Source organism: Patagioenas fasciata, chromosome 2, assembly GCF_037038585.1.
Source record: "Patagioenas fasciata isolate bPatFas1 chromosome 2, bPatFas1.hap1, whole genome shotgun sequence".
In the NCBI taxonomy this organism is placed as follows: domain Eukaryota; kingdom Metazoa; phylum Chordata; class Aves; order Columbiformes; family Columbidae; genus Patagioenas; species Patagioenas fasciata.
The window spans coordinates 84,359,370-84,936,085 of record NC_092521.1 but is presented as its reverse complement, the minus strand read 5'-3'; positions in this window follow the sequence as shown (position 1 = coordinate 84,936,085).

Genomic DNA, 576,716 nt, shown 5'->3' with positions numbered 1-576,716 from the left:
CCTATTGATTGTGAAACATGTTGTTTGTGGAGTATGTAAAGATTATCCTCATCCCGTGGTATTTAGAATTTCACATATATCACTTTATCAAATCATATAAAAACATATGTTCCGTTTTTCTGCTTTATTCATGTTGTGCTTCATAGCAGGTTCAAGTTATTTTCCCTTTGAACTGTGCAAAATTTCGTCATTGAGCTCGAGGAAGCCTGACTAACCATTTGCATTGAAAAATCTTACATAATTGAAGGAAGTGAACATAACTGAAGCCACAAAAATTACTTTTAAAATGTATAAAATTAAAAAGTTAATGAGGTGTTTGTTATAAATGTTTAAGAATGCTATCAATAAAATTAATTCCTACCCAAAAAATATCAACGGTTGTTCTACAGTCCTTTTAGGTGTTGTTTTTTTGTTTGTTTGGTTAGTTGGTTGGTTTTTTTTAACAACAAAAAATATGAAGCTCATCATCCATCTATTTGGTGCATAATTCTAATTACCATCAAAATACTTAGCACTCATTCTTTCATATTTCTTTGCAGCAGACAATTTTCCAGCTAGAAATGTGAAATCTTAGATGATGTCATACTACAAGTGTCTTCAAATGTATACGGTCAAACTTGGCACATTTTCCTGTTTGTAATTTTCAGGACTCAGAACTTCGTATCCCTGCAGCAGTCATTAGGAATGGAAGGCTCATTTCATTGATTGCACTGAAAGAAGGCTGTTCAGGTTCAGATGGAGCAGAAAGGTTAGTGGAATATCAGTTAAATGCTTCAGTGGTCTGTGACAGATGTCCAGTCATGCTCTTATCACAGCTGATGAATTTAATGTTTTAAAAGTGTTAAAACTGAGAACATTCTCCTCCTTTCCAAGGCTGTAGAAGCAATTGAATATACACAAAGTGGTAATTTAGATAATAGCAATCTCCTTTCTTTTAAATGGAAATTACTATCATGTAGAATCAGTCAGTGAAGAATTCTCATATTGTCCCATGAAAGTGTTTATGATCAAGATATTTTTCTTTGGGTTTAATGGATGGAACTCTGCCAAAAAACATTGCTGTATATAATCTGGGCTGTGGTAGCAAAGCCAGACACTATTAAGTGGGTATCATAAAATGAGAAATTAACATATGAAAATAAGGCACCAGCTATGAAACCATGGACAGGATTACCTGGTTATTTTTATTTCAAATATTTGCACAATACTTTAAAATTATCTTCTGCCGATATTTCAGCACTATTATTTTCACTAGATTTCAGGAAACAGCTCTTCGTTTGCTGGTATTGGTTTTACTCATTTTTACCTCTATGCAACTCTTTTGCTTTACAACATCTGGTTCCAATGTGAAAAAATTTTAGAATGCTTCTTTAGGTTTTGTCAGAAATTACAACATGAAAATGAACATGTAGGTGGTCTACAGTAGCTAGACTAAAAAATATGAAACTGATATTTGGCGGGAAAAAAAAATAAATCTGTAGCATTCATAGAATCACAGAATCACAGAATGTTAGTGATTGGAAGGGACCTCAAAAGATCATCTAGTCCAATCCCCCTGCTGGAGCAGGAACGCCTAGGTGAGGTCGCACAGGAACATTTCCAGGCAGGTTTTGAATGTCTCCAGAGTAGGAGACTCCACAACCTCCCTGGGCAGCCTGTTCCAGTGTTCTGTCACCCTCACTGAGAAGAAGTTTCTTCTCAAATTTAAGTGGAACCTCTAGTGTGCCAGTTTGAACCCATTACCCCTTGTCCTATCATTGGCTGTCACTGAGAAGAGCCTGGCTCCATCCTCATGACACTCACCCTTTATATATCTGTAAACACTATTGAGGTCACCCCTCAGTCTCCTCTTCTCCAAGCTAAAGAGACCCAGCTCCCTCAGCCTTTCCTCATAAGGGAGATGTTCCACTCCCTTAATCATCTTTGTTGCCCTATGCTGGACTCTCTCCAGCAGTTCCGTGATCTTCTGGAACTGAGGGGCCCAGAACTAGACACAATATTCCAGATGTGGTCTCACACGGGCAGAGTAGAGGGGAAGGAGAACCTCCCTTGACATACTAACCACCCCCCTTCTAATACACCCAAGGATGCCACTGGCCTTCCTGGCCATAAGGGTACAGTGCTGGCTCATGGTCATCTTGCTGTCCACCAGGACCCCCAGTCCCTTTCCCCTACACTGCTCTCTAATAGGTCATTCCCTAACTTATACTGGAACCTGGGGTTGTTCCTGCCCAGATGTAAGACTCTACACTTTCCCTTGTTACATTTCATTAAATTTTTCCCTGTCCAACTCTCCAGCCTGTCCAGGTCTCGCTGGATGGCAGCACAGCCTTCTGGCGTGTCAGCCACTCCTCCCAGCTTGGTGTCATCAGCAAACTTGCTGATAGTACACTCTATGCCCTCATCCAAATAATTGATGAATATATTGAATAATAGAGGCCTCAGTACTGACGAAACACTCCACTAGATACAGGCCTCCAACTAGACTCTGCCCCATTGACCACGACTCTCTGGCTTCTTCACTTCAGCCAGTTTGCAGTCTGTCTCACTACCCATTCATCCAGACTGCATTCCCTCGATTTAGCTGTAAGGATGCTGTGGGAGACTGTGTCAAATGCCTTACTCAAGTCAAGGTAGATCACGTCTGCTGCTCTGCCATCATCCATCCATCTTGTTATGTCCTCATAAAAGTCAATGAGGTTGGTCACGCGACTTCCCTTTGGTGAAGCGATGTTGAATGCCCCTAATAACCCTCTTATCCCTAATATGCCTTGAGATGACACCAAGGATAAGTCATTCCATCACTTTCCCAGGGACGGAGGTGAGGCAGACTGGTCTATAGTTACCTGGGTCCTCCTTCTTGCCCTTTTTGAAGACTGGAGTAACATTTGCTTTCCTCCAGTCTTCAGGCACCTCTCCTGTTTCCCAAGACTTGGCAAAGATGACGAAGAGCAATGACCTCAGCCAGCTCCCTCAGCACCCACAGGTGCATCCCATCTGGACCCATGGATTTGTGGATGTCCAGATTGCCTAATTGCTCCCTAACCCAGTCCTCATCAACTGAGGCAAACTCCTCCATTGTCCTGCCTTCCTCTGGGGCCTCAGTGGTGTGGGGCTTTTCAGGACAGCTTCCGGCAGAGTAGACAGAGACAAAGAAGGCATTCAGTAATTCTGCCTTCTCTGTATCTTCTGTCACCAGAGCACCCACCTCGTTCATCAGTGGGCCTACATTGCCTCTGGTGTTAGTTTTATCTGCCACATATTTGAAAAAGTTCTTCCTGTTGTCCTTGACCCCTCTCACCATGTGTAATTCTAAGGAGGCCTTAGCTTTCCTAGTTGCATCCTTACACCCTCTGACAACAGCCTTATATTCTCCCCAAGTGCCCAGCTCCTCCTTCCATGATCTATAAACTCTTCTCTTCAACTTGAGCTTATCCAGCAGCTCTGTGTTTAAACACATAGGTCTCCTGGCTCCCTTCCGTGACTTCCTACGTGTTGGGATGTTCTGATCTTGTGCCTGGTAGAAACAGTCCCTGAACACTAACCAACTATCTTGGGCCCCTTTACCTTCAAGCAGCCTTTCCCATGGGATTTCCATTAGGAATTGCCTGAAAAGGCCAAAGTTTGCCTTGCTGAAATCCAGGGTTGCAATTCTGCTTGCTATCCTGCTCCTACTACGTGAGATCCTGAACTCCACCATCTCATGGTTTCTGCAATCAAGGCAGCCCTCAACCTTTATCGCTTCAACCAGACCCTCCTTGTTAGTGAGGATGAGGTCCAGCAATGCACCTCTTCTAGTCAGCTCCTCCACCCTTTGCATCAGAAAGTTATCATCAAGGCACTGGAGGAACCTCCTAGACTGTGGCTGGCTGGCTGAGTAGTCCTTTCAGCAAACATCAAGGAAGTAAAAATCCCCCACCACAATCAGGGCCTGTGATTGTGAGGCTGCTCCCAGCTGTCTGTAGAAGGCCTCATCAACTTCCTCACCCTGATCTGGTGGCCTATGATAGATGCCCACGATAGTATCACGCTCGTCAGCCTGCCCCTTAACTTTCACCCACAGACTCTGAACTCGCTCCTCATCCATGCCTGGACAATACTCAATACATTGTAGTTGCTCTCTCACATAAAGAGCAACTCCACCACCACACCTGGCTGGCCTGTCTTTCCTGAGAAGGACATAGCCATCCATGACCACATTCCAGTCATGTGTGCTGTCCCACCATGTCTCCATAATTGCCACCAGATCACAATCTCCTGCCCTAACACAGGTTTCTAACTCCTCTTGCTTATTCCGCATGCTGCACGCATTGGTGTACAGGCATTTCAGAGAGCAAGCTGAGCGCTCCGATTTCACCTCAGGGGTATCGGGGGCCTCCCAGTCCTCATCAGCTCTAGAGTGATGCCCTACTGATGCAAGCCCAGCTACCACCCTATCCCACTTCAAATCTAGTTTAAAGCTCTCCAAATGAGCCCTGCTAATTCCTGTCCCAGCATCCTTTTGCCCCAGTGAGATAAACCTTTCCCACGTATCACTGTTTGGACTGGTGTCTTGTAAAACCAGCCATTATCAAAGTACCCAAAGCCCTGCCTGTAGCACCAGTCCTGTAGCAAATTGTTTAGGAACTGAATTTTTCTATTCCCTCCCACATCATCGCTCAAAACTGGAAGGGGAGAAGAGAAAATCACTTGAGCCCCAGACTCTTTTACCCTCCGTCCCAAGGCCTTGAAGTCTTTTTTTGTTCCCGTCAGACTGCGCGATGCAGCTTCCTCTCCATCTGTCTGGAAGATAAGCAGTGGGTAGTAGTCTGTCGGGTGCACCAGGTTGGGGAGCATCCTGCTGATGTCCCTGATCCGGGCTCCAGGTAGACTGCACACTTCCCTATGAGGAGGGTCAACTCTGCAGATTGGGCCCTCCATCCCTCTCAGAAGGGAATTGCCTACTACAATTAGCCTTCTTTCTTTCTTATCTGAGGCGGTCTTGAGGCATGGGGTCAACTGCCTCTTTCTATGTGACCTTGTAGGTGGGCCTTGCACCACATCTTCACCTACCTTCTCTTCAAGATCCAGGGCCTCAAACCTATTACAGAGGGGCACCTGGGGAAGCAAAGCAGGTAGGGAGGGGGATTGCCCACAGTCCTGAACTGCAACTAGCTTCCAACCCTTGTCATCTTTTCTGTCCCCTACCTCTGCCCAACAGTGACAGGGCAGGGGCTGTCTCAGGTCTTCTCCCTCTGCCCAACAGGGCAAGGGCTTCGTCACCTTTTGGGGACTAGCCCCCTGGAGCCTCTCTGAGTGGCACACCAGGGAGTTACTCAACCAGTCAATTTCCTTTTCACACTCCCTGATGGTCCTCAGCATCTCAATCTCCTCCTTAAGCTTCGCAACCATGTAGAGCAGATCTTGCACCTGCTCACACCTCACACAGGTGGGATGTTGACCATCGTCATCCAGCAGCAGCAGGTTCTGGCACTCCCAGCAGCCAGAAACCTGAATAGCCACGATTCGGGGCAGACAGTCTGTCTGAGTTGCTACTGTCTTCTTCAGACAAGTTCTCTTCCTGGTCGAGACCATGGTCAGCAACAGTATGAAACACTGGCAACAGGTGAGAGTCTAACTAGTAAAAGGTGACAACCTCTACACCCTAGTGCACGAGTTACCACACCTGCTGCTGCAGCACAGTGTGGGTGCTACTCACCCGTGTCACAAGCTGATTGACCCTTCCAGCACCTGGTGGCCAGCGACGCATCGCTGCCCTCCTGGAGGCTTTTTCAAGACAAGGGGCGGGGGAATGATCACCCTAACCGCGGTAATGCCCACTCCACATCAGCTGCTCTCGCAAGGGCTGCCAGGAGCTGCCGGGTCTCTTGAGAACGAAAGTTCCCGATTGAGAGAAAAAACAACCCTAAAAAAGGCTTCTCTGTACCTCAAAGATTTCTCTTAATCGGGACCCACCGAGCTGCCTCCGATCAGCTGATCTCCTTACTTTCTGGAAGGGAATATAGCCAATCATATGCCCCATGCATAAAAAACAAAACCAAACTAAACAAAACAAAAAACCCAACCAACCAACCAAAAAAACAACAACAGGAATTCCCAAATGCATTTTCTTTTGTTTTAAATAATATTAAAATGATATTATAGTTGCTAGCTGCTGACTGCCTGGAGACATTGCATGTTCTACTGCCTTCAGTCAGGTTAGGGCCTATAAACTGAAAATTGGGCAAGAAATTGGCTTTCTGTTTTGTTAGCATTTAAGATATGGAAGTGATTATTTAAAAATTGTTTCAAGTTGTAGGCAAACAAAATGCATCAAACATTTACATTGTTTGTCTTTTAAAGTTGAAATAGTTTGATTTAATATGAAATAGTTTGGTTGCTGCATTTTCATTAAAAGAAGTATCACTACAGTGACTCACTGACTAAACAAATGAAAGGTTAATCCTAGTATATTGAATTGAGCCATCTTGGTTTTGAGGATAATTTTTATTTGACTGAGATATCAAAATTAACAAATCATGGGATGTAAACAAATTTATACAATCTGTAATGGTTTGAAAACACTATACGTGGTGTATTTGCCTGCATTTATTAAATATTTTCACATAAGTCTAGTTCTGGCTGTAATTTTGATCCCCAAGGGACTGAATTTTTAAAATCCCTTAAATATCCAAGTGGAATATCTGTTATTGTCATGGAGGGACCCCAAAGTTAGTTTCAGGAGGACAACAAGGTCCAAACTGGGCTTTTATTCCATCCGGGAAAGTCTGGGAAAGTCTAGGAAAACAACCAAATGGAAACAGGATTTATAAAATCAGCTAATATTTCGGCAACATAAAATACAGTTTCGGATATCAACTTGAGGAAATTATTGAGGTACAGCAAAAAATAATAATGGAGATCCATAGCGTGCATACACGTGGCTCACCATAAACAATGCCAGAGCCGTCCCTGACTCCAGGAAAATACACGGGCTTATATTTAAGCATGGCATACACTCACTGGTCTAGTGAGGAAAACACCTGCCCAAGCGGTGAGAATTTATTTAATACACTCACTTATCTGGTGAGGAAATATCTAAGTTATCACTCACCCACACACAGAGATGAGGCAGTCCCATTTTTCTTTTGGGAGGTTATCTTAGACAGCATACCAGTCCTGGGAGGACTCTTGGCAGCAGCATTTGGCCCATTCTCTGAGAGGACCACACAAAGAGCATCCTTGGCAGGAAGTCCTGTTTATAGTCTTGTCAGATCTGTCTGTGGGCAGTCTAGAAGCTTCGCGGCTTCTCTGCACCCCCCTACTGTGGCTATGTGCACCTCTGCACCCTGCTACTGTGGCCGGTGAGCCCCCTCCTCTCTCCTAATGACTCTGGCCTGGGTCTCACAATAAGAGCCATTAGCTGCCCCATTGCAGGAGAGGGGGGAGGTGTTTGGGAAGAAGTGGGGGTGTGCACACATGCAGCTGCCACATCAGTTCTCAGCGGAGTGGGGGGTGGGTGGCGGGAGAGTGTACTGCCACAGTTATAAAGTGCATTTGCATTTAGTGCTGAGTACAGAGTTTAAGTACAATGTAAATCACAAAAAAATCACAAAAGTATTTCACTTTTCCCATTGCACCTCAGAAAGGAAACCAAAAGAATGTTGGAGTCTTTGTGAAGTGTTTTGTGCCTGTTTAGACGCCATCAGTAAGCAAGTGATTACAGGAGAATTCTATCAGCTTCAAGGTCATCTCAAAGTAATATTTACAATTATGAAAGATAGAAAAATGTATAGAGTTTCTATATGATTAATCTAGTCTACTTAAAGACCATATATCTTTAATATCCTACAAACAAAGTCCAGGTTTCTAGCTATGCAAATATTTGAGCACACCTCTGAAATTAATGTGACCAAATATGAAAGGAGGGTTGGAGCTAATGTTTAATTTCTATAAGCTCAATTACTGTCAATGAACTATGACGAAATTATAGAAATTGACTTGTTTAGAGATATGCACATTTAAGTTCTCACCTAACCAAAAATTAAAATTGTAATTAAAGATTTTTCTATTCAAAATATTGTTTTCTGATTTAGCCTCTCACTGCTTTCAATGTTAACCAGCCTTGGTTAAGTACTAGGAGGTTGGAATAAAACTTAACACCAGCCTTCATTTGTGAACCCCTGCATATTAGAACATAATGCAAACAAAACTCTGTTGGCTGATTGAAGAAAGTAGAAGTATCTTCTTGGATGTAATGCTTTCTTATATGTAATATTTGTCACGGGTGGAATGTTAAAAATTCTTTCATTTCTAATAATATTGGCAACACTGTATTTATTTAACCTAAGAAAACTTTAATTTTGAAGGAACATTTTAAATGTTGCCATAGAAGAAAATATGTTATGAGAATGTTCTTGACTGAATTTTATATAACATTGAGTTCTGTGAGCTATCATGAAGCCTTTGGACTGGATTCTGGCATTACGTTATTGATGGTAAAACAATAAAAACCCAAAAGTTTCATTTGACTAGCCAATTGACATTTTACAGATGTTCAAACACATATTTGTTACAACTGCTGTTAGTCTTTCATGATATTAATAAAGTTAGAGACTGAGACCAAACTAGAACAAAATAAAACTTAATCTTGCATTTCATTAATAGATATAAAGCATAATTTTAAAGAGCAACATGGGAAGTGTTCTGTGATAATGTAGCATCATAAAATGTAAGATCTGGAAAGTTAATGTGAACATGGAACAAACAGGAAAAAAAATCAAATGCAAATCAACTCAAAACAAAATCCTCAGTGATGCAAGAAAATATGCCTTTGCCTTTGATGATGTGGCTCTTGTAGGGAGCTGATATCATCAACCAGCCACAACTCCATAATGCTCTGAAAGGTACTTTGAGTGAGATGGATGGCATTTTATAGGAAAAATCTTTACTAAAGAATGCAAATTTTGTTTAATCAAAGCACATCCAAAGCAGCTTAATTTAATGTAAAATAAATGTTCCTGAATGAGAGGGATGACTTCAGAGAAACCTGATTTGTTGGACACTTGCCTGAGAGGAGAGGAATCTGGATTCCTCTTCCTGATTCAAGGATATTTAGGAAAGTAGTGATTAGATGTCAAAGCACTCAAGTTCTTTCCTTTCAATGAAAGTAAGTTCCAGGAAATTATTAATTTGATCCAAAAGTTTTACTTAAGTCAGCTGTTATTGTAATTGTGATCTTAACAACAAACCGTATTTCTTTGCAAACTTCTTCAGGTTTGTGGTTTTGGGGTTTTTTGTTTGTGGTTTTTTTTTTTTCCTTGTTGTTTGTTTTGTTTTGTTATACACTTCTTATGACTGAAGAATGAAGTTGACCTTGCAATTTTCAGTAATATCTCTAAATAAACTTTAATTTTGCATTTAAAATTGCTTTTAAAACTGTGGATATCCTAGCTGAAGGAGTATTTCTATATTAAAAAATGAGTTTAGAAAACTAGCAGAAAATACTTGGGACACATATTCAAATGAAAAACAAATACGTAAAGACTGAGACAGAGATGGAAAGATAGTACTTAACATCATGAAGTCAATCTGTCATAGTGGTGGTAGATTGGTCACAACGTTTTTTTCACTAAGAAAATCTCTGAACACAAAAAAAGTACATGAATTTATAATTAGTCAAATTCATGCACTTTTTCAGGGAGCAGAATTTGAACAGTCAAAATATTTAGTAAGAATTTTAATGTAGAGGGAAGGTAAAATACATAATTTGAACTGATTTTCTCTTCACAAATAATGTCTGATATGTAATAATAGGATGTTTTGAAAATGAAAATAACCTAATTCTTTCAAATTAAATAAAAACTTCCCTAACTTTTTCTTATTCTTAAAGAACAGACATAATAATTTGGGTTGACCTAATATATATCACAGAAGTAATGTAGGCTTATAAATTCACTATCATTTTATTCTTAAATTTCTGCTTACAGTTCCACAATACCACCAAGCACTGATTCATAAAGGTGTAAAAATTTTGAATTCTGTAGCCCTGTTTTCCTGAAATATGCAGACAACTTTTGCATACTCAAACACAAGTGAAAACATGCATTTGTTCTTCTTTGTGTCAGCAAATCAACTCGGGTTACAAAAAGGTTTATTAGCATTCTGTTCTTCTGTTTTTCTTTAATAGGTTTCTCCACAAGCATTCTGGAAGGCAGAGGTGTGATCAAAATGATCTTTACTGAGATCAATTAATATAAATTTGATAGGTAATTTATGTCTGTATTCATTTGAGGTTTTGTTTGTTTTTAATATATGTATTATAATCCTAGAGCTGAAAAGAATATTTAAATTATTTTTCTATTCAATAACATCAACTTGTTAAAGGTATAATACTGCCTTTTTTTTTAACTGGATCTTGGGAATGGATAGTCAATACTGTCTTCCTCATGTGTAAAGACAAATTGCACGTGCCATCCCCTGTCCTGTTTCCACATTTCTAGGATTACAGAAGTAATAATAATATTAATAATAGTAATAGTAGTAGTAGTAGTAGTAATAATAATAATAATAGTAACTGTGAAGGGTGAATTTCCCTTTTGCATAGAAAATACACAGTTTTCCCAACACTTACAACCTCATCAGTAATATTTTCAAAGATATTTACTTTGCCAAATGAAGCAGACTGGCATGCAAAGGGATTTCTGAAAGTTTCTGTATTGGTTAGGTACATTTAATATCTTACCTGATATCTAACTTGCATCAGTAGTTACCTAAATATCTTTGAAAGACTGTCCCAATTCCTTTACAGACCTGTATTCTCAGTCTGGAATTTAAATTAAAGCTTACACATTTCTCTCGTGGTGGCTGTTCCCACCACAGTTATTTTCATTTCATATTAATTGGTAACAAAACAGTTAGCATCTTTCTGAATTTCAAACTTCAGACATCAGCACAGTCTATGTTTAAATTGAACTGACTTTAATGAAGTTCCTGCTCTCTTAAAGGTTTTCTGCATATATGTGAGTGACACTTATTTTATCAGGGAATAGATTGCTCTCCACTGCAGATCCTGCAGCTATTTCAACAAGTATTTTCCCGGCTAAAGTTTTTGACACATGAAACACGAATGTCATGGAAAGATGATTAGGGCTCTGGGTGATTGGCAGGGATTGCAACATCATCTTAGGAAAAAAAAAAAAAAAGTAGAAAATAATTACCTATCTTTCTAGGGAATATTTGTGCCTTTGAGTTGTATTTACCACTAAATCAGCTTCTGCAATGCTTGTTCGAATGACTCAATGTATCATTTGGACAGAGCTCCCAGTAGCATGCTAAATATACCCAGCTCTTCAATAAGTCATTCTTCTGAAATTTTCTTTTTGTCCAGCCAGTGCTGTAACACATTGTCAGCAGTGAGAACAGCATGTGTTACTAGAAGGTTAGCTGCTCTTCAACTTCAGCCTCTATACTATGGATGATATCAGCAAAGTGTGTTAAGGTCAAATGCCTTTCTTAAAACTATATTTGAAAATGTTTGTGATGATACAGGTCTTCCAGGCATAACTATACATATGTGCACTTATATCTAGGCAGCGTGTCAGCAAGACAGGAACTGAAATGGCAAGATAAGTGCTACAGCATAAAATCGCTGTTAAAAGAAGAACAGAAAGTATTTTCACTGTGTTTAGTATAAATCAGGTGTGACATTCATATTTGTGCTTTGAATGAGTTTGACTAAATCTCTTAGCATTTAAGTGTGTGACTTTTTTTTTTTTTTAATTTCTGAAGATATGGGGGATACTATTCTTACTCATTCTTTCTGGTTTTACTGGAAGCAGATTAATTTGCAAATAGGACCACTATGGCATATTGCTGTAGCTGGCACTGCAGAAAGCTAGTCTCATAAATGTCTGGGACAATATGCAAAGGCAGAAATATCCAAGTCAGTCGTCATCATCAATATGTGAATCTCTTCACTTATAGAAATGGTTGGGCACTCATGGTTGGTGATGGTATCTTTTTGTTACATATAATGTCTCTCTTATCCAGGAAATACTGCCCACCCTCTGCTACACCTCTGTTTTCTTTTGTTAAATTTCATGTCCATATCTGTCAAGAAGGTAAATTAAGTTGTTTTGATTTTTTTTTTTTTTAAGAAAACCTTAGGATTTTATTCATCCTTCCTGATCCAACATTAACTAAAATCAAAGTAAAAGATCCTCATATTTTAAGAAGAAACAAATCAAGCCCATACTATTTAAAAGTCATGTTTCATTCATATGTAAAAAAAGGAAAAGACAACAGTAACATACAAAATAGTATGTACTATCACTTAAGAGTTTTTGCTACTGTGAAAATTCTGAATTTATTACAATTCCTTCAACGATAATTTTAGTGTGCGTTGTATGTCCTACAAAAAAACAGAAGAAAATATTGAACTGTGTGTTTCAAGCCACTAGATCATTAGCAAGTACCCCAGAACAGCTTGCTTCTGTCAGAGACTGTGACAGGCAGGTTCTCATTTGTGAAATACTATATACAAGTATACCACAAAGGAATTAAATGCCGTAACATCTGTAGGAAAGTGTAGGAAAGTTACCGGAAAGTGTCTTTCTAAGCACAAGTAAGAAAATAAAAAACACGTTGCGCCCTTCTTCATGTGGAATAACTGTGTAGCTCAGCTGAACAATTAACATGCTTATGTGTGCAATGGTTGACAATACAATCCAGTTATTCTGTTAGAGACAAATTCAGCCCTCTCAGAGCACCTGAATGCAGCTGACTCTGTATAAACTTTTAGCGGTTTATAGGCAAAATGTGCACAAACAAGTATTTGCTGCTTCCAGTACACTGTTGATACCAGTGATGCTAGAGGAAAAACTCATCATTTGGAAGGATAAATGCTGGTGTATCTGTTTTGTTCTTTATAATCAGGAAAGAGTTTCGTCTGCTCATGTCAAAGGCTTTCAGAAGTCCAGATAGATGACATTTGTAGACCTTTTGTCCACTGATGTAGTTACTCCATCACAGAAGGCCACTAGGCTGGTCAGGCAGGACTTGCCCTTGCTGTTGCCATGCTGGCTGTCCTGAAGCACCTCCCTGTCCTCCATGTGTTTTAGCATAGCTTCTAGGAGGATCTCTTCCATGATCTTCCCAGGCACAGAGATGAGGCTGACAGGTCAGTAGTTCCTGGGATCCTCCTTTCTACCCTTTTTTAAAAATAAGTGTAATGTTTCTCTTTTGCCAGTCACCAGGGACTTCCCCTAACTGACCAAATATCATGGAGAGTGGCTTGGCAACTACACTGGCCACCTCCTTCAGGACTTTGGGATGCATCTCGTCAGGCCCCATGGATTTACATATGTTCAGGTTCCTCAAGTGGTCATGAACCTGATCTTCCCTTGCAGTGTGGGGGGGACTTTGCTCCCCCAGTTCCTGTCTTGTAGCTCATCCACTCAAGATGCGTGGGAAGAGAGTTTGCCAGTGCAGACTGAGGCAAAGAAGTTGTTGAGTACCTCAGCCTTCTCCTCGTCCCTTGTGACCAGTTTGCCAGTCTTGCTCATCAGGGGCTTTCTTTGACCTCTCCTTTCTGGTTGACATACCTGTGGAAGCTCTTCTTGTTATTCTTTGCATCCCTTGTCAAGTTCAGCTCCAGCTTTGGCTTGGCCTTCCTGACCCCATGTCTCCACAACCACGCAGTGTCCCTATACTCCTCACAAGATACCTGTCCCTCCTTCCACTGCCCGTACATTTCCTTCTTGCCCTTTAGTCTGACCAGCAGGTTTCAACTCAGACATGCCTTCCTTACCTGATATCTTACACCTGGGGATCGAGAGCTTTTGTGCTCTATGGAAAGCACCCTTAAAGATCTGACAGCTCTGTCCTGCTCCCATGTCCCTGAGAGCAGTTTCCTAGGAGGTTCTGTTGATTAACTCCTTGAGGAGCTTCTATTTGCTTTCCTAAAATTCAGCACCCTGACTTTACTCTTTACCTGTCCACAGGGTTTCCTTTGTTGCCTCTGTCTCTGATTCTTACCCATAAGCTTTCAACCTGCTTGTGGCTATTCTTCAGAGACAGTTCTTCACACTATCCATCTGGAAGTTGGCTAACATGGTGCCCATCTACAAGAAGGGCCGGAAGGAGGATCTCTGGAACTACACACTTGTCAGTCTGACCTCAGTGCTGGGGAAGGTCATGGAGCAGATCATCCTGTGTGACATCACATGGCACATACAAGAAAGCCATGTGATCAGACCCAGTCAACAAGGTTTTATGAAAGGCAGGTCCTGTTTGACCAACCTGATATCCTCCTATGATAAGGTGATTGTGGAGGGGTTGTTGTTAGATGGAGATTTGTTACTGAACCAGCCAGGAATTTCAATGCTGAGAACAGGACCTGCCGTGGGAGAGACGCATCTCTGAAATAACAAGGCCCCAACGTGGTGTAAATCAATGGACCTATCAGCAGTGAGACTTCAGCACGTGGACAGCTCATGAACATAGATGATATCCAATTAGCAAATGCATGCTTGGAGTGTGGATGCGTGATCAGAGAATAGTTGCATATATAAGGAGGCTTGTTTCTGTAATAAATGGCTTTGCATGATTCACATTGAATCGGAATGCTGAGTCCTTTATCATTCCAACAGGTGATTCAACTAGTAAAAGACAGAAAGGCTGTGGACTTCAGTAAAACCTTTCACAGCATATCCCACAGCATTCTGCTGGAGAAGCTGGCAGCTCATGGCCTGGATGGGTGTATTCTTCAATGGATAATGAACTGGCTGGATGGCCAGGCCCAAAGACTTGTGGTGAACGGAGCCAAATCCAGTTGGCAGTAGGTCACGAGTGGTGTTCTCTGAGACTCAGTACTGGGGCCAGTTCTAATTAATATCTTTATCAATGAACTGGATGAGGGGATTGAGTGCACTCTTAGTAAATTTACAGATGACACCAAGTCAGGTGGGAGTGTTGATCTGCTGGAGGACAGAAAAGCCATACAGAGGGATCTGGACTGGCTGGATTGTTGGGCTGAGGCCAATTGTATGAGGTTCAACAAGGCCAAGTGCCAGGTCCTGCACTTGGGTCACAACAACCCTGGGCAGTGCTACAGGCTCAGAGAAGAGTGGCTGGAAAGCTACCTGGCAGAAAAGGATCTGGGGGTGTTGATTGATAGCTGGCTGAATATGAGTCAGCAGTGTGCCCAGGTGACCAGGATTGCCAATAGCATCCTGGCTTGTATCAGTAATAGTGCGGCCAGTAGGAGTAGGGAAGTGATTGTGCCACTCTACGTGGCACTGCTGTGGCCCCACCACGAATACTGTGTTCGGTTCTGGGCCCTTCATCATAAGAATGACATTGAAGTATTAGAAAGAGTGCAGAGGAGGGTGATGAAGCTGGTGAGGGGCCTGGAGCACCTGTCTTATGAGGAGTGGTTGAGGGAATTGAGACTGTTTAGCTTTGAGAAAAGGAGGCTGAGGGGAGACGTTATAGCTGTCTACAATTTCCTGAAGGGAGGTTGTAGTATGGAGGGTGTTGATCTCTTCTCCCAAGTAGCAAGTGATAGGACAAGAGGAAATGGCCTCAAGTTGCACCAGGGAAAGTTTAGATCGATATTAGGAAAATAATTCTTCACAGAAAGGGTTGTCAGGCATTGGAAAAGGCTGCCCAGGGAAGTGGTGGAGTCACTATCCCTGGAGGTGTTTAAAACGTGTTTAGACAAGATTCTTAGGGACGTGGTTTAGTGCTAGAGTTAGGTTATGGTTGGACTCAGTGATCCTGAGGGTCTCTTCCAACCAAAATGATTCTAAGATTCTATGATTCTATCTCTTGTTGTAGAGGGTGAAACCTCTACCCTTCCTTCCTTTCCTGTCCCTTCTGAACAGCCTGTAGCCATTGATTATTGTGCTCCAGTCATGGGATCCACCCCACCAAGTTTCATTAATGGCCACTAGATCGTAGGCTAACTGCTCTGTAGCTTCCAACTCTTCCTGTTTGTTGCCCATGCTGTGCTCATTGGTGTAGAGGCTCTTCACCTGGGCTGTTGGCCCTGTCACCTTCTTAGAGGAACACCCGTGAATTCCTTTGAAATATTTCACTGATGTTTTCCTGTTTCCCTTATTACGTCAGGAACGCCTGGCTCATCTCCATCAGACTTTACTTGTACCTCAGTGAGGTTAACACATCACAGGGTCACCAGCTGAGGGTCCTCATTAGCCCCTCACCCCTCTATCCTTGGTATCTTATCCTACAACTTGTCATGGGCAAGCCTGATATCATCCCCCTCCCCCATCATGTCTAGTTTAAAGCTCTGTTGATGAGACCTGCTAGCTGATGTGCAAAGACCCTCTTCCCCCGCTTTGAGAAAGGTGAACTCTATCTGATGCCAGCAAACAGGCTGCCAATGAGGGGATTGAGTGAGGCTGCCAAGAGGCCATCCTATTATCAAAAAACCCAAAATTGTGGCGGTGACACTAACCGTGGAGCCATGTGTTAATAGACTGTGCCTGTTTGTTTCTTCTAATGTCACTGCCTGCAAGTGGAAGAAGTTAAGAGAAAATCACCTGCGCTTCTGATTCCCTTACCAAGTGTCCCAAGGCCCAGAAGTCTCATTAGTTCGCTGTTGGACTACGAGTCACAGCTTCATCACCACCCACATGGAAGATCTGTAATGGATAGTAGCCCAATGGCCATACCAGGCTAGGAGGTGTCCTGATGATGTCCTTAACCTGGACCCCAGGAAGACAGCAGACTTCCCTAAGAGGAGGGCCTGTCTGGCATATTGGACCCTCTGTTCGCCTCAGAAGGGAGTAATCTAGAACCATAATGTGTCTTCTCTTCCTTGTGGAGGAGGTCATAATATGGGGGCAGGGGGACAGGCCTTTCTCATCCTGTCAACATGTCTGGTGTAGATGTACCTTAATTTTCCTCATCCATTGACTGGCATTCCATGTCCAGAGCCTCATACATGTCATACAGTAGGACAGTTTAGGATTTTATTTGGAAGTCTCCTTTTCAGGTTGTAATTTGTCCCTGCCTACTCTGCATTGTAAAAGCTAACATTATCAGAGCCTAAGGTTGCATGATTTCAGGCAGCAGCTCTTTTATACTGAAGTCTGAAAGCAAAGATTCCTTTAGATCTTATATTGCCACATATGTGACCAAGGATAAGGTATTTTTTTAGCAGGGATTTGCATTAATATAAATTAAATCTTTAGGATTTCACTTCAAAGGGAAATGCCAACGAAAGTGTATCCTTTCTTAGTTGCATTGGTAGCAGGATATTAACATCACTAATGTGAAAGTTTATATAGCTAGAGGCTGGAGTCTCTGCCTCTCAGTAGAGAAAAAGTAATTCCTAGACCACATCAGAAGACTGCAGCACTTAAAATACAAAGAAATGAGAAGTATCTTTTTTTCAAGAGCAGTAAGCATGGAGAGCACACTCATTTTCAAATTAGAATATCTATTTTTAAAAAGGTTAATTTTTAATGTATGAATTCTAGACAGACATTGACGTAGAAATAAATATATTAGTCATTATGCACTAGCTTTTGCAAGCTTTCCTAGTGCTAAGTATTATTTTGTGCTAGAAATACAGTCATTGATTTGAGCAAAACAACTCTACAGTGTAAGTTGCTGCCTGAGGGACAGAAAAATCTGTGTGAAGTATAATTTATCAAATACAATTATACAGTAAAATGGATTATTTCATTGACACTAATCCATAGGAACATCCAATTTGTAAATAGTGAAGAGATTCTTGAATGCAGAAATTCCTTTTTAGTTGAAAGGAGGAAAAATCGAATGTCGGGTTATTTTGGAACAAAGCACAGGAGATGTGTGTATTTGTTTTCTTCATGTCCCAAACAATTAAGAGATTTTAATTATTTTTATTGTAAGTAATATAAGCAAATCTAAATATCATTCACTTATTCAATGGAAAGTTCAGTAACATAAATTCTTAGCCAGGCATTGCTCAAGCATTCATTAGTATCCCCAAATCTTGAAAAGTACTATTAAAAAACCTGATGTTTAAAGAATATCATCTGGAGATCTTGTATGAGAGCTGAAGCATTTCAGCTTTCCTCTTACCTTGATGAGGAATGTTAGCAGCTTAACCTCAAATACAATCTCAGATTATTAGCTATTAATTTGTCAAATTTTAGTACTCAAAGAATATGCCATGTGCATTTGTATGCTTGTGAGTGGGGTTAATACTGTCAGCACAATAGAAGGATATTTTATTTTTTTGTTTGTTTTCTTGAAGTTAAGAAAAAAAAAATGTGGTCTAGGAATCAAAAAATTAACTTTTTCTAAAGTAGTATAAAGTTGTTGCTCACTCTCTCTAGGTTCCTCACATACCTAGTTTCATCATCAGCCTTCATCAAGCAGGCATAGTAAATATATCAATTTCTCTTGAACTCCCATAAATCTTATAAAAAGATTTCCTAAATCCAGAAACCATTAATAGTTGATCAGTCTCCCTAGTAAAGAAAAAGTAGCTTTTTTACAACAGACCTTTTGACAACATGAGTCATAAGAGAATATTGAAGTTACTTTTCATGATAAATGCAGACTCTTCTGTATAATTCCTGCAGTTTAATGAAAAGTATGTTTGGGGGCATTTTTTGTGATTTTTTAAATGAATAAATAATCATTACAAAGAAGGCAAGTATTCATATGCCTATGTAGTAGGATGTGATAGAGCTGCTGGTGTGCTTTTCAAGTACTAGCTGGATTCTGTGCCTGGGTAGATTTGATTGTGCTTAGGGATTGCATGGAGAATGTGTATTACTAAATGAGATGGAAACTGCAAGTTGACAGGCTAACCCACTGACCTGTAGAAAGAACCATTTTCCAAAAGACTTTGTAAGTGAGGCTTTCTAGCCTGTAAGTGGTTTTAAAGACTCACTCCTACAGTTATAGTTAAATGAACCAGAAGATGCTGTTACCTGATTGCATCACTTTCTTTTACAAGATCTAATGGTGTGGCCCCCCCAAAAAAAGAGAATAATAGAGAATACCCCCCAAAAAATAATAGAGAAGAATAGAGAAGCCTAAAGAGGATTTTTAAAATTCAGTTGCATATGTCCAAAATGAGAAGTTAAAGACCTTGCCCAACAACCATTGAGAAAGATCTAGATTTTTTTTTCCTTTTTATCATCAAAGATTCCCAGGCTTCTACAATCTTTTAGATTCCTGTTGACTTCCAGAATTATTCTTGTACTGAGTAACCCAAGTATTACCTCATGCCTAAAGAATGTCACTGTTCCTACAAACACATACAGAAAGATGGCAATGATACATTTGTAACTTCACATGCCCTTTTCTATTTAGTGATTTAACAATTCACTCAGCTATTAGGAAAATCTGACACAGTTTCTTTCCTCCCCTGAGAAGATTTGGTCTAGTAATTTTAGAATATGTACAATATGTGAAATGGAATGAGGAGTATGACTGACACTGAAGACTCACATCTTTTAGGAAAGTTTCCTAACCAGCATGACAGAGATTCAGAGCCCCTTTGGGCACTATATTTTATTTATTTATTTATATTTTTGTCCATTTATTATTTTTAATTTGGCACAACTTCAGCAGGAGAGATCCTAACTTCTAAGTAGATCACTATCATTTTTTTACTTATAAAATTAATGAAGTTTCTCTAATTTATAAGTTACACCTGTTTTATTGTGAATAAAATCTCATTCTGTTTTCATCTGAGAGAATGTATCTGGGGGATTTGAGTCTTTTGCTTTTGCATGTATGTCATTCAGAGCTGACTCTAGGTGTCATAACTAGGTGAAGCAGCTGTAGGTATTAATATAGCTATGACAGCATGACTCCTTCTCAATAGACCTCTCTTCTTAGTGTGGTTCAGCTGTAAGCCCCAATCAATGAAGACTGAAACTTAGGCCTTCCATGTACCTCTCTTTTAATGGGATCAAGTTGAAGGAATAAACTCAGAGACACTGGAGAGTTTGAATGTGCTGGTTCCTCAAGTAAAATACAATAAATGCCATGTATCCAATTGTGATTGCAGAATGAGTTTATTGATCTGGAGGCCTGCATTCCACTTAATTCCAAATTTATAAGGCAATGCTTTTTGGAGTTATACACAGAGAGGATTTGATGCTACACATTTGAACTACTGTACTGTTGTTACTGATGAAGAAATTGCAATTGGGAAAAATCTGAGCTGCAATTTTCTTAATTACACATGCAGGAATTATCAGCATATTACAGACTAAATCACAAAGTCTAAAGTAGAGATCATTAAAAAGGTATTTTGCTACCCCATTAATGAAAAATGTGATTTATCAAAGCTGAACTTTTTAATTACACTTAGAGTTTCTTCATTCTTTTGATGCTCTAAATTCATGTTGTTTGACATGGACTTTTCTATCTCATTTTTTTCAAAAATTCTGTTCAGCAGACCTTTTCATTTTCTTTGTGATTCAGAAGGAAATACAATTGAAATATTAGGAAATCATTCAAAATTTGCCATTCCATTCAACGTAGCTTTCAATGTGTTATATCACTTAAAGTAATGCACAAAAGAACTAGCATATATTGACGAAATCTCATTGGACAGCATTATCAGCCATAACATTTTACGTCTGTCTTTTGACATCATTCCTGGTGTCTACAAATGTATCACTTTTGTCTTAATTATGTATCAGACAGTCTGGATGTCAATTTTCATATTATAGGTGAATTACAAATATCTTTGACAATTCAGTGTATGTGAATGGATACATGATAATGTTTCTGTTCCTCAGCTACATGACATAATTTTTAACTAATGAGTAATATTAGAATGCTAATATGAATTCATGACACTTTAAAAATTACTGATATTCTTATGAATACTAGCAGCTGTTGAAATATTCCTAATTACAAATATCACTTATCAAGAGTAGCATATTGAAGTCAAGTGGTTTGTATGCAAGCATATTTGCGAAGTTGTAATGCTCTATTTTTTTCTTTTCACTCTTGAGCTAGGTTTACTTTTTCTTAATGTGTATAATACTGGACTTGAGATACTTTCAATTGAAATTAATACACTGTAATCTAACAAAATAGAACTTCATTCAAGAGAATCAGGAGATATATTGTCTGTCACAGCAGGTATGTCATGTGTTATGTGGGAGATACTGGATCAAATAAATTACTTCCTACATCAAATATATCATCTGGTAAAACAGACTATATTAATATTGAATCAAATGTGTTTAAGAATTCTTCAGCCTACAGGTAGTTAGAAAGATATTCTTTCCTAAGTCTTTATTTAAATTCAATTCACTAAACATGCAAGGTGTGCACCATCTGGTAAAAGGCAAAAATAGTACTTTGACAGCTTTCTTTGCCTTTTTTTTTTTTTTTTTTTTCTGTATTAGGCTGCTTTATCAGCTGTGTTATTGGAACAGCAGAGTAGCAGTATACTCATTTTTCTTACTCTTTAATTGTGGATGAAGAGGTTTTGTTAATGAGGAGCATTATGAGACATATTTATGACTAAGATATGGATCATTGTCATGCCTGTTTATTATAAATCTTAGTGAAAGGCAGCTTCCTATTACATATGCATGAAAGTCTGCTTTTTAACTGTCATTGACAATTTTCTTACTTTATGTTGCATAATATCTGCTTAGAATTTATGCTGTTACACCAACTTAATGTCCAAATTTTAGCAGTCGCAGTCTTTTTGTTCACTTCTTCATTTAAAAAATCTTACTTTTGTATAGTGTGTTTGTTTTTTTTTTTTAACCTTCGGACAAGCTGTCATCTTCCTGGGACATGGATCTTCAAGAAACTCACATATTATCTACAAGGAAGCCATTTAGCTATTATATAGCTGTTTAGCAATAGATCTTACTGGCAATTCTGACCCAAGTATGACACAGTCCGAAGTCCTGTGTCTAGTTATATTAATGGAGCATTTGCACCTGGTTCATCCTCTGCTATATAAAATGAGTTTTTAATTGTGCCCAGAACAAGGAAGTGTGCCATTAAGACCTGAGCATATGGTAGTCCTGAGAATACTGGACAGAAATGGAGAGAAAGATCCACTTGGCTGGTTTCCCCACTTTTTTTTCATCCATTAGCAGCCGGCTTTCTTCCCATTCCAACTTATATATGGATGTTAGTTTAGTCAGTGGAGTTCCATTGAGGCTTTGTTCTATTAAGATTACGATCTCACAGAAGTCAGGTTCTATGATTCTATCCCTTATGATTTCAGGATTCAACTTTGTACAGACTAACTTCTTGATAATATACCTGAGTGAGGAGCAAAAACAGAATGTGCAAATGAAATTTAAAATGTAGATTTTAAAAATAATCCAATGCAGTTTATATTACTTTGCTACAGAGAGAACAATGCAATAGAGTGCTGAAAGAAGAGTGGGGATTTTTTTCTTGAAGAGCTACTTGTAAAATTAGTAGTTTCTTTTAATATCTGATTGTTTTTTACTTGACATCAAGTGCATTACAGTGAGTTATGTAAAAATCTTCATCCTTAAAATCTGCCTAGGGAAATGGTAGGCAGTTTCTATCATTAAGGGATGATGAGATACCTGCCATGTTATACAGGGTACCTAATGTGATTCAATTTGAGAATCGAGAAGAGGAATTTCCTAGCAAGATATGGGCCCTAATTTTTCCGATTGCAATTTTAAAATGTCCCAGAGTTTAAACCAAAACAGTTTAGCCTCCGTTATTTACGTATTTGTGCTTTACCACCACATCCTCAGATCCTAACTGTCATGGTTCTGGCAGAAAACCATTTGGCTAAAGGGAGTTGACACATATGTAGCAAAACAGAAACAGTATTCAAATATGTAACATTTTAGTTGTTTATCACATGTATAGATTTTGTCTTGCTAAAAAGTTATGTACATTATCTTAAGATAAATTTTAAATAAACTTAGTGACTCTTTTTTTTCAGTGAATATCCTTCGATGGGAAGGAAAACTTTTTAATTCAGGCTGCAGAGAATTCTGTGAAACTTCTTCCTACAGTCATAGGAAATCGTGAAGACATGGTGGGTTAACTTACTCATGGCTTTTCTCAGTGGGCTAAATCTTTTCCTTCTCTTACATGAATCAGAGGCAAAGGAGAACCTCTGTATTGATACTAAAGTCAGCGAGACCCCTCTGGCGCAAGAAGAGCCCAGAAAAGCCTCACTGTTGAACTGCCAGATGGAAGTGGAAGTAACATCAGGCTCACTCACACATGATTTTTCTGCAGTATGTTAGGGATGATCATTCAGTGGGAGCTGTACAGCCATGTGAAGTTAGGAGAAAGGGAGAGAGTCCCTTTAAAAGGGCAGTTCAGCACAGTGTATGGGAGCAAATATCATAGTAGTTGCTGCTGTTGGCTAAGAAGTACCAGGTGCCAGAAGTAGGGCCTCCAACAGCACTGCCAGCTTCTATATGTATAGGACTGCTGCTGTCCAGTTCATGGAGGGATTTGGCTCCTGGATGACATCTTCAGGTTATTTAACATCAACATACAATAATACAGGTAACTGAACAGTTTTCAAGGTCAGTTCTGCACTAACCAAGATGCCCTTCTCATCTCTCTTCAACATCTGGCATTGCTTTGTCTTTCAAATGGTAGCTTTCAGCTCTGTTACCCTTTTCAACATAATATACCTACCCTTGTACAGCATTAGCAAGTAGTTACAACACAACATGCTGATCTATAAAGCAGCAATGCTGGTTTATCCCTTTCTAGGCTGTTTCTCACAAAGCATCCAAGCTACTACAAAACATTTCATGTCAGACAACAGAACTAACTAGCCTACCATTCAACAAGTAGTACTTATATAGCAAATGTAAAGCAGTGTCTGACAGATATTATGACAAGTCAACCTGAAAAAAACAGGATCAATGCTCTGCATGTATGAATGGCAAGTTAAATAAAGAATTACATATTTTACAATAACTTTGAAGAGTTTCTTCTCTTGTGGACAATTTTCTTTACTTGTTTGGTTTTTTTTTTTTTGTTTTGTTTTGTTTTGTTTTTTTAAAGTTGGTTAGTTCATTTTAGATTAAATTATTTTTACAAGTTTTGGGAGGCCCTGTGAAAAACAAAAGATGTATCATTTTATTATGTCCTCTGCAAAATGTGGCAACATACTTCTACATGAGAAACTGTTCAGCTGAATTATTCTTACAGAGATATGTTGCTAATAGTATGTCAGGATATTTATTCTGTGTATTAAATAAAATAAAGTGGCAGCAAGTTGATTTTTCATTCCTCTCCTCAGCCACTAACACAAAAACAAAGCACTATCTCTTGAATTTATTTTCATTTAGAGAAGGGGTGTGGAGAGAAAGGTTTGATCTCTGAAGACCGATGAATTCAAAGATAATATTGTCTTACTGAAGTGGCAGAATACCATGAAGAGCAACCACTAATCTGAGAATAGGATTAAACAAAAACTTCATGTAAATCAAATTATAAGTATGGTTGGTAAAAACATGTCATCTGTGTTAGCTCACTATTAAGCAGATATTGGCAGGAAACAAACTGTAATCTTTAAAAAACGTGAGACAGGATATTTGTAGTAGGTCAGAGTTTCACTAATTTCAAATGTAATCAATGCCAGGCATAATTAACATATTTCTCATATTCTTGAAAGGTCACATGCCTAAAATTAATTTTCAGTGTTTTCATATTTTAAAATAATGGTGAATATGGCTAATGACTAACATTCATGGCATGATAAGAAAATAAAATCTTATGCTTTTCCATAGAAAATGGGAAATTAATATAATCAAAGAACATCTACTTCTGAACTTCCCTATACTAGATCACTGGCAAAAGCAGTAAGTACTTCTTGTCCAAAAATCGCAACATTTCTTTTCATTTTTTTTTCCTCCAATGCAGTTTTGTAAGCAGTGGCATACAGCAATATCCATACAGAGTGATTAATGAAATCCTGAAAATTATTAGATTTGTTGAGTCCAAAATAATTAGTCATCATTTTCTTTGTTGTACAGACATCATGGTGATGGTCACATGGTAAAGCCTAGACTAAAATAAATGCAAGAAATAGACACTCAGTGGTAAGCAGATGTTTAGCCTCACACACTTGACAGTTTGCCATAAAGTTTGTGATGCAATTCTACTTTTTAGGGACTGATGCATACTCTCTTTTTTCACATTTCCTGTAAAAAAAGTGTTTCAACAGACTTCATAATATTTCCAAATTCTTGACTGATAACTAAGAAAATCAGCTAAATAAGAATAAAACATGCAAAGGTACTTCTGAATTTTAACCTAGAGTCCAACCTATAGAAAACAATTTTGTTGCTGGATGAAAGAAGCTCTACCGGGAATTTATCATCTGCCCTCTAAATTAAGCAGAAGAGAAATACGACACTTAACCTTCAATATTCCAGATGGATATATTCCCTGCAATCCCTGCAATGTTAAAAGTAGAAGTAGGAAATAACATTGTCACAACCATGGTTTATGCATTTGATTCTAATTAAGAGACACCAAAATATTATTTGTAAGTCAAGTTTTTCAAGTGAACCAAAACAATCATTCTTATCTTTATTCTGTGGGGGTTTTGTTTCCTTGCTTGCTTGTTTTATAAATTTAACTATTTGAATTGCAACACCGGCTCTCAGGTGGCTAAATGTTTGTGAGGCAAATACCATCCTAACTAACATATACAGGGTGTTTCAAAAAGATGAACCCAATTTCAAAGCAGTATATTTCACAATGGTAACATGTTATAATTACATAAAAATTTACAAATGGCTTAATGAGTTATCAAGTTTGAAATAATTTGAAACTTTATGCCCTTCCCCTTCAAGCGGAAAGAGTTTCATTCATGAGCAGTTAATGGCTGCAGAGATATATTGATTTCAAATTGGCTCCATCTTTTTGAAACACGCTGTATTTGCCAAAGGTAAATTTGAGAATAACTTCCTTCGTTTTTTAAAAGTCTACTTCAGAAACTCCCAGTTCTGAAAAGCTGCTCATATGAAGAAAAAATTTCAATTTTAAGATTTTGACATTTGACACAAAACAAAAACAATATATGTCAAAGATACACATGGTTCAGATATTCAGTAGTTATAGTGTAGCTACTTCATTTTCAGTGGCATAATAGATATCTATAACTGCTGGGCAATTTATCTAACATTTTTCCAACAAATATTCACAGTTATGGATAATAGGTGGTATAATTGCTCTATGTTATTAATATAAAACATGCTGAAAACTTTCTGTAACTTTGACATCATGAACAGTCTTTTAATAATGACTTAAAATAAAAATTTTGAAACCTGTCAGACCATGCTAGACACTCCAGTGTACTGGATTTATTATGTGTGTTTAATTTGTTTCACTGATATCAGTTTTTACAAATGTTGTTCTGAAGGATTTAGCATGACACAATGGCTTGATGTGTTATCTTCATATTATTTTCAAAGAACTAAATGAAACATCTTTGATGGTAAAATACACTCTAGGATTGTGGCACTTGGTATTTTTATTTTAATCAGTCCTGGCAGACACATCTTGCTATACTAGATCAAACAAATTGTACTTTTGATTTAGTTTGACTCTAGTGAAGCTGAATAAACTACATATTTTTCTCTCACTGTATGGCTGATAATGAGCAAATGGATAACCAGATGGCATAATTTTTCTAAAATTTCCAAGACACGTACTGTAGCATATAAAAAGACACATTCATGAAGTGTCCTGTCTTCTGGCACATATCTCAATTCATTCAAGTAAAAATTGATACAGAAGCTACTGTTTTTCCACATAACTGTTGACTCTTAAAATGTATAAATGGCAAATCTCAGAATGAGAAACGACATGTTTTAACTAGAAACACAATTAGTTGTGTCACATTTCTTTCTCTGTTCTTCCTGATTATTTCATAGCAGAAGGTTCTTGAGAAGCCATAACAAAAATTAAACACTTAAAGATGCATACATTTACAAATGGCCTTTGTTAACTTCAGTCAAAACAAAATAATTCTAAAGCAAACACTATTTCAGGAGCAAATTAAGGTTTCCACAGTAAGCCAGTACAAGGCAGTCGAATAATTTAAATCCTTCAGAAGATAAGGCAGTAGTAATCAGCCTTCAGCAAAGCCTTGTGTATACAGGTGAATCTCTAGTTTTGGTTATATATGTCTTACATACTTTTTTTGTAATATAAAAAGTTGTTTGTTTTTTTTTTTTTCTTCTTGGTGTTGGCAAAGTTAGTGGGGTTTTTTTGTTTGTGGTGGTGTTGGTGTTGTTGTTTGTTTCTATTTTTGGGTGTTTTTTGTGTGGATACTCATGGTCTTTAGTTGTCGTTGCTGTCGCTACAAAAGATTAATTTATTGGGAACTTTGTAATTTACATGGGAGATCAGATCTCCTGAACAGGATGATCTGTCACTGTCCAGATGATGTCGGGAGTCTCCTTTGCAAGAGTCTTTGGAAAAATATCTCCAGCTGGATCTGGTGAGGTACCCTGAACTGCCATTCTAATATTTTTTTATAATTCAGATGACCCATGTTCTTGCATGACCACTTCAGCATGTATATGATTTGTTTGCTATTATCCATATACAAGAGACTCGCTACCATCTGAGTCTTTCTGCACCTGTAGGTACAGTTTCTTTGAACTCCTTACAAGTACTTTACATATATGCAATTAGGTAAACTCCACACGTAGAGGTGCCTAGGAGGATCTCTGGGATGGGCAGATTTCCTACTCAGGCTCGTAGTTGAAGCATACTTGAAACACACAGTTTATGCCTAACAGTTTGTTTAGACAGAGCACGAGCTGCCTGGAGGAATCTCTGGGACTGTGTGAAATTTCCACCTCTAGAGCTCCTCTAAAAGTTTTCTCAAATGCTTTTCTACAGCATTCAGGGTGATGGCTGCTGGAAGTTCAGTCAGTCACCCAAGGTATTAATGACTAAGTATGCTGCACGTGTACAAAGGCACAATATACGTTGTCTCATATGATGACCAATCACACCACCAAAGGGTACCCAGAAGTCCAGGACAGGTCTAAAGACTGTGAGGATATGAGTGTGCGTGTGTATGTCTACTGTGCAATTTAAATGAGAGATGAGTAACCGAGAATATTTTATAAACACCTTCCAGACATTTGCAATTTCTGCTCAGTTTATACAGACCTTATCAAATACAGGAAGAGAGGTGAAGTGACAACACTGCTTTTCCTTGAATTCTTCGTTCTTGAACTTTGATCTTGAGCTGAGGATGATCTTGAGCTGATGAAGTCTTCCATACCTAGCCACCACATCAGAGATCCTGTTGTCTGATAGTGGTACAAATATCAAGACCTGTAGTTAGATAACAGATATCTTTTTCTCTGCTTCAGCATCAGCTGAGCAGCAGGCTTACACCAGAAAAAAAAGGAACAACAGGGAGAAAATGAACTTTCTTATAAGCCAGAGGATTCAATAAGCAGCTGAAAATCCTAATTCACTGTGACCCACACTGCAAGATTCTATCTTCAGGAGAAGCAGTGAGGTAAGCACACTGAACCTGTGATGTAGCCTCCGGCAATAAAAACTTGTGTGTGTGCTGAATAGTGAAACTAGAGTACCTCATTACGAGTATGTTTCAATGGGGTGCAGGCAGATGCCTGCTTTTCTGTCTACAATCAAAGGCAGCTCGACACAAGTCCGTGCCACTGTGTATGAGCTAACATTTCCTGCTCCTTATGTGGGGGCTGTGCCTGCAAACACAACTATGTTTCTACGCTGGAGCTTGACTGATCGAGTCAGGAACCTGGAGGACATTGTGTCAATCTGCACTTAACCCTGTACACAGACATTGAGTACACTTATCAGGCGGTATTTAGTTTCTCAATAACACACTTAGGAGTAGGAAACTAAGCACCTATGATGGTCACTTAAGATCTGGTCAATAACAACAGAGGAATTACAGGAGATATGCACCTCATCTCAAAATAGTCATCTACATTTGGTTAGCTGCCTTGTTTTCTTGACTCCATCAACTACATGACTTAAACATCCATCTCAAAACAGACACCTACTTTCAGGTAGATAGAACTGGAATTGTTCCTTCATTTTCTAATGATTTTCTTGGACATTTTTGAAGATAAAACCATCAGTTTCACTATTCAACAATCATTAGTCATCTCTTACAATCCCTAACCATAAGAGAGAGTTTTTTCAAGCTACATCTACAAAAACATTCTCAATTGATTTAGATGGTTTTCTTCTCAAAACCCCCAAGGAGAAATTTGGATATTTGACTAAATACAGAAGAGGACAGTTCTGTATCACTTTCCTTATAAGTAATTTTTGTTTCAAGTAGAGAAAAATTCTCTTATAAAAATATTTTACCTTCTATTTCAATTGCTTCTGCAAGGTAGTGCCTTTTCTTTTTCCCAGAAGAGGCTGGGAAAAGAAAATGTTAAGAATTCCTCATGGTCATTTTTCATTTAAGCTACAAGCTTTCCATTAAAGAAAAAATCTTTTTCTGTATAGAAAGGTCGCCACAATCCAGGAACTATGAGCTATAAAGTTTCAGGGGTATGTAAAGGCTAAAAATATATTTTAAGCTTTACTTGAACTGGTGATAATTATTCTTCAGAGCTTGAATTACTGCTGCACAGGTCTGATACTGAGTGTCTGTTAAAAATACTTCATGATACAGCATTCTGCAAAATAGCAGAGGGGTTTGGTCACATCTATAGAAACATGAAATCCAGCAGGCTGGCCATGGTTTCTTGGAAGTAATGCTCCAAACAGGACCACGAGTCTCTGTGTGAGAAAACTTTCTCAGTATAAAAACTCTGGTTGGGGAAAGATTTAAGTTAATTTAAGTTAAACCAGACTAAGTCTCTACTTACCTTTATAATGTACACTTTTACATTTTTTGGTAGATTTTCTCTGACCTGTAACATTGTTAATAAGCAACAAAGGGGCAGTTTCCTGCATGAAAGGTGGCTGATCCAGCATGAATTTCCAAATCTATTTAGAATCACAGAGTCATTTAGATTGGAAAAGACCTTTAAGATCATCAAGTCCAGTTGTTAACCTAGCATTGCAAAGTCAACCACTAAACCATGTCCCTAAGATTCTCATCTACATGTTGTGATGGCCTTGAAGCCTTCGCATTCTTTGCAAAACAAAGGCCTCATTAATGGTGTATGTTTATGCCTTAAACAGCTAGTTCTTTGCAGCTTCTCACAGGACCAGATAAATGCTGTGGAAACAGAACTTCTGTCTGTTTCTCAAGGTTTTTGCAAGATGAAGGCATATATTTTTGAGATAAAAGCATTATCAGTGTTTCTTCCTTGAAGCCTACCAAGGCCTCAGTCCTCATGCCTGATTAATTAGGCTGGAACCAAGTCAGGGTCATTCAGCAATCACTGAGAAATAATAAATCACCAGGCATCCCTGGATGACAAAACGACTTACATCTAGGCACTTTTGAGACCACGGACATATTTTCCTAGATCACCGATCTATTTCTGAAACAATCTCCTTAATTAGCATGAAGAACGAGCAGAGGGAGGAGATGAGCCACCTTATCCTATGTCGCATGCAAATGGAGCAAATTATAGAAATTCCTCAATCAGGACACCAGGTGTGTGTGTGGCATTAGTGAAGTTTCATTGCACCTACCACCAAGACTGCTACAGATATCATCCCTGGATCAACGGAGTGGTGAAATCTTACCTATTTTAATCTATCTCTCTTTCCTCCCTCTCTTTTTCTCCTTCTAACTTTATTCTGGGCACATAAGGGTAATATAATTTTGAGTTTTGTTGTTGAAGTCTTGTTAAGTTTTATTATATAGTTATGAACTTTTATCAAGCCACTATTTGCTGTAATTCCACTGAGTTTTAAGTAAATTCGTGATTTGATTGAACACCTAAAGTAATTGTTATTCCTGGTTACCACACAGGGTATTCAGAAGTTAACTTGGCCCTCACTCCACTGAGTGGGAAGGGACATGTGCCTTTTAAACATCAGGTATGGTGACTCAACCAGTTCCCTAGGCAGCCTGTTCCAATGCCTAACAATCCTTTTTGTGAAGAAATTTTTCCTGCTATCAGATAAAAATCTCCCCTTCCACAACTTGAGGCTATTTACTGTCATCCTATCACTTGCTACTTGGGAGAAGAGACAAAAAGCCTCCACGCTGCAACCTCCTTTCAGGTACCTCTAGAGAGCTACAAGGTCTCCTCTCAGCTTCCTCTTTGCCAGATTAAACCACCTCAGTTTCCTCAGATGCTCCTGAAAAGACTTGTTCCCCAGACTCCTCACCAGCTTCACTGCTGTTCTCTGAACTCTCTTCAGGACCTCAACATCTTTCTTGTAGTGAGGTGCCCAAAACTGAACTCAGCATTTGCAGTACAGTGTCACCAGTGCCAAGTACATGGGGACAATCAGTTCCCTAATCCTGCTGGCCACACTATTTCTGATACAAACCAGGATGCTGTTGGCCTTCTTGGCCACCTGGGCACACTGCTGGCTCATATTCAGCTGACTTCTGGTGAACACCCCCAGATTCTTTTCCACCCAGCAGCTTTCCAGTCAGTCTTGCCCGAGCCTGTAGCATTGCCTGGGGTTGTGACCCAAGTGCAGGTCCCAGCACTTGGTCTTCTTAAACCTCATACAATTGGCCTCAGATCATTGATCCAGCCTGCCCAGGTCCTTCTGTAGAGTCTCTCTACTTCTGAGCAAATAAACACTCCCACCCAACTTGGTATCATCTGTAAACTTACTGCAGGTACACTTGATCCACTTGTCCAGATCACCGATAAAGATATTGACAAGAACTGGCCTCAATATTGAGCCCCGAGGAACACCACTTATTGGTACTATGTACTTGGAAAACAGAGGATACAACAAGAATCCCAGTTTTTTACCTATGCACAGAGAAACCTATTTTTAGTTCTGTCAAATTTCAGCATTATGCACAATTTACATATCTGTGTTTCTCTCATACTGCTTAACTTCAGGGTTGGCAAGTAATGCTTTTCTAGTTCAGTTACAATTTCTCTCTCATTCCAGACATAGTAGATTGACCTACTGAGAAATTTAATCTAATGCATAGAGAAGGAGCAGTGTGTAGCATCTAGTAGAGAATATAATCTCCAGAGAGAACTTGCACTCATACTGTGTCATGATTCATGTTTCTTATCATGTGCAGTGACTGGTGGAAACCTCTATATCATGCAGTCTGACCTGTGAATCCCTCTTCTCACATGATCCAATGTGTAGCATTTCTTGCACTTAATCAGAATGTAAACCAACTGACTGACTCATTACACTGTTTTCTTCAACTTATTTTGAATTCATTTTTCTGCACTGTCCTCAAATATAAAAGGTACAAATATTTTCTGAACCCATGATAACATTTTGTCATTTCACTGGGTTGATCTCTCAGATGTTGAAAAGTTTGTTCTACCAGGAAGTAAAACTACAATGTAACCTTTGAATGTGACTGCTCCTGGTATTAGCAGAACCCAAATTCCTTATCTAGAAAACACAGAAACATTTGAACAGACTAGCAATAATAGTATTGTGAATATTTTTTTTTTATATATGATGTTCACACTCTTTGCTTGGTAGCCTACTTTCTGGCTCAATTAAAGTGAGGCTATGGAAAGCAGTTTTCCTCATAAACCAGGTACCTATGGGATGCAATCTAATATTTCTTAATTTTCTTCTTGAAGAACTGTGTAAACTTAAATTCTCCAACTTCTTTTGGTAGCACACTCTTTTACCTCTCTGAATCCATTTTGGCTCCTCTTTGAACATTTTCATTTTTAAGATGGTTTTTAATTCTGAATATGAAATTCATCGAGACTTGTCTTTCAGTGAATACAGATGTAATGATAATATGTTACTTCTAGTTCACTGCCATCATATGTCTTCAAATATTTATGTCAGCATGGATATCCATGATAGCATCCTCAGTGACCCATTTGTTATAGCAAAGCTCCCACTGTGGATATCCACGAGTTTGATTCTCATGTGGGAAGACTCCGCATACATCTCTAGGGTGTTTTTGGCCTGTGTGGCCAAAGATATATCCCACAAAGAGAACATGTCTTTGTTAGCCTGTCAAGAAAAAACAAACCTTGTGACCCAAGGAGTCTAGTGACCTTGCCTTGGTTTTACCCCCTCCTTGCTTCAGTTTTATCCCTGCGTTGCTTCTCTTACACTAGGAAGTTGATCACTCTTGAAACACAACAAAGAAAGCAAATAGCCATGCTCTCTTAAAGTCCATGTACACCCAAAGTGTCACCTTTGGTATAGCTCAGATAGATATAGTAGTAAATGTAATGTATATTTTCTTGCTTCACTGTTCTTTCTGCTCAGCAGAGTTCTCTTGGCTCAGGTGGATTTCCCCAGGAGCCCAGGGCCCTTGGTCTCCAAGCAGGGATGCTTTGCTGGGAGGTCTCCTTCTTATATCTCTGCAAACAGCTTCCTCCTATTCTTCTGCACCAGTGCCCCCTGAGCATTTAGCAAAAAGCCTTTTGCTTACTGTAAAACTTCTGTTGAGTTTTTTCCTCTGATTCATCACTTGGAGGAGTGAAACCAGTCACCAGGTGCGCTATTGCCTACCTCCTAAAAGCACCTGGTACTAAAATCTGGCTTAAGATATTCCTGACATCCTGGGTCATTCATTTTCACTTTGATAACTTTTTATTTTATTTTATTTTATTTTATTTTATTTTATTTTATTTTATTTTATTTTATTTTATTTTATTTTATTTTAATCACCCCTGTTGCAGTTCACTCCTTATTGATAATTGAACTAGTTGTTGCACAGTAAAGTTGCACAATGAAACCACACTTTTTTATTTACAGCAATGCAATAGGGTGGGGGATTTAAAAATTGATTTCAACTTGTTAGAGAAAATCAGGTAGAACTACACACTTATTTGATGCCTTGGCTAGAAAAGGCTAGGTAGTTATCACTGATTTTTATTTCCTAGTGTGCCAACACAGATATGCCAATATAACACACACACTAGTATCCATTGCTTGCCTGTTCCACACTACAGAGAGATCTTTTTGGAACAAAAGGAAACAATTAATTAAGCCACATTAAACAGATAAGTAAGTCACAAGATTTAACAAAAATAATGTAGAAAACTCCCACTGTCCAGTTGATGTTTCCTGACTGCTTGAACCTATCTGGCCAAGGAACATTATAATTTTTGTCTACTGAATATATTCTGTAGCATAAACACTAAAATAATTTTGAATGTGAAAATAACTTTGAACAAGGAAAGGATTCAAAGGATTCATGCCAGGTTTTTTTTTTTTTTTTTGCGTGATGAGGAGTTAACATTTCATTTCTAATAATGATTTTGATATCAGTATGGCATGGCTGGATTTTTTTTTTCCTGTTTCTGAGGGCAATATTCCAGGTATGTCCTCCATCTGTCATTCAATATATGTAAATAATTTCAGGTTGAAGATAAGAATAACTCAACTGGAATCACAGTAGTTTGCAATAGTGGGGCTAGCAAGGTTTTGCATGATCATATATTCAGTTTTTATTTTTAATTGATTGTTAATTGAAAACATTGTATATTATTTGCACAGCTGTGTTATTATCCTTTACTTTCAAATTTTATGATATTTCATTGTGAAGACCTGATATATTTTCACAAAATAAGGCTTTTAGATAAATATTGTAGTAGTGAGAAATCATTTGCATTTGATTTGGTTTGTATTCAGAATATAAAAGTGTTATAGGTGTTCTTTATTTGGATAAATCATGTTAGATTGTCTCAGTTCTGCTTGTTCCTATCCAACAATAGTTTTACCTACCCTATCTGCTCATAATGATCCCTTTGGCTACATACCGCCATGTAGGACATGATCATATCTGAAGTGTGAAGATTTTATCCTGGACAAGAAAGTGTTCTGCCTTCTCAATGTAATAAAATAGTGCAGAGATTAAATCAAACATTTAAATAATCACAAACAATTTTCACTCAATAGAGCTCTGTTTTATGCCTGTTTAAATATTATAGCATCAGTAGTGTTACCAGGTGTAGGGCATAAGTTTTTGACACAAGTTCAGCTATTATATAAAAATACACATCTACTGTACTACTTACTTTTCTTGGTACACCAGTTATTTTTCAGTATATTTCTTCTGAGGAATGTATTTCTTAAAAAACCTTCATAATTCCAAGGTTCTTGGCAGATCTGAACTAGTCCAGCATATATGAAAATACCATTAGTATATGTTGGCCGAGATTTTTAAAACTGCTACTTAAATAAAGAAACCCAATCTGGGTTTTTTCCATACAGTAGTAATAATATTGTCAGAGATATTTTTTTAAATAATTATCAAGTATGTTAAACCTAAGCAATACTTACACCACAGCTTGAAATGAAATGCACAGATTTATTAAGTGTTTACATATTTATACTCATGACATTTAATTTGGATATTAAATACTAATCTGACTTTGACCTTCTTGATTTCTAGGAGATAAATATGTGAGTCAGTAATCTCATTTCTTTGGGCTGCTCTTCATTTCAATGTAAATTTCATGTTACGACAGTCACATTTGGGTAGACGCTGAAAAAACAACTATGACAATCAACTTGTAGCTACTGGTAGCAAAAATATTAGATCCTTATACAACAAGCTGCTGAATAGTTTACATAGTTGAGGATGTTATTCAATTGCAAATGCTATATGCAGGAGTATGTTAACTTCTGACTGAAAGGGCAAGGGCATATCTTCCACCATAAGAAAGTTGTGCATTTGTGACAAAGTTTTTCACATCATCCCTAGAAAATCTTATTCTAGTGCATCAGAGTCCCATACTGGGATCAGTGGAAAGTAACACCTACATCCTTACTGCAGAATAAACAAAGCAAAACAAAAAAAAAGTTTTGAAATCACTTATAGACCAGACTAACACTGTTTCTTATTCCATGAAGAGTGTTACTTGGTTTTGTGACACTATGGCGTAAATTTAAGGCAGATAATTGTTCTGCCCTATACTCATTCCTTCTCTTTCCTTCTCTCATATAACCTAATGGGTAGGGGTGTTAAGTTTCTGACTAAATTCCATGGAACAGAGCTTTTGCTTTTTAATGGTGTTTCACAAAGCTATATGTAAACCTTCAGTGTAACTTTGCAGATCATTACACTAACCAAATGGTGCTCTTTTTATAAAATCCCAGTGCTGGTAGCTGAGGCCAGGTCTACCTTTTCTGGTTATTATTCAGGTATGTGAAAAGGGAGACTCCTGCAATAAAATCTATTACAAATACTGTTAGGAGCAGAGGAACTTGTGGTAGTCACTGCTGGACAAGGTGAAGTGCTACACCATAAAATGTTATGTGCGGAATCTCTAGTACAAAGTAGTGTAGGTCTGACAGAAGAGACTGTGGTTGCAAAGCTTACACTGGCTCAGCATCTGCTGATATCTGTTTGTTTTTTTTAATGTTGTCTACACTACTCCTAGAATTAGCATAGTAAATTATATTACCAAGGTATTTTAAGAACATCGTTTTCTGAGGTATCTAGATATTTGTAGCAGTATAAACTTTCCCAGTCAGTTTACTATACAGCCTCACAGATGTGTAACAGCCTGTCACAGAGGGACCCCAAAATTAGTTTTAGGCAGACAACCAGGTCCAATACAGACTTTTATTCTGTCTGGAAGAGTCCAGCAAAACAACCAATTAGAAACGGGGGTTATACAATTAGTTAACACTCCAGTAGCATAACATACAGGTTCGGATATCATCTGAGGAAATTATTAGGGTACCACAAATAAGAATAATGGAGATCCACAGCGTGCATACCCGCACTCACAAGAAAACAATGCCAGAGCCGTCCCTGACTCCAGGAAAATACACTCGCTTATCTGGCGAGGAAAATACTTGCTTATCTAGCAAAGAATTATGTAAGACACTCGCTTATCTAGCGAGGAAATACACTTGCCTGTCTCTGGCAAGGACCTACACTCACTTATGCAGCGAGGAAAATATCTAGTAAGTTATCAGTCACCCACATGCGGAGGTGAGGCAGTTCCAGTCCCAGGAGGTTACCTTAGACGGTGTCCCAGTCTAAGGGGAGGGCTCATTGGCTGCAGCAGACCTGCGGCTCCAAGAGGACTACAAAAAGGCAATCCTCAGTGGGAACCCCATTTTTATAGTCTTTTCAGATCTGGCTATGGGCATTCCAGAAGCTTCTTGGCTTCTCTGCACCCTCCCCCCCGGCTCTGGCAATGGGCTCCCAGAAACTTCCCGACTCCTCAGCGCCTCTCCCCCTATCCTGACTAACGACTAACAAAAGGAGCTATTAACTGCCTCACTGAAGGAGTGGGGAGATGTGTTGGGTGAGAGGGGAACGTGCATGCACCTCCCACATCAAAGGAAAGAGGTGGGGGTGCAACTGCCACACAGACAAAACAGAGAGAGAATTGAGAGAGTCAAGGCTGGATGAGAGTTAGAGCTGCTTCACACAGAATCACAGAACATTAGGGATTGGAAGGGACCTCAAAAGGTCATCTAGTCCAATTCCCCCGCTGGAGTAGGAACACCTAGATGAGGCTACACAGGAATGGATCCAGGCAGGTTTTGAATGTCTCCAGAGGAGACTCCACAACGCCCCTGGGCAGCCTGTTCCAGTGTTCTGTTACCCTCACTGAGAAGAAGTTTCTTCTCAAATTTAAGTTTAATCTTTTGTGCTCCAGTTTGGACCCATTACCCCTTGTCTTACCATTGGTTGTCACCGAGAAGAGCCTGGCTCCATCCTCATGACACTCACCCTTCATATATTTGTAAACATTAATGAGGTTACCCCTCAGTCTCCTCTTCTCCAAGCTAAAGAGACCCAGCTCCCTCAGCCTTACTGCTTACGTCCATTCAAGGAGTAGCATCACCAGTTGTCCAGCTACAGCCTTATTGCGGTACCCATATGTCATGAGTACCTTCCACGCTTAACTTCTCCAGCAAAACCAAGCTACGAAGGCAAAAACATGGTTGTGAAAATAGAATGATAAATTCTTGCTTGTAAAAATAAAATAATTGCCCATCTTGCAGTTTCCTGGTGGCATCTGTGGCATTTCTCCATTTTTAATACTGAAGTCTGTTTTTAATCAGTCCCTGCAGAATTGGTGTATTCATAAACATATTTTATAGGTTTCTTTTACATGTAACAACCCTTAAATGCTGCTCAAATTGAAGTACAAACACAAAATACAAAATCTGCACAGAACCTACCCAGCTAGCTACATTCAAAATCACATCTGTGAATACAGAAATAATAATTGTCATCTTTAGAATAGAGGTTTTATGTTCTTTTCCTGCTCTCCAAACATGCTGAATTAGGCTGCTGAGAGCTCATCTGCTATGCTGTGCCTTGTCACATGACGGATCATAAACAAGGTAATGCTACTGAAAATGCCATCAATGTGATAAAATACACCAAAACAAGTATTTCAAATTATATATTTGCAGATAAGTGTAGGTCCCTTCCCACAAAGGTCGAATACGTACTGGTTCACTGACTTGTGGGAAGATGATAGTTTGGAGTTCGCTCAGATATTTTCTGTTTTCTTTAGATAGGTTGATTTTAAATCACACCTCACACATCCATGGTTTTAGGAGTCTACAGAGATGTTATTAAGTCTTTCTATTCTGTATAGTAATCTGTGGGGTTTTGTTACCTCTTATTCAGAGTTTCCTGATTGATGGGGTGGAAAAGTCCTGACAACTGATGAATAGGCTTCCTCAGCAGCATATATATGCAATAGGTAGAAATCACACTGGAATTTCTGCTGTCCCTGTTACAGCAGTGATTATTGCCACAAGAATAAAATCTTTACCATGCATACCACTCGAACTTTATCATAATGTACAGAAAGGAGTAATCCCTTGCAAATACCTCTGACAAGTAATTAGCTGTCTTTTAAGAAATTACCATATCTGAGGTTTCATTATAATGAAAATGATATTGACTATTCTTGAATTATACCAGTAAAACTCTGCTTTTCTGGGACAAACATGGGGCTGTGTATCTCCTTCATCTGAAGGGCAGTTGGGCTGATTTTCAATAAAGCAGTAAAAATGTGCTGGTTTGCAGGCTGCTATAGAATGTTCTGTTTAAAAATACACCTTTGATGTTAAAACTTAAAAATACCTTAAAATACTTAGAATATACTTGATTATAGTTGTTTTGATGAAATATTTATTGCAAGTGACTAAATCAGAAAATTGTGGAAAGGTATTAATTACACAATAAAAAGGCTATTTTATGTTATTAGTTCATGGGTTCTTTTATGTCTTTCCATATACTTAAAATGCTACAAATTGGATGATTGTCAGACATCAATAAAATACTATATAGTTGACACAATGATTAAAACAACTTTGCCTGTTTGCATCAGTTATTACCTTTCCATCCTACAACCACAGATATACCTCGTTATATCATAATACCTGCACATAAACAACGCCTTAGAAAAAATTGCTATGTCACTCCAGCTTGCAGTTGTTTCACTTTGGACATTGATTTGCAGTTTTAGTGAGCTGGATAAGAAAGGTTACCTTACTTCACTGAAGCCTTTTGTCTTCACCCATATAACTAAACTTATTGTTCCTCCTTCTTCTTCTGATTGTATCTAGCTTTTTTACAAAATACTTTCTACAGTCCTAGCAAATAAAACTTTGTCTACGCACATTCACTCAGAATGCTGCTACAAAGATTTTTTTCTTGAGCTGTTACTTTGGGCATGTTAAAATTTCCTCTGGAACCATCCACTGATTTCTCTTCCAGAGACAATAAAACTTCAGCTTTATTTTTCCTAGCTTAGTGTCATCTTTCCGCCTGTCTCTCAGCCTCCTTTTATTCATAGAGGGGGATCCTTTTTCTAATATTCCTGCCTTTTCAGTCAAGCAAATTCCTGCCTTTTACCATGCATGCCACCCTCCACTTTTGAATAGGACTCACTATCCATATATTTTTTCAATTATTCTCCTTCAAATTCTTTTCCAAAACTCTTTTATCATCATACAAACAAAAGAATGTGTAACGTTTCAGGCTGTCCTGTGAGCTGCAATCCACATGTCTTATAGTGAACAATTATTCTCTGTTGTATCTTTATATTTTCCCATTTATCTATATTCACATTGTCTTCTCTTAGATTAGTCTTTCAGCTTTGAATTTTTTATATGCACCGACTAGCACAATATCCACAACTGGAGTTAGTAGACATTATATCAATATGATGTAATAATGATAAATAATGATTTGTTGCTCATTTATATGGGCACCAATGTCAAGGAAGATCTTGACTGGATCAAAGACTTAGGGAGGGATGTGCCACAATGAAAGACATTGAGGTCCAGGCTTTGTTCTCCTTGATCCTGGAGGGAAAGGCTCAAATAAGAAGGGATGCATCCTGCACATCAAAATCTGTTTGGTATTACAGGCTGTGCTCTGGATCTGTGACTAAAGCAGTGTTAATAACATGCTAACGTTTCAGCTGCTGCTGAACAGCATTTGTGCAGTACCAAGAGGTTTTCTTTTTCCCACACTGCCAACCAGTGAGTAGGCTGGGGATGCATAACAATTTGGGAGGGGACACAGCTGGGGCAAGTGACCTGAAGTGACCAAAGAGAAAATTCCACACCATATGTTATCATGCTCAGGGAACAGAAGAGGAAGGTGGGCCACTGATGGTTATGATGTTGGTCTTCCCAACTAGGAAGTAACTGGACATCTGCCTGCCAATGAGACATAGTAAATCAATTCCTTGTTTTGCTTTGCATGCATCTGCAGCTTTGCCTCACTTGTTAATCTGCTTTTATCTCAACCCACAAGTCTTTTTTGCTTCTGTCTTTCTGATACTCTTTGGTCAAATATTAGAAGATGAGCATAAAATTTTTATTGTTCTTATTTTAAATATAAAGGAAATATTAAAATGATTGTTATTGTAGACTGAAACTATCTCAGGTTCTTGCAGAATGTGAATGAAAACTTAATATAATGTTAAAAATAAATTAGTCTGCTATAGCAAATTCATAACAAATATTTAAACGCATCTGGAATGAGCCTTGAGTCCATTTGTATTTCATAGAATCACAGAATACCATGTAGGAAAGGACCTTAAAGATCATCTGTTCTAAGCTTCCCTGTCAAAAACACAGTCTAGACAAGGTAGCCCAGCACCCTGTCCATCTGCACCTTAAAATTGTTCAGTATTGGGGAATCCACCACTTATCTGGGGAGATTATTCCAATGGTTGATTGATTTTATAATGAAAAACTTCCATCTTGTGTCCAAGCAGAATCTCCCCAGGAGTAACTTGTATCCATTACCTCTGATCTTTTCCATGTGACTCCTGGTAAAAAGGGAATCTCCACCACCTTTGAAACTACCCTTTAAATACTGGAATATGGTGATGAGATCTAAGCCTTCTTTTCTCAAGGCTGAACAAGCCGAGATCTCTCAGCCTTTCCTCATATGTCAGGCTTCCAACCCTTTGATCATCTTTATGGCTCTTCTCTGGACCCTCTCCAGCCTGTCCATATCTTTTTTAGATGTGTATAGCAGGGACCAAACCTGAATGCACTATTCCAGGTGTGGCCTGACAAGTGTTCAGTAGAGCAGGATAACGACTCTGCTGGTGTTGCCCTTGCTAATGCAGCCCAGTATCTTGGTGGCTTTTTTTTTGCCGCAGCAGCACAATGTTCACCCATATTGAGCTTGTTGCCCATCAGGATCTCCAGGTCCCTTTTCACAGAGATGCTCCCCAGATGGGTATATCCCATCCTGTGGTGCACTCCTGGACTACGCAACTGTTGCCTTTGTGGTAAATGAGAATAGATGAAAGGAAACACCTTGAAATGCTGTGTTCTCTTTTTACTCCATTATCTGCACAGAATAGTTATTCCTTAAGCCATCTGTGACAGTGGCAACTTGAGCAGGCTGGACTTCTAGTGTTAGTAAGACCAAGGACATGAGCAGTGAAGTAAAATCAGCATGCTATGCTTAAAAACAGAAATTAAAACTTCAGCACTACTGAATAACTGGAAGTTGGATAAATGAAACAGGGAGACATACAGTTTCAGTTTCAAGAGGAGAAGACAGGGAAGCTGTGGTGGTATTTGTAGAACTATCCTTTGAAACGAAGGATAGAAATATAATCTATCAGGATACCTGTGGAGAGTTTCTGGCTGTGTGCTGTGAACAAGCCAGGGCTTGATGCGGCCGTGCTACACGGAAGGATTTCCCTGAGACACCAAAGAGAAAAGGAAAGTAAACAGAAGCTGCTCTGCCCTCGACCCAGGCTGCAGGAGGGGCGTTGCCGCTGCGCAGGAGCAGCCTGTGAACAGTGCCCTGCAGCCAATCACCATAGTGGGGGGGGATGAGTGACTGTAAGTGTAACCAATTGTAGCCTGCACTTGCCGCATGGCCTTTTGGTATAGAGTATATAAGGCTTGGAAAAACGTGGTCTCGGGGACATTGATATTCAGTGTTGTTTAAGAGTTCATTAAAGAGTACGGCTGGTAAATTCACATTGAATTAGACTCCTTACTCTTGCCCGGCCCACCCGTTCGATCAAAGAGCTTATGCTGGCGTCTGGATTCGTCGAATTTATTACTACTACAGACACCAAAGCTCATGTGATACATAAATGCCTTATTTAGGAGCTTCAGAGTATTCAGCCTACATTATGTGAGGCTTAAAGCAGAAGGTTATGGTTTGATTAAGATGCAGGGAAAAAATAAAATAAAAATAAAATAAAGTAAAAATTACAAATGAATAAAAATAATGAAAAGAAAAGGAAAGAAAAGGAAAGAAAAGGAAAGAGAAAAGAAAAGAAAAGAAAAGAAAAGAAAAGAAAAGAAAAGAAAAGAAAAGAAAAGAAAAGAAAAGAAAAGAAAAGAAAAGAAAAGAAAAGAAAAGAAAAGAAAAGAAAAGAAAAGAGAAAAGAAAAGAGGAAAGGAAAGGAAAGGAAAGGAAAGGAAAGGAAAGGAAAGGAAAGGAAAGGAAAGGAAAGGAAAGGAAAGGAAAGGAAAGGAAAGGAAAGGAAAGGAAAGGAAAGGAAAGGAAAGGAAAGGAAAGGAAAGGAAAAGAAAGAAAAGAAAAGAAAAGAAAAGAAAAGAAAAGAAAAGAAAAGAAAAGAAAAGAAAAGAAAAGAAAAGAAAAGAAAAGAAAAGAAAAGAAAAGAAAAGAAAAGAAAAGAAGAGAAGAGAAGACTTTGTTTTGTTATGTTTTTACTGAAAAAGCACTGGTTCATGACTGTTGGCTGTTTCTTGATGGAAACATAATGTTTTTCATGTGGGCTCTCAGTTTACTGGCTAAACATCATAAATATCAATTTACCTTGTGACAAAGAACAAGTATGAGAGAGAGAAAGGCTGGCAAGTGCAAAATCAGAAACACCTGAAGGAGTGACAGTCTTGACAAAACTAACACACTTTTCTTTATCTTTTAGAGTTATAGTGTGGATTTAAGTGTCATACTCATAAGTGTATGGCATGAACAAGCCAAAGGTACTTTTGGCACCATTTAATGTTTAAACAATAAAAAGGGTCTGCAATTGTCTTTGAAAATGTCATTAACTCTACAGAATGATGAAGCCTTAAAAGAATACATGGCTCTAAGTATCCACTAAATGGTGTCAATCATAAGTATTTGAAGACTCGTATACTCTTTCTTGAAGTGTCTTTCCCATGCTAATAGAAATGTTCAGCTATATATTTTTTTTTTCCATATGTGAGAAAAGTGTCACAAGACACACTTAAGATTACTGTAATTTAGATAATACCATCTACTTAAATGATCAGTGTTAACAGCTGAAACAAAAATAATCTACCAACATCTTGAAGCTCTCTGTAAAATAACATATAAATTAATGTGATTAATAACAAATGTATATAGCTTCTTGCAAAATGTGAAGTGAAAGAAAAGCACTTTCATCTCCCATTCTAGCACTGATCCCTCAAGCCAGCTAGATAAATACGTACCTTCCAATTTAACCTGAAGACAAATATGTTTTGACCAAAGTGCAAGTCTGTTCTTTAAGCTAAACAGCAAATGAAAAAACTATCATAAGACTAAGTTACCTTGTATTTCCTGAATTATTTCTTGCAATCCTTCATTCCTCAAATGTAAGACTAGAGACATTAACGCTACTAGAAATTGCGCCATTACTGGTAATTATTTCCCCACTATATATTGGTGACAAAAAAAGTACAAGAAATAATGGTGTCTGGATATGTTTAGTTGCCATAACTAATTATTTGTGATAACTTTAATAAAAATGAGTGGTGGTAATGTATCAGACATGGAAAGTTATAAAACAGCTTTACAAGTAAATCACATAGAAGAGTTAAAAAAAAAAAAGTGGGTTTTAACTCAAATTCTTTATTTTAAAAAGCTATATTTTCATACAGTAAGATAACACTTTATGGTATGCCTATAAATACCCTATCCTACAGATTAAAGCTTATCTTGATAACATCACGTGTGTATAGCTATTGTGAAATCAGCTTGACTGGGATACTAACTTATCTGTAAAAGATGGCTGAATTCTCCAAATCAGAACTGCTAAAACTTGGAGGAATTTGTATTTCAAGGAAGGGAAGGAAACATATGACTCAGTTGGTGAATGAGTCAGCTAGGGAAGACGCCACACTGGACCTATTGTTTGCAAATAGAGAAGGACTTGTGGGTGAGGTGATGGATGAAGGCCATCTTGGACATAGCGAAATGAAATTATAGAGTTTTCGATTCTCTGAGAAGTCAGGAGTGGGACTTCCAGAGGGCAAACTTTGGCCTGTTTAGGAGCCTGGTTAACAGAGTCCCTTGGGAGGCAGTCCTGAAGGGCAAAGGAGTCCAGGAAGGCTGGACATTCTTCAAGAAGGAAATCTTAGAGACACAGAAGCAGGCTGTTGCCATATGCCGAAAGATGAGATGGTAATGAGGTGTAATGGTTAGGAACCTGCTACACCATGTAGACACACACAAGTCCATGAGGTCAGATGGGGTTCACTCAAGGATTCTGAGGGAGCTGGCAGAGGTGATCACCAAGCCACTTTCAATTGCTTATCAGAAGTTCTGGCTAACCAAAGAGGTCCCAGCTGACTGGAAGTTAGCAAATATGGAGACCCTTACAATAAATGATAGAAGGAAGATTCAAGGAACTAGAGACCTGTCAATCTGACCTTGGTGCAGGAAGGGTTATGGAGCAGCTCATTCTGAATGCCATCAGATGATGTGTACAGGATAAAAAGGTGATCAGTCCAAGTCAGAATGGGTTTATAAAAGGCAGGTCTGCCTGACTAACCTGACCTCCTCCTACAAAAATGTGACACATTTAGTGGATGAGGAAAAGGCTGTGGATATTGGTTACATGGACTTTAATAAAGCCTTTGACACTGTTGCCCACAGCATTCTCCTGGAGAAACTGGCTGCTCATAGCTTGTCATACTCTTCACTGGGTTAAAAACTGGTTGGATGGCTGGGTCCAAAGAGTTGCGGTGAATGGAGTGAAATCCAGCTGGTGCCTGGTTACAAGCTGTGTTCCTCAGGGCTTAGTACTGGGAGCAGTTCTCTTTCATATCTTTGTCAAGATATTTAATATCTTTATCTTCCTGCTAGGAAGAGTGTGATTAGCAGGTTGAGGGAGTTTATCCTCCCCTTCTGCTCTGCCCTGATGAGGCCTCATCTGGAGTCCTGTGTCCAGTTGTGGGCTCCCCAGTTTAACAAAGACAAGAAATTACTAGGGAGAGTCCAGCAGAGAGCTACAAAGATGATTACAGGTCTGGAGTCTTTCTTATGAAGAAGGCTGAGACAGCTGGATCTGTTCAGCCTGAAGAAGAGAAGGCTGAAAGGGGATTTTATTTACGGTTATAAATATCTCAAAGGTGGATGACAAGAGGATGGAACCAGACTCTTTTCAGTGGTGCCCAACAAGAGGATGAGGGGCAACAGGCACAGAACAAAGCATAAAAGGTTCCACCAGAATACAAGGATAAACTTCTTTACTTTGAATGTGAAAGAGCACTGGAATGGGCTGCCCAGAGATGATGTGGAGTTTCCTTCTCTAGAGACATTCAAAACCCTCATGGATGCATTTCTGTGCGATCTGCTCTACGTGAACCTGTTTTAGCAGGTGGGTTGGACTAGATGGTCTCTAGACGTCTCTTCCAACCCCAGCCATTCTGTGATTCTTCGACTCTGAGATCAACAATGTAGATGACAGGATCAAGTGCACTCTCAGTAGGTTTGCAGAGGATACCAAGTTGGATGGGAGTGTTGATCCACGTGAGCGCAGAAGGGCTCTAAAGATGGACAGACTGGATCGATGGGTTGAGGTAATTCATATGAGGTTCAAGAAGGCCAAGTGCTGGGACCTGCACTTGGGTCACAGCAACCCCATGCAATGCTACAGGCTTAGGGAAGAGTGGCTGGAAAGCTGCCTGGCAGAAAAGGACCTGGGTGTGCGGATTGATAGCCAGATGAACATGAGCCAGCAGTATGCCCAGGTGGCCAAACAGGCCAACAGCATCCTGGCTTATATCAGAAATAGTGTGGCCAGGAGGACTAGGGAAGTAATTGTCCCCCTGTACTTGGCACTGGTGAGACTGCACTGTGAATGCTGAGTTCAGTTTTGGGCGCTTGACTACAAGAAAAAACATTGAGGTCTCGGAGAGAGTTCAGAGAATGGCAGTGAAGCTGGTGAGGGGTCTGTAGAACATGTCTTATCAGAAGCATCTGAGGGAACTGGGATGGTTTATTTTGGAGAAAAGGAGGCTGAGGGGAGACTTCATCGCTCCTGAAAGGAAGTTGTAGCATGGAGGGTGTCGATCTCTTCTCCCAAGTAGCAAGTGACAGGATGACGGGAAATGGCCTCAAGTTGTGTGAGGGGAAGTTTAGATTGGATAATACGAAAAAATTATTCATGGAAAGGGTTGTCATGCATTGGAACAGGCTACCCAGGGAAGCAGCTGAGTCACCATCCCTGGAGGTTTTTTTAAGAGGTGTAGATGTGACACTTAGGGACACGATTTAGTGGTGGACTTGGCAACATTAGGTTAACAGTTGGACTCGATGATCTTACAAGTCTTTTCTGACCTAAATGATTCTATTCTATTCTATTCTATTCTATTCTATTCTATTCTATTCTATTCTATTCTATTCTATTCTATTCTATTCTATTCTATTCTATTCTAATCTTTTAGGGAATAGTGAGAATTTTTTATATCATTATGACTTAAATCATCATGGAACAAATATTCAGTAGTTGTAGTGGTTAAATGGAAAGAAAATGACTGAGGCAGCTACTGGACTTCCGGAATGACCTTGGCTATGCAATTAGAATAAATCTTAAAGGAAATAATTATTATAGGAATTGAATCAATTGAAAAAGCCTTGACGTGTGTGTGATACGCTTTTACAGAATAGTATTAGATTGACCTTACAGCTTTCTTAGAGAAAATTGACTCTTTCAGTCATCTGTTGGAGCTTCCATAAAGTATTCAACATGAAAATTTTAACAAGAAGAGGGCAGGATAATTTTTTTTAAGTAGATGGACAAAAAAGGAAGATTGCAACAAGTTTTACTGAATACAGGCATCAACTCACAGTGAAATTTTTAATGGAGCAATCTTGAAGAGGTAAGTAATAGAAAAGAGATTAAATTCAACTGTAAAAACACAACGTCATGTACTTAACAACTAAGGAAAAATATTTCTATTAAAAGATAGCTATTCTCAGTTAATGTAAAGAGCAGGAACTGGATATATTAATTGACCATAGGATGGTTATATGAAAATGCCATGAAAAAGACATGATTCAAGAAAATCTACATCTAGTTGTTCCTTTAGAACAAGAAGAAATAGTTCTGCTTTAGAAGTTGCTAAGCTGATTTATTCTGTAATGTGTGTGATGTTTGTCATGTGCATGTTTCTACAGGTTACACTTGAAAAATCAGTGTGGGACACACTGATCTGCAAATGCTTTTCCTAGTACACCCCAAACAGAATAGACAAGATACCCTGCAGGCTTTCAAGTAGGCTTTACTCTAGCACAATCTGAAAACAATGGTTCTGACTGTTCTTAATTAAAATAGTTCATTTTCTTACTTCATGCTTTTCATTTCACCTTATTTATCAACATACAAGGTTGGACAAGAGATCAAACAAGTAAAAACCAGCTGTGAATTAAATAAGGATGAGAAATAAAGGACAATTTCTAACAAAAAGAGCTGTGATAGTTTTGAGCAAAATAGCAATAGCAGGATCAAGAGGCCTAAATACTTAAAAAATGGTGCTTGATAAATTTATGAAAGGGATTATATGACATGGTTCTCTGTGATGGCAGGTGCTGTATCCAGGCAGTTCATCGCAGGAAGAAAGGAAACAGGATTAGGAAGAAATTATTGCAATAATCTTATCTGCACTTCTCAGATATGTGTCCTATGGTTAGGAGTTGTGGAACACAGTCTGCTCAGTCTAGCAGCAAGAAGAAATCAGCTCTAGTCAGTTTCATTCCCTTTGTTAATATCCATAGCTCTGCTGATTTGATTTGATGATTTGTTTGGATTTTGTCTGCCTTTAAGTACAAAGTTGACAAAGCAGTTATTTGGAGAGTATTTTAAAACTATCAATAGATAAGTAAATACAGAGAAATGAGGGGTCAATATAACTGAAGCAGAAACAGTAAGGTGCTGATGATGTTTGCCTGCAGGTTGAAAAAAGGATGAAGTCTGAGAGACATTAACATTAAAACAGTAACTCTTCAGAGGTCTCATTTACCCTTAGGTTCCAAACTGAATTTTCTGTGACTTGAAGGATGGAAAATCTCTGTCGTCTCATACTGTCAAAATTTTATGTTTGAGTACTGCTACTGTTGATGTATCCCCTTTGCTCTAGTGTTTAAAAGATGCTTCTGGGCTGCAATATCAATCAGTGGTATTCTTTAGAAATGTCAATAGCTGGCATATTAGCACTTCAAATCTATATCCCGTATAAATGGGGAGCACTTGACATTCATTCTGTACCACATAGTGATACTTAGATGGTGATACTATAGAAGAGAGTGAAGAGAGAATGAATATAAACTTTGAATTTTAGAAAGTGCAGAAGGACTTCTGGAATTGATAGTTTCCAAAACTAATGGAAAAATAGTCTGTTCTGGACCCACTGAAACCTAGAGGAGCTTTGCTACATAATTCAAAGGGATAAAGGTTTTGTAATTAATGTTTATAGCATTTATAGTTAAGAAAGTACTTGTTCTAGTGTATGTACTTCAGGAATATGAATTTTCCTGCAGCCTTTGTCTTTAAAGTAGGAATGAGTAATAAAAAAAAAAAAAATTAGGATATGTCCACAGCACAGTCAAATGTTTAATCTATAGGGAAATATCTAAACAACATTTATGCTAGCTAGATTATATATTGATTAATTTGCCAGGTCATTACCCTGACAGCAGTGGAAGCGTTTTGGTCAGGTTTGGTAGATCTAGTTCATCAAGCAGCATCTCAAGTAAGATATGCTTCCAAATAGTGCTGTATTGGTGTCAGGAACTATGCCCTCTATGCTTACCTCATGAAGGCTCAGCTACCTGGAAGGAGGGAGACATTGCTAGATGAATTCATCCTCCTGTCCCAAACTCCAGTCTCTCTGGCCCTGTGCAGCATGGCTGCATGCACTTGATGTCATTGTAGCTTAGCTACACAGTTTTTAGTCAGTTTCTTCAAAGGCTTTGTGGTCCATCCTGAGCTGAGATACAGAGATATTTTCATTGGTATCCAAGCTATCTAAAGGCAATTTTCACAATATCGGCATGAACTAGAGGTCAGAGTGAAGCAAGCTAAAAAAAACCAACCTAACAATTATCAGATAATCTGAGCACAGTAGTCTTACATGAACATTTAAGACCAGTGGTCTTAAAACATTCTCACTGCTTAAATTAACCTTTCGTGTCAACTTTTATCTTACTCTTATTTCTTTGGCAGCTTTTATAATCTGTCTTGACTTGCCTATCTCACATATTTTCACTTACTTCACATCCTTAGCAAGATATTTGTATGAACTGCATTTTAATGAACCATGCTGGAAAATCCATTTGTCATCAGTTCTGCCATTTTTGCTCACATTATAATCAGTTAACATAATTAAAAACACTACCTCAGGAATGAAGTGCTGTTTAATGTAATGGTTACTCTGATGGTCTGTAAGGGATCAAGCTGAAACTAACATGGTGGTTCCACAACATGGCCATCACTAGAGTTCAGGGAACCTTGCCTCTCCATCTTATTCAAAGAAATAGACTTGGCTGTAGGACAAGCTGAAATTGGTGGATTCCTTAATGGTTTCATCAGTGCACTGACGAAAATAAAAAGCTTACTGCTGACTCATTGTTAAAGGATTTTGGCAAACGCATCACTATTAAAACATCACAATCAATTTGGTACACCACCCTCACAGCTCCTGTTCTCTTTAATCCACAAGAATAAAGCATCAATGTTCAGTGCCCCAAATGTATTTTTAAGGTTCTCTAAACTCTGTTATAGAATCACAGAATTGTTTTGGTTGGAAGAGACCCTCATTGAGTCCAACCATAACCTAAGTCTGGCACTAAACCATGTCCGTAAGGGTCTCGGCTATACATCTTCAAAACACCTCCAGGAATGGTGACTCTACCATTTCACCGGGCAGCCTGTTTCAGTGCTTTACAACCCTTTCAACTGAGAATTTTTTCCTAATATCCAATTTAAACTTCCCCTGGTGCAACTTGAGGCCATTTCCTCTCATCCTATCACTTGCTACTTGGGAGAAGAGATCAATAGCTGCCATGCTACAATCTCCTTTCAGGTAGTTGTAAAAAGTGAGAAGGTCGTCCCTCAGCCTCCTTTTCTCCAGGCTGAATAGCCCGAGTTCCCTCACATACAGCTCATACAAAATATGAAATACAGATTGACAGAAGGACACAAGGAGCAGCAAATATAGGGAGAGGCTTATATAGTCTAAGGAAAAAAAAAAAGTTAATGGAAAGGAACTCAGTAGGTCATGAAAGTAGAAAAGTAGATCAAGAATAATTCTCTAAGAAATGCTGCAAAGAATATAGTGGACTCATAAGGGTAGAATTTCATGTCAGTGAGATTAAATTTTGAGGATTAATGTGACTGTTAGTGGAAGCATGTGCCAGTTTTCTCACAACATGCATATGAGCTACTGTTGATCATTTCAAAGCACAAGTTCAGCTAAATGTTGCTAGTACTTTGAAGAAGAGACGGTTGTTAGTTCAGAAACTGAGCATCCTTCTAATAAGGTATGCCTGATAATCAAACATTAAAACATTATATTTTGAACTATTAATTTAGAGTTAATGACTCAGACAAAGGAAATATGCACGTTTAAAAGGGCATAATTTACTAAATTAACATCAAGTACAAATAATGCATTTGTAAATTTGTTTTAATGGTGTGATTTATTCTTCTGAGTTTCACTAATATAGGTGTACTAGTGGACCTGGGCATAGATTGTAGGTCCTCAGAACTGCCTGGTATAGCGTGCTGTTTCAAACCACCTGCAATCTTCGCTTTGACTGAGTGCTGAAGCCAGCATCTCAAGTTATCAGAAGAGGCTGCCAGGCTGCTTCTTTACCATAGTTCTTGCTGCAAGTGTTGTTTCTCCCATTTTCAGCACACTTCAAGGGGAAGGGGTGACCAGGTCTTTTTGAATTTCCTCTGTAGTGCAGCATTTTTCACACATTTCAGGTAAATGAATCAGTCCCAGGAGTGGTATCTGACTTGATTACTTGTTGAACTAATTAGTGACTCAGTAGAAATACAGCCAGCCAGCATGTCTAAATCAGATTAGCATAACTTCTGTCATAGGTAGTGGTGGTGTGTCTTGGTCTATAGCTAAGTAGGGAAAGAAAGAGTTAATGATGTGACAAGGTTTCTGTGTCTGGTTCAGTCCTGAAAGACAGAAGGGTCTTAATGAGAATGTATGGCCATCACAAGTGCAAATGTATGATACCTGTATTCTGGGCTGAGACAAGCAGATCATGGTTCCTGATATCAAACACATTCTGATGTTCATTTTTCAGAAGCTCTGCCAATTAAAGACTGTCAAGGACATCACCTGTTTGAAATACCCAGAAATGTCTATGAATCTTGCCCGAGGTATATTTTTCTGCTTTTAGAACTGAACAAAAGCATTTCCAGTGTGGAGAATTCTTTCAGTATTTCTCTGAATTTTACCTAAATAATTTTCCTAGGTCAAGAAAATACAAACAACTCATCTCCAAGTAAAATAGCCTTCTATTGCTTTTAACAGGCTCCATTGCAACATACGTCCTTTGATTTTTCTAAAGTAATGCCTGTTTTCATTTTGCCAGTACTGAAAAATCAGGCCTCCTGTTTCGTTTAGAAAGAGTAGGACGTAGTGAGTCCAGGTGCCCAGGTCCCGGCAGCAGCAGCAGCTACGAGGCTGCCTGGTTGGCCCCTGTGAGGAGCGGCCGGCGCTGCCCCGTGCCGAACACAGCTGGTTCCAGCGGCCCCAGCGGCCCCAGCACAGGGCACAGCTGAGCCCCTCGGCCACGGGCGGGCGCCTCGGGGGAGGCCTGGGGAAGAAAGGGCAAAATGCTGCCCGGCAGCCAGGGCTGAGGGAAACCGTGTGAGAAACAGCCCTGCCAGCCCCGAGGGGAGAGCAGGAGGAGGGGAGGAGCTGCTCCTGGAGTCTCTGAAGAGATTCCCCTGCGGCCGCGGGAGAGACCCGCCTGGGGCAGGTGTTTCCCGGCAGCCCCTGGGAAGGGCCCAGGCTGGGGCAGGGAAAAGTGTGAGGAGGGAGGAGCGGCAGAGAGGAACTGGTGTGGACTGACTGCAGTCCCCATTCCCTGTTCCCCTGCACTCACTCATGCAACGGGAAGAGGTACAGGAATCAGGGATGGAGGAGTGAAGTTGAACCAGAAAAAAACAAGGGGGCATGGAGAGGAATGTATTTTAGTTTTGCCTTCTTTTTTTTTCCCTCACCATCCAAGTCTATTTTACTTGGTAATAGATTAATAGAGCAAAATATTTTTTCCCACATTGAGTCTGTTACACCTCTGACAGTAAACAGCAAGCGTCCTTGTCTTTATTATAAGCCATGATCTTTTTCCATCTTATTTTGTCCCTTTGTCTTCTTGAGGAGGGGGAGTGAGAGAGGCTCAGTGGGCATCTGGGAGTTATTTTATCAGGTCTTGTTGCATTATGCAAGGTACAGGTTGATGGAAAACTTTTTATCTGTGTTCATAAACTAGATACATTTGTTGGTACGTTTTTCTACAACAGTCCTTTTTCCTCTTTCCCTTCTCTCAGATTAGTATCATATAATCTGAGGTATAACAGACACAATTGAAAGCTTCCAAATGTGTTTGATGTTATATCATGCAGTAAGGTACAGTTTCTCCATGAAAAAGAGGTAGCTATAGGAGGTACTGCACTTGATTTTGTGTACTGAGTGTCAGACTGGAACATGGTCTTCTTCAGTTAGATGTAGAGTCTGTATGAATGGATAATTCCTATAGAGTCTGTTGCTTAAAGCTATTGCAATCTGCTAGCTGTGACCGTGCTGAGAGATAACTGGGCTTGCCTTGTACAAAAAGACATGAATTCAAGGGCCTTGAATATTTTACCTCTACAAGGATGCCAGGCATTTTTCAAACCTTACTTTAAAGAAATCAGAATTGAGTTTGTGAATTGGTGTCATTTTAGCTGATCTAAAGGTGAATTTGTAATCTAAGACAAATCAAACTTAACTGACCTTAAATTTTGTACTGTCTTTCTTGAGAGGTCAGCTCTGCAATCCAGCAACTGATTTACTACAGAGCTGAAAGGAGCTTTATTGTGTAGGTACTTAAGCACTCTGTAAGAATGGGGTAATAAACCTTGCTTCTGGAATTAATTGAAGGTGGGCATCTGGATATGCACACATCTCCAAAGAAGGTTTCTGATTTTATCTGTTAGGAATTACCCAGCTCATCTCAGAGCAAAACAACAATTTCCTCCTGGCTAATGAATAAATACCCTATAAAATGACTAATGGTCTATTTAATTGTTCTATCAAAAAGAGCATGGTTGTGACTAATTTGCAAAATAAACTAACTTTGGAAACCTGATACAATACTTACTATACTTAAAGTAATGAAGTGTCATGATGATATCTATACTTGATTTTAACTACTCTCTGTCATTCATGTCAAAGTTTTATTTTCAAGAAATCAAATGCTTTTGGAAGAATGTTCAGAACATGAATGAGCTTTACTCCTTCAATACAGACCACTAGTTTTGCCCTGAATCATTAAGTTATTTGTTCAAGTCTTAATTACTCTCATTTCCCAATGTGTCAGCAGTGAGAGAAATGTCATTGCAGAATGACATTTAATTCCAACATTAGAAAGCCTAAGGTAAATAATAATTCTTGGTGTTTCAATTGTGCATAAAATCACAGAGTTCAAATATTTTAGTTTCCTTTGCTTGTAAATCTATCTGTTAAAATCAGCCTCAGCTAATGAAGAAACATATAGCATAGCTGTTAGTTCAAATCCAACCTGTTGATTTGAGACTGTTTAATGACAACAGTAAGTACATGGCTGGTAGTATATATGAGAGTACAGAATCAGGCTCCAGGGCAAAAGAAACTGAAACTTATTGCTTCCTGCTTTCTGTCTGGCAAGTTACAAGTGTGTGAACTAAGAAGCAGTTTTCAGGGACTACATTGCTGAAATTAACACTAATTGATGCGTTTACTAGCAGCCTTATTAGTAAGACTAAGTTCTTTTAGTTCCTAATTTAGCAAAACTTCAGAAGATATGCTTAAGTTCAATCTAAGACAATTTGTAATTTAGTAAGATATTATAATTGGCTACCCACTGCTTGTCTTTATGCCTGTTAAATTTATGAACAGTGCTTGCAGTAAAGGGAAAACATATGATACTGAAATCCACACTCTTTGTGCTCTGTGAGCAGAAGTTCCCATGCAGGTTTTTGCAAACTTGCGTTAAAGGCAGCCAAGTGGTATGCCACGACTGATATTGCTAATGGATTTTTCTCAAATCTCTTTAGCAGCAGAGTACAAACCACAGTTTGTTTTCACTTGGAGGTGTGTCTGTTACGCTTTTAATCGACTGCCCCAAAGGTAGAAATACAACTCTACCATTTGCCATGGACTGATCCAGATTACATCGGAATAGGGTGAAACTCTGGAACACCTGCAATATTGATGATGTCATTGAATGGGGCAACACAGCAGAAGTTTTTGAGAAAGGGAAGAAAATAATCAAAATCCTTCTGAAAGCCAGTTTTGCCATAAAATGAAGCAAGGTTAAGGGACCTGTACAGGAGATCTGACCTCAGACCATCAAGAAGGGATACAACACAGAGATGAGCTCATGACCAAGGACTGGACTTGACCATGGACACTATTGCACAGATTATCTATGGATATGAAACATGCCCTGTGATCAAACAAGCCAAGTGGCTAAATCCTCTCTGGTATGGAAGGTGATGACTGAAATATAAGTATGGGGTGGCCTTGCAGACTGATTACATCACACTCCCACAAACCCACCAAGGCAAATGCCATGTGCTTACAATAGTGGAAGCAACAACCAGATGGCTGGAAATGTATCCCGTGCCCCATGCCACCACCTGGAACACCATCCTGGGCATTGAAAACCAAGTCTTTTGGTGACATAGTACCACAGAAAGAATTAAATCAGACAACAGGACTAATTCCTGAAACAAGGTCATAAACACCTGAGCCAAAGAGCATTGCATTGAGTGGGTATATCACATCCCTGGTCATGTACCAGCTTCCGGGGAAATCAAATGATACAATGGACTGTTAAAGACTACATTGAGAGCAATGTATGGTGCAACATTCAATCATTGGCATACACATTTAGGAAAAGCCACCTGGTTAATCAACACCAGAGGATCTGCCAATTGAGCTGTCCTTACCCAATCAAAACTTTTATGTACTGTAGAAGGGAATAAAGTCCTTGTAAGGCACATAAAAAACATACTAGGGAAGACAGTCTGGGTTATTCCTGCCTCAGGCAGGGGCAAACCCATCTGTGGGGTTGCTTTTGCTCAAGGACCTAGGTGCACTTGTTGAGTGATACAGCAGGATGGGAAATCCTGTGTATACCTCAGGGAGATTTGATTTTGGGTGAAAATAACCAATGAAATAAATTGTATGACGTAAATTGCTACATAACCCTGCCACTGTATGTCATCACTACTATAGTTGCTATATGCCATATCAATGGTATCATAGTAAGAATCACTGAGATTTATGAAGAATTAACTTTGATGAAACTGAACAAAGGGCAGAGGTGATGGAACCAGAGCTGGCATCAGCATGCAATAGTCCAGTGCTACATACCATCTCTAATGCTCTGGAGGACCATTATGACAGATGGACTTCAAAGTCATGGACAAGTGAAGTCAATGGACATTTTAGAGGGATGGCCCATAGTTTAAAAGAATGATATCTGTGTGTATATATCGAAAAATAGGAAAAGTGATGTCAATAAATTGGAATGTATTGGAAATTATAGGTCCCGGACATGACATAGATGGTATAGAATGAGGGGTGAATAATCTTCTGGTTTTTTTCTAGTTATTTTTCTTCCTAGTAGTTGGTGTAGTGCTGTGTTTTGGATTTAGTATGGAAATAATGTTGATAACACACTGATGTTTTAGTTACTGTTAAGAAGTGCTGATAGTACTTCAAGGACTTTTCAGCTTCCTGTGCTCTGCCAGTGCACAAGAAGCTGGGCGGGAGCACAGCCAGGACAGCTGACCCAAACTAGTCAAAGGGTATTCCATAGGATATGACATGCTCAGTATACACCCTGGGGGGAGTTGGCTGGCAGAGCTGTGATTGCTGTTTGGGGACGGGATGGGCATCAGTAGTGGGTGGTAAGCAATTGCATTGTACATCACTTATTTTCTATATTCTTTTATCGTTATTATTGTTATTTTCCTTTATTGTCCTATTCAAGTGTCTTTATCTCAGCCCATGAGTTTTACTTTTTTTCCCATTTTCCTCCCAGTCCCGCTGGGGGGGCAGTTGAGTGACTAGCTGTGTGGTGCTTAGTTGCTGGCTTGAGTTAAACCATGACAGGGAACCTGAATTCAAATGAAACACTGGAAGGGGAAAGAACCAAAAGAATCCAGTATCCAGAAATATGCTCAGTAATCCTAAGTTATTAGAATGTTCAAAAACATACAATGTCTTCTACAAAAAAATACCTCTTCATTTCCCAGACTTGCACATAGTTCTTATTAAAAAAAAAAAAAAGAAAGAAAATAAAATAATATAAATCCTATATAAATAATAAATAGATATGTTTATGCTTAAGGTACATTTTTAGCTATTGGAAACCATCAAGTGAAAACATAATTTTTAATTAAACATTATAGTGAGCCATTTTTTGTACACATATTTAAATTTTTTGAGCTATTGTGACTAGCTATTATTTTCTCTAATAATCAGCATGTAGAAGAAAATACAGAAATTACTTCTAATCAAATTGTTGTAGTCTCTTTTATCAGATATGAGATTCTGAATACACATCGCAACACATTCTCCAGGTATCAAAGTACTGAAGCAATTTGGATGATATCCTATTACCCCTAAGGAGTGTGGTTAAAGTTCACAGCTATGGCAGCTGACAGGGTCATATCTGTTGTGCGCAATAGTAGCAGATTGATAGCCCTGTTGACATTAATCTGTCACTTTTCATAGATGTGAAGCTGTCTAAAAATCTTTTCGAAAAACAGCAAATAAAAATAAGTTTTGTTTGAAAGAAAATCAAAATATTTGAAGGTTCCTGTTGCTATGCAGTGCCATCAATGTCGCTGTTAGCTGCAGAATATTAATCACCCACCCTCACAAAGTGCCATATGCTGTATTGATTCAGAATATTTACTTGTACTTTGTGGTGTCTGAAGAAAAGACTAAATTCTGAAAGAGAACAAATCATTACTTTTATGGAAGGGCTCCAGTAATCCAGTTCAGTTTAGGTAGTGGTATATCATTTCTTGCTTACTGGTTTGGATTCTTTAAGTTTCTGACATTGGTTCCAGAAATTTGATTTCTATTTATCTCTGTCTCTTCTATGATCTCTAGAAGCCTTTTTTCAAATGGGTGGTATACCTTTTCAATCTCTTTCCCTCCCACCTCTACCTACCTGCAGCCATTGTCCCCATCAGATTTACAGATTAAACCTTTAAACTTTCATGTGATGTTTTTCCAGTAGTGACAGCTTTGTGTAGATTCTCACAGAATATTAGCATCTGGTCATATCAGTCAGAGATCCAACGAAACCGTTCCACAACAGTTTCTTTCTTGACACTGCTAGCAACATGTATGCTTTGTTGGTGGGGATCATAAGTCCCATTCGGTCAACATGATTGCTGATGTCCCTTCAAACCACAGGAAGATGGTCACTCTTCAGAGAGCTTATATCAAGCAGATGGCGGTAGGGGAGATCCCAAGCCCCATAAACAGAGTTGTGGGGGAGACAGGAAAGAGTTTAGAGAGACTTTGCTCAGTGAAGCAGGGCAGATTTCTATATTAATGGTCATAGGAAAGGCTTTGCAGAAAGGACATCTCATATCTGTCCTGTTTCCCTTTGCCAAATGTATTTCCTCAAGATTTCCAAGTGCGTTACAGTTGCACAGAAAGCTTGACTAACATATTCATCATCATTGATCAAACTGACTTTGAGGGTGTCCTTCGAGTGCTTCTGACAGTGATTTGAAACAACTGCCATTTCCTGGTCATCTTGTGTTTTTATGGCTCCTAGTGAACATCAATAATATGAATTTCATTTTAATTCTTCTGTAAGGGATCTTATTTATAGAGCAATTTCTCGTGCAGTGTCTTGTCTCTATGAAATGATTGCCAACTCAGGCAGCCATTAAAGTTTACTGCTTAGGCCTTCCTTCAAGGTACAATATGGATATTACTTTCTAAAAGTAATTTAGACTACCAAACACTAAGAACATGTTAGCTCCTTGCAAGCTGCTGATTCCATACTGGAATACTGTCTGATTTTATGAACTGATCCAACTTAATTCAACAGTTCAACAACTTTTCCATTCTCCTCCCTCTTCAAAAATGTGGCTGACAAATAACTCTCATAATTAAAATAGTGTCAACTCCTATTTAACATTAATGGTTTTGTGATTTAAACTATGATGTTATGTTTTGCCAATATGTTACTCTTTATGTGTGCTTGAGCAATGAATGGCTATTTATTAACTGCTTCCATGTCCAAAGTAAGTTCTTATTAAAGAAAGAAGAAAACCATCAAAGAAACTCAATTTTTGAAACTTCAGGAGCAATCCAATTAAATAATAATGTAGGAAGTACATTACAATACTTTTTGTTTCAATAAAGAAAACAATGAAAACACAGTTTCATACATATTTTAGTATTTAATGATAGGAGAAGGTTTCTTTCACACGTACAAGTAAGCAGTATGTTCCTGCACAAATTTATAGGCCCTATAGTTCTGCCCTATTAATAGATTTTTTTGTATTTGCCAAACTTTTTCTGGAATCATAATTTGGATTTTTTTTTTTTTTTTTTATGCAGGCAAGTAAATTAAATTGAATATGAAAGAAAAAAAAAATCATTATTGTTTTCCTTTTTTTTTTTTTTTCCAGTATAATTAATTCAATCAACTAAGTAGAGAAGTAAAGGAATTTAGTCACAGTATATTCAGAATATTCAGAACCTGGTATCAACAAGATTAATTTAGGAAGTTTCTAATACCTTTCATAGCAAATCTTTTTCTTTGGATTAGGACAGTTCCTTTTTCATTGTTTTTTGCTGTTATTCTGAGTAAAATACAATATTATAGATTTATTTTTCCTTTTTTTTTTTTTTAAATTTTTTTTTTCAGTTGTCAAAAGCTTGTTTTACAGTGATGAGCCTCTAGGTCACCTTTCTGCCACTCCACCATTTTGTGACTTTCTCTCCTCCTGCTACCTGAAAAATGAAATTTAGGTAGTTCCTACTGTGCATATAAACAAGTGTTTTACATTAATTTTCATATAATTTCTGTGTTTATAAACATTATATAGAAGTGTAGAAATGAATCCTTTAAGATTGATTTTATGTAATTTGCAGAATAAATAGGCTAACACGGACACTGATTATTGCAAGTACTCCAGGTCCTGCAGGGCAGAGCCAAAACAATATAGTGATCTTTTCTTCAGAATATGAAAACATTACCAGAGTATGGTTCCAGTTCTCATTTTGACTCAAAAAGGACCAGATTTTGTGACTTTCATCTTGGAAAGAACATGACTCTGCAGTGAAGCTGTTGAAACTGCCCATAGTGCAAAATATTGCTTAATATGAACTCCCGAACTGGAAAAAGACACTAGTATTATGTCGAGGGTTAAGATTGCGGGGTGACAATCAAACCCTGGCAGATGTATTGTTAACCTCCTCTCCCCCCCACTTCCCCCTTTTGGCGTCTCCCTCTCCCCCTTTCCCACGCAGGACAGGCGATCGGGAGGGAAAGAAGGACAGAGAGAAGAGAGTTGGAAAAGTTAAAGATGTTTTACTAATGCTACTAATAAGAATAGAGAAAATAACACAAAATATACAAAACCAATCTTGTAAGTCTCAGCAACTGCAGAGCCAGCACCCAAGGTCCTGGATTAGACTCTGTAGCCAACCGGAGCTGGATTCAGTCTCTCACTAGGCCTCAGTTCGCAGGGACAACCAGCAAGGTCCTCTCCTAATGTTGGCCATAAGCAGAAGGGAAGGAAAAAGGGCAGCAAAAGGGACGAGATGCTCGTGATGTCCCACTTTTATATGAAGTATTCACGTGAATGGAATGTTATACACCGTTGGTCAGTCTCTCGGACATCAGTTTCTCGTTGCCCCTCTCGCGAGATGTCCATCCGTGCTTATCAATAAGTTTGCATTCCATTGCTAGGTTTAACCAAAACATGTGTTGGGTTCTCCAGGAAAATGCAGCTAACATGAAGGCTTTAGCTGACAGGCAAATTCACTAAAAAAGAAACTTGTTTGTAACAAAACCAGGACATATTACCATACAGATTATAATTTTAAAAACAAGTCATAGAGATGTGTATACAAGAAGAAGATTATGTGATTTGAGCATTTAATTTAGCAAGGTTTCAAACTCAGGTAATGAATGGACCCATATAAATTCTTTGTGTCGGGGATGTAATTTGGTTTCTGGTTAGTACACCTTCGGATTTCCTTGCGCGTGCATTATAATGCTAGATCTGAAACCAGCAGTATAGCATCTTTCCTCTCCCTGCCATTAAGACAATCTGAGATGCAGTTTTCCAGCAAGGAATTTAGTGGCCATTTGCTGTGTCTTTTGGCAAGTTAAAGTTTTCACCAAAGGAAGACCTATAGTCTCCAATAGATCATTGTGTTCAGTCAGTTTATCTAGAAACATGTATTTGCCTGAAAACTTACTTAAAATACTCCTCCAGAAATTACTTGTTTAATTAGTGAATAGAATAATAACAGATTCTAGATTTTGAAGTTGTGATTTGTTTCATTTCAAGAACATCACTTTATAATGAATTTGTGAGGAGATTGCATCACCAAAATATCCTAATTTTAGTGTATTCTCTACTTTGCCTATAACCTGCTTTAAATATCTTCTTATCATTCTGGAGATTTTGCTTATGAAAATATTAGAGGTTGTATTTGGTTTCTATGGCAAGGTTTTGGTAGCAGGGGTATTGCAGGGGAGGCTTCTGTGGGAAGCTACTAGAATAACCAGTCAATAGACAGCAAAGCATCAGTTTTAATCTGTTTATCATAGCAATTGAACAAATATTGAGCAAATATTGAGTGGTGTTTCAGGTATGTCCTGTGCCTCTAGTCTTTGAATGCCATCCTCATTCTCCACTTTGTTTTCATCTTTACCTGGCTCTTATTAAATCAGGTATCTGGGAACATATTGGCCAACTGTGTTGCAATTGACACCCTAAGGGCATAAGTTGTGTTTATCTCCACTGCAATAAGTGCCTAAAGCCAGACATCACCATAAACCCTCCCAAATGTGAGTGTGATGTTGCTGTTTTCAACTATTTGTACCCTGCCTTGTCAATTCCCCCCTACTCTCTGAAAAAGCCTACAACAATATGATATAAAGGCTTTTTGTGGCATGAATTATTGCACTGAGAAGTTTGATTTTTTTTTTTCCAAAATATAGTAAAATGTACTTCATTTTCTCACCAAGTGAATGTTTTATTTATGCATGCAAAATCCTATATCTGTGAAACTATATAATATATTGGACTTTCATTCATTTTTGCATTACTTAATCCTACTTTGTAGCCCCAAATAATATGCAGATGTTTCACTTACTGCCTGAAATATAAATAATGAACACCACTGACTGTATTTTAACTCAAAAGGAGAAAAGGTGTAATTTTTGATGAAACAGTCCTGTAACATATATTTAATAAAAGTCTTCCTTTACTGATGTTTTAGAATACTTAAAATAAACAAACTCTGTTTTCCTGTTTACTATATGCTTTAATATGAGGACTAGAATATGTTTCAGAGTACATGAGAACTGGTCTTGTTTTTAACAAAACCAGGACAGTTTTTCAGTTCCAGCATTCAGTGAAAAACTATGAAGGCACAATGTTCACAAGTTCATCCAGGGTGAATCTTCACTTGGTCTTGCCCCTCTACACTCCTGTAAAACAGTTTAAAATTTCTCTGAAAATTTTAAATGTGATTTTAAGAAATATGACTTGAATTACAAATATTCTTTCAAAATAGTCCCTTCATTGAGCTTTGTTGCTAAGATGGAGTTGGGAAAAGACCAAAACAGAGAGGGAGGAAGTAAACATACCTTTAGCTTGTGCATTAATTTGCAGGGTTGATATACTAGGTTTAGATGCATCTTCTCACAGGTATAACAAACAATAACAAACATGATTACATCTGCAGATATTGAAATTCCACGTGAAGGTTTTTCAGAAACCTCCAAGGTAGCAATATTCTTTACAATTCCACTCAAAGAACAGAAAGATAATAAAAGTGAGAACTCTTGACACTCTGAAGAAAAATCTGATTGCTGGCTGCAACACTTTGAGTTCAAGCTTTTTCCTTTCAGGGTATTTATCTAATAAATTTGGGTCATTTCAAGTTGCTTCTCTGACAAACTTCTAGCAAGAAGCACAGATTTGGATAAAAGAACTAACATAAAAAGTCATATCACAAAGGTAATGTGGCACTGGTATAGAGGGAAACATTTGTTGAAGTTCTTCCCCAGATGTCGAGTCATAAATGCCAGATCTGTCAGATAAATTACTAGCGAAATCCAGCAAACAAATGCTTAGATAGAATAATCTGACCAAAAGAGTGCTGGCAGAAACTTTATGTGAAAGTTTTAGTAGGTGAACTGAAAATTCTGATAAGGAAGGTCAGAAGATCTCTCTGTCAGAATGTCAGCATTTGAATAATCCTTTATTAGTACCATAATTAGAAAATTCATAGCATGACTAGCTTTCAATATTTTATCTCATGCTACTCTCTAGTTTCCCTTCATCTTTTCTTTTGAAAGTACGGAATTTACAGAACTAAATAAGCATAAGTTATACACTTAGATCATAAAAACAACCAAAAAATTATAAAATGTTATAAAATCAGATATTTTCAAATGATAAAAATTGAAATCACACTTTTTGAATGACCTCTACAGTTCACTGTTATACTACAAATGGAAACGTGAAGGGGTTCATATATTATAACTCTTTTTTTTTTTTTTTTCCTGAAGCAACACAGCGAACATTTTTCTCTTCACTTTGATTGCGTTCAGTGTTAATTAAAATGTTTTGCATAGTTTTTCTTAGTAGCGACACTTAGAAAATTGGACAAAAGGCACAGTGTCTGATAGTGAATAATGTCTTCGTGGCTGTCAAGGTGAGACAAAAGCAATATCAACTATAAATCATCATAATTAAATAAATTAATGTGGAAAGCTAACATTGTGCTGAAACAAGTTCTGCTTCCTAAATAGAGAGCTTGTTCTCAGACTGAGGTGGGTTTGGTGTCCATTTTACTGTTGGTAGAAAAATAGAACACAAATTGAAATCTGATCCTAGAATCATTCTTTTTTTAGGGTCGAAATATTGAAATCACTTAAAAGGGTACACTTCTCTGACATTACTTGCAATGGTGCTATTGAAATTTTGTGTAAAATAATAAAATTCTTAATGTGAAGTTCATCTCCTTCCAGAAGCAGAACCAGTGTACTAGTGCTGTAACAGCAGCTGAACCAGAACAAAAATAGCAAACAACCACTACATGGCTGTTATATGAGCAGGTTTTTTTACTGTCTTCTCATTCTGGAAATAGAGATAACTTTAAAGTCAGTTATGAACTTGATGGCATGTTAGGTTGTTGGGGTTTCTTGACTGGACTGGAGTAGGACAGATATATGTTCTACCCAAAACTAAATTTGACTTATTTTTCCTTTCAAAATTGAAGTTATTAAAATTCTCATAAAAGGAAATAATTAGAATCCAAATCCAATGCATGTGTGGGTGTGTGTCATATATATATACACACATTGTAAAGTGACAAATGTAAATCTTTTTTTGCCATTTGTGTATCAAGCATGCATGCCTGGTGTTTGAGAATAAAGAAAACTGTAGATAATAAATTGGAAATTGTTCAGGTATCTCCAACTCCAAATCAGAAGATGGAGTCCAACACCAATCTTTGCCTTGACTTGTTCCATAACAAAATCAAAACTGTAGGTATAATAAGATACATTTGTACTGATTAACTTTAGCAGGGTTTTTGTGCATAGTAAGTAACAGAAAAAAATCAGTCTTAAGGACTTGTATACATTCACATCAAAATATGTTTCATTTGTGGCTGTGTATTTTTACAGCATGTGTTTCTGTTCCAGATTAAAAAGGTGAAATATTTATTAGAGTGTACAAGATTATAACGAATTGATTCTACTCCACTTTGCAACAGAACTTCCAAATGCTGTGATTCTTTGTGAGGGACAATTAATCATGCTGTATCGCTTTTTCTCCCAGGAGCCAGGGTTTCTTGTAATCTCTGGAAAGCCAGACAACTGAAAAACTGCAAGGCAAGGAAGGGAAGGACACAACTGAGGCTTCAGGCTTTCAGGACAATTGGCCTCTTGAGTAGCTCACAGCAGAACCAGCAGCACAGGACCTGCCACAGGCCCATTGACAGACACGCACTGGTGTCCCATGCAACTCATTCTGTCAGGGTCCGTTTTCCAGTAGAGGGCTTATAAGAAATATGTGACCCCACAGAATGCATTCATTCTCACAAAGTGGAAAATTCAGGAAAATAACTCTTTCGTATAATGTATTCTTTTCTTCTTAGTTTCTGGTCTCTCCCGTGTCTCAGCAATCATACGCATATTCTCACACTTGCAGATAATTTCTGCTAAATCCAGCAACTGAAGTTAAACTTTGAGATAACAGTGTGACTTTGGGGGCGACTATAAATATAAATTCTCTCTTTGCTTGTATCCCATAAAAATCTCCTGAAATAACTCAGAGATTTCTTTTTTTTTTTTCCCACAATGCACTACAGGCCAGGATTTGGCCTAGCATAGTTTAAATATGCTTGAAATCTCGAGGAAAATGAAGTCATTAAGGATTTCCTAGTATTTTAATAATATGAATGTTTCTTTGAGTCCTTAATGTTGTAATAGGTTTATATTAGTAATAATCAAAGCTAGAAAAAATGATAATTCCTGTAGTTACAATTGTAACACAAAATCCAGTCTTGCACTGAAAGCTGTCTGCTCTGCTTTCCTGGATTCTAGGTAAAATAGCCTATTAAAGCTTGCACAAAGTGAAAGCAAAACTCTTCTTTCAAGAGATAGGAGGAAGGTTGAGAAGAAGTTAGTTTTCTCATGGCAAGCATGAAGAAAAGAGTGGGAATGGCCTGTGCTTCTGGATGCTACCTGTCCTGTAGATGGGAGGATTCTGCTCTTGCCTCCCTGTGCCAAAGTTCTTGGATCAAAATTTGAGATGTGAATGTCTTTGACCTCTGGAGAGAAGATCATTGAACAACCCATATGAGAAAAATGAACTAACCTGACATTCTGCAGCACTACTATCCTCAAATTACTGTTCCACATTTGCGACTGATGTCATTGCCATAATGATGCTACAGAGTTGTAAATAAGAAGCAAAGTCCATGTAGCTATTAATAAGAGACAAGTTCACGAAGTTATTTCCTGCATAATCCTACTATCCCAAAATGTTGTATATTTTTAATGCAGAATTTTCATAAAACAAGTTATGTTGTTAAGATGTTTTACTGAGCCCCAGTGACAAATTATTTCTGCTTGATATGATTGTACCTGAGTTCTTGCTTTGCAAAGACTATTGTATGTAAAGGCCAATAGGCAGAACATTGATCTCAGAAGTATGTCAAAGGCAGATGTTTAAATTAATGTACAATTCATTTTAACACATGTCTAATTTCTTGCAAATAATGAAAAATTCCTTCTCTATCTAGACATTTATACAGACTATTAGAGCTAGTTCTAAACCATTAACCCCTCCAAGTTGCAGTTATTCATAATGTATAATGCAGCTTCCTCTACTTTTCCCTTTCATAGTGGGTTTATAAACGTTCATTTCACTTTTAAAAAATCCAGTAAAATAAAACAGAAGTCATTAATACACACAAAACCTCAGCTCATGCATTTACATATGTAGGGAAACTTGTCTCTTAGTGTTACTACCTCTTATAATGATGTTTTTCAGAGTTCTTTGAATGTAAACTGAACAAAATAAGGAAATTCCCAGTTGCCATCTGTAAATCAGTCAATGCCCTTTTGCAGAGCATAAGCTAACCTGCAGGCAGCTCAGGTATTTTCCTATGTACACAACTTACTTTATTAGAGAGAGACTCAAAGTTAGATTTTACTTGAAAGGCTGCTTTACTTTGTGTTATTCCCACCAGCTGTGAAGCATTATCAGTACACAGTTGAAATGTGAGATGACATACTGCATATTTTGTGCATGTGTTTACATGTAGTTGGTATTTGTCATATGACAAGCCATGTTAATCTAACTTTTTTTAAATTGTAGAAGAACCTTAGCCTTTTTTTCTTAAGAAAAGTGATCACCTAATTCAGTCTTATATCCTCTCTCCTCACACAAAAGTAGCTAATATGTTCTGCTGTTGCAAACCAATTTATTGATTCCACAACCTTTCAATAAACGTCTCCTGCACCTCCCCTCATGAGAGAGGCATGCTCTAATTTTGAGGAAGTCATAAGGGCAAAGGCGTTGTAGTTAGCATGATTGCAGCCTGAAGCACAACAATAAGGATAAAGAACATTATAACACTCGAGCCAGGAAAAGCCTGCTACTGATTTGCTTCAGATCTTTGTGATAAAGATCATTAGAAATGATCCTCAAGCTCAAATCCTCACTGTTTTTCTTGTTTATTTCTGTATGAAGTTAGAAACAACAAGAAGAAAAACAAACAAACAAAAAAACCCCACCACTTATTTAGGAATCCTGCAGTGATCCTGGGGAACATCATACCCATAAGTCTTGCCATTCACATCAGTGAAGTACAAGAAGTACAGCTCCAGCTGTATGTCATGACTTTTCCAAGCTTTTAGCATGTACAGGGAGACTGAGATGGCTGCATTGTATACAGGATGCCATTATAAATCAATGCAAATATCACTACAGGTTAATAGAATAGCATATCGTGACTGTAATATATGCAAGACTTTTTTTTTTTCTCTTTTACCTAGATAATTAACAATATGAAATGTTCACAGAACTGGAGTGTTTTAAGAAACTGGCTAGTGAAACTCTAGAATTTGTGTTCTTATTTTCAATATTTTACACCCTATAATTTTTATAACATGTTTCTCTAAAGGAGGAGGATGAGAAGCTGTTGTGTTGTGTGCTGCATGCAGCAAGGTTTTAATAATTCATCTCTTTCACCAAAATGGAGATGCTTAAGAAAGTAAACCAAAAAAGATTCATTTTGTTCAAAGGACAAAAAAAAATGAGAATGATGTAATTATTACATCATACCTCTAAACAATGAGAAACCTTGGCTTGGTATGAGCTCTGACCTGGAGTTTTCTTTACAACTTCAAACACCTTGGATCTGTATCCCCACCCTGCTCCCTCGCAGCCCACCCCCCTCTCCTTCTTTTTTCCTTCATTGAAAGGCAAATTATAGTTATAGCCTACTTTTTAATGAATTTGGATTTCAAGTTCTTTAGGGCAGTGGCTGAAACACAAATCTTCTTAGGAATTCCTTGTTTTCTTTCTCAATTACACTACTGATAAACAACACCTAGTTTTTTCTCTCATTCTGTAAGTTCTCATATGCTCTTTCCAGATCTGCTGAAGCTAGTTCCTATTTTCATTATTCCCCTCTGCCCCTCTTTTATCTTCACTGGTTGAAACTTCAGAATGAAGGCTTATAGCCTCTTGAAATCTCTTCTTAGTAAACAGACTTTTCTAAGTACGTGACAGGTCTCACTAGTCAGGGCGCGTCCTGCTACAACAGCCAGCAGCAGGACAGCCAGAGGCACCAACGCAGCCCCAGTCATGGGCATCAAGCACTTCCCTGGGATGGGCCAAGGCCAGGCTGGGACACTGGACTGTGGGTGAGTGTCAGACATTGTCTGGGGTTCAGAGCATGTCACACAGAGACAACCCAATGGCTCCCTGAAAGGAAAAGAAAAGCTTCACCCTTCATTGGGATGAGGAGCGGTTAATCAAGTAGAGGAAAGAACAATTAGCTTTGTTAATTTTAAGCCAGAGGTGGCTGTTGGATCACTCTTTTTGATTTTCACCAAACTGTGAGTTAGGCTAAGCTATAAAGAACATGAAATAGCACGCTTGGGATGCAGTTCCTTGCTATGGGTTGAGGGGAATTAGAACTGTGTTCTCCCACTACTCAGCCTCAGCAGCAGCCTTGATGAACTGCAGCTTTAACTTACTCTTTTAGCAAGAAAGTAATTTCTGAGTGGGGAGCAAACTACTTGCTTTCTCTAGCTGTGCCCTGTTTTGTTGCTCATTTAACCATGGAACAAGGTCTTGGCCTACTATGGAAGGATGTGGTATTGTTTTCATTACTCAACAAACATCATATTTTGAATTACAGAAATGTTATAATGCAACCTGAATTAAGTGTGACTCCTAAGGAAAGTGGAGAGCAACACAGCATTCCCTATACGAGAGTACATTCGTACACCTTAAAGGACAGAGTATCATAATAAGGACTCTTGCTCTTCTGTGCATTGAAAGGGTAAAAGAGCGTGGCCTCTTATTATGTCTATAATGCAAGGAAAGGCTTTTACCTCTCTGTATGATCCTAACTCTCCACCTGGCTTTGCATACTTAAGCCAAGCTATATTTGAATGCTTTAGGAAATATATAGATGTGGTTTTGTGTTTAAGGGGTTTTTTTAGAAATGAGAGAGAGTTAATGAAATCTCTTTATGTTGTACTAAATTACTCACTGAAGTAGAACTGTATATCTCAAATCTTATTTTTATTTATTTTCTCTGTGATAGTATATATGGCATCTTGGAAATTTATCTTAAGAATGGTTAAACTGAAAGACAAAGGTTAGGTAGACAACAGATATGTTTTACTGTAGTGTAGTAAAAATACTCATGAGAACCATGTGAAACTTTGGATTTAAGCTTGAGTACAGGGATATACAAAACTGATGGCATAGTAGAATGTGTTATTCAAGCAAACCTTTTTAACAAGAAAAATTGCCAAAGTCACCAAGTCCAAAAATTACCTGAGCGAATCTGAAACCCATCAGCTGAATCAATCCATACTGGGAATTGTATCTCAAGGTAAATAACATGTACAGCTTAAATAAGCTATAATTGGCTAATTAAATAATTTGAAAAACATTTCAAAGGCTAAGGCTACATTATTTAATTTTATCTACCAAATCAAATTCTCCCTGCAGTATCAAATAATGTCAGATTGTAATTAAATTCCTCCCCTGAACTAATAGAAATCCTTAAAATTTATGATAAAAACAGTTGGTTAATTAGAACTAGCAAATATCATTCAAAAAATTTAATAAACTAAAAATGTCCCTGGTTAATATTAATGATGGCATCTTTCTTTTGATACTTTAACTAAAATGTCCTGCTCTAAATAAATAAATAAATAAATAAATAAGATTCCATTATGAGCTTTCTTGAGTAGCATATTACAGTAATTGGCTCCGCTCAGATGATTGTTACATTACAATCCTAGCTGTGAATGCATGCAGAGAGATAGATGAATCGGTATCATTCAAATACTCAATGGACAGTCAAAGAAACAGACCTTGACATTTTGTATGTGGAGAAGGATGTGAGACTCCTGGTGACTGAGGAAAAATAACAAAAATAAAAGTTCACTGGAAGTAGATTTGGGTCACTGATAAATTCATTGTTTTGCAATAAGGAAGTGTTTCTGTCACTTTCTGCCTTCCTCTTTTTTAAATTAGACTCTTTTTTATTCTCTGTGTGGAGGAAAGGGTCCTCATTAAAAAAAGATCTCACAAACATAAACCCATAAAACTACATTGAATCTCTACCTGGAGTCTTCAAAAGCAGATGGTGCACAGGCTGTTTAATATTATACACAAGCCAATGCAAGGCATGCAACTTAGAGACATATAATCTTTTTAGGTAAGTACAGTTAGGGGTTAATCGAGTACCCACTGAAATAAAGGAAAACTTTCCTAATTTCAGTGAGTAGGAGTGAGATTATTACAAATTTCCATAGTGAATTGTATATGATCTAGTTTTTTTTTTTCCCAGCTAAATCAATTATTCTGGACACAAAAGAGCCAAGTTCAGTCTCACCTTTTGCTGCTCACCTGTTCCAAAGAGTGGGTTAAGCTGGTATGTAGCCAAATCTGGCTCAAGCTATCTCTGTACTAAAAGCAAAATTGAATTGTCACTACCACTAATGTGAAAGATGCAGATTGATTTGTCCTCATACCAGAAAGATGAAGAAAGAAAGGTGGGTAAGGCTCGCCATGGAGAATTTTGAAGAAACAGATCTGTCTTAATCCATCTGCTTCGTCTGGCCAATCCCAAATTATCCTCCTTCCTCTAACAAAAAGTTTTTTCTATATTTTTTTCTCCATGCTTCCTGGTTTCTGTCTATGCAGTAAATGTAGGCCTGGGCCTATAGACCTCCAATATATACAAACCACACAGCAGGACCATAGCTGTCTTGTTGCTTGTAAACCCTCCTCCAGGCAATCCACCTAAAACTTGTGCCTGTGTGCTTGAGTAAATATTTAATCCAAACTACATGTCAGTTGATACCATATCTTGGTTGGTTACCTTGGGAGCGAGAAAGGGATTTTACTCCTGTCTTTGATGGAGACTGAAAAGTTTTCATGAACTCACAGATACAGATCATATTTTTGGTCTGTGTATAATCTAGAATTAATGAGCATATGTATATTTTTTATTGTATCTTAATTTGACTGAAACTTTTCCCTCAGTTCCAATTCTGTTTTCTTTCTGCATACTTCAATGTGAGATGATAACGTAAAATTTGCTCTAAGCAGGAAGTGTGTCATGTTTTTCAGTTTCTCTGTTTATTCTGTCCAGGTATACAGATTTCCATTCAGAAGATGTTACTTTAAATATCTGTAGCCCTACATTTACAATCTAAGAATGTCAGAAGGAGGTATCAGGTCACTGAAAATATTTCTAGGAATGAATCAATTCAAAGAAAACTTCTTTTTCACAGAGTGACGAAAAAATTGTTTAGGATATTTTAAGGGGGTTTGTTTCAGTTTGGTTTTTTTATTTTGAAGGGGAAATATAAAAGAATTTTTAAAAAATAAATTATAGTTACACCCCAATACTGGAAAGTTTTGATGGACCTAGCTTAGAATGATCTTGGAAGCCAATATAGTTTTAAAATGTTAATTTATTTTTCAACTGGCTATAGCTTTTTTCATTTTATATGCCACCACATTACAGTGTTAGTTGTGAATCCAACTTTGTTCTTAACCATTGTCCTGGTTTTGTTAAAAACAAGTTTCTCTTGTGAATTTGCCTGTCAGCTAAAGCCTTCTTATTAGTTGCATTTTCCTGAAAAGCTAGATACATGTTTTGGTAGACATACCAATGGAATGTGACGTCACAGATAAGGATGGATGTACATCCTGGGAGAGGGGCAACGAGAAACAGGTGACCAAAAACTGACCAACTAAGTGTTACATCCCATTCACGTGATACTTCACATAAAAGTGGGAGATCACAAGGATCTCATCCCTTTTCCTTATGGCTGACATTAGGAGAGGACCTTGCGAGTTGTCCCTGTGAACTGATGCCTAGTGACAGGCTGAATCCAGTTCCGGTTGGCTGCAGAGTCCAATCCAGGACTTCGGGTGCTGGTCCTACATCTGCTGGAGCAGTTGCCAGGACTTTCAAGATTGGTTTTGTATATTTTGTATTATTTTCTCTCTTCTTATTAGTAGCATTAGTAAAACATTTTTAATTTTTCCAACTCTCTTCTCTCTGTCCTTCTTTCCCTCCCAATCGCCTGTCCTCAGTGGGAAGGGGGGAGAGGGAGAGGCTAACGTGGGAGAAGCAGGGGGGCGAGGGGGTTAACAATACATCTGCCATGGTTTTATTGTCACCCCACAATCAAAACTTTGACAACCATGTGTTTAAAAATGTCATCTTCTACTGTACTGTTTCTGAAACAATCTGATAGGACTGGTGAATGCAGCAACAATTTCTATCATCTACTGAATAAAACATAACCTCAGGTTGGAAGTGAACTGTTTTGTTTGTGTAGTGATGAGAAATAAAATACATTTACTTGAAAAAAATGCACATAACTCCACATGCACAGAAGAAATATATCTGTTATGAGCAAGAAGTAATTTTCCATAGAAAACTTAGCCTGTACAAGTTAATAAATAATTGTAGGTGATTATATAAAGCAATATTCTACGAACAGTAAAATTCCAAGGCAAAGTATCACTGAGGAACTCCATGATAACTATTTTTTTCAGAGCTAGCAAGACAAAATTTTTGTACAATGATGTAAGCATGGCTGTTTCATAGCAATGTCTGGACTTAGTATTTTATCACTTTAAATGTGATTTTCTTAAAAGGTTATGGATTTTTTCACATATAATAAAATTATTTGTTTACCCGCATCAGTTTGAAGTAACTTCAGCAAAATAATCTTACACTGGAAGCCAAATTCTGAAATATGCATTTATACTTTTTCAGAGTTTGTTTATTACAGTTTATGTGAGTTGAGCAGGAATGCAGGTTGGGCAAAAACTTAATAAATGCTTTTGGTGTTTTTTCCATTGTAAAAAAAAAAGTAAATAAAAATTATAGAACATTCTTTTTCCATTTTTAACAGACTGAAAGCAGATCGGAAAAAAAAAATGTTGAACATAAACATCACAAAAATCTATTAGGAATAAACATAAAAAATCCACAGTAGTGAGGAGGTCTTCAGTTTCCAAGGTCAGAGGCATCCAGTGAAGATCATACATCTATGTCAGTTGGGTGGACCTGGTGTTCCATCACAGGAGTTTTTAATTCAGTTGCCCCTACAAGTCATCCCTGGTAGTTTTGCAAAGCATTACAATTCAAAACTACTGATTTGCCTTGCTCTCTGACATAGTTTGGCTTTTCAATTTAGCACAAATCCTCTAAAAATGTTTATGTGAAAATTATGAGTTCGACAAATGTTTTTTCTCAGCTCTTAATTAGTCTTCTGTTTCTCTCAACAAAAAAAGCTGCTGGAATGTGAATATGATATAAATAACTAAACTCATCTGTATGACAATACTGATTTTTTTGAGGCCAGAAAGCACCATCTTAACTAATTTCATTGTATAACAGGCTGTAGTATGAATCCCTCAACCTAGTTAACAGGCACAAATTTGAATGTCATGGGTAATATTAATACTTAACATGACACTGTTAATATTCACCTATTCATTGAAGTATGAAAGAAGGTAGTATCCTATACAGGCATTGTCAGGAGCAACGGTGGTTTTGAGAGAGGATGGCTGTAGAAGCATGAACACATGAGGCATAAATGCAGTAGGATAGGTCTTTACAGAGATAGAATGACTATCTGACAGATGTAACTCCCCTCCGGTGGTTGGGCTAAGCCTTTAAAAGTTTGAGACACTTGTCTAGGCTCTAAAATACATCACCAGTAAAGTTCATCAGGGCCATGACTGAATTTTGCTATCAAACAGCACTGATATTTGTTGTTAGGTCTAAGGGCATTTTACAGTTCCACACTTTAACATTTACCCAGTGAGCCTCCAGCTGAACATCTATATTACTAAACTTTACTGTGTGTCCAGAAGAAACAAAGAATCACATGCTCATTTCTCTGGGTAGGTGAAATCCCACTGAAGCATATTTTATCTTTAAGACAACACTCCTTTCTGTGTTGGAGAATTTTGAAGACATGTCAGTTAAGAAACTTGCCAAAACATTACTACTTTGAAAGGCTCTCTGAGCCAGACAAGTAACTCTGTATGTGTACATGTGTATTTAAAAAAAAAAAAAAAAAAAAAACACCTTCAAAGGTAAACAACATTGTGTTTGATCCACATTACCACAAATGTTTGTCTAGTGAAAAAGTTCTGCTTATAAACCTGTTTCTTGTGTTTTGAATCATGACAAAAAGTATTTGTTGACAATATTTTACTGTAGCTATGAAGTTGTTAGTTTTGCCCTGGAAAATTACAGTGGTTACTTCTGTGGTATTTAAAGTGGTAGAACATGGCACGTAGAGTCATTTCATTACTACAGCTTTTATTTATGGAGAGCTGGGAAATATTTTCTTTTTTTTCAGGAGATACAGTATAGAGGACTGCTTAAAAAGATAATGTTTCAGTGCATGTTGGATGTCTCCAGGAAATTATTATGGACAAAATCCATGGCTGTACTTTCCACTACTTATTGCTTCTCGCTGCTTATTTCATTGCTCAGTATGTATTTAACAGATTTATTTGGTTGGTACACTTTACACGTAGTGATTCATGACGTGTCACTGGCATGGAGACAATACTCTGGAGACTAAAGATAGAATCATACAATCACAGGATGGCTGGGGTTGGAAGGGACCTCTGGAGACCATCTAGTCCAACTCACATGCTAAAGCAGGTTCATGTAGAGCAGATCGCACAGGAATGTGTCCATGAGGGTTTTGAATATCTCTAGAGAAGGAGACTCCACAACCTCTCTGGGCAGCCTGTTCCAGTGCTCTGGCACCCTCAAAGGAAAGAAGTTTCTCCTCATGTTTAGATGGAACCTCCTATACTTCCGTCCATGCCCATTGTCCCTCATCCTATCACTGGGCACCACTGAAAAGAGTCTGGTCTTGTCCTCCTGACACCTACCCTTGAGATATTTAAATCATTGGTAAGATCGCCTCTCAGCCTTCTGTTCTTCAGGCTGAACAGACCCAGCTCTCTCAGTCTTTCCTCACAAGAAAGATTCTCCATATCCCTAATCTTCTTTGTCGCTGGACTCTTCAGTAATTCCTTGTCCTTAAACTGGGGAGTCCAGAACTAGATGCAGTACTCCAGATGTGGCCTCACCAGGGTAGAGTAGATGGGGAGGATAACCTTTCTTAATGCACCCTAGGATACTGTTGGCCTTCTCAGCCACAAGGGCACATTGCTGACTCATGGTGCACCTGTTGTCAACCAGAAATCCCAGGTCCCTCTCTGCAGTACTGTTTTCCAGCAGGTCAACTACTAACCTCTACTGGTGCCTGCAGTTATAGCTAATTATTATAATTAATAATAATTTTCTTAATAAAAAGTACATTTTCAAGAAAAGTTAATTTTAATTTGCTGCAATAATAAGGAGTATGTCATAAACCATAAAGTAGCTGCATTTAATTAGGATGCAATTAGGTTTTTATCATTAAAGATGCTAATGGAAAAATATCATTTGTGACCTATTAAAGAAACAAACAAAAAACTATCTAAGCCATACTTTACAGTCAAGATTCACTTAATTTGAAGAGGCTTTTACAATTCTTCCTTGGGGAAGTAGGCAGGACACACATGAAAACATTTTATTGTTGTTAATAACCACATTCACATTTTTGGCATGAAACAACAGAAGTCTGAACAAAAGAAAAGAAGGATTTTGCTCTACTCACTGAGCTCAAGGCAGATGAAGAAACTGATGGTTTTGGACAATAGAGGCCACACAGATCTCTTACTATACTAATATCTAGAGGTAGCTAGATATTTTACAATGTTACTAATTATTGCAAGCAGTAAATAGTGAAGACCCAATCTGAGCAGTGGTGCTTTAATCACGCTGGGTGGCTTATGATAATGTCAGTACTGTCTTTCTGTGGACTTAAAAGGCAGGTTTGAATGGAAAAGGAGATATGTTTACTGTAAAATCCGAGGTCTTCGGAAAGTGGGCTATATGGCAAAAGAGAAAGAAGAAATGGAACTTTCTCCCGGGTTAATTTGGGTGGAATCAGTATGAAATATGTTGGCAGTTCTTGAGCAAAAATCGTCACAGAGTAATTACAATTTCATTTAGCTGGGAAATAGTTGTGTGGATTCTGTTGACAAATTGTGAGTGGCATTTCATCAAAAGCAGAGAGGATGATTTTTAAAAGGCAGAAGGTCAAGGGTAGAAGCCATCACTCCTTTCATTGCAACTGAGGAAGTACTCAAGCCTGCAGGAAAAAGTCTGATTTGAACACATCAGTGTTTTAGGATTTTTTCCTTTACATGAGTCACACTCCAGAAAACAGAGGAATTGCTTTCTCTGCATACCTTTAGAGACACGGGTTCAGAATGAATTCATAAACCCCCAGGCTGACAGGTATCTTTTAATGGCATTGAAGGGAAAACTAGATGCAATTTAAAAGCTTTTACTTGATATCTTAATAACAGATAAACTACATCTATTTGTGCAAATCTTCTTTTGCTTCAATATGTCTTCTCCTAAACCTACAGAAAAACAAATATTTCTGGATAACTGGTAATTATTACTGTCTTTCTATTCTATAGTGTAAGTTAGTTTACAAGGAAACATTATGTTTTTTGTTCTTCCGCTGATCCTTCCAAATGTTGCACCACACTTGCTTAACTCAATGTTTTCTCTGCATCCATAGTCTGGATTGCTGTTTAGAAACTCATCTGAGGAGATAAGAACAGTGAAAAATGTTATAAAAAGGTGGAATGCTTCCTTTGACATGAGTGTTTCAAGGCTTTAATAAACCTAAAAAAAAAAACAACTAGTATTTTGCTTAGGCAGAGAATGTAATTTATTTATTTATTTATTTATTTATTTATTTATCTGCTTTATACAAATCCTTCAACAGTTTTGGTCAAAGTATATAGCTGGTAATGATAGTGTGTTCTGTTCAAAGGGAAGATTCTCCTCCTAATTCTATTCAAACATGTGACATTTTCCTTGACTGACTGTTAGTAGGAGAAAACTCTTATAGACTTTTACACAATTCAATTTCTTTACAAAATGTTTTGATTTTGGTTCTGTTGTGTTTGCTTGGGTTTTTTTCTTTTGTTTTGGTTGGTTGGTTGGGTTTGATTTTGCTGTTTTGGTTTGGGTTGATTTTTTTTACAATTAGTTGAAATCTAATCTGCTTGCAATTATGATTGTTCCAGTAGTGATGGTCCTGTTGTTGAGAGACTGTGCCAACACTCTAGAGACCCTGGTTCTGCAACCGACATCCTGCGTAACTTTGGAAAAATAATTTTGGTCTATGTTTTCAAAAGTATCTACATTGTTTTCCCAAAGTTGGTGGAAATTCACACTGCTCAAGGACCTAGATGCTTTTGTACATAATTACTGTCTTAATGTTGTACATAATATTTTCTTTATTCTGAGAATAAGATGATATTAAAACACTAAAAATACTAAAGGATAGAAAGCTTATTTCAGAAATTTCAGAATGTTTAAGTTGGTTGAAATATGCTACAGAAACCTTGATGTATGCAATTAACTTTAATAACATTTGGACCCTTTACTAAGTAACTAGAAGTGGGAGAACTCTTTCCATTATTTTCTATCTTTGGAAAAGTGCTTCTTTTACTGTAGCATCCCATTCATTTTTTGAAGTTTTCAGGTAGTTTACACAGTTGGTAGTAATGTGAATTGCAACATATGGTAGTATAATTCTAATGGCAGCGAACTTTACAAGGTAGGAACAGATAAAAGTAACTATTTGATTTAGATCATAGGAAATGAACTCAAATACAAACATGGGGTATTCTATATGAAAAGGATTAAAGGGAGGTGAAAAGCTTTCTGACTTGCTTGCCCAAGGGAGTTGCAAGTTTACTAGATTTTGCTTTTTACCCTACCTCCTTGCACCTATTCTCAGTGGATGAACACTGCCACTGAACTAAGCATATGTCTCCTGTGACAATAGGAGATGTCCACTTCTGACCTCTTTCCCAGTGGGATTTTACTTGGAAGCCAAGTTGGTTGGTAGAAGAGCTACTCTTTCTTGCCCCCACAGAAGAGCAAATTAACAATAGTGCCTTGCCCCTTCAAACCACCATCCTTTGCCCTGCAGAAATTCAGGTATTGTAGAAAACAGCCACCTGGCTGAGATCATGAAACATGCATGGTCATAATACAAATATATACAAATATGACATGTATCTTCTTGATTCTTATAGCATTGTTTAGTTCTGTTCTTTAAAAAAAAGTGGAAAAATGAATGAAATTTAGAGTTCCTTATATTGGAAAAAGAAGTAATAATGTATGCAGCATGTCAATGCCTGAAAAGGAGCAAGTATTGAAAATTTCTGGGTTAAAGGAAGATTTTGATTCTTGGACTAGCACAGACCAATGTTGCGGGTGACAATAAAGAGTAATATAGTGTTAGAGGTAGCACAGGTCCATATACATTAGTTACTAGTGGCTCCTGTGATTGAAGGAGAAAAATTGCCACAAAAGGGATGGTAGTAATGCCAGCATGAGACAGCACAAATCCGTCTATGCTTCTGTAATTGTTTTCATCGGTGATGTAGTTCAGGAGCATTTGTAGTCAGAATTTGCCTGTTCGTTATACACAGACAGGTGTGTTTACTTTGTCATTCATCAAGGTAGCTCTGATTTTATGTTTTTACTTTCTGAATGAGTTGAAGTATTCTAAATATTTTAAACCCTTTTTCTCTCAGGGTGCTGCTACACAGTTTTTGAGCATATAGTATTGTCATTAACAAAAAAATAGGGAAATAAAGAAATAAAGGAAATAATCTTTTACTTCTTCATAGTGCCTAGTGCAGTAGGGCCTTGATCCTTTACTAACCAGAGTAAAAATAACCAATATCCAAAACCACTATAGATTTTTAAAATATTTTAGGTTACAGTCCAGTGTAGGTGATCTACATTTCTAAGAACCCGATGAAAGTAAAATGAAAAGTTTGAAGTTTATGTATGATTTTTAAAACTGAAACAGCTGTAACTAAGACCCTACTCCTAGACTGTGTCCCAATCATGTGACCATCTTGTGTGTCTGAAGAGCAGAGCTGCCAGGTCAACATCACAGAGAGTCTTTAGCCTCTTATTGTCAGTAGCAGGACATAAGGAAAGACAGGGTCACAGCTGAGCTCTGCCTCTAAGCCAGACAGCCCACTGAATGTATTCTGAATACATTCACAGGCTACCAGGTTGACTGTGTGAAGTTTTATATTCAATAGAGGCATGGTCTCTTAAAAAATGATAACTTCTCTAGCTCTAATTGCAAGACAGCCCTCCCCGCTTCTTTGCGCTACACTGAAATTCTGCAGCCTTGATAGGCTGAACATGCAGGTCTGTTACTTTATGTTCTTGTGATATAGCAACTAAAATTACTATTTATCAAAGTTCAAAAATTTAAGGCTAAAACTAAAAATAATCACAGATAGAGAATTTTAATTTTATTGGATGTAGTCCGTTGATTTTGCAACCTAAATCTTCTTGTTTTCCAAAGCAAAACATTGTGATTAGGATATCTGTTGAACAGCTGTGACCTAATGGGTACAAGAACATTAATTTACATACAAACACATTAATTGGCCTGTGACAGCTGGCAATGAAGATGCTCTCCAAAACACACCTGTTTTCTCCCAATTTCCCCAAAAGTATATCTTTAGTATTTTTATATGCTTATGTTAAATATTGTGTTCTGTTTTAACCCAAATCCAGACATAATATAGAATCTGTTAGAAAAAGGTGTGAAAATTACACTAGATGGTCCCATTTGTTTTCTGTATAACTTATGTAAAAAGTATTTGTTGAGCAGGTGTCTAGATGACTCTCCAAGAAAGCAATTGTTGTATGAATATTTTTTATATTTGTAGCTGTGTCATGTATATAAACTTTGTGCCTGTTAATTATGTTTATATATTATAAATACTGAGTTCCCAGTCTAATGTTAGTAGAGCATTTAAGCTCTGCTATAATTAACACCATTATCAAAAATTTGTAGCTTTAATTTAATGAAACCCTTTGGAATGAGAAACAAAGCTGGTTTTCTTTTATTTGAAAGCAGAAGCTTATATTCCTCTTTATCTTAAACTCTTAATAAGAATAAATAAATAAATATTTAGGACTTTTAATTAAGAAATCCTTCTTGTGGTTGTGTTGCTTTACAATCCTTTGATTGAGGGACCTGCTTAGGTATGGGTATGGGAATTGTGAGGTTACAGTGCCATGGTGTTGTTACAGGCTTCATGTGCTGCACCTTCTGCTCGAGAGAATGTCAAGATAAGATAACCTTTGCATAACAGTAAAATTGCAAACACATCAGAAACCAGAGTGGAATGAATGAAGGACTGAAGGAGACCTCAATATCCCAGAGGGCAACAGATTGTCTTAGTATAAGGGAAAATGAGATTCTACTGTCAAAGTCATCAGGAAAGTAATATCAAATATATTTTATTTGCTTGGCGAATGTTCATCAGGTGATTAAATTGTCTGAGTGAAGTGAGTTTACAGAAATGTGCAGGTAACCTTCAGTTTTAGGCAGTTTTTCTTTAGTTCCCACAGAAAACACAATATTCTAGAACCTCTGTTTGTTTTCTACCCTGCTCTGGACATCTTAATGTTTAATGCTTTCTTGTCGCTGCCAGGCAGACAATTTTTTTTTTTTTTTTTTTTTTTTTTTTTTTTTGTCTCGGCTACAACACCAGCTGAAGCCTGAGAGAAAAGCTTTGTGAAAACACGTGAAGCAGCTGTCACAGATATAACACAATGTTTTGGATTTTACGCTAAAACTGATGGAAAGGATATACCTGCTCAGAAGGAAATTCAAAGCCTCTTGTTTTTCTTTTCCTCCTTTATTAAGTGTATTATTTGAGACAGTTCAAAACAATACCAAGCTTCAGTGTCTTCAGCTTTCTCAGTTCTTCTAGAAGTTTTCTGATGTTATATGTTTATCTTAATTTCCCCAGTATTGTGATGGGGAAAATCTTAACATTTTTTACTTTGTTTTTTTGTTTAATTCTTAATAAAAGCTTTTAGACCTCATGGCTACACAGCAAAGCTTGGTCTCTGTGTGCACTGACTGATGAGAATGAGAAACCATCAGGGAAAATAAAAAAGGGCAAAAGAAAATCCCAAACTATATTACTGTGTTAGAATCACAGGTCTTGTAAGATGATAAAATGATTTTTGAAGCAACTGCCACTAGTGATGTTTGAATATCAGAGTCTGACTTCTTGCAATTTCGGTTCAGAATTTAAGACACATCATCATTTTTTAATGCTGCTGTCCTGGTTTTGTTAAAAAACAAGTTTCTCTTTTAGTGAATTTTGCCTGTCAGCTAAAGCCTTCATATTAGCTGCATTTTCCTGGAGAACCAGACACGTGTTTTGGTAAACCTAGCAATGGAATGCAAACTTATTGATAAGCATGGATGGACATCTCGCGAGAGGGGCAACGAGAAACCGGTGACCAAGAGACTGACCAACTGGGTATAACATTCCATTCACGTGAATACTTCATATAAAAGTGGGAGATCATGAGCATCTCTTCCTTTTCCCTTCTGCTTATGGCTGACATTAGGAGAGGAACTTGTTGGTTGTCCCTGCGAACTGAGGCCTAGTGAGAGACTGAATCCAGCTCCGGTTGGCTACAGAGTCTAATCCAGGACTTTGGGTGCTGGCTCTGCAGTTGCTGAGACTTTCAAGATTGGTTTTGTATATTTTGTATTATTTTCTCTATTCTTATTAGTAGCATTAGTAAAACATTGTTAATTTTTCCAACTCTCTTCTCTCTGTCCTTCCTTCCCTCCCGATCGCCTGTCCTGAGTGGGAAGGGGGGAGAGGGAGGGGCAAAAGGGGGAAGTGGCGGGGAGAGGAGGTTAACAATACATCTGCCAGGGTTTTATTGTCAACCCCGCAATCTAACCCTCGACAGCTGCTGAAATGGAAGTGGTCAGGTTTATGCATACTGTGCCTAATCATGTGGGTTCATAAGTATTCTGCTCAACACATTATTTCTGATTGGGCCCAGAAATTGCATTTACATGTTGATTTCAGGAGGTAGTAATGTTGTTCTTAATGTATCTATTATTTCTGTTGATGGTTGTATCAGTTTATTTTTCAAGCAAGGATATATTCCCCACAATGTTGTTTTATTTACAAATTTTATGATATACCTGTTTTATTGATCTCCTCTTTCATGTGATCTTTTCATTGCCTTTGTTATTTTACAGTGAAAATACTGCAATATAATGAAATATTAATAATAAATAATAAAACTGATTAAAACAAAAAATGAATTACTAGAGCTTTGTGATTCTGAATGCAACAAGTTGGTTAACAGATTTTATCAATATGTGTAAAATGTTGCTTCTTCTGAGAATCTGGATACCAAAGTCTTCCTCTCCTTATCTCCCAAGATACTTGCCTTCCGCAAAGCAGAATAATAAATGTGTCCTTATTTCTTGCTTTTGTATCTGTAGCGGGTGAAAGTGCCCAGGTGCTGGCAGCAGCAGCAGCCATGGGGGTCTAGTAATAGTAGTAGTAGCCGTAGTAATAGTAATAGTAGTAATAGTAGTGGTAGTAGTCCAAGCTTTGCCCAAGTACCTTATTTTACTTATGATTTATGACATTTTTCTTTTTTTTTTCTTTTTCTTTTTCTTTTTCTTTTTCTTTTTCTTTTTCTTTTTCTTTTTCTTTTTCTTTTTCTTTTTCTTTTTCTTTTTCTTTTTTTCTTTCCCTTTCCCTTTCCTTTTTCCTTCCTTTCCCTTCCCTTCCCTTTCCTTTCCTTCAGTGGTAAGGAGGACATATATAATATAGATGGTTATGGCTAGAAATTTATACTGATAGCATATCATGAATGGTAGATGTAATATTGACAGAGAAGTACCATTGATAAAATGTCAATTTTTGTATTTTAGTATTATGGATATGAACACTCAAATTACAGTACATTATGCTCTTAATCTTTTAGCAAATATCCTCTATCTACTTTTTAAAATTAAAAAAAAAATGTTGTGGCTGATCAAATTATTTAGTTTCTCTGTAGACAAACATTGTTACTGTTTTATGGCTAGATTTTATAGAAGATGCCATATACTATTTGAAATATAGTCTCAAGATGCATTCACCAGAAAACACCATTGTCAAGTTTCTGTCTCATTAAAAATTGTTTCAATTTAGTGATATCTACTGAGTGTATTGGCTTTGGAGAAGCATCCAAAGGGGACCTCAGGGATTGTTTTCTCTACTATTAATCATTGTGGAACAGCTTCAAAATCTAGATTTGCACAGTATCCATCTTCATTAGCCTTTTATGTTAACATCTTTCCAAAAATTTCTGTGGAGCTACCCCTGGTCTGCCCCAATACACTTGGAGAAAAATGGATCAAATATTTCATGTATGTTTTTGTTTACTTAAAGAGGTATCCGATAAGTCTAGGATAATCATGCTTATTTCTTTTTTCTGACTGTAAGGTGATCTTATTCTGTGGTATAAAACCACAAATGAACAAAAATCCTTTACTTGTAAACACTATAAAAACAGCAAGTGCACTAAAAGGTCAGGAAAGAGGCCAGTTGCTTTTAAAATGTGTTTGTAGGAACAAGCCAACATTAATAAAATGTATATACAGTTCAGCTTAAGAAGGGATGTCAAAGATCCTACTGAAATGATGTGTTTGTATTAAAGTGGCAGATAGATGTTGTCCTAACAACACAAAACACATGGCTTCATTGAAGCTTAAAATTTCCCTGAAAACTAATGTACAGCATCTGATGAATAAAATAAAATCTGACTCAGAGAGATGTTTATGCCACTTGTTCTCATTATTTTTCAGTCCTAAATAATTCCAGTAAATTTTCTGGGAAGTAATAATGACACAAGTTTTCCACAAGGCAGTGTGATACGGTTAAGATGCCCGTTTGTTGTCTTAGTGCTTCTTCTATCACAGTTGTAGTCATCAGCAGATCAGACATATTAACTATAGCCATGTCAATTTAAATGACAGTAGAGGAAATTTAAGATCTCCACAGAGTACTTCTTGTTTTGCAGATTTTTTATGAGTGTTCAGCACCTACTGGTTTATCTGGTAGAAGTAAGCCAGTGGCTCTTTGTAAGAAAAAAATGACATGAAGGTAGATAATGTTGCCATAACTTGTGCAGGTCTTGCCTCTCCCAGTCTTCAGTGATGTCACACTCAGTATCCATTTTGCATGTTTTCAAAAGATGTATCCTCCTGTTACATTGATTTGCCTACACAAAAAGTCACCAAAGTCTGGAATTTGAGCTGGTAATTAAACTCCTCCTCAGGTTTAACTAATTCCATGTTGACAACAAGCATGCTCCAATAATGTTCTCTTCTTAATTTTAGAAAATCGTACAGTATAACCTTATGTCAGCTAAAATGGGGTTAGCTACTGCACTCCTGTTGGATGAACAACCTACTGAAGTGTTGTTGATCTGTTGTCACTTCAGTGCTCTGTGGCTCAGGCTACTCACATATAAAATAGGAAAAATGACAGTGATACTATGAAACATATGTAAGAACAGGTTACTATTGTTGTTTTCCATAAGGCACCACATCACATAGTATTAAATGTGACCATATTCGTTTAACACTGTCCTCCGTCCTCCTCGCTGTTGCTTTTTTTTTTTTTTTCACTCGCTATATCCCATCCAACATACACTTTGGAAAACCAGGATCACCAGCATGCCATAAGATTTAATGATTTAATGGCAAATAAACGATGACCAATATTACTTTACTGCTTCCATTGCTCAGTATCTGCCATCATACTCTTCATAAAACAACAGAGCAAGTATTTTTAATTTATGATATATTGAATATATACAACAGTTTTATTTATTCCTTACATACACTGAATACAAGCTGTGTGCCATCAATAAGTTTTTTTTGTGAATTCCCTCTTTATTTGCACTACCCAGTATGCTTAGTAGAGTTTTAACCAACCAGCAGATGGAAGGATAACAGACAGACTCATTCAATGCTTCTGCATATAAAGAGTTTGCTGATTCACAGAATTTAATCTCAGTCAGGTACAAGAACAACTGAAACGTTTTTATTGCAGAAGTTATCGGTCTTGCAACATCTTATCTGGAAGTAGTACTATTTTTTTTTTCTGTAAGGATTTGTTCGTTTTAAAAATAGAATTGCTGACATCTTATGATTTTCACACAACAGTATAAGGAGAAAAAAAGAAACTCAAATTTCTCCACCCATCTTAAACCATGGTAATACAATTATTGAAAGACACTGGGAGAAAATTAAAAAATAAACAAAGAAACAGACAAAACACACTTCCCCAACTTTTTTCTCTATGTGTGTACTCTCATGCTTTTAAGAATCAAATCAAGAATCTACTGATGGAGTTTAGGGAGTCTGCCATTTACTCAGATAATTTTCTTGATGGGACTTATTGCCCACTATCCCGTCCCAACAGATGGGTTGAGGGATGAGTTCACTCTGAACGCGACACACGCCCTGACTCAACAGATGAGATCAGGTGTGAGTTAACTCTGGGTAATTCTGCATGGCAATGTGAAGTGAATGACAGACAATCACTCCAGGGGTCCAATTATGAATTTACCAAAAGCACATGGTGGTATACAAATTACAGCAATTAGTAACTGTAATTCAAAACTTAACAAGACTTTAGCAGCAGAACTTACAATGATATTACTTTATATGTTTAAGAGAAAGGAAGAGAAAGAGAGAGTAGAGAACAACTAAGATATCAGAAAGAGAAAGGGAGAGAGAGAGAGACAGAGAGGGAGAGTAAGATATCACCACTCCACAGGTACATCGGTCCCGTGACGACCTCTTGGGGGGGATGCATTGAAGATTTACACGCTGTCAACCTGTGTCATATGTGAGGTTGTTTTATAACCCAATTCATTTACATGTGAGATAGGAGAAGGCAGTTTGTCTCCATCCTCTGCTTGCTCTCCATGCTAATTAGGAAGACTCTTCTGGAAATGGGTCTGGGGTCTTCAAACTAGGGGAAAGTTCATGGTATTGACCAGAAGTGAGTTGTCTTGCCCGTCACGGGTAGCTGTTGGTTCATGGTTTCTTCTGGTAGTTGGCTGTCTGACAGATGGTTAATCTCTATCATACCAATTATGCCATGAGGCCTTTCACAGCAACACTGTTAATTGCCCTCATCTTCCAAGGTGTCTGCCTCCATGGCCATAAAACTTTGGGAAAGATAAGATGAGGTGTCATATATCTCTTCCTCTCAAAGTGACAAAAACCAAATGCTTGAGGCATAACAAGGTCTTTGTTCTGCTAAGCATGAGGGCAGTGCTTCAAGGTTGTCACACCCACATCCCTCATCAGCTAGAAATAGATAAATATGATCTTTCTATTAGACCAGACTTCAATCCATCAAGAATACAATTTAATTTCTGACAATAATTACTGCTGGATAATCCTGAAAGCTTCTTCTCTCTTGGTCAATATTCCTTTTCATAAATCAACAGAACATTAATTAATAACCTAGGATAATTTTTAAAGTGAAACTTGGGGTTAGAGCTAAGCCTAACCTAACTCTTGAATGTGTAAGATTGGGTTACATTTGGAAACAGGTAAGTGACTTTTGTTTCCAGAATGGCAACTATAAACCAGTAAGAAAACCTTCATTGTAATTGAAACCCAAATGTGTATGTAGTCTATTTTAGCATGAATTTTAGCATAAAAGCCAAGTAAATTAAAAAGCTGGCTGTCCAAATTATGTTTGGTCATCCCTGTTCTCTGAAACACAAACAGAAAATGTTTTACGTTGGTAGAACAGATTGGAAAAGTACTGTGTCCCCTAGTAGGTTGGCTGGTCTAAGGGCATGAAGAGACATTAGCCCCATCAGTAGCAGCCTGGTATGAGCATGTTGCATCCTCACAGCCATGAGCCGTCATGCTGGGATTTGCAAGTGTAAGAGACAGGAAAGGTCCCGAGTCCTGCGGTGTCCTGGAAATGGTAGGTGCTCATAGCCCAGTAATGAAAAAGAGCAGACAGGACCATTTAGCTCTTAAAAATGTTTTATTTATAGGGAAACTGGAAAGCATATGTTAACTGCCTCTCAACTTGGCTTTAAAGAGCACATCAGAGCTTACTGTCTGTGATGTCTACTGAGCAGCCAGCAGCAATGGTGGCTTTTAATGAAACTGTAAAGCAATTTCAGTTATAAGCATCTGAAATAAGTGACATTTCCACATAAAAGTGTTCCCTAAGACAACATACAGGAATGAATAATGGTGATAATAAATCTGCTCTAGAGGAGGAGAGGTAGAGGCAGAAACAGTTATTTCTGGTAAAGTAAGCAGCACTTAATTTCCGTTCTGATACAAGCCATCTTCTATTCATGTATGACCAACTCTCTATTCTAAGTGAGACATTATTGAAAATTATTAATTCAGGGAAGTATTTTTTAAACAGAAGAAGAGGCCTAGATATGAAACAGAAATGTCTGTGAAGCATTTGGAAGTTACTAGTATCAAAACAATTTATTTTCTACTTAGAATAATATTGTATCAACTTATCATAAATAGAAGCTTATGCCAAACTCCATATTGTTTTAATGTTTATTCAATCACAGTCTATGTAGAAACTGAGAAAAGTGGAAAATTAAAGCACATAAGATTTTCTTTTTTTCTCTTTTCCTTTTCAGAACACCAAAAAAATTTTTCTTAACTTCTAGCTCTCCCACCAAACTATCTTGACTAGCATGCTCTCCACTATATGAAAATATTGAGTTCCATAAAAAGGGAACAGGCAGTTCTTTTCCAAGATACATTAACTTAGGAAGAGGTTAGAACTAACTCCAAGTGAAAATAAAAGATAATATTTCACGAAGAGAAAGGTATTTAATTTATGGTTTGTAATACTTTTATTTATTAGGAAGAAGATAACAAATATTTTGAAACTTACATGAGGACTAGACAACATCCATCAAAAATATGTAAAAGCACTTAACCTGGTTTTGGGGACACAGAGAAGCTAGGTGACTTTGTTTAATTTCTCCCACCCTATTTCTCCATTATTTTAGGAATGTGGAATCAAGCTTCAAGGGCTCTCGGGAGCATTGTGGCACTTTCTCCATTATTTGCCCTTCTAAGTTTTGTGTAACTATGTAGGTGATACCAATGTGTCTTAGTCCTTGTCTTTATAAAGACAGAGAACAGACAAGAAAAGTTATAGCTGGTGATAAAAATGCTGCAATAATCTAATTATCCAAAACACTGAAGCTTGCAGGGAAATAACTGTAGCATTTTAAACAACTCTGATAGAATACTGCATGTTCTCTAAATAAAGTGATATAAAGCACAACCAATATCTTTCCCTAGAGTATATTTTCCAGTGCTTTGCCCAATCTTGTTGTAATGACTAATGTTAATGAGAATACCAAAGGGAAATCATAAACTTGACAGAAAAGATTCATTATACAGAATAGAGAAAGCAAGACAAGAGCTTACAGAAAACAACATTTTTGGCTTATCACTATTAAACAAGCAATTTGAAAACTTTGTGTGAATTTTCACCACAACAGGAGGTCAAAGTACTTCCAAATTTCTGTTCCTGAGAATAATGTTTAGAGGTAAATAGTTTGGGCTTCCTATGTCAATATTTTTGGGGAAAGTAGACATGAAACCTCTCTTTGCATACATATGAAGATTCAGAACCTGCCCTCTACAAGTTTTTTTTTTTTTTATTATTTTGTTGTTTGTTTTTTTTAAACAACAAAAAAACAAAACAGAACAAAACAAACAAACAAAAAAACCACCCAAGGTGTAGAACCTGTCAAAAGATCAAGAGATGCACAGAAATGTGAGGAAGTTCAAATGATCTGAATTAGATAAAACTTTTATTAAAGGAAGGGTTTTAAATTGTACCCATAATATAGCAATAAAAGAAATAAAAATGGAATCATCTGAGATAATTGCATCTTGTAAGTCTAATTCTGTGTGTATTTTTGTTTGACTGAAAAGAAGAGACCACATTTCTAGGAGGAACTAAATAATTTCATGCTAATAAGTCAAAATTCGGAGTCATTATGTTCATAATTGAAGCCAATAGTTTAATGGCCATATGTTGGCTTACACATCAAAGCTAGCTGTTGCATGGTGTAGGGGAGGTGCTGAGATACAGCAGAAAGTTGGAACAAAAATTGATGCTGAGTAGTCAACATTTCCCTAGGTAGAAAACCAAATGGCAGGGTTATGTAGATGTAGTTATAATAAATGAGCCCTTCTCACATACAGTTTCTTTGGCCAGGGAGTTCAATTCGTGACCCTTCTACTTTTACAGTTATGCAAGTGGAGATCTACAAAAAGAAATTAGTAAACTGGGATGAAAATATAATGTAATGCCTGCATACAGAATTCTGACACCCTTCTCCAGTTTCTCAAATCCCCATTCACTTACTCAGTTGTCCTATAGATGAGTGAAAATGATTAATACCTCTTGGTTTTATTACATCAAATAACCTCCAACATCAGCATTTCTGTTCATACACATGTCCTGGGTTGCCTCAATCTTGACAGTATTATATAGTTTCCTACCTATTTTATTTCTAGACAACAACAAGGCCTGGAAACATTGTATTCTTTCATTATCTTCCTTGAAGCATTTTGTTTGGTACTTTCAAAACATACAGAGCCACCTGATATACATGTTTGTGTACTTGTCCCAAGTACCTGTGCAGGACAAAGTTTCAGACTCCTGGTCAGTTCTTTCTTCCTTTCATTTAGTTGTAGGCTTTTCTGGTAGCAGTAATTTTACAGGAAGCGGAGGAGCATGGCTATATTTCAGTCAATATTCCTGCCAGAAATACATCCACACTTTTCAGCTTTTACAGTGCCTACCTTTTAGGTGTCCAAATAAATGCTATAGTTCTGGCCCTTGTTGAGATATGTTATGATCTTTTTTCTTATGTTTTGCTTCCTCAATGGCCCTGTAACCATCCACCTGAGACAAGTCAGGTAATGGTAATGCATTTTGTGACCTTTCTTACTGTTTCCATGGTATACTTAAAAATCAATATATTTTTCTATTATTCTAATAAAAATCACAATAATTTGAATAGAATAAGATATTTTTATGGAGAAATGACAACAATTCTGAAACAATCATTTGACCTTTTTTGCTTGTACAGACACCTATGGCTGTAAATTTATTAAAAAAAAAAAAAACAAAAAAAACCAAAAAAAAAACAAAAAACCAACAACAGCAACAACAAAAACAAAAAAAAAAAGAAAAAAAAAAACACAACCAAAAAAATTGGACTGATGCATCTCCTTCAGGACTGCCCTTAGCATTTTTCCAGTATATGAAATTGTGTAGTGCAGGCTCCACTTGTCCATACATTCAGCTTGGGCTCTCTCCACCCTGTCTGTCTAAAATGTTTCTGTTTTGAAGCAGACATTTCACACAGGCATGGCTTTATTTCAGGGAAATAACCTTTGTCACAGCTTTACTGTTTCCCTCTTCCCTTCCTGTGCCCACCACTTTGTCTCTTGATGTGTCTAGTAGGGAAACAACAAAACTTTTCTACCTTCAATTATGAAATTAGATTTTAAAAAGTGCCATCTGCACATGGTCCAGTTTTGAATCTAAGCACTCAAGATCTCATTTTTATCTAAATGAGTTCTTCTGTAAAGTTTATATTCCTGCTGTGTTTCTTATTGCTCAAGTGCACGAGTGCTAAATTACAGAAAATACTGACACAACTGTTTACCATGGGTACTTGGTCTTGTAATCGATATAGAGGTTACTGTTATATTTAATGATACATCTTTTAACTTTTGTTAATAACAGGTGAAACCAAATGACAGTGCTGTCTAAGAGTTGTTTGACAGCATAACTGAAACATTTTTTTCACTTTTTAACAGGGTGTTTCAGCACAGGGTTATCAGAAGTCTAAATTACATTTTCTCTGATGGACTAAAACTTAACCTGTTTTCTTAAAACCTTTCTTCACCACCTGCTTTGATGGATGAGTGAGAGAATTTATAACTTTCCAGGCAAAGAATAATGCTTTACTCAAGTCTTTAGAGACTAATTTATATGAATCTAATTGTTTTGTTATAACCTTGTCCTTGTGCTCTGCTGTTTGAATGCTTCAAAATGTAATCTCATTGTCTGGAAATCCAAAATCAATATAAAAGGAAGTGAAGCAGCTAAGATGTGAAAGGAAGAATTTTTTCAAGTTAGAAATTAGCATGTCATTTTTCCATTTGCCATATTAGAACTAAATGATTTTTATGTAAAATATATTCACCATCTCTTTAGTCCATTAGTATTCATTTAATAATAAATAGTAGTCATATGCATCACAGTAGTTCAGTAGGACTTTTTAATCTCTCCTACCTGAGGGGTTTTAAATAATGTAGCATTTGGAGTGATGCACAGTTTATACGTGCAAATGTCTATGAGTAATTTGTATTTTATAAATAAACTTATCTTCACAAAGATACAGAAGACTCTAGTCTGCTGTCTTCTTGACCAGAATACTTCCTATATTAGATGATTCAGTACAAGAAATCTCATGGTGAACTGTTAGCATGCAATTTGATCCTAAAGAACATGATGTGACAGTTGTCATTTTTACCCGTAAAGATTTACATTTACATATGGCATAATTTCCTCTCTTGATTAAGTGGATGCAACTGCAGAAGAGGTTGCAGGAAGGTGATGTGATGTGCATGATATGGTACATAGGCAGCTGGAAATGTCGTATTGATGAGTTCTTACTCATTGTACCTTTCTTAGACTCTGTGGGCCTCATCCCACACAGGATGCCTGTTCCTGAACTGCTTCAGATATGGGCATCCACACATACCTTTTCTCACAAAATATGACTCTTCCTTCTGCACTATGCATCTGTTTAATAGCTGAGCTTTTAATGGCGTTTGAAATGCATAAGGGAGCTGCATGACATAATTAATCCATCTGATGAATGAATTCCTGCACTATCCGCCTATAGCAAGAGGTGGATTCACTGCAACATGTCTGTATCTCTACTGTCTACCAGATCAGAGAAGGGGGTGCTAAAGTACAACATGTTCTTTATCCTACAGTCTATTCGCCAACATCGCTGGCTGTAGGATGGTTGTAGCTGAGATGAGACATTTTTACTGTTTTCTGAGCAGTGTCATATTCAGCCAGCACTGGTGCTGAATGATTACAGTGTTTTGCTTCCTGGTTCCTGTGGCTGAATTGCCTGCTCAGTTGTTGGGTGGATAACACTATTGACATTTTGACTGATGCTTCTGAGTGTCCCTTGACAAAGATCACAGTCAGGTGCTGAAATCCTTAGGGTATCTAGTTTTGTGGCTCTTCGCACCTGAGTGCCCACTTGCAGGATGGGAGATAACAGCTCTACCCTACCTCATGAGATGTTGTATAGTTCCAGCTCCACAGTAATGGTGACATATTCAGCCCATGCAAAGTTAGTAGTGTAGAACTTTAAGTAATTTAAACCCTTCCTTATGGAAAATCTAGATACATAAAATGGATATAAGATCTAATACTTTTAAGCACTGTAGTATCTTTGATATCTATGAGTGGTGATAAAGTTATTTGTCTTTTTTATTTTTAATAATTCTAAGAAATTAAATTATCTGTGGTTTTCCTCTCCACACCACTGTATATCCTTTTATTTTCATACTAAGAGAGAAGATGAGTAGTATAACTCAGATTCACTTGTCTGTATCCCTGATTACTTTTTATAATTGTATCATGTCTTGCTTGCAGCAATGAAAATTCTAAATCTAAATCTAATATTTACTTACATTGAAATTTCTCAATGCATCTAGTTATTAATGTCACTATACCAGATAAACTTTTTATTTCAGCCTTCCGACATAGTGGCTTACTACTTTATTACGGATGAGGAAAGAACAATTTTCTGCTATGAAATGCTCCTCTATATTGTCCAAAGCAATTGTCATCAAAGACAATGAGGGTTGTAGAATGATAGAGGGCAGTTGCTTTCCTTCTGTTGATTTACAGCTGTATCAGCCCTAACTTGTAATCAGCAGAACACTGCAACTGACAAATTTAAGTATGTGCTTCTTCAAACTTCCTGATAGACCAATTAAAGCACAATCTTTCAGTCCCAGTTGCTAGAAGTACTATTTTCTAGTTTTTTAGGAAAGCCAAATTTGCATTACATTTAAGACTAACACCTAGAAGTGGTGAGGGGAACTGAATATGATTACTTTTCTGCATACTTTAAGGTATCTTTCCAGTGTCTGTGAGGCTGTAAAGTGGTCTAGTGTAAACTCAGATGGTGAAATCTTGATTTCAGTCAGTGACAAGATACACATTGATTTTAACGGAAATAAATTTCACTCAACTTTTAGGGCTGGAAAGGGCCATAATAATCATCTAGTCAGAACCACAACGTGAGAACTACAAGACAGAATTCCTTCAGGTGTTTCCTACATGAAGTTTATAATTTCTGCTTGAGCTATTACATATCTTTCTGGAACACACAATTTTCATTTTAAGCTTTCAGTGATGAAGAACCAATTATTTCCCTAGGTAAATAGTCCAAATAGTTGATTAGAGTCACTGGTAAAAATAGGCACCTGATCTAATATCAATCATCTAGCTTCTGCCTTCAAATATTGGATCTCATTATGCTTCATTTGTTGAATTAAAGGGCTATTTGCAATCAGAAATCTTCTCATTGTAAGTAATTGTAGGCTGTAATCAAGTCGCCTCTTACAATTTCCCTCTATATACTAGAAACTCTGAAAATCACCTTTTTCAAACTTCTGGTTATTCAAGTAGTGATTTTTTATGAAGTTTTCTGTTTGTCTGTAGTATTTTCAAGGTGTGGACATCAAAAAATATGTACCATTCTAGAAGATGATCTTTAACACCAGGATATAGAAAAAAAAAAAAAAAGAGAGTAAGCATTGCTATTTTTTGTAAATACAGTAGTCTCTGAATGTATCTATTTCATGTTAACCTGGCTGCCAGGAGTTCAACCAAAGGTGACTCTTCAGAGATAAGATGCAAACAATAGCAAAGACATGATGTATGGAGTAAGAATTTGCAAACTACTCAAGATAAGAGTATCTATGCCCATAGCATGGAAAGTAGTTATATACAGCTTGGCATATTTTACATTTGGCTAATTGTTTCCAAAGCTCAGACTCTAAAATCAAAGGTGACTTCAATGTTAAAAATGTTGGCTGGGAAAGATGACGTTGTCAGCACACTGTGAGTAAAACACAGACAGAGCAGGAGACCCACGATCTGCAACCATTAGTCTCACTCGCTACACGAAGAGAGGGAAACTTAGTCATAGATGAGTTAAATAAAGATATGAAAACATGCAGCTGGGAGTGCTGCATATACACTATGCAATGTGCTGTGTAACCTCTGAGAATTCAAAGCTAGTATCCTATATGAAGTTTCTGCATCACTTAAATCAGTCACTTTCAGACATGTTGGTGGTACAAGGGTGCATATGTGCCAGACACAGTGGGTTCTGCTGGTTTGGTACAGTTTGTCAACAAGGGAACTCTAATATACCATTTCTTGGAATAGCTGCAGGGGTAGGAAAGGAGCTTCATCACGCACATGCAGAAAAGCACTCCCAGGATCCATAAAATGTGTCCTATATATTCCTCCTCTGTGGTCTTTGTGAAAAGCCTCATCCTCATTTTCATTGAGTATTTCCTTCTATTATACGTCTCTGTGTTTTCACAGCCCTCTTTGCTACCTTAGCATAATATTGTACCAGGAGTTCCTCTTGGGTCAATTACATATCATTTTCCCAAAGCCCTATTCAGACTTCCTGCTTTCCAAAATACAGGACAACCTAGCTCGTGAGTGTAATTTTCATTCCTATTTTTAAAACATGCTTTATACATATCAGCACGTATAAGATCAATTGAAACTCTGTTGCCAAATAAGGAATATTCTCTACAAGCTTTGCAGTACTGCTTTGTTCTTAGCATTATTTACTACAGATCTATAAAATATGATGACATTGATGTTCTACATCATTTATCCAGATATCAACAGGTATTGGGACAAAATTTTTCCTCTTTTAAGAAAGGTTCTCTATTTGTCTCTTCAACCTTGTAACTATTCATTCTTGTTACCATTTTGGTTTAGTGTTTTTGTGGTTTTTTTTTTTTTTCAATAGATAACCAAACATGTGAAGAGGGCTTCAACCATCTTGCTAGTTTCTTATTCGCTGGAAGGACTATAGCTGTAATGTCACTTAAAATATAAGAAGGCCTTATCACTCTCACAACTGCATTACACTGTTCACTCATTCTGTAATCAGCCACATCGTTAATTTTCATTTTGGTGGTTTTCATATGTAAGGACCAACTCTGTCAATCTTAATCACCCTTTTAAAGAAATAAAGCTCATATACCTTTCATTGCAATTTATCTTCAGAATTATGGTCAGTGGATTCTACTGAAACCTTCTGTGAGGGCCTGCTGTGAGAGAAAACATACAGATATGAGTGTGGTTTACCCTGCAAAATGGAGGAAATTTTTAAAAAAGAAAAAAAAGAAACCAACTTATGTAACAGCAACTATTTACGGAGCAGATAGGCCATCTGTGTGTGAGGTTCTTCAGACTAGAATTAAACTTATATATTGAAAATATCTGCCAGCTTTCTGGATAGGTAATAGTAGAATTGAATATTTGAGCTGAAATGCAATTATAGGTGTTCTCACTCACAGGCTCCCTTGCCTCCCTGAAGTTCTTTGTAATGATATACAAAAGATCAAGTCTCATGTTGCATCCTGCTCCTGACATAGTTAACTATCTCCAAAACGTTAAGCTTGAGTCAAACTAGTAAGGTCTTTTGCAGTTATTGTTCAAACAGGATCTACCTTATTATTAATGCTTTATCTTGGCTGTATGATCTTGATCTCCACTTGCATCAATCCTTTTATATTTTTCAGAACATCAGTGACTAATGTTTCTTCTAGTACTGTGCAGGCATATTAAGCCTAAGTTTGTGTGCGTGTGTTTTGCTGATGCTGACATAGGAAAGACTTGGACAGAATGTTGGAAAACTGGCATTGCTGTAAGATCACATCTAGTGTTAAGAGTTACAGTGTTTTTTCTAAAATGGTTTACTTGAACAGTAAGAGTGAAAAATCTGGCTATAGAAAATGAAATATTATCAAACATCTACTTATTATAATGCATTTCTGAAGTATTATTAGGTGTACATTGAGTTTAATTAACACACATTATAGTTTATGCAACAAAATAACACATTTAGTAAGGACAATAAGACAATATATGGACTTCATAGATTTAAATGTATGTTTTATGAACATTTCAGGTAAAATTATTTCAGAAGGAGAAAAACTGTTAGGTTTTTCTCTGGATCATTGACTTTTTGATTTTAAAAAACAACATCCCATAACAGAGGCTGAATACTTAAATTACAAGCTCCATTCCTAAGTGAAAGAAATGCAAGCCTGTATATACTGTTGGGAGTTTCGTGTGTCCATTTTTTGGTTTTGATTTCTATGTGAGATAGTAATAGTTTTATTTGGATTGAGAAGAGATTTTGTGAGGCTCTCACTGCTCAATAATGGGTCAACACTGAATTCACCCCAGATTGCTCAGGGCTTTACTCAGTTGGATCTTCGAAACCTCCAGGGATGGAGACTGCACAGTCTCTCTGGGCAGCCTGTTCCACTGCTGGATTGTGTACATAGTGAATTTTTTGTCCCTTTTGCCCATCAGAACCCGTATACATTTCTGAACACATATTTCATCTTAATGGATTTTTCTGTGAGCATGACAGCTGTGTACTCTACTGGGTACTTGAAACACTCCACGTGCTTCTCTGTAGCTGCATACGGCAGAGTGCATTTAATTTCAAGAAAACTAAACATTTCAGCAATAGTAGAATGTTGTGTGGTTTGGTGTGCTGGTTTTGTTGTTGTTGTTGTTGTTGTTGTTGGTTGGTTGGTTGGTTTGGTTAGGTTTGTTTTCTAAAATGCTTATTCCATGGGAAAATGTACACTAGAATACTTTCTCTGGAAAAGAAGGGACATCAGTGTGTCAAAAGTCTGATTTTTGCCAGTACTAATTCTCTGTTTGAATTTTCTCTTCTGGTTTCGCATCCTTGATATAAAATGAGAGTTTTGCCATAACTAACTGGTTTCCAAATCTTTCAAGTCTAAACATGGCTTCCTAAGAGACAGTAAAAATATGCCGTACTTTAAAAGGCAGAGTAACTTTCTTTCAATGAGTGCTTACTTTAAGCAGAAGTAGAAGAAATATTTGAATAGGTGTAATGTTCCAAAACTTATTGCTAGAAAACAACATGGAATAAAATAAGGCACAAAAGTGTCAGGAAAGAAAGATCTTATCTTTTGATCATGTCTGCTGAATTATCAAGTGTCATTTAAGGTAATGGTGATAACAGCATCATCTCATACAGCTGCACCATTCCTTTAACATCATACTGTGTTTCTACCCCAACTAATACAGGTCTTTATGTGTCAAAAGAAAAGAAAAAAAATAAGCAGTATATCTAACCAGCTCAACATGAAGATGCAGAAAGACTCACTAAAGCCTTGGGATTATTCCCATACAACGCAGTATCCATAAAGCGTTGGTAAAACAAAGACTGACTCTTATGTAGACCACTACCAATCATTTTGAGAGAAAATATAAAATAGCTTCATTCCACATAATTAATATACTATAAGCAATCCAGGAATGAGTAAGGAGGTGCTTTGAATTGAAAGTCAATCTTGTAGTCAGACACACATCCACTAACATGGATTGTTGCCAATATATTCACTTTTGTATTTGTCCTGTCATATTTAATTCTACTCAAATTCCCTCAAGTCCTTTAGCTGAATTACAAATTTTGTCTTTATTTGGAAACTAATATGTTCACAAAGGCATTGTGTACTTTCTTGTGTGCAGTACATCCTGTTACTGACTACAGAGATAGAGTAGGAGTAAAATACTTTGGACGTTTCTTCTGCCAGTCAAATAATTACATGTGTTAGTTGCAATACGGTTGCCATTGGAAAACAATTAAATTCACTGAATATACTTCAGATCATCATAAATGAATACAAGTCAAATTCCTTCTGTGAAGAAGAGAGAGAGTGCAGGTATATATTCTACATATGCTAGGCAGAATATTCAAATATTTCCAGTCTATATTCAGTACAGATGTATTTCTACAAACTCCTAAATAATTCATTGCATGTGATTCATTACAATACCTCTTATACTCCCTAATACTTTGGAATCCAGAGAAGGGTTGCAAAAAATGGACTTTTTTCTCAAATTTTATTTTGTAAAATTTACACTGGAAACTAGAGGTCATTTCAACTCTTTATTTTATTTCAAATACTTTTTTCCTACCTGAAGTTAGTTAAAAATAATAGTCAGCTGATGTACATGAGCAGTTCTGTCGTGGTTATGAGATACCTACTTAGTTACAAGGCACTGTGTGTTTTCTCAAAAGAACTCTGAGATGGGAAAAATATGCTCAGCCTCAAGTATCTTTACATAATAGGAATCTAGGTCATAAGCAGTAAGTAACCACCATGACTGAGAGATTTGTGCAGAGACACTGTAAAGATGCAGTGAAATGGAGCCACATTCATTCTCTGAATATTGTGCATGCACATCACTGACATCGTTGGGGCATTCTCATTAAAAAAAACCCAGGTGATTGATTTGTACTGATTTGTACTTCATTGATCTTTGTTATTCATTCATGACTAGCTATGTTTTCTGAAGTTTTTAATGATGTTTCATAAAAATCCTAGGTGAGAATTCCTTTTTTTCATCAAGCATTCCTATCTAAACATATTAACTTAAGAAAGAGTAATGAAATAAAAAATATTTTTCTTTAGATAATATTCTTATTTGGTCAACATTTTTATCAAGCTCTACATATTTCCTTGATAAACTTCTTCAGCCTCACCCCACTTGTCATTACAAAGACAAAGAGAAAAATTTTTCTTAGCGTAATAACTGAAGTTTTGTCTTATTTTCAGTGTAACACTGACAAGACTTCATTTGGGAGCATGAATAATGAATACCTGTGTTTTGAAACTAAGTATGCTCAATACATTTTGAAACACGCAGATACAACACAAATAACAAAAATGCTTCTCCCTTTGGTAGCTGAGATCTTCTTTAAATCCTCAACAGCTAATTATTTTTTCTAAACAAAGAGTCATTATTCCAGTCCATTCTGCCTTTAAATCATGCTTCTGTGACTTCATATTGCATAAGGCACAATATGTCAGTTTCCACTGCTCTCAGCCCTCTGAAACACTTTTGACTCATTATTCTTTCTCTTGCCAGATGAAAATAATCTGCCATTTAATCACTTGTAAGCAATCACTCTCTAACCTGATATGCTTGGCAAATTTTCTTCTTAGAGCTGTCAGGTTTATGCACAACAGAAATTTGGCGTGTTCTAATGCTAGATCATGTAGGAGGTCACTAGCCAGCACACTGTGAAACTGCTGTTGATATACATTTTCCCTGAAATTATTTCAGACTCAATATCAAGTCTTTCTGAATGTATATAAGATAATTACAGTAAATGATTAGAAAGAAGATGGATCACAGAGGAAAATGCTCTGTTCAGCCCTAGTCTCTCTAACAGCTACTGTTATCAGTCATTATAAAACTTTCCTATCTCCTAGTGCTACCAGATACATTTTTAAATTGCACATGCTGCAACGGAGATAAAGTAACTGCTCTGATATCTGTTGTTTTGACACTTTGATTATTTACTGGCAGTTGTATCTAAATTCAGCAACTTTTCCCTCATTTTTTATAATAATACTAGCAGTATTATAGAAGTGTTCAAAGAGTTAAACCAGGATCAGCTTCCTCTTGTAGCACACATTGTGCATATGCACGTTCCCCACAAAGGGAGTAACACAGAAGGTTTTATGAATCCAGTTTCCTTTTGACATTCTCTTCCTGTCTTATTTGGTGATCTTTGGAAAAGTACTTGCACTTTTATAGACCAGTATTTCTCAAAATGGTAATAATAAAAATCCCCTCCAACCGAGAAGTGTAATGATGTATGTGTGGTTTAACTGTACACTTAATGGCAAAATAGCATAGGGGTTGCTATGGGTTAGCCCCAGTAGGAAACTAAGCCCCACACAATCCCTCGCTTACTCTCCCTGCAGAGGGAGGAGGGAGAGAAATGGAAGTGCAAAAACAAAGAATCTAATGGGTCAAGATAAAGACAGTTAACAAGTAAAAGAAAAAAAGACAAAAGAAAGAAAACAGAGTGATCTGAAAGCAATCACTCACAAGCATGTGATGGATGCCCAGCCAGTCACTGGGCAATGGCAACACCTGATGTACTCTCCACCCTGGTCTTATTGATGAGCATGGACTACCTGGTTGTTCAATATGGGTCAGTTGTTCTGGTTGTATTGTCTCTCAGCCTCTTGTCTGCCCCTCATCTGCTGCTGTGTAAGCACTGCCCAGCAATAGTAAAATATCAGCATGTTACCAACACTATTTTCATCACAAACCTAAACCTTAGTACACTACAGGCTGCTGTGAAGAAGATTAACTCCCAGTCAAAACCAGTACAGAGCCTAAGCAAGCATAGTATCAAACACTATCTTAATGTGTCCACACTGTTTGTTTTTATTTTTGTTTTTGTTTTTAATACCTGTTGCTTTACAGGTCAAACAGCTGAATTCTTCATTTCGTCCTCACTGCAAGAAGGCTTCTTTTCTTACATAGTGAAGGCATGTGGTTTTATTAATTGAGATCTTAGAGCTGTGCTGTCTGAATATTTATACACCATAATGTGTTATAACAATGTTAGAGTAAATATATTAGGTATCCTTCGGCATCAGAGTATGCAACAAAAACAGTCATAGAAAATTAATTATTGTGAGGTGACTGCAATATTACATCTCTACTACAATATAACTGTATGTGGTTGCACTACCGTACGTGAGCACATGTTAAAGATGTCAGGATTTATAACAGATCTTAATTTTGAAAGTACTCTGATATAAGATGGTATAGTCTTAGAGAGACAACTGTTTTGATTCAGATTTAGAGACTTCTTTTGGAACTACATAATTTTAAAGACCACTTAGATGAAAACCAAGTTTTCCCCTTTTTTCTTTTTTTTTTTACTTATGTATGTTTTAAACTGTCACAGAATACTGCCATTCAGGTAGGTATGAGTACAGATTTCCAAAGGAGGACTGCTGTATATTGCTGTAGCCTGGATGCTCGCTATTCTCTCCTGACAGTCAGTAGAGGGAAATAAAATCTATTGACTCTACATTTTTAACACTTTGTTTTGCAAGGAGTTGTTCCCAGAGAATTACTATAGCTGCTACCCTAGTTCTGGGCGTTACAGATGTAACAGCACAGCCCCATCATTAGTGTCTTTGCAGAGACGTATACATGAAAACAGTACATTGCACAGGTCTGGAAGCTTTTCTAGGCATCCAAATCTCCTCTGTTCTACATGGGAAATGGAAAAAATAACAAAACAGCCAACCTAATCGTTACATATCCGATCAGTATTTTAGAGAATACATTACATGATGTTTTCAGAAAGCTAGAACAATCTCCTCTTAAGTAGAGCTAAACCCTTATTCACATAAAAAGCTTATCTGATTTCAGACGGCTTGGTGTAAGTTTGTAGTGAGCAAAGGATAGTCTGTTTTAGTTTTTTTCTTCTTCCCTGGAACTGTACACAGACTCCTACTGCTACCATTTCAGTTGAATAATGCTTTTGACTAATTCTGCAATGTCAGTCATATAAGAAAATAATCACTGAGTGAGTATAAAAGCTAATAATTTCTTGGAAGGTTTCTCTTGAATTAGGCACATTTTCACCATGTGAAAAAATAAATTAAATTCCTACTTAAATATTTTCTAATAATTTGCATAATATATATTAATTTTCAAAATCAAATGTCTAAATTTAGGTTCACTGTATTTTCTAATGGTTTCCCTCAGAAATGCAAACGAACAGTCAGAAAAACAGAAAATAACAAGTTGCACCCATAAAAGAGATTCTTCTCCCGCATAAAATGAATGTTATTATCCAGAAATTAAAGTGTGGAGCTCCTACCAGCATACAAATGTTGATTTAGATGCTAGATTTTTAATCAAAACAAAATTATATTGCATTTAGTAATTAAGATATTGTTACAAGCGTTTGTTTCTTCCTAATTAGATAACTGGAACTGTTTACAGTTATGCAAAGTTGTTTGGAGGGTAAACGGCCGCTAGTGTCGGAACGTCTGTGTTGTCTTTTCAAATCCTACTTTGCTGAAAAGATCACATTTTCCTCCTCTTTTTCTATCACATACATGCAAGCACATTATTAACCATGGCATTGCCATATTTGAAAGGATATATATAGGCTTCAATTTCCCTTAAAATGGGTTCATTTATTAACTTCTAATCGTCCCCTTAGTAATTTTCAGACATAACGTATAGTGCCAGTCTCTCAGTACTTTTAGCACTCAAAGATTCTCCCACTCTGAGGCTGTTGTTAACATGTTCGCTCCCTAGTTGCTCAGAGTACTGTAGGCTTTGTTTAAATTATTATTTCTATAATTTGTGTTGCTTACACTTGTTGTACCTCATATTGCAAAGGAATTTTCACTACCTAGTCTTGAACCTGCAGGGTGAGTGTCCTGGTTTTGTTAAAAACAAGTTTCTCTTTTAGTGAATTTGCCTGTCAGCTAAAGCCTTCATGTTAGCTGCATTTTCCTGGAGAACCCAACACATGTTTTGGTTAAATCTAGCAATGGAATACAAACTTATTGATGAGCACGGATGGACATCTCGCGAGAGGGGCAACGAGAAACTGATGACCGAGAGACTGACCAACGGTGTATAACATTCCATTCACGTGAATACTTCATATAAAAGTGGGACATCACGAGCATCTCGTCCCTTTTCCCTTTTTTCCTCATGGCTGGCATTAGGAGAGGACCTTGCTGGTCATCCCTGCGAACTGAGGCCTAGTGAGAGACTGAATCCAGCTCCGGTTGGCTACAGAGTCTAATCCAGGACTTTGGGTGCTGGCTCTGCAGTTGCTGAGACTTTCAAGATTGGTTTTGTATATTTTGTATTATTTTCTCTATTCTTACTAGTAGCATTAGTAAAACATCTTTAATTTTTCCAACTCTCTTCTCTCTCTTCTTCTTTCCCTCCCGATTGCCTGTCCTGAGTGGGAAGAGGGGAGAGGGAGGGGCAAAAGGGGGAAGTGGGGGGGGAGAGGAGTTTAACAATACATCTGCCAGGGTTTGATTGTCACCCCGCAATCTTAACCCTCGACAGTGAGAAAACAAGTAGAAGACACATTTTTTATACCTATTTAGTTTTGTACACTTTACGTGCAAAGGTATGCCTGAGTTGAATTTTAGCAAAGCTAGATTTTGTTTAGAAAAATGCAGAAACAGGAGTCCAAATCTTGAAAGTTATGCTAAATACAGCTGCCATTTAATATTGAAGTCTTTTTTTGGATCTGGTCAAGTAAGCTGACGGAGATAATTCTTTCTGAAAATTGCCTATGTGGACAAAAGATTTTTTTGTATCTGCATATTAATATGTAAATATTTATCTGGTTTCAGTTTGCATAATATTTGAGTACCCATATCTTCATTACTTTTACTGTTTTGAGCCTGCAATATAGAAAAGTATTATTATATTTAAGAAATGCATATAGTTCAGGATTTATCTTGCCCATATTGTGTTACGTAAAAGTGTTTAATTTAAAACAGATCTATGGGATGTGTTCAAAGGTAATGCAGATAGTCTAACATTTCTGGAGTGACTTATCTCATCTATGATGTACAAGAGAATTTTAAATCAGGTAGGCTATTTAATTCATCTTAAAATACTTCACTTCTTACTGAGGGAATTTTGTTGACTAGCTACAGCAATACAAGTAAATCTACATATCCAAATTTAGAGGATATTAATGCTTTCCTGAGAAACTGATAACCAAACATCCTTGTGTTATCCAGACTGTTTTGATCACAATTCCAAAACATAGCACTGCATGTGCTGCTATGAAGAAAATTAATTATATCACAGCAGAAAACAGAAAGACAAGTAAAAGTAATAGACACTTTTTTGCAACCTGTTCCCACTTTCTTACTTGATGACAAAAAAGGCAACTGTAAGACAACACAACCACTTCAGACATCAGTGGTAATTTTGTTTCCTTTGTTTCAAGGAAAAAAAAAAAGACTGAATTATTTTGTGTTGCTGATTCATCTGCATTTTTCCATCAGTTCTTCCTCTGTCCCACAGACCTTGAACACCCAAGTTGTCCTGTCTTTTAATTTCACTTCTGTTGAATTTAGAATACAGCAGGTCAAACTTTACCATCCTGTTTGCTATTTACCTGAGTGTTTATCTTCAATAGAATTTAAACACGTTTAAGAATAATCTAGAATAAAATGTGTCAGTGTAAATAGAACTGCAAATACAATACTTTATCACTAATACTGAATTAAATAGCTGCCATTCAGAAACTTGCCCATAATTGGTTAAGTACATCTGTTGGCCGAGTAACATCTTATGCTAGAAAATAACATATAAAGGATGCTGTGTGGCATCAAATGAAGTGAGCTGCACTAAATTACACTGCTGCAATTGTAATGCCTAAAAGCAGTTAGAGGCCATGACTCCTGGTGAAAACCCCAAATTGTATTTGTACTTTACTTAGAAAAAGATTCAGTAGAATGAGTGACAGAAAGAAGAATATCAGGTTAAAGAGAAAAATATGTAAGCCCATAGTTATCGTTTTGGGTATAAACCTTACAACTGTTTTGTTATCAATTTTCTAAGTAATAAAACTAGAAAAAGCAGCATATGAAAACAGAAACTGTAGCACAGACTGATGTAACAGTGAGATGTCATAATGCTTTTCATTTATGCCCTTCTGAATGATCTCTTTTAGTTCAAGAGAGCTTGTTTTCCACAAGCTCTTGGGTTTTTTTAAACTCCAAAGGATATCATAGCTTAAAAATTATCAGGTCACAAACACAAAATATCTGCCATTTCAGTGCTGATGAGCAGCACATTCATATCATAAATTATCTATATAAAAATTCTTCATACTTTTATTTTCATGTTATTTCACAACAAACTCTTACTGATCTTTAATGTTTCTTATTTTTGCTTCAGACTTTCCCATATTTTATTTGTCTTTTTCAGTGCTGATGTCAGTTCCTTCCCTGCTCCAATTTTCTTTGCACCTATTTGAATAATTATCTTCAATATCTGCACATGTGGAAATGCTCAAATATATGCACAAATCTATGGAAAGTCTTAACATTCTGAAATTAACACTTCAACAGCAAAAAATTTTGATTTGTGCATGCTAATGATGTTATTAGCTCTGTTTTTTCCAATATTTTCTGTTCTGTAGGGGTAGAGTTGCAGTCAACTACCCCTTCCTTACATTCGGAGTTGACACGTCTTGTCAGATTTTGTCCTTTGTGTGTTTGCTTCAGAATGTAAAACACTGAGTATTCTGGTGTGTCGAATCTGTTCACCAGTAAAGTAGCTGATTCTGAATCAGAAAGACCATTTTCTTTAGACTGTGGAAAATGAGAAGATGAAAGATTTTCAGTAAAAAACACTGCCCAAGAAAGTGTTATTTATTGGTTTGTATTATTATTATGTTGGTTTGCCTGGTGCTTATGCTGAACAGCTGCTGTAGCATTTCCTTAACATGAATGGCGCTGTCAGAGCCTGTTTCATAAAAGATATAATAACAGTTGTAGAGTTTAAGATCTCTTTATGTCATGGTAGTAGTTAAAATCATTAAATCTTCTCATCGTCCTATATAGTTTTGTCAGTTGTTCCAGACAGAAGTCCACTCTTGCCCATTGAACATTTATATATACACAACACAGACAGAGCTGGAGCAGCTTGCATTTAGCAATAACTTTTATACTTGTGTTGGCAAGAACAACCACAGTTTTATTACAAATGTTTACTGTTTTTCTCTATTCCTACAATTTATTATATTCTGCATACCAGGGAGATTTATAATATGCATAAAAAATCATGCTATGGCAAAAAAAAAATTAAAAAAAGATCTTGAACTGTTTATGCATAGACAAGATGATCAGCGATATAATAGTACTGACCTCATATTTTTTATATAAAATTCCTGCTATTAACAACCTTCTTTATCAGCTGCAACTTCCTGACAGATTCTAACATTTGATATTCTCTTTTTCTAATCAAGGCTCCCAAGAAACTTAAACTATAGCTAAGAATATAGACAAACAAAAAAACAGTCACAGAGTTTTTGTTTAACATTATTCATGGGTTATATTGTTAATTATAAGCTCTTCTGGGAACGAGAAAAATGTGACTTTGCTCTTGTTTGTATCTTTTGACAATAGCATCATATGAACAGAAATAATTATAAACAAGACAAACAATGAAAACAGAAGTAGGTTTTTCTAATGTTAAACATTTTATCAGAACTTTAACACAGATTGTTCTACTTACTCAGTATATATATATTACTTATTTCCTTATGAAATTCCAGTGAAACAATGCCAATTTCATTTAAACATTTTTTTCTGGTATAAAATGGGGGAAAAAAAAAAAGTTATTAAAATAGTATAATTTATGACTTTAGAGACATCTGTTTCCATATGCTACAGTTTCTATTTAATGTACACTAGGTATCTGGAAATGTATAAATTTTAAAGACAAAATGGACCATATAAACCTCTGCATAAGATAGAACAAATCTTCTGAAATTCTTAGCTTCTGAGTTATAAAAACACGTTTGATCTTGATCCAGTAACTTCAAATCATGAAAAATCTAATCATTTTTGTAGGCAACTTACCAGTTAATTATTTGTATTGTTAAAAATATGTACTTTTATTTTTCTAGTCTGTCTTCAGCCTCCAACTATTGTGCCTCATTACATTTTTTTCCAACATCCAAATTAAAGAGTCACCTGCTTTCAGAAACCTGTTCCCTGAGTTGGTACTTCAAAGCTAAGATAAAAACATCCTTTATTCTTCTCATGGGTAAACTAAACAAATAGAATTCTCCAAGCTTTTCACTAGAAGACAAAATTTATCTTTCTCAAGTTACTCTGTTGCCATTTTTTCTAAATTCCAGTTATTCAAGCCCCTTTTTATATGGTTAATGTCAAACATGAAATAATTTAATCAATGCTGGTTTTGTTACAGATTTTTCCACTGAAAATCACCCGTCTTTCTTATTTAACACTACTCTACTTGGGCATCTATATATTGCATTCACCTCAAGTGTAATACCATGAGACGGCAATTATTTTTTGAAGTTTTTCATTGATACTGTGTGATGTTGTGTTAGACGTTTACCTATAAGAATTAGATTTTTTTCATAGGTGTACTTTTGGCAGTATTAAAGATTTAGTATTATTCTACAAATCATTACTTACACTGTAGATAAAAATAACACAAGGCCAAGAATAGGTTCCTGTGGAACTCTATTAACATTATCTTTGTTTCTCATTAAAATTACCATTGAGATCTAACATTAAGCTGTTTTTAAAATGATTAATAAGATTTCCACTGATAAAGTATGATGCTAATTTCATTCAGGCTGTTATACAGGATTAAGTTAAATGCCCCTTAGAAGCCTATTATACCAAAAAGTTACCTTTATAAATCAACCCTACAAAAAAAATTAAAGCCAATATAAGTTTTATTTTTCAAATATTTCCAGAAACCATGGTGAATGGCATATTATTATCCTCTAAATCTTTACTAGTTGCACCTCCTATAAGTCTGTCTGTGAATCGTCCTAAGAAATAGATAGAGGTACACGACTCTTGACTACCTGTCTTTTTAAATACTAGCAAATGAAGACCAGCACATATTCATCTAGCAGACCTAAAGGAACTCGAATTTGTGGCAGGCAAGTTATTGATTCTGATGTCCAACCTCTTGAAGACAGCAAATATACCACCAATTTTCAAAAGCATTCCAGGACAGACCCTAGCAGACTCCACCTGCAAAACAGACCAGTGATGTTCACCTTTGTTTCTTCTAGGAAGACAGGTAAGAATTAGTGTAAAGAATAGAACTAATGTCTTCTTTAGAGTCAGAACTCATAAATCTATGGGAGTTCTTCGAAGGAAGAAATGAACCTGTGCACGGAGGTTAATATGACATCCTTTGATTTCCAAAGGCAATCAGCACTATCCCTCAGCAAAGGCTTTTAAAGAAATTAGCTGCCATGAGATAAGAGAGCAAGTATCCACATGGATAAATAACTTATTAAAAGATAAGAGACAAAACACTGAAATAAATGATCACAGTTTTTTTCCTTGCTTGCTTTTTTTTTTTTTTTAGGTGACAACTGCAAGAACATGCCCTGGACACTGTTTGCTCAATATCAAGAAAATACTCAGATGACAAAGCTTGTTGTTACTAACACTTACTACAGACTAGTAAAGGTGATGGCCAGTTGCACAGTCTGGGTGATAGAACCACAGATGAAGTTTAGTATGTGCAAACATAAACCATGCATATCAAAATATGCAATCTTAATTTCCATATACTTGGATGGGCTACACTGCCTGTTAGTACTCAGGACTGATATTTTGGGTTTACAATAGATTGTTCCGCTAAAATGTCAGTTCATTGCTCATGAACAGTAGGAAAACAACAGTGAGTTTTCAGAATTAAGAAAGGAAAGCAGTTCGTTCTTGTTCTCTGAAAGGTGGTGTGAGAACAGGTTAAAGTAGTAGATTTGAGTCCAGCATATACAAGTCTCTTTTTATTTTAGTAGGCAGACATGATCTTCAGATGTGATAAGCATGTTTCTGCATCATAAATGAATCACATATAAATTTTTGCTTTTGATCTTTCAGTGGCATAATAGCAAGTAGAAGGACAGCATACAGATATGCATAAAAAATAAAATCGTCTCTAGCCAGTGCACAATATGAAGGTACACCTTTAGTGAGAATAAATAATTACTAAACAAACAGGTAATCTAATGAAAAAAATATCTCTTGTGATTTGGTAGTTGTGGGAAGAACTGAACAAGAAGTGTAGTGGGGAAAAATGCACAGAGATAAAATTATGAAACATGCAAAATGAAACACTTACTTTTTATCTGGTATATCTGTGCTACCCCCTAGAATAGAGGAATAGGAAATTACTTGCAAATATCGAACTACTTAATGCTTCAGGGAATATACAGAAGAGCAATATTCCTTGTATAGAAGACAGATGACACATTCTAAGAATAAAATAACCTGCATATTGTTTTTCTAGAATATTTTCAACTGTATTTATTAACATCAGATAATGTCTAATGAAATCAAGAGTGCTGAATGAATAAAATAGTATCAGTTTTCTAAATTCATCTCTGGCATGGACATGCTCCACAAGTCTACAAAAAAATTGTTTTCCTATGTATTTTTTCAGTTGTCAAAAATGATGGGGATAAACCAAAATGATGACATACCATTGGGTGTGTTTCATTTTAGTTAAGACCTGTCAATATTTGAAAGATGAAAAACACTATTTAAATGCTATCTTGCAATTTTTTTTTTTTTAATCTCATTAGATTCTACTGGGATTCCTACACTTCCTGTGAAAGCCCTGAGAAAATCTTTGCATATCTTAATTGCATAACCACAAACAAAAAAAACCCAAAACAACAACAAACAAACACACCCCCCCCAAACCAATAACAAAAACAAACAAACAAAAACTTCCAAATTATTATTTATTTCTTATAGAGGTCACTTTATTTTTTAGAACCTGTTCACCTGTCTTTTTTTTAATAAACCCATATGAATAGCTATGATCTGCTTTTGAGTGGGAGCCAGCCTGTGGATGAACAGTTTGGGGACCTTTTTCACACTGTTTTAAATATTTTGACAATCATTTTAGAAACAAACAAGCAAACAAAAAAACTTCTTTGCTTATTCAGTTTTGGTTTCTTCAATATGCTACACATTCAGAAAAGGACCAAACTGAAAACCTGATCTGGAAGTGTGAGAAACACAACTCTGAGCTCTTTGTCATATGACTGTGTGACACCAAGGCTATTGTGAGGCATCTATCAAACTGATTAGGACAAACACCCTTTCTTAAATTACTACTGTTCTAATGTTCATGTTCTTTCTCTCGTTTTCATCATTAATACATACCCTTGGTATGAAATTAAATTAGCCAACCTGTGGTAACCTAATGCTGTCCTTAGTTCTTAGACAGTAGAAGCTACATAAATAATTACTAATTAAAAAAATGAGTATTAGTAAAAGCACAGGAAGTCATAAAGAGAAAGTTCAAGAAAAAACAAATTTGGGGTTTGTATTTTTTAAAAGGAAAATTATACTCTGCTTACTGTTTTATTTCCAAGCTTCCATCTTTATTTAAAGTCTATTCACTCATGTAAAACCCTGTGATGATGGAAACCCTCCCATTTGCCATTAGTAAAGACAGCTACGTTTCCGCTTTCGCTTTAGTCTCAATGAAAACTATTCTATTTATTTGCAAAGACTGTTATACTCTTCTGTTTTAATGCGTAAGATACAGAAGATTTGAATCATTATTTTGTGTTTTAATGTACAAAGTTAATTTAGTAGCTATCTGTTAAGTCCAGTACCATCGATTTACACACTACAAGATGGCAAAGCATTTTTTTTTTACTAGTGGCATTTCCCATTAACATTCACCTACAGGACTGTTGTGATTTTTTTATGTGTCCTCCTGGGAGAAAAGCTTTGTCCCAGCTGGTAAGTTCAGTCCTACACTAGCATGTGCTCAATATTGGATTTTATCTTTTATTTTCCTTTTCAGGGGTGGATGAACAAGACATTTACTTAGAGACAGAATGAGTCACCTTGATTATTGCAGCAAATGTTTTTTTGCTGTGAATTGAAAGTCAGAAACTGCCTTGATTTACATTCATCCCACATTTCTCAGAGTTCCTACTTACACCTCACTGTGTGTTTAGGTAGAGGGAATTATCTCATGCCAACTCTAGTCAGGTCAGGTAATTTTACTAACATATACATTTCTTCCTTAGAATAATGAATCAGTGTTAAAGTCCCTAACCAGAAAATCTTCCTAGCTGTACAGCTGTTGTGTTGTTTCTGCATTCATTCCATATGCTGTGTGTTTTCAGCTGTGTTCTTGCTCCTTGTGGGTGAGACACCACAGAGATATCACTGTTGTGTTCTCTTACAAGAGAAAGCTGGGAGTGCGCTCACGATCCACCACATCTCTTGGCTGTGGGTCTTCTCTGCAGGCTGCCAGGATTCAGCTTGATTCAGGCCACCTACAAATCACATCTGCTCTGCTAGCAGATGATCTATCATGGTCCTAGTGGGAAGTATATGGATGTGTTCTAGTTGCCCCTCTTTGCAAGGCCAGATAGGGCAGCCCAGATCTGACAGCAGAGACCAGAGCTGGACATACTCCAAAGTGCAGACTGCACAAAAAGGCATTCTCAAAGAGTAGAGAAGGTTAATTAAGTGGACGGGCAGGAAATATAAATGCAAGCTGGTCTTTTAGGCCGTTCCTGTGCACTCTGTAGGCACACCCAATAAGACTGTGGGAATACAACTATGGCTGAAATGAAGATTGCTTTGCTCACAGAGAGTCTTAGACACTATTGGGATAGAAGGTTGTAGTGCACAGGGGAAGCTGTTTTTCTTGTGACACACTAGTGGTCAGTAGTTGAGAAAACTGTAGAATTTCTCGGTGCTGTCAAGCTTCAGAAGTGGTCTCTGTTACTCACCTTCAGGCACATTAAACAAAATAATGGAATTTTTCCTAAGAATAATTATTCAAGGATATGGAAGGTAAAACCTACTCTGCAACCTAGGAGCCACGATTCACAACCTAATAAGTAATGGCTGCATTTAATGAGCCATCTCTAAGTAGTTCAGTTATGTATAAACATAAGGGTTTTGTCTATGGTTATAGTTTTGTTTTCACCTTTGCATACAGTGGAGGTCAGGAAATATTTGACCATTGGGTGCTCTTTGCAAGACAAGTAGTGGAATTTAAGGCGTTAAATATAGAAAAGGCCTTTTACCATTTTGTTACTGGATTAATGCTCTAAATACAGCTCAAAGTCTGGACCAGCTTGCACTATTATAGAACCCAGTAAGAAATCTTTGCAACCTATAATCAGTCCATAGCTTTAGTTTTGACTCACAGCATACCTGAAGCAGAACACCCTTTTGTTGCAAGAAATGCTACTTATATTTATATGAGATGCAGACAATTAATATGAGAAATCTGTACTTATATCTACAGGATATCAGTATGAACATTTGGTTTTCAGAAACTGAAGAAACAAAAGCCAAACAATAAAGGACCATGCCTCATATTACAAGGGAAATTTACATGTGACTGTTCTCTGCTATACTAAAGAGGATCTCGAGGATCTCACCATTGATGTTATTGTGAGAGGTTTTGAGGTAGCAGCATATTGCTCAAGAGATCAAGAGTCAGAAAAATACAAGTGGGTACTTCATATCCTTCCTTAGTTGCTTTTCGTGTTTCTTTCAGAGTTAAATAACTTCTCTACTTTTCTTTCAGTAAAAGCTTGGAAGTGAAAGATGATTTTCCCAAAACTGAAAATTACTCTTCTTACTCTTTGGTTAAAAATAAAAGAAATCCCATTTGGGAAATTATTTCATGGTACTTCACAGGAATTTTGGGCTGGTGTTTAGTATTCCCTTTCTATTGCAACTTTATTTGTGTTTTCCATTGTGCTTTCAGTTTTGGATTGTTAGAACAACTTTTTACATACCTTTTCTCTGTATTGTGATAAACTACGGGAGATAAATTTTGAACAAAAATCTCATTAAAGAAAACATCCCAAAAGGATTACTGTATTTTTTTCCTTTTTTTTAAAACTTAATGTATTAAATGTAAAATAATAATAATAATACTTTCCATTAAAAATCTAGTTTTCTTCCAAAGATAGATGAAATTTGAGGGACAAATTAATAAATAGTTATATTATACTTGTTGAATACTGATAGAGGAAAAGAAAACTGTAAATATAATTTCAGTGTAAGGTAATCCCTACTTCTACTGAAGCTATACTTGTGAAAGTTTTTTCTTTTTAAGAAAGTATTCTTAGAAACATGCCGAGACCCCAGAGTTTTGTATTACTGTTTAAATTTCAAATGTAGTTTGTGCTGTTAGAGCAGAGCAATACTGTTTTTACTTTCAACCTCGTACTGAATTTCGAACAGGAAACATACTCATATTGCCCTACCACACTTGAAAAAAAATTGCTTCCTTTTAGCAGGAAGTAGTACTTGTCTTATCCACCATTAATTCCGTGACAGCAAGGATGGTGATGTAGCTTTACCCAAGAAAACTAGGAAAGTAGGTAGGGAAAAAAGTTTTGCTGTTTTTCGTTTTCGTTTTTCCAATAATGTATTGGTTTAGGTCTCTGTAAAAGCTTAACTGTAATGGGCAAAATGGAAAAATTATTATTACAATAATGAGGTCCCTCTCCCTTCCTTATTGGAGGAAATGAATCCTGTGTGATGCTGAGGTGCAGCAATTATGAACTGTGATTGACAGAGCAGAAGAGTGAAACACATCGTATTATATAGATATGCTAAACTACCCAAATCAGTGAAGAGCAGCTGCTTAGCTACTTTGCAGATTGAGATTTACCAGTAGATGTAAGCGGGGGGAGAGGAGGAACACGACTGAAAATTCTATCATTCTGTTAAGAAATCGTTTGCAATTATGCTATGTAAGGGAAAATATATGCATATAATATCGAAACTTGCATTAGCTATACCATTACTCAACATAATAATCTATGAGAAGTCTCATTGTGAATGCAAGCACGGAGAGAAGGGAGGTGGGCTGAGTTATGCTTTTAGGGTTTGGCAAACTGAAGATATGGTCAAATGATAGGTATTTTCTTGGCTTATTCACCTCTGAGCTGCTTTGCAGCTTTACACAACAGTGGGTTGTCTGCCTGACACCATGGCTTCCTTTAGTTCCTAAGTCTTAGATGTGAATGAACTTCATGGAGAACAAATCACATTGTAAGAAGCTTTTGGAAAGCAGATCTTTTTTCTTGTGCTGTCTGATAAAGAACAATGTTCTCTTTACCTCCACTCCATCAATAGGAATTTCAAGTCCACTTCAACAATTTAAAAATAATTTCAAAGATGGATCACGAAAAAGACATTTTTACCTTACTTTTTCTCTATTTTTTTTTTTTTAAATAAAGATGAATATTTTATATTTTCAGAGCATCATCTATCACACTCAAAGCTTCTTACTATGTTTAGATAATAAACTCTTCTTTGGATTATATACAAAATGGCTTACCTTAATTGTATACATCCTTCAGTTATTTGATTTATTACTTTCTTCCAGTTTCAAGGACCTCTTGAAAATAGTTTAACCTCATCAGCATACTTAGCAACAGTATGAGTAACATCTTGTCCAGTAATGCAGGCTGAATATTTGACACATGTAGGTAAGAAGCACAGTTGGTAACTTCAGAGGAAAGAACATTATTCAAAAACATTCTTAGCAACCTTCTGCAGAAGCAATTCAATATCAGCCTTGATCTTGATGGCTTTGAAATGCCAGCTGTAGCATGTGAGGGTCAGAACTGAAGGCCTGTGTAAAAAGACCGAGGTGCAAAGGAGGAAACATCAAGCTTCTGATCTGAATGGGAACTTTTAATGGGAGAATTAATAAATTGAACTCCAAATTATTTAATTATTTGTTGACAACTTGTTGACAACCCCTCCAAACATTTTCTATCATCTTTTGCAGGAACTATTCTGAGCTATACAGTTGCATTTATATAAGCCTAAATATAAGCACATATACGCATTTTTAATGAAATCCAATAATTCTTACTCCACTTCATTCACATAATGAATTAGTTCCATGCTGAATCTATGGGACCCTGGAGAATCATTGAATTGTCACAGTTTAACTTGTATCTTTGACATCAAAAAATTAACTCCCTAGAGCTTTCAGAAATCAAAGCTCTCTTAAATAACTAGAAATAATTTTAGGGGCCATTGCACTTGTGATACTGAATGGTCTATAAAACAAGAAGTCTTCTCTTCTTTTTTTTTTTTTTTTTTTTTCCACAGCTATTAAGAGTTGTGGGTTTTTTTGTTGTTTGGTTGGTTGGTTTTTATAGTTTTTTCATCACAGACAAAAAAGACTGCAAGGAGAGCTGCATTTTTTAATATGTATTCTTTTATACTTCTTTTTTTCCCCCTGTTTTTAGCTGATCTTTATTCTGTTGTTTCTCTCATGTAATAAATCTAAGGAATTTTATTGCCAAGCTGAGGTTTTTAATAAGAAAAAATTCAAGAGGATATGCTAATACAAATTTCTGAAGCTTTTAATCCACTGCTAAAAGACATTGTGTCCTCTGCTGTTTCACAGGCATTAGACAAATGCTGGCACAGTTGTACAGCTAATGAAAAACATCAACTAAAGAGTTGTAGACCACTGAATTTTATACGATTTAAAAGGCAATTAAAACCCATAATTAAAATGCATGATGAGGGTCAGTCATATTGTGTTCTTCCTCTCTCAGGTAATTACTTACCGGTCAGCCGTGGCAAATTTTGCCAACATCATCTTCACTCTCATTTATGACACGTACTTCCCAATTAAACCAATTTTATGGTCTGAAATAAACAGGTTCTTCGCTGTAATTATTTTGCGGAAAACTCCTATAGAAAAACTTAGTGAAGTGCATTTAGATACTGTTGATTTTGAACCAGAGCTGATGATTTCTCACCAGTTCCCCCGCCCCCAAAAATAAAATTAAAACAAGAAACAGACAACAGAAACAAATAACAAAAACCATACTCTTTATTTTTTTCTTTTTTTTTTTTTCTTTTTTTTTTCTAACTGCCTGGTGTGTAAACTTATTTTTATGATCTGACAGTTCAAATAGGATTTATTCTTTCTGTCAAATGTATCACTATAATTACCTGATCACCACACAATCAATAAAGAATTGTTGTTTCACAATACTTGTGTAAAAGGCAAGTGCATGGCAAGGACACATCTGTCTTACTCTGATACTGTTTTTGCAAGGCTGAAGTGAAGTACAGATTAAAATAGTATGCCGAAAATTGCAGATGAAAATAATGAATGATTGAAGTTTATGAGGTCCAGACCACTGCCCTTTATTGACTTATCTTTTACCTATTCTTTGTACAGTCCACTGGCAAAAAGTCCACAAAGGCATGCTCACAAACAGCTGTGCAGTCTTCCACTATCAGTTCTTATTGTTATGTTTACACAAGTGATTTAACTTGGTGATATACACTGAGACAAGCAGTCTCTGATGTCATAGAGTCAGGCGAAATACTCAAAATACAGCAATTCATCTGCTATTGTAATATCTTTTGATAAAGAGGAAGAAAAAGAAAAAAAAAACCACCCAATTGTTTTCCCCGTGAATCCATTGCAAACTTCACACTATACAAACTACCATCTGTTTTGTCCAGGATATCAGACTCTATTGACATTTAGAGCATGTTGAAAGACATATCTACTCAGATTTATTCTGCAAATAGCAAAGGTGGTAGAATTGCCTCTCCAGTTGTTCAATCAGGTTTTTTTAGAAAAGATGTATCTGTGGTTCCTCCCCACGTAGTTATGTTTTTTCTATATGAGTAAAGTGTCTCAGTATTATGAATTTGTTGTATACTGATTCAAACAGATGATCCACACAGTGAGACTGAGTCTCAGACCAGGCTATTTTTCTTCTGCTTTTTTTTTTTATCAGTATTTTTATTTAAACTAGTATTCTTCTTCATTGTGTGATACAGAGCTCAGTGCAACCTGTTGGGAAAGGTCAGTTGTCTACTGCTGGAAGCTCTCCTCCCAGCCTCTAGCCAAACAGTTGAAGCAGCAGCTGCTGCCACATTAGTGGAATTTGGTTCATGCACAGATAATAAATTTACAGCAGCCTATATCAAATAAGACGTAATCTGAAGAATAACACTAAAAATTGACCCTAACAAAGCCTGTTGTATCTCCACCTGATCACAAAAGATTCAGCTTATAGTATCTGATACTTTTATTATAATTTAAATTGCCACATCAAGAAAGAGAAACCATCTCTTGTACAAATGACTGTTCGAAGTGATCATGCAACCAAAAGGGAGATGAAGTTTTGAAAAAAATTCAGCAGTGGGGCAGGTTGACAGTCTCCTCTGTCTGATGGGTCACAGAATGAAGATTGCATGCTTTACTTAAACCTAATCACTGAAGAAGAAAAATTTGAAATTGACTAAACTTAGCAATTTTGTTTAATATTCTTTTGTATTTGTAAAAGAGACAAGGTTTTCTTAGCATTCCAAGAAAAGAGTAACTGAAAACCAAACAAAACAAAGCAAAACAAAAAACCCACCACCTTTGAAGGAAGCTTCATGCTCATAGGATGGAACCCTTTAAACCTGCCTAATGTTGCTTAGAAGGGCAACATTACAAGGTGCAGCAAGGCCTGGAAATTTGGTAGGTGTTTCTTGCCATATGAGCATATTAAAGGAGGTGCCTTACTGGATCTGCTATTCATAAATAAGGAAGACCTGGTTGGGCTTTTGGAAGTCGAGAGTGGGTTTAACTTCAGTGACTACAAGATGGTGAAGTTTAAGATATTAAAGGAAAAGAGAAAGGCATGTATTAGAACAAAGATCCTGAACTTCAAGAGAAGACTTCACAGTGTTCAGGGAATGGGTAGGTAGTGTCCCCTGACTGCCTGCCCTGGTGACAGAAGATCCCAGGAGAGCAGGCTGATTTTAAAGGATAGCCCACTTTTCAGTTCCCATGATCCTCCCCAGCATAAGACACACTGACAGTTTTTAAACTGAGATTGGACATGGCTCTTAGTGCCATGATCTAGTAAATGGGATGAAGTTGGACCAAGGGTTGGACTTCATGATCTCTTAGGTCTTTTCCAACCTAGCCAGTTCTGTGATTCTGTGATTCTGTGATTCTGTGACAAACTGGAGAGAGTGCAGCAAATGAGTACTAAAATGGTTTACTCTCTAAAGCATATGACATACAAGGAGAGACCGAAGGAACTGGGTTTTTAAGACTAGTGAAGAAAATGCTAATAGTAGAATAGATATTAATTAGTTTCTTTAGCTATTTAAAGGCGGGGGGGAGCATTACTATAAAGAAAATTGGGATTGACTATTCTCAGACATGCTTAGCAAAAGAACAAATAATAGTCACAAGTTGCAACAGGGATAAATCCGTCTGGACATAAAGAAAAAGAAAATTTCAGTGAGGATGGTTAAGCACTAGAACAAATTTCCCAGAAAGATTGATATCTCCATCCTCAAAGATATTCAAAACTTAACAAGGTCCTAAGCTGCCTGATAAAGACTTCCAAGATTAGACCTACTTTGAGCTGAGGGGTTGGACTAGGGGTTGAGCTCCAGAGATCACTTCAAACCTGATTTTTCCTGTGATACACCGTTTTTTCTATTATTTTCCTAATATAATTTCACACTATACAGAAATGGAGAAAACATCAAGGTTAGGTTTACAGAACACATGTTATAATGTGCCTTGAAATTTCCTGGGAAGTACTGGATCCCTTCTAATTAAATAAAACATGCTAGAAAAGCAGAACGATGCACATAACTTACAGCTGAAAAATGCACAATTAAAGTTTGTGTAGAATCCTGATTTGAGACTGTATATAAGCAGTTACTAAATCAAATACTATTTTGCTTGTGTTAATAGAGAAAACGTTTATGAGAGGTCATTTGTGACTGAGCACTTTTGATCAAAGGTGTGGTGCTGGAACTGCAAAAGTTGTTTCATACATCTCACCTGTTTTCTCTCTGTGTTGCTGAGTACTTGCTCTTGAATCAGGGAACTATGTACCCTGATTTCTATCCTATCTGTTATGGAACCTGCTTGTACAATGTCGGCCTGAAAAAAAGTATTGCCACTGCTGCTGTCACAGCCTAATCTTGGCATCTGTTTACTGTATAAACATTTTCTTGGTTTTACACATGCATGCACACACACACATGCACACATATGTAAACGTACACAGTCATAAGCATGCATACAGAAGCATTTATATGGGTAAAAATATACAACAAGTAGCTATTTTGTGTACAATGAACTATCTCTGACTACAGAATAAAATACAGTGTGAAGGAGTAAAAGCACAGGATGACTGCAGAGACCTTGAAAGCATAGATACAGGATACTAATGGAAAGCCCAGAATTACAAATAATTTGCCAGTGGTAAATAACAGGCTATAAAAGTATTCATCCTTATGAGCTGGGAAAAACAGCCTTGGGGATACCAAAAAGTACAAAACCAAGTATCCAATATAAGTAACACACATGGTAGAGAACAAATAAGGATCTGCAGTGCAACTACATACCAATGAAGAAAGAGCTAGGTGTACAGCTTGCTAGTAAATGTATATAAATGATCTCAAGAGAAACCTAGACTGAGGAAGAAAAATCAACATTGCACTTCCCCAGTGAAGGGCTTCATGAAACAGAAACCAATCCAGCTTTTGATTTTCCAGTTGTCAGCATCTGGGAAGGTCACAAATTATACACAGCAGTTATCAGGACAATATATGCATATATTTCAGATCTCATCCAGTATTAAAAAAAAAATAAAGAAAAAAAAAGAAAAAAAAAAGCCATAATAACCAGAAAATAATGTGAAACCACTCAGAAATTAGGCAGAAATGATCTTAGCAGCCTTTCAAGTTGTTGTTCATTTAGGCCTTATATTCTTGTCTCACTAAAGACTAGTAGACACATCATGTGAATAACGGAGAATTTTCTCATCATGTTAAGAATAAAGTTCTCACTTTCTCTACTTAAGGATTTAAATTGGAAACAAACAGATGACAAAATTATCATTTGAACTAATATACTCCATGATGTATCTCTTTAGCATCTAAATGGACATAAAGGGTATGTATTCAGAATTTCTTACACAGTGAATGAAACTCAAAAGCTCTGTTAACTTCTGAGGGACATACATGAAAGCAAATAATTTGGAAGAATTTAGAAATATATCCCTATCACTACTGTTTTCAGAAATTTATTGAAACAAATAATATTAATGTTACTCAAGTATATGTGTTTTTTTCTTTCCCTTATCCTATCCTCTCTCTGAAAAAAGAAAAAAACCAAACCAAACCAACAACAGCAACAAACAACAACAAAAAATATAAACTTTTCCTTAATGAGTCCATCAATGGATTTTTAACATTTCAGAACTCCGGTTGTCTTCTGAGACAATAATAATGACAATGGTAAACAATGCGTATGATTTGACTAATGTATATGAAGGAGTGGGATCTTTGATTAAAAGAAAGGAAATGTTAACAGCAGAAATAGTGCACATATTCTAAAACATCATATAAGCTTGGGGAAGAAGAACAAGAAGAAGCATAAAAGCAAAAAAACCCTCTTCAGCACTGTGATATTACTTAACAGATCAAAATGATAAACATCAGGGCAAGGCTGAGGGTGGGAAGAGAGAGAGAAGCAGAGAGAATTTCTGGAGCAAGCTGGAGCAATTTTTTGTTCTGAAAACAGGACTCTCAAAGCCTCAAGAGTTTGTTGTTTGGGTGGTTTGTTTTGTTTTCCCACCAGTTCTAATATTGCTTCATTTAGATATGTCTGACCTCTTTTTTAGAAAAGAGTCAGAACCTTAGCTGCTACCAAAGCTGCTGAACTCAATATGAATGGCAAATTAATTCAGTTGAAAAGGAGAAATAATTTGCAATTATATTTACATGTATCCTGAAGTATAAAAATCTAGCCAGTTTGAAAACATGAAATATGCCAGACCACTGCATAACAAGTGGACAATAAACTAAAACCTACAGAGTTCTTATCTGTATTTTGGGGTGTTTGCATATTTAAACATATATGGGTCTACATTCACTAGAACTCTCTAATCTTCAGAGAAATCTGAAATCTGAATCTTATTTCCCTCACACATGCTAGCACTGAGCCAACCTCCACAACATACCTGCACAAAGTATATACCACCAGCAGAAATATACTGTATGTGCTTGTGCATATTTCACACCAACTAGAAAGTTTTAAAAGTGAAACTGATCACAGCACATACATAATTTTAAGTGTGTCAAAGTCTAGTTGTTTGTCATACACTTAAAGACAGGCAGATGCTTAATCATTTTTACAAAAACTGAATGTGATAGCCTGGAGCTGAAAAAACAGAGGAACTCTTCACCTGTCATAAAGCATAAGGTAATTCCAGGGCAGCTACAAAGGACTAAAATTATTTTTGTTTCTTTGAATTAATGTTATTTCTTCAGGAGTGACCAAGGCTTGCACAATTTCTGTTTCTGCAGGTCTGCAATAGCAAATATGGAAATAGACCTCAGCAGTTTCGTGTTCTGGTTTCTAGTCATTCCTCAAATTCATTATATACAAACAAGAACAGAAATATATCTGGTTGTACCCACCTCCAGTCATTCTAAACTGCATGCCAGAGATTTGTGTGATGTAATATATTTTTCTATTTTATGTTTGTTCTGCTTTGTCTCTTTCCTACCAGGATGTTTAGGTTAGTAAATGTGTTCCTTTTAAATTGGGTTCTGTTAGTAAGCCAGAACTTTTAGGAATACTGTCTTGTGCATGTCACCTTTTAACACTTACATAATTTCCCACTGAGCTGGCTTTTTCATTCCTCTTTTCACCTTAGCAAATGCAAATGAAGTAATTACCTAGTTAAATTTTAATAGGCATTATTCATTTGAGAAATCTTTACTTTGGAGTGCTAAGGAAGCATTTTTGCCCCCACCTTTGGCACTTTACAATAAACTCATTCTGATCTAAATTGATTGCTCTGGAATTATCTTGGAGTCATTAAAATAATGCTGTATTGACATTCACTAATGTCTTTAATTAGCAATTTCAATTCCAATATTTTGAACTAAACCTGCACAGGTATAGCTTATTTTAGCTGTGCATAATTTTTATATGACTTTGAGTCAAATCTTATTTTGAATATTACATAACTGGTCTCAGAACTTTTTTTGATGCAATAAAAATGATGGCAAAAAAGTGATGAGAGGATGAGCAACCCATAGTTGTTGAGATCTGGAAATAAGCTCTGTGAAGAGCAGAAAATCGCTAGTCTTCCAAGAGTGACCTACCTACAAAAGTGTTGTGAATTACAACTCCAAACTATTCATTAATTTCTTAGTGTTACACCATAGATTTCAGGTTGATTTTTCAGCCAGTTTATATCTATATGCATAGCAGCTGAAGGCAAGAAGCCTCTTTTAATCCGCATCAATAAGAAAATTCGATGATTTATGCGGAGATCTTTACATGAAGGTCTGCTTTGTAGTACAGTTAACACTAAATTGGGTGTGTGTGATTTCAGGTTATTGGATTGATCTAGGAAGTATTTTTATGATTTGAATATTCTTTTGTTAACATAGCAGATAGGAACAATTCTAAAATATTTTTGATGGCTTTCTTGAAGTCTTCAATTTGCAGAGAGATTTAGCTCTATCAAAGTCAGATTTTCCCCTCCTTATCTACTTTGGTAGCACTTCAATTATTTCATCTTTATGTGAGAATGTAAAGTATGCCAAGAAAAACATCACATTATTCTGTGATTTCTTCACAGCACACCCACATTTCATGGGTTCCTCTTCTATCTCAGACACTAGATATGTTCTAATTTCCCTCTGGACCTCAAAAGCCACCTGGACATGGTCCTGGGCAACTGGCTTTAGGTGGCTCTGCTTGAGCACAGGGGCTGGACCAGATGATCTCCAGATGTGATTTCCAACCTCAACCATTCTGTGATTTGTAAACTTACTAGTGAGTGAGGAAAGATTTGAAGGTGACCTTGTTGCTAGTAGATGTAATTAACATAGTTTAATCGCTTCCATAATTACTAATGGTCTATTTTATATATAAAGTACCAAAAAGTGGCTTGTAAGTAGGTTTGCTTGAGTAGTTAGAGATCCAGTACCTTTAATTATTTGAATAAGCAGTATTTTTAAAAATTAATATTTTATTGTGGCCTACAAATTTTACTCTAGCTGTGAAATTTCAAAACATAGGAAATGTTCACTATTTCAATGTTCTCACAAGGGAAAACGTGGACTACAAGAGAGGGAAATACCTTTTAGTTCATACTTTTTTTCCACATTTCTGCCTTTATTAATGTCATTTGCTAGCATTGCATAATGCAGTGAAAAATAAATGAAATGATAGAGGTAGCTCTATTTCATCAGGTATATTTTTCATAGAACAAAATTTGAATTTTTTTTTTTCTGTTGTGTTCAGAAGTGTGTGTACATCTCAGTCAAGTTGGAGGCCTGTAGCTAGTGGTGTTCCCAGGGGGTCTCAACCAGATCCAGTCCAGTTTAACTTATTAATCAATGACCTAGATTAAGAGACTAAGTGTATCCTTAACAAGTTTGCTGATCGTACAAAACTGGGGGGAGTGGTTGACACACCAGAAGGCTGTGCTGCTATTCAGTGAGACCTGAACAGGCTGGAGGACTGGGCAGAGAAGAACCTAATGAATTTTAACAAGAGCGAGTGTAAGGTCCTGCACCTGGTTAGGAATAACCCCAGGCACCGGTACAGGTGGAAGCCCTGATTGACAACAGATTGACCCGGAGCCAAGCAATGTGCCAAAAAAGCCAATGGTATCCTGGGGTGCATTAAGAAGGGTGTGACTGGAAGGTAGAGGGAGGTTATCCTCCCTTTCTACTCTGCCCTGTTGAGGCCACATCTGGAGCATTCTGTCCAGTTTCATAGGAGGTTCCATCTGAATGTGAGGAGAAACTTGTTTACTTTGAGGATGCCAGGGCACTGGAGCAAGCTACCCAGAAAGGTTGTGGAGTGTCCTTCTCTGGAGACACCCAAAACCTGCCTGAACAAATTCCTGTGCAATCTACTCTAGGTGAATCTGCTGTAGCATGTGGGTTGGACTAGATCTCCAGAAGTCCCTTCCAACTCCAACCATTCTGTAATTATGTGATTCTCAGAAGCAAAAGTTTAAAGTATACGGATGAGATGCATATTTGGCTCAAATTTCATTTGTGAATCTTTATGGATGCTAAAAATCTGACCAATGACAACCAAAAGTGTTTAGAATTTTAACTTTCATAATTGAGTGCATCAAAATTTTGATTTTATGGATGGAAGCATGTTAAAAAGGTTTATCCATCCTTTGCCCTTACTGGCCATATAAATCAAAATGTTGAAATTTGTTATTATCTTATCTGAACTATGAGTTAAGAAAAAAAATAGATTTTATTTCAATTACTGGTTTATACTTCAAAATACAGCTTAAAATTTAATACATTTTTAATATGAAGAGTTCAAAACAACACTTTTTTACTTTATTGATCTATTTAAGCTTAAAAAAAAAAATAGTTCGGACAGAGGATTCACCTGACTTCTTATTTCAATGGATTAATGGATTAATGTTTTCTGACAGGAGACATTATTTCAGATAAATATAAAAGCCCCAGTCTACATTCAGGCTTTACAGTGTTAGAAAATGTCCTCACTTTCTTTATAAGAAAACTAGAAGGGGACTGTTCTTTTAAAGATTGTTGATAGTAGTCTTTATTATTAATCTTAACAAAATAGCAGAGAATACCAATTCTGGATAAATAATTCAGTTGATTGTTACCACAGATTTATGCCATGACCATCAAACACAAAAAGTGTTTTGTTCAAGAATGTAACTGAATTCATAAAATAGGAAATTACCAGGACCATCCTTTTTTTTTTGAAAAGAATAATAGTTCTGAGAACCTGAATCCATTGGGGATTTAACTGTATTTAACTACTGTCCATTTCTAATTTTTGTCATGGACACCCTTTTGTTCTACGTAGTGAGGAATATTTACATGCTTCAAAAGTAGGTAGTGAGGAATATTTACATACTTCAAAATTATTACTACTACTGGAAATGAAATAGGTGCTATCTAGGGGCAACAGACTTTCACCCAAGTCCAGTCTCCCTAACATTTTTATTACATTTTCCGATATATCTATAGGGTTTTTTCCATAGAAGTCAAAAGATAGAGTCAAGTTTAATCCTAACAAGGACATTTCAAATAGTCTCTTTAACATCCCAGCAGTCTGTTCCACTCTCTCTTGCCTGCTCACTTATTCTTGCTAGTTTCTAAGGGAACGGTTACTTATTCAGCACGAGATTCTCGCTGTTGATTGTTAGCAATGACAATTGATCGATACCAATACCTGTGATGACTTTGATATTTTTACAGCTATATTTTTAATGTGAAGGCAAGATCAATTTATTGAATATAAATAACTAACAAGCTATCAAATAGAAATTGGGTTTTGGAAACTAACACCACATGAAAATTGTATTTTATGATTAATCTGTATTCAATTGAGTCATCTTAAAAGTCTAAAATCTAAATACATGAATATGTATTAATGGATTCTATTTTCAAAGGTAGATTTAACTGATAGTCAGGTTCTGATGTCTAAATCCTGTTGTACATTTTTCATTTCTTGCATATCTGATGACAACTCTAAAATCTACCTCAGAGATTACAGCTGGAACTGCCTGCTCTCTGAGCTCAAAAAAACTGGCATTACTCAGTGAATTCCACTGGAATGGAACTGCAGAAATTAGAAGCACTGCAGCATCAGTCACCAAGTCTAATTAAAAACAAACATACAAACCCCACACCAAAACAAACACTAACACCCCACCCAGAGCTCAATATTCTAACTGTGTTAAGCAAGGGATTGGTTAACTGCACAAAAATGAAGTTTATTTCCCTGTTGCACTAGAGAGAGATTCTTCCCTCCCTGTAGCAGCTTCAGCGTCACATACTCATGTCCCTCTCCAGAGAGCAATGTCTCTTGCTTACAAAATATAGCTCTGGGAGACAACAATTCACTGACATGTTAGAATCAGTCTGCAAAATAACAGTTTCTAAAAGTGATTCTTGCAAAAATGGCACCTAATTGTAATCAGTCACTATCTAGTGTCAGTGAGTCACCAAGTTTATTGAAGCAGTGCGTATAAAAATATCTGGTCTGAATGATGATGTCTGAAGTTCGTTATTGATCTCTGAACTCCCATTTCTCCATCTCCTATCAACTGGTTTTCCCTTTAAACTCATTTCTTGATTTGAAAAATGGTAATTAAATTATAGAAACTATTCTTAATACAGAAATTAAAATATACTATTTCCTGATACTTCCATGATTAAATTAATAAAATATATTGGTTCAAGCATTCTGCTGGTTTCCAATACCACAGAATAAGCACTTATCCTCCTGATGGTGTATCTGTATTTTTCTTCTTTCATGAGACAGGATTACCAGAAATAGTATCTCAAAAATCTGTCATAAATAATCTCTACGCTCCTGGCCAATCTGTGTTTTCAATTCCTCAGTGTTCTGTGGTCCTCAGTACTCAGGGATGGTCATAAGGTAAATGACCAGGTGCTGTTGTGGCATTAAAACAGAAAAAAAAAAAAAAAAGTAAAAAAAAAAAGTTGTTTGAAAAAGAAAAAAAAAGTCAAACAAGGATATTCTCAGTAAGTGTGTGAACACAAGTCAGTTTCCGGTAAGTCAGTTTTCGGGTGTTTTTACTTAGGTTAAGGTAACAATGATGCTGAAGATAAAAAATTTTAAGATTGCATTTTATAGTTACCTTTTTACCTTGAGTTATTGGCTTTCACTTCCATGCTGATCTCAGGTGGTTTTATCGCAAAAATGAACTATGATTTTCACAGACAGGTAGATTCTATGAGAGCCATTACAGAGTTTTGTTGTCGATACACTGTTCGTATAGACAATATGGATATAGTATGTTACATTAAAAGGTGATTTCTCTTTCCTCCTCCTGCATTTTTTTTACCAAAAAGGGAGCAAAATATTTTATCCATCCTTCCCCTCTTGAATGATTTGCTGGCACTTCAGGATGAATTCCACATACAGCTTGTCGAAGAATCATTTTGGTTGGCTGTGGTTCATTCATATAAATTGAACACTTCAAAGATTTTTCTTACTTTGACCTGCATCTCAAAATCCCTACAGGAAACTGAATCATACAAAAAAGCAGAGTGATCAGAGTAAATAATTTGTGACCATACAAGGAACAGAAAGACTCAGAACTAATGTTTTATTGTTGCTATTTGCATCTATACCTGCTAGCTTACGTGGGCCCATTACTCTAGAGAAAGCACCTTTCTGCCAGTTTTCATGTAAGAAGTAGGCCTTAAAATCCCTCAGATGAAAATTTAAGATTAAACGTATACTTTATATGTGCCACTTTCACCAGAATCCATGGATTAGAAATATATGTCCTATGAAGCATTCTTGTACCTACATGGATATTTATGCATAGGTTTGCAACAACTGTGAAGGAAGGAGCTGTCTGATGCAATGTGATGCAGCTTTATAGAAACCTATGGGTCTACTTAATGTAACAGACATATTTGAGAAGCAAATATAGCTGCATATCCTATGTATTTTTATAGTCTTACTGCATGAGAAATAGAGTACCAAATGTTTTTGAAGTTTTTTATATAGAACTACGGATGCTTGAAATATGTGTTTTTAAAAAGTCCCTTTGAAACTACCAGTATGACTAAAAATTTTGTAAGAACCAGTTCCATCAGTACACTTCTGTAAAATTACTGGGACAACATCTGTACAATACCACTCAAAATTATAATAGTAAAAAGTAAAATATTTCAATTACCTTGAAATAGAATGTATTCAATATATTTTGTGTAACACAAGGACTCTTTCATTGGGCTTTCATTCCAATTCAACATGAAAATAAAGTTTAAGACCTCACTGGTTTTCATGGGAATAAATTTCATTTCTTCAGTGTGTACTTCAAGTATTATGCATCCCTTGCTTACTTGTACCTGGCTAAAATCTTATTTTTTCTGAACATTAACATAGCAATTTGTAAAAATTATGTTTCTCAAATCATTAATTTAAATATAAATGCATTTTAAGTCACCATTGTGTTTTGTCCATCAGCAGCACATACTGGTGCTGGATCAGTCATGAAGTAGAATTTATGGAGTTAAGTGGAAAATTTTCCTTGATTACATCCTTTAAATTACAATACTTCTGGTCTATGTTTCAGGCCTTAGTCAAACTCTAGATTTAATTTTTTAAGCAGGAGTATTTTCAAAACAGTGAATGACAGGCTTGTACAGAGAAAAGTACTGTTCTACAGTAAGTTTCACCTGAACATTTTCATAGCAGCTTATTCATTTTCATACAATGAAAAGCAGTTCCAGTATCATAGGACTTGGCTTGAAGCATTCAGTCATCTTGATTTAGCTGCTTCTCTAAAATTATTGAAATTTCACTGCTACTTATTTTTTCAAGTGACATTCTTCCATTAGCACAGAATTGGTAGTATAGAATTTGGGATTCAGTCATCTTCAGTGAAAAATTTGTGATTTTTATTGACACAGCTTTAATGAAACAGCTTTTAAAAATACCATGTTCAGTCACCTGTCAACATTTTTTTTGAGTCTTTTACTTACTAATAAAAATCTGTGTAACTCTCTAGGAGTATGTTTTATAAAGTGAAAAGCTTCTATTCCAAGTTCTTGCTTCGAAATAAATTTTGTTTATTTGAAAATATTAAGAAAAGTCCTGAAAATCTCCAAAATACTCATAAGCAATATTTGAAGTAATCCATTTTAATTTTTAGGAAGAGTAATTTAATGGTTTTTGACCGAACTTACAGGTGGACCACCAGTTTGCTTGTCTATCTCTTTAATCACCACAGTATGTAAAAATTTACATACAAATAATTTGCAAATATGCAGGGTACTAGTGAAACATACAGACCTGGATTTTCTCCTGCTAGGATAGAGCAGTTCTACCAGAGGCTAGGGCAAGCGGCAGGAGGAAATATTTTGCCTTGTTTGTTGCTGTTCTTGTTCTATTTGTTTTTACTTCTTACCTGATTTAAGGGAAGAAAGAACATGGGTAATATAAATACAAGTGCGTGAGTTCTTTGAAAGTCATTCCTGTAGTGCTGGAAAAGTCTATTGGAATCACACAGGTCTTTGGTGTTTTCTGAAATGGTCAGGCTTGATTTGTTTAACAAACCCTAGAAAGGCACTGCATAGCTATAACTCTTCCTGCCCACTGGGATTTATTTTCCCAATTGTCAAGTTCTTCTTCCTGAGTTTTATAATCTTTATTGTCCTAAAGGACTACAGCTGTCTTGTTGGTTCAAAGACTTCTGTGTTATCTGTAACGTAGCTAGAGCTTGAACCATTAATTAAAATCTCTTTAGGGCACTGCAAAAAATACATGGATAGAAAAAAGTCACAATGACATTAGCTTTGAGGCTGAAAACTTGGACAAACCAAATAATTCCAATTATTTAATCAGAAAATTAAACCTTCCCCCTTGCATGTATGAAAACGAGTGTCTTCCACTGTGGGTAAATCCTGTTCACAACTCTGGTGGTGTTCTCAAAATCAGTGGAATGATTGTGTGTACACGCATAAAAACTGATAACTCTTGGCAGTTTATTCAGCTTTGTTCAGATGAACAAGAATCCATCTAAAATAAACTGCATGGTTTTAGACATTATTTTAAAATTTTAATGTTTGAATCTATACAGATTTCTTTCCCACAAGAAGGAACCAAAATCCTGTTTTTCTTTTTTAAGATTGGAGTGTATGATTTTATTTTTTTTTTTAACTACTTAAAAATAACCATGTAAATATCATTTGGGTGCTTGTCTGAAGTTCATGTAATTCTGCCAGGGATGAATTTGTCAATATTCTGAATTTTGTAGGCTGATCCAACTGGAAACCTGTATGTCAGTTTCTGTCAAGAACTGATCACAGTTGTCACAGTACAACTAGTTGCAAATGTAAAGAATGTAAAAAAATATATGTATGATCTTAAATTGTTAAAAGAAGAAAGCACTAAAAAAACCAGTTCTAGAACTGCAAATAACAAAGTAGTAAGTGCTTTACACTTTCTCTCTTCCTTTCTTTCTCCTGCTGCCCTTCCTCTTTCCTTCATGTGATGCCAGGTAATTAGGGAAGATATTGAGTTTTCTGACAAAGGAACACATTTTTGTTCTGTATTTACATAATGTCATGTAGAAAGCCTAGTGCATGATAAGGACTACCAAATACCAGTGAAATACAACAAAGCAAGTAATTCCTGAGCAGAAGTAATGGAACCTGATTCTTTAAATAGTGATGTCCTGAGGCTAGATTCACTGTTCTGTATGATATAGTGAACTTCTATTCAAATTTTCCTGTGGCTTGGGTCTTTACGATAGTTTTCTCCTATGTTGGTCTGCCATGTTTAAAAATACTTGAGCTCATCCTTCTCCCTTTCAGTGAAGGCTTTAATAAAGACTCTTCCTATTCAGCTTCCTATTTTTGTGATGCTTACCAAATCTTCACATCACTGAGACTTCTATTAGACATGATCAATATTAGTCATTTTGGTTGGAAGAAACCCTTAAGATCATCAAGTCCAACCATAACCTAAATCTAGCAGTAAACTGTGTCCCTAAGAACCTCATCTATATGTCTTTTAAACACCTTCAGGGATGTTGACTCCACCACTTCCCTGGGCAGTCTGTTCCAATGCTTTACAACCCTTTCCATGAGGAAATGTTTCCTTATATCCCATCTGAACCTCCCCTGGTGTGACCTGAAGTGTTTGTTTTTCTCCTTGTTACAAGGAAAATTAAACATTTTTAAGTAAGAAAGGACAGTATTCATCTAGATTCCATTTGACTGGATAGTGGCCAAGCCTGGGACCTGAAGGGTAAACAAGGGGCAACCAATTTTGAAACAAAGCAAGCCTGTCGTTTTGGTAACAGGATTTCCTATCATGAGCTTCTGCGAATCCTGTCCTGTCAAAAAGCAGATCCTGAAACCCATGGAGTTAGAGGGAATACAGTGTGATAGACATATTGGTTTCTCCCCTTGCCTGCCCTTTGATCAGCCCTGCCAGTTTCATTTGATCTTGGTACCAGTTGCACCCTTCAGGGACTATATAGCCCTTCCTCTATGGTCTATAACTATTATCATAGTTTTTCAGTTTGCCTACCGCAGCAATACAGTGCTGATCACTGAATTTTTTTGTGCCTCATATTTTCTCCTTGTTTCACAGGTGCTGAACTCAGGCATTAGAAGACTTAAACCTAACTAATTTATTTCACAGGGAATTAGCTGTATGAACGCTTTGAGATACTGGGTTTATGTTTCTAATTTAAGCCAGTTCCTAACAATCTATCCTTTCTATCCTTAAGAAGAGTTTAAGCAATAAGGAAGATCATGGTGTCAATTTACTCTACCAGTTCACTGTGTTTAGAAAATAGATTGCCAAAACAAATCAAACACCTGCTTCTGCCTCCCTTGTTTATCTCCTCTGTGCCCCTCTGCTATTATCCATTTTAATCTCTACAGTCATTCAGGCTGTGATTCTTCCTTCCTGTCCTGGTATTGTTAAAAACAAGCTTCTCTTTTAGTGAATTTGCCTGTCAGCTAAAGCCTTCATATTAGCTGCATTTTCCTGGAGAACCAGATACATGTTTTGGTAAACACAGCAATGGAATGCAAACTTATTGATAAGCATGGATGGACATCTCACAAGAGGGGCAATGAGAAACCGGTGACCAAGAAACTGACCAACGGTGTATAACATTTCATTCACGTGAATACTTCATATAAAAGTGGGAGATCACGAGGATCTCGTCCCTTTTTCCATTTTTTCCTTATGGCCGACATTAGGAGAGGACATCACTAGTCGTCCCTGTGAACTGAGACCTAGTGACAGACTGAATCCAGCTCCGGTTGACTGCAGAGTCCAGTCCAGGACTTTGGGTTCTGGTTCTGCAGTTGCTGAGGCTTTCAGGATTGGTTTTGCATATATTTTGTATTATTTTCTTTATTCTTATTAGTAGCATTAGTAAAACATTGTTAATTTTCCCAACTCTCTTCTCTCTGTCCTTCTTTTCCTCCCGATCGCCTGTCCTTAGTGGGAAAGAGGGGCAGAGGGAGGGCCAAAAGGGGAGAGGTGGGGGGAGGAGGTTAATAATACATCTGCCAGGATTTTATTTTCACCCCACAGTCTAAACCCTCGACAGATAATTGGCGCTCAATGTGGGGCACGAGAAAAGGGGTAAATTTGGAGATTTTTGGCTTTTCTACTGCTGTGACTTACCTTTCAATTTTCTTGGCACGGTGCCAACTCATAGAGTTGTGATACTTGCGCGTCTGTTTGTTTCGGACATTATTTAGTGGTATTAAGGCAAAGTAAATTACACTGATTTAAAGATGTTATGGCATAAGTTGTATCAGTTATGTTCTACATTGTGCTCACTGTTTCCATATCTGTGTTGGGGTTTCTTTTTGAATCGAAGTATTCACTATATAACAACAAGAAACTGGATAGCGGTCATGGTGATACTGTGTGGTTTGGCACTGCTTTATTTCATTATACTGCAGCCCCTAATGAATTTCTACTCATTTCTGCTTTACCTTGAAAAGCGTCCGGGAGAGATTAAAGAGTAATATGGTTCTGTGTTTGCTAATTGGTCGAGTGAATCTTTAGAAAGGCTGACTAACGATACTTTTGTTTTTTCGCTAGGACAGTTTGGAAATGTTTTAGAGAGCTTTGAATATCCTTGGAGCTTTGATAGAACTGGGATGGTGTTATCTGGTTCGCTGAATGTGTGTCAGTTTGTGCTACTGTTAAGAGAAATGAGGTTCAATAGGAGGTCTGCATCACTTTTTAGTCCTGAGATTTGCGGTGCGTCTTCCAAAGCTTTAGCAAAAAGCACTCCAAGCCGGTCGAGAAAGAGCAAAACAGCGAAAGCTGCTGCTGCAGCCACTGCACCCCCAACCACGGCTTCGCAGGCTGAGGCTACAGCTCCTACACAGAGTTCCTCTGCCAAGGTTGCTGCAGATAACATTACCTCTCCAGCCTCAAAGGCTAACAAGGCAGCCCTCCCTTCTTCACACACTGGTCACTGTTGCTGCTGTAACCACAGCAATCACCATGACAGTCATCCAGACTCTGGAAAAAATGATCAGATAATGGTGAACCCATATCAGCATCAGTTGCCGGTTGTAAGAAAGTCACTAGAAAGACTACCTGTGCAGCAGGTGACGGCACAGGGCCAACATCAACCCAAGGGGCATCATCAGCGCAGGGAAGAGATGAAGTGACCACCACTCGGTCCTTTTCTCCAGGTGAGCTGAGAGATCTACGAAAAGACTTTAGTCGTCGTGAAGGCGAGAATATTTTAACCTGGCTGCTCCAATGCTGGGACAATGGGGCAGAAACAATTAAATTAGAAGGCACTGAAGCCAGGCATCTGGGATCTCTGTCAAAAGATTTCAAAATTGATATGGCAATTTCAAGAGAGTCTAATGCCACTATCCTCTGGACCTGATTCCTGGCAGCTATGAAAGTCAGATTTCCCTACAAGGAAGATTGTATATCCAAGTTAGGGAAATGGAATACTATGGAGAGAGGTATCCAGTTCCTGAGAGAATTAGCTGTGCGAGAGATCATCTATTTTGGACCAAACAGCCAAGAAGGGACAGACCCAGATAGAATCAATTGTACATGACCTCTGTGGTGCAGATTTGTACAAAGCGCACCACCTGCATATGCTAAGTCATTGGCAGGATTGGTCTGGTCAGCTGGAGGTGTACAAAATAGTACTGAAGTGATTGAACAGCTCCGGGACTTTGAGGACAGCCTTGCTGGTTCTCTACAGGCTTGTGTCTCTGCTGTGGAGAAACTGTGAAAAATCTGATGACCAGTTTGAAAAGCTGTTGCAAGAAATCAAAGAACTCAGAGAAGACATGTACCATTCATGACCTGCACAAACCTATGTTTCAGCTATTAGGAGAAGGCGTTTGTAATCTCGAGAGAGAAGACAGAGGCAGCCCACAAAAAGAGGTTCATTGTGGTTCTTCCTACATGAGCAGGGAGAAAACATGAATAAGTGGCATGGAAGGCCTACCTCAGTACTTCAAGAATGAGTACGTGAGATAAAAGGAAAAACCCCTAGGAAGGTGGCTGCTCCAGTTTACAAAAGGAGCAGAAGAGATTCTGATGCTCTTGAAGGAACCTCTAATTCACACCCAGAGACTGTTCTGCAAAATAGAAATTAGAGGTGCCCTGCCTCCAACCAGGTGGAGGAATGGGATAACAGAGTTTATTGGACTGTACAAATACGATGGCCTGGTACAACACAACCCCAGGAGTACAAAGCTTTAGTGGACACTGGTGCTCAGTGCACAATAATTCCTTCTAATTATAAAGGAACGCAATCCATCGATATTGTTGGAGTGACTGGAGGATCCCAGGAGCTGACTGTTGTAGAGGCTGAAATGAGCCTAACTGGAAAAAACTGGCAAAAGCATCCCATTGTGACTGGTCCAGATGCTCCGTGCATCCTTGGCATAGACTACCTCAGGAGAGGGTATTTTAAGGACCCAAAAGGGTATAGGTGGGCCTTTGGTATAGCAGCTGTGGACACTGAGAAAATTGAACAGCTGTCTGATTTGCCTGGTCTTTCAGATGACCCTTCTGTTGTAGGACTGCTGATGATTGACGATCAGCAGGTGCCAATTGCTACCATGACGGTGCATCGTCAACAATATCGCACCAGTCGAGACTCTTTGATTCCTATCCAGAAGTTGATCCATCAATTGGAAAGCCAGGGTGTGATCAGTAAGACTCGCTCACCTTTTAACAGCCCAATTTGGCCAGTGTGTAAGTCCAGCGACGAGTGGAGACTAGCTGTAGACTATCGTGGCCTGAATGAAGTTACACCACCATTGAGTGCTGCTGTGCCTGACATGCTAGAACTGCAATTTGAACTGGAGTCAGAGGCAGTTAAGTGGTATGCTACAACTGATATTGCTAATGCATTTTTCTCTATTCCTGTAGCAGCAGAGTGCAGGCTGCAGTTTGCTTTCACCTGGAGGGGCATCCAGTACATGTGGAATCACTTGCCCCAGGGGTAGAAACATAGTCCTACCATCTGCCATGGGCTGATCCAGACCACGCTGGAGCAAGGTAAAGCTCCAGAACACTTGCAATATATTAATGACATCATCGTATGGGGCGACACAGCGCAAGAAATCTTCGAGAAAGGTGAGAGAATAATTCATATTCTTTTGGATGCTGGTTTTGCCATAAAACGAAGCAAGGTCAAGGGACCTGCACGAGAGATCCAGTTTTTAGGAATAAAATGGCAAGATGACCGTCGTCAGATCCCAATGAATGTGATCAACAAAATTGCAGCAATATCTCCACCTACTAATAAAAAGGAGACACAGACTTTCTTGGGTGTTGTAGGTTTTTGGAGAATCCATATTCCTGACTACAGCCAGATTGTGAACCCTCTCTGTTGAGTGACTCGTAAAAAGAACCAATTTGAGTGGGGCCCTGAACAATGACAAGCCTTCGAACAAATTAAGCGTGAGATAACACCTGCGGTGGCCCTTGGACCAGTTCGGACTAGACTAGATGTTAAAAATGTGCTCTACACCGCAACCGGAGATAATGGACTTACCTGGAGCCTCTGTCAGAAAGTACCAGGAGAAATCCGAGGTCGACCCTTAGATTTTTGGAGTCGAGGATACAAAGGATCTGATGCCAACTATACTCCAACTGAAAAGGAGATACTAGCAGCATATGAAGGAGTTCGAGCTGCTTCAGAAGTGATCGGTACTGAAGCACAACTCCTCCTGGCACCTCGACTACTGGTGCTGAGCTGGATGTTCAAAGGAACGGTTCCCTCTCCACATCATGCAACCGAAGTTACATGGAGTAAATGGATTGCATTGATCATGCAAAGAGCTCAAACTGGAAATCCCAGTCACCCAGGGATCTTAGAAGTGATTACAGACTGGCCAGAAAGCAAAGACTTTGGGATGTCTTCAGATGAGGAGGAAGTAACACGTGCTGAAGAAGCATCACCGTATAATACTCTTTCAGAGACTGATAAGCAGTATGCACTGTTCACAGATGGATCCTGTCGTCTTGTAGGAAAGCATCGAAGGTGGAAAGCTGCTGTGTGGAGTCCCACACGACAAGTTACAGAAGCCACTGAAGGACAAGGTGAATCTAGTCAATTTGCAGAAGTGAAAGCCATCCAGCTGGCTTTGGACATTGCTGAACGAGAGAAGTGGCCAATACTTTATCTCTATACTGACTCATGGATGCCTTGTGGGGGTGGCTACAGAAGTGGAAGAAAAGTAACTGGCAGTGCAGAGGTAAACCCATTTGGGCTGCCACACTGTGGCAAGACATTGCTGCTTGGCTGGAGAGCCTGCCTGTGAAAGTTCGTCATGTAGATGCTCATGTGCCTGAAAGTCGAGCCACTCAGGAACATCTGAATAACCAACAAGTGGATCAAGCTGCTAAGATTAAAGTAGCTGAGGTGGACTTGGACTGGCAACATAAAGGTGAACTTTTCCTAGCTCGGTGGGCCCATGATTTTTCAGGGTATCAAGGTAAAGATGCAACATATAAATAGGTTCACGGTCGAGGGGTGGATTTAACTATGGACACTATTTCACAGGTTATTCATGAATGTGAAACTTGCACCGAAATCAAACAAGCGAAATGATTAAAGCCTGTACGGTATGGGGGGGGTGATGGTTAAAGTAAAAGTATGGAGAAGCTTGGCAGATTGATTATATTACACTTTCACAAACATGTCAAGGTAAGCCTTATGTACTTACAATGGTGGAAGCAACCACTGGATGGTTGGAAACATATGCCGTACCTCATGCTACAGCCCGAAATACTATCTTGGGCCTTGAGAAGCAAGTCCTTTGGCGGCACGGTACGCCAGAAAGAATTGAATCAGACAATGGTACTCATTTCAAAAACAGTACTCAACACCTCCTTTTGTACAATATGTCACCTATAGTCTGTAATTGTTTATCCTACAATTACACACACCACAAGCTTTTACACACAGTGAAATGGCTGTTCTGAGTATAAAAGTAACTGTAAAAAGGAGTGTAAATGCTTGTGAAGTATGACAGTAGAGACAGTGAAAGACACATGGATTTTATGTCTCTAAGTGCTTATGAAAGGATAGAAGGACAGTGTCTGATTCCTTTCTGGAAATTAATTGGAAGAATGGTTAAGAAGCTATCATCTTTAGTATGTGATTTGGTCAACTCAGAATAACGTTCAAAACTAACTCATTAGCTGATGCCTTTTTTTGAAATGGCATGAACGAGAATGAAGGAAGAACTTGGCCCATAGCATCTAATGATTCAAAATTTTCATTAGGATTCTTCATTTGTGTGAAAATTTTGATACAAAAACTTGTTTTATATTTTACTGACCATGAAAGTTCTGTAAATACTTAGCAAACTTTGATTCTAATGAAAGCCAGTCATGCCAAGTTTCAAGTCAAAGTAATTGTGCATGACCTCTGAGAGAAACAGAAGAAGTACTGGAGTGGGCAGGAGTGAGAGCCAGCCAGCTGCCACGGGAATCCTTTCCTCAGGGCAGTAGCTGAGGTGGCTGTGCCAGGCCACTGTCCCACTGGAGACCCATCTGCTGTATGTTTTCCTCAAGTGACCTGACCCCCTCCCTCAGCTGTGTTGCCTTTGCCTCCTTTCTGTAAACTTCTTCCCTGAGATGGTGGGGCCTAGTGAGCCCCTGCTGCTGCCCCCTGGTTGGAGGCTCTGCAGCCATTACAGTGGGCATCCGGTGGCCATTGGTGCCTTGGGCCCTTATAGCTGTCTTGTTCAACAGTGGCACAGAGGGGACACAGTGCCTCTTTGCCAGAGTGATCTTTGCTGCTGCAGAGCAGGACAAGAATGCCCCACATGCCCAGGTGTAGAATTATTCACATTCCAGCAAGCAAGAGGCCACCTGAGTCTTATCCAGTCATGCTTGCAGAGAAATTGCATTTCATCACTTCTCCTGAATAAAACAAGATTCCATTTCCAAACTCATAGATATCTCAGGCAATCCACTAAGAGTGGATCTCTCTCATTAAATCCACTGTCACATCCTCTGTCAAGTATTTATCCCCACAAAATTACAAGGTTGCCAATTTTATTGTTATTTTTTTACATTCAGCATCTGTGTTGCTTTTTTTGACTGACATATGTTTTCTGATGTTTATGATATTTTGGGGATTTCTTCTGCATAATTCTGCAAGTAAACAAAAAAAATACTTTCCTACCACTCTCTGCCTCTCCCCCTGCAATAACTGTAGCTTAATATTCCCATGTATCTTTTGAGTCTAGATGCTGGATATAAAAATAAAAATTACATTACTGTGGGACTTTTGAAAATATTGCAAGAGTAGGCAATGTACAACACAGGGAGGACAACATCTTAAAGATAACATCTCCCAGAAATTGTTTTGCTGATAGAAAAGCTCTCATAGGGAACTCAGAATTTTTCCCTACTTAAGCAACATACCTTGAGGACTATCATTTTCTAATAATTATTCATTCTTAGGTATTCATAAGCCATCTGTTGAATAGTCATTGAGACCTTTTTCTGGATACAAATACTAGTAAATATGTTGACATTCATCTCGTTTCCTGAATTGTTTTTTTGATTTGAATTAAGTTGTGAGTGCATATTGAACTGCAAAGAACCATATGTATCTGTCCAAGCTAGTCTCTTCTTTTTTTTTTTTTTTTTCTTTCCCTTAAGAGGACATATTTTTCCTACTTTTATCCTTGAAAAAACATCAAGGTGTTTTCTGGATGATAACTAACTCATCCTACCTGAACTAATGCAGTTTTGTTTATGCCATGTGGGTTTAATTCTGGTAGCATTTGTTCTGTATCAGTTAGTTTCCTTCTTCCACCTAATGCACGTAAAGCCCTTTCTCTCTATTGTTAGATTCTTTCAGTGTAAAGCTTTTCACCAAAGTGTATTTGGCAAATTGTTCTGTGTTACTAACATCGATTTAAAAACCTCAATGAAACATTTAATTTTTAAGAGTTCAAGATTTGTTCCATTTTATAATTTGTCACTGAGTAAATTTAATTAGGAGAATTTATTATTATACAAGTCTTGGAACACACAACATTTAATAACACATTTTATATCATATCTGAGGATATACTTTCATGATCATTCTCTGTTTTGCTTTGATTGTTTTTCATAGAACATAATTTCAACCATACGACGTCACTTTTAGGGGCATATTCTTCACCAGCATCAAAAAAAACCCACTTAAAATAACGAAGAAAGAAATACAATAGAGTTTGAAGCTTTTCTATCAATATTTCAGAGGCTGCTGCATGCTATTCATTTGTCTCATTAGTCTCTGTCTTGGATTTTTGAAGAATAATAGTGCAAATATCTTATTCCATGTCCTAGTATAATTGAAAATTCAGACCAGAATTTAGAACCAAAGGATATATGTAGTGTAGTATTCTAGAGGGGACAGAATGTCTCAGGTGCAGCTACAGAATGGGTCACCACCGTCAGTAATGCAAAAGTTTTACTGTCAGGAAAGTAACTTTGATTATGAACTTGGGACTTTTCAATATTTTGAGATCATTCTAAATCCACTCCTTAAAATGATACATAAGTAAGCTTTTGAAATAAATTTGCACTTGGTTTATGTAATGGTTTATGTGGATATATTAAAATCTAATATGAACTATGCTTTAGTAGTGTTTGCGTTCTGGAGTTAAGTTCAACTTCTTTCTTAGAAAGGAGCTTGAATAATTAGGTTTGTGAGTGCATCACTGATGATGCCAATTAAAGAAAATTATTTCCCATGCTATCTTTCTCACATATTTATAGTCAGTATTTTTGCTCTGGGGAGATTAATCACAAATACAGACTAAAAGTATTACCACCCTTGCTTTTTGGTCCCACACAAATTCTCCAAACTGATTTTAAATTATGGATCCAAAGTCTTTCCATCATTCATTCTTCCGGTTTCTTTAAAAAGAACAAAGGTCCATTTCAGATTAAGCCAAGACCAAATCTGAACCATCTAACTAGACTGTAGATATTCTGTTATTATGGAAGAGTTATACAAATCATTAATGTTTTTGCAGATTTCAGTCTGAAAAAACAAGGATTTGCACCAGTGAGGAAATTACATGTGTCTATCATTGCAGGAAAGGTAAATGTGTTTTGAACTGTTATACCGCAGGTACTAATATAATTCAAGAAAGACATTATTAACACTAGCTTATATGCATGTCAATGAAGGGTAAAGAAAAGTGTGAATTTTAATGATTCACTAATTCAGTCTATGATTTAATGATTGAAGCAGTTACACAAAAGTTAAAAATGGGGGAACAGTTCTTAGGAGGACTTTCAATAGGGCTTTACATCTTCAGAAAAACTGTTCTCACTGAAGTAAATAATTCAGTCTTTCAGTGTCTGATTTGGTTTCCAAACAATATATAGATCCAGAGTAGGGTTGAAGAAAAAAACCTAGATTATGTGCTGGATTCTCTATCTGACGTGAATTTGAAGGAATAAACAGAAAACAAGTAGGGTTTGAGTTTTTTGTTTCTTTCTTTGTTTTTAACGGAGCTGCAGGGTACCTGGTTTATTGTTTAAATAGGAAGAAAGTGCGTGCACTATTTGTTTTGTTGAGAACCTCAGTAGGAGAAAAAACACTTGTTTCCTCTGAGTTTCCTGTTAAGATTACACTACACAGAGAACATACATTACTATTTCAATCTCCCATAGGTGAGGAAAGAGATTCCCCCAGGAATCTAAGCCTCCTGTATTTTCTGTTGTGACCAAGCTGTCTGAGTAACGTTGTAAATACAATTTGTGCCTCAGACTGTTTTCTTGTTCAGTGTAAGTTATTCTCAGGAGGGGACATATTCGTATTTGTATGTTGTGAGAACTTACTTACAACAAAGATTTGGAGCTTATAATTCTAATAAAAAATGCAGTTTCATATATTATAATAATTGCCCTTACAAGAAGATGTAAAATTCTACAATTTTGAATTGATATCCTTCTACATTAATTTGAAGGTAGTGTAAATTTGACAATAGTGATTGTCCAGATGTACAGCAAGAGAGAAATACTTCTGTATTGCTCTTACATACTCTTTGAGCAGTGAACTATCTTCCTGTCTTCTTATGGTTTATATTTCTATAAACTTTGACTAAACTAGAAGGTCATTTTATAGTTACACATAAATTGTCTGCAAATTAAAGCTCTGTAGTTTAATGAACAAATTTATGGCAATTGTTTGAATGTTTTGCAGTTACAGCAAACATATGCTCTCTTTTTCCTGCCTCACTGAATTTTATAAAATCTTGACCAGTTTGGAGTCAATACAGGTTCTGATTCCAGCACTTGACTTGCACAGGGAAATGAGATGTTGTAAAAATCTACATATTTTAACAATCTTTTATTCAATTTTGTTCTACTCACTCTGGTGGTTTGTAATATCAACCATGAACAACCGCACAAGTATAATTCGCTTTCATAAACTTGCATTTACTTCTCTTGCATTGCTTTTAGAAGTTTCCTTCCTGTTGTTCATAAAAATTCTCATTGGAGTATACCACTATGTCAGCCCTCATTTAACTGAGGTGAGAAGCCAAAATTACCTTCTCTGTATTCAAGAACAGAAAAGGGAGAGACAACCTTTGCCTGGACAGTCCTTGTTCTCACTTTTATCAAGCTACTACCTGAATTATATAAATGATAAGGATTTTCTTTGAATCACTGGATAGTCCAGTAATAAATTAATGCTGTTTTATCATTTTTCTAATAATTATAAAATTTTTTTCTTGCTTGTTTTCATTGCAGTCAGTAAAAAAAACAACAGGATCAGTCAGATGGCATTCCCTATCTGTTAGTTATGCTGATTTCCTAAGAGATCTTAAAAGAGATTATGAAGGACATCATCATAACCTTTTCATAGTTTTATAGAGAAAGAAGCCCAAAATGGCAAAATTACTGCATAGGTTCCCCATATATTTAATATTTACTGGTAGGTCTCTTCAGACTCAGTTAAGTGTTTCGTCTATTTCTAAAAAGAAATCAGGAAGTTGTGGGTGTGATATATCAGACTGGAGCTTAGAAAGGTTGAAGCCCTTATGTGGTTTTTATTGCTATGTTGCTTAAAAGCAGGTTTTCTACATCAGATTTTAAAATCATGATTATTTTAGCTCTATAAAAAACAGCAATAAAGACAGTTTCTAGGCAGAAATAAAGACATCCTTGGAAAAAGTTGTTAAAATTAGTATTTTATTACATATGCGAATAAATATATAATTATAATAACGTTTAACTTCAGGGAGCATCAGTCCTTTTCTGTTATGCCAGATTATAATCTGCAGGAGATATTTCTTTTAATAGCTAATAAATGTTCTTGTATTTTCTTTTGGTAATCACTGAATTTGAAATAAAAGATGTGTTATCACTACCACAAAAAATATATCAACCTGTATGTAGTTTAAGAGATGGTGGTATTTCAAAGAGATGAGAGTCTCAAGTACGCTTAAGTCATGGTCCACTTCTGGTGTTAGGCAGTACTGTAGAAAGAAAGCTTATGTGAAAACAGACCCTCTTCTGATGCAGTTTCTTCTTGTTTTGGAAGAAGAAAACTGAGCTTTGAATATAAATAATGTGTGAAGCCCTTCTTAACTGGACAGCAAATTCAGGTGCTTCTCATTCCAAGCACAAGCCCACAAAATGTTGCGTGGTTCTGGAGGTGCTAAGAAAAAAAAGAAAGTTTTGCATAATGATTACATAGGGAACATATATATATATCTTTTTTTTTCCTAATCTCCATCTTTAATTTAAACAATTCCTTGTAAATATTTTATACAAAGGCTCCCAAAGCTTTGAGTGTTCTATTAAATATTCTAAAGATTATTTTCCTGACAGGTTAACTGTATTTTCTATCACGCTTTAAGAAGTCTGCTGATGATTTTCTGTTGGATAGCTTTTCATTTAAGTAGTGTATGAAATCAGAGCTGAACTCAACTGATTTACAACAGAGTACTAGAAGACCTGTGAAGGTCTGATTAGCACCCATGGAGCTCCAGTGAGTTTTATTTTCTCCAAATTTGCTTTAGCAGGGGTACAAACAAGAAAAAAAAAGCAAAAAAAACCAAAAAAAACAAACCACAAGTGTTTGAGGTTCCCCTCGTCGTTCCCCTCATCAAGGCAAGGAACACAAGACAAATTTTATAAGGAAGCATACCAAGTCAACTTCAGAGAGAGTATTTGTGTGTACATATGTCCTGGTTTCAGCTGGAAGAGAGTAAATTTTATTTCTAGTAGTTGTGTTTTGAATTTAGTATGAGAAGAATCACAGAATCACAGAATGTTATGGATTGGAGGGGACCTCGAAAGATCGTCTAGTCCAATCCCCCTACTGGAGCAGGAACACCTAGATGAGGTTACATAGGAAGGCGTCCAGGCAGGTCTTGAATGCCTTCAGAGTAGGAGACTCCACAACCTCCCTGGGCAGCCTGTTCCAGTGCTCTGGCACCCTCACTGAGAAGAAGTTTCTTCTCAAATTTAAGTTGAACCTTTTGTGTTCCAGTTTGTACCCGTTGGCCCTTGTCCTATCATTGGTTGTCACCGAGAAGAGCCTGGCTCCATCCTTGTGACACTTACCCTTTATATATCTGTAAACATTAATGAGGTCACCCCTCAGTCTCCTCTTCTCCAAACTAAAGAGACCCAACTCCCTCAGCCTTTCCTCATAAGGGAGATGTTCCACTCCCTTCATCATCTTTGTTGCCCTACGCTGGACTCTCTCCAGCAGTTCCCTGTCCTTCTTGAACTGAGGGGCCCAGAACTGGACAGAATATTCCAGATGTGGTCTCACTAGGGCAGAGTAGAGGGGAAGGAGAACCTCTCTCAACCTACCAACCACTCTCCTTCTAATACACCCCAGGATGTCGTTGGCCTTCCTGGTCACAAGGGCACAGTGCTGGCTCATGATCACCCTGCTGTCCACCCAGATCCCCCGGTCCCTTTCCCCTACACTGCTCTCTAACAGGTCATTCCCCAATTTATACTGGAACCCGGGGTTGTTCCTACCCAGATGTTAGACTCTACACTTTCCCTTGTCATATTTCATTAAATTTTTCACTGCCCAATTCTTCAGCCCGTCCAGGTCTCGCTGGACAGCCTTCTGGCGTATTAGTCACTCCTCCTAGCTTCATGTCATCAGCAAACTTGCTGATAGTACACTATTCCCTCATCCAAATGACTGATGAATATATTGAATACAGGCCCCAGTACTGACCCTTAAGGCACTCCACTAGATACAGACCTCCAACTAGACTCCACCCCATTGTCCACAACTATCTGGCTTCTTCCCTTCAGCCAGTTCGCAGCCCACCTCACTACCCGATCATCTAGACCGCACTCTCTCAATGTAGCTGTGAGGATGCTGTGGAAGACTGTGTCAAATGCCTTATTCAAGTCAAAGTAGACCACGTCCACTGCTCTGCCATCATCCATCCATCTTGTTATGTCCTCATAAAAGTCAATGAGGTTGGTTAAGCACGACTTCCCTTTGGTGAAGCCATGTTGACTGCCCCATGTTGATAACACACTGATGTTTTGGTTGTTGCAGGATAGTCAAGGATTTTTTGACTTCCCATGCTCTACCAGGTACACAAGAAGCTGAGAGGGAGTCAAACCAGGACAGCTGACCCAAACTGGTCAGAGGGGCATTCATTGCCGTGTGACATCATACTCAGCATAAAAATTAGAGTTGGTTGCAGGGCAAATACCAGTGCTCCAGAAAGAATGTGCTATCAGTGTTGTGAGCAGTGAACAACCACATTGTGCATCACTTATTTTGTACATTCTATTATTAATATAATTATATCTTCCTTTACTGTCCTCTTAAACTGTTCTTACTTCAACCTATGATTTCTTTTTTCTTTCCAATTTTCTTCCCCATCCCACCTGGGGGGGATGGGGACTGAGTGAGCAGCTGGCTGGTCCTAGTTGCTGGCAGAGGTTAAAACAAAACTACTTCATGTGTATTCTGCACATACTTATGGATACAACGCAGTTTTCTTTGCTGATTCTGTGTGTCTCTGTATTTCTTTCACTAACTTCTATTCTCTGTTCTTCTCTTTGTACAAAGAGCTAAAACTTTATCTGGAGTTAGAGGTGATTGTTAAGATCACTGAAAGTTTCTAAAAAGCTGACTTGGGCAGTGGTCTAATTAGCAGTCAGCAGGCTTGGTCACTTGACTGTTGACAGTCTTTCTGTGCCTTTTCAAAAGGACATACAAGGTAGTGGATAAGTTCTTCCTTTGATGCAGGCGGCAGAGAGAGAAGCCTAAAATACATCCTACAGAAACAGAATATGTTCCTGCAGGCCTATACAGATAAGCTTATGCATATATAGAGTAAGGACACAATAGACTGGGACCTGATTCACACTGCCATTGGATGCCTGGACTTGAACAGTGATTTTATGGATCAATTGAGCACAATCTACATACAACTTGTTTGAAAAATGCCTTCTAGTAAAGTTATCTTCTCTAGAAACTCCTTGATGTTTTTCAGCTATTACTAAACACTTCCTGTGGCAGTACACTCTTCCTGACCCCCCCTGCCCCCCACTGCTGAGAACTGATCTGGCAGCTGCATGTGTGCACAGTCCCCCCCTTCCTTCAATGGGGCAGCTAATGGCTGTTATTATGAGACCCAGGCCAGAGTCATTAAGTGAGAGAAAGGGGAACAGGTAGCCACAGTAGGGGGGTGCAGAGGTGCATGTAGCCACAGTAGGGGGGTGCAGAGAAGCCGCAAAGCTTCTAGAATGCGACCCACCAGATCTGACCAGGCTATAAGATGGTACTTCCCACCAACGACCACATGTGGTCTTCTCGGAGCTGCGGATCTGTATGCCAGAAGCCTCCCCTTAAGGCAAGATTGTCACCTAAGGTAACTTCCCGGGATTGGAACAGCCTCACTGTCTCATTTGGGTGAGTGATAACTTACTAGATATATCTTTGTATTTTCCTAGCTGAACCAGTGAGTGTATTCCGTGCTTAAATACAAGCACGTGTATTTTCCTTGCTTATGTAGCAAATGTACTTTCCTTGCCAGACTCAGGGAACCATGTATCCTTAACATAATACCTCACTAGACAAGTGAATGCATTTTCCTGGAGTCAGGGATAGCTCTGGCGTTGTTTATTGTGAGTTCGTGTATACACACTGTGTACCTCCATTATTCTTATTTTGCTGTACCCCAAATAATCTCCTCAAGTTGATATCCGAACCTGTATTTTATGTTGCTGGAGTGCTAACTGATTGTATAAACCCCGTTTCTAATTGGTTGTTTGGCCAGACTTTCCCAGACAGAATAAAATCCTGTTTTGGACCTGGTTGTCTGCCTAAAAGCAATTTCGAGGTCCCTCCATGACACTTCCCTTGCCTGCAGAGAACTGCTACCAATTTTCCTTTCTGTAGTTACATGGAAAAATTAAAAAGCTTGTAATTGTTAACTCAATCACATGTGATTTGGGATCCATCCTGTTTGCTTGTTTGGATATCTCAGTTTAACATACATAGGAAGCATGAACAATAGTATTTCCGGGGCTTCACCACCGCCAGAAATAGTTAAAATTCAAAGAGAGAGAAAGGAAATTTAGATCTTATTGGGACATTTAGCAACTGTTTGTGCAGCAAATGTTATCTATGAAATTATATATTTGTATTGCCTCCAGATATATTGATTTTGAACATGCAAATGGATGTGGTTGCTTTGTAAAACCTTGAGAATAGTTTGACATACTTTGTTGTTTTACTGCCAAAACTTTGTATGAATGTAATTTCAGAAAACTTCTGTATATTCATCTACAGCGTTTCCAGCATCTTTGTAGTCCTCCATGGGGTTTCCAATAACACATCTGCAAAAAGACTGGATTAAAATTCATTGTCTTCAATTCTGGTTTACACTTTTATTGACCTGCTACTCCATCACAAAAGGCATTCTCAATGCTGAGGATATTTGCTGAGTTCAATCACATTTGCTCAGCTATCAAATAATGTTGAATATATTTAGTGCTTGCCAAATCTTTGACCTAAGATTTTAAGAAAAAAACTGTTTTACTACTGCATAGGGTCCTATTTCTTATTCAACCTAATTTCACATACCTGCCAACAGATGGATTACAAAATTATCTTTGTATTTTTTTTCATCCTTTATCTTCACAAAGGACTTTTTTTTTTTTTTTTAAATTTCTGTCAATTAATCCACAAGAAGATTTTTTTTGATGACTGTGCCATTCCATTGCAAATATTAGTGTGAGTGATCATACCCCCATGTGTTTGTAAGCCTTCTATTATTACTACACTTAAAAGCAACAACTTGAAAAATGTTGTGGAAGAAACAAATAGAATCCAACAGATAGCAACTGAAATCAACTTTCTGATTTATGCTCTGTAATGTTTAAAATCTCTTTCTAAAAAAAAGAAAATCCATCCAGATCTGCTAAATGATCAGACTTATTTCTTTAGTTTGATTTGTTCAGGAGTGAATCTTGTGAATGTCCTGCATTATGAAAAAGCTGCTTTCTTCTAATTTCTTAAAATATAATTTGTGTGCAGAGAGTGCACCACAGTTTCCAAGTCAAGCAACTTCAAATCTAAGTAGATCCCACGCTTTTTGTTTTGTTTTTGGTGTGTTGTATTTCGGTTTTGTTTGTTTGTTCTTGTTGGTTGGTTTGCTTGTTTGTTTTCAAAACTTTGGGTTTTTTTTTTATTTTTCAGATGTAGCTTAAATAATTCTCACTTTGGTAAAAAAGATTAAAAAGTGACAGCTCTTCAGAATCTCTCTTCTACTGCATTCAGTACACCAGCTTTTTCTACTTAGTCGGTTACTAGCTATAATACTTATGCAGGTGCAACCCTGCAACCCCCATTCCAACCACACCAGAAAATTCTACATGGTGTCTACATGATGTCTACGGTCATGTACATGCCCCTGTCAATATACAGGATCATATCCAACAGTAGGTCTGCAGTTGGAAACACTCCCCTTGGGTCAGGGTGACACCTAAGGGAACTTCTTGAAGTTGAGAGCCCTCATCTTAGAGGTGAGTGATTGTGCATTTTGAGTCATCATTTAAAGTTTGGGGAAATTGTAGTAATTGGATTTCCCTTGGCATCTCGAACCTGTGGTTTACTAAATGTTTGTCAGAGCACAAACTAATTTTGATTAAGAACACATTTGATTATTGATTTATTACTGGTTAAATGATTTTGGTTGGAATAGGAAAAATAAATTTCCCTCTGAGTTTGTCATCTGCCTGGGTTGATTTTTTGTGTGCCTCGGCAACTCTACTTAGGAATCAACCTGTAAGAACAGTAATTTTTAGCTTCCAGTGAAAGCATTTTTAGCTTCTTTGTGTTTCTCCACATTCCATTCTCCTGTTTATGTGGAAGCTTCGGCTCAGAACAGTCTAATTTTGCAAGAGAAAAGAACTGACACATTTAAATATCTCTGCAGTGACAAAATTGTGTAGTGAGGAAGATGGATAAATGCCTAATAAAAAAGCAACAATCTCCATTGGGTTAGTAAATGTAAAGGTTCAACTAGGTTTAATATTCACATATTTCAAAATTAATCTTAGAAAAATAAAATAGAAACAAATATTTTGTGGAAGATGACATGATGATCCATGGCTTGGGCCAATGTGAAGAATAAAAATAAGTCATGTTCACCTTGCTTGTTGGCCCAGATCTGAGTCTTGATTCTTGGCTCAGCAAGCATCTTGAACCACTACTTTTCCTATACTCACAGAACAGCAGGCCCACATTTGATGTTAGTCACAAAGGCAACTCCCAGTACTGCCTGCCTATATACTGATGCCTGTCACTCCTCAGCTGAGATTGTAACAAATCACCACAAACATATGTCCCTGTTGGCAAGCAATGCTTCCCATCCAGAAGGCACTGTTTGCTGGTGCCCTTCACCTGTCTCCCAAAACAGCCTGGCAAGGTGTGTGCTTCTTGTATGAGCTACCCTGCCAATGTGCAGATGGTACTTTTGGGTACAGTGTGTGGTACTGTCTTATAATCAAGCCCTCATGCCAGCTACCACTACACATTTGAGGCTTGCCACTAGTCTCTGCCTGAGGTCAGACAGTGTTCTGGTGTAGTGTTCATTGCCCGTGCAACCAGATTATTTTCAATCACTGGTTGGACTATGAGAATGGAATAAGTTAATTCTTTCCGTTAGCCCCTGACATGGTTTCAAGGGATGCTTTTGAATGTACTTAGTAGCTGAGTGTTGTGTTTGGTTCTGTGAGTTCTTCCCATCTATGGTTTTGATATAAAAATCAGCCCAAGATAGCCTACTTAATTTTATGCTTCGACCACATTTACAGGAAGTACTCACAGAGTCTCTTGGTACTTGAGAAGTAGCAACCAAACACTTCAGGTGAACTGTTAGATGCAAGAGTTTCTTTATCGCTAACCCTCCATGGTGGCTGTAGAAGTCAGATCAGGTTTCCCTGAGTCATCTTTGATACATTTCTCTTAAAAGTTTTTCATATCTGGTGAAAGGGGCTCAGGTGAATGCCAGGAGATTTTTCTCTTTGAATAGCCTTACATTTAAAATCAATCTCAGTTGAAACACAAGTTTGGCAACACTAACGCAACTGAACTGTCTTATAAATGTTTATTTCAAAATGTGCTTCTAGAATGTCCTTTTCATTTTAGCATGATAAGACCATTGTGCATAGCTTTTTCTCCTAGTAATCTGTGCAATCCAGTATACAACTTGTAATAACATTCAGTTTGTCAATCCCAATAAATTTAAAACAGAGTAGCTTCCTATACTTTTAGCACATTTAAAGTGATGGTTCTTGCAGATACTGCTTTAATTATAACATAACAAGAAAGCAGCTATCCCATTTTTTGTCATAATTAAACAGTGAGTGCCAATCTGACAAGAGTGCTTAGCATTCTTGAAAGTTTGTAAAGACTCGTACTTCAAACATTCCCTAAGGAAAGGCAGGACTTTGTATCAGCACATGTAGGCGGGACATGCAGAAGTCACTTCTGATAATCTGTAGCAATGACAGTTGTTGTGTGCTGCAGATGTAAATAAGAAACCGGTTTTCAATACAGCAACAGTTCTTGAGGTTGGAAAAGTAAATCAGGCTGAAAAGTGAATTTTTTTGTAAGGGTCACATATGCCTTTAAATTGAAATTAAATTCCTCTCCTTGGGAGCAACTTGCATTTTAAAGAAGAGAAATTTCATCTCTCCAAGCTGAAATTCTTACTCTAAGTAAAGGTCAAAAAGAGGTATTTTTATAGTTTCTAAGTCTTCTTTCCTGTGTTGTGAAAACCAATAAATTTATCACCCTCCCAAAAAAAAGAGATAAACCCTTTCCACAAGTAATTTCAATTAACTAACATTTTCTATGAAAAATAACTTGGTGAGAATTCCTTCTCTGACATGAATGTTAACTGACAAGCCAGCTGTCTGATTTCACATTTTTCTTTCCCTCATAATGTTAGATTTCTGTTTTAAACATATGACTGAGTTTTTGAAGTCCTGTCCCTTTTTATTTAAGGATATGAAACTTGAATGTTATTGATATGACATGCTTCCTTGATGTTTCACTAGTGTGTAAGAATATTTCCATCTCAAACTAATTTTCACATACCACTCGGATATAGTGAGGTGTTTTGTTTGTTTGTTTGTTTGTGGTTTCTTGTTTTGTTTTTGTTGTTGTTTTGGGGTTTTTTTTTTGGTTAGTTGGTTGGTTTTTTGGGGATTTTTTGCTTGGTTTTGTGGTTTTCTGTTTGGTTTGTTTTTTGTTGGTTTTTGGTGGGGTTTTTTTGTTTGTTTGTTTTTGTTTTAATAGTTCATTTTCAAAGAATCATAGCATTTTAATTTCAATTCAAAGAACAAAACTCTTCTGATCACTGTGACAAGTGTGTCTATCTGGCTGAACAACTAAAAGGAAATTTTTTTTTTTTAATCTATTGGACTTTAAATCTTAGCATTTTGGGAGCTGAAGTCCTAATTTTCAAATACGCAATTACTGAATAAATGATGCAAGAGTCTCATAGAGTGGTAATAAGAATAAAATATTGTGGGAAGCCAATTTTACTTAAAATCACTGAAACTGAAGTGGCTTTAGAAGATTAGACCATATCCAAACTAAAAAGGGCTATACCTGTGTCACTAGTGGCTGAGGTTTGTCAACTTGTTCTTAAAACATCCAATGATTGTTTGCAAGAATGTCTTTGACACAGTGTCAAAAACCTTATTGAAGTCAAGACATGTCGTCTTTCATGTTTACAAAGCCCCTTGTATTATGGTATAGTAAAAATGAAGTAGATTGGTCCAGTTTGATACATTTTGATATCCTTATCAACTTTACCTAGTCTCCTTACTATTTAACAGCATTTACAGAAATAGATCATGTTTCTGTTTTTCTAGGAATGGAAATTTGGTCCTCTGGACTATAAATCCACTGAATCTTTCTTCCTGTATTTGCAACTCCCTTATCCATTTGTCCTGGTTTCAGCTGGGATAGAGTTAATGTTCTTTGTAGTATCTGATACAGTGCTGTGTTTTGGATTTAGAATGAGAATGATGTTGATAACACTTTGATGATTTACCTGTTGCGAAGTAGCCAAGGACTTTTCAGCTTCTCATGTCATGCCAGGGACACAAGAAGTTGGTTGAGGGCACAGTCAGAACAGCTGAACCAAACTGATCAAAGGGATATTCTATACTGTATGACATCATGCTCAATCTATGAAGCTGGGGGAAGGAAAAGAAAGGAGGGAACACTCAGAGTGATGGTGTTTGTCTTCCCAGGTAATCACTGCATTGAGATGGAGCCCAGCTTTCCAGGATATGGCTCAACACATGCCTGCCCATGGGGAGTAGTGAATTAATGCCTTGTTTTGCTTTGCTTGTGTGCGTGACTTCCGCTTTACTTATTAAACTGGTTTTATCTCAATCTGCACGTTCTCTCACTTTTACCCTTTAAATTTGCACCTCCATCCCACCAGGTGGAAGTGAATGAGTGGCTGTGTGGTGCTTAGTTGCCAACTGGGATTAAACTACACCGTTTTAAAATACAGGTGTTACGTTTTCCTTCACTAGTATTTTGGAAATTACTCATCCTCCATACAGTCTCAGAAATCAGCAGCAACAGTAAACTGTTTCTTGTTTTGTGCTCATCTGCTCTGATTTTGCCCTTACATGTTCATGGTATATTTTTTCTGCATGACATTAGTACCTTCAACTGCATTTCCACTTCCTGTATGCCTGTTTATGCTTTAGCTCGAAGAAAAGTTCACATACATAAACTGACTGAATCAGACTTCAAAGACTGTCACTTTGTGAATTGCATGTTGGGGAAGCTGATCCCAACACAATCCAGCCAATTGTTGGACATCCTGTGTGTTTGTGAATTTCTTCTCTTGTTATATCCAGTTTACAGTTGTTTGATGATTCTGTTAGTTACTTTTAAAAAGCCTTATCTAGTAATACCATCTTCATCCTGGTGTAGCAATAAGCAGTGAATCTCACTGTGAAAACTGTTTTATTTTTTCCCCTTTACTCATTAAAACTTGAAGTTTTTAGACGTCAGTCACACATTGCAAAACGTACTTAAAAATACATCTTGGAATGTGTTGTCTTTTCATTTTCAAAACTGATCTTTTAGGTTTTCCTGAAATATACTTTATGAATGAAAATAGAAGTTAAATAAAGGAGTTAAATAAACAAAAAAAATCCCCCCAAACCCACAAATATTTTATTTTAAATCAAAAAAGTTATTTTGACTTGACTCAATTGCAATAGTTTTTGGCAGAGGGACATACAGAAGACATACTTAAAAGGCAAAGGCCTGAAAAAAAACGAAATAAATTTTCCTTTCACCCTGTTCTTTATAAATGTTGAATGTTCTGTATTTGATCATAAAACCCTATGGTCCTTATCATTCCTGTCTGAAGTGGTGTTTAGTATGTACAAATACATGCACAATCAAGAAGGTAAGACAGAATGGTTGATTTTTTTTTTTTTTTCCCCATCTGGTTTAAATAAGGTAAATTATCAGGATGATCTTCTATAACGCTAGTAGAATTTCAAATGTAGTGACAAATTGAGGATTTGCCCTATTTCATCCTCTCATTTAATCTTGATATAACACAAAAACATAAGTTTGCTATTCAGTCATATCTGAAAAAACTGATGGCTTACAATCCTTGAACAAAATATAAAGGCACATTGTTGAACTACCAAAGGTAAGTGAAGTCTTGTGTGTTCAGTCTGATCACCCTCAATCTAAACAAGGACAGAGGAAAATAAATCAATGAGCATTGCAGTAGAAACTACTTACTTTGTGGTTACAGTTAGTGATCTGACATCCTGACTAAGAAGTACACATCCTCAGGACAGGATAAATATGGTCATATCATCAGACAAAGTATGAAATCAAAAGGACTCTGGATACTTTGATACATGCTAATTAAAGAAAAAATACGGAGTATAATCTTGTCATCAAGTGCTTCAATTCTGTCAGATCTCACAAGTGAAGAGTAATTGGGCTGTGATAGCACTGGGTGATCTGCATGAAAGGAAAAATAAGGTCGGAAGGAGTGGTTTTGCTAGTGACAGTCTTCCTTTAAGTCTGAGGTTAATACTTCACTACTCTTTCACTGAGAAAGGTAAAAATACTCTTATTTTAAAACCTTACCAAGATATAAAAAAATAGCCTGTTGTCTCCTTCCCAGATAAATAAATCTACTTTCCAAGAGTGTATGTCTTTTGAAGAAAATAAAAAGCTTCCTATAAGGCAAAAAACCATACACTTCCTTGGGAACTTTGGAGTTTATAGGTATGCTCTGCACTGCTCTGAAGTCTGTGAGAGAGCTTTCTGGGTTATCCTGACAGTGGTAGACATTTCATCCCCTTGGACCTGCAGTAACAGTTCTCTTTCTGTTCACACAAGTTTTGCGGTGGCATACAATGCAAAGAATTGGGGGATTGGTTAAAATGTCTCAGTACTTCTTTTGAGATTCCTCTGCCGATGTGAGGTAATGATGCACATATATATATATATATATCACTTCTATAGCCATATGTATGTATGTGATATATGTATATAATATGTAATAGTCTGCTCCATGTATAGATGTTTATTAAAAAAGGTATGGATGAGGATAAAAATGAAAGCAACACTTGCACTGCTTACAGTGAGCTCAATAACTTTTTCTCTTCTTAGTTACTTTGGAGTTTTTCCTGACCAGCCTACTGAGGGCCTTCAACTTCATTCATTCCACTTTTTAAATAATACCCTGTGGAGACGGTGGGTAATTTTTTAATCTCATTTCTTGCTCGGAGTCCTCCAGGTTTTCTTTCAAATTCAGTCTTTCTCAGACAAAGCCTCTTCATGAACATGTCTTTGGAAATACAGTTGTCATCACTTCTACTTGACTGGCTTATTAACAACTCCCTGATTAAGTGAGAGATAAGGACCCACACTCCTTGGTGAATCACAGCCTGTATCTCACAAAAAACCTGTAGATGCATCACATCATAAACCAAAAACCATTCTTGATAACTAAACAAGATTGATTAATTCAGTCCACTACTATGAGACAAGATACAAACACAGTGAGTTGATCGGATACAGTTTTAAATGCTTTGGACAACTCAGAGATGATTGTGACAAATACACACACACACACATACATATATATATACATATAAAATAGTTGGGTTTTTTTCTTTTGTCAGGTGATAAGAAATGAAGGCTTTTCAGGATTATATTTGTCTTGGAGAAAATTCAGTGATATCTAACTGGCTATTTTCCTAGTGTAATATATTTTCTTTGCCCATATGGGCAAAGACAATGAAAGTAATGTAGAAACAGAATCCCGTTTGATTCATTGTAGCTAATATGAAGTTCCAATGAACTGAAGTTTTCTCACAAAAAGAATTGGCTAAGGCAGACAACAAATCCTCTTCTTGTTTACAGCAGCACTTCCAAAGAGAAAACTAATTTCAGAACTGATGCAATACTTGAGAAACCACACTGTTGTTTTCCACAAACAAACGAACAAAAATCTAACACAATGTTGCTTATAGAGGTAAGAGACCCTTAGCTGATTTCTTTGGGATGCAGCACAAGACTAAATAGCTGATCTACTGACCACCATAATATTCTTTCCATGAAGATGGGTAAGTGTATATGTGTTCCATTAAATTTGAAAACTTATCTGCTATTTATATACAGTATCTCCTAATAAGGCAATTACAGGAAGTATTCCTTATTTCTCATACTCTGTCTACAGATAGTCATTGTTACACATCATTTTTTGCTTTTCTTATATAATAAATGATGACACATTTCATTGTTAGGTTCAAGTACAAAAAGTACCACGTTGATGCTTTATTTAAGTTTTTCTTTAATGCGTGTTTTTAACATAATACAGTAGGCTTCTATAGAGCACTGGATTTTTACTGATTGTCACTCAGTCTTTCAAACTATAAAAGATTCAGCATTATATTCTTATGGATCGCAGTGTTCTGGAAGAAGCTCATCTGTAATATGTGTGGAGTAGATGTGGACAAATCTGAAGACACTTGGTATTTGCTGAGCTGCATTTAACAACAACAACAACAACAAATCTTCCCTGATTCACTTTAGTTTTATGAAAACACTTCATTCAACTTTAAAAGGATTATGTTTGTCTCCATTCCTGACATGAGCATGGTAACTAGTAAAGCAAATCCTGTAACTAAAATTCAATTGATGATTTTTATGATAACCATGATAGAATAAAACTAAATTTCTGTTTTCTGTTCTAACTTCTCAGTTATAAAAGTAGTAAAAAGCAATAAAAGATTAATTTTGTTGTCATTAAAATGAGCAGATATAATCCCAGAAGTAGTTCACTGAATAAAAAGGTATAAGTTTTAAACAGTAGGCTTTATAATTATCACATTTCTCATTATTACTATCTTTAAAGATAAGCACAGATTAAAAGACTCTGAAGGCATGAGAAAGCACTGAACACTGTAATATTTTTGTGCAGTTTTATGCAATCTAATCTCTACCCTTTGTCTCTGGAAATAAAAAGTGTGATAACTTTAAAATCATGCCATTGTAATCTAAATTTTAACTAAATGGTGGTTTCGGTTCACAAGACATTCATTATTTTATCCTGAAAACAGATTATTTTCATGCTAATTAGGTTCTCAATACATGTACTATGGAAAACAAAAATGAGTTTTAAAGTCTTTTCAATTTAATTAAAGTAAACCTTCATTCCTCTCTTGAGACAATATGCCACAATCGGAAGACAAGAAATGTGATGGCACCAAAAAGTCAAATCAAAGAAAGACCCCTCAAAAGACAATAAAAATGTAAATAACTAAGTAATGAATAGTCTGATGTAGTTTCTACATCCTTTAAAGATGGGCCTGAGAGAAACTGAGCCATGATTCAAGTACATTATATTCAAACTATGACCTCACAAACTCTATTCTGATACGATTTTATACAGACTTGGGTGTCTAAGCTACATTCTTTTTTTCAGCTTAACAGTGTTTCAAAAACATGCTCAGAATAGCTACGACCTCAACAATGCTAAGAAGCTTGACATCCACACCAGTTTTGCACATCATTGGGATCCAAAAATAGTATTTTTTTAATTTTGTCCTCTGTTTTGGGGCTCAGTCTATGGTAGGTGATAATAAATCCCTTCTAACACAGACTATAAGGATTGATTTCTTCATAAAAACATTTTATATCTGTCTGAACTTTTGAGTATGACCAGAGAAGGATTTGATTCTGGACTTTTATGTAATAGCTTAGTTGTTAGAGAACTGTTCCGGGAAATAAGAGCAGCATTTAAAAGTCCACTTCTTCATGTGTATTGAAACTGCATCTGTTAAATCCCAGTACAGGGTCATAAGCATCATGGCCTAGTGGAGAACAGAATCATGGAATCATAGAATGGTTAGGGTTGGAAGGGAGAAAGAAAGAAGGAAGGAAGGAAAAAAGGAAGGAAAGAAGGAAGGAAAGAAAGAAGGAAGGAAAGAAGGAAAGAAGGAAAGAAGGAAGGAAAGAAGGAAAGAAGGAAAGAAAGCAAGAAAGCAAGAAAGAAGGAAGGAAAGCAAAAAAGCAGGAAGGAAGGAAGGAAGGAAGGAAGGAAGGAAGGAAGGAAGGAAGGAAGGAAGGAAGGAAGGAAGGAAGGAAGGAGGAAAGAGACAAAGAGCATTTTCCAGAAAGTGAATTGAAAATCAGTTGGCCAGAGGCACTCAGGCTTGATTAGTTTCACCTGAAACATTAGTGCACTCTATATTTTATAGAAATACTGTGGCCAGACAGAGCTTCCTTGTATTAATGTCTTCTTTTTTCTTTTTTTTTTTTTTTGACAAGGCGTATCACCTCTGAGATGGAAATAAATGATTCTTAGTCACACTATGCTTTTGATTTCGTTGATCTGACTGAAACTAAGTTTAGAAAATGGCTGAGAGAAGTGTTCACTCTACAGTTGATATGAATCCCTGGAGTATGAGTCTATAGAGGTGACTGAGCACTCTTCATCTTCTACAGTAATGTGCTAAAATACACTTTAAGTGAGAGGGCAGCTAGTCTAAAATATGTTTTTTGAATCAGTACAGTCTGTGCAGATTTAGATTTGGTGAACTGGGTATTAGCATGAGTTAGAAAACCAACAATAATGGCAAACAGATTAATGAATTATGTAATTTTAGACATATCCTGCTTTTTCTCTGCCCCAAGAATATGAAAGAATAAATAATTATTACTTTTTATTGCATACCACAGAGGAGTCCAGTGTAGCAACAGAAATCAACAGTTCAGAAGGTGGAATGATATCATATTGACATTAACAGTATAAGTCTACACAAAGAATTGAACAAAATCTTAGTGTTGTGAAATCGAAAACAATGAAAGATAATGTTTAGATGAGCAATGTGCGACTGATATTACAAAGTCATATAAGATTTAAAAACATGGCCTATGCAACTTTAAAACACATTATTAAGAAAGACCGTATTAAGAGCAGCATACTCTTGGAAAGCATACATGTATCTGTTTGTAGCTTTTTGTTTCTGATAAATTCCTTTATGCTGTGAACTTGCAAATATATCAAAGAAATTATGTACTAGAAAAAAATACTGTGTATCTTTTCCCATCTCCCAAATTCTTTTAATACCGTATCACCTTGTGTTCTGGCTTTTCTTACCTCATCTCAGTATTATCCTTCCTAGAATTAGAAATGGTAATTAAATGAATTAGAATTAATTGTTAAAAGTAACAACAGCGGTATAATTTAACACAAAATCAAAATGAAAAACAAAACAGATAAGCTTTTGACAGTTTAACTAATTCATTATATACCTATACTGTGTAACATTGTTTATTACTTCATTGTGTTGTTATATTACAGAACATTTGAGATGTTTGAATGCAAAATGGTAGCAGCTCTTGTTGCATTTATTAATAAAAAAAAACTCCACACCCCAAACTTTTAAATTAATAATCTTCCAGTTATTACAATAATCCACATGTTGTTATGATATGTAGTCTTAAACAAAACCAACCATGGAGCTTAAGATTCTACACTACTGCTTTCAGGATACACTTATATAAACTGTTTTGGTTTACTTGTTATAAAATATACTGTCTATTTGTTATAAAATATACTGTCTATTTGTTATAAATACTATGTTGGTCTAGTTGTTATAAAACAAGTAAATATATAACAAATAGATACAAAACAAAAATTCCTGACATTAACAAGTGGGAAGGGACAAGCTAATAACAAATTTTTCATCTTTATTAGTATCATACTGTTTACAGATTCGGTAATACTCAGGATGATCCAAAGACTGTATGTTTAATTAATGACTGTACAGTGAATAATTCTAGCATTGTAATGTCATAAACCACTGCAGTGAGACTGGAAATAGGTGAAAGAGGAGGGGTGAGGGATAGAGAAGGTGGGTCCATGTACATTCACATTTTTGCTTGCACGTGTACTTGCACAGAAAATGTGAATCCTTACACCTGTGCTTGTCAAAGCTATATTTTTGTAAAATAAAAGGCCAGGGACACAAGTTTTAAAAAGGGAAGGAGATTACATGTAGCAATAAAGGAGACTTAGAATGGTCCTTCAGGCAAGCAGCTCTAGCTTTTGGTGTTAGGTTGTCAGCTTTTCCATTATTTGGAATAAAACTCAAGTTGAGGAAGCAAGTTGTTGTAAATTGTCTTCAACATTTCCTACAGGGAAGTTCAGCCTCCAAGAGATTTCTTAAAGATATCATCTAAAAGGCAGCATTTTGGATCTGGGCACTGCACAATTCCCCATGAAACACCTCAGAACTCTGTAAGTGACAGTGTGAAAGGGCTGACAGCAGGTGTACCCTTTGTCTGCATTTTTTTTTTCTGTGAATTTATTTTGCCACTTTGTTTTCAGTTTACTAAACAACTGTTTAACATTTGTTTTGCCAGAATAAATTCATTGCTTTCATCTTTAGGCTTGTTTAGCATTCAAAGTATTGGAAATAAAATCTGCAAACTGGATATGCTTCTGTTTCTGCAGAAGTAATCAATACTAAAAAACACTTTGGATGCCTGCAATCAAGGATAAATTTGGAATTTCAGAGGCAAGTCTGACATGAGGATTAAAAGTTCTGTTTGACATCTGGCAGAATCAACATTCTCTTTGCATACATTCTTTCCTTAAAGGTGTAAAGGTTGAATCTACACGTTACCCATAATCAGGAAAAGGAAATACATCCAAATTTCCCAGTTATTATTAAGTGATGTGTGAATATGTATCATTCAGAAATTAATTCAGCTTATTTGACATTTTTTGTCTTGACAAGATATTTATCATCTTCATCTAGCTCTGTTACTGTTGGTTGGGTTTGGGTTTTATGGCTTTGGTTTGGTTTGGTTTGTTTATTTTCTAAATGTACTCACCTGCAACTTGATTTCACATCTCTGTGTCTGTATGTATTCTATGCCAGTGATGCAGAAGGTAGAATTGCATTAAAAGCACAGGTGGGTGAACAAGGTATTCCTGTTTGGCCCTCTGTCCCAAAATGTTACTATGCAAACCATAAAATTCTGTCTTTCTATCAAGTATATAAGAAAATTTAAGAAGAAGAAGAAAACAAACAAACAAACAAACAAACCACAACAAAAGCCCACAACCAAAAAATAAGCAACCCAAACAAACAAACGAAAAACAATCAAAACCAAATAAAAAATACACACACACACATAAAAAAATGACAAGCAAACCAACCCACTCTGCTAGTCTATTTTCACATCTGTAAGAAATAAGTTTCCGCTCTAGAAAATGCTTTCACTTGGCATAAATGAAATTCAATCAACAGTTCACGGTGAACACTGCTAGATAAAGATGGTTGATGGATAAATCATACTTGTCGTAAGCAACTGTCCTATGTTCAGTCTTACACATTTGGGCCAATAGATTGCTTAATCATAGATGAAGTAATTTTTGAAAACAAGACAAGGTTTTTGCACGGCTTCTCAGGACCTCGGAAATGTTAAACTCTGGACAAACAGAACAGAACAAAAGCACAAAAAAGGCACCTTTTAAATGTTACCCAACATCCTTTTTTAGTTTTAATCACGTTTTGCATCTTCATATTTCTAAACCTGCACTTTCTTGACTTCCCTCAATCCAATAATTTCCTCCCTGCATTTCAAGAAGTATCTTTGTAAGGTACGTATTATATTTCTTCTACTTCCATTTTATAGTTTTTACCAGGTATTTATCAGCTCTTTTTATGTTACAGTCTCTTTCAGAAGGTTTCCTTTATTAAAAAAGAGTACAAAAAGTTTGTCTTCTTTTTATCTTCTTTTCTTTAATTAGATGAGAAAGACTCATCTAGGAGATGACTTATTCAACTAATGAAAATTATTGAAGGACTTTCGCTTTTTTGTTTTCCTGAATCTACCCATGCTTTAAGTTCACCATTTTTACTCAAAGTGACTATCTCCAAACTACACATGCTTTTCAGCTGCTCTGGTGTGAAGCCTGTCACACTTCTGTAAACTACCTCTGCTGGCAGATTAGCCTAAAACATAAACTCTGTTCCAGGGTACAGCTATAGACTGATTTTCAGTTAAGTGTTCTCTGATGAAAAATTCTTTGGAGAATTGAGATGATCCTTTCAAGCAAAGTTGTGAAAAAGTGTTTTGGACCAATATTTTCTCAATTTTCACGGCACGATTTGCTGAACTGATCTATTAAGGGATGAGAGTAGATAGAAAGATTCACTCCTTTTTAAGTCAATTGATGCTGGGAGACTAAAAATGGAATTAACATTCAGATTTTTTTTTTTTTTTCATTTTAAACAGTCTAGGAATATTAGAACAATAGTCTGTCCTGTAAGTCTAAAACTTGCAATCACTGAGACACGACAAGGCAGTCCTAATGATTTCTTTTTTTTTTTTTAAATTTTAGTAAAGACTTTTTTTACATTTTACTTTGGAGCTCTACTTCTGTAATGGCAGGCAGTGATGGTGATAAAGTCTGCAGAATACCTATGTATCCAAGTAAGAAGAAATGTGGGAACAGGATCTTCAGCTTATTCCTAAATAAAATCTTCTCTTTTATATTTCTTTTCATAGTGTTTCATACCACTAGATGCAATGGAAGGCATGTAAGTCCCCCCAAAGGGCTGTTGTTAATCTATTTGCAAAGTTTTCTTCAAGTTGTAATTTTAATGTTTGTGGTGGATTGACCCTGGCCAGCTGCCAGACTTTCACCCAGCTGCTCTCTCACTCCCCCTCCTCAACAGGACAGGGAGAGAAAATAATATAGAAAATCTCATGGGTTGAGATAACAACTGGGACATCACTTACCAATTACCATCATGGATAAAACAGACTCGGTTTGATGAATGCTAATTTAATTTATTGTCAACTAAAAATAAAGTTGGATGGTGAGAACAAACATGAACTAAAACATCTTCTCAGATATCCTCTGTCCCTTTTCCCAAGCTCAACTTCCCTTCTTCATCCCAAACTCCTCTGCTTCTTCCCCCAAAGTGAATAGGAGCAGGAGGATGGGGAATGGCGGCTGTGATCAGTCCAGAACAGCTCCTCTCTTTGCCTCCTTCCTCCTCACGCTTTTCTCTGCTCCAGCCTGGGCCCTTCCCAGGGGCTGCAGAGAAACACCTGCCCCAGCGAGGTCTCTTCCCGGGCCACTAGGGAATCTCTGCAGGAGCTGGCGGGGCTGTTTCTCACACGGTTTCCCTCAGCCCTGGCTGCTGGGCAGCATTTTTCCCTTTCTTCCCCAGGCTTCCCCTGAGGCACTCGCTCATGGCTGAGGGGCTCAGCAGCCCCAGCTACTCTTCATGGGGTCCAACCCGGCAGGCCCTGCTGCCAGCCCCTCGAGACATACACCAAATACAGTGTTGTGGCTACAATTCAAATACATGTTAAGAAAGTAATAATGGTCAGTATCTAAAAAATTAAATTCCATGAGAAAACAAAAGGGGAAAAAAACCCCAAACTTTGTAATGTTTTCGTTGTGTTTTCTGTATCATACAAAGACTTGGGGAAAGAGGAAACAAGCCTTCATGTAATGCTTCCTGAGACTGCAATGCCATTTTCATGACTACAAATATGCTATGGATTATCTTGGTATCGGATTTTGCTTGAGATCTTTAAGAACAATGCTACAATCAAAGTGGTAGTTTTTATATAAAATATTTTACCCTTTCTGTGTTTGTCACTCTCTCCAGTAACTATAAACAGAACTGTTGATTCAGGCAGTTTAGATGTTGAAGCCATGAGATGATAACAAGTATATAATATTAATTATTCCAGCCGTCTTTTGATTTGTGAACCCTGACACAAATTGCCAACTCCTGCTGTCCTGAAGCTTCAATCTATATCTGATCTTTGCAAATCCAAAGAATCACAGGATGGTTGAGATCGGAAGGCTTCTCTGGAGATGGTTTTGTGCAACTCTCCTGCCCAAAGCAAAGTGAACTAGATCAAGTTTCTCTATTTGTTTTTTTCAGTATCTCCAAGGAAAGGGACAGCTAGCCTCTCTGGTCAACATTTTCCAGTGTTTGATACTGGAGAAATTTATGCATATTGATGAGATCCTAAGACATTTATGAACATATATGCTTAAAATATTTATACATATTTATAAGATCCCCCTCAAATCTTCTCCAGGCTAGAAAGTTCCAACCTTTTCAGCCACTCCTCAGATGACAAATGCTTCAAATCCTTCTTGATCTTCATGGACCTTCCCTGGACGTGCTCAAGTATGACCATGTATTTCTTGCACTAAGGAACACAGAACTGGACACACCACTGGTCTCACCAGTGCTGAATAGACAGCAAGGATCACCTCCTTCCCCTCCTTGTGACACTGCTCTTCCTAATGAAGCTCAGAATACTGTTGGCCTTTAATGCAGGGACATATTTCTAAAACATTATCAATATATAATTATAAATTATATATTATAAAAATATAATACACAACATATAATATATAATGTGTAATATATGCTACAATATAGATCTGTATGATATATGAAATTTAAAATGTAATAGAAAGTATTATCTAATACATACAATTTATTCTATAATATATGATATATATATATTTATGCATATATTTTTAAAAAACCTCCAGTATAAATTACAATGTGAAGACAGTTGAACAGGATATAGAAAGTTGCAAACAAAATCACTATGACTTGGGCCTATCAGCCACATAGTGCATTCTACCAGTTACAGGATTACTTTCTATTTCTATTCTGAAGTGCTTTCACCTATACCGCCACTGAGTAACTTGAAATTGTATGAGTTTATCTTACCAGTGTGATACATAGATCACAGTAGAGTACCCACACCAGGATGGACTTCTTCAGGGGCCCAATCCAAAATCCAGTGCATTCAGCACAAGTTTTTTTTATTTGACTCTTTTGAGATACTGTTGTGTTAAGAGGATTAATTTAGCAGAAGTTAAGCTCCCTCGCATTTCATCATGTCTTCAGTGCGTGCACTTTGACCCTGGGGATGGCTGAGCGAAACCCCTGATGATGCTCAATTACATCAAGTAACTTCAAATTGACACTATAAGTTCAATCATGCTCAACAGCTGGCCCAGTGTAATGTTGAATTCACACAATTGGATCCACTGATAATGCGGGACAGTCATGACCATTGAACTTACATGCTTGCACAGATTCAAAAATATTATAAGTCTGAGTGCATTTAAAGAGAAATTCTCACTACTAGATCCATAAATAATGAGTTTTATTAAAACAACAGGTACAGGTTCTTTTAGGTTTCTATTAATAAAACACTGTCTGCAAAAACACACTGGAGTTGCAAAATACACTTTAGTTGTAAAAATCACATTAGTTGCAAGAAATAAGTATCAGTACCAAATACATATAAATTCCAAGATTACCATACAGCTCTATTAATGTGGTTACAAATACAAGCTTGAAGTCTATGTGTCCCAGGGAAAACTTGGCATAACCAAGTGCGCAAATCTTACTCAGAAGCGTCCCTTTAGGCAGAAAAGATAGGTACAGCCTGTTGATTGCTCCCAGAAGTCTTATTATGCTGTTCCCTTGACTTCTCGGTGATGGTGTCTTCCCCACCCTTCTTCTCTTGTTAAGGCATTTTGTACTATTTTCTACGTTTCGGTGGAGCTTGAGTGACTCTAGTCACATATATCTTTGTTATTGATTGGTGTAAAAACTCTTTCTTCAATTTTTAAGGTAAGAAATCCACTGAGTGTGCTTGGAAGTGTGCTGGAGATGGGTACCCTTTGTGATGGAGGTGTGTTTTGATATTATAATGAGATTACAAAGAGCAAATTTCATCCATCGAACACATTTCTGGCTCAGTTACTAGCATTTTGGACAGAACTAAATATTTATTCTTTTTAATTAACAGTAGCTATACCTTACATTTTAAAATTGGCAGAAGCTATACCACCTGCTTCCTGTATCTGCCTTGTTACAAAAGGCCTGGGCATGGTATCTTCACACCACTCCACTCCCCCACACATCTTAATTGTTAGTCCACTGAGCTTCCCCATGCACTACAATCCAGGAATGCAGGCCAAGTGGAGTGAGAATTCAACCATATAGAGCAGATTTCTTCCCCATCGCACAGCTGCCTTATATGCTGAAGGTATGGATATAACTTTAGTCTCAAGAAGTGTAACCTTGATAATTAGTTTCAATAATTTAACCTCAGTAATTATTCCACAGATACTTGGACTGTAGCGTGTGATATCATGTTTGTGGTGAGAGAGGAGAAATTAGCTTTTGCCTTTGAACCTTTTATCTTTTTTTTTTTTCTTTTTTTCGCTGTAGGTGGCATCACAAAGCATTTTCATTTGGGGAAGGGATTGACCTCAGCAGTTTTATAATAACAGTGAACACAATTTTCCAAAGAACACCAATACCTTCACAGTGAAAGAAAATTTCATTTCCCACAACTAGTTAGAGCCATATGAAACTCAGTACTTTCTATTCAGACATTAGTGCCAAATCCGGCCCAGCAGCCATTTAGGTATTTTTAGGAAAATATCCCTAATGTGATCAGATTTTATGAAGAGATACATTGATCAATTTTGTATTAGGGAATAATGTTATGGAACAGGGCTATACCATGAAGTTACAGGAAGAATCAAAAAATCTTGAGCAGTAGCTGCTGTACAGGAAGGCCCAAGCTGTTGATGACAGCTGAGATGCTGCTGTTGACTTCTTTCTGCAGTGACTTAAGCAAAGTTAAACTATATAAATGTGCTGTTTGATTGATGTTCAGTTAAGCTAGTACAGTTAAACCTTCTTTAAAAAATCAGCTAAAATAGTCATTATAAATCAGCTAAAGTGTTGGTCATAATTCTGTTAACCTATGAAAATCTACAGAAAATCAACACAACCTATGACGATACAAAAGAGGGTACATCTTATTTTTCAGCTTCATTCCATAAGGCTAAAGAATTAATATCTTAAATATAATGAAAAAAAATATATTTGATAAAACGTATTGTTATTTCCTGATGATTCTTCTAATATTTCTGATATTTTCTGGTTTTTCTTCTATTTCAAAGAGTATAACATGTAAATGCTTTAATATCAGTTTTCTTGGAAGATCTCTTACTTTTCTCCAAAATCTCCACTTCTGCCAAATGCATATCACCACTAGCTTTTCAAAAGCCAGCTTTAGTGTCACTTGATTGTGCATTTTATTTAATGTTTGCATTAACAGCAACAACCTTGAACTAAGTGTATGATTTTATGTTTTTTGCATACCAAATCAACCTGTTTTCTTCCCCTGTCTTGGCAGGAGTAGAAACATCAGAGGTTGTGTCTGCCAAGGATTTAATAAGATTTGAATTGAATTTTTAAGTGGTTCTAGTGATTTGATGTTTTGATGCTTAGAGGGGTGTCTATTACAAAGCAAATGTTTACTGATTATTACTTTGAAGCTTCATTAAATTAACCAGTTCACTGCCATGATCTGGAGGAATTTGTTCAGGTGTTAATTTCATTTTGTCTCTTGTCTTTTTTATTCACATAGTCAAGCTCTGTTTTAGAAAACTTCATTTTCTGAATGAATAACAACAACAACAAAAAAAGAGATATAAACCAACATATATAAAAAGACTAAGAATTTTTGTCCACATAAGCATAGTTCAGCATTTCAATGGTATTCAAAGTAAAATGTATGAAAATGAAAAATATGTTAGAGCTAAATGTGAACACAAATAATTCATTAAAATGATGAATTTGTGAAAATATTTAGTTGCCCTCCAAAAAGAAAAATGTTCTATTTTGAGAGTTCTCAAAAATAAACTGTAGGGAAATTAATCTAAGGCTTAAATTGAAGTATTATTTTAAAAAAAGAGAGGGATCTCTTTCCTAAAGCCAGATTCAGTGAGGTACTTAATCCCTTGCATGATTTTCAGCTCATGACTAGCTCTGCTGTAGTTTAATGATTTCTGAATCCTATGACTGAAGTTTAAGCACAGGATTATGTATATTTTTGGTGAATAAAACCCCATCTTTCTGGTTTTTTTCTTTTAAAATGATACTCAAGAGTTTAATACTCAAGTAAGACTTTAATCTTACTCTTTTCATACCAAATTAGGACTTTTAAAATAATTATTTTCCTAGAATTACAACCCTTTTAAAAGTAAAGACCTTGAAATATATTTTATTTCTCATGAACTACCAAGCCCATCAGTCTTCCTGACAGTGCGATATATAATTGTGTTTTCTAGCATAAAGTTCACATGTAAATAGAGTGTGCAAACACTCAAATAATTTGTGAGACTGGTAGAGAACTACACCAAATAAATTTTCCTACTAAACCATTCTAAATAAGTAACTGCAAGAAATATGACAGTTTGAAAATCCTTTTCAACAAAATATTCCATGAAAGGAAGAAAAGTATATAATCTTTTGATTTATTTTCTGTTTATATATACATACATATATTCTTTTTTGCAAATAATATGGGGTTAATGAAAGAATGTAAGGAACATTTAACGAAGAACTGTTGTTTTTACATAACTGAGGACCTGGCGCCTGATCCTAGCAGGGGGGAATGACCGAGAGACATCGGACTATGAATTCTTAATGTAATACACAGTCTCTTCCCAGAATATGTACTGACACCTGTATATATACCGATACCTTTATTGATAAGTTAATTTAGGGGGAAGTGTAGCCAAAGTACCAGGAATCCATATCTTAAATAGACTGACAAGTGGAAGGGTATTGTGTGCGTCAGGATAGTCTGCAAACCCTGAAGTACCCAACCAATGGGGAACAGGGGAGGGAAATTGCGGCCGGGATTTTGGGGAGATATAAACAAGGGCTTTTTGCCCTATTAGGAGTGCCTACCTTTAGGTAAAACACCCGGTCTTGCAAAATCGTTATTAAAATATACTTTGCCAAGAGATCCTGCCTGGGTCTACTATATTTGGCAAAATAATTGTTTCCTACAATAATATTATTTTTAGACAGGTATATAGTGAAATTCCTTCTGAAATTTCTTTTTATTTAAGAGTACAACTTAGAAATAAAATGTATTTTTTTTTTTACAAGAAATGCAGATTATTCATGCTCTAATTATTATAATGAAAATTTTTCCATTACTACCAGTACCTGTCTTGCATTTTTGTTTTTCATTTTCAGTCGCTTTATCCTGCAACAGAGATTTCTTATCTGATGTTGCGCTTATACAAGCTAATAAACTTACTCAGTTGTAGCCTCTAGATTGATTTTCTCACTTACTGATTTGTATAAAAGTATAAGACTATACAGACATATGCAACACAAAGTTTCTGAGGCTTGGCTGTTTGTATTTTCCAGGCAAGGCTACTAATGCTGCAAAGCAAAAAGAACAAAGATAAGAAACTTCCTTTAAAATTGGCATACCTCCCCCGAAAGTCACAGTGGTTTTATTTTTAAAATGTGGGTAAAGAAAAAAGTAGGGCAAATCAAGGCTCCTGTTGTCATCATAGTTTATAAATTTTATATCAACCAACCAAAAGATAGAAATTATCTTGAAAGTAGTCTTGTGTTTCTCACTTCCGTAAGAGAAGCTAAATTTAAAATATGACTTTGAACCTTCTTATGCTGAAAACAGCCTAGACCTTTTACTTCCAGTTTCCTGAGTAGGTTCAAAACTTCTGAACTGTTACAGAAGATGTAGGTGGTGCCATAAACTTTGACATAATAGTTTTTTCAGCAACGATATTTTGGAACAGATAAAAATCTAGCTCAAGCTACCTTCCATTCCTTGAAATCCTAACTTGAAAAAAAAATTGTGCCTCTGTAATCCTCAGGCCCCTGGACTCTAAGAGAATTTTGTGTTAGCTACCTGGCTACTTGCTACTCAGTGTGAACATGATTTTGAGACTGTTCTCAAAAGGTCTTGATTCTCTACACACACTGTACAGTAAACAAAGACACATAGCTTTAGGTTTTACTTCGCTGTTTATGGACTGGGCAGATAGAAAGGTGTGTGCAAGTGCCTAAGCCTTATATTGTCTCTAATTGCTGAAGGTCTTTTGAGGATGTTATTTTGTACAAAAAAAGAATTTGTTTTTGTCTCTCAGTATTTTAGAAGGAAATTTTCTCCAAAATTGAGATCTCTTTCAGTCCTGCATGAAAATGCTTTTCTTTCAATCTGATAAAAGTCTTGTGCCGCTTGGTCAAAAAAGCTCTTGTTTCAAACTTCATGCTAATACCATAGGTGATTAGTTGTCAAATCTTGCTGAGGCTAAAGTTTAGAACAGTAGTGTGGCAGTTGCATATCTCCCTGGGATCCGGAGACTTCAATAGGGCAGATGATGGCTCCTTAGCACCTTTTGTGCTCCATTGTGCCTGTCCCAACCTACAGATCTACGGTGGCACCAAGGTCCTGACAGTAACATCCTTCCCCACCCCAGGGCAGGGTGACTTCACTTCCACCCAGCTAGGGGGGCAGGAGGGTTTGGACCCTCAGTCGATTGACAGGATCCTCAAGAAAGGAGGTGCCTAGAAAAGCTGAGAAGCTTCTGGATTATGTTGTAATGCCCACAGTCAGATCTGACGAGGCTATAAAATGGGGTCCCCACCCAAGACCACCTTTGAGTGGTCTTCTCAGAGCAGCAGGTCTGTGAACTGGAGCCCTGCCCTTAGACTGGGATGCTGTCTGAGGAGACTTCCTGGGATTGAGAGCACCTCACCTCCTCCTGTGGTGAGTTGTGATTTACTGGACATATTCTTGAACGAGACCTTGTCTAACCCAGGCAAGTGTGAACCCTCACCTAATCCAGGCAAGTGATGATTTCTTGTGTGTACCCTGGACTGAGAGGCCTCTGGTTTTGTTTCTTGTGAGTATGCATGCACAGCGTGGCTCCTCATTATTCTTATGTTGTTGCATCCCAATAATTTCCTCAACTAGTATCTGAACCTGTGTTTTATGTTGTCAGAATGCTATATAGTTGTATAAACCCTGTTTCTAGTCAGTTTATTGGCTACATTTTTCCAGCTAGAATAAAGTCTATTTTGGAACTTCTTGTCTGCCTAAAACTGACTTTTGAGTTGCCTCTGTGGCAAGTAGTAGTCACTAGTACTTTTTGTTTCAACCTTCAAAAATCTGTTTCTTCCCCCTTGAAAAAAGTATACAACACATAAATCCTTTAATGACATCTTCTGAAAGCAAACCCAGGCAGCACATGGCTGGAGTATGCCCTGTAAGCATCTTCATTGTGCCCAGCAAGACACCTGCAGGAACACCAACAAGAGATGCCATTAAGCACTCTACAGAATTCATTTAGTATTCAGACCCCCTTTAAAGAAGTTGACAATGCTGAATGCAAAGCCCAGGATAACATTTTTGGGTTTTGTCCCAAAATGAGGAATTTTTTATGACAAAATCATTATGATGTCTCCTGCTTGGAATAATGAAATGCTGATGACTTTGAGTCTAAAGACCAAAGTGTTTTCTGCTCTTTTTCCTAATTTACTGTTCTGTTGTTAATTTACAGACTGTCAGTGACAATCTAAGAGGTGTTTATTAGTTCTTTTGCCTGTACAGCTATGCTTTAAGTCTTACACTTATGTTTGAAAATATTTTTTTAAATTACATTTATAAGAAATGGGAGTAGGATCATGAAACAAAAGTACCAGTTATTAACCATTTCTTTATTTATTTAGCATACTTTTTGTTGTTGTTGTTGAAAACTTGTTGAATTCATTATACCAGCAAAAAAAAAATCTTCAAGTAAAGTACATCCACACAGATGTGAAGTTTAGTATGGGCTAGCAAATAAAATGGCTCTTAGTGAGTTCTCTTTTATGTCCATAATGCTAAAAAGCACCTCAGCTTACTAGTTGAATGATAACCAATTTTCATCTACGCAACGCTGTTGTCACAGTAGGGGAACTGCTGGGAAACTGATTTAGTCTTAAGGATGTTTCCATTTTGAGACATATGCTGTTCTGAAAATGGAAACATCCTTACAAAATAAATCAACTTTAATGTTGATTTGCTAATTAACTGCCTGCTAATAATTTATGTGACCACATGCTTTCTGATAGGCACTCTCTCATCCACTACTCAATGAATGTTACTACAGGTGGTCCTAAAGGAAGAAAAATGTTTTGAAAATAATAGTTTAAGGAGATAGTGTAGAGACTTGTGATTAAAAGCGAGGGTCTAGAAGTGTAAGCTATTCTGTGCTAGAATTTTCCAAAATAGTTGCAATGATTCACCTGGTGATTGCAACATATGGATTCTTTTGCAGAGTAATGACCTAAAGACAGAAATTTTTATCTTTGATAATTCCAGGATGCAGATTTTGAAAAATATACTAATCCAAACAGAAACATGCTGCTTAACCTCCCTGTCCAACCAAAAAAATGAAACAGATACATAATTAAATGCAAAACATAGTAGATGACAGTTATTTTAAAGCACTGTATCAGAGGAAACAAGATGGGAATTGACAGTCAATGGATGTATATTTTTCTAGGTGTAGGAAATAACGTGTTAAGCAAGAGCATTAATTAATTTATAAGCAAAACACAATAGGTTTGGTAACTTGTTTGAAGTATGTAGTTTAAATTGATTTCTGAACATTTGTGCAAGCAGAATTTCAGTAGATGTTGAATGTTAAGCTACTTAGTATAGAAATAGCCTTTTATTATATGTACATTCAGTGTTTAGTGAAATGTGGTCATCCACAAAAGTTTCTCAGTCACAGTCAGTAGGTTTTCTCAATGATTCTTTGGGCTTGAGAGTCCACACAGACACACGCACACACACATACACACATCAAAAAAAAAAAAAAAAAAAAAAAAGAGAGAGAGAGAGAGAAAAAGAGGTACTAGAACTGAAAGCAAAAAATGCAAGTTATATTGAAATGCAAAACACGTAAAAAACACTGTTACTACAATTTCAAGGAATTTTTATTATTTTCACCCATAAGGGCACTTTATATGTTTCTCTACTTTTAACAGGTAAATATGGTTTGATTCTCAAATAGACATGAAAAAGAACCTGTGATAGGTATCTAATTCCCTTTAAATTCACTAAGGATTGATGGCTTCATTTTCACATATTGTAGGTAACTGGTAATCCACGTCTTGAGGCCTGTACAATAAAAACTAAAATAACCTCCCTTTCCTCATGCGTCAGCCTAGCTGTGCTTGCTGGGCATAATAGGAATAAAGTACCATTCTCTCAAAACTCTTCCCCTGTAATTTTCATGCACAGTTCCTGTAACAGATATTCCTAGGCATTAATGTAAGCATTACCTTTTCTTCTTCAACTGTAGCAGAGACAGATGAGACAAATAAAGGCAGACAAAAAAAAGCTGAATTCTGATTTTGTTGGTGTGGCCTCTTCAATTTATGCTTGTGTTTTTGTTGGTATAACAGGCTCCTGAGCCTCTATTGGAATCTCCTTGTATTAATAAGTGTTTTTTAAAAAACAAAAAATGTCAAGAAGAGATAGATAATTTTTTGCAGAGAATCATTCTCTGAACTAATTTCCAAAAACCACTGCACACAACACCTTGTGGTAGCTGTTGTCTGGTCTTCATGCAGGGAATAATGAAGATTGTTCACATACATGAAACAGATTGTTAGGTGGGCTTCTGAGAAGGAGTACAAGTTTAAATTAAAGTGTTTCAAACAAAATGGGAGGTGGAATGATAAATTGTTCCCAAGTCTATTTGAGATTTACTTTCATTTTCCTATTAAACAGTCATCCACTCTATTAAATATTCTGCAATTTCAGTTCTTTTCTCCAGTTTTTTTGTTGTGGGCTTTGTTTGGGGTGTTTAGTTTTGGGGTTGGTTGGTTGGTTGCTGTTTTTTGTTGTTGTTGTGTTTGACTGCTTGCTTTTTGTCGAGGGTTTAAATTGTGGTGTGACAATAAAACCCTGGCAGATGTATTGTTAACCTCCTCTCCCCCCTTCCCCCCTTTTGGCCCTCCCTCTCTCCCCCTTTCCCACTAAGGACAGGTGATCGGGAGGAAAAGAAGGACAGAGAGAAGAGAGTTGGAAAAATTAAAAATGTTTTACAAATGCTACTAATAAGAATAGAGAAAATAATACAAAATATACAAAACCAATCTTGAAAGTCTCAGCAACTGCAGAGCCAGCAGCCAAAGTCCTGGACTGGACTCTGCAGCCAACTGGAGCTGGATTCAGTCTCTCACTAGGCCTCAGTTCGCAGAGACGACTAGCAAGGTCCTCTCCTAATGTCGGCCATAAACAGAAGAGAAAAAAGGACGAGATCCTTGTGATCTCCCACTTTTATATGAAGTATTCACGTGAACGGAATGTTATACACAGTTGGTGAGTTTCTTGGTCACCTGCTTCTCATTGCCCCTCTAGCAAGATGTCCATCCATGCTTATCAATAAGTTTGTATTCCATTGTTATGTTTACCAAAACATGTATCTGGTTCTCCAGGAAAATGCAGCAAATATGAAGGCTTTAGCTGACAGGCAAATTCACTAAAAGAGAAACTTGTTTTTTAACAAAACCAGGACACTTTTGTGTGAGTTTTTATGTGCGTTTGGTTTTTATCTTCTTTGACTCCAACTCTTTGCAATATATCTCCCAGCAAATCTTGGGTTTTTGACTATCACTGTTCTTTTCTAACTATTTTTACTGTTTGTAATGGATATCTCTGTCTCCTTTTCCTCCAGCTTTCTGCATTCTTTATCAGTTTTCTAGTATTTTTCTTTTTAAATACTTTCATCATTTTTTGGTTGCTCTTATTCACTCTCACTTTTAAATATTGATACATTGCTTCTTTTTTAGGATGTTTTCACTGATGTTTTGTTCTTGAAATATTACTCTTCAAGGTAATGTTGAAATATACAGGGTGTTTCAAAAAGATGGACCCAAGTAGAAATCATTATACCTCTGCAACCATGAACCACGCATGAATGAAACTCTTACCACTGGAAAGGGCAGGACATAGACTTTCAAATTATCAGTGCTAGATGCCTCTCAGCACAAAAACAGCATCTCACCTCAGTTATTTGCAAGATGGAGACCCTGCAAAACAAGGTGGTTTGGGTCCATCTTTTTGAAACATGCTGTACTTGTTGCATCTACGTGGTTGGGACAAACTTTATCCTTTTAACTACTTAATGTATCTCAGAATTCAGAAAAGGTAAGCAGAAAAGACAGAGATTATGGAAAGGGCAGGAAATTTATTGCTGTAAAATTTATTTGCTGTAAAGATTAATCATCTTCCTGTAATGAATGCTATATGAATACACATGCAGAGACTCATTTTTAATTGTGTATTGAATTTTCTTATTTCCCCTCCCCTTCTCTTTTCTTGATGAAAACAATAACATTTTTTGAAACATTTTTTAACTGACAATAATGACTTTCTACAATTTTTTAAAAAAGATTGTTGCTTAGAACTTATTTTGACATGTCATATTATTTAAAATAACTTTTAAATCTCTACTATGTCTGCATGGCTGTTGTATACTGTGACGATTTTTTCATCTGTGCATCTTGAAGATTGAATCTTTTTGGACATGACAAGATCTAAGGAACAATTTGTTTTTCATTATGGAGGTTCTACCAAAGGAAAACCTACCTAAAATATGTGGGTTTTGTATTCTGCTAATGATAGATATTTAAACCTAACAAAGCTCTGATTTACTAGTTTACAATCCTTTTTTTTTTTTTTTTTTTTTTTTAGTTTAATCTAGGAAACATTTAACTTTTTACTTTCTGGGTATTGCTGAGGTTGTAGAATCCAATTTTGAGCTCCATGACTCCCTTCTACGCAAACATTAGAACGAATATCATCAGGTACAGTCAAACAATAAAGTCTTCCTCAGAAGCTGAGATCCATAGCATCACATAGCATTGTTGTATACAGCACACCATGCTTTACATCAAATGCTTAGATATTTACAGGGACAATAATGATTATTTATGTTACTTTCACCAGTACTAAAAATGAAGGTCAAAGGTCTATATTTTGATCATTTGGCTTAAGTTTGTAAAGTGCAAGATGTCTAATAATTAACGTAGTTTTGACTCAGGTGCAAATTACTTCTGGTGTTTAATTGGGAATTAATTATCCAACTTAGCCATTTCTGAAAATCTCAGAAGGTGTTTTTATTGATATTTTGACATCTAAATATCTTTGCAAAGGCAGTGCTCAGACACATGCTTAGAAGTTTGTGCTCAAATTTATTTACATCTTTAGTAATTAATGTGTATTTAAATGCATTTCTAAATATTGATTTTAGCATCTATTAAACTGCTTTGTTGAATGGGGGTAGACTTGAAGCATTTTAGCTAAATTGAGTGGACTTATTCATTTAGCTTCTGCACTTAAAAAGGTGTAAAATTGCAGCTGCTACGTATATGGTAGGTCCAGAGGAATTTCATTTTTTTTGCTATTGATGTCAGCAAGTAAACAAACAAACCAAGACCCTAACCAGCCAAACAAAATACCCCAAACAAACAAACAAACAGCCCCCACCAACCACTGTGATTTTATATGTAGAGTTTTTTTACCCTGATTTCACTGTGAACAGGCCTAGGACCAAAGTAACCAAACTCCCAGTAAGAGTGTTAGAGAAGCATTGGCCTGTATTGCATTGGAAGTAAAATATTCCCATCTCAGTGAAACTTCCATTTCTCAGTCTCTCAGATGTAGGAGTTATCTCATACGAAAGTGCTATACCTACATTGATATAAGTTTGAATCTAAGTATCTGCTTTCTATCTTTTTTTTTTTTTTTTTTTCCAGTTCAGCAATTGGGTTGTTTTGGCATAGCTTGTGCTAGGCATTTTTTTGTATACTTATTGAACAACCTTCTCTAAGTTACTAGCTGGTTGTAAGCATTTTACAGTAACTGTTGTTATGAAAGATGTCTTTATTATTCTTCATTAACATTGTCAGTAGCAGAAACACTAAAGTTTGCAATATTGTATGTCACTTGCATCCCAGAATCATAATTATGGAATAATGTCAAAAGCTTGCCACTTAGGTGATCAGGTAATAAAAGTACTTTGCAGTACAAAAGCTTCTGTTCTGTATTTAAAAGAAAAATAATTCAGAAGCTTTGCATTCTTACTGGCTCTTCTGAATAGATGTCAGTCACACTGTCATTTAAGGCAATGATTTTTTTTTTCTTGAAAATGTAGTATCTGTCTCTTTGGTCAGTGATAATAAATAACAGATAATAAACACATTGTTTGGTATCTTTTCAGTTCTTGCTATGCATGCAACTGATGTTAACAATCAAATAACAGAAAACCAAAACAAAATAACAAAAAGAGCTCAGACCTCCCAAACAAAGCATAATGGTATTAATAATGTTGCTCTTCATGTGGCATTTATTTCTAAAGATTTTCAAATAACTGTGTGAAATTTGTCACTAATATTGGCATAAGGATGGGAACAACCACACCTGGTCTGCTGGAATCTATACTAGCTAACAGCATCTCTATGTTAATTTTCCCTTTATGTTGCACAGCAGCAGCAGCTTGGGTGGTATTTGTGGAAATATGTGGGAAACATTTCAAATATTTTTTCAATGTTAAAATGCGGTTTCTTGCCACTAAGAAAGGTTTTAGCATTACTAACTGCCAGCTACTCTGTCATGAGGTCAGAACTGGTAAGTTCATCTTTAAGATATGGTGAAACTTTTTAAAAGTGCAGTATAAATCAGGCCTACTCACATAACAGATGAATTACAAAATCAGTCCATGTGTGTTACAGAAGCCCATGACAGCACTTCATAAGATCTGTGCGAAATACTGTGTGCTTCTGTACATCCCAAACACATTCCACAGCTGGTCTGTCCATTTCTGTAGGGTTTCTATAACTTGCAAATATTCATGCTGCTTCCTTCCTAAAGCTCTGAGCTAGGGAAATCAAGTAGAAACAACTAGCTTAAAAGGTCTGTCTGAGCCGAAGATACAGAAAACTTTTCCAAGTGACCAGGCTCAGACATGTTTCCTGTCCGTATCTCAACCTTATGCCAGGGTAAGGCAGAGGAAAACACCAAGTTTCCTCTGTTTCTTCTCTCTGTGTTTGCCATCACTTCTTTGAAAAGTAAATCCACATGTCAGCATGTGGTTTCATTTCCATGCAACTTGTGCAGCGTTGGGAATGGGAGAACAAGCTCATTCTCCAATTTTCAGTAAGTAGAAAGACGAAAAAATGATCACTGTGTGGAATTCTGATACCAAAGCATCATCCTCTGTTATACAAGAGTAACTTTAGTTCCCATTAGCCATACTTCTGTGTGGATTATCTGAAGAAAACAACAGATACTTAGCTCAGGTTTTTAATATCGACGTTAAATTAAAATCCTTTGTTTCCATTTCCTTTACTTTTGAGACAAGAGTGATTGCAAGTGAAGGATTTACATTTTGTTATGGTTCACTCACTGAATTGTGATTATTGACAATGTTGTTTATTTTACCCATAAAATGTGTTATATTTGATATTAGGCTCTCAGTGACCTTTCTATTTACTGTGGAGTATTAGATTAATTACAAGACAGCTGCAGAAAATTCTAAAATAGTTTGGAAGAAAGACTTTTGTTTTAATGAAGGACTAGGCAATGTGGTTAACTTGGACTTTAGTATTGTGAGTGACTGTGTTTTCTAAGATTTTTACTATGTGGCTGTGGTAAACGGAACAGGAAATAGGAGTGAGGATGAAATACCAACACTAAAATGTTCTACTGAACCCTACTCCAGCTCCATTCAGCTGTAGATAAGTGCCTTTATTTTACCTTCTAGAAGTAAGTCTTGAGTTTCTATGAATTTTCATGAAAATATGCTGTTCACAGAAAACCAGAGAAGCCACAAACTCTGAGGTTTCAGATGTGGGCTTAAACTGTTCTGCCCTGCAAGGAATGATCCTGCATCCTCTCTCCCTGATCTCCACCCTTCGTCCTTTCTCTAGGAACAATGATTGTGACTGCTTAGTCATAGACCCAACCTATCTGCAAATAGTAGTAGGAGGAATATTTTTTTAGGGGAAGGTAGTAAATTTTCAGCAGCAGCATGGATTTAGGTCAGATCAAGTTGTTATACCAAAAATCTTTTTATGGACAGAAGTGAACATGCTGAATACATAGAGCTTGTCTATTTTTTACAACCTAATAAAAATACAGCAAATTTATTACCATCAGTCCAGTTACAATAACTGTAACAATTGTATAAGTTCAAGGGCCTAATACCAATCATACCAAAAATCTTCCCAATACCTGTCCCTTTTCTCTGGTGTTATGCTAATTCCTCTTGGGTCCAGAGGTCTATCGTAAATGTCTTCCTCATCAGGAAGGTGGAGCTGATAGAGAAAGTCATCATCCTTACAGGCTCTTTAGCAAGAGTTGTTCATTGCTGGTGTTGCCAGTCTGGTGATATTTTTATACTTTTTGTAACGAAGTCTGTTTTCTGTTCATTAGTTCTCAGCTACAGTTTGAGAGCTACACTGTAGCCTTCTCCAGCCCCCATTCACTGAACATGCTACAGTTTGTTACACAGTGACTCACTAAGTTTCTTAGATCTTAACCATGAAAGTTATCCACAGAGTGAAGCTGCAAAAAGTTAGGCAGTAGCGCCTTGACCCTTAGATTAGATTGTTGGTATTGCAGCTGACACCAGGTCATGGAAGGACAAGGGCAGGTAATTCCCCATAACCTATGCTGTCAGGTTGGTATAAACCCTGTGGACTTTCAGCAGTAACAGCAAAAATTATGTTTATTTTGGATACAAAGTTGATACTACAGTCACACCCTAAATCTAAGATAATATCGAAGATACCCTTAGGGTAAAGCAAAATTTATTCTGAAATGCACACATTTGCACAGCATACCAAACAATAATTAATTAGGGGAAATAGAGCAGTTCATCCTGTCATAGCTGATCAATAATATTGCTTTACATGTTTTTGATCAAAAATGCATATAACAAGAATTAATCATTGGTAAACAAACAAAAACACATGAGAAAAATTACAATCTGTAGTAGACAACACATTAAATAGAACAAATAAACAGTTTAAGAAAAATGTGTTTTGAAGACACAGGAGAAGTTACTAGAAGTGGGATAAAATTTTATGTTCTTTATTTGTAGTTGCTGGCAAAGTTAAATAATTTTATTTTAATCAATAAAAGTCATTGCTATCTTTGACTCTAGAGAAGCTTACATTCATCTCTGCAGCTACTCTCACAGAAATTAACAGCTTCTGCTCAAAGAAATCTTTTCAGGACTTATGACTTATTTTCCCCCAAGGAGTCAGTACCTTTTTATTCACAAAAGATTAATTTTATGTGTATACATCTAGCACTTCTATGCCAGAAAATCAAGGGAGCACTTTTTGTCTCACACGCTGGTTACATTTGAGATCATCAGCATCATTGAGCTTCATTGTGAGTCTGGTGCTATAATAGACAGAATTGCATGTTAGTGCACTCTATCATTCCATCAAGCAATAGAGGAGAAGAAAATGGTCTGAGTTAGGTGAGCATTGGGAGAATCAAATAAAAGTGTCAGAGACTGAAATTATGAAGTCTTATACTTGCTACTGTCTTTGTTTATTAGAATGCATAGCCATCTGATTTATTGTTTGTATGCATGATTCAGGAACTAGTCCCACTTTCTGTAGATGTTTGCATTGTCTACCAATGTGTTTAATTGTTTACTTGACAGCTTTTTAAGAGCATTGATCTTCAGGCTGATAGCTGAAGTTATTGATTCATTGGTCATTACCCATTTATCTAGCTAGAGCAACACTTGCACTATGCATTCTGGCAAATGACCAGATGAGATAACCAAAACTCTTATACTCTACAAGAAATTTTGATTTCTGAAAATCCTCTCTTTTGGATATAGCAAAATTTTCAGTTTCTAGTAAGTGGGGTTGAATGAGGATTGAGTTTGTGATAGGGAGGTCAGGAGAAAAGCTGAGCATAAACATTTCATTTGCAGCAACTTCTAAAAGGCTTTCTGTCATGACTGTTTTAAACTTCTTCATATTAATAAAAGCTGTTCATTTAGATTCTATCTCTTCTGAATATGATCTCTACAGACAAAGATTTATGGCATATAATATATTTTAAAGTTATCCCACAGAAAGCAATCCATCTTTCTAGAACGTATTTATGTAAAAATTAGATAATTTGTCATACTTTCAATGCAGAATCAACTTTGACCCATTTTACAAAACCAATCTATTTATATGGACCAAAAAAAACCCAACATCAGAGGATTTTCTGAAGTCCAGTTCTAATAAAAAAGATCAGCAAAATAGAGAAAGAATTGAAACAGTAATGAAGGAACAACTACATATTTATCGACAAAGTAGCTATTGATGAAAATGCAATCTTTACTTAACCAGGACCTTTAAAATCTACTAGACTTTTCAAAACAGTGTGTGGATGTTTATGAGATATAAGCTTATCATCAGCTTTTCACCTGCATTTCTCTGTCTCAGAAATGTAACTAATTCTGGTATGTTTTAAGTGCTCCCTTTAAGTAAAGAAGAAGAAGGGGAATTCTGACAAAGCAAAGTGCAGCTCTGCCAAAATCTCTGCCTAGTTAAAGCACCATGATTTTTTAGTTCCTAATAAACTAAACAGAGTCAGGAAGCACCATAGCCTGTCATGGGATCTCCTGGGTGTTTAACAACCGGAGGCTGGAGAGGTAGTCCTTTTCACATAAATTGCATTTGTAACCTTCATTCCAGCAGAATCTGAGTTCCAGAAACTCATTTGATTGGCAATTTGATCTCTTCAACCATCATATTCAATATTTGAGCACATAAGATTAACGACTTGTGTTTTAATCCCTGTAGTTTGTGGTCCTATTTGTCTCTAGATGCTAAATTTATCCCTGCATTCCTTGGAAATCAGCCACCCTTCCACAAATTAGGAAGCTATCCCAAATGCCAGGCAACAGGAGGCACCAAACACCTGCAGACCAAGAACAGTTCCGTGATGCTGCACTGGGTAAACCCAGCCAAGGGCATTCAAACATTCTGGAGGACCCTCTTCAAACCAGGCAGAGGATTTGTGTGTGCCCAAAAAGTTCTTGTTGCAATACAACTGCTGTGGTTCTATCCACTTGGCAGTAGTGAGGGAAGCTAGGAGCAGGAAGGTATAGAGGTGTTTCCAGATGTAAAATATTCCTTCCATAATGTGGAGGTCTTCTTCAAAAATCTCCCATTCCTTTGTCAAAATAATTCTGGTGTCTTTAGCAAAAGGCTTTAATTCTGTCCTGTGAAAGCCCTTAAGGAAGGATGCAGACACTTCAGACAAGGTGACAGACGTCATATTGCAGATTCTTCCTCCTTATTGATTATTTCTTTGGAAGTGGTCTCAGGTTTTATTTCTCCATTTTTCTGTCCTGCCTCAATGTTTTCCTGTTTTTTCCATCAGTCTGTGTTCCATCCTTTCCTCCTGATCTCAAAAAGGACAAATCAGAAGAAGGGGCTGGAAGGAGTCACCTATTAATTACTATTTAAGGTTCTCTGTCACACTGGGTTGCCAACATGCTTTCCCTTAACTGTCAGAAGCTGCAGCATAAGAATGCAAAGCAAGGAGCTAAGAGGTTGGAAAGCTGCTAGAACTTTAGCTGTCTATACATCAGTGGAAGACGACCAAATCTCTTCTGATTACGTAAATAAGCTTGTAATCACTTTGATGTGGAACTCAATAATATGGTTTAAGTCCAAGAGGGGACAATTAACAGGTACATACAAATAAGTTTTATTCAATCTCTATTACCATGATACTGTTCTCAACCTCTACATAATGCAAGTTAATGAGATACAGTATAAGGTAAAACAGTATGACTGTGCAAAATAATTCAAAGCCTTCCTTCACTCTGTTGTTATTCTCAGAATTTTTTTCTAGATGGTATGACTATAAAAGCATCATGTTTGCTCCATAAAATAAATAAACCCCTGGAAGTACTTGCCTGGCAGTATACCAGCAATAAAACTGAATTCCAATCATGATTTCTTAGGCTGACAGGGTCAGTGATTGCATGTTATCTTCATTCCCAAGATTTTCCTGGCTCAGAAGAGACTTTAAATTAAGGGCTTTAACTGAAAACATGTGCTACTCATTAGCTCTGCTACTGGCACACCTGTGCTGTTCTCCTGTTTTCAACAGGCCTTTGCTCAGACCAGCCTCCTGGAAATCATTATATTTGTTGTTGCTGCAGTAACTAGCAGATTTCTCTACTGTTGTTGGTATTTCTTTCCGTCAGTGTAAGGAGGCTAGAGATGACTGACTTGATAAGCAGTAAAAAAGGTTTGTTAACCTAAAAGGTGGAGAAAATTAGTTGTTTGTGATTAGGTTAATGTTCAGAAACAGCTGTTCTTTTAAAATGGGCATCTCCTATGAAAGCTTTCTGGAAAATTTAACTAGGGTTTGTTCATTTTTTCTGAAGTTCCTTGGATTAAATAAGGCTAATTTATTTTATAGTTCTGAGTATGTCTGCAGTTTTTAGCTGGGTTTTTTGGCTTGAAATAGTTGCTAACAATTTAGGCTTGCCTATGTTCTGATTGCTTATACTTTGGAAGAAAGTTGGAATGTTTATCTCTTTTGTCTTCAGTGTTCCAAGTTAATTATGAAACCTAAATATCTGGGCTGCGTAGTCAATGAGAATATAGATCTAGATGTTGACTTGTCCTATCCTGAAGAAGTTGTTTGACAGCCCTTTATAATGTGGAGTCTAGAAAATTAAGTGAGATAATGTATTCACAGACAGTGAGGTCTGATGAACCCAGTGCAAGATGTCTACATACTAACTCCATCTGAAGAACTAAAATCAGCTGTAAAGAAAAAGAAGAAGAGAAGTTGGTGAAAGAATCTAGCAGGTGACACATCTAACTTTGATCTGTTAACTGAGGTAGCTTGATGTAACTCACAGCTTCTTAAACATGCTTTCTTTTAGGAGAATAGGGGAAGGAAGGAAAGAAAGTATATCTTGATATAAAACTATATTTGGCAATTCATTTTGGGGAATACAAGGAATGTTTCAGTACATTAATAAATGGATGTTTTGTGTGCTAGTGCTGCCTACCATTCAGCAGCAGTGTTTAGCTTCTTCTGAGTTATTGTTATGCTATCTTTAGCTTCCCTCTTTTATAATCCCTTTTTATTTCAGGGATTGTGAGAGAAGGGTGAACACTTCAAATTAATAAAGTCACTTTCTTTTTGTTCCTTAAGGGACATCTTGAATTTTTAAAATTGAGTTTCCTGAAATATTCAGGAAAAACCTTAATATCAGCAAGCTCTCTTGCCATCAGGTTGGAACTCCCAGGGCTTGCAGGATCTGTAGAAGTCAATGGCTGGTACAGTTCAGGATGAGAATCATAAACTAGTGCTTCCAATGAGAGACTATACCATGAGTTTAGATGTTTTATTAATCACTTTAGAGCCTACAGAGAAAACAACCAGAAGACTCACACATGACCTGGTGCAATTAATTTGTCATACACTAAGTCTATCGGAATAATAAAGCTAGTCTTAATGTGAAAGTAGTTGCAAGGGCTGGAGATAAGACTGTTCAAAGTAACTGTATATAGAGAGAAGACACGGTGTTCTCTGAAGATATGAGTACTTACCTGAAATCAGTTACTTTGAAAAATCTGATTTTAGATGTCTGAAGTCCTACATACCTTTTTCGTTTTCCTCAGTCCCACATTTTTTCATCTCATGAGTGTTTGTAGCCATTATTATTTTTGTGAAGTACTTGGATGCAAGAATCATGAGAGCTGTAGACAAATCTATTAAGAGAATTAATAATTCTGTCTTCACAGCAGAGCCTGAACAGCAGGTAGTAAATAAAGCTTGAGATCACTAAATAAGCAATGAGTAGGAAGCAAAATATTGACTAGTCAACCAGGAAGCAATTGCTACCCTTTCTGAGTTTCTGATTTAAGCAGGGATCTTGTGGAAAATAAGTAGTTTATAATTAAAAATGGGCTTATAGTATATATACAGGAAGGAACTAAATAAGGACTAAAAGCTGTCTAGTGGTCTGGAAGTTCTGAATGCTTCTTCTTGTGATCCTATGTCTTGCATGAAAATTGTGGGGGATTAGATATAATAACTGACTTCTGCACTTTGGTATTTCAGTAATGTGCTGCAGTTGGAAAAGAAAATTAAAAAACAAATAAAAAAGTTAAATCCTCTGGAGTGTGGGGGGAAAGGCAGGTATTGAATGTGTCTTGAAGTACAGATCTGTTCACATCAAGCAAATAATTTTGCAAAGAATATTCTGATTGCTGCAGTTCCATATTGCCCCATTGAATACTCTTTCATCTGAGAGCAGTCAGGAAAGCAGTTTGACAGAATGGAACAATGCTGTGACAAGATCAGGTGCATTTGTTCAAACTCATGAAAGGTGACTGATTGATAGGTAACATGGGTAATCTAGTGCTAGGAGTTCACTCACATCTATCTGCAGCAACAAAAACACAGCTGTTCAGCTCTCACTAGTGTTGTGGTTCCTTGGCAAGGCTCGTTGTATAGTGCTGTAACAGCATTTGAAATATTTGAGATAGATTTGTATACATGTGCACTTCAGTGTGGGCTCCTTTTTTCTTGTCAAATGCTTCCACAGATATGCATTCTGAGTAATTTACTTTGTTGTTATAATTGAAATGCATGGATCCTGAACTCTAACCACAGACATCTGCTCTACCTCTCCAGGTGTGTGCAAATCAGAGCTTCAAGTTCTACAGGTACTATTACTCTCCTTATTCTAGTTATAACTCAGAGATGTATTTTGAATACCTCTTCATTCTTCTATACTGTTCCTGTATATCTGAGGATATATGTAATTCCATCCCTTGTCCCTCCTCTTTCTACTCCCTCCCATCCCTCCCCAAAGAGACTCAGCTCCCTTGGCCTTTCCTCTTAAGGGAGATGCTCCACTCCCTTAACCATCTTTGTGGCTCAAGAGACATAAGTTGGCTGAGTGCTGTTTAAGGGATCTGATGTCATGAGTGACAACAGCAAGGATATCTGTGATGCATAAGCTCCAGCTGTCTTGAGGTCAAGTGGTCATGGAACAGTGAAGTACAGATCATTTATGAAAAGTGGGACCAAAAAAATACTGTTCTTGAGCCTTCTTCTGTGTCTATAGTCTACCAAATTCTACAAGCATTGCCACTAGGAATGAACAGGGAAAAATAATGTGGAGAAGAGCTATGATCCAGATAGGCAAGTGATGAGAGGGTTAGGAAATAAAGATCTTGTTACCAAAATTGCTCTAATTGTGAACCGTCATTCATTATTCTGCTTGTATGGAAGACTGATGTCTATGCATACTGCTAGAGGCTTGCAAGATCCAATCTCTGTCCTGCTTCCTGGTATTCAGAAGTGTTCCTAGCCTTGGTTGCCAGTAAGGAGTTTTCAGTTATGATTTAAGATTAAATGTGTAATCCTTCTGCTGTAACTACAGACCTGAAAATGTTACCAAGACTATAAAATGAAATAATAAAGATATAGAAAAAAAGAGATACAGGTTTTTTATTTCAATTCATTGTTTAATAGAGTATTTGTCTGATTTATCAGGTAGGCTTGACTTTTTCAAGTAGCTTAAGTGTTAACATCCAATTTTTAGGCAAGCGATTGAATTGAATTTGGCAATCTCTAATTTGTCACTAAATCTCTTACTTCTGCTTCCTGAAGTACCTGTTCTGTTCTCATTTCCCTTTCAAAGATGCATCTGATGATCACTTTGACCCTTATTCTGCTCCCTCCTGCTGTCTGAGATGACAGAACTTTTCTTGTTAATCTTTGTGTATGCCTCCCACAAAGGTGAGGGCATATGATGCCTGAGAAACCTTGCTAGGTTTCTGACTATTCCGCTGTTCCAACTGATTACACTCTAGATTTACCAAACTATCTTGGTATTAGTACTGTAGTAAAGACTTTGAAAGCCATTATATGCAGACAAGTTTTTTTCAAAACAGCTTAATTTCAAGGCTCAGCATGAGACATCTTAAAAGACCACATTTTTAAGCCAGACTTCTTGTGTGTCCAGTGAAAATCCATGTATTTTAAGCTAAAGACCTTAGAATTACCAGCTGTTTTTTAGATTGCTTACATGAAATGGTCTACAAAAATGTAGACCATTTACAAAGACCAGATGTAGACCATCTTACAAAGGTAAGATCTACAAATGATGAGGTCATAGTTGCAGGAATTGGATGTGTACAAAGCATAAAGTGACAAGACAATGATTTTCAGTATAATAAACTATATGGAACAGAATGAATGTGGTTTTTTTTGTTGTTTTTTGGTTTGGTTTTTTTTTTGGGTTTTTTTTTTTTTTTTTTAAGAAACAGAGATCAAGAGGCAGAAAAATACGTACCAAGTTGAATGAGGAAAAGATTGACATGGGAGCCTTGTGAGTGTATTCATTCTACATGTTTATACTGCGGTTGAGAGAAATGGGACTTTGAGTATGTGTCAGTTAATAAATTAATTACTGTGAGAGTAATCCAGTTAATTTTTGTCCACAATTTCCAATCCAAATAGAACAAATCTAAAAGATTAAGAGTTTTGTAACAAGGCATAATTACTAGAAACAAAGAGTATACAAAAGAACAGTAAAGTTGCTAAGCCAAACAGAAAAAGGCCAGAAAAATCTAAAAAGTAATGTTACATTATGCAAAAAATAATTCTCTACTGTTATGTGTATACATTATGATACATCCTATGATAATATCAGAGCTAGTGGTGTTTAGTTCTTTTTATTTTTCCATTGAATAGATTTTTATTTTGTGCACAGATGTGCAGAGATGCTAAAGACTATCAGCTACACATTTGAACAGACTTTTTTTCTAAATGAGAAAAATAAATAGTTGTACCATTTTCATTCTTAAACATGACTGACTGATTTTTGGTTTAAGCTTCCTAAAATACCTTTTCTGAGAACACATTGTCAACATGGAAAATTTCAACAGAACAAAGGCAACATTAGCACAGTTAAAAAACAAACCAAAAATGGGATATAAATATTGCCTAATGAACCTCCTGAAGAGGACAGATAATATGCTAGCTATATTAATTAGAAACAGAGAAATGTAGATATTGGCACCACAATGAAACTAACTGTAGAAGCCAAAGATAATGCAATAAATAGTTTTTAAGTGGATTAGTCCAGCTAGAAATAACAAGCAGATAGTTCCAGTGAAGATTTCAAATGATGCTACCTATTCAGTGTCATCAACTCCCTACTATGGACAAAGTACAACAGCATTGTAGTGGTGGATATACACAGAATTACTGGCTTCTTCTGCAGATGTTCTCATCTAAGAAGCTGCATTCCTTTATATTAATTTGTTTCAATTTTCTAAACTTAAATTCAAATCTCTAACAGCTTTAGGTCAGGTATTCTTTCTGGACATCCAAACAAGAGATTAGTCAAACACCTTATTTTATGTGACAACTACCAAGAAGCTGAAATACAGGTCTGAAATAGGGAGCTCCCAGAACATAATTTTGTCAAAGAAATAACCTATTGCTATAGGTTGACCAATAGAGACAATGATCTCTTGATTCCATACTGCCCACAATATTAAATATAGTTTTAGAGGCAAGGAAGAAAAGAAGCTTAATCTGAATCTAGATGTAGACTTAAATTTTAAATTCTGTGTAATCCATCATTGTTTGTACATGAAAGAAAGAGAAGAGTGTGGAAAAGATAGTGTCAGCGGTTGCTTCCTGATAGCAAAGGGGGATATTTGGCACATGTTGTCTCAGTTTCTCCTAGCCAAAACCTTTGCCTTTCCTGGAGTAGGGGAGATATCCTCATAGCGTTTGAAAAGCTCCTCCTTCACCAAGAGTGTGAATATCATAGAATCATAGAACAGTTTGTTTTGGAGAGGACCTTAAAGATCATCTATTTCCAAATCCCCTGCCATGGGGATTTGTGTCAATGTAACTATAAGCTTTTGAGCAGTTTTGATAGGATGGGATTTTTGAGTTATCCTCTACTAGTTTTGAACATTCTTAATTCAAAAATATATATATATATAATTTTTTGTTTTTTAAGTTTGTTTTTTTTGTTGTTGTTTTTTTTTTTTTTTTTTTTTTTTTTTGTCCTTTTATGCACCCACTCAGATTTTTTCCTTCTACTAAGAAAACTTCCGGGGATGTCTTGGTAGGATTTTTATCTGTTTTCTTTTTTTTTTTTTTCTTCCCAAATTCCTGTTAAAGTAAAATTATAAACTAATCTGTGTGGTAAGATAGTAATTCTGAGGATGTGTTTGTTGTCGAGGTTTTAGTGCGTTTTTTGTTTGCTTTGGGTTTTTGTGTGTGTGTAGGGTTGCTTGTTTTGTTTTTCCGCTTGTTCTTTCTTTCTGCGCTCAATAAGACCTCAACTTTGAACACCAGTCTCATATTCTGAAAAGGATACTTGTTATACCAGATTTCAAACTAAAACCACAGGCGAGTTCAGCTATACAGGAGTCATTGAAGAAGCTGATTGAATTATGAAGAGCACTCATATTTCTTTGTTTGAAAGTTTTGCAGGATTCTTCAGTTATTTTAAGAGATGCAACAACCTGCTACTGGGTGGAAGACTTAGTTTTAAAGGATGAATCTTAAAATAATCAGAACTCATGTTTATGAAAGTAACTTTGATATCAGGATATTACTCATGCTTCAGCAACAGAAGAGGTTAGACGTGAGTAACCTTTTGGATATGCCATATAGCTTGGATTGGAGTTGTAATCTTACTGGTGTTTTTTTTTCAGTTCCTGAGTGTCCTGGTGGATGGGATTGGGCAGACAGTGGCTACCACTTCAGTGGAGATTGATTTGGCTCACAGAAATACCCTCTCCTGCTGTTTTATTTTCCCATTGGATAGCTATTATTAAAGTTAACTAGGCAAGAATAGAAAACCAATAGGAAAACACGGCTAGAAGCAAATTTTTCTTTGTCAGCTTGAATTCCTCTGGTTAGAGATTCAAGCAGCAATTTTATGTCCCATACCTGCTGCTATTTTTCCTTTTTCTACTCATGGATTGCTGGAAAGAGGCAGTGGCAAATAAATGGACATCCTGCATGTGTCCTAGAGTTTGCTGTTGCATTTAGCAGGAAACTGTATAAAAAGGGGTAGAGAATATGCTGCTTGGTTGCTTTTTTTGATTGTTGTTTTAGATTTTTTTTTTTTGTTAAATGTTTAACTTGCTAAAGTTTTAATTGATCCCATTAGATATTTCAGTTTTAAATAGGAAAATAATATGTTTATGCAACTCAAGAGAAGAAGGAATATTGGAGGAGGGGTGATATTCTTTAATTATTACAAAACATTCAGGGATGAGTCAACTGATATCTGATAATGAAATTTTAATTGTGGTAGTACTTAAGATTAGGATAAAATAATAAGCGCTAAGACGGAATGTGTTGAGGCTTTTTATATAATTATGTCTTTGCAAGAATTTATTTAAGATATAGTATTTTGCTGACACAAACATGCTGTGTTGTGTTGGATTTGTTTGCAGACATCATCAAAATGGGAACAATACTGTCTTTTTTTAATTTGCTGGTTTTTATCAATAAATTATGGCTCAGAGATTTGGTATGTGTTATGCCTTAATGAGGATGTAGTGTCTGCTGTCCAGAAAAGGAACATGCAGCCTTGACTAGGAAGATTTTTGGCTTCCAGCTGTGTTAGTGACTCACACACACAATCATTGTCTTAAAAAACACCACCACCAAACCAACCAACCAAACAAAACCACACACAAAACAAAATGAAAACCACACAACAACCACCACAACCAAACAAACAAAACCCAAAACCACTTAACCAAACAACCTTACTCTAGCCAGTAGATAGTTATTCTACTCATTCTGTTACCCCACATTGTGTGCTTTAGTCCTTTCCCCTCTTCCCAGTTCAGGCAGGACTCTTGATTTTAGGATGAGGTTTGGATCAGTTATCTCCTTAAAGGGAATCTAACAGGAACCTATGTATCACTGGCAAATCCCATACTTACTAGTGACTTCCTCTTCCTGTCTAGAGGGAACTGCATTCCCAGTGTCATTTCTAAGCTCATTCCTTCTTGCAGAGGTGTTGCGGAATAAGTTTAATCAAGCTGACTTTAAAATAATATTCTATTCTTTTAACTGTATTCTTTTGTTTGAATAACCTGTTTTAGCATGAGTAACCAAAGTTAGCATGAGTGGCCAGGCTCACTGAAATTCCAGGCAGCATATTATGAACTTACCTTAACCTGGTTGCTTGGTGACAGGAGGGGATCTTGAAGACCAATACCAGGAGATAGAGAGGGAACACTGTCAGCAGAGACTGCAAACCTTCATGATAAGAAGAGTAAAAAAGCTGCCCTGAGCACAGACAAAGAGAATCCAATAGAAAACAAAGAAGTCACCAGACCCAGAGTTACTATTGGACCAAAAGATGCGTGGACAGCATGTGAAGGAGGCATGAAGAGCAGATACATAGATTGTGAGGGTTTAAAAGCCCAAGCCCCTTTTGTCTCAGGGTGTCTCCCCTTGAGAAGTACTCAGTCCAGACTGTTTCTTTGCTGCAGTTTTCCATTTATTTTATCTTCTGTTTATTAACACAGATATCTGAGACTATTCTATGGGAAACTTAGGGTCAGAAACATTTCTTTAACACAGGCTTTCAGTTTTCAGATAAAATGCTCAAGAATCAGATAAGTTATTGTTTTGTTTTCTTTCAAAAATCTTGTTTCAACTCTCATCTATCTTTTAGAGACATATGATGGATATACATAATTTGCAAAATGTTCTGGTATTATTTTTATTTAATTCTGAAAGAGGGTATAATGTTATAGGTAATATTTATAAGAATATTTTAATTTTTTTAAAAAATGTGTTTCTTTACATTAGAAAACATATTTCTCCATCCTCCTTAGAAAGAAAAAAGAAAACATAGATAAACTGTGCTGATTATACATTAAGTGGAAGAGTTCATATAGGGACAAGATGAGTATGTTGGCTGATATCAGAGATGTTTTTCAATCTTTCTGCCAATAGCATAGGAATTTTCCATAACCATGCTGATGTTTTTCCGCTTCTGCTTAAAAAACTTAAATAAAGTAAAAGATGGCATTTGCGGTTACTGTTTGATGTCTTTAACACACATATCATAGCAACTGTTATTCTGATTCTGTAGCTTTTCCTTCCAGCAGAAAAATTGTGGGAGACATTAGCTTGGAACAGAAAGGCGTAGTAGAAAAATAGGCAAAGGGAGAGGCATAATTGGAATTGTAGTAAACTACAACAGCCTTCTGTGGTAAATAGGAAATTGCAAAAGAAGATAAAAAGGTTGGTGTACAGTAGTTTCTGGATCCTGGCAAATGAGAAAATCAAATGGATGACTTAGTTGGTATTTGTCTGGAGCAGGCTGTGCTCAGAAAACCAAACTATAATGAGTGGGGCAAGGACTAGGACTGTGATAGCGTGGAAGAAGACAGGGAACTTTCACTTTACTGTCTTTGCTGCCTTGGTTTTGTTAATAGTTTGCAAACAGAAACAAATGTTGAGGAGGGGTAGCAAACAGAGGGATGGTAATGACAAAAGGGTCAGCTGCATGGAAAAAAGATCGGATGGTTTGCATGTATTTCTTACTTCTTGCAAAAGATTCTTGGTTTAATATCTGCTATAGTTTTCAATTCTTAGTGCTACAAAGCTGTCTTTCTCAGGCTTTTGAATGCAGGTGCTGTGTAGCTTATTCCTGATATTCTGCATTTACATTTCCTGAAGTTATACAAAGTCCTGATTTACCTTCTAGGTATCTTAGGAGTAGGATCTGTTTGTTAAAGCAAAAGTTAGCATTCGTTGTCTTTGTTAAGTAAGATACAATGGTAACTATTCAGAGTTTTAAAAGTAAAATAAAAGGGAGTATATAACCTGTTTTGTTTATTTTAATTTTCGGTAGAAGTTGTAGAACACTCAGGCTGTTCAAAAATTACATCCTTCTATATTTGTCCCAGCAATGGCTTCTCATGTCAGGTAAAGATCATGAAACTGAACCACAAAAGAGGAAACAGCTGTAAGTATCTGTATCCTGCTTGGATATTTAAAATTACTGGTTTTATATTGATCACTTGTTGTTATTGATTCCCCTACAATCAGTCTTCTCATTCTCTTTTAAGCAGTGATAAAACTACAAGGATTGTTAATTTGCTTGTTTGTTTTGGGATTGTTTTGGTTTGTTTCATTTGGTTTGGGGGATTTTTTGTTTGTTTGTTTTGGTTGAGATTTTAAGTGGGTTGATAGAAGTAGTATCAGATCTGTTGACTTGCTAGAGATCTTTTTTACTACTGAAATCTGGCTTTTAATGGAGAAAAACTTCAACAAAGTTAACTCAGATAACTTTATTAAGACTTTTGTGTGCTTTATATTTTTTTTTTCTTTTTAAAGTCTCCAAAACAATAAAATAGAATGGAGAAGAGAAGAACAGAGTGGAAAGTAGATTTGTTTTAAACCCATGAATTGGATTTGAAATCTTAAATATTAATTAACTCCTCATTCTGTCCTCACTGTACTTCTGTTTTAGTCAACTATTTTGCAAGCTTTCTGTGGAGGATCAGAACACAGCATTTACCACCTTTGCTCCACATTTTATTAACTTTCTTCTAGACTACTGAAGTATCCTACTTAAAGATACCTTTTGGAAATAATAGGACAACTTAATCTGTGGAGTTCTGGAGGCTAAAAAGAATTAGACTTTTTTTTGAAAGAAAACTGCAGGGACCAACTTGTACTAATTATTGAATTTTCTGTAGGCCATGTCTGTATGGTTAAATCACTTGCTGGCTGTATTATTAGGCCACCAGGCTTAGGCTGTGTTAAATTTCATTATTTGGAAAAACCTTAAATCTTGAGAAAAATCTGTCCTCCCTAATGTACTTGAGATGTCTTTCTTATTCAGCATGATTTGCCATGTAAAACATTGGACTTGGAATCAGAAATTGCACCCAGGAATCAGTAAGAAACATCTGAGCAATAGCTTCTTGAATAGTCTCTCTACTATAATTTATGGCTAGTCCTTTTCCATAAAAATCAAGGCTTTCAATGAATTATAAGTAAATAGTTGCTGGAGTAGACAAGTGTTAATCCAGTCAGATGCAACTGATGGATGACTGAACAAGCTGTTTCTTATTGCTACTGTATTGTCAGTTGTAGTCACCAGCTGAGATGCTGTTCATGGCTGCTTGATAATTTGCACACTATAGCAGCAGGTAGGGATGCTTACAAGTGAAAGCTCTGGATCAGACCCAGGACAAAGATGTCAGAGGCACATTCTGTGTGATCTGATTACTGACATAACTACACCTGCTTCAGTAACTTACTGTGTACATGTATATACCTAAGTTGGTATGAGCTAATAACTAGGACTCTAGAGTTGACTTATTTGTTTTTCTGTAGTATGTCTAAATACATTAAAAAAAAAAGGTGAGTATCATGAGATACAGGATGCAATGGCTATCTCAGTCAGCAGTTTCCTTATAAATATTCAATGCAGGGTGTATACTGTTGCGCAAGTCCTAATGGGAAATTTGTTCTGTCTGGATACCTAACAAAGGTTGAAGTCCATAAAGTTGATCTCCCAAAATGTATAGAAGAGAACAAAATCTATGGTTTTCAGCATCAAAACCCTGACATGGTCCAGGGAGAAACATAGTTACTGATGACGTTATTTAATAGTCTTCTTTTTATGCTCTTGAATATCTCTTACTTATTGGTGGTTATCTTAAGGAAATTATCATAATCACCTCATCAAAAGAGAAACTAAAAAAGTATCAGTCCACAAAGATTAAAAAAAAAACAAAAAACAAAAAACAAAAACAATTAAATGTATGGGGATATAGCGGAAGATTTGGCGAGGAGGTTAGTTAAATGTAAATACGCTCAAGTGGCTTGCACCGGTCTGTAGAAAAAGCACACACATCACACTCATTGTCTTACCGACTTTGTGTGCTTGATGAGTAGAAGCTCTGTGTTAGATAACACAGGCCTGGGAGAAACTCTGGGCACCTTATCACTATGTCTGAGATTCCTGCTTTGTTGTGAGAAAGAGCGGGAGGCTGCGCCTGCCTGAAGCCTTGAAATACAGGCGAGCTCAGCAGGTCCAGCGATCTTCCAGCAGGGCTGAACTGACCAGCGCCTGCGTCCCCGATTCTGTCACCTCTGCCTGGGAGCTCAGGTGTGGCTTCGGAGATCCCCCAGTAGAGAGGTAACTAAAATAAAACTTGCTCTTTGCAAATGCATTCGTGGCCTCTGGCTCTTCTTGCGATGTGCCTGCGTATGTGCACACATTAAAAAAATATCTTAAGATGCAGGCAGGAGACTCCCAGCAGAGCAGGGCTTATCCAGTTTATTACAATCTGCAACATGTATAATGGTTGATCCAAGGGTCAAATTGTGTATTTGTCAACACAATGCAAGGTTACCCTCATAACAAGTGAACAGTCTTGTACTCTTTTGTTTGGATTTTGCTGAATTTAAACAAATTAGGGAAACAGAGAGGCTCTCTCAGGTGACTGGCAGGAAAGCTGCAAGATAGCCTCACTTCTGTTACCACAGTCCCTGTGCTACAGAAAACAACCAAGTCTCCAAGTTGGAGAACAGTCTGCTAAGAAGGAGATCCATGCTCCAGTTCAGATCAGTATACTCTTGTACTGAAGATACAGCAGGGGGGTGTTAACAAGTACAAAGAAGTAGGTGTTAGTAATGGGAAATCTGTGATATATAGATACACTCAGTACGACTGTGATGGCAACTTGTGTGCTAGGCACAAAAGTAATGGACATGAGAAGACGTCTATTCAGAAATGTGGGGGAACAGACAGTAATTATTGCCCGTGTTGGTACCAGCAACATAGGCATGATGAAGATGACAGAAGGGTGCCTAGGAGTCTAACTTGGTTGCTTAGTGAAGCTCAGTGTCCAGGAACACTGTAGGATCTATAGAATCATCCGTATTTTTATTCCAAGTACCAGAGATTTGAAGTCTCAATGTGTGGATGCGATAAATGGTAGCACATGATATGAAAGTGAGATTTAGTTATGCTAGGAACTAAGGAAACTTTCTGAACAAGAAGAAGCCACACAGGAAGGATGGAGTACATTGTAATCATGATGGAGTCAAGCCGATGATACTAAATTAGACAGGTTACAGAGGAACACTGAAGTACAAAAATTGGGGGAAAGCTTAGAGGCACAAAAGATGACCTGGTTTAAACTGATGTGAAGAATGTCTAATGCAGTCCTGAAAAGTCTGAGAGAAATAAACACCACACACACAAAAAAGGAAGTAAATTAGTTCACCTATCATGTCAATTGATTTGTATGTGCAATATTAAGTGATGGATTGAGTGTAAAAGCTTTGAAGTATTTTTATACCAATTTAAATTCTGAAAAGTAAGACAGGAGAGTTAAAACCTATGACATTAAGTGACACCTGCAAGCAGGCATTTCAGAAGGAGGAAATTCAATGGGACATGGTGTTACCAGGTTACCAACTTCACAGGAATCAAAGTAGTTTACACTGACGGGAGGGTGAAAAACTCTATGTGCATAAAATGATGTGAAGTATAATGGAAAAAGTTGTAAAGGAGAAGAGAAGTGCCACAGAATACTTGTGTGTAGAATTCCCAGGTGGTAATAAGATAATATTGATTCAACTGCTCTCACCATAGTTAGGAAAGATAATGAACACAACATGAAACAAAACCAGTCAAATTGTCATTTTAAGACAGTTAGCAATAGTGGGAAACTTCAGCTACTGTGTACAGGACAATTCCATTTTCAGATGCAATAATTGGCTGCTTCTGACACAAACTACTCAGAACAACAAGAAAAAATGCTGTTCTGCTTCAGACTGTGCTGCCCCGCAACTGGTTTGAGTTACTTAATGGTAGCTACCATAGTACAATTAGGTTTACCATTGTAGTAGAAGGCAACAGGTAAAACAAATCCTGTGCCTGCATATTCAATTTAAAGAGTTTGAACTATGTGAAAATGAGAAAAAAGTTGTTGAAACCAAACAACACACACTAAAAGGAGAAGTGCAAGAAAGTGCAAGCAGTCTGGAGGCTGTTAACCCCTTATTAGAAGGCCAAGTTGCAGTTCAAACAGAAAACAAAACTGAAAGTTCAACATTAAGAAAAAAAAAAAAAAAATGATGGGAATGAAATCTGCAAGTGAGAAGAACAGGAAAGCCCACAAAATATGGCAGGTGCCATGCTTGATCTTGTATGAAGAAGTTCTTTAAATACTTCAAAACCAGGGAACTGGGTAAGTAGTTGGTGGTATGCTAGATGACAAAACTGATAGTGGTACAGCAAAGAAAGGTGAATTCTTTACAGTGGCCTTTGCTGCTATAGGTATTGGAGAGATTCCCAGTGACCCATCCTTTAGCAGGCAGGGTAGATAAACTAGCTCAGTTTTAAGTAAATATATGGGTTACACTAGATGTGATAGACAAGTTGCATCAAGTAAGTATGGGATGATATTCACTAGAAGACTCTGAAGAAATTCAGATATGAAATTGTTGATCTTGGGCAGCAGCCCAACATTAAAAATAGTCACTATACTGGAAGAGTAGAATGTTGCCACTGCAATCCTATCTTCAAAAGGGCTCTAGAGGACGTCCTGTCAGCTACAGAGCAATGTAGTTGGTAAGATGGCAGAATCTGTAGTAACAAATATAAGCGCCTGGGAGTCAGTGTGGTTTCTGTAGTGGGAGGACCTGTCTCATAATTGAGCTGTGTAACGCTTTTGTAAATATGGTAGAATTCGAATAAAGGAATCCAATGGATATAAAGAAGAAAGTCAATTACCATGACATACTAAACCACTATGAATATGACTCAGCGAATAAACCTCAGTGATGGAGGAATGCTGAATGGACATGGACAATGGTGATGGGCCCATAAAACCCAGGGAATGATGCAAGGAATTTGACTTCTAACTTCACACAAAATGGTCTGGAGGATGGCTTTTGTTTTAAGTGAACAACAGTTGAGTGGATTAACTGGAGGTGTACATGTCTGCCTGATTTAGACAGACCAGAATGGGGAGAATGTACATGTCTGTCTGATTTAGCCAGACCAGAATGTTCCTCAAACCAACATAGAACATAAAAACTAGCAAAAGTATTTTGATCAGAAGAACGCTATTTAGCTGGCTTCAATTCATGTGTTCCGTGACTTGGGATGCTCAGCATTGTGACAGTAGGCATATTTTGGAGACAAGATCAGTAATGGGAATCACATTGGTATTGGAATTGAATGGTATATTGCAATTGCTGTATTCTGCTAAGTGTAACTTATGCACATGCTATGTTTTCAGTATATTTTGTATCACTTTTCTAAATCAGAAACCTTGCGTAACATCATATGTCTTCAGGTAAGTGAATCTGACGTTAAACATCGTACCCTCCACATGCAGAGTATCTAAAAGAATCTGGTCAGTGTACATTGAACTCTGACACATGGCTGGTTAAAGGAGGATAAGAGTAGGGCTTAGCAATCACTTTTCAGCATAAGGGAGGGAGGACAAGACAACAGTAGAGTCCTGCAGGGTTGGTGATGGAACTTGTTTTTATTTAGCTTCAGTAGTGACCTACAAAAGAGAATGAGCAGTGAAACTTCCAAGCTTGCAGACGATAGACAGTAACTTCTGAAGTAAGCCAAAAAGTATGTTAATGGTAAGAAAGTCTAAAAGAACCTTATAAAACAGAGGGGAAAAAAGTAGCAGATGAGCTTTCTCATAGATAATTACTGTAGGAAATTTAACCCAGAGGAGAACAATCTAAACCATGTCTAAATTATGTCTAACTCAAAACTTGGAATTTATAACAAAGTGTGGAGATTGTGAAACGTTTGGTTCAGTGTACCTTATGCTTCTTCTACAACAGTTCTCAATATTGGGGTGGTTTGAGGGAATGGAAAACAGAAAGTGGCCAGGCCTGCATGAGTTTCTTAAAGAGTATGTCCATTTTGGAGATAGAAGCTGGGATAGATGCTTGCTAGGATATGTTGTTCTTTACTATGTTTTTGACTATATTCAGATAATGTGCAGTGTTTGGCAGTAATTGAAGACTGATGGCAGTCTCCTAATGTAGTAGCAGAAGTCCAAAGCTTGCAGAACTTTTCCTTCATATCTTGGATGATGAGGTGGTGGAACACAGTTGTTATGTCTGAACTAGAAGCTGTGAAGGTAGTATGACATTTTCAGGTTTAGAAACACCAGCATGAAATGTGGACAATTGACGATTGTTTTATCACAGTGTAAAATGAGTTCCCATTTGTTATTTGAACCATAATGATTAGCCAAATGTTCTTAGTTGATTCTGAATGTACTAATTTAAATCTAAATAATAGGCCATTTGTACACTTCCTGGGGCAAAGACCATGCATGTTTTCCAGTTATTGCAGTTGGCTTAATGAGTGGCTACTTGGTTGTGTAGTAAGCCCTCAGTTCCAAGCTGCTTTTCTGGATTAATAATCTTTGTAATGTTTCATTAATATTTATTGTTAACTAACACTTATGGAACAGAGAAGGAATTGTGCAGTCCGGCATGGTTTTTTTCGTTGTTAAAGCTTCATTAATTCAGCATCATGTTTTTTCAACTATTTTTCATGATATACTCTACTTACGAAGAAGAATACTACGGAGAATTAATCTCCTAGTTGATAAACAGCCTGGTAAAACTTTTGTCAAAACATCCTACAAAGCCGTTCATATCTTCTTCATCATGACAAATCTGCAAGAGTTTATCTGTCAATTAGTCTGCTAAGCTGTTGCAGACAATCACTTTTTTTCTTGAACTTGTGTCATATGAATGTTGCTGTATTTGTCATGGTATAAGGGATATATTGTAGCAAAATTTGAAGTGAAAGATTTTATCTTCTATTGGACCAGCTAATATAACCAGAAAAAAAGCAAGTTTTCTTGTTTACAAGTTCTTCCTGGGAAATCATGTTAATATTGACAGCATTTTCCCAAAAAGTTTTTCTGTGTCCTTGCAGTACAGACTTTCTGGAACCTCACAATTAGTTGACTCTTGCTTTAACACATATCTCAAGACTGTTAGATAAAGTGTCTTTTAGCTGAATGTTGCTCATTATACACTAAAATGAACATGTAACAATATGTATATGTGTAACCAATTGTCTCTTAAGGATGTGAATGTAGCGATAAGATTTTGTGTATAATGGCTGTTACTTTTCTTGCTGGCATGCTGGCTTTATTCCAGCATCCAGGCTTGTGCAACTCTGTAGTAAACACTATCTTGTCTCTGTGTGTTACAATTTTTTTGCACACAAGGTGGCAAAATCCTGTTTTTGGGACAACATACCTGTGTGAAATACTCAATAGAGGAATGGAGAAAACAAGTAAAAAAACACTTCCTTCACCCCTCTCCAAATCAAAATATTTCCCCAAAAGTATTCTCTCCTCATATGAATGTTAGTTTTATTTAAAAAACTTTACAGAATTTAAATCAGAGCATTTACTGTTCTTGTTGAAGGGTGAATCAGTAAAGTTCCCTAGAAAGAATATTGAGAAGATGTCCTAAATTACACTACAGTATTTATCTTCAAATCTGTGGTGCAGACAAATGCCCCAGTAAATTTCAGTGATAATAAAAAAAAACATGACAGTTAAACCTTCTCAGAAAATAACTGGTACTGTTTTTTTTAATGAGAAATCTGTTATTGTGTCAGGAATGGGCAAAGGTCTTATCTATCTTTAGACCTTATTTTAAATTATTTTTTTAAAATGGCTTTCAAAAATCAATCTTTTGGTATTTCACCCTTAAAGTACTGGAGAAAATACACCTTTCTGAGAAAAGGCAAAATTAGTGTAAGTTTTGTTTGCAAGTTGAAATCCAGTTAAAATTCTTACTGGGTTTATATACTGCATTTCTGTTGCACAAAAGGTCAGACGTTGCTTTGGCTGACATTCTTCATATAGTAAAATTTCATGGCCAGTAGTAGCCAGATGATGCTTTTTGTGAGGTGAATTTAGGGCATTTTGAGTAGATGTAAATGTGAGACTCAACAGATAGAACAAACACACACGCACAAAAAACCTTTCCAGCGAACGAAAAAAAGCTCCAGAGTATTCTAGAGCTCTGTCTTTTTGGATTCAATAGTATGCCTAATCACAGCCAAGATCAAACGTTTTACCTGGTAGCCTGTATTAAAGGACCTATGATAATCAGGCATAAATAAATTATTTTATTTCTGACCTCTGTCAGATTTAAACTTCGACTCACAGAGCTCATTGCTTTCCTGAGAATGCTGATTTTGAGATTTTCTGCAATTGTGGTAACTATTTCAGCAGACTTTATTTTAAATCACTGCCTTGTTATTCAAGGTATCCCTGGTACCTGTGCAAAACATTTTATATTACCAGATTAATGTTATGAGATTTTTTGAGACCTGGAACAGCAGATAAAGGTGTGGATCTGAAAACATGTGTATATTTAGTAAAATTTGTCCAAATAATAATAATAAAAAAGTGGAGGGATGACTAATGTGTTTATATTGTGTGTGTTAACCATATTAATGCAGCAAGACTACCTAAACCTAATTTTTAAGGAAACCTACTTGTGAAGAGTGAAATTTTGTTACCAGTTACCATATTCATTTTGAAGCCCAAGGTATTTATCACGGACAAGGGAATGGCAAACAATAAGGGTTATGGAATTCTTGCTAGTTTCTACTATTTTCTGAACATTATTTAGGATGGTGGTTTGACAAGGTAATCTGCCTTCAGACTATATCAAGGTTATACCTATTTTAAAGTAAAGCTGACCTGAAACTAAGCAACCCCTCATCTCTCTGTCCTTTAGAAACCTTCTAGTGCTATATATCTATTTTTGAGATACAATGTTGAAAATAGGCAATTGAAATAATGTTGTTACTCTTGGATTTCAAGGCAAAAATCCTTGTCCTGGTGAAGTATGTTACAGTCTTCAAAGGTTTTTAGTCCAATGAACAAAAAATTTACCGAAATTCATTTGTAAACTTTCCTTGCAATTGATCTAATGGTACATTCAGCACAAGAAGACAGAGCATTGGACTACCAGGATACAATTGGTTATAGAGTAAAATCTTTCTCAGCTGCAGTCAACAAACTACATGTATGCTCTCACATAGTAGAAAAATATGAACATCAAGGAAAGTAATGCTATTTCAATTCAAACAGGACAGAACTGAACAGATCAAACAAAATTATCTAGGCAGAGGACTATGAAAATGTGGTGGTTTATCTGTTTTGTTTTTATTTTATTTGTGTGTTGTGTTGGGGATTTGTTTGTTTGTTTTTCCAGAAGGTAAAACTGCACTGGAATCAAATTTTATGAGGCCTGGTGGCAAGTAAGGAAGATTGGTTATATCTAAAGCTGTGTAGTACACCTACTGTTTAACTGAAATACATGTTTTATAGATTTTCTTTTAAATTTATAGATTTTTTTCTTAAAATTGTTTTGTTGTGTATATCTCTATTACCTGTACTTTTTTTTTTTTTTTCCTTCCCCTTAATAATGGTAGAGGAACTTTTGAATTGTACTTTTGGTTGGCCACATAGGTGAAGTTTCTTACTTAGCCAAGGTTATTATCTGCCTGAGGAGACAATAACTCATGTCTGTTGTCACCCAAAAGACCTGAAGTTAACATGCCTGATGTGTCCTCTTAAATCAGCAGGGAGCACAACTCAAAGTGGTGAGGGAGTGCTGCATCTAGCAACCCTTTCTGTGTAACTTTCCCGCAATATCTAGTGAAAAACAAATACTCAGATAGTAGAGGTCTAGTGCTTCGTAGAGGTTTTGAGTTTATGGTGCCTGCCTTTCTGGGAAAGAGGTCAGCCTAAATGTTACAAGTCATGTAGCTGGCTTTTCACTGTGTACATTTCTGGCAAAGACATAAACAATAAATAAAATGGAGGGGGTCAGTGGACATTTGGAAATGTCTTATGAGAATGTTTAAATATAAGTATATTCAAACTTAGAGGTGTCTGTTGTTGTTGGCTGGTTGTGTTTTTTGTTTGTTTTTTGTGTGTGTTTGTTTGTTTTGTGCGTATCTTCTTTTAAGCAATTTGTTTATCAGTGTTTCTTTCTGATATTAAACTTTAAGAAGTTATACCCTGAAACTCCATCTTGGTTTTGGTACTCACATAAGTCTTTTGTTTGGAACATAAAGTAGAGCTCAGTGATGCAGGCAAATAATTTAAATTTGTAACAACAAATTCCTGCATGTATATTAAGCCACAAAGGGAGGCCATCGTGTGATTAGGATCCAGGGAGATTTTTGTTCTTGCAAGTTGAATCAGTGACAAATCAGATGTACTCTTACAGTGTACCTAAATGAGTAATGATATATTTCAGCATTCTGAGTTTCTGAGTTTCTTTTGAAAACTTAAGTAACTGTAAGTGTTGTTTGGTAATGTGTAAGGGTGTGTTTCCCACATAAAAATTTTTCCCATAAATTACCAAGTGTTGAATAAATATATTATTTCCTTACATGGAATATCATACTGAGGTCTTATATTCCCCTTTTTTTAGCATCTGATGAAATTATACTGTGTCATTGTGCAAATGATTGCTGTTGGAAGATGCTAACGAACCAGGTGATGTTATCCCAATTACACTCAGATGCTGTGTGTGAGAGAGAAGGAGAGATGAAAAAGTTACCAGAAAATATATTTCCCAGGAGAAAATACAATAACATTGTTTTGTATAACACTTGTTTTTTTTGTTTTTTTGGTTTTTTTTTTCTTTGGTGTTTAGACACTACTGAACTACTTTCCTGCAAAACAGAGGCAGAAGGAAGAAATTAATAGCTGGAATACAAATATTTATTAAACCAGAAACTATGGAGAACTTAGTAGTGCTTCAAGTAAATGTCTAGCCCAATGGTACCCCTCCTGAGGGTCAAACCTTTGAGATGAAGTAGCCATCAGAATGAAGTGAGTTATCCCAAAGGATATGTAAGACAGAGATTACCAGCAGGAAAGGGTTTAAATCTGTTTGTGCCTCCAGGATACTTTTTTGTAAATTTGATCAATTTGTGTTTCTAAAAGCTTGTTGAAAACCCTAATTGGCAACAGGAAACCAGAAGGACTTGAACTTCAATCCATTGTTTTGTTTAATGTGGAATGCGGTGAATCTTGCCCAAAGCATTAAAGGCAGCAACAGGAAGGCTACTTGTTCTGTGTAACAAAGTGAAATCTGTGTTGGCTTTAATCTCAGCTTTTCCATCAAGTCTTTAACTTAAAGAACTAATTTGAACATGGTAGAATTCATTCATTTTCCCTAACTATGGACTAGGAGGAAGTTGGGCAAAATTGGTAATAACCGTGTCTCTAAATGTAGAGCTGCTATTTGTATGAAGACTGAGCAGAAGTGTTGTTAAAATTGCATCCTGGGTGACTTACATTTGTTCACTGGAGAGAGCAAAATACAGTGAGTGGATAACACAAGTTAACACACGTTTTAAGGTAACAGTACTACCCAGATGTAAAAGCTAACCGTAACTAATCAGCAGACATCAGAGGATTTTATATACCACTTTTCACAAATGTTTGGTTAAGAAATCAGATGGTGGAGGAAGAGAACAAAGTACAAGTTATTGGTATAGAGCATTTAAAATTTTATTACTGGTTTACTGAAATAACCAGCTATTGAATCTCTTTGGAATTATTTTTCTTTGATTAACAGACACTTAAAATTAATTCTGGAGATTTTTGAAGTATGTTTGTGTAGGAGGACCAAACATACTAGTACCCAAAGGAAGAATCTGTGACCATGGAAAACTGTAGAAGTCAGTTCAGTCTTTTTAGAAATTCAGAAAGAAAATGACTGGTTGAGAGAGATTATTCATACACTTTCTAAAAAGATACGATTTTTTTCAATAAGTTATTCTTAAACAAGAAAGGGTGAAGTTTTTAATCGCTAGCTAAAGATACTGGACCATATACTAGACTGACTTCAAATCAGTGGGTTTCAGCATTGCAGCATCATATTCTTCATATTCTAGTATCTCTAGTGAAGATCTATATGTGGGCAGTAGTAATAAGATTCTTTAAAATCCTTTCCTAAGTGCTGTTTCCGTAAACTTTTTTTTTTTTTTCCCCTCATTTAATGCAATTGATGACATTAGAGGTAACAGAAAGACGGGATTAGTTCAGGTTTTCATAGAATTTTCATCTGGAGGTATTTCTCTGCTCAAACAATTGTCACAGCTTGAATTTATTCATTTATTTCACAGAATCACAGAATGGTTAGGGTTAGAAGGGACCTCTGAAGATCATCTAGTTCAATCCATCTGCTAAAAAAAAAAAAAAAAGCAGGTTCACCTAGAGCAGATCACACAGGAATGTGTCCAGGCAGATCTTGAATGTCTCCAGAGAAGGAGACTCCACAACCTCCCTGGGCAGCCTGTTTCAGGGCTCTGTTACCCTCAAAGTAAAGAAGTTTTTGCTTATATTCAGATGGAACCTCCTATGTATCAGTTTGTGCCTGTTGCCCTTCATCCTATCATTGGACACCACTGAAAGGAGTCTGGTCTCATCATCTTGACATCCGCTCCTGAGATATTCATAAACATTGGTAAGATCTCCTCTCAGTCTTCTCTTTTCCAGGCTGAGCAGACCCAGCTCTCTCAGTCTCCTCTCATAAGAAAGATGCTCTAGGCCCCTAATCATCTTTGTTTATTTTTCTCTCCAGTTTCTTGCTTGTTTTTAGATATACTGGTAAGTCATGGTATCATGTCCATGTTGGAAAGAGTATGTTTATTTTACCAAAGCCCTGTGTCTCCTCTAACTTATTTACCAGTGGACCTCTGATCCATCAACATATGCCTGCGACTTGCTATTAGCGTTTTTGTCTGTCCAAACAAAAGTGTTACTGTAATTGCACAGAATCAGCTTTTCCCCCTCTAGAATGTTATTTCTATTGTTAGTCTAGATAGCATTTAATGCTAAACGCATATATTGGTAATCAGAATGGTCTGGGAATTAACTGAAAACTGATAAATGACAAATTTGCTCAATTTGGGAACAGTTCAAAACAAACCAAACAGTCAGAAATGCTGTAGCTGACATATCAAGAAGTGTCAGAGGGAAAAAAAAAATCAGTACTCAATAGAAAGTCTTGATTTTTCAAAAGCTAGGAATAATGCTGTGTTTTTTAACACAACGCTTTCCACCGCAGCCACCCCAACCCATGTATTTAGCTGCAACTATATACCCTTTCAAAGATGCTGACAATAATACATAATATTCCTTGAACCAAAAGTATTCTCTGTGCATTTGTCCTGAGGAAGCTATCAAACAATCTTTGAATTAGAGGAAGCATTTATTTGCCAAAGTTTGTAAGTATTTTGTCTTGTGTATCTGATCAGTCCTTACTCAGGGAAATATAAAAGACGTTATTCATAAATACATATATTTTTTTCTTTTGTATTTTGACAGTCTCACTATGTGCTAGAGATGGTAGTCAGGCTTCCCTCTTCTCCCTCCCATCCTCCCAAAAAAAGATAATTTAGGATACCTTAAAGTAAGGCTTATGTTTGTGGAATTAAATATCATAATATTTTGCTAGCAACATCATTAAGGTATTTTCTGTCACTTTGTGAGGTACAACTTTTTTGTTCCCCTGCCATGCTTTTATCACATTGAAGTTAGATTAGCTTAAACCAACTGTATCACATTTTTGACAACAGTTTAAGAAGTAGTTCAGTGCTCTGTTCATTTCCATTGGTTAAATTGAAGATGTTACTTTTTGTCCTTTAAAAATTAAGCGACTTTCTAATCATAGTTCAAGATGTCACATTGTTTTCATAGCATATGTGGTCATCTAACTACTTGAGCTATTTATTCATCAACACCACACTTCAGTCCAGACAATAGTGATACTTCATGCTGATTTTTATTTCCAAATGAAAAAATGGAGATCAGTAAGGACTTTATTATATTCTTGGTTTACTTTTGTTCCTACTTTTTTTGGTTTTCCAGGTTTTAAAGGGGAAATATCCCTGAGTATAGTAGCAGCCAAAAATACTGTAGAAGAGAGCAGTTTATCAAAGGATTACAGAAGAGATTCTCTGTGAAATAGTGTGAACTACAAGGTTGCCTGAGAATAACCTTTTGGAGTGCCTATTCAATAGCAGGGGAATTGAGAAGGTACAGGGAGCCATGAGAACTGATTAAATCTTTTAAAGGGGATAGACTTTAAAACTCTACTGCTTTCCAGTCTCTAGTTTTTTCTGCAGATATGTTGAATAATGGAAGCTGCTCTTTAAATTTGTTCTCTCTTATGTCTCTCAGCTGTGTAGCTGTTGACATTTATCTGTTTTAGAAAGTATTATATAAGGCTTTCAAAACAAGAAAACAAATTTTGATCAGCAAAACTCAATATTTACCAGTTCTATACAGCCTTATGCTACAGAAATAAAAGTAGAGAAACTGTTTTGTATAATCCAAATGCTGAACAATAAGGAATGTTTTTGGTAAACTTTCAGCTAAGCTTTTGGAAATTTCTTCAGTACAGAAACAATCAAAGTTAGCGGTTTGTATGTGGGTAGAATTTTTAACACTGGCATTTCTCAGTGTGGGAAGGAGTCAGTTCCATGTTTGGGTACTTCCAAATTTGAAACGCTTCTGAAAATAAAACACGCAATTTTACTACACTGGATTTTAAACATGTATGTGTATGCCATAGCTTTCTTGTACTTTGGCAGCTCCAATTATGATGTTTTGGGGATGCTTGGGGAACCCATATGTAACTTAGGAATTCAGAATGATTCAGTGCTACATGAACACTGTGACTCCTGGAATTCATCGGCTCAACCATTTGACAGGCTTTATACTGTGTTATGTCCTGTTTACAGGACAAAATTAAAGACAACATTAATTTGGAATTTACTTGATTTTGTTATAATATAGGCTTAACAAACTGAATGAATAGAATAATGATCATCTTCTTAGATTTCCTGTATGGAATGTCATTTATAAAGCTGAAAATTTTCAGAAGAAAATAATTTCAAAGAGGTTTGTCAGTGCTGTCAAAAAGTATGAAATGTGCCACCTAATGTAGTAAAACTTTGATGTCCAAACCTGAACCAACTTTTAAAAAAGTAATTTTGCAAGAAGAGGAAAGAAATGTTGAAAGCTCATTTTCAAAGGAGAACCTTAAACACAGAAAGGACTAAGTGTACAAATGGTATTTAAAGTAGGTTTTTTGTAATGTAAGAAATGAGGTTGCATTGAATGACATGTTTTTGCAAGGAACACCAAGCTTTCTTCCTAGACGTAAACATATTTGTTGATATCTCTTGATATAAGCCTTTTGCTATTCTTCATGCACCTTTTGAATTTGAAGAATTAAATAGAAAGCACAAGAATTTTAGGAGGGAGACAGGGAAAATCAAATAGAAGATTGAAATGAGTGATGAAATTTAAGAAAGGGATCAGTTCTGTTAAAGCAGATAACAGAGAGAAGCCTGTAGTGCCTGGATGCATTCACATTGCACAGAGTGAGGAGGAGGAATGATCCTGTGAACACTGAGATCTGAGAAGGAAGGAAGGAACCTTCTTTATTCCTAGTCCAGTGTAGGACAGAGTGTGAGTGAGCAACTGGATTGGTGTTGGGCAAACAGCCAAGGCCAACACACCACACAAGGAATCAAATGAATGGTCAACCCTGGAGCCCGAATCCTACATGCAGCCCTCACTCTGTGAAGGAGGTACAGGGTAGATAACCTCAACTGGACAAAACATGGTATAGTGCTTGGATTCACATATGCAACAGGAGCAATGACAATGAACTTGAAAGGTAGTCTGGTTGTTTTATATACAAAAATATTTCAGTGGCATTTTACAACACTCTTGCAACACCACACTCAGTTTAATGCTATTTCCTTGCTCAGTAGTAAGCAAACATAAATAGACTAGGGAGAAAATGTACATCCTTATGGTAACTGATGAAGCATAGTTAGGTCCAGTGCAAATTGTCCAAGTACTCACAATATCTGCTACAGTATAACATACAATCTAAGTATAAAATCCAGATGCACCAGGAGGCTTATATAAAATTATTTCATGCATAATTTCCTATTTCCTGCTGTTTTATTTTCCCATTTTCCTGAGACTAGCTGTTAGGTTTCTTATGAATTATTGGTTTAATATCTACTGTGTACTTAATAGGAAAAAAAAAAAAAGTCTGTTACTTTCACAATTTTATCTTTGCTATAGTTGTAATAGGATTTTATGATTTTTTTTTTTTTTATCATGATATTACAGTATTTGCTGTTGTTTCTTTTTTTTTTGTTTTCTCAGTTTTAGTTTTTAAATAAGTGGTTTGATCAGCATCAGAACACTATTCTTATTCCAGTAAAATTTCATTTTCAAATTCTTGCTAAAATCTGATAAGGAAAATTTAGCTTTCTCTATGGTTCGGTGGAAGGAATTATTTTTCTGATTTTAGACAGGAGGCTGTAATATGGCATTACTTGAGAAATAAAGGCAGCATAGGTGATTTAACTAAATGTAGCTAATTTGATATATGCTGTAAACTATTGTCAATAAAAATAGTCAGAATTGTTTAGTCAGTGATTCCCATTATTTAAAAAGGTTTTCCTCCCAAAGTGTTGAAATCTACATGCATCTCTGAAAGAGTAAAGATAGTAATTCCTTATTAATTTGTATGACTAATGTTAAGGCATTCAGAAAAGTTTCAAATGTGATTAAGGAACTATTAGCATGATGAAAGTCTCTGAAGTGTAGAGCTGAAGGTTACTCTTACTGTAATGGTTGCTCTTCTTCCCTTGAAAAACAGTTTTCACAGTTTGCTGTTTGTACATTTAGAAACAGTGATACTACTTCCTGATTTTTGAAAAACTTCTAGGGTAGAAGCAGAGTGTCTCCAAAATGAAGAACCAGAGACACGAAGTGAGACAAAGTATTGAATCTTTAAAAATTGTTTTTTCAGACTTGAGTGGTTAAATGGAAGTGGCTTTTTCCAAGTTGCACTTTTTTTCACTCTACTGATGTCCTACATTCACTACTGTCCTATTGGTACATTTCTCGCTTTTTAGGGTGAGCAATTAATGGAATTATAAATAGTATATTTTAAAAAAATCTCTGTTTCGGCAACCTTTCTTAAACTTTGTTTTTATATTGCATGAAGATAATTTTTATTGAAAATAGACTATGGCATCTTTGAAAGACCATTGAAGGTGTTTGACTTTTCCTCCTAGAATCTTAGAATGTCCTGAGTTGCAAGGCTCCCACAAGGATCTTGGAGTCTAACATCCTGTTCCTGCGTATGACAACTCCACGGTTCACACCATGTGTCTGAGGGAGTTGTCCAGTCTCTTCTTGAATATTGTCAGGCTTGGGCTGTGACTGCCTCCCTGGGGAGCTTGTTCAAGTGCTCCACCACCCTCTGGGTAAAGAACCTTTTCCTAATGTCCAACCTAACCCTCCTCTGGCATTCCCTTGGGTTCTGCCATTGGTTGCTAAAGAGAAGAGTTTGACTCCTGCCCCGACTTCTCCAGTTTTGAGGAATGAGGTCTCCTCTCAGTCTCGTCTTCTCCAGGCTGAACAAATCAAGTGACTTTAGCTGCTCCTCATATGGCTTCCTCTCCAAACCCTTCACCAACTTCGTAGTCCTCTTCTGGATACTCTTCAGTGGCTCCTAGAACTGCACACAGTACTCCAGGTGACGCCGCACCAGTGCACAGCAGAGTGGGATAATCACCTCCCTCACCTGGCTGGCAATGCTGTGCTTGGTGTACCCCAGGACACAATTGGCCTTCTTGGCTTCCAGCACACACTGTTGGCTCATATTCAACTTGCCATAGACCAAAACCCCAAAATCCCTCTCTGCAGAGCTGCTTTCCAACATGTATGTACAGCCAGGGTTGCTGTGTCCCAGGTGCAAAATCCAGCACTTGCACTTGTTGAACTTCATGTGGTTGTTTATCTCCCAGTTCTCCGATTTGTTTAGATCCCTCTGCAGGACCTCTCTACCCTCAAGAGTGTCAACAGCTCCTCCCAATTTTGTGTCATCAGCAAACTTACTAAGCAATCCCTCAAGTCCTGAGTCTAAGTCATTTATGAAGACATTGAAGAGCACTGGCCCTAAGATGGAGCCCTGTGGAACCCTGCTAGTGACGGGTTGTCGGCCCAACATAACCCCATTTACTAGAACCCTCTGAGCCTGGCCCATCAGCCAATTGCTCACCCACTGTATTGTGTGTTTATTCAGCTGTATGCTGGGCATCTTGTCCAGGAGGATACTGTGAGAGACAGTATCAAAGGCTTTACTGGAATCTGAAAAGATCATATCGACAGTCTTCCCTTGGTCAACTAGGTGGACAACCTTGTCATAGAATGAAATTAAGTTTGTTAAAGAAGATTTTCCCCTAATGAACCCATGCTGGTTGGGACCAATGACTGTGTTGTCATTCAGATGTTTTTCAATAACTCCCATCTTCTTCATGATTTTGCCAGGAACAGAAGTGAGGCTGACAGGCCTGTAGCTGCCAGGGTCATCTCTGCTGTCCTTTTCTCATGAGAACAGCTGTTTTCCAGGTGGTCCCTCTGCCCATCTGTGGATATGCCTGGCACCAGGTCTGTCCCTCTTCTCTGCTTGATCCGTGCTCTGCAGCAGAACTTACCGTAACTGCCACTATGCTCCTCACTCACTCATTGCTGATGAACCTACTTCTGTTACTTCAGCTCTTCCTGTTATGCCACCTCATTCCTCTTGTTCTTTCGAGTTGACCTTCATCATACTGTTCCCAGATGACTCTTTCCTCTCTATTCAATGCCTCATGCACTCTGCCTGTAACATTTCTACCTTTATCACCATAAGTTCTACCACAATATCAAAGTCCCATTGACAAAGCTGTGCTTCCTTGGTTTTGTATCTTTCCTTGATGCTCAATGGCAGATTATGGGTTTGCTTTAAATCCCCGAGATAGCTGCAATGAATGGAGCTGTGCTCTTTATCAGCTCCTCTGCTCTTGTTGCTTTTCTTTTATCTTAATATTTGATCTCTTCTGAGAACCCTCTTACTTGTTTGACATGCACTGTAGCATGCAACTTTGGCACTGATGCAAGTGAATGGTGAAATATTTGTACTCACTGAAGCTCAGAACAAGGGAAAGCTGATTATATTGAAGTGTTTTAACTGTGTGGAAATGTAAGTATGTTCAGCTTGCTTGGCATAAGAAAATTGCATTGTTGACAACACAGAAACTAAATGTGAAAGGTTATACTGACCTTGTTTATAAATTAAATTACAAATGGGACATTTCTGTTAATGTAGAGTTGTAAGGTACAATTACTTTTTGTTAGTAATGAACAGTACGTTTAAAACAGATTAATTCCAATTAAAGTTGTAATAAGTAATGGAATTTTCTGATGCAATTCCAGCAAAGTGATTTGAGACCAACAGCAAGCATATCTAGTTATAGTAACGAATATGGTTAAGTGATGCTTTACAATCAATCTGTGCAATTGATAAAATAAGTCAAGTCTTGTTAAAAAAAAGTTCTCTCCTTAGTTGCATGTCTAGATATCATGTATTCCTCCTTTTGCCATGCAGTATTCAAGTGTACAGTTGTTTTGATTTGGACAAGAAATGCCTGTTAGCTCTGCCTCTGGATTCTGATTAAGTAAACCTGCAATCTTTTGTTTGTATAATTGTTTATATGACCTGTAAAATAAAAGAAAAAAAAAATAAAACAAGGAATGATATAATCACCTGACTAAATTCAATCCACCCTGGTAATATGTAAAAGAAAGAGAAAACAAAAAAAGTTGACTATGGTTTAGTTGGTGTACTAATGAGGAAAACCTAAACTGAGCTAATTATGGGAACATATACTCCATTCTCTGGCCCTTACATTAGTGAAGATGAAACTTCCATATGTGCTGCTGTGTGTTTCCCTATACTGATGTTTATCTTCTACAGGGAGAGCAAGGACTTCTCAGATATGCTGCTGTCTCATTACACTTAAAGAGAATTTCCCAGGACACAGAAAAGCACTATTTATTCTTTTCTCGGTGAATCTAAGAGCATAAATCTTATTTGCAGGAAATAGCTCATTTTTGATGACAGCAAATATACTATTGTCTCCTTTCTTTTATTGGGGATGTGGTTGTTTGTGGGTTTTGTTTGTTTTTATAAGAAACAATCTGAGCAGTATTCTATCGTAAGTTTTCACCAGATTAGTAAATGGTCATGTTATGCCCTGATTAAATCTAAAGGTTGATATGGGAGGGGATGTTTCCATGACTTATAGTCCCTTCTGTACTAAGGTAATAAGTTTCTGAATTGAACCATCTAGCAAGAAGATAACGTTAATTCCTCTGTTATGGTGTGGGCTTTTTGTTTGTTAGTTTTGTGTGTGTTTGTTTGTTTTTAATTATCCCTTATGGATTGTGTGCAAGGAATCATTGCTGAATTATAGCAAAACTCATTCAGATAAATTAAAAACCAAACCAAAACAAACAACAAAACCAAAAAAGCCCAATGAAACAACAAGAAAAACAAACCAAACAAAATCAAACAAAACCCCAACAAACAACAAACCACCTGTTCATAAAAGTAAATATAGATTTACTGGATAATAAAATTAAGATGTTTGTTCATCAAAATTGGTTTAATTCATTTTGTGTGTGTTTTCCGTATAACCTTCCTGAATACAAGTATGATTAATCCTGAAAAAATGACAAATAATTAATTTCTCTCTGTCATTACTGAACACATTTGCTTCTAAATCTTCTAAATTATAAAATGTAGCCACAGTTTTCACATTTGTAGAAAACCAAATGGCCAAATTTCTTTAAAATGAAAGTCACCCAGAAACTCTCCTGTCTGTGGAAGTAGTTGGCAGCAGGGACTTGGGGAAAATATATAAGACAAAAAAAGAAATAAATGTATACACACTGATATTTCAACTTTCAGCACTCTGCCTTTGGGAATTTTTGAGGTCAGAAATTGTATATTCCTTTGCATTATAGTCTGTGATAAATCTATTATTCCAGTAATTTCTTTTTTAAAAGCAACCAACTAACCAATTAAAGTATGTTCAATTCCAAAGCATGTGTGAATTATTAAAATACCTGATAACCTCATTTTGCATATCCTAGTTTGTCTTCATGTAAAGAACAATCGGGAAAAAGTGATTCTTTCATGTTTTCTGTTCATTGTTTCGGTCCTCTAAGAAATTTATTGATCAAGCCATTAGCATCAAAGAAAATAATCAGATATCAAAATTTAAATGTCTTTTGTGATGATGGGTTCTTTTTGCTTTTTTCAAATTCTGTTCCAGCTACTGTTCCCAATGAGCTCCACATTTCTCATTTTGCTTTGAGACTTACGTCCCATTTTGTAAAGGAAGATCATACACAATAATGGCAAGGAATTAAAATAATGTCACATTTTTTCTTTGTTTTTACTGGAGGCTAGAAATGTACTTATTAGTTAATTTGTTTATTTAATCAAAGTGATCTTAAACCCCTTAAATTATTTGAGTATTCTTTTCTTTTCTATTGTTATTCAATTACTATCAAGTATTGGACGTGTATCTAATTAACCTATGGTGTGTGTGGTTTTTTTTTTTTTTTTTTTATTCAGAGTTTGTATTTTGCCATAACTGAATGGGAACCTGAGCATTATATGTTGCCTAGTAGTACTGCATATTTATTTTCTTTGTTACAATAAGGATTGATTTACATCCTGATCTGGTCAGAGACAGGAGGGTTATGTACTACATTATAATTTTCAGTCATGTATTTTTGTGTCTGGCTATGGTACTAAGAAAAGACTTCAAGGAAGATTTAAACTTTGTTCAGTTCAGTCCCTCTCCTTCCACAGTCATACAAGTATTCTTTCTGTTTCCACACCATTTTGTCTTAGAATCATAGAATACTTTGGGTTGGAAGGGATTTTCAAAGGTCATTTAGTCCAACCCTGCTGCCATGAGCAGGGACATCTTCAACTTGATCAGGTTGCTCAGAGCCCCATCCAGGATGGCCTTAAATGTCTCCAGGGATTGGGCATCTACCACCTCTGTGGGCGATTTGTGCTAGTATTTCAGCAGCCTCACTGTAAAAAATTTCTTCCTCATGTCTAACCTGAATCTCCCCTCTTCTATTTTAAAACCATTACCACTTGTCCTATCACAATCAGTAGTAGAACTATTCATGTGACTAAAAATGTACAGGTGGACGTGTCTGCTGTACTAGGCAACTGTCTAGAAACCAACTTTAATCTGAAATAGCTTAAGGAAAAAAAAAAATAATCTTAATTTTCTCCAACAATTATTAGGGTTTTCCTGGTTCTTGTAAAAGCTAATCTTACAGCAGAATAAAGTTGATGTATGTAATGTGAATATTCTGAAAATCAGAAGAATGGATGCTGGATTTGATTTCTGGATTTGAATTGGTAACAAGATTCAGAGGTTCCTAAAAGACTTAAAGAATGGCTTTTCAGTTCTGTAGTATCTTCTGTAACAGAATCATCAATTCTTTTTCAATGTCTTGAATGTCAGGCAATCATAGATCTAAACTTTGCAAAGAAGTGAAGACTTGATGTCGTCTTCTTTTTGTATACCTTATACAAACAGGAACATACCTCAGAAGGGTAAAAAAAAAAAAAAATCAAACCCAAAACTCTAATTGAGATACCAGGATGACAACCGTGATAGTGCCAAAAGTATTGTTATGGTTACTCTTCATCTCTTATGGACTATTCATGATGTTTCTGAGATATAAGCACTGACTTTTTTTTTTTTTCCAGACTACCATGTAAAAATTGTGAACCATGAAGTGCTTACAGAGATCATAAACCCTCTCAAGAATTTGATGGAGTTTATAAAGTTCATAAACTCCCTAAATCACCCTGTACTCTAATTCATATAGATGTTTCTTGTATAATTTGTAATATTTATTGTCATAAACAGACTCTTGCACTGTTTAAAATTTCAGCCTCCTTAGAGAGATCTTACTGTTTACATAGCTTCTAGTAACAGGAAGTTGTGCATGTAGACTTTGTAAGATGTCTATGTTTAGTTTAACCAACACATAAAAGATGGGTGATAGGAGCTTCTCAGGATCTTTAATCCATACAGGGGTACCTTGATATTTACTGACAAACTAATTAGGTATTTTCAAAATATCTGTTATTTCCTTTCTATATGTATATGTTTATGTGAAAGCAAATGAGTGTCTGAACTGAGTTTGAGATGCCTTCATTTTATTTAGATCTAGAACTCAGATATTCAAAATTTTGCCATCCACTGAAAACCTGTGAGCATTCTTATGTCCGTCCTCATCTTCATAATTAAATTTGTCTTTCTCTGCAGCTCTAGAAGCATCTTATGCTGTCACACAGCTTGGCTCCAATTTAATGCACAAACCCTAGATTATGGGGAAATATATTTTCTTAGTCTCCAGCCTCCTATGAGTTTATCTAGCAGGAAAGAACCTAATTTTATGCTGTGTAGAAAGACAGGTTGTATGGTTCTACCTGAAAGACAGCAAGTTCAACCCTCATACATGATGCAAGTGTCTATAAGTACTACAAAACCTGGGGACCAAGCCTGGGAGAGGGATGTCACTCGAGATTTCTCTTTCCTGAGTATTTCCTATAGCTAAATCAGGTTAAACCTGGCCAGCTACCAGAGCTGGTGCTCTTTTGAGTGATGTCTTCAAAACCCCAATTCTTACCTGGGAGTACTACTTTGGTCCCAGATGCCTTAACATCAAATTATCCAGATTGCCATGACAGCAAGTTCATATTACAGCTTTAGTCCTCTTTCTTTGCAGAACTAAGTTTCTAATTGCACAGCTCACCAGTCGGGAATTGTGTAGTTTAAAGTTAACCAAGGTTTTGGGACAGAATGAAATCAGTGGGGAATATAGTGACATATATAGTCAGAAATGTAATATATTTCTACCGATCTGCTGGCAAAGGGAGTTTTTAAACTCATAGACTGTTCTGCACCAGAGGGTGAGGTGTGGTATGAGAGATGGGCCAACAACAAATAGCTTAATAAAATAGATTTTTTAAGAAGTTAAAAATAAACATCGATGGATTTCTCAGAGAAGGTTCTAGAGATCCTGTCCAAGGAGAGAAGTTCCTCCTTTCTGATCCTTTGACTATCATACATAATTTTCGTACTAGAAAACAACTTGATTCAGAAAGGATGTTCTAATGAGGACTTCTTGCTGCACTTTTAGATAGAGGTGAGGTCATGCAGGTGGTGTAATTGCCAGTACCAAGTGGGAACTACCTGTAGGCCCCTCTATTATGATGAGCTGGCTGAATTTGTCTTACAGCCAAGGAATTTGTGTAGCACACCCCAGTCTGAAGCCATGCTGGACAGGCAGCACAGCACAGCACAGGTCTGTGTTGATGTGGGTTAAATGTCATGTGAATTCTGAAGTCCTTGATGTGCAACAGCCTCCCAGACAGAACCACTGTGTTACACCCCTTGATCCATATAGACTTTCCTGTTCTGAATATATTACAAGTTACAGATTACATTAGAAAGCTGTTCAGTTAAGAGGAAGTCTCCTGACAGGTTGGGATATTCTCTCTGTCACAACACCCACCAGTGCAGCATAGGCTGGCACAGGGTTCTCCAGCAGGTTCCCCTATGGCAGCTGCTCATGTGAATGTATGGGATGCTCAAACCCTAAGTATAAGGCCCAGCAGAGCAGACATGGCCTGCTCAAGGTCATTAATTCTGCAATACAATGTCTGTGTTCAGGCAGGAGATTATGATCTGGTGGCAATTACGGAGACATGGTGGGACAACACACGACTGGAATGTGGTCATGGATGGCTATGTCCTTTTCAGGAAAGACAGGTTAACCAGTTGTGGTGATGGAGTTGCTTTTTACGTAAGAGAGCAACTACAGTGTATTGAGTATTGTCCAGGCACGGATGAGGGGTGAGTTGAGAATCTATGGGTAAGAATTAAGGGGCAAGCAGGCAGGGGAGATACTGTTGTGGATGTCTATTATAGGCCACCAGATCAGGGTGAGGATGTTGATGAGGCCTTCTACAGACAGCTGAGAGCAGCCTCACAGTCACAGGCCCTGGTTGTTGTGGAGGATTTTAACTTCCCTGATGTTTGCTGAAAGGACTACTCAGCCAGCCAGCCACAGTCTAGGAGATTCCTCCAGTGCCTTCATGATAACTTTCTGATACAGAGGGTGGAGGAGCCAAGTAGGAGAGGTGCACTGCTGGACCTCATCCTCACTAACAAGGAGGATCTGATTGAAGCGATAAAGGTTGAGGGCTGCCTTGGTCGCAGCAACCATGAAATGGTGGAGTTCAGGATCTCATGTGGCAGGAACAGGATAACAAGCAGAATTGCAACCCTGGACTTCAACAGGGCAAACTTTGGCTTTTTCAAGCAATTGCTAGGGGAAATCCCATGGGCAAGGCTGCTTAAAGGTAAAGGGGCCCAAGATAGTCAGGGACTGTTTCTACTAGGCACAAGATCAGAGCATCCTGACACATAGGAAGTCAAGGAAGGGAGCCAGGAAACCTGCGTGGTTAAACAGGGAGCTTCTGGGTAAGCTTAAGTGGAAGAGAAGAGTTTATAGATAATGGAAGGAGAGGCTGTCCACTTGGGAAGAATATAAGGCTGTTGTCAGAGGATGTAGGGAGGCAACTAGAAAAACTAAGGCCTCCTTAGAATTAAACCTGGTGAGAGGGGTCAAGAACAACAAAAAGAGCTTTTTCAAATACATGGCAGATTAAACTAACACCAGAGGCAATGTAGGCCCACTGATGAACGAGGTGGGTGCCCTGGTGACAGAGGATACAGAGAAGGCAGAGTTACTGAAAGCCTTCTTTTTCTCTGTCTGCTCTTTCAGAAGCTATCCTGAGGAACTTGATACCACAGAGGCCCCAGAGGAACTCAGGACAATGGAGGAGTTTGCCTCGGTTGATGAGAATGGGGTTAGGGAGCAATTAGGCAATCTGAGCACCCATAAGTCCATGGGTCAGGATGGGCTGCACGTGCAGGTACTGAGGGAGCTGGCTGAGGTCGTTGCTGGACTGGTCTCCATCATCTTTGCCAAGTCTTGGGAAACAGGAGAGGTGCCTGAGGACTGGAGGAAAGCAAATGTCACTCCCATCTTCAAAAAGGGCAAGAAAGAGGACCCAGATAACTATAGACTGGTCAGTCTCACCTTCATCCTTGGGTAACTGATGGAACAACTTATCCTTGATACCATCTCAAAGCATATCAAGGACAGGAGAGTCATTAGGGGCAGTCAACATGGCTTCACCAAGGAGAAGTCATGTTTGACCAACCTCATTGACTTTTATGAGGACATAACGAAGTGGATAAATGATGGCAGGACGGTGGATGTGGTCTACCTTGCCTTCAGTAAGGCATTTGACATAGTCTCCCACAGCATCCTTGCAGCTAAACTGAGGGAGTGAGGTCTGGACAATCAGGTAGTGAGGTGGACTGCGAACTGGCTGAAGGGAAGAGACCAGAGAGTTGTGGTCAATGGGGTGAAGCCTAGTCGGAGATGATTAAGATGATTCCAGACAGATGGAGAGGAAGTTGCTTCCTGTAGTCTGAGGGGAATGAAGAATGACTTCAAGGTCTTGGGAAGGATGGTGAAAGATTCAGGGGCTCAAGTGATCTTCTCTTCACTCCTTCCCTCTTCAAGTGACGATGTGGGGTGGAATGGGAAAATTCAGTCTCTAAATGGTTGGCTCCAGGACTGGTGCTACAGGCAGGGCTTTGGTTTTTTTGATAATGGCTGGTTTTATAAGACTCCAGTCCGGACAGTGTTATGCAGGAAAGGCTTATCTCGCAGAGGCAAAAGGATGCTGGGGCAGGAATTAGCTGGGCTCATTTGGAGAGCTTTAAACTAGGCTCGAAGGGGGATGGGGTTGTAGTTGGGCTTGCCCCAGTGGGCAGCATTCTAAAACAGATGAGGACTGGGTGGCCTCCTGTGCCCCTAGGGAGAAATTGGTGTGCTCTGCTCGCTTCCTGAAATGCCTGTACACCAATGCGTGCAGCATGGGGAATAAGCAGGAGGAGTTAGAATCCTATGTTCGGTCGGGAGATTATGATCTGGTGGCAATTACAGAAACGTGGTGGGACAGTTCACATGACTGGAATGTGGTCATGGATGGCTACGCCCTTTTCAGGAAAGACAGGCCAGCCAGGCGTGGTGGTGGAGTTGCTCTCTATGTGAGAGAGCAACTGCAATGTACTAAATTCTGCCCAGGAGTGGATGAGGAACGAGTTGAGAGTGTATGGGTCAGGATCAAGGGACAGGCTGGCAGGGGTGATACTGTTGTAGGTGTCTATTACAGGCCACCAGATCAGGCTGAGGAAGTTGATGAGGCCTTCTATGCGCAGCTGAGAGTGGCCTCACAGTCACAGGCCCTGGTTGTTGTGGGTGATTTTAACTTCCCTGATGTTTGCTGGAAGGACCATTCAGCCAGCCAGCCACAGTCCAGGAGGTTCCTCCAGTGCATTGATGATAACTTCCTCATGCAGATGGTGGAGGAGCTGACCAGGAGAGGTACACTGCTGGATCTCATCCTCACTAACAAAGAGGGTCTGGTTGAAGCAGTAAAGGTTGAGGGCTGCCTGGGTTGCAGTGACCACGAGATGGTGGAGTTCAGCATCTCGTGTGGCAGGAACAGAATAGCAAGTAGAATTGCAACCCTGGACTTTGGCAGGGCTAATTTCGGCCTTTTCAAGCAATTGGTGGGGGAAATCTCATGGGCAAGACTGCTTGAAGGAAAAGGGGCCCAAGAGAGCTGGATTGCATTCAGAGATTGCTTCTTCCATGCTCAGGATCAGAGCATCCCCACACGTAGGAAGTCGAGGAAGGGAGCCAGAAGGCCTGCGTGGTTGAATAGGGATCTGTTGGGTATGCTCAAGCAGAAGAGGCGAGTTTACAAGTCATGCAAGGGACTGGCCACTTGGGAGGAATATAAGGCTGCTGTTAGAGGATGCAGGAAGGCAGCTAGGGTAGCCAAGGCCTCCTTAGAATTACAGCTGGCGAGAGGCATCAAGGACAGCAAAAAGAATTTTTTCAAATACATAGCAGATAAAACTAATACCAGAGGCAATGTAGGCCCACTGATGAATGAGGTGGGTGCCCTGGTGGCAGAAGACACAGAGAAGGCAGAATTGCTGAATGCCTTCTTTGTCTCTGTCTACTCCGCTGGAGGCTGTCCTGGGGAACCCTGTACCCCTGAGACCCCGGATGAAGCCAGGTTAATGGAGGAGTTTGCTTTAGTCGATGAGGACTGAGTTAGGGAACAATTAAGTAGTCTGGACGTCCATAAATCCATGGGTCCAGATGGGATGCACCCGCGGGTGCTGAGGGAGCTGGCTGAGGTCATTGCTAGACCGCTCTCCATCATTTTTGCCAAGTCTTGGAAAACGGGAGAGGTGCCCGAGGATTGGAGGAAAGCAAATGTCACTCCAGTCTTTAAAAAGGGCAAGAAGGAGGACCCGGGTAATTATAGACCGGTCAGCCTCACCTCTGTCCCTGGGAAAGTAATGGAACAGCTTATCCTTGGTGTCATCTCAAGGCACATCAGGGATAAGAGGGTCATTAGGGGCAGTCAGCATGGCTTTACCAAGGGTAAGTCATGCTTGACCAACCTCATAGCCTTTTATGAGAATGTAACAAGGTGGATGGATGATGGCAGAGCGGTGGATGTGGTCTACCTTGACTTCAGTAAAGCCTTTGACACAGTCCCTCACAGCATCCTCACAGCTAAATTGAGGAGGTGTGGTCTAGACAATAGAGTAGTGAGGTGGGTTGCAAACTGGCTTAAAGAGAGAAGCCAGAGAGTGGCGGTCAATGGTGCGGAGTCCAGTTGGAGGCCAGTATCTAGTGGAGTGCCTCAGGGGTCAGTATCGGGGCCAATATTATTCAATATATTCATTAATGATTTAGACGAGGGAATTGAGTGTACTATCGGCAAGTTTGCTGATGACACTAAGCTGGGAGGAGTGGCTGACACGCCAGAAGGCTGTGCTGCCATCCAGCGGGAACTGGACAGGCTGGAGAGTTGGGCGGGGGATAACCTGATGGAATTTAACAAGGGAAAGTGTAGAGTCCTGCATCTGGGCAGGAACAATCCCATGTTCCAGTATAGGTTGGGGCATGACCTATTGGAGAGCAGTGTAGGGGAAAGGGACCTGGGGGTCCTGGTGGACAACAGGATGACCATGAGCCAGCACTGTGCCCTTGTGGCCAGGAAGGCTAATGGCATCCTTGGGTGTATTACAAGGGGGGTGGTCAGTAGATCGAGAGAGGTCCTCCTTCCCCTCTACTCCGCCCTGGTGAGACCCCATCTGGAATATTGCGTCCAGTTCTGGGCCCCTCAGTTCAAGAAGGACAGGGAACTGCTGGAGAGGGTCCAGTGTAGGGCAACAAAGATGATTAAGGGAGTGGAGCATCTCCCTTATGAAGAAAGGCTGAGGGAGCTGGGGCTCTTTAGTTTGGAGAAGAGGAGACTGAGGGCTGACCTTATTAATGTTTATAAATATATAAAGGGTGAGTGCCACGAGGATGGAGTCAGGCTCTTCTCAGTGGCAAACAATGATAGGACAAGGGGCAATGGGATCAAGCTGGAACACAAGAGGTTCCACTTAAATTTGAGAAAGAACTTCTCAGTGAGGGTAACAGAGCACTGGAACAGGCTACCCAGGGAGGTTGTGGAGTCTCCTTACTGGAGACATTCAAAGCCTGCCTGGACACATTCCTGTGCGACCTCACCTAGGCGTTCCTGTTCCAGCAGGGGGATTGGACTAGATGATCTTTTGAGGTCCCTTCCAATCCCAAACATACTGTGATACTGTGATACTGTGATACTGTGATTAAGGAAGTGGAACATCTCCCTTATGAGGAAAGGCTGAGGGAGTTGGGTCTCTTTAGCTTGGAGAAGAGGAAACTGAGGGGTGACCTTCTTAATGTTTATAAATATGTAAAGGGTGAGTGTCATGAGGATGGAACCAGGCTCTTCTCGGTGACAACCAACGGTAGGACAAGGGATGATGGGTTCACATTGGAACAGAAGAGGTTCCTCTTAAATTGGAGAAGAAACTTCTTCTTAGTAAGGGTATCAGAACAGTGGAACAGGTTACCCAGGGGGGGTGTGGAATCTCCTACTCTGGAGACAGTCAAAACCCATCTGGACACATTCCTGTGTAGCCTCATCTAAGTCTTTCTGCTCCAGCAGGGGAATTGGATTAGATCATCTTCTGAGGTCACTTCCAATCCCTAACATTCTGTGATTCTGTGATTCTTTTGCAAGGGTTCCAACACCAAGAGCAAGGAAAATAAAAAAAAGTAATAAGTTAACCTCAAAAATCTTGTTTTCCATTTTTATTAAGATAATTGTTAATCTATGAAGGACCTGCAAATTTACGGATAGGTAGACAAAAAGATAAAAATACAGACAATATCTTAAAATATATATAGATCCATATTATTTAAGGCAGTTAATTTACTATTATAAAAGAGTGAAAACTCAATCCCTGTCATCTTCCACTATTCAATAATTTAATTTCCTTTAATATTTCTCTTTTAATCCTTTCCAGTTTATTTTTATTTTCTTTCCCAAATCCATGAAACTATCTAATTGGGAGTTACCTGAAACCTTTATTCTTATTGATCTTTTTAGTTTTTTTTTTTTTTACATTGCTAGTATGACCCATCAGAAGAGAAATTAAAAGTGTCAAATTTCAAGGGCAATTTTATGATGCTTAATAGTCTTTTTGGTGGTTAACCACAGCACCCTTTCACTAACAAACAAGCAATCATCATTTTCTTTTTTCCTTTTCTTTTTTTTTTTTTTCCTTCAGTCATTTAGATGGTAAAGTAAATAAACAGCTTTTTAATGCTAGATTGTGTGAGCTTCCTGAGACCTAGTGTGCTGAAAAGAACAGATTAATGCTCTGACCACTGTATTTATATGTAGCTCACAAATTATAAACTTGAACTTGATTTGTTGTAAAGAAGTGCAGATTGATGTAAAATAATCCATACAGATAAGGGACAAGAACTAAAAATAAAAATACATTCATAAAAACGCTTTGTATACCCTGTGAAAAGGCAAGAGAATTTACATTACCGCATACATTCCAGCTTTTTAAAAAAGATAACTCCATCTTCAGCCCATCAGACAAAATTATTGAAAAGGCAAGAACTATTTATCTGGGAAATGTATTTGACAAAAAAATCCTGGACTTGTAATTACAACTGGCAGACTGAAGTCTACTATTGGTGGCAACAGTCTTACTAAGGGAAAAAAAGATACATAATTTTTGTAATGTTCTATTGTGCATCAGACTGTTTTAATCTTAGACATGGTATGCTTCACTGGAGATAGAAGGGAACTGCATAGAAATTGCTGTTATAATTTGCTAAAATAATCATATTCATAATTTGTTTTACGGGGAATAAAAAGACCCTGGGGAAATAAAAAAAAAAGGAACAAGAAAGTAGGATTATTGATTTGCATTATGAAAACCTCTCCAAGCAGACCCTGGAATTCTTTCAAGGGTTGTGTTTTCCTTTTGCAAAGTGCAGGTTACACATGTCGCTTGAAATTCCCTGGGTTATGGAAATCTAACCCCTCAAAAAGGAAAAATGTTACTGTGAAAGGTTTTTCTGTCTTCTGTGTATCATTTATCTTCTTTGCTTCTGCATGTTTCTAAGCCTAAACTGAGCAGGATCCTGACCTCCACCACATACTGTCCTCTAGATGCTGCAAGTCTCTTTCTATCCTGTTCTGAATGTGTCCTGTCCTCAAAATCACTAAATCTGATTTGGAACTTTTTAACCAACATCATACTTTTGTGACACCCTGTAAGAGTTTAGTTTGTGTGTTTGTGGCAGCATAAACAGGAAATTAAACTCATAAAGGAATGAAATCCTTTGCTAAAGACTGTATAACATATAAAGGAAGCCCTGAAGAGGACCTAATATATCCATTTTTGATCCAGCCCAATGCTTCTGCACCTACAAATGCAGAGGTGGTGTGAACGTTCTGTATGTGTCTGGTCTTGTATGTGGCTTGGGCACTTCTGCCTCAGATCTGTCATTATTCTATACTAGCATCTTTGTTGAAATATTTCCACTTCCTCTTCCTAGTATGCTCTCTGTTTCCATGTTTTTACTTAAAGATTCACTTTGGCAATAATCTTCAGTTCAGAGGTCTGTGTAGTTATAATCTCTGATTTGACTAGCGTGAACCAAATTTCTTTATTTCTCCTGGAAAGAAAAAGAGACTAAAAGTTATTCTGCTTTTAGGATCTTGTAATGACTGATTACTAATTTTATATGACTTGATTTTAATCATGGTAGTAGATAGTAACATGGATTTTATTTTTTTTAATTAATCTGAAAATTTGAAACGTGGTACTTCACTAAAGTAGATGCTTTGAACTTGAAGTTTCTTGCTTTTTCATTGTCTGTGTTGCAAGTCTTCTCTTAGACTGCTTGATGTCCTTACAGGTTACCTGTAGCTGTTTTCATTTTCTCCACTCTTTTGACTTCTTTTTTCCAGAAGTATCATATGCCTGGTCAAGCTGTGCACATTTGCTGAGTTCACAAGTCACATCGCCATTTGCAGTAATATTCCAGAAGACTGTTTGTTGTCTCTTGAGGGTTTTTTGAAAATACAAGAAAATCCACTTCCATGCAGTTGAGGACCTTTATTCATAATTCAGTTGCTGTCTTTATGCACCAATTTGGCACTCAACTAAACTGGAAGGATTTTTTTTTTTTTTTTTAGTCTTGATTCTTGTTGAGGGGGGACATAATTGTCAGTCTTTTCGTGAAAAATATCTTTCTCTACTCCTTTTCTCAATCTTCATCTCTCCCCCGTTCTAATCTTTCAAATTATATTTTTCCCAAAGGGAAAACGTGTTGCATCTGAGTTCAGTAAATTCCTTTCCTCCCATTCCTGTCTCAGTTTCAGTCTGTGTACATCATAAAGTGCATTAGTCCTGTTGTTTTTATTAACTCATGTTTCAGTAGCTCTTGAATGTCATTTGAAGTCAGCTCTGATCATATCTATGACTTGTGGTTGGTTTGTCACTTTTTTTTTTTTCTTTTCAGTCTCTCCTCAACTGTTTTGGCCTGGCTTCCTATTCATCAGAAAACTATTTGGGACTTTCAAGCTCATGACGAAAAGTGAGCTGTGTAGGCAAACATCATTAATCTTGTGACTTTTAAAGCTTAATTCATCACAACTTGAAATTCTGGCAAACATTCTTCTGCATACTATAACAAATAATTATTAGTTATAGATCTTGAAATTCAGTGATGTAACAGCCTAATGATTTCAGAATGTGGACAGTTGTGATCTTTTCTCGGTTGTGTTTAAATTTTCTTTACTCAAAGGAATGCTGGAGTGGAAACACCCCTCATTCTGCCCTCAAATACAGTGGGAACAATCTAGAAAGGAAGTGGTCGTCTCAACTGGGAAAGTGTAGCTTAAACTGATAATGGGAAAGTGAGTGCTGCTCTGGTCTAGAGGGATGCACACAAATTGCTTTCGTGTAGCATGAAAAATGGTGAGTAAGGTATTCAGAAGTTCACATTCTGGGATGCATTCAAGAGTGTGACCAGCAGGTCGAGGGAGGTTATCTTCCACCCTTACTGTGCCCTGGTGAGGCTGCATCTGGAGTACTGTGTCCAGTTCTGAGCTCCCCAGTTTAAGAAGGACAAGGAATTACTGGAGGGAGTGCAGTGGAGGGCTACAAAGATGATTAGAGATCTGGAGGAGAGACTGAGAGAGCTGGATCTTCATCAGCCTGGAGAAGAGAAGGCTGAGAGGAGATCTTACCAATGTTTATAAATATCTCAAGGGTGGATAACAAGAGGATGGGACCAGACTCCTTTCAGTAGTGCCCAATGACAGGATGGGGGGCAATAGGCAGAGACTGAAGCATAGGAGGTTCCATCTGAATATGAGGAGAAACTACTTTGAGGGTGCCAGAGCACTGGAACAGACTGCTCAGAGAGGCTGAGGAATCTTTTTCTCTGGAGACATTCAAGACCTTCCTGGACGCATTCCTGTGCGATATGTTCTAGGTGAACCTGCTTTAGCAGGTGGGTTGGACTAGATGATCTCCAGAGGTCCCTTCCAACCCTAACCATTCTGTGATTACCTAAGGGTCAATGTTTCAGGAGGAAATGCTCAACAGTTTGACACCTAATGTGTCCAGGAAATGTCAGGGTTCACTCTTGTCACACCCGGGTATGTCCTTGGAGAGAGTCTAAGAACTTCCTATTAAGAAAGCATGTATAAATGTATACTTCGATTTTGTGTTATTCTGAAATGTATTATTAAAGAACATAGGGAAATTTAGTTCTTAAATTCTTGAAAATATTCAAACATACTGGAAATCATGAGTCATATATCTTTATTAGGCATTTCTTATTACCAGAGTAGATGTCAGAGTCTTCAGGGAAAATTAAGAATGAAAGATGAGTCTAATTTTCTTCAATGCTTTTATAGCTTCCAGTTATAAAGTATCTGTCTTCTAAGGCTCTTGTGGCAGATAACTAAAATAGTTGTGGTTTTAATAGGTTTGAGGGTGTATCCATTGTAAAGATATGTTTGAGGTATTATTTGAAACATAATTATGGTTAAACTAGACAGATTTTGTTGCTACTTGTACCAAATGCTACTAACTCAAAGAATTATGGGTTATACAGCCTTTTTCAGTTCCTTCTTTCCTTTTGTCTGTGTAGTCGGACAGCTTTTTCTGATTTTGTTTGTTTTAGTTTAGTTTTGTATTTTGTCTGTTTTTTTCTTCATCTTCTGTGCACTGTCTGCTCTTAGTGCTACATTTAAAGTAAGTAAGCCTAGTTTTCTACATCACAACGAGTAGGTTGTTTCTGGTTAAACTGAACAGCGTTTGCACAAAACTCTATTTTTGTGAGTGTTATGAATTTCATGAATGTCAACTTCTTTATGATTAAATTCTACCTTTTCAATTCAACCCATTTTATAGATCAGTTTAAAAAATATTCAGACCCATAGTTTAAGCAAACATTAAAAGGTACAAATAACTTTTGATTTTATGAGAGTCATAACATGATAGATAGGCTCGCTTGGAAATCTTTTGTGTGATCCAGGAAAGTATTAGATACCTCCACTTAATTCCTCATTAAAATTTTAATAGATGTCATTACTACTTGGTAAGTTAGGTATAAGATAACATCTAAGATTGGTAGCTAAGCCTGTTTTCTGTGAGTCATTCTAATCTTATTGCATAAATAATTGCTAAATTAGAAATTTGCCTTGTTCAGTGCCATTAAAAATAATCTAAGCTCAGCAAAAAACAAACAAAAATTGTCCATCATCAGCCAGTTGTGCTTTAACAGTTTCTGATGTGAGATTTATGCTGATGGGCACAAGTATCTTCTGGGCAGGTTGTGAGACTGACTGGTAAAAATGTTTTGTCCCCTCAACTCCTATGAGGATGCAAATGATCAATGTAAATTTTTGAAGGAGGTGTACATCAGGTACACAGGGGTGCAGAGGTAGATTTCTAAACCAACACAGACTTCTTGAAACAGTTTATTCTGCTCTTTATTTGAATATAGTAAGATGCTCTGCCATTTACGAAAGGTTTTTTGGTTCTTTTTAAGATGAAAGCTCTTTCCATTCTTTCTTTTTCACTTTTTAACAGCTTTCCAGAGCAGCACTGGCCAACTCACTTGCACAGCTTGCTTTAGGCACTAGTATTAAATAAATAATGAACATGAATGGTTGGTTATTATCTAGGAACAAAAGACCTATGTTTCTATTATCTTTGAGTCAGTTCCTGAAATACCTTCACATACTTTAACATTTCAAGTGATTGATGCTTCTCAGGTGCAAACATTCTTACAGGGTCAAATTCATTGTTCCCAGGAAAGTAATTTGGGATGTTTTATGGGTATGTATATATACTTCTATATGTGTATATGCAAATGTTCGAGTACATAAGCATGTCTTTAGTTGTGTACATTCTTATTTTAAAAATATTTATGTATCACATAAGAAGTGCTGAAAATTGTCACAGTTTTAAAAAGTAGCTGGACATGTTTTATGCTAGCACAGCTCTGTAGAATTATAGATGCTTGAGAGGGTTACAGGTAAGAGGTGGAAAGAGCATAATTTTTCAGAGGTCATCTGTTCGATTACAATGTGTCTACATCTGAATAAGAAATTTGCAGATGAGCATAGTTTTCTATTATTAGAAACTCAGTAAGGAGAATCAAAGTGATTTAGATATTGTGCTGATCTGTCATGACTCGGGTAAGGGAGGATTTAATGAGATAACTCATTGCTTTGCCCCTGTTCTGTAGCTCACTATTCAGGAAAGCTGTGAGAATTTCAGGAATCAAAAAATATACAGAAAGGTTGAAGGCTCTTGTTGGAGAAGGAGATAGCAGTCAATGATTTGGTTTTCTGTTTTGTTCTGTGTACCCTCTATGTCATGAGGAGCAGCTGATGCCTGACAGTACATCACCAGATAAAAGCAATGTTAGAAGTTATTTGAAGAGGATGATGTTTGTTTCCTGCCCTGCTGTAACTGGCCAGTTCAAGTTCCTAGCTTGAATCTCATCTTCTCTTCATAGACTAGAATTCAAGATATCAAGCAAAAAGTGCTTGATATCTTGAATTCTTTTGTTCTTAAATGCCTTTGTGCATTTGATTTTCATAGAAAAAATTAAAAAAAAAAAAGCAATCTTATCTTTTAACACTAAAACTTCAGGGTTTTCACAGAATCACAGGATCACAGAATGTTAGGAATTAGAAGGGATCTCAAAAGATGATCTAGTCCAATCCCCCTGCCAGAGCAGGAACACCTAGATGAGGCGACACAGGAAGGTGTCCAGGCGGGTCTTGAATATCTCCAGAGAAGGAGGCTCCACAACCCCCCTGGGTAGCCTGCTCCAGGGCTCTGTTACCCTCAAAGTAAAGAAGTTTTTCCTTATATTCAGATGGAACCTCCTATGTATCAGTTTGTGCCTGTTGCCATTCATCTTATCATTGGACACCACTGAAAAGAGTCTGGTCTCATCATCTTGACATCTGCCCCTGAGATATTTATAAACATTTGTGAGATCTCCTCTCAACCATCTTTTCCAATTTAAGAGAAACCTCTTGTGTTCCAATGTGAAGCCATTACCCCCTGTCCTGTCATTGGTTGTCACCGAGAAGAGCCTGGCTCCATCCTCATGACACTCACCCCTTATATATTTGTAAACATTAAGAAGGTCACCCCTCAGTCTCCTCTTCTCCAAGCTAAAGAGACCCAGCTCCCTCAGCCTTTCCTCATAAGGGAGATACTCCACTCCCTTAATAATCTTCGTGGCTCTGCACTGGACTTTCTCCAGCAGTTAACTGTCTTCCTTGAACTGAGGGGCCCAGAACTGGACACGGTATTCCAGGTGTGGTCTCACCAAGGCAGAGGGGAAGGAGATTATGGAGATTACTTCAGATTATGACTTCATGGTCTAGGCTAAGAAGAGTATTCAGTATATCAAGAAGTTTTAGCTCTGAACTCTGCAGTAAAAATAATTATTACCAAAAGAAAGTTAAATAAGTCATATTTCCTATCGTTTACCTGTTTAGGTCTTTAACTGGAAATTACTCAAATACCTACTGCTATGATGAAGAAAAAAAAAAAAAAAGCCAGACTGAAGACAACTATTTCACATCATTTTTACTTATGTAGCTATTTCTGTTGATTCCTATGCATTCATAATTTACCTGATGCATTCCAGCTGGGGCATATATTCTCAGTGTTAACAAGTGTGTGTAAGAAGCACTGATGTCTTTAGATTCTGCCCTAATAACTATGTTTTCCATTAAGAAATTGCCTTTTCTTTGAACAATTCCCAGTGGCCCACAGCAGCAGAAGAATATATTTTACTCATATTGCTCCTCCACAAGACTGCTTTGACGTCGATATGCCACAACTGTGTTGACTTAGAATTAGGAATCCCGATAATGGCTTTCACTGTTTAATATTTCATTTGAAAAAAACAAATCCTGTTCATAACAGAGTTTGTCTCTGCTATACTTTATTTCAGTTTACAGCAGTGAAAAGAAATGTTGTTTTAAAAATATCAATGCACTTAATTGGATTCTTAAATAGATACATATTTTCTGTATCTGTGAGTTTTGTAGCCTAGATTTGTTGTTGTTGTTGTTTCTGTCATGCTCTTAACACTTTAAAACCAGAAAGTAAATAAACTTTACTTACCTGCATCAAACCCCAATAAATTTAGTATTATTATCTTGTTGTTAGGAGTCACATTGGCAGTATACTATAATTTTTCAGGTCAAAAGGTACTTTTTTTTTTTTTTTTTAAATAGTCCTTGCTTTTGTGGTTGGATTAAATTTTACAAAAACTTTTCCTGAAAGAAGGATAATTGCCAATTAACGGTTTCATTTTGCTCTCTTTTCTAATTCTGTAGCCTTTATGAAGGTAGTTTTATTGTAGAATATTATTCTGTAACTATATTTTTTGCTTGTTCCCCCCGAGTATCTTGTAACGGTTACCACTAGAGATTCTAGGTTGAACAGAACCATGGCTGGTCTGTTTGGCAATTCTAAAAAGAGTTTCATTATCAAGTTCTAATTTGAAAGTCAATTGTTTGACAGGTTTGTGATCGTAGAAGTGCAAGACGTGAGGAAATTATCTTACTTATCTTCAGATTAATTCTTTAACAAAAAAATTATTGAAGTAGGTAATAAGGTGTGTTAATAATAAAAGCATGGATACAACCTTGACCCTGGAGTAATTCCTGATATCTAAACACTTTTCTGTACTTCTAAGTAAAGTGGGATTAATGTTTTTTGGGGTTGGTAGGGTTTGGATTTTTTTTTTTTTTTTTTTTAATGATGGACGCTTTGCTCTTAGGGAGAAAGTGGTTCAGTTCAAGATGTTTAATCCTAAACTCCAACAACATTAAACAGTTACATACATGTTAGAACATTGTTTCCATTCAGATTAAATCAGCTTTAACGAGAGTTTTATTATTTTCTTCACGTACAATTAAACTGACGATTTAATGCAACAGATGAGTGTCTATGGAAGAGTTGTGGGTTGTGACTCGGTATTTTTTAATAATAATGTGAGTATAACTGTTGTGTTTTGGGTGGTTTTGTTGTTGTTGTTGTTGTTTTTTAATAGAGAAAGACAACTTGTCCCGCATGATCTTGGGATTCCTGTAACTTTAGAGCAAAATTAAACAGTTTTTTTCTTGTATCAGAGGATTAGAATCCAGCACTCTAGACATAGTCATGCCAAAGTGCTGCACTATGGTAGGTTTCTTGAATGGTTTTGTTTTCATTGTTGACATACTGATTTCAGTTTAATTTGTCCTTATACTGGCTTAGTTTCCCGAAAAAAAAAAAAAAAAAAAATCCTCGCCAGAAAGGATTGATTTTTTTTCTGTGGAAGTCAATTTGGATTTTAATGCTGAACATTTATTTTCCCAAAATACTGAATATGAATGTCACATTTTCTTTTATTCTGTACCATGAGCCTTTTTATTGTCTTCTTAACACACAGCTTTTTATTTCTTTTTCACACTGCTAGATGTGGCACAACACTGTGAGAGACAGATATCAAAGGAAATCATTCACTTAGATCTTTCTTTTGTGCTTGGACAAGCATATTGCCAAGACATTAAAGTGCAAGTCCCTTATTTTTCTTTTGTATGTGAAAACTTTTGAGAGGGGGACACAGAAATTATCACTAAAAGAGTTGTAATGCTGAAAACACAAAAGAACGCATAGAAGATCATAATGGTTGCATTTTCTGACTTTATTTCCCAAACATGGATGATACCTCCTATATTCTATGTTGTTTAAATTGTCTAACCTAAGTCAGAATTGTTCTGTGCTCTAAACTGAGGTTTGACTTTCAAAGTAATGAACTTATTTCAGTTGAACAACCATGATAGATGCAAGACTGAAGCAAAACTCTACAACTGGGCAAAATTCTACAGCTTAGTGCTTGAAACTGTATAATTTAAATAATAATATAATTGAATAATATAGTAATAATTTAGTTCATTGACAGTAGCAGAGAATTTGACCACAGATGCTATGAAACTATATTGACTCTTTAGGGAAATGGATGCTCTCTTGGACTAAAGATTATATATTCTAAAATATAGTTGCTGTTCCATATATAAATATTCTTAAAGAGAAACAGGGTATCTAAATATCTACTGTGTTTATTTAACTCATCTGAGCATTTAGTTTCTATTATCAAAAGCAATTTAAAATAACTTATTTAGTACCAGTAATATGCTTTTCTTTTTGGAGGGGTGCAGGGTTGAAATGAAGTTGGAGGGGTAGAAAAAATCCACAATAAACCGAAAAGCATTTATTCTTTTCTCCAGAAAGTGTTTATCATTTGAGTAGCTACATGTACATCCGTTTGTGCAGGAATTGTCGAGAGTGAGAGTATTTGCCTTAAAGACTAAGACTTTCCCCTCGTTCTCAGAGGCTTTCACCTATAAAGACCTTACACAGAGAAATAGAGGAGGGAATAGTCACCTTACCTTCTCAATTTCTTCCAGCAGTTCAGCTGGGGTGGAATTATCTCCCCATGTTCAGGTTAGTGGCTATATCTTTTTTTCTTTCCACTTTACTGCAGACTGTTCCTTTACTACAATTTAAGATTCTGTGCTCCTCACTTACGCAAAAGTTTCAGGTTTTCAAAACAGTTCCTTAAAATACATATTAGTAACTCACAGAAGTGACTCTATGGCATAGCTTGAAGCTGGTTAGTAAAGTCACAAATCTGCAAGAATGGCATTGCTACCATACCAGTAAAAAAAAAAAGTCCATTCTCTGACTGTCAGATGATGTCATCCCCACTAAATTCCATTGCTATAGCTTTCTGACTTGGAGCCAAAATGAGTGGGCAGCCACACTGCCCAAACTGGCAAAGTTCCCCTGTTTGCTCATAGATCAATGTGGGAAGGGCAGAGCTCCATGGCGGCAGTTCGACGGTGAGTGCAAACCCTTGTCATGGAGGAAGAGCAGACCTGCTGGGGACCTCCAAGTCCAGCCAGGAGAGGTTTGTCTTGCCCTGCTGTGGATCATGCTCTTCAGCACTGGTGTTCATAACCTTCACCTCCTCTGCTGTTAAAGGAAAGGAAAAGCATGCTCCCTTTCTAGCACTGACAACACATATCCTGTGATGCCTGCATGGCTTATATTACTTTAGTTGTCAGATATATCCTGCAGTGGCATCTCAATTACACGTTGTGGTTGCCAGATCCTCCCGGTCTGTCATGTGTTCTGTTAGTTTGCTGTTCTTGTGATGTAAGCTGCTCTTTCTCTGCACTGGCTGTCAGATTTTTCTTACCTATTCAATTTCTATTTGTCCTCTGACGAAGTTGTAGATGACTATGGGGTCTTTGTGAAAGCCTTGGTCCATTTGCTTTCTCCATTCCTAGAAAGTATATGTAGCACGCAGGCTTTCCATAGATTTTGATTAAAGATTTTTCTAGCGCTATACAGTTTCCTTGCTTCAGGGAGAAAAAATATAAGTACCTTAAAAAAACAAAAAGAAAAACAAAAACAATACAGTGCTTTTTTTGTGTTGTTTCCTTTCTTTCTTTCTCTTTCTTTCTTTCTTTCTTTCTTTCTTTCTTTCCCTCCTTCCCTCCTTCCCTCCTTCCCTCCTTCCCTCCTTCCCTCCTTCCCTCCTTCCTTCCTTCCTTCCCTCTTTCCCTCTTTCCCTCCTTCCTCCCTTCTTCCTTTCTTCTTCCCTTCTTTCTTCCTTTCTTTCTTCCTTTCTCTCTCTCTTTCTCTCTCTTTCTCTCTCTTTCTCTCTCTTTCTCTTTTTCTCTCTCTCTTTTCTCTCTTTCTTTCTCTCTTTCTCTTTCTCTCTCTTTTTCTCTCTCTTTCTCCTCTCCTCTCTTTCTCCTCTCCTCTCTTTCTCCTCTCCTCTCCTCTCCTCTCCTCTCCTCTCCTCTCCTCTCCTCTCCTCTCCTCTCCTCTCCTCTCCTCTCCTCTCCTCTCCTCTCCTCTCCTCTCCTCTCCTCTCCTCTCCTCTCCTCTCCTCTCCTCTCCTCTCCTCTCCTCTCCTCTCCTCTCCTCTCCTCTCCTCTCCTCTCCTCTCCTCTCCTCTCCTCTCCTCTCCTCTCCTCTCCTCTCCTCTCCTCTCCTCTCCTCTCCTCTCCTCTCCTCTCCTCTCCTCTCCTCCTCTCCCCTCCCCTCCCCTCCCCTCCCCTCCCCTCCCCTCCCCTCCCCTCCCCTCCCCTCCCCTCCCCTCCCCTCCCCTCCCCTCCCCTCCCCTCCCCTCCCCTCCCCTCTCCCCTCCCCTCCCCTCCCCTCCCCTCCCCCCTCCCCCCTCTCCCCTCCCCTCCCCTCCCCTCCCCCCTCCCCCCTCTCCCCTCTCCCCTCTCCCCTCTCCCCTCCCATCTTCTTGACATGCTTTCCAAACACGATAAAACTCCACAGACAATTTATCATGGTTTGAATCTTCCACATGACGCTGTTAAGTGATAGCTGCTCCTGTCTATCACATGTCAACAGTGTTTCCTCACAGAACTTCCTGGGAACAGGGTAGCCAAATTGCTACCTCTTGTAGGGTTTGTCCACAAGCCCTGCACTTACTTAAAGAGCAGCTCTGCACAATCTTATTTTAGGTATCCCTAAGTGGGTATTGCCTACCATCAGACTCTGTGGGAATGAGCAGATGGAAAGCACTTGGAAGTGGGCTTGTTCAGTCCAGAGATGTGGGATGAATGTGGGGCTTTACCTGCTGTGCCCCTTAACACTCCCTTTCTGTCCAGTCCTCTTTATGTGTAGGGCGAGGATGGAGATGCAGACAGTGCACCTGTGTGCACATACGCAGGCACATCGCAAGAAGAGCCAGAGGCCACGGATGCATTTGCAAAGAGCAAGTTTTATTTTAGTTACCTCTCTACTGGGGGATCTCCGAAGCCACACCTGAGCTCCCAGGTAGAGGTGACACAAGCGGGGACGCAGGGGCTGGTCAGTTCAGCCCTGCTGGAAGATCGCTGGGCCTGCTGAGCTCGCCTGTATTTCAAGGCTTCAGGCAGACGCAGCCTCCTGCTCTTTCTCACAACAAAGCAGGAATCTCAGACATAGTGATAAGGTGCCCAGAGTTTCTCCCAGGCCTGTGTTATCTAACGCAGAGGTTCTACTCATCAAGCACACAAGATCAGTAAGACAATGAGTGTGATGTGTGTGTTTTTTCTACAGACAGGTGCAAGTCACTTGAGCGTATTTACATTTAACTAACCTCCTTGCCAAATCTTCCGCTATATCCCCATACAGCACCTCAAAACCTGGTGCTTACAGTTTCTTATTCAGAAAGCATCAGAAGATCATTATGGAGAAAAAAAAAAAATCACTACGGGTAACATAATTTATATATATTGTTTTTTTCCTTTCTTTTTCTGCAAGGGAGTGAGAGAGAAAAAGAGGTTGTAATATGACAAGGAGACCAATATTTACAGCAATTTGTCATTTGCGTTCAGAGTAGATGAAGTACTTATGATTTTTTTCAACTATATATGTATTGTTCCATGTCAATGTGTTCAAGTACTTATTGTGCTATCTGAACACTAACTTGTGTGAGTGCAAAAAAAAATTAAAATCAGTTCTTTCAACAAGGTGTTTTAGTGCTTTCCCTGTCAGGTTGTTTTTTCCCATCATAATTAAATTTTGTTTTTATTCATAGTGTAGGTAATTATCCCCTGTATGTAGAAAAATGAAAAAAAAAAATCTATAAGAAGAAAGATTAAGTGCAAGCTGAAAACTCCTCGAGAAGCTAGAAATACATTTTTTCCCCAACATCTATTTGGGTTTAAAAAAAAAATGTTGGCATTTTTCTTCACATTGAGACAACAATTTTTCAGCAAATGAATTGGTATTAAAAAATCAGAATCAAAAGCAGAATAATTAGAACAGCAATGGATGAATATCAGCTGTGAAAAAAAAAAAGAAAACAAAACAATCACAGTAAAGTCACTGAGAATAAACGCAATTTAGATACGTCTTTGGCAGCCTGCGGACACCAAGTATAGATGAATATAAGAAACCTAATTTTAATTCTAAACCTGGCCAAATACTAATGCTTAGTTTAAAATATGAATGCATGAAAACTGGGGATTAAATTATAATCTATACAAGGACAGGGAATACTGGAAAAAGTGTGATCTTTATATGCTTTTTATTTTGCTCAGTAGCCATTTTCACAGATATACAATGCAAACATAGACTACTGCTTAGGTTTTGAAAATGCGTACTAAATAGTGTGGATTTTACTGCCACTAAATATTTTCAATCAAATGGCAAAATACTGGGTTTTCACTCCCTTTCCTCTTCCAGTCCCTAATTCAGCAATTAAATACTGCACCAAATGGCTCAAATGACAAGCTTTGTAATCTCATCCTGCTCCCTGCCTGAACACACAGCAAACTGAAGATTTGGCTGCCAGCCTTTGCTTTGTGTAGTCCATGGATTTGGCAGCTAAGTTTTGGAGATCAGGGCTGAGAAACTGTCACAAGCATGGAGTGAAATCTGCTCCAAAGCCCTCACTGCTGTTTTATTGAAACTATTTTTGCTGTTTTCCTCACACAAATTCAAGATGGACTCTGTTTCAAAATAACAAGGAAGTTTTAAATGTGGTTATTACAGTTGTGTTTCGAAGCCATGGGACTGAAGAGTTTGGAAAGATTATCTCTGTATTAAATGAGATCTCTGACACTCCCAGTAGTAAAACCATAATGGGTTCATTAATGCTGAAAAGCAACAAATCTTTTCCCAAACAATTTGTCGATATGCTTTTGCTCTAAGTTTGATCCTTCAGTAATGGGTGATATATCTGGTTTAACTTAATTTAGTTGTTAGGTTTATATTAGGAAAAGTAAGTAGGCATCTGTTTCAGTATGGCCTTGAAAATCAAATGTTAAAGAAAGTACAAGTTGCTCAACTGCTGGTGTTCTCACAGGTTAAACTTTAACAATTTTTTAAATGTAAATTTTTCATATAAACTGCAATCCTTTAATACATCTATTATCTAACTTATTTAAATTCTGACATTTTAACTACTTGTAAACTAAAAATATTTTTTAAAGTTCTGCTTCATATCATCATTTTGAAATTTTTTCCTGGTCAAATGTTAGATACTCTTTCATGGCTTGTGTTCCATTTATATGTTTTTAGTGGTATACTTTCCTAAATAGAACACCTTCAGAGATATATTTCCAGAACAGAAGATGTATAATGGTTCTTTTTAGATTCAGCATTTATGTGTGTTTTAGACTAACTTTTAAAAATGTTTGTAGTTGTGTTTTTTATCCTTTGCACCACCCTAGTTTTTGCATAGAAAATGTATATATTTACAGTGATTCTCAAGTAGGTAAATAGCATTAAATTGTGCACTAATTTGATTATTTGTTCCCTCAAAGTTATTGGTTGTGGTAACTGTAGTTAAAATAATGTTATATTTATAATAACATTTAATAGCATGTACATAAAATGTGTAAAATATGATAATATGTTACAATACAAACCAGTTTGATTTAATATATGAAAACAGAGAATCTGGATTTGCATTTAATTCTCAAATTTTTAATCTAGGTTAGTCAATCACTGACCTGTATGTTTTACTGAGCTGAGAATAGGTGTGATTAGCTTTTACACTTATATAACTAATTCATTATTCTCCTAAATACAAATCCAAGTTTATACTTACCTGACTCTTTAGCAGAAATAAGATACAATTTGAGTCTTTGAAGCAGTAGTGACATCTTTGTTTGGGCAAGATACAATTATAATGGATATTTTATGGATATTTTTTATTTCATATTCTTACTAGATACTTTTGGAAAAAATCTGATGCTTGGCTCTAAACAGTATTATAAGAAAAGTTCTGTTGTTAAATAACTAAATGGGGTCCGAGACACTGTCCTTTGTAAAAACAAAGCCAAACCACAAGCTGCATATAAACATAGTTGAAAACAAATTTGTTAATCTCTGAATCTCAGATTATGTCAGCTGTAAAACAGAATGATACTTCCCTATCTCATTGCTGTGTTATGTAGATAAGTGTGCAATGTACACATTGTACAGGTGTCTTAGTTCTATATTAATCTTTTGTCTTTATGTATGAGTGTTGGTCTGGCTGTGTCATAATTTAAGTAATTCTCTATTCTATTTGTTGCCTTTTGATATTTGCTTTTAATTACTCATTCTTTATGGGTTGGAGGGGGTTCAACCTCATAATACTAAAGATAAGTATTCTTTGTCTAGATATTCATAGTTTTTCCAAGTCTTGTTATTCTACTTTTTCCCCAAAGAAGAGTGCTCCATGAAAACTGTTGGTTTATTATGTGGTTACTGCAGAAACGGCATCTTTCACTCAGTACAACATTTCTTCCCAATTTTATGTAAACATGCACCCTAGAACTAAACATAAGTCAATTTTTTTGTCTTCTGAAGTGCTTAAACAGTTTATTAATGAAAGCTGTCAGCAGTGTATTTTCCAGTCAGTTTGAGCTGAAACCAAGAATACAGGATGAGTCTTCTTTGGTTCCAGCACCTGTCAGAGAAGGTTCTCTTGGATTTCTGCTTTATAGTGAACTTTTTTTCTCACTGAGGGATCCATGCTCCCACTTGCTTATTCAGCTTAATTTAGAGACCTTGGTGACTGCAGAAGTGGACAGTTTCTCTTTATGGCCTTGTCTTTCCTGGTAATAAGTCGTCTTGCATTTTGAGGAGGCAGCACTCTAACAGAATTTCAGATTTTACACATAGCCTCTTTGGGGAATTATCAAAGCATTTTGTGAAGATGGACAAATATCACTAATTCAGTTGAAGGAGATGCCTGCAGTTACAGACTGACCAAGATATTTGCTCTAGCAATTGTTCATTCCTGTTTTCATCTCTTGGTTCAATATGGTGTTCACTTGGGTTAATCTGTGAAGTCTGCAACAGAAACATGCCTTAGCTAACCTGGTGTCTCTTGAAACATCTCCAGTTGAATTGATCAAATACTAATCAGCAGCTCTTCTTGCCACTGAACATCTCTTTTGTACTCTATTTTCACTCCTCTTCTCTAGAGATGTATGAGATTTGCATAAGCTGTTTAAGGCTAACACTTCTCCACAGATTCTTTTTAACAGAATGGATAAAAGCCTTTTGTACTTCAAACCAAAGAGTGTAAAATATTCTGTGAGCTAGTGTGTTATACACAGATTTTTATATTTTCTAAGTATGCTAGAAGGATATTTGGTTTCTCCTCTAAATAGCAAACAACTTCCAAGCTGCCCAAGCAGTTGATTTACTCTTGCCAAATGTTCTGAGCATAAAGTTTTATTAACTAAAAAATATCAAAACAACTTAAAATATTAAGAAAAATAGAAGAAGGGGAGCCTCTGTTTTGAGAGAGTCATGATCCTATTTATTTACCCAGCTAAAACGAACAGGAAAAAATGGCATACTGTTGAGGTTTTGATGGCGGGGTGAGAAGAAAACTGTGGCAGATGTATTGTTAACCCCTCTCTTCCCCCCCGCTTCCCCCTTCAGCCCCTCTCTCTCCCCCTTCCCACTAAGGACACACAATCGGGAGGGAAAGAAGGACAGAGAGAAGAGAGTTGGAAAAATTAAAAATGTTTTACTAATGCTACTAATAAGAATAGAGAAAATAATACAAAATATACAAAACCAATCTTGGAAGTCCCAATAACTGCAGAGCTGGCACCCTAAGTCCTGAATTGGACTCTGCAGCCAACGGGAGCTGGATTCAGTCTGTCACTAAGCCTCAGTTCACAGGGATGACTAGCAAGGTCCTCTCCTAACGTCAGCCATAAGCAAAAGGGATGAGATTCTTGTGATCACCCACTTTTATATGGAGTATTCACGTGAATGGGATGTTATACTCTGTTGGTCAGTTTCTTGGTCACCTGTTTCTTGTTGCCCCGCTCGTGAGATGTTCATCCATGCTTATCAATAACTTCTCATTCCATTGCTACGTTTACCAAAACATGTATTTGGTTTTCCAGGAAAATGCAACTAATATGAAAGCTTTAGCTGACAGGTAAATTAACTAAAAGAGGAACTTGTTTTTAACAAAACCAGGACACATATCCTCTGGGAGACAACTACTGTTCAGCAGGATGCAGGAAAAGAAGGCAAAACAGCAGGAGCTCTGGTGACGTTTACATTAAATGGAGAAAGGGTATGATCAAATAAGTTGCATGCGTCAGAATGTGGAACGAATAAAGGAGTAAGGTGTACATTTGTGCCAACCTTGCAGACCTAACTCTGTCCCTTCCAATTCTAAAGTACAATACGAGTTTGTTAAACTTTTCTTTGTGTAAGAAGCCATGTCGTTACATTTGTGTTTTGTATTCCCACTCTCAATTCCAAAACCTAACACCAGTTAATCTTTTTCCCTCATGGCATTTTTTTCAAAGAATCAGAAAGAACAGCATCACTTTCATGAAGTCAATAATTTAATATGATCAGTGAGAAGCAAAAAAGGATTGACTTGTGAAGACCAGGAAAGAATCATAGTTGCAGGGAAAGGCAATCCTGGCTGTTGCCAGCACTGAGACATGTGCTTGGCTAGACTGAAACTGGACTGGATGCCACTTTCAGAGGCATCAACACATGGTAACATTATTTTGCTTGAGTTTAAGAGATGGCAAGATCAATTCTTCTAAGGTACTGAAGAGGTGAATTTATGACTCCTGTGAACAAATAGTGGGGTAAATGATGAAGTGATTTTCTTGACTGGCTCTTACAATACAATTGTGCAGAATGGCACTGTCTTCTCAATGTTGAGAGAAGACTTGATTTCCAAATTATAGGGACTGCTTTGTTATCTTCTTTTTTTTTTTTCCCCAAACCCTTTTCTCAACCCTCATGTGGTATTTTTCCACCACTTGGAAAAGAGAGACTCTAAAGTGATTAGCTTCTCATTTGATTGAACATCTAGATTGAGAGAGGACATTTTGCTTTACATTTTGCAGAAATCAGTTTGATAAATAAATATAGTAGGAACCGTAACAAGTCACTATGGTTGTGAGGATGAGAAGGTATTTTCAAAGCTTCTTAAAACACATAATGAACAATTACACTATAAAAAAAACCACTAAAATACAAGTCTTTCTTACTGCTAATAATTAGAAATTGACTACTATTTGAAGTTGGAGAGAAAAAGGTCCTGTATCCTTTACTGTAATATTCAATTTACCGTGTCCACTGTGGATCCCGTTATCTACATGTTCCTTTGTTTCTGAGTTCTGCTGAGTGTCTGAACTCTCATAATAGCACTTTCAAAACTATTTGCATTAATAAATTTTAAATTTATTTCTATTCAGTCTTTATTGAGTTTGGTTTTCTGAATGAAGATGGTTCAGTTAACCTGGCTCTGTTTTCTCTGATGTTAGTTAAATGCCTTTAAGTTTTTCAGATGGCTGTGCACAGAGTCAGGATACAATGCCCCTTCCAATCTGTTTAATTTCTAACTTATACTTTACCTGCCCCTGGAGGTATTTTTAAATCCATCTACAGTACTCCAAACTTCTGCAGTATTTCACTTGGAGTTGGAATATGTTGAATGGAACACAGTAATGTCTGGGATAATATAATTAATATTCCTCTGGTAAAGTATTTTCCATTATTTTCTGTCCACCTCTTTACCCACCTTACCATTTTGATATTTCTATTATAGCTATTTCAGCACTATTAATGTTTTCAGCATGCTCACTTGCAGTGACATGTCAAGACTTTTGCCTGAGTAAACATTGTTAATTTAAAACTCAACAATGTATATGACTCATGCAAATTTTTGTAGTGTGACTTGACTTGCACAATTTTAATATGACATTGTGCTGACAAATTGCATAATATTGTTTGGTTCCTCTGGACCTCACTAATGTAAAAGATTGCTGTCATTATTAAATTTTGCAACGTAACTGTATATCCTACTGTCCAGAGTGTGAACATTCAACTGTGAGTTAAAAGCCATGAGATTTTTCTGTGATTACAATTGACAGATTATTCCATTTATTTCCATTTATCTTAGAATACTTTAATACATAGATAGTGTTTCAGGAATGTTAACTAACTGCCTTTCTATCACCATATTCTTCCTTTATGTGCCTGGGGAGGCTAGTGTTATCTCTGTCTTGCATGTAAGGAAACTTAGACTGACAAGCCAGAATAAATGAGACATCTCACAGTGGGATTTTGCATAAAAAGAGAGTAGCAATTCTTTGCCTTTAATTAATGGAAGCTTTTCTTGCCACTTTTAAACTTGTTTTTGGGAAATAGGTTCTAAGCAGGCATCTGGCAATCTGAAAGACACTGCTTGAGTAAGCACGGAGTGACCTTCATGATAGCCCTCATCATATCTTGGAGTACTGTTGGAGTTGCACAACTTACATTTTTACAATAACCAGCTCTGAAGTACCTACAAATAGGCCCATGGAGCTTCCTGTCCTGTGTAGGCTTTATAGTGAAAACATAAATAAACACATAAAAAAACTGTACTGCTCATAGCTCTTCATATTATTTTTGTATTTTCACTTTTGCTCATCTAGAAACTGTGTGCAGTGAAAGTGCAGGTTTTTCTGTCTATAGGGTTAGTTTTATGAAGTTGCTGCAGAAGATCTTACACTCCCAAATATCAGGTTCTGCTATAATTTAATGCACTTACTTATACTCTGGACAGGAAGATATGTAGCAGTGTGGCAAAATTTACTAATGACTTAGTCACAGCAACTTAACATATGCCAGAAAAAAATACGTAAACTGCATTTGAATTTATTTTTGCCATCTACTGTAAACCAATTTCTATTTTGAGAAAACAGAGAGTCTTTTGTTAAAAGGCTAGCAACTAGCAACTTCTCTTCCTGTTCATAGTTCACTTGATTATTCCAAAACTATCTGGTTTTCAGATGTAATGTTTCTCAGGTACAGCCTATAAGATCTACTTCTGGTTCCTCACAGTCATGAGTTTGGTGGACTGTTACTGTTTAGCGTCAGTCCCTCCATTCCTTTCAGGTCAAGTAAAACAGTGTTACAACATGTTCTGTGGTTATTAAGGACTGTTACATATAGAATAAGTAATATGGTTATTATTGTTAACTGTACCAGGCCAATAGAAATAAGAAGTTAGCAGGAGAATTATACTCTTCTGTTTCTTCAGGTTATAGATGTCAACAATGACTAAATAAAAAGAAACATATTTGAATCAATATTAAAATTTTAGGTATTTTTAGCTAATGATGTTGTGGTTTTTTTTTTTTTTATGCATCCATTTCCTAACAGCAACAATATTTGATAGGAAGTTTTCAGGGAACACAGTAAGAAGATTGTTTTACTCCACTGGTGATAATTTTGTGAATCTTTTTGGTTTTATTCAGTATCCCTTTCTTTTGGTATTATAATGCTACCTGAACTGAAGTACCTTATTGTTATTCACCACACTTCTTATCAGTGACAAATTGGGAAAAATTCTAGGAAAGGTGATTGGATTTTAATGCTATGAAATTAATGTGAGTGGGAAGAAAACCTGTTTTGGTATTTATTGTTGTTTCTTAATTAATTCCCTAATCTGACTGTATTGAAACATATACTTCCATTTTTATTACAATAGATTAATTTATTTGAAACAGTTTCCCTTTCCAAGGAGAATATTAAATATCTTAGACCCCTCTTCCACAATTTATAAAGTTGTATAGACTGAGAGAAACTTGTAACAGAGAGTAACAAAAGGTTGATCTGAAATATAACACATAACTCTGTTACACAGCTTGTAGAGGTAAGACTTTAACAGTCATCTGAAGTTTAAGGCTTTCTATTTTTTTGATAAAAAATGCACCATCCAACAATGACAATAACAGCACTTGCATAGTAATTATTTGATCAGTGGGTGGTTGAAGAGAGTTTTTACGTTTTACCTGCATTCTAACTTTTAATTTGATTGCACTTCTGACATTAGCTTCCCAAATAAAATAGATACTTTTCACCTTCTGCCAACTGTGGAATTATATTAACTGAAGATAGAATGAGAAATAGGTAGGCTTCTTTGCTTCATTGCTAGGGTAAATCTTTGTGAAAAATCTACAGCAAGGTGATGAATGACAATGTATTCATAGTGTCATAAGCCTGTTATGCCAAGAAACTGTGTCTGAAAGTGTATCTAAAGTGGCTGTTAGAAGAATATTTTGTTGCTGATTTATTATCTGAAATTCACACCTCATCCCAGTATGAGTTCTGTTTAAAAACCCATGGTATAGCATTTACAATTCTGTGAACCAAAAATCTCAAAAGGTCAGAAACTTTGTGAAATGTTTTTGCTGTTAGTCTGGTCGTATGTGAAGCCTGTCATGGAATAAAATGACAATGCTGTAGAAAACTGTTGCATGTACTTCATTTGAACTGCTTTCTAAAAATCATTATGTACATTTACTTTCTATGTGCAATTTAATGATATATTTATCTTAAGAACCTATAAAAATTTTGCTTCTTGCCCTGGAATAAATTCTATTCTTTGACTGAAAACACAAATATTTCCATTTTCTGGTCCTGTAAGAATTTGGAAATTAAATTCAGTGAGTCACTAGAAGGGAATGCTGACTTTGCAAATACCAATATCTTTCTGTGGGGATATAAGTGGTCACATTTCAATTCCAAATGACACATCTTAAATCTCAAAACCTTATTTAGAAGTTAAGTAAATAAAAGGTCTCAAATTTGCTACAAAAATTAAAATAAGCTGCTTTAAAGCTTTGTTACATACATTTTTTAAAATTAAAATAGTATCACTGGAGCTTCTAAATTTGCACTGCGTTAACCAAGATCAGAATACAGCCTTTGATTTTTTAGAAATCTGGGATGAAAAAAAAGTCTTAAAGGGGTCTCAAATAAGATTTCTTCCTGAAATGAATATTTTTTGGATAAAATATATGAATATTTGAAAGTTTGTATGTAACACAAACCACAGAATTGCTTCCTTGCATCATACTGAGACAGGTGATTTGGGTAGTTATGAAAGTGATGTGGTACAGTGACCAAATAGTTGTTCTTATGTCATCTGAAGATTTTAAATTGACATCATTATTGTCCTGTGTCTAGTGCATTGTCACCTTGAATGAATGGCTGAATAGAATTTTATAATGCTCCTCATTTTCAGCAGAACAATATATTCCAAATAACTTGTCTTCAGCCTTCCAGCCTGTAAATTGACAAAAATAAGATTAAAAAAGAAAGGGAGTTGAGGAGACACTGTCATCTTCCGTTTTAATTAAATTTATATATTTCAACCTTTTTTTTTTCTTTCTTGGGGGGCAATCTAGTGTTATGGGACTACTAAACCTTAAAGGTTTGTGGTTGTTCTATTTAGCCATTACTTATTCAGTGGAACAGTGTGTCTGTATGAACTTTGTTCTCTATGATGCCCAAAGGCAATGTTTCCATAATGAAGGCTGTGTAAAGTGACCCAGAGTCTAAAGAAGTTGATTTTTTGGTGTGAATTTGTTGCTATACCTTTACATTACTTTTATTCCCTATACAAAATGTTATAAATTGTGTTTGAAAGAGGATGAAAATGAATATAAAATGCCATGTTAGCTAGATGAAGTGAGCATTCAGTGGCATTTCAGACTAGCACTAGGATTATGTATTGTTTTGTTTTGGTAATTCACTCAGATAACTATGAGATTCTTTGGTTTTCTCGTCTCAGAAGCATCTCATAGCTCAACATGGCACTTTCTTACATCCATCTAGGAATTAAGTGGACTTCCGAGAATTCCTGCCATCCATTTTAGCTTATTTTCACACTTTATCTTAAAAGATTTATTTTCTACTTCCATTTAGTAACCTGAAAAATGTCATGTCTAGGCAGACAGGATTTAGGGAATGAACTGACTTCTGTCTCTGTAATTGCTGTTTTGCTTGACACAGGGATCAAAAGCTTCTATTAGAGAAAATGCAGGGTTCTCAAACAGACCAGCTGTGATTACAGTACCCAAAAGAGGTGTCTCTAGCACAAATACATCCTATAAAAGATCTGTCTTTGAAATGTAATGTCTTTGCTCTAAAGGTGAATACTAATAAAGAGATGATGTTTTCATGAACTCAGTTTACCAAAGGAAAACTTGCTTATTGTTAGAAATATTAAAATGACTTTATGGCTTAAAATGTTTGTATAAAAACACAATTTTAATTAAAACTTAGAAGTACTGTTGCAGCTAGCATTGGGGAGGGTGGGATGCATGGGAAAAAATAAAAAAAAAAATGCATGAATTGAATGTACTTTTTTACGATTTTTTTTCAATGAAATTTTAACAATTGAAGTACATGCTCTATATTTCAAGAGAGGGAATGAGAAAGAAAGAAACATGTGGTACAAGTTCTCGAAGTAATAGTACGGTAGAATTACTTTATTCTCATTTTAGGAAGTGTACAAGTAGGTTGAGAGATGAACTCACATCCTTCTGTATGTTGCTCTGCCAGTGTGTTGTGCCTGAATGGTGCTCATCCTTGGGCTACACTGCAGTGTCAGAGGGCAAGGCAAGGCTATGTCACTTTTCACTCCTCCAGAATTTACTGCAAACAGTGTCTTCTGCCCTGAAGTATGTGTCTTCTTAAAGTTTGGTTCAATGTCTTCTTCAGGCAGTTACTGTATCAGCTGAGAAGATTATGAACTTCAGCCCACCTGGCAGAGCTTGTCACTCTTTTGCTGCCAAAATTTACAGCTCTCTCTAATTTGATTAAGTCAAAGCTTCATTTTGCTTAATAAAACAAAAAAAAAAAAGAAAAAAAGAAAAAAGATTTGGAAGGTAGAACTGGGGAGGTGAAGATAATATGGATAGATTAAGTGGCATGTAGCTGCTAAGAGTGGGCTGAGAGAAGAAATACTCTTCTGTCAGAGCTTTAGCCAAAAGAAGATACACAAACAAGTCTCAGTTCAGTATCTAGTTTTCACCACAACCTTCTAATCCAGAGTCCATTCTCTTATTCCAACATTTGAAACTTCGTTTCTGCCTGTGTACTTTTTTCTTGTGATACGAATTGTTAGCATGTAAACAAGCAGATAAGATTGTGGCTGCTCATACATTTGCATATCAGGTAATACTTGAACAGAAAATCCTAAATAATATGTAAAGGCTAGGAGCATGTAAGACTAGGAGACACTCCTGATGTAATCATGCAGCTTTGGGCATTTTGCAACCTATATTTTTCATAAGGATGATACCATCTTCGATGTAATTACTTAAAAATGAAAGGTTTGAACTGTACAATACTATCTTTGGCAGTATATTATAACTCAGTAGCAATATAATTTTCTTCTCAAAAAATGTATATTTTAGTCAAATTATAGTACCAGTTTGTCTTACTTAATTTGTCTTAAAATACTATGCTGGAAGAGGTGCAATGTGAAAGTGACAAAAATGAGTCCAAATTTGTTTAACCTGTAGAGAATCAATGATATGAAGGCAATAAGATGGACTAATTGCTTTAGGTTGATAATTTACATAGTTTAAGCAGGGTAGCCTCTAGATTTTAAATCAGTAGAATTAGCACAATGTCTGCTTTTTAAATGTGGAAGGTTCTGTAAATTCACAAAACATGTTAATTGTGCGAGGACAGTATAAATTACCTTATTTTTGGCAGGCTTTCAAAAATTAAAAATTGCTGCCTATAAGAACTAGGTACTTAATTACGTTAAGCATGTACTAATATGCCTTTTATATAGATTTTTTTTTTTAGTTTTTTTAAATTATTTTCTTTCTGAGAAAGAAGGAAATAAAGATGGATGTAATTACTGCATTTAAAAAAAAAAAAAAAAGAAAAGAAAAAGCAGAGCTCATATGATTTTACAACACAGATGCTTCCAAAAATGTTACCTGGTATTTGATGAACTAATGTGTTCCTTTGGACTACAACTTACACAACTAACCTACTTAGATAATATTATCTCCCCACAATGACCTGCAAGGCTAAGTGTGGGCTCTAAGAGTAGTTTTAAGGCCTTATATCAAAGTTGGATTTCTATAGTGCAACTTTTCTTGCACTCGTTACCTCTTCAATGATCTACGAAATAAAACAATTGAACTTGATAGTAGTTTAGTTGATCAGGTTTTAAAAGAGCTCTAATTCATATATTTTTCAGTTTGAAAATGTCTTTTTAGAACTAACTTGTTTATCATAGCTGTATTAATTTTTCTGAGTCTGTCATCTGGCATATGGTTGCGAATTTGGCACTTCTGAAAAGTCATTCTGTGAAGTTTTATTACTGTCACTGTGTTCTCAACCACCGGAGGGTGGTGGGGTTTTTTGGGGGATTTTTTTGGTTGGTTGGTTTGTTTTTGGTTTTTTTCTGTTTTTTTGTTTGTTTGTTTGTTTTGTTTTGGGGTGTTGTTGTTGTTGTTTAATCAGTGAAGCATGAAAATTACTTTAATCGGAGTATCTTGTTACTTAAATACCTGCAGCTCCAGAGCTGGCTGTAGAGTCATTATGAAAGTGATCCACCAAAAAAGGACAAATAACCAGGTGAAAAGTAGTTAAATCCAATTATTCTGGCGATTTGCCATAAAATCATTGATTTCTTCTTTGATATTTCACTGAGATTTAATAACTTTTATAGCAAATGAGGCATGAAATCTTTTCAAAACCTCAGTAGCCTGAAATGTGGTGAAATTCAATTTTTATTTTATATAAAAGGTTAAGTACTGCCATGTGTTTCCAAAGTCCCGAATTATCTCTTTACTGTCTGGTACTTGTTCAAGGGACCTTGTTTTAATGCTGTTTCCAAAATGACCTTTCCTTCCATCCATCTTTTTAGCAGTGCTCCGACTTATTGAAAAAGTAACTTTTTAGAGAGATGCAGAGAAGCCTAGAAAAATAGAAACGGCTGGACTTTGTCAAATGCAAATGAGAGATCTTATTAAACCTTTTATGTATGTTTGTGTATGCATGACTGTATATTATGAACGTGTTCTATACATATATAACAATTTTATGATAAAACATTTACTCCAAAATTAATGGGTGCTTCTCCCAATTTTACTTGTAATTACTGTATTATAAAATTAACACTGTGGAAGCGAAGTATGTAGTGACAAAAATTTTGAAGGTCATTAGTCCGGGAGTTCTTGTTGATTTATCAAAAGTCTTTTATTCTTTGTTTTCTCCTGCTCCACTAACTTGCCCATAGAAAACAGGAGAAACCTCATTGAAAGGCACACAAAGGTTTTAGGAAGAAAATCCATTTGAAAAGTTCTATGTGTGTCACTTATGGTTCATGATAATAACTGCTTATGTGTTTAAGAGTTTAAAATACTTTTTGTTTTGCAGTAGACATTTGACATCTGCTCAGTTCAATTTTATATGAAAAACTTAAAACTTCTGCTGGCCTTCGTTGTTCAGAAGTGACATTGTAGTCAGAGATCAAATTGTTTGTCTCTGATTGAAATTGTGAGTGCTGACGGATATTGTTTGTGTGTTATTGGATCCATGGGACATCGGGGCTTCAAAAAGTTCTAGGTACCTAGTGTATTTATCCCATCCACACATTCACCTATCTATACGATATTTATGAATTATGTATGTAACTTTTCAAAGCAATACTTTAGACCTAGATGGGAATTTTGATGTAGATGTACCTAAACAAGGCAGTTAAGTTTCTAAAAAAAGTTTCTGAGGTGGTTTTGACTTCAAGGGTGGGTATTTCTCTCAGGGAAGGGAAAGAGTTCACTATAAGAAACTGAGTTTTCATAAGACATTTTACAGTTTGTTTTACTGTTATTGGTTTCTCTTACTTGCTTAGGCTCCTTAATAGCAGTAGGTCATTCAGGCAGCATATTTTTTATTATTGTTGTTATTATTATTGTTTTTATTTTGTTCTTTCTCTTGAATACAGTGCTTTAAGCATGAGCATTTGTTTTCTTAGCTTTTTCCTTAAAGATAAATTGATCTGCGGATGGTCTGCAAGGACTGAACATCTGTTGTGTACCATGCCCATCTATTTATTCTTTACATATTTGAACCATAGTATTGCATAATAGCCAGCGATTTAATTACACAACCAAAAAAGTAGTATGTACAAGAGACATGACTGCGTGGTTGCTATGGGAAGACAAAATCATTTCAAATTTAAGCTGCTCATCTAAATGGGAGAGGAAGTGGATTAAGGTCATTGTGTAATTACAATTTTTATTCCAGGCATTGCAGCATGGAAAACAAATATGTCCAGTTTTCTTTGCCAAAGGGTAGACTAGAACTGCAAATTGCTTGTAGCCGAGTGGTTCTTTCTTGCCTGAGATATGGAATACAGCTTTCACCTTTTGAAAGGATGTGGAACCCTTAGCCTAGGTGAGGACCTGATTTCTTAACTGGTGCCTGTACAGGGTTGAGCTTTCTTATTGGAACTGCTTGACTGAATTTGAATAATTTACTGACTCAGAGGGAGAAAGTGAGAGAAATGATATCTATTGCTCACTGAGTAATTGCATCCCTCTTTCAGGTAAAACATGAACTCACATCTTCCATCAGCAGCAGATACTTGAGTTTTCTGGTTTTCAGCAATATAAAATAGTTCCTGGAGGAGAATGTGAGTGGTTCAGATATTGCCATGGAACAGGACCTTAAATGCACAGTAAGGAACCTTAGTCAACCCTAATATGTTTTTTATATCAGGTGACGTATAAGTATTAGTGCATTTGTTAAAAAGGTGACACATGGCAGCGACAATGGCACATGATGCAGGCAGTGACATGTGGAGAGTGGATTGTACATTTTATTGTCTTTCCAGGCTGAATGAATCTACGAAACAGAAAAGAGAGATGTATTATCTTTCTGTTGTTGTGACATGCACCTGCTGAGTTGTGTAACAGGAAGGAGAGTCTCCCACAGACAAATTTGCTTAAGACCTTTTTGGTTTTGCACTTTGTGATTAGCTGAATGTTAGCCAGTAGCAACACAAAGCAATCTCCTTGTTTTGTCTCCTACATTGATTTATGTGTTGACTTTTTTTTTTTTTTTTTTTTTTTAATATACTAGAGCATGTATTCACAACTAGATTGTAATCAAGATAGAGACATTGAGTCTAGCACTGCTTCTCCCTTCTTCTTTCACTGTATTGTGAAGTGCATTTGTAGCCTGAAATTTTTGCAACATCTAGGAACACTCTTTCAGTGTAATGATGTGAAGGATGTAGTCCTGATTCTCCATAGAATTACAATGACAATGTTTGATGTATAATTGCTTTTTATCTGGAAGTTCTGTTTTTATTTGATGGAGGAGATGGATGACAGGAGGTTAGCAGTGGCAGTCTTCCTTTTCTCTGTTCTGGATTCACCATTGGAAAGCATTAAATTTATGTTTAGTGTAGTGGCTGAAAGTTCTTATGTTATTCTAGGTATGCTTTTAACACAGGAATAGACACAATTGTCATTTAATTCCTTTCTTTCTGGTGGTGATTTTGGTGGAATTTGTATGTATGTTTTGTTTTGTTTTGTTTTTTGTAAGGGTCACAAAATTAGGTCAAATGACAAAAGAGATAAATGAGTCTTAACTATTATACTTACGCAATTATTTATGTTTTTGGACAGAAACATTTTCATTTCCTGTAAGAGCATTAAATGCATGATGGCTCCTCAGACCCTAGGTTTCTCCATAACCTTTGAAATTCAGAAATCATTACCTTTTAATGTTTTTGTTTGTCTTCAAAGTGAGACATCTGGGCATCTGTGCCTTATTATTTTAAAACCTCCAATAATTATAGTCTTTTGCTCTTGTTAGACCAGTTCTTTTCATGTTTAGTCCTGGGAATTCATAGCAACTTCAGAGGTCAATTTGCTTTGTCTGTTAAATTTCCCATCTTTCCTAACTATGGGCTGAGATTAGATTTTCAGTGACATCTAACTCAGCAGTATAAGTTCTGCTGAACTACTCCAGGATTTTCTTCCCTAAATTTATCTTATATATTTGAGAAGAGCATCTTAGGTATTGAGAAGGAGTTTGGGATTATTGCTTTATTGTTTGGGGAAAGTGTAAAGTAAAATAGGAAGGTTTTCATATTTTTGTATAAAAAAACCCCTAATATATAACACTGCTTCAGCTTATAGACAGAAACTTTTTAATCACTGCTCTTGGAAACAGGGGCCTCTTGAAATACACACCCCAGAGACAGACTTGGTACCTGTTCATGCTTTCTGTCTATAGTAACTTGTTATTTTGGTGAAAAGATTTAATAATAAATAACAATTTTAGTTATGATAAACAAAATAAAGCTGAAACATGAGTCGGTGACCCTGCAGACTTTGTGGTCTTCCAACCTTTTGCTTGTCTTCAGACTTTCAGAAGTAAGCAAAGTATCCTTTCTTACAGATTCATATAGAAGAATAAAGATTAAAATGAAGAATTAATATCAAGTTACACTTACCTTTTAAAAATTCTCTGCTGAAATGACTCTACCTGTGAGAAATAATACCCGTCTCAGACGTAACTTATTATAAGTTGTATATTGAAAGAGTTTTAAACTTTGTAAAAATGTGTGGTCAGCATTTGAGAAACAGCTATGTCTGGAAAGTACCTCAACAACATAGCACAAAATGTAAAGAACACCCACAGCTATGAGAAGAATGACATATTGCAAGAACATATTTATAAAAAACTTTAGTCTAAAAAGACCAGAAAAGAGCTACATAAGCAAGAACTACTTCATAATCCTGTATTTAGAGAGTTTTAATCTGAAAGTTGGCACGGTCATACTGCAGGATAATGAAAATTGATAGGATTACAGCATAAAAGATGGAGATGTAGAGCGGCAGGGAAAGGATGAATCCTTTAGAAGCTGAAGAGACTGACAAGAAATCCATAAGCTAATGAATAAGTATATGTGTAAGAGTCACAAGCCCAGATTCTGTGACTGATTCATGTGACGTTACACAGACTGTTTAATACATTTGGTCTTCACTCATTCATGTTCATAATGGAAATAAATGTTTGTCTGTCTTTCTAAAGCACTTCCAGCCTTACAATGACAGTATTAGCATTTGTGTGCTGTTGCTAAAGCTGGAATATTTTATCAGCAATATTGCTATCAATAATGTGTTTAATGTACAAAACAGGAATAATTTTCCATTTTCATTTGGCACAGGAAATGAAATGGTATATTATAGTATGTATTTATGGTTGATATACCAAGTAGTGTCTTTTTTTCTCTTTTATGCTGATCATTTCTCAAAGAGTTGTACATGAAATACCAAATGGAAGGAATAATAGCAGACATATAATTGTCCAGTCAGAGTTGTGCTTGCAGTGGTACTTTCGTTAGGCCTTGTGGAGTTCTAAACAAGAAATTTTTGTGATTTCAAATTTGGTACTTAACATCTAGAAGTTATTATGGTTTTTGTTTCAACAGTATGTAAAACAAGATCTAATTTTTGTTGGGAATAAATTATTCTGGAGGTTTAATCCTGAAAAAATAAAACCTTGACCACTACTAACTTCTGGTGAAAGTGGTGGTGGTGGTGAAAGTTTAGACAGAAAAAGGCATCATCTGCCCTCAGCCCTGTTCAGAATTGCCTGTCATCACACGGCTCAATTTATGCTGCACTAAAAACACAAAAATAAAGTCTCCTAATGGACTTCCTTACAGAAAAATGTGTCAATTAAATTCCCCCTCCCCCCTTTTTAATTCTTTGTTTCCTTTTATTGGCTTTCTTCCTTTTATTGTCGAAACATGACCATGTGACTGTACAAAAAGAACATCTGGATTTCACTGTGGGCAAAGGTAAAGCTCTTCATCATACAGTAATTTTTAGATGTTATGGTGACTTCCAAATCCAAATTAAAAAAAAAAAAATAATAATACAAAAAAGGAAAAAAGGAAAAAAATGAAGAAAAGAGGGAAAAGGAAAAGATAGAAACACTTAGAAAAGATCAAACTTTTTTTTAGCTTTTCTACAAAAAAAAAAAAACAATATCTACATTTTTCATTCTTCATCTCTAAAAAGAAACCATATATAAGATGGTATGTCACAAGAATTATAGATTCCAACCTCCCCACCCCAGAAGAAAATAGAGATACAAGACAGTGTATTGAAGTTATGGTTATAAATGTCTATGACTGAGTTATGCAAATTAAAATCTAAACATCCATACTTAACTCGATGTATATTGCTTAACTGAGGATGGATAGGATTAGGATTCTGGTTTAGGACCAATTTGAGATCCAAAATTTGTTCCCTCCTTCTCCTAGTTACCAAGAAGAAGCTGCATGCATATAGTTTTGCCTGTGAAACAGTTTTAACACATTTAGATCCTCGAAACACTAGGACCTTCAATGTTGATTTCCCTTTTTTTCCCAAGCTCCCCAGTCATCTAGAACTTTTCTATCAACAGTGTCTGGTAACACTTGAATTTCAATGTTACTGACTGTGGCTTTGCTCACAACAAAACCTTGTCCAGTGCCATAGTTATTTCAACCTGCATCAACCTGGAAAATGTTATGAAGAGGAAAGGAGACAGACTTTGCAAAACCAGATTGCTCCATATCAAAAACTATTTTTCTGTAGTTCATAAGCAGAAAACCATAAGCATCACCCATACAGTGTTTTTTTTCAGTGGGATCCTTCCAGAAGTTACCTTTAATGCTGTCACAGATTTTTTTAATATTCCAAAGAACACAAGACACAGCTGGGGAGGGAGTCACAGCACTGAACTGATACTGAAGTGGTTGGTCAAACTAGAGTATGTCTTGGCCTGTTGGGTCCTATGTTCTGATGCATAGAGCCAGCCCAAGTAGCATTGTGTTGATATATAGTGTGGAGTTTGCAAGGACCCAGCACATAAGAAGCAGCAGCCATGTATCATCAGAGTTCAATTCCTTGGTTAGGAGACTGTCTGCTTGACCATGGCTTCTGGTGACTGATACAGTAATGAAAGTAATACACTATAGTCTTAGCCACCTTCAGCAGTCCCAAAATGTCACAAGCATGGAGGCTTATTAACAATATCTTATATTTCTTAGCATTTAAATTCCAAGGTTTAGAAAAAAATAGTACAGTTCAATTCGGAGGTAGTAGTTAGCATATTTTCTAATGCATTCTTATGTTTTGACCGATTTCCTAAGGGGGTTAAAGGAACTGAACATAATTCTCTATGCTCAGCTAGTTTGCAGATGCATATGGACCTCTAGATGCTTGCTGATCCAAACTTGCTGAGATCATTCCAAGTTCTGTTGTTGTACCAGCAGCTTGCTGGAAGCGCGCTTACAACATTTTCAGTGTTGTTGGTGAGACATGTGACACATACTAGGCTTTCCATCTGCAAAGCTCTCTTTTTATGTTAAACATCTTTATCAGCTTGGTCATCTTCTGTCCAGTATCTTAAACTGCTGTTCCTCTTCCTAACCAGCACTTCACTGTGACTACCTGGGACAGCTATTACACCTTTTCTGGCAGCGATTCCTCTTGCTACGATGGCATCGAACTGCACGGTAACCTCTGATGACCTTTGTAATGACAAGCTGATTAGTGTATGGCTTCTGGCTAGGAGTGGGTGATCAGCCTGATGGAAGACAGATTTCCTTAGAAAGGGGTAGACAGCTGATTTCTAGAGGTTTAAGAGAGCACAACATCCAAGAGCAGAAATGTGCATGCAGTATGTTGAATAATAAATGTCTGTGTTTTGTAGGAATATTGGTGGAGAACAAATCAGATGAATTACTCCATGCTGAGCAACCCCCAGAACAGAACTGTAAAATAATTATGTGTACACAGTAATGATAACTGTGTAGTCCAGTAAATATTAAATCTTTTCTCTAGACATCAAAAGCTATTGCTCATTTACCTTTCAATGGACTTTTATTATAATAATTAAAATAATTGCTCCTCATCCACTGTTAGGAAAACCAGGTAAAGACTGATTGGTTTGTTTTGGTTTTTTTTGTTTTTTTTTTTTTTTTTAAATGTGGGGATTGAGACATTAATCTAATGAGTTTCAAAATGCTAGGGAAACACTTAAAAGTATAATTTAATTTTACTGGCTTCTATGTACATGATACCGAGCCAATGAAAAACAAATATAAGTTGTTTTTCAGAGGGAATTAAAAAATAACATCTCACAATGTCAATCACCATATTTTTAAGGACAGCAAACAAATTTCATGTTTTGCTTCACTGAACTACAATTTATTTTCAACAGTGTTTCTCTTTAAATGTGCTTTTCATTATTTATTTATTATTTAGTTAAGTAATAGATGACATTCTGATTAAAAACAATTAGTATAACTATCATTAAATGACATATATGTTTAATAGTTCTTTTTAATCTAATAAATAGATCTGGATATAGAAGCACGTAGGAAATCATCATTCAGCCAGAACATCCTGGCAGGTTAATCAGAAATCCGTTTTCAAGATATTTTTTTTTTGTTAATAATTTGTAAGTACGGATAAAATAATGGCCAGTAAATTTGCAGATGACAGAAATTGGTAGGATCCTAAATCTGAAGAGAAATCTTCCTTAAAAAACTAACCAACTTTTATCTTCACAAATCTCAGGTTATTTTTCAGAGTTTACAGAAAAACATTGAAAATTCATATACTGTTGCAGGTGTTATGCCTAGGAAAAGAACTACAGGATGAAGGACAGGAAAATTATAGCTTTAAAAGGGATGTGGTGTCCTTGAGTGCATTATACTAGATAAAATGTTAGAAAATGAATATATGTGATCCTTGATGTGAACACAAAGTAAAGGTGACAAGGATATTACAGCTTCAGTGACATTATTATTACCATTTCAGTGACAGCTGAATATGAGCCAGCAGTGTGCCCAGGCAGCCAAGAAGGCCATCAGCATCCTGGCTTGTATCAGAAATAGTGTGGCCAGCAGGACTAGGGAAGTGATGGTGGGCCTGTACTTGGCACTGCTGAGGCCACACCTCAAATCCTGTGTTCAGTTTTGGGTCCCTCACAATGAGAAAGACCTTGAGGCGTTGGTGCGAGTTCAGAGGAGAGCAATGAAGGGTCACGAACACAAGTCTGATGAGGAGCAGTTGAGGGAACTGGGGCTGATTAACCTGGAGACAAGGAGGCTAAGGGGAGACCTTCTCACTCTCCATAACTATCTGAAAGAAAAGTGGTAGCATGGAGAGTGTCAGTCTCTTCTCCCAAGTAGCAAGTGATAGGACGAGAGGACATGGTATCTAGTTGCACCAGAGGACGTTTAGATTGGATATTAGGAAAAACTTCTTCATGGAGATGGTTGTCAGGCATTGGAACAGGCTACCCAGGCAAGTGTTAGAGTCACCATCACTGGAGGTATTTAAAAGGCGTGTAGATGTAGTACTTAGGGACATAGTTTAGTGGTGGACTTGGTAGTGTTAGGTTAACAGTTGGAATAGATGACCTTAAAGGTCTTTTCCAACCTACTAATAAATTATTTTATGATTCTATAGTTACTATGAAAGTTTTTGCAATAAGAAGTTCAGTCTCGGGGAAGAGTAGCTGGAAAACTACCTGGCAGAAAGGGATCTGGGGATGCTGATTGACAGCCAGCTGAATATGAACCAACAGTGTGCCCAGGTGGCCAAAAAGGCCAACGGCATCCTGGCTTGCATCAGCAATAGTGTGACCAGCAGGACTAGGGAAGTGATTGTGCTACTGTACTCACCACTGGTGAGGCCTCACCTTGAATACTGTGTTCAGTTTTGGGCCCCTCATCATAAGAAGGACATTGAAGCACTAGAGTGCAGAGAATGGCGATGGAGCCGGTGAGGGGTCTGAAGCACAAGTCTTATGAGGAGCGGCTCAGGGAACTGGGGCTGTTTAGCTTGGACAAAAGGAGGCTGAGGGGAGACCTTATTATTGTCTGCAACTACCTCAAAGGAGGTTGTAGTATGGAGGATGTCAGTCTCTACTCCAAAGTAGCAAGTGATGGCACAAGAGGAAAAGGCCTCAGGTTGTGCCAGGGGAGGTTCAGAGTGGATAATAGGAAAAAATTATTGATGGAAAGGGTTTTCAGGCAGTAGAACAGGCTGCCCAGGGAAGTGCTGGAGTCACCATACCTGGAGGTGTTTAAAAGGTGTTTAGACAAATTTCTTAGGGCCATGGTTTAGTACTAGAGTTAAGTTAGGTTATGGTTGAACTCAATGACCCCATGGTCTCTTGCAACTGAAATGATTCTATGATTCTATGAATTAGAAATAAACATTATTCAGTAGTCAGAAGCCTTCAAATGTGTTTGGTTTTTGTTTTTTTTTTTTTTCCTTACAGCTCATTTCAGACATCTAATAAAGGTCTCTAAGTATTTGGTACAGGTAAAAATTAAGAAAAACAAATCCAACAACCAAGTTAGGATCTAGTATGTATTTATAGCTCTGTAAATCAGCTCCACGTACTTTATAGTAAGAGAAGCCCCAGTTTACATTTTTTTTTTCCTAAAAAAAATGCTTTGTTTGACTCTATAGCATAGAAGGCGATTGAGTACCTTAGCTTTCTATGGCATATGGCCTCAGCAAGTCTTTTTGCAAGACTGACAATGATCCAAATTCAGAATACTTAAGACTTGGAAAAAAATCTGAAAGTAATTGTGTAGACAAAGGTTGCACATTATTATGAACTTGGATTGCTATGTCTTAGGGTGTCTGGTCATGAAGTTTTCTTAAATGGATGTGACATCTTAGTAGGTGAGCATTGCTGCCTGTTTTTTGGTAACTTGAGGGGAGAGCATAAAATAATATTTCCTTTGAGGCAGTGCAAAATTAAGTATTATCCAAACCCAAAACTGTACATCTTGAAAAAATGTATTATTATGTAACAGTAAAAGACAATTCGTGTGTGTTGTTCTACCCCACTAAAACTCAGCTATTGATATGAAAATATTGCTTTCTGTTATGAAACATGGTTCTCAGAACTACACATCCTATGCCAAATTGATATCTGTCTGTGATTTCTATGAACATATGAGTTCTGTATATCCTGACTTTCTGTTCATCTCAGAAAAGATTAAGCAAGTTCTTCACTTTGTTTCTCAATGAGAATTTTAAAACAATATGTATGTTATATATTTAAGGTTTCACTTACCATTCTTCACCTACTTTCTCCCTCAAGTCCTTCTTGTAACTATGAGAAGGAGTAGAGGTAAAACTGTTATTTGCGTAGTAGGATTAAAATGCACAGAGTTAGGTGGTTCCTTTAATTCCAAAAATTTTGGCTGTTTATTTCTTGCATCAGTTTATAAGGTCCTATCATTGGGACGATACACTTAATAAATACAGCAACAAAATACTGTCTTGTTTCAGCAACTCCACTGTTGACCCGTGTTTTCATGGATAATATTGCAAAACAATATGAAAGTTTCCCTGTTTACAAGTATACTGTACCAGTTTTTAAATATTCAGCATGACAAACAGCTTTTCTGCAGCAAAGTTGCTCCATGTAGGTGATTAGCTTTGTCAATGCTGTAATCAGTGAAGGATTTCTAATAGTCTCATAGTATTTATTTGTGTCACAGTTTCTCAGTGATCTCAGTTATTCTAAATAGCTGGTAATAATTTACATTTTCACCTCTGAATGTTCATAATACACTGCACCAGATCATATAGTAATAGTCTCTTAGGTTTTTTAAATTTATTTGAGTTGGGCATCGATAAGAGAGAATACATACTTTTAACTTTGTCTAGCTTTCCTATGCAGTCCTGGTGACAAAACAAGTAGTATACAAATTTACATTCTCTTTTAAAAAGTGTATCCCCCCTCAATCACTGGGTGAATGCTTGTCTCCCATCACTAGCTAGTCAATTGTATCAGTGCTAAGAGAAAGATTCAATCACTCTTCAATTGGATTTAACCTCTATACATGCAATCTTCATCATTTTATTGGGTTTTTTATGGTGAATGTCTTCCATGTGAGAGACATGATTTAGAGTAGTTTTAGTCTTACCTGCTTTACTTGTTTGAAGCAAATTGGAAGTGCTCTCTCAGACAGTTAGCGAAGATTGGAAACCAATAATGTAAGAACAATCATTTTTAAGTGTTTGAAATATATAATGAGTGATACAGTGTTAAGCCCTAAATTTGCTGCTACACTCTAGGAACTCATGTGTGATAAAAATAGGTGTGACTATAAAGGGCAGAATGCAATTTACTCAGTGCTTTTTATACATGCTTTGTTTCGAAATCTGAGACTGAAATTTGAGACTGACAAATTAACATAACTAATTTAGTTGAAAAAATCCAACACTTAATGACTGAAGTGACTGGATTAATTAAAAGAGAGAAATTTGCATAAAAAACTTTTTTTTTTCCTCTTTAAATGCTTCTAAACTTAGATATTCTGAATTGTTTTCTTAAAAATGGGGGAGTTCCATAGAATTGTACAAGAACTAGACAAAAGCTGAGGAATTTTAGTCAGACCAAAGGTTTCTGCAGAACATTGCAGATAGAAAGATATAGAAAACTTTTTTTTGGATAATGATTTTTTTCTGTATACATGAAAATAATGGAGTCGTTTTGCAGGAAAAAAAAAAAAATGAAAGCCAAATAAAAAAAGTGAAATGCTAGATTATGAACAAGTTTGTTTTCCCCATTTGTTCTGAAGACTAAAAGTAACAGAAAAAGAATTGTTATTTGAAGTAAAAAATCTAAAATTTTGTTTAACTGTGATATATATTTCCTTTGCCCATTATATATGACAGAAAAGGTAGTGTCAGGGCTTTGTGTGTGTATTTCAGTGGGATACAGGCAGTAAGCCAATAAAGCAAATTTTATATATGTGCTAAAATAATTTTGAAATAATGAAAAGAGGTCTGCTGTCTTCAACCAATCAGTAGTGGAAGGGGAATTATTTGCATTGATATTGGAAAGTTAGCCTCATTAACATGGCTATCTTTGGGCAGCAATGTATGAATTGACCACAGGTGGCCAATGTATATGTTTACCCATACTAATATACTACTTGTAGATGATATTGATACTATATGCATTTTAATTTTGTGAACAAAAACGTAGATGTTAAGAAGGAAACATGCTGTGAATTATATATTATGGGATGCACACTGACAATTTCTATGAATTTGACAGAAGTATTACATGTGAAACTTACACCTTTTTAAAGTTACATAATTTATTCAGCAGAGCAAAAAGGTGCATGGAGTTTTTAACATTATAATTCTGTATTTTAACTGTGCAAACTGTAGTCTCTGCCATAAAGCAATAGAAAACAATCTTGAACAAGTACAATATATTCATTTTTACTAAATTTTACTGGTAGTACTAAAAAAAAAAAAATAAATAGTACTTGATCAAGTTAGAAAGCTTTCTAGCCTGTTACCTTTCTCTTTTTGTTTTTAATCCACAATTTCAGCAGTGATTTCACTCATACATGCTGCCTTTGTGCGTATCCAGATCTACATCTGAATACTCAATTAATTGATACATTAACAGGCAGAGATAAACAGAGAGTTTGGTATCTGCTTCTTTTTGAAAACAGAAAAAAATACGTAATAGAAAGTAAAAATCAATAATATTTTAAATAACAAAAAAACATGCCATGCCACGCCATGCCATGCCATAGCTTTCCTGTACTTCCAGGTGTTAGGATTTTTTTATTACTTTTGGGTAGCTTGAACTTAACATTTGGCTATTGATGTCTATCCCTGAGTAACTAAGTAGGTACTTTTTTAAAAGTTGGTAAATTGCAAGTAAATTGCTTTGAGAGCACTGCAAATAGAAGCTTATGGATGTTGTAAACTGTGTCTAATTTAACGATGTTAGCAGAAAAAGAAGTAATGTACAGTCTATGTAGTATTTATAGAAGGTGTTCTAATGTAAAGTTAATTAATTAACAAACTAACCAAGGCTTACTTGGCTTGGCCAAAAGATAAATATATCGAACTGCATTGCATAAACATGCTTCTAAACAGTTTGCATATCGTTAAAAAGTTTTGGAATGATCATGCCCATAAACCTTTTCAGATTCTAATCCTTACATGATGTCAAAGATTACACTTGAATATTTTTTATTACTAGGAAACTGTAATGACCAATTAGAGTGATGCTACACTGTAGATGGCTGGAAACTTAGTGCAACAGACAAAAGATTTATGAGAATGTAAAAAAGAAAAAACAAACAACAAAAAACAACAAGAAAAGGGCAATATTTAGAAAATACTAAGCAAAATCTGGTGAAAAAAGGGATAAATTTGTTATCATAAATTTCCATGGTTTGTTGTTGTTTTTTTTTTTTTTTTTTTTTTTTTCCCCCACCACTGTGAGAAGAGAATTAAGCTGTTGTGGGTGAGATCAGCAAGAATATAGGACTTGCCCTAGAGAAAAACCTCTCCAAGATGTATTTAATTTTAAGATAAGGGAAATGGGTTGTTATTATTTTTATTCACAAGGACTCAAACATTGCAAACCCCAGATGACATCTATGGCATCAGATAACAAACAAGAATGTCTGTGCTTCTTCACCAGCTCGGATGAGTGACAGTGAGGTATTTCTTGCTCATCTTGGATAAAGAATGAATGACATGGCCGGAGAGAAGGAGAGGTATGCGGGAAAACTAGCATGTTTCAGGCAGAAACTCCTGAAAAAATAGAAACTTGAGGACTTGTTCGGCATCCTAAAGAAAGCTTTTCAGCTCCAGTCTTGCAAATCCATTTCCTATGATTTCCACATTAATGGGAATTAACAATGTTGTTTTGGCTTGGCCAGATATGTATTCAACATTAATAAAAATGTCATGTACTTTTCATCTATGAAATATTTGGTTAATTTTAGACAGAATATTTTGCTAGATAAAAACTTTAAAGGTTTTCCCCTCACTCTCCGTTTCAGAATATCCCCTTCATAAAACTTTCTTCCATCTGTTCTGAACAGTTGGTTCTAAGTAGACAACAATTAGACTGGTTTTTTTTTAGTTTGTTTTCATTTTGGTGATGCAGTGTTTTTAATTTTATTCTCAACTGAACAAGCATAAACTAAAATAGTGTTTAGGTAAAATTATTATTATTACAGGTAGTTACTTCCATCACTGCATTCCAAGGTTTAAAGGCATCATTTAGCAAATGTCAGTAGTAAATCTGACCATTTCCAAGTTTGTGTAGTTTGAGATTACTTCTTTTCATTTTCTTTGACAATAATTTAATTCCCCAATGCACAAGGATACTAAAATAATAATTCTAGACAACGAATAGCAGATTATTCTTTTGTTACGTGCTGCTCCAGGTTTTGTTTTGTTTTGCTTTGTTTTTCATTTCAGTACAGGAGAAAATTCTTCTACATCACACATCATGGGTGTCATTCGTTCAGATGTTCTGCACTATTTCCAAACAGTGGTCTTATAGCTGTCTAGCAACTCTGTCTCAAGTGCCTTTCAACTATGTTGTTGATTTGTTATACTAATTGTTTTTGATCACTCCAGATACCTGAAAACTCTAACCTGAAAGTTTTCAAAAATTAACATTTTTTTTTTCTGTTATCCCCCACTGTTTACCTTTGTCATCCCTTTGCAAAACTTCATAACCTTTCTCTAACAGGCTCTGTATCTTAACAACTACCTCAAAAAAAGTTGCCTAAAGGGCAAATAGAAGCCCAATTAGTTCCCAAATATATTGCTTGCTTGACAAGTTTTCTTAAAATAGAATAGATTGGGGTCTTTGGCTCTATACTGAAGCAGTCCTATTCTCTGATTTTATGTCTGCCTACAGGATTAATTATAGAGAAGTCAAGCCTCATATAGGGCAAACCTCTGGAATTACAAGATTTTCCTCCCACTCTTTCTATGCTTGAAACAAACAGATATTACACACTACGTAGGAAACCTCTAGTGTGTAGCTTGTTAACAGAAATGAGACCGAGCATGTGGGTCCAAATGCAGAAGTAGTGCATAAAATAGTATGAACTAGGCTCATATTTGTTTGTATTCCCCTAACAAATCTGTGTACTACATAACTATACATCTAAGCTGACAATATTTATAGCACAGCACTAAATTTTTCATAGCTTGGTGACTAGTGACTTTGCTATTGCATATTTACTTGCAGTTTTATATGCAGTTTTTGAGTGCAGTGTAGGGACAGAGGAGGGAATGAACTATTTTATTTCCTTGCTGTAAGATCACCTAGACTGGAAAACACATCTCTAGTCAGAGCTCTCCTTGGTAGACAGGCTCGACTTGGCTAGCTCCTACTACCTTGGCTCTTCTCTGCAGCTTTCTCCAAAGTATCAGTTGCTTTGCTTTCCACTTTTTCCACTGTAGGAATTAAAAATCAGTTTAAATGCATCAGAAACATCTATTGCATCTTTTAAAAATAAATTAATGTACAGAAATATGTATAAAAGTAATCACTTGCACTTCCACTAAGTTATCAAGTGGAGTTTTTTCCTTCCATACTCAGGCATTCGAAAAATAAATTCCTAAATGAGTAGCCATTTGTTTCCTATCAGACATCTTAGTATCGTACAGTGTAACTTCAGACCTTTGGCATATCCTAGAAACAGTTTCAAGTCAGTTCCTACCAGTCCAAAGAAGAGACAGGTTATTCCTCTTAAGGTAATCTCTAAAGCATGCAGGATTTCACTGGAGCAGCTACTTAAAATTTTCCTTGCTCATGCAAGGCTAGTACAGCATTCAGAATTTACATTCCTTGGGATTCAATAATGAAGCTTCGTCAAGCTGAAATGGGGGGTTTGAATTTCCTGGGAAATAAATTAGTAATTCAGACAGTTTGGTTTGTGCTGAAGATAGAAAGGTCTACTGGGCTCCAGAACACTGAAGCAAGAGAGTGAAAATCTAGTCTTCTGAAGTTTGGGTGGGTAGGGACAGGAAAAACAAAACCAAAACAAAACCAAAACCAAACAGACAGAAAAAAAGAACAAAAAAATGAACAAACAAAAACACACCAAAAAAAAACCCAAAACAACAACAACAACCACCAAGAAAGAGAGAAAGGCAATACAGCTCTCATACAGGTTTCACAAATTTTAAATAAATGTCATAATAACTTAAAAATCCAGTGCAGCTGTGAGCTGAATCAGACATAAAGCATTGTAGGAACCCACAAAAAAAAATCTCATCCTCATTCCCTACTTTTTTGTTATAAAAAAACTTGACAGATTTCTTGAGATAATTTAAGTCCAACTCAACAATTAAATACTGGATGTGCCTTGCTTTTGGTAAATACAATGTTTGTAATTACTATGTCTCTTGTAATGCTGGTGTTCCATGTGCTGAGAAAAGAGCAAAACACGGAAACTCCCTTGTCTTTGCAGCATGCATATTACCACGTTAATGTAAGATATTTTACATTGTTTTCTTTTTTGAGAATATAGCTTATACTGTCTCCTGTCCTTGAAAGCAATACCTTTGGATGAATACTGGAAGTTAGGGTCCTGATCCAGTTTAAAGTTCTATTCTAGTAAGTACCAACATGCATGTAGCACTTCTTGCTGAATTCTGATTCAAATATTACATGGGGGTCATAAAAATGTTATCTTTATAATTTAGATATTTTTTCCTCTAAATTTTTCTCTATGGATATATAAATAAGTAAAACAATCTGGTTTGAACATGAGCAATATTCTGAAGCATGATCTTCTGATTTCATTTGTAAAATAAAATGGTTATGCATGTTAAAATATAATCTACAAGTCACTTCAAGTCACTTCAGAAGCAAACTTTTTTTTTTTTTTTTCCCCAAAAGACCAAAACAGATTTACTGAGAAACAACAACAACAAAAATCCATCCATACAAAACTTTGGTTGCTAAGTAGAGATTTTACAAGATATGGGGCCTAGGTGTAACTTCAGAACAGCTTTTTTCAGATATCCCATAGCTTTTTCATTGTAACTTTTGTGCATGGGCTTGCTCATGAACCTGTTTTTGCAATGCTATAAAGATGTATTTTTTGCTCAGTGGATAAAGTACTGTAGAAAATTGTATAAATAACAAAGCTTGGATATTCAGCCACTCAGATCTCAAAATAACTCTGATTTATCTTGCAGCATGGAAAAGACTTTTGTCATGTTGCACACTGTGAAAAGTAATCTTCACAATGGCTGGATTTTCAGTTCAAATATCACCTTGAGAACCTGATGATTATCCAAACTGTCTAACATCTCTTGATGTGGAATTTAAATCTCACAAGAATGGAGAGGTTAATGAAATTTCTGGGGCTTGCTTTCTCAGAGGTCAGAGATATCACAGTAACATTTTACCATTATGTTTGATATTTCTATTCCACTTGGATCTGAAATTATAGTGGAAAATACAAAAGAAATCCTAGGTAAAAAGAAACAGCAAAAAATGACCCTGATTTTTTTCAAACATCAAAGAAACTCTGATCAAGTTCAGGTAATTCTCATTTTATTGGAGCTAGTTTAATTATTTTTTCTCAAACAGAGCATTATAAATTCCTATACTCTTTAATCACTTATGACAGATGTTTTAGGAGCTGTAAAAAAAAATTAGATCAAGAACCTTGAAAAATGTTTACAAAGAAGTTGTCTTGTAAGTCATCTTTTGTAATATAAAATCTGCAGGTAATGAGATGCCTTGAAAAAAAAGAATTAGAAGTGTGTTACATGAAGTTTTCCATAACTTGCAGATATTTACACCTCTACCTCCCCCCCCCCAAAAAAAAAGAGCAAACAAACATAGAGAGTGATTAAGCATCCTGAAAAACTGAATTTGCTACCTATGAAAAGCAGTTTAATAAAATTTAGGTAAGGTAAATATTTTGATATTTCAAAATTTTCCTTTTTCTAAATATGAGCAAAAACTTGAATGCATCTGTATTTCGTGCTATGTGGAAAAATAAAGATAATACTAGAGTAACAAAAACATATTTTTTTCTTATCTTAATATTTTGAAAAAATTTCTTTTAAAACAGTTTGCTATGAATCTATAGCAAATTCGGTCTAAAAAAGTAATCTTTTTAATCTCCAAAAATATAACTGATTTGTTTCCAAGTTTTAAGAATCTTCCTTGTTTCCAAAAAATTGTTAGAGAAACTGATACATCAATATATTTTTATATTGATACAGTATAAGTTTTGGATGAAAAACAGTTCTGTCTTTTCCATCATACTTTTTCTGATATGACTCAATATGCCTCTTCTGATACGTTAGACATATTCCAATACAGAGAAAATTCAGTCTTGTGAATAACTTTTGAATTAGATTTGAGCTTTCAGATGAAGTTTGGTAGAAGTTGTAAAGAACCCTTTTGAAAGATAATATTGTCAACTTTAAAGGACATCCTTATTTTCATGGCATTTCCTGCTGTATTCTATACTAAGTGTTTTCATTCAGTGAATAAAAAGCAAACTGATGCATCCTACATATTGTAAAGAAGCAGAACTTAGAGTAGTTGGTAAAGCAGTCAGAAGCAGAAATGAATCAATATTATCTCTGGAAATTATTTGGTTTCTTTTGCAACCTTCCAGGTGCTATCCTTGGCTATAGTTAGTTAACTGCTTAATCACGTATTTAACCGGGAAGCATTGGCATGAGGAAAGGTGCATAACTGCATGCTTAAGAACTTGGTGAATGGAAGTCTGTTTTATATTCAAAATATGCAGAGTCAAATGTCATCAGTACATCAAGAACATATTCTTAGAACAATATACGAATGTTTAGTCTACTAATGTCACTCTATGTGGAAATGTAGAAGTAGTTATATTTATACAGTCCTTAAGTTAGATTTGACCCTATGAAGGCAACCAAGAGGCTGATGTGGCCCCCTGTGAAAATGACTTTGACACCTCTGCCCTAGCCCCCATTTTAAATGGAAATTTTCATTGTCAAGTTAAAAACTGCAGTTGGACATCTCTAGTTGGTGTTTGTTAATATATTTTTGAAGGCAAAGTCAATATATGCTGTGCTAAATAGAAAAGAAAAAAACAGAGGATGAGAAAGGGACAGGAGGAAATCTAAGGGACAATGACATACAGAAAGGGTTTTGTTTTCTTCCTTGAAACATTCAGTTTTCCTTCAGAAAAGCATGATTTATTAGAAGTGGGCAGCATTTCAAAGACTATAGGATAACACTGTATCTTTTAAAATTTTATAGAAAAGGATGTCTGATAGTGAGTTTTTTATTATCTTCTACTATGACTGACAGGTGCATTAGATCTAGTCCTGAAGATGGAGAGAAGCTAAAAATAAGGTATTTGCATTTTTCATTGTAATTACACTGTAAATAGCTGCACAGAGAACAAGACGAAATTAGATAGATGTATTTGCACACCAACTATTCACAAATGTATCATGTGTCTAACAAGGTAAACTTTCACCCAAGTACCTAAAAAAGAACAACATGAAAGTATAATGTATTTTTTATTATTGATATATAATATATGTTAAGCAGCTGAATCTACTCCTGAAACTATGATTTGTATTGTTTTAAATGTAAGCCATTATGTACTTTGAAATTGCACACATTATGAAATGTTGTACAATTACTCACTATCCACTAGGAGAAAAAAACTTTTAGTCTGTTCTCTAATCTTTAGATTAAAGATGAAAATGTTGAAATTGAGCACAATGAGAAAATACCTAAAAAAGTTGTTCAATCTTAAAAATAAAACTGGTATCTTAAGAATTTTCTGTCAGTAAAGAGCATTTTATCAGTTCCTTCTTATGCTATTTTATACTCTTTTATTTCTAATTAATTGTTTATAAATTATCTGCTTTCCCTTTAAGAGATAAATGTGCATTATCATGTTCTTGCTAAAATGTATCTGGTAGCTAGTTTTCTTTTGCATAAATTACATCTCAAATAACTTTTATGATATAACAGACATCTCATGCTAATATTTACACACAGAGAACAAATCCTTTTCAAGAACAGAAATAGTCATAATAATTTATTTAATATCTTACTTCTAGATGGATTGCCTTAGTGAAATATATAAAACGCTTGTAGCAGCACATATGAAGGATAAAAATGTTTCATCAGTTTAAAATACTTTATGATATCAAAGAAAAATGGTGGTCCACTTATGTTTCTTTAATAGATAAAACCATAACAGTAGTATATAGCTGGTAAAAAAAAAAATCGAGATTGAAGGTAAGTTTAATGTATTTCCACATAAAATATTCTTGAAAGTGTTTGTATTGTTACATGGCATTATATTTAAGAAAATAGTTGTGCATAACTGAGGTTATTGTTAACACTTCCAGGATTCTATGGATATTTAATGTACCCATATTTTTCTGTAATTGTTACATTGTAGTTATTTATACACTTTCAGCTTGGCCATACTTCTTACAACAGCTGTAGGTCCAGGTCATGAACAGTGTTAGGTTGCTTGTATCTGGTGGGTGAAAGGAGAGGAGACATTATCTCTGTAATTCTCTGATTGCTAGCACAAGGCCAGAACAAAGCCAAGGAACTAGGGCTACTAATAAGAATCTGTCTGGTCTGTAAATAAATGTGTCTGAAGATGTAGTTGACAGCACTCCTTTAACTGTTATTCACTCTTTCAGCTTGCCTTTATTTCCCATTTTCCACTCAAATTTTTGAATATAGAAAAATTAATATAATTTGGTTCACTTTTACATTAGTGAATTTGAATCTGTAGCTTGGGGGCAGAAGTATAACACAGATGGTCCAGAAAGCCAGTCTGAGCTGTACCATTTGCTTTAGGCTGACCTGGTGAAATGACACAACCTAGTAACTTTTTAGTGTTATATGGCATGGCATCACCTACAGTATGTATACTGCACAAGGATTTCCATATGCAGAGTGCCAGCTGCATATGCAATTCCTTTATCAGAGAGTCTTCCTTAACTTACAGCAGAAAACCTTACATTGCTGGGGTCCTTTCTTCAAGGTTAGCCATCCAGGGGTTGATGCTTCATCCCACAGATTCAACATGCATTTATAAATGAAGAGATTTTATTTCAATTGTGTTTTAGCCTCTATATAATGACATGCATATAAACTTTTTTTTTTTCACAGTACATAATGTTAAACAAATATATAAACAATTAAAGAATGGGGGGGATTTGTATTATTGTCAGTGTCGAAAGTAATAAAAAATATAATAATGCATCTTATATATAAAACCATGCAGATGTGTGGCAGAATGCAAACCCCCCTTTCTCCCCCTCCCTCCTTCATCATGGAAGGAGCAGGCACATCCCCCTCCCTCTCTACATGAGGCTAACAGCTTCTTTTGTTTGGCCCCAGAGCACCCTGGCCAGGGCCATTAGGAGAAGGGATTGCCAAGGGCCAGTGACCTGCTGGGCACCTGTGACCAGTGTGGGTGATGTTTGGAGGCTTCAGTGACACCCCACACACGGTGTGGGGGGTGCAGAGAAGCTTCTAGGTCTGATCAACCAGTATAAAAACGGGACTCTCTCGTCGAGACTGGGCCCATTGTCGCCGATCTCTCGGAGCGCGAGCTGAAGATGCTGCCACCGAGAGCCCCCCCTCCCCGGGATGCAGACTCCGCTTGCCTTGCAGCCACGTGTGTGAGTAAAACTTCTCGCAAGATTGCGAATATATTTATCCTTTCTGTGCACATATGCACGTGTAACTTCCCGTGTTTAATACAAGCACGTATAAAATTATTTCCTCACACAATCGCGAGTGTAACTTTATTCCATGCACATTTGCACGCGTACTTTAAATTATTTCTTCGCACAATCATGAGTGTAACTTTATTTCCTCGCACAATCGCGAGTGTATTTTCCTCCCGTGCTTCCATATAAGCACGTGTAGTATTTTCCGTGCACATTCGCACGTGTAAGTAAATTAACCCTCGCAGGATTGAGAGTGTATTATAAATTTACACTCACACAATCGCGAGGGTACACTTTCTGTACTCACTACGAGTACCTATATCTCTTTAAGAATAATCCCGCCCCGTGTTCAGGCAAGTGCGTACTCCTCTGGGACTCAGGGGCGGTTCCGGCATTGTTTTGGGTGAAGCCACGTGCATGGACACTGTGGACCTCCTATTGTACTAGTTGCTGCCCCTTAATAATTTTCCTCAACTGATACCTGAACCTATATTTAAGTCACTTTTGGAGTGCTAAAACCCTGTTTCTCACTGGTTTAATAAAAGTTGTTTTGGACCCTGTTGTCCCTTAAACTAACCTCGGGGTGCCTCCGTGACAAGATGTTAGTAAACAAATTGTGGGATGGGAAAGAGAAGGAGTTATTTGAATCCATTACTCCTCATTTCAAGCATCTAATGTCACACTTCCTAGCCCAATAGAGTGGATGGATTTTTCCCCTAGTATATGTGATTAAGCATTACATGATTTCAAGCATATATTCCCAAAATTTATTTATGCGCTATATTTTCTTTGGTGATAAACCTGGCTTAAAAAAACCCTTTTTTTTAAAAAATAATAACTCCGACTCTGACTCAGAACTACTCTTTCCTGACACATCTACTGTTCGCTGTGCCTCTGTTTTTTCCACATGTAGCAATTTGTGGGAGTGTGCTGCAAACCAGATAATTGAAATGAACCAAGGCAAAAGTAAATCTACAACATGTTTTTGGTAGTAAGTTTGTGTGTATGTGAGTTCAACAGAATTATTTTAGTGACTGTTTGAAGAGTGCCTTACAAACTGTTGTGCTGGGAAAACTGCATGGTTGGCATTCTGAAGTGCAGAGAGAAGTGGGAGTGAAGGAGCCCTGGCAAAGACACCTTAACACAGTTCCATTGAAGAAAATAGATACCTCTCCCAGTGATTATGGGCATGGAACAAGGACTTACTGGTGTCTGTCCTTTGTATTTTATTTGCAATTCTACTCATGCTAAAAATGTTTTTGAAAATTATCTCCTAGAATTTACCCTTAGTTTCCAGCTATATTAGTTGTCTGTTTATGCATTGGACTGTTCAGCATTTTCAGGTTTTTGATGCTGTTTGAAAAAATGTATTTCTAGGCTTTGTCTAATTTGGGTGTGTCATTAAAAGAATAGATATGATCTTGTAAATCCCCCAATAAATGTGAATTACATGGGGAAAAATTATTTACATTTTTCATCAGCTTGAAACCTGTTTTGATTTCTCTCCAAAATGCCAACGGTTAAGGTACTGAATTCATGTTGGTGCTCATTTTTGTTGTTGTTTTGGTTTTCCAATCTTAAGTATCACCAAGATGATTTGATGGGTAGTGATTCATTCCTTAGTCATTTTAATTAGCACACTGTTCCTGAACTTAGCAAGGATTGACAACTAGTTCTTCCTGCCTCATACTGTCTGGGACCTTGCTATGGTGATGCTTCGTCCTACCTGATGCTGACTTGTGGGCTATAGCATCTGACTGCTACCATTCTGATATTGTGTGACACTCTCCTTTCAATCCATGCTGCTGAGTCTGCCTCTGCCATCCTGACCCTCCTCAGCTCCTGCATTTCTTGCCACCTATGCTTGTCACCCCATGTACCAGAGGCATGAAGAGGAATACAACACCAGCATACCAAGTCAACACAATAGCACATACAGCACACACCTGTGGTATTACTGCTGTGTTCTGATCTGGTCTAAATCATTAGAAGTCAGCCCCTAATATTATTAGATAATATTTACTCTCAATTTAAATTTGGATAGTACATATATGCATATTAATATATGTATCAACAGCATGTATATGCACATTGATGTTAATATTAGGAAAAGATACAGTAGGGAGGTATGGGAAACAGTATAGAAGGTCTGGAGAAAAGAGTGTTGTTTTGAGTATCTGAGCAGGGTTTTCCTTATTGATACTGCTAAACTTCTGAACTGCAGTTTTTTAGCTGTACTGTAGTTTTACTTAATTCCAGAGAGCATTATAATGTTATAGGAATGATCTGAGTCCTTGACTCAGTCTTTGGAGTCATTAGCCTTTAGTAATCCTAAGTACATACAGATTTTGTGTTACTGTTACTGGCAATTCATCAATTCTTTACATTAAGCATCTTGTAGGACATCTCTTTTGGAGATCGTAGGTTTTTTAGTTTTGTTTTCAAAACGATGTACAGATCATTCCAAGTTTTCCATAATTTGCTATACGGGCAATAAAGTGACCACATATACCTTAAATATATCTAATCTTTCCAGTTTATTAAAATATAACCCTAATTGTAGTAGTTTGACCCTTTGAGTCTATTGTTCTTTAAGCCAAGGGTTGATTTGGTCCCAAATTCAGCCACCTTTCATATCTGATGCAACTAATGTATTTTCTCTAAAGATTTTCTGTCTTTGCTATATTCAGTGTACCTCACCAACAGCTATAAAATATCATGCTATGCAAACAAGGCAATCTAGTTATGTTGAAAAAACAGTTTCATATTCCTTTTAAAACCTGGCAAGACCCACAAAGATATAAAATTATTTCAGATTGTAATAAACGCATTCCACAGTATAATTTTGGGTATAGCAAAACATTTAATTTGTACAACACAAAAATTAGAGCTTATATTGGCCTTTTATATATTACAGTCAAGGTTTTCCCCTCCCCAAAAGCTACACACAAGCATGCTATCTTTTTTTCTTTTCTTTCCCACTCAGTTTGGACCCTTCATCACAAAATACCAGCTTCAGCCTACCACACAGTCATTTCTCTGCTGTGACAGCACAGAGGAAAGAACGAGGGAGTAGACAGCTAGGGAAATCCCTAACACCAGTCAGCTGGCTCAATGGAGCTCTGCTTGACGGTTGCACCGAAGAAGGTGAATTGTTTGCACAGAAAGGATGGACAGAGAAGGTCAGAGAAGCTGCAGAAAACGTATTAGACTTTGTCGTCTCAAAGCAGGATGTGAAGCTGCTATACAGATCTTTCAGGACATAAATCTGTAAGGTACCACTGCAACAACTTTCAGAGGCAGACTAAGCCATAAATTTTACAGGACTCCTTATCTATCAAACACCATGGGAGAAAAAAGGGACAGACAGAGCTTGTGTGTGCTATAGAAGCAGCGTGTGAGATCTGGTGTGTACTCTCAGAATGCTGATTTTTCAGCTGCATGAGAAAATACAGTACTACTAGATATTTTTCTTTGTAAAGCAAAGCTCTACTCCATAGGACTGATAATAATGTGCAATGCAGGTAAAATAATTTCACAAGATGAAAAGTTGGAAGATTTGAGAGGGCAGTAATATTATCAATTCAGCACTCTAGATATTTTTGTACCTTTTTTTGTTAAAAGTGTTGTATCCAGAAAATGCTGCATCAAGAAAAAAATGGGCAACCTAACAGGTGTTTTGGTTTGTTTGTTTTCATTTCCGTCTAGAGGAAATGAGATTAAAAAAAAAAAAAAAAGTACTTTTTTTTCAATAGAACAGATGTAACTGTTAACTATCTGGGAAGAAAAAAAAAATATTCAAGGCCAAATGAAACTGTATATTGTTGCAATTAGTATTGGATAAAAGCTGCTTTGTACATCAATCAAAACTCTTTGAGATTTTTTTTTTTCTTGTCTTCCTCACTTGGAGAAAGTCTTAGAAATATTTTATCAGAAAAAGAGCTCTGCCAAAAATAACTATTCCTGTTTCAAAACATTTATCTGTGTGTGGTACAGGAAGCTGTAAATACTTTTTAGCTTCATGCAGACTAGATCCTGACTACTCTAGGTAAAGAGCAGGAAAGGTAACACACATTTTTTAATTATTGAACTTTTTTGTGGAAAGTCTCCACTGTGAACTTGAAAAAAAATTATTAATAGGTGTTTTGTTAAAAATTAAATTATCTTGAAAAAGTTTTTGCTAAGAACTATTAGTAATTCACAAAAGAGAGTTTTGATTATAATATCTTAGCCATCTTAACCATCTTTCACTGCAACATATTAACTATTTTTAGGGTTTCTTGCTGGAAACTAAATATTTCTGTTTAATGCCTTTTTTTTTCTTTTCTTTCTTCCCCCCCCGCCGGGATTGTACATTTATTTTTTTTTCCTAGTAGTTATTTGATCACATTTTTGTCTTCATACTGCACAGTAATATACAACATTTTGAAACTGATGGAGTTTCTTAATATGCATTTATTATTGTGATCTAAGAAGCTTCATCAGCAACACTACAATTTATATCAAATGATGATTTTTAAACTTGCAGATTCAATGTCTGATTTGCTATTTTGTTTTGATCTTTTGGCAGACCCATCTATTGTTTGTTCTTCAGCAATTTTATTTCATGATAAGATCTAAAAAGAGCAAAATAATTCTTTTCTTATCTAAATAGTTCACAGAAAATACATTAATTGTAAGTGAAATTAAATTAGTGAAGATGAGGAAAAACTTCAAAATTCCCTGAAACAGATTAGCATCCGTATCCCAAATATTATAGCATTATCATCTCTTCAAAAATCTTATAAATATACCAAGAATATTATAAATATGCAAATATAAAATATTTATTCTGGTTTAATGATATCTATCAATATTATTATATAAATTTAGAGCATGTAAAAGAAGTGAGGACAGATACAATGGGATAAAGATCTAGAGAGATCTGTCCAGTTTCAATGAACATTCATATTTAATGAGTAGTTTCTTGCTGTAAACAACACTGTACAAAAATTTGGGTTACTGATTCTCTACATGTAAGTAAATCAGAAAATAATCTTTTATTTTGGGTCAGATAAGAAAGGCTCTCAGTGTCCTGTTCTGCTAGAAGCAAAGAGGGTTACAGTCTTCTTTGAAGCAACATTTCAAACAGCCAGGACACAACTGGCAGGGTACCTAGTACTGCTGGGCACAGTCTGAATATACCTCATGTCCACCACACTGAGAATGTAAATGGAACTGCTTATACTTTCCTATGTTTGTATGGGCAAATACACTCATGTACATACACTTACTTGTTTCTCTGGTAACAGTGTCAGCTACCACCTCTAAGCTTCTTTACAGTTAAAAATGCTAAATAAACATTCTCAATAACTCAGACACTCACAGCTGATAGTAGGGCATTTATTTATGTATTAAGCTAAGTAAAATATTTGACAATATGAACTACCTTGAAGTAAACTCATTGCTGATATTTAAGTACCTTGTTTATTTCGTTCTTCATTGTTTTTGAAACATTTTTTATTTCTTCCGTATGGTTTCAGTAACTGTAATAATAATGACTTTGAGTTGTGTCTTCCTAGTTATTGCGGGATACTGTACATGCAAGCTATTAATGGGCATTGGTGCAGCTGTTGTCAGGGCATTTCAGATGTCACGTTACCATGATATGGATTAACTCAGTAATCGGCATTCAACAATGTACAATAAGTGCCGTAACAATGCTGGCAAATTAGCTTTGGGGGAAAAAAAAAATAACAAATTAATGTGATTATTAATCAGCAATTTCTAAGCACACTTCCTGTGTTGTAATTATTGAAGCTCTTGTATATGTGGCTTTTTCCATAAGGCAGTTTGTCATACTTCACAAGAAGTTCTAAGCAAATGCCATATCTGGCACCAAATACTAGAAGAATAAAAAATGATGCTTCTCTCTTGCTAAAAAAATGTATTTCTTGACTCTCAGAACATATTCGCATTGAACTTTTGTTTTCTTTGTGTGCAGCATCTTATCGCTCAAAGACTGGCAGATGCTATTTACAGTGCCTGTTAGTTTTGTATTTAAGGGCCTAGCCATTAAAGAGACATGTACCTGTAAGCTGGCTTTCTAAGGAAATAGGCTGTTTTCCAACGAATGTCAGAAAATTTCAGAGATAAGACCAGAAAAGACCTGGGGCTGACATACAGCAGAAAATAGGATAAAAGGTATTATAAATTGAGAAGAAGTCCACTGAATTTCAGCAGGTCCTAGTCTAAGTTTAGTGACTGCTACGTAAGTAGAAACGCTACTTGTACCTAAGCAATGCTGTGGTATTTCACACTCATTGTCTTGCAGCAAATTCTGTTTCAGGTTTAACACAAGCACTTCATACTTGGGAAACAAAACTGGCATTTTCTGCAACCACTTACAGACATGTAACTATCAGTCTGAGGCAATGCGTGAGGACTGAGCACCTTCCTCAGGCATCAGTCTCCATCTCTTCCCTCAAGCTGCTGCAAATCACCTACTCTGTTTCATTCAGGCTGAAACATTTCACTTTTCCTGTATTTGTTTTGGGTGTAAGTGGGTTTGCATTCACCTGCTTTTTGGAACCAGCAATTATGAATACATAGCTAACAATACTTGTAGAAGTATGACATTTACATCAACCCACAGAGGTCTGCTAGTTATCATAATGCTTAACTTTCAAGGTTCTTATTTCCATTTTTTTTTTTTCCATATTCTATACTGCTCTCATACCTACCTTTGTTTTATTTCTCTCCAAGCATTTGGTACTTTCCACATCCTCATGATCCCCCTCTCATGTTCATATTTCTTTATATCCCTGGCATCTTGGAACATCTGTTCTTGTTTTTCCTCATATAACTTCAGCATGTGTATTTCTTCTGCTACTGTTCTAGAAATAAATGTTTCGATCACAACTCCACACAGAGTATGTGCAATTGGAACAGAAGCATTTCTTTAAAAGCAGACCTGTTCATTTCCACTATTTTTAAAATTAGTTTTCCATTATAAATATGCAATTTAGTTTTTGATATGGGAATGTTTAATATGTCTACAGTAGAATGTAAGGTTTTTCAGCTTTGTTCCAGCTTTGGTTTTTTGGTTATTAATTAAACAATAAATAACTCTATCAGCATATAATTCTTATTCTAAAGGAATGTCACAAATATTTGCTATCCCATTGCTTTGGGCACTTTTGCTTCTGGCAAAAATGTCTTATTCTGATTTGTCATAGTTTATTTTTTATTTTTTTTTTCTTCCAAGTTGTTGTTGGTTGGTTAGTTGTATGTTTGTTTTTCAATCTGCATGATCTGAGAATAACAGTTCAGTTACAGCTCCCATGCTACTAAAGTGATTTCACTGGGGGTGTGCAGCATTCCCATTTCTCCCCACTGTTTGATCAGTTTTTATGTGTTGTTAACCTTTCCTTAATCTTTGCTTTTATTTGAAATTTGAGTGCTACAACAGAAGCAGATATAGCTTTTTCTCAAATGATTACCTCAAAGTGATAGGATTATAGCCTCAAAGGATCTTATAACGGGATTAGAGGGCATGTACCTGATCAGTTACCGTACAGCATCTGTTTTGTACTTGCTATATTTTATGTGTGCCTTAGCCCCAGTTCTAGCTCTAAGTGAGTAGTGCAGGGTGCACTCCTGTGGGAGGTGAGAGGTATGAATTTCAGCTCACTTTGCATGAGGAGGCATTGACATTAGTTTCCTTAGAAACCGATGTAATCTCTAGTCTATTTTAACATTCCTGTCTCCTCCTTCTGCTTTGACAGATAGGTTTTAAGTGAAAAGAGTGAATCAATTTTCCATAATCACAGAAGTCTAGGTGCAGATGGGATTCCAGGCTGTGAATCCCACTTTCACACTGGCACATAATTTGGGCTGCACTTAGGCAGAGGGAAGCAACATTGCAGATCACCTCTATCCATGACATTTTTTGTTGGTTGAACTATGCATTTTCCTGTTTAGGAACCTGATTTCTGTGAATCCTACCCCCAGATACTCATATCTCTCTTCCTTTGTCATTGTACTGAAGCAGGAGGGAAAAAAAAAATAAAATATTTGGCCCATCATTAATACATGTAGTCCCATTTGAGTATCTGAGATTTTCAACTTGGCTTGTTAGAAGTGGAGACAGGACTCAATGTGTGTATATACTATAAGTATGCCTGACCAAATTAGGAGGTATAGTACATTGAAAATCTCAGTTAGTGCCCAATCACCTTTAGCTGTCCATGTGTTAGGAGATCAGCCTTCATTTAAAAAAGATTTTAGGCTTCTAGTTACCTTTTTTTTTTTTTTTTTTTGTTAACAAAGAGCACAGAAATTTCAAAAACATTTGGACACTTCTAAAATGAAATTAAAATTAGTAGCCTTAGAAAACATATTTTTCTTTTTGCTTCTGAATTATTTTTTCCAACTTCTAAAGAAAAGTCTTTTTAGGAACTGATGGGGTACTTCCTAAAAATATGTGTTTTGACAACCGCCTCCAAGTAACAGCAGTATTTGTTGATAATTTCTAGGTAATTTCTATTTGCTCTCTGGTTTCATTGAGCTCTTCCAGATTGCCTCTTACACTGTTCTCTTCTTACACTGATATGTTGTGATAGCAAGTAAGTGAAGACTAATTTCATTCTCTTGGCTTCTGAAGTTCATCCAAGTTGGCTTTCATAGAGGGCTCTTTGTATAGCTATACATCGCTACTAAATGACAGTTTTCCTAAAATGTTGGCGTCTCTCTCTGAAAGTCATATAGCAAACTTGTCTCTTGTGTGCATAGAATACTTGTCAAACTCAAGCATAATATCCTGATTTTAATCCCCCATACACAGGAATATTTTAAACTTGATTCCTTCTTTATCCTGTGACCCAGTTCATGATCAGCAGGGAAATACTTAGTAATCTTGCTTTCAGAGGTGAAAGAGAAAAATCCAGCCACTCTTAATGCAATCTCAAAATCTGGGAGATAACTCACAGTGAATTTTTTTTCCCTTGTATTGTGTTTTTTTTTTTTTTTTTTTTTTCTCATTTGCAGTCCCAGGTAAAATTTTCTTAAGCACCTCAAGTAATTTAGGCATCTAAATCCCACTTTTTAACTTGAAATAAGTAGTTAACCTCTGTCTCTTCATTCTCTAAGAATACAAAGGAATTCACAATTCTTTCGGTTTATCTACTTCCTTCACTAGCCTTTGGATTGTGATTTTTATCACGTGTTTATAAGTATTTGGCTTAATGGGGAACAAACTTTAATTGGGGCTCCAGGCACTATAGTATTACAGGTAATAAACAATAATTATTGTAACAGATGTTGTCAGCTTTTAATGCCATTCCCAAGGAAATTCAAAGTCCTTTATTTAAGACTGCATCAGGAGTTTTTAGTTATTTGTCTATAATAAGCATTTGAGTCATTTTTGAAAGAAGATATTACCCCACACATTTTTTATTTTCTGAATGCTCCAATCTGATTACATTGTCTTGTAAGTCACTTTATATTTTTCACAGGTTTCTACATATTAGTCTCCTTTCAGACCATACCACCCTGGTTGCCTTTATCCTAGAATGTTCTCAGAACATTTCAGAACCCCCCTACATCTGAAAGATACAGTAATAGCAAATCCTTTGAAAACATCCATCAATTAACTGTATTTATCTATAAAATAGTTGCAGTCATTTCATCAACTTCCTAAGACGTATTTTTCAAATCCTGCTGAAATCATCTAGCTTTCTCTTTGAGCTTTGTTAAAACAGTTCTTTAAAGTCACATCAGTTAATTTAATTTCTCATAATGCCCCACCTTTGTATACAAACTCTGTCCTGAAATTAAAGCTATGGCATTCTGGGTTGATTTGTGAATGTGTTGTGTTATTTCTCAGTTTAAATTTAACTTCTCATCACATATCTGCTTCTGCTTCATGCATTTTCCTGATCCCTGATTTCATATCAAAATGTTATGAATTTTCCTTTGTCTTTTGACTCTCAGTAGCTACTTACCAGCAGATGAGTAGGAGAGCAAATCAAAATCAAAAATCATTTATTATAGATTGTACTCTTTTTCTGCCCTAAGTTTTCCCGCAGATGTACAGGTGCAACTCTTAGATGCTGTAACTAGAATCACAAAACAGTTAATAAAGAGGAAATCTGGCTGTTATGGTGAATGTGAGATTCAACCCCTGTCTCTGAAGGTAGTTGTGCATGAGAGAATAAGCAACTGATTAGGAGCAGATGTGTTCTCAATGAAGGTCATATTTAGTTTTCTCCCTGCTTTCCCTGCTTTGGTTGTTGTTTTGGGAAGAATGAGGCAATATTTAGTTTTCCTCACCAGTGGTTCACTTGTGTGTGGGACAGTACCTATACAGATTTCAACAAGCTCAGAAAGTGGGTCGTGTCAAAAATAATGTAAGGAAGACTGTCAGGGCAGTTAACAGTGGATAACTGTAGAAATAATATGAATGGATGTCCTTGTTAGCCTAAGCTTTCAGGTTTTTTGTTGAGGCATGCAGTATGTATGATGTAACTCTTGGATCACTGCACTGTAAATTTCATAAACATTTATTTAATAAGGTATTGAGGAAAATATGTTGGGAGCTACTGAACCAGTAACAAGAAAAGAGAATGAGCTAGAAGCATTGGACAAGAAATAAACTTGCCGAAACAGAACATTCTGAAAGGAAAAAACAACTTTTTAGATATACTAGATATATTTTTGGGGTTACAATGTTGTTTTCAATGCTTGTTCTACCAGTTGGTGATATTCATTTCTCTTTAAACAGAAGGCTATAACTCTTTGTGTTATCTCATGGAGTTTTGGAAGATAGCCTGTTGTATTTAGGTAGAATGTCGCACGTTTAATGATTAGACCTAATACAACTTTTAACCATAAGAATTCATCATGGAACCAGTGTTCCAGCAAAACTGAAATTAGGTTTCAAAAATATTACTACCTTTATAGCATGTTAGAGATAATATTTTGGTTATTTTGTCTTTTTGCTTTGAGAAATACAATGATTTATTGCTTTCGGATTTCTCAGTCTTTAGTGACATTATATTGTATTCTCTCACTAATGTATGTCACTGTCTCAATTCATAGAAGAAAAGCACTATAGCTTGGCAAGGAAATAAAAATTTAAAAAGTTAAGCCTGAAAGTGTGTACTAGGGCAGATTTTTCTTAGCTTGAAATGAGCATGATAAAAGCAGTATGGAATAGTATTAGTAAAAAAAAAAAAATAAAAATAATAACAATAATAAAAAAAGATTTACAGATTTTGACCCTATGATACACAAAGAACACTTTTTTTTTTTTTCCTTGTACTAGGCTGTCATTCTAATGAAAGGTTTTATTCATAAAAAATTTATGTAGAAATGAAGAATTACACTTTGTTTCAATCCCCTCATCTTTATTATTGAGGTTCTCTAATAACATTTAGTGAAATTAGTCCTTCTCTAATACTAGATTAAGAACGAACTGAATCCTGGATAGCTCTTCATTTCTGAAACCTTCAGTTTCATAAAACAAACTACTTAAAAAACTTCTGAGTTTTTATCTTTCACATGTGCTTAGCTTCTCTGTTTTCTGTCACATACCTTTTGTTTCTTAACAAAACCCCCAAGAACACCTACTAATTATTTTTTCTTCCCTGCTTACCTTTGTCCAAATTGAATGACAATTTATTACTAACTTACCCCTCATTTTCTAGCACTTCTCGCTGTAGCCTTCACTTTAGGATCTTCTAGATTTCTGCAGATCCACAAACAGTAGTGGACCATGCATAATTTGTCCCAGAGAACAAGCACTTTCTCTTTTGAGAAGCTCAAACCAGAACTCTTAACCTGAACTGTTCACATATTTAAAAAATCAGCCTTCCCTCCACCCTTGTGCATTCTGTTGCTGGTTTGTGGGTTTTTTTTTTGTAGTTGTTGTTTGGGTTTGGTTTTTTGGTTGCTGGGTTTTGTTTTGTTTTTGTTTTGTTTGTTCGTTTGTTTGTTTTTGTTGTTGTTGTTGTTTTTTAATGTCCTCGGACCAGATTACTACTAATGGTCAAAATCAGGTGTTCAAAACTAGATTTTTTTCTCTGAATTTTGGAGTCTGAGAATTTCCTTGTATTACACCATTTGATCAGTAAATCTTTACCTTCTAGGCATACTGTTAAGTTCTGTTCATGGTAGTGAGAATAGTGGATGTGTAAGTTATTCATAAAGATCATAAGTATACAAGTATACTAGTTTGAAAGTGCTTCCTGTTCACTTGAAAAAATCAGTAAATCGAAGAGGTGGAATTAGTAAAAATCTTCTAGTCCAGTTTTATTTTCCTTTTCACATATTGCATGCAATATGCAGCTAACGTATTGCAATTTAACATATTTATTCACATGACCTAGAAAGGCAGTTGAAACTATGTGTGGCAGAGCACATTTAACACACAAGGCAAAACTCTCCTCACAGAAGAGAACTGCTATGTGTTTTGTTTTGGCCACAGTTATTTCATTTCTATTTGTGGTTTATTCTTGCTTTGAATCTGAAATGTACTATAATTCACTCAGGTCATGGTGTTCCTGAAGTAGAAAAGGTGATGAATCCATTCCTGCTCTCAATGAATTAGATCTGTTTACTTCAAGCTGTACTTCTGTTTACTGGCTATAGCAACCATTCAAGCTACAAATTCCTCAAGGCAGTAGATTGCACCATACAATGTATGTGGCACAGGAAACTTGGCTCCAGGTTGAGCTTTTGGACTTGTTTGTTTGTTTGGTTTACAGTGACGGATAAAAATATGAAGATCTGGTATATCACGGTCATTGGCTGGGTTAAACTCTTCGGCTCATCCAAGTTCAGGGAAAGTTTTCATGTGCACAGTATGAAATATAACTATGAAATTATTATGAATCATTGAGGTTTCCATAAATCTCTAGGTGTTTTGTACTGTGTCTGATCCTTGGCTTACTAGAGATGAGTCTTTCAGGCGTAACTGTTCTTCATCTTTAAAGAATTTCATTTGGGACTAGGTGGAAGAAAGTTCCTCATAAATAACATACTGAGAGACTGGGTAATATAAAACAGTTGCTAGATCTCCTGAAGATCACATGGATGACAGCACATAGCTATTTGCTTTGTAATTGGTACCATTTACCAAAGCATTATCATCCTTATTCACTACATTAATAGAAAATTCCTGCACCCATTTCTCAAGCTGAGACAGGACATGGACTTGGATTTTTGAGTGAATTGGGTGATTTTGGAGCAGAAAAAGACTTCAGGAGAACCTCTCTGTATATTTCAGTTGCCGTCTACCTAGCTATATCATGCACACAAAGCATACTGTCTTGATAGTGGCTCCCAGACAGAATTATTGTGGGTTCTCCACTGTTGCTGTTTGCTTCCTTTCCTGGGCTTCTTTTTCTCCATTGAGAGAAAGAAAAGTTAGAGCTATCTGGTTTGTTTTCCGTCTCCTTCCAGCCTTCTTTCCCTTCTTCCGTCAACCGTTAATGTTGAATATTAGTTCTTCAAGAAGGATAAAATAAAAAAGACTTGGTTTCAACTTTAAGCAGTAAGCAAGATGGATGGTCTGAAGACTGGTGCTGAGAGGGAGTATCTCTATGAGGTAACTTACATGAGAAAAGATCAGTGCCATCTCCCTCTGGAAACGTATAATGCAGCCACCTCTGAACTGGAGGTCTAGGATTTGTTGTTTGTGCTAGGGACGATATTTGAATAGATAAATTTGTCTAATATTACCTCTGTTTGACAAAGTTAAATTTCTCTAATGATTTAGAAACCATTTATTGGTATTTTTTTTCTTGATGCAGCCAAAAAAATAGTTTGTACCAATTTGAATTTTTGAAAGAAAAGACAAAATCTTCATTGCAGTTACATTACTGATGGTTAATAACACTAGACACACAGTGTCCTTGTCATTCTTTGTTCCTTGGTAGCCTTTATTAGTTTAGAAAGTATTGGGTGGCTGGATGATTATAGGTAGAAATACTGTTCAAACTATGAAACTGGAGTGAGGAAAACAAAACCAGCAGTCTCCATATGAAATGTATGTTACTACTAGCAAAACCCCCAGACTACAGGCAGCTTGAGGGATGTTTCTGTTCAGATTATAGATTTATGACCTATTCTTTCCGATATTCATGAATATAAAGAGTATTTGCCTTAGGCATGTTATGGTGGCAAAACCTTGAAACTGCCAATAATTGCTTATCATTCTGAACAACATGATTGTATATTTTCAAACATTTTATCAATTGATTTAAGGATGTGTATGTACATTAAAAAAGGTAAGTATGATCTTTTCAAGCAGTAAAACTGCTCTTTCATTGTTTTATAACAAGCCACATTGCTTTCATTTTACATGCATATACATTTTAAAAGTCTTATCGTTAGTGAGCTCCACGCAGTATGGGCTTAAAAGTTTAATCAAACTAGAAACCACGGTCCACTGTTATTCTGTAGACATGCTGGGTTTAGAGCTGTTATGAGAAGAAATGTTCCCTTTGCAGCCACAGAAAGTCAAATTAATTATCACGCAGTGATTCCTTCTGAAGAACAGAATTGCTTGGGCAGACTTTAAATATGGATGCGTAACTGCAGTATTTGCATTGGATGATTCTTGGTTTGTTTTGGTTTGGTTTTTTTAGTTGCCCTTGTCTGGTTTTCTTTGCTAAGACTCCACAGAGAGTACCTAATTAAGAAAAAAAAAAAAAAAAAAAAGTATCATTCAAAGACGGATATTTGTGTAAACAAAAAAATAATTCTTCAGGCTTTGGTATGACTCAAACTTCTATTTATGTTTTTTTGTTTGGTTGGTTTGGTTTTTTGTTTGTTTGTTTGTTTCTTATGAATGGCAAATGTTCACAGAGAAGTCTGGAAATGTTTAACATTAAAAACCAATGTTTATGAAAAGTTTTTAAACTGTTTGGTCTACATTATTGATGGTTCAGTTCTTCCTCAGTAAAAAAGGAACATGGGATAAGAAGTAGATATCAAGTGTGGTTCAGTTAGCTTCTAAATATTGGGGGAAGCATATTATTGTGCAAGTTAGAAAAGGAAAAGGAAGGAAGGAGTGTCCTACAATGTAACTATGTACCTAGTGTAAGAATATTATAAATATTTGTAGCTATTTTTTTTTTTTACTTTTTTTTTTTATTTTTTTAACCTGAAATTAAACATTTAGGAATGAAAGGGGATGGCAATAGTTGTGTCTGTCACTTTCTGTGAGGGAAAGGATTATTTCTTACATTCTAGGAAGGTGAGGGTGAGGAAAAAGAATGAGTCTTTAGTGCTGGGTGATGTAGGCAGGGAAAGGCTCATTTTTCTCTCTGGGTAACTTTTCAATAGATGTAACTTTAACATCTCTGGAAGCAGTGAATTGTTGTACGGGTTCCCGCTTAGCCTGGCTGACCTCCTCCAACCACTTACATGCACACACACATGTGCACATGTGTGCACAGATACATGATGCCAGGAGCCTGGAAACCCCTGTCTGTGTCCTCCAGGTTTTTAAATAGTTTATGGCATCTCTGAATATTTCTGGAAAAAAAAAGTGCAGCGAATATAAATCACATTTTCAGTAATTAAAATACAGTATTTTAAATAACTTGAAAGAATTATATAAAATGGGATATTTTCCTCAATTCCTATGCATGCTGGTAGATGTGAAAATGTCCCATTCTTAACTCCTTGGGTCTTCAAAATGTTTATTAAAGCTAAGTAGTAAATCTTAGTTATCTCATTGCCATCTTGATAAACTCTCAGTGTCAAAGGGTCTAATAATCACGTAGATTGTAACAGCTGCTACACTCAGTGTTCTTTCCAACTTCAGATGATTTATTTTTGAAGTTTTATTTCTAAAGTCTTCCAGTTAATTACTGTGTGCTTTAATTGGGCTTCAGCATGCTCAGCTTTTGATCACAGTGCAAGCAGCAAACCATGCTTGGATAAATCTTGAGGGTGTCTGCAGCTTGATGGATTGTGTACATGACTGTCACTCCTTGGTCACACAGGATGCAGGTTCAGTTATTAGGACAGTGCAAACTGTAAGAAAATCAAAAAACCTAACAGTGCTACTAGTAGATATATGCTGTGTCATTGCTTAAGCATGAAATGGGGAGGAATAATAACCCTGTTGCCCTGATATAATTTAGTCATTAGTCCCCCAGGCAAAAGCTGAAGCTGAGAAACAATGTTGTGGAAGTTAATTTGCATTCTCAGCATGTTTTACCAGGTAATTATATGCAGTTCATACGTCTTCTAAAAATTAGATGGATCTCTTTCATACACCAATTTTCAAATTCAGAATGAAAATGGGAAAACATTTGCATCCCATAGCTTCTCACATGAACAGGTTAGATTAGTTGCTTGATCTTTTATGCTGGTATTGCAGGATTATTCTGAGCAATGTTTGCCTCAATCATCTTTGTGTAGTCACTCTTATGGTCATACTTGTGCCACTTGCACTACACTAACAAGTTATAACTACCATTAAAATGAACTTCAGGAGCTGATTTTTTTTATATAATTTCTAAAAAAAATGTACAGCATTCAACGTACTTATAAATATCAGAATTATCAAATGTAATAACCTATTATTGAAGAGTTTGTCCATAGCATAAGGGCTTCTAAACCCATACATGAATCTAACCCTGATGGTTTCTATACCATAACTGAGGTTATTCTAACCATATAAATGCCTCAGTTTTTCTTATTTTTAATTTCTTTGTCCAGTCACTTGATCTAAGTGATACATAAGGCAAGGATTACTACTGGTTATTTGTGATGTCAAAAATATTTATTTCATTAATTTTAAATGTGGTTCTTTGATTTTGTAGCTCCTTGTGTTGGAATTACAAGAAAGAGGAACAGTTGGTCATTATTCAGTTTTTTATATCTTCTATTATGGTATGCTCTCTTTTCTGTCATCTTCTATTTGTGTTTCTTCTGCAACCTCTTCAGTCCTTCACTCTGCTGTGGCAGCCCCATGTGTTTAAATATTTGTTGTTACCATTACCTGAAGTTTCTGTTTCTGTCACTTTTTTGACGTGGCTTTTTCTGGTTTGGTAAAACTATTTCAGTAAAATGCACATGCATGTGTATCAAGACATATACATACACAAAATACAAGTATATATGGTTATGTATAGAAACAGAATATGTATGATTTATATAGGTATGCACATATCTTAAAAATATACATATATATATATGTGCATATACACATACATGTACATGCACATATACAAAATATACATTTATATAATATATATTACAAATGCACAAAATATATATGATGTTATGCGTTATACTGTTATAGACAATGGGGCTTTTATCTTTTTTTTTTCCCTTAATTTATTTTCCTTGAAACGAACTCCTTGGTAACAAATATAGAAGCACCTCAAGAAATGACAAATTATTCATACAATAGAAAATATTTATAGGATTCTCCCAGAATACACAGTTTCATGATATGCAATTTACGTTATAGACTATCCAGAAGCTTATTCAGCATTTTCAGGAAGTAAAGATACTGTTGAAGTGAATTACATATAATTAGATATGATATTTAGAAAGGATACAAAATATGAAATTCCAAGTGAACTATTTTATTCACGTAGCCAAAATTGGACTAGCTATAGTAGCAGCCCCTATTCAACTTCTTTCAAGCTTGTCCACAGCTTTGGGCTTCTTCATTACTATCTTTGTGTAACCAGCAGAAATAAATTCATTTGGATAATAAATTTAAGATAGGAATAAAGGATGACTCTTATTTCCATTCCAGTTTTTATGTATGAAAATACCTACAAATACTCACACTGTATTGAGTTAATGTTCCTTTAGATTATTTTGTACTAAAAGCATGTTTTTTATACAATAGAAAGCCTCCTTGCTTTCCATTATGGAGTCTGCAAAAATCAAAGTGATCTGGTTCCTTGAGAGACAGCTCTTGTTTGTGTTTGTTGTAGATGTTTATCTATTATTTTGTGTAAGGCTAATGCTATCTACCCTGAATTCAGTAATGCCATCCACCTTATTGTTCAGGACCTGAAGGTTGTAAAGTTACTAGATATGTCTGAAAAAAAAAATCCTAACTTGGAAATTAGATATCAGTTTTATAATATCCTGGTCAGAAGAATATGATCCATCCCTGCTTATATGTAAACCTTTGATTTTAAAACTAAACCCAATACTGAGCAGCTTATCTTAGCTACACTTTTATCTTTAATGGAGGGATAAGACATACTTTTCCATACATGGATTCCTGGTTTGTTTACAAGCTAGATAAATTTATTTTAGAGCAACATAGGGGAAAAATACCTATTGATGTAACAAACAGTGGCTGTCACATGGTGTACCTTTATCTTCAAAAGTGATTCATTTTGAAAAGCAATTTTGTTTTGTAAATTATAGATATGATTGAGCCAGACTCCATCCTCAGCATACAGTGTGCCAAGTAGCAAGATGAATAAAAAGGAGCATTGTGAATGTGAAATGGGAAGAACCAATAAACTTAGACCTGTTCCATTTATTAAGAGATGAAAACAGCTGGAACTCAGTCCATAAAATGTTTTTTTTAACAGCTTTCGAGAACCGATTTGTGGTTAACTAGTGTAATATTCAGAGAAAGTCCAATGATTCATCTTTCTACAAACACATTTTGCATGGACCATATGAGACAGTAGTTCATTTATTGTTTCTTGCCTCTTAGCTGACATTATAAATAAAAGAAAGTTAGTTAGTACATATTTTAGTGGTGGTTCTTGCCACTTTGATGAATGTTATTATAAACGAAAAATTACTAATAGCTTGAAAATTAACCTCATGCTCCCCATATAGAACTGAATAAATAAAAGTTACTTGAAAATATGCTGCTAGGAATTAATCTAGGGTGCCAGGGTGGCAAACACTTCCTGTATGAAAAAGACCCCACTAGCTAGGTTATTTTAATTTATTATAGTTCCACTTCAATGGCAACCTTACCTCTCTCTTTGAAGTAAATGTCAGAAATGCCCTTCTTACACCCATGCTGTGGTGTATACACACAATAATTTCTTTCAGCTCATGCTTCTGTATTGTTCTACTCTTTTCATACTCCTACACCTCCTTTGAAAATGGGATGCTATTGTTACACAATACATCATTGGGAAAAATGCCCATGTGTCAAGCCTGAGAGTTATAGAGATTGACAAAAGAAATAGTCTAGGATCATACTGACAGAATCAAAAGTGTTGCAGATTCCATGAGGAAGCGAGGTTAGATTATGCTAGAGCACAGTCATTTACCCAGTACCAGTTAGGCTGCCTGCCTTCTGAGACCATCTCACTTGCATCAGGTCTTGTCTTCACTGCCTCAAACAGAGGCGACATACGTTTTCTCCAGCTGTATTGTTGTGCTCACAATTTAAACCACCGTAAATTACTGTTTAGAATTTTTTGTCCGATCTTTTCCTCTCTCTCTCCTTTCTTTTCTTTTCTCTCTTCTTTTTTTTTTTTTTTTTTTTTTTCTTGAAAGAGACGATTGCTGAAAGAATTCATGGTGATTGATACAGAGTGTTTCTGAATGCTGGAAACATACCTAGTAATTACACTGTTCAGACATGAAGACTGTATTACCTCAAATTGCCTGGAATGATGTCAATTTATCAAACTTCCTGCAAGAAGTTCATCTCTGCTGTAAAGCAATCACTTCTCTCTCTGTTAGCTTGTTTTATTTAATACAGAGGGTCCAGAGGGGATTTATCCACTTTTTCAACCTCATCCTCCTTTGGATTCTGTCAGACCAATGGGAAAAAATGAAAGTGTGTTTTGTGTGACTGCCTTGTTTATTTCATCGTCTTTTGGTGCAGTGGAGGGAGAGGATGTATAATTTGATTTGAAAGCCCAAGACAGTTAAGCAACAGGGCTTTGACAGAGTAGCAGTAATCATGTCTGCTTACTGAGGTAAAACACAGTCTGTTTGTATTCCATACAGAAGATTTCAATTGTGCTCGTTTAAGACTAACAGATTAAAAAGCATAACAATTCATTTCCTATTAAGCACTGTTTTGGTGAGTCTTTAATGTAGGTGTCAAAGTCTACTTCCTGAATGTTTTTTCTGTCTGTTTACTGCTGCCAGAGAGAAGAGAATGTTTGTAATATTTCTCTGCCCATTAACAATCAAACAATGTCCTACGAAATCATTTTTACCCTTTGAACTATCAACAATAGGGTAATTTACTTAAAGGTAGGTGTGCAAACAGCATTGTTAGCCTTTTTTCCACAGTATCATTCCAGTACTGACCTAAAAATAAATGTACATTTAATAGGAGACTTGGGTTATTCAGAAGGCAGTTACTTGGTGGCAATCTAGATTTTTATCACTGAAAGACTGAAATGAAGCTCGATTTCTTAATAACTCAAATTCATATTTTTTAATGTGTTTGCTTGCAGACTTCTGATAAGGACATGTTTCTATATGATTTGCTCGCCATCATTAAGTTTTGTCTATTATGAAATAAGTGATTTCCAAGTGTAGATTGTCTCATTAAAATGTGAGCTGGGACCTGAGCTTTTAATCTTATTTCTGTTTGTTCTATAGTGCTAAATAATGACTAAATAGCTTATAAAATGCCATGGTCACACAGGTGGCCCGATATAGTTAAGCAACAGTAAGTACTAACTAATAAAATAGTTCTGAAATTTCTCATATGTTCACGAGTTTCTTGTTAGTCAAAAGAATACAGAGACCCAAATCACCAGCTATATTCCCTTAATCCATCCTATCCTTCAACAAATAATAAGCACAAACACGGCTGCTTCAGTGCCTCCAGAACTCCTGTTTTCCTCTGAGTGGAACCAAACTGTCATTAAGATTTGGAGCTTATCTAGGCTCTGCTGCTTCCGGTGTTTCAGTTCAAGGAGGAACATCCAGCTAGGAGACTAGCTTTTTGGGACTTTATTGACTTTACTTAGAACAAAAAGAATGCTGCTTTGGCTTTGTATTTTGCAAAGACACCCAGGCACTTTGATCCTTGAGGTAGCACATCACTGTCATTTAACAATTAGGCAACCCCAATGATGTACCAGTGGGTAAGTCTGGCAAACCCTGGATGTGTAGACAAGAGTACAGTGAGTGCACTCATCAAAGATCCTGTTAACAAAGAAAGAAATAGGTGTTAAATAAAATCCAAGCCAGGTTTAGCATCTTTCGATAACACTTCATCTTGGAATTTTTGTGCAACATTGATGTTATTTCTGTATCCTACATTCCCCACATTTTTTATAGTATCAGGCTTACATTCTTGATATGAGTGATTTTAAATTCATAATAATTTTTCAGGGAGTAACTCAGGGAATAACTCGAGGAATTCCTGAATTATTTTCAAAATGCAGCTCCATAATTCCAGGTTTGATTTAAGTTTACCGGTTAAGACGTACGTTCACAAAGGTCTTCCTCAGAAAACACTGTCATTGATGTAGACTATAATCTTTGAACTGCTTGCGACAATGAACCATCTCTTTATAGTATTTACATCGTTAATTACAGCTATCTCATGTCCATGTCCCTTAGGAATCACTCTAATAATACTAGTGCACAATGTTACCTTCCATCCTCACCAACCAGTTTAAAGACTATTTCATTATTTATGTTCGGAATTTTTTTGCATGTTTTCGGTATTTCTTTTTAATGACCTAATGGACCACTTCAGACATTCCCAGTACAAACTGTCTTGTATCGCCCCATGACAGAAAGAAAACCTGCTGTTACTGTGCCTGCTGTCACTATTAGATTACATAGCATAAAAATCACTGTCCACTGAGGAAGATCACATTGTCAGCACTGTCTGCCAAAGTGACATTGAAGAATTTGGGTCCTATCTCCCACTGTGCTGTACTCCAGGAAGGCATTCAAGGAAAATAAAATGACCATAGCTTGTTGTCAGGCTTGAGAATATGTTCTGTAAAATATGCCATGAATAATTCTCTTCTTCACCATTTCTTTACAACTCTAAGTCTCCTCAGGAAATATGTATATAATTTGACACTATTTGGCTATTGTGAAATAAGAATTTAGCCCTATTGTCAAATTATGTGCATGAATATCTGTTAATGTATCCTTTTTTAAGGAAGTATAGGAAAACTCTGAGTCTCTAATCATAGAAAAAAAATAAATTAACAAAGACCAAGGCATTGCCTATACATGACATCTCCCTACCCACTGCTATTTGCAACTGAAATTGTTTCCTAACTTTGTACAGTTATAACAGTGTAGATCTGTATTTGGACATGATAAAGATGTTAATTTTGGAAAAAAACCCACAAACTACACATGCATTTAATTTTATGAATACAGCAAGAACTCAGTCACTGATACTGCATTAAGTAAAAATGTAGTGAGAAATATATTCTAAATTACTGGTAAATATACATACCTCTAAGGAAGGTACAATTCTTAGTTTTTATAGTTGTTGCTGTTGTTCACAACATTTTTACAGTGTAGATCAGCTTTTAATGTAGTTGGATTGGATGTCATAGATTATTTCAGGCTGAAGCTTTTTTCAGTGGGATGGATGTGTTAAAATTCCTGAGAGAGTATTCTTAAGGGGCAAGTGTCATTGCAAAGTAGATTTGATACAGCCTTTGGAAACATGACACTGTTATCTTGTGGAACTATTTTTCTTCCCTCCACATTATGTCACTTTCCCATTTCTAAATTTCAGTAGAGTTCAGCTCAAAGAGCACAACTGGCTCTCCACGTAGATTTCTAACAGGCAAAAAACTCTGATGGGCTATTCGGGTCCTTAGTAGCAGGAACTGGTTTGCATGGAAGCAGTTTTGGTTTTGATGAAAGATTAGTTATGGCTGTTTTCTTGCTTTATTCAGCACAGTATAATTCATACTTCCTTTTATACAAACACAGAAGTGTTTATACAGCACTCTAGAATTAAGATTAGTGAGACAGAATATAAATTCCTTGTTAAGGGAGTGATAGGGCAGGAAATGAGGAAAATGGTAATGTGATCCCTCTTGCATTGAAGATAGGTGGCAGAAGCAGCAAGACTGTTTCTACCCTGAAGGCAGGATTTAAAATCATCTCTTCATGGTAGATGCCTAAAGAGGCAGCTTGTGGCATTCAACACTATTTGTAAAATCAATTTAACAGCAGTGGTATATAGTGGTAAAGGAGAGGGTGGAGAGTTTTAGGTTAGTAGGGCAATGGGGTAAGTACTTGAGAAAAATGGAAAAAGAGGCATTGGCAGAGGCTGTGAAGAAGAGCTGAGAACTGGGGGACTTACGGGGAATTTAGAAGTGTGAGAAGTATTTTTGTGTTTGTCTATTCTCTCTCCATCCCTGCCCTAATGTAGCTTTCAACCCCTTCCTTGATCTGATTTTGAAGAGTTAATTCAAAGTTTTACTTCAGGGTTGCCATCTTTTCCTTTCTGTTTCTGACTACCGCCTACTCAGGTACCTGAAGCTCCCATGTTGCTTGGGAAGGAAGGAAGGAAGGAAGGAAGGAAGGAAGGAAGGAAGGAAGGAAGGAAGGAAGGAAGGAAGGAAGGAAGGAAGGAAGGAAGGAAGGAAGGAAGGAAGGAAGGAAGGAAGGAAGGAGGGAGGGAGGGAGGGAGGGAGGGAGGGAGGGAGGGAAGGAAGGAAGGAAGGAAGGAAGGAAGGAAGGAAGGAAGGAAGGAAGGAAGGAAGGAAGGAAGGAAGGAAGGAAGGAAGGAAGGAAGGAAGGAAAATAAGGTAGACGACAATGAAGACAGGAAAAAGGAAGGGGTTGCATGCATGAGATGCTATAAATGTGCAGGATAGTGACTGCTGCTCCTGGGAAAAGGTTCCTTCTCTCTTTCACCACAGTCCCAACAGCTGTCCTTCCTGTCTCTCCTACAATGGCAGCTGTACCCAGTTGTTATCTCCACCACCATGCAAGCGGTCTTCATGTATTTAAATCTCAGTTGAGAATTGTTATAGCATGGTCTGGTGCAGTAACTGTACCTGTTTGAAACAACTGGACCAATATGATATTATTCAGAGCTTCAAAACTCTTATCAAATGGGTAAATAAAGAAAAAAAAAAAAAAAACAGAGGGAAATCTCCCTATTGTGGCCTTCCCACCAAACATTTGCAGAATATATGCAAAAAGAAGTGAGGCGTGAGAGGCAGGAAGATTTTCCTTTGCTTTCCTTTTTTCTTTTTTTTACTATAAAACTCAATATTGAAGAATTTGGAAAAGTCCTTGCAGTGTGTAAACTTTTGTGAGGAGAGAAAGAATTATTTTTAACAATAAGGTTCTACAGCTACAACAACCTGGTATTATCGTTTGTTTAGTACATGACATACAGCAAGACCCACTAATAGGTAAATAGCTCCTGGGGAAGGAGAGAGAAGCAAGAAGGAGCAAGGGGAAATCAATGAACAGGCATCTTTGTGGTGACATTCTCATTATATGAGCTGGAAACTGGAAGCTTGAAACAGTCTTTTCACCTTGAATCATCAATAACTTTCAAATGTCATCCTCAATAAAAGATGTGGACCTGATGAATAGTGAGAGCACGGATTTTAAGTCTACTCATGACTGAATTACTTGTTGGCACTCGTATACAAAAAAAATTCAAGTGTTCTCTGCACCCCCACTTCATATTTTTTAACCACTAAGTATTCTAGCATGAAGCTTTTAAATATTTCATATGCAGAGTGCCTTTTTCATCAAGAATACACTTTTATTTCCTGACTTGAGAAAATGGATCAGGATCATCACTTGAAAAAAAATTTAGTTTAAATGTAGATTTTGAAAGCCCGACAGGACTGAATAAAAAATCCCTGCAGAACAAACACTACAAAAATCAATAGTGTTTTTTTCCAGGGAGGTATATTTATCTGGTCACGTCTCCTTGCATTTCACTGTAGTATATTTTTGTGCTTTTAAGCCTTTTTTTTTAAAAAAACAAAACAAAACAAAACAAAACAAAACCAACATTGCCTTATACCTGGTTAATCTAAAAAGAACTGTTGCACCCTCTGGGTCTTAAATAAATAAGTGATCATCATAATTAAACAGACACTTCTTGAGGAACTTTTTAATTTTCTATTTTCAATATTGCAGGAAATAATTTCAAAGTATCTTTAAATCTGTTCTTTAACATATTATTGGCTCATACATATATATATATATATATACACAAATAAAAACGCTTGTGCAAAACCTCAGTTTTCTGCATTCTCTCGATTCTCCTATTTCATTGTGGTTTTGAGTGAAAGAGAACTAATCAAAATGAAGAATTAATTTTTGCTGAGGGGCTTCACAGGGTGTTGTTTTCTACCCATGCCTTCTGCACTGATCTCTGCACCCAACCAGATGTAACCTCATCCTGCTTCTTGTGACAGTTCATTCAGATCTTTCAGTTGAGATACTCTTGTGATCACTTGTTCACTTGTTTCAGATGGAAAGAGCTATAGTTTAAGCATTATAAGCTATCTCAAATAATTTTCACTGAAATGGGTTAATAAACATGTTTTCAAGTTCTGAGGAGGTAGCACCTAGCAACAGGACTGTGAAGAACAAGGGGCTGTATAGCAGTAGCTACTCAAGTTGATAGCCAAAAGAAAAGATGTCAGAAAGTTCTTAAAAAGTTTACACTTGTGCACTGTAGACATTTTTGAACAGTGCTATTTCCAAAATTTTAAACATCATGTCCAAGGTATGTATAAATGGCAGTAATTAAAAAATAAAATTAAAATAGAGCTATGTAAATCTTATATGAGAAAAAAAAAAAAAAGAAAAGGTTGTTTTGTTCTAAAATCCATAGGCAGACAAATAGACCAGAAATACCTCTCTCCGCACATGTTTCATGAGAGCCTCATTACATGCAAGTAAAGACTTCTCAGCAATGACCTCTTAGTCTTCACACCACTGTACAGTCTTCACAGGGAAGTCAAAGAAGGAATGGTTTTGTGACAGAGAATGTGCTGCATCAGGTGTTCTTTTGGTCATCTGTAATTGTTGAAAAACAATTCTTGAGTAAGTGAAGAACAAAATACAGAAGATATAATTTCCATCATTACAGTTTGCTGTCCAAATGATAAACTTGCAGTGCCAGAGGTAAAATATAGTAGAGTTCCTAAACTTCTACTAAGATCCTGCTGCACAACTGACATTGCTCTATTGGGTTTTATAAATGATGTACTTCTGTCAGCTCAGATGCAGACTGACAGTTTTTGACTATTACAAAGTTTCACCAAAACACTTTAAAATGCTGCAAGTGTGTTCCGTCTCAAACAGGAGCATATTTTAAAATAAAGGACTGAATTCAACTGTCCCCCTTTTTTTTAGTTCTCATCAAGTAAATGCAAAAACTGTTGAATTGTTTTTAATTATTACAAATTTGGGTTGAAACTCATATTGTCAATATTAAATGTTAGAAGAGATGGTAGGTTTTATGATTTTTGTCATTAATTGTAATTCTACTTGTATTTCATCCTCTAGGCTTAGCCAAATACTTTTGTACAAGCAATCTAGCAAGCAAAATAAAAGCTTTGACTCTGTTCAAGCATCCTGATTGTGAATGCTATTTCGATCAAATTAGATTGCCAGAGCATGACAGCAACGTCATAATGTTATTAGCTTATTACATTTTGTAGTCCTTCCAAAACATATTTCAGGGTTTTTTGTTGTTGTTGTTTGTTTGTTTGTTTTGTTTTGTTTTGTGTGTGTGTTTGTTTTTTTAAAATATATGCTTCCTAGCAGGATTTTTTTTTTTTTTTTTTTTTTTTTTTTCCAGTAAAATTCATGCATACTGTGGTCAGTGTGCCTCTGAGGCTTGACAAAAATGATCAAATGCCTATAGCTCATACACGAAAACGAAAGTGAAGGGATCCAGAGCTATCATATTGAAGTGGAGCAAGTCAGAACATGCAGGGCTTTGCTCTGTGATATAAGAGCAAATTTCACAGCATCGTGCATCCTTAATTCAATTGCAATCAACCCACAGCCACAGATCAAGACAGATTGTGGCCCATGACAGGGAAATTAATCTTTCGACCATTTAATCCTAAACTATATACCTCTTAATACATACTATGAAGTACATCTAAGTAAAACGGTGACAGATTGAACAGTGCATGTGTCTTCCAGGAATGAGAGACAAAAATGTGTCACAAACAAGGCAGGTTAAAGGTAGCAAGTTAGATTAAACAGTTCTTGTCTCCTCTGCTATGCTAATGTTACCCCTTATTGGGTAGGCAACAGCCTGGATCACTGAACCAAAAAACCCTGAGTTATTCTTGATGAAGATCAGTTTGGTAGTCATGTTTGTTGTGTAGATGTCCAGAAGCTGTGGTGGCGGAGCTAAGGCAAAGGGACAGAGTCAAAGAATGGTACTGATTTGTTACATCATATCTCCAGAATTACATATTACTAGAACAACAACTTTTTCTTTCTTTATGGAATGCTTAGGTAAATTTACTCACTGTGTAAAAAAATAATGACATTCAGCTACAAATTTTACTCTAGGATAATATTTGACATGCAAACCACGGCAGATTAAACAATGGAGTCAGTCACAATTAAATATAAGGCTTATAAACTGCGTTTGACTGAAACACTGGGAAGAAAATACTTCAAGAAAAGTTGGGCACCATGGGAAGAGGGAGTATTCACAGAGAAGATCTGACTGAATTTGAAGAGACTGTGAAAGAATAAGGGACCAAATGGAAACTCTAACTAATCTCCAGTATGTAACAGCTTATTTTTCCACTTTGCTGTCTCTGGTGGCAAGTATGATCTTGTGCTAATGCTGAACTGTGAGGCTGTGTTAGCAAGAAAAATAATGTTTCCTGACTTGCTCGGATGAACTTGGGTCATGAAGTTCAGATTCCAACTTGAACACACAAAGCAAATGAATGTTCTGTTCTAATGAATAGTCATGACATATGAGTCAAAATCAATTGCACAGACCTTTTTTTCTTGTTAAACTTTTCATATTTTTAAAGAAACTTAACCCTGAATATGGTAGTTATTTACATGTCACTCTTTTGAAAAATAATTCTCACTAGCCAAGATAATATTTCTGGTTATGAAAGCACCTGCATATATTTCAATGACTTCAGAGTAATGCAAGTATGTAAGAAAACACTTAAGCTCATACTTGAATAGTTTTTTTCTCAAGTGAGAAATTTAATTAATAAGTGTTAGATATGTTCACGAATAAAATTAGACATTTCTAAATTTTTAATGAAGAAGGTAATTGTTCTTTGATATAGCAAAATGATCCCTTACTGAAACACATCCCTTGAGTACTTTGAAGATTTATTTTTTCAGCCTTTGACAATGCCAGAGCATTCTAAACATTGAATATGATTTATACATCATTTTCCCTTTCATTAATAGAAACCCTTTCTGTTGATCTGAAAAAAAAAAAAAAGGAGAAAAGAAAAAAGAAAAAAGAAAAAAGAAAGAAGAAAAAAGAAAAAAAAAAAGAAAAAAGAAAAAAGAAAAAAAAGAGAGAGATCCAATGCATGAATTATCTTCCTATCAAATTATTCATTCATAAATAAATGGAATAAAATTGTCATTTCTATTTTCGTAGGACAACGAAATGTAGGAAAAATGCATACTTTCAACTTTTGCAAATAAAGATATCTGAGTAAAAGCTCCTTTATGTTTTTCTCAGATCTATGAAGATGACCTACAAGGTAAACAGTAACTCTTATTTCCTTTATTTTATATGCAGACACACAATCTTAATTTCAAACATTAAAACTGACAGATGTATTTCAATATTGCTGATATGTTATTTTGAATCACTATTTTTATCTACATCAAGTTACATTATCTAATGTGAAATTCTCTGAATAGTTGCTGACTTGTAATTCCTTCTTCTTCAGCAAAGAAAGCAAAAAGAATCCCCTTAAGTTCCAGGTGATTTTAAAATTATCAGGCTAGTGATCCATTTTGATTGAAATGTTTGCTTTTGCAGATTAAGATTTACATATTTCAACACTAGTACTAGAAAGAGAAAGATAAAAAACTATAATTCAGCATATGTATTTCTGTGTTTCTTCAGAGTTTGTACAACTAAAACCTATACTTTTAGCTGTGTATTCTTCTCTAGAAAGTACTGGCGCACTAACTAGAAAGTGAGAAAAAAAAACCAAACACATGCAAAAATCCACTGAGTTTTGAGAACAGTGTTAATATTTAGTAGTAACAGACACAGGAAAGATTTTTTTGAAAACTTTATTTCTTTTGAAAGAATATGTCAATCATTTTAAAATGGACATTTGTATGCAGGCATGTGGTTTGTGTATATGTATTATTTTGATATTACTATCAATCCTATTGCTAATAAAGAAGTATAGATCTCAAAAAGGCTAAACAAATAACCTTGAATTGTACAGAAATTTACTTAGATGTAATGAAAGATTAGAATTTTCTAAAAATATCAAGATAGACTAATATATTTGAAATTACAAATAATGACTGAGCAGTGAATCTGTCGCCTTCTCTTTGCATACTGTAAGAGTGCAGATGAACACAAAATACATCTACATGTTCAGAGAGGACATTCACTGGGAGCTGAGAACAAGATTAAATTATTGTCCATGGAATAGTACACTTAAAAGCATTATATGGACATTATGCTTTAGAGGGTTACGTACTACCAGAAATACCACACTGGATTAGAGAGACTGCTCTTTTGTTCCGGTCTAGAAATCCCTATGGTCTGGGTAATGATTACTTCAGCCATGGTGCTTAGCATCACTATTAGAAAAAGTCTAATAATGAATTATTTGTTCTTCCTTCTCTACTCTGCCCCTCTGCCATCTAAACTGTGGAAAAGTATTTTGACCTTAGAAACACCTCCCATGAGAAATTAGAAGAGGTTTCCATTGAAAAACAGTCTAACATACATAGCTCTCAGAATCAACAAACAAATAAGAGAAAAAAAAAATATATCAAGAAAATCAGGCATCCAAATTACAGTCTCCCAAAATCTGGATCTTACTGCAGTCCCAGAAGCATCAAAATCATTGTTCTCTAACCAGCTGCAGCTCCTCAGTGTCCTTTAGCTTATTCTAGGGATGCAGGCACTAAAGGCTGACATCAGGAAAACAGAAAAATCAGACCTTTAAATGTCAGTCTTTCGTTTTTTGAATACTTTACTCTTCTGGCCTCAGTTACTACACATTTTTTGTTAGCTTTTGTAAGTCTCTGCACCTCAATAAACCTGTAAAGCAGATTGTGGTTGTCAGGATACTCATACATATGTCTGGGATACAGGTTTCTGGTCATTTTTAACACATACAAAGTTGATGAGAAACTAAGTCAGTCCCAACCAAAATGTAAAATGACTACTTCTTTATAATTAAAAAATAGATTTATTAAAGAGAATTCTAGAGGAAACAAAAAAAACAAAACAAAACTACTTTTTTTTTTTTTTTTTTTAGGGGAAAAAAAAAAGAATAACTCCATTGTGACAGGCTTTTAAAGAAAGAAAATACTGAAAGTTTCTCTGACAGCTCCAGCAATAATTTGAACTCTGTCAGCGTAGCGCTGATGAATCCTTATGTTCTCACCAAAAGTGTCTTTTCCTACGTGCTGTCATGGGAATTGACTTTGTTAAAATGCAGGCGTTTTGATGGCACTTTTCTCCTCTTACCATCACATTAGGTTTATCCCTATGTAAAAGCAAACTCAATGGTCCTGGAGAAACACTAACACAGCAAAGATGTTAATGGCTGCTAATCTGCTCTTTGTGTATATGGAAGTCTAACCTGCAGCTTCAAGCTCAGATATATGCATTGAAAAAGCAGTGAATGTTTCTGAAACAAATGTTTTGTGAGTTAATTTCCTTTGAAATGGTTTGTTTCCCCTTACTCTCTTTGGTAATGTTTATGATTCATGATTTTGAAGGTTAAGGAAACACAGACTTGCTTGCACGCCATAAATTAAAGCCATCTGTATACAATTTGTGACTATTCTTTCACACAGTGGAAAAAAAGGAAGCTGCCATTGTTGCTATCCTTTGCAAGCTAGGGTTGATGTGTAACAGCAGGTGTCTTTGAAAGAAATGTTGTTAGCACTTGTAAAGGCAGACTGCCCAAAGCTGCATTTTTTTGTTTGTGTTTTTTTGTTTTGTTTTGGTTTGGTTTGGTTTTTTGTTTAGGAAAATGCCATTGTTTCTTTTGTTGCAGGTCTGTCAGGGGAAGTCTTTGCAGAAGAGCTCAGGCAGATTAAATGGCACAAAAGGTTTAAGAAATATGGCTACAATCAAAGGTTCATGGATGTTACAGGTCATTGGTCATATTTAAATATACTCACATACTGTCCCTACGATTGTCTAAACTTAGCAGTCCTGAAATTGTAACATAAGCTTCAGGTTTAATACTGGGTTGGTTTTGTTTTGTTTTGCTTTCTAATTATCAGTATTTCTTACATGTTTCGATGCATAAAAGTATAAAACACAGTATTTTTTATATACGAAGTCTTATGTAATAATTAACAGTAATGCTGAAGCAGTTGGAAAAGAAGAAGAATGTAGACTGAAAGAGTCGACTCTAGGAATCTATAACGTCAAATATTTCAGAGCCCATTTTTACTTAAGTTGAAATTTCGGAAATGAAGTAGCGTGCATCTCTAGTTGCAATCTCTATGATTGTGTAACATTGATAGATCTCACATTTTTTAAGCAAATTTAACTACTGTGTCATTTCTTATTAAGCTGAATTATATCCTCATTTACACTGGAAACTTGAGTCAGTCATAAATTTCAAGAGTATCAAGTGCAACGTTTTGTGGAGATTTGAGTTCTATTTCTGTGCTGAAGCTGAAGTCACTAAGCAAGATTCAAGGTAATTACTACTTTTACTTGCTAAATCTGAAAATAGCAGTATTTAGCCTTCTGAGTTGTATCAATTAGAAGGAAGCCTGCACACCAGATTTGAAAACACTAATAGTGAAATAACGTCCGTGTTGATATTTTGTACCAGTGTCACAGCACTTTGTTCCAATAAAATCCTTTCATTTCTTTACAACTTTATGACATTAAACTATACTCAAATGCAAAACATCAAATTGATGCAAGTACAATTTAATATTTCAGTCTTAAAAAAATTAAATGTTTTAATATTTTAATACCTATATAAAATATGTTAGATTTTTCTAATTGCTTTTTTTTTTTTTTTTTTAGAATTAACACATTTGGACAAGATACAATCTTCCAGCAACACTGTGCTGTCAAAGTAGCAGAATCATTTGCCTGTTTATAGTTTTGAGCTTGTTATGCAATTTATTAGGTTGCTTTCAGTCCTAGGTTTTTCAAGTGAAGAGCCTCGGTTCTTTTCCTTTTGTCTGTGCCTTCTGCCTACCATTCCTTTTGGATCTCTCTACATATCAAGTAGTATTGAAATTGTGCACCGGGTACGAATGACTCTTTTGATAAACAAAATGTCCAAAGTCAAATCATGTCAGAGGACTGTCTCATTATGTTGAAAGGAGAATGCAGCATCTAATCCCCCCCCTTTTTTTTTTTTTTTTTTTTCCTGGATTCTTCTAGAAGGGATTTGGAGTCAGTTTTAGGCATTGTGGTTTGTAGAAAACTTTATTCTTTTATTTCTGCTGGGCAGCCTCTAAAATAAAACAAAACAAAAAAGCAACCTCATCTTTTCCATAATTAGCTAGAAAGTCAAAGGTTCTGGGAATATTTACTGGAAATGAAATTGTCAGAAGTTTTTGACATGTATATTTCAATAACACTTCAGTGACTTGGGAGATCACTTGAGGAAGAATAACATTTTGTTTAGAAAAAAAAAGAAAAAGCATTCATCCAAATTAATCACCCCTGTACTGCCTCCATTTGCATATTGAAAGGAGGGATAATTAAAATGAATTATCAATTTACATTTTATTTGTTTGACTAGCTCCAACCTGCAACCGTAAGTGCCAAGAAGGCCTGGGGTGTATTAGACAGGATGTGGTTAGTAGGTTGAGTGAGGTTCTCCTCCCCCTCTACTCTGGCCTGGTGAGACTGCATCTGGAGTACTGTGTTCAGTTCTGGGCTCCTCAGTTCAAGAAGACAGGGAACTGCTGGAGAGAGTCCAGCGCAGAGCCAAGATGATGTTTAAGGGAGTGGAGCATCTCCCTTATGAGGAAAGGCTGAGGGAGCTGGATCTCTTTAGTTTGGAGAAGAGGAGACTGAGGGGTAACCTCATTCATATTTATAAATATGTAAAGTGTGAGTGTCACGAGGATGGAGCCAGGCTCTTCTCAGTGACAACCGGTGATAGGACTAGGGGTAATGGGTACAAATTGGAACACAGGAGGTTCCACTTAAATATGAGAAGAAACTTCTTCTCAGTGAGAGTAACAGAACACTGGAACAGGCTGCCCAGAGAGGTTGTGGAGTCTCCTTCTCTGGAGACATTCAAGACCTGCCTGGATGCCTTCCTGTGTAAGCTCATCTAGGTGTTTCTGCTCTGGCAGGGGGATTGGACTAGATGATCTTCTGAGGTCCCTTCCAATCCCTAACATTCTGTGATTCTGTGCTTTGTGCTTCCATTCAATATTTTGTCAGCAGATGTTCAGAAGAAAGTGCAGTTATGTAGAATAGTATCATACAAGAAAGTGACATAATGTGATTGCAAGTTGCCTATCATTGCACAACAGCAGGCTTTGGAAGACCATGCCTTTGCTTCTGATATGTTATACCTCTCTAAATAAGCTGGTAAAAGTATGAGAAGTAGGCTGCCTGGTATATCCTGGGGCACAAAACAAAAGTATGCAGGGACGTGTTCAGATATCCATCTTTCTCTGCTAGAGGTAGTAGGGCATTTAAGACTATTTTCAGCACAAATCTTTTGTTAGTCTGAGTAAAATATTTTCTAAAGCTAACTTTTCTCCTGAAAAACACATTACTACCCGGAATGCTGCGTTTCCTTGTGTAACAGCTGCTCACATGTTGTAGCACTTCACAGAACCAGAATTGGGCAACAGATTAGCATAGTTTTCAGACAAATTCTTGGAATAGATGCATCCTATATCTGAGTGAAAAAAAAGAACAGTGAGTGGAGAGAATCAGCCTTTGGGACAGCAAAAGAATAGGGCAATCTGTGATGTTATGTAACACAGCACAGACCACCCTAAGCCCACATATTTACTGTGGTTTTCATTTGCATTGTTGTGTGTTATATACCAGATAATGCATTATAATCAAACATTTCTGTATGTGATTGTATAAAACTCCTGAAGCCAACGAAAGCATTTTGGTGAAAGAGAGGTTGGAACTGATTCTGACCTGCTATTTTAAAGATTTGGAAGTTGACGACCTCCTGGAATTCAACCTGAAGTGGTTAGCACACTGGGAGCACTCCTGCTGCACGCATCACTGCACAGCAGCTTGACATGACTGTGATCAAGGCAAACAAACCTTGAGGGGTGGATTAAACAGTATCATTCACATAGCCTGGGGTGAGTGAAAGCATGGCGAAGCATTACAAGAGATAGTTCGGGATGATTTCAGGTGGCAGCAGCAGAGATCTCAATCAGATGACTCAAATGAAGGGCTGAAATGCCTGTTCTATTTCTGAGCTCAGTCTCAACTCTGATTGCGTGCCTTCTCTTTAGGCACTCAGCAGGCTGGGCTGCAGCCACCATCACACAGGGGCTTTGAGTGCTGAATATCTGAATAAAGTCCTGGCCTGCAGTTAGTATAGGGCCCTGTGCTGTAGAGACAGAAACCTCCTTTTGCCGCAGTAATCTCACAAACTGGGTGTGGGGGACTACCATGAGCTTGTGGATTCCCTGACAGAGGGCATGGGAACAGAAATTAGCCTCGAAGATATGAAGGCCCACCCGTGAGAAAGATGGGAGTAAAGGAGTATCCGGAGATGTTAAGGATGTACCCATGAGAGAGAAGAGAGTAGAAGAGTAACATTGATGATAGCAAAATTAGCCAATGAGATGTTACTGCTGTAACTTGCAATCAATAGTGAAGAGACACATGAGTTGGTAAAACTGTATAAAAATGCACTTGTGGCAATAAATGGCATCTACTACTTTCATCCTGGAAGAACTTGGGCCATGTCGTTTGTCTGTCTCAACCACGACAACTGGGTCTAGTCTTGACCCTGAGGATCATCATTGTGTGGCTATTGAGAATGTTTCCGTTTAAAAAAACCTTTGTGAGGACTTGTGTAGCCAATTAATGAAATCAAAGCCTTTTTGTGAACAGAGCTAAACTGTGACACACTTGAGTTAAAAGATTTTTCCATGTAAAAGAAAGCTTTGCTTACCACTGCCACTACTCGAAAACTGGAGACAACATCTGTTATATTGTTTCTCTTTCCAGATCTGACTTGTAAAATATTTTTTTCATAGTATGTGATGTAATGGAAAAACTACATATTGGGACATTCTCATGCTTTCTAGCCCATGATAAAGGCAAGGCACCAACAAAGTATATACCAGATCATGAAGAGATAAAATGAAGAAAAAGGGTGAAGACAGAGTACTCTGAACTGCATTGCATACTGTAAGTATGCTCTCTCAGAACGATTTTTTGTCACCTTGAAGGCCATTGTAAGTAATTGTAGCATAGCATAGAAAAGTGTACAAATACAGTTAATTTATAAAATAAGTATTTTTAAATATGGAAAATGTTATAGAGATAGACACAGAAAAATAAAGAAAAGGCCACTTGTCTATTATTTGTTTTCTCAAAAATTAAGAAGCTGTTCACCCTCCATACTATTCAAAAGACATTTAGTGATTTTTAGTTTATCTACAACACTAGTGATTTACTTTTTATGTAAGCATCAAAAATTCAGATGTTCTGTCATTGAAGAGGCCATTGATTTAGACATAAACACTTACATTGAATACAATGAAAGTTTTTACTCAGGTTAATACATGCTCATTCTCCAAATGGCATGTTAACTCATTAGTATATTGCTTATCTCTTGGAACCTGATGAGATATCCTGAGACCAAATAGTATTTTTTGCTTTCTAAAGCAATGCTTAAGCTTTTGTCCAGCTCTTTTTCTGATACTGAGCCTCATACTTCTATTAAAATGCAGCCTAATAATCCTTTATTCAACCATGTCAATGGGATCCATACACACAGCTTTTAACTACAGGTTAGCTGAAACCAAAGGAACTGGCTGTTGATCAGATGTTTGGACAGATGAGAAATTTGGAAAAACTGGTTTGTAAAACAACCATTGAGAGATACTGCTATAAAGCCATTGCTCGCAGCGGTTGTCATTTTTCTGAAAATAATATATTTTTCTAAATTATCAGATACAGTGGTTTTCTTAATCGTACAGAAGGAAAGTAAAACAAAAAAAACTATTCTCAAATGAAAATTCTGCTGTATGTCATTTAGGAAAACGAACCGCAATTACAGGCCATGCAAAATTACCATATTTTATTATGGAACATAACAGCCACATTTCTTCTTAGTCAAATCAATATTTTTGTTCAAGTTTAAATTGATTACTTAGAAAATGAATGAAAAACATTTTTTTTAATTGAATTTCAAGGCAGCTGACTGCTTAACAGGAAACGTGAGTAGCAGACTAGTAATGCTCGAGAGGTTCTCCAGAATCTTGAAAGCATCCAAAAGTAGGATAATTATAAATTTTTACAAGTTTTATTTAATTATGCATGACATTTAATAGAAATCTTCCAAAGTGGATAGCTGAAGCTTATCTGAGCTCAAGTGAAGCCAACCATTAAGAGTATGCTTCAGAAAGAAACCTTCCTTGTTTTGCACATTCTGATATTACTGTACTAATTTTGACAATCAAACTGCAACTAAAATAAGCTGTGAAATAGAAGCTATTTTTTAATTAGTTACTTGGAAGTTTGATCTTGTTATATTTTTTAATCTTCATTTTGTCTTGCTAAAATCTTAGTCTTTGATACAGGTACTCTGTGTTTTGGTGCCGTTCTCTTAATGCTTTCCTTTCAAAGCATTTCATGCCTTAAAACATGTTGGTCTGATTGCATCATTCAAAAAAAAAATTAAGCTATTTTTCTCAATTGTCATTAGTTTGGTGGCTGAATGATGATGGACCAGCATGAGAGTCTACATAAATAGGTTTTACACTCAGTACGATTAGGTAAAAGAGTCAGAATGCTATTGCTTCATGCACAATTTTTGAGTCAAAATCCCACTTTTTAATTTTAAAATAGAGCTGTCTCTCTCATAAAAAGAAGTAATCTAACCCGAGAAAGAGCTTATCACTTAATGACACAAAGACATTACATAAATATAAACAAGATTCCGGAAACACAAACAGTTGAGAACTTTTTCCTGTTACTGCTGTTTAATTGGTTTGAAGCAGAGGTTATGTATGAGAAAATATTAGCCTGCATGGATTATATTTCTGAAGATTCTGCATAGCCTTCTGTTCTGCTACAATAGAACAAGCTAAACTATTCAAAGCATGTCCTCCCCCCTTTCATCTAATATTCCCATAGCAAGTTTTAAACCTAATTAGACAGTGTAAATTGTTTCTTACAGCCCTCAATCCTTCCTGAATTTGAAAAAAAAAAAAAAAAAGAAAAAAAAAGAAGAAATTTAAACAATTTAATAGGAAGCCTATTACTTTTGTCTCTTTAATATCAACAGTAAAGTTAATGTCAGCAGTTGGAAAATGTATTAATAGTAGAAAAGTTTTGAAGGTTCACAGAATGGTTTATTGAAGAAAATAATAGTAGATTTTATGAAATAATGGCTAGATATGAAATATGGAAGATACTATTGCTAAATGCTTTGACGTGAGTCATTAATGGAAGGGATTCTTCATAATGCAGTATTGGCGCTAGTGAAGAGTATGATTGTGCAATTAATGTAGTTCTTATTCAGGCTGCTGCAAATTCTTCAAATTTAACAGCTGCTGTTAGTCAACGCTAAGTAATTTGACTTAAATTCTTCCTCAAATACACAGAATCAAGTTCCAGTTTTTCTACTTGAGCCATGCATATGTTGTGCTAAATGTCAGCCTTCTAGCTCAACAGCCCAGACACCATCCAGCTCTCCAGCTGTGGCAAATGTTTTATTTGGTGGGTGCTCTTCCAGAAGTCAAACATTTTAAGTTATTGTAATGTTCTATTTACACACTGTAAATTCTTTCCATGGACAGGCTGTTATACCTTTGAAACATATGCAACGAGGAAACCTGAAACAAGTTTGATATTTTTCAGTCATGTTTACCTATTTGTGTGAGTGTTTCAGTAGACTTAAGGCTGGAAGAAGTCACTAAGTAAAGAAAACAATGGTGACATTTTAATGCCAGCTGCTATGCAGTGTGATATAGCTAACTCCAACTGGAAAATGCAGCTCTTACTGTATTTCACTGAGTCACCTGGACAACTGAAAGTTTTATAAATGTCAAAATTTAAAATTCAAAATTACAAGCCAGTCTGGTGTCTGTACACTAAGACTGTGTGGTGGGCTGGGAGGGGGGACAATACATGTGGAAAGAGGGGTTTGAAGACAGAAAGCTCTGATTCTAAGGAAGACCGCTTTCGCATTTAAAACGTGCTTCCCTCCCTCTTCCAGTGACATTGAAATGCATTCTCTTTTCTACCCTAAATATATTAATTTCATTCTTTTGAATGAATGAATGAACTGATTTAATATATCGTATCACAGCACCAGGTTTTCTAGGTCAATTGGTTCAGGATCTTTTATGGTCCTCTTGCAATAGAAGCTCTCTTCTCTGGTGATCATCAGTGTAGCTCTTCTCTGCTCCCATTCCAGGTTGTGCTTACACAGCATTGTCCAAACAGTGACAGTTGCTAAGAGCAACTACAATCAGACCACGTCCACAAAGGGAAAAGAAGAGGAGGACACTGGGAATCACTAATTCAACCTCAGAGCTGGTACCAGTGCCTGACTTCACAGCAGCGCTAAGTCAGCTTGCTAGCAGTAAGCTCAGGTTTAACATTCAGTGGCAATATACCTGACATTCAATACATCTTCCTCAAATATGATGGACCTGTATTATATGCAGCATTCCAGTTGATGTATTAGGAGTACCTGCTCCAATGACATTAATACTTCCATATTTCTTTGTGAAATACCTTGCCTGAAAAATCCTAGGATTGCTTTTGACATTTTCATGGCTGCTTCACAGAGATGGTTCATAGTAATCTTATAATTGACTAATACACCTAGATCTTGCTCTTCCTCTGACATTTTCAACTAATGACTTCCCATATGAAGGAGTAAATTCTTGTTATTAATCCTCAAATGCATGACCTTGCACTTTGCTGTAAAATCTCATGCTGTTTCCTTGTTCCAGTCCTCAGGGTCTTTTTCAAAAAAAAAGAAAAAAGAAAAAGAGCAAGGTTCTGATCTTTTCCTGTTTGACAGTACCTCTACTTTACACAATCAACAGAATTAGCAGGCTGAATTTAGTGCCAGGATCTTGAATGAGAATGTTTAAGTCAGAACCTGAGACCAGTGCTTCAGACCTTTGTAACTGCCTTTGAGTCTGATATGCCACTTTTTAATGTAAGCTATTGTTGTAATTTAGTTTGTTCCCTTCCTAAGTTAAATAGATTTTCTTAGTCTAGCAAAACTTTAGCAAAGAAATGTCCTTGATTTTTTTTCAAGGAAAAAATCAGATAAATATCACAGCCTACATGTGCTGAAACTATGTTTGCTTTTTGTTCCAGTTGTCATTTACTGATTCTTCCAACATTTGTTCTGTAGTTCTGGATACTCAATAAAGAAGTTTTTAACATTCAAGGTAATTTCTCTACCCTTTCTATAACATTTTATTCTCAGAATGTAAGATATCATCCACAATGTGTTCTGTTCTCTAAAAATCCTTGCTAGTCAGTTTTGTACAGTTGGGTGTTGAAAATCAGAGGCATGCAAACTGTCCCGCTTGCATCAAAGGCTACTTTTGTGCAGAAGTCAGACTGGCCCAGTGCTCATAGCTCATTTTAAGGTAAAGACACAACAACTTTGCTCAGGCGTTCGTGGCACTTTATGAACAGATGGAGGTGGGCTAAGCAAACTGCTTTGCTCCTGACCCCAAAGGAGGTAACTGAATAGCTCCCTCTGCTTAGGATGTTTAGGAACCTCCAGGTCACAAAGCACTTTTTTCACTTGTCACATGAAGACCTATTCAAATTCAATAAAATTTTCAGCTCTTTTAAGAGACTTGTATGTTCTTGATAACTGTATTCATCATGCATACAGTTCCTGTGTATACTCAAAGGATAAGTCTTTATGACAACAAGATCATTAACCACTCACATCTTTATCTTACAGTCAAAGGAAAGAGAAACTCTGGTCTTAGTCTTTACCACACAGAGGTCAATTTAATTGGTCCCCATACTATATTGCATTATTCAAGGTGAAGTGGAACTTGTTTGCACTGCAGTTCATCTGGAATCATGAATTTGTGTGAAGTGAACCTGAAAAGCTATGTGAAATGTCCAGGTTGTGCACTCCAGTTAGCAAGCTCTGGATCACTGAAATAACATCACTTGAAGGTATGCATCACAGTAAGTTATACTATACTGAGAACTTACTATGTGGCTTATTAGAAAGATTTGTGTGTTATATATGCTCTGTTTGAAAGAAAAAAATAAATCCTCTGTAATCTTTCATAAGCTATGTCTTGTCATAAACAATGACAGTAGCTTACAATAATATTTTGAAGAGACATTATATGTAAAATGCAATTAGACAGAAACAGCTATTAAAAATGTGCAGTCTGATGAAGATATGGTATCACCCAGCAGAAAAAAATCCAAGAAAACTAAAAATTATACCTCTTCAGAAATCAGGTAGCTATATAGGATGCTTCTTTAGAGTTTATACATAGGTCCTGGCTGAGGCAGAATTTCTGAACAGAAAGACTTAAGTTTTCTCTAATTATGATTTGGTATGTAAGTCTTATAAACATATAAAACACTCCTGTGGTTTAATATGACTGTTTAGGTAGGTAGTATATTCTTTCTCCAGTCATTGCAGTGATATTTCTTAAACATGAGATCTTTACATAAGAAATGAAATGTAACAGTGCATATTTCTTTTCTATTTTATTTTAGGATGTTAAGAAAGAATAAATTAACTATATTCATGGGGTGCAAAAAAGGCACTTGCTTTACATACAAGTATAGTCTAAACAGGCTTTCTACTGAATACCTTTGAAATATTTTATCTTCTTTATTTATTACTGTTGTCTAGTAAGTTTTTGTTAAGCATCTCAGAAATGTAAATACATGATCCACCCCACCCCCTGCCTGCCCCAAGGCATCTACCTTTTTTTTTTTTTCAGGCAGCTATTAGAATTATGGAGAATGACTAAGAAAATTAATTAAAAATTGAATATACACCAAGGGCTGTAATTTACAGCCCATCACATTCAAAATATTTTCCTTAGTTCATAACATATTCCACATGTGTTAAAATTAAAGAAAATTAGTCTCTGCTCTATATGTTATTTTTCACTTTTTCATTAAAATGTTTCCTAAATGCTTTCATTAAGTGTAACATTTATTTAGATATTAAACAAAATTATGTTGAAAATGTAAATTATCTATTTGACACCAAAAGGGGAAAAAGGCAGCAACAATTTTAATTAAAAATTCAATCCTAACAGGGTTTGCCCTCGTCAACTTAGAAATATTGCATAGACACTTTATAAAATTACAAAGTGTCTGATTAAAGGCTCTTCACTGTGTTATGTGCTAAGTTATCCTTCTCCACACTGGATTCTGTTTCTACGAAAATCTGTGGCAAATTCTGACTCTAGAAAGTAACAGATCGAATTTATGGCTTCGCAATAGTTCCCTCAATGGGATATAATGATGTGCCTGGGCTTGTTTTAGATCTGGCTAGATGGATCTACTAGGAAAAAAGAGCAATGTGACATACACAAATATGCCTGTCGTTCTCTGTGCTAATCTCTTGCTGTCCCTACCAGATGTATATGTAGGACACACCTGCTCTTTTCCCCTCTCCAGAGCAAATAGACAGAGACAGAAAGTGGAGCAGCTAAATTGCTTGTGTTATTTTCCATTTATGCTGTAATGTGTTTGTTTTGCCTGTCTTGTTCTAGATGAAGGATAATACTAATACTTTCTTACTGGAAGAAGCTGTCATCAGCATACTAATTTGGAGTTAGCAGAGGAAGAGTGACCAAAGTGAAGAAGTCATTGGTACGTTTGGAAGCATTTTGAGATTTAAAGGTCAGAATACAATTAATAGCTGAAGCAGGAAGGGATCTCTATTCTTGTTTATGTTTGGCTCAGTGTGAATCTTCAGTGGCTAAGGCTCAGAAAAGCTGGTTCTCTCCCTGTTTCTACCATTGGCCTGTGAGTGTGGTCTTGTGTAACTACTTTCACCTCTGAGTGTTTTTTTTTTTTTTTCTCTTCTTTTTTCTTGGCCTTTATCTGTCTTTCCATTTGAACTGTAAGGTTTAGAAGAAGGAATGTCTCATGGTAGTTACACTGCACAACAAAACCCTCTTATTAGCTAGGACCTATATATGGGTATGTAATATCAATAATTAATAATAAACAAAGCTGGTTCATGAACTATGCCTGATTCCTGATTCATTAGAACTAAAATTTATCCTATCTTTAACTGGATCCTGAGATCCCTTTAGACAGGCCATACAAACCTACTTACTGCCTTACCAGCTGTTTGACTAGTTCATATTAACATTTGATTTAATCTTTCTAGAACTAAATGACCTTGTGCACATCAGCAAAGGAAATAGTTTGACATCAGCAAAAACTAGGGCAGGATGAACTGTACACTACCTGGTAAAATATTGTCCGAGGAATTCTCAATTCCTGTAGCAGTTCCTAATGCAGTATAAATCGAATAAAATTGTCACAGGACATGTAAGTCACTCTAATTTTTGTACTTTGAAGAGATGAACCATTCCTTCTATATTCAGACAGCCGAAAGACATGGTTCTAATGCCTTTTTTTTTTTTTTTGTGTCAAAACTTCTTAGTGGTAAAACCAATGGCTAGGAAACAGTGGAACTAAAAGAAAATGTGGATGTCTGAATGCGACCACTTGCCTGATCCTCTAGGTCTTGACTTTGGGAAAACTAATTTAAGTTTTTGCCAATTAAAATAGTTTGGATAGTGAGAAACCTCTCCCCTCTCCCTTTTCCCAGGTTCCCAACTCACAGGGCTGTTTCTCACACGGTTTCCCTCACCCCTGCCTGCTGGGCAGCGTTTTTCCCTTTCTTCCCCAAGCTTTCTGTGAGGTAACTGCCCATGGCTGAGGGGCTCAGCTGTGCCCTGTGCTGGGGCCGCTGGAGCCCCTCAGCCAGTTGTGGAACCAGTTGTGTCCGGCACGGGGCAGAACTGGCTGCTCCTCACAGGGGCCAACCTGGTAACCCCCAGGGCTGCTGGTGTTGCTGCTTCTGGCACCTGGGCACCTGTACCTGGTACAAAGTCAGATTCAGACAAAAGAAGAAAAGCATCTTGGCTGGGAGTGTGTTTTGGTTAAGCACCTCAGATTCTGGATAATTATGTTTAATAACAAAACACACTGTGCTGGAGACCTATGTTGTGGTGTCCTTTTTCCTTTCTTTTGCTGGGTGTTGTTATTAAAACACAAATACTTTTTCTTCCTTTTTCCCTTTTCCCTCTTCTTTTCCCTTTCCCTTTTCCTTTTGACTGTTTCTCATTCGATCTTATTCTGGAAAGTTTTAACATTGGGAAGGTCTTTCTATCTCAACCAAAGGGTAACACAAAAAACTCTGAGTTTGTTTTGCTTTGTTTTTCTCTTCTTGAGTTCCGTCTGAAGGGACAAAGTTAAAGTCTGTGTGTTTGTGTGAGCTGAGCTTATGCAACTGGGAATACACCATCGGGGAGCTGCGTGCCTGCCTTGTTGGTACTGCAGTAGTGCAGCTGGAGACCCACTTACTACTGTGAACAAATGTGTGTGTTTTGTTTCAATTATTAAACTTGTCCCATCAGAAGCAACACAGAGGTGTTGTTTTCCTCAGAAGTGTAGCATATAAACAAAGCATAAAATACACACAGAAACCAAAAATAAAACAAACAACCAAACAAAACCAACCAAACAAAAACCAACCAAACAAAACCCTAAATGTAGGGCCTGATTCCCCACTGTGCCACATTTTTGGGCAATAATTGACATTTATTCACTGTGGATTTGATTTCCAGGAGCTCAAAGAAACTAAGTCTCTAAGTAAATATCTGCAGTTCTCCTTTGCCTGAGATTTTTGAAAAGAGAGCCTAAGGAGAGCAAAACAGCAAGCCCAAATACTGTACTTTTGCTTTATAGTACTTTTCTCTAGTTGCAGGTGCAATGCATAATACAAGTCAGAGATCATTAAGGCTTGTGTTAATTTAGCACTTTAGCACTTAATTTGTGTTAGACTGGGGAAATGGTTACTCACCTCTCCTTTTCTCTACAACTTTGTTAAGTTGCATTGCAAAGAAGGCTTCTAAGTTTACTAAAAATTTTGAGTTTTCTAAAATTCAGACCAGAAGAAAAAGCAGGAAAATTGGTTTAGATAAAATAGAAAAAATATCATCCAGCAGTTAATAAAAATATGGTAGCTTTATACTCTAGTATCACAACCAGTACCTTAGTAATTATATTATTTGAAGACTAATTGAAAGAAACAAAAAAAACCCCAAGACTTTAAGAAAATATGCTTATTCATGTAATATTTCTTTGCAGAAATGGGAACTCTTGGAAGAAAACAAACAAACAAAAATTCTGACTTTCTTTCCTCATGGAACCACCATTGAAATCCTGAGCATTTAGAGAACTTTCTGCTGCTGTTTATTAGAACTGGTGAGACACAGAGAAATGTTCAAGACAAAAACCAGAAATAACAAAAAGTAACTGTCAGTGCAGTACAGTCATTTAGCTGTTGTTGTTCAGTCTTTTCATAGCTCCCATTTCAGCATTTCAAAATGCATTTTCATTATGAACTGGAATGAGAAGGCAGGATTTGAAAAAAAAGTGTTAAGAAAAAAGTTTTTAAAAATTTGCTTAAGGTTTTAAGAATTTGTGTCATGCTTAAACCCTCTTATTTATTTATAGACCATTGTATATTAATGCATTAAACTTTCATTAGAATAAAAGTTAAAACATAAGTAATCTAACCTGAAGGATTAACAGAACAGATTTGGCAGTAATCAAGTAAAAAAAAGAAAACATACTTATTTTGGATTCTTTCCCACAAAATATTTCATCAAGATGCTGATCCAAGAAACACTTCCATGTGATAGAACTGCATGTTCAACTGTATCTTCAAGGATATTTCAAGTTGTATAAGAACACAAGCAGCATTTGAGGATGAAAATGGCTTGGCCTGTGGGAAACACCTTGTCTCATGTTACTGAAGAAACAGTGGAAAATTAATGTATGTCTTAGCAGTAACTCAGTCAGCAATATGTGCTGTAAATGGAGTAGAAGGGGGAAGGGAGCATATGCCATGTATCATATTGATTGCACTTTTGTGTTATGACTCACTTCAACCTCTGCACTGAAACCAACATATAAGAAATCTACCAATACTGAAGTAGACATTTTTTTAAACTAAGCTGTAATCTGAATCTACTATTATAATTGTGACAGTTCATCTCCATTAGGAAAACCCTTTCATTTTAACTTCGAGATGGAGTTAAACTGAGTTAACTTCACCAGTGTTCAAGAAGAGAACTAGAGAAAACTGAAAAGAAATGTTAATGTCACAGGGGCATCTAGAAATGGTTAAGGCTTATTCTGCTGTCAATAATTAACTAATTATCTTGCATATTTAGGAGTATCCAACCAGTAAGTTATTCAGGAACACTCCATGGATTCAGTAAATCAGACTTTTTAAGGTCTTTTTCTTAGTGTCCCGTGGGCTCAAAAATATTGTAGTCATTATAGTCATAAATGGTTGTTATAAGCCACCAAAAAGTGAGAAAGAAAGGTATATCTACACAGTCCTTTGCATGCTGGTGTACATAGTTTAGTGCTTTGCGATGAAGATGACTGGGAGCCAACTCAAAATACAAAGTCATAAGCCATCAGTAGAAAGATGCAGCCTGGTTAGCCAAACTGTTCCTCCCCAGACACCTTGTGCTTATGGAGTCTATAGACAACTGGCTCACTCTGTCTTTTCTGGGAGCAGGACATAGGGGATGATTAGGGAAGGGGGAGATAAATAAGAGCACTCCAACCCTTTGTTGCTCTTTAGTGTTGTTCTTAAGACTGTGTCTCTTAGGTGTCTAAGAAGAGGGAAAATCACTCACTGCTTCTCCTCTGCTTCCCGTGTGCTTTGAACAGCTGGAAGGAAGTTGTTCCTCCCTGCTTGCTCCAGCAGAGGGAAGACAGCCACATCCTGCTCTTAGACAGACTGTGGCTCCAAATCTAGCCCATATTGAACTGTTTTGGAGATTTTAACAGTCAGATGTAGACTTCGAAAAAAATACTACCTGCAGAAGCCAATATTTATAAGGTGTAACAAGTTTAAACTACTTATCTTTAAGAAACAATACTAGTTTCTATTGTTTGAGGAAAGGCGTAAGATTTGTAGCTGCCCTAGTTTGCATATGAAGTAAATTATCTCATGTGATGTTAAGCAGATGTGAACTGAGGAATGCAATGTTTATTTTTTTCCTAGGTGAGTACAGCATTCAGCAGCAGGGGTAGCTTCCGCTCCTGTGATTGCTCTTCATTGTCACACAGTCTGCACAGGGGTATTATGTTGTGCTGCTATTTACAGCTATAAAGTCAAGTCCCTCCATGGACACAAAGTTATCTGTGTATTGCTCATGCCAGCAGAGAAAAGAGCACACATAAAGGCAGTTGAAACCCACGTTTGATTCCCCTTCCCCAGGCAGTGTTTTTTTCGTGCTGGGAGGGGTAGAATAAGATTAACACCATTACTGACACTTTACATGATCTTCAACTGTTCGAGGTGCCACAATGAAAGAAACCAACTCTTCTGTCAAAAAAGTGAATGCCTAGAATGGTATTTAAAGTTTTCCTTAGTTCTCCGAATGGTAATGAAATTGCAGACATTTTAAAGTTGCTGAATGTAATTTAAAATAATAAATTAGTATAATCAAGCACCATATTTCTATGCCATTAGATTCTCTGCCTATGCCTTTATCATTAGTAACAACATTTCACTCCTACAGAGAATGCAGGTGAAATGTTTGGAAGGCTGTGTCACTTTTATGTTATTTTTTAGTTTATTTTGAAGCTGAACATAGGAATATATGTGTTTCTGGGTAATAAACATGTTGAATTTCTTTGCTTTTGGCTATACCAATTCTATATGCAGATGACTTTCACATCATACTTCTTGTTAGTCTAATGGGCAAATGATTTTTTTTTTTTTAATTTGACGAAAGTTTGTGCTCATTTGTGTCTCAATATTTATTTCTTCTTCAGGTTTTTCTGTGTAAAGAAATATAGGTTGTTTCAAAAAGATGGATCCAACATGTTACAATTACACAAAAATTAACAAATGGTTTAACAAGTAATCAAATTTTAATAACCTTTTTATAAATGCTTTATGTGCCCTCCACCTGCTATACAGACTGAAAATGTTCATCTGCATTCTTCAAGCTTATATTGATGCTGCAGTTCTTCTAACTGATATTTTAGCAATTTAAAGATTTCTACGAGGGGTGTTAAATATAATTTAAAAACATTTTTTGATATATCTTTTTGCCATGGTCCCATGAACATCTCTCCTCCTGTTTCTGGATCCTCATTCATTTTGTTCAATTTATATTTTTTTTTGTCCTCACTCCACAGTTTCTTTCAGTTGCTTCCCATATCTCACTCAGTTATTCTCATTAATTCTGAACTTTCTTTCCATTATATTGAATTCTAAAAATACCGTTCTGTAGTTTCACTGCCTTGGGTAAAAATATTACATGATTTGAAATTGTCACATATAAAAGGAAAAGGATGTTAAACTGCTGTGCTAGATAGAAACTTAGTCCCATAGTAAAATAATTTTAGACAGTAGAAGATGTGTTCGTACGTATGTAAGGATTTTCCTAATATCTTCTTGTAGAGGTTTGGGAGATGAGGTAGGAACATTTGTGTTCGTGTGTATGCATACATAAGTGATATATCAGTATGGTCACAATGTATTTTCATACTTGAACAAATGAGGTTACATTTCAGCATAAAGATATAGCAAAGAAAATTTTCATCTGATGAAAACGATTTCCTTTGTGTAGATTTTTGTTTGTTTTACAAACAACAACAAACCACCACCATGAACAACAACGAAAATAAACCAACAACCCCAAAACCAAAAACTGTGAGGCACAGTAAGCAATGATCCCCAGGATTTTTCCATTCCTGGGTCCATTGTATGCTAACCTGATTAACCACTGTACCCTAATGAAGGCACAAGTGTCCTGCAACCTGAGAGAAGAGCTTGCCGGCACCTATTCTTGAACAGCACAGTGCCCTCCTCTCTGTCATGAAAAACTGCATGGTCTCAGTAAATAATGGGTGTGGGTATATTTGCTGTGTGGAATGCAATCTTGCCTTTGATACCAACTACCAAATAAAATATGCTGGCTGTCTGCATCAGGTAAGGAATGTATACAGCTGTGTGAATGAAACTGCTGTGATAGAGAGGAATCAGTGTAAGAACAAGAAGCTGTCCCTGTGCCTTTGCCTGGGATAGGAATTATCCTGCAGTAGAGTGAACTAGTTTCTTTCAGATTCAGGAAGATTTATTACAGTTTAAGTAACGTTATTAAACAAGCAAATGTATTTTATTGTTTATGCAAATTTTTCATTCCCTTAGCATACTCCATTGATGCACCGAAGGCCTTGGAGCACATTTTTCCATCATAATGTCAAAGTGTGACTGACTCCTTCTTAAAGAATAGAGCTAAATTACGTGTATTATAAAAGCACTGGGCATTGAACTCTTATATTTATCCTTGTGCTTACTAGAGATGGCAGGGATGTGCAGAACATCTCTATCCTACCTATAATTCAAACCTGATCTGTAAGAATTGCCTTTTCTTTCTGAGTGAGAGATAATTCTGTCTGTAGAACTGAGCTTGACAGAAAAATTTTGGCTGATTATGTGTGAAGTTTGAAGATACAAAATTCTATTCACAAGGGAGCATGGATAAAACCCACAAAATTCAATTGCTTTAAGGATCTTTAAGACCTCAAAAATTGGACTGGATTCTTTTCTATTGAAAGCCTAAAATTTCATCTAACAAGGTATCTCAGCTCACTTATGTATTACAAATAATTTACTATGGTAAAAGTAAATACATTCATTGTCATGAAAGACTAAGTTTTTCTGTTTATTTCTGAAGTTATAACCACTTCTTCCAGCAGGATTTAGATTGTTTAGGGGATTGATTTTTGTATCAGACCCCTATATTCTTCATTCTTTGCGGGAAGATGTTAGCAATCAATAAAAATTTTAGTTTGCAGTTTACAGACATCTGTCTCTAGTGTAAGTACAAGCACAGATGTTATAGAAACTGAAGCAAAATACAGATTCTCTGATATGAGTTGTTTGGAGGCCATGCTTTCCTGTGTTCCTGCTGTAGCAACCGTGCAGAGATTGTATTTTCTTGCATTAACTTTTACTGAAAAGCAGACAGATATTAATGTATTTTCCTCTGCAGTGATGTTTTAATAATACAAACAAACTAAATAAGGATGTCTGTTTTGGGTAAGAAGTACTACCGAGGAAGAACTCTTCACTGTGCATGATCAAAGTGATGAGAATAGCACAGCAAAATAAAGGGCATGAAAACTCCTGTGCTTTTTCAGCTTCCGGATCAGTCATGGAAAGACAGTCACAAAGAGCACATTAAAGTAAATGAACACCAAAAAAATAAGCTAAACTTTGACCTTTCATACAAAATGTTCCTAAGATGCAGGGACTCGGGTTGTCAGGAGGTAGACTGGTACAGTCTAAGGATATACTTTGTAGCCCTGTCTTCTTTAAGTACTACAATGTCGATTCAATGGTTCTGTGAACAGAAAAAGCTTTTTTTTATTTTTTTTATTTTTTCCCAAGCTAACTGGCATATCATCTTCCTTGGCCTGTTTACCGTCAACAGAGGAAAACATGTTGGAGATCTCATATGTGAAGTGTGTGACATTTTGATGCTTTGATCAGTACACACAACTGGTTAGGACAGAAGCGGAACCTCTTGAGTGCAGTGTTCTAGCAAAACAATGTCTATTGTGCCTGGAAATATGTGTGCTTATATGTAGATGAGCATAGGCATACATATGTACGTATTGTCTTTATAATTTCAATATCATTTATTTTTCTTTTATTTCTCACATTTTAAAACCAGCTCATACATTTCAGATCACTTTCTATGAAGTCAAGTCCCCTTATGTGGCTAGTTACCTCTCAGGTTTGCATTGGCATGACTTTTTAAAATTATGTATGAACTTTCAGAGCAACCCAAAACTGATGCATTTGCTCTAGATTTCACCTCTGCTGATTTATCGTTTTTCTAAAATTTCTGCAGATTAGTCCCCTGACACATTGTTTAAACAGAATCCTGCATGAAATCTTCTGTGTAGAAAGTTAAAAATAGAGAAAGGATGAGAACCTTTCAGTCTATTGTATACTAATGGAGAGAAAGCAGTTAGTGATATTTACCCCTCTACACTCACTCCTGTTCCCCTGCCTGGAGCCTGGAGCTACTGAGGAAGATTGTTGTTGAAAGTCTTCCTAAGAACTGTAAAAAAATGTATCCTCTAGGAAGAACATAGTTATGATACATCAGCAATTTTTCAGCTGCATTACCTAGCATTTGATATGTGGACAACATGAAGTTCACAAATATACTTCAAAGAATATTATACATGTTTCAATTAAACTAATACTAGAAAGGAATCCAAGACAAGACCTTAGATTTAATTCTAGTGTGCAAATTAGGATAATCTGTTAAACAGTTAATGATGATCTAAAGTCTTCAGCATTTGTAGTATATTCTTTAGTGAAAACACAGTACTCTTATCTCTGAAAAAATATTAGTCTTTTCTAATGTAATGCTTGTCACCAAAGAGAGACATTGTGCAATGCGTTAGTATCTATTAATAATATTATTAACATTATGGACACTCCTATAATTTATGTGGGAAAATAAATATACGTAGGAAGAACTCAACACACAGCTTGCATCTTAAGCCCACACAAAGTTATCACAATGTGATATTTTCTATTAGATTTTTTTTTTTTAATGGAGTCATTAATTTGCAAAATTAAATAAAATCAGAGTGGATGCTTTAACTCTTTACATGTGTGTTAAATTTAAATGTAAATAATAAGTCAAATACAAATATTATAGCCATGACCGAAGTAAGATATAATTAGAATTGTATGAATAAAGAATAACAACAGTTCTTTTTCTGTTTACAGGCATATTCTAAAATTCAAAGGGCAAAATGCTTGTGGTTTTTTTTCCATCTGTAATATAATGATCACGTGCAAAAATTAAAAACAGAATCAATTACCATACAACTTTACACCAACTAACACAGAGTTGCCATTTTAAATAACTAGCCATTATTAATACATCTTTCTAATGCTCTTCTTTAAATTTGGCAGAGTCACACAGCAGTTACCTCAGAAGTGCTTTTTGCAGCTGGCTGCTGTTTTTCACTTAATAAGCATTTATTTGTTGATTATCTTTTCTTTCTCTTTCTTCTAAGGAAAATGGTAATTCTTATATCCTAAAATAGACAGGTATGTGTCTCAGAGTTATCTCTATTGTTTAAAGGTTTTCGTGAAAGTATGAGGAGTGAGGGTCTGTTTCTTTTAGTAACAAGCAACCTACACTGGGACATTTTGATAACTTTGTATTACCTTCTGACATGAGATCCATTAAGATGTCACAGCTGCAGCTGTGTTTTTATAATCTCTTTCACCTCCCTTTGTGTTTTGGGGAGGGGAAGGATATTGGATCAGATGGACTCCCAGGGCATGGGATGAATTTGTTATTATTGGCACACACACAGAGAAGACATTTCATTCATTGCTTGATCTTCAGCCTATTGAGATCACTAGAAAAACTTCTATTGACTCAAGTGGTGCTGGATCAAGCTCTCGGAGCACTGATAAATGTTATCAAGTCCTTGTCAACAGTCAAAAAGGGAAGCAAGTGTGAGCTACAAAGATCTGAACTACCTTTGTCTGTGAAGAAAATGTCAACTTCCAATTTGTTTAAATCAGGGAATGTTTCAGCAACCAACAACAACTAGGGAATAATAACAAAGAAATCCTTTTTCCTAATTTTATTTTTCCCTGTTTTCTCTTCTTACTGTTTCTCAATGAACATTTTTGCTGCCTCCTTGTCAATTCCTGGTCTCTTCAAGTAACTTTCAGGCTCCCAAACATGCCTTTCAGTTCTTTTTAGCCCTTTACAAAAAAATATGCTAGATTTTTTTTTTTTTTCCTGTGACCCTTGTCCCGTCTGTTTCTTATGCTAGTTTTGCATTAAATTGGCTGTCCTTTCTGTCTCAGTGGTTATACCAGGTCCCAGGTGTGAAATGTCTTTGGAACATGGAATTTTTCAAATAATTTGGTAAGTGACTTAAAAGTCCTGCAACTTCCGCTCACTTCTAAGCTATTTCCCCAAACTGTCACAAGACATAATGGACAGCATCTTTTGATAGAAAATGAGGTATCCAGAAACTGAGAAATGTTCAGAACAAATTCCTTCTTGCCTTACCAAAATTAATAGGCTTTTGGTTCTGTGGTAATGTATTAGGCTTAGTATTGTAGCTATTGACTATGAAAGCAAATTAGCTCATCTACTCCCATTACAGTTTAGTTTACAATAAAATGTTCTTATGTCTTCTGTTTAGTCTAACTTAATTTCCAATGAAAACTTGAATTGTACCCTTAACCCAATGGATTTTTTCCGGTCTGTAATAGATATCTACTGAAACATTTGAATGACTATTACAGACCTGTAGCTCAAGGGTACTATGCATAATAAATAAATCCACAGTGTTTGGCTGTGATATTCTAGGAATTACTTAGGTATGCACAGATAACTGGCCCCAAGTTAACCTGGACGACTGTCAAGAGATAACTCAGTGCCATTAATTTTGGGTTCTTGCAGCCACAGGCCATTTACTTCCAAAGAAAATCAGCAAGACTTAAAAGCATACCATTAGAAAATAAGCATGAAAATAATATTAAATCTCACAGCACATAATAGATTATCTGAATGTTACCAAGGTGCTGATTATCATTTTCTGTGAACACACACAGACACACAAATGGAGGCAGATATATACCTTTGTTTTGAAAGACTTTCCTTCTACATTAAGCAAAAAGGGGAGAAAAGGATAATCTACATTGCAATCTGTAACTTTCTGTTACCTGCCATCACTAAATGGCACCTGGTCTGCACACTGAGCTATGTTACTTAACTTCAGATGCCACATTTCGAAACAAAAGCGCATAACAGTAGAAGCCAGATTGCTCAAATATTGTGCTGACGTGGTGCTGGAACACTTCACAGTCATAGATTTATCTGTCTTCAACAAATATTCACATCTGCAGATGGTTGCCTAGCTACAGAAAAGTCAAATTTAGGTTTATGCTGAGTGCCAGGTATGTACCATGGCCCATGCAAGAGTCTTGGTTCCTGCTGGATCCATACTGGAAGCTGTCAGAGCATGCTGCAGTTCCCTTCCAGTCTTTATCAACAGGCTTTCCTTTCCGCTTTTAAAACCAAAGTACAAGGAGACAAAAAAGGGAGAGGGGTGGGGAATTGCGTGTTTGGGTTCCTACTTTAGACATAAACTCAGGTGTCATCTTGGGGATTCAAATCAGATGACATTAGATATGTTGAGTATGGTGGGAAATAAAATGGGTCTCAATTATGCAGCTAGGCTTCCTCCTTCTCTGGTGTCTTTCTCTAATGTTCTAATAACGAAATAGTTTAGTGTTAAGATACATTCACAAACAGAGCAGTTTTTCTGCTATATTATAATGCAAAGTTAAAGTGCAAAGTATTTCCTACAGAAGAAACACCTTTCTTGTCAATTTACTAATTTGTTATGAGAACAGGTATGTGCAGTTGCCCGTAGAGGCAGAAGCAATAATTTTTTTTTCTTCATTGAGATTTGACTTTTTAATATATTTTTACATGGGTTTTGTGTTCATGAAATAGAAGAAACAGTAATGTTCAAAAGTTTCTTGCACAGTTCTGTATGCGTATTTCAATCCCGATCTTGGTCATATGTTGAAGGGAACCAGCCAATAGCACCAATATTTTGTGACAGCTGCAAATAAAGACTCAAATGAAAACATCAAACTGATTTTCACTAGCAGAAGCCAAACATAGATGTCCAGAATGTAACAGCTAATGTGTTAATCTTCTGGTTAAGAAGATTAACATAATCTAGAGACTGTGTGTGTATTCTTGTACTTATGCATCTTTCTTTTTTGATATCAGCATTCACAAAGTTGTCTGGAGAGCAGAGAACAAGGAAGATCATGATAAGCAGTGCTTTGGGTGTTAGTGATAGAAACTGGACATGCTGCAAACATAAAGGTATTTAGAGCCTGTGCACCAGTGCACTGCTAAAGTTTTATTTCTCCAAGAAACAGTTGCATGTAGCCTTAGATTGATGAGAATGTGAAAACAGTCTTTAATTTTATGTGACTAATATTTCAGAAAATATCAAAACAATCGATGCAGTATCTAATGAACAACAGAGTACAATCTCATTTACTTTTATCTTTCTATACACAGGAGAAATTACCAAAACTATCCAGCTACTTTAAGATAAGTCTCTTCCCAACCATTCTATGAAACTCATTAAACACTATTGTCCCTCAACACAAAATGAATTTCAGTCATGTAGATAGAATGAATACATTTTTAACTGTTGTTATGATGACAGGTCTAGCTGCACAGCTGTTGTCCTTTTGGTCTCTGTAAGTGCATCTAGTGAAGTACCGATTTGCAGGCTTTTATCAGTCGTAAACCAGAAATTATCTCAAACACAGTACAAGCATATCTATTGTACTTACTCATATGCAGAGACCCGTGAGCAACGATGAGTACAGTGATCAGTCAACATTTTGTAACCAGATAGTATTTGTTTAATTGAAGAAAGAATGCAGAAAAAAATTACTTTAAAGAAGGAGGCAGCACACAAGACTCTTTGAACTGTTGATTCTATTACAGTGATATAGAATGGACTAGAATTAAAAAAAAAAATAATAATAATAATTTAAAACCTATTGTGGGTGGGTCTCTATATTTCTGTCTGTTAATAATCTGCTTCAGAAATAAAGGAGATGCCTTTGTGTTTCAATAGTGGTTTTGTTTCCAGTCTTCTGGGACAGCAAGTGGAACAGCAGATGGATGCATGGATGGATGCATGCATGAGGACAATTTAAGATTATGAAAGACAAGAAGTCAGCTTTGTTTGAATTAATCAATTTGTATCAAGTATGGCTTACCTCATCACCATTGAAGATTTTCTGTTAGCTTCCTTACATCTCAATTAAACCACCTCAATAATTTAATCAGAAGATGGTTTTCATAAATTTATTAAGTGTACAATTATTCCATGACAACTATATTCTTGAATATAGATTATATTCCTAAATGTGTTTTAATTAGATGCACAAACAGATTTTTTCAGGAGAAGGGGTAATCATTGGAATTCTAATACTATGTTGTACATTATTCCTCTAAAAATCTTTACTGCTCTTTTTGAATATCTTGCTGACATGTTCTAGACAATATGGATAGAAATTGATGCAGCTGCACTCACTTCAAAGTAGTATTGATTTTTTTTAGATTCTCTGATCCTCAAAGGACTCAGGTACATGCTTAAATTTCTCACTTATAATCACGTGCTTTCAAGTGTTTGAGACTAAGATGTACATACATTTAAGCATGGGAATTTTTGTCCCTGTAGTTGCACCTTTTTTTCATCTGATCCAAGACAGAAACTTTGGTCTATTATTCTGTATCCTGACGAAAGTACTGATCAGAAGCATGCAAGTAAAGAATGAAATATTATTTAGTTAAATCAATTTCTATGTGTCTTTTGATTTTTGTCGTGTTTGGCAGTTAGGTTATCAAAGCTATTCACTTGGCAGCAAAGATTTGTTTTCTTATGACCTCTTATCCTCTTCTATGACTTGGAAATTATTACTTCAGGCTGAGATGTTCAAAAGAGCAGGATTAGGGTTGAATAATAAGATGGAGCAGGAAGAGAAGCTGGGCTGAGAAACATAGTGTACTACATGAAAATGCTAATACTGCAAAAAGAAAGAGCAAAGAATCATAGAATCATAGAATTATAGAACCATAGAGTCGTAGACTCATAGAATCATTTAGGTTGGAAAAGACCTTTAAGTTCATTGAGTCAAACCATAAACCTAACACTGCCAAGACCACCACTAAACCATGTCCCTGAATGCTACATCTATGCATCTTTTAAATACCTCCAAGGATGGTGACTCAACCATTTCCCTGAGCAGCCTGTTCCAATGCCTGACAACCCTTTTGATGAAGAAACTTTACTTACTATCCAATCTGAACCTTCCAAGCCACTATTTGGGGACATTTTCTCTTGCCTTATAACTTGCTACTTGGGAAAAGAGACCGACACCCACCATGCTACAACCTCCTTTCAGGCAGTTGTAGAGAGCAATAAGGTCTCCCCTCAGCCTTCTTTACTCCAGGTTAAAGAACCCCAGCTCCTTGAGCCACTCCTCATAGGACCTGTTCTCTAGACCCTTCACCAGCTTTGTTGCTCTTCTTTGGACACACTCCAGTACCTCAGTGCCCTTGTTGCAATGAAGTGCCCAACACTGAACACAAGATTCAAGGTGGGGCCTCACCAGCACCATACAGGGGGACAATCACTTCCCTACTCCTGCTGACCACACTATTGCTGATACAAGCTGTTGGCCTTTTTGGTCACCTGGGCACACTGCTGGCTCATATTCAGCCAGCTGTTGATCAACACCCTCAGCTCCTTTTCTGCAAGGCTGCTTTCCAACCACTCTTCCCCAAGCCTGTAGAGTTGCATGGGGTTCTACAGAATCTTTTAGGACACTGTAATTTTCTGTATATTAATTTAAAAATGTAATATAGTATGTGTATACATATATGTATTGTTTTTTGTATTTGTGAAACAAACCAGAAGATGATTGCCTACTAGCTGTGTTTGGTTATTTTCTCCAAACTGCTCACAAACTTTTGATTAAAAGCTCCAGAAAGTTTATGGAATTTTCACATCATGTTACTCCTCCAAGATTTACTAAATGGTAACTAGTCCTTGCAAAAATTCTGTTTCAAAGTATGGGACTTACATCACTCAGTGTCTACAGAACCAGAATACATTTCTTTAAAAATTCACTCTCAGTTTCTTTGTAAAATATGAATGTACACTAGCTGTAGCATTTTAAACTAACCTGCACATCTTAATGAGTTAATAAAATTTGGCTATGGTGTTTAACAGGTCAGTAGTTTGTGTAGTAGCATTTTCTATAAGGAAAGGATTATGCAGGTCCTCAATTTAAAGATGTTAAAGACCAAAATTATCCTATCCATTTAAAACATTAGGGTGTGGTTTTGGGTTTTTTGGGAGGGGGTAGTGAGTTTTTTTTGTCTATTCCTGGACTGGATTCAATCAGTTTAAAACCTGAATTACCTCGGTGTGGTTTTTTTGGTCTTTCTTTCTTTCTTTCTTTCTTTCTTTCTTTCTTTCTTTCTTTCTTTCTTTCTTTCTCTCTCTCTCTCTCTCTTTCTCTCTTTCTCTCTTTCTCTCTTTCTCTCTTTCTCTCTTTCTCTCTCTCTTTCTCTCTTTCTCTCTCTCTCTCTTTCTTTCCTTCTTTCCTTCTTTCCTTCTTTCCTTCTTTCCTTCTTTCCTTCTTTCCTTCTTTCTTTCCTTCCTTCTTTCCTTCCTTCTTTCCTTCCTTCTTTCCTTCTTTCCTTCTTTCCTTCTTTCCTTCTTTCCTTCTTTCTTTCCTGTTTAATGCTCCTGTTGTAATTGATACTGCTTTCTTAGATAACTCTACAGTTAAAAATACCTAAATATAAAATAGATGCATAAGTGCATCTTGGGAAGGTGGTATTATGGATGGAGAGCTGTCATCACATCCTTCACAATTACATTATCATGTGCTCCCGTGGTGTACACCTGTGGCTTGTTGGCAAGGCATTTAATTCTAAGGACTATTGAACATCATTCATTTTCATAGTGAATCAGCACTAAGTTATTTAACACAGGTGTTTCTGTAATTGTGATACATTGGGAGATTCACAGCGTTCAGTAGCCTTCAAAATTACACCCTCCACCTGTGTGGTGAAGTAGTTTAGCAATACCTCACTGGTGTTAGTAATAAACTGTATGCTGTTAATTTAGGCATCTGTGTGCATTGATGCTGAACCATGTTCAAGCATGTTACAATTAAATTCCTCACATTTGTTATATTAAAATAATAGTCCCAACTGTTTGTTCTCTTAAAGGTCCATTGCCTAGGAACTTCTAGATGAGGTTTTCATTTTCTTTTAGAGGGATGTTGCCAATCCTCCTGGCTGTGGGCTCTAAGAAGTCAAACAAATTTCACCACATTCAAGAAATATTGCATCATGAAGCATTGAGGTGACTTTAATTCTCTATAAGAATAAACATTTTGACATGTATATAATTATGGATTATAAAAATATCAGCAGTGCTGTGACTGAAGGTTCTTGTGATGCCTACATATATGTCACTACTTTTCAGTGTTTTTTTGACATAAACATGAGGCTCTTTTCACTTCTACTATGAAATGTTTATATTTGAAATGCTGACAGGAAAGTCAACCAGAACCTTAGCTTTGCAAAGTGGCCAGTTCAGCTGGCATTCAGGGTCTGTGAGAAAAAGAGTCTTGACACATCATTAGCTGGTATTTCATATCTCACCCACAGGGGAAATTAGCCACAGGTAACTGTGTTCTTCAGTAGGCCCTTGCTTTGCAGAAGATGATGTTGGTCAGCTGTACCTTGCTTCTGTGTAATGTGTTAGATTCCAGTATCCATGCATTTGGAATCATATATACCTTGAGCTTTTCCTTGTCTCAGTTATGTAGCTTTTGTTTGGTATTGACACCGGGAGAGACAGCCTGAATTATGAGTTCCATCTTGTATAATCCAGTCACTGGTAATTTTTTTTTTTTTGTCACTCCTTACAATATCTGAATAAATTTTGGAGGGAGCAGAAAAACTAAGATCTGATAAACCAGTTGTATATCTAACCATAGTGGTCCTAAGCTTTTCAAAGAAATGTTTATGTGAATTTCTGTTTAGGAAAGAAAAAGTGGTGGGGTTTTTTGTTTGTTTGTTTTGTGGGATTTGTTTGGTTTGTTTTGTTTGGATTGGTTTTGTTGTCGTTGCTGTTTAGTTTTGGTTTTGTCATCATTGTTTGTGTTTTCCCTTGATCTTAATCTTAGAAACAGGAAAACAAGCATCCCCAAAACTTTCACCAGAGGTTAAAATGTTGGAGGTTTGGCAAAGTTCTATTTTACTGAGAAGTAGGCCATGAGAAATGTCAGGTAATTATAAGAGGTGGTGCTGAACTGATTTATTTCCATGTCACTCCTGTTTCACAGTTGTGTAATTTTATTAAATTAGCTGAAATTAAAATGAAATAAACAACACCAAAGAACATACTGAAGCACACCATAATGAGCTAAAATTTCAAATAATTACAGAGAATCTGGTTCAATGCAAGAGTTGATATTTCAAGGACTATCCTATCAAGCATGGCAGAAGGTGGAAGCAGGGATGGGGTAGGAAAACAGAAGCATTGCCCAGGCATTCAGGGAGAGAAAGCCAAAGCTCGACTGGAGTTGGAACTGGTGAGGGATATGAAGGGCAGCCAGAAGAATTTCTATAAGCACACTGACACCAAAGGAAAGTGAAAGAAATGTGGGAGGACTTCTCAGTGGGGCTGGAAAACTAGTGACAAACAATATGGAGAAAGCCAACGTACTCAATATTGGTTTACCTAATTTTTTTCACTGGTTAGGTTTGCCCATATTCCTCCTAGGTCCTCAAGTCTGTTAGCAGAGTCTGTGGAAGAGAAGCATTACAAACAACAGAGGTAAGATCAAGTGAAGGTGCACTTAAGCCATATGGACATACACAAGGTCAAGGGGCCAGACAGAATGCATGCGAGTGTGGCAGTGGAGTTAGCTCCTGTCTTTCTGAGGCTGCTGATGATTTGAAAAAAGGGAAATGATACCACCACCTTGATGATAGGGAAGAAGGAGGATCCACGGAACTATAAGCTGGTCAGCCTCACCTCATGTCCTGGGAAGTCTTCACTAACATGCTGAATGGCTATACAGCGTGCACTTTCTGTATGTTTCTGGGCAATAGTGACTTGAAGAAAGGCTGGAGGATCGGAATGATGTTCAAAAGACCACAGAAGGAAAAGAAAAGGGATGACAAGAACTGAATGCAGACTTCTGCATCTGGGATACAATAAACTAATGTAGGACTACTGTCTTGCTGCCAGCTGGTTACAACACAGTTTTGCAAAATGCAGGAGCTGGATTTCCAGATGGAAAACCAGTTGAACTGGAGGAGTCAGCAAGGCATCCTGGAACCAATGAAGGCCTTCTTCATACTTGGCTGGATTAGTAAAGTGAATCTCATGCCTTTCTCAACTCTTGTGAAATCAAATATGAAGTACTGGATCAAGCTTGGGGCTCTCCAGTATGACAACATTGACATACCACTGGGAAAATGTAGAAAGAGGGAGCCAGGCTGTTTTCAGAAGTGCACAGTGGAAGCAGAAGAGGAAACGGATGCAAGATGGAACATGGGGAAATTCTGACTAGATACAAAGAAAATGTTTTAATTGTAACAGTGGTCAAACAGGTGGAGCAAATGCCTGGGAAAGCCATGGGATTCCAGGTCTTGGAGATACTTAAACTCAACTGAATACTATCGTGAGCAACCTGATCACAGTGTGGGAGGGCAACCAGCCTTGAGTAGGAAGTTGGACTGGGTGTTCTCTGGAGGTCCCTTCCAACCTATATTTTTCTGTGATTCTGTAGAAATGCTGAAGACAAACTTTATATTGCATGGAAAACAATGGCAAGGGGAACTGTGCTCACAGTGACAAGGATGCAGATTTAATTCTGTTGTAAAATTTATCTACTCTATATTTTACAGTTAGGAGAAAATACATCATAATTCTCTTGAGCAGAATGCATCCCTTTAACTCCAAGATAATATGAGATCTTTATAACATTATGGCCTCCTATGGCATTTCCAGAATGCTGACTGTTTAGAAGCTAGTTTCCATATAGAATATAATTGTTCAAATAGCCTATGTGATTTATTTTTAATAAGGCTTTACCAAATACACTACAAACAGAATATTAAGAAATTTAAAATTAGAAGAAAAAAAAAGGCATATCTGTCTAGTCTTACATGATGTTTTACTGAAAATATTTATAAGCAGCATCCATAGCTAGGAAATAGTGTGATAAATGAAGTCTAAAGTGCAGAGACATAACCAAAAGTGTAAAACTAACTAACTAACTAATTTTTTTTTTTTTTTTTTTTTTTTAAATAGTAAACCTAAACTAATACCAAACACCTTCCTAGGCCTTTTGGGGCAGGAGGAGAAAAAAGCAAGGAGTGCATTTTTTCATGGGGATGAGGATTATTATAGAGCATTTATTCAAGTCCTTAGAAGTTCATACATATACATGTAGTCACCTAGGATCAGACTCTTGATGTAAATCAACTAAAGACCCTAAGAGTACATCAAGGTACAATGAGTACATTCTAATAGCACACAATCCAGTTGCTTTTCTCATTTGTTCAGCCTGTTAAAAAAGCCAGTTCTGACTCCTGAGCCTCCTCCAGTGTCCTAAAAGAAAAGCAAGTCATACATAAATCAAAGCAAAGCATGGAATCATTGATGAAACACACATCTTGCCAAAGAGGTATTCTTAAGCCTGTGCTTTTCTTCGTCTTAATTTTTGTGGTGCAAAATGAAAAGTTCCAGTGGAATTCACAACCTTACCTGTTTTCCTGTGCTTCTAGTGGCTAAAACATAATAATTCTATGCTGTTGTTTCACAAATACTAACCATGTCTGAAACTACAAGAAGCAAACAAGCAGATTCTCCACTCCACTTTTCTGGTTCTTAGCAATTGTCTATTTACATTTATCTTGTTCATACCCATGTATCAAAATTGAAGAAACCATTTATTAAGGAAGTTTGTAGTTTTACCGGAGACTATTTGGCAAATTGATACTGTAGGCAATTACTTCATTGAATAGTCTGTCTGATTTTGCCAGATACATCACACAATTTCTATCAGAGTTCATTATAAACCTCACCAGCGCTTCTTTTCAGGAAGTTGTGTGTATAGTGACAGCAGTATTGAATCAATACATCTTTTCATGACCATACACCTTTTACTGACAATAGTATTTCTATTTGCTTTTTTATTTTTTTTTTCTTTTTTCCTTTTTTTAACATATTATTTCAGTAGAAAAGCACTCAGATTTTCTTAGGTCAGCAATTTTAGAAATATGTATTTAAGTCATAAGGAATTGACATGCTAATTATATTCCTTGCTGTTCACTTTTAGTTTTAGTGACAAAAGCCAGAAAATACGAGGGACTATGTTTCTCAGAAAATAAGGCAGGTTTATAGACTGCCATGAACCCTGTGTAATTCTAATGACTTTGTTTGGATACAGACTTATTTAAAATCCATCAAAGTTTATAAAAATACTTTTATGTTCTTTAATTTCCATTTTATACTCCACAACAGATGCAGGTTTGGACTCTCATATAACTTATTTAAGTATAATAAGGAAGGAAATACAATTCTGCCTTAATTCGAATTTAGAATACATTAACCCCCTCCCCACATCCAACTAAGCAATAGCATAATTACAGATCTATTCTCCCCTGTTGTACAGTGGGGAAATCAGTATTAACACTGTTTAAGTATTTTCAGCCAAACCATATCAGAAGTAACACCATGTAACATGTAATTAAACAAGCATAGATTCATATTTCTTATAGCAAAACTACAATTTATTAAAGCAAGAATTTGGAGGGGTTTATGTCCTTTTTCTTCTGCTCATATCCTGATGTTAATAATACTAAATGTTTGCTTTTAATCTACTTCCATGCAAAAATTGTTTCCATAAAGTCACATTTAGTAAGAAATGACAATTGTATTTCTTTTTCCCAGGTATGGGAGGAAGAAACGTATTCATTATGAATTGCTGCTTTGATATGAAAAGACATCTGAACTGCAAATGGTTCATAGTTAATGAAATACGTAGTCAAGGTCAGAGTAATGCTGTCTTCTGAGTTTTAACTATGATGAATTTTATCCTTCTTTCCATCTCCCCCCAAAAGTCAGAAAAGCTCTTACATTACCTTGAAGCAGCAATGGGGTTATCTTTAAAATACCACACTCAAATGTTCTCTTTTATGTCTGAGTTTCAGGCAGGTGGCCAAAAAGATAGTAAGACAACTTCAGGAAAGAATTTCCTACTCCTTCATGCTTTCTGAGTTGATTCATTGACTCCTCCTTAAAAGCTGACAGGTTAAACAGGAACAATTCAAAAAAGAAAGAAAGAAAAAAAAATCATACAGCACAGTGTCATATCAGAAAAAAGGTTCAGGTTCCCAACCCTAAATCCTGACATGCTTGGGGAACCAGGTGAAATTTTTATACTTTAGGAAAGATTCTCAGACCCATAGCAGATCCATAATATGTTTCACCTGCCCCCAGAGAGAGATCAGGGAGACTAAGAAGTGCCAAGAATTTTTGTAGTCACAGTCTGATTTACAAATTTGAAACTGGGTATTATCTTTGAATGCCTAATGGTTTCCAAAACTATGCCACAATTTTTAAGTATACTTTACAAATTTTTAAGCACTGTGTAAAACTTTCCACTGAAGCTGGAAAAATAAAGAATCAGCTTTTGCTTAAGGAATAAAGTTAGCATGATTTCAAAAGAACAAATTCACTGAAATTTATACAAGGCAAAGAAATGAGTCTTCTGTGATTCTGCTTAACAAATGTGGAGATAAAATTGCTGTTCATTATCAGTACGGCTATTGATCAAAACCAAGTTTTCACCTTTGCGTTTCTCTTTTAACTCATAAATTACTTGCAAAAAACCACCAATTTTTCTTTCTAGGATAATGTTTATTATTTGTTGTACTGTGTACTATCATGACAATCACTTCAACAAGTCATTTTTGGTTTTTTTATTGTTTTGTTATAGAAATAAATCTTCAATAGTGGAGTAAGAAACAGCAATATTGAGTAGCAAACTGTACATTTCCAGCATGAAATCTATGAAACTTTGGGGACCTAGAAGTAACATTTGATTTGAGAATGTTAGTTAATTGAATGTGGATCCAAAATGATTAATTGGTCAAAGCACGAGAATCAAGACAAATGCATCTGAGCTAATGATTTTGTCTTTTTTATTGTTTCCCCGTTATAAAATAAGACAACAAAAAAGTGACCTAATATATGCGACATGCATATTTGTTGATGTACCTGAGAACTGAAAATAAAAGAAAATCCACAGCTCTTATCAGTGTTAATCATATGAAAAAGACTGGTTGTTCTAATACATCTCAGTAGGTATCGATAAATTCTGGAACCCCTGTGAACTCTCTTCTTCAAACTTTTGATGACCCACATTGCTCCTGCTTTGTATTAATAGAATAGAGAACAAAGACAATCTGTCTGTTTCTACAGCTATTCCCCTAGCCTGTCACAGTGAAAATAAATTACCAAAGACAAGTTTTTCTGAAAATTTTCATTGCCTTCATTACATTTTTCCCTTCTCCTGCTTACTTTTCCTTTATTACTTGCTGGAAAATTGTTTATTTGCTGAGGTGGTTTTCCTAGAATTTCTGTGTTTAGGAGAGCAATGAAACCCATCTTTATCGCTGGGGAAGTAAAAGAGGAAAGGTAGGAGTATAACTTTCTTCAGCATGTTTGTGGTAACTGTGTTCTCACCCTAGCCTGCATATGTGGTCATCTGCCCCACTAGAAGAACTTGTGGAACTGTAGCTAGTGGGATACTGGATTGGAAAGAAGGGGTAAAGAACAAGCTAGTCCAGGCAAAATATTTTCACTTAAATATCAACTGAAAAGTCCAAATAGACTATTTCAGTTAGAAGTGAAATACAACATTCATCTTTGAGGATGACAGAGCACTGGAACAGGCTGCCCAGAGAGGTTGTGGGGTCTCCTCTGGAGATATTTAAAACCTGCCTTGGTGCATTCCTGAGCGATCTGCTCTAGATGAACCTGCTGTAGCAGGTGGATTGGACTAGATGATCTCCAGAGATCCCTTCCAAGCTCAACCATTCTGTGATTCTGCGATCTAGTCCAACTGTCTGACCACTTCAAGACCAGGTTAAAGCATGTTGTTCAAGTCATTGTTCAAATGCCACTTAAACACTGACAGGCAGGAAGCATTGACCACCTCTCTAGGAAGCCTGTTCCAGTGTTTGACCACTCTGTTAGTAAATAAATGCTTCCTAATATCCAGTCTAAACTTCCCTTGGTGCAGTTTTGAAGCATTCCCATGTGTCCTATCACTGGATACAAGGGAGAGGGGATCAGCAGTCCCCTCTCCACCTCCTCAGTAAGTTGCAGAGAACAATGAATTCACCCCTCAGCCTCCTTTTCTCCAAGCTAGCCAAACCCAAAGTCCTTAGCTACTTCAAATAGGACATTTCTTTCAGCCCTTTCACCAGTTTTTTTGCCCTCCTCTGAATGCATTCAAGGACCTTTACATCCTTCTTACATTATGGAACACAGAACTTCACACAGTACTCATGGTGAGGCCTCATCAGTTCTAAATACAGTGGGATACTCACCTCTTTTGACCAATTGTTTATACTGTGTTTGATGCACTCCAGGATGTGGTTTGCCCTCTTGTCTGCCAGGATACACTGCTGTCTCATACTGAACCTGCTCTCAACCAGCACCCCCAGATCCCTTCAGGGCTCATCTCCAGCCACTCCTTTCCCAATTTATACTTGTACCTCATGTTACTCCGTCCTAGGGGTAGAATCTGGTATTTTGTCTTGTTAAATTTCATCCAACTAATAATAGCCTAATGCTCCACTCTATCTAGATCCCACTGCAAAGGCTGCTGTTCCTCAAGAGAGTCATTAGCACCTCCCAGTTTGGTACCATCATCAAACTTGCTAATGGTGCATTCAACTCCTGCATCCAGATCACTGATAAACATGTTGAACAGAACTGATCTTAGAATTGAACCCTGAGGAACACTGTTGGTTCCCGGTCACCAGCCAGATATAGCCCCATTAACTACAACCGTTTGAGCTCTGCTTATCAGCTAGTTGTTCACCCAGCCCACCATGAAGCTGCTCATCCTACAGCTGGACAACTTGTCCAGAAGGATGCTGTGAGGGACGTCATCAAAAACCTTACTAATATCCAGAATAACTACATCCACTACCTTCCTTTCATCCACTAAGTGGGTGACTCTATCATAGAAGGATATCAGATTAGTCAAACAAGACTTTGCTTTTGTGAGCCTGTATTGACTGTGCCTGATGATTGCTTGTTCTTTAAATACCTTTCAATAGTAGTCAGTAAAATCTTCTCCACAATTTTCCAGGAACTGACATTAGATTAACAGGTCTGTAGTTCCCTGGGACTTCCCTCACACTCTTTTTTAGGATTGGAATAACATTATGAGGCTTCCAGTCAACAGCCGCCCCCCCCAGATTCCCAAGACCTTTGCTAGATAATCAAAAGGGATCCTGTCATAACATCCACTGGCTTCTTCAGTACTCTGGGATCAATCCTATCAGGCCACAGGAACTTGTGAACATTCATCTGATACTGCTGGTCATTTACAATTTCAGTGTCCACAAATGGAAGGTAACTGTTCCCATTCTCCTGGTCTTCCAACTGAGGGGACTGGGCAGCCCAAGGTCTATCAGTATTATTTAAGACTGAAGAAAAGATAAACATTGAATGCCTCCACTTTTCTTCATCCTTATTACTCAGATGACCACCTTCAACAAGTCTTGGTACAATGTTTTCTTTAGATCTCCTCTTGCTATAACCGTACTTAAAAAGCCCTTTTATCTGAAACAACATTGGCCAATTTCAACTCTAATTGAGCTTTGGCCTTTCATATCCTCTCCCTGCATAAATGAAGCACAACTCTCTACTCTTCCTACAAAGCCTGACCTTGCTTCCAGACATCATGCAGTTTATTTTTCTCTTGAGCTACACGAGGGGTTCCCTGTTCAGCCAAGTTGGTCTTCTGCCCTAATTGCTTGACTTATGACCCAGTGGAATTGCCTGCTCCAGTGCTTCTAAAAGGTGGTTCTTAAAGACTGAACAGCCCTCATGGACTCCTAAGCTCTTAAAAGCACATTCCCAGGGTACCCTGCTAAATAGCTCTCTGAATAGCTTAAAGTTTGCTCTCATGAAGTCCTGGGTAGCAACTCTGCTGTCTTTTTTTCTCATTACACTGAAAATTTTAAAGTAAACCATTTCATGATCACTGTGGTCAAGATAGTCACCTACCATCACATACCCTACAAATCTATTTCTATTCACAAATAGGAAGTGTAGGAGACGTTTTTCCTAGTTGGCTTACTGAGTACCTGTGACAAGAAGTTATTTCCTAAGAACTGCAAGAATTTCCAAGACCTGCTCATCACAGCAGTATCGTATTCCCATTTGATACTCGGGAAATTTAAATCTCCCATAAGGACGAGGGATACTGATCCAGAAATTTCTCCTAATAGCCTGTAAAATAACTCTTCAGTTCTTAGAACCTATCTGGGCCACCAGTAGCAGATACACACATCTCATTTGCTTTTCATCTGCCTAACCCTTACCCAGAGGCTCTCAACCACATAACCACTAAATGTAAGGAAGTGCTGTGCAATCAAACCTCTCCTTTACATCTCCACTGCAACTGCCCTGCTCCTGAACAGCCTGGAACCCTGCATCCCAGCACTCCAATCATGGGACTCATTCCACCAAATTTCACTAATATCAATGATATCGTAGCTCTGGGAGCTGACTAACACTTCCAGTTCACCTTATTTCTCACATTGTGTCTTTTCATGTACAAGCATTTCAGATATGCTCCTGAGCCCTCCATGCTCCCAGAAGCAGTGTAAATGTTCCTACTAGGACTGCCACTCTTGGTGATGCCATGCCAACCCTTAACTTACCCGCTACAATCTTGTTATTATTCCCTTTTCCTACTGATTCTTGTTTAAAGCTGTCTCAATCACCCCTGCAAACTTACACCTGAAGGCCTGTTTTCACCGTAGAGGCAGGCGAATTCCTTCAGGCCCCAGAATATCTTGTCTTTTGAAGGCTACTCCATGGTTTGAAATTCCAAAGTTCTAGTGGATCCAAATATCATGCCATTAAATATTATCCACTGTAGCAATGGCTGATGATGACTTTAGTTTCTACATACAAAAGTAAGACCTCAGAAAATAACAATATTATAGCTGAGCAAAAAAGGTGACAGTACTTTTAATTTCAGGTGATATGCTGAGCTGAGACAATGGAGAGTATGTTAGCCTTTTGCATCTGACAAAGTAAGGAATTTCCATTATCTAACTAAAACATTTTCTGTAGCTATGAAATCCTGTCACTCACAGAAATACATGCTATTTGTGTTGTCTTGAAGTGCTATCCAGAGTTTGAACTTGTCATGGTGGAGAGGACAGTTTATTAAATAATTAGATTTTACCAGTCTTTTTATATGTGAACTGAAAGCAAGGAGCTACCCTCACATTGCCCAGTTACAGGAAAGGTCAGCTGAAGTTTGCTTCTGTTGTTTGAGAAGTGCTTGGCATTCTCTTCTTATCCTCACTCTGTTCCATAAATCATCACACACAGAAAGGTCAGGAACAGAGAGAAGGTAAGATACCAAGCCAAATACAGAGCAAAAGATTTCTCTCCTCCTGGAAATTGTCAGAAAAGAAAGGGAAATTCTAGATTCTTTTTAGAATAGGAAAGAAGACCTGAAATAGTTGAAATGTTTGTATTACACACTGTGCAATCCAATTGTTGAATTCAGCTCACATCCTTGTATAAATAAAGGAATTAACTTGGTGTAAAACCAAATAAGCCACAGAATATTCACAGTTGACTTTTTTTTTTCTTTTAATCTGTACTTATTTCTACTTACAGCATGTGGATTTTTCCTCCCTTCTCTCTTTTCCTTTATATGATCTAAACTTTACTTGTGTTCCTGAATGTGGGAAAGGACAGAGGTGAATTGAAAACAGAATGGTTGTTGCCATTTTATTTACCTGCCATAATTCTAAATCAACTACTTTTAAACTTGCAGTTTCTTCAAAATGATTGAGTCAAAATTAACCTCTATTTTTTCTATCTATCACATAGCAGAAGGCTGCATTTAGAAAAGAGTGACAAAGAAAAAGAGATTTTCTTTGTTTGCCTCCTTACTCATTTCAGTTAGATGTTTCAGATTAGTGAAAAAATTGGTAAATAATGATGTTGAGAGTTTGAAGCAGAATCTGATACCAAACTCGAGATGAATTCACTGAACCTGTGAGCCTGAAACATTTTGCTTATACAAACTGTGCAGCTTCCTACATATTTATGCAGTGCTGTGGGTAATCTGGCTGATTTCCTGAACTTTTACTTCACAGACATTTCTACAGTTCTATGAATAACGCTGAAGTGGTCAAATGACAACTTTATATAAATATTATGCCTAATCTTTGCTTTTGTGGAAAAGAATAAACTGACTTACATATATAAGTTAGATGTGGCCACAGCCTTTTCACAATGACCTTTATGGTCAATCTAACTCATATCCAGCAAATACTAGACTAACTTTGACTAGATATTGACAAGCTGAAACACAGAGACTTGCAAATCTTGATTATTCCATTCATGGTTTTATACCTTTTTGTTATGGAGTATCTTTAGCACTGCTCAAAGAATTTGTGTGGTGGAGGAAGGAAACCATTCTTATGGCTAGACTGTGACTGATTGCAAAGTTTGAAGTAATGAATGACCTCTCTTTATTCACATCCCTATGGTAAGTTCCCTATCTCACTGTTTTGGAAAAAAATCTGAAACACTGGGTAGTCTTAGTGAGAGGTCCTGTGATTACTTGTTTTTATTTGCAAATATGGCACAAAAGTGATTTTTCATCAACATAAGTTATTATAATGATAAAATAACATGAATATTTATGAAAACCTTTTTTTTTAACTTCAACAAAATAACTATTGCTACTTCAGAATATAAATTACCTGTAAGAGTCCAAATTTGGAACCTATTATGCTCAGTACTGAACAAATGTGCAATATGAACAAATGTGTAGGAGGGAACATCTAAAATATAGAAAGCAGATGTTTCCAATGCAAAATTTTAAGACCTTCTTTCCAGAATGAGACCTGTAGAGGCATTCACACAAAATCAGTCCAATAGTCTAAGTTCTTACAGAGACCACGCATGCAAATGAAATGCTTTGAATGTATACATTTGCAGCTTGGTAAAGTATGTTAAAATACCTTCTAGGTAAATTTTGAATCGGCACTGATAAACACAGATTATTTCAGAAGACTAAATTGGATTTGGAATTTATCTTCCTGGCCTTTCTCCTTAGAAAACTTCCTTAAAGAACAACAAAAACTTGTAATCCAGGTTTCATTAGAACATTAGCTAGAATACTTAAATTCTTACATGTTAAAAACTCAAAATGAGTAGGTAAGGTAGACCAGAAAAATTGAGAAAGAAAACTTGCAAACCACTCTTTTCCTTCCTACTTTCTCCTTGCAAGTCAGGTTATTATTTTCAGATTTAAAACAGACTTAAAACCTTCCCAGTGCTCTCTATCCTCAGAAAAAAAAAAACGTTTTTCATCCCCTCCAAGGCTGTGATCTTCTTGCCAAGCTCCTTCTCTATTGGCATCATGCTCCTGGATCCTAGATAAGACTGTTTTTTTACGCTCAACACCCCCCAAAGCTGGAAGGTCCTCTCCCAGAGAGGCCTTTGCCAACCAACAGCATCACCCCTTCCCTCCAGGGACATCTACCAATACTCTGTTGAGAATAAACTGAGAATAAAGAAATAAATCCACTCATACATTCAAATGTAGACACAACCAGATTTAGAAAATTGGTTCTCCTGGAACACAAACTCAGTAGAATGAAGTAAGGTGCACAGTTTACCTTTTTGTAGAGAGGCAATCCTTTCTTAAAGACATGTGAAATCCAAACTGAAATGAACTCAACCTTGTGTATAGTCTTCTTTAGGAGGATGAGAAAAAGTTAACTTCCCACTCTGCAGGACATGCTTAATGAATATAATGAAGAAAATAGTTCTGTCACTGCTGTTTACACTATGTATTAGGTCAGAAAGAACTCTGGGTTTGTGGGAACATTCAGTCAAGTGAGCAAATCTGCTAATACTTTCTTTCAGGTATCTTTTTCTTTCTTATAAACAAGAAAGTTGCAGGTATTGAAGTAGTCACTACTATTTTGGGGAAGTTCTGTTTGTTGGTTTGTTTGTTTCACTGACAAGAAATTATTTAACTGCCAAGATACACTGAAGAAAAAAAAATAGTGCAAAAATTCTGGAGAAGCACAGATGCCAGTGCTGTGGGGCAAGTATAGTGATTATTGGATACTCAGCTAAATGATTGAGGATATATTAAACAGTCATTCTGCTTAAAAAAAAAAAAAAAAAAAAAAAAAAAAAAAAAAAATTGTAGTACCTATATTTTGACTGGAAAAACTAGAAACAGCTAAATATAGAAGTTGGAAGGAAGCTTTACAGCTCCAATGGTTTTAATTTTTCCCCCATTAGCTGTAAAATACGAAAAAAATGGTAAACCTAATTCTTTAAATAAGCAAAGTGTGTGTGACTGCTTATCTTGTGGGGAAGAGGATGCAACAATTAGGCAGCTCATTTTAATCTTCTGAGCTAAGATCCTTTATGCAAAGCCCTTTCCTGATAATAATTTTTTAGGCTGACTATTTAAATATTAGCAATAGTTTGAAATTACAAAGCTGCCATGGCATTTGCTGCAGGGAGCACATGAACAATGATACAAATAAAAGTAGGGAAAACAGAGAGCATTCAAAGAGCTTTTAAACCAAAAAAGAGGAAAGTACAGATTGAAAAGATGGGAAGTGTGTTTTAATGAGTATTTTTTAGCATGACTGGGTTTTTTTGTTCATTTTGTTTATACAGTGCAGTGCCGCCTTCTTCGTGTGCTGTTGATGACAGAGTACAAATCCAAGACAGAAACATGGTCTAGCTCACAGTACTCTGGCTGCTACCCCAAGCTTCATAAGGGTTAAGACTTGAATCAGTGAGTAAACTGATCATCTCTTTCTGATTTATTTGGACACTCACATCTCTTATGTCAAACAAAGAACTAGTGTGGGAGAAGATGTTCCCTATTCCATTTTATTACCTAATCTGTTCCAGGTAGTACAGGTAAAGTGTTACACACTGACAACCTCTTACACTTTTGTATGGTGACAGGACACTTATGTTAACACACACACACTTGAACACACCAGTTTCCATCTCTGTGACTGTGCCATGTCAGGGCTCTTCCAAGGTCACCTTTGTCAAATGAAGGGATAATTAAGTAAGAACAGTGGCATTGTTTCTATAGATCTCAGTATTTTCTTACACATTCTAAAGAGGAATTTAACTCAGTTCCCCTTCAGAACAATCTGAAAATCATTGAGATCCATAGTGGACTGCCTTCAAACACAATGGAATTACAGTTAAAGACATTATGAAAGTTGAATTTGTTTTTGTGATTAATTTTATTTATTTAAAAATATATTCTTGAAATACAGGAACTTTAAAATATACTTTTGAAAATACAATAAACTGGCTTTGCTTGGTTTGGTTTAGGTTTTTTTGTATTTTAAAATAAAGAAATTAAAAGAAGGACAGTTCTATTCATGCTGCTTCTGTTTGATCTTCTACTTTAATTCCCTTTCTCTATATATGTATAGAAGGTATGGTGTTCCCATGGCAAACAAAAGATTGAAAGGGAGCAGCAAAATGTTGTTAATAAAAAAAAAAAAAAAGAAAAAGAACCATATTTCAGGTTGTGGGAGTGTAAGGAAAATATCTTTTTATGTAACTGCAGAGCATCTCTTCTGAATGACAGCTCAGAATACTGCATATGTTCCTGTCCTGCTTCATAGGAAATATCAAGCAGATACAAATGAAGGCAGTTTTGATACCTAACCTAATAAATTCCAACAAGTAGGGGTGGACAGCTCAAGCTGACATTTTAAGGTTTCAGCAGGGAGTATAATGGGTGGAAGAAGGAGGAATGTCAGTTTTGCTACAGAGAGAACCTTAATTTCTTTAGTTTGGATGAACACCAAGCAAAGCTAAGGCATTTTTACAATCCTATTTCTTATATAAAGCAAGCAGGTTGCTTCTATTGACTTAAGCACACTGAGAGAAGAAAAAAATCCAGAGGCTTACAAGTACACAAGTGTCTGCTCTTCAAATACGGGTTCAAACCTTTGATGAAGGGTAGTGTTGTTTGCTTTCTGTGGATTGCAGGTTAAAATGAGTCAGGCTGTTAGCAGGACATAATTTCCCTAGGCATGGCTCTTCCTGGCTGAATTAAAAGATAAATAAAAATGCATAGTTCATTTAATTTATTTTTCCCATTTCCCAAACACTTTCCTATTTCATCTAAATCAGGGCTTGAGTCCAGTGACATTTATATCAGGCAATATGATTCATCAAAATTCTAAGCAATTAAGAGTCAGTTTATAGCAGGTTAGGGTCTCTCCCAATTTGCCATCTCTGCATATTTTAAAGGCCTGATGTTCTGAATCATTACTTTCATCACTTGTCATCACCCAAGTGTGTAGTCCTGACATAGATGGTCTTTATTCATGCCACTGCTTCCAGTGTCCTCATTAAGATTACTTGACCAATTAAGAGATGCTTACATGAATAGGGCTTGTTAGACCAGCTTGTGTCACTCAGCTCCCTGTTTCTTCCTTCTGCACTCTTTGTGTTTCCTATCCATAAGCAATTTTGTCTGAGCATGGAAATGATCTCAACAGAGTCCTTTACAGTACTGTTTAGTCACATCTACGGCCTAGGCTATTAGATATAAGGAAGAGATATTTTACTATGAGGGTCATGAAACAGTGGAACAGGTTGCCCAGAGAAGTTGTGGATGCTCCTCCATCCCTGAAAGTGCTCAAGGTTCAGGTTGGAGGGGTCTTTGAGCAACCCGATCTGGTGGAAGAGGTCCCTGCCCATGACAAGGGGGGTTGAACTAGATTGCCTCTAAAAGTCCCTGCCAATCAAAACCTTTCTCTGATTCTATAATTCTATTTGATTTGTGCAGCTCAGGACCTGTGCAAGTGTAATCTGGAATGAAACTGGCTTTGCATTTGCATAGGATACAGTACTTATCCCTGCAGTAACTAGATGTGAGACTAACCTGTCCAAACCGGCCCACATTCATGATCTCACAGAAAAGCTTATGTATCTTCAGATGAAAAAATGACAGCTTGAGGTATGGATGTAACTATGCATCTGAGGCAAACCTTATTGCCAAGAAGACTAGGAACCCAACAAATAAACCAAATTTTTCATGGTTCTCTAGGGTTCTCTGAAAGAACATAAATGTCAACAGGGGTGTGAATATCCTCTACATACCTCCTGTCCTCAACTGCAATAAGAGATTCCTCTCAGTTGAGTTGCTGTGGATACTTTGTATCTCTAATCCCTGTTTTCATAGATATTTTTGGTGTTGGAAGAGTAGGGGTGACAGATAGGATGAAGCCTGCAATATAATAACAGAGTCTAGAAGTACTGCCATTTTGTTTTGATTTGTATAACACATGCACCTGTCATCTTTAAGTTTTAAGAATTTCTACTATCAAAGACATGGGGCTACATATGCACAGATCTACATAGATATTGACATGTATATTGATGGTATAAATTAAAAAAATGTGCTTGTGAGACTCAAAATTCCATAAATAAGAAGCTATGTAACAGATACTGCACTTAGCCTTTTGTATCATTCATCAACAATTAATTTTTTGTTGGAGAATTGTATATCTGAGTCACCCATCTGCACACTTCAGTACCCTGTATAAGTTTGTGCTAGTCCTAGTAATTAGTACATTTGGAGAACATTGACACTCAAGTTTAGCAGCCATGCTTTTCTTCTCACTGAAGGAAGAGAAAAATGAAACCAAAGTATACATTTTGTAGTCTCCTCAGGAAGTGTGTTGCTAATGTCCTCAGAACACCTAAAACCCCTTTTTGTAGACCAGAAGGCGTGAAGGATATACTGTGAATCTTACTTATAAATCAGTATTTATAACTAAAAATGCTGGATAGACTGTATTAATGTGAAGAGAAAGACTTTCTGTGCACTTCTAATATTATCTCTCCTGATCAGGTTATAATGCAAATATTATCAAAGGCTCACAGCTTATCTTTAGTACTGACAGTCCTAAAATTGACATTCTCAGGTCAATATAATGAAATTATAATACACTTCCTGTGAGTTAAGTATGAAATTACCATACTTTTTATACACAAAACCTCAGAAAAGCAAAAAAGGGATATAAAACATAACGGGTAAAAAAAAGACATACTTGAAAGCAAGTCCTTGGATGACAGGTATCCTCACACACATAATTTGGGATACTATGTTCCTTTTTCTAGAAGGAGAAGTCTATGGATGTCTGTGAGACTACCAGAAGAGAGCTGGAATGCAAACGGAAGACAAATTTAAGAGGATTATTTGATGAGGGGAAATTTGGGATACATTTGCTTTTTTTATAGGTGTTTTCAGATACATATAAGACATACTGCTTCTGAATTAGTTGTTTTTTAATACATAACACACTTTAATAAATCTTGCTAATACCTTTCCATTTGCAAAAAGGGAAGAGGAAGGATACAGAGACCTTCAGGCTGGTCAGCTAATCATAGTTCCTAGTGAGATTCTGGAGCAAATTGTCTCAGAAGCTATGTCTAGGCCTATGAAATATACGCTGGTGATTTGAAACAGCTAGCAAAGATTAACCAAGGGCAAATCATGCCTTGACAACCTGACTATTAACTGGACATGTCTGGTGATCTGGACCCTTGGCTGTCTCTGGTCACCATCCCAAATCCTACTTTTCCCTTCTTGTTCAGATATTGTGGGACTGCCATTGTTGGTAAGGTCATGGCCCTGCTGGCTTCGTCTCAGCTCCCAGTTCTCCTTCCCTTATGCAGTAGCACCACCCTTGCTTCACCAATTTCAGACAGACCAATCAAATTATTTGCCTTTCCTGTATTCTCTTTTCTTCTCCTGTTTCTCAGTGAACAACCTGTTCTGTTTACTTTTTCTTTGCTTAACTGGTTTTGCATATTTTCTGCCCTGATACGGTAATTTTGGTTCTAGACATTGACCCTAGTGAACTTGCGCTTCCCTGTCTTTTGACATCTTTCACACATAAGCAGTCCTGATGTTCCTTTTTCATTGTTTATAATGTGTTCTCGTTTCTTACGTTCGTTCTTACTTCTTTGGCTTCAAGGTGGGGTATGCCAACACCTTTTCCATTTGGGGGTTTTGCAGTGCCCAGCAGTTTCTCACATTGTTATCACATTTGTGTGATTTGGGACAGGAGTTGGCCCTCTGTATACTTTACTTCAATAACTTGCTTAAGAAAGGATTTCAGCATAGTCTACCCCAGTGTACTTAGAGTCAAATTTTTAAGATATAATACAGGTTGAAAATTGGCTGTATCTCTGGGCTCAAACTGCAGTGACTAGCAGTAGAAAATTCAACTGGCAGCTGGTTACTTGATTGTTCTCTTACCAGTATGGAGACTGCTTCTAGTTAATGCTTTTCTTTAATGACTGGGTGATTAGATACAGTACAGTCCACACATTTCCAGACAACATCAAATTGGCTAATCACGGCAGGGCAGGAGACTGGCAGGAGGGACCTGAATAAGAAGGAAATTAATTTCAATGGGAAATGCCAAGATGTCCACCTTGGGAGGAAGATCCCCACTCACCAGCAGAGGCTGGGGACAAAGTAGCTGGAAAGCAGATTTGTAGAAAAGGACCTGGGGTGCAAGGGGTGCAAGGTCCTTAAAACCTAAGTTGTCCATAAGACAGCCATACACTGTTTCAGCAAAGCAGCCCAACAGCATCCTGGTCTGCATTAAGAGGAGCACTTCCAGCAGGTCAAGGGAGGTGATCCTGCCCCTGGGCTCAGCTCTAGTGAGAAACACTCAGAGTACTGTATCCATTTCTTGTCTCCCCAGTGCAAAAAAAAAAAAAAAAAGGTACAGACATACTAGAAGATGACCACAAAGGCTATTAGTATGTAATGGGAGGATGTAGAGGAAAACACTCTAGAATCTTCTCGGAGGTGCACAATAGAAGGATGAGAGGCAAAGGGCACAGACTGGAACATGGTAAATTCTGAATAAGTCCAAGAAAAATGTTTCTCACTTGATGGGAGTTCAATTTTGCAAGAGGTGCCCAGAGAGGCAGTGGCATTGCCATACTCAAAGATATTAAGACTTCACTGAGCATGACCTTGAGCAACTCGTCTGACTGGACCTAATCTGAACATTAGGGACTGGACTAGATAATCTCTGGTGGTCTCTTCCAATATATATGCTAGCATAAAGTATGTTTTACTAAAGGCTGTGGACAGACTTCTGCTTTCTAATAACCCATATCTCACCTAAGTGTTCTTTGGCAAATCTTTTTGGTTGGTTAATTTGAAACACAGAGACCTTCATTCTGATTATTTTAACAGTAAGCAATTTTAGGAAAATATTGATAATAATATGTGCATAAATGTAAGTACCTGTGATTTTTTTTTTTTATTCCTTTGCAACACCGAGTATTATTTCTAAATCATTATGTATTAAAACTTGTACCTGAAAATACTCATGCACTTGTGTAATTAATAGCCTTACAGTTTAACACTCTAACAATAACCTTCCAAAAATATGGTTCTTTTTTCAGTCTGAAGTTAGTAGTTCCTTAATTGCTGAGTATTTTCAGCAGGATGGTACTTAAGAAGAATTATGGCAACCCATATATTGGCTTGTGTGTAGTTCAATAGCATTGCTCAACAGACGTATGATTTAATTATAGGCACCTCATACAGATTTTCATGGATGTCATGAACCTATCTGTATGGCCTCAGCATTTCTAAGCAACATTGCAGCCCACTAATGCAATAGAATCACTTAAAAGTCAAGTTTTCTTCTGCACTCTCCCTTCCCCTTCCTTTTCTGAAAAGCAGTAACACAATACCATGCCTTGTCTTGACAGGTACTTGGATGTCCATCCTTGTACCCTCACTGCAAAAAATGGTTGAAGGGAGGTCACGTTTCACTGAAATGGTGTTTGCATTTCACTGTTGGATGAGCTCTTGCTAATATATTTAATTTTAGCTAAGTCACTACACAGATGAGGCTCCCAGTGAGAATATTAATAATTTTTTCTGTATGAAGTTCTCAAGGTGCTATGCATCCAAAAACTAGTGAATTGAGTTCCCAGTGTAGTCTTGTGAACAGGGCACTAAGAGAGTAACAGAGAAACTAAAGCACTTTTTTTTTTCCTACCTTGAAAAAGGATTTAATTGTCTCAGGTTTTCCACTTGTAAAATGAATATATTACATATATTTGTAAACATTAATGAGGTCACCCCTCAGTCTCCTCTTCTCCAAGCTAAAGAGACCCAGCTCTCTCAGCCTTTCCTCATAAGGGAGATGTTCCACTCCCTTAATCATCTTTGTGGCTCTGCGCTGGATTCTCTCCAGCAGTTCCCTGTCCTTCTTGAACTGAGGGCCCCAGAACTTAACACAATATTCCAGATGTAGTCTCACCAGGACAGAGTAGAGGGGAAGGAGAACCTCTCTCCACCTACTAACCACCCTCCTTCTAATACACCCCAGGGTGTCACTGGCCTTCCTGGTCACAAGGGCACAGTGCTGGCTCCTGGTCATCCTGCTGTCCACCAGGACCCCCAGTTCCCTTTCCCCTACACTGCTCTCTAATAATGCAGAATACTTCAGTATTCAGTATTATGAGTTATACTTCAGTAGCTACTCTCCTACTTCAAACCAGTAATATCTGATATTCAAAAATAAAAAAAAAAGGAAAAAAAAAGAAACAAAAACCATAAAACAAACAAAAACCATAAAACAAACAAACAAAAACAACAGCAACAACAACAACAGAAAGAAAAAGAAAAAGAGAAAGAAAAAGAAAAAGAGAAAGAGAAAGAAAAAGAGAAAGAAAAAGAAAAAGAAAAAGAGAAAGAAAAAGAAAAAGAAGAAAAAGAAAAAGAAAAAGAAAAAGAAAAAGAAAAAGAAAAAGAAAAAGAAAAAGAAAAAGAAAAAGAAAAAGAAAAAGAAAAAGAAAAAGAAAAAGAAAAAGAAAAAGAAACGGGTTTCCACAGGCATCATGTTTAGTGAAAGAATGACTAAGAAACATATCACTACCAGAGAAAAAGAATATACTAATTACTCACAAAAAAAGCACACTGATACTGCAAAGATGGTGGTGGCTGAGAGGGGAAGAAGCAAATCCTTTTAAGTCCATTTTGTTCAGTTCTCCTGGATAAGCAGATTAAGAGTGAGCAGTATGTAAATCAGCATTTTTTATTAACTCAAAGTGTTTTACTGAAAGAGTAGGAAGGACAAAAACCACCCAGAAATATCAGAGAAGGTTTACCCTAATAAGAGAACTAGTATTTATTACACTTGAAGGATATGGGAGCAAGAATTGTGAAGTCCAGAATCTGGGTGGCATGAGATTATGACTGGTTCTTTTTCCTTCCATCCTGTATCCTCTTATTTAACCCTTTCTGTGCCCATATAGTAGTCTGCCAAAAAGAAGTATGTTAATCGGATAAAATGACTGCAGCATGAGATAATAAAAGGTTAAAGTGCAGTATAGTAAATTGTGTGAGGCTTTCAAAGGGGCTGTCTACTGTTTAAAATGAATTTGTGAGACTGAGATGTACGAGTATTGGAAAATAAAATGCTAATGCTGCAGTCTGCAGTTTTACATTGTCAGCCAGATTTTTGGTAGTGTTGAGTCTCAGTAGACATTGAAGCTCCAACTGACTTCAACAAGAGTGAATGGAAGGTACACGTATCTGAAAATCCAAACAACACAAAAACATTCAATTTAAAAATAAAAAGACAGAGAGTAAAGTAAAGGTGTTTGCTGTATCATGTCTGCCACAAACTCACCTTGTGAATCAGGAGGGTTCTTTAACATAGATTCCCTGTTAAAAAATAAAAATAAATAAATAAATAAATAAATAATAATAATAAAATAAAGTCTCATGCTATTTCCCTTCCACTATTTGTCCACATAAATGTGAGCCCTTCTGGTTCAAGACTATCTCCTATGACCATCTAAGGTGCTATAAATTAGTTCTTTTTTCTTAAAGCAACTTCACATATCAGTCAAGGAAGACCACAACTCATTACTCCCTGGACCAGCAGATCTAAGACAGCAGTGGTATGTGTTGTATACTTTGTAATTCTGAGGAAAGTTGCTCCAAAATGAAACATTTATTAGAAGTCAGACAAAGATACACATCTAGTCAGAAGTATCAAGAGAGGTAAAACGGTGCTTATATATTATCCCTTAATTTTCAACGGGCATAAAGATTTATTCCTCTTTTACTTTACTGCTCAAAGGTTGTACAAATGTCCTTACATGTTCACTTAGACCACTGGGTTAAAACAGAATAGAATAAAAAAGGTATCTTGCACTTGATACCAAACAACCAAGAATTTGCTTAATTGAATTTGTAGGTCAGACCCTTCTTCCACTCAAGTAAATTCCCTGATGATCGCACTAAAGTGGGGAAGGGAGCAGTGGGAAACTTTTACATTCAGAATTGTGTGGAAAAGTCTTCACTCAGTTAAACTGGGACTCAAAAGTGGCTATTTATATGCATGAGACCAACACAAAGTGCATATTCTGCCTCAGGATTAAAGCATTTAGTTTTTCAAGACGGAACAGTTCATCGATCAATGCTTTATGCCCACATTTCTCATTTTGATAGAGCTTTGCCCCTGAACTCTCATTAGATGTCCTGATTCCAACTTAAAACTTAAATTTGATTTCAACTCCAACAGTAAGATCTCATGAAGGAAACAGATTGTTCCGTATATTCATTGAAATACAGGTCAAAGCTAGATATATATTAACAGTATTTTATCATTAATGTGTGCTACCAAGATGAATTGATGTTGAGGGCTGCAATTTCTAATAACTTGATATGTTTATAATTAATTGCATGTACAGCTAAGTGTATCTGAGTTTATTTGCAAAGGTGATTTTGCTAAACCAAGCCATTTTACTTGGTTACCAAGACACTGGAAAAGTTGTGCCCATTAACATGTATAGTTTCACATGTCTAATATATAGTCTCATAGTTAACCAGTCTGATAATTTAATTTCATGGTACAACTGCTCTACATTAAATATGTGATATAAGGCAGATTACATGTTTGACATTAGAAGGTTCCTCCCAGTACATATTTCACTTTCCCAATCATCTTCTGCCATAGCAATACAACGTGGAATTTTCCAGTACCTTTTTTTCAATGCAGTGCTCCAGTCAAATTTTCTTAAAATAAACAAGCCCAAACCTAACCAAACCAAACCAAACCAAACCAAACCAAACCAAACCAAACCAAACCAAACCAAACCAAACAACACCTCACCACCACTCAAAAAGAAAAAGAAACATAGGACTCATTGGTTGAAAACTTCTGAAACAATTGAATACTGATTGATTTAATGGCAATTGTGTGGCTAAATTCTGATATAATTCTGAATGTACTCACTTCATTATATTCCCTTTTAACAAGTTCCTGCCAAATCTGATCTGTATAAATTGTAGAGATATGGTTCAGAAACTAATTCACACTCATTATTTTCATGAATTACAGTATATGCCATTTCACTCTTCAGCAGATGTGTATTTAGATTACTTTCAGAGCACAGTCTAGTCTAAATCCCAAATCTCTCACTAATAAACACTAAAATATGCCTAATGTACCCAATATGTATCTTTCTGCAGTTAGAGGCTTCCTGCCATATTCTGAAAATATTGGACCTGTTCCCAGAGTAATACTCTCAATTCTGCAGTGAATCACTGCTATGTGCTGGAGCTAACCCATGAGGTACTTCCATGTTTTGTATCTAAAAGCCACAACATTTCACAGACACCAGCTCTGAAATCACTCTGACTTAAGTAATTAATCTTGATTAGATTTAATATAAGTCACAATGTTAGAAATAAGCTACCTTTGGACAATTTGTAGAAGGTTAGATAGTGTAAATAGATCTGTATTTTTAGGACAACAGCACTACAGCATCAGAAACAATCCTGACAAATAAAAAGCTAATAGTCCACCCAAACTGTAATGAGATCATGATTAATAAATACCTCTGGAAGGTCTGCATCAAAGTCAAGGTTTTTCTGTGATAAATGTAAATATTCAGACCTTACTTTGCCAAAAGCTGTGTGTTTCAGTTATTCAGCTCTCCTGATTGATTGGTTCATTACTCTAATAAATAAATTATCATCTTGAAGAGGACAATTTCTTATGCAGATAGAATTGAAAAATAACTTTGAACAGTGAAATCTTTAGAAGAATTAGCAGTGTTACCAGTTTCATGAAATCTATTTCTGACGCAGATTTCAGACTGACATAAAAACAATTAAATTAGTATGAAAACAGACCATTTCAGATAACTGTTAAGCAATGGCCTACATTGAATGATAATGCAGATCTATCAGAAACCTGATGTGTCAGAATCTCTTTAGGTCCTTTTAGCTACACTGTGTTAGAAATTATGATAAGTTACAAGCAGCCTGTGTAACAACAGGCACAGAATTAAATTACAATTTGTAATATACCCCATTTTCTAAATAGGGGATAAAGTCTTTAAGATTTGCAGTGTTGGTTGTTTTATTCTTTTGTTTTGTCTCCAAAATGCCTATATGTTTGCCTATATGTTTTTGCATAGAGAGAAGTGATGGAAAAAAAATCACCTAGAAATCAGGCAGGGTAAATCCTTTCTCCACATGTAGGACATATAATTGTACCATGGTTTAACCCAGGCCAGCAACTAAGCACCATACAACTGCTTGCTCATTCTCCCTCACGCCTTTGGTGGAGTGCGGGAGAGAATCAGAGGACTAAAGTGAGAAAACTCATGGGTTGTGATAAGAACAGTTTAATAATTGAAATAAAATAAAATAAAATAAAATAAAATAAAATAAAATAAAATAAAATAAAATAAAATAAAATAAAATAAAATAAAATAAAATAAAATAAAAATAAAATAAAATAAAATAAAATAAAATAAAAAAAAATAACAATAATAATAATGGCAATGATAATGATAAAAGAATGTACAAAACAAGCAATGCAAAATGCATCCACCACTGACCAATGCCCAGCCAGTTCCTGAGCAGCAGCCCCCCCCGCTAACTTTTCCCTAGTTCATATACTGACCATGACGTCATATGAATATACCTTTGATCAGTTTTAGTCAGCTGTCCTGCCTGTGTCCCCTCCCAGATTGTTGTGCACCTCCTTGCTGGCAGAACATGGGAATCTGAAAAGTCCTTGAATTAGTATAAGCACTACTTAGTAACAACTTAAACACCATTGTGTTGTCAACATCATTCTCATACTAAACCCAAAACATAGCACTATACCAGTTACTAAGAGGAAAAATAACTATCCCAGCTGAAACGAGGACACATTGGAAAAACTAAATTGTAACTCATACAAGAGAATTACCTCTGCATTAAAAAGTTAAATAATGTGGAGATAAGGACTGTTGTATCTTAGCAACATACTAGGGGATAAAGTAGACACCATTGCTCATCACACTTTCCCCTAACAGGAACACAAAGGATTATTATTATATGGGTTTTATGGTCTATTTGTTTTTTTTTAAAAACCTTCAAATGGATGTAAGAGTTTTTGTTGAAGAGGAAAAGAAAACTGCAAATAAGTGTCTTTGTGATTAAATGTGTGGCGTGTGCCTAAGAAATGGGATTGTTCAGCATCATTCATAAAATTGATAGCACCACAGTTCAAAGTCATTTAACTAAGTTTTCTTTGTCAGCAATGCAAGAGGAGAGAGAGTATTCAGTTTACTTTATTTTTAATACTTTTTTTTTTTTTTCCAGGTAATATTGATAAACTAAATCTTATGCACTCAACTGCAAAGGAAGAAACTGGAACACTTAGGAAATTATCTGCCATGTTTCATCCACAGTGAAAGTTTTTGTTTCCCTCGGAGTTACTGTCCACAATAACAAGCACCATCACCAGTCTTGGAATACCAGCCTACTCTTAGAAGTCTAGTTCAAAGTAACAAGTGGACACTTTTTCCCTCATCACTTACACACTGCACTCCTGAGTTTAACTGAGATTTCCTTGACATGATCTGTCTATTATGGCATTATATTGTATTCCACATTGCAATGCCTGTGACTGTGATCATCAAAGATTGCAAATATTGTATCAGGTTCTTTGAATGCCCTAGACTTTTTTATTTTTCTCTTTTATTCTTTTTTTCTGGATCATGGATGTGGCCTGAGGGAGTAGGAGACAGTGAATACTACTTTTTCTACTTTGTCTGTTGTTATCCTAGAGTTTGATCTGGAGATTAAAGTGCCTTTCCTCTAAGAGAAACTGATAAGTTATTTGTTGCATACTCAAAACAGTGGCAGAATTATTCCAAACTAGGATACTTCATACAGAGTTGCCGCAGCCTATGACTTTCACCTCTATTCAGGGAGCCTCACAAATGCAATGCCTCAAAAGATTATGTAGGAGCATGTTTTGAGCAACATCCAGAAAAGCAATGTCAGGAGAAGGCTAGGGAAGACAGGTGATAATGCAGTTGCTGATGGTTTCCCCTCAGATCCTATGGAAACTTTGACTTTAGGGAACTGAATCCCTGCCTTTTGTTACAGGGTAGGGTAACTTATATCTGGTGGAATTCTCCAGGAACTTTATAAAAGAGAACCAGGCTTTGCTAAAACCCAGGCTAAGACACTTCCTCCTCTTATGTATGCTTAGGGAAAATGTGGGCTCCAGTGATGAAGGATCTCATTTTTTTGTGTGAGACTTCATTGACTTTATGAATTTCAATAGGCAAATATGATACACTAGGCAGGATCTTAGAAAAAGGAAAATATATTTAGTAGTAATATTGGAAAAAAATAAACTGTTGTTGAATGACATCAAGTTATATTTTCTCTCATATGCATTAATTAAATAGAGGAGTTAACTTTATTTTTTTTTTCCCCATTATGACAAAATACTTCTAAATTTACAGTAATAAACTGTGTGTGCCAGGTGGATGTACTGCATCAGCAATCTATGTCTTCCACAATGTTTTGTTCCCATATGTTACTCCTTACTTAGTAAACTGAACCATGGGATGTGACCATGGAATGAGCAGAACAAATTATAGGCTGAACAAAGTTTTCCTCCAAATAAGCCACAGCGCAAGCAATAACCAACAAGAAAGGGGATACAGTTGGTAAGCAGAAAGCTTGCTTTATTGATTTTTTTCCCTCTCCCACAATTAGGTTAGTTAGATTCTATTCGTCTGCTCACTTAAATAGATAAGAATGTGAATTCTCTGAGGAATTCCTAAGAAGTTTTCAGTAAAAATGTTTCCATATCACCGTGCTAAGAGGGTTTAGAGGTAGCTGACAGCTGTGGGTATATAAATTAAATGGAAGATTATTGATGCATTTGAGAAAAACAAACTCAAACAGAACAACACATTTTTTTCCCTCAGACTTTAACTTTCCAAAATAGTTCAATGATGTAAAAACAACATTCAGTTTCATTTTCCATAGCCTCAGATTGATGACAGTGTGACTGTTTTTAACTCTATAACACAAAGTAAAGTTTTTGGCCTTAAGAGCGATCCACATATTGTGTTCACAATATCTGATTTGTAAAGTAGGTATCTGAAAACCTGTCTCTTCACCCAAGCGATAGTGAGAGACAGATGTGTTTTTGGGTATAGGTAACTTGTCCCTGAACCCAGATGGGCAGCTACCTGTAAAAAATACATATATTATAGCCATCTTGGGAGGTAGGAAAACCTGATCAGTGAGGCCCTGATCCTACAAGAAATGGTTGAGTAGCCTGAAGTAATTTATGCTGTTTGGAAAATTTCTATAGAATAGGGCTTTAATTTCCTTTTAAAGTAAGGAGGCTCAATAAAAGCAACTGCTGTATCTTTTTTTCTGGGTGAAAACAGCAGAAACTGGTACCCTGAAAAGCGCCATGATGTCAAATTACTTTACAGTGAGAAACGATGAGTCACCTTTCCTGCACGTAACATGATCAGTCCTTTAGATGCCTCTGAACAGCAGAAAGAGGCAAAATACTGCTCTCAGCTATTCCAATGTTTGTGTGAAGACAGCTCTGAGAGTTCACTCAGGCTGGTTCGCCTGTAACTGAGAGAAGATGGTGAGTTGGGGAAGGCAGCCTAGTAAGAACCAGTCATGATCTGGAAGATAGAGGTTACCAGGTCAGCTGTGATTGCTTTGTACAGACAGCAGAGGTGGGAGGGGACTTTCCTGAACACCTCAGAGCCATGCTATTGGGAATATAACTAAATTAGGGAGAAAAAGAAAGGTCTGTCCTTGGCTGGGACTGAAATAAAACAAAAAGTCTTCCATGGTGAGAGATAATATGAGCCCTGGAAAAATTAAAGGGTGACATTTTAAAAGTGTAGTCATGGGAACTTTGCCTCTAGGACATAAGAGAAACTTCACTATATTAAATTAATCCCTTACATTCCACAGGGAAGAGGGCAGGCAATGTCTAAACAGCTAATCATCTGCTGAGTTTCTTCAAGAAAGCACCTCAACTTGTTGTTTCACAGAAATTTCATGAGACATAAAGGGAAAAAGGAGGATTAAGAAGAATCAGTTTAGGGGATTCCTTCCCTGATTACCTAAGGTAATAGCTTCCTCTGTGTTACATCACTGGCTTTGCCTCATCTGAGACAACCCTAAACTCTGCTCCGGTCAGACTGCAGGGGTGACTGCGGGAGGCCTGAAATGAGATCCATAACATACATTGTCATTTGCTTTTCTACATGATGAATCAAGAAAAAGCCCTTCAGTTCCTCTCCATAATATCCTTTAATAACCTAATAATAATAAAAATAATATGATAATAAGAGATATAGCTTTTACTACTTTCATGGACACAACAGCTAACTAAAGAAATCTGATGATCATTACAAATCACATCAATTTGCAACAGACATCTCTAATGTTGTCATTTCAGCAACATCAGTGATGTTACTTACATAACATACATACTTTCATACTTAACATGCACTTACACAAGCCAATACATGGTCTATTTATTTATTCTGCAGGAATTATTACCATTCAGAATAAAGGGGATTTTTTTCCTTTGGTTTCAGTTAGTCTTGGAGGCTTAAAGAGGCTTATATGTTAATTCTGCATGCTTACTAAATTATTTTTGAAAGTGAGAATGTAGTATTATTACAATAAGTTTGCTGGTGAAATGTGATAAGAGGAATGCTGCTCTTCCAGTTATCTGTCAAGGACTCTGGACAATAAGAACATGTTTGATGTGCTGTTTCGAAGACTTAGCAAAAAGAAAAGTAACAGTTTTAGTTTTTATAAATATTTGTTTTAGCTCCATGGTTTACCCATCCTGTGCCACAGGTGTCAAACATATGGACTCCGGGCCAAATCTGGCCCTCTACCTTGTTTTGTCTGTCCTGGCACTTTGCTTCTACCTGGTGGCAGTGCCAGGGCCAAGCTCCTCATACCCAAGCTCCTGCCAGTGCACTGGTGACACGTGGGAGCATGTTACACTGTAGGAGCTGCGGCTGTAGCTACAGGAGAGCAGTGAGCCTGTGTTAAGAAGAGTGATAAGTGAGACTGCTGGGGAACACTAGTAACAGCCTTGGGCCATTGAAAGACAAGACAGATAGAATTACGTGGGGAGAGGGGAGGCGAGCGTGGGTGGCTGGGGTGGGGGGCGATGCTTAAAGGGGTGCTCTCAATTGGGCAAACATTTCATTTAATTTTTTAATAAATTAGCCAGATACATGAACTTCAGGAATTATATGTTATTTTTAAAAGCACCTGCAAAAAGATATTTTGTAACCAGCAGCCAGGGTCCCACTCATGAATTCTACATTGTTTACCATGGCCAGCTCTGTGGTCCAGCAGCGGTGGCTGCACTTGTGCAATGACATGCTACTGTCGTTTAATAATATGCCATTTAATAACAAGATGGCTCTAGGGCATGAGCAGTAGTTAGGCATAGTCCCGCAGTCCTGGCCACTTGCTAAAGTTCATGTATCTGGCTAATTTATCAAAAGAAATGCAACTGCCCAGCTTGGAATACCCGTGTAAGGGAGGATAGCTTGAGCAGATCGGGTAAGAAGGAAAGTGCCTGCTAGGATCTGTAATGGTGAAATAAAGTGAGTGTCTCTCCTGAGGGGCCAGATGGTGGAATAAGGAGAATGTTCCTCATGGGGCGTGATAAAAGGAGAATGTTCCTCATGGGGCGTGATAAAAGGAGAATACCATTAGGCATGTCCACCCCCAAAGGAACATTGTCCTTATTCCGCCATGGAAAAAAGAGGAGACTGTTCATGCCAGAGAATATTATTAAGTATAATGTTCCTGTCCAAGGCATTGGTGATAGGGAAATAAGGAGAATGATACTGGGATAGATTGAGGGGAACAATTGATGGAGAAAGAGTGACTGCTGTTTATGAAGGGGGTTTGTAGGAAGGGTGAGCCTGTGTGAGAGAGTCTGACTATTATTTAACCTGGTCCAAAGGACATCTTGGTCTTTTACTTAGGTGGTGCACCATACCACCTTTGGTGAAACAATTCAAATCCACAAATGTTCAGTAAAAGAACGATTGATGCAGAAGCAAGGCAATTTAATGATAGATTGGAAAGCAAATACGTGTTTGTGTTTCAAGGAGAACAAATTTTATGTCTTTTGTGTTATGAGATGATGTCAGTGATAAAGAAGTATAATGGACATAACTGAGTGGCAAACACAGGGCCTGTGAGCTGAATCCTAAAATTACATTTGGCCCTTTGAAGGCAACTGCAAGGCTGATGTGGCCCCAGGTGAAAATGAGTTTGACACCCCTATACAATGGGAATGAAAGCACGTTTCTTGATGTTCTTCCATCTCTCAAATATGCTCAATGCTCCTTTCCTGTTTTCTTCTTAAGAAGGATTAATAATAGACACCTAGGAAGTGTCTGTTATAATCAGAAAACAATACATTTAATTTAACATATTTAGTTTTGTAAGTGCTTTTATTTGCTATATTATGATCATGACTATTATAAATGGATTGCACTGTATATTTACATTTACCAACTGCTCCCATTGAATGGGAGACCATGGAGGTCACTGCAATGCAACCTCTGAGTATTTCAGACAATTAAAACATCTGGCACTGCATTATTAAAACCGTCACAGAGAACCAGAGAGCTTTGAGAACCTATCATCATTCATGTAGGTTATGACAGATTAAATGAGATGTGAGTGGGTTTAGAGTGATGCTTTTTCTTGTTTGTTGTTGTTGTTGTTGTTTTTCCTGAAAGAATACAACACTATAAACATTGTGTACTTTTCCTGTCAATATAAATTTGAAATTAGACAGTTTTAGAACATAAGATATTCAATCCCTAACTATAAATAGTACACATCCGTTGGGCTTTTTTAGCCTGATTCACTAAATACTAAAACTGCTTAAAGTTGATTAAAATCAGTACTTCTGTAGGGAGTATAGAAGCTTTTACATATATATTTATGTACATTTTTCTACTGTGTGTGGTTTCTTCATATTATATATGGTTTCTTCTCTTTCTCTTAGATATTGGTTTCTTCATGGATTTTCATGTACTCCGTAGTGTTAAATGTCTGTTGACTTGAAAATTGCTGCCAGCTGCAGGATCTCTGGCTGTGTTTCAGGTATGTTCATGCTCAATTTTGTTCCAGATTAGAGATATAAAGCCTACTAATATAGCTCAGGAGACCTGAAAATAGTTGATTGAATTAGGGTTTTTTAAGACCAGCTAGTGAATAAAACACTTTGGAATGTGTTTACAGCAAGTGTAAAGATCACAGATTTCTATTCCTAAGAGAAATAAGTGGATGACAATTGGTTACTGAATACTAGCACAATTTAATTTAAAGAGTTTTCATTTAGCTTCTTCATGTTCTTCTATTATGTATTTGTTAAGGCCCGTTGTAATTCTGAAAGGAATTGTACTTACTTTGTTTCTTGGAACAACTCAACCTACCTTTGGCCACGGTTTCCAACCATTATTTTAAAATACAGGTTTTTTTTCTAGAAGGATGCAAACAATTTGAAGGTGAGGGATATTTTATGGCATTCCACATGGCACAGAGTTTTAGCTGATAATTTTTACATTGTACCCCAGTAATAAGGGGAGGTAATACAAACATAGAAATACAGATTAAAATAAATAAATAAATAAAAGATGAAAAAAATATGAGAGAAAAGCATATCTATGTATTTCTCTGTGTTTCTGTGTTTAGAAGTTAATTTGTTTGTTCTGAAAATCCTGTTTGCTGATACTTCTAGTTAGTGTGAACCCTTACTACGAGACTAAATTAGATACACACCACAGAAGGAGAGAACAGCGGTGAGTTTACACCACTGAATTTTTGCTATGTTATATCTTCACTCTTTTAAACCTTTCTATATCTTTATTATAATCAACAGAAAATACATCATGAAACATCTGTGTTTTTTTGGAAGGGTGAGATGAGTCTAGGGAAAAGCAAGCAAATAAAACCCCTTGCTTATTCACTGCCATTTTCTCCTATAAATTCTGAGAACTCGAAACAACAGTACTTAACTTTTTCTACAGTGAGGAAAAACAAAACTGAACTAAACTAAACTAAAAAAAAATCACAACAAAATAGCCCACAACAAAACCAAAACAACAAACAACAACACCACCAAAACACCAAAACCCGCAAACAAACAAAAGAACAAACCAGCTTAGTTTATCTACAAGTTACAGATACTATAGAGCTACCTACCAGACCGTAATCTGGGCTTATGGATATTGTGTGTAGCTGGCACAGGCTTGTGACACATTAAGGACAACAAGATAAAGTGTCAACAATTTGTGGCCAAATCCCAAAGAGCAAACCGGAGAACAGGGATATTTGTAAAATAGTTAATTGTGTCACATCTGCAACAAATTATCTGCTATTGGGTCTTATTCCACAGCTCAGTAAAATCACTGGCACAGGGCTTGAAGTCATAATTTGTCTGTCCAAGTACTTTTCATGATATACAAGATCAAGAGATGGAAAACAGTTCATCAAATGCAGTACAAGTCTGAGAGGCCAGGAAAATATATTTTATTTTATTTGTGTAATATTTTTAAAGTCTGTGTTCTGTTAGAAGTACCACTGATGAGATTTCAAAAACTAATACTCAGAAGTTCACTTATTTCTTCTGGATCAAATGGAATCATGAAACGAATAATCATGGTTGAAAATGAACTGATCACCTTGCAAGGTGATGGTGGAGTGCAGGGGGCAGACAGGATAGGACAAGTGAGTGCAGCATCCCAGCAACGGAAGGAACCTTGTTGTTAGGCATAGGTCATGCTGCAGACTTCTTAACTCACAAAGCAGGGAAAAATTGTCAGGTACAATGTGTCTCTTGAGTGCTGTTAGAAAACAAAGGCTGTTATGTTGTCGTGTTAAGCCCATGTGAGGCGGTGTGTGAGTGTTCCTGGGATTTTAAACTGTAAGTTACAAGGGCATACTAAGCTGGTGTGTATCTACACAGGTAGTTTCACTTAATTTAACTGTCAATCTAAATCATTTTAAGATTATGCCTTTAGTTAAACCATTCATTCAGGGCAGCCTGCCTCTAAGTTCTAGTCTTGCAATGAGTCCCTGATGAATCCCAGCTGAAGCTAACGGGGCTGTATGTAGTTGTAGGCTAGCAGTTGCACAAAACTAATTAAAGGGCTGGGGTTTATTTGAGTAATGCTTACTGGGAACTCTTACTGGGAACACAATAATTATTCCTTTTGACTTTAGTGGGTCTATTTATGGGTTAAAGCACAGCTCAGCAAGAATTTGGTCACAGTCAGGTGGAGATGTTTTTTACCTGATGTACCTCATCCCATTGAAATCAAGATGACTAGTAATGTCTGTAGGTTACTTGAATGCTGAAGGGTTTGCAGGATATGAGATGTTTGTTTTCAGAACACTAGTCTGTCAACCATAGAAAAAAAACAACCAACCAACCATCAAACCCCCAAACAAACCAAAAAAACCCACATAGAGATTATAATAATATTGGAAGATAGATCCAAGAGACAGAGAAAAAAAAAATGAAAAAAAGAATGCCCTATCACGCACCTTGGTAATATTCCTAGAAGGACTGGGAATAGCTCATGCTATGATCTTTATTTCTGGGTTAGAAGAAAGAGTTACTTCTCTGCAGGTGAAACAGGCTAAAGAGCCACATCCTATATTGGTCTTATACACTTGCATTCTGGGTAGAAATGTTGCCCTGTGGAGAAATACGCACACCTTATAACATAAATGACATACAATCTTCTTACATGTGGATCTGGGCACAAAGATATATACTTTCCTGTCCAGGCGCAAGACACTACAGCTGTGCTGATTAATGCCAATACCCAGCCTACCTCTTTTAAGATTATGGACAGAAGCACAATGAAATAAATGTAAGTGCTCTCACACAGAAGGGCTGCAAAACCCAATTTTGCCATGGTTTCTTTCCCAGTCCTGCTTTGCAGTGTTAATGAGGAGCCAGGTCTGTCCCTAAGATGCATTGACATACTCAAGTGTGGAAAAACAGAGAACTGATATTCATGAAGCATAAGTGTTCTGCTTCAAATAGTTTTTGTTGCCTCAGAAGTTTCAGCTCAGCTGCTTGTTGAGTGGGTTAAATCGTAATACAGAGTGATAGAAATGAAAAAAAAGCCAGTATAAAATTGATAAAAATAGCTATGAGAACAGACATAGAAGAATATCATTGGGGTTTCTCATTTATATTACAGACCATTAGGCATGGATACATTAAGTCTCTCACCTTTAAATTTTACATTTCAGCTCTTCTTAGACTTCAATGTAGGGATGTCATAATTTATATAACTGAGATATATTCTGCTCTCTTTTTATACTGGAAAGAAAAAACCCTAGAAATCACATGGAATTTAGTGGATTTATTCCAGATTTGCCATTAATATGCTAATTCTTTCCATGCTCTACAAAACAGCTTGGGTGTAAGTGGACCTTCCTCATGGCAGAGGATCTAATCCTAGTATCCCTGGAGGGTGTACAAATAAAGCTGATTCAGGGGATGAACAGCTCCACAACTAGAGACCTTCTGCCTTTGAGAAAGAGGTTAATCCATGTACTGTGATCTCATTGAACTTTATTCTCTGATTTTTCTACCAGTATAAAAAGGTGATGAAAAGCATCAGAATATCTGTTCTGCATAATACTAAAAAAAATCTGTCTCTCACAAATACTTAAACTTATCACACAAAACCTATTTGATAACATCTATGGCTATAAGAATTCAAATCTTCAGGATTCCATAAGTTTTTGTGTATAGTAAAGAAATCTTTCTGTCAAAGCAGGATATGTTTTCATAACACAATGCAAGATTTAAAGTATCTGGGACTCACTAAGGAGTCACTTAATGCTTTAGAAAACTTATCCCTGCATCACGCCATGAGAATGAATCATGTCATCAATTTTTAAAATCATATCCTGAAGTTCATTGATCACACAAAGGCAAAGGAAATACAAAAGGATGATCTTTGATTCTTGGACATGTTTCATGTTACACAAGAAAATAAGATGAGATTTCACAAACGCTGCTAGCTGGTAAAACACACATAGAGGAGAAATTATTAAACTGATGATGTATCAAACCTGGAGTAGGAGTATCAACATAGAAATTAATCATGGGAATTAATTACACTGCATGAAGAAACAGAAGGATGAAACATCAAATTGACTCGCCTACTCCTTTTTCTGTAAAAGCAGAGGAAGATGGAAATGCATTAAGTTCCAAGATTCAAGTTATCTCAGTTCTTTGCCTTAGCTCTGCTTCAGACTTTCAGAAAAAATAAGTGATTTTCTCAATGGACTTCAATTCTGCATCTGTAAATTGAGAATAATCACTTATTTCTCTCCAACTGTCCTACACGGGTATAAGGAAACATAGCAAGGTTCTTATCTCGTCTGGAGCCTTTTAATATTTCTGTCATTTAAAAAAAAATAAATGAAGAATATTGTCATGCCTCTATTTCATCTGTTGAGAGGAAAACAATTTCCAACCAGCTGAGAAGGTATTGTTTGCCCTGTTCCGAACACCTATCTTTGCCGAGGCAGTGCAGTTACTATTGGCTCCGTACTTACGTTCTGGTATTTGTTTTGCACATTTGGACACATAACCGCCTCGTCTGTGTTTGCTGTTAGTATTTCAACTTGATTCTGTGTTAAGCCTGTTTATTCATCTTACATATTCAATGACAAAAAGACAAAAACTTTAGCAAAGGGAAGGTTTCCTGTTGTATTTTCTGTCTTTTCAGGGTGTTGATTTCTGAAAGCCAAGAAATACAGGATCTCTGCCTTTCCTGGGGCAATCCATAACCAATAGGAATTATCTACAAATGCTCCAGAGGCAAACACCTTGTTAGATACAGCTGTATTGAACTGAACCAGAGCTTAGTTTGAACAGATGGATGAAGCTGTGCTTTTGGTAAAAAAAAAGGACCTGAGAGGACTGCAGGAGGGAAAGTGAAGAGAAAAGGGAAAGAAAGGAGCACGTCCACACTGTGAAATACCTTAGGCCTTATTTCATGCTCTGTTGAGTAGGTTGTGGCAGTAAAGAGGTAAGAATGTTTTACTGTGTTGGGACCTGTCTGAAGTTGTTTAACCATAATTCACAGGATGACAATCACTTTAATTTTGCATTTCCTCTTTTTGGAGCTATTAATGTAGGTTGCTTTCTGGAAATTCTGATTAATACAGAAAATGGGGAGAATGCTGCATAACTTCCCATGTAAAAAGTGCAATACATACCCTCCAAATCTTATAACATATCCAGGGGTTTTAAAGGGCACTCAGATCCCACTAGCAGAACAGCTACCTTGCCCTTGCCATATACTGGATTGCAAAATTGAAATAGAGTTTGTAGTCTTTCATGCACCAATTCCAATACATGGATCCTGGGATTCACAAGGTGCCATGTGTAATGCCATACACACACCAAGAAGTGTGAATACAACATAATAGCTACTTTTCTACCCATAATGTATCTATACCTATTCTGAGTTCTCCCAATTCTTCTTCCTCACACTGCTGACTTACTACTCAGACAGCTCATGCAGAGGTGATTTATTTTATTTTTAACAGCCTGTAGTGTTTTTCAATTCTGAATTTTACCCACATTTACTCAGATTACCTTCTCTCTTCTTCCTGTAACTGAGGTCGACAGTAGCACAATGCACTTCTTTCTCCTTTGTCCTCAGTGAATGCAGGGAAGCTATGACTTTCATGTGGCACTGGCCAGACATAGGTATCCATTTCCTTGAACTACTTAGTTGATTTGAAATACAACATGGAAGCCCCTTCAATTTGCGTGTTTTCAATGCAATTACTGTGATTTGCAACATTAAATCCTTGTGGTGTATCAAGCATGGTCAACAGTAGCAGTTTTGTCAGCATTCAGTAAACATAGCATTTCAACCACAGGGAATAGCCCTGCATATATCTTTATTTCACCTGAAATCACAGTAAAGAAGAAATCTGCTTAAATTTTAATAGAATATGTACAGGCTTTAACTGTCTAGAGAATGTGAGAGCTACATACTTTCTCAGGTTACAAGGCTGTTGATGGTTACTGCAATAATTGGTGCATATAGTAACTGTTTTTTTTAATATTTACTTTATTGAAAATGATATTTTGTTGTTTATTCAGCAAGTGCAGGTGAACTCTCTTGTGTTCTCATATTGTAAATCAGCTTAAGTAAGTGTTGCATTTTTGGTGTTTATTTCCCCCCTTCTGATTTTTTCTTCTAATGAGATCTGGTGAGAGATCACAAGAAAGTATAGGAGTGGGAGTATAAAAGAGAGAGAGAATGCTGATCTCAAGCAGTATAATTACAAATGTCTTCTTGTAGGAGGAACTTGTCTTCTCTTTGATTTCATGGATGGTTGGGATTTTCCATTTGAGTTTATGGAAAAAAATGTGCTGACTCGTTCAAAAATGTCTATTCCTTTTGATGGGGGCTTTGTCCTAGAATGTGCTAAAAGGACTTAAAAGAAAATAAAAATCCCAAGATTCTATTTTTGGCTGCTGTTTTAAACCATTACAGATGATCTATCTTGCACCTATTGTGCCCTATGGCTATTATTTATACATATAAGAAAATTGTACCGGGCTTGTATGCAGAGGGGGGATCTTTCGCTTTCTTCTTGTGCTTTAGATCAGCACTCACAGCTTTTTCTACAGAGTTCATTGCTCATGTCATGCAACCTTATGTCCTGACTAAAGGTCCCCTGAAATAGAGAAATCCATGCTACTAATACTTTATTTTGCACCTACTATATCAGGTTAGAATCATTTTGTCCTTTCTCCAAATCCATAGTGCTGTGCAGTACAGGGATGAATTATGCCAGCCCCTTCTCTGATAAGGTATCAGTGTGTTCATTAAAAATTTTCCCATTCTTTCCTGTATCTAATTTATTGCTTTTGCTTAGGGTGTGGGTGGCTTAAATTGATACTTGAGAGCAAGTTTATCAAAACTCCCACAAATGTTTAAGTAACAGACAGATCATTTCTAAGGAGAAACTGGTAAAAATTTAATACTAGAAAACAACCAAAATAGTCCATTCTTTCTTCGTTCCTCTTCTAGTCTTGCTTTCCTTAAGTCTACAAATTACAATAAAGCTGAACAAAATAGAATTCATAGTCATTCTAGAAATGACTAGAAACTCTAAACAGAGTTGACATTGTATGGTTTCTTTTGTGCAAAAAAGTTCAGCACTAGCTTTTTAGCAATTAATTATTGGCGTTTGTCAACTCTCCCTGCTTGCAGGTGAAAGGAGGCTGGAAGTTGATTGCAGAGTGCAAAGCGTGTCCTATTTCATTCAAACCATCTCCCAGACAGTGTTGCACAGGGACATACACATTGGATATACAGAAATTACTATGCAGAATTTCCCATTTTGTGGTTGCCTCCTTAGCTTGTTTCTATTTTGTTTCTAAAGGGTCCCTTTCCCACAAGATTAACTTCCATTATGGTTTTAATTACTGTCTGTAAGAACAATGTTCTGCATTGAGAAGCTACTGGATCTACAGCTGAACATCTTTATTCAAAAATACCTGCAGGAACCAGTCATCCTCTCTTTAGTCACACAGAGCAAATCCATCCAGTGCTTGCAGACTCCTCTTTCATCCATACAACCCATAACATTTTCTTTGGGCACCACTGTCAATGCCTTGCTGCACCCACTGCTATCACTTCTTCAGTTTTGTATAAAAATTAGAGGGTTTTTTAATAACATCACAAGTAATGACTGAAGTTTCTTCCAAATGCCAAGCCTCCTTCTAGTCATCAAAATGTTTGCAGGCAGTATAATAGCAAACCAACAAGTCCTTCCATTAAGTCATCAAACCAACTAAACAAAACCAACAACAATAAAACAAAATAAAACCAAACCAAACCAAAGAATAGTTTGGGTCGGAAATGACATTTAAAAGTCATCCAGTTCAACCCTCCTGCAATAAGCAGGGATATCTTCCACTAGATCAGGTTGCTCAGAGCCTCACCCAGCCTGGCCTTGAATGTCTTCAGTGATGGGGCATCTACCATCTCTCTGGGCAACCTGTTCCAGTATTTTACCACCTTCATTGTAAAAACTTTCTTCCTCATACCTATCCTGAATCTCCTCTACTTTAGCTTAAAACTGTTACCACTTGTCCTGTTGCAACATATCCTTTTAAAAAGTCTGTCCTCATCATTCTTATAGGCCACTTTTAAGTATTGAAAGGCCAAAATAAAGTCTCCCTGGAGCCTTCTCTTCTCCAGGCTGAACAACCCCAACTCTCTCAGCCTGTCTTCACAGGAGAGGTGTTCCATCCCTCCGATCATTTATGTGGCCTCCTCTGGGCCCTCTCCAGCAGGTCCAAGTCTTTCCTGTACTGAGGACTCCAGAACTGGAAGCAGTACCCCAGGTGGGGCTTTAGAAGAGTGGATTTGAGGGGTAGAATCACCTCCCTTGACCTGCTGGTCAAACTCCTTTTGATGCAGCCCAAGATACAATTGGCCTTCTGGGCTGCAAGTGCACATTGTCAGCTCATGTCCAACTTTTCATCCACCAGTAACCCAAGTCTTTTTCAGCAGGGCTGCACTCAATCCCTTCATCCACCAGACTGTATTGATATGGGGAGTTACCCTGATCAAGGTGCAGGATCTTTCACTTGGCCTTGTTGAACCTCATGATGTTCTTGTAGGCCCACTTCTCAAGACTGTCCATGTTTCTCTGGATGATACCCCAACCTTCAGGCATGTCAACTGCACCGCTCAGCTTGGTCTCATCTGCAAACTAGCATAGGCCGCACTCTCTCCTACTGTCTGTGTCACTGATGAAGATATTAAATAGTACTGGTCTCAGTACGGATCCCTGAGGAGGGTGTCACCAGTATCCATCCAGACACTCAACCATTGACCACTAAACTCTGAATGAGACTATTCAATCAATTTCTCATCCACTGAACAGTCCACCCATAAAATACATATCTCTCCAATTTAGAGAGGATGTTGTAGCAGACTGTGTCAAAGGCTTTACAGAATTTTAGGTAGATGACATCCATAGCCCTTCCTTTGTCCACTGATGTAGTTACTTCCACATAGAAGGCCACTAGCTTGATCAGACAGGACTTGTCCTTGCTGAAGCCATACTGGCTGTCTCAAATCACCTCCCTGTCCTCCATGTGCTGTAGCAAAGCTTCTAGGACGATCTGTTTCATAATCTTCGCAGGCACAGACCTGATTCTGGCACATGGTCCAAGAGCAGATAAGGTTTTTGTAAATATTTGTGATGTCCCTATAGAGCAAATTATGACACTAATTCTATCACACTTAGTATTTTCATTATAGTAGTGGGAATAGTGCCCTTGAGGGAAGTGATGGTGGAGGTTTGTGCATAAAACATATGCTTTGCATTGAGATTCCAGAAAGGAATATTCCTCAAAGTCTTATCAAAAGACAATGAGAATCTATTAGTTTCAGCAGGTTTTGGTCAAGTATATTTTTGAAAATAAGAAGTTTTTCCAAGTAAGAGAGAGAAAAAAACATCTTTTTACACAGAATTCTAAATCTGTACCTGTTCAAATGTTAGAGTTAGTTCTGCATATATCTGGGCTGTCTGCAGTTATTTTTTCAAACAAGTTACTGAGAATGTAGTCTGCCTTCTGTTGTCATACATTAAATATGGACAAGTAACATTTGCCTTGCAATTTCATATATTAATACAATCTTTCTTGCAGGCAATCTTTCTAGCATCTAATTTGTCATTTAGAAAATCTAAAATGTTCATCTTCTTCATGATCTTAATTACTTAAACCACCTTGCCAAAAATAAAAAAATCAATATATATGTATGTACTTGCAATCAATAAATTCCCCAATGATGAGAGATTTATTCAGTTACTAATGGTTTTCCACTAGACCTCTTAGTAATTTAATTAGCCTGTCTCATAATCAAATAACTGATTAGTCGTTACATTTTTTTCTTCAAATATGACACTTTATTATAGATTTATTTTTATAGATTCTACAAAATAATTGGTTTTTCGCTACAACTTTGCCAAAATTTTAATAAAGATGATGAAAATTCCATGCACTTTTTACTATGTTTATTGAAAATAGAGCTTGTGACAGGTATTCAAAGCAGGCAAAAAGTTTGCTTATTTTAAACATATTCCATATATTTACTATTATATCTAAGAGATTAATTTCTAAATAATAATCCAGTGGACAACCAGCAGGAAAATTTGACCCCTGTAGAGATTCAAAAGCAATGGCATAATTACTTCCACTTGTGTCAAAAGAAACACAGCAGTGTATATAATCCTATCACTATTTTTTTCTACTTTATCAAAGCAATTAGCCGTATACTTTAACCATGTAACTGTGTGTTAGATATGTCAATATTTTGGTGCCTTAAAATGAATGGGGCCATGTTCCATCTGTCCTTGACCTAGGTAAATATCATGCATAAGTGGTAGAATGTGTGTAATATACATGTACATACATATTTATGTATTCAATGCATATACAATTTACAGCTGTTTCACTCTTTATTCTTTAAAAAAAAAAAAAAAGAAAAGAAGTGAAACTATAATTCAGGTAATTTGATTATATTCAGTGGTAGAAATGGCCTGGAATATTGTGGTGTGTGATAATACCTAACCTGTATGCTTCAGCTTTTTCTCTAGTAAAGTATATGAGTGAGTAAAATACATCCTGGGAACCCTGAATTTTTTTTACGAGTATGTCAACATGTTTCTTTTTAGTAGTGGCTACATATTTTAAGATGTATAAGTAAAAGATCACAAAATCATAGAATATCAGGTTGGAAGAGACCACAAGGATCATCTGGTCCAACCTTTATTGGGAAAAGCATGGTCTGGACAAGATGGCCCAGTACCCTGTCCAGTTGAATGGTGGACAGATGTCCAATGGCCGATCTCATTGTGAAAAATTTGTCTTGTGTCCAATTGGAATCTCCCCAGGACTAACTTGTACCCATTACTCCTCATCTCTTCCATGTGACTCCTTGTAAAAAGGCTGAACAAACACAATTCTCTGCCTTTCCTCATATGGCCAGCTTCCCAATCTTTGTTCATCTTTGTGGCCCTTCTCTGGACTCTCTCCAGCCTGTCCACATCTTTTTTGTATAGCAGGGACCAAAACTGAACACAATATTCCAGATGTGGCCTGTCAAGGGCTCAGTAGAGCAGGATAATTTGTCTCTGCTGGTGATGCCCTTGCTAATGCAGATTGAGCTTGCTGTCCATCAGGACCCACCAGGTCTCTTTCCACAAAGCAACTCCTCACTTCAGTAGATCCCTGCCTGTGCTGTACTCCTGAATTATGTTTTCCCAGTTTTCCCAGCTTCTTGTACATAATTGTTTACACCTACAGTTAATCTCTATTTAAGCATTTCTGTATGTGCAACAGGTACATAAAATGAAAAGGTAGGTGGAGGGATAAAGGAGTAGAATAATTTAAATGATATTCCACTATAAAGGATCTTTGTGTGTTCTTTGGTTTAAAAAGATTGAAAATCAATTTGCTCTTTTGTCGTTCCAACAACCAGTAAACCAGGCAGGGATTTGATCTTACTGTTTTATGTCCGTGTCTTAAAGCAGTACAATCATTGTCTCTATATAATTCCTGCCTTCATTTCTGACTCCTGCTTTCCTTATCTGATTGTTTGTAGTCTCCAAAAATAAGGGAAATGGACTTCTAAAATGACAGAAATGAGGGAAATAATGGTTCTTTTGGTGGTACCTTACCTGTGATGTTTGGGAAACATGAGAAGAGAGTCCTTACCCCTGGAGTTTGGTTCCGAGAGTGTAAAATCAAATTCCAATTTCCAGAGAAGTTGAAATGACTTTCTAATAATAGAAATTAATTATAAATTAGAAATACTCCCAAGGCTGGTTTCAGGTATACTGAATGAATAAAAGAAAAATGGGAAAACGGAAAGATGAAACAAGAAAGACCTTGAAAATAATAACCATCTCCATGTAACTTCAAATACTAGACTGAGGGTTTGCACTTGTAGCTTTCTTCTGGGTATACTCAATCTTTCTCCAACAAAACACTTGTGATTTCTTTTCACATGAATTAAAATAAGTTTTTTAAACGTATTACTCATACTGAAGGGTAAGCATGTCTTCTGTTTTCTTTAGGTAGTGTATAATCATACACCCAAACTGTGAGTTCTGTTTAATTTAGTGATTGCACTGGACATATTAAAAATTTCTTGACTGATAGAAAATAACTGCTTAAGTTTATGGTTTCTGATTTTTTTTTTTTATGTCTTACGAAAACAAAGTTATCTAGGAAAGACCATGAACATATCAATGCTTTACTATTTGTTTATAGAATTTCATTTTTATTCATCACAGAACACAAGCAACATCAGCTAACTGAAATGACCAGTTGTGTAATATTTTAGTTAGAAAGAGTCTACAATGAAATGTTCACAAATAACCCCAAATTAAAACTTTTTTCTGAGTTAATTACAAATACATTTTTCATTGGAGGTTTTGTGAATAATTAAAGAACAATGCAGTCAAATTCCCAATAATAAAGTCTTTCATATACAACAGTGACAATGAAAATAATGTTTTGATGTTTAAAAATAAAAATATGTTAAAGTTTTGTCTGACAAGCACAGATTTCTTTGCATAACATTATCCAATGTGATGCCATATCTTGTAGCTTCCTTACATGAAAAACCATAGGAAAGGAAGCTTGAATTTAAGAATTCCTATATGATCATCATTACAGGATCTTTTTAGGTTGTTCAGGGCCAGTTGTTTGAAGATTTGCGAGGTAGATTGTTTAGCTTCTTGAAGGTTGATGGTTTGCAGTCCCTGTACCTACAAGACAGGGGAGTAATCAACCTAACCATGTCCCTTTTCTGTAAAAATACAGTGTGGATTTGTTGTCAGTCCAGCCTTATTTACTCCCCTCCCCTCTCCTGCCCTCTCCTCCTTTTCCCTTTCTCTTTTCCCCTCTCTTTCCCCACAGTGAGTCAAATAACAAAAAGAGTATTTGCCTATAAGGACAGGGGAATTTAACAGGACACATAACACAACGGTTACAAGTGTTTATTTTATTTTGTTTTATTTTATTTTGTTTTATTATTTTATTTTATTTTATTTTATTTTATTTTATTTTATTTTATTTTATTTTATTTTATTTTATTTTATTTATATAATATTATTTCATTTTATACTGTTTTCTTTTGTTTTGGCTTTCTTTTCTTTTCTTTTCTTTTCTTTTCTTTTCTTTTCTTTTCTTTTCTTTTCTTTTCTTTTCTTTTCTTTTCTTTTCTTTTCTTTTCTTTTCTTTTCTTTTCTTTTCTTTTCTTTTCTTTTCTTTTCTTTCCTTTCCTTTCCTTTCCTTTCCTTTCCTTTCCTTTCCTTTCCTTTTCTTTTCTTTCTTTTCCTTTCTTTCTTTTCCTTTCTTTCTTTTCCTTTCTTTTCTCCCTTCCCTTCCCTTCCCTTCCCTTCCCTTCCCTTCCCTTCCCTTCCCTTCCCTTCCCTTCCCTTCCCTTCCCTTCCCTTCCCTTCCCTTCCCTTCCCTTCCCTTCCCTTCCCTTCCCTACCCATTTAGTAGTGGTAACATCGTGCTAGAATTGTGGACTTTAAATTGAAATTTCTGTGAAAATCATTGACTGAAATTTTTTCTTGAGAAAATCCAGATGAAATTTATTGTGCATGAAACATGGGTTCCTGATGTTTTTTTCTGATCTCTTTATAGGCATATCACTTCACCACATCTGGTTTAAATGGGGGTAATTACATTGTCCTACTCTGTAAAATGCTTCATAGTCTACTGAAGGATTAAGAATTTTTTTAACCTCTTACATGTTCTGTGCAGTTGCAACATTTCACTGGAGCTGTAAGGCAGGTTCTTCCTATCCTCTCTTCCTTTCTGCTGATGTCCTTTCTTGATAGAATTCAGAATCATCGTGTGTTCCTGTAGAGAACTTATTATGATGTACTGTTGTAACTACTCCAAAACTAATTTTATGGAATATTTTATTCCATGGTGTTTTATAGTCAACAGTCTGTTTCTGTTTTGAACACACATGAAATGTCATTTATAATACTGTGTAGAATTCCAGTCACTCATATTTGAGGAAAAAAAAAAAAAATGCAGTGTAAAAGAAATGCAGGAAAAAGTTATCATACACACAAGGAAACAGCCAATCAGATAAAAGATTTGTCTTCCAGATGAAATAAAAACGGTGTTTTTTTTCTTTATTTAAACCCAACAAAATGAATACAGGAAAAAAAAAAAAGACTGTTGTCTCCAAATGCCTCAAGTGCCTTACCATCAAAGAAAGAGAAGAGGTATTTAAGTTAAATACTGTATTGACAGAAAGGCAAAGGTATTTGTGCAGTGAGCTTGTGGAAAAATATTTATAAGGAAATTATAGTGAGGAAAGTAATGTATGTGGTATTTAGAAGGTACTAAGTAAGTTATTGAAGATACAATATGGTAACCTTCAATATGAGAGAAGTGATTCAAAGACCTAGGAGATTTCTTCAGCTTGTATACTGTTTGAATTTCCAACTGTGAGACTTTCCTACTGTACGGAAGTTCTGTTTTTCCAAGTAATTCCAGTGAAAACTGATTCAAGATACGGAGTTTTTGAATGAAGTGGTTTCTTCTTCAATTGCAGAATATTTTTTTTTCAAACAGTTGGCTTTGTATAGAGAAGAATCTCGAGTTTCACCATCTTTATTCTAATCCATAATGTAAAATTTTAGTGAGAAATTATGTAAACGATCAGTATTTTTCCAATAGCAATTTGGAAATATTTTGCCAAAAGTTGTGAAAGGACTGTAGATATGTTAAGTAACAAAGCAGTAGCTTAATACATAAGATAGAATACCTGGCTGTGTTTTGGTACATAAAACCAGGTTAAATTCATCAGGCAAGTTATTGGTTGTGAATTATTCACTATGTTCTAGTGTCTGTAATTCTTTTTGCATTTAATTGTAAGGGGCTGTAGACTACTTAGAGGGCTTGTAATGCATGTGCATGACTACCAAGACCACTAATGGAAATTGCATGCCATTGGTGAGAGAAAAGTATACACTTCAGTAATTGCATGTGGTACTCTAAATGCAGATGCAAAAGTAATTATCATAAACTGGTTCTCTGTATATTGGAATGCTGTATTGGCTCAATACATTAGCTGTCACTTCTGAAGATCATCAGGACTCAATACATAGCTCTCTCATGAAATAAGGTTAAAGGTCTCCAAGTAGCTTCCTTTTGTTCTCAGAAAAAAAGAAAAAGCAAACAATGTACTGTATGAGCAGCTTCACTGGGAGCACTATATTCATTCATTATAACACTAGTGGAAAGAGAGTTATTTGTCAGCAGTAAATTATTTTGGTAAAATTGTTAAGGACAGTCATGTAACACTTCGGTTTAGCTACTCTTATTTGTCACGTTTTCATGATCACTAAAATTTGTATACCACAGCAAGGAAACTAATTCACAAGAGGTTTATTCACATACTCCTCCTGAAATATCAATAACAGTAGAGCCTTGAAGCTATGACCTCATAAAGAGATGAACAAATGAGAACTACAGAAAGGAAAAAAAAAAAATAAGTCTATGTGTCAGGAGATAGGACTGCATATTCAGCAGGTCTATGAACTTCAGAACTGGATGATTCCTTGCTATTGATCTGAGGTCTCCAATGGTGGCAGTGCTCCAAACCTGGCTGAAACATTGTAGAACTTCAGAATTTCTTCAATATATAACGGAAAAGTGAGCATTTTCAAAGCATCTTCTCCATATGGGAGAAAAACAAACACACAAATGAACAAAAACCTCACAACCTTAACTTTCTTTATGTCTCTGATATGATAAAAGCAGCTCAGACTGATCAACATGCTCCCAGGTATGCTGTTAATAAAGGGTGAAAAGGCTATTCTGTATGCTGCACATCCGTAAGAGGCTACCTAAGTGCCTGAAGTTAGGTGGAAATGTCACTATACTGAAGTCAACTGCAAAATACTTCATGTGACCAAAAGGCATAGGAGTTCTTATATCAAGGTCTTCATAGCACTTCAGAGCCACACAAGATCACATAGGAAGAGGCAGTTGACTACACAACTTAAGACTGCCTCTGATAAGAAAGAAAGAAGGGTGATTGTAATAGGAAATTCCCTTCTGAAAGGAACAGAGAGCCCAATATGCAGCGTTGACCCTCATCTTAGGGAAGTCTGTAGTCTACCTGGAGCCCGGATCAAGGATATTGATAGAGAGCTCCCCAGACTGGTGCACCCGACAGACTACTACCCACTGCTGGTCTTCCAGACAGATGGGAAGGAAGCTGCTTCCCGTAGTCTGAGGGGAATGAAGAATGATTTCAAGGTCTTGGGAAGGATGGTGAAAGACTCAGGGGCTCAAGTGATCTTCTCTTCTCTCCTTCCCTCTTCAAGTGACAATGTGGAGTGGAATGAGAAAATTCAGTCTCTAAATGGTTGGCTCCAAGACTGGTGCTACAGACAGGGCTTTGTTTTTTTTGATAATGGCTGGTTTTATAAGACTCCAGTCTGGACAGTGTTACACGGGAAAGGCTTATCTCGCAGGGGCAAAAGGATGCTGGGGCAGGAATTAGCTGGGCTCATTTGGAGAGCTTTAAACTAGGCTCGAAGCGGGATGGGGTTGTAGCTTGGCTTGTCCCAGTGGGGCAGCATTCTAAAACGGATGAGGACCGGGTGGCCTCCTGTGCCTCTAGGGAGAAACTGGTGTGCTCTGCTCACTCCCTGAAATGCCTGTACACCAATGCATGCAGCATGGGCAATAAGCAGGAGGAGTTAGAATCCTATGTTCGGTCGGAGATTATGATCTGATGACAATTACAGAAACATGGTGGGACAGTTCACATGACTGGAATGTCGTCATGGATGGCTACGCCCTTTTCAGGAAAGACAGGCCAGCCAGGCGTGGTGGTGGAGTTGCTCTCTATGTGAGAGAACAACTGCAATGTACTAATTTCTGCCCAGGAGCGGATGAGGAACGAGTTGAGAGTGTATGGGTTAGGATCAAGGGACAGGCTGGCAGGGGTTATACGGTTGTAGGTGTCTATTACAGGCTACCAGATCAGGCTGAGGAAGTTGATGAGGCCTTCTATGCGCAGCTGAGAGTGGCCTCACAGTCACAAGCCCTGGTTGTTGTGGGTGATTTCAACTTCCCTGATGTTTGCTGGAAGGACCATTCAACCAGCCAGCCACAGTCCAGGAGGTTCGTCCAGTGCACTGATAATAACTTCCTCATGCAGATGGTGGAGGAGCCGACTAGGAGAGGTGCACTGCTGGATCTCATCCTCACTAACAAAGAGGGTCTGGTCAAAGCAGTAAAGGTCGAGGGCTGCCTGGGTTGCAGTGACCACGAGATGGTGGAGTTCAGCATCTCGTGTGGCAGGAACAGAATAGCAAGTAGAATTGCAACCCTGGACTTTGGCAGGGCTAACTTCGACCTTTTCAAGCAATTGCTGGGGGCAAATCCCATGGGCAAGACTGCTTGAAGGAAAAGGGGCCCAAGAGAGCTGGATTTCATTCAGAGATTGCTTCTTCCACGCTCAAGATCAGAGCATCCCCACATGTAGGAAGTCGAGGAGGGGAGCCAGGAGGTCTCTGTGGTTGAACAGGGATCTGTTGGGTATGCTCAAGCAGAAGAGAAGAGTTTACAGGTCATGGAAGCAGGGGCTGGCCACTTGGGAGGAATATAAGGCTGCTGTTAGAGGATGTAGGAAGGCAACTAGGACAGTCAAGGCCTCCTTAGAATTACAGCTGGCGAGAGGGGTCAAGGACAGCAAAAAGAACTTTTTCAAATACATAGCAGATAAAACTAATACCAGAGGCAATGTAGGTCCACTGATGAATGGGGTGGGTGCCCTGGTGGCAGAAGACACAGAGAAGGCAGAATTACTGAATGCCTTCTTTGTCTCTGTCTACTCTGGTGGAGGCTGTCCTGGGGAGCCCTGTACCCTTGAGACCCTGGATGAAGCCAGGTCAATGGAGGAGTTTGCTTTATTCGATGAGGACTGGGTTAGGGAGCAATTAAATAGTCTGGACATCCATAAATCCATGGGTACAGATGGGAGGCGTCCGTGGGTGCTGAGGGAGCTGGCTGAAGTCCTTGCTAGACTGCTATCCATCATTTTTGCCAAGTCTTGGGAAACGGGAAAGGTGCCCGAGGATTGGAAGAAAGCAAATGTCACTCCAGTCTTCAAAAAGGGCAAGAAGGAGGACCCGGGTAATTATAGACCCATCAGCCTCACCTCTGTCCCTGGGAAAGTAATGGAACAGCTTATCCTTGGTGTCATCTCAAGGCATATCAGGGATAAGAGGGTCATTAGGGGCAGTCAGCACGGCTTTACCAAGGGTAAGTCATGCTTGACCAACCTCATAGCCTTTTATGAGAATGTAACAATGTGGATGGATGATGGCAGAGCGGTGGATGTGGTCTACCTTGACTTCAGTAAAGCCTTTGACACAGTCTCTCACAGCATCCTCACAGTTAAATTGAGGAGGTGTGGTCTAGACAACAGAGTAGTGAGGTGGGTTGCAAACTGGCTTAAAGAGAGAAGCCAGAGAGTGGTGGTCAATGGTGCGGAGTCCAGTTGGAGGCCAGTATCTAGTGGAGTGCCTCAGGGGTCAGTACTGGGGCCAGTATTATTCAATATATTCATTAACGATTTGGACGAGGGAATTGAGTGTACTATCAGCAAGTTTGCTGATGACACTAAGCTGGGAGGAGTGGCTGACACGCCAGAAGGCTGTGCTGCCATCCAGTGGGACCTGGACAGGCTGGAGAGTTGGGCGGGGAATAACCTGATGAAATTTAACAAGGGAAAATGTAGAGTCCTGCATCTGGGCAGGAACAACCCCAGGTTCCAGTATAGGTTGGGGCATGACCTATTAGAGGGCAGTGTAGGGGAAAGGGACCTGGGGATCCTGGTGGACAACAGAATGACCATGAACCAGCACCGTGCCCTTGTGACCAGGAAGGCCAATGGCATCCTCGGGTGTATTACAAGGAGGGTGAGACGACCTCGAGAGAGGTCCTCCTTTCCTTCTACACCGCCATGGTGAGAATATTGTGTCCAGTTCTGGGTCCCTCAGTTCAAGAAGGACAGGGAACTGCTGGAGAGGGTCCAGCATAGGGCAACAAAGATGATTAAGGGAGTGGAGCATCTCCCTTATGAAGAAAGGCTGAGGGAGCTGGGTCTCTTTAGTTTGGAGGAGACTGAGGGGTGACCTTATTAATGTTTATAAATATATAAAGGGTGAGTGCCATGAGGATGGAGCCAGGGTCTTCTCAGTGGCAAACAATGATAGGACAAGGAGCAATGGGATCAAGCCGGAACACAAGAGGTTTCACTTAAGTTTGAGAAAAACCTTCTTCTCAGTGAGGGTAACAGAGCACTGGAACAGGCTGCCCAGGGAGGTAGTGGAGTCTCCTTCCCTGGAGACTTTCAAAGCCTGCCTGGACACATTCCTGTGCGACCTCACCTAGGCGTTCCTGCTCCAGCAGGGGGATTGGACTAGATGATCTTTCAAGGTCCCTTTCAATCCCAAACATACTGTGATACTGTGATACTGTGATAAGGGTGAAGTCTTCCTTAAGAAAAGATGTGAGAGGACCCAGAGAGAGGAATCCTGGCACCAAACAAACTACCACATCAGAAAATGCGAGCAAGTGGTTATGCCCATGCATCAGCAAACAAAGAACAGAGTGGTTCTCAGGTATATATATATTTATATAAAGTATCACTTACCTGCAGCAGGAACTGTTTAACTGTCCTATTCATGTCAAATATGAAAAAGAGAGTGTTTCTGTAATGGCTGTTGTGATTCTTTACAAACTGCTCACAAGCAAATTCATTACCTTGAAGCTTTAACAAAATAAAATAAGTTGACCTGTTACAAGTGATGAAATACTGTGTTTAGTTGTGTCTGCAATACAAAAACAGAGAGAACATTTAGTTCACAGTATCACAGTATCACAGTATGTTTGGGATTGGAAGGGACCTCAAAAGATCATCTAGTCCAATCCCCCTGCTGGAGCAGGAACGCCTAGGTGAGGTCGCACAGGAATGTGTCCAGGCGGGCTTTGAATGTCTCCAGGGAAGGAGACTCCACAACCTCCCTGGGCAGCCTGTTCCAGTGCTCTGTCACCCTCACTGAGAAGAAGTTCTTTCTCAAATTTAAGTGGAACCTCTTGTGTTCCAGCTTGATCCCATTGCCCCTTGTCCTATCATTGTTTGCCACTGAGAAGAGCCTGACTCCATCCTCGTGGCACTCACCCTTTATATATTTATAAACATTAATAAGGTCACCCCTCAGTCTCCTCTTCTCCAAACTAAAGAGCCCCAGCTCCCTCAGCCTTTCTTCATAAGGGAGATGCTCCACTCCCTTAATCATCTTTGTTGCCCTACGCTGGACCCTCTCCAGCAGTTCCCTGTCCTTCTTGAACTGAGGGGCCCAGAACTGAACACAATATTCCAGATGGGGTCTCACCAGGGCGGAGTAGAGGGGAAGGAGGACCTCTCTCGATCTACTGACCACCCCCCTTGTAATACACCCAAGGATGCCATTAGCCTTCCTGGCCACAAGGGCACAGTGCTGGCTCATGGTCATCCTGTTGTCCACCAGGACCCCCAGGTCCCTTTCCCCTACACTGCTCTCTAATAGGTCATGCCCCAACCTATACTGGAACCTGGGGTTGTTCCTGCCCAGATGCAGGACTCTACACTTTCCCTTGTTAAATTCCATCAGATTATCCCCCGCCCAACTCTCCAGCCTGTCCAGGTCCCGCTGGATGGCGGCACAGCCTTCTGGCGTGTCAGCCACTCCTCCCAGCTTAGTGTCATCAGCAAACTTGCTGATAGTACACTCAATTCCCTCGTCTAAATCATTAATGAATATATTGAATAATATTGGCCCCAGTACTGACCCCTGAGGCACTCCACTAGATACTGGCCTCCAACTGGACTTCGCACCATTGACCACCACTCTCTGGCTTCTCTCTTTAAGCCAGTTTGCAACCCACCTCACTACTCTATTGTCGAGACCACACCTCCTCAATTTAGCTGTGAGGATGCTGTGAGAGACTGTGTCAAAGGCTTTACTGAAGTCAAGGTAGACCACATCCACCGCTCTGCCACCATCCATCCACCTTGTTACATTCTCATAAAAGGCTATGAGGTTGGTCAAGCATGACTTACCCTTGGTAAAGCCATGCTGACTGCCCCTAATGACCCTCTTATCCCTGATGTGCCTTGAGATGGCACCAAGGATAAGCTGTTCCATTACTTTCCCAGGGACAGAGGTGAGGCTGACCGGTCTATAATTACCCGGGTCCTCCTTCTTGCCCTTTTTAAAGACTGGAGTGACATTTGCTTTCCTCCAATCCTCGGGCACCTCTCCCGTTTCCCAAGACTTGGCACTGCAAGAAGTGATGCTTTTGCCTGGTACCTGTAACTAAGAGAAATTGCATCAATCCAGAGATTAGGTATGTTAAGGGAATTGGATGTGCACAGATTGTTGATGTCAGGTCAGGAACTTTCATGCACATAGTACAAAACTGTACACTCCATGGATACATGTTTGTTATATAAATGCACTAGATTTCTTTTCCGCTTTATAAAAAGAAGTTTTTGTTGAAAATTGACAGGCTATGAATGTAATAAAGACACATTTGTATATACAACAAATAATAAATAATGAAAATTCACTGCTGTTAGCACTATTAATGAAAAACTTGGGTTTGTCAAGCATTTTATATCTGTATGAGAATGAATAGCAACTGTTTTTATATCAGAAAACAATAACAGTGAGTAGTCATTCATAGTTTTAACCACATAAACAGACAGCCATCTTCGTGGTCTGTAGTTAATAATTTTGAGCTGATAAGTTTCTTCACAATTGTTACATCAGGTTGCTTGGTATTCAATGACATAGAATTAACCCTTAATGGAGTTATTTTTCAAAGGATAAAAAAATGTAATGACACTGAAGAAGACATAAAATTAAAATAGTGCCTGCTCTGCAGAGCTATGTATATGGAAAACAAGAAATGCGTCAACAATGCAAACGTATAAGAAAAAGGGTTTTAACAGCAGGGACAGGGTTGATAGAGTTAAGGTGACAGCAAACATGTACTCTTCTGTAAACATCCTCTAAAGCAACAGACCTACGTTGTAGCTGGGACACTGGACTGTAATTTATAAACCCTTCTTCAGCTTAAGGAAAATCTTTCGATATCTGAAATTGAACAGAGAATGAAGTAAGCCCAAATCATGAAAAGGAGAGAAGTTGAAGGTGAGGACTCCTATTTTCACCTTTTGTACATGTAAATAGTAGACATGCTTTGCAAAATGTTGAATCTTTGGTTATTAAAAATAAACAAATAAAAGATCTGGGGAAAGAAAAAAAAAGAAAAATAAGAAAGGAAGAAAGTATCCTTCATTCTTAAGCATATATATTAAAATGAAGAGGTTTGTTTAATTAAAGCTAGAAACTTCAGAGACCCTCTAGTCTGTCCCTTTCCTCCTTCCAAGAAATATCAGATGGAAGGGAGTCTAATTACACCATACTGAGTTCCACTTAAAGATATGTGCTGCCCACATAAACGCTAAAGCTCTTAGTATTGTTTTAGGACTTCTGTCCTAGTCTTATAGGACAACTGTCATTCCGTACTTTGAGACTACTTCGAATCAATGCTGTTTGAACAGTATGACATGTAAAAAGATTTACAAAGGAGAATACTAATATTTTTGTTGTTTTCTCGAATCTTGCGCTGAACTTGCCATTTTTTTTTTTTTCTCTTGCTTAACCTTTAAGAATAAATGACAGTGTCACCTGCAGTTAGAACAGAACACTTTGACACAGCTGACATCAAATTTACTTAATGTTAGACCAACCTGGAAAGCGTACAAATGCTGGTATGTCTGAGAAAAAAACTGTGCATATGACTACTGAAGGAATATTATCCTCTTGCCAGGATATTTGTTACAAAGCATTAGTGTTAGAATGTGAACAAAACAGCTTTTAAACACTGGAATTACACAAAGATATAACTTAAATATTTCTGAGGATGGATTGTTCAAATGGATTGTTATTCCTCCACCCCTTTTTTTTTTTTTTTTTTTACCTTAGGCATATTAGTTCTCTGAAACTTCACGATTGTTTTAGATTTCAGATAAATTAAGTCAATTTGCTGGACATAGCTTTATTAGAATAACCATTAAAATTCATTATTTTTTTAACACAGTGGAGTATTTATTTATTTGAGATTTGTGTACTGTGTAACTCAATTTGGCTGACATTAGCTGAGTACATGAAAATCTACACTTGATCAAATTGTCTAGTCTCCCTATAAAGGCAGGGAAGAGAAATATGTTCCTCTTCAGTACAGGTCATTTCACTCAAATACAGAATTTTTAATGAACTTGTTAAATGAACTTCACCTTAAAACCTGTTTGCCTCTATTGGTGTATATTTGGTCTAGGTGTCCAGGTGTTTGCAGTGGTGGAATGGATGGAGGGGAGGAGGTTGCCTGCAGGGTTGACCTCTGTGACAAGCAAGACCAGGACAGCAAACCAAGTCCACAACCATCCCACCACAAAGAACAGCTGAGCCCACCAGCCATTTTCCCATACCTGGCAGGACAACAACTTTATTTTATTTGGATTTCTTTGTATTTTTTCTGAAGCTCGCTAATCACTTACTACCAATGTTATTTGTAGAATAAGAGGAGATGTAAACTTAAAAAAATGCTGAGTTGTTCTCTTACGTGTGAGTTTTTATGCCCAGGGAACTAGTCTATCTAAAAGGTTATCAGTATAATGCGAGTCAGGATGAACTTTTGCTTTCACAGTGTTCCTCTACAATACAAATGTAGAGCGATGACACTTACACTCCAATTATGTTTTACAATGTTGACCATGAAAACCTCATCATAATTGTAATGTCAGATAATTTCCAAGAATATGGTTCTGACTTGGAACAATGTGACCAGCTGCAGAAAGCCAGAACTCTGCCAAAACCTATCACTTCTTATTTGGTCACTGATTCTGACGGAGTTGTTCCTCATTCTATGACTGTTCAGGCTTTTACTTTCTGAAATTTGGCTTCTTGTAGTGTGATAACTCAATGCAATACCTACATGCCAGCAAGCCTAGCACAGGATCATGCCTTTCGACATTAGCTATTATGAAATTAGTGTGAATGAGGACATGAGTAAATGTCTTTTTCTGGAAAGTTAAAATGACACTGCCTAAAAATAGGAGGTTATGATCCCATGACTGAAGGTTAAGGCAACTCCATTTCAGCTGGTTCATATGGCATTTTATTGGTGGCTGCAGATCAAATTGTCTCACTGTGCACTGATCAGGAAAGGACATGCTCCTGTGTTCCAGGCTTTGCTTTCTGTTGTCGTTAAGAGCAGTAATTTCCAATAGAAAGTGGCAACAAACTGTATGAAAAAGTAGTGTCAGAAATAATTTCAGATATTTGCTAAATGAACCCTTGGATTTTTTTATTAAATTGAAAAATGAAGCATAATTTTACTTTTCTTTTGCCTGTTTTTCTCTAACTTTTGAATTTCATGCTTGCAAAAGTGAAACCTCAAAACAGGTTAGTCTGAATTTCTTCATTTTCATTACAAAAGTTTAGTGCAGATCTAGCTAAACTCCTTCATTTAGAACTATGATGATTTATGTACTGAGCCACAAAGAGAGTAAATCTGAGCCAGAAAGAGAATAGAAAACTAACAAATCAGAAACACAAAACTGAATGCAATTCCTGACCCCAAACCTGCTGAAAGAGTCTTTTCACAATTTGATGTTTCATATTCCTCCTCTATTACTTTAAACTTTAGAAACTGTTAGTACTTCATTTTCCTGTCAATGGCAAACTCTATCCTTATCTCATATAATCTCATATATTGTGAGTGAAAGAGGAACTTTTTTTTTTTTTAATTTTCTCTCTATATTTTTTCTCATGCTCTGTCTTGCACTTATATTGCCAGCTATCATAGAATTCTTTAGTGTGCTAAATTTGAGTTAGCAGTAAACCATCTTATTTCTGAATAAAAATTCTGATTTTAGAATTAATCCTATCATCATATCTTGCCACATGTTAGCAGGGGTGTGCAAAGATAAATGGTCTTAATTTTTGGTGGTTGTACTGATAGAGAAATGCAAAATATTCATGTTGGCTGATACCTTACTTGTTTTACAATCAGTGTGTTTACTGACTGATAAAATGATCTCAAAAAACAAACAAAACTCCAGGATATTGGATATGTTAGATGTAATTCAAGCCAAGCAAAAGTGTCTGCTCTGAACATCTCAGTCATTAGTCAAATTAGACTGGATGCCAAAGGAAAAGATATAATGGCTGCAGGCTGTTTTCAGGTTTGAGAAAGAAATTAGCTACATTATATCTGGAATGAAATAGAAATAAAGAATTATTGATAGAAGTAATCACCCCTCATCTACTGCACGTGTAGATCATACACAGATCTCAATGAGTACATACTGAAGCTGTTCATGTAAAGGTTGTACTTGTCTAAAGGTGTTACAAACTGTTTGAATACTGGGGGTATTTGCTAAATACTGGAGGAAGGACTGGTGAATATAATTAGTAACTGTTCTATTAATGAAAATCAATTTAAATCAAGTAAAAATATTTTATTTTTAATGACTTTTTTAAAAAAATACTGTGTTTTAGGCAAATAATTTTTTTTTTTTTTTTTAATGTTCAAATAGGAAAGTTTGCCACTTGTAAGAAAGGCCAATGAAACAAAGTGTGCAAAATTTCAGGAAGGGGAGGAACGAATCATTCCATAAGTTGATTGAAACAATGCCCCAGGATAAACAGGGTCAGTGAAGTTCTCTCCAGACCATTAGCTGAGCTGAGTAGTGGTTGGTCTCCATTTTGCCAATGCAACAATATTTGATTAGGACTGTTTAAAAGCTGAACAGCTTCTTAAAGAGATTGGCTTATGAAATTGGATGCAGACAGTATCTTTCCGGAAGGTCACAGATTTTGGTTCCCATGACTGTTCCAAATCAGGCTGAAAATGTATATGATCCATCTCCTCCTATCTCCGAAGATAGTGCCCACCCACCAGGGAACACAGTCAGCAAATAGCCAAGGAATAAGTTTAATTACCACAGAGGAAAATGTTTAGCAAAAGACACCTCTGTGAAAATAACCTATTGATATTAAAGTTAATAGGATTAAAGAAATGCTAATCCTCCTATCTGGCATGAGGGGTGACCTGCGGATGATGTTTCAAAGCAAGAAAGGATTGTAGGAGAAGGCTGGTCTGAGGATGAACAAGGTTGCAATCCACTGAAGCATTACTGCAGAGAAAAACGCAAATCTGCCCAGAGTGGACAGAAACGATTATAGAAAACACAGATCTTCATGTCCATGACCAGCAGGGTGTACTGCAGCAATTTTATTTGGCAGTTTTCTACTTATTTACATTTGCTAAGTAGACTTAAGTAAGTTTTGACAGCCTAGATGAGGGCAGATAACACTAGCTACAGCAATAAAGAAGTTACATGCATTGCATGTGAAGTATGGCATAAAAAAAAAAAAAAAAAGACCGAAGAATGAGAATAGAAATAAACACTGTACATGATCTTTTCTAATTGAATCTTGTATGTTACAATATCTTGTTATTGAAAATTGTAAATATACATTGCAATACATTTCCAGTCCATTCTGTGGCCTCTGGAATGGAAAATAATCATGTATAGATAGCAGAATGAAATGAATCTCTTCATTAAGCTACCTATGTGATCAATTACAGTATATCCTGATCAGTTAGCTTTTCAGTTACCACAAGGGCTATTTTCACTAGCTTGCCATGTTGCTGGAATGATTTATTTCCAATGCGTTGTATTGATTTCCTATAAATTTTCCATTTGAGTTAATTGGAAACATGAAATAATAGCAACAGTGTTTGCTTCCTTAGTTGTTTTGTCACTTTACTTGTACATGGGTTTATTTTATTCATGTATCACAAAAGGGAAACTTCAAAAAGAGGATGGTGATTTCAGAACAAATTCAAGTAGGGAGATGAAGAAATGAATGAAGAGTGTTAAGGGCTTGTGGATGGGGAGAGAGAAAGAATATGAAAGTTATTATCATTATGATATGGTGATAAATACATAAGGTCAGGTCTACAAGGGCCATATGTAAATGGTTCTGAAACAGCAGCCCCCCAGGTATGAGTGCAACCTGTTCTGCCTCCTTTCTGTCATTTTTCTGCACAACTGCCTTGCAGTTCGCTGCTGGACTGCTCACACTCTGTGTGCAGGCAGACAGCCCAGCCTGCACCATGGCATGCGAGTGCACCTGGCATGCAGAGATCTGGAGTGTTGCATGCTCTGGAGAGGGAGTCAGCCATAACTGAGCCCCCACATGCAACCTTGCACTTTGCACAGTGTATGGAGCACCAGATGCTATGAAGGCCAAGGTATTCTTTCCTGCATCCCAGTTAGTGGGAATATTGTGGACTTAGAACTTCCTTCAGCTGATGCTTATAATTCATGCCTGGTGTGCAGAAGGTAGTTTCTTTCCTAGACTTACTCTTGGAGGTGAAATGTATGGGCTATATTTTTGTTTTTTTCCTTGTCTTTCTAACATCTTCAGTAGCACACCGTGGTACTGCAGTGTCTTGGCAGTAGCACATTAGGAAGATACTTCCCACTCACAGTTTACTCCCTCTTTAGGAACTGGAGTTCCTTCTAAGTGGACCACAATAGCTTTACTTCTTTAATCAAACTCTAAACACTGGCAAATGACCATGGCAAAGCTGGACAGAGCATGGCAGGTTTCAGATAGCTAAATTTCTTCATACAGAAAAGTGCAACAAATACATCTGTACTGACTAATTTGGTATTATTTTTGTAGAATTTTATTTTGTAGAACATTTGGAAGTAGATAAATTGCTTACACATTTATTATTCACACAAACATATTCACAAAAGGAGGGATAATGGACTTATAATTCCTGCAGTGTAGAAAATAGGCAAAGATTATTATGTATTGCAGCTCAGTGAGAATGCAATTATTAATGATGTTTCTTTCTTTTTCTGCCTTTCTTTTATTCCCTCCACTACCTGTCTACTGTAGCCAGGGCCCCAGTCTGACTGGCTTTTTCTTGTATGTATTTTTATTCCGTTTGTGATCTAGTCTTGTAAGAATATCTGTGCCATTTAGGTAAACACCATTTTTGTTTTCAAGAGCTGCAGAATGTGCTCTCATTTGGGAAAGGATTATATGTAATGATCAAACATGTTACGTATGGGCTCTCCACAAGGGAGAATTCTGAAACTTCGTGGTCATCCATTGATAATGAGACATAGACCACATTCTTTAAAATTTATTTAAAATTTGAAATTCTATAATTATTCAATTTTTCTCCATTTGTTCAGTTTCCTCACAGAGGCATTATGTCCTGTGGAAATAATAACATGTAATTAAAGATTGCCATGTGGAATATAGAAAATGTCATAATTACATGGATCACTTCACTGTTGTCATTTCCTGCAATTTGATGACTTTGTTGCTATACTCTTTTTGAAATAGGTTTTTAATACATAATGTTTTTCTCATAAAAAGGGAAAGAAGTATAAAAGAAACCCAAATGCATTAGGAAAATTGATTCAGTACAAGCCCTAGGATACCTGTCTCAAGCCAGACATGGAATATCTTCAGTCACATCGTTAATGGCCAATTGAATAAGACAATTATCTATCATGAGCCTGTGTCTCGATTAAAAGTTTTGATCAAAAAATTACTGTTGAAGCTGTGTGTCCTTTCTTTGGGGAAATTTATCTATTATCTTTTTTTGAATTAAAAAAAAAACAAAAACAACAAAACAACAAACAAACAAACATTAAACATTGTGGTTAAAACTGCACATCTTTTAGTTTGGATATACCACTGCAACAGGACATGAGAGATGCAATCCAGATATACTACTTCACAGCCACGACTTTATTAGCAGAACAACATCCCAAGCTTGACTTCATCTGTTTAGAAGTGGTAACATCCAAGATGCTTATACTCGAGAATGACTCCCCTACCTCATTTATTCAGGTCTAGGGAGAAAACTTGGCCCAATCTAAGTAACCGAAGTCTGGATCAGAAATTCCTTTTTGTGGGCATTGCCTGAGAGGCAAGATGCCTCTGCTTCTTACTATAAGTTAACCTTTATAACACTTCAATGATCTTTAAGGTCCCTGCCAACCCAAATGATTCAATGATTCTGTGATAACCCCTATTACTATGTTAGCTGGGAAAAGACATCATCTGCTTCTAAGCTCTCATGAAAGGCATTTGCACTCATGCTTGGTATTTTTGTGTATAGAAAATGATAGGTGACCTGCAATTGCAACCTGCTCAGTGCAAGCAAGTCAAGCAAGCAAGCAAGCAAGTCAAATCTCTCACTTTTCTTTTGCTGCAGACATCCTCGGTGTAAACAGCAACAAAGATTCCCATCACTTTGTCAGTTTTCTTGCTGCTTGCCAACCCAACAAATGCTGCAGTAGTACAGAGATTGGTGAATACTTCACAGGAAACAAGTAACAAACTAAAGTGTTCCACAGCTCATTTACTACTCACTGCTGATTGTTCACTACTCACTGCTTACTAGAATACAGTGATGACAGCCCTGATATTTGGTGTATTTCATATTTATTGTTTTATGAAAGCACACTTCTCCTCTCCTGTGAATGCCAGCAGACAAGAGGTAAGCACAAGACACATAAAATGCAAATAGCCATGGTCTAAAGTGATGTCCTATTAATGCTCATTCAACCTAGCCTTTTGGTCACCCACAGTGGCAGAGCATTAAGTAAAAATGCATAATCAGGTAAAAAGCAAACTTAAAAAAGTCTTAATTTCTTTCTTTCTCAAACTCAAATGGGGGGAAACAGTTAATATCAATATTGATATTGACACAGTACCTCTAAAATAATAAAAATATAAAATAATGTGCAATATAAGAACAGGCTGAAGATTGCTTATATGTCAAGGAGTCTTGGTCTACATAATGCTCCTCACATTTGAGAAAATTTTTTCTATTGTCTTTTCCCACCTTAGGTCTAGATCCATTTTTGGAGGCCAGGGTTGAACAACTGATGTTTCTTTCTGATGTTCTGGTGTTGCTTTGATGCAACCCTCAAAGTTCTGTTTTGGAGAGCCATAGTAAAAGGAGTTTGGGGAAGTTTTATGTTTTCACTAAGCCTTCTGTTCCTATTTCCCACTCATCATTTTGGTTTTTAAGACATTACTATTTCCTCTCCTTGTCTCAACTGCCAACAGAACTGTAACTACAGCTGTGACAGCGGATATTAGTTCCTTAAATGACACCTGTTGTGAATACTGAAGAGTTGACTGTAGTGAGTGACAGAAGCAGATGCCACATGAAAGAAGATACTGCTTCATCTACAGAAAACTGACTGTTTTTCTCTGATCACTTTTGGTATAGTATTGTTCTTTCATACACCTCTTTTGTAATGATCATATGCAAGACACAGCTTATAAACTGTCACTTCTACTCAGTTTGTAATGTATAATATAAGAAGTTTTTGCCTGGTGACATTGATTCATGATTGACTACACATTTTACTGCTAAATACTTACAATCAAATATACAAAAAAGTAAATCCTAAAAAAAAAAAAAAATAGAAAGAAAAAAAAAAACCTCAAATGCTCAAATGTGACAGGCAGACAAAACGAAGGGAACAGTCTCATATATTAAACTCTAAAATGTCACGGTCTTTCAAGTATCTACTTCTGTGTTTTGGTTTGGGTTGGGTTGGGTTGGGTTTTGTTTTTCTTTGGAAAAATATGGACTTAGATTTGAGGTTAGAGTCCTGTGAGCCACTTATTATTTTCTGGTTAGGATTACATAATCCTCTAACTAGGGACAAGTTATCAAAGCGTTGAAAGATAACCTCCTCAGAATTTAGGATGGAAGATTACCTATTACTTCTCTTTCTGTAGAGAGTTAGGTGTGCTGACAGTTGGAACAGGAGACAGACCAGAAGAGCAGTGGTTGTGCGGAAGGCCGTGCTGTGGTCTGAATACAACACAAAGGCACCTTTTAGCAGGTAGATAAGTGAAGATTTCTGTCAGAGGAAGTGAAACCAAAAATGGTTTTCAAGCTCCCCAGACAATCAACCTTCCATAGGGTTGAATCTGAATATGAAAATATTTTCTTATTTTTCCCTTCAGGGAAACTTTTTGAGATATTGCAAGATCAGGTAGATCATTGGTTCATCATCACATGATGATTCACTTCTGCGTTGGTTGAAGGAAGGATCTCTGAACTCAAATGACAAAGCTTCCAGTTAAAAGTTGAATGCTGACCCTACATTTTGTGACACCGTGTTGAAACTAAGTTTGTATTGTGTATTAGTATTAAAAAGACATTGAATAATTTTGCAGGGAAATTCTTATTGCACTAATATATACCTGCTCAGGAATGTATAATTGTACTTGACGCTTGCAGGTTTTTTGTGCACATTTGATATCACTATATGGGTTTCTAAATACAATGACTAGATAGATGTTTCACAAGAAAATATTTCTGTGATTAAATTCCATAAATTATATTTCAACACTGCATCTAAAATAAATTTTTATATTACTTATAATCAAAAGCTTTCAAAAATCAGTGTTTATAATAAAATGACAACAGCTAACATAACAAAATGACATTTTAAGTGAAATAATGAAAATGCAGCACTAGGCACATGCAGAATAAGTGTGAGAGGAGAAAGATCTATCTATGCCTGGACCTATAACATCAATGAACCTCCCGCAGAAAACACCTGAGACTAAAAAAGTAATAATTGCTCAGTATTCTATAAGAAGCAGAAAAAAGCCCAAAGTCAGACTAATTTAGCGTTGGAATTGTCCACTCCACCCTAGGTTTTGTGTATGGCAGCATCCTTGTAATTAATGTTTTCACATGTTCTCACCTGCCTTTAATTTTCTTACCAAACTCCTGTATGAACCCTTAGATTATAATTAAGAATAGAAATCAAAGTTAGAATGCAAAGTGGATTTATAGAAAAAACTTCAAATTATAGAATTCAATATTTAATTGAACAGTAAGGTTGACAGTAGTGGACTTCTAGAAATTATATTATTTTTTTCTGTTTGGTTCTTGCTAAATATTTTTTCCAAATGGCCTTGGTATGTCATGATTCAGAAAAAAAATGATTAGGAATCTCAACTTTTAGACAAATGTCAATGAAAGATAAAGTACTAGTAGTTCTAAAAACTTTTTATGATATTTATCTCTCACTAAGTAAATACCAACAGTAAAATTCTTCCATGTGTGCTGGCATATATCAGAATGAAGGTATGCATTGGCTTCAATGGTTTTGCATCAGGCCTCACATAGGATTACAGTAAATTGCAAGTTTAAGGAAGTCACAGAATCTAAAATTAGATGATTGCTCAAGGAAATGTATTGTAAGAAAATTTTGGCTACAATTTTGAACATCACTGGAAAATTAACATATAAATAAATTACAAAGCTACTGCCAGAAGCACTTACAAGTGCAATGTGTTGGAGTAGGCACTAACAGATAATTAGACATAGCTATTACCAAGGATATCCAGATACAGCAGCACCTGAGAGGAATGGGAGCAATTTTGCCCTCCTCATCTAGTATTCTTTAAAAGCAAAGATATCTTCTGTATGTAAGACACAGTTGTATTTAACTTAGAATTTCAGGCTTTGCTAAGAACAGATATGTATGGTGAAGGGAGAAATTATGGTTCTATAGTTAAAAACATTTATTCAGAACCCAATCCTGAAACTTAAAATCAGTGATGCTTGTAAACCACTGAGCAAAATGAAGATCTGAAGTCTGATACTGCGTGTTCCAAACATCAGGGGAATTCAGATTCTGAGTTTTGCGTATGGTCCCTCTGCAAATGACTACCAAAAAATATTTTTCTTCCCTAAGTCAATTATGCTGTCTTGAGATTTGAAAAGTAGCACATATTTTCACTGTCGTTATTATAAATATACTCTGGAAGACATCCTGCATCTTATAATACTATAGTTACTGTGATGTACCCTCACTATTCTAGAGTCCTGAGATTTAATTGTCCCCATATATATGTCCATGGAGACTTTTCGTAACTAACACCAGAGAGGTCAGAGGTCTGAAGCACAGAAGGGATGGAGATGAGAAGGAAAAAATCCTGCTCATAAGAGCCACTAGTTACTTCTGTTTCTCTCCACCAATGATTAATTGCTTATAAAAAGCTCTCACATGAAAGATGAAATAGAAGACTCACTTAGTAGCTCAGGCAATCATCAAAGGTTTTATGCTCCTGGTTAAAGTGAGATTTTAGTTCTCAGCTCTCTTTCTTTAAAGTGGAGACTTAAACTTTAATTCTCCCAGTAAAAGCTAACCAAGTAGGCCAGGATTTTCTGAATAAGAATAAAACAAAACCCCATTATGTGAAGAAGCTATCCAACCTTGTGATCAGCAACTACTTTGGGACAATAGGATACGAACTCTTGAGCTATTTCAGTTTACCACTACTACCTAGTTCACAACTCGATTCATTGGCAATATGCATGTGGATAAAGCTTCAAAGTGAAGAGCATAGCTGGAAATGAAAAATCATTTATATGCAATCAAATATAAATACTAATGTAGTAGTCAAAATTACAAAACAGACTCAGTCCTGTCTTCTATCTATTGCTTGCAACTAACTGTAATGACAGTATACTGTAGAAGAAACATATCCAATGTGAAATTAGATTACCTTTTTTTGTTTTGTTTTTCCCTAGCGGATTGCTTTAGTTTTATAGGCATGTGATAGAAATTAAACAAACAAACAAACAAGCAAACAAAACCTAACCCAAAAAACCCTGTTCGTTTGTTTGAGACTGCTCATTTCAGAACTTGGAGATCACTTCATTTCCTCTCCTTTTTGTAGTTTTATTTTTAAAGACAAATTGTGGGGTCTTCATGTTACATTAGTGTATTACTTGGACTACAGTTGTCATTGTAGTCTTACAATTTAATTTAGTATTTTTTCCCTTACACAAAATGTACAGATTGCATGAGCTTTGAAATTATTTTTGAGTCTTTTCCCTCTCCACCTGCCTCGCTCTGCAAATAGGCAATTGAAGTATGAATAGTAAAATTTATTCAAGAATAATCAATATAATTGTTTTTTCATCATTTGGCATGTGAATGTCACATTTGTCAGTGTTATATGGTATGAGGAACATCACAAACATCAGCAGCAGATTTTCTGTAAGCGTTAACAATGGCTACTCCTAGCATTAACACATGTAGTGCTTAATTACTTCAGGGTAATTCAAAGCTTCAGCAATGTTTTTGAAGTCAGATGTCTACATGAAGCTTTATCTATACTGATAAGAACCAAAAATTCTTACAGGGTTCTGTGATTCTGGATTCACTGAATGCCCAGATGTCCTTGAGGAAAGGGGACATACGGGTTTTAGTTGCAATGAAAATATCAAGGATTCCTTAGTAAGGCATGAAGATTTGCAGTTTTTCCTGACTCTACACATGTGAAAGGAAGCAATGTTTCATCTTTTCTATTACCATTACATGAGATTTACCTAATACTTGGACTACATGCAGCAGTTTTATTGAAATAGGTACTTCCCATTTTTCTTTCATTCACCCACTGTTGAGATGGCTTTTGATCTGTTGAGTTCTTCTGCTAATGGGGGGAGGAGGAGGAAGGAACAACTGCCACAAGCTTTTTCTGACTTAATGAGTATGTTAATCTAAGTCATCACTACTCTGGACAGATTCACCGGTCTGAATGCCATAAATACATTTTATGATGGGTTATCAGTTCATAGTCCTTTATGAATCATACAATATGTTCCAGAGAATACATACCCATAATCTACCTGCCAGCTAGGTCTGTAGGCTCAGAATAGGGCAGGCTCAGAAGAGGACAGCCTCACCATCAAACTATGCCCTACAGGCATTGTAGATATAAATTCTTGGAGCACTTGATTCTGACAAGTCAAGCCTGAAGTCCAGTAAAGCTTTCCAAAATGATGTAGTTACGGTCTCAGTGAAGCAAGTAATTGCATGGCTTCCATTTAATAACAACCATTCATATATAATAGCCTCATCTTTTGGATAGGAAAATGTTTCATTTTCAGCTACAGCTCTAAAACCAATTTTAAAAAGAGTAGAAAATATCTAGATATTTGTGAAAGTGCATTTCTGAAATAATGTATCTACTGGAAGTTTGCTGGAAGAGATAAAAAGAGATGCCCTGGTTCTTAGTCTAATGACCTAGCTGTAGTGTCTTATCTACCCTACTGGATCTTAAGCAGCTGAAAGAACTGATAATCTGTTTTTAAGCATTTGTGCAAACTGTAGCAAAGCAAAGCTATGCTCTTGAACTTGTTTGTGATCTCTTTGCATTAACTTAATACTAACTTAATATGTACATTAATTGTCCATTAATCATTTTGATTATGGTTATTGATCTGAATGAAGACAATGCAGATGTGGAAGAAATGCATGAAAAAACGAGAGACGTCACAGACCTGGAAAAAACAAAGAAGTGAAACGTAGGAAACTGAGGAAAGAGTAGAGCTCAGCACAGTAATCTTGTATATGCAAGGGACTGTACAAAGACAGAAGAAATATATCTCCTACCTTGTTAGCAGAAAGGATGAAAGAGAGTGGGTTTTAATTCTAACATGTGTGTTGTAGATCACAATTACTAACAGAAGAGCCTTGGAGAACTAAAGTATGTCAAGATTTGAAAATCTCCATCAGTGGACATTTCTAAGAATAGACAAGAATTATCAGGAATTGTTAAGGTTATGTAGGGGCAAACAGGTGAAATACCTGTTTTACAGATTACCATCCAGCTATGTATTCTATATAGATCTTGGCCAACGGTTAAAACTTCTGCTTCATGAAGTTTTTTCTATAATGTAGACTCAATGTGGAGCAATTGCCGGGAGCTACTCTATGTGTAGAAATGATTTTACGAAGAACATTTTTCAGTGGCTTTCTGTTTTCTGGTCCCAGTTTCTACTTTTTCTTGGATTAGAGAATATCAATGAGTGCTCATGGAAGTAATTTCTTCCAGGAAGAACATCCTTCTTTTTCCTGTTAACTTGTGCCAGACTTTTATTTATTTCTAACATTGGAGACCTGATTTTAAAACGTAGCTTCATGGCCAAATGGTTTTACTGTGGTGGCTTGTACCTGCCAGACACTACCTGTAGCAGAATTGGAATCATATGGTTAAAGGATACAATTCCAAGTTTCTTCTGGAGGATGGGGGTGCAGGACTATGGTCATTTGTAATTTATTTACTCTTGGTACTGTGACAGCATAGCAAAACTTAAAAAGTTACTAAAACACCAATACTTATGAAATCCTATTTTAAAAGAGTAGATATTGTCCATTTTCCCACCATCCCCCAAGAGAGTTAAAGAAGTAACGCACATAGGATTAAAGATGATGGAACCATAAAAAAATCTGCTGATAAAAAAAGAGTAACCTCTGTGAGAAATGTTGCAATGATTTTTTCATATTTTTTTAACAGAAATTGTTTGGGTGGTATTTTCCATGTGGAAAAATAGGTAGATTAAGGATTTAAGTTAATCCTTTTAGATGACAATTCACTTTTCAGTTCCCATGAAAAATCATTGGATTCTGTTTTCTTGCATGTGCTTGTAGAAGGTATTAATAGTTGCAACTATTATGATACTTGAGCCTTAAGTTTTTCTGTCCTGCAGAGGATACCTCTTTTCTTTTCTTTTATTTTTTTTTCTCTCAAGATACTTTCTACTGAATAACATTTTCTTCTTGTTAGAAAGAAAAAAAGTAATGAAAAGCTTATGTTAAGTGAATAGCTAATGTCCCCAGTACATATACATCTGTGAAGTCATTAGGTATATTTCCATGCTTTTATTTTAAAGGTCTTTTCCCCAAATACTTGCTGTTTCTATAGTCAGTGACAGAACTATTCTCTATATACTATTTTTATATCTTCAATTCTACATTTCTTTAAGGATGACTGACAGTTCCCTGTAGATATCATTAATACATACCCCTGTATCCAGAAAGAGTGTCTCACGCACCTTCGACAACTTGGTTGAGATTACCAAAATTCAACAATCAACTGTTCATCTTCTTTCCTTCCTTCCTTCCTTCCTTCCTTCCTTCCTTCCTTCCTTCCTTCCTTCCTTCCTTCCTTCCTTCCTTCCTTCCTTCCTTCCTTCCTTCCTTCCTTCCTTCCTTCCTTCCTTCCTTCCTTCCTTCCTTCCTTCCTTCCTTCCTTCCTTCCTTCCTTCCTTCCTTCCTTCCTTCCCCCACCCCGTCCCTTATAAAGAAGTGATTTTCATTGGGAATGGGAAGTTCCTACTAGATTTTTCCTGACACATTAGAGTCATTTTTTCACAAAATTTATTTTGCTGTTGTATGTTGCTAAAAAAAAACCCCACAACCTTCAGTTTGGGGAGGATATACAGTATGTAGCATACAAAACAAACCAATAAATTCTGCCATATTTCATAGCTTGAGCTTGAGGTCTAAACTCTGATATCGTTCTGAAGTGCTGAGAAGTATAGCAGTGAGACGGAACCATTAACAACAAAACAATGTGAAGAAGCAGTGGCAGGTGTTGGTAGGAGAAGGAGAAAGGGAAGGAAATGGTGTGAAACATTTTGCTTAAGTTGGGAATCTTTACACTGATGTTCTTTCTGCCCTTTTTCCAAGGCAAGATTAGATACAGGTAACTTTTCCTATAAAGTTGGCATTTTCTTGTTTTTTTTTTTTTTTTTTGTAGTTGTTTTGTCAATATGTATGCACCTATACATAAATGGATACAGACAAACTTATAACTCAATGCAAGAAAAAGTCATTCCTAGTAGCCAGCAAATGTACAAGAGGAGGGGCATAATGTATGCTTACTTCTAACTCTAAGTCCTGTGAGGTAGAAAATACATTTCTAGTGTTTGAAGATGAAAACATATAATCTAAATATATTATAAAATGCTCTTGACATTACGTTTGGATGTGTTAGTAGGTAGACAGCATGAGTCATATCTGTCAGATTTTTCAGCGTAGCTGTATCAATTCTTGCCATGGCTTTCTGCCAGTGATCTACAAATTTAGCCTTCACGGGACTTAAGATCCACCTCAGTATTTTGTCTTTTCTACATTTTTATCATAAATACCACCATGTTCAGTCACTGAACACAATCTCTCCTGCAACGGATAGAAGGTAAGATATTTATTACAAATGGTGTGCTAAAAATCGAACTGAATTACAGTGAAAAAAAAAAAGCCATTCAAGCTACAGTTTACACTTACAACACAGGTGTCATTGCAGACTAGTAATTAAACATTACAATTAATTTTAATGTACAAAAGAGATTTTCTTGGACTGTGGGTTATTGCTAACATAAGGGGTACAGATTCTAAACTAGAGTATATTACTTCTGTTAAAATCCATGAGGCTATTACTATTTTCTTCAGCTGAGTATCTAATCTCTCCTATTACCATGGAGAGATTTAAAGTAAGACCCTCATGGAATAAAAGTTTGAAAATCTAACAAAGAAGAATTGTTGTCTGAGCAAGTGAGAGTTCCATTATGCTTCTCTATGGATGTGTATTTTCTGCTTATATTTGCTGAATAGAGCTAAACCCCCATTATCTAGCTGACTCAAGGGTCCTTTGAAAAATTCAGGTAATTACCATTCATTGTAAGCAAAGTATGTTTCTATTAGAGTTTTGAAATGGAAGAGGAACAATATGTCCAAATATTGAGCAATTTGACTTTCAGAAAATCAAAGCTAAAATGTTAGAGATTAACATGTATCTCCCAGTTGTGTTTGGTCTGCTTGTTTGTTTGTTGGTTTGTTCTTAAAAATACTACATTATTTCTCTCATCGTGTTGATCAATAAGACAGCAGTCAGGCTTTGCCAGTTCTCTGTTCCCTTGTGACAGGACAACAAAGTATTGCCATCTCCTCAATACAGTTTCTTCATGGATAATCTGTTCTAAACAATCGACAATCATAGACTGATCTGGTACAATTCACAGTTGAAAGGGACTGAAGAATAGAATTTGATGATTCAATTTTTCTGCTGGCATTTTTTATTTCAATGATGTAGCATCTCTCCATGATGTCTGGTACTATACTCTTGTGGTAGTTTTTCCAAGGTAACTGTACTCTTTCTATAGCGTAAAATGAAAACATTACAACTTAACAAAATATTTGTATAACTGTGAATTTTTAATGTAATTTTCTGCTTCATTTAAATTTTATAATGACTTTTGATTTGCTTTGTTTGATCAAATTTCAGCTAAAAACCTGGGTGTTTTCACTGAAACGTGATTTCAGTTGTTTCTTCTACTAAGAAATTACAATACAGGAGAATATATCTTTCTGAAAGGTAGTCACATTTGTTCAGCATTGTGAATGGGTAGAGCTTCCTTGTAGGTAAAAAAAAAATAATTTTCAGTAGTTCTGAGAAATGCAAAATATACTGCTGTCTCAACTCGAAGTATACATGTATATATGTACCTTTATGTAGATTCATAGAATGATTTCACCTAGATGCAGGCATTATAGTTCTCACTTTTGAGTCTGCACCTTCCAAACGCACAAGGAATAATCTCATCTTATATGGATCTTTACCTCACCCTTCCTGACTTCTGCAGAAGTTGTGCCAGTGGAAGAACATAACTATTTTCAGAGCAGGTATGAGGAAAACAGACAGATTGGCCAGCAGCCAAATACTTGTCAGAGGTGTCTCAGTAATAGGCAACAACCATGAATTTCTGGGTTGCACCATCTGCTGACCAATGTCGCCTTCTGCTGTAAATTCCCAGAGAAAACACCCAAAAACCCTTCTGACCTTGCTGAGGGCAGCAACCTCCTGGTTCCTGTATGCAGGAAAAGGTTTTAGTTGCATTTTCCACAGTCACTACCCGGTCTTGCCTCCAGAATTTCCTCCTTTCTTCTCACCTTGAGCATCCCATAGGAAATATTTTAAAATAATTGTTTTCATAAAATGTACTAATGTTGCTCTTTACTTGGTCTTCTGAAGTGAGGCTTTGCAGAGTAGTCCCAAATGGCAATTAGTAGAATTAAATACTGTGAAACACATCAAAATGTAGAAAATGGAAGTCAAGAAGGATTGGAGCAGGCACCCCTGCTCTTCTACCTTAAAAGTCTTAAACCTAACATTTAACTTACTGAACACTTACTGGAGCCAGCTCATGTAAAACTTTCCTTTTATTTCAATTAATAAACCTATCATAAGGACATAAAAGATTGCTGGTCAGGAAAAGGCCACATGCCTCAGTAAGACTGTGTCCTTTAGATTTATTTTAACCTCACCTCTCTGCTTTGTAACTGTATCATTTAACCTCTTTGTCTATAAAAATGTCTTCACTGGCTCTTATACACATTTATTCTGTTTGCCATCTTATTTTACATGTTGCCAAGTAACAAAGACCACTGAAGCTAAGTAGGTCACCCTAAAGTCTTCCCTTTTCCAAAGAGAGAATAAATTTAACCTCCTTTTTCTTTTTTTCTTCTTTTTTTTTTTTTTTTTTTCCTCATAAGAACAAATACTATGACAACCCAAGCTCTTCTTTGACTGCTTTCACTTACATGTTTTCAGAGCAGTGATTTCTTTGGGAAGGAAGTGAAGTCAGATTTTCTAAAAGACATTACCTAGCTCCTTTGCATGGAATATATATGTCAGTTTGCCTGTTTTTCTTTTTTTTTTTTTTTTTCCTATTATCTGTATATTTCGTATGCTGTTTTGATTTGTGATCTTTTTCAGAAGCCATTTCTTTTTCAGCTTTGATGGCTTTAGGTTTTTTATTCCATCAATAAACTTTAAATCATAGTCAGTGAAGTACATGACAATCCTTCAATAATATGTATAGTCTTCAGGGTCATTGCTAATTTCAGAGCAAAAATGTTAAAATCTGTTTTTTTAAATGTAATTATTGTTGTTGAGAAAAAGTTATACATAAGACTACCAGCCTATTACTCTTGCTTTGGTACTAGCCTGAGGAAAGAGCTTTTAATAATTCTGTAAAGTTTGGTTAGAGCAGGGAGAAAAGAAGTTGTGACAGTAAAGATTTGTTATAATTTGTCCCTGACAAAGGTTTCTGGTATCATTAGTGTCAGTCCTCTCATGATTGTGGCTGTTTGTGGGACCCCTTTTATCCCAAGGAAGGAATCCAGCTAGAGATTGCACAGACAGTAAGCAGCAAGTTGAATTAATTGTCCTGGAGCTGGTTGTTGTCCCATAAGAAGGAGTTCAAGGATGCAAAAGCGGAACTGCTGGACAGGAGGAAGATGTAAGAACTATTCTGGTGGCATTAGTCCAGCCATGACTGCCCACTCATCTAGGTGTGCTGGGAAGCAGGTACTGACTGCCAGGCACAAAAACTCCAGCATGGCTACTGCACTCCTGTCCTGCTCGGTGTGCTCAGTTTGACTGCTCCATGTGTGCTGGAGCCCATGTCACAGTAATTATGAGGTGTTGTGTACTGCTCCCCTCCACTGATTTTGACAGACCTCAAGGGGCCATCCTCCCCAGTGTACCTGTTTGGCATTACTGTGAGGCCACCTTGAGTCACCTACATTTTGTCGTCTCCTGCTCGTCCTTTTAAACCATCCTGGACTCTAGTCTGGATGGCACTTTCATTCTGTCATTGAGGAAAAAAAGAGAAAAAACTATTTGCTTGGTACTATTGATCTCAGTCTCCAAAAGTCTTTAGCAACACAGGACAGCTTGCTTCACTGAAAAGAACATTCCAGATTACCTGCCCTCCATAAGTACTCAATGTTCTTTGGCATTTTTCCAGTCATTCTAATGACTGTGGACAGTGTTGTATATGGAACTTTTAAGCTGAGGTTTTGAAAGGTGTTTTTGCTGATGCTAGTTGAACTCAGACTTAAAGCCAGAAATCAAATGGAAATTTAGTGGCTTTAGGAAAAATATCCTCTTTAATATCTCTAACTATTTGTTTTCATATTTGTAGGATTTTTTCATGCTCTAACACAATTAAAGCTATCGTTAATCATTTAAATGATAAGTGTGGCTTAGTGGGTAAATAAACATTAAGCCTCAAACTATTTTCTTTGACATGACTACAAAGAGGATGCCAAACATGGTGCTTATCAAATGAAAATGTGTATTTGCCACTCTATTAATGAGGTTACAGTTTTTAGATTACTTTGAAAAAATCACAGTTATGGTAAGGAAAAAGGAAAAATGAAAATGTCTCTTTTTTTTTTTTCTGGCTTTTATAAGTAGGTAAACCCAAGAATTCTATTTTGGTGATGTGTGCTAATGGGAAAGACAGAAGCTTAAAAATATTGGGCATATATGGGATCTGATACAAGGTCCAATCAATTAAAAGAAAATTAATTATTTTTACTTGCTAAATTTCATAGATATGATTTTTATTTTTGCTGCTTCCCTTTCTTGTCCCTCAAACTGACCAGAAAACACAGGCTATTGTCAGCTAAATCAGAGAAACAGTAAATTGAATCTCCTTTGTGTCCTGTGTTTTGTCCTGTTCCTTCTATTTTTCCTAGTCTCTGCTGGCCAAAGAATAAGTGAGGTGGTGACTGGCATGAAAAACAAAATTGCTGGAGGACTTACAGAGTACCTGAATTTACTTTTTCTTTTTTTTTTTTTTTTTCCTGAATAGATTTCAACTTAACAGTTTGTCTTTAAATACATTTACTTGTCTGGATATTTGAAGCCCAAGGTCTCAGTTTCTAAAGAGTTTGTGATATGACACTATAACATGTCTCTTTGGTATACTAATTGTTTCTTTCCAGGTGTTACAAGAGCAGCTGTTGTGCATGGTACTCACAAAGCAACAGCAGAGCTGCAGCCCTTCTCATTATGTTCTGTTGATGTTTCTACTACCTCCAGGCCTAAGGTCCATTTCTGAGGCCCCAGTGGGATCTGCTAAAAATAGATGCAAGAAGAACAGAAATTCAGGTAAGCATAAAAATTACCTTTGCCAGCTTTTCTGTGACACATGCTAAACATTTTGACAACGTGAAGCTACTTACCTTTGGTAAGGAAAGAAGAAATTGATTGTTTTAGGTTTATACTGTGCCAATAAGCCTTCCCTGTCTATGCATACTGACTATTATAGAGGTGTAATAGCTACAGGCTGCCATTGAGAGGAGTCTTCGTGACAGCTGTCCAAAGCTGACTGGCCCGTACATTGCCATGCTACAGTCCTGTATTTGACCTTTAAAATCTGTTGCATACACACTGCACACCAACTAAGATAATACTGTAGACGGCCAGGATTCCACCTTTCCCTACTATGGGCCAAAGCAGTCCCTCCTCTCATTCATGTCACAACACAATAACCCTATGACGTCCACTAGCAGCCTGTGTCAACCCTTCAACATCCTCACCAATTTTGCTGTCTCGTTCACTTAGCTCACATTTTTTGACACAAAGCAAGTGAAAAGAAGGCTAATCAAGCTGACCCAAAGATTTGACAGATTCCCCACTGTGAGATCCACAGTTGGTGGGACCACTCTTGTGACTTCCTTCATACCCACAAGGCATCCAAGCATTCATCACTAAGACAATGGCACTATAACTGACACAACCTAGATAGTGTTGGTAATTATTACACTGATAGCATGACAGAATCACTACTGTTTGATATTGATGACAACAGACTCTCCCTAAAGTAAGACAGTTTCAAGTCTGTTAAGGGCAAGAATCTACAACTTTCAATCATAGCATCATGTGCATGTTTAGAAGACAGATCAAAGAGCTGTGGTCAGTTAACTTGAGAAAAAAAAAAAAAAGGAAACAAAGAATGAACACGCATAACAATTTATGGCCGTGCCATAAATTTAGAGAAAATTAATGTTTCTAAAGTCTATCAGTAACATGTGTCAAAAGAATATCCATCTTGGTAGAGAAAAAAATTGGAGGCATCAACTGGCCATATTTGTCTGTTATCAATTATTGACACAACCTTTTGACAAAAGCGGTTGTACTATGACTGTTATTGTGGATCATTTGTTATCTAGGAGGCATCTCAGTCACACAGTGATGAGATCCATCCCAGTCTTCTGGTAGAGCAGCTGACTTGTGCTGAAGAGAGGAAATATATGATTGTTCTGGGAGCAGTTGTCTGGGAAGACACCACACTGCTTTTAGTTGAAGTCAGCAGTGATATAAAAGACAGCTAAATGACATGGCTCAAAGGTCCATACAGGCACACCAACCTTTACAGCATCTCAAAACCTAGGTACAGTATTTTAAAGCTAGATTCCCCACTGAATTTTCAAACGGATTGTAAATGTTCTTGGAAAATACTTGTCTTAGGTTTTTGTCTTCCTTGTAGATAGGGAGAGTAATACATTTTAGAAAATTTATCTCATAACCTAAAGGGTGCACGACAGGCACTACACAGACATGAATTCAGCAGTTAGCCAAAAGCACAAAGAATGGAGCACTCAAGGAGGGTTGCTGGGTTGGTTGGTTTGTTTCGGTTTTGTGTTTGTTTGTTTTTGTTTTGTTTTGTTTTGTGTTTTTTTTTGTTTGTTTTTCTTTTTGGTTGTACGTTTGTGGGGTTTTTTGTTTGTTTTTTGTTTTTGTTTGTTTGTTTGTTTGGCTTTTGGTTTTTTGTGTGTGTGTGAGGGTTGTTTTTTTTTTCAGATACTCTTCTTTCACTCTTGCCAGAACTCCTCTTGCTTTCCAACACAAGTGAAATTTAATAGACGGATTTGTCTATATGCAGGCTTGAATATACGCTTGAATGTATAGGCTATTTTGGACAAAGGCTATTTTATGAGACTACTTTAGAGAAAGATGTTGAGAAAATGAATTGGATGGTACACACTGTAACATCAGTTCCTTCATGTTTTCAACTTCTGTCACAAGACGGGTCTCAAATTATCATAACAACAGATAATATAATAGTTTTAATGGGCGTGCAATGATACAATGGAACACAGACACGGTAGTAGTCCAATTAAATTAAACTCTTAAATTGATAGCCATGATTAACTTTTTGCCTACACTGAATCTTTAATTTCCAAATGTGAAATCCTTTCAACAGGGTGGTAGATTATGATATCCTTTTTCTCAAGAATAATGAAATGATACATACAGAGGTTAAGTAACTTATCTGATAGATTTAGAGGTAGTGCTGGCAATGGGAGCTACACCATTTTCATTCACTTCTACAAGATAGAATCAGAACTACAAAACTGTAACTGTAATCTTTGTATCAATAACTAGAAAAAATCCTTTTTACTTGGACAGTTTGGGGATCCAACAAAGTTGTTGCATGTCTTACAGCAGGGGTGTCAAACTCATTTTCACTGAGGGCCACATCAGCCTCACTGTTGCCTTCAATGGGCCAAATGTAATTTTAGGACTGATGTGGCCCTCGGTGAAAATGAGTTTGATGTTCCTGCTGTAAACAAGGCTCTGAAGCTTGAAGTAACCACAATATATATCATCGTGACAACTAGTACCGTTCCCTGAAATATACTATTTGCTTTTATAATTGACATACATTTTAAGAAGGTTAAGTAGCTCTTTCAATGGTGAGGACAACTATCTAAAAATCAGATTAAGTTTATGCAAATTCATCTGTTGGAGAATTTTTTTGTTAATAGGCTCTAATGGATATTTTCAGTTTATGGCTCATTTGCAAAATGCATTCCTTTTGTTATGCATGAGAGGTGATGAGGGTGCAAGTCATTGCCTTTGATTCCTGCTGGGTTTTCCGGCACAGCTCAGAGAATAACTTTGAATCATGTGAACACTGTCCATTCTTTGTAGTACAGTTTTCAGCAATATCCTGTCACAAACTTTTCAACAATTGTTGAAAAAATATATCATACTATATCTGATTAAATTTTCTTATAGTCTCAGGTTTCATGGTGATCACAAGTTGGAGCATATATCTCTGAAATTGCTATTAACACTTCTGTTAATTATCTTTTTTGACTAGTTGACATGCATTATTTTCATACACAACTTCATATTTGTTACACAGCATACTCTGCATTTAGTAAATATTCTGTCAGTTGATAAGTAGGCACACGAACAGACAGTACCAATATTGTATTCCTGTCTACAGAACAGTCTTCTGGAATTCACTCTTGGATATTCTTTGACTGCTTTCACAAAGATGAAGCCTGCATCACAGAGGTGACTTACCTTGACAAGAGAAACCACTGATTTGAAGAGGACCACAAGGAGAAAAAAACCAAGAGAATCAAGAGAGAAGATTCACATTTTGTTGCACATACAGTGCATCTGAAATGATAATTTCCTTCAAAGGCTGTTCCTACACTGCCACAAGCACAGAACATACAATGAGGTACAATTTATCCACAAGAGAAATGGCAGGCTCAGCATTTCAAACTGTAATTCAGTGTAAGTGTTAACAACTGTGCTAGTCATTCATCTGTACAGCACACACAATCTACCTAAATTAATATATTCTCTACTTAGTATCTGGTCTCTACATAGATTCTGTCTCTTTGCCCTTTGTACTTCCTTCTTTTTCCAAGTTACAGGTACTTTTGCATATTTTGTCTGTCTGTATTTAGAGCAATACTGCACAATAACACGCAATAATATCCCCACAGCACTGACTATTTCCTCAATCCAGAAGTCAACAGGTTCACTTAATAAGGTAAGGTCCAATCTACAAGAAAAAAGATTATTTCTCTATATAAATTATACCTGTAATGGTCACTGGTTTCCATTGTCTTAATTTCCAGGAGGATTCCGTACACTTTGATCTGTATTCTACAATCCTGCTTATCTCATATAAAACTTCTGAATTATGCCCTTTTTTCAATAGTCAGGATAAGGTCCTGAAGAGCAGTATTAAGAAAGAAAGAAAATAAAATCTTCATTAGACTGTGGTGTCCTTCTTTTCATTGGCTGAACAAAAGAAGAAAAATATTTCTGGTATTAAAAGGAAAGTTTCAGCTAAATTACATCAAAATTCAAGATTTTAAAGTAGTTTCTAGCCAGTGAATAAAGCTGTATAATCCAGTGGCTGATTTTTGAGCACAGGACTGTAAATTAACAGTATGAAATTTTAAAAATAATATTAAGTTGAGCTACTTCTTAAAAAAAAATCTCCCAGTGTGTAAAAGGTAGACTGAGGTCCACTTAGCACCTAAAAGACAAGTATTTTTTATTATGTATACGGTGCAGAAGAATCAACTAAGCAACAGAGAAATTGTACTATGACTAAGGTCAAATAAGCAAGACAGTGGCAGAATAAGAAATAGAACTATTCTTCCTTCTGCACTACTCTATATAAATGAGATGAAAATTGAAGAGTAATTAGGAGAAATATATTGAATTTGTATTGATAAGAGACTACAGGGTTTTGACTTTCTCTTCTGTGCTCTGGAGGGGCACAGGGGACCGATACACATTTTCTGGTAGGTGCAGGAGGTAGTTCAGCTGCAATGCATTGATCTGTATATCACAGGTTGCAATTGTTTGTTATTATGCATTTTATTCTGAAAACATGACTCATCGTACTTTGGCATACTGAGAAACACATTTGAGATTCGATAGACAAAACTGTGCTTTACAGTATACAAAATATATGCAAATAAGCAACAATTTTATGTGTGGAAAAACAACACACAGCTCTGAAACTAGACAATTGTTTGCTTTACCTGATCCTTGACTAACATTTTATAACCTAAACAAATAAAACCTGACATTTAACATCACACTTTTCTACAATTGTGAGGTACAAGAAAGGCCTAAGTTTAAACTTTCTCAACAACAGTATTTTTATATATATGTTCATGCACATAGGTATAATCTAGCAGAATATCATAGTCATATGCTTGACTATCTATGACTCCAAATAAGTTTATGACAACTCCTACCAGCTATTTTGCCACACATGCTTTTCCTCTCCGGTAGATATTCTGCCTAGAAATGGCAATGAGGACTGTGCATTTTTGTGCCTCCTGTTGCTTCCCATTTCAAAATGTTGTTGTAAGGGATTCCAAACCACACTAGGATTATCTACTCTATGGATATCATCCCCCTGCTTTAATTATTTTGGAAAAACCAGTTGTCTTTGATCAAGAGTATTGAAGGGAGCAAGGCAAAGGGAAAAACATGAAAAATGTTACTTCCCATGCTTTTTGGTTTCCAGCTAGGGTAACCCAGAAAACAGTTTCTAAAAAAAACATAAAACCATTGTATGACAGAGCTATTTTTTCACCCTCTGATATTTTTCTTCATTTCCCCAGTAAAATGAAGGAAAGGAAGCTAGAGTCTAAAACCACACCCTAAAAATACAAAGTAGAGGGATTTTTTATTTGCAATTGAAATGAATTGTGTTACATTCGCGAAGTATTATTTAAAAATGAAACATTGATTTCAAACAGTCTAATTAGAAATGTATAAAATTTCATATATAACTTTTCTATATGGAAAACTACTGCGTATTAGGGATTAGCATTTAAGCCTCTAGTCTGGATGTGGCTGGTTACGTGGATCTGACAGCAAATCCATTAAAGGATTCTTTTGCTTGAGTGAGAGCTGCTGCTTTTTATGTATGTGGAACATCCAGTGCATCTGCATGCTTGCAGGAGAGTGGAAAACTCCTCCCCTCCTATTTACAACTATTCTGTGAAAAAGAGTCTTGCAGTTCAGACTGCAATGCAGTTATGAGCAAGTAATAGATGACACAATTTACTTATGTATGTTTGCCTCAGAGGAAAAAAAAATATTTAAGAAATAAATGAGTCTACTTGCAGTAAACTGCAATCTGACAGAGAGATTACAAAATTAAAAAAAAAAAAAAAAACACAACAAAAACTTAGTATAATTGAATTGGTAATAAAGTTGAAGTTTTTATTACATGGAAGATCCATCTTTGGAAGAGATGCAATAAACCTGCTTGAAAAAGAGCAATATCATCCAATATGACACAACTGTGACATCACCTTGGCCTAGACAGAGCAGATCAACAATTATTGGATGCTGCAGTCTTCTGAAAGTTTTTAATTAAAATGTATTTATCTTGTTATTTAGAGGATTCTAGTGTCAAAGACCTTATGAAGAGAAAGATTGTAACAGACTTATAGAATTTGTTGTTAGAAAGGGAGATAATCTTGAATAGATAAAAATTTTATGTTCAAATATAAGCATATTTTATATAATTATTGTAATATCTGAAAAGTGAAGGATCAGTTTAGGGATACAACATCTTGATAATATTTTCAAACTGTTTCTTTTACTGGCATATGATAGAATAAAACTGTCTGTCACTTTCCATGTCATAAAAAACTATGAACTACCCTGAAATAGGGCAAGATTCTGCTCAGAAGCAGCAGACTGAACTAAGCAATAAGGCTGATCAGTCTCCAACACAGGAAGTTATTTTCTTTCCTATTTCTTGATTGTAATGTTCTGTAACAGCTAAGTGCTGACAATAGATTCCTTTGCATTCATCTTTGAAATAGAAAAGGTCTAATTTTTATAAAGTAAATTTGTATTTCACAGGAACAGCACAACATACAGACTGGTTTGGGTCAATTTATACTGCATTTACACATGGAAGTAGTAGGCAGATGGTCATTACTCAATAATCTGATGTTTCGTTCTGTTTTGGGGGAATATGTAGGTAAAGTCAATAGCTTAAAAAATCAGGGGAAGAAAAAACTCAGCACTATCAAAAAAATAGTGCTAGCTAGAAGATGTCAAGGAATTTTTAAATGTGTGGGATTCTTCTAATGGAATTGTACAAAGTGCCTCTTATTATTTTAATCAAAATCTATTTGCCTTTAGAATTGCATGGCTGTATAAAGAATTTAAAATTAAAGTTTATGATTACCAAAACAGTTCTTAGTACCATTTCAAAAAGTTAATGGTCCTGGCAGGGAAAACCAAAAAGTTTCATGAAGCAAGAAAATAGATGCATGCAGTGATAACTCTTAGGGGGTTAGTTCTCATTTAACAAAATTTGGCTGCTCCAAAGGAGACAGGTATGGATCAAAAAGCTATTTAAGTCAACCAGAATGTTTCTAGTCACTCAGCGGGAACTAAACCAGGCTGTGGGAATCCAAACAACTAGATATGCATGTTTTGATGTGTGCTGCAGACTCCTACTGAAATCTTCAAAAATCTCTACCATTGAAGTAAGATAGCAAATCAATCATGTTTAATGCAAGATTTACACTGCAGTTTGTGAAAGTCTGATTAATTGGGGTCAGGTTTTTTTGGTACTGGGCACAGGATAGAATCTCTGTTTTCTTAGAAATTAAGTAAATGAAAATAATACTAAACACCTATGTTTTGTACCACACTGCTATAGACACAGACATATTTAAGTATGAGGACTGTGATTGTGGTTGATTCAGTTATTTATTTCCATAATCAAATGTATTAACCTTTATTGCCAATGACATGCCCAAATGTGACAGCTACGAATAGGCTCAACTATGTCACCTGAGGTGAGTCCTGCTGTGAGTCCTGTGCTATTGGGCCCCTGTGCCATGTGGTCCAGACAATGTGGCCACTATCGGCAAGGTGCTCTCAGGTGTCAACAGAGAAGATGTGAGGATACAGGGTGGTGGCAAAGCTGTTCACAGGTCAGTTTAAGCCACCCATAAAACTGTGGCAGAAATAAAAGAACGAGCATTTTGAACCATATGAATTTAACAGAATGAGAGACCTCTAAGGGTATAAATAACTCCTACAGGAAGACAGACATAAAGTGTCACTATGGAAAAAAGAAGTTTAAACTGATTCCTTTCACATTGCTGACTCTATAAGCAAAAATAACTGGCCTTGTGAGAGAGAATGGTTACACGGTTATATCCATGCTGATTGAGTGCAACCAGGAGAAATACTGTGGAGCATAGCCTAAGCAGTGTCTGGTCCATGCTTTGTCCTCAGCACTGCTAAGCTGCTATGAGAAGCTTTCCAGAGATCAGGCATTAGGCCAGTGTTTGAATGAGGACTAACACTGTCAAGACAACTCATTGATAGACTTTTTGTAAAATGCACAACCCATAGTATACACACAGTATACAGTTCATACATAATGCTTCACAGCAATGTATACAACTTCATGTTATGTCAAATATACGTCTATATTTTCTGTGTGATCTTAACGGTTTTTGTGTATTTTCAGGTGGATTCTTTGCTGTGCTCTGCATCTATGTGAGCAATTATTTTTGCTCTGGCTGTATAATTACTCATTTCTTTCTCTTACATTATCCAACACTATGAATTTAATTACTTCTTCCCTTGAAGTAATTTCTGGTTTATCCTGTTAGCTTTGCTCCAGGGTGGTCCCTCATGAGCTTAAAAGTGCAAGGGTTCAACTATCTCAATAGTGTCACTCTAACGCAAAGCCATATCAAGCAGTTCACTAGTACAGGCTGTGCTCAACTATAAAACACAGTTGCATATTTAAAGGATGATATTAATTCAAGACTTCATGTTGCTGTGTGAGGGAGGTGGTGTGTTTTTTTGTTTGTTTGTTTGTTTGTTTTTTCCAGAGGAATTTTTGTGATTATTTTAGTTTAACAGAAAACAAGCAAATCAAGTTGCTATTCAGTATTCATTCCAGGAAAAAAAAAAAAAAGAGTCAGTGAATTGGATTGAATAGGAAAGTAGTGAGCATGTGTTATCACAGTACCACAGTATCGCAGCATGTTTGGGATTGGAAGGAACCTGGGAGATTAGAGGTTCATTCCCTCAAGACAATATGAATTCTCTTGATTTTCAGTGACTCAACATAGCAATTGTGCACTGCCCTCAGGATCTGTGATGGTCAGCTCAGTGGGGCAGAAATCTTTTTTTTCATTCATGTTATTCTTAGGAGCCCTCCTTGTTGTCCTCTCAAAGGGATTCATCTCTGGGGTAAACTATCAGTCATTGGGGATAGAACTATGCGTCCAGGGTGAGTACTGCTTTGACAAACACAAAAAATAGTAAAATTTGTTCTAAAAATTATAGGATACTTGAAAAACAATAATATGATACCTGAAAAGAGTGTGAAAGGACCAGTATCTCTATAGTAGTATGACTCCAGAAGATGGGTCTTTGTGAGATACAGAACCAGTGACTTGTATAACTGCAGAGAATCTCACAATGAAATCACAAAGTTTTTATTCCTCTCCACTGTGTAATGGGCACTGGTGGCATCATAAGTAGACTCCCAGTCTCCTGGGGTTTTGCCCGGGATTTCAGATTCCACCTCACATTTCCATCTTACTGTCCCGTTGCTTGTGGTTTCCTAAGCAGCCTGAGAGAATTTGTTTCAGGATGCATGAAACTCCATTGGTAAGCACTGAAGTCCAAAGGGAAAAAGGGAAAGATAACTTAAAAGGCTATGTGTAGTCTAGTGGAAAAAAACACCAATGCAGCAACATTTTAATGAAATTATTTTTTATTAGACCAGGACTACACAGTGCATGCCATGCACTTTTTTTATGAAGCTAGCAAAACAGCTTTAAAAAGGTTCTGAAAGTTTATGCCCTCAGTTGGGCATGATAAAGTTGTTTGTGGTTTGTTGTTGGGTTTTGCGTGTGTGTGTGTTTGATTGTTTTGTTCTTTTAAAAATAATTGCACAGGAAGAAGACTACAGTCAATTTAGGATTGACCCTAAAACACTTCATTTGAATCTTGAAAATACATTTATTTATTTTTCCTTTGTTTTCCATCTTAACAGTTTGAAATACTATGTAGCTGTCCTGGTTTTGTTAAAAACAAGACCAGTTCTTTTTTAGTGTTTTTTTTTCTTTCAGCTAAGTTCTTCTAGGTGGCTGTACTTTTCTGAGTTTTAGCCTGCATATTTTTCCTAGGATGCTGTACTCAGTGCTGATAAGAAGACCAACGAAATGCTGAAGAAGCTCATGTTTAGATCTATTACTATGGTAGTCAAGAAAGACTGATAAGTTTTGCCCCACTCCATTGTGAGATGGGAATTTTTGAGGAGGGGTAGATGGAAGAGGTGACTAAAACTGACCAACTGAAGCATTCCATCCCGTAATGTAAGAGGAGAATTTACAGATCATAGAAGCAGGGGCTGGTCACTTGGGAGGAATATAAGGCTGCTGTTAGAGGATGTAGGAAGGCAGCTAGGATAGTCAAGGCCTCCTTAGAATTACAGCTGGCGAGAGGGGTCAAGGACAGCAAAAAGAACTTTTTCAAATACATAGCAGATAAAACTAATACCAGAGGCAATGTAGGTCCACTGATGAACGAGGTGGGTGCCCTGGTGGCAGAAGACACAGAGAAGGCAGAATTGCTGAATGCCTTCTTTGTCTCTGTCTACTCTGGTGGAGGCTGTCCTGGGGAGCTCTGTACCCCTGAGACCCTGGATGAAGCCAGGTCAATGGAGGAGTTTGCTTTATTCGATGAGGACTGGGTTAGGGAGCAATTAAATGGTCTGGACATCCATAAATCCATGGGTCCAGATGGGATGCATTGGTGGGTGCTGAGGGAGCTGGCTGAAGTCCTTGCTAGACCGCTCTCCATCATTTTTGCCAAGTCTTGGGAAACGGGAAAGGTGCCCGAGGATTGGAGAAAGCAAATGTCACTCCAGTCTTCAAAAAGGGCAAGAAGGAGGACCCAGGTAATTATAGACCCATCAGCCTCACCTCTGTCCCTGGGAAAGTAATGGAACAGCTTATCCTTGGTGTCATCTCAAGGCATACCAGGGATAAGAGGGTCATTAGGGGCAGTCAACACGGCTTTACCAAGGGTAAGTCATGCTTGACCAACCTCATAGCCTTTTATGAGAATGTAACAAGGTGGATGGATGATGGCAGAGCGGTGGATGTGGTCTACCTTGACTTCAGTAAAGCCTTCGACACAGTCTCTCACAGCATCCTCACAGCTAAATTGAGGAGGTGTGGTCTAGACAACAGAGTAGTAAGGTGGGTTGCAAACTGGCTTAAAGAGAGAAGCCAGAGAGTGGTGGTCAATGGTGCGGAGTCCAGTTGGAGGCCAGTATCTAGTGGAGTGCCTCAGGGGTCAGTACTGGGGCCAATATTATTCAATATATTCATCAACAATTTGGACGAGGGAATTGAGTGTACTATCAGCAAGTTTGCTGATGACACTAAGCTGGGAGGAGTGGCTGACACGCCAGAAGGCTGTGCTGCCATCCAGTGGGACCTGGACAGGCTGGAGAGTTGGGCGGGGAATAACCTGATGAAATTTAACAAGGGAAAATGTAGAGTCCTGCATCTGGGCAGGAACAATCCCAAGTTCCAGTATAGGTTGGGAAATTACATATTAGAGAGCAGTGTAGGGGAAAGGGACCTGGGGATCCTGGTGGACGACAGAATGACCATGAACCAGCACCGTGCCCTTGTGACCAGGAAGGCCAATGGCATCCTCGGGTGTATTACAAGGAGGGTGAGAGGACCTCGAGAGAGGTCCTCCTTCCCCTCTACTCCGCCCTGGTGAGAATATTGTGTCCAGTTCTGGGCCCCTCAGTTCAAGAAGGACAGGGAACTGCTGGAGAGGGTCCAGCATAGGGCAACAAAGATGATTAAGGGAGTGGAGCATCTCCCTTATGAAGAAAGGCTGAGGGAGCTGGGTCTCTTTAGTTTGGAGGAGACTGAGGGGCGACCTTATTAATGTTTATAAATATATAAAGGGTGAGTGCCATGAGGATGGAGCCAGGGTCTTCTCAGTGGCAAACAATGATAGGACAAGGAGTAATGGGATCAAGCTGGAACACAAGAGGTTCCACTTAAATTTGAGAAAAACCTTCTTCTCAGTGAGGGTGACAGAGCACTGGAACAGGCTGCCCAGGGAGGTTGTGGAGTCTCCTTCCCTGGAGACATTCAAAGCCTGCCTGGACACATTCCTGTGCGACCTCGCCTAGACGTTCCTGCTCCAGCAGGGGGATTGGACTAGATGATCTTTCAAGGTCCTTTCCAATCCCAAACATACTGTGATACTGTGATACTGTGATAATCACCATACCCCCCATATAAGAGGGTGATCACAAGGGTCACTCTCTCTTCAGCCGCGGCTGGCATCTAGAGAGGACCCTGCCTGTCTGCCTGTGACCTACAGGCCTCAGGTCCTGCATCCCTACAACCAGTTTCCAGTTTGCTGTGCAGTCCCATCCATGACTTCCAGGGGCCTGAGCTGCACCTGCTGGAGCCACGCCGCTGCTGGAGTGATGCCATCTCCACATCAAGCATTCAAGATTGGTTTTGTATATTTTGTATATATATATTCTGTTTATTAGTAGCATTAGTAAAAGGCTTTAGAACCTTCCAACTTGAAGTCTTGCCTTGCTTTAAACCTTGACAGTAGCTGAAAGGAATCTGGCTCTCAGGGGACGTTACAGAGGGAGAGCAGGAAAATGAACAATGGGAGACATAAGCATGTATCCCACAACCAGGAGTTTCCAGATTCTGGTGGCTTCCTTTCCAATCTTAAGCATGTCCGGCTTCAACCATTTTTACAGTTATATCCCTGAAATCATTTGCCCACATAATTTGCACCTTTAATAGCAACTGCAAGTATGTGGGAAACCCACAAATGAAGCTGAATGTTTATTTCCAAAGTTTAAAATCTGTCCCTCACTGTTTTCATTTTGGGAGGAGGCAGAAGTTTTGAATGTGGGTTTTGACAGAGTCCACAGAAACCTGGAGGGCTCGATGGTTCATTGCTATTCTGTGTTTTCAAGGACCAGGTATGGTTTTCAACCAAATAAAATAAATAAACTAGAAGTTTTTAGATCTGAACCTGATGATTCAGTAGTTTTCATATTTATGCTTTTCTATAGTAGAAGTCTTAATTTAGGGATTAGTTTAGAAATACCTTACAGCTTAGTTCCACCATGTGCCAACCTAGAGCTGGTATACCCAGTATGTTCCAAAAACTGGTAACAAACTCAAAACTGCAACCAAAGTGTTCTCTGTTGCAAAAAAAAAAAAAGATATACATATAGAGAGAGAGAGATTGGCAGGAGGCTTCAAAGGTTTGGGGAAAACAGTATCCATCTCCATACCTGTATAGGGCACATCTTCTTCCTGTGAATAATCCCCAACTATACTGCAGAATTGTTCATATTCTCTGACAAAGTATGCTAAGAAAAGGTTTGTGGTACCCCTGCCCTGGATATACATAATTGCTTTTATATTTCAGGGTTATGTATTAATCTTACATGCAAAGTTTGATTATGTAATTTTGAAATCACTTCATTATTTGTACCTCTTTTCCTGTCTGTCATGTCTGTCTTGGTTAGATAAGTAACAGTTCACTTTAAATGGATTCCATACTTCTGTTTCACTCCTCGAAATATAAAAAATTTAAAATTTAATTGGAAAAAACAAGATTAAAGAAAAAAATTAAAGCCTTGGAAAAGCGTAAAGTCAGGAAGTGCTTTCATAGAAAGTTATTAGACAAACAGGTCTCCTGTTAGACACACAGCCTTACTGAACATTCACTTTTTCAGCTGTTCAGATGCTCACTTAACACAAATACACTCATCTGTGCTCTCGTGTATTTTCTTCTTCCACAAAGATGAAGAGGTGCTCTGGAAAGCAATTGTTTGACCTGAATTTGACTTTTCACTGATTTTCGAATGAATAACCATGGGGGGAAAGGGAGGAAAGGAACAAATCGTTAAGAGAAACAAACAAATTAATGCAGAGAATATAAATATTTGGTCATTTCCTATTGATGATGTCTGAATATTCCGCAGTTTGTTAATAATGTGACAGCTTTTTTACACATACATCTTTAATAACTTCAGGTATTATCCTGTCCTCCTCAGTATACTATTTTTCATATTGTTCTTATTATCATCATGTTTCTTTTCAAAACTTTCAAATATTGATATACAAATAATTGTAAAATAAAGAGGAATAGCTATTGGGTGGCTTCACTTGAGAAGGAAAAGGAAAGAAAAATATATTAAACTGACTATTGCTGTACTTCACTCAATTGGAAGGTGTTAAAATTAATGGAATTTGGCTCTTGAAATAAATGTGAAATAGTTACGAGAATGGTGTAAATATTTATAGTTATATTTTATGAAAGCTGTTAGATTCAAAACAGCAAAATTTGGTGGCGAGTAAAAATATAAGACATTAGAATAAGTATCTGGAACATCTGGATTCAACAACATGAATATAAGTTTGATTATGTTGTTAGAAAGCAAGATTCTCATCAAATAATGTGTTCTTTACTTATTTTATTATTTAATACAAACCCAATTCTCAAATTCACCCACATCTTCTTTCAGCGTCTTTTAATTTGAAAATGTAAAATTTCAGGATCTAGCAAATGCCCTGGAGAATAATTAAGAATATTTTTTTTCTTTAAAACGCTTTATTAAAAAAAGTGGGGGTTTGTTCCAAATATATATGTATATTCATTTTAGTGGTTTCTTTTTGTTCTTATTGTTGTTTGGGGTTCTTTTTTGCTTGTTTTGTTTTGTTTTGTGGGTGGTTTTGTTTGTTTGTTTATTTGTTTGGGGGTTTTGTCTGTTTGTCTGTTTGTTTTTTAGTTTTCCAAAATGAAGCTTACTGTAGAAAAGACAGAAAGAAATCAACATACATACTTAAGAAGAAAGTCTATATATTTTTAAAGTAAACAGAGTAAACACTGACATTTATAATCTTATTGCTGGTATGTATAAACACAACCTCCCAGGCTTAGGTATGCATTGTAATTTTCTGTCCAGGTGTACCTCTTCAAGAGAAATTAATGAATTGTATGAACAGTTATAAATATATTGGTTTAGTTTATTTCTGCTGGTTTGATTTACTCCTGAAGGTGAAAGTCACATTGTTGGTAGTATTGATATTCTGAGGAGAGACAGGACCAACTAGAAATGGAACACTGGTCTCACTTTCCTTGGTAGAGGTCCAGCTCACAATGCACTTTTTACCCACATGCCTATCTGAAACACCTTATTTTTATGCATTTTCAACCAAAACATTAACAATATAAAAGCTAGTAAATGTATTTTTAAGGAATCCTTATGCTCTTCCTCTGTATAAATGAACAAACTGCATTCAAGCTTTTTTTTAATAATGCATTTTCATAAAATTATAACATCTTCAATGAACACCTAGAAAATAGAAAATATTATTGTGGGATATTGAGAACTAATGTTCAATTTTAACAACAATCTGCCTACATGTTCTGATTTATCTTTATTATCTTGTATTTTTTATATCTTATATTCCTGTTTTTTCTACTTGTTCTCATAAGTGCAGTTATTAAAAATCTCTGACATGATATTGTGAAGAACTTCTATATACTCCTTTCAACCAAAATGGTACTGAAAACCTGAGAAAAGCACTGAAAATGTGTGTTGATACTATGGCACTGGTTCACACCTTGAACCACTCTGGTACACTGCTACAAGTCTGACACAGATTTGCAGCTTCTACCCTGAAGAAAAAGCATACTGATGCTCAAATGAGTTTTAGAGCAATGTGTGATTAGAATCAGCAGTATACTGAGTTCTGTGCATTTTTAAAGTAAATAAGACTCTCAGCCACAGTGCTTCATAACAGAACCTTTGCAGCTTTACAACAAATCTGTGTGGACTATTTATCAAGCCCTTTGAAATACCAAAAGTAAAATAACTTATCCTGCAAACTGGGGCGAATGTCCACATTTATAAAGGCATCATTTAATAATATACTATCCCTGCATTTTCAGTTTAATTTCTCTGTGGCAAAAACAGTAAATTACAATCAATTTGACACCTAAAGTTTTCATTTTTTGGCCAAAAAAAAAAAAAGCATTCTGTCAAAAAATCAGATTTTAAATTGAAGTCTATATTAGAGAAAAAGACTTCTCTAATACAGAACTCTTCCATCCATTAAAACTTTTTTCTTTTTTTTTTTTTAAATAAAAATTCAGTAAAAATGTAGAAAAGTCTGAGAACAAAAATTCAGGACATCTGGAATATATGTGCAAATGTGTCCAGTCACATGTGATATTTTAAGGTGGATATATACACATGTCAGTAAAGTAATATAAGATATATTTATTCAGAATATAACATTGTTTCTATTTGTTTAAAAGAACATAGTAATTTCTTTAAGGAAAAAAATAACTTGCACATGATCTTCACCTTGTTCCCTTGCTAGACTCAGTATAAAACATAACATCTGTGTTAGGAAATATATTTTAATATATACATGAAATCAATATACGGTGTAACAGTTTATAACAGATGGAAAAAAGATTTCTGATAAAATCTGAATGTCTTGCAGTCTACTTTTATTTCAGAATAGAATAAAATTTTAACTATGTAATAATATGAAGGTGAAATTGTTAGAAGCATCTGACATTTTGTCCTGGTTTTGCTAAAAACAATACCAGTTCTAAGTTTTCCCACGTTCCACTCTGAGAGGGGCATTTTCAAGGAGGGGTGGATGGAACAGGTGACTTAAATTGACCAACTGAGTATTCCATCCCATAATTGTCATACCCCCCATATAAGAGGGTGATCATGAGGGTCTGTGTGTTCTTCTCCTTGACCATGGCTGGCATCTAGAGAGGACCCTGCTTGTGTACCTGAGATTCTACAGGCCTCAAGCCCTGTAGTCCCTGCAACCAGTTTCCAGTTTGCTGTGAAGTCCCGCCCATGACTTCTGGGGTATTGATCTGCAGCTGCTGGAGCCACGCCAGCTCTGCACACCCAGCTACGCCAGTGCTGGAGTGATGCCAACTCCACACTGAGCATTCAAGATTGGTTTTGTATATTTTGTATATATATATTCTATTTATTAGTAGCATTAGTAAAGGTCTTTAGAACCTTCCAACTTGAAGTCTAAGTCTCTCTTTCTTCCCTCTTATCTCCCCTATCATCTTTCTGATCTAGAGGAACGGGGTGGTGGGAGGTAGTGGGGTAACAGGGAGCGTCTGCCACGTTTTATTGCCATCTTACCTTAAACCTTGACACGTTTTTAGTACAACTCAATGTACTTTTTTATAATTTGTCTAACCACACAGAGAAGAGCAGTAGCAGACGTTCGTTGTGCAAGTAACACCTGCTCTCTACTGCTCAGATGAGTCCAAACACAGCCTATTTTTGCAGAAGTGGAATCAACAATTAAATTTCTCTAGAAAGATATCAAATAGCAGATACCTGAGCTGGATATATTGTCAGTTTCTAGAAGCTTTTTTTGAGGGACTGGATTTTCAGCTAGGGGCAGTATCGTGTATGAGCCGAGTACATTCTTTTTACATGATCATTTGAAAAGAAGTGTGCTGAAATCCAGGCCCATTTTAATTGAATTTTGCTTCAGAATTCAAGGAAATTCAAATTCGACTGGAACTTTGGTCTTGTTTTTCTTTTGAAAATATGCCAAAATTATGAATATTACAGGGTTTATTATGTCTTCAGATCTAATAGATACAATTCATACCTCAAAATATGCCAGTGAAAGCCATGGTCAACCCACTCACACTGATTTTTTTCTGCATTCCCATTCTTAGTAGGTTTTATTTACTTCATATGCGAAGAAACAGGAAAAAAAATGCACATCTAAATCTTTCGATGTTGACATAGTTTTAACAGAGATTAATTTATATCTCTGTAAAAATACCAAATACTTTGCTGCAATAATTACAGTGAAAAATTAAAATTAGAAACAATTATGTGATTTATTTTTTCAGTCAGTGCTTATTAATTGACATTAATAGAAATTGCGTGCACACTAAGAATAGTGAATAAATCCCTAAGCAAGGTAATGGCATCAGATCTTAACTGATAAAAGCAGTTTTAAGTGAAAACTTTAAAGAAATTAGTGCTGTGTGAAATGATTATTAAAAGCATGTTGAGAAAAATATCTGCATATTTTTCGTCACATTTAATAAGACAATAAAATAATAATAAATTGAAACATTGTTTTTCCTCTGAAATGGAGTACTATCCAAGTAACAACAGGCTCTTCTTGAAGTCAAACAAGTATATTTTAAATACTTATCAGCAGAAATCTGCTCAGTAGCAGAAGAAAGTCAGAGCCAAACAACACATAACTGCTCCTTCTGTAGACTGTTCTTCAGGAACACTTTTTTTCCTTTATGTAACAGTCACTTTAGCAATCTGCTTCTGTAGTTTCATGGAAAACCTCACATTCTGTCACCCTTGCATTTCCCTTCACTTTTCAAAAATAAGAAGAAAGTTAGGGAAGAAAATTGAATCGTAAACCTGTTGCTTTTCTTCTGATACAGGACATTAATTTAGTGATTATCTATCTGTATCGTTTTTACTTTATTATTAGCACGATGGGTGCTCATATGTAATGGCATTTTCAAGGTCAAATCTGGAGTATATACAATTTTTGTTCTCTAGGTCTGTTTCTTGTAAAACTTCTGAGAAAATGAAACTGATAATTTACGCTGTTATGCAGTATAATTTCTAAATTATTTTGGTGGCACTACTGTGTGAATGCCATAGGATCCTTGCTTCTAAGTAATGCAAAAATATTTAAAAACATACATGTGGTAAACAAATCCTGTTCAAGGGAAAATAAAGATGTGTTCACTGCAGAGTGATAAAAAAAAAGAAAAAAAAAAATTGCTCAAGATTGTATACTGACACAGGGGACCAGATTTCTCAGCAATGACATCTGGGCTCTCAATAATCATTTCTATAAGTCAAGGGGGAAGCACTTACTGCTTCTCAGTCGGAAGAGAAAGCCCTGCCCAATGTGTGGTAACAAATGTTTAACATGTGGAGGCGTTTGAAGTTCCTTTGCGAAATGGCAAGATACTGCAACTTGTCTTCTCACAAAGTTACTGTTGCACTGTTGTTAGCAATCAGGACACATAACCACAGGCGTAGTTATATGCGGTGCTTTATTTCAGCGCTGGGAAACCAGGGGTTCGCACCCAAAGCTGGCTTCAGCGGTCAGTTTAAGTTGCACAATATTTATACAGTCCATTCACATACATATTCATATATTCATTTAGGTTCATTACAATATGTAATAGTTACTCAACATTTATTGCAACATCGATTGCAACACCTTGGAATTACTTTGATCATGCGCAGTGTCCCCTGGTGGTCTTTCAGGGGGTCTTCAGGATGAAGTAAGTAGTCTTCATCGCTTCTGTCCTTTTCACCTTTGGGTACTGCACATGCGCACTACTCTATAATTGCATAACTGCTGACTAGCTTAATTTCCAGAGATACTGTGTATATTTCTTCTCATTCTAGGCATATTTGGGCTAAGATAAATGCTAGGTTGATAAGATAAGAATATACTCAAATCCCTTACTAGATAAAAGACAATATGCAAAAGATAAATCAGTTTTGCATTGCATAGATCGGTTTTGCACCTGTCCCAGAAGGGAACATCTTGTAAAATTGATTCTGTTACTAACATTTCCCCCCCTTTGAAAATGCTTTTCTATTTTTAGACAATGCATTTTCACCTCAATCAACTACTTCAATTATTGATTCATTTACTATGATTTGATTGGTGATTAGGTAGATGTGACAGTGCGGTAATGCAAACCAGACATTACTGCGATATAATCTTGAGCATGGTAGGACCTACTATTTGCGATTGCCACAGCCTTGGGACTCTTTTCACTCGGGTATAGTGTATCCAGGAGTCTACTCCAGCAACTTTGACTGCGGTGAATGTAGGTAGGAGTACTTGATAGGGTCCGTCCCAACGCTCTTTTAAGGGTTCTTCATTCCAAGTTCTTATATACACCATGTCTCCAGGCTCTATATCATGTACCGGATTCTCAAGCGCTAGTGGACGATTCCACACTAGTGCAGATCTGAGACGATTTAATGTCCTGCCAAGAGGCAACACATAGTTGTACAAGTCCTGATTGCCTTTTACATGTACCTCTGAGTTTGGGTTTGGTGCTTCATATGGTTTGCCGTACAGAATCTCGTATGGACTTACTGACATCCCACTCCTAGGTTTAATCCTAATACGCAACAATGCTATTGGCAAGGCCTGAGGCCATTGAATTTTTGCTTCCTGACAAATCTTGCTAAGTTGCCTTTTTAGGGTTTGATTAATTTTCTCCACTTGTCCACTAGACTGGGGTCTCCATGGGGTATGTAATTCCCACTTAATTCCCAAACATCTACTGACTTCCTTTACCAATTGTGCAACAAAGTGCGGTCCCCTATCAGATGATATCCTCAGTGGTACCCCAAATCTAGGGATTATTTCCTTTAGTAACCATTTCACAGTTTCTTTTGCCTGGTTGGTGCAACAAGGGAAAGCTTCCGGCCATCCTGAAAAGGTATCTACCCCAACTAGTATATACCTAAATCCTCAAGTTCTGGGGAGTTCCGCATAATCTATTTGCCAATAATCCCCAGGTTGTACGCCTGTCTTAATTTTCCCCATTTCTATTTTTCTTTTTACTAAAGGATTATTTTTCAAGCAAATTTCACACTTAGTTGTAATAGACTTTGCCATTGTTAACATCTGGACCGAGATAATTTGTTTTCTTAGATAAGCTACCAATGCTTCTGCACCCCAGTGACACTTCTGGTGTTCCGTCTGAAGTATTCCTCTCATAATAGTGGTTGGTACCACAACCTGTCCATTGGTGGTTACATACCACCCAAAATTATTCTTGCTGACTCTTACTAGACTTGCCAATTTTTCATCTTCTGTAGAATATTTAGGTGGTTCTGAAGGTAATACATCAATTGCTCTTACCTTCTGGAAGACAAGACCTACCATTGTTCTTACTTGCCGTGCTACTGACCGAGCTGTTTGATCAGCAAGCCGATTTCCCTCGATGATTTTTGATATTCCACTTTGATGGGCTTTACAGTGCATTACAGCAACTTGTGATGGTTTTTGAATGGCATTGATCAGGTTCAGTATCTCCTCCTGGTACTTAATGTTTGTTCCTTGTGAAGAGAGCAGTCCCCACTCTTTCCAAAGGGCTCCATGCACATGAACAACTCCGAAAGCATATTTTGAGTCAGTCCATATGTTAACTTTCTTGTTTTCGCTGAGTTCCAATGCCCTGGTTAAGGCGATTAACTCCGCTTTTTGTGCTGAGGTGTTTGACGGTAAGGGTTTAGCCTCAATTACCGTCTTGGCAGTAGTGATCGCATATCCTGCATACTGTATTCCACTTTCCACAAAGCTACTACCATCAGTAAAGAGTTCCCAGTCAGTTTCTGCCAGCGGAGCGTCTTTCAAATCAGGGTGACTTGCGTGGGTATATTCAATGACTTCCACACAATCATGTTCCAGGTCTCCTTCTTCAGTACCTGCACCCAAAAACTCAGCAGGATTCATTAAGTTAGTAGTTTTTAGAAAAACATCATCTTGTTGTGTCAGAATTACCTGGTATTTCATCATTCTGCTTGGGGAAAGCCAATGCCCCCCCTTTTGTTCCAATACTGTTGTCACCATATGGGATACAAACACTTCTATCCTTTTTCCCCTAGTTGATTTTCGGACTTCCTGGATCAGTACTACTGTAGCAGCTACCGCCCGTAGGCACGCCGGCCACCCAGCACTTACCGGATCTAGCTGTTTAGAAAAATAGCCAACAGGTCTTTTCCAAGATCTCAGTCGTTGGGTTAATACTCCCAAGGCAAGTCTTTGTCGCTCATGTACAAACAACTGGAAATCTTTGCTCAAGTCCGGCAGGCCCAAAGCAGGTGCCTGCATCAAAGCTTTTTTCAATTTTTGGAAAGCCTCGTTGTGGCTTTCCCCACACTAAGGTCTTATTCTTCTGTGCCTCATATAAAGGTTTGGCAATAAATCCATGGTCCATGATCCAGAGCCTGCACCATCCTGTCATTCCTAAAAAAGATCTTAATTCATGTAAGTTTCGTGGTTCTGAGATAGCACAAATAGCATGCACACGGTTTATATCCAATTTTCGCTGTCCTTGAGAGAGCTCGCATCCTAAATAGATCACAGTCTCGGATGCAATCTGAGCTTTATTTTTCGATACTTTGTACCCATTCATTCCCAATTGGTTCAGTATTTCAATCGTTACCTGGATGCAGAGTTCTCGTGTCTCAGTTGCAATCAAAATGTCATCCACGTATTGTAGCAACAGGTACCATTGTTGAGGGATCACGATGTGACCTTTCGTAGTCCATTCCTCGAGGTCCTTGGCTAACTGATTTCCAAAGACGGTTGGGCTATTCTAGAATCCTTGCGGAAGGCGTGTCCAGGTTAATTGAGTTTTCCTTCCATTGTGTGGATTTTCCCATTCAAAAGCAAATAGCTTTTTGCTTTCCTGGTCGAGGGGTATGCAGAAGAAGGCATCTTTTAAATCAAGTACAGTAAACCATTTATATTTCTCTTTCACAGATGTTAACAAGGTGTATGGATTTGCAACTACCGGATAAATGTCCTTAGTGATCTGGTTTACAGCCTGCAAATCTTGGACTAATCGATAATTACCATCAGGCTTCTTTACTGGAAAAACTGGAGTATTATATTCTGATTCACATTCCTCTAGAATTCCATACCTCAAGAATTTTTCAATTAGAGGCACTATTCCCAACCTAGCTTCTAGTTTCAGTGGGTACTGCCTCAACTGTACTGGCTTGGCATCTTCCTTCAGTCCCACTTTAACGAGTTGGGCTGTTTTCGATTTCCCAGGTATGTCAGTCTCCCATACCGTAGGGATCACAGCCTCCTCCACAGCTTGTGGTACCTCCGCTACCGGGTTTTCTTTTAATAGCAGAACTTGTCCTACCTTAGATTCTGGAATTTTCATTACCAGGTTTCCATCCTCGAATGTTATTACAGCATCCAATTTGGCCAATAAATCCTGTCCTAAAAGGGAAACTGGACAGTCTGGAACATATAAGAACTCATGGGTTAATTCCTTTTCTCCAAAACACAGATCTAAGGGTTGTAGGAATGGCCGTACTTCTTCCTTCCCTGTGGCACCAACAATCGTTGTCGTTTTATGACTTACTGTTCCCTGTAAAGAATTTAGCACAGAATAGGTAGCTCCTGTATCCACTAAAAATCTCACATCCTGGTCCCCCACTTGTATTGTCACCAGGGGCTCCTTATTCTGGGCATCTGTTTCCGTGCTGCCATGTAGTCAGCTGTTGTTACTATACTCTCCTAACACCATAGTTTGTACTGCATTTCCTACTGCATTTAGTACCCGACTCACGGGACCCGGATGGTTTGGGCATTCATTTTTCCAGTGTCCTTCCTCCCTACAATAAGCACATTGATTTATACCAAGCTTTACAACAGGCCTCAGAGGAGTTCCCTGAACATTCCGAAAACCACGCCCTCGGCTGTCTCTAGTTCCTCTGCCACGGACTCCCATTCCTACTCCCCTGCCTTGTCCTCGGACCAGGGCCAACAAGTCTTGTTGATGACGCCTCGACTGTTCCTTTTCTCTATTATTATAAACTTTCCAGGTTGTTTCTAACATAACATCCAGATCTCGTAATTGCGTTCCCTCCAGTTTCTGTAATTTCTTTCGAATATCATCCTGAGACTGCCCCAATAAGATTAAAACCAACTGAACCCTTGCTTGTTCTGTTTCAATATCTAAATCCGTATATCTTTTTGCAGTTTCCTTCAATCTTTCTAAAAAGGTTGAAGGGGATTCGTTCTTTTCCTGCTTAACACTATACAATTTTGACCAATTCATTTGTTTTGGCATAGCAGTCTGAACACCGATTAATAACCAGTCCTGATACCTCTGGAGGTGAAGTTGACCACCTCCAGTATTATAATCCCACCAGGGATCCTCTTTTGGGAAATTTTCATCAACATTACCGCCCACTGTTCCATTCCGAATATCCTCCCTTACTTTATCTCTTGCTACCCATATAACCATATCTTTTTCTGTAGAATCCACTAATGTGTCAAGAATCACCTGCAAATCATCCCAATCAGGATTCTGCATTTTAATTATCATTTTAATTACCCTTGCAACCTTGTCTGGGTTTTCCCGGTAAGGACCAGCTGATTGTTTCCAGATCACTAAATCTCCTGGTGAAAACAGGACTTTTATATAAACTGGCTCCCCCCCGACTCCTACCGCTTGTCTTAGGGGTGCTATTACACTTGATGGTCCACCCCCCTTTTGGGCTTCCTTTTCTCTGTTCCTAGTCCTGTGGAATATTGGTGTAGTTGTTACTCCTTTTACACCGGGTGCTGCCCCCTCATCCCCACTGGAATCAACATCACTTTCAGTAAGACACACAGGTGCCGAGGGTTTGAGGGGTTTAGGTGCAGAGTGTTCGGTTTCTGTAGGCGTAACATCGAGACACGGCAGATCTAATTTTAAAGCGTTACCGCTACTGTTCTCTACAGCCAAACACGTAATGCATTTCTTTTCTGCCGTACATCCCATACATTTATCATTAGTACCGCTCCTCCGGACTAACATTAACCCACATTCCTTCCTCCAGTCCTGTTTTTGTTCAAGATAGAAAAAGAGATCCACATACTGTACCTCATCCCATTTACCTTCCCTTTGACAAAACCTCATTAATTCAACAATAGTTCCATGTTCTAAAGTACCCTCCGGTGGCCAACGTACTTCATTAGGCAAGTCATATTCAGGCCACCAGCGAGTACAATATTCAATTAATTTCCTTTTGCTCATTGATTGTCCAAATCCAGCCTCCTTCCAATATTTCAACAAACAATCTAATGGTGACATCTTTGTACCGCACATCAACACAAAAGAGTAACACACAGACGGTTAATACAGAAAGATAACACACAGATAACTTTGAAATCACCAGTTTCAACAGTGAATACAGATCAAATTACCAGAACGATAAACCAGGTGCTGAACAGCATAAATAACCAGATAAATAACCAGACCAAGTGGTGAGCCTGAATAACACAAATAACAGACCAGGTCCGCACAAATAACCAGACCCTAAGTGCCGAGCCTGCGGCATAAATAACCAAACCAACCAGATGCCGAGCCTGCAGAGGTTTCCCTCTGTCTAACGGATGGCTGCCTAGGCAATACCCCGGGAGCTCCCTGCCCAAGCGAGCGTGGCTTTCACCACGTCTGACCGGCAGGCTACCAGATGCCTGACCAGCAGGCTACCAGACCAGAAGGGTACCCAATAATCCAGATAAAACAACAGATAACAGATAAAACACCTTCTTACCAGTCAGAGGTCCGTCGTGAGCAGCAGAGGGTCGGTCGCATCCGATGCACTCCCCAGGAATACCTCGGTGCTAGCTGGAGCAGGATCGAGACGCAATCCGCCTCAGTGCTCGCGAGGTCCCACCTGGGTCGCCAAAAATGTTAGCAATCAGGACACATAACCACGGGCGTAGTTATATGCGGTGCTTTATTTCAGCGCTGGGAAACCAGAGGTTCGCACCCAAAGCTGGCTTCAGCAGTCAGTTTAAGTTGCACAATATTTATACAGTCCATTCACATACATATTCATATATTCATTTAGGATCATTACAATATGTAATAGTTACTCAACATTTATTGCAACATCGATTGCAACACCTTGGAATTACTTTGATCATGTGCAGTGTCCCCTGGTGGTCTTTCAGGGGGTCTTCAGGATGAAGTAAGTAGTCTTCATCGCTTCTGTCCTTTTCACCTTTGGGTACTGCACATGCGCACTACTCTATGATTGCATAACTGCTGACTAGCTTAATTTCCAGAGATACTGTGTATATTTCTTCTCATTCTAGGCATATTTGGGCTAAGATAAATGCTAGGTTGATAAGATAAGAATATACTCAAATCCCTTATTAGATAAAACACAATATCCAAAGGATAAATCAGTTTTGCATTGCATAGATCGGTTTTGCACCTGTTCCAGAAGGGAACATCTTGTAAAATTGATTCTGTTACTAACACTGTGGAAGAGACACAATTAATGATTTTGTAAGTATTTTTTTCACCCTCCATGCACTGAGTAGCACTGTAGTTGGCTTTGCTCAGACCTAGAAATCTCCTAAACTTTGAAAACTATTGACTTTCTCGATTTCAGAAAGGGATTAATACCTGTGAACACCCAGCACCAGCAGAAAGCATCACATAGCTAAGCAGTACCTTGTTCTGTAGGCCATTGGAGCTTCTTTTTTGGCACTTAGTACTTGTGTAGCACTTTTCATCCTTACAAGATTTAAAATGTACAGACAATAATTAATCTTTCCTGCACTGCTATGAGGTAAATAAACACTGTTAATCCTATCTGATGAATAGGAAAACAGTACAGCTGGGTATTCCTGGTCAACTTGATGTTGGTGAGTCATAGTTTCACCTACGGAATTGAAGAGGTTTGTTTACATGTGATGTTTGCATCACTTTATCAGCTAAACTTGGTAAAGGTACAATCTCTTGAGTGGCTATAGGTGAACTGTTATAAAACCTTTTATATTAGAATAGTTTATTCACATTTTATTATTGTGGTAGAAGAACTGTTAGAGTAATAAAGCAGCATCTACTCTACTGTCTGTACTGATTGCAGTATTTCAGTTAAGAAAAAAAATTGTACTCAACTCTGATAATTTTTTAAGTGTGGAAACAAATATGGACCTGGCCTTGACCAAAAAAAAAAAAAAGCCAAACCAAACCAAAAAACAAACAAAAAAACCCCCAAAAACACGAACCCCAAAACCCACAAAAAATGGCAAAACAACCCCCCCCAAAAAAAAAAAAAAAAACAAAAAAACCCCACAACAACCCAAACAAACTAAATAACAACTAAAACATAACAATGAAAAAAATAGCCAGCTTTCTTACTTTTCTGTCTTTACTACTTTTTTTTTGCTTGCAATCTAACACTATTTTGTTGTAATCTCCAGTGTGCTGTGCCTCACTGTGCTTTCAGTTTTATATACTTTGGAAAAACCGCGTGAGAACACAACCAGCTGAGTCAGTTTCATGCAAATACTTTGATTGTTATATTTGGACAAGCAATCTGTGCTGGTGGGGTGGAAAATACACTTGGGGATTCTGCTTCACCAGTCTCAATTAACCAGAGAATAGTAACCATGAGCTACCTCCAAGTTGTGAGTTGTAGTTCCATTTGCTAATACAGTATTTTGGGGAATTTTAGGTAGCTCTACAGTGTTCATATAAACATTACACCTGAGTTAAGAGAAAGACTAGGAAGGATTGTAATGTATGCTTTGGCTCAGCTTGCAAGGACAAGGCACCTCTGACAATAGAATTTAGAAAAACTGTCTTACTTCTTCATATTAATCCCAGATGACAACACTAAACCTACTGTATATAATATGGCTTCTTTGATTTGTGGGTAGCTTTGATATCTATTAAGTGTAATGTTTCTTGATAAGGTGAAGAGGGAAGTCTTTTATACCATATCTAGTTTGCAGGTCATATGGATGCCCTGGTATGCTGATAGACTCCTCTAGACCTATCCAAATCAAGCCCAGCTTCCTATTAGCCTGTGCCTCTAAGATGCTTTTTGATGGGAACCCAGTCATGGAAAGGAGGAGACAAGTATTTGGGATACGTCCAGACCTTACCCTAACATGGAGTCAGGTAGGGCATGCACTGACATTCCACAGTTTGAATATAGACCTAGTGGCCCAGGATCCAGCAAAATGTCAAAACCCCATGTCTCTAAAGTCACAGTTCCGCATGGCTTCACAGCTGGTGCATGGTTTCTAACGCCTTAATCCTGGAAGTGAATTCCTTCTTAATGAGACCATATACCATTTACACCGAGTTCTGTCACCTACCATCCTGTCACATGTTGATGCTAGTGACATTTTATTAATAGAACAGGATGAAAAAGTAAAATTTAGTTTCAATGTTTAAAATATTATAAAAATATCCCTAGGCATATATTTTTAAATCTGAATAGATACTAACGGAAGAACCATATCCAGTTTCCTCAACCTCATTTGAAAAGTTAATTCTACTTGGATTTGGATCTTGCCAGACTTCTTTTTCCACTGTGGTAATAATGGAGAATATCACAAATGAGGACTACTTTTTTCTTAGCTTTAAGCATTGCCATTAATCATTCAGTTCTCTAGTTACATGAATATTTAGTGGCCTGAAGCATTTTTAAGAGATTGACATGCTTGAAAACCGTTATAAACTTTAACTTTCTAACTGTAATGATGTTACTGATGAAGATTGCTCATGACAAGAAGATGAAGAATATTCATGACAAGTCCTCCTTGAAGAACAACCACCACTGACAGAACAGATTTCTTTGCCCTTTTCTGGTATTTGAATTACATGTTGTTTTCATTTTTTGTCATAGCTGGGTGTCAACCAGTTGGCTGCTTCCTAGCTTCTCTTAGTAGCTTTCTGTATTTCAGTAAGACAATTCCTCTGCAAAATTTCTTGAATGATTTAATCCTCATCAGAGAAAGAGAAAATAAATAAATAAATAAATAAATAAATAGGTAAATAAGTAAATATGTGTGTGTGTGTGTTTAAAGTAAACCAGGTCCTCCTCCTCTAGATAAACAAAGAAGTCATGTGTTCTGTTTGTCAGGACAGAAGACTGCAAGAACAGATGTTTCTCTATCACCTTACCTACTGAATGTCAGCTATTGCCTAGAGCGAGGCTTCAAAAAAGTGAATAGAGCATGAGGAATTCCAATAGTAAGGCTGTAGCAAGGCAAGATTAGTTTAATTTTGTGGGTGGGGAACTGGGAAGAGAAAGCAGACCTTTAACCTCAATTTTCTACTAAAATAGGTCATAAACTACATCGACATGGAGCTAATGGGCAGACACAAAAGCTAAGATTAGTCAATACTAGCAGCGTCTGCTATTTCTGCTTTTAAATCCTGATGAGATGTAAATCAACCCTTTTGAATATTTTATATTGTAATACCCTCCTCCTCTTTTCCATGGCTATGGACATAGTTGTCCCTGGTATGTAGTTAGCAACATGGAAAGACTTAATTTTAACTATTTTGTACTTTGCAAAACAAAGAATAAGATTGTAAGAGATGAAAAAAAAAACAATTCAAATACTTTGTACTATAAGTATTAAAAAAACCATGAAACATGACATAAAGAACTTGCTCTGGAAATGGATTTGGCTCTTCCCAACTTATGAAACTGTGCAGCCCTAGAGCCTTTTTTCTGTTTTCTGACCCATCATGCATGTTATTAAAAAAACAAAAAACAAAAAAAAAAAAAAAAACCCAACCCAAGCCAAAATTAAAAACAAACAAACAAACAAAATTAAACATAGGGAAGTTAAACAAAATTATCTAAAACTGGTGAAAAAAAAAATCTAACTGTCAAGTTCAAGACTTACCCTGTTCCTGGAAAGTTTATCAAGATTTATATGCTGCACAGAATAGTCACCTCAATGTAAGCCTTTTTTCATTTTCATTTGTGTTTTTCTCCTTCATGTGGATTGTTTCCAGTTGTTCATATATGAGTACTGAGGCAGCCCATTTTGCTTGATCTGACTTTTAGACAGTTGTTAAAATCAATGTATGATGCCCTCCTTCCCACTAAATAGCAATAGTTAAAGGAAACAAATATGCTTAGTTCAGGATTCATGGCAATATCAGACTGCACACTTCAGGAACTATTTAGTTTTGTGATAGCTTTTTCATCCTCCTTTGAGCTTTTCCTTGGAATAATATAGTCAAATTGCAAGGCACAGATGCAAAAAAAAACAGTTCAAAAAATGGAAGTGGTGTTTATACAGTAGGTTATCATTGTGAAATTATCTTGATTTTAGTTTTTAAAATCAGGAAAATCACACTATTTTCAATAAATAGTACTAAATAGTGGCTTTATAGACAGGGAACCCCAATTTTTTATAAGCACCTATACTCTTCCTATTGGTGGGGAAGTCAGTGAGATCGCCAGCTCTCCACACTTCTGAAATTCAAAAGGATTTAAATTATGTGTTGAAGGGTACAATGCTTTGAATCTGAGGATTTATATAGCAATAAAATACATTACCCATTTTCAAAAATGTCTACTTTTACATTACTAAGTTTGTTTTATCCAATATCAGAGTTTAAATTCTCAAATCCATTAGAAAAATTTTCCATGCTTCGCCTGAGTGAAACTCAGAAATAGAGGAAGATATTTCTTGATTTGTTGAGTTGAAGTTGTTTTGTTGCTTTTTAGGGAAATGCAGAACCATCCACAAATTAGGTAGCATAAATTCCTAAGAATCTGGATACTTCTGTGGTATAGATAGCATCAAAGAAATAGTGTTGCAGATAGGAAAGGAAGGTAGTTTTTGAAGAACAGACCTAATGCTAAGTGAAAAATGCAAGCATCATTTCCACAGAACATTATTTTTTTTTTTTTTCAGTTATGCATGCAAAAACAAGCATGTCTAACTGATATCCTACTAATGGAGGGGGGGAAAAAAAATTGTGTGAAGATTTAGCATTGAGCATTGTGAGCACTGAGTTTACAATATTATAACACCTGTAACTCCATTGTCTAATTAGTGCAACCTATAAAATACGTGTAATTATACAAATTTTTATTTATAGAACAAATATTAAAGTAAAATTTCTTTATTCAAGTACAGATAACAGATGTCAGTATCTAAAAAAAAACAAACAAAAAACCAAAAGACCCAAAACGAAACAAAAAACCTACAACAGCAAACCCACAAAAACAAACCTTTCATATCAGATACACATATTGAATATTTTTTTCACCTGAATTGATTATTCCATGATTTTTCAATGAAGAAAACATATTAAAGTCTCCTGTAGAGTGTAAATGTAAAGTTGTGGATCTTTTTATGGGATCTTGGCTAGTCTATGTTCATGGAAATTTTCTAAGGTGCGTTCCTTATAACACCACAATATTATTGTGTACAGAAAGTCATTAAACAGACAGTGAGAGGGAGAGAGAGACCAAGGGAGCCATAATTTTTGATTTAATATTGTTCATTTTTCTTCAAGAAACCTATTCAGGAATTAATTTTCCTGGCAGGCAAAAGAGAGCCAGCACAGCTAGCAGATGTGAGACACCGGGTAACATCCAGGGTGCAACATGTATCTCTCTGTAGATGGTGTATGGAGAGATAATGGGTGCTACTATATTTCCCTCTTGTACAAAGAATCCAAGGTCTATCTTGCTACCTATGTTCACCTTAGTCCTAGCACATGGGATATTTTATGTGACACAAGTTTTTCTGTGATTTCTCTGGAGGAGTGGTGGTTCCCAGTTTTTGTTCTTCTGTCTCCATATTTGGTAGATATTGAGTATAAATCACATTACCTTGTGTTAACATGTCCCTTGGAATAACACATTCCCATAAGTTTTCTTGTTATACCTGGGAATAAACAGAGAACTCAACTCCTATTTACATCACTCATTGAAAAGCTTATTTGATAAAGCAACCCCAGATCTGATAGAAAAAAATGTCAGCATGAAATAATGACTGAATTTTTTCTTGCTAATGGAGTTCTATTTGTTTGTGTGTTGTGAGGAAAAAAAAAAAAAAAAAGAGAGAGAGGCAATAGGCAATAACAATTCTTTTTTTGTTTGTTTTTGTTAAATATGTTGATATTATTTATCCATTAGAATTAATCTTTGCAGTACCTACTTCTCATTTGCATACAAGAGCAGTGGGCTATGAACCGTATACTTCAAGTGAATGGATGATATCTTATGGGGAAGAGGTTAAAACATAAGATAAACATACATAGAATAAAATTTGTATTTTCTCAACTAATCTCCTCTAAAAAAATGTTCAGATAGTCCTGTGTGTTTTGTATTGGTACTTCTGTATAGCATAATCCATATTATTTTTAAAAGGATTCAGGATGGCTCTTTTATCCCCCACTCAGTTACTGTGCTACACCATTTAGTATCTTATTTGTTCTTACTACACAGGATATCTTTCTGTGCATTCTTTATCTGTACATTTCTTTAACAAAAGAAAAGCACACACAAAGTGAAAGACAATCATTTTTAGAATTTAATCTAAAGAGCAGGAGAAATAATTCAGAAACCTCAACTAGAATTATGTGTATTACTTTGAAGAAGACAGCTTCATAGGATCACAGCAGTAGAAATATTACTTCACAGTTGTGGCAATGTAATCTTCCACCCTCCAGCTGAAGACAAGATAAAAGCAAGGGCCCTGCCCTAAAGTCTCACTTGTGTTTTGAGGTCATGCGATTACATAAAAATCTCAGCCTATATTTCAATGGAAATTTGTAGCCCTCACGTGGAGAAAAGCTTAACAATGTGATCTTGTAGTGCCTGTTCAGACACTGTACAATGAACACCTGGATATGCAGAAACCCCCAAGCTATCAGAATAGTCGTAGACTCCAGGGAAGATGTATGTCAACACAAATGTTTAGTTCAATGGCCACTATAAATATGAGATAGAGGTACACATTTACATTTTATTGGATAATAAAAGGAATACTTTCCTGTGTTGTTAATAGTTTGATACCTGTTTTTCTTTTTAATAAAGTAGTTCTTAGCATGTTAGTACCTAGAAAAGTCAGTCGCCTGCCTTTTGAGTTAAATAATGAACAGTGAAACAGTAAGTCTGATGTTTCCTCTTGTGTAAATTATTGCTATGCATGAGGGCAATTTCTTTTTTTTCCCTCAAAGTAGTATTCAGTTCAGTCTGCTATGGTCTTTGCCAGTGACTTCACATCCAACATAAAACCCAGAGCTCTAATACTTGATCAGATTGCATTTCTGTGGTGTTGCTCTATCCCTGGGAGACAGCAGAGTTGTCATGATGCTTGAGAGAACAGAGGCCTCTCTAGGGAACTCATGTCTTTCCATGCGCATGGAAGACTGAGGTGAGGACAGAAAGACTGTAAAAAAAAAAATTATCAGTCTTTCTTTGTGTAACATCAGAGGGATAGAGTATAAGTTATTAAAAGGTGGTAACACACCAACAGCTTACTTCAGACTTACACAGAAACTCAAAATAAACATTATCAGGAAGGACAGGGACATTTTACAACAGTTAAGGAGGAAGGAATATGGGCAAACCAAAAACAGTCCTGTAACAGTACAGTGATTCATTTTCAATTAAAGCATAATAAGTGCTATCAGAAACTTCCTCATGGCTTGAGCTTTGGGCTGAGAGGCAGAGACAAATTTAGGTATCCTCTCAGTGTAATTCTGAACAGGTTCCTCTAAGACTTCTAGCACAGTTACAAATTCTGAGGTGTAACTACTCTGGAAAGATTAAAAGCCCTCTTTTTCTGCTATTTATCATAGCAAATTATTAAAACAAAGCAAAGGAAAACAAAACAAAATAGAATAAAAACTAAACTAAACTAAATCTTTGTAGCTTTAAAATACTTGCAGCCTAGAATACATTTTGACTTCTCATCAGAATACATTTTTCTTAATTTTTGCAAAACATAGTTCATGTTTCATTCAGAAATTAAATGAAGCACAAAAAAAACACCCAAGAGGAGAGCAGGAGGGCAGGACATTAATATGGAAAGACCTTTTACTCATTTTGGATAGGTAACTTCATATTTTCTTCATGAACTTTGAGAAATATGTCTTAATTAAATGCACAACACCGCAGAACCCTTCTGCTATAGTGTCCTGAGTGTATTTGGATGTTGCACTAGGAAAACATTACACTCCAAGTCACGATAGTACTGTGATTTTAAAAAATTATGGCTCCAGATGGGAGCCTTGTACCCTGACTTTAGCCATTCCAAAATGAGGAAGCTACACCATTTTAGTTTTCTAAGCTTCCCTAGGTTGAAGATAGGCATCTTGGGATTTCACTAGTGGGGGATTCTCAGTAACTTAGGCAAGAAAAACTTTTATGTAGCTAAAGTTGCTGAAATGAAGCTGGATCTTTTTCCATGAAGAAATATGAGTCCAAAACCTTCGCATGTCTTTGTGGAGAGTCGTCTTTGATTTCAGAGGCTATTTCAGTAGTTGCAGAAATTATAAAATTGCACATAAATGATGGAAGAAAGAATTAGTCACCAGAAACCTAAAAGAGAGGCCATGCAGCAGCAGCAGTGTATAGTTTAGCTTAGTTTGGCTATTGTTTTGTTTTAATTTGTGTTTTGTTTTTTGTTTCACAAGACTGCTGTACTCCATTAGAAGTAGATGTTAAAGAAGGAACTGTAATTTCTCATTTTAAAGAATGACAGAAATTAGAAAATCCAGGTATTTTTAGTACTTTTAAGCCAGTGTAAAATTTGACAGTAGATCTTTTGTGACCAGGGGGGAAAACTAAACAAAAACTCTTAAAAAAATAAAACACAGATTTGCATCAACTAATTTCTATAAAGTAGATTTCCAGGGAAGATCACACACATTTTGTAATTACTAGATTTAGTGGAATTTCTGACAATCAAGACTATCCAACACTAGACCATAAATTTATGTCTGTCATAAATTACATAATTCATTATAAATTGGAAATTCTGTTATGCTTTTATGATTAAGATTTTTGTGGTGCTAATAATGATGAAGATCTGATTGTGCTACAGGTAAAATATTCCAAATCTTTACAGAATTTGAACTTCAATACAGAATTCATACTAATTACTTGAAATTAATGCTGAGTTCAGATTCTACAAAAAAATTTCTAATTCCCATGGCAAGGTAAGAAATATCACAGACTCAGCATTTACATAACTCATCTCTATGGAACAAATAATTTTTTAATCTATATAGATTTTTAAGAATTAGAAAGATAAAGACTTTTTACAAATAACTTTTAAATTTTAATGTCAATAAGAATTATTTACTTAATTTTACCTGTTAAGACTGCTGAGACTTGAAAATATAATGCATACATTAGAGTTTTTTTCAGAGTAAAACACATTAAACAACCCATTATGTTGGGGGAAGGAAGTGTCTTTGGTTTTGTTTTATGTAACTCCATTCCATTCAAAAATAAATCTATTTAATTTTAAAGTTGAATACGATCAAGTTAAATGTTGACCTCTGATGAAAAATCAATCGTTTCAAAATGGTGTGTCTGAGATTGTAGGAATGAGTGAAAGCACCTATCTATTTTGCAGCTGAGCCTGGCTTATCTGAGTTAGAAATATAATTTTCTCTTTCAGTGTAGACACATTCAGAGAAAAAAAAAAAATAATAAAGTCTTTTGCTTCAATAAAGGCTGAGAACTCATCAATGATCTCAAGCATCTTCTCAGGTGCAAGGATCCTTTCCTGTAGCCTGAGGAATGCAGTAATATTCCTTCCCACTCCTGTATTTAGGTGTTTTTTACAGCTACAGAATATCAGGCTTTTTCCCCACTCTGCAGCCAATCACAAGGTAGTAAACGGTGATGCAGTTAAGTGTAAACCTAGGCTGAGAGATTTCATTTCAGTTGTTTTTTCTTTGCCATCTGTTTCATCTCAGTAATACAAGGAACTGACAAATGAACGTTCTGCTCTTGAGTTCATGCTGTTCAGCACTGATTCTTTGACTAATAAACATACTGTCATTCATGATTAAATTAATGATAAGACCCTTCTACTGCTCAGCTAGATACCTAGGTCCTACTACATAGGATATGTGAGACTTACATAATTTCACTGGCTCATCCCAGAGAGTGGAAACAGGTGGTTTGTCTGCATATCTGACCATAAATACTGGAAGACCTCTCGCTCCAGAGCTGGCCATGACTTAACAGTAATTCCTGTCTAGTCTAGTGCGGAGTCCAGGTAAGAGATTTGTCTGACCCCAGTTACAATGTGTAGATCTTCTTGATGCAACTAGGAGTCTTGGTCTAAGCAAGGAGTATTTATATTTATTTTACTTCTTTACTGGTACTGCAACTAATGTGTAAGCTGAAAGATTAGAAGTAAAGCACCGCTAAACCAGTTTGTGAGTTATCATTGATCTGGCTCAAGGACTTCTCCCAAGTGAACTGTAGTTAAACACATGAAGTTGACTGCCTCTCAATCTGACATTCATTTATCCAAGTATAATGTTTCTTGTCCAGACTACAATAGAATCACCCTAGGCTCCTTTTCTACAGTCGGTAAAGAGAAATAAATGCTTCCAGGAAATAATTAATTTTATGCTATAGTAGGCGACTAGGTACAGATAAATCATACTATTTATCTTCACTGACATCAAAATGGCTTTATTTCAGTAAAAATGATACCCCATCTCACATGAAAACTTGTACTATTTTTCAGATTATAACTAAAATTCTAAAATAAGTAGTTTTTAAGACCCTATGGCATACATAACTTGATCTATGTTACTCCATTTGCAGAATATGAGAGAGAGACTCAGGAAGAGGCTTATTTGTTTGGCAGTCATAGTTAAGAGAGCTGGTGATAAGGGAGCTGGTGTCTCCCAAGTCAACAAGTGCCAGGCACGGGGGCGGTGAGGGGTAAGGTGAGCTGTAGACCTCTACTGTTCCTAGGTAATCTGCTCTCCCATTAGATCTCTTTTTCGATGAAGTCAGGCTCAGTAGCACCTGCCCTGTTTCAGTTCAAAGCTGCCTGTCCTTCAGCCTCAGCTGTAATTGGCTGGTATAATAGATTGTAGTTGAAATCATTTGTGTCCTGGTCTTGAAAGTAAGTATGCAATAGGAATAAGTCTTGCCTAATGTGCAAATGGGCAGATGTGGGTTCTTGGAAAACAAAACAAAACAAAACAAAACAAAGCAAAGCAAAGCAAAGCAAAACAAAACAAAACAAAACAAAACAAAACAAAACAAAACAAAACAAAACAGAGGGTTTCCTTCCTGTTAGGATAGCAAGTAATGGTGAATAGTATTTCAGGTTAATATCAAGGCTTGAAAAAAGCTGATAGAGAGGCTTGAAGTCAACAAGATACTAGATTTCCATAGTGCTAGTTTCTTTAAAACAGACTAACAGCAAAACCAATTCTGACAGTTATATCCTCACATAATGTGAGTCACCAGGAGAAAATACTTCCTGAAGATGCAGACTGTTTCATTAAGTATAAGAAGAACTCAGATTGAACCTGTTCACATTTTTTTTTTTAGTAAAAGAATCCTGTTGGTAGAATACAGCAGAAAATAACAGACACTCCTATGGGGAAAGTAGATTTATTTGCATAGTTTTATGTAGTTCTCTCTTCCTAACAAGGATCCATGTATGGCATAAAAATGAGAAGGAAATCTGTCTCACTGAGGTGAGAATCTGATAAATGACCTCCCGGGTACTTCAGTAACCCATTGCTGCAATGGCTGTAAATTAAGTCACTGTTAATTGCTGTGGTTAAAGTTCTAAATTTCTTTTGGGAACTATTTACTACAGATATTAGTATTTATTACAAATGTTAATTGCACTTTTCTCTCCGTTTTTTGCTTCAACGTGAAGTCAATAATTTTCTTTCATATCTGAAAAATAAACAAAATCCCACATTTTAAATTATTTTTTAATGACTCCTTTTCTCAGAATCTATATTTTTACTGCAGGAGAGTACTGCAGTGCAATATGTTCATATCCATACCACTTTTGTCAAAAAGATTTATAGGAAAGGTATAATGCAATATTAACTGAAAGTTCTTACAAACAAAAGTGTTTTTGAAAGTGTTTTTTTTTTTGTGTGTCATTTTTTCTACATATGAGAGAAAAACTCTTCAAACATGTTTTTCAGTTGTATAAGTTTATGCATCTTTTCCATAGGAACAGGTTTGACTTATTGCTTCTCTCTGTGGATTCAGTTGGATTCGGGTCTATACCATTTTTTAAAATCTGCAGAAAGGATCTTTTCTCTCTTTCCTCAGTGTTTTTGATTGGTCTTTTGTTCCCCATAGCAAAAAAGGTGGAGAGTATTTTTAACTTTTCATACGATTAATCCTCTCCTTAGTATTTTTTTGAGCTCACTCCCTTCTGTAGGACACAGCAGAGTATTCCACTCCCACATGACATGCCCATAAACCACGGGTGTCAAACTCGTTTTCTTGGGGGGGGCATCAGCCTTGCTGTTGCCTTCAAAGGACTGAATGCAATTTTAGGACTGTATAAATGTAACTACTCCTACATTTCTACAGTCCTAAAATTACATTTGGCCTTTCGAAGGCAACCACAAGGCTGATGCGGACCCCTTGAAAATGAGTTTGACACCCTTGACTTAAATAGTCACTTGTGCCCATAAGCAGTCAATTGTATGAATTATCTCTGAGTATTCCCCAGTTAGCCAAGATCAGCTTCCAGATCTGTTCTGAAATCAAAACATAGGAGCATCAGTTACACATTTCACTCTAATACTCCCAGTTCCTTATGATAACATCTCACTCATGTAATAATCTGAAACTTTGTCATTACTTCTAGAAATCTATATTAAATTATGTTATTCTATTAAAAAAAAAAATGCTAAGAGTAAATTAAATCCTTGAAAAAATGATAAATCTTTAATGGACTTTTCCATGAAAAATAGCCCAGTAAAAGAAGCAATTTTCCGCCATCACTGTAAAAAGTTTCTTCCCTGTGTCTAGCCTGAATCTCCCTTTCTTTATTATAGGCCCCTTTTAAGCACTGAAAAGCCAGAATAAGGTCTTCCCAGAGCCTTCTCTTTTCCAGACTGAAAACCAACAAATCTCTCAGCCTGTCAGCATAGGTGAGGTGTTCCAGCCCTCTGGTAATTTTTATGGTCTCCTCTGGACCCTCTCCAACAGGTCCATGTCTTTCCTGTACTAAGGGCTCCAGAGTTGAATGGAGGACTCCAGGCGGGTTTCACCAGAGTGGGATAGAGGAACAGAATCACCTCCCTTGACTTTCTGATCACATTTCTAGTGATGCAGACCAAGATGTGACTGGCCTTCTGGGCTGCAAGTACACAGTGCCAGGATGGACTTCATTAAGCAGCATTCTGAAGGGAGGTGGTTGAAAATTATTCTATTTTTAAAGCTGAGAAAGGTGTTGCAAGGAGATGGCAAGCTGCTGTTTTATTAAAAGCTAAAGTTGAAAACAGTATACAGAAAATCTTCAAGTATTAACATAAACTTGGTTTGTGAATGATAAGATTTGTCAAAATCTGATGATGCCAAAATAAGCATTGAAGTGTGAAGTGAGGTGAGCGATGGCAAATGTGTTGGTAGAACGGAGGAAAGCTGAAGTGCCAGTTATTTGTGTTAGAGAGAGAAGATGAGAATTTAAGATATACTTTTAGAATATGGAATTAAAGCAGTACATTGCCTGAAAAAAAATCCGAGTTAAATCTGTATCTACAGTTGAGGTTAACCTAAGAAGGTGTAGAGGATGAAGAGTTGTGACAGAACCCTGGAAAACATACAGGAATTTGAAGGATAAAAAGTCCTTTTAAGGACACAACAAGTAACAATTGACTAAGAAGCAAGGAGTCGACACAAGAAAGGGCTCAGACTTGGAAGGCAGTATAACGAAGAGGAGAATATCTTGTGGGGAAGAATATGGTTAACTGTCAAAGATGGTTGACTGTGAGAACAAGGAGGGTGGATAGAGTACCATTCTTGAGATTTTGCTGGGCAGTGACCATTTGAAAATCTGGTGACAGGCATTTAATCTGAGAGCAAGGTGTGAACACTGAGAAAAGGATGAGCGCAGGTGTGAAAGAGATTTGAATGCCACAGTGTCAGGAGGACACACAGAGGAGTGGTAAAGCAATGTCCCTACTCCTGCACCCACCTTCCAGAGCAGCAATTGGCAGAATCTGGATGGCCCAGGGGTATGGGGAGCATCACAGGACTTGCTCTACAGCTGCTTTAATCAGCTTTCTCTCATACCGCTGCCAAATGTGTTCACAGTTGAGAGCACAGAAGAGATGATAGCCACTGCTTGCTGCCAGGCAGTGAGAGGTGCAAACTGTCAAACTGTTGAACTTTACAGAGGGTGGTCTAGACAGAGATTGACAGAGATGTCCTCTCCAAAGCTCTCTAAAAAATGTGCAGAGGTAGTGTATTCTGAGAGGAAAGGAAAAAGGAAGAGCAGACAGTCAAGGATTTGGAGGAGGAGATTACAGCCAAGTCAAGAGTAGATAATAGGTATCTGCTTATTGTGATGTATTTCCAGTGCACTGCTCAGAGCTCCTGGGGTTTCAGGTCTGTCATTCACAGAGCGCTTTGCCATCTGCACAGCAAATGGTGTGAAAAAGTGTTTAATTCCAAGTGGCAATCATATAGAATAGTGAGTAAATGAAGGACTCAGCAAGAGGAAATAGTTGGTTAAAAACATATATTTTTTATACTTCCAAAAAGTTTTGAGACAGTTGATTAATGTTAAAACCTTCTTGAAATTTTACTTGCTGCCTACCTTGATTAATCATTTGTTATCTTTCTCAACAATCTTCATTGTCCAATAATACTAGTATTGAGAGATTTCCTTTGATTTTTATCCACTTATAATGCACTAAATAAGAAATTAAATGGAACTGTAACTCTCTTCATCCACATGTAACCCTGTATATGGGTGGTTTCTTTCTGTAAATTTGTTTTGCCATTAGTGTCAAAAGTTAAAAAAATAAATGTTAAATTCCATCCACAGGATATAATAAACAAAGACAGCATGTGTTTGCCTATACAGCGCATTTAATCATTGGGATGTAATAGGCATCACTGAATATATCTTGCTATATTTGCCACAAATTCCTAAATGGTATCACTCAGGAGTAAACCTGACTCTCTCTCTCTCTTTCTCTCTCTCTCTATATATATATATGTATATATACTGTTTAGAAATTAAAATCTGAAAATATTTTTCAGTCCCTTGTATAAAATTAAGCTGTATAACTTTACACATTTATAACCTAATGTTTAACATGCTTTATCTACTGCAATGAAAATTGTAGTGATGCATTAATATGTCTATTTTTCTTCATATTTTTTCACATTCTATTTCATTATGCTTCCTCTGCATTATAACTTCGCCTTTTCAGCATTATTTCACTATTTTAAACGAATTATTCTTAGGACTAAATAAACCTATTGTTAGCAAGTGCATTTATGCAGCTTTATGCTACAACCAGAAATTTAACAACAAAAAAGTAATTCCTAAAGAAATTCTAACATATAAAAATGTCCACTTACTGTGAATTAGGAAAAATTACACATCTTTGAAATTTTTTCAGAATTCAGTTAGCAGAATTTAGTTGGTTTGAAAATCTCATCACTATGAGACATTCTGTGCCGTATGTGGTGGAGTATGTTGTTCCAAATGATTTAGACAACTTGCATTTAGAGCACAAGGTCTTTTGCATAAACTAGCCCCTATCCAAGATAAATGTAAGCTTACCAATAATGAAGTTCACTTGCATTATTCTTGTGGGGAAACAAAAAAGAACAACAAAACTCCTTTACCTTTTTTTTTTTTTTTTTTTTTGTTGAAGAAAAACAGCATTTGGTCCCTGGTAGTAAATAGTTTTAAATCTGAGACTAGGTCACATGATGATCTCTCTACATTAAAAAAATGCTTGAGGCACACTTCAGCATCGTACAGAACAACTTATATTTCACCCATTGTATTTACTTGATCTTGCAGGGGAATTTGAATATATGAGACTCTTTGCTGTTTCTTGCTGAGATTGCCTTGTAAATCATACACTTTGTTTTGAGAGGTTTTATAGGCCATTTGTGAGTGGAAGTGAGAAGTCAATAAATAGTGCAGCTACATATCTGACGTATGGTAGGGCAAATTGACTGAAATTCTCAGACTGATGTAGAGATATAAAGTATATGAATATACTGCTGATAGGTCTTGAAAATAAACTAGATTATTAAAACTAGCAGTATTGGCAAACAAGAAAATGACAATTAATTTAGTCAATTGTGTGCATTGTGTGCAACCCAGCCATCTAGGTTCACAAATCCAAATTAGAAGTGTGACTCCAGCTGCCTTGAGCTCTGCTCCTTTGATTTGTTCATCCTGAAATCTGACTCTGGGCCTGAAATACTCCAGCAACATGCACCTGTACTTTCAATTCGTAACTAGACTCTAAGCTGTGTAAAGTAGATGCTTTATTTCTGCTTTGGCCTCCATTTTAAGAATGACTACAGATAGCTGATGATACTGTTTTGGTTTGGTTTTTTTTTGGTACCCGTGCTAACTCAGCTTAAATTGATCATCTCTTGTAGAAGTTAGAGGTTTCAAATCTTCTATAAATCACATGCTCTTTAGGGAAATGTGTGCTAAGGACTGAGTATTCCTCAGTATTCTTGAAAGCATCTTGCTCAGTTGCACAAGGTTATTTCAGCTCTAAACTGGAGCTGCTATGCTTTCTTTTTGATTGGAAGTATTTTTTTACTCCAAACAAGAATATCAAGGATTTTTAGTGTGTTTCTAGTTCTCTCAAGGCATGTTATAAAACCACTAAAACCACTTCATATAATGCTATGAAGTTTCTTTTTTTTTTTTTAATGTTTTTTGTTTACATAACATCTGATTTATCCTGTATGTCTACAGGTATCAAGCAGAATAGGTTTGTGTCTTGAAAAAGCATATCTGATATTTTTATGAAACATGTAGCGTGTCTTTTGAAGATAGTTTTGAAATAATGTGTTTTGTTGAACAAAAAGGAATAACCATTTTGGACTATATTCAGGCCTGAAGGATTATGTGTGAGTCTTAAAATGTGACTTCAGAGCAAGGCATGGAACTTTTCTCATCAGGAAATAGAGCAATCTCAATCTAGCAGACCCAGAATGACATCTTCTCTTTTCATAAATCTGCTGACTTTCCTGTTTTCTACCTTCAGATCTACTTTTCCCTAGACTATGTCAGATGACGGCTGTATAGTTGTAGTGTTAGAATGAGGTGATTAATAGCATTCCATATTGTGTAGGATATGTTAAGCACAGCAGTGAAACTCACTGCTTCAAGCTCATGGTAAAAGAGATTAATGGCTTAGAGAGAAAGGTCCCAGTCAGAAAATGCAACAAGGGGGTCATATGCTCTTTTTCTGAAACAAACTTAAGTGCACTTCTAAGCACACTCGAAAATATTTTCTGTGTTCAAACATTTATTCCAAATAGAGTGATATTCCACACCACTCTTTCAATGCAGAACACCTGCAGAAGAGTGTATCTTGAGGTTCACTGCTAATCATCCAATGTAGCAACAGTTGCTTAGGTAGGACTTTTTGTCCATTCAGTTAGAGCAGTTTGTAGAATGAAAAAATCCTCTTAGTTCTTTTACAAGTCTTTTGGTTTGGCTTTGCTTTCTTTTAGGGTGAAGGGGTTGTTATTTAGGTTTTGGCAATTTTAACTACCAACTGGATAGATTTGTGTGTGCTTGACTTTTTTTTCCTTGTTGTTGTTTGCATGATCTAATATGTGCTTGATCAGCTTTCAAAAGGAGGGTAACACCTGCTCTGTACATTCAGGATCTCACAATTCACAGTGTAACTCCACTAGGCTCTTGAAAATAAGCAGCGTACTTGAAGGGGCTCAGAGCTTCAGTAGGAATAAATGTATGCTCTGAGTTATTTCTAGAGATATCTAACACCAGTCATGCTATGTAAATATGTGGGCTTGGTCATGAAAATAGAGCAATGAATCTCTACTTTTGCATGATCAGGGCATAGCCAATGCTGCAGCTTAATTTGTGTTTTCCGAACAGTCCACACATTTGTTTCGCCTTTATCTTCGACTGCTTTTCAGATATGCAACTTGTCATCTAAGTCACATGGTATTTCTGCTGTTCACTGACTGGATGACAAGCTTCGTAAACAAGACAAAAAACATCAAAGATATTTCTAGATAGTCATATGAATTCTTTCCCCCCTGCAATCTCATAAGCAGCAGTTATTGATAGTGTTTTTGAGAGTTTTGCTTCTGATATACAATCTTAAGAATTAACCAGAATAGCTCATAGAAAGATTTGCCAAAAAGAATGTTTAGAAGTTTCAAATTGATATTTTTTACTGTCATCTGAGCAAACAAATTTTTTGTTTTTAATAATAAGAAATTGTTTTAATGCAGAAGTTCTAAAAAAACTCTGAATGTTTAAGTTCCCTTTTGTTTGCATATCAACATTGAAAATACAGGGATAAAAAAGGATAAACCTCTGATTAATAATTTTGGTCAGTTTCATCTCCAATATCTAACAGCAACATATTATAAGTAAGCATTTTCCCAATAAGAGCACTAAAGGACATTTTAGATAAGCTAGTATAAATTTATCTAATTTGATATATCTACTTTTTTATCATGAAGATGTTCAGGAAACTGAAATTCTTTTCCCTCCCTGCATTGTATGGAGTTGAGAGTGTACCTTAAAAGACTGAAACAACCTTTCAAAAGATAAATGTAAACTCACTGTTTCACTGTTCATCTTAGTGAGTAGTAATACGCATCACATATACTCAGAATTATTTTTTCTCTAACAAGTACTACTGTTCTAGACTTTTGTTTTTTCCTTTTTTTTTTTTTTTTTTTTTTAGTGGAAGCTACTTCTCTGGCCTTCACTCTTGATTCCATTACTATGAACCATTAATCTGTCATATAGTGCCCTCATGTAAGCCCAGAAAACTGAAAATGTAGTAACAAATTTCTGTATTGTTACTGTATTTTTTGTGCCTATCATGCTATATAGTTCCCTTTAACTTTTGGACATTTTTATATTTATGGCTGACAGATTCAATATTACACTTAATCCTACTGTTTTCTTCTTCTGCAAAATGTTGCCATTTTACACACGTATTTTCTGAGCCTACTTCTGTTAATATAATAGTTAAATCAGGTCTCATGAGATACGTCTATAGACTCCCCTGTTCTCCTAACCAAAACCTGCCTGAATTTTCTGTATTAAGCTGAAATGAGATTTAAGAGATAACAGATTGTCCTGGTTTTGTTAAAAAACAAGTTTCTCTTTTAGTGAATTTTTGCCTGTCAGCTAAAGCCTTCATGTTAGCTGCATTTTCCTGGAGAACCCGACACATGTTTTGGTTAAATCTAGCAATGGAATGCAAACTTATTGATAAGCACGGATGAACATCTTGTGAGAGGGGCAATGAGAAACTGATGCCGAGAGACTGACCAATGGTGTATAACATTCCATTCACGTGAATACTTCATATAAAAGTGGGAGATCACGAGGATCTCAGCCCTTTTCCCTTTTTTCCTCATGGTTGACATTAGGAGAGGACCTTGCTGGTTGCCCCTGCGAACTGTGGCCTAGTGAGAGACTGAATCCAGCTCCGGTTGGCTACAGAGTCTAATCCAGGACTTTGGGTGCTGGCTCTGCAGTTGCTGAGACTTACAAGATTGGTTTTGTATATTTTGTATAATTTTCTCTATTCTTATTAGTAGCATTAGTAACACATCTTTAACTTTTCCAACTCTCTTCTCTCTGTCCTTCTTTCCCCTCCCGATCGCCTGTCCTGAGTGGGAAGGGGAGAGAGGGAGGGGCAAAAGGGGGAAGTTGCGGGGAGAGGAGGTTAACAATACATCTGCCAGGGTTTGATTGTCACCCCGCAATCTTAACGCTCGACACAGATAATTGGCGCCCAACGTGGGGCAAGAGAACAGGGTAAATTTGGAGATTTTTGGCTTTTCTACTGCTCTGACGTACCTTTCAATTTTCTTGGCATGGTGCCAACTCATAGAGTAGTGATACTCGTGCGTCTATTTGTTTCAGATATTTTTTAGTGGTATTAAGGCAAAGTGAATTACATTGACTTAAAGATGTTGTGGCATAAGTTGTATCAGTTATTTTCTACATTGTGCTCACTGATCCCATATCTGTGTTGGTGTTTCTTTCTAAATCGAAGTATTCATTATATAACAACAAGAAACTGGACAGCGGTCATGATGATACTGTGTGGTATGGCACTGGTTTATTTCATTATACTGCAGCCGCTAATGGATTTCTACTCGCTTCTGCTTTACCTTGAAAAACCTCCAGGAGAGATTAAAGAGCAGAATGGCTCTATATTTGCTAATTGGTCAAGCGAATCTTTAGAAAGGCTGATTAACAATACTTTTGTGTTTTCGCTAGGACAGTTTGCAAATGTTTTAGAGAACTTTGAATATCCTTGGAGCTTTGATAGAACTGTGATGGTGTTATCTGGTTTGCTGAATGTGTGTCAGTTTGTGTTACTGTTAAGAGAAATGAGGTTCAATAGGAGGTTTGCGTGTCTTTTTAGTCCTGAGATTTGCAGTGCGTCTTCGGAAGCTTTAGCAAAAAGCACTCCTAGCTGCTCGAGAGAAGGCAAAACAGCCAAAGCTGCTGCTGCAGCCACTGCCCCCCCAACCGCGGCTTCACAGGTTGAAGCTACAGCTCCTCCGCAGAGCTCCTCTGCCAAGGTCGCTGCAGATAACATTACCTCTCCAGCCTCAAAGGCTAACAAGGCAGCCCCCCCCCTCTTCACACACTGGTCACTGTTGCTGCTGTAACCACAGCAATCACTGTGACAGTCATTCAGACTCTGGAAATGAATCAAATGATGGTGAACCCATATCAGCATCAGTTGCTGGTTGTAAGAAAGTCACTAGAAAGACTATCCGTGCAGCAGGTGATGGCACAGAGCCAACATCAACCCAAGAGGCATCATCAGGACAGGGAGGAGATGAAGTGACCACCACTTGGTCCTTTTCTCCAGGTGAGCTGAGAGATCTGCGAAAAGACTTTAGTCGTCGTGAAGGCGAGAATATTTTAACCTGGCTACTGCGATGCTGGGACAATGGGGCAGAAACAATTGAATTAGAAGGTGGTGAAGCCAGGCAGCTGGGATCTCTGTCAAAAGATTCCGCCATTGACAGGGCAATTTCAAGAGAGTCTAATGCCACTACTCTCTGGACCCGACTCCTGGCAGCTATGAAAGTCAGATTTCCCTGCAAGGAAGATTGTATATCCAAGTTAGGGAAATGGAATACTATGGAGAGAGGTATCCAGTTCCTGAGAGAATTAGCTGTGCGAGAGATCATCTATCTAGGACCAAACAGCCAAGAGGGGACAGACCCAGATAGAATCAATTGTACAAAATCTATGTGGCGCAGATTTGTACAAAGTGCACCACCTGCATATGCTAAGTCATTGACAGGAATGGTCTGGTCAGCTAGAGGTGCACAAGAAATTAAAGAAGTGATTGAGCAGCTCCGGTACTTTGAGGACAGCCTTGCTGGTTCTCTACGGGCTTGTGTCTCTGCTGTGGAGAAACTGTGTGAAAAATCTGATGACCGGTTTGAAAGGCTGTTGCAAGAAATCAAAGAGCTCAGAGAAGACTCGTACCGTTCACGACCTGCACAAACCTATGTTTCAGCTATTAGGAGAAGGCGTTTCCAATCTCGAGAGAGAGGGCAGAGACAGCCCACAAAAAGAGGTTCACTGTGGTTCTTCCTACATGAGCAGGGAGAAAACATGAATAAGTGGCATGGAAGGCCTACCTCAGAACTTCAAGAACGAGTACGTGAGATAAAAGGAAAAACTCCTAGGAAGGTGGCTGCTCCAGTTTACAAAAGGAGCAGAAGAGATTCTGATGCTCTTGAAGGAACCTCTAATTCACACCCAGAGACTGTTCTGCAAAACAGGAATTAGAGGTGCCCTGCCTCCAACCAGGTGGAGGAAAGGGATAACAGTTTATTGGACTGTACAAATACTATGGCCTGGTACAACACAACCCCAGGAGTACAAAGCTTTAGTGGACACTGGTGCTCAGTGCACAATAATTCCTTCTAATTATAAAGGAACGCAATCCATCAATATTGTTGGAGTGACTGGGGGATCCCAGGAGCTGACTGTTGTAGAGACTGAAATGAACCTAACTGGAAAAAACTGGCAAAAGCATCCCATTGTGACTGGTCCAGATGCTCCGTGCATCCTTGGTATAGACTACCTCAGGAGAGGGTATTTTAAGGACCCAAAAGGGTATAGGTGGGCATTTGGTATAGCAGCTGTGGACAGTGAGAAAATTGAACAGCTGTCTGATTTGCCTGGTCTTTCAGGTGATCCTTCTGTTGTAGGACTGCTGAGGGTTGACGATCAGCAGGTGCCAATTGCTACCACGACGGTGCATCGCCGGCAATATCGCACCAATCGAGACTCTTTGATTCCTATCCAGAAGCTGATCCGTCAATTGGAAAGCCAGGGTGTGATCAGTAAGACTCGCTCACCTTTTAACAGCCCAATCTGGCCAGTGCGGAAGTCTAGTGACGAGTGGAGACTAACTGTAGACTATCGTGACCTGAATGAAGTTACACCACCACTGAGTGCTGCTGTGCCTGACATGCTAGAACTGCAATTTGAACTGGAGTCAAAGGCAGCCAAGCGGTATGCTACAATTGACATTGCTAATGCATTTTTCTCTATTCCTGTAGCAGCAGAGTGCAGGCCACAGTTTACTTTCACCTGGAGGGGCATCCAGTATACATGGAATCACTTGCCCCAGGGGTGGAAACACAGTCCTACCATCTGCCATGGACTGATCCAGACCACGCTGGAGCAAGTGAAGCTCCAGAACAAGTTTCTCGGCCCTTTTCCCTTTTTTCCTCATGGCTGACATTAGGAGAGGACTTTGCTGGTCGTCCCTGCGAACTGAGGCCTAGTGAGAGACTGAATCCAGCTCCGGTTGGCTACAGAGTCTAATCCAGGACTTTGGGTGCTGGCTCTGCAGTTGCTGAGACTCACAAGATTGGTTTTGTATATTTTGTATTATTTTCGCTATTCTTATTAGTAGCATTAGTAACACATCTTTAACTTTTCCAACTCTCTTCTCTCTGTCCTTCTTTCCCCTCCCGATCGCCTGTCCTGAGTGGGAAGGGGAGAGAGGGAGGGGCAAAAGGGGGAAGTGGGGGGGAGAGGAGGTTAACAATACATCTACCAGGGTTTGATTGTCACCCTGCAATCTTAACCCTCGACACAGATTTGCATTTTGAAACTGTAGTACATTTTTAGACTGAAAAGTTGTTAAGTATAACTACAGAGAATAAAGTTCTCCATTCAAGACATGAAAGTACAGTTGCACAAAAGGAAGTGAGAGTCCCTTTGCTTTGCTCTTGCCCCAAGAAAACATGTTGTGCAGGTGTATATTCAGAACCAAGGACGGATGTCATATGGTAGGTCCCTCAGGCTGCTTCACAACAAGCAGATTGTTAAAGAGGGGTAAGAGCTGCTTCCAGTAAAACTGCAATGAAGATGGAAGTGGATTAAACCCAGATTTGCTGCCCAGATCTCAAAGGAAGAAGTCTGGAAAAAAAGGCATCCTGTCCCTGAGGAAATGAGTTAATACCATCAAATGAGAGAGCTCCAATAATGTATCAAAGACAAAATACAAGATAGTTGAGAGACACTTGAATTTGAAACCGCACAAACTTCTCACGCTTGATGCAATAGACCATTCTGAGAAATGTTATACCAGAGAGTTAGCTGCCCGGCAGGTGCATACATCTACAAAAATGTCAACATTCCGTAGCTAGAACATTTCAATAAACACAGAAAATTGCACAGTACTGATATCAGTCTGCTGTGTAAATTAGCTAGCTACATTTAATTTTGTTTAAAATATATCTAGATATATAAAGTGAGTGAGGATTTTTCAAAGCATGAAGTTTTTCCATGGTCGTGTTGAGCAAAATCCTGTTCCTCTTTATACCAGTGTCAAGAAAACACAGCAGAAACTGTATTTCAGTGCTCTTTGCTGGAGTAAACCAACTAAAGATCACATTAGAAGTGTTCACCAACCATGCTATTGTAAATGTTTTGTTTTTACTGTTCATACAGAACTAGGTACCAAGGACAACATTCTAAGAAACTGCAAGAAATACAAATATATGATCCTCCTCTATTTTCTTTTTGTTCCTTCTTGAAAAGAAAGGAAAGGGAAAGGGAAAGGGAAAGGGAAAGGGAAAGGGAAAGGGAAAGGGGAAAGGGGAAAGGGAAAGGGGAAGTGGAAAGGGGAAAGGGAAGGGGGAAGAGGAAAGGGGAAAGGGGAGAGGGCGAGGGAAGGAAAGGAAAGGAAAGGAAAGGAAAGGAAAGGAAAGGAAAGGAAAGGAAAGGAAAGGAAAGGAAAGGAAAGGAAAGGAAAGGAAAGGAAAGGAAAGGAAAGGAAAGGAAAAACATTAACTGTAGCTTTTACTGGTTTAGCAACTGATATCGTGGGGCATATTTTTTGATCATATGCTGTTTAGGAAGCACATCTGTAAACGTCAATAAACACGGCTTAGTGTATGGGAAGAAGAGAAATAATTTTGCTGGAGATACAAATTAGGAAAGTCAGAGCATTCAGCTTTCTCAAAGCCTAATCATGCCTACAGATATTTTTTTTTTCCTGTTTTTCTCCACTGACATTAAGTCAGACTCCTTGTATTAAGATTTGCTAGACAGAGTTGCCTGCCAGAAAGAGGGTAGATAGATGGAAATGAACCAAGAGAGCAAGGGCAGATAACTAAGCTTGATCCACAAGTTTTGCAGCCTTGTTTTGTCAACATAATGTGAGAAAGTCATACCGCAGCTGAAATTACTCAGCTGTGGGAAAACACTTACACACAGCTTATATGAAGAAGAGGGTTTGTCAGCTTATAGCATATTTTGCAGGGACATAGCAAAACTGCTGAGGGATAAATTCCTTGTACTAGTGTCTGTTCTGAGGCTCACATAGTTGTGCCAATACAACTCCAGAGAAAAAGGTGGCAACTTTTCACGTTAGTCTATATTTGTAGCTCTAGGTTAGGGAGAAATTAAAAAGGCTATTAACACTTTCATTTGAAGTGTACTGTTCTGTGTAATTTCTGTCTCAAAAATAATGAGAAACACTTCCTGTGGGAACTCTGTTTGGTGGAGTTCATGAAGGCAACTTAATGTAAAACTGTCCACTCTCTGATTTTATATTTCTATTTGGTAGAGCACAGACCAGTTAAAATTAAAACAATATATATTTTGCATAACATTTGCATTTGCAACAAGCTTAAAGATTGTCACCTACATACTTTAGTGATTTTCTGATGTTGAGTAAGAGGAATACAAATTTCCATTAGTCACCATGAGATGTAAGAGTTGCTTTAAGCTGTATCTTTCAAAACAGACTTTTTCTTACATATTGTAATGTTCCTCATGAAGGAGAAGGAAAAAATGAAAGACTTTTAATGTTACAGGGTTTTACTTGTTGGTAGTAACAGAGTTAGTAGGTAGGGAGCCCTGATAGTAGCCTACGAATTGTGAAAACATATGTTGAAGAATTTATAAAAGGAGCAAACAAATATTGTAAGGCTGAAATTGTGTTGTAACTTCAAAATGAATGTAAAGTTTTCAGAGACTGAGACAATAATTTTAGAATTAGTTGTCTTTATTTCCTGGGATCAGGAGGAAAAACCTGAAAATAAGGTGTTGAAAAACTCTGATCTTCATATATGTCTGACCTATTGTAAAACAGGAAATACTGAGATTGAAATAATATTTAAAAATCTGTTTTCCAAAATGAATAGCCAGATTAAAAAGGCTCAGGTAAACTTTGAAAAAGAAAGCAAAGCTGCAGATGCTGCTTCAGAATACCAGAGCAAATATTACTGATAAGGAAAAGCAATGTGACTTTGGATTTTGTCAGGACCTACATTATGGTTACTTCAGGGAATCAAGTCTAGCACTAGACAACTTATTTTCCCTATTACCAGGTCTTTAGAGTTCTGTTGGAAATGTTTCCTGTTTCTGTGTACATTTTCAAGTTTAGAAAGCCTTTCCAGTTCTTCAGGAGAGTGATCTGTTTTGCAGGGTTTAGAGATCTACTACGCACAAGTGAAAACACCAAAAATCCTGATAAGGTGGTTCTTGATTTAGGAAGTTGAAGACTCAGGTTTGGTTATTACCTCAAAAGTACTGTAACCACCTGGTGATGGACTATTTTAGGCCAGGTTTGCTTAGTCCTTTGGCTACCTCTTCAAGATAATCTAGTATTCACCATTGTTAATTTTTGTTTTCCATCCCAGGTGACATTTGCAGGCATTGAAATATAAAGTTGGAAGCTCTAATCCTTTAGCTATATGTAAGCACTGCGAAAGAGAAAATTCCAATGCCATGTAATTCTGTCCTAGTCTGAAAGGACATATTTTAATACATGCCCCTGATGTATCTTCATGGAGTGTTTTGACTATTATCTATCATCTTCTGATGAGGGAAAAAAAAAATACTCTTTTGAAAAATAAAACACCAAACAGAACTCTACTTGGAAATATTCAATTCTACTGATCTAGTTGTCTCCAGTTCTACATCTTTAACTTTGCACTGAAACTTGCTAGCATTTTTTATGCTTTAAACCAGAAATGAATCAGGTTTCTTTTTACTTTTCTTGGAAGCCCCACATTCATACAGGGAACATTCATACAGGATTGATCATTATTTCAGTTTACTCACTCTTTACAGAAGGAAATAATAAAATAAAAGCCCTGTTCATGCACATTCCTGCTACAGAATGTCTTCTTGAACAGGGCAATTTGTACATTTAGACCACTCATGATTTTACAAGACTAAGGCTAAGTTGATTTTTTTAATAGTTCTGATTACACTATATTGTGCTAAACTGTTTTGTCTAACTGTTCAATCAAATGTGGTAAAAACTGCCTGTTGCTAACTGCTTGCAAGTACAAAACAATAACAAACCCAGTAACTAATAAAATATGCAAGTACAAATTCAGGACCAATAATTGTAAAACGCAAAAGTATTAAACTTTATTTCAGCACAAATCTTGTCAAAAACACATTAAAATTCAGTGCTTTACAGATGAAATAACACAGTATATTTTAAAACGTCACCCTATATCATAGTAAAGAACAGTAGGAATGTTTTTGCAAAACCTGAAAATTCATGCAATGTGTATACAGCCAGGTATGCAAAGGATAATTTTCTCAAAATGGATCTGATAGATAATATTCTAGAAAGCAGGCTGATGCACTCTGTTCTGGTATGTCAAGTCTCTCACATAAAGGAGCCTTTTTTTTTGATAGGCAGGAAAACAAGTACTTTGATATGCAAAATTCAGCTCCAAAGCTCATACTCCCATAGATTTTTATGTGCTCTAAGAACAGTGCGATGAATTAGTCTGACCTCCTGACATTGTTCAACTCAAGAGTTTTATGTTTTAATTCCTGCACCCCCAAAAAACCATCCAGACAAAGTATCCTTCTCAAACATAAGACAAAATTCAGAATAAAACCTTCCTCATTCAGATGGAACTGTTCTATATATGGCAATGAGTTCTAGCGGCATAGTGTGAAACCTAACCCCCTCTGAAATTAATGTACATGCTGCCATTGACTTCATAGTCCAAAGGTGTATTCCTGAAAAAGTCTGTGGAAGTTTATGAGGACACTGTCTTTCTCTTGCATCACTGATGCAGTTCTACTTCATTCAAGATTATTACTGAGATGAAATTTGGGAAAGCAAATGGGTATTGTACAAGGAGAACTAATTCTAATGCTCACCTGGCTAGATAGGCTCATCTTCTTCAACAAGGTTCAAAAAAGACAACTGTAGAGTTCTTCACCTGGAGAGGAAATACCACAGGCACCAGTACAGGTTAGAGGTGGATCTACTGGAAAGCAGTACTGCAGAGATGAACATTTGAGTTCCAGTTGGCAATGGATTGACCATGAGTCAGCAGTGTGCCCTTGTGGCCAAGAGGGCAAATGATTTCCTGGGGTGCATTAAGAAGAGTGTGACCAGCAGGTCAAGAGGGATTACCCTCTCCCTCTATTCTGCCCTGGTGAGACCACATCTGGAGTATTGTACCCAGTTCTGGGCTCCCCAGTTTAAGAAGGACAAGGAATTACTGAAGGGAGTCCAGCAACGGGTTTCAAAGCTGATTAGGGGAGTAGAGCATCTTTCTTATGAGGAGAGACTGAGAGAGCTAGGTCTGTTCAGCCTCAAGAAGAGAAGGCAGAGAGGAGATATCATAAATATTTATAAATATTGCAAGAGTGGATGTCAAGAGGATGTGACCAGACTCTTTTCAGTGGTCCCCAACAATAGGATGAGGGGCAACAGGCAGAGGCCGAAGCATAGGAGGTTCCATCTGAGTATGAGGAAAAACTTCTTCACTTTGAGGATGACAGAGCACTGGAACAGGCTACCCAGAGAGTTTGTGGAGTTTCCTTCTCTGGAGACATTCAGAACCCTCCAGGACACATTCCTGTGCAATCTGCTCTAGGTGAACCTACTTTAGCAGGTGGTTTGGACAGGATGATCTCTAGAAGTCACTTCCAGCCCCAACCGTTCTGTGATTCTGTCATTCTTTACAGATGTACACCTCAGAGAATTAGTATAATATAATGCATTTTCATTTTCCACATAAATAATGAAGGAAGATGATCTATTATGATGAGCTTGAAAATCTTATCTGCTCTGCTAAGACACTAATTAACTTTGTATATCACTGTCAAAGATCTATGATGCTACTATCGCCACAAAGTCCCAACAAGGCTGTAATTTGGCAGTGAAGGTTTAATCTCCCAAATATAGGCTTAATCTCTTAAATATATCCCTAATGCATTCCTATCAATCAAAGAACAAAATGTTATTTTATGTCATATTAACTTCATAGCTTGTATCATTCAGTTTTGAATGGTAAAATAAACAAAATAGAAATTAGTTCTAGGAACTCTAGATTTCTAATGTCATTTCTAATTTCTGCTCTTCAGTCTTCAACTTTAGAGAGAAAGAGCAAAACCTAAAGATTATATCTCCTGTTGGAGCACTTTAAAGTTTCCTATTATCTGGATATTTCATAATTAATTTTCATTATTTTTCAAATGAAAATCACCGAAGTTACCATGTGTGAGGGCAATGTAACTGCAGATAAGTGTCTATCTCAACAGCCTGTCTGTAGCTTCCCTCAACACTTCACAGCTACACTTTGCCACCCAGGTGTTTTATCCCTGCAGGATACATATTTGCTTAGATCCACACTGCCTGACTGAGCACCTGGTCTCTCTATAGTCACCCATCTCTCCTTTTTTGTTGAGGATCAGTAGTTTGGACAGATTTCCAGCATGGCCACTGAAACTGGGCTTCCTTTTACCTTCTTGAACCATTTTTCTGGGTGCTCAATGAGTTCACTCTGCTCTACAGAAACATATACTTAACTCAGGAGAACATTAACGTCAGTAAGGTGAAAGAAAGATGTTTAGTCCTATAGGTCAGTGGTAGTGCAAGTTCCTTAATGTGTGGGAAATGAGGAAGTGGCACATATTTTAGCTTTGCTATAGTAGAGTAATTCTATGAATTTTCATTACAATATCATTTTTTAGGTAAGTTGAGCTGAATTAGAATGAGAAACTGTAGATGAGTGAAGAACACATCCTTTTCTCATGTTGTTTCACTTAAACATGAGAAGAATGGCAGTCTGTTTTCTGAACGGGACAGGTGCAGAAAAAAAAAAAAAGCTTAGGTAATGTAGCATAGCAAGGAATTATGTTTAGTTTATTTTTAGGAAAGCCTAAACAATTAGATATTCCGCAACATTATCACTCTGGATTACAGTTTACTTATGTTCTGCAAGGAGAATGTAAACTAGACTTTCCTGAATTAGATGGATACAGTGGGTTGACTGTGGATGGCTGCCAGATACCCACCTAGATACTATCTTACTCCCCTTCCTCAACAAGGTGGGAGGAGAAAATAAGATGGAAAAACTTGTGGGTAAAGATAAAACCAGGAGTATTCATTAACAATCACCATGATGGGCAAAACAGACTCAGCTTGATGAATAAGAATTTATTGCCAAATAAAACTGAGTAGGGCAGTGAGAAACAAAGACAAAAAAAAAAGTTACTATTCATTACGGTGGGGAAACTAATGACACATGGCACAGGGAACATAAAGGTACTCCATGTGTTTTGTTGTGTTGTGTTGTGTTGTGTTGTGTTTTGGTTTGGTTTGGTTTGGTTTGGTTTTTTTTTGTTTTGTTTTGGTTTTTTTTTGTTTTGTTTTGTTTTTTTATTGATGAAGTCTGCCGTTAGATGACTCCTTGAGACTGATAGCAGAGGTTTAGGGAGTGAAACAGTAACCACAGTAGAGAAAGATAACAGTTCTGGAGAACTTGAGCCATCTAGACATACAGAAGTCAATGGCCTGACATGGGATACATCCAGGGGTGCTGAGGGAGCTGACTAATGTCACTGCAAGAACTTCACCGCATTTGAAAGGTCATCTTGATCAGGAAACTTGCTGGTAAATGGAAAAAGACAATACCACAGTCATCTTCAAGAAAAGAAAGAGGGAGGAACTAGGGAATTGCAGGCTATTCAGCCTCACCTTGGTCCTTGAGGATGTTATGGACTAAATCCATTGGAAGCCATTTCCAAATTGAGGAAGGACAAAACAATGATCAGGAACAACGATCATGAATTTACCAAGGGCAAATATTCTCTTGGTAAATCATGGAGAGGGCCAGCTCTGTGACGAGGAGAGAGCAGAGGTTGTTTCTTTTTATTTTAGGAAGGCTCCTGATCCCGTCTACCTTGCTGTCATAATAAGTAAATCAATGAGATATGGAAGAGATAAGAGGACTATAAAGTGCATGGAAGTTCGGAAGGACTTTTGGCAGCTGGTCTTAGTGATATTCCTCAGGGATTGATCCTAGCACCAAAACTGTTGAATGATTTTATTAATGACCCAGAATATTAAATGAAATGTACCCTCAGAAAGTTCACAGTAAATACTGAATTGTGGATCATGGTCAAAATTTTGGAGGGCAAGGCTTCTAGTGTGATCTAGAGAAGCTGGGAAAGATGAGCTGATGGAGATTTAATGGGATTGGACAAAGGCAAATGTAATTACATTAATCTAAGGTAGAATAATTTCGTGCAACAGTACAAGATCGAGGTTGACTGATTAAATAACAGTTTTGCAGGGGAGAACTGAAGGGACATGCTAAACAGTAAATTGAAGAGAAGGCAGCAATTTGCCTTGCAGAAAGGGAAGTCAACAACATCCTGGGTTACGTTAGCAAGAGTGTAGCAATCAGGCCATGGGAGTTGATCCTTCTTCTCTACTCAGCATTTGTGCAACTGCACCCAGAGTATCATGACCTTGCTTTGAGCAGGTGATTGGACTAGGTGACCTCAGGAGTCCTTTTCCAGCCTTAAGTGTTCTATGATTCTAAAAACAATTTCACACACATAATATTTAATTATTAAGACCAATGATATGCTACACTATGTTTTCAGGTTCCTAGATTATATGTCCTTTCTGGATGCTCAGACATGTGGAGAACTGGATTCCAAATTAATGAGATTACTGCAATCCACATGACAGTAAAAATCAGTGCAGAAGCTCAAAGGTATTGGCGTTAGCAAGTTTGTTGATGATATAAAACTGGGAGGATTGGTTGACACACTTGAAGGCTGTGCTGCCATTCAGCAAGATCTGGACAGGATGGAGGACTAGGAAGAGAAGAACCTAATGAGATTCAACAAAGGCAAGTGTAGGATCCTGCACCTAAGGAGGAATAACACCAGGCACCAGTACAGGTTAGGGGTTGACATGCTGGAAAGCAGCTCTGTGGAGAAGGACCTGGGAGTCCTGATGGACAACATGTTGAACATGAGCCGGGAATGTACCTTTGTGGCCAAGAAGGCCAATGGTATCCTGGGGTCCATTAGGAAAAGTGTGACCAGCAGGTCGAGGGAGATCATCCTCCCCCTCTGCTCTGGTGAGGCAGCGTCTGGAATACTGCGTCCAGTTCCGGTTCCTCAATTTAAGAAGGACAAGAAATTACTGGAGAGTGTCCAGTGGAAAGATATGAGGATGATTAGGGTCTGGAGCATTTTTCTGATGAGGAGAGACTGAAAGATCTGGGTCTGTTCAGTCTGGAGAAGAAGATGCTGAGAGGGAATCTTACTTATGCTTATAAAATCTGAAGGGTGGGTGTCAAGAGGATGTGACCAGACTCTTTTCAGTGGTGCCCAACAATAGGATGAGGGGCAATGGGTACAGACTGAAGCATAGAAGGTTCCATCTGAATATGAGGAGAAACTTCTTTACTTGGAGGGTGACAGAGCACTAGAACAGGCTGCCCAGAGAGGTTATGGAGTTTCCTTCTCTGGAGACACTCAAAACCCACCTGGATGCATTCCTGTGAACTCTGCTCTAGATGAACCTGCTTTAGCAAGTGGATTGGACAATATGATCTTCAGAGGTTCCTTCTAAACCTAGACATTCTGTGATTATGTGACTTTGTTTTCTATCATATCTTTCCAGTGTGAGTATTCCTGTAGCACAAATCAGATTCTCCAAATCCTGTCCTAGATTGCTACATTTAGAATATGAAATGGATTCTGTAGCAGTATTTCACTGTTGGTTGGTTTTAGTCCTACTAAGCTTTTGGAATGGACACTTGAAGACTTACATAATCTTTCCCTCTTTAAAGTTGTGTGAAGGAGTAATTTTTCTTTGTTTTTCCATAAATAAGGAATCCTTACCTATTCTTTATGTCCAGTGATGGTTTATCAAGCATGCATCTATAATTAACTTACAGCATGCACTACTGCAGTCTTGGAGAGACCTGTTATTCTGAAATACTCTTTGAAAAATTAGGAGTATAATTTTTGATATTAATCTACTGGAACATTATAATTGATCACCTTTTTGTATAGTTTTTTGAGATACTATAAACCTCCTCCTAATCTAGTGACTTTGCAATTGAGAATGTTTTGTTTTACACATTCCATAAAACATTATTTTATATAAAATGTTATATATCAAGAACATAAAGTGTAATTATTATTATTTTTCTTTAGATTAAATGTGTCAGTGAAAGTTCTGCATATTTCCCACAATAGGAGTGTGTTGCATAAAGATTTAGTACTGAAAGGAATGTGCTCTTCACTGTATAGAACTGTAGTAGTATACAGCACACATAAAAATGAAAAATCTCATATATGTTACAAAAAACTGAATCTACAGAGGGTCATTAAAAAGTAGAGTCACAGCATAAAGACATAAAAACTTCCGTGTTGACTTTTCTGAGACAAAATGTGTGCTACAATTGTGCTACATTAATAAAAGATTAGCTAAATATGCCAATTATCTTTTCAATGAAAAATTTCTCCCTCATTCAGTATTACTAGGAAGCTAGAAACTATTTTAGCAGTTTGTTCCATTTTAATTATCTTTATACAAGACAAAAACTTATTTTAAAAAAAACTGAGTTTCATTAAAAATAGGACCTTCTTCTTTTTATTTTCCACCATACTATTTTTGCTTCAGTTTTTATTAGAATAATTATTAAAAGTTCTGTCCAAATTCTGTCATGAGTGATTCCGTTGTTTTCACTGGAACTGCTTCTAAGGGGCTTGATCCAAGGTCTACAGAAGGAGAAAAAGTATCGTTCTCTTCTGATTTTAAAAATGGTTAGAATAATACCATAATCATGTGTTTGTGTTCAAATATATAAAATATTCAGTAAAACTAAAATGGATTGGTGTTTTTTTCATCAAGAGAACATATTACAAATAGAAACGGTCAGTTTTGGGGTTTTTTTAATTACTATTTATTTATTTTAATATATTTGCTATTATGCAGTTAGCAATGACACCAGGAGAAGTTCATATATCTAACCTGAATTAATCTAGTTGGTATAAACTATTGATTCTAGTGACGGAGGATAGTAACAATCCTAGTCTGATGAGACTTGTCTTGATGGGATCAAATATAAGGGTAATGATGTCACATGCTTCTACAAAAACTTAAAGACTTACAGAATCCGAGCTCATTGGAAGATACTAATTCAGAAGAAAGAAAAGGCGAAGAGATTCTATTAAACATAATAATATATTTCTAAGTCCTTTTTTTTATTAGAAATGCGCTTCTGCCTTGTTAAATTAGCAGAGGTTATCCCTGTTGTAGTCGTCTCAATCTGCTATAAAAATATATATTTGACACTTAAAAATGTGACAATTTGTTTCTATTATTTGTTGCTGAGCTATTCATTGCCATTTTAAAGCTATGGAATAACTTCAGAATTTTTAGAATCTTCAAAAATATAACTTTATTTTCAATATAACTGAAAGCCAGGGTTTTCAATGCATTGGGAGCATCCATTCCTATTAATTTCTGCTTATCCACATTATGTGAATTCCATATACAGAACTGTACATAAGGGATTTTAACACCCTGTTTCAATTAATTTCTAATTATAATTGGGAATCAAACCCCTTTGTATAGCTTTGATAATCCAGCAGAAATATTTCAAGGACTTCTATAAACATTTCGGGAAGAACTCTACTTCAAGCATTTGTGTTGACATTAACACAACTACTTATGCTCTGAATTAAACATAGAAACATAGAATCATAGAATCATAAACTGGGTTTGGTTGGAAGGGACATTAAAGATTTCAACCCCCCTTCCATGAGCAGGGACACCTTCCACTACAACAGGTTGCTCAAAGCCCCATCCAACCTCTACTTGAACACTTCCAGAGATGGGGCACCTACAGCTTCTCTGGTCAGCCTATTCCAGTGCCTCACCACCTTCATAGGGAAGAATTTCTTCCTTATATGTGATCTAAATGTTCCCTCTTTAGTTTAAAGCTTATACCCCTTGTCCTATCAATACAAGCCCTTGTAAACTGCCCTTCTCCATCTGCTGTAAGGTCTACCTGGAGCTTTCTCCAGGCTGAATAACCCCAACTCTCTCAGCCTGTCTTCATAGGAGATGTGCTCCAGTCCTCTAAACATCTTCATGGCCCTCCTCTGTACTTACTCCAACAGCTTCATATCCTTTTTATCTTGGGGGCCCCAGAGCTGAACACATACTCCATGTGGACTCTCATGAGAGTGGAGCAGAGGGAGAGAATCACCTCCCTTGACCTACTTCTCATGGTTCTTTTGATGCAGCCCAGGATATGGTTGGCTTTCTGGGCTGTAAGTGCACATTGCCAGCTCATGCTGATCTTCTCATCAACCAGCACCTCCAAGTCCTTCTCACAGCTGCTCTCAATGCATTCCTCACCCAGCTTTATTTGTGCTTGGAATTGCCCTGACCCTTGGACTAGGCCTTGTTGAACTTCCTTATGTTTGGAGAGGCCCACCTTTCAAGCCCATCAAAGTCCCTCTCGATGGCATCCCTTCTGTTGTGGTCTGTACGGTGTCGACTGCACCACACAGCTTGGTGTTGTCTGCAAACATGTTGAGCGTGCACTCAGTCCCACCATTCATGTTGCCAACAAAGATATTAAACAGTGCCAGTCCCAATACCAACAGACCCCTGAGATATGCCAGTCATCACTGGTCTCTACTTGGACATAGAGCCCATGACCACAATTCTTTCAGTGCGACCATCCAGCCAGTTCCTTATCCATGAAGTGATCCACCCATCCAGTCTATGTCCCTACAATTCAGAGACAAGGATGTCATGCGGGACAGTGTGTCAAATGCTTTTGACAAGCCCAGGTAGATGACAATACTTGCACTTCCCTTATCCAGCAATGCTGTAACCCCATCATGGAAGGCCACCAAATTGGTCAGGTATGATTTACCCTTAGTGAAACCATGTTGGCTGTTTGTCACTGTTTAATTGCAGGGCAACAATAAACCATGGCAGATGCTCTCTATCAACCCCTCTCCTTCCCCTTCCCCAGGCCCTCCCACCAAGGAAAAAGCAATAGGAGGAAAAGAGAGTGAGAGAGATCAGTTGGAAAAAAATAGAGAATACAAAATATAAAAAACCAATCTTGAATTTCCTGGCTCCTCACTGCTCCAGCAGCTGCATGGCAGGCACCCAGAAGTCCCAGGCTGGCCTCTGCAGCAAACCAGAACTGGATTCAGGATTCACTGGAACCAGGCCTCGGATCGGAGGGATGGCAAGCAGGGTCCTCTTCAGATGCCGACCATAGTCAAAGAGAGCGAGACCCTCTTGATCTCCTGCTTTTATAGGGTATATTACATGGATGGGATGGAATACTTAATTGGTCACTTTTAGTTACCTGTTCTGTTTGCCCCTCCTTGCAAATATGCCCCTCTCACTTACAGGACGTGCATTTAACAATGACCTTGCATTCCATCGCTTCTATTTACAAAAATACACAACCAAATTCAGAAAAGTGCAGTTACTTAGAAGAACTTAGCTGAAGGGAAAATTCACTAAAACAGAAACTGGCCTTGTTTTTAACAAAACCAGGAAACTGTTGCCAGTCACCTCCTTGTTTTCCACATGCCTTAGCATTGTTTCCAGGAGGATCTGCTCAATGATCTTGCCAGGCACAGAGATGAGACTGACTGGCTTGTAAGTATCTCAGCCTTCTCCGTAACCACAGAATCGTAGAATCACATAATCGACTGGGTTGGAAAAGACCTCAGAGATCATCAAGTCCCACCCTCGGTCCAACTCCAGTCCATTTACTAGATCATGGCACTAAGTGCAATGTCCAATCTCAGTTTAAAAACTTCCAGGGACGGTGAGTCCACCACCTCCCTGAGTAGGCCATTCCAATGCCTGACCACTCTCTCTGTAAAGAATTTCTTTCTAATATCCAGCCTAAATTTCCCCTGGCAGAGTTTAAGCCCATGCCCCCTTGTCCTATTGCTAACTGCCTGGGAGAAGAGGTCAATCCCCACCTGGCTATAACTTCCCTTCAGGTAGTTATAGAGAGTGATGAGGTCACCTCTAAGCCTCCTCTTCTCCAGACTAAACAACCCCAGCTCTCTCAGCCTCTCCCCATAGGTCTTGTGTTCACGACCCTTCACCAGTCTTGTTGCTCTTCTCTGGACTCAATCCAGCACTTCAATATCTTTCCTGAACTGAGGGGCCCAGAACTGAACAAAATACTCCAGGTGTGGCCTCACCAATGCAGAGTACAGGGGAAGGATCACTTCCCTTGTCCTGCTGACCACACTATTTTTGACCCAGGACAGGATACCATTGGCCTTCTTGGCCACCTGGGCACACTGTTGGCTCATGTTGAGCTTCCTGTCAATTAGTACCCCCAGGTCCCTTTCTGCCTGACTGCTCTCCAGCCACTCTGTGCCCAGCCTGTAGCGCTGCAGGGGGTTGTTGTGGCTGAAGTGCAGGACCCGGCACTTGGCCTTGTTGAACTTCATCCAGCAAATCGTGGTGTCATCAGCAAATTTGATGATGATGGTCTCAATCCTCTCATCTAAATCATCAATAAAGATGTTAAACAGGACTGGACCCAACACTGACCCCTGGGGGACACCGCTAGTGATTGGCCACCAGCTAGATGCAGCTCCATTCACCAACACTCTCTGGGCCCAGCCCTCCAGCCAGTTCTAAACCCATCAGAGAGCACACTTGTCCATGCCATGGGCTATCAGCTTTTGCAGGAGTATATTATGGGAGACAGTGTCAAAGGCTTCGCTGAAGCCTAGATAGACCACATCTACAGCTTTCCCCTCATCCACCAGGTGGGTCACCTGATCATAAAAGGAGATCAGGCTGGTCAGACAGGACCTGCCCCTCCTAAACCCATGCTGACTGGGTCTGATCCCTTGTCCATCCTGAAGGTGCTGTGTGGTTGCATTCAGGATGATCTGCTCCATAACCCTGCCAGGCACTAAGGTCAGGTTGACAGGCCTGTAGTTGCCAGGGTCCACTTTGCAACCCTTTTTGTGGATTGGGGTAATATTCACCAATTTCCAATCATATGGGACCTCCCCAGTGAGCCAGGACTGTTGGAAGATGATGGAGAGTGGCTTGGTGAGCTCTTCTGCTAGCTCCCTCATCATCCTAGGATGGATCCCATCTGGTCCCATAGACTTGTGAGGATTCAGATGGCTCAATAAGTCACCAGTTATTTCCTCCTGGAATACAATAGGGCTATTTGGCTTCCTATCTCTGTCAACCACCTCCAGAGGCCAGTTGTCTAGAGGGTCACCTTCCTTACTGGCAAAAACTGAGGCAAAGTAGGTATTAAGTACCTCAGCTTTCTCCTCATCTTTGTTAACTATATTTCCCTCAAAGTCCAACAGAGAATGGGGGTTTTCCTTGCCCCTCTCTTTGTTATTAACGTATTTAAAGAAGGACTTTTTATTATCCCTAACAGGATTGGCCAAATTTACTTCAAATTGCACTTTTGTTTCCCTGATTTTTTTTCTGCATGATCTAGCCATTTTCATAAATTCTTCGTAAGTAGCCAGACCTTTTTTCCACAGTCAGTAAACTCTCTTTTTATTTCTGATTTCCTTCAGAATCAACCTGTTTAGCCAACTGGTTGTCTTCCCTGCCGGTTAACCTGTTTGGCACACTGGTATAGCCTGTTCCTGTGCACTCAGGTCTCCCCTTCCCTTCCAGAGGGGGCCCACATTTTCCCTAGTCTTCCTTTTTTCTACCAATGTACCAATAGAAGGTTTTCTTGTTGCCCTTATGTCCCTGACCAGATTTAATTCTGTTGGGGCTTTTGCCTTGCTAACCTGATAACTGACTGCTTGGACAACTTCTCTGTATTCCTCACAGGCCACCTGTCCTTGCTTTCGCCCTCTGTACCCTTTTGTGTCTGAGTTTGTCCAGGACCTTATTGTTCATCCATGCAGGTCTCTTGGCATTTTTGCCCAACTTCCTCTTTGTTGAGATACATCACTTCTGAGCTTGGAGGAGGTGACCCTTGAATATTAATCAGCTTTCTTGGGCACCTCTCTCCTCCAGGGCTCTAACTTGTATTACTCTACCAAACAGATCCCTGAAGAGACCAAACTCTTCTCTCCTGAAGTCCAGGATAGTGAGCTTGCTGTGCAGCCTCCTTGCTGCCCTAAGGATCTTGAACTCCACCATTTCGCAGTCACTGCATCCAAGGTTGCCCTTGAACTTCACATTCCCCACCAGCCCTTCCTTCTTAGTGAGAACAAGGTCCAGCATAACACCTCTCCTCCTTGGCTTCTCTGTCACTTGGAGAAGGAAGTTATCCTTGATGCATGCCAGGAACCTCCTGGATTGCTTATGTGCTGCTGTGTTGGCCCTTCAACAGATATTGGGGTAGCTGAAGTACCCCATGAGGACCAGGGCTTGTGAACATGAGGTTGCTCCACCTGGGAACACCTTTTGCAGGCAGGTCTGATGCCTGTCTCTGCCTCAGGAGAAAGGTCTAGGCACATGCTGAAGTCTGAGATGTGCACTGCAACTTCTCCTTCAATACCTTTGTCTGCATGGAGGCATTGGTCACCACTGAGGTAGATGGTGCAGAACTCCCAGCCAGAGAACTCAGATGAGTACCACAAATCTGCCTGAGAGTCAGGTAGGAAAAGGGTCTATGACCTGTACAGATGGTCACAGAACAATGCCTGGTTGCTGTGTTATGTGTACTTCAAGTTTCCCACTCAGCCAGTTGGAGTGGCCCTCCTTTGAAGAGGTGACCTCCCTGTGTGCTTTCCTACGTAAACTGTGGTTCCATAACCACCTTTTTCATAATTTCACAGAATCATAAAATGTTCTGAGTTGGACGGATCATTAAGTCCAACTCCTGTCCTTGCAGATGACAAACCCAAAATTCACACCATGTGTCTGAGGGTGTGTTCAATTGCTTCTTACTTGCATCCAATTTGGGGTTTAATTCAGAATTTATGAATGAAGTAGGAATCTTTCAAAAGCTTCAATGGAAGTCAGTGGTCAACTGGGAAAATCGGAATTCTGTGTCTTGATGGAATGAGATCTTCATGCTTTCTATGCTCTGATTCATGCTCCATTTTGAGGTAACAGGGTATCACGGAGGCACCCCGAAGCTAGTTTAGACGGACAACACGGTCCAAAACAAACTTTTATTCTGTACAGAAGGTGCGGCAGATTAACCAGTGGAAGACGAGGTTTTAGCTCTCCAATAGTGACATAAATATAGGTTCGAGTATCAGTCAAGGTAATTATTGAGGTGCAGCAAATAATAACAATGGAGATCCACAGTGTGCATCTCCATGGCTCACCAAAAACAATACCAGAGCCATCCCTGACTCCGGGAAAAGTATACATTTGCCTGAATCTGGCAAGGAATTATTAAATAAAATACACGTGCTTATATTTAAGCACAGAATAAGCACCCATGATCCTGTGAGGAATTGTTAAAGAAGTTTTATCACTCACCCATGTGGCTCGGTGGGGGAATCCCCGTCCCAGGAGATTAACTTAGGCAGCCATCCTGCCTAAGGGGGAGGGCTTTCAGCTGCAGCCTTTGGCCTGTGCTCCAAGAGGTCTGTACAACCAGCGGCCAAACCTCAGCGGGGGTCTCGTTTATATAGCCTTGTCAGATCTGATTGTAGGCATTCCAGAAGCTCATCTGCACGCCCACTCCCCACTCTGGCTCTGGGGTGCCCTGAAGTTTCTAAGCACCCCCACTGTGGCTGTGGGCTCCCAGCAGCTTCTTGGTGCCTCTGCGCATCCTCTTTCTTAACAACCCTGGCCAACCGGCTCTGGAGTCAAACAAAAGAAGCTGTTAACCTCATTGCAGTAGAGCCTGGCAGGGGCGGTAGGGGTGAAGGGGAGATGTATCTGCACCTTCCATATCTCAGGAAGTGGGGGTGGGGCAGGGGGGGAGAGAGGGAGGTGTGCATCTGCCAACCAGGGTAACAGTGAAAGAGAGACAGCCCAGTACCATCCATCTTATTTTCTGCCAACCTCATCTCAACAAATAACATTCCTTTTATTCCCAGAGTTAAGTTGCACACAACATACAACATTTACAGGGGAGTAGACCAAGTAAGAAACTGAATAATTTAAGGTCAGGAAAAGGAAGTATTTTTGCAGTAAAAAGATGTACAAGTACTTACATTGTTCTAAATGGTAGTTTCTATGGCACAAAGGATGTAATAATGATGAGGCTTCAGGCAGGGCCAGTGACAAGAGGACAGAAGGAGCTGTAATAGGATGATGAAACAATATATCTCTAATATGTCTCTAAACTATCTTGAATGTTTTTAAAATTTTAGAAAAATTAATATTTTATACATCTGCATACTTTATCCTAACATGCTTTAAAATGTTATTGTATTCAACCAATGATCTAGAAGGAAAAAACTTTCAGTTCCTATACTAAAATGGTGAAATTATCTTACCCCATTTATTAAAGATCCTTAATTTTTGCTTCCTAAATAATGCTGAAATTAACTTACTTTTAGGATTTCATATACTAGTGCTTTTGCTCTCTTTTATTTCCTTATTTAAACTAATGCTCTGAGGTGCTGTGCATAAAAAGAATTGGAAAAAAAAAATGAATAGTCCATTAAAGAGAAACAATTTTTAAAGCACATTATGTTGTGGTTCCACGTTATTAATATGCTTAGACATTTTAAATAGTATTCTACATGTTAGATCAAGATTGTTGTATAAAACTGGCTCCCTGGATTAGGTGGCTATTCCAGAAGGTTCTTAAGTTAGAATTTCTTTTTTCAGATAAATTCCTGCTCATCATGATTTTTTCTGTTCAAACATGTATATGTACAAATAAACACACAAACAGACACATACGCCTTTCTGTAATGGGAGGAGTTTCTTCATATCTGAGAAACAGCTAGTAATCTTCTGTAGGACTAAGATATGATTACAGTTCCATTTTGATGTTTATGCTCACAGATAAAAGCTATCGCTCATGCAGCAGGGGAGATAAGATGGCTGGCAGCACTAAGCTACCTTCACTAAGCAATGCTGATGGCTGCCTTTTTGGCAGCCTGGGGCAGTGTGCATGATTAAAGAGAGAAACTTAAGCTAAACCAGACACTTTAAAAACAAATACACTTTGGAATAATGTTAACTCTAGTTAGCACCTAGGATTTCACTGTATATATCTTAATAGACTTAAGCAGCTCCCTTCGTAAGTAATTCATCCAGGAGTTAATGTGTCAAATTTAATACGCATGAAGAAACGCTCATTTGTAACTAAAAGGTTCATAATGCAGGGGAGCTTTTCATCTTGGACATGTAATCACCAGCCTTCAAGAAGAACATGCCAGAATATACATCCTGTGCTTGAGTTCTAGGACTGCCACAAGAAAAAGCTGGCATGAATTTTCTTGCTGTTATTTCATTTCTCAGCCTCTTGAATTCTGAAGAAATCTGGGTATGTTGGACAGATGCTGAAAATGTGCTGTAAATCATAACCTATTGTCACTAGAAACTGTGTATGTAAAATTTAAAATATATCTTAGCTAGATTAATAAACAGACAACAGCTGGTGAGCCAAGAATGCTTTTCCTTTTTTCTGTCATTGTTTGTAGTAAGCCTGGTTCCACACTGAACTGATTAGGAATGTTTGCCTATTTTATGTCACTAAAAGATGAAGAACTGATTAGACGTAACTGAGCATGCTTTGGTTTTCAAGTGAGTGAATTTTCATTAGTTGAGTATGTAACCTTCTTGATCTAAAAAGGAAATGCAATAGGTATGTCCAGGTCAGAGTCTAAGTTTTAAATATAACATTTTAAGAAACATTACTACACAGACTTACCACCTGCTCAAAATATTTATTGTTGAGCTACAGGCATACAGTAAAAAAACCTCATGTCTATGCATGGATTGTATAAATAGAAAGTGAAATACTATGTCCTCTCTTCCTATCTAGTTTGGAAATCAAAGTAAGAGATTTAATATCAACATTTAATTTAAACACATAATTAGAAAAAGATCCATTACTAAGTATCAAGTAATTGTCACGTTTGTAATAGCTAGACAAATTTTATACAGCCTCTTTCATTAGTAAACATCAAAGCCCAGTTTGTGAATGAGAATACAGTGAAGAAATTATCTAGCCAAGCCATCTTGCAGAAGTAACTTGGATTAGACCTTATGTGAGCTTAACTGTGGCCCAGTGAACTGCATTCACCTTATAATGCATTGATACGTTATATTTTCTTATGACTTTCTAGGTGGGGGTTAGCAGATAGTGTAGTCTACACATGGTGAAGCTGCATGACTTTAAACGGAAGTTTTCGTATGCAAGCCGTTGGACAACTGAGTAAGGAAGGCTGAAGTACTTAATTCATGAAGTCCTAGAAGTGGGAATATTCAGGTCTTCTTCATTTATCTTGAAAATATTTTAAGAATTTAATTTAATGTTTGTTCAAATATGAGATAGCCTTGACACTTTTTAGAAAAGAAGAGAAACTCTGCATTTTATCTTTTTATCTTTAATTACATTAAAGAATAATGACATACCTTCTTTGGTAGCTAGTCTTCTCATGGACATCTGTTCTGACTTTTCTTTCTCCTAGAGAGATCTATGATTTTTCAGGTCCATGCTGGTTATCTAAATTAAAATGTGATCATAAGAACACTGTGTGAACTTTTTATATCTGATGTTTAGAGTCAAAGCCCAGTCTCTGCAGAAGAAGGGTTTTTGAATAGATGTTTTATACTTTTGCAATAGGTAGTTGCATAGCGTTACTTGTAATATTTTATGAAGTATTTGTAATGGCTTTAATTGTAGAATTATTATTTTTCTTCTTCTTGGAATGTGTGGGTGACAGGGAAACAGATTTTTTATCAGCTCCAATTCTATAGAATTATCTAAATAAGAAAATACAAACTTTATTTAGATTCTTGAAAAAAACTGTGGGATTTTGCTATTTATTGGTATAAAACAGCACCCAATTAAATGCACATAGCAATAAAGAGTTTCTGTTCTAGGGAATGCAAAATCTAAAGGAACAATAGTGTTTCATCAACATCAAGTATTATAATCAATCCACACTTTGCATTCGAGAAAGAATTTACATGCCCTTTCTAACATCATGCATTAAATCTGTGACAAAGCTAGGAACCATTTCTAGATTATAAGTAATCTACTCTACCATTTTTCTGACAGAACTTTCTCAGAGTTTCTGTGTTTGTTGTAGGATTCTGCAAGAAATCTGAGAAAAATAAGAGAGATTATCAAACAGAAAGCCTTAATCTGTAGGTGTGTCTAGAATCATTCCTTACCATGACTAACAGAATATTCTTATTGACTGTGGTAAGTCCAGAGTTTCATGTAAAGTTTTCAATCGGTCATTTGCTAGGAAAGCTTGTAGAATTACAAGGTTCACCAAGTATGCAATTTATTCCATATACATAAAATAGCATGTTAACACTAAGGGCTTGATCTTCCAGCCTCCAGAGGTATTCAAGTACTATTTTTCTTTACCTACAAGAATCCTTTTCAAAATTTCTAGTAACTGAAAATAACTATGAAATTTATTTTTAGAGACATATATAGGGTTTATGTATCTTGTATATCTGAACACTCTGCAAAGTTTCTTGATTCACCCTACCAGGAAACTTGGAATCTGAAAATGCTGATTCCAGGAAAGACTATAATGAGAGAGAATTATGCAATTATGGAACCAGGTGAGCTTCAGTGACCTCTGTTTTGAGGTTAGGCAATAACTGCAGTATCCAAAGCTGTACATGAGTGTAGGAATAATAACAACTGGATGAGAATAAATTAGGACTCAGTAACATCTGGAAAGAATCAAGCTGATAGGAAAATTTAAAAAGAAATATTGAAATGAGGCAGGTCAGTGTTTCTTGAATTTTGGAAGCAAAACAATTAAAGGTCATTATTCAGAAAACTAAACCAAGCAAATGGCATTTTTCTCTTTCCTTTCCCAGACCACTGTTTGAGAACGGCTGACAGAAAGGGTCACTAGAATGAAAAAGAGGGGCAAAAGGTGTAATTTCCAGTGCTGAAAATGGTATTAACAAAATATAACTAGATGTAAGAAACAAATAAAAGTGGTAATGATAGAAGTATTTTTTTCTCAAGACATAACAACCTAAGAGGAATACCACGGTAACTGACTGGCTAGACATAGACATGTGGGTGAATTAAGCACTATTTTCCCACTGCAGATAGACACCCTGGAGCTGACAGGTCCCCATTCAGGCCCTCATATACTATGAGCTGTTTGATATGGGTCTCAGTTCAGCTATGACACAAAGAATACTGGACATCCTCTCAGAGGGAATGGCGTAACTCCACCAAAATACTGTGGAGATCCATGGCATACATGTAAAGAGTCTGCTTCATGACCAATATTGTGAGACAACTTAAGAATAAAGAATTAATAAGAACTGACTCAGTAACTAGCCTGAACAACCTATCCAGACCTCATCTACTGGGCTTTAAAAAGCATTGTTTCTATGCTAAATTTCAAGCTGCATGATGCATTAATTTAAATGGAGGTGGAAGAGGTCTAGGTTTCATCACCTCGTTTTCATTATATTGTCTTTCTTGCCTCTCTTTAACAGCTGTGAAGACAGTGGTGAAAGATGAGTTACCAAGATGTCCTTTGATCTCACTTGTCAGTAAGTTTGATATTGGGATAGTGTCATGGATACAAAAATTTGGTGTTCATCTATGTTCGCAAGAGCTGACCAAGACAAAACAACAGAAAACATTTCAACAGCAACAGAACGTGACAATCTTTATCCTGTCTTTACTCTTGCATGCTAATCTTTTGAGACAGAACTGTGTAGTTCATATCATATTCATAATGTCTATGGATCTCTTTGCTGAATTAGTCCCTGGACATTGAGTTGAGCCCAAAACCAGTCATTTTTTGAGAATATGTACCTTTTGTGGAAAGAAAATTCTAAAACTGTATTTCTTGGTTTTTTCACAGAAAAAAAAAAAATAATAGTGGTTAGTTATTTTTAAAATTTCTTCCTGCAATTGCACCCCCATGATGTTAAATATGAAATGTTAGCACAGTATGAGTGAGAGGTTCAAGTGTTTGTTTTCATGAACTTTTCTCAAGCCCGTGACGGACTTTCTGGTAAGAAGGTGAACACCCTCAAATGTTAGGTGTCACAATCACGTGAATTAGTGTAATAAGGGTTGGATGACCTAAATTCAGGTCTCCACTACCCATCCCATCTGACAGCTCCATTCTTGGTCACCTGATGTATGTTGCAGACATGAGGAAGAAGCAAAGATAAGTTTTCTTATTCATATTTCTCTCAAATTGCAGAATGATTAAAAAAGTACCCAAATGCTAACAGGTCTGAATCTTTTCTTTCCAGCCTGCTACCACTGTATTATAATGAAATGTATTAATAGTATTAATTAATATGTAAATGTATGTGTGCATATACTTTTATGTATATATTGGTGACTATAAGTGAAACTACTCCATCTACAAAGTTTCTAGAAGAATGACTGTGCCATGGCCTGCTGTTTGAGACATAAATGAACAATCAAGCTACAGCTGATAAAAATTTTTCTTTCTAAGGTTCTTGTAAACGGTCATCAAGATATTGCATTTGAGACGGCCCTCAGACTCATCCTTTGTATTAAACATAACCAGTGATTTCTGTCTGCAGCATTAAACACACTTTGTCAGCACACTGGCCAGAGAGACTCAAAACAAATGTGTCTTTTTATTTATTAAGGTCTATTTACAGCAAAAAGGATCAAAATTTCAACTTCATTTCCAGTAGTTACATCTGGATTCCATCACAAAAAAATGAGGGTTTTATAAAGTTTAACACTTCAGAAGCATATAAGAAGAGATTATATAAACTACATATGCAAAAACCAACCAACTAGACTTCAGAAAGAATGTCTGATTTAATAACAGGTGATATTTAATGTGAGAGCTCAAAAGCCTAACCACACTAGGAATTCTGATTCTCTACAATGTAAGAACTTCCCTCCAGGATTAGACCAGCAGTGTGCCTGCACTGGTCTACTTGACTTCACCTTTAGCTGGTATTGTCTCCTTTGTTATCACATCTACCATTGCAAAAGATAGCAAATCTACTAAGTGAGGGAGAAAAAATACACAAACTAAAGCAAAGCAGAAACTAAATTCAAAATTTATTCAGTAGATGTCCATTTTTCAAACTAAGAATGACAGACTCGAGCATCAGGTAACCTAGGTTTTCGTTTGTTTGTTTGTTTTCCAAATTTATTCTCAGGTTATATCAGATTTTCATTTAAGAACACAGTGTCATCAACAAAAACTACAGTATCTAAAATTAGATACAATGGAAGTCTACCGTGGGTTTTGCAATTTTGTATCATTGTCTTAGGTAATTCAGAGCTCTCTTTTTTAGCTCAAATGTTAGTGAAATTGTTTTTTTGGCTAATTTGTGTCACTTTGAGACAACTCATGAGAAAGAATAGTTGCTTAAAACATGTTTCATTGAAAAAGTAAGAAATCATATGAAAAGATTTTACTCGACAGTGTTTGGAAAAAGCGATATTAGTCTCTCAGGGTTTGAGGTTCCTTTGTTTTTTTTTTTTATTTATTTATCAATCAATCTATTTATTCATCTATCTATCTATCTATCTATCTATCTATCTATCTATCTATCTATCATCTATCTATCTATCTATCTATCTATCTATCTATCTATCTATCTATCTATTTATGTGAGCATAGGGAATAAAAAAGGAATTTGTCAGGAAGTCTCTATTTTTTCTTAATTACTTCAGTATGAATTTCTCTCCAATTACTTTACAGGTATAGTTATTCCCTCTGTTCAATTTGTTTGACAAAATGCAGTAATACGCTTCTTTCTCTTGGACTCTTTCTCTGCCCTCAGAATTGTTTAAATTGCTTGGAAGTGTTTATTAGCAGTAGTCACTAACAGCAGTTAAAATTTTATAAGCTTTGCTTATAATGTCATGAAGGTAGCAATTAAGAAAAGTATTTTTAAATTTATCCTGTAAACTACATAGAGTTAATATCCCTTCAGAAGGAAATAATTAAATTCCTTGTTTATTATAATTACAATCAATTAGAAAATGGAGATTTTTGAAATCCATCTGTACATTACATTGGAATTTTGAGGTATAAGACAAATCTTGCTAAAACATTCTTATATACTAGTTTTGCCAAATGAATTATTTTTTTTTCCTTTCACTTCAGAACAAGAATTGTGATCAGCAGTTAACGTTGTTAATGTTTGATTAATTAATTAGGGATTATTTATTTTTTTCTCCAGAGGCAGTTAAAAGTCTGATCAGAGAGGTGGTATTAGAAACTGATAAATGACACAAACCATTTTAAGATAAAAAGATTGTAAAAACATTTTGACAATTAGTTTTGTGTTGCAGTAAAGTAAATCAGAATAAATTTTCAATCTTTTTTTTTTTTTTTGCATCTACTCTTTTTAGAAAGATGGGCAAGACACTAATACACATTGATACAGATTAAACTGTGGGATTTCTATTGAAATCAGAATTGGGAGTGTGTGGAGGCTCATGTTTTTGTCTACTCCATTGCAGATTTCTGTCTTTCCTTAAACTGACTATAAGACATAATGATATTGGCAACTTCCCAAACTTTGGAACTACAATAAAATCTACAGTAAATTTGCACCAGAGCTCTTCAGTACCCGAGGAGAATGTGCTGGGTTTTATTCCTAAAATTAGTATAATAATAATAATACTAATACTAATAATAATAATAATAATAATAAAAGAAGTTCATCTTCTTAACAATGTGAAGTCAAAGGAAATAAGGCAATTTAATATTGTAATTTAGTTTCATACTGTAGATTTTATTCTTGATTTGGTAACATAAAAATATATTGCAAGCTTGTAATTTCATTCAAAGTGATGAACTTCCTGTGTTTGTGGAATAATGTGGGTGATGTATACGAGGGGTAATATTTCTGGTACATCATCTGTGCCTTCTTCTATCACTGAAAATTATGGACTGTGTTGTCCAAAACTGCTGGCTGATGATTTGCTCTCAGATCTTAAAGATTCTTGAAGAAGCTCTTTAAAGAAATTGGATTTCAGTTCTGTTAACAAACACACAAGAAATCCAACTCAGGTGATTACATTTGCATGTTTAGATTACTAATGAAGTTTTACATTACTTCCTACCTCATGCTAGCCACAATATTGCAGTGCTTTCTCAGACCTCTTTCTTTCCATGCTTGCCTTAGTGACAAGTGAAATACATCCAGCTGTTTCTAACATTTTGTCCACAAACACACTGTTGAAGCTTAGCATTAGTAAATTGCTATAGACAGGCTGAGATGAAGTACAAGAAGGTCCCATATACTGTGAAACATAGGAAACCAGGCAGCTATCTCTTTCCTTTAAGAGCTTTGAATCTATCAAATGCTTTAAACAAGTGTAAACTAATGCTGCTTTGTTGTTCATCCATCATGAGAAACTCTTTCATTTGCAAGACACTCACAAAATGTTTTTCTCATCTCCTTTTATTTTCCTAGATTATGACAAACCACTGTCATACACAAGGTGATGATCTTTGCATACTAGCAATATAGTAACCATACTTCACCTTTATCTCAGTATCCACAGGTCTGGTTTCTAACCCTGGAAATAGTAACTGACTAGGTTATTATGTTGCCCAATGACTTCTCATTTTACACCTGAAATGTAAGACAATTGTAATTTCTGCTAATCTAGTGCACATGAATTACTTACTCGTTAGGAAAATCTTGCAGAGTGGGCACGGTAACATCAGATCACTCATTTTCTTGCTCATCTGGTGAGCTCTACCTTGCTACAGAGCAAAAAACAAGCAAACAAACAAAAAAAACAAACAAAAACAAACAAACAAAAAGATGAGGTTCATTGCCTTTATACTTTTTCTTTTTTTTTAATTTTCTTCCTGAGTGTTTTGGGTTTGGTCTACATTCTACCTGAAATTATTTGAAAGACTGGGGAGTGTTCAGACAGTTAAAAGAAAGAAATCTGTTTGGAAGTTTGGAACTAATCCATTTGTTGTTGTTGTTGTTGCTGTTTTTGGTTTCTTTTTTAAAAAAAAAAAGTGATAGTTTTTCTAGTTGACTTCATTGGTGCTAAATCAGACAGCTGTAAGTGGTGGTTTGTTTGTTTTCTTACTACAAATTGAAAATGTGAATGAGCATTTGGCCTATTTGGATTTCATTCAATTTTTTTTGTTTACTTTACTCAGTCTAGAATCTCATGTATTCCGTTTGATATTAAATCAATACCTCTGTCACTTTCTTATGGTCTGAAGTCAATGTGATCAAAGGAGGAAAGATATTCAGGATTGTATATATTTAAATATTGCTACATTTCTAAATGCTATCAGATGTTTCAGACAAAATCTTATGGGATATCACAGGACAGCAGGTAAGCAGCACATAAATGCAGCATAATTCACTGACTACAGATTTTAGACAAAAGGAAAATGTTTGATAAGGTGGCCTTTTAAATTAACTTGCTTTAAAGATGTAATAATTCTGAATAGGTAGGTACAAAGAAGCTTATTAACAATAGGCAAGATGAAAATACAATCCCTTAATCAGATTTGATGATTACCAGAAAAAAAAAAAAAAAAAAATTCCAAATAGCCCACATAACCATTAAGGTCTTTTGCTTTAGCAGGAACAATTGTTTAATCAACAACACTCAGCTTTGAGAGTTAAATTCTGTTCTAGAAGAATGTGGCCATCTTGCTTGTTCAACAAAAGTTCATACCAAAGGAGGAGACTACAGATGCTTTTTTGGTGTTCCTTTATTGTATTTAAAGAAGTTATTCTAAAAAATGAATTCTGTAGTTTGTGTTTCCACACTAGAAGGGTGATACAAAGCAGCCCAAATGACTGCATAATGATATCTCACAGCTTGAAGGAAAATAGACATTGCTAATTATATAGTCAAAGAGTTACTCACTTTAAACATAAACCATTCATTTTAGCAATAATTTAAAATAGTTCTCAAGTATGAGAAAATGCTGAGAATAGTTGCACAAGTGAAAAAAGGTCACAATAAAGAGGTGTCTAAACAGTATAGCTTGTGGGTTTTTTTCCTCAGTACCTCTGTATGTGGCTAGGTTCCATCTCCTGCAAATGAGGACTATTTCAATTTTCATATATGTCATCCCCTTCACTCTATAGGTGTTAGGATGTTACACTGTATAAAGCATCATAGACATCCAATGCCAAGATATAAATAGAGATAATGAAAAGTATTTCCTTAGATTCTCTTATGCCTTTGTACAAGTGTGGCAGATGCAAGACAACATAATCCTAAAAGGTTTGGTAACAATTTGTCAGATGGAATTAAACTTAAATGCATACATATTTTCACCTGAGAAGGCCTCTTCTGAATTCATTTTAACTGAAGCACAAACAACAATGTTAAAAGACCGAGTTTTCTACAGATGATTACTACAGGAAAAGTCTTTCTTCTCTTTGCTTTGTTTTTTTTTTTTAGAAACCTTTGGTGTACTGAGCCTTTCAAGCATTGGATTTTCATAAAATGTATTTGTTTTAGAGGAGGTAGCCTTCTGAAATTGGAATTAATTTCATTTTATCTTAGCCACAAAAAGTATTGCTTACTCTTATATCAGCTGGAGTGGGTTCAGTGCCTATACAGACTAGAACATATGCCAGCTTCCACCAGAAAAAGTAGCATTCAGGCTAGTCACTCTACTGTGGGAAAGAAAAAGAAAGAGAAAAAAAAGAAAAAAAGAAAAAGAAAAAGAAAAAGAAAAAGAAAAAGAAAAAGAAAAAGAAAAAGAAAAAGAAAAAGAAAAAGAAAAAGAAAAAGAAAAAGAAAAAGAAAAAGAAAAAGAAAAAGAAAAAGAAAAAGAAAAAGAAAAAGAAAGAAAAAGAAAAAGAAAAAGAAAAAGAGAAAGAAAAAGAAAAAGAAAAAGAGAAAGAAAAAGAAAAAGAAAAAGAAAGAGAAAAAGAAAGAGAAAGAGAAAAAAGAAAAAGAAAAAGAAAAAGAACAAGAAAAAGAAAGAGAAAAAGAAAGAGAAAAAAGAAAGAGAAAAAGAAAAAGAAAAAGAAAAAGAAAAAAAGAAAAAGAAAAAGAAAAAGAAAAAGAAAAAGAAAAAGAAAAAGAAAAAGAAAAAGAACAATAAAAAGGAAAAGGAAAAGAAAAAGAAAAAGGAACAGAAAAAGAAAAAGGAACAGGAAAAGAAAAAGAAAAAGAAAAGAGAAAAAGAAAAAGAAAAAGAAAAAGAAAAAGAAAAAGAAAAAGAAAAAGAAAAAGAAAAAGAAAAAGAAAAAGAAAAAGAAAGAGAAAAAGAAAAAGAAAAAGAAAAAGAAAAAGAAAAAGAAAAAGGAAAAGAAAAAGAAAAAGAAAAAAGGAACAGAAAAAGGAAAAGAAAAAACATAAAAAGAAAAAAGAAAAAGAGAAAGAAAAAGAAAAAGAAAAAAAGAAAAAGAAAAAGAAAAAGAAAAAGAAAAAGGAAGAAAAGACAATTTGTCACACTTTACATGAAACATTGCTTTTACTCATTCCTGGGTCTAAACATGAAAGATCTTGTTGGTGTCCCCAATTAAATGTAGAAGATCAAAGAGGCATTGACATATACCCTGCTGTCTGTCTAGCAGTATTTCAAAAGAGAGTTCAACTAAAATTATAGAAAAATATGCCATAAGTTGCTAGAATGTAGTGCTTTTTTGTTTTGCTTTTTTTTTTTCTTCTTTTAATAGGAACAAGAATGAAACTGCAGGTGATCTCTCCTGACTGTTTTCTGTTATTGAACAATTATGTAAAAATCAGATGGAGCATTAAATGACATGAGGCAGAAACACCAGAAATGCAATTGTTCAGGAAATATTTGTGACAGAAATATCAAATTTTTATTTGTCTACACTAACACCTACAACAACATGCTAGGTAGTGTATGTGAGTGATCTGTTTGTCTTCAGTATGAATTTTCTTTGTTTTCCTTTCTTTTCACAGAATTACAGAGTGGTTTGGGTTGGAAGGGACCTCTGGAGATCATCTAGTCCAACCCATCTGTTAAAGCAGGTTCATCTAGAGCAGACTGCAAAGGAATTGTGTTCAGGCAGGTTCTGAATACTCCTGAGGACACTCCACAACCTCTCTGGGCAGCCTGTTCCAGTGCTCTGTCACCCTTCAAGTAAAGAAGTTTCCCCTCATATTCAGAGGAAACCTCCTATGCTTCACTCTGTGCCTGTTGCCCCTCATCCTATTGTTGGGCACCACTGAAAAGAGTCTGGTCCCATCTTCTTGACATCCACCCTTAAGATATTTACAAGCATTGATGAGATCCCCTCTCAACCTTCTCTTCTCTGGGCTGAACAGACCCAGTTCTCTCAGTCTGTCCTCATTAGAAAGGTGCTCCAGACTCCTAATCATCTCTGTAGCCCTCTGCTGCACTCCTTCCAGTAGCTCCTTCTCCTTCTTAAACTGGGAAGCCCAGAACTGGATGCAGTACTCCAGATGCAGCCTCACCAGAGCAGAGGAGAGGAAAAGGATACCCCCCCTTGACCTGTTAGTCACAGTCTTCCCTATGATTCCGTTGGCCATCTTGACCACAAGGGCACATTTCCTACTGTCTTTTCCCTTTAACCTCACTTTACCCATTATTTCTAGTCCAAACAGCTGGGAAAAGAGATGAAGAAGGAAAAATGGAGAAAAGGGAGAGATGTGGAGGTGAAGACTGCTTTTTTTAACTGCACTACCTCCCCAAAGTTGACTATAATAATCCGTTTTTGCTAAAAGTGTGGCTTTTTTTCTTAAGACTTTGCATTGCAAAAACTTCTGCTGAATTTTTTTTAAGCTTTCTTTCTCCTTTCTTTGACTGTTCACATAAAAACAGGTTATCTTAAAAATCACAATTTCGTTGATGTATTCTTTGCCTGATTCTTTCACAAAGTATGGTCAGAACTGGAAAAATGTAGGTCCTAGCGCCATTCCTCACCCCTCAGTGAAGGTCTGGAAATACCTCTGTGACAGGTATTCAAAGGATTGTAATGTGTTTTACCAGCCTAGAATTCAGTTTTTTGCTTTTTGATAGAAGTCTGGATGCTAGCCTTTAGGCCTTCAGTTTTGCATATCTTCATAGCTTCAGTGCTGCAATTTTCCTTATTTTAGACTGTCGGTAAAATAAACTCAATACATAGCACTAATGCAAGATTTAGTTGTAACTTTGCCTATGGGATGAACATAGCAGTCAGACTTTGTGTTCTTTACACTCATCAAATGGATGATGTGTGAGTTTGAAAGGCTCTTTGATGCCAGAGCTACTTTGCTTTTCCCCCTTGTGTGAGCTGCTTTGAGATTTTCAGATGAAAAGTGCTATTAAAGTTCTAAATGATATTGCTGTTATTCTTTATGATATGTTAGACTAGAGTAAACTGCACATTGCTTTTTTATGGTTATGCTTGGAAAGGGTAATATATAGACAACTCATATTTAAAAATGTAGGTATTTTGAATATTTGCTCTGCACCCTACCATCTATTTCCATTATTAAAGCCAAGGGAGAGTCTTACATGAGCAGAAGCAGAATGAAGATGGCAAATTCATTTCTCTGTTGTACATATTGAATCAGAGTTATTTCTCAGTTCACTTTCTAGTTTTCATACTTATCCAACTGTAATTGTTTGCTATTTTTTTTTTTGCACTATCTTTGTGCCGGTTACTAATGGTGCACATCACTGGGCTGAGAAACTTAATAGTTTCATATACTTTATTGCACTGACTTGTCTCTATAAACATCTCAAAATCTAAAATTACAAATAATTGCTTCTCATTAGAAATGGTCTATAAACAGATTATTGGTTCACCAATACTGAATCTGTATTAATAATGGTTCATCTGTTTATGGGACCAGAGGAAATAACCTACATACTATTAAATGCATCCTGGACTATGAAAAGCAAGATGCATACCGGCAAAAAAAAAAGTCAAACATGAAGAGCTATACTGTATTTTCTTGCTTTTAAGCAGAACTCCTAAAAAATTAACTGAGACATTTAGCTTAAACATTGATGACACAATGAAACCCATAGATATACAGCAATAGATTTCAGTCAGAGATGCTACTAGCTGTTTCCAACCCTTCTGCTTTTTTCATTTGTCTGTCATGGCCACATTTATCTCTAGTTTTAAATTCAATAACAAATAATTCAAGGATAATTGAAGGATATGTTAATGTCTTGTACAAAGTAAGCTTTTACCTTCAATTTGGCTTCTGGCCACTAAAATAATACTAATTGTAATATTAATTGCTGCAGTGTTAGCAGCCTGCTAGATAATTACAATAATGTCGTACTCAAAGGCTGAAATTTTCTAAAATGATATGTGATCTTGAATTCCACAAATTAACTGTAGTCACTGCTAAGTATGACACGTTACATATGGGACTGGTACTCAAAGAAAGTCCAACATTTTCAAGGACCTAAATGTTGTAAGGTGTTTCTTAAAAGGGAATCTGAAGCACTAGCCACATATGGAAACCTGGCAGAAATTCTGGTTTCAAGGACATAAAATTCAGACTGATATCATACGAAAATGGATTGGAAAGTAACAAACAGTAAGAGCCGTATCTGAAAGCAAAATTTCTTTGGGTAGTGTCCTAAATTCAAAAGGAGGCATCTAAGTTACATGATATTCAAAATTTCAGACCCTCAAGAGGTGTTCCAGATGGCAAAAGGAGTAGGCATTTTTAGTTCACAGGTTTCAGCTTTGTTTTCTTTGATGGTTAAAACTCAATATTATGGGATCTTGGCTGATTGCAGGCAGAATTACTCAAGTTCAATTTTTACATTCCTTATATAATAGGATTGTGAAATTTTTCCAAACATGAATTGTATATAACAGCTGCAGTAAGTGCCTGAAATTATTTCATCTGGTACGATGTTGTTTTAACTACTTTTTTAATTCAGAAAAAAAATATGCAATTAAACTGCAATTACAGAAAAAAAATAAACTGCCAGTGCAATTAAAATACGTAAAATGTATAAATCAGTCCACAACTACTTCTTATTTATTTGTCTCCTTCTATACTCTGAAGTTTCTTGTCTATGTAAACTTTTCTCAGATTTATTTTAGGAAGCTCAGCTGGTGGAAAAAAATTCTTGTATGTCGGAATAATTTGATTTCTTTCCCAAAATAATGAAATTAACAATTATTTTAAAATCAAATTAAATGTAACATCAAGAAAAGCCATATTACTAGATCGGAATGTGGAAACAGCAGTCCTGCTACCCAGTGTTCAATTAGACCAAGAACAAAGTCACTCAACATTCTTTCTGCAGAAAGAAAATTCTGTCTCACTATGACTGAAAAGGTTCGAACTGTTTACTTAAGAAAGAGGAAAATATGACTGAAAATGGTAGAAATGGGCAAATTAATGTAGTGCAGAGAAAAATTCAAATAGGTATGTCTGTTCACCCTTTGCTTGCAATACTAGACAATCAGGAAAATTGAAATGTAAGAACTTTATGACTGATAAAAAGAAGTGCATTCTCACACAAGTAGCTTTGGGAACTCATCACCTCAAGGTATTGCTGGTGAAAAGAGCATAACAAGATTGAAAAGAGGATTCAACATTTACACAGTTACCAAGAATGTACCAATGTATAGTAGTAAGGATTGAGTGTTTGACTCTACACAAATTGAATGGGTTTCCAGTCACTTCAACAGTGTGAGATCCAGTCAAAAAAGCAGCGAATTTTGGAAAGGATAGAAAACCCTCTTGCTTCAGAGTATAAGAAGACTTTAATAATCAGAGATCAGGAAAGTACTTTTCCTGATAAATATTTCCATAATTTTTTGAGGGAAGTTTCTCTTCTCTCTTGTATTAGTTTGGAGATGAATTAATCTTTGCCTGTAGTCTTTCAGGGGTAAGACTAACAGTTCTATCAAATTCCTCACCAATAAAATGTAATAGTCAGTCACAAGTATAATGGAGCCAGCTCAGTTAATATATAAATATAGTAAGAAATAATAACCAGTATCTGCTGAGGAAAATTAAAATCTGTGGGTTCTATTATTGCGTTTAAGAGAATATTGTGCATCAACTCAAATCCAACTGATAGTAATTAATTTCTGCAAGAAACTTTTTTATATCTTTCAGGCAACAAATTATATACCATATGCATTTTTATGGTTGCTATAGTAATTATTCTAATTTTTTAATTGAATGGCAGAACTAATACTGAATATTCAAATGGCACCTGCACAGATGACCAGAGTATATTTTAAAGCTGACTTCAGCAGTCTCACCTTCCCGTTCATTGGAGAGTCAATTAGTATTTGTATGCCAATAATTAGATATACCAACATAGATATAACTTCAGAAAGCTTTAAATTGCTTTTGGTTTTGTTTCCATGGTGAAATATTGCCTTAGTGATGCTTCCAAGTCCCTTAAAATCTAGGAAAAAAATTTTAAAAAATCATAAAGTCATCTTCTTAAATAAAAATAGAGTGTTACTCTTTATGATACTATGTTTTCTTGACAGTCTGGAGGTATGATGTTGTAACACATGTGTGTCCAAAATGTGAATGAACAATTTCATAGCAGAAATTATTATTTCTGGATTAATCTGAAAACTAATTTTAAAATAATCTTCTGACAATTATTACTCCTAGATAGTCAGAATTATAACTTTAAGTATTGGTTCAGAAAATGTGCATTTCTGTATGGAAATAAGAAAAAATAAAAAGGACAATGTTATAAATGTAGGTTTTATTGATCAGCCACGTATTTCCTGACATTAGTTCATAATGGACACATACTACACATGCACACACATCTACACTTCACACGTTCACTTGAATTCAGCTACTGATAAACAGAAAGGACCATGGCTGAACTATTTAGAATACAAAATGTAGTCTAAAATGATGACTCTCCTTATACCCCAAAGGTAAGTTATACAGAAAAGAAGTATTGAATCAAAAAGAACTTAGTTATTAAACTTGCTCAATACTGAAGAAGTGTGAAATTCGGAATTTAAGAATGTTGACAGCAGAATGATAAATTGAATTTTAAAGGAAATTTGAAATTCAAAAATATATTTGTATTTGTATTTTTGAGAACACATTCTGAATGTGTTGCTTTATATATACAGATACAATTTTATATTAGACACCAGCTTGTTTGCTAGCAAGGCAGGAGACTACCACTCTTAGAATTAGTCACAATCACATTTAACAGCATAAATTGTCCTTCAGTTTCTTCATGGAAAGGGTGTAACAATTTACTGTTCAAGCTAGGAGAGTAATTGTTAATGTTACTTTGAACTTTGTGACTGGAACCTAAAGCTACAGAAGGTAGCTCCTGAATACCCAAGTGGTAGAGTTGATATTAAATGCTTTAATCATTTTAAGTATAGTTACTGATTGTTGTGACCACACATTCCTTGAAATTTATTGAAACTGGATAGATTAGCATGAAAACTTTTGAAGAAAATGACATTGTTTTTCCATTATACTTGTGTAGACATAATCAGGCAGACTATATCTGGAATGCATTCTGGATATTAAAGGTGGTAGACGGTATTTTCTCATTTCACACCAGAAGTTGAAATAAGTTACTCATACACCATGGAGAAATTAAGATATCATTGTAATGTGGGAGATATTGCACAAATAGATAACTGTGGCACATGTATCCCAGTTCAGAAAAGAATCATTATGTTGTCCTCACAATCAAGTTATTCAGTTAAAGAAATGGCATTTTTCACCTTTTTTTTTTTTTTTTTTTGGTGAGATGGGAGCCAAGTGTTGTAGTGGACTGTACAAGCAAAAGCAACAGTGACTGTAGTTTACCTAGTCTTTTATGCTTTTTCTGGAATTATTTATATGAGATGATCATCAACATTTTTTCTCAAGGCAGCCTCTTGTGGCAATATAGAGATGCACTTTTTTTGCTTTGAACTTTAGATGAGACCTTTATTGTAGATTAACCTAATTTCAATTCCAGGTTCTCATTAGGATTCCAGAAAATTGGCAAAGTTTTCAGACAAAATCGATTTCATTCTTCATCTCTTTTTAAATAGATGCAAACCTTGATATAAGAATATTGGAAATTTGCTTTTATTTTCTGCACTTTTAGCAAAGTCTTGTTATCAAGACATTTGTGTCAATAACATTACAATGTTCTGTACCCTTGTCATAAATATTATGCACTGTTACATCATAAATAACACATAATAATGAGACACATGAGAGGTAACAATGAAAGGATGTTTCATTGTCAGATTCACCGTAGGACAATGAGCTAGCAGCAAATATACAGAGCCAAAAAAAAAAAAAACCAAACAACACCAACAAACTACCCCAACCTCCTTCTCCCCCTTAAAAAGAGAAAATGTTAAAGTATATTATCAGTTCAGTTTGCCTAGAGTGGGATCACAACGGTGAATGAACGGAGTACAAGTCTTCGAAGTCTGGCACATTCACAGAGAAAATTATACAAAGGACCACTCAGTATTACTTTGCAAAATGGATAATGTGAGGCAAAAAGATCATTCAATTTGCATATGATTACTGCTAAAGGTAATGGAGGCAACAAGGTGAGAAAGGTTTCATGAAAGTTACATGCTACTTCTCTGTTTTTTCACTTTTAAACTACAGTTCACTCAGATTTTCCACAAACTTTTCTTTGTAGAATTCTTTTCACATAAGTAGAGTGCTATATGAATACTCCCTTGTTCTAAGGAATCACATTTATATCAATACGATCAACAGTATAGTTCAATATTGTGGAGTACGCTCATCCATTGACATAATGCATTTTGTTTAACAGACAGACTGTATGAGTTTGGTTAGTTTGAAGAAGGGAAAGGGTAATATTTTAAAGGATGGTTTTCGAAGTCTCAGTCCTGTTGACTGCTTACACCAGTCAGCCACCAAATACACTTTATAAATCTTTATTTAGAGTAGTATCTTACTTTTTATCAAGTGAAATATGAGATGCAAGCATACTACTTAACCTTATTGTACATTTCTAACCCTTGAACCTTCTGATTTTTACTCAAGGGTTTGACTCTGTCTTTTTTTTATTCATGGCCTTTCTTATGTGGTTCACATCCTTTCTATCAACTATTTTGGCAAGAAGATTTTTGATACTGCTCACCTTCTAGGCAGACCCTGAAGTTTCTGTAATTGGAAGTAGGAGAGACTTTAGACTGCTCTGGATTATACAGCATGGCATTTACAAGTGTTGGTTATCACAAGGTTAGAGAAGTAGATGTATGACGTGAAGATTTCATTCTCTTTCACTTTTTTGGCTGTACTGAGTATAGATTGAGTGCACCCGAGTCTCAGGCTAGCTATAAACTGAAAGTACCCAGTCAGATTATATTCACAATGTGACAATATAGAAGATCCAAAAAGACTTTGGAGTTGAGATTTTCTAGGTCCTTTATCATATCTAGTACAGTAGTTTGTAGATCAGAAGTCAATATTGATCATCACCAAAATGCAAAAGTTTCTAAATAAATATTTACAGATAAAATAATGAAATTAAGGCCCCTGGACTTCAAGCCTTTTACTTGTTCTTTCTAGATAGAATAGATTTTATTTTTGTTTTTAAAATTCTCATTCCACTAAAAAAGCCTTTCATCTGTTTAGTCAGAAGGGAAAGTCTTTTCAGTGTTATGTTTTTATGAGACAATGCCGAAGGAAAGAAATCTAAAAAGCAAGTCAGAACCTTTGAAGGACCCTGTCATTTTCTTATAAATCCTGCCCTGAGTGCAAAGTAGCATCACAGGAAACAGCAGAGCTTTACATTCTCCTTGTAGACTAAGGATTTTGACCTGAGGGTCTTTCCTGAGATCTGATCCCTGTGCCTCCTCTTTCCTAAAATAATAATTTAACCATATGCTATTGTGCATTTCAGTTTCTCCAGCATGTCAAATGCTACATTAAGGTAGTGATCCACTCACTGCAACTGCAAAACATAAGGTCTCATTTACACTCAGTACCATTTATCTCACTATCATGTCAAATGTGAGTATGAAAATGAGAAAAAGTTTCTATAGATGCATACACTCTTATTAATGGATATGCATATGGATGCACATGTATACACACATGTATACTTTAACTGTAAATATTTGTTGTGTCTTAATTTTTTATGATATTATATACCATTTGGAAAAGAAAAAAAGTGTGATTTCCATCTATTTAAAATGAAGACACTTTTGTCTCCTTTCCCCGCCCCCCCTCCTTAAAAATATATTTGCAGCTTTCAGCCAGCTTTAGTCCTGATCAAAATATCTGACAGTGTTTCCAGCTGCATTTGTTCTTTCTATAAAATGCTGGACTTACATCTACACTGAAGGTAAGTGCCATATGTTGCTTATTTGATGCAACATTTGAAAATAGAAAATACACAGACACAACAAACCAGTCATGATTTTTTGAGTGAGAACTTTATATCTGTCAGTGGAAACACAGATAGAAAACATTGGAAGCGGAATGCAAATATTTATTTGCGTTTGAGTTTCTGATTAATTTCTCAAGTTCTCAGTTTAAATAACCATCTTCCAAGTTTTTCTGAGAAACCTTTTAATAGCTCACTCCCAGATCACTTCTTTGATTTTGTTACTGTTACCATCACTTCTTCCTTTGTTAGGAACATAGGGTAAATTCCTGAATCTTACCACATTATTTTACTGTCTTATAAAACTTTACATCCTACTTGATGTCTGCTTATTTTAGTATTGTCTGTAGGATAGAAACCTTGTCCTCTTACTGAAACTGAAAGCAAAGAACACATTAGCTGACTGCAGAGAGAGCTTATTAGGGCTTTCAACTCTCTCTGTACATTCAACACTTTGGTTACTGAATGTTTTATTTCTAATTGATCCTTAATTTTAAAATGTTTCATTGTTTTGGATCTTAGCAAAAATGGAGAGCCTCATAGAAGTTAAAAATTAATCCTGTTGTACCTATCATAAAATTAGCAAGTATTTTCTGTTGTCCTTGTGTATTATATTCTCTGATTGAAATAGCTCAGTGGATAAGGCATTTGATGATGCTTTCAACTATGGGGTTAAAAGAATGTATCTCTTTCTTCCTAACTGGTAAGAGATACAGGGTTTAATCCAACATTTATTACATAGTCCCTCTGATTTCACTGGGCTTTGGAACATGCCCTAAGTGAGCTATACAATCCTGATTCACTCAGGAAATTAGCCTCAAAATTCCATCACAAGACATGACCTCATCCTTATAATGAAGATTGGACAATTTGTTTCAGTAATGGGTATATTGGCAAAAAGCCAAGGAGGGCAGTGGAGAATCTTGCGTGTTATTTTTGTCAACCCAGGAATAATGTAAGCTTTGTACAATGTACAAATAATCAATTAGGAGCTGTGCCTAAGTTGCTAAAGATGAACTCTCTGCAATAGGCAGTCAGCTCTCAGTTTGTATAGTCTATGCTTGTCTGAATTTCAAATTTCTTCTAGACAATATGGTTTTGTAGCATTTTTTCCCCCTGAGCCCTCTTTCAAATTCTTTTCCTTTCAGCTGATTGAATGAGATTTTTTTTTTTTTTGTTAACACTTCAGTATTCTTCAGTTTCTCAACCAAAACTTTTTGATCATGAGTCCTTTCAATCTGTGAGCACTTTGGGGCAAGTGTTGTTTTTTACTATTTGCTCAGTGCTTAAGATAATATTTTTTACTTAGAACCATGGTATTCTAAATGTTAAGTAACAGACCAAAAATTTGTAGACAAAGTATGGCTTAGTTAAGAATTGGGTACCTGAAACCAATTAACTGGAAGACTTTACTGCACTCTGTGGTATCCAGCATAAAATGGCACAGAGTTTTCTCATATATGGCTACTGACCATTGAAATAAGCAATTGCAGTTGATTTATATTTTCATAAAATCCTCTGTAGACTCAGTTTTTGTAATGGCTTTTGTACCTAGGAAAATTAGCTAAATTTAACATTGAAAAACAAGAAACACAAATTAAATTATATTGTTAAAATCAATTCACATCAGAAACAATGTATCATGAAAATTCAGAGAGAATTTTTGATAAATATTTTTGCTTGTAACCATTGTTCGACCACTTTGACCTAAGAGTCATGTAAACATTTTTTGATAAACTAGACATTAAGACTTTTATAAAAGTAATTGATCATGATCTTAGTGAGAAAGAAAATTCCTTTCTCTTTAACTAAATAGAACAAGTTCCTGTTTTTATAATGCTACGTAACTGACATGGATCTCAATGTTTCACCTATTCTTGAATGTTCATGTTGTACATTCTTATGTATACATATACTTAACAAAATCAAGCAACATTTAAAGAGAAAAAAAGGACAATAAAAAGGAAAGTACAGAAGTGTTCAAAATTATTAATGATGTATGGACAGGAAACAAAATCAGGCCCTCTAATAACTCGATGTGACAGTCTGTAAGACTGAAATGTAACTCCTAATATTTTCATGAACAAGAGTATCTATTCTTACAATAGAAAAGTCAGAAAGTCAGTGTAAACTAAGTCTACAAATACTAGGCCACACTCCAGGCTTTAGACATTTAAGATAAAAAAAAGCTTTCTCACTGTCTTAGTCCCCAATCATACATTATTTGTTCTTCCTTATTGGGTGTTGGTTGTTGTCAGAAAAACAGGTGGCTGGACTGAACAGTTTTTATGCTGGCTTGGACTAAGGATTATTACAGAAGTGACCCATCCTGAATGAAAGCGGTCTGAGCTTCGATGGTTTCACTAGTTATGAAAATATCTGTTCACGGTTACTTCATGTATAAAACAAGTATTTAATGTCTCAGTCCTTCTACACATGTTGCTTTTGTTGGATTATTCCCTAAAAGACCATTGGGAACATTTCATGATGAGCTTTTTATTTTCCTTGAAATTAAATCTTATTTATTTTAAATGGGAATCTCTAGACTTAAAAACTGGCAGAAAGAGAAGGGAAACAAAATCTTCACAGTTTGGAGAGCATGGAGAGACTGTGTGTCCCTTCTTACCAGTAACACTGACATCAAGTTTTCCTTTCTTTTTTTTCCTTCTCATCTCTCTGGCCCGTGTGAGCTCAGGTCAGGCCAGGCTTAAACTTCCAAAATTCTCACCCAACTAGAGTAATTCTGAGAGTGCATACACATGGCAACTGCTGATATAAAATACTGTGTAAGTCAGCATGCCAAAAAGTAATTGGTGGCAGTATTCCAGAAAGAATTAAATTCACTGAGTAGTTGTTAATAAGGTTTTTACCCAGGGGTACTTCTCTCTTGTTCTCTGTGTTAGCAACCCTAACAACAGAAGTCTCCCTCATGAAATAGTGAAATAGACTAGATAAAACAATATAAATGGAACATATAAAGATTTCTATTAAGTGATACCAAGCTTAAAGACTTTCCCTAATGCCCTCATCCATTATACTGGAACATTTCATATTCAGAAAGGACGCAGAGTTTTTGCTAAATAATATAAGAAATAGATATATGTATGTGTCTACACATATATATGTACACGTACAGGAAAGAAGGAAGCTGCTTTTCTCTCTGTTAGCACAGAGAAGGAACCTGTATATTGAGGAAGCAATCATTTACAAAATAGCAGTAGAGAATTACCGAAGACCCTGTTCTCCAACTGCAGTGTGAGCAAAGAAGCTAGTCCTATTGAGAGTAGCATGTAGTTTACATGAAGTGTATGGATTTTAGGAATTTTGGAAGTCCCCATAGTTCAGAGTTCTCCTTTTCAAACTAAAGGTTGCGCATTGGCCTTTGTAGTTGTCCGCCACATGCTCATCTCAACATGATAATCACCTAACAACAGTCCTGAACTTTCTTTGCTTCAAATGAACAAGAAGGGATAAAAATCCTGTATTAAATTGTCTTCATTTGTGAGTGCATTAGACTCTCCTGACTCAATTAGTCACAAAGCACCTACAAGCAGATTAAACTATTAGATATGGAAGGACCAACACTACTACAGATTTGGTTCAGGTTGCTCTAATAAAATCTTTTACACTAAATATTGGTCCTCTGTAGATACTTTTTCTGTAGAGCTTGAGTTTGTTCCCAGTGAAGCTGTGCCAAAAGATACCTGGGAGCAACATGTCAGCAAGTACTTAGAAGTAATCCTCACATCTTTCCTCCAGTAACTCATTTTGCAGTGCCCTTTCCTGTCAAACTGCAGATGAAAAAATTGCCCCTTCTAGGTTGATGAGATTGATTTCTTTACAGGCAGTGCTGTAACTAGTAAAATGAAATGTGTGTCACAGAGAATAAACCACACAGCGACACTGAATAAAGGATCAAAGTGTTTCTTTATATTGATGGCAAGACTTTATATTTGAGTAGGACAGAAATATCACAAGAACGTTTTCTAATCTGTTGTTTAACACATTCTTGGCTGTTTGGCTAGCAATGTAAATAGTATGCGTTGTAGTTAAATGATTTAAACTATTAAGGCATTATAAGCTAATCAAAACCTAATAAAAAATATAGCTATGCTGAGTCATTTAAGTAGAGCTATTCTTCATTTTCCTCTAGAAAATGCTTTGCATTGTAGGAAGAGCTACATGGGCCAAAAAATCTTTTTGTGACTGCTGAGGGAAATGGAGAAAACTGAACAAAAAATTCATGCGTACACCGTGTCATAGCTTGTAAAATTTCTATGTCCATGAAACCTTCTGACATGATACACAAACATTCCCACTTATACACATCATCACTTATGTCAATATTTTTTTTCAATAAATGATCCAGCTATGACACAAATACTAAGAAATATACCTAGCATGAATCACAGAAATCATGTTAAACTTTGTATTGTTTTTTGGCTTGTTTGTTTGTAGTTTTGGTTTTTTTTTGTTTGTTTTTGTTGGTGAATCTTTCTGTTTAAAGCAGTGATCACTTCAATATTTCAGGAAAGTCAGAGAGGATTTTGTGTGTTCCATGACTTAAGAGGTCAGTAGGTTCAATCCATGTAAAGAAATTAACAAAGAAGAGAAGAGAAAGATCTTTTTGGACTGTTGGGAGAAACGGAAGAAACTGAACAAAAAGTATTAGCAAATTTATATGTGCATACCTCTGTTTCTGAAAGCATTATTTTGCTATCATTAATGTATAAAATCAAGAGGGTAGGGATAAATAATGGTGCACCAAATTATGCTTTGTTTGTAGCATTGACTTTAGTCTGATTTCCATTTAAATGAACTTTGCGGAAAGAAATATAAGGAAGAATAAAGATGCTTCAGGTTTACTTTAAACACTTGAGCATTCTACTTGGTTACAGAATGACACTTCAGCTTCTCTCTTCAATCTGGATTACTACAGCTGTTCTACTTTGTATGATCATGTAGTGTATTGAGTTCTATTATTTGGTGGTTAAGAACAGGATGGCCTTCTGCTTCTGTTCTGTCCGCACTTGGAAAATATCTGAATAATAATAATAACAGCATGAACTTGAGCATGGATCTCACAAAAAGCAACGTTGACGACAACCATACTGACTGCTCAGGCTTGTCTTTCTTTCATTTTAATGAAAAATTATGCCTGAATACATTTAGAAAGAGGGTAAAGTTAAAATAAAGTACTTATTTCTGAAATTGTGATCAAAACCGCATGCTTCTGGGAAAAGCTGTAGTTCCAGCATGACATTTTTTGATAGAAAAGAAAAAAAGTTTTAAGTCATTTTCACAAGTTCTATGAAACATTCCTCTCATGTTAGCGGTTTTAAAAAAAAAAAATAGTGGAGGGCTACAAGGGTGCTACATATTCTAATGTCAAATAAAGATGGGTTTCTAACAAATTAAAAAATTAAAAAGTTGCAGGACCTTTATGCATGCAAAATCATTCAAAGGATTTGGATGTCCTGAGTTCTGAACAGGTTCTCTGAGACTGAGTTCAACTAATTTTTTACAGAAAGGGAAACCTATAATACCTGGTTCCTGTATGGCACATGGGTCAGTATATATCTGTGCTTTTGCTAGGGTTTTGTCACAACCCTGGCATCTACTAATAAGAATCAAGCATATTTTTCTTACAGACTATATTAAGGAAACATTTAAGCCTTGAAGAAATTCAGTGACCTTTTCTATAGTCTAACTGATAGCAAATGGATTGTGACACTATGGGTTGGTCTCAGTTTCTGGTTCTGCCACTGATTTCCTTAGAGACCTTCTGCAGATGTCTTCTTTGCCCTTTGTCATCAGTGGTATTAATTTGATGTAGCTAATTTTTCATTTCCTTAGCTTTTATTAGTAGCATGTGAAAAATAAATGTTTCAGAAGTACTGAAACAAAATTATACCATTTCTGACATATTTAATCTATTTTGGCTAAACCTTGCTGGATATTTCAAAATACAGGACTTCTTGCAGCCCTCCATTTTGGAGTACATCTGGATTACATCATTCATCTCTCTTCCGATTTGTTTCTGTGCAAGATTCCAAAATTTGGTAATGGAACAAGAGACTGTTCTGGGGATTATTTGACACAAACTGGTAAATACTGCAAGTTTTGTGGGAAAACTTTTTTGTGAGAACTCCGAAGAAAATTTCTAGAAGCAAACAGCCTGAGTGTTGGTAGAAAATTCAATGATAACTGAATATAAACTTTTCTTCTTTGTTGCAAAGAAGCTAATCGAGTCCTGAAGAAAGACTTCTTGATGACTGAAGTCATTGATATCAGCTGGCCTAGAGCTATATTTGCAAACTATTTTGCTTTACTAATTCTTATACTGTTTTTTATTGTTTGAAATGTAGACATTGTGTGTTTAGTACCTTCACGTAGCTTTAGCAGCAGCTGAAAAGCTATGCAATTGGTCTGAAGATGATCCAACATCCTTCTCTGCTTTTTTTTTTTTAAAGAATGTTGATAATGAAGTTTGGTAACACTAAGATTTCACCTCTTTTTTTTCCCCATTTGTAAAATTTTATTCTCTACTATGCTTTATACTCAGTCTGATTCTGTCTTTCCTTACTCATCCTTAAAAATATAATTTGAGTTTAATCAATGGAAATGAAATCTAAAATGTGAAGTAATCTCTGGTTTTTTACTATATATCTTTCATTTTAAGGCAAAAAATACTGAAAAGAAGATACACGGTACAAAACACTTCCAGACAAACTACATGCATCACAGACTATACCTCAAGCTTCTCATTTTTAGTCTTAAGGTAAGGTAAAATGCAAGTAGGAGAGAGCCATTCCTGTTTAAAAGCTCATACCCTAGTAGTAATAAAAACTTGAACTCCTGTCAATTCTTGGCCACTCCACAGAAAGCAAACTCTTACAGACTAGAGTGAACTGCTTTTTACTGCAAAATAACTGTACGTAAACAGTATCCATGATGTACAGTAGTGTATTCAGTCAGAAGCTGCTAATTTTTAACGAATCATGAGGACCAGCAGATGGTTCCTGACCAAAACCAGCCATAAGCTCTTAAAAAATACACGTTGTCAGCCATGGTATGGTACTTTTCGAAAACTGTGGATGTTCTTTCTATATAAAGTTGTTTCTCCAATGGTGTTATTTTCTTACAGATACATTATGGATTTTGGTCATACCAGAAACCTGATATTGCATAGTGCGAGGACATTGCTATATTTGCCTTCTTGAATTGAAGGAAAGTACTGAAGTAAGAATTAAAAATGTACTACTGCAAAGACACAATATTTTGGTTCCATATGGCCTGAACAGAATGTTTTGGAATTACTGTAATTGGAAGTGTTTAGTTAGATTCTCACAAGGTAAATAAAGGTCTGAGCTTTTCAATCCAGTGGAAAGATGCTCCATATAAAGTCCCTAGTATTTTATAATTCCCATACAGGTACCAGTTTCTGTGTAAATAATATGGAACATGAAAAGTTCTGAACCAGCCTGACTTGAGAACAAGCTTGTGGAGAACTGCTTTGGATCTCCTAACACAAAGTTACAGATCACATGTAAATACATGGATAGAAGGCATATTAGTACTATTCTCTACACTTATAAAAAAACTGTTACATTTGCAGGTGTTCCAAACAATAACACCTAGGTTGTGTCCACTAAGCCTATTTCTACAACAGCAAGTTTTGCCACTATACCTTCCTTGTCTTAAATAGCTCTCCATGCTACATAGTGAAAATCTGGCTTTTATGCTCATATTCTTGCTTGATTGATTCCAGAAAAAGATGTTTTCTGGATCCCGAGGTTTTGTGGGGTTTCGAGTCCACAGTCCCTAACAGTTTTTCTCAGTATATCTTTAGCGTGGCTCTTGTGCAGAAAGATCTTTCTTTGAGAAAGACCTTGTGGTAGTCTAGATCTCATGAAGACCAATACTCTTAGCATTTCTCCATGCTGCAGTGTCTTTAGGGGGGTGCCTGGTCAGGGAGATGACAGTTTGACATAGAAAGAGTGATCTTCAATAACAGCATTTATTAGAGTCAGCTGTCAAGCTGTTAGACTAAGACATGCTTTAAAAAAATCACTAAGTGTTGTGCTATGAAAAAAATATTTTTATTGTTTATGCATCCTGAATGATAAATATTAGTTATATATGAAGTAATGTTGACAGTTCCTTGAGAGGAAAACCCGGATAATATTCTAACACATACCATTACACTTTGTATGCATTTTGTATCTGTATCATTTTTATTGCATGCAAAAAGGGAAGTAAAAGGAATGAAACTCAAACATTCCATGGAAAAAAAAACAAATCAAAATAGGAAATTTATTAGTCTGATGACAAAAATAATTGAAAAATATTCTATTAACCTACTGAAAGACCTTTGAAAAAAAATAAAGGGATTTATCATTGTGCTAGAAAAGTTTCGTTGATAAGTTAAAAATTATGAAAAGTATTGAACAATATTTTCCTGAAAAAAAAAAAAAAAGTGTAAGGAGAGTGAAAGCTGTTTATGGAGGCTTTATTCCTCAAAGATTTGCCATTCTTCATTTTCTTCTCCTCTTGTCCAGCATGTGGTTGTTAAAAACATGGGTCAGTCATATTGTTTACTGTCCTAGAAAACACGTACGACAGCACAAAGAGTGAATATTGCCAGTTGTGAATTAAATCTGATAGAGAGAAGTTTGGCCCATTTTATGCAGCTATATCTGCACCATTTTGCACATGTGTGGTGCCCTAGGGCACTGTCCCCTCTGCTTCTTTCAGTCCTCTGCTCCTTCTGCAACAGATCTTTTCATCTCCAGTGTAAGATCCTCCCAGCCCTTCATTTTTCACTTGATTTTCTTTTCGTGCTTCCTGATCTGAGTCAGTCTTTGCCTGTGAAAGTTTCCTGCCAAAGACACTGATCAAGAAAGATAATATGATTGTTTGAGGAGACAAAAAAAAAAGATGGAAGCCATCTAAGTTCTATGCCCCCTGTATACTTGGTCACCCATAAAGATTCTTTTACTGATACGTAGATAGAAGTTCTTTTCTTCCTTTTACTTTGGAAGTGTTGTGAAGCTGCAGTGATTGTAGCCTGTCAGGTAATTGTAGTTCCCAGCCAGAGGGAGAGAGATGCTGAGGAGTAAAAGGAATCCAAAGCAGTGGGTATTTTGGTAGAGAACAATTTAAGAAACTTATTACAGGTGATGTGGCTATGGCTGTAATTTTTACTCCCAAGAACTTGAGAAGAGTTTTTATTGCCCCACTGCTACCTAGCTGCACACAGGAATTATCTCCATGGATTTCACTGCACGTTGGTATTGAAAAGTATCCTGAGCAAAAGAATCAAATGCATTTTTTTTTCTAAAAATCCTGAGAGTGTCTGCTAGTCTATCCAGGACATTTGTCTATAGATCAACAGGTTCTCCAATGTAGGGCATGGGGATATTTCTGCTGCTTAACTATGCAAGCCAAAAAAGCAACTCCCTTTCCCCATCCTTTCTCATCATCTTCATGAATGTTTTATCTGGGACCAGTATACTGCATTTTAATGTAATATACCTGTGTGCTTCTTTTTAGAAGGAGAACAGGACTGGTCAATGAAAGCACAGATTTTTAATTAGGTAAACATGAATTTGCTCTTATGTTTTAGTTCATAGTGGTGAGGCACAATTTTGCTGAAAGGGATGCACCTGATTTATTATTATTTATAGTACCAACATTCATCAGTGACTCCAAAGTTGTCTGGAACTGTATGCAAAACATACCTCTAAATAACAAAGAAAATAATAAATAATAAATCTGAATAATATAAATATAATAATATAATATAAATAAATGAAACAGTTCTTTCAAAAGTCCTTTAAGAAGTCCTTCTGCTCTTAAAAAATGGAAGAATATTGGTCTCAGGCCTGTCACGTGACATGAAAATGTAAGGCCCTACTACATTCATCAGAATTTTTTTCTCCATCTTTCCTGTGATCACTTTGTCACTGTTCCTTTCAATTCTGTAGACAATGGGTGGATCACTCCAGTGTTTCTCCCTTTCCCTTATCTTTCTTGTAAATAGATACAGTTGGTCTTCTTTGTTCAAAACAAGACGTACAGATCAGAAGTCAAGATAACTATGACCTTCTGTGTTACACAAGTCTCTTTTGAAGTCTTAGCTCCCTTAAGCAGTTCTGGATTTTCTTCTCTCAGCGCTCAGCTTATGGAAGATTTTGCATATTTCTTTCCCTATGCTGTTTATTAACAATTTGCTTCTCAACCTCATCATAATTCTAATTTATATCATTGTTTGAAGTCACTGCTGTGTCTGCAGTTGCCCCATGACAGGTAGTTGCCTTACCTGTCAACAAATTCTTTCTTGGGTTTGACAGAAATAGAGGGACTAGTTATTTTCTTCTTCTTAAACAATAGTACACAAACTTAGTTAGGACATGATACTGTACAAGTAAAGACACGTCATTTCCATAATATTGGAGATGAAAGAAACAGGAAAGCTGAGAAGGAAACTCATGGTCACTGTGACACTTAGACAGTCCAGAAGTAGTCTCTGAATAGTTATCGAGCAGCCATTGTTATATGAGTGTAAGAACAGCAGAAACTAACTCAGTGTTGCAATGACGCTTGATTTGTCCTTCTTGAATGTCATCCTTGTGCACAACAGAGGCAGTTTTATTTTGTGACTGAAAGGATTGCTTGCACTTGGCAGGACTGCATTATGCGGAGCCACATTCAAGGCTACAGCAACAAAAGTCAAGTTCTGTCAAAAACCTTGAAGCAATAGAGCAGAGCTGCAACAGGCATAGTCACAATACCTGTAATATGTGCCCTTAAAAGTGTAGTTCATGACTGTGCACAGAGCAGCCTCCCAGGCTGGGGATCTCACACCCAGTGAAGTCACTCTCAAAAACTTCCATTTGAGCTAAATTGGGCCCTACAGGTGAGAGGCCTTTGTAAGCAAGTGTTAAAAATCAAAGGCATCCCTTTAGCAGTCTTGCACTGTGGACAGTTGTTTCTTTTCTTAATCGTCCTGAACTACTCCTGAATAGCATTCACTGAAAGCACATGGGGAAAAAAAAAAAAAAAAAAAAAGTGAAACTACAGCAATTCTCAAAAACTTGTTTATTGAATGTCAAACTGAGAGCAGTTATTGACCCAGGAGGATAACGGTTTATTTGCAGTGCCAAGTAATTACAGAAGTAACATTAGATCATCATTTACACTCACAGTATAGTCATGAATGACAATGTCAGCTAAAACAAAGACAAATGAGAAAGACCCCACAGTTTATAATATTCCTGAGGAGTATTGCACAGGGTATAAATAAATGAGGGTAGTCTGGTCTAGTAGCTGCTCATTTCCATTGGAAATTACCACCTGCTGTTCTCAGTGGCAGTTAACACTAGTACAAGAATCCCTGAGCCAAAGCATTAAACTAACAGTGAATATAGTTTTCTGTTTTCTGTCTTTTCAGTTAGGTAACAGCGGAAATCACAGAAGAGACCTTTTAAGCAGAAAGCTTTGGTACTCTGCAAATATACTCCTTTATCGGGAAGTGGTGTAATATAATTTCACAAAACTTACAGCACTTGCTTACATTGGGACAAGTTATTCATTTTTATGTCAGGTATCTGTTCTCTTTGTATGTTTTCCACAGACTGTTTTCCAGATTAAATTCCAACATATGCAAATTCATCTGCTAGAAAGAAGAGGATTCCTCTAATGGGAAATACTTACTGGTCTCTTATATCAATGTAATCTCATTTCCTTATATGAATCTAGAAGCAAAACTGAATATCCAACCCAGAAACAATCAATAGAAAATACCTTTCTAAAAAAGTTCATATTAGGGCAAACAATGGGCTTTTTGACATAACATATTAGCTTTGCAAACAGGAAGGTTGAAAGAAATTCTTGGAGGCCATTAGCAGACAATCATCAATGTAGTCTTCCAATAGATATGAGTTCTCTACACATGATTATTTCACACAAACATTGCTAAGAACATATACCAATGGTTTAATGGACTGTAACAGCTGAAAAATCAACAAACATAGGAGAGAGGAGCATAGGAACATGCCCATTAACCCTCTCTGCAGCTTGGACAGAGAGATCTTTAACAAGGTAGCCAATCTCATGAAGAAAATAAAATAACAACTCTGCCAACTAAATGATCAAAATATAGGAAGAAGAGAGAATTTAACATGGAGATAATTTTTCAGTTGCCTTTTTTTCTCTCTATCTAAACTGGAAATATCTCAAGTAGTTCAGCTTAGTAAAAGGGTACATGTAACTAAATAAGTTGTACAAATTTTACCTCCTTATTCCTTCATATTAACAATACGTTAAACTTTCTGAAGCAGAGGTATTTTTATAAAGCTTTTCTGGAAAATGGAAAACCCTGCTCTCCTGTTTATGGCAAACTTTCCATCTCTATTGTGTAGGCTGTGAAAGATGCACACTGACAGCAAAGGAAAGAAAAAAAACAGAAAAAAAAAAAGTAATAAGCAGAAGCAGCTATCTGGTCAGTGAGTACCTTTTTTAGATGCATATTCATTATGTTCATGTCAATTAATCATTTCTGCAGGCACAAAAGCAGCTAAACACATATCTGAAATTTTCAATCTACACATTTATCATTTGCATCGTCATTTATTATGTGTGTTGTGTGAACACACAAATGTCTGTACACAATCACACCCACATAATTGCTGAACAGTTCCACACTATATATTTTACATGCTATATTCCAGTCATGTATTTTAGGATCTGTACTAGAGGTTTATTTCTGTGTCCAAGCTGTTATTCTCCAGATTTGGGTAAAAATGCTGAATAAAAGCCTATTGTAACTTCAGCTGAAATAGAAGATATTAATGAAAATTTACCAGTAAAAAGCTATTGCATTTATTGGAAAAAGAAATGTATCCTTTTGTCTCTTACAGATTTTCTGGTTTTAGCTACCTAAAACAACAAATAACAAAAAAAGTACAAAACTTATTATATAAATGAGACTTTTTAACCGTGTACTGTTTAGAGATGGATCTGCTCTTTCTGATAAGTTGCTACCCTAATCCTCGGGTTTTGAAAATTAATATGATATTTAAAAGATAAAAAATCCAGGCCACTAATTCTTGTTATTTTTGTTCTTCTAGATGGAATTACTAGCATTTTTTATTTGTTGACAATATAGGTACTTGTTAAGCTTCAACTGAAATACTGTGTCTAGTTTTGATTCCCTCCGCTCAAAAGAGACACTGAAAAAATTGGATACGGTCCAGCAGAGGACCAGCAAAGTGTTGAGAGGATTAGAAACCTGACACGTGAAGAAAAGTTGGGTTTGTGAAGAGAAGGCTCATCAGTTTCCCAATATCTAAAAGATACGTCTAGAGAAGATGGAGATACCCTCTTCATGAGGATGCAAAACAACAGCAGAAATGAAAATAGGCACAAATTGCTTCAAAGCAAATTCAGTTTGTCTATAAGAAAAAGATCTTCAGAATGAGAACAACTGAGAATTGGGATAGGTTGCCCAAAGGAATTTCCCTGTTGCAAATTTTCAAGACACTGTTCGGTAAGACCCTGAATAAGGCTTTTACTTCAACACACGGTTGTGTCAGATGATCTCCAGAGTTCCCTTCCAAACTAGACTTTTCCATGAACCACTGTTCCTTTGTTTTCCTTGTTATAAATGGATATCAAAATGTTTATAATGTTGACTTCTTAAGTCATTTCAGCCATCAAGCCAAAGGCTGCAGTATTTTAGCTTATTTCTGCTTGTATCCTTGTTCTGTAATCACATCCATGTGCTCAATAGTATCATAACTGCACTTATCTGCATGTGCCCAATGCTGCTTGCAATGGAAGGAAGGAAGGAAGGAAGGAAGGAAGGAAGGAAGGAAGGAAGGAAGGAAGGAAGGAAGGAAGGAAGGAAGGAAGGAAGGAAGGAAGGGGGGAAGGGGGATAGGGGGGAAGGGGGAAAGGGGAGAAGGGAGGAAGGGAGGGAGGAAGGAAGGGAGGGAGGGAGGAAGGGAGGGAGGGAGGAAGGGAGGAAGGGAGGGAGGAAGGGAGGGAGGAAGGGAGGGAGGAAGGGAGGGAGGAAGGGAGGAAGGAAGGGAGGAAGGGAGGAAGGAAGGGAGGAAGGGAGGAAGGAAGGGAGGAAGGAAGGAAGGGAGGAAGGGAGGAAGGGAGGAAGGAAGGGAGGAAGGAAGGGAGGAAGGAGGGAAGGAGGGAAGGAAGGAAGGAAGGAAGGAAGGAAGGAAGGAAGGGAGGGAGGGAGGGAGGGAGGGAGGGAGGAAGGAAGGAAGGAAGGAAGGAAGGAAGGAAGGAAGGAAGGAAGGAAGGAAGGAAGGAAGGAAGGGGGAAAGGGGAGAAGGGGGAAAGGGGAGAAGGGAGGAAGGGAGGGAGTGAGGGAGGAAGGGAGGAAGGAAGGGAGGAAGGAAGGAAGGAAGGAAGGAAGGAAGGAAGGAAGGAAGGAAGGAAGGGAGGGAGGGAGGGAGGGAGGAAGGAAGGAAGGAAGGAAGGAAGGAAGGAAGGAAGGAAGGAAGGAAGGAAGGAAGGAAGGAAGGAAGGGGGAAAGGGGAGAAGAGAGGAAGGGAGGGAGCGAGGGAGGAAGGAAGGAAAGAAGGAAATAATAGGTGAGTTTCCTGGTGTTTACGTACAGCCCATGTTTCCCTAAACCTCTTTATACCCTCAAGCAAAATAAAAAAAATATAAATATATGTTTATGCATTTAAAAAGAAGGGAAGGAGAAGTGGAATGGCGGAGGAAATGAAAAGGAACAAGGATTATTATGTGTATATGGAGCCGAAATAATGTTTCTGTTTTCAAGCTGATTTTCACACACCTGCATACCTTCTTAAATGCAAACACATTACAGGATAGCAACAGCTATTGATGTCCAAACCAGTATCCAAGAGTGCTAGGTGCTAGTCTGGTCAGTATTTATGCACAAATCTACATCTAGCCACAGGCTATTTAGCTTATTGTGTGCATTTCAGTCCAAATAACTATTTTATGTTGTTGATATACTCATTTTTTCATTAGTAAAAGATGTAAGAGTGTAAAATATTAGAAGAAAATAATGTGTGAATTTTGCCTAAGTGCTGTGTTTTATTTGAAAGCAGGACATGAGGACTCTTCTTATACTTTGATCCAACATTATTTCTATGGTTCCTAATGTTGCTAATTACAATGAACTAAAGGAGGGAAAAGGTCTAAAAATGAGACATTTTGCGGGACTTGACAGTTGGTTACTATTAAAGCCTACGTTCAATCCATTTTCAGTGATCATCTGATTTGTGCATCTGATCTCAGGGAATAGTCATTGTTAGATACAAAATGTACCATGACATACTAACAACAAATACAGTGCAGTAGTAAACTTTGGAATGACAGTTCCTAACAACTCAGGTATTCAAAAGTCAAGGCAGTTGTAATCTGAGATTTAGATTAAAACTCTCATATAGACCAACCACTTTGCCAAACTCCTAGGAAAATATATACAGCATTTCTTCTGCAAGGTATCTGTGGAAAACAGATTAGGAAGCAGAATATCTACTTTGCAGCATAATTCTGACACCTGATATTTCATCTGCCTTACACAATGCTATAGTAAGGGCAATTTGTATGCAAAGCTGCTGAAAAAATGTTTACTTGAATGGATTTAGGATTTTACATCAAGAGTAACTTAAGCACATAAGAACAGTTGAGAATTGTACCTCTTGCAGAAATTACAGTGTTAGTTAGACAATATCCTCTCAATGACAAATACCTGAAGTCTCAAATTGTCTTTTGCTGACCAGTGCAGGCTAGGAACCAAGTCTGTTACTTTCAACAAAGTTGAGGAAGAATAAAATGCTTAAAATGCTTATCTTATATATGTGGGTCTTGTTTGTTTTTTGTTTTTGTTTTTTTGTTGTTTTGTTTTGTTTTGTTTTCTTTAAGAAGAAATGCAATAAAATCACAATACATAAGACAACATTGTTTTCTAGTTGAAATAAGAGGAACAAGGTTATGTTCTGGAACAGGCTGGTCTCTAAAATATTAATGTATATCTATTTTCTGACAAGCACTGCTAACATGAACAAGTCACCATTTCTGCTAGGAACAGATATAATCTTTGCAAATAGACTTCACATACAGACATTAATATTTTAGTATGGAAGTTGTTTCATATAAATAGTCCTATAGCAGCAAACACAGGTGAGCCTTTGAGGGTTTTTCTCTAAATTTAAAATTTCTATTAATTTTAAATCAAAAGGCTTTAATAGTTGAGTATTTTTCTAGAACTGACTGAAGAAACTAATTCTTTTTCTTATTTCTGTTTGTTAGCTAAATTTTGTAGTGGGGTTAATAAGTTCAAACAAAAGATGCATACTTGTAAGTGTATTTAATGAGAAGAGAAGTTTTAGTTTATGACGTGCAGGGCTCATGGATTCCTATGAGGTCCAAAAATGTCAACTAAGAAAGAAATTTCACATATTTAAGTTTTCATGCAATTGTGATAGATATCCTAAATTTCTAAGGAAGTCTACCTTTCCATTGGACAGTAAATACTGCAAAATGTTTAATGCTATTGGCTCAGGTTCTGTTGCAAAGCGTCTGATCACAACTTCTTTCTTCATCAGCCTGTAGAACAGCCTTGTAAGAAACTTCAAGAGTGCAAGAGATAAAATGGCCATTCTGTGCCATATCTACATTTAAAAGGAGCAAGTGTCAGCAGAACGCTTGCAAGGTAATAATAGTTGTGTACTATGCAGTTATGTGTCTGTGTGGATATTATTTTAGGTCATATGTGCTGTACCTGCCATATTTTACCTGGTATAGGACAAGTGTAAAATTAGACATGCATTTCCCAATAGCTTGGCACATAGATCATACCTACTGCTGTACTTTGACAGATAGATCAATTATCCAGTGTCAAAGGCAAGGTACCCTGTAGAAATCCTACTTTCTGATATTTTTGTACAGCTATACTGTGGTATAAAAATCTTTACTGTTTTCCCCAAAAAAAAGCCAAAGTACAGGAGTGATCTTATGTTTTGTTTAGGGCTGAGGAGGTGCTTATTTTCTTTTGTCTTCTGAGGGCTAAATGTACATGCATTTCTACATGTAGGTAGAAATTGTGACTTAAAGGTTTTGTTTTGTTTGATTCCATGACAAAGAATGCTATTACTAATTTATTTAAAACTCACTTATATATGTTGTCATAGCCATACAGAGTTACCCAAAGCTCTCAAATCTCCAAGAAATGCAGAGACATTTTACAGTTGAGTATATCACATTGTCAAGATTCATTGCAAATTAAATATAATAATAATAATAAAAAAAAAATAGTCTCTTCCCAAGCTATATTTAAAGACACAAGAATAGAAAAAGAAACAGGTGGGTTTTTTAAGAAATGGTACTCATTGTTATATTTTATTTTACCTTGCCTTCTGAAATGTATAAACACAGAGAAGTAAAAAGTGAAGGAAGTCACTTCAGTATGCAATGTGAGACTTGTTTTACAGGTAACAGTTTGTTTTACTGAGTTTATCTGAAGAATCTATGAGATTTTATACTAATCTGTAACTTGAGAACAGTGAATAGTGGTATATCATGGACACTAAATGGCTAATTGTTGTCCTAAAATGTTAGCATTTGTCCCAGTAAGCGTATCAGGTGTCTGAACGGGCTTCTGACATTGTCTTTTGTTTTTTTCTTCAGAGCTTTGGTCTTGATATATTAGTATTGTCAGGCCTGCTGATTGGTAGAAATGTCCGAAAGATACATACATAAATGTGATGTATTATCCAGCGTGGGATTGCCTTAGGGAGGATATCACATAACCAAAATAAATTAATTCTATTGCAGTAAATTATATCTTTCTATGTCCAGCATTCAGCCTCTGGCTGGAAAAAGACACAGGACTTCACAGACATCAGGAAGACACCATAGGTTCATCAATCCTACAAGTTTTCTTGTGTAGTACAGAGGATGAGATCCTAAAGTCTGGATTTCTTTTCTCTATCTTTTTGGTTTGCTTGTTTGCTTGTTTGCTTGTTTGCTTAAAATCTCATTGCTTTCAAGATTATTTTTAGTGAATTTTTGAATTCAAGGACCAAAAGAAAGCTTAATGAAATTTTCAGAAGAATATAGGTGAACAAATTCTGGCAACTTTCTTCTTACACTCAAAAATGTATGACCTTAATGGGTTTTGATATTTCCAGTGGTGGGCTTGTTTTTTTTGTTTTTTGTTGGTTTTTTTTGTTTGTTTGTTTTTGTTGTTGTTGTTTTTGTTTTTTGTTTGTGTTTTGTTTGTTTTTGTTTGTTTGTTTGTTTTTGCTTTTGTTTTTTTTTTTTTCCTCTGTTACCTGAAATAATCTCTTCTTCTCTACCCATGTTCTGATTTTTTTTAAGATCTATCATAACCACCAAATATGTCCTTTGACATACCTACATTTCCTCTTAATTATCTGCTTTCACTGTCTGCAGATAACTAATTCTGTTTTTCTTGGGCTTTCATAAAAGGCCTTTTAGAAATGACATTTTGGTGTTAACAAAGACAAAAATGTCTGAGGTTCTCAAAATACTGTGTTCAAACAAACTAATAGGACTGAAAAAAAACCCACCTTATCAGATAATTATTAAGTGCATATTAAGGGACAGCTAAAATGATGGTTTTGACTTGTCTTTTAGAGAAGCTTTTCTAGATATACAAGGGAAAAATATTATCAGCTGGCTCTGATTCTGTGCACACGACAGGAGGAAATGCCATTCCTCTATTTTGCATTATACAGACTGTTAAGGATGGGAAATAATTTTTATTTCTAGTTCCATCCTATACATAAAAAACCATGTATACAATAGGAAGCTCCCTGAATACAGCTTGTCCTCCCGAAGCACAGTGCAGGAGTGCCAATCACAGATTAAAACAAAGCAAAGCAAAGCAAAGCAAAACAAAACACAAAACAAAACAAAATCGATCTTTCTCATCCTCAGTTCTGCTGTCTTCCCTCATCTCCCCCCCAAAAGCAATGATATTTAAAAATACTGCTGCTTTTTAAAAATTGCCTTACTGATTGAACCCTCAGGGTTTATATCTTCCAATATTTTCCACACCAGGACATCTGGAACCTTACTAACTTTTTCTAATTTTAAAATAGATGATCACTTAACTCCAGGAACTGCAATTTAGAGGGAGCCATCCCTGTCTCAGTAGTGAAAGCAGGGCAAGAGCTGCCCATGGAGGGAGCCAAGGGACCTCTCTCTCCTCACGCCACTGCTCAGTAGGTAGGGACCTCAACTTTCCACTCATTAGTAGGGACTCTGAATTCTGGTGAATATAATAATTACACCGGAGTCAAAACATTAGGTGGGATCTAGGATTCTTGGAACAGAAAGAATCTCAGCATCTTCCCTTCTCTCACTGCTCCCTTCTGCACAGTGGGAACCAAACAATAAATGTCATCTTCTTTGTAGGTGGACTTTATGGACCTCCTTCTTTTCTGCTCCTTTTTTGAACAAGATCATATCACTATGGCTTATCACAAGATGATACACCACCTATGTATTTATCTGATTTCCTTAGCAGACAAATGAATGCTGAATATGCTGGATATGATTTTTTTTTAACCTGTTTCACAAACCCAAAGAAAATACTAACACAAATACTATACTAAGTCTAATGCTAGTGCTAATACCAATAATAGCAACAACAATAAGTACCTAGCTTCCAAAGGACTTTCACAAACAATACTGCATATAGACAGCTTTGTAAAAATGTATTTGCTTTTTGGCTTGAAAGGAGCAAACCAGCAGTAAATAGAAAAGAGTCTTGTAGAAGAAGAACAAATTTGGTCTGAGAAAACTGGGATAAACTGCAATGACTACAAGAGTCATGGCATGTTTTTGTCCTAGTAGAAAGGTTTCACCTTAAAAACACTCTGGAAATTTAATCTCACGTGCACCTCTTTTTGCCATAAATACTAGCTCATGTTGTATTAACAGAGGTCATTATTGTTTCAACTGTTACAGTCTTCAGAAAAACAAACAAGCAAACAAGCAAACAAACAAAAACTAACACAAAAAGTTATTGTAGCACAGCAGATAATATGCTAAACAAAGACACAAACTTCCATACAGACAGTGCACATGTACACATATATGTCACATATTTTAGAAGCATCTGGATTTAAAAGATTACAGTAAAATCTCGCTGCTTTGTTTCAGATTTATTTCAAAAGAGGCACTTTGGGTAATAAGAATAACTAATGACCTCTGTTAATATAACATAAGCTAGTATTTATGGCAAAAGGATGTGTATGCTTGAGAGAGTAGGTTCCAGCTCTCAGGAGGCTTTGCATTTATATTACTGAACATACAGATCACAAAGAGAAGGATCTGCCCACCTATATACCTTTTCACTCCTCTATGGGGAAAAAAGGAAAGTTTCAAATCACCAATTTAGCAGCCTGCTTGATCTTTCTTCAACTAGACTTTTAAGGGTCTGGGAAACAAAGGAATTAAAACTCATTCAGTTGGAAAAGCTAATTAATACTTTCACTGATTTAGAAGTAAGGAATAATCCACACAAAAGAAATTGTGTGAATCTGGAGATTCTTACCACCAAAAAAAAAAAAAACAGTAATCCCAGGCTGTTAACCATGGGTGAATCTGAATTTGCTTGAATGTAAATTAGTTTAATGTGTTGTCATAAATAGGTATAAATTTGAATAGGAAACTGTGATATAATTGCCATACTCATTTTTCTTGCTTAGTGAAGGAGTTGGACCAAGGGTTGGACTTGATGATCTCTGAGGTCTTTTCCAACCTAGCCAATTCTGTGTGATTCTGTGTGTGAAAAAAAGTCTCTTGTGTCAGTGGGGATGATCTCTGCAGGACAGACATTGTCAAACACTATTATTCAGCAAAAAAATGAGGGAAAAATGCTTATATATTTGAGGGTAATTCCCAGGTCACTTTTTATCTCCAACATATCCTCATTGTATATTGACCCTACTTTTACTTTCCTCATTCTTTTCCTCTAAAGCCAGAGAAGCTTTTGCTTGTTAAAACATCTTTTGCAAAATCTAACACTTCCCTGATGGAGTTTTCTTTGCTGATCTCTCTTTCTATAGTCCTTGTAGACTCCACGTTTACTCTTCCTGTCTTTTTGAAGGAGTTATTTGTCTAGTTCTAGAATTCTTTTCTCAATGATTTTTCTGCATTACTTGGAGATCTTTGGAGGACAATATCAATAATTTCCATTATTATATCGGGGTTCATCCAAACAAAAAGAAAATTAGTTTTCTACTACTTTATGTGTTTATTTTTAATTTAAGTTAATCAATACACTATCCAAGTTTGGTTTTCTGTAACATCTTCCTTACTTTTCAGAAATCATGTTTGTATCATTGCCCTTGTCAAAGAGAATTGGTCTTGTTTTTAACAAAACGAGGACACCCCTTGTTGTTAGTAACAGAGAGATAAGCTGATGAAGAAATATTTGGTTTTCATTTCCAGCAGTACTAAGTTTGAAGCACTCATTCCCAAATCCCTCTAAGGAAGAACAATAGACAGATTATTCATTTCAAATACTTTAGCTGTATCTGCCTAAAGATAGAATTTAGCTCTAGACTTTAACCATTATCTAAAGGTCTACAGAAGCCAAGTGAATCTCAGTGGTTCACAAAATCATATTCCTTGCAGATATTTTATTATATTAACATTTTCAGTTATATTATATTCATAGAACTAACTATGGAGTAATATAAAAAAAAGGAAAGATGATAGACCCTTGCAGTTACTGATGTGTTAAGATACTTCTATAAACACATGATCTGAAAACTTTGATCAATACATATATGTACAAGGTAGTCTTTGATATGCATCCAAGTGACATAATAATTAATATTCCTAATAATAATCTAGTGTGTTTCTCTGTTTATCTATAAAGCACTGGAATGGAGTCCTCAGTCTTTCTAATGTTAGCAGACTGTTTCATTTCTGTGCAAGAAAACTGAGTAAACTCACCTTCACCTATCAAACAGGGCAACTGGAAGGCAAATGAAAATTTTGTATTGTGTAAAGGATAGATCCTAAATGTTATATATTTATTTTACCTGAAAGTCTTTACTTGGAAAAGACCAGTGAGCATGGAATTCTTGAAGTACAGTACACTGAGCTCAAATTCTTTTTCTGAATGAAGAGAAAGTTCAAATACCTGGAGCTGCATGTTTTGTACATACTTCATCTCTAAATTCTCTTCATAGCGTGAACACATTCATCTACCTCTTTAAGAAACCGTGGTTCTAAATCTCTTGAAGCATGTTGATTCAGAGACTTAACAAGGCCAGTGGCCCAGTTGAATAGCAGCAACAGGATCTGTCCTAGAGAAGCTTACTCTGCCCCTCATAGCAAAATTTCTCATAAATACACATTTTTAACTCATAAATAGATGCTCTCTACATCTGAGATTCAATGTTTCTTGAGTATAGTTTCATACATTTTGCCAAGTACTCACTTTTGTATAGTAAATGCTTTTTCCTAAAAATATTTGCAGCGTTGTTGATAAGCTTTTTTTCCCCAGCCTGAAAAATATTTTCTCGCTTTTTAATTTGGGTTATATATTCACAATGCTAATGTGCCAGGGGCACCAAAATGAATAAATCGTTACTTTTACCTATATTTTTCACCTGAATGATCACTTGCTCACACAGCTCAGGCAAACAAACACTAGCTGTCTACTTCGTCTTTAATAGCACAGTTCTTTTTGTCAAGGTACTGGCTGTACTTGTGTTTACAACTTGGGTATGAATGTTTAACAGCTACTGGGTAGCTTCCTTAGGAATTTGTCCCTACAATAATTGCAACTGGAAAATTTAAAAAAAAAAAAAAAAACACCAAAACAAAGTGTCAAATATAATGCTCTCTGTGTATTTTTTTAAAATTACATAATCATTTCACCTATTTCTGGAATTACTAGTCACAAAGGTATTTAAATCTTCAGAGCTAAACAATTTTCTCATTTCTGGTACTTCAGTATGTTGTTTTCTAAATGTAAAACATTTTTTAAATTTTATAAGCCAGTGTTTGATGGAGATAGATTTGCTTAGAATCATGTTTCTTCTCAGTCATATTATACTGGGGAAAAAGGTGCTAATGGTCCTGGCTTTGTGTGTCTGAATCTGGTCTGCAGAAGAGTGCAGATTTCTCTATTACACGATGGCCAAAACAACGAAAGAAAACATTCTTCTGAAGCCAAATAGACAGGAAATATTACTGCAGAAGAGTATGAACTGGAGCCAATACAGAGTTGTTAATCCTCAGAGAAGCCTCTGAATAACAAATAGATATGAAATTCTCTCTGATGCTCACACAAACAACAGTCACTACTTTGAACTTATAATGTTGAAACCTATACATTCAATAGCAGAGCTGCATAGTGCATTCAGTAAAAGAAATAAAAGAACAAATGAACAAATAAGAGTGTTCAGATGGTTTGGTTGGCTGCCTGTGGAGATGCTAGCCTTGGTTAATGAATATAGACCATTTAATATTTCCAAACAGAAGAGTGAGAAACTGAAATGAAAGAGAAATGAGAGCAAAGCCCAAGTCATCCTAGCAGAAGTATGCTCACTAATTGGATTTGTCTCTTCAGAAAGTCACCACTTTTGTGTGTTACTTTCAAACATTTTGAATAGTTTTGTTCATCTATAAATGTGCCTGGTTCAGGAGAGTTTCCTTATTTTCTGTCATGTGTTGCTATTTGGAGAAGAGAGGAACATATATGACTTTTGTTTTATATTAAACTATTAGGAGCAATTATTTTATCAGTACATTTTAAAACCCTTGCTTTTGTTTCCTATGAAACGTTTGGTCGAGGGGTCAGTTATTCATTGTTGCCCAAACTAGATTTGCATTTTTCATTCTTATTCAAATTATTTCTTTTTTTTTTTTTTTTTTTTTTTGTGTCTTTCAAGTTGGCCTTACATTCTGCTTCACTGACATGTATACATAAGGGGCTGAGCCCTATGGACTAATATTTCCTCTTTCAAAACTGGGAGAATTTTTTTTTTTTTTTTAGGAATGTATCCACACAAGCTAGTATCTATATATTTAAGAGAGTTTATATATATGACATTGGACTATGCGTATACTTTGATTTCCCTTATGTTAGAGAAACTGGCAGGTTGGTTTCTTTAAGTATTTTCCTACAGACCTTGTCTTTCTACCTGAAGGAGAGAAACATGCATTAAGTTTCACATTGAAATGCAAGCTTTTCAAACACAAAATGTTACTTGACTACTAGACAAAATCTGTTAGATTTCAAGATGTGCTCTATGCTCCATGAACTGAAAGAGTCAGCTGCCAGATGCCCAACCAGCTGCTCTTTCCCCTTCCTCAACAGAACAGGGGAGAAAATAAGATGGAAAAGCTCATGAGTTGAGATAAAGACAGGGAGATCACTTACCAGTTAGTGTCATAGACAAAAAAAAAGATTCAGTCCAAGGAAAATTGATTTAATTAATTTCCAACTAAAATACACTTCTTGATGAGAAACAGACAAGAACAGACAAGAACTAAAAAACAAACAAGGAGGAAAGGCCCACTCCCAGCCCTTCCCTGGCTCAACTTCACTCCCTCATACCTGCTCTTCTACCTCCTCTCCTCTGAGCAGCACATAGGGATGGGGAATGGGCGACTGTGGACAGTCCATAACAGCTCCTTTCTGATGTTTTTTCCTCACACTTTCCTCCCACTTCAGTGTGAGACCTTCCCAAGTGCAGCCCTTCAAGGTAAACGTGTTTCAGCATGGACTCTCCTTGGGCTGCAGTTCCCTCAGGGAATATCCACCTGCAGTGGAGCAGGTTGTGCAAATTAAAAAAGGAAAAAAAAAAAGCTGAGGGGAAGTGGATAGGGAAGTAAATGGCTCAGGTATGGGGAAAGAATCAAAATAAAGTGTTTTAATTTAAAATGAGCTGAAGACATTAAGTGATGGACTTGCATGTCTCACTGTCTTTCATGCTTAAAAAGTCACATATCCTTCAGAGTTATTTCTCTAATACCTCATTACAAACTACTAAGTGTAATTCTCAGAGGTTTTGTTTCCCTAGAATATTCTATTAACTGGTGATATGGCAATTTTTCTAGTAAATATCATCATATTTCTTCTCCCTTGCATAATGTACTGCATATTGAACTCTTATTTCAATATCAATATGTTATAATGGTTTTGAACTCTTTTTTTATCATTTCTCAATAACATAGAATAATGAAAAGATAATGTTCGATACACTGACCATAGATTATATATAAATATATAAAAGGCAAAAATGGAGCTTTCCGATTCCATTATTACCTCCGAATATAATAGCAATCTACCAGTTTCATGGAGGTAGTACAAGATATTTTGTAACTTCCTCAGAGCCCTATTGATTTGTTCAGCCTACCTAGAATGATCAAGAAAAATTCTAAATATCACCTGCCATTAATTTATTTCAAGAGAAGGCATGAACTGGGATGCACATTGTATATATTTATGCTGTCTGAGGATGATGTCTAAAGAGAATGTAAATTATGTAATTTATCTCAAAGCCTTTTTTTTCCCTTATAATTACATAAGGCTCCAATTGTCAAAAGCGCCTCTATTCAACAGGGCATGGATTAAAAAACTATGCTTGCTTCCTGTGTTAGATTTCATAAACCTGAGCTGGTGGAGGAGATTAGGGAAACTTCTCTGCTTCTTCGCTTTCCTCAATAGTTTTTCTGACTAGTCAGACACAGTGTACAAATGTCCACTGCATTGAAGGCAAACGGAAAAATTAACATGCACAGATCAAAGGAATTTAGGCATGGTTTTGTTGGGAGCCTAACCTCCCAACCCTATCAAAACCAAGCTGTTTATGAGCAATCAGTAAGCAGCAACAAGCAAGCACTGCCAAGATTGGACTTCAGCTGCAGATGAGCTTTGAGAACTGAATTTTTAAAAATCTTATACGCCAAAATCCCATCTAACTTTCTCCTTAAGTATCTATGTTTCCATAAGAGACAAAGATGAAAATCCAGGCATCAGTCCAGGAGGTTCCCTCCTCTCAGCATCATTTCAGCATCTTTTCCATTTAGTGTCAAATGCATTCATACCCTGTTTCCCAGAAAATAAGACAGGGTCTTATACAATTTTTGCTCCAAAAGATGTTTACTTTTTTACATGTGCAGTTGCCTGAATACTTTTTAAATTTACTTTTTCTAATGAACTGTAACTAGAGCTTATTTTTGGAGTAGGGCTTATATTTCAAGCATTCTCAAAAACCATGAAAAATCATTCTAGGCTTATTTTTGTGATAGGTCTTATTTTCGGGAAAACAGGGTAGTCTTTGAAACAGAGACCAAAGTCTAAATTCTTTTCTTTCTCTTTCTCAAAAGTCTGTTCCTTAGCAGTGGACTATGAAGCATTAAGCTATTTTGTGTAAAGAGAACCTATCTTCCCTGACAATTGCTGCAACCTGGGAACCATTATGCAAGAATGTGGAGTAGAAATATGTTTATCTGAGCTGAATTCGTACACCAAAGTTCATACTAAACGGAGTGAGCCATGGGACTCACAGTGGAGCTGGTTTACTTAACTTCTCATCAGCTGGATACTTAGCAGCTTATTTCTGGATTACTCTGTTCTTAAATAACTGGAGAACACTGTTCAAAAGGAGAGATAATGACTACAACAACAGCAACAACTGCAACTGCAACTGCAAAGAAGCGTTGAGAAATTTGGAACGGGGACCTCTGAGCTGTCTGTGTAAGTTTTGAGACTGTCCATCACAGCAAGCTATCTGTATGTAAACCACAATACACAGGAAACCACCATAGCCTAATACAATGTCATGCACTTAGGCAGTAAAAAGATAGACGCAAGATCGTGCTGCCACAATTGGAATACCCGACACATATGTAAGCCTCACTCCTGGCAGAATGTATATGTCCTGCGTATTCTTTTGAGGGAAAAGACTATTTTATTTTGATAGAAAGCTGTGAATCATTTGCTATTAAGAAGAAAAACAATATATGAAGACAATAAAAGATAAGAAAAAGCTCTATGCTTTCATTTTGTTCATAGAATCAATCATAGAACAGCCCAGGCTGTAAGGGATCTTGAAAGATCATCTGGTCCAACCTTTCTGTGGAAAAGGGAACTTAGGTGAGATTGTCTAGCACCATGTCCTATCACATATTGAAAACCTCCTGTGACGGGGACTCTACCATGTCACTGGTGAAGTTGTTCTAGTGAATGATTGTTCTCACTGTAAAAAAATTATTTCTTATGTCCAGATGAGACCTGTCTTTGTGCAACTCCTGCGCATTGCCCCTTGTTTTCTTTATGTGCTCCTTGTGAAGAGAGAACCTCTGTCTTCTTTGTGGTCAACCTTTAAATTACGGAATACTGTTATGAGGTCTCCACTGAGCCTACCTCAGAAAAAAAAGAGCCTAACTTCTTCAGTCTTTCCTTATAGGGCAGGTTCTCCAGCCTTTTAATCATTTTCATGGCCCTCCTTTAGACCCCCTCCAGTCTGTTTGCATCTTTTTTTGAATTGTGGGAATGAGAACTGGACACAGTTCTCCAGCTGTGGCCTAACAAGCACTGTGTTAAACTACTTTACATAGTATGCATCATTACAAGCTCTCTTCTAACAAAGTCATTGTGTTGATGTGAACCTGAAGGTGCTCCATCCTTGTTCAATCTGACAAGGAATTTGGTCCTTTTTTAAAATTTTGTGTTCCTTGACTGAAATAATTGGATTTTGAATCCCACTGAGATTATCACATTTTACCTCTGTACTTTAAAGGTGCACTATCAGGAAATTACTAGACCATAAGAAAATGTGAGACTTACAGGAAGTTCTACTTGCAATTATATTGACTTCTGTACTGCACTGGAAATTAAGAAGCTTTGCTTGATGCAGAACTACATGTCTTGGATTCCTTCAGACACCGTAATATGTTCACTGTGAGAATTCCAACCACCCAAGTACTTCACTAGCTTTTATTAATTCTGGTTGTTGTTGTTGTTGTTTTGTTTTGTTTTGTTTTGATAGTTAGGAGATCATCTTTTAAAATACCCTCAGAGCAGACATGTGCTACTGTGCAAAGTTAATCTAAAGTGGCCTCTGGCAATCTCCAGGGGCAATTGAATTGCTCTAGAATGGAGAACACATGGAAAATTTTTCTCTTCTACTAAAACTGAATTCACCTGGCTCTATTTCACAGTTAGGTAATACCACATTTCTCTAGTGAATACCTGTATGTTTGTCTGTTTGCACAAAGATGTGAATACATGGACACACACAATTTATAATCTCTTTTTTTTTTCAGACATCTGCTGTGATGATCCCAGACCCACAAGAGCTTTTGAAGTTCATTTCAACTCAGGTGAATGTTCAGTTTACTGAATACTCAAGCACAGTCTGAACTTTCCACACCATTGCAAAAGTCAGTTGCAGCTTTCTCAAGGTCCCTTGCATGAGGTTCAGTATTTCCTGCTATAGGGCCTGATTCCCTCCTGAGAAGTATACATGAAAAAGAACCAACGCCCTGCACACAATTCTTCTGCAATTAAGGAAACAATAGAATCAGCCTTAGGGGTGCAGTGCTCTTGAATGGAAAGATACTTGTGCAGAAAAAGAACAGTAAGAGTAGAGACCAGGGAAATTGCCTGTAATTTTCCCTATCCCCTGCACCCTCAAATCTCCTTGTTACTATATCGAACTCTTAATATCTTTGAAAGAGACATCGTTACTGCCAGAGACCTCCTTTCACACATTTCTAAGAACAGGGAAGCAGGAGAGTGGTTTTGAGAGTATATTGCTATGACAGTCTTTGTACTATTGTGTTGAATTTCCAATTGATCTACCCACTGTAAAGTTATCCTGGGTGATGAGTGAAGTGTTGAGTTAGCCCAGATTAATCTCTCTTGACTTAGGCAGATAACCTGCACCCAGAACTTTATCTTCATCAATCCTACATCGACAGATTTAACTGATGTGCTTGAATGAGGGGCTTAGCCCTCCTAGGCATCCTCTATACTCAAAAGGAGTGTAACTTAAATTTTCTGAATCTTTCACTCTTATTGAGTTGAAAAAGAGTGAGATTAGGATAGCTAAGCTTTACTTTATGTGCCTCAGGTAAATTCTTTAAGTAATGAGTGCTAAAACAAACCTTTGGAACATGACAGCCATGGAGGAGTTCCTCTTTGTTCAGCATCCAGCACAAACTAATGACCCCAGTTTTGTGGAAAACAATGCTTTTGCAGGCTTTCTTCAGACATCTCATGCTCCTAAAAATGCCTTTCCTAAAGCAAACTCAGCTCCGAAGCCTGAGCCCCTGTTTTGGTCAAGCCTGTACTAGAAACCATAGATCTGATACTCTGTCCTTGTCAGTGCCATACCACACAGAGACCTTCTGGGTGTTCCCTCCTATCCCACGGGCAAACCTGATTGTAATGCTGGACATTGGGAGAAAATGGGTTGTATTCTGGACGACTGTCAGTGTGAAGTGGTTTAGCTTGAGTCTTCACTTCTGGGCAGTTTTCCTCATCCTAAACTGTTTGAACTGAAAGTTCTGCTACAGCTAGGAAACTGTATTTTTCCTCCAATATAAATGGTGGGTAGAACAAAAGGCAAGTAGCTAAGTATGTTGGGAAACATAACTGTAGTCAGTTGACAGCATGGAGGCAGAAGTTCGTAATGCAGCTGTATTGTCATTTCCCCATCTTTCTGATTTTAGTAAAACAACTAAAACACTCTAACTTCCATGTGTAATCTTTGTGTTAGCTGTATTTTTTTTTCCTTAAAATATTCTATGTAAGTTACTAGACATGAATTAGATTCAATAGTAGTAGTTCACATGGGAATCACAGAAATCATAGTAAATAGCACACCAAGGAGTCATATAATCCATCTAGTTGCCCAAAGGCAAGATCAGCTATGACTAAACTATTCTTGGCAGATTTTTATCTCACCAGTTCTTGAAAACTTCCAGTGACAGAAGTTTGCATGTTCTTCCTTGGCAGCATGCTTTAGTGCTCTGCTATGCCTGTAGTCAGAAAGATTTCTCCCGGTTGCCAACCCCTCAAGTCTTTCTTGCTGTTGCTTAAGACCATTGCTTCCTGTCCTATCTGCAATTAATAAGTAGAAAAGTTTATTCTAATACAATATTTCTGAGTCTGAGTACTCTCCAGATTTAAAAACAGTATACCTGTTAAGCTGTCCGTTTATGATACCTTCTGCTTCTCCCACACATATTACCAGCAAACTTTTCTAAGAAGCCCTAATTAGGTTGGTCCAACGTGGCGGCTTCTTGACAAATTTGTGCTGTCTGTTACTTCCCATCTTCTTATGCTTATTTATTGATCTTTGAAATGGATTTTTTGTTGTTTGGTGGTGGTAGGGGTTTTTAAATATTATTATTTTTATATCTATAGATAAATCATCTATTAATATATAACCTCTATCTATATCATCTCTATCTGTCCATCTATCTGTGTCTTTCTAAGAACACTGAAAGGCTGATCTATAATTTCCTGGTTCTTGCTTTCTCCTGCCTCTCCATTTCTAGACTAATACTCTGCCTTTTTGGAATCTCCTGAAAATATACCTGTTTTCCACAAGTTCTCATACATAATCCAAATACTGTTTGAGAATGTTTCAGATACTCCTTAGATATTCCAGACTATATTTTTATTTGTTCAATTTAATTTCAGTAAACCTTTTACAAAGAGTTTCTAAGCAATTCTTCTATATTGAACTGAGTGCTTACCACGCTACGAATGAGGCTACGTCAGCCATCTGATCACAGTTAATACTTTTTCAGTGAAATTTATGGTTTAAACCCTTCATAAATAAGAACTTCCATCATTCTTGCTTTCATCAGTCAATAATGTTATCTTCCCTTGAAAAGCAACTAATCTGTTCCTTCTAGTGAGATGTTAACTGTCTTGTCTTAGAATGCACATTTTCCTCATTGTGCTTAGCAATCTCTGTGTTGATTGTTTAGACATATGACTTTAATAAGCTTACACCAAAAATCCGAGCTGCCTTTCGTGCCTTGCTGGCTGTCAAATGTTCCAAATGTCTCCAGCCAAAATCCCCAGCTTTCTTCTGACTGCTTGCATAATACATGAAATATTAGCCATGGAAAACACCACATGATATAAAAAGTTAGCTGGCAATAAAGAAATGAACCAAATTGAAATTCAAGTAGATGAAGGGATACTTGAACATTGTGTGTTCATTTTTACGTTTGTATGAGTAGCCACCTGTATTTTCTGATGTGCCTGAAGCTGTGAAAATCTCTCTGCTCTGTTGCAGTGGAATGCCATGCAAAGTAATCAACTGATATTTTAATCAGCTCACATAGTCAATGAGACATGGTGCCTGAGAGCCTGCCAGACCATGGAAATCCATCTGACTAGCGAACTGGAGTTGTCCTCCTTTTCTGAAATGAATAATGGACTCAAAATTCTGTTGGCAGAAGAGCCTGTAAGAATGAGGGAAGCATACCCTTTCTTTGGACTAGAAATATTAAGTTCACCTCTTCTAACAGTCCTTTTTGTTCTTTTCCAAAGTGTTGTTTGGACTCTATTGGACTCCAGAGCTGGTGAAAACAGGCAGGGTGTTATTGAACATCATTTAGTAACACTAATTTTACTTTTCTACTTATGTTTCTTCCTGACTTCACTAGAAATATGCATGAAATTAATTCAGTTATTTATTCTATCCAGTTCTCCGAAGGGTCATGTTTGCTTTGACTGAAGAGAAATAAATTCACTCATTTTTGGTTTATCCATACTACTTTGTTTGCCCTAACGCTCTCATAAAGTAGAAGTCATTATTTTTTTTAAAAAAATGTAAACAGGTTTGTAGAGCATGATTTACAGCAAAATTTTCAAACAGAAATTCAGAAGGCTGAAGTTCCATTTAGGAGGGGAGTTTCATAAGAGAAATATTCTCAGATATTAATTTTATGTCTTATCAAGAAAACACTACTTTGAAATCTGACAGTGTTTATGAAAAGCAAAATTGCTTTCCAACTGGATGGATCATATCTTAAATATTTAACTTTTGTCTACTTTGTACTAATTCAGGGTAAACATAGTGTGTGGTACAAGTCTGGATTTTTTTTTTTTTTTTTTTTTTTTTCTGTGTTCAAAGAACCTGGATAATACACTGAAGATTTATTCTCTGGGAGAAAAGATCTGTTTTTCATCATCTGGTCAGTCAGGTCACATAAAGAAAGCTCACTGCCTGACAGAAACTCAACTCCTAATCTTTGTTGGCAAGGCAGTGTCAAAATAACATGAAACCATGTCTCTTTGTTGTTCTGCAATGAAAAGCTAAGTGGTCTATATTAATTTTAAATAAATTGACATGCCAGAATTTCAGTGATACTGAAAATTTGATGCAGCATGAAAGATTTCGGAGAGATAGAGGATCATTCAAAATTCAATGCCAGGGTTCAGTGCTCCATGATAGATTGGAGTGAGAATGTGGACACATTGTCTAAACATAGAGAGGAGGCAAGATTTCTGGGATTATTGCTCCAAACCCAATTAAACAGAGCAAGTTTGAACATTGCTGACAAGTGCTGAAGGTTGATGGTTACCATTTTTTTTTTGGTTCACTTTAAAAATCTGGCCATGAAAAGATTTAAATAGCAGCTTACTCAGTCCTATCTGTCCCCAAATGGTCAATCAGATTTCAGTTCGTGACCAAGCAGTGGAGCAGGAATTGGATACTGTGAGATATCAGCAAAATCAAGACAGAATTGACAGTGTTACAAGACTGTGGAGAAATTAGGAACTTAGACTTTGGGAATAAAAGTAGAGGAGAGAGGCAGTAAATGTTGATCTATATAGTGAGGAACAGTAAAGACGGAAGAAAGGCAAGGAATCAGTCATTAAATGAGAAGAACACATGAAAAAGTGAGAAATAGAAAATGTAGAAAGGTGATTGCTGGTGAAAATAAACAGAGGGAGCAATAGAGAAAGTTTTGGTACAAGTAGGGAAAAAAGGACAGAGCAGAGCCATGCAAGCTATAGCAATCCTGGTAAATCCAGGAGGTCATAGACTCCTGGAATACATTCTGAAAGGTAAATTAACTATTAAATTCTTACAGGGTACCCATTAATATTGTTTTGTCCTGAAGATATTTACAGTTGTCAGAAGTAATCAAATAAGCATTTTTCATTCACTGAGTGCATTACCCATCATGAAAGTATAATGTAGTGGTAGTAAATTCGACGAATCCAGACGCCGGCATAAGCTCTTTGATCGAACGGGCGGGCCAGGCGAGAGTAAGGAGTCTAATTCAATGTGAATTTACCATCCGTACTCTTTAATGAACTCTTAAACAACACTGAATATCAATGTCCCCGAGACCACGTTTTTCCAAGCCTTATATACTCTACACCAAAAGGCCATGCGGCAAGCGCAGGCTACAATTGGTTACCCTTACAGTCACTCATCCCCCCCCCACTATGGTGATTAGCTGCAGGGCACTGTTCACAGACTGTTCATGCGCAGCGGCAACGCCCCTCCTGCAGCCTGGGTCGAGGGCAGAGCAGCTTCTGTTTACTTTCCTTTTGTCTCTGGTGTCTCAGGGAAATCCTTCCGTGTAGCACAGCGGCATCAAGCCCTGGCTTGTTCACAGCACACAGCCAGAGACTCTCCACAATTCCTCCTTTTTTTTTTTTTTTTTTTCTTTTTGGACAAGCCAGGATTGATTAGCTGTGTGTTCTAAACCTTTTTTGATATGTGATAAAAAAAATAACTTATACATAACATATAAATAACAACAGCAATCAACATAAACAGTGCACTTTGCAATAAACCTGAGGTATTCCATTGCCGTTTAAATATCGCAATGGATTGATTAAACAAATTCCAAGAACTTTGGTTTAAAGGTACTCAACTTATAACAAACGATGTGCTGGGTGTTGATAAACTTACTCAAGAGGTAGTGGTGTTTAAAGATCTACTTATATAACTATAGTACGCATACATGTCACAGCTAAATCAATGCAAAGGTTACACCTCACTCTGTGACCTCCAAAGGTTCTGCTGCAGGGAGTTGATTTGGTTGAGTTTGGTTCAACTCCGGCTTTACTGCTCGGCTTGGAACCCATAATGGACCTTGATCTGTGGAGAGACACATATACCCTCTACCATTAAAAATAACAGGTACTGGTCCCTTCCACAATCCAGTGGTGGGATCACGATATCTCACCACGAATTCCGGTAAAGTGTTTTTCCTTCCTAGTCTGATCTGATAATGATGAATGATCACAGGAGGCTCCTCATGATCTCCAGTTAGACATAAATAATTCAAGGTAAACAACACCTTTGCTAAACGCTGTTGACAATCTAACTCTTCCTGCTTCTGTTTGCTCAAATACCCTTTAATCATTTGATGTGCTCTCTCGATGATTCCTTGGCCTGTTGGAGAATGAGGTATACCTGTAACGTGTTTCACTCCCCATTTCACTAGAAAAGTTCTAACTTTCTGGCTAACATAGGCAGGGCCATTGTCTGTCTTAATCTTTTCTGGGACACCCATTACAGCAAAACAAGCTGTGAGATGTTTACATACATGTAGTGCTTTTTCTCCTGGTAAAGCAGTAGCCCATATCATTTTTGAAAAAGTATCGATTGTGACATGCACATATTTAAGTCTTCCGAATTCTGGCACATGTGTCACATCCATTTGCCATACTTCTAAGGCTTTTAAACCTCAAGGATTGACACCGATTCCTATACCTAACATCTGGCTTCCACACTGAGGACATGCCTGTACAATACTTCTTGCTTCATTTAAAGTTAAATCGAATTGTCTTTGGAGACCTCTGGCATTCTGATGAAAGCTCTCATGACTTTGTCTCGCTTGTTGGAATTTATCTGTTGGAGGCATGTGCTGTACTGAACTTACTAAACTATCTGCAATTTGATTTCCTTCACCTAGACCAAGATTCCATTGATGACTGCAGATGTGAATCACACAACAGGGTTCTTTTCTTTGATTTAAAATAGCTCTCAATTGTACAAACAATTTTCTTAATCGAGGATTATTCAATTGTCTTAACAGGGCATTTTCCATCCTGGGTATTACACCTGCTACATACAAAGAATCTGTGACAACATTTAAAGCAGATTTCAGCCAATTATTTAAGGCCCATATTACTGCTGTGAGCTCTAAAGTCTGCAATGAATCCTCTTTTGAACCTTCAATTAAATGCTGTTTCCATTGACTATTCTCTTGCCAGACACATGCTGCCTGGTGTCTTCGTTTTCCTGCATCTGTATATACTGTAAGGCCTTCAACAGGTTTTGCTTTTACTTTGCTTCTCTCTAACCACTGATTTGTTCTAAGGAATTGCCATAGTTTACCTTTTGGTTGTCGTGAATGTACCTTGCCTATAAATCCTAATAATGCATTCTGTATAGGCATCGAATGTCTCAGCCACCATTCTAAATCGGCTCCATTTATCGGAATACTGATGTCATCTGGTTCCTGACCGCTAATTTCTAATATTCGAGATCTTCCTTTTCGAATCAATTCTCCAATTGCTTCTGGTCTCATTTGAATACTGAATTTTGGTTGGACACTGAGAAAAATCCACTCTAATAATCGTAAATCATTTTCTGGTTTTGATCTGACAGTGGCACAATAGGAAGAATCTGTAGCAACATCTATGGGGAATTCCCCGTTTTTGTTTTGCCACTGGCAGATGATTGCACACGGATGTTCTAGATTGCTAATAAGGAGGGAAATTGGTCGATCAGAAAGTCTTCGGCTAGACCAATTTGTCTGTACTTTTTGTGTAATATCAGAAAGACATTTGAGATGCACGGACTCTAAGCTTATTTTCTTAGCTGGATCACCTCCTTTTAGAAGTGTAGTAAGAGGTGCTATATCATTGTTAGTAATGCCTACGCAATTTCTAATCCATTGTATGTCCCCTAACAATTTTTGGACATCATTTAATGTCTGTAAATCAGTATGTAATTCAATTTTTTGTGGACGAATCTGTGCATCACAAATGGACCAACCAAGGTATTTCCAAGGTGCAGACTTTTGAACTTTCTCTGGAGCTATGACCAACCCCTTTTCTTTGAGTTTGATCGTAATTTGGACTATGGAACTTTCTGTGAACTCAGCTTGTTGACAGAACAGAATATCATCCATATAATGATAAATAATTGTTTGTTTCCATGATGCACGAATAGGTTGAAGTGCCCACGCAACATACATTTGGCACAGTGTAGGAGAATTTTTCATACCTTGCGGTAGCACTACCCACTCATACCTTTTAGCTGGTTCCGCTTTGTTTACTGAAGGCAGTGTAAATGCAAAATGCTGTGTATCTTGCTCATGTAAAGGAATGGTAAAGAAACAATCCTTTAAATCTATAATTAGAATATGCCAATTTTCTGGTAGCATTACAGGTGATGGTAATCCAGGCTGCAAAGCACCCATGGCTTGCATTTGATCATTTACCTTTCGCAAGTCATGTAATAATCGCCACTTTCCACTCTTTTTTGGTATTACAAAAATTGGGGTATTCCATGGACTAGTAGAAGGCTTGATATGGCCTGCAACTAATTGCTCTTCTACTAATTCACGTGCCTTTTGCAGTCGCTCTTCTGTTAATGGCCACTGGTCAACCCAAACTGGGCTATCTGTTAACCAGGTCAATGGAGGGTTGGGCAACTGCTTTCCAGTGACCACTAAGGAAAAGGCGAAGTAGTTAACACGGCACCAAGTTGCCCCAAGACATCACGGCCGATAAGCGCCTCAAGGCTGCTTGGCAATTCCATTACATACACCCTAAGGGTAACACATTGACCTTCAGGGAAACTAATCGAAATGGGATCAACACTTATATTTGGAGTAGTTTGACCCCCTACTCCAGCTACAGTGGAAGAGATTTATTTTTGAAGTTTCCAATTTCGTGGCCATTTGAATTGACTAATCATGGAGACATCAGCTCCAGTATCAAGAATTGCATTTACCTCTACAACAACAGTAGAATCAGACTGAAATAGTTGCACACGTAACATGGGACGCTGAGTCATTGATGAGGTGAAGCAAACTGCAGGACCTGTCGATCCAAATCCTTTATCACGCCTTTCTGTTGAGGATGCTGGAGGGACTCCTGGAAGCATTGGTAGGCAGTTTTCCAGTGCTACTACCTGAGCTATTCTACTCCCAGAAGGAATAAAAATTGGCGGATGCAGAGTGTAGGCCAGGATTTGAACAGTTCCTGTGAAATCTGCATCAATTATACCTGGTATTACTATAAGACCTTTGATACTAGCAGAAGAATGGCCAATCAATAGGCCTCCAATGAGACTATCTTGTCTAAATAAAGGTCCTTTAGCATTCGTTGGTATTCTATGAATTGCAGTATTGGTCAATGTTATATCTACTGCTGTCTCCACATCAACTCCGAGGCTTCCTGCGGTGCTTGGTTTGTTGAGGTGAAAGAAGCCTGGTTCACAGTTGGTCGCTGATTGGGATACAGGTTCGGAGATGCTCTTTGTGTCCTCGCGCGCACTCCGTTCGCGCTCACTTGACCGTTTCCCGATCTCCGGCAAATTTTTGTAGCATGAGTGTTAGACTGGCATCTGTCACACGAAACTGCTGCAGTACAGTTCGTTCAGACGTGTTCTTTACTTCCACTGCGATGACAGGAATTGTATGATGATTTACAGAATTTATTTGTTGATCGCTGAACTGCTGCTACAACTGGTTGCATTGTAGATGAGACTTGCTAGCTAACTTGTCGGAGAGATCTCTGCATGACCCCTTCGAAAGCGGCAGCCATCACCTCTGCACTTCGGTGTTCTTCTGATCTGGCTACTCATGTCAGCATTTGTTCTACTGATGATCCTGGTGGCAGAGTTGCTAATATTTGTTTAGTCTTTGAATTTGCATTATCAAAAGCTAACAGCCGAAACATTTGATTTTTCATTTCTTCTGATAAGTCTGGATTTTTCATTACTCCTTCATGTAGCTGGTCAGTAAAATGTGAGAAATCTTCTGTGGTGCCTTGGCATATTCCGCTGAATGAGGGAGCTAATGGTCCTGGTAAGGTTAAGAAGGCATCTAGGGCAAGTTGTGCAGCTTTTCGGTGAATTTCAGCTGTAAATCGCAGTTGAACTTCTATGGTAGCATACTGTCCACGACCTGTATAGGCATCAGGTACCACATTGGTTAATGGGTCATTTGGACTGGTGTGTTTTGCTGTTTCTTGCTGCGCTCGTTGACACCAAGCTGATTCCCACAGGAGGAATTGCGCTGGAGTTAATAATAGGCGCATTAAATTTTGACAGTCCATGGGACACAATAAGTCAGCGGTAAAAATCCAATGCAGTATTTGTCTGGTCGCTTCTGAACGTATACCATAGTTGGTGATTGTTTGTTTTGCTTGCTGCAAAATTTTCCAATCGTGTGGTTCCCATACCGCTGTCTGAGTGTTCATATTTTGAATTACCGGTAGGGCTAATTTTGCTGGAGACCAATCACCTTCTAGGATGGTATCTTTGATGACCCCTGACCATCTGCCACGTCGGGGCTGTGGCTGGTCAGTAGAATCTATAGGTACTTTTGATTGCATTGTTTGTGAAGGGCAAGCTGGTTTTTGAAACTCAATTTGTTCCTTATTTTTCTCTACATTTGACACTCTTAGTTGTTCAAGCTTGTTGGTAATGACTTGCAGTAACTGCTCTACTGCTTGGGGTGAGCCCAATGATGTAGGAGGAGGTCTCACAAAAAACTTCCGCAGGTGCTTGCGGAGGCAAAGTTTGAGGTGGCCCCGGCCCTGGCGGTGGCGGCGCGGCCGGTCCGGGCCCGGCCCCCACGCTTTTCTCGGAGGGAGGGGGGGCGTCCGGCTCGGGGCAGGGCAGAGGCGGAGCGGTAGGAGGAGGGCGGCACTCAGGGCCTCCCACGTCCGGACAGTCGACTAGTTGCACTTCCGCTTTCTTGGCACATTGCCCCAGAGACTCGGAGGGGGAAACTTCCGGTCCTTTGTTTACGAGCCGCGAAGTTTCTAATCCGCGTTGCAGATCGGATTGTGAAAGTATTGGCTGAGCCGGGACCTCGTGACCACCCCGAACGGCAGGCAGACCCCACAGAGTAGCCCACAGGCCCCTCTTTTCTTTTGGACAAGTTTTATCAGTCCAGGTTTGTTCTGGGACAAGCGCCTCCGCGGCTCTTAGGGCGGCACGTTGTTCCGATTTCATAACTTCTAATGATTCTAATACGGTTTTCCACAATTCTCTCACAGCTTTAATTTCTTTCTCTTCTTCCCCTCTGATAGTTTTGTCCCACATAGTGTCCCCCACTGATCTCCATTCCGTTGGGAAAAACAAAAGTGGAACTTCTCCAAAGTGTCCCCACTTCTGAGCTAAAAAAATCAATGTGATTAGCTTTTCCTGTGACGATTCAATACCTCTCTTAGAGAGAATAGTCGTCAGCAGTGCCGCAGCTGTTTCAATATCCATTATCTTATCAGCGCGGTCTTAACTGTAGGAGGCGAGTGGCCAGCTCAACAGGTGTTTGTCTTTTGATATTGGACAGAAAAATAATAAAAAACACACTCTCCCACACCCCGGCTTGGCTCCGTTTTTATGAACGCTGCTTACCGCAGTAATGTCGATCCGGAGCGTTATGCTTTGCTAACGAACCATCCTCTGCTACCATTTGTAGTGGTAGTAAATTCGACGAATCCAGACGCCGGCATAAGCTCTTTGATCGAACGGGCGGGCCGGGCGAGAGTAAGGAGTCTAATTCAATGTGAATTTACCATCCGTACTCTTTAATGAACTCTTAAACAACACTGAATATCAGTGTCCCCGAGACCACGTTTTTCCAAGCCTTATATACTCTACACCAAAAGGCCATGCGGCAAGCGCAGGCTACAATTGGTTACCCTTACAGTCACTCATCCCCCCCCCACTATGGTGATTGGCTGCAGGGCACTGTTCACAGACTGTTCACGCGCAGCGGCAACGCCCCTCCTGCAGCCTGGGTCGAGGGCAGAGCAGCTTCTGTTTACTTTCCTTTTGTCTCTGGTGTCTCAGGGAAATCCTTCCGTGTAGCACAGCGGCATCAAGCCCTGGCTTGTTCACAGCACACAGCCAGAGACTCTCCACAGTATAATATATACAAAGTTCAGGGAAAACATAATTTCAAGTGTATGCAGTCCTAGATTTAAACTAAAGGCATAATTCCAATTCACTTTCTGAGTTATCAGGTCCAAAGGAGAGACACAAGACGTCCTGATGACTGAAGAAAAGACGACCATTTAAACAATTGGTATTATGAAACCCAAGTACGGAGTAAGGTCATGATAATGGCTCATGGTATATGTCTGTTCCTGCACATATTCATGTAATAGTTTATACATAAGCAGTCAAATTAAAATGAACATGAATACACAAAGTTCACTTGTTTTCTACTGTGAACCTAGGAAAATACAGCTCTCTCAGATATGTATAAATTAGTCTTAATTAATCAACATTTCTTCCTGGTTTAGAGTAACAACCATAAGAGGCTTAAAATCAATAACATTGACTATACTTTTAAATATCTGTGATATTTACCTAAAATAGGTGTAATTGAATTTCCCCCTTACTGGTTTGAGTCTTGATTTTGTTTAGAGTTGTACAATGCCTGCAAGGCTGCATTTCCAATTTCTTTAGTAGATAAAGGGATAAAGAAAGTTGAAGTCATCATGCTGCATATTTGAGCCAGAAGTTGAAATAAAGCCCAGTATCCTGATTTCACAATTGCAAAGTAGTGCTGTCTATGCCCTTTTGCATAAAGCTCAGCATCAGGCATATCTGTTATTCTTTCAAATGTTCAGGATAAAACCCTGTCCTCTTGCACTGGTGACCCCTTTAAAGGTTTTCTCCTTTCTTTGAGAGATGTTTCCTAGATGTCAGCAAAGGAAATTGAAGCAGCCAAAAAATGTTTTTGCACATACTGTTGCTGTTCAATCTTTTTAGCTCTTGACCTCACCCTAGTCAATTAAGAAATCCTTGGAGCTTCAAGATAACATCTCATTTGTGGAGTACTGGGTGCTTTCTGCTTCATTTGCCATTCATAGTGCCTGAACAGGAAAGCACGCTTCACAAATTAGGAAGAATATGTAGGCTGTGCATGCACATATATATACACACACTATAGCTGAATACTCTATATGTGTCTTGGACACTCTGGTTTGACAACAGGCCCAAGCTTTGACAGAGGTTTATTGTCATTTATTAGAAATAAATATATAGGCAGAAGAAATTCTGTGTTTATACACCTATATGTAAATATGTATTTTAATGTTAAAGTTATATCTGAATGTGTAAATATGTATTTTCATATGTATGTGTGTGTCTAAATGCATATGTATGCATTCTATAGACACATCTGATGGCATGTGGGTCTATCAGATACTTTAAATTTGAAATAAAGTGACTATACAGAAACAATGAAGACGTGAATTTGTTTGGGAAGAAGGATGAATTATTTTTACTTATTTTGTTCCAATGATTCAGGTCTGTTAAACAAATGCATTTGTGCTATCAATAAGGAAATTGTATAGCTGAATGAAATTCCAGCCACATGGCAGACAGTGTGCATCCCACAGAGGAAAATGGTAACATGGAAAGGGCTACAGCCTTTTTATCCTACCTAGCAATTATCTGTTTGTGGGCTTCATGGCACTAATTTATCTTTCCACCTCTCACACCTTGTCTCATACAATGGATAAGATTTCAAAACAGACGTTTTCTCTCTTTTGACCACATAATTTTCTTCACAGCTTCATACAGGGTAAAGGATAAATAGAGTTCATCAGAGATAATATCAAAAGATTGAAAGCAGAAACCCCACTTTCATGTTAGTTTTTCTTCCTGAAACAGTGTGGCAGCAACTCAGCATACAGTTACAGCAGGAGGCAAGGAGAGGATGTGTGTCTGTCTGCAGCATGATGGCCTCTTGCTGGATAGGTGATTTGCCAAGGATCAATCACACAGAGCAGAAGTGCAAATGAGTGCTGAATTACAGCCCTATTGCACTAATGAGAACCCAAAGGCTACCTCACCTCGAAGGCTGCAATTATTGCTGCTGCATCAGGCCCCCAAAATGCTGCTGATGCAATACACTTAAAAATATAAATTTATGTTCCAAGAAATGGCCCCTCTGGAAAATACATTGAACTGACTTTCAGATCATAAACCCATGTTCTCTCCTTCCTTTATTAGTTATGAAATTGACCCCGAAAAACCTTTTTAATCTTACTGTTCATTTGTGATTTTACTCTTTCTCCTTCTCAGGACAATGGGATAGCAGAGAGGAGTTTGAGAAGGGTGAAGAGGAGGTTGCTGTTAAATAACTCTGAATTTTAAGACATTAACTTTGAAGAAAAAAAAAAGAAAAAACCCACTGAAAAGGGAGAGCTCACCTTTCTGGCTTTCTTTTCTACTGAATTAAGGTCATAGGAGTCTTGCCTTGGAAAAACACAACATAAGCCCATATGAACCAGTCTACCTCTGCTGACCACAGTGCTGCTTCACTAATGCAATCAGTTTTTCCTAAACGCTGGATTAGACAAAGCACCTTCTTGTCCTTTCCTTGATTTTCCTCATGACTCTCATGAGACTCTTCTTTTATGCTTCTTTTTGCCTTATACTTCACTGTCCTGTCAAATTAACATGAGTAGTGCAACACTTCAGTGCTTATTATACCTAATATTTAAGTGCTTATTTGTGTTCTTTTCAGACACATCCCATGTTTCTGTTCCTAAAGGAAGGACATGGAAAAAATAAGTTGTTTCTTTTTTTTTTTTTTTTTTTTTTATTCATAAAGAGTTTGAAATCTGCTTGACTCTTAAAGGAAGCATATCTTCACATCAGTATAGAACTTTTTTTCCTCTAACCTCCTATCACTTTCAGAATTATGAATTAGTTGTGTCTTTCATACTAATTCTGAGAATGAGAAATTTTGCTAATAGCCACTCACATGATAAACCAGAAGAGGAAGAGAATATAAGACCCCTTAAGTCACAGAACATATTTATGGTATTAAAAGAAAAAAAAAGACAAAAAAAACTGAACCCAAAAGCACCACACATACAAAAACCCAAAACCAACAATAACAAAACAAAACAAAACCCCAAACATATTTTCTTTGCCCTGGTCACCAAATCCAAGCCCTTAACAGCGTTCACCATGAACAAGAGTTGGTTAAATCTGAAAACTATGAACAGCAGTTATCTACATGGAATCACCACAGGAAAAAATCTATATGCATTGACAGACTATATTATTCAGGCAAAAATAATGTAAAATTCAGGTTTTAATATCTGAGTATTAGGATCATTGGTTCCAAACAGCATGTTTGGTTTGAAGCATTTTCTTATCTTTGATCCAGACAATTTACACAAGTGTTTGGGTGTAAATAAAAAAAGCTTGATTTCGACAAGTATGTTGTATAGCTTGTCTGATGACTTTGGTGATTGTTCCTTCGTATGCAAACCTGGAGTATGACACCAAAATGTGCCAATGATTAAATTACTTTCTAAAATATGTACTTTTCTACCCATGTATGGCTGTAATCATAAAACAAGCGCATGAGACAGTGAAAATAAAGGAACCTTGCAGTTCTGTGCTGGAAATGAACAGGGCCAGAGGCAAAGGTTCCTTGGTCTTGCTTAAAAACAACTTGCTTCATCTGAAGAACTGTTCAAGTCTAGACCAGCTCTATGAGAAAACTTGTATTTGCAGCTGGTCCCTCAATCTAACAGCTTTTCTGATGTTATAAAGAGTCCATATGTTTAGCCAAAGCTAACATGTTGGAGACATGAAACTATTTTGACTGTGACTGTGTGTAGAAGTTCTGTTGGGGGCATGAGGGAATGTAGTTAAGCTGGAGCTGTATGTGACCCATGCAAAAGGACAGAATGGGTAAAAGTTACTCACTACTTAGAGTACACTATTCTGTTCTGGGTTAGCACTGAATGACCTGATATGCCCACAGTGCCATGCAGCTAATAGCCAAGAATGAGACTGATTTTTAAAGTGCAGGAGTATGTGGGTGGTGCTTGGGTTGGAATGAGAGCACTTGGGAAATGGAAGAAATAAAGGATGAAGCACCATGCTGTCATGGTTTACCTCGAGCTAGCAATACAACCACAATAGCTGGCCACTCACCCTCCTCCCCACCTGCCAAATAGGGGAGAGAATCAAAAACGAAGGGAGAACCTTGGATTGATCTAAACACAGTTTAATAAAATAACGAAGTACTAGTACACTACTAGTAAATATATATATAAGATAGAATATAAAATATACTCAATGTATAAACAAACTCCATCCACACTGAGCAGCCAGTCCCAGGAAACACCACATGATGCCAACAGCCAATACTATAGAGAAATTAGGCAGAAAGGTCCAGAGGCCTCTGCAAAACAGCAGATTGGTAGAAAGGCCAAACTAAATGTCTTGAACAAAACTTTGCCGACTCTGACAAAAAGAGTGAAGCAAATGAAGAAGCCACAGAGAGGATGAAAGATCCCAACTTTCCTTAAATATGAAGCGTGATGTTAATGGGATGGAATATTCTTATTGATCAGCCTGGATGTCAGTCAAGCTCTGCCCCATCTATGCCCCCATTCCCAGCTACCTTCACACCTGTGGGCAGAGTGCTCAGAGTGTCCTTGCCTCTCAGACCAGAACAATTAAAAACATTAGCTCTGTTCTGGGGTGTTATCTCATGTTCTCAAAATAAGTCCTAATAAAGACTGTACTAGCTATGAAAAATAAAGGTTTCTAACTGCATGAAGAAAACTCATTTTTCAGTCAAACCAGCACACATGGTAATGTACTTTGGGTAATATAATACGGTTGTGGGGTCTGTATTTGGTTTACATGGCAAGGTTTTGGTAGCTGGGAGGTTGCAGGAGTGGTCTCTGTGAGAAGATAGCAGAAGCTTCCTCCATGTCTGAAAGAGCTAGTTCCAAATGTCTCCAACATAGACCTTTACTTCGCCAAAGCTGGCCCCATCAGATATGGTGTTAGCATCTCTGTGATAGTATATCTAAGAAGGGAAAAAACTGCTGTGCAAAAGCTGGAAGAACTGGAAGAATATGTAAGAGAAGCAACTAGGCAGACATTAAGGTCAGTGAAAAAGGAGGGGGAGGCGGTGCTCCACCTGCAGAGATCCACCTGCAGCCCATAGAGGACCCCACACCAGGGCAGGTGGATGACCAAAGGAGACTATGACTGACTACGACCCCATGGGAGGTCCGTGCTACAGCAGGCTACTGGAAGGACCAGTGGACCCGTTGAGAGAGGAGCCCACACTGGAGCAGGTTTTCTGGCAGGACCTCTGACCTCATGGAGATCCCACACTGGAGTAATCTGTTCCTAAAGGCCTACACCTTGTAAAAAGACCCACACTGGAGAAGTTTTTGGAGAACTGTCTCCTGTGGTTGAGAATCCGCACTGGAGCAGGGGAAAAGAGTGAGGAGCAAGGAGCGGCAAAACACAATGCATGATGTACTGACTGGAATCCCCATTCCCCATCCCCCCTGCACCACTCAGGGCCAGGAAAAAGAATTTGGGAGTAAAACTGAGCCTGGAAAGAAGAGAGGGGTGGGGGGAAGGTGTTTTAAGATTAAGTTTTGTTTCTCATTATCCTACTTTGACTTTTGTTTTGCAATAAATTAATTTAATTTCCCCATGTCAAGTCTGATTTGACTGTGACAGTAACTGGTGAGTGATGTCTCTGTCCTTATCTCAGCTCATGAGCCTTTCATCGTATATTTTCTCACATCTGTCCAGCTGAGGAAGGGAAGTGATAGATAGAGTGGCTTGGTGGGCCCCTGGCATCAAGGTCAATCAACCACAGGATCACAGCCTGACTCTTTCCCATGTATACTACTAGTATACATGGCTAGATACCACTTCCTTGCTCTTTCATTTTGGACATCCACGTACAGCCCTTCTCTTTTTTTTTTTTTTTTTTTTGAAAATCTGTACTTGGAAATATTGCAGGAAATCAATGGAACTGCTTCTTCATCTCTCTCTGTGGACAGAGCCTTACACATTGTGTGCCATTGAAATGTAATAAATAAGATTCTCTCCTTGTGGACTCAGTTTTATGATCTACTAATGTAAAGGTGGTTTTAAGGATGACTTCATTGTGTATGTTGTTTAAAACTTTAAAAAGGTAGGTGAGTTACATTTAAAGACTGTCTTGAAAAGCAAAGTTGCAATTCAAATTTAATCTTAGCTAATATTTGAAATGTTTTCGTTTTAGACCTGGATTTAGCTTTATCATCAAGTTAATGGGTATCCTTAAAATGCTCAAATAAAGGAAGAATTGCATCAGAGAGGAGACAAAGACACACTTAAATATGTAGACATAGGTGTATATTGATATTAATATGTACATATGTGTGTATGTATACATATATATATTTATATATGTGTGTAGAAACTATAGGTAGTGTCTATGTAACCATACTATAATTCGTAAACCTGGAGTGTGTGACTTCGATTAAGGACAGTTTGCCCAGTAAAATGAATGGTGTAGCAATAAAACTAGTCTTATAGCTATGCTGTCACTGCTCTGATGCATACTTAAAGCCCTGAGGGAAGTGAAATCTTTACAGACTTACTCTATGAGTAAAGAGAAGTTGACTTGCTCAGTTCTGTCTTTTTTAGAAGGAAAAATTACTTGATCTTTTTGATGAAGCATAGAGAAGTGAAGGGGAAGATTCATTTGAGCCAAGAAAATTGCTTGAAAAAAGGAAGAGAAGATTCATATGGGCTAAAAAATATTACTTCAGAGAAGATAAAAATTGAGCTCCCCTATGACAAAAAGAAAGTATCAACACCAAAAAAGTCTTCCAAAACCACAGAAGCACATTCAAAAAAAACCAAACCAACCAACCAACCAAAAAAACAAACAAACAAAGAGACTTCAAAATAACTTTCTCCTAAAAAGTTACCTCTGAAAGATTCTTGTAGCTCTGACTGAACTTCAGTATTTTTATCTCTTTTCCTAGTATCAGTTGCTAAGGTTTATTGAAGATAAAAGGAAACTTCTCATGATGGCAGAAGGAGTGAAATCCAACTTCTAAATTGTTGTCTGATTTCCAGTCAAATCTTTGGCAGTGGCAGCTGCATTCCATTCATAGTACATACTCCATACAGAATATGTTATGCTGCAAAAGTCTTTTATAAGGTCCTTTTGAATTCTTGTGTTCTGTTAGTGTTCTTTAAAATGCCAGGTAATGTTGTGGAAACTAATATCACTGTTTCGCTGAAGCTCTAAGCAATGTTTTATTTCTCGTCCTTTACTTTTAATGAGAGCATGCTGCTTGATGCTAATAGAGATGAGTAAACAATCTATGTACATTTTATTCAATTACTTTAACTCTTTTTCTTCTTATGGTAATTACCTGTGAGCGGACAATGATTGTTATAGTTTATCTGTTCCTCTCAACTGCTTGCTGATTATTCTGCACAAGCAACTTGTAGCCTGTGTTATTGCAAACTGACTGCTTGCAAGTATACCTTTGGGGATCAGCGTCTGGTTGCCTAAAGCCAGGTACTTGTTTCTTTTGCATGATTGTATGATCTACTTTGTCACAAAACACATTTTGTTTAAAAAATTCATAGCTTCATACTTCTTTAGACTAGCAATTTGGAGCTTCACAATGCTGATGGAAACCTACATATTAAGTACAATATCTGTCATGAAAAACTAAATCCTGATAAATACAGTCATTCCAAATCTGATATACCATTCCATGTGCAAGCATTTATTGGGTTTTGCTGTTGGTGTTATAAATTAGAAGTGTTTCTTTCATTCAGGTTGCTGTCAAAACTATTTCAATTGCCATTAGGAACTTCAAATTAACTCATGGTAGTACCTTTAACATTTTGCATTGTTTCTGTACTGGATTGTATTGTTTCATTTTAGACCCTGGAATCACTTCACATAGAAAGTGCAATGGATAAATGACTATGGCTTGCATCAAAGCAAATACGTTTCTTAAAGTCTTTTCAGGGCTACTATCAAAGCAAATCTCTTTCAGCCTTTTGCTTTTCTAGGCTTTGAATATATATATATTATATATATTATATATGTAAATTACAGGGAGTTTCAAATTCAAAGATACAAGTATTTAAAATTGGGTCCATCTTTTTGAAACACCCTGTAATTGTAAATGGCCCTTTATGAAACAACATTCTGAACTATTAGAAGCAAATTTATTCCAAAATTTTTAGTCCGTTTTAAAATAACTATTAGATTGAGTCATATTGCAAAGAAATGTGAAATAAACTCAAGACAATCTGGAAGATTTGGATCCTCAAAAGAGCCTCTTATGCAGTTTGACTTGAGCTGTGTATGAGTTGCCAGAGCCAAGGTCACTTCTCTACAGTCAGTACCATTTGAAACAAGTTGCTATTGATCTTCACCAGGTAGATCTACTCTAGCATAAAAATACAACAGCGATTAAGCCACAGACTTTTTCTTGGACCTCATTTTTGCTGGTCATGTCTGGTTACTGCCTGAAGGAACCTATTTCTGTTCACCTCAGTTTCTTGTGTTTCTCATTATTTCATGAGTCTTGTACCTGGTACTGAGGGTCCTATTTTGCTTCACAGTAGATTAATAGGTCCATCCTCTTAGTAACAGATTGTGGTAACTGTCAAATAATAGGACATGAGGGGAATTTGTGAGGAATTATTTGTGAGGTTATGATTTGTCCCTGCACTGTATATACTCTGTTGTGAGTGTAACAAAACTAAATTTAAAAAGCCACAGTAGACTACAAAATTCATTACAAAACTGTGATGAGAGACCATGGTAACTCCAAATTCTTTTACAAAAGTCTGTAGACTAAATAAGATAATTTGAAATGATGGCTCCTGTCATATATTTTAAGCAAATGCCAGTAAGGTATGTGAAGATCTTGCAGCGTTTTTTTCATGTAGTGCTTGCCATTATGTTTTCTACTTCAGAACCAAGAGCTGTCTTAAGACCAGGTCTGGTTTCTGTTTCCAGGCCTGCACCTCTACTGTAGTGTAACAGTGAGAAGGACAATTCCCTTTAGACTTTCATTTCTCCAGCTGTAAAATGATGGCAAGGTTGCTTACCTTTATTAATTTTTTAAGGTGTTTGTAGAATCATGCATGAAAGGAACTATTCATAAGCCTGAGACTTTTGTCTACTATTTGACATCCACCTTGACATTTTGCCTGTAGGATACCTCTAGAGATTGAACAGATTGTCCTAATTCAACTAACTAATTTAAAGAGATTAGGACAGATCTTTAGATGAAATTTAAGCTGTGTTATCCTGAGGTAGAAGGCATGGATTGAGGTTTTATGACAGGAATTTGGAATAGGAAGTGATTCACAGCATCTGGGATTACCTAAATAAAACCAGAAAAATAATATGAAACTGACTTTAAGGAGATCAAGTGTTACCTCCCCAAAAACAAGACATCTTGGTCATACAGCAAACACCAGCAACAATCCAATCAGGATGTCCTTCAGTTGATAGATACTAATGAAAAAGAATGAGAGGTTAATGTTGAGCCCTGCAGTGCTGTCATTCAAAGAAACAGATATGAACAGTTTTGTTCCCACTAGATTTTAGATGGAAACTTGCCATGGCTTGGATTTCATTGTCTCTATCACTAAAGATTACAGTAGCCAGATGGTCAGGGAGAATCTAAAGTTGCATGCACACTTTTAAAATGTTAGTGATATGTAGAAGAAGATACTGATACTTAGACATTAACTTTGAAGTGAAGATGATACTCAATGACACAAGACCAAAATATGTCTTACTATGCATTATGCTTTACTATTACAATCATTATTTTTGTGCTAATTCTTCCCAGGAAGATTTTGGTTTTCTTTCCAGATGCTGCAAATTGAAATGCATTGTTGCAGTCAAGAACTGTTTTTTTGAGTTTGTTATTTTGTTTTTAACTCTGTCAAGCTCCTACTTGCCAGAAGTATTGAGAATATCCTGAAATATGATTCAGTGAACAAATAAGAAAAATCTGGTTTGTCAGATTGTAAACTACAAATTAAAGAAGCCATGGTCTCTCCAGAGATAGGTACATACATAAAAAGAAAGCACAATAAACGAATTGTACATATCTCAATAACTGCAAAGATTGACTTAAATTGTGTGTTACCATACAAGAGAGTTGTCTATGACTGTCTCCCACTTTTTGGTCTTTTAAAACAGCTAAAATTTGACAACCTGTCCCTGTTGATTATGCTTAGGTATTCTCTATTCTGAGACAAGGACAGAGAGAAACCTCAAGAGCTGACTGCCTATAATGCCCCTACTCTTAGGAAAGTAAATGAACCTCAGACCTCTTTGCTATTTAATTACTTCCATTACTTTTAACTGAACTTAATTGTCAAAAGTGTTTCTCCATGAAAGTTTGGATTTTTTTAAAAAACTTGCATGTGTGTGGTATGTTTATGGGAAAATGATCCACTTTTGTAGGAAGAGTTGACTATGTAAGAAACAGGTTTGTTTTATTTTTCAACCAGAACTGTAAAAATGAAAAATGCTCTTTTTTATGAAATGCTGAAATTCCTTACGTGAGTTATACTTCAAGTTTATTGCTGATCTCAAAAGGCAGAATACTCAGCTAGATTAGACCATTCATGATACCCTTGTGATAATTGCAAAATATACCCTTCCTCTCCAAGAAAGAGAAGAAATAGAATTACAGAATTATAGAATGGGAAGTGATATGCAACTAAGGAACCTTCTCAAATAAAGCACTCAGCTGCTTTTCTTTATACTTTGCCAAGACATGCAAACACGAGTCCTGTGAAGTTCTACACCACTTCATGATTTAATATACAACAGTTGTTATACAACGTAAGTGGTATACAGAAAGTTCAAGGTTATGGAAGGGCTGCCTTTGAAAATACTTACAAAAATATGTCAATGGGTATACTGCATATTCAAAAAAAAAAAAAAAAAAAAAGATTCTGTGCTTTTCACCTGAGAAAGTAGTGTTATTCCATTCTAACTGAAGACTGACAGCTGAGTATAAATTGAAACCATAGATCATCACCTAAAGTCTATTCAGGCAAACAGAAAGAGCCGTACAGATCCCAGTTGTTCTCCCACTGAAGTTGGTGGTAAAGCTTACAGTGGTATGGACTTGCTGTCAAATCATTTAGCTACAAAACAAATGTGGTGAAAGGAAAAAAAAAAAATTTAAAAGTGGCAGGTGTTTTCAAAACTGAATGGGGCAGCATTGCACTGTCAGTTAAAAAGACAGTAAACAACAAGAGAACCTAACCACTAATTTCTCTGTTCCAGGTCATTGTAAGCACGGTGAGGTAAAAAAGTCAACAAAAAATTGTTTTCTTATGAAAAAAAAAGGGAGGCTTTTTTAAAAGGATTTTGATTGACCTATATATTGATGCTTAATACAGCAAAAGAACTTACTTCCTTATCGCCAGCCACTAAGAAAACTAAAATTATAAAGCACAAAAAGCTGTTTTTAAACCAGAAAGTCTTGATGTATAGTAGTAATAGCATAGCTCTGTCTCTATGTAAGCGTGGCTAAAATCCTCACAGGGCAAAACTCCAGTACACTGTGGATGTCTACTGTGTCTTCATTGCTTATACGTTCAGCCAATTTGCTCATGGGATACATTTTCTTCATACTACTATTATTATTATTATTATACACATTCTGTTGCTGTTGCTTTCTTAGCAGCACGGCTTGTGGTTCAGTCGCACTGGGGAATCTGTCTGGGATGAAAACTAACACTTCACTTGAACTGCCAGATGGGGCCCCATTCAGTAATGCATTATAAGGTTTCCTGAGCATGCCTCACATTTTTCTCTGAGCAGATCACTAAGATAAAATTCATACAGCTATTCTAATCTTCCATTCAGAACAGTTTTCCCTATTCTACATATATTTTGATGGGAAAAGGGTCTAGCTGCAGCTGCCTCTCTACACGTCTTCTAGCTAGATGCAAGTGCTGAATCGCAGATTGGGCTCCCTTTGTATTCTAAATTACGTTACTGGATGTTAAAGAAAATGCTTGGTCAGTTTGTTGGTTTGTTTTCCAGATATCCCTGGTAGAATTGATACTGTATTACTTAGCTGCCTACAGACTAATCATATAGTCTAAGGGATAGTCATGCCTAATAGGCAGGAATTAGGGCAGTCCCAAGACAAAGAACAGGAAAGTGGGATGTGAGGGCTCTAGCAGGCAGTAGTTTGAAGGGGCTGAGCTCTGCCTACTTGTTCTTTTTATTAGCTCTCCTGACAACAGCAACAACAGCAATGGCTACCAAAGATGTAATATTTACAGAACACCATCTCCTTCAAAGGGATGTAACCATAACCCTCCTTACCCAAGATATGTATGTCCCACACCCTCCAGCAGACCTGACTTAGCAGGATAACAAGAGTGAAAAGTTCAAACCTTTGTCAGGGCATGCACCTCTGACATAGGGATGATCCTCCAGGCCATACCCTGCCTAATCACTGAAATACTGGAGGATATCCAGGGATATCCTGGAATCCAAAATAGTTCAGACACAGAATTCCCTCTGGCCTTAGTCAAACAGAGCGAACAGAGGTCGAGGTTGTGACTGGAAGTGATTTAGTTGAACAGGTTTAACAGGGAGATGTGAGCAATAGTGTAAGCTTGGAAAGCACATGGAAGCTGCAAATGAAACATAACTGGACTAACCTGGGCCATTATCTTATATGTGTCCAGATAACACTGCTCCAATTTAGAAGGATACACTGAATGAACATGTTCACCAGAGAACCAAACATAGTCCCCAACCAAAAAGTCCTGTGCTGGCTGCCAATGTCTGCCTGAACAGACTTTGCAATCATCCCCTGCTTTTTCCAGATGCTCTGAAGAAACAAATGTAGACCTTGTATCCACTCAAAGGAATCCTCAGAGGAAAACGACTGAACAGCTAATAGAGTAGCTGGATGGCCACAGGGATGAAAACTGTACTGTGTGAGAGAGGTGTGCTGTGGAGAAGAGTGGGCACTACTGGTATAGACAAATTCTGCCAATGATAACAGAGACATTCAGTCATCCTGGTGTCAAATAAAGCAATTCACCTGCTCCATCTGACCATTCAGCTGCAGGTGATATGGGTTAAGAAGAGGGAGTTGGACCCTCAGCAGGCCTATAAACTTCTTCCAAAACTGGGCAGTGAACTGAGCCCCTTGATCTGTCACCATGTGATCTGGCAGACCATGGCGGTAAAACACGTATTGCAAAGACCAATGTGCAGTAGTCTGAGGAGCTGTGGGCAGCTTCTTTGGTGGGACAAGAATAGCTGCCTTCAAAAACAAGTCCACCACCACAAGCACTACTCTATGCCCTTAGGATGGAGGTATCCACCAGCGTTCAGCCAGAGCATCAGTAGTGGTCATCCCATGCACAGAAAGCAAAGAAGCTTCAGCTGGCACAAGCACGACAAAATTTTGTCTAGAGAAAAAATGATGGGGGGCAGGTCCATCTCAGCAGTTCCTACTGGGACATCCTGATGTGACAGGGCATCCTGCTGTTCTGTTTTCCTGACCTGTAGATGTTTGAAAATGAGAGACAAAAGTTTCCCAGCAGGCCAAGAGATTGGGCAGGAGAGTCATTTCAGATTCTGAAAATACTGCAGATTTCTGTGGCCTATCAGAACTTAAGCGGTCTCATCAGGATCTACCACAAATTGCCTTTACCCACCAAACCCCTCATGGGTGGTCAACAGCTCTCAATCCAGACACAAGAACGAAGCAAAGCCTACCCTTTCTTGAGCCTCATGATGACACCTGTTTCATTGATGTTTGGGTCACATTCAATGTCTGACCCAGTAATGCTGCTAGTTCCTGTGAACACTGTGATTAGAATTGTTGCATACCTTCAACACATCACAGAAAACCTTTAACTGCATCCTCTGCAGAGACATCCAGAGGGCTGTAAGGACAAGGCATCTTCACCCGCTGTTTCCAGCAGAGATGGTCGCATCAAGAAAGTTGTTAAGGCCTGTCCAAGCTGAGACAAGAACGAAGGATGAGAGTGATCAACAAGTGATAGATTAAAGAAACAGAGCTCTGCCTACTCACTAGTTTTATTAGCTCTCATGACAACAGCAACCAAAACAATGGCTAGCAGAGACATATTTACAAAACATCTCATTTCAAGAGATACAAGCATAACCTTGACAGTAGATCACCTAAGATACATCTCTAAGACACCAGCTGAAAAGCCTTCAGAGATTAATCACAAGCACATGTACATATAAATACATGCAATGGGTAAAAGGAATATTTTGTAATTTTCTAGGAAAATATACAGCTTAGGTTCATTCAGTATTCTGAATGGATTACTAATAACTTTCTTGGAGTTATTTATTAGAGTACTCAGTACTTGAAATCTGTGCTACTTTTACTGGTTTCACCTCTAAGAGATATTTGAGTAGTATAAGCTGCATAGTTCCACTAAAATCTATGAAATTGTAATGCTTTACATGAACTGAAAGTTTGATAACTGTAAGCTATAAAAGAAATGTAAGTTCTCTAACAGAATTCATTCTTAGACTCCAGTCTCTGCAGTGAAAATAGTCACTATTATGAAATTAAGTTTGACTTACAGCATATATTTTATATTTCTCACTTTAATTTGTAGTTCCAACTAAACTGTCTTCTGGGAAGTTCATTTGATAGTAAATCTGTGCCCAGTTTTCACCTGTATCCATAAACCAATGTTAAAAAAAAGCCACAACACATTATTTTCTACTAAAACAATGGGCATTTTGTATCCTTGTGAATTCTAAAGAGTCTCATGGTAACTGTGAAGTGTGTGATGGAATGGAAAACACACAAGTGCATTTCTAAACTCAAGGAAGCTGACTTTATCCCATTTTTAACACAACAGACCTCTGGAGCTTAAGAGAAAGAAACTCTGTCTTCATGTTTGTTTGTTTGTTTGTTTTTCCCTACAAAAAATGTGAGATACTGATCTAAAGTCTGTTGAAGTAAAAGAAAATGTTCCCAATTATAACAGTAGGATTTGGATAATTCTTTAATGTCTTAAGCACTTCTCTTTGAAAATAAGGAGGAGTACATGTATTTAATTAAGGAATCCATGCAAGCTGTGGTATTAAAACAACAAAACTTTTCTGCAAAATGAACCAGTCTATGTACTGGGTTTGCCAGTTCTGCATATCATAAAAACTAGACAAGTGCATAATCCTGGAAATAATATGCATTGAATAGGGGAAGGTGGAAGCACATGGAAGTGTTTCAATGTGTGTACCACTGAAAAGATACTTCTGCTTCCTCCATTTCCTGTTCCCCATGTTAGTGCCATTATAGATGGTATTCACTGTGATCACTAAGAAGAAATACCTCTTTCTCCTTTTTGTTGATTGCCAATGCAGAAAGATTCTGAGAGAATCATCTAGGCAATGTAATTTCTCATCTTGCTCCAGTGAAATTGAAAGAGAAGTGGGACAGGCTAGTCCTTTAGTTATTGTAGCCTGCATTTTTTCCTACTGTATCCTTGTGCTACTACTGGAATCAAGTCTTGAGTAAGGACCCTTCCTCTACCATGCAAAGGAGATGCGATTTTAAGCCATTTGAAACAGTAGACAAAAAGACTTTGGCACTAGAAGGAACAAAGGGGAAACATTGTCTCTGAGGGCTTCATTCTCAACTAAGCATAATGACAAAATGGTTCAGCCTTCTACTGACATCAGTAGGCCTGTCAAATCTGGCTGGACTTGGATTCAGAAGCTAATGTAGTCACTTTTCTTGACAACCCAGACTATGCTAAACTCCCTACCTCAACTAAAGGTTCTTTATGGACTTTTTTGTATTTTGGAACTTTTTAATATGCAATGGTGTGCAGCCAAAATTTGAACATTAATCCTTTCATGGTAGTTAGAGATCTGGTTGCATCATTCTAGAAAGGGAAAAGATGTTCTGAAGGCAATGGAGAGCAAATGGTAGGTCAGTTACAACAGGCGGAACTCAGAAGGAGGTAGATGTTTTCTCAAGTTATCAAAGCCCTAGAAGGTTAGATTTATTCCTAACTATTGTAAAAACTTACAAAATATTTTATCACTCTTCAAGAAATGTTTAAAACATACTGTACCTATGAATGAATAAACAGTCCCCAATTCACACCTTTTTTCAGAGAAGTTTGCTCCAAAAAAAGCCCTGTATCATCTTTATCCTCAATGTTTCTTGCATAAAGCAGTGAAAAGTATTGCATGTGATGGGCATGAAGTTAGCCATCAGATCTGTTTAGATCTGTGGCAAAGGAGTTGAACATTTTCTCTGACGTAATTCTTGTCTTCAAGAGCATTTTAAAAGGTGAGTCTTTCAAGGGAGTCTCAGAGTCTTTGGCATTTACCTCTGTTTAAATTTATAATAGATAACTGAAGCCTGTAAGCACTTCTGAAAATTCACAGTCTTAATTTTTAATACAGATTTGTTTTCAATAAGTGTAAATATGGACTTGTTTTACTCTTTACTGAACTCAACTCCAAATCTCTGAAGACAGCTTAAAGAAATAACAGAAAGCATAAAAATCAATATGAAAAAATTAAGTGCACCATTAAATTTTAATACATAGGACAGTTCAAGATCAAAACTGGAATCTTAAAAAAACTCATGCTGATTATAAGAGTAATAGCAGAGACAACTGCCAATAATATGGTAACTTCCAGGGTAATATTCAGCCACCCTGAGCACAGTGAAAATTGTTTGACCCTCCACAGGAGAGTTGATTTTCTCAAGATCTGGAGAGAGTGAAAATAGAAATAAAAAGAAATAGTTCTGAAATTACCTAATTCCCAATTATTTAATTTAAACTTCAGGCAAAAATTGACCTCCTGTAACCTATATGAGAAATTAAATAGCTATTCATTTTCTTTGTCATAGGTCCACTCAAAACCATCAGTGCAAACCTCCCTGAACTATGGTATGTGCCAGACAACCCATACAGATGAAGTTCAGCACAAACTGAAGGAGAATAAAACCCAAACAAGTGGAGATGTCTGCTCCTTTCACTCCCTACATTAGCAAAGAAAAACACTACTCAAAGTTTACACTGTGAATGAACTTTTACCATAGTTCCTTTGTATGCTTAATATCTGTGATGGTACTCAGCTGGACACTGAGATATACACTAAGCTTAAACAAAGTATTTTCCTTTCCAAAATTAGCTTTTACATCAGCCGTCTCTCTTCCATCCATCCACCCTTCATTTTTTTATGTTTTTTTCTTTCTTGTCTGATCTGTGTTTATCTGTGTTTTCTTTTTCTTTCTACCTTTATCTCTGCAAACCTTTGACGTTGAGATATCATAATCTCTGACTTTTCTTTATACAAACCCATGGAACATTACCTAAACTGGCAATGTTGCCTTTGAAGGAGAATGAACTGAAATCTAAATATATTAAATGTCACAGAGTATAGACATGTTAAATAAACTTAGGATTTATTTTTTTATTATTATTATTCTATAGTCATAATTCCATGGAAAATATTTATTTTGTTGTATGTCACAGATATGTTATTTATACCCCTAAACGTCTTAATTACATAATGTTATACATTTTAATGAAAAGCTGCAGAGGTCGACTTATGAAATGAAATCCAAATGTCAGTTTGTAGGACCACCCCTCTTATTACTGAACCAAGCAGTAGCTATAAAAAGGATCTTTTAGGACTAATGCTATTCTCCTTCATGGGAAACCAGAGATTTCATCCATCTATCTAGAGACTGAAATGACTTAAGTTTTGAAACATTATTTAGCAACATCATGAAGATTTGTTACTATTAGGTTTCTTTGTCTTACCCAGCTAGTAATAACCATGTAACATGCTGTGTTTTTTTTTTTAATGTTGAAATCTTTCCATACACACAGTTGTAATTGCTCTATAAAATGCGGAAACAAGGCAAAAAAACAGTCTTTTGTGTTCCTTCCTACTCACTCTACTAATAATCTATCATTTGAACATTTACAGTATTCAATTGACCCTGATTTTGTGTAATTATTGAAGACATTTAGACTTGAAACTGGCAAAGCTGGAGATCGTGCTTAGGAGGTTGGGCTAGAGTCATCACAGAATCACAGAATGGTTGGGGTTAGAAGAGACCACTGGAAATCATCTAGTCCAACCCATCTGCTAAAGCAGATACATCTAGGGCAGATTGCACAGGAATGTGTCCAGGCGGGTCCTGAATGCCTCCAGAGAAGGAGACTCCACAGACTCTCTGGGCGGCCTGTTCCAGTGCTCTGTCACCCTCAAAGTAAAGAAGTTTCTCCTCATGTTTAGATGGAACCTCCTATGCTTTGATCTGTGCCAAGTGCCCCTCATCCTATTGTTGGGCACCACTGAAAAGAGTCTGGTCCCATCCTCTTGGCACTCACACTTGAGGTATTTATAAGCACTGATAAGATCCCCTCTCAACCTTCTCTTCTCCAGGCTGAACAGACCGAGCTCTCTCAGTCTTGTCTCAGAAGAAATATGCTCCAGTCCCCTAATCATCTTTGTAGCCCTCTGCTGTACTCCCTCCAGTAATTCCTCATCCTTCTTAAACTGGGGAGCCCAGAACTGGATACAGTACTCCAGATGCAGCCTCACCAGATGCAGCAGAGTACAGGGGAAGGATAACCTCCCTTGACCTACTGGTCACACTTTCCCTGCTGCACCCCAGGATACCATTGACCTTCTTGCCCACAAGGGCACACTGCTGTCTCATGGTCAACCTGTCGTTGATCAGAACTCCCAAGTCCTTCTCCACAATGCTGTTTTCCAACAGGTCAACCCTTAACTTGTACTGTTACCTGGGGTTATTCCTCCCCAGGTGCAGGACCCTACACTTGCCCTTGTTGAGTTTCATCAGGTTCTTCTTTGTCCAGTCCTCCAGACTATACAGGCCTTGCTGAATGGCAACACATTCACCAAGAGCATTTTCTTCAGTGGTTGTATGAGAATTTCACCAGCTTGCATTTAATCAGAATGTATTTGAATTTCCCTAGAAGAAAGAATTCCTTGAGCTTTATTTTTACTTTGACTACAAAAGATATGATTGAATTTGTTTACATTTTGTTAGCAATAGTTTTTCTCCTGCTTTTCTTGCTATAGTAGTAGGAATGTGTGTTTGTTATCTCCTTCAGGTATTCATAATCCTTCATTGATTTACAGCATGGTTCATGATGATGATGCTAATGGCATGCACTTAATGGAGTGGAGTCACAATTGCTTTGTAGCTCATAAGAACATGTATACTAGTGAAGCATGTAAAACACTGCTTTTTTTAATTGGTAACATTTGACAGAATTTATATCTTATTTAATCTGACATAACTAAATACTATGCAAAATAAGGAGTAGTAACAAAATAAGTCCTCATCTCTGGGTGGATATCGGTGTGCAAAACACACATTCTCTCTCTCACACACATGCACAGACAGAACAAGTCCTCTTAAAAACTGGTATGTTTTAACCTAATCTACCAGTATTTAACCTCAGTGGGTTCCTAAGATACTGTACACCTTGGATACTTCTCTTATTGTTATAAAACATATTCTCTGGAATGGAATTTAAACAAGCTGCAAATTTTAGGTGATGAAGCATTTGAGCCAATCTTACGACAATAAGTACAAGTTTTGAATGTGGTAGAGGATAAAGCAGGATACTGCCATTATCCTGTTTTCACCTGAAAATTTCCTTACCATTTACATCTGTGCCAAGCATGCTGCTTTTCTGAAATTGCTAGTTTTCACTAATGTAAGCAAATAAAGGTTTAAGGTTAAGTTAGTACTCAACTAACATTGTTCCTATAGACAGTTGGTAACTTCTAAGTGGGTCAAGTTGAACATTTTGCTGGGAAGTCATTTACTAAACTTGGGTCAACAGATATCACAGCATCACAGTATCACAGTATGTTTGGGATTGGAAGGGACCTTGAAAGATCATCTAGTCCAATCCCCCTGCTGGAGCAGGAACACCTAGGTGAGGTCGCACAGGAATGTGTCCACGCGGGCTTTGAATGTCTCCAGGGAAGGAGACTCCACAATCCCCCTGGGCAGCCTGTTCCAGTGCTCCGTCACCCTTACTGAGAAGAAGTTTTTTCTCAAATTTAAGTGGAACCTCTTGTGTTCCAGCTTGATCCCATTGCCCCTTGTCCTATCATTGTTTGCCACTGGGAAGAGCCTGGCTCCATCCTCATGGCACTCACCCTTTATATATTTATAAACATTAATAAGGTCACCCCTCAGTCTGCTCTTCTCCAAATTAAAGAGACCCAGCTCCCTCAGCCTTTCTTCATAAGGGAGGTGCTCCACTCCCTTAATCATCTTTGTTGCCCTACGCTAGACCCTCTCCAGCAGTTCCCTGTCAGTAACAACTGAATATTTTTCTTAAATCTCCTTCAGTATTAATGAGAAGGTAGCTGCTTTTACTGTTTATGGCTGATTTCACTGGAATAGATTGAAGAGACAGTGAATAAGGAAAAAAATGTGAAATTTTAAGGTGCCACCCCTCTGGTGAAGCTATATAATGATTCTGGTAGAGATTCCTGTTTGAGAAACTAGAGAGTGAAATATTTGTAGGCAGAATTTCTACTGGTTTCCTTTGCAATAAAGTGTGATCTTTCTTTCCCTCCATTCTCTTACTCTCAAGTTAAGGGTTTAAGGAAAATTATAAATAATTTATTTTATTAATCCATATCCCAGTCAGGATTAGTCCCCCAAAGTTGTGTGCCAATAGGAGTGCTGTGAGAGAAGAACCAATTCCCACTTATGTTTTCAAAATTATGCAGCAAATTTTCCTGTGCTACATCCTTGAATATACTGTGATGCTAGGCATTTGTCTTTTCCACAGGACACTTGCCTGGCTGATAGCTAAGGACATTACAAAGCACAAGGCGTTTCAAGCTGTGCTATTTCTACTTCACTCTGGGAGCCATTTTTCTGCAGATAATCTGCTTTTTATACCCCATATGACATTCTAGCAAAGTTTACATGTATCACAATACCTGGAACATTACCCTTGAATAGATACACGATGCATTTTTGTAGAGAAGCTGATGAAAGCACCCTTATTGTAAACAAAATACTACCAAGTTCTTCCTCTGGAAGAAAAAAACAGGTTCTGCAAACTTATTTAAAAAAATAACGGTAATAGTAACGATGAGTCGGTCAGTTTTGCATGTTATTAACCTCAAGACTGCTTTATTAAACAGGCAAATATTTTAGTAATTTTAATAGCTGTATTAATTCTTGGGCAGGTCAGAATTAGGTCCTTTCTTAATAGGTTTTTGAGAAGATGTTTCGAAGATCTGATTGAAAGGCTTGCAAATAAAAATATTATTGTCATACTTCAGGGCTCTGCACCTAGACTTGAGAATTTACAGCCAAGAAAAAAGTATCAATGAGATAGAGAGTCCCATTCTGCAATGGGAAAACAGTGTGTTTAGTACTCAAAGGCCTAAAATTAGAGAGCTGGATCTTTATAATAAAAAAGTAAGTAATTTTTTATGCTTACACTTAGATTTTTTTTGTCAGTTGTTTAGTGACTCATTGACTCATTACACCAGAGAAACTGAAAAATATGTAATTTATCTTATCAGTCATAACTAACCAACATCTAAATGTTGAATGCTGGGACCTGGATATCAATATCAATCTTTTCACCAAAACCCCAATGGAGAGAAAACAAGTTTAACACAAAATGAAATAGGCAGAGAACTTCATAGGATGAGCAAAGGTCTGGAAAACGAAAAGATTTGTTATAGAGATCTTTCAAATGAGTAATCACACTGCTATGACAAGCTTTAAAACTTCTCTCTTCACATGTATTTATAGTTTGCTTTCTTAGTGTTACAGTATGACTTGCATCACCTTGATGCCTTCACTCTGATATCTGTGAGTCCTACGGTGTAATACTTTGTGGAACATCCTTTAATTCTTTATAGTCATAGCTTGTAATCCCTTGCATATCAAGTGTCAGAAATCAAACGGACATGCTTGTATTTAACTACCAGGTATTGTCCCCATGACTTTTCTGAAATAATTGATAAAATAAAGCTTCATTTACAGATTAATCCTGTCCATTACCTGTAATATGTTGGATTAGATATCTAGTCTGCCAGCATAATCAATGGCTGCAAGTGCCTCAGAACATATACCACCTTTTTTCAACAAAAATGTTCATCATTGCACAAAGTTGATGGTCTGTATACTAAATGCAGTTGAGTTGCAGTTTATAAAGAGAATTTTTTACAGTTAATCATGTTACAAAAAGATTAGTGTCTTTTCCTTTTTTTTTTTTTTTAAAAACTTAAATAATGCATTGGTGAACATGTCCAGCTGAAAGGAATAAAACTCAGCAAGATGTGCCTTCCTAATTACTTGTTCAAATAGCTTCTGCCTATTCATGGATTAATCTCTATCAATGCCAGTAGAAACCAGAAATATTTTAATTTATTTTGAAGCTGTTGAACCACAGATATGAGCTGCAGGGTTGTTCTTGCAAATAGGTGAGCACCTCTGGGAGACATTCTGTGTTTCAAACTCTCATCATACCAGTGGGAAGTGAGAATGCTGAACAGAGGAGAAAAATAATTTAAAATAATTTCTGCAAATACTTGCCCACTTTTTAAATAAAATCAGTTTTGCTTTGCACCTTATTTTACATTCAAGCTTGATGAGTATTGACAGTGTATTGGCAAAAGTGAATGATAATATTTATGCTTGCATTTTTATCATGATCATTCAGTCAGTGAAAAAACAAAAAGCATCATGAAACACCTAACCACCTAGGTAAGTTGGCATAGATAATTTGTTGACAGTGCCCCTGGTAAGAATTCAAACTCTGTGTTGGATCCTTGCTAGAGATAAATTTGAGGGATTTTGGTTTTACACTCTGTTTAATGTTTCTTAATGGAATTCACAGAACAGATCATACAAGGATAGTAATGCAAAAGAGATAATCAGTATGATTCAGTAGACAAAGAATTCAAACTTAGAAACCTAGATGCTTTGATTACTGCAACATCGCTGTTTTGTATCTTCCCAGTCTAAAAAATGAGCATATTTCCTGTTTCGCAGTCAAGCTCTTTGTAATCTAGAAGTATCTGCCTACACATAAAAGAAGATAATATTTTTATTCTAGCTTTCAGTCTTCTGCAGCTTCCACTGACTTGATCAGGTCCACAACAGTCTTTCTTAATATACCTTAGGTTTATATGACAAAAAAAAAAAAAAAAAAGAGTATTAAACAAATGAACTAACTAACAATTAAAGCAATAGGGAAATAGACAATGTAAAAAGATATTAATTTTGTATTCTAATTTACTAAGACAATAATAAACAAAGCAAAACTAAACTAAACTAAAATTCTCTTCCATTTGAAATTCCTGAGGGATTTTTAAGTATCTGTTCTTTGAACCATTAGAGAAAAAGCAGAAAAATCACAAATATACATTCTTTGTACAGCCACAAATGATCAATCCAGGCCATTAACAAAACTTGAGACTTACTCTCCCTTTGCATTTCCTGGTTTTACATCATTATAGTTCCATTTGGTACAGTGATGTTGCTCTTGATTTGCCTTGGCAGAAGTTAATCGCAAGGAAAAAGCTCTTCTGTTTTTTGCCTTTACTTTTTCATCCTGTTTATTTATTTTTTTTTTTTTTTCAAAAATTGGCTAGCCAGTTACACTGAATTACACCTCTGTCATATTTCACCTCTCCCTCAAATGCAGATGTGACTGCAGGCTTGGCTTATACCAGGTGCTGCCAATTCAATTAGAAATGAAACTCAGCATGCTACATGGCAAAGTGAATGAGTATTCTCCTGAGGAAAGTAAGAGCAGATCTGTAACGCTAATGTTCAAAATCTTACCTGAGATGAAGTACTCGCATTCTGGTTGCAGTATAAACATCTTGCAGTTCTCTACCTCCTTCTTTCCCCTTTATCTGTTTGGACTGTCTGTAGATTGGGACAGGGTTTCTTTTCACAAGACTTGGTAGAGTAGGAGGATTCTCACCCAGGCTGAAAACTGTAAACACTGTTTCATCTGAACATAGCACATGAAAATTATTCCTGACTAGTGCTACTTAGCATCCCTTAAAACCACCTTTGCAAAACTATGTTCCAAAAACCCATAACCTAACTGCCAAATTTCTGCAGACACTCTTCCCTTCATACCTCAGCCTATCACATCCTCTTATCACTTGCCAGCATTTCCAGTTCTTCGCCACAATCTTCACAGGTCCAAGTCTCTCTCCCACCAGTAGTCAAATCCTCCCTGGATGTCATTCATCCCAGTCAATGTTACAAATCCTGCTTTAGTCTACTGGAAAGTTTCCTACAAGGCATACACACATTCAGTGTTCTGTCTTCTTGTCCTGAGAAGTGAGAAAAGGATGTTAGGAAAAGATAAGAATTTCTGTGATAATGCTTGGACAACATGTTTGGATCTTATTTGTGCAAGACTAAGAGTGCCTGCTCTCCAAAGCACCATACCAGCATTGTTTGCCAAGGTTTGATTAGGAACTATAATAACCACATGGCAGATTTTGTTTCAGGATTATCAAATTAAAAATGACCTGATTAAACAGAGAACAAATAAACAATAACTTCAGCTCTAAGACCTACATGAAGTCTTAGATCACTTTTCAAAGGATAAGTATGTCAGTGGAGTTGATGTCCCTATTACAGTCTTCAATAAGAAACTGAAGACTGAAATGTTAGACTGCTGTTTATTCTAAACCTTTAGGATTACTTCCTCTGGTGGTTACGCTTAAGGAAATTCTACATAAGACAACAGAAAAAAATCCTGGCATTTTTGTGTGAGAAGTTTGTGTTCTCGGCCAGCTGGATCCGGTACTGCTTTATGTTCTGTTCTATACTGAAAGTATCAAATGGTTTCCGAATAACAACCTCTGTTGAGGAGAACTAATTCTAAGTTTGTTGGCTTTAAGCTGAGTCCATGTGTGCAAAAAATATTTTCTCTTTTCTTATACTACAACAAGATTCAATGATCCATCAGTTTGCAAAGAAAAACATCCAGTTCCTACTAGCTCTCTGTAGAAAATTGCAGCATTTATAGAATACGTGACCAATTTGTGGCTTCCAGGGTGCTATTAGTACCTTTTATTTGAATTGTGATAATACTGAAGAGTCCAATGACAGGTCTAGACTCTAACTTGCTGGATCCTATACAGATGAGAGAACAAAAAACATAGACCTAGTACCGAAGTGCTGACTGAGAATCCGCTTTTGTACCTTCCCATTTCCTACAATGTGAACCGAGTTAGCAAGGCTAAAATTAGTTAATATTTTCTCTTTTATGACGAAAATAAGAAAGTGCAGACTTGAAAAGCATGGTGATGAAGGACAGGGTGAGCATGACTTTTTCCCCTCAGCATACCACTCCCTTCCCATGTATTAGCCCTGGTGAATTATGTGTGATCTGCAACCTTCCACTTTCTCACAAATATTCAATGGGCAGGATTTAGTAGTGATTATCTGGGTTAGCACTTGGGAAAGATAGCCTGAAGGTAAAAATTAGGAAGAAATGCTTGAAGTTCACCATAAAACTCTGTAGAGAGTACAATGCACAGGAGGGAAAACCTACTGAGCAATTTTAAGTGTTATTTTTCAAGTTCATTAATAAATGTAGAGAATTTTAAAAAGGGAATTATGCTTCCTGAAGTCCTGAGGGATTTTATTACCAACTGTCTGAAAATTATCATTTTTATAGATAAGCCAATTAAAGGGAAATAAGGAACTTGCATCGTAGCGTGAGTACTAAACAGGGAATTTAAAAGGTTCTGTTTCTGCTTAATAATTTAATAAGATTTTGTGTTTTGTATTCTCACAATGGGCACCTGAAGAGCAAGAAAATTTCTGTAACTTCAATTACAAGTCGAGTTATTTATTGATTTGGGATATATGAGGACAGGAATCTTCATTGTTATATACAGTTTTCCAATAGCAACTATTTTTGTTTGGGGAGGTGAAGGCTCTGAAATGGTGATTCACAGTCCTGCATAAAGGTGATAAGGAGTGAGCCCAAATTCCATCCTGGGTCCAATCCCGCTGGCTCTGAATAATGTAAAAGCTTTTATTTGTCTTACTGAGCTTTGATCTAGCTGTTAACTGTACCTCTGTTGCTCAGGCTAGAAGTGGCAATATGGTAAAGGTGTCATCTGACATTTTAGTCATTGGAAAGAGAGAATCCTGATTAACCTTGCTAGTCCAAAACAAATTGTATTTGTATCTTCAGGAAGTTTCATAATATGAGTGCTCAACCAACATCCATTCCTTCAATTAAACTCAGATTGTGAACCTAGAATGTTTCACTGAGCATAAGCACGTAATTCAGCTTTACAGTGAAGCACTCAAGGAAAGCATACTGTTATGAACAGAGAGGGAGAGAAAAAATTTAAGACACATAGACAGAGACCACAGCACTGCTGTGGATCTTTATTAGTATGCATGGAGACATGCATCAGCCTCTGCAGACATAGCTGGGTACCCAGGAGAGGCTTTATCTGAGCGTATCTAGGTTGGTTTTCAAAGATGCACAAGGTAAAAGAGCTTTCTATGAGTGCCTGTTTTATGATTGTAGCTAGTCAAATGCTTTTGTTTGATTTTTTTTTTTTTTTTACCTTTTTCATAGAAATGAGCTTTTTGAATAAAAACAATGTTTCAATGCATAGGTTTTGTTTTCTTCAAAAAAACCCCCAGTAATGAACAGTCTTGTGTTTCACAATTTTATTCAGTTTGATGCCATAATCACTTTAAAACAAAACTAACAAACAAACGAACAAACAAGAGATCCTACAGAAAACCAGGCTCTATTTTCCAGTAAGCTGTAATGAGAATATGTGAGCAAATAAACTAAACTCTTTAAACTAGGTTGAAGATTATGTGCATGTTGTCCTACTGCCACAGCATGGTACCAATTCAAGGCTTCATAGGAACATAAGCCAATTTATTTGGTCCTCATCTTTGGAATGACAGCAGAGTAGGATCTGGGGAAAGGAAGCTAGAGGAAGAAAGAACATGTTCCTCTATTCCTCCTCTCTCCTCTCTGCATCTCCTGCCCTTTTAACTGGTCTGATTATTCTGCTCTGCCACAAGTATGCCAGCACTGTTTCTTCCTCAGAAAAGAAAAAAAGCCAAGCCTGGATTACAAAAATGGAAAAACCTCAGGGGAAAGAGAAACAAAAAAAGGACAGTGGAGCTAATGAGCCCATGCAACCTTCTAGGGAATCCTTCTTTAGCCCCCAGAATAATTCCAGTAATTGCCTTTTGTGAAAGTAGAAGTACAAAGTTGTTCTCTGTTTTCCACTGTTCAGTCAAGAGATAGCAATGAGCCAATTTGACAACATACTCTGCTCAAACCATTGCACTTTCCTCCTAGATACAAGTAGAATACGTAGCTGCAATTACACAGGTGTTGTGCAAAGTCTTTGTGCATAAACTGCTGCTTAGTTTACCGAGGCAAAAAGTCTGGACCTCAGCAAGGACCTTCAAGTTCTACTGGGCAGAATGGGGTCGACATGTATTAAAGACCACACAAGCTAAGCAGATTCAGACATGTTTTTCACTCAGCCTCGCTAATGAGAGAAGACATTTTATTTTGGCATCTGACCCAGGGGCCAGGGTAACAAGATAACATATTACTTATTAGCTAATACAGTTCAGTGCAATACCCTCTTTTCTTTCTCTCTTTTCTGCATACATTGGAGAAATGATGACTGTAACACATGCCTCTAGGAAAAAAAAACAACACAATCAAGCATATTTACACTATATACTACTCATTGGTATAAAAAATAGTAGTGGAAACCCTTGGCATAGGCATATATTATCTATATGCTGCTATCTGAGTATTCTGCACGTATTTTTTATCACAACATAGAGTGGTACTGCTCACAAATGTAAAAGGATTGCTACTTTATATTGCACCCATATGTGTGTGTGTGCATGCATGCGCATTCCTCTGGCTCTATATTTGGATTTAGTTTAATATTCTTTTTATTTCTTTGTCAGACCTGCACTGTTGAAGTGCAAGGAAGCAATCATAATAATGACTGACCTGACAGTCATGCTTGAACTTCTCCTGACAAAAGGCTGGTTTGAAGGAAGAGAATGTGAAGCTGTTAGCCCATAAGAGCAGAAAATGTTTACAGAAAGACCTAAGTTGGCTTGAGTTTGCAAAAAAATTAAGAGAAGATGTGGAAAAAATACAAGCTGGTATGTATTCGTTAAACCCAAAGCCAATATTACATCATGAGATATTATCACTGCTTTAATGAACCTTAAAGTAAGACTGCTTTTTTTAATAGCTGAGGGTCCTTTCAAGACAGACAAAGTGAAGCTGGGTGCAAAATGTGATCCCCTTGTGTAATTCTCCTGAATGAGGAAGGTAGACCTAAGGGTACCATGTAATATTGACTTTTTTTTTGTTTCCCCCTTTTAACATGAGTTTCTGACTTCAAGTGTTACTTGTGAAGGCAAATTTTTATCTTTTTAGCTCTCACAATTTTGTTGTCAGGAAGGGCGGTGGGTGATGGTGATGATTTCTGCACTATATAATACCTTTCTGTGTTTCCAACATTATCATCCACAGATTGAATGTCAATACTGATGGTATATGGCATTACACTGAAGCTCATATTTTTTATTTTAGACCATTATGCTTGTTTATATATGCTGTTTCTTTCCTATAATTTTTTTTTTTTTCAGAGACAGCTTCGTTCAGAGTAATGGAGCACTGGATATTAAATGAGTGTGTTTGTAGTGCAATGAACTCAGTATGCTGCTCATCTTGTTACTATACTTAATTTAAGTAACCTTTTTTATACTCTGCTGGAATGGCATTTTCAAAAGGCTATATAGTAGTAAATGAGTGTATATGTCAGTAAGGATTTGCTAGACAAATCAAATCTTCCTGACAAGTACATTTATTCATTACTATTTACTACACACTCTAGTTTGAAGGACAATTTTTGTGATCAGATCATTAACATTTACTGTCATTTTGGCAACATTTTCCAACTTTTCTCTTTGCCTTCTCTCTTGCCTGTTTTGTGCCTAGCAACCTCTGTCTAACAGAAGTTAGCTTCACAAGGATTATATCACCAATATATTAAACAGACCTTTTTCCCCTCCGTCAAACTGTTTTATTGCACAGAATGCACCTAAGTATTAAAATAAAAGTATAATACAAGGTTTCTAAGTGCAACATTAGGAATCTACTACAGTTACAACCTTAATAAATAGCAGAGAATATTTTCTTATGAGACTACCACTTCCTGATAGGCACTTTTTGTTTTTTTTTTTTTTCAGGCTAGCTCCTCAGTAGATATAAATCAATACATCGATCCCATACTGAAGACTTGTCTCTGACATTGAAAAATACCATGCAGTCATGTGAAGCTTCAAAGTATTCTGGTCTTTTTGTTTTCTTTTATTGTTACTTCATCTAAATAAAATAAATTTCAGCAAACTTTTAATAGCAAAAAAGTAAATGAGGAAAATAGGGAGTTTTCCTGTTTGGAAGGATTTGTCCTTTATCCCAGGAACTGTAACATGGCAGAAGTGTTCATAAAATTGTTGATGTGTGCAAGTGATGAAGACTGTGGGAAGCAGGGTCTAGGAATAAAATCACTCTGCTCATGCAGGTAGGATGCCAGAAAAGAAGCAGAAAGATCACATCTATGAAGAGTCTGGTTTTCTTCACTAACGAAATGCAGTATAATAGAAATACATCTCTAGAGTTTGTGTAAATTTATTAATGCAGAACAATGCCCTTTATTTAGGCTACTTCCAAGCTAAAACCTTTATATAACAAAGCTCACAAAAATACACAAGTAGTCAAAGAAGCCTCCCACAGTCAAATTTGTATCAGAAGTTTCTTTCATTTTGCAGTATGGAACCTGGCATGTTAATGAAAGGTCAAGGTATCTACTTAAAACCAGTGACACTGTTTCTGCCAAACAAAACCAGGGAAGAAGTAAAAGGTACCTCAATTGTTTGCACATAAGTGGTGTGTCAGCAGGATTTAGCTGAGGATGAAATCACTCAAAGACAAAAACAGAAAGAATTTCTAAAAAAAACCCACAAACAAACAAAAACTAAAAACCAAAACCAAAAACATAAAAAACACCCAAAACAAAACAAAAACTACCAACAACAACAAAAAAACCCCAACTTGCTAGAAACACTGTTAACACAGCAGAGATTCAAATAGTAAATTGCATCCACTACTGCTTCAGGTCTCATCAGGTCAAACTGGAAAATACTGTAGCATCAAGGACAATTATAAAAATCTGGGGAGAAGGAGAACTACTCTAAGAAATTACAGACTTTCATTTGAATTTTCAACTTTCTGTTTAAACTCTGATTTCCTATTAGTCAGTACTAATTAAGACCCAGAGTAAATGAAACACAAAATGAAAATTTCCCATGAAAATGGAAATAATTGCGAGATGCTAACAAATGATATATGTTTAATATAAATTTAAAAAAAAAAAAAGGAGAAAACAGCTTGTTTGTTTGTTTGTTTATTATTTACTTTTCTCTGTAACTGAGACAAAAACACAAACTTCCATGTCAGTTTTCCTGAAGCAGTCTAACATGGTTCCACAACTGGTACCAAAATCTGTCTGCTTACTTGACCAGCTATAAAAAAGAACCTGGATGCACAGGCAGCCTAACACACCTGTTCTCCCCAAGAAAGCCATGGGGAGCCCCTGGGAAACTGGAAGTCCTGACAGCAGCAGGCTTGAGCCAGTGTTTCTGGTCAATGGAAATTACTTTAAAGACAAACAGGAAATGTGCTTGGAAAATTAGTTAAAACTGTGTTGTTCTTGAGAAACATTTTATTTGTGATAAACAGTCACATTCTCCTGCAAAAGGAGAAGTTTTAGGTGCAGTTTTTCTCACTGATTCTCATTAGAGCAGTTTAAAATTCCTATTTCCAGCTTACCTTACAAGCAGATATATTAGGAAGAACATCTTGCAGGTGGTAGATCCTGTATAGAGCCCAACACAGGAGATACACGATGAACTCTGGTTTGCCTGTTTTTCATTTTTTTTCCTTACAGTTACATTTTGAATGTGAAAGTTTTTGCTGCATTATCCTGAGGCATCCCCCAAAAGTTATAATTTTTTTTTTTTTTTAATAGACCTCTTTTACTGCTGCATTTTGCAGTCTTGTCAACTCTCCGCTCCTTCAGATTAACCCAATACCAGGCTGTACCACCAGCCATGTGGTGTTGCGAGTACTGTTGCTGTAAATACATCAGTCAGAGATTCATAAGGGAGGAAATGTGATAACTGAGCAGGTCAGAAAAAGCAAATGCTGGATGTTAACTTAATTTACACAGTGTAAAACAACTCCAATGAAATTTACAGAGCTACATAGATTTAAAACAAAAGCAAATAAGGAGAACTCTATAGACTAAAAAAAAAAAAAATGCCCGAGGTAATACCATATTTTATAACAAAAATTTAACACGATATTCCAGATGAAAACTTAAACATGTATAATCTGGCAAAACCCTCCTTAAGATTACCTTAATGAAGGCACGGTCTCCTTTTTGAATTATTTATCCTTCATTCTGCCTTTCAGTCCTTTTGTCTGTTTGAGAATACACTCTGCAAAGATGAGTGTGAATAACTGATACTGGATAAGGCTTTCAAAAGAGACGGTATTTCATCCTTCACCCATAAACATGGTAATGCAACAGCAGAATATTGACACTATCAAGCTGTTGGCTCTTAATTTCTCAGTGTTAGTGTTTCAGTAATTTTAGGTAGGCTGGCTAATTTTCTCTTGGATAAAAGTTATTTTCTCTGAACTGGAAAGGGATTTGCTGTGGAGCTGTTTAAAGACAAAGAAACATAACATATTGGCAGAGACGTATACAAAAGATTCATATACCGTGCATCAAGGGTGGTGACTGAAAATTCAATATACATCCCTCTTAATAACCTTGAGCAGCCCAATTTTACCAGACATAGCTAGAAAAATATGTTTGTATTGGTCATTTCTCTGTTTCTCGGTCCACCTATAATAGACTCAGGAATTGTGCCACACAATGGGGTTTTATTGTGATTTCTTTTTTATCACTCTGTAGCAGCACCAAAATATTAACATTAGAGCAGATGTAAGCTAGAAATATAGTAGTACTTTTAAGTCATATACTGCTAACCTTATCTTTGAAGTGTGCAGGATGTGGGCTATATCACTGCTATTTAAAATACAAAAAGGATACAGGTGTTATCTGCCTTCACCAGGTTATGGTTCATTCTACAGAAGGAGAAGTGTAAAAGAGAAGAAAAAGACAGAATATAACATCTAGGGGTAAAACAACCTACAAATGAACTATCTTTGACTTCTCAAGAATATTAAAATCTCTGAGTTTCATTTCATGTTTCGTGCATTGTGCATCATGTGATCCCACAAATACGAGTCTTGGATAGTAGAGAGTTGCAGGATCTCTTGTATTTTGTTGGTTTCAGGCAGTTGCTGTTTACCATCGAGGCAGGCAGGTCCATCTGCTGTGTTCTAACAAGACCTAGAAAATTCGCATGCTGATTTTAGAGCTGTCTCATTTTCGTAGTTTCCACCCTCATCTGATATCAGGTTCCTTATTCTACCAAAGGCTGGGAGAAGGAAAAAGGAATTTGAAATGCAGGGATCTGCTTCAGGCAAAAGAGTGGGATCTTGTGGCATGTCTGAACTCCTGCCTATGGTGGGCTGGAGAACTAGTGATAAAAGTAAAACTGTTCCTGCAAGTGTTTCTGCATCAAAAATGGCAAGTGGAAATACTGGAGACTTTTCAGGTTGGAAAATTTAATTGCCCAGCTTGGCAATTAGTATTTCATAACATAATTAGGTTTTAAATTATAACGTGGAAGAAGTTGGGAAGGAGGGACAAATAAAAGTCATCTTCCAAAAAAAAGTTCCAGAGGAAGCAAGTCAATCCAAAGCACAATTATCCAGCAAAGGCTTATCTACCCAAGAGATAATGGGAACTCCAGACCTTTCTTTCCCCACTCTTTGTCTCACAGTTTCTGTCTCTTACAGTTTCATTTTACTTTATCTTTTAGAAAATACATGACAGAAGAACATCCAGTTGCTTATGGAAAATTCAATAGCTTTTGTGATTTAAATCAATATGATTTAACAGGTGGTTGTTTTGCTACTCACATTTGAAAAATCACTGCAATTATAATTCTGTCATTAATAAAGTGTTCTTTATGTTCACAGCCTTGCTCAATTGTCAACTTCCCTCATATTTCTGGTAGCACCATATTTCTGATGATCCCCTTCAACTTACACTAAAGTTTCTTGGGCTGCTTAATACAGCCATTGAATCAACTTTTCTTGATCTACCACCATTAATACTGGAAGTCTTTTTAGATGTTGTCACTGGTGCCAAAACCACTGTTTTGTGGTCTACAAAGCTCATAGTGGTAAGTTAAACCTTAGCTTTCTGGCCACATTTAAAGCTAGAGCTAACAAAAAGTGAGAAGCAAAGGTAAGAACAAGCATTATTCTAAAGATTTCACCACTTCTCTTAGTTGACAAAGTGATCAGTTACTATTTTAGTTTAAATTTCATTTCCTATTATATTGCCCAGCTGGAACTATACTATTAACATTCAGACCTTCTTATGACTAAGTTGAGGATCTACAAATAAAAAAGTTATTTGGGGTGGCTGCAAATTGTAGTCCTACGAATTAAGAACCCTGTATATTCCAGACTGACACAAAGACCATGTAAATCTGACCCAAGCAAAGAAAAGTGCTTGAATTCTGTTGTGCTGTGCTCCACTGTTTTCACATTTCAACCTAATACAAAAACAAGAATGAGTATTATTGAACCATGGTGTTTCAGGACCAGTGATTTTTTTCCTCCCTCTTTCCACCTTTCACACATACATTTCTTAATAATTTAGACTCATTCTACATGTCAGAATTGTGAGTCTGAACATTTTGAGGAGGTTCGGGGGTATTTTTTTAAAAAACAAATGGCTGTAATTTGTATGTGACAGGTTTTGGCAACTTTGAGCTCAGATGTAGCCAATTTCAACTGTGATGTTAATAAATAAATAAATAAATAAAGGATTGAAAACAATGAACATTAAAAACAAGATGCTGTTGAAGAGGTAAAGAGTTGCTGGTAAAGAGTTTTCCAAAAGACAATCAGGGGCTTATTGTGCACACACAGTACAGTACTGTTACTACATGACATATCTTTCTTTCCTAGTACAAGGTCTCTCAATTACAAGATGAAGGCTTCAACCCTGCTGAGGGTGCAGTGTCAATTGTTTGTATACTGAGGATCCCCATCAGCATACTCAACCATAATCACTGCAAGAGCCTGGAAAAATTAAGATTTCCTGTTGTATCAATAGGGTGGCTGCAAGCTCCAAGATGGGGGTAGTGTGAGTGGCATCTTGTATATTTTCTTGTTATTTTCTACTTGATTCAACTGCTTTATTTTCTGTATTTTATAAGTAGATTAGTTGAATAATTTTATTCTTTTCTATTTTTCTGTTCCAGAGTCTTGTGAACACAGAATTCCCCTTGAATTCAGTGTAGTACCAGATTTTACTAATCAATACTTGATTTCAGTGTGATCGAAGGTAATTTGACTTAAAATATGATATTGAAATTTAGAATCAAGGTCTTTCTTGAACACAGCTACTTATTAGAAAACAGACAGGCTTGCAAATACCCATGACTTTCTTCTTTTCAAAGAATCATGCAGCTTCTACACCTATGGAGAGGTTAATTTCTAAAGCCAGAGTTACATTAATTTTATGTACATATAAGATTACCAAACCCAGCCATTACAATAATTTTATGTACATATAAGGCTTTGCTTGCCTAATAGGTTAAACAAAATGTTTCTTTATTTTGCTCAATGTTTTACAGATAATTTTTCTACTGCCTTCTAATGAAGTGATTATTTATTCATTTTGACTGTGTTTACTCCACCATCAAGTATTATTTTTCTTTTCATAAAAGGCCTATTTTGAGATTAGCCTATGAGTTTGGTGTTTGGTCAGAAGTCCTTGTTTGGGGAGTCCAGCAATGTCTAAGTCTTAAATGACTGGTTTAAGCCTTCCTGTCTACCCAGTGCTTCACGAACAGGGCTGCTGTGAGGATTTGTCAGTTAATGTCTGAAGACAGACGTGCTGATGATTTAGTCTTAACCTGTAAGAATGTGTGACTCCAGAGTTTAGCTTTCACTGCTTCATTTCCTATTGATGGAATAACAAGCAGGTAAAGGGATATCCCATGCAAGATTTTCTCCAACAAATGTGTGCCCTCTGGAGTACGTGATACTACTTAATCACCCACAATCTCTTCACCGAAACAGCAAGACCTCTAGCGCTGCTGCTGAAAGTAATCACACAGTGTATGATTTAACCTGCAATCAAACAGTGAACCTTAACTGGTTCATATGTTGTTAAGCACAAACAATATTGTATGTGTGAAGAGTCTAAAGACTTCAGAGGGTACTAGACCAGGACAGACAGGTCTTGAAGTAGTGATTGTTTGTTGTTTGTACAAGAAACTTTATGAGTTCAAAAACGTAATAGTTGAATCTCAAGAATCAACAAAAAATCATGCAGAATCAAATATGGTACCCAGTTAAATGAGGTATCTTCTATCTAAACAAATACTTCTTATGCTTGAAGAAAGAGAAGTTCTGATAGTTTCGTGTTATAGACTGTTTAAAAACAGAGGTGTGAGCTGTCAATATTTTCTGTGACAAAAGTCTGATCGAGTAATTATCTGCAACAAATTTTGTGTCAAATTTCTGCTACCCAGACCCTTTTAGAATTCACCAGATAGTGATTTTGGCAGGCTGTCGTCAGGAAAACAAGAGAATGAGTTGCGAAACATTAATAAAAGTTGAAAACAACAGCTTCTGAAGCATTTCAATCATTATTCACATGCATTCAAAGAGGGCTGCCAGATGAGAAGATAAGAAAATAGGCTGTCAGGAGATAACAGATGACCAGAAAAGAGACATTGGAAAGTTATATTCAGAAACCTCATGTGAAATTTAAGCTGTTGTCTTTTTTCTAAGCTCTTTCCAGGTGGCATTTCTCACAAACCTAGAAGTGAAATCCTTATGCCCTGTATCCACATACACCCCTGCAGTGTTCAAACACACACAACAGAACAGATCCTCAATTTTGTCTACCTTAACTGAGAAAATCATTAAGTCACAACGGAGAGAAGAGGAAGGCTGTAATATTCACTCAGAGAAGACAAAGTCAAAACAGTGAGAAATGCAGCTACGGCCACTATAACTAGCTGACTTCTTGGTAAGGAGAGGGAGGAAATCCTGATACCTCCTTGCCACGCACAATGCACCTTCCATTTTATTTTCTGTATTTACACACACAGAAGAAATGTGCTCATAACTCTGCAAAAATACAAATGAGATGCTTGAAAGAGAAAGAACATGCTTTGTAGGAGGCTGTCTTCAAACTGTGAATTTTGGAGAGTTCTGTCTTCTCTCACTGATAATCCTACAAAACAAACAAACTAACGAGCAAACACCCACAAACAACAAAAACCCCAGACAAACAAACAAAAAGATCTCAAAACAATTCAAAACAAACAACAAGAAGAAAACAAACAAACAAACAAACAAACAAACAAAAACAAAAAACATCCTGGGCCTGTAGTTTACCTCCCTCCTTATTTTCTCTCTCTCTTCATTTTTTTCCCCTATTTGCCATTAGCAAGGAAATACAAGAAACTAAAAAATAAAAGAGTTTGAATACAGGCAAAACAACAACAAAAAATAAAACCAGCTTTTCCTCTACCCTACTAAACAATTTTGTGCTCAGTCAATGTTGGTCACCTTTACACACATCTACATGGCAATATATCAGAAAAATAGAGTACAAATGAATATAAATGCTTGGTCTCTCTGCTAGAAACAAAATTCTGAAAAATATTTAAAATTATCTCCAAACCTGTATCTATAACTTTTGTACAGATATAAAAGTTTACCTTTCAATGTGATGTCCAAGAAAACTGAATAGGATATATACAAATACATTTTCTTCATGTCTCAAAAGAAAAATCATTTACAAGCTACCAGAGCAGAGGATTTTCAACCTAAAAGACATTTTTTGTCACAGAGCAACACAAAGCACTTAAGTTTATTGAAGAGTCAGGAGCTAAATACTTGGGGCAAACTTTGCAGAAGAAAAGGTAAAACTTCTATTGACTTGAATAATACTTGGAATCAGACTGCTGTTTTCTCACTGTGGTAGTATTAAAGGTCTTTAATGACAAAACAAATTGTATTTATATTTCCACTAAAGCTTATTTACTCCACGTGAAAGCACTAAAAATGTCCTTAGTCTATGTAAAAATAGGCCTTATATATTTGTGGCAAATGACTTAGACTTTCCCCCAAAAAGATTCCAGGTTTTAAACCTGTGCCCTAAATCTCTGTACAACTTGCATTTCAGCCCTATAGGAGTTCCTACATTGGCTGTGAGGCAGCATATGTGCTTGTCCTGCTTGTCTCTAGTTTGGAAAGTTTGGTAGCATCATTGTGTCATTCTGCAGGTCTTCAAAAAGTCCATTTCATGGGAAGTTATGTGTTCAGCTTTATCTTCCTCTTAGTTTACATTTTGATGAGAAAATCAGCTAGTCACATGTAGTACATAAATAAGAAAAAAAGTCAAAACCAGTACTTAAAATTTGGTGTGTTTCATTTAAAAAACATCACAGAATCACTGAATCACAGAATGTTAGGTATTGGAAGGGACCTCAGAGATAATCTAGTTCAATCCCCCTGCCAGAGCAAGAACACCTAGATGAGGCTACACAGGAATGTGTTCAGGCAGGTTTTGAATGTCTCCAGAGAAGGAAACTTCACAACCTCCCTGGGTAGCCTGTTCCAGTGGTTCAGTGGTAGTTTTCCTTAATGTGATCTCTTAAAGGCAGGAGTGATTTGGGATGTGCATGCACTGCACATTGGTTACTGGACCAGCTTCGGATTGAAGAGAAACTCAGCTTTGCCTTACTGGATTGGATGCAGCTTATACTTGTTGCCAGTGTGGATCTATATTCAACCCAGGGAGAGGCTGAGGTGTACAAGGGAAAATGGACTCAACAACAAGCATGAGTCACAGAGGAAAATAGGAGCACTAAATATTAAAGCTTCAGGACCTGTAAGATACTGAGAAATCTTGGGGTCATATTAATGTTACTTTTCTTAAAATAATGTGGTTTGGCTTGTGTGATGGAAAATTTTAGATGTTAAGGAAAAATATGTGAACATTTTAACATGGGAAGTCTCACTTTTGTTGAAACTAGTTTTTTTATTTAAAAAAAACAACACAAAAAAAAATAAAAAAACACTACTTCGGGTATTTCTTTCTAGTGCTGTCATCAGGGTCTGATTTTGTAGCGTATTGTGTCCCTCAGATATCAGCTAGAGAGAGTTAAGTGCAATCAAGTTTCCTGTTTATATTTCTAAATGTCGTGGTTCAGTATTTTGCATGTGTTAATACTAATCAATTGATGTAACATTTCAAAGTTACATGCTCCTGAGATACACCGTCCGGAAAATTTAAACATAAAAAATTAAAAACTTAAATATTGAATTTTTAACAAGCACAATTTCAGGCTCAGAGGTCAGGGTCAAAGGAAATAATCTTTGAAAGGTAGCATTTTTAGCATCAGATATACAGTTCTTATTACAGATCTTCTGCCTTATTATGAGAAAATGCATATGTGCAGTGGTATTTGCATGTACTTGTGTTCTGGAAAGCATATCCTCTGTACTTTTACAAGACCTTATCTTTCATATTAAATGCATCCAAATTGAGGTCTTGATCATAATACTACGTTTTGTTACCTAATTATCTCAAAAAAAACCACCAAAACTGAAACCGAAACCAACCAACCAAACAAAAAAACCCAGCAAAACAACAAACGCAAGCACGAAGCACTGTTTTTAAAATACAGGCAAAACACTTAGAATTACCTCCTGTTTCTTGTACAAATAAACATGCCAGAGAAACATCATAGTCTTCTAGACAGAAATGGATGTTTTTTACAACCCTTTCACTCGTGTTTTCAACAGCATTTTGGTGACTGATCGAAAATGGATAGAAACAAATTTATCTCCAAATATTTGTTCATTTCTTCTAATTTTCAGAATCAAGGAGGAAAGGTGAAGAACCTTTTACTTATTTATTTTCTCTTTTCTTTTCTTTTCTTTTCTTTTCTTTTCTTTTCTTTTCTTTTCTTTTCTTTTCTTTTCTTTTCTTTTCTTTTCTTTTCTTTTCTTTTCTTTTCTTTTCTTTTCTTTTCTTTTCTTTTCTTTTCTTTTCTTTTCTTTTCTTTTTTCTTTTCAAATTTCTTGTAAATTTTCATTATGATTTATTAGAACAGAAATGCTGAAGTAGCAAAAGAAAGATGATTTTCACAATATTTCTAGCTGTAAGTTTCTCTTAACTCTTATCACAGAAAAACTGTATATACTTCACTGTCTTAAACAGAACTAGATTCAGACAGTGGAATGTACCCACTGATATTAGTATATAAACAGTACTTGAAAAGAACATTTGTAAGGCCATTTTTCGAATAATATAAAAAATTCTGTTTACTCCTTTTTCTAACAATTTTTTGAAGTCTTGCCATCTGCTTATATTAAGCAACGTTCATTTTTAAATAAGGATATTTAATTTTGAAAGTTTACAGTAAAGACCAACTAGTCTTGGCACAGTAAGCATAAAAGCAGCACATTTTTGGTGATGTAAACCTTGCTATTATTTGTTCAAGCATAGAGAGAGACAAGATAACAATAGTGACTACAAAATAAGAATTGTAAAGATAAAGTTCATTTTTTTAATTCAGGATACTTAAATGTGCTGATAGTTCAAATTATTATTATTATTATTATTATTATTATTATTATTATTACTGAACTAAGATCTCAGCTGCTGTGAATCAACATAGCTTCAACATTTACACCAGACAATCTTAGCAAGGCTTCATGTCTGAAAATGTATGATTTCTCAAAATAAGATATTCATGGCTCTGTAATACTGAAATAATAGTGCCTTGTTGTGCTGGAAACAATGAGATTTCATGGAGTCACTAAGACAACCATATATGAAGATTAGGTCTTTCAACCCAAACAGAAGACATAATTTCATTTGGTGGCACAAAAACTGTTTCAGAAGCAGCAGTCCCATTTCCCAGCAATCCCAAACATTTTCCCTTCCCAGTGGTGTTTGCTGGCTGATACCTCCTGTTCTGTTTCAGTCTTGTTTCCTGGGATATCCCCATTGAAGTCACATTCCCTGATGCATAGTTATCTCTCTTTAATGGAACAATGAAAGATGCAGTATTATGTTCACAGTGAATATGGGAGTCCCCTTTCTGCAGCTACCGAAGTGCCCTGTTGTTACCTGCCTGCAGAGACATATTTGCTGTATGTGGACTGTCAGTGAGACCCGTCATTGCCTACTGAATTTCTAGAAATTGAATTGACAGAACTAAAGTATTTTTTTTTATTTTTGTATCTAACATGAGGTGTTTGGATACAATGACTGAAAAATAAATTGTACATTAAATTGATGTGCACATAAGATAAAGTTTATGTTATGAAAATACAAAAATCTATAAAAAAAAGTCAAGTTCAGACAGCTGAGAAAAAGAAATGGAGAGGGAGACCTTGTAATGATGTATTATTTCACTGACGATTTTAATTAAGGTACACATTTCTTCCCTATAACATCAGATTCACAGGCATGTCAAATCAACATGGGTCAGTCATGTACTCTGTGAATAGCCTTCACAACTGGATTTTTATAAGAAAACATTCAGCTGAACAAAGTGAATTCTAAAATACATGGGTAATATACACCATGTATCAATTTTGGGTAAGAAAAAATATTTTTCAGTTATTGATAAAGACATGATCTCATTCATTTTCGTATCTTTTCCTCTGTATGTAATCATACAAACCAGCAGGCTTGCAATATAATATTTGCATTAAAAAAATGTAGTGGATAAGGATATCTGCTAATATGATTTTGAACAAAATTTTTTAGAAAATATTTATAGCAGATAGTAATGAAACATTATATTTTTAATCTTCTTGTTAATAGTATAAAATCCAGTTAAGATATAACCTGGGAATAACCAGGGTAGCCAGCTTAGATCACAGTACAAAGTGGAGTTCATAAAACTCTAAAATCAGTGTAACTGGGAAAAGTTTACATGACTTATCTTCAATTTTTTTTTTTTTTTTTTTTTTAATAATAGGCATTTTTGCAGCCTTCTGATGACTGAAACTCTTCCTTTGAATATTGTTTCCTTTCCCTTCCAGGGACATTGGATAACTTAGCAACTTCTGTTAAGGCAAAGGGCATGGCATTCAATAAAAGAAAGGAAATAATCAAAATTTTTAAAATGAAAGGCAAAACTAAAAAATATTTTTGAATTTATTGTTACATTTTTCTGAAACTTTTTTTTTTAACTTAAAAATTCCATTTTGAAATTGTATAGGAAAGTTATTTTTAAATGTTGCCATCAGTTCTAATATGAATCCTGTTTCTTTGGTAGTAAATATGTCAGTACCTTTTAATGTTGTCATAAATGACTTAGACACAGGACTTGAGGGAATGCTAAGTAAGTTCACTGATTACACAAAATTGGGAGGAGCTGTCAACATTCTTGAGGACAGAGAGGCCCTGCGGAGGGATCTGGATAAATTGGAAAACTGGGCAGCCACCAACCATATGAAGCTTAACAAGGGCAAGTGCCAGATTTTGTATGCGGGATATGTCAACCCAGGCTGTACATACAGACTGGGAGATGAGATGCTGGAATGCAGCTCTGTAGAGAGGGATCTGGGGGTTCTGGTTGATAGCAAGTTGAGAATGAGTCAACAGTGTCCCTGGCATCCAAGAGAGCCAACTGTGTCCTGGGGTGCATCAAGCACAGCATTGCCAGCCAGGGGAGGGAGGTGATTGTCCTGCTGTGCTTTGCACTGGTGCGGCCTCACCTGGAGCACTGTGTGCAGTTCTGGGCGCCACAGGATAAAAAGGATATAAAGCTACTGGATAATGTCCAGAAGAGGGCTACAAAGTTATTGAAGGATTTGGAGGGAAGGTGTATGGGGAACAGCTAAAATCACTAAGTCTGTTCAGCCTGTAGAAGAGGAGACTGAGAGGAGACCTCATCGCGGTCTACCATTTCCTCACAAGTTGAGGAGGAGAGGCAGGCACTGATCTCTTCTCTTTTGCGACCAATGACAGAATCTGAGTGAACGACAGGAAGATGTGTCAGGGGAAGTTTAGGCTGGACTTTAGGGAAAAGTTCTTCACCCAGATGGTGGTGGAGCGCTGGAACAGGCTCACTAGGGAGATAGTGATGACCCCAAGCCTGACAGTATTCAAGAAGCAATTGGACAACACCCTCAGACATGTAGTGTGAATTTTGGGGTTGTCATATGTAGGGACAGGAGTTGGATTCAATGATCCTTGTGGGTGCTTTCCAAGTCAGGACATTCTATGATTCTATGAAATATGGAAATTTATGTAACAGCAGACCTCTTCTTCTGTTCACAGCATCTATTTTTTATATCACCATTTCAGCAACTGTAAGAGCTTTAGTGTAGACAACTGGAGCACTTTGGGATTGACTAGAACTGCCAAGACAAAGTCTAGATAACTCATGAGTCAAAATTTCATTTCCCCTTGATTTCTGAACACTTGTTTACCTTACCTGCACTCTGTCCACTGTGTTCGTGTTGGAAGTAAAGGTGAAAAAATCAGCAATATCTAATGTGTGAGAGGCCGTACTGCAATGGTTTGAGGGATCCCAGTAGGATTGCACAACCATTTTTATTCTTTGATTTTCTGTGTTCATGGAGTTCCTATGTTTATACTGCTAGGTAGAGTGATCAAGTGCCAAAAGAAAGGATTCTGTAAATCTTTCAACATAGATAAAAAGAAGCATGTTATTTATAGAGATGAAGAAAGTCTGTTCTGCCCTTTTTGAATTGTGAGATGCACCAACACAACAAGCTCTGTTCTTGTGTAGTACCTTTTTCAGTATTTCACCAAGTGTATTTTTATTTTTGAGGTGGAGGAGCCTTTCTGAGTAATGTTTGTGGAAGAAAAGAATAAATTTGGTAATTGTTTTATTTGTGATAGCCTTCTGCCCTATTGGATAAGCACTATTTGCTGTCGGTTTCCTTCCCAACTTTTCCACATTCAGTACAGAAAATCATGTCCCCAGGTACCACTGCTGGGGCAAAATGGATATGAAAAAAGACAGATCTGCCAAAGGATAGCTGTAAGGGTGATCATCTAAGAGGCAGGCTTTATTTATCCTCAAACCAGTCTTCTCTTTCTTAACTGCAGCCTGTCTTTCAAGTCAGTTCTGGAAATCAATACAAAATTCCGATGGGAGAAGCACCACTCTCCCACTGATCATTGCCAGAATTTTGAAATCTCTGATATTGTTTATTGTACAACAACCATGAAAAAGGTTATCTTGCTTGCCAAACAATTATTTTGTATTTCTAAATAGTGCCTTTTATCAGCATCCAGAATAGGATACTACTTTGCATACTTCCCCAAGTTTTATTGGAGTGTTAGCTTAACTGCTTTAAAAGAATATTTATCAAGTTGTTCCTTTAGCTCTGGTATGGCTTACAGCTGCATGATATAATAAAACGTCAAGCTAGGGTAAAGGGTTGCCGTAACTTGGAATCACATTTTGGGCAATCAGCTCATCCATTCCTTCCAACATTTATGTGTAAACCTAAACCTGTCACATGCAGAGAACATTGCCACATTTCAGCAAGGGCTTATCAACTACTGTTCTTCATAAGTTTAATTTAGAAGACAGACTTGCTCAAGGTTCTTTCCTCACACTTTTAAAGATGCAATTTCTACAGTCAGGCTTGTTTATTGGCTTCACTGTGCCAACTTCTGGTAGCACTTTTTGTTATGTTTACAGCCACTTTTAATGTGGTAACTTAAATACCAAAAGCAGGCATTTAGTTTATCTCAAAATTAAACACAAGGGAAGAAGGGTAATGACAAATGAAATTATGTCAAGTGGAAGAGATATCTAGTCAGCATCAGAGGAATTAAGGTTTAACTCTGCATTATTTAATTGACAGTCTGCAGGAGGGGTTAATAAATGTTAATAACATCAACAGTTCGTATGAACTATTAAGACGAAGCAATCCAGCTTGTGATCTGGAAAGAGAACTGTAAGGCAGAAAACTTTACACCCTCTCACTGGCCTTGCCAGAGAATCTTCATGCAGTTTTAAACAGATCGGTTTTTGTCACATCTTCAAAACTGCCTAGTCACTCAAATGTCTGTATTTTGGTTCTGGGGTCCCAAAAAATATTACATTGAGTTTTTAGAGGTGCTGTACATCCACTGCAACTGATGTTCCAGCAAAGTCATCTACCCTGAGCTCACAAAGACTGTACTGAGAAACAGCTTCTGCCTTGAATACGGTGTCAGTCCAGGATGATGCAGTCAACAGGATCATCTCTTCACCACAGGGCATGAGGGTATCCAGTGCTCCTGCTGAAAACAGGTCACCTACACCAACTGTGCACACCATTGGTGCTAAGTCACTGAGCAGGTTGGAAAGAGCATGTTTAGCTGTGTTTCCTTTGAATTATTAATGTAACTGTGCTAAGATATTAATAACATTTCATCAGTGGTGGTCCCGAACTGCTGTGCCAGAAAGGTCAACTACATAAAGAATTGAAAGCAAAGAAGAACAACAATATTCTACACTCAACTCAATGAACCAACCAAAAATCCTAACGCTCCACATAAATACCAGTGCCAACTAATCTTAAATGACAGGTGTAAACACATTAGTTTGGTTGCATAAGCTTTTAATATTTTTTCTGTAATTGTAGTAATTCATTGTTGGATTTTTTAATGTCCATATTTTGCTTCATATTTGGAGTGTTCACAAGAGATATTTAAAATTGCAAAGGATGTTATGTTTCAGAACAATTTTCTAAAAGGTTTAAATCCTCTCTTCCTGTTTGTTTAGATGAATAGTGCCATCAAAATCACCCAGACATTTCTAGTGAGTTTTGAAGCTGTATTTTCATAACATCTCAACAACAGTTTTTCCACATTGGTGTTTTAGTCCAGATCTGGAGTGCACTTTTGAAGCAAATAGCTCAGTCATTCCCATATGCCACATAATCTTTTTGCACCATGTAGCAGTCTAACAGAGCATGAACAATATCCCTCTTGGATGAAATTAAACTGGAAGATGAACACCAAGAACACATCTAACCTGGTTCAAATATTAGTAATTTTTCTAGTGCATGGGACCACACCAGGCGTGGTCTGAAATAAT